The following is a 415,000-nucleotide window of genomic DNA, read 5'->3' as shown; positions in this document are numbered from 1 at the left end:
TGGTTTTGGTGGGAGTGGTGGTAGTGGTAGTTGTTGTGGTAGTGGTGTTGGTGTTGGTGGTAGTGGTAGTGGTCGTGGTTTTGGTGGGAGTGGTGGTGTTGGTGTTGGTGGTGGTGGTCGTGGTAGTGGTAGTGGGGATGGTGGTAGTGGTAGTGGTAGTGGTTTTGGTGGGAGTGGTGGTGGTGTTGGTGGGGGAGTCATAGTGGTGACATCATTCTCAATGATCAGCCAGCTGTGCCACTGAGGCTCTTCTCTGTGTTGAAGGGTGGAGACTTCTCCACCGATTGTTTGCTTGGCAGCCATGACAGCCTGCTGCCTGTTGACCAGACTCCTGTTCCTGCTGAGCTGAGCCAGTGGGTCTGATTCTACTGCTGTCAGCTCAGAAGGCACACGAGGGAGGCCAGACGCCGCCTCACAGGAACGGGAGACCCGAGCTCCTCACCGTCACTGGAAAGGTTCCATCAAAGGTTACCAGAAGGAGAGGACGGAGGCTGCACATTATTCATAAAAGATGGTGTTTGTTTCATTTCCAAAGGAAAGACGTGTCTTTTTATGGAATGACTTGCAGGCAGCTCAGGTTTCTTTATAACCACTGCTCTTTATTTTATATCCTAATATCATCTTTTACCATCACCCCCAGGTTTCACTCTGTGAGGAGAAGTTAAGTGAGCCTTTTCTCAGGGTTGAACTCAACTGGCAGTGTCACCCTCCGTCGCTCATCCTGCACTCCAAAGAGAGAGAAACCTGAAATCATCCTCCTCAGGATAAATTCTTTCCCTTTCCAGCAAAAACAGAAGCTGATAGAGGCAGAGAGAGATGTGGGTCAGGTTAAATGAAACTCCTCCTCCTCCTCCTCCTCTTATCCGGTTGGTGCGGGTCGCGGGGGCAGCAGCCTCAGCAAGGAAGTCCAGTCTGCCCTCTCCCCAGCCACTTCCACCAGCTCTTCCAGGTGAATCCTGAGGCGTTCCCAGGCCAGCCGAGAGATATAATCCCTCCAGTGTGTCCTGGGTCAGCCCTGAAGCCTCCTCCTGGTCAGACATGCCTGGAACACCTCTGGAGGGAGGCGTCCAGGAGGCAGCCTCACCAGATGCCTGAACCACCTCAACTGACTCCTCTCAACATGGAGCAGCAGCAGCTCTACTCTGAGTCCCTCCTGAATGACTGAGCTTCTCACCCTGTCTCTCAGGGAGAGCCCAGCCACCCTGAGGAGGAAACTCTTTTCAGTCACTTGTATTCAGGATGTTGTTCTTTGGTCATGACCCAGAGCTCATGACCGTAGGTGAGGGTTGGAACGTAGATTGACTGGTAAATCGAGAGCCTCGCCTTCTGGTTAAGCTCCCTCTTTACCACAATGGACTGGTTTAGCGCCTGCATCACTGCAGATGCTGCCCCAATCCGCCTGTCAATCTGCCGCTCAATCCTACCCTCACTCGTGAACAAGACCCCGAGATGTGAAATGAAACTGAAACATAAAAAGGATCAAATCCATGCAATAACTAGTATCCTACAAACTGTATGAACTCAGCTAATATCAACCACTACTTTGATTATTTGTTCATTTGCACTGCTTCACTAAGTTTGCCGACCACCTGGAGTGAACCTGGCTCAACCTTTTATCTGCATTCCTTTACCAGCGCCACAAACTGGTGGAAAGTTACCAGAGCCACGAGCCACCACTGTAATGACTTTTGGATGAGAGGGAATTATCTTGAGACCACATGTTTATGACTGCTTTGTTGCTTACTGTCCTACGGAAAGGCTGCTTTTTCCAGATAACGACTTCATACACGGCAAGAAAACAAGTTCTGTTTTCTCAAATCGCCGAGAGCTTGGAAATGACGATCAAATAACCTGGAAAAAAAAGACTTTGTTGGACACTGACACATTTTTTTTATGTTTAGATTTTGTTGTGTTGCATGATATGTGATGCTAAATTTTGTTGGATGAAGCGTGACAACTGAGACAGGGTTACTTCTGCTGCCAGCGAAGGTACTGGTGTACTAGCTTGTGTACCACAATTGTGAAGCCGTACATTCACAGGACCTTGCGTTGATAAAATGACTTTGGGGGTTCTTGCTCAGCCCAAGTTCTTAAACCAGAAGCGAGAAAAGGTGACTATTTAACTGCAAACAAACAAAAAAACAAAAACAAACATACCTCGAGCAGCTTTAGGGGCCGGGGCTGTGCCTGATTCTGAGTTTTGTTTTCTCAAAAGGATGAATTAACCTGAGATCACCAGAAACAAACCATCAACCCTCATCTTCAATCAGTGACACATTTGTGACACACACGCAGTTTTGTTTTTTTTTCTTAATACGAATTGTGTGTGAGTGTGCGTGTGTGTATGTCTGTGTATCATTATTAATGTCAATATGATATATTATGATAGGCTAACAAAGAAAAAAATTGCTAAGAAGATAACAGAAAATAAACACGTGTGTGTGTGTGTGTGTGTGTGTGTGTGTGTGTGTGTGTGTGTGTGTGTGTGTGTGTGTGTGGCAGGGCGTCTGGACACAATGGATAGTTTGTTGTGGGAATGTGACAAATTGAGTGAAAGACGATTAGAATTTTTGGGACTATTTTCTATATATTGGGACTGTATTTGTGCATGTGGTGCTAGAAGGAACATCAACACCAGGGCAGTGTGTACATCTGTGTACATCTGTGTTCGTGTGTGCGCGCACGTGTGTGTGTGTGTGTGTGTGTGTGTGTGTGTGTGTGTGTGTGTGTACAGCAGTACAGCAGCAGTACAACAGCAGTTATGCAGAGGACTCCATGCAGATGAAGAACACACATCAGGCTTTTACTTTTTCCCGACAGCTTGTTCATTCCATCAGACATTCACCAGCCTTGTGTGGCCACAGGTAAGCAAACGCAGGCGTGTTTCTACACTAACAGAAATGAAGCATCTCTCACCTTCTTCATGTGATAACACGCTTTCGACCGCCGTCAGCGTTCTGTAGCTTTTTCTTCAAATGCTTTATGGATTTTGTATCCAAATTTTTAATCTGTAATACATCCCCATCATATCTGTACAAATGAAGAACTTAGCCACTGTGAACAAATTGCTGAGACTCCCTGTTCAGCAGTCCGCTAAGCTCTGCGCCTGATCAGAAACAGCAGGTACGCATGCTGCAGCACAGACGCGCTAATCCATGGATCTCGCGTCTTCTTCCAGATTGATCCCAAGATTCCTCCGTCATGTCTAAAAGGGTTCCCCTCTTAAAAAAAACGGACAAAAAAAACCCCCAACAATTATCCTCCTCCAGCTCTAGAAGCAGCAGTGGACACCATAGCAGTGTAGTAATCCCTGGCAATGTGATTTTTCTTTAGTGTCTCAAATCATCATGCCAGGGACCCACACAGCCACAGCAAAGACACACAACTTCCTCCCCAGCAGAACTCTCTCTGTAAAGTCAACTCTCTCTTCTTTCCCCCGCAACTTTTTCACTCACATTCAAGCTTCTGCGGTCGTCCCACCCCCGCACTCTCCCCTCACAGGCTCCCATGCTCGGTTTAACTTTGGGTATTCCCCTCATTATCGGGAGCTCCGCACTGGCTTGAGGAAGTCTGGCTGTGGAGTAAAATGACAGCGTGCTTCTCTGATAGTAACGAAAGGTAATCACCCTCTCGCTCTGCTGGTTGAGTGCGTCTCAGGGCAGGTGTGAGAGCAGCAGGGCCACCAGCCTGTCGATGTTTCTAATGCAGACCGAAGCAGATTCACCAGGTCCAAAAACGATGTAAACCACATGAGCCACCATGTGTGTCTTCATTTACATGAATACAAAAGCACAGCCGCTGCAAAATGATCTATCACCAAGTGTTCCGACTGTCTGATGACACGAGGAGAACCTGGAAAAGCAGCAGGGTTCAATTATTTGTCCACATTCGAGTTAGCAACAGGCTGACTGGCAGTAGCTGGCCAAGCTGTGGCCAGACTCGCCAAGGTCGACACGTTGTTAAGAGCATCGCACGACACCCACAAAATGCCATAAATTCAAGCGCTCACTTCATGAGCTCACGCAGTTCTCATTACGCTCGCCGCTTAATGAGGTACGTCTGTCTGCATTTCACAGCGCAGAGTTTAAAACTTGATTTATAGTTGTATCATAGCCGTGTTAAATCAACTATGTAGGTTCCTGTGCAGGAATGTGTAGCCTCCTGACCTGCGATGCTCCTCCCTGGAAATGGAAGAACACGTTGCACCAGAGCAGAGCACAGCAGCATCTCCTTCCACGCCGTGTCCTCCTCCGCTCAGAGCTTTTTTAACCTGGTAGTTTTTGCTACAAGCAGCCGTTGTTCAGTTGTTAGCTCGAAACCGTTGGCTCTGTTTCAACTGCCATTGTGGAAAGCAGCTCCTCCGAGTAGCGCTTTGGCAGTGTCACCGCAGCAGCGTCCAGCCAGGCTTCGCTCATGGGTTTGGGTTACGCTGTGGATCAGGTTCTCAAAATTCAAAAGTTACGTTGTTATCACGGTTTTAGAGTCACGGAAGGTTTAAGTTTGGTTTACTTTTTGTTGGTGTTGTATATGTATATGTAGCCTAATACTCCAGCATTTACAGTTTTTGAAAATCAGCTATTCTCAAGGATGGCTTATGTTATCTGGAAATGGCTGTTTCGAGTAGAAATTATTCAATATTCATCGGCAACTATTTGACAATTCTCAAGGGTGGAGCTATGGAGAAATGTGTGAGTGTGTGTGTATCCAGTGGATACAGAACAATCTGTCAGAGTCAACAGAAAAATATTCCTCAAGCTGAAACCGCAGGGGGTCGAGTGACACTTCAAACAATGTGTCCACTGTTCTACAAGCACAGCAGAGGAGGATGTATTGGACATACAAGCCAACAGTTGTAATAATACAACTGTAATGATACCGTATCACAGTTAACAACTTGTTCCTGACAAAAGTTTGTTATCCAGTGAAGCAGAACTTCTCAGCCACAAGGCTCAGGAAGCCCATCACAGGTCTGAGGACATTAAAGTGGATTTGTAGCTGTTTTCCCTCAAAATTCAGGAGTAAACATGGGCTAAAAAGGCCCCCTCGCTCGCCTCCACACGGACTGATGCCGATACCGAGAATCACTTGCAAATAAATTGGCAAACAAGTTTACTTTGCAAAACTTTGGCGCGTGGGTTTCACATAAATCAGCTCATAAAATGACACTCAGCTATTTTGTCAGGAAGGCAAATACCGTGCTTCAGTCCTGTACAGCTAATGACAAACAGAAGTAGAGCTTTGGTGATGACAAAAGTTATCGCTGCCTCATACCAGCAACACATGACCTCCATCAGCCTCCGTCCACCAGCCGCTGTCTGAGAGCAGGGTTGCTCCTGACTCCCATCATCACCTCTGTTGGGCGCTTGTGTTTCCCTCCAAATGTCCGGTGTCGATGTCAAATCAAGCACAGGCAGGATAGAGAAAGACCCACAGACTTCTGACGTGTGAATGTGGCAGTGAGGCATCGCCGCCCAGATATTCATGCCATGAATGCTTAAAGATTCTGATATCTTCCCATTTGCCACTGCAGATGGGACAGTGATGCACACACCTACTTCAAGAGAGCTCCAAGTACATGCATGCGTGATGATCAGGAGAGAGCACCGTTCAGCAGGGTTGTTGTTGTCAGTCTGAGTTTGAAGCGCAATATCAGAGAAGCCTCAGAGAGCGTGAAAGCTTCCCACCCCACGGCACTCTCGCATGCTACAGGGGCATACAGATTCTCTCCTCAGCCAATCCGTGCTGATTTATGGTTTATTGCTGCAATCTACAGCTGCCTCCTAAAGCTGTCAATCATCACGGTTTCTCACGTCAGAAAAATGATATTCATAACGAGCCGGAGCTCTTACTCAACCCCCGCAAGAGCCTCAGAGTTTGAGTGAGTTCAGGCTGAATGTGAACACAATGTGCTGCAGGCTCATGCTAAACCACGCCAGCGTCCCACTGTGTGCTGAGGGGGTTAGCAGTGCATGTGACTGTTGGACCTGACCTAATGGGAATCACACTACAATAACACACTAACACCAACCTGCTAGCTGAAGTTTGTGCATGTTTGATCCACAGAGGCATGGCATAAAGAGCGTGATCTTGGCATGTGACCCCCCCCCCCCACCCCCCACCCCCCCAGCTGTTCAGCCTCAGAGCCTCTGACTTTCAAAACCCTGGGAGTGAAAGTCAAATAATGCTTGACTTGGTGGGGCCTTTATGAGAGGAGGAGGTCCACTACCCTGGGCCTTTTTACAGTAAATTGGTGGAAGAAGATTTAAATTCCTGGATAGCCAGAACACACACCACCGCTGTCGCTGATCATTTCAACAGACATAACTTCTTACTATGAAATTGTCTGAACTTTTTATTCGATCAGTTTTTTGTGTGGATAGAGCATTCTACAACTTCCATTGAACTGTTTGAAAAATGTCCGCGTAATACATTTCTGATCAATATTATCGTTTGCTATAATGCAGGATGCATTTGACCTGCACAATAATGCAAAACAATCATTCAAAAATCCTTTTTTTTTTTTTTAACAAGCCTGCAAGATTTGTTTCTCCTGTGTCCTCATGCTAAGCTAAGCTAATCCCTTCTGGAGTCTTTCTCCAGTGTTAGGAAGCGTCATGGTTTGGGGTTTAAACGGGGTCCTACAAAAACAGGAAGACAACACTCACCACTGGCGCGTCGCTGCAGTTGCAGGTTCTCTCTCTGTCAGCAACCATGACATGTCCAAATATACAAATAAACTGCTTCCTGTTGAAACTTGTTTTTACTTCATGTCACGATTCAATCAAAATCATTGACAAGGTGGTCTGGAAAGTCGGCAAGCTGGAAACACCGGGGAGGAATAGCTCCGTTTTTTCCTTATGTCATGTGACCTCCTGCCTTCCCTTGGTCATAATTACTGGCCACTAGATGGCATCTGTCTCTCAAACGAGATGTGCTGTAGTTTGAGATGTTTAAGTTTTAGATTAATTTGAATTTGCAAAGGATATATATGTGAATGAAACAATCATTTGTAGAATTAGTGCAAAATTTGGCTGTATTCTAAAGGCCTGAAAATGAGGTGCAAATTTGCCGTTGAAAGAACTGGGCCTTGCCAAAGTGATCTGACTCACTGAAAAGAAACTAAATTCCCATCATTAATTTGCGCTACATTAGCCACGATTTACCTGCAGCCCATCGGCAAGTAAGCACAGACTAATATATCTTCTTTTGATGCCTTGTGCTCAAAATCTGGACACAGTGTAAAGCATCCATCCATTTTTTACCTCTTGTCCTGTTAAGGGTCCTGGGGGGTGGAGCCTAGCCCAGCAGCCTTCAGGTGAGAGGCGGGGTTCACCCTGGACAGGTCACCAGTCCATCACAGGACCAACACATAGAGACAGACAACCATTCACACTCACAGTCACACCTACAGTCAATTTAGAGTATCAATCAGCCTCGTCCCCTCTTGATGTCTTTGGACTGTGGAGGAAGCTGGAGTACCAGAGAGAACCCACACAGGAACAGGGAGAACATGGAGACTCACACAGAAAGTTCCTGTGATGGAGCCTGGACTGGAACCTGGAACCTTCTTGCTGTGAGGCCACAGTGCTAACCACTGCATCTTTAACACATCTTTGTTTCATTTTGTCCAACAACACGGAGCACAAGAACCCCAGCTGGTCTGCGGGCCCCAGGAGATCATGTGACAGCACTTTGATCAGGACGCCCTGCACCCCAGCCCCTCTGATCTGCTTCATTTCACTCCTTCAGCGTTCAACAGAAAGCTTGACACAAAGTCGGCTTAGTGAAATTTCAATTAAGTATGAAAGATTAAGAGATGTTGGCACTCCTACAAGGTGTATGATCATTATACTTATTTATTCAAATTTCATTACAGCCTTATTTTTTATTCAAAAATACCTGAAGTGAATAAAGTAACCTTACTGGATGTTCCCCTCCCTCATCACTGACCCGTTTACATCGGCATCCTGGAGACTTTCTCTGAAAATTCTGGGCTGAAATCCCTCAAACTCATTCCTCTGAAGGCACCGACTCTATTAATTTTTCACCCATCTTCTACCTCTTATCCTGTTAAGGGTCATTGGAGGGTGGAGCCTATCCCAGCAGTCTTCAGGTGAGAGGGAGGGTTCACCCTGGACAGGTCGCCAGTCCATCACAGGACCAACACATAGAGACAGACAACCATTCACACTCACAGTCACACCTACGGTCAATTTAGAGTATCAATCAGCCTCGTCCTCTCTTAATGTCTTTGGACTGTGGGAGGAAGCTGGAGTACCAGAGAGAACCCACACAGGAACAGGGAGAACATGCAGACTCCACACAGAAAGATCCTGTGATGGAGCCGGGGCTGGAACCTGGAACCTTCCTGCTGTGAGGCCACAGTGCTGACCACTGCACCACCGTGCCGTTGTCCACTAATTATCATTTATTCAAATAACAGTCGTGTGTCTGTGACCCTGTCAGCATAAATCTATGCCGTCTTCTCTCAAACCAACATGGTTTTACTTTCTTGCTGTGAGGTGACAGTTAGAAAGGGATAATTGGACTTGATTTCCTCGAGGTCAACCTGAATGTGTCTCCTCCGTTTTTTTGCCGCTGAATTCATTTTAGTGTGGTTGAAGACGCAGCTTGAATGCATGTTCGTGTTAGTCATAATGAGGTCATTTGATCAAGTTTTTTTTTTTTGAACCAACATTACTTGTGCAATTGAGCCAGTAACAACAGAGAGAGAGGACCGGATGGATGACTTTCTGAGCATCTACATTGCAGCTCCTCAGATGGCCACCAGATGTCTCTCTTGAACTACTTTTTTTTTTGGTTGATTTACACAAGTTAATTTGCCAAATAGGGAGAAACCGTTTAATTTGAGCAAAATGTCAACTGAAATCCTGCAGCTTCCAGTTGACATTTTATTCTAATTTTTCTTATCAAGAGGTGGTGCGGCTCAGAGGTGGAGAGGCCGTTCAGCAACTGAAGGGTCGCTGGTTCGATCCTCACTTCCCCCGGTGACCATGTCCAAGTACCCTTGAGCAAGATGAGCCCCTAACTGCTCCTGATGGCCCTGTGATGAACTGGTGACCCATCGATGGTGAACCCCGCCTCTCATCCATTATTAGCTAGGACAGGCTCCACCTCCAACGACCCTTAATGGATAAGTGGTATAGAAAATGGATGAATATTCTTTATCAATTTTTTTGTTTGTTTGTGATGTGGTACCACGTCAAACACTGGTTTCTGCTATATCAGTTACATGAAATGCTAAAGAGATAACTCAATAATACAACTGTGATTTTCTCAAACACATTTAATCCTTGGGATACATTTTCTTATTTTTACTTCATTCATCTGTCGGGGAACTGCTCTTGGCTCCTGGTCTTGCTCCCCTCCCTCATTTTAGCTCTCTAGCCCGCCTCTCTGTGCTTCAGGAACACCTGACACACATCAAGAAGCCAATCTGATGTGGACTCATCACTGATCTGGTATGTTGATCCAGTTCTGGGCTCCTGAAATTTAAGGTTTAAAAACATGGCCTGGAGTGTGAGAGTAAGCCAGGGGCTGCATCTGCTGACCCCTCCACATCACAAGACACAGGTAAGGTCCCCACGTCCAAGCTACACTGGGACTGACTCGTGCTAAAACTGATTCCATCCATTTTCTACTGCTTATCCTGTTAAGGGTCACGGGGGGGGGGGGGGGGGGGTGGAGCCTATCCCAGCAGCCTTCAGGTGAGAGGTGGGGTTCACCCTGGACAGGTCACCAGTCCATCACAGGACCAACACATAGAGACAGACAACCATTCACACTCACAGTCACACCTACAGTCAATTTAGAGTATCAATCAGCCTCGTCCCCTCTTGATGTCTTTGGACTGTGGAGGAAGCTGGAGTACCAGAGAGAACCCACACAGGAACAGGGAGAACATGGAGACTCACACAGAAAGATCCTGTGATGGAGCCGGGACTGGAACCTGGAACCTTCTTTCTGTGAGGCCACAGTGCTGACCACTGCACCACCGTGCAGCCCTGCATAAAACTTGTGGGATGTAAATAAACACAACAAAATCTGCTATTATCGCTGTTGTTGGCAGAAAGAGTGCGAGGAGAGGTGGGGCTACGGCGTCATCGATGTGTAAGAGTTGTAAACGCAAAAATGCACGGGTGGTGTCTGCAGATTTGTTGACTCTGGAATCCAATAAAAACTTCCCCTGCCGATGAATGAAAACATAATGACCGTCATGTCGAAGCAGAGAGGGTCTCCTCCAAACCGTTAACCCAAAGGTGGAATATATGGCGCTAAATTAAAATTAAATTTAAAAATTTAATTAAAGTTAAATGCACAGTAGAATTCAAACGAGCGCACGATTGTCTAAAATCCCTGAATGTGATGTAGATTCCCAAGGAATGGAACCGATTCAGTCAGCAAGCATGCTGAGAGGGGCGTTCAAGGACACCTGTAAACACGCTCCGGCGCTAACGCTACGTCTGTAATGTGTTATCCATGCTTCTGATGTGATTATTTGGATGTGCCGCAGGTTTCCATCGTAAGAGCTCGCCGGTCTGTCTTCTGAGTAGTCGGTCCAAGGTAGAATGATTGACAGGCGCCTGAAGCACAGAGGACAACTGGAGGAAAAGCTATGTCGTTAGCTGCAAGTTGATTTGATCACTTTGTGGTTTGCTGCAAACACGCTGGCTCATGGGGGATTCCTGGGTGTGAATAAACCGAGTGCGGTTGTTACTCATCAGATGACCCCTGCTGTGAATGTCTCTACAGATTAAACCGACCGGTACGCTGACTGTCCTTCCACGTGTTAAAGGCCTCATCCGTCTCTTCCGTTCCCTCTTACTTTTGTGGATGAACAGAAAAACAGTGTGAGACACGGATTTGTTGCACCTCTAAAAGCAGTCTCGCCAAGTTTGTTTAATTCCTTGCCAAAGGCTCTTATTACATTTTATATAAGCAGAATCTCAGTCACATAAATGGGGTTGTTTTTAAGACAAAGAAAACTTTTTTTTTTTCCTGGAAACTGGAACACGCTACTTTTGGGACCACGCTTGCTGCGCGCGTTGTTTTGCTTCTTCCAAATAGCAAAACAAGTACATACCTGACTAGAAATATAGACGGACCAGTTTGAGTCACTGGTGCAACGGCGAAGTGTCCGAATTTCCCATTGGCTGCTGCACTTTCCAAATACATCTGTGCTCTTTATAATGGGGTCAATTCAAATAACACCCACGCTGACCCTCCCCGTGACTCACTGGCCACACTTCCTTCACTGCAGCCGCGCAATAGGTTCAGATCTCATCTTCTTTTATGTCTCTAAATCACATCGACTGTTCCCAGATGCTTTCTTTTTATTCTCTGGTTGTCATTTTAAACATTTGAAGTGCGAGTAACAACGTCAGCTACGTTGACGAAGCCTCTGCTTTCATAACGTTCAGAAATAAAAGTTTCTCCTCCTGAGACACCAGGTTGTGACTTACACCCAAATACGCACAGCCGGACGGAGCAGCCCCCAGAACAACAGCAGCTGAGGGTGTCATCGCCAGAACACCATCACACATGACCATCACACATGATCATACGTGGTGATCGTATGTAATAATCTGGTAACTTATCTGAACAACGTTTCGATTTTTAATGCGAGGGCTTAAGTTGACAAATATCCTACAAGAGAGCTGAACACAATAACACGCACCGTGAGTTTTAGAGAGTAACGTTATGTTGATGTTGCATCCTGCTCAGTGTGTGTGACCGCGAGCAGGAGAGGTTTCACCGTCCGCCATCCAAACCAGAGACAGGTGACGTGTTAGATCTAGCAGAGGGATGTTGATCTGATGGTGCTGATGGCCGACGAGCAGGCGGCCTTTCCTCTCCGCTGTGACCCAAACAAACCTCCAGCAAGGTGACCTCTGGCCCACTCAGAGGAGAGACGACACAAAAGGGGATGATACAAAGACAACTACAATAAAATGAGGCAAGAAAAGGAAAATAAAGACTATCTCGAAATGTCAGGATAGAAGTAAATGGGATTCACGCAAGCAGAAAACCTCTTGGCGGATGATGTCTCTCACTTAGCAAAAACTTTTTCTTGCAATATTTCACCCTAAACCTTTCAAATGCAATCAGGAGACGGATGAAAGAGACAAAGCTGATTCCTTCAGTAATAAAGCCTCCGATACCTGAGGAGCAAAAAGCAGGGACGATTTCTGCAACACACAGAAAACAACGTCCCTCAGTGGACTGGTCAGTACTGTGTGCGCTAAATCTGCAATAGCTCCCCCTACAGGGCACTCACATATTTGTCAGGTCAATTATCAAGCAAGAGTTTATTCACATGGACACGTGTCGAGATGAAAACTCCTGGTTTGAGGTTGTTTTTGATGCAACACCCTGCGTTTCCTGCGTGAATGCGGTACGTCTGAGGTGAATTAAATCGTGGTGGGTGGTGTGCGCTTAGAAAATCTCAGCCCCCTGGAGCTTCAGTGGCGGCATTGGTGCCAATCAGCCACTAGAGGGCTGCTGTATCATGTATAAGAATCACAATAACATAAAAGAATTCATGCAAATCCATCGTCGTCTTCTGCTTATTCCTTACTAGTAAGGGTTGCGGGGGGGCTGGAGCCTATCCCAGCATCTACAGGCGAGAGGCGGGGTTCACCCTGGACAGGTCACCAGTCCATCACAGGGCCAACATAGAGACAGACAACCATTCACACTCACAGTCACACCTACAGTCAGTTTAGAGTATCAATCAGCCTCGTCCTCTCTTGATGTCTTTGGACTGTGGGAGGAAGCTGGAGTACCAGAGAGAACCCACACAGGAACAGGGAGAACATGGAGACTCACACAGAAAGATCCTGTGATGGAGCCGGGACTGGAACCTGGAACCTTCTTGCTGTGAGGAGACAGTGCTGACCACTGCACCACCGTTATGCAAATCAGTCAATTTAAAAAAAAAACAAAAAAAACATGGCAATGATGGAACGAATAAAATGGGAAAATCTAAAATCACACACATAAACAGTACAGGTTCAAAATGAAAAGATTTAAAGACGACAAAAACCAAATTTACCGAGAAGAATCAACACATCGTTGTCGCGGGCAAAACTTTGCTGACAAAAAAAAATGAACATTGTCTGCTGATACGGAGAGCGTGCCAGGATCATTGCACATCTCTCTATCAAACCCGTCAGCAAAATATAACAGCATCACTCTTACTCAGAAAGTTGCTGCCTAGTTTAGTATATTGATCACCCCCTAGTAGAGCAGGTTGTCCCATCCTGTTGAATCACAGTCGTTCAGTTCTATGCAAAACGATCAAACCGGTACTGCCCAAATTATGGTTTCTGTTTGAAAAGAGGAGAATTAAAAGTAAGCGAGTGGCAGAATTGTTCAAGTGGAGCGCCTGCGGGTGTGAGTGTGCAGCTCTTTGGGAGAAAAAAAAAAACCCAACACATTTCGTTCACCTTCTTTCAACGAGTAAACTCGTTTTTCAATCCGACACATAAGATGATATAGTTGAAATGTGGAAAGTTTTATTATGCTTAGATATTCAGGTAATTAGTTACAGAAAACTTTCAAACGTTGAATGACACAAATATGCTGACCCTGTTGTCACCTTTCCAGGTGTTTAGGATTCCCAGGTATTTCTGATTTGAGGGCCTACAAACTACCACGAAGCTGCAGAGACCTTTCACGCATGTGCTCCTTTTGTCTGGAAGGGCAGCAAGTCTCGTCAGACACAGGCAGGGAAGGAAATAAGATGGAGGCAGGTGGAACTTTTGAGTTCTGGGTTGTCAAATGAAGAGAAAGGAAGCAGCACTGGGTTTCTGGGCGTCAAGCAGAAAGACAGGGGTGAGCTTTAATCATCCGGCAAATTCTGCTCTCCTTCGGCCATCTTAGAAAAGGCTTTGACCTCAGCACGCGTGGGCACCATGGGACACAGTTGCTCTCACGCGAATGCGACTCGGAGTACACACAGGGAGGAGATCGTGGACAAAAACAACAAATTTTGACTACGTCGCCTCTGCAGCTTATGGTGCCATGTTAGATTCTAACACAGCAATAAGATGCGATATTTAACACATTCAACATCCCAGTCTCAGTTCAGGAGAACTTAAGTATGATTTTTAAGAAGAAGCGGCAGTCAGCCACATTCAACCTTCTCAGTGCTGCAGAACTGAGAAGGTTACCAAATAATACAGCACACACTAAGAAGGATTGAGATACTGATAGATTTATATACTTTATAAATACTTTATGTATATACTTTTCATCAAAAATGAGGACAAATGGGGGCTTGACTTCATCCCCATCCTCATGTCCTAAGCTGCTGTTCATCGAGCCCTTCTGCCCTTCATCAGGGCCTCCTTGTCCTCCTCTTGCACAGGTGAAGGTAGTTCATCAGTTCATCCCTCCTCGTGATGGAGACACAGCCTGCAGCAACTGGGCTGACTGACTACACCCCAACCACAGTTCACCAGGACATCCAAAATCTAGATTTCCGTGTTTGCGGTTGTGTTTTGCACACACATTCCCACACATTCCATCCATCTCATTCCCGAGGGGCAAACCCACATCCGTACCTTCACATGGAAACGCGGGTCTCTCATGTTGCTTCGTGTGCCCTTGTAGAACGCAGCAGTGTGTAGCGCTGCTAATGAAGCTGCAGAGAGGCTGTGCTGCTCTCAGGTGTGAGGCTCACATCTCATCCCTATTCTGTCAGTCTCACTTCTCGCCCAGTCAGATCCGAGCTGTCAATCAACGGGAGTTCAGCCGAGTTGAGTCGTCTCCAGCTGATCACTTCTTGTCCAGCAGCGCGGTGTCACACTGTCATGGCTGGCCCATCGTACTGCTGCTGTCATTTTAGATACGTCTCTTTCTTTCTGCTCAGTCATGGTTTGCTGTTCTCACGCACACACATACACACACACACACACACACACGCACACACACACACACACACACACACACACACACACACCCCTCCCCCCCATCGCTGCCTGGTCTTTGCAGAGTCACTGATTCCTTCATCTGCTACCAGTCTCACCCACACCGTCTTCCTGCACCATCATTTCAACAGTCTGGACTTCAGGGGGGGTCTTGAGGGGGGTCTCCATCCCACAGCTGCTCTGTGAAGACGTCCTCTTTCTCTGTAATGTTTCACCTGGCATCTCTGCCACACAGCGGTCAGGCCAACGGGCAGCCCTCCCTCGCCATCACAGCAAAGCCATAATTACACTGTGATTACCAGCATCAGCTCCTCGTGTTCTGGAACACTTTAGACCAAAACAAACAAACCGAAATCTAAACATAATCATAAATGAAAAATAAAACACGAGTTCTTTTAGAACTGGTGACCCGTCCAGGGTGAACCCCGCCTCTCGCCCGAAGGCTGCTGGGATAGGCTCCACCCCCCCATGACCCTTAACAGGATAAGAGGTAAAAAATGGATGGATGGATGGACGGAGTTCTATTAGAAATGAAGACGAACTTCATGAAGCCGTGTGTGAATTTCATCTTTCGTTCCATCTGTTTGTAAGCTCTTTCTTATCAAGATGAACCAAACAGGAAATGACTCGGCCGTTACTCAGCCGTGTGATGACTCCACTTTTTGAACGCAAGACTTCAAGACGATCAAGGCCGGCAGTGCAGTGCATTTAGTTTGGAACGAGTTGGAAAATCAAATATGCCAGAATATGTAGAGTGCTCTGTTGCCCCACTGACTCGGGTAGTGACGGCTGCTGTACAAGTCAGTCTATGTGGTGCAGTACAACAGGTAGGCGGAGAGACTCAGCGTGACAGGAAGTGACTGGGATGCTCAACATTCGCTGCAGCACAGCTCACCGCAGTCAGTCCTCCTATCACAGATATCTGAGAACGCGCCTGTTCAGGTAAGATGGCGTTTATTTCTGTTTCTGAATAGACCACCGTAGTCTTCCTGTCCACTTTGTCACCAAGCTGTCCTCCTGTTGTGGTAACTACACTGTAAACAAGTCAATCTTGGGGTTTGGTTGTTGTTGTTGTTGTTGTTGTTTCTGGTCAAAGTCAAGCAGCAGACAAAATCTTAACAACTATCAGATTATATTGTAGTTATTACTGTGCTTCTGTAGGATATCAAGCTGCTTCTTGCCGGTAAGTAAGAAAATAAGAAAATCTAGCGGTGGAAGGAGGCCGTCTGTGTGCTGCTGTGGAGGAAGCTGAGTGGATGGTGATGGTGAGGAGAGGAAATCAGCTGCACTTCCCCTCAGTTACAGAGACAGGGTCGGATGGCAGTGAGAATACAATGAGGAGAGCCGACTGTTGTCTATGTCGTGTGATAGTTGACTACAAACATTCTCTGGACTTCACCGGAGTCTGACACACACACACACACACACACACACACACACACACACACACACACACACACTTTCTAAAGTAACAGCACTCATTTTAAAGAAGGATCCGGCAGAAACAAACGAGAAACACGACAAGAAAGAAACAACACACAAACACAAAAACAGCAAATCAAAAACAAAACAAAACAAAACAAAACAAAAATCCCCAAACTGACATTAAAGAGAGGCTTAAAGGGATAAAATGACAAATGAAAAGGCAGTCGTTCTCCATTCACCTTCAAGCCAATAGAAATCTGGTTTTTAGTCCACAAAATACCGATGCTGGACTCTACTAAGCAACAGGAGTAAATAGTGACCAACCAAAAAATGTAGAAAAGCATAATGAAACTAGAAAACGCCTCAGTATTTCGTGTCTGATGTCATCGGCGTGAGCTGAAGCCCCGACGCGCCAAGTTATGAACGTCACTCTTCAGCCGAACGTTGGCCCTCACGAGAGGAGCGGATCGATGCCCGAAGTGTCATTTTTGGGTGAAATTTAACAAAGAATAATATAATAATATACAATTGTCTCCAAAACATTCTTGTTGTTTGACAAAGGTTATGAATCACATCTGTGTTCAAATAAGTTTAAATCACGAGGCCTTGGTGTTTCAGAGGCATAGTTGGAACTGCTTGGCTGACTAAGCTGCAGGGTGCAGTGCTAACCTGTGGCATCTACAAACGCCTATAAAAGAAGACAGACAGAGGCGCAACTGCTGCTGCTCGCCTTGGCTGGCTTAGTAGGAGAGGAGAAGCCTCCTAACAGCAACAACCGTGTAGAGGCTGATCTGTCTGAAGACAGTTTGTGGGGGTATGGCAACGCCACCATCCACTGCCATTCCATGGGATGGTGTAACCCCGTGTGACCCCGCGGAACACGCGTCTTTTGTAAATTTCCGTTACTGGAATAAAGTGTAATTGCACATCCGCTACAGTAGGTGGCAGTGGCGCTGTCATTGCCAGAGTGCGCGCAGGCGGTATGAACTCAGTGGTGGAGGGTTTTGCTCGGGGCAGTCAACAAACCCTCCAGAAACACCGTAGAAAAACATTTACCAGGCATGAAAAGAAAGGCGGAGAGAGACGGAGACAAGGAGTCAAACGAGAGTCTCCCGAAAGCTGAGACGAGGAAACATGACGAAGCGAATGTAGCGCTTGGCTTCCCCGTAGCTACGGTGGGAGACCAGGAGAGACCGGCGACTCTTTCAACAAACACCGTTAATAAAGTTATTCTTTGTTGTGAGTCGGCCAAAAAATATCAAATGGTTCAAGTGCTAGAAAATTAGCCTGTTTTTTTTTGTTTTAATTTCAGGCAAATTGATGCATTTTAAATCTTTTCTGTTACAGACTTAGAAACAACGATAATAAAGTTATTCTTTGTTGTAAGTCGATCTCTATTTCTTTCTTTTTTGATTTCTTTAACGTTAATAAGGATACAGTGTTACTCAGAGATGTACTTAGAACAGTTCTGTAGTGGGGGTGTGTAACAATATAATTGAGAAGCACTATAGGATAAAAACACAAACACACAAAACTCAAAACAAAGGCATGAATCCACTCTTTTCAATGGCACGGAGGTCAAACTCATGCTCAATTCTGACACGTTCATCTCCGTTGGTCATTACATCACTCGCTTACAGAAAGCGTGGAGCGAGCCAGCGACTGTGCCGCGCACACGGAGGATAAACCCATTCATGGCTGCTAATCTGTCTTTTTAGAAACACAAGTAAGATCCTTGACAAACGAGCTCTTTGTGACCCTTATGAAACACTTTTATTCTCTGCGAGTCAGACCACAACACCACATCCCGCAGCAGTAAACATCATCACGTCTGTCAGGATCGGCACGTCGGTACTGAAACAGGCCCGGGATGAAAACACTTTCACCCTTCACTGCTCAGAACACTGTACACGTGCACGCGGCCACGCACGACAGCTGTTGCACCGTCACGTTTCTTTTCTGAGGCATTTACATGTGAGCAGGATTGGACTTGAACAGGATTGTTATCAACTACTTAGGGTGCTTCGTTGCATGTCAAGGCGTTACTAACTGGGTTGGTCTACTCTGAAATAGGGATGAAAATCAGAATATTGTCTGCAGCTGGAAGAATTCCATGAATCCATAACAGACAAGAGGATCTTCCTGCAAAGCTGCAGTCTTGACCCCCTTGAGGCCGAGTGTCACGAATTCGCGACACGCCGCTTCCCCTCAGACCGCAGCTGAGATCAGGTGTGTGTTCCTCCAACGCCACTCTGTGCACGTTCAGTACCTTCCTAGGAACCTGTGACGACAACAAATGTGTTACCAGTTTTACCTCTCGGGCCTGCTGCGCTCATTTGCATCACAGCTGAAATGATCTATTCTATGTACTGTGGACAAATGAACAATCTCCACTTTTTAGCATCAGCTTGAAAACAAGAACATAAACTATTATTTTTTTGATAATGGTGAATCAGTTGGGGTGTCAAGGGTTTGATCGTACATCCTGTCATTGTTAGGATGGGGATGGAGCTTCTGCTGATGCTTTTATCTCATCACATCTTATCTTTTCTATCATCTAAGCATTTTGCTGACAAGGGGCGATTGAATTCATGTATAGTTGTTGTTTGTTTTTGTTTTTTTTAATGTTTTTGTGCTTTATGCACGCCTCCACAACTAATTGCCTCACTGATGAGAATTCGAAGTTACTGATTGATGTTAAAGGACATCAGCAACCGGCGGGCGATGACGAGATGTTGAGTGGAGGCTGATATTCCTCAAAATGTTTCAAGGTAAAAAGGCTGAGGCAAATGTAACTCCTCTAAATACGACAGCGGCTGCTTCAGTTCTCCTGAAGCATCAAGATGGCACTCAATCAGCGATGAGCCTTAAAGAAATGAAGCAGGCCGTTTATTTGTTGTTTTCACTGGTGTTATAAAATAGAGGGGTTTTGTACGTAATGTTTCACCAATCCGTCTTAAGTGGGATCAGGCGTGGGTGTGTGGGATTGTGGAGTTTAAGACACACACACACACTGAGGTTCTCTCAGAAGGAGGCAGCGCCCCGGACAGAGAGCTCTGCACATTTTAAACTTTGTAAGTGATCAGATAGAGAGGCAGAGAGCGGGAAGCACTGCCACAGCATCAATGACCACCCATCCTCTCGCAAGTATTCTCCAGCTTGTGTAGAACTCATCTTCTCTCTCTCTGACTCCACAGGAGCGAGGCAACTGGAAAATGAAGTAGAAACGTCCGTTCAAGGTCAATCACATAACCCTGCAGGGTCCATCCGCTCATCGTTTAGGGGAAAAAGGAAGTCGGTGTGAAGGTTGGAGGAAGGACACCGGAGCTTCCCTCTGATTAAGTTCTCTCTGTTCAAAAGATGGCAACAACCACCAGCAGCGACAGTGCAGGAAGAGGAAGCCAAGCCTCTAAAGTGTCCAAGGATCATAAAAAGGTACGTGACCACGATCAGCTTTGTGATATTTATTCAAAGGAATGACATTTTGTTGTTTGAATGATAATGAAATACGCGTGTTTTGTTTGGATCCAGTCACAGTTGACCAGCATCAAGTTTCTGGCTCACGTAGAGACTTTGTTCTATGAACTTTTTTGTTTAATTCTTGGCAGAAATTGAAATTACAGTTCAGGTCAGCAATAAGATCCATGTCTTCTCCTGTCCAGGGAGAAGATTTAAAACTATTCCAAATTGGTACTCGTGTTTATTTGTGGTTTCCGTGTCTAAATTCACCCTCATCAGTTTTCAGACTTGTTGTTGACGATGGAGTTCATTAAAACGGCGGAAACTAACGTGAAGGTGAATGACATCGACACCAAAAATAAATAATAAATAATACTACAATAAAAAATACTATAAATATGGAATAAATATATTAATGTAGAAGAAGAGTAGAAATAAAAATAAGAATAGGACAGAAACACTTGAAAACACAAGATAAAAAAAAAACAATAGGGCCTGAGCCCAAAGAACCTTCGCGCTCAGGCCCTAATAAAAGATAAATAAGTAGGTGGGTGAGGTGCAGTGGCAAAATGATAATGATAATAATAATAATAATAATAATAATAATACTGATGATATGGTGGTATGTAATCGCTACCACTAATAATACAGTATATAGCATAATAATAGTAGTACAGTATAATATAATATAATATATAGAATAATTATATGTATAAATATTGATATATAAGTATATGCACACAGATATGGTATAATATGATATATAGCATAAGCGTATTAATACCTGACTGTACAGGATATACATGCAACAGGTAAAATGGGTATAAGAATATGGAACCAGACTGTGCCAAAGACAGTGCAGGGGTGAGTGCAGTTCTGGGAGTGTGGCTCCGACAGAGGAAGAGGAGCTGTAAAGTCTTATTGTGGTAGGAAGGACCCATTTCCTGTCTCGCTCCTCAGAGCAGCGCGGTTGAATGAGTCTGCTGGTGAAGCTGCTCTTCAGCTTGTCCTGTGTCCTGTGGAGGAGGTGAGAGGGATTGTCCAGGATGGCGAGCACTTTTGCCAGCATCCTGTCCTCCGCCACCTCCTCCAGGGTGACAAGCTTGGGTCCAACAACAGACCCAACTTTCTTATCACTCAGCTTTCCTGAAGTAACGTAATCAGAGAAAACTGCAGAATGGGCAATACTTCTTATCTGATTACTCGTTGAATCGCCAGAGTAATCGATGGATCACTGGATTACTAAAAGAATCGATAGCTGCAGCCTTGAAAATGACAGTATTGTTGAACGTCCGGCTCCACAGTGTTTTTTGAATGGATTCTCAGTCAAGGCAGGAAACGAGGTCTGTGGTAAGCACAAGCTTAAGCTATTGTAACGTGTTTTTTTTTTTTCCTACTGCATAAAATGTCAGTAAACATCACACGTAAAAGCAGCAAGTCAGGCAAAGGCCGTCTGGAACATCCAGGTCATGATACTGAACAGAGAGGAAGCGTAGCTGGCAACATGAAAGCCATCCATCATGACAGTGTTCTAATCAAACTGTTGCACCTGGGCTTCAAGATGGGTTCCACTGATTTTCTGCAATAAACCAAAACCCTGTCTACAATTTCCATGGGCTTTTGGTGGAGGGAACCCACGGTGACGCCGACAAGCAGGACGGTCAGCAACGACACCCCCGCAGCTCTTTACTCCCCCCAAATAATTTGCAGTGCTGTTCATAGCAATTGAGGACATAAAGCCACTAGGAGAATGTTTACTGGGGTGATAAGGTGAGAAGCAGGGCCGTTATCTCATAGACGTGTAGTTATTAGGACTTCTTAGTCGCCCCCTGCTGGTCATTACAAGTAATTCAGTTTGTCATTATCCTCCCTCACGGGCCGTGAGTGTCTGTCCATTTCTTCTTAAGATTTTAGTTGTATTTTGAACCTTTAGGCTCCGGAAAGAGAGATGTTTTTATTTGATTTGCGAATCTCCTTCCTGTTATGATTTGTTAGCCCACAGCTGCTGCCTTGAAAGGAGCCATTCAGCTGGGCATCGGTTACGCTGTGGGGAACCTCAGCTCCAAACCAGACAGAGATGTTCTCATGCAGGACTTTTCTGTGGTGGAAAGTGTCTTCTTGCCCAGGTACACACTCATTCATTTGCATAAAATGTTCTCCCATTTTATAACAAGGTGTAATTTGTGTTTTCTTCTCTTTTAGTGTTTGCGTGTGCGTGTGTGCGCCCGCGTGCTACAGTTTCTACAACTGAATTGACAAAACTTAGCAGCAAGGAAAGCAAATTCCTCTGTATAATCCACAAACCCCAGTAAACAATATTTTTCAGCCGTCGGAGTAAGCTGATCTTCTAAATCCCAGACTGCCTCTTATCAGTGCACGTTCTATTCCAAGAACACAGTAATTTCCTGTACTGTATAACCAAAAGATTAAAATCTAATATATAATCGTATATTTCTGGGTCCATGTTCCCCACTTAAGCCTGTAGAAAAAGAATAGTTATTATTTCATTACTGTCATGAGGTCTTTTATTACTTCCACTTTAAAATATCGCCTATATGCAACTGGTTGTGTGTCCATCAACACAACCTGAGGACTAAAACCTGAAGTAAGCAAGCCTGGTGCTGCATGCATGTCTGCCAGCGCCACAGAGGTCACGGTGGCCATGCTGACTTCTGGGGTGAAGTCCAAACAAACGTCATCCCTGCAGACCTTCAATAGATTTGCAGTAGAAAACGAGCGTTTGCAGCGCTAAGGTCTTCAGTTGTGTAATCTTTCTCTTACTAACGCTGTGTGTGTCCTCCAGTGAGGGCAGCAACCTGACGCCAGCACATCACTTCCCAGATTTCCGTCTAAAAACGTACGCACCACTGGCCTTTCGTTATTTCAGGGAGCTGTTTGGTATCAAACCCGACGACTATCTGGTGAGCACGCAGTGAATATCACGTCATCGTTCCCATTATCGTCTGTTTCGGTGTTTCTCTTGATTTGACCGCAGTCCTGTGTGATGCTAAGCCCGCCGTGTCCTTCTTCATGGCAGTACTCCATCTGTAACGAGCCTCTGATCGAGCTGTCCAACGCTGGCGCCAGCAGTTCCTGGTTCTACCTCACAAGCGATGACGAGTTCATTATCAAGACTGTGCAGCATAAAGAGGCTGAGTTCCTGCAAAAGCTACTTCCTGGTTACTACATGGTAAACACTTCCTACATTGACATGCACACCGTGAGCACGTTTTTATGAGGCTTTTACTTTGAAAATGCATTACCATCAAAATGAACATTTAATGACATTAATATTTAAAGCCCTGCAATGATGACTTTCCTTTCGTGGTACAATACCTTTTTTTTTTTTAAGCAACTATGTTTTCTGTGGCTGATTTTCACTCAACATGGTGGAAGGCTGTACCACAGGTTAACAAAGGACTCCTTACATTTTGTTTATTATGATGCCACCTGGTGGCAACCGGAAATGACATGAGGTACTATTGTTGTTGTTGTTGTTGTTATTGTGATTATTATTGTTCATCTTTGATTTGATTCAGTCTTAAATTTAAGAGCTCTGAAATGTACTCGTTCAAAAGTAAAGGCCCTGTGCGCGGCACCGCCAGCCCTCCCGGTGCAGAGGTCTTAGATGAGTTTGTGACACGTGGTCGTTTCACACAAGAAGGCGGAACCATCGCTTCTATAACTCAAACTGATCAAACAAAACAGCTTCCCAATTTTACACTGCACAACTGGTTATTGGTCATCTATTGATGAATTCATTCTTCTCTCGATAACAGGTTTTGTTTTCACTCCTAAATTGTTGCTGTTGTTGCATTGGCTACTTGTATTGGATGTGTGATATATCCGAGAACCCAAGTGTGTATTCTTCTCTATTGCCCAGTGGAGGCCCCCATATCAGAGCCCATGTGGGCCCCTCATGGCTGGGTGACTGGACCCACCTCTCCTTCCGCAGAGAAACTATTATACTGTTTTATTTTTGTGGTTTCAGAGAACTGTAGTTGGGACAGTTGAACAGTAACTAGATGAAATGAAAATAGGTGTGTGTGTGTGGGGGGGGGGGGGGGGGTTGTATGGGAGGGTTGGCCCCAACAGAGCCACACCTGGCAAAAACAAACAACGAACAACAACAACACTAAACCACCCGACGCTGTTGCACGTTTGTTGAGGCTAAAACGATCCGCTTTTCTTCTCTGTCATGTTTGTTTGTTTTTATGTCTACAGAACCTGAACCAGAATCCCAGGACTCTGCTGCCCAAGTTCTACGGTCTTTACTGCATCCAGTGCTGCGGCATCACTGTCCGGGTGGTAGTGATGAACAATGTGCTGCCACGTGCCATTAAAATACACTACAAGTACGACCTGAAGGGCTCCTCCTACAAACGCAGAGCCTCCCGCAAAGAGCGCTTGAAGTTCTCGCCCACTTTCAAAGACCTGGACTTCCAGGAGATGCACGAAGGCCTGCACTTTGACCTGGACACCTACAACGCCCTGATCAAGACTCTGCAAAGAGACTGTCAGGTGTGTTTGCACGGTATTTCAAAATATACCGAATTAAAAAGAACTGAGAACGCGATTAGTTAAGGGTACCCTTTTCTTTCGACACAGCCTCGCTGCGTGGGCGCAATAGCATTAAGCAACCATGACACGTCAGTTCAAGCTCTCATGATGCACTCATTAGCTCCTGCCTGTTAGTGTGAAACAAAAGTGATGGCTTGATGGAGGATTAACACCCAGCAGAGCGCAGCACCTGACTCAGGATCAGGCTGAGCAGCTGGAGCACACAGTGGCCAGTCTGGCTCTAAGGGGCTCATACTGTGGCCTCAGTCAGTGTATTAGGTAACAGTGCTCAAAGACCTCTTTGTTTACATGCATTACCTCATGACATCAGTGTTTGGATGGAGGGATTGAGGCTTATGTTGTACTGTACCTTTGGTTTTGGATCCAAATTTAGACCTTTAACAGGACTGGCTTGTTTACAATACTGGTCCGCCCATGGCACCACTATAAGACTGAAAACTTGCGGAAACAAATGCGACTTAAATTCGCCTGAGATCATTATTTATATTGTGTTTGTTTTAAGTTCACACTCTTCTGTACAACTCCGTGGTCCCAGCACTATCAGGGGTTTTCATCAAGCCCAAATTCCCCCAGCAGCACCCCTGGATGCAAGTGTTCCAAACGGACTTTTCCCCTCAAATTTACACTGTAAATGCAGCCTGCAGGTCGAACTCAGCACTGAAAAGCAGAACCGGCTGGATGAGGCTCTGAAGATCCCTGACATAAAACCGTTTGAGCCACAGCGAGACTAAAAAATGTGCCTTGCAGCTGTGCATGATGAGCAGCTTTTTGCTCCTTGTATTCGTCGGTAACATTTCCATTTCTTCAGGTCCTCGAGAGCTTCAAAATCATGGACTACAGTCTCCTGCTGGGGATACACGTCCTGGACCAGAAGCCTCTGAGCAGGGGGAGCCGATGTGACAGCAGGAAAGGTCAGAAAGTCCTCTACTCCACTGCCCTGGAAGCCATCCAGGGGAACGTGAAGGACCCTGAGCCGGTGGCAGACGACAACACGTGAGACCGAGCTTTCATCGTGATGTCAGAAGTCTCTGTAGGACAGCAAACGGGTTTACCCATGAGAGGCTGCTCTTACACAAGAAATCTGTGCAAATACAACGATTCCAATGCTAACTGTTTAAAAACAACGTGTCTGGGGCCACTACATGAACCTTTAATACCCAGAAAGTAACATTATGGACGTGCCGACCGCCCCTGTGGCCACATTTTAAACAGGTCGAGCTATGTTTTTGACCCGGTCTTGTTGGTTTAAATTTCTATTTTGCATTTTTTTTGTATTACCTTTACGCAAACATGTCCTCTGAACAACTGAGTTGTGAGGAATCCCTCGGTATGTGCCATCATAGCTGGGAATATTTGGCACAAATGTTGATGAGTGCCTATGCACGCACCATCACACCCAGAGGGCTTGTTTTCCACTGAGATTTCATGAAGGCAAATCATTGAAACTTTTTTTTTTTTTTTCAGTTTGGGTGGAATTCCTGCCAAACACAAAGATGAGAACCTGCTCATCTTTTTAGGAATCATAGACATCCTTCAGTCCTACAGGTACACACACACACACACACACACACACTGGAGACTGACTTTGACTTTTTGTAAGTGAATTACAGTACGTTTCTCTTCAGTGTCAAAGGTTCTCATGTTTTACTTCCACAAGAAAAGGTGAAACATGTCGTTAATCTGTAAAACACCGAATTTGTATTCAGTTGAAGCCTAAAATGTAATCACAAAACTGGTAGATAAATTCAATTTACACTTTCCATCTCACTACACTACACCTCATAACACATTCGTTAACTCACGAAAAAGCTGTAATTATTCTGTAACATGCCTGACATATCAGACACACCGATCATGTGCACATGCGTCATGTTGTTTTAATCAATTTCAGGTTAATTAAGAAAGTGGAACATTCTTGGAAAGCTCTAGTGCATGATGGGGTACGTCACATCTTCCTCCTTCTCCTTGAAAAGTTTTAGTAATAATGATAATAACAATACGATTATTATTATTATTATTATTATTGTTATTGTTATTGTTATTGTTAATGTTATTATTCATAGGAGCCTGTCAAGGCTCTCAAGGTCAGGGCAGAGGTCCAAACAAAACATTATAGAAAGGTAAGAAATATTAATAAGACAAACCTACAGTCAAGAAAATTAAGCGTTCCATCAATGTGCGAACGGAACGGTGATTAATTAGAATATGCAAGTTTAGACAGATGAGTTGTGAGAGCACCTGTGAATGTGGAGAGAGAAGTGATGATCCAAATGTCTGGACGGAGGGCGTTCCAAAGGTGGGTGGCAGAGCAGCTTGAAGCTCCAGACCTCACGGTGGGCAGGTGGAACGTTGAGGTGGATGGAAGAGGAAGACCTGAGAGTGCAGGTCGGCGTGTTGATGTGCAAGAGCTCAGAGGGGAATGGAGGAGGGAGGTTATGAAGCAGCAGAATCGTAAAAGTCCATGCAATATTTGACCTGGAAGAGTTCTGGGTCCGTTTTTGGAGAGACTTGAGAGGGAGGCCAAAGAGAAGAGAAGGGCAACCAGGATGGCAGTGCTGTTGGATGTGAGGAGGGGCCGAGGGCGATTGATATGATTGATATTCTTGATGTGGGCTTTGAATGTTAACGTGCTGCCGAGGACGATGCCCACACTCCTCACCTGAGCTACAGGAGAAACTGAGGAGGCGTTGATGGTGAGGCGAAACCGTCAGACTGTGTCAGCGTGGATTTGGTGCGGATGAGGAGAGCCTCGGTTTGATCTCTGTTCAGTTCTGCTGCAGAACCACAAAGTGATTTCCCGCAGGCAATCAGAGAGGGAGGTGGTTCGTGTCCTCGATCTTGCGGAACGAAAGGACACATGATGGATTTGTGTTGGCTGGTGTTACGGTGATGATGCAAATTCCATGCGCAAGGATACGTATCTGCATTAATAATTGTGTGTGCGTGTCACGACTGTGTTTGTGTGTCTCTCCCTAACAGCTTGCTTTGCTTTTTCAGGACACTGTGTCAGTTCACCGGCCAAGTTTTTATGCAGACAGATTTCTGAAGTTCATGGGCTCAACTGTCTTCAAAAAGATCCATCGTAAGTTCTCCCACTGGCTTGACTTGTGTGCTCCGTATTGCGTTTGCATTTATCTTCCATCCACACACTCTGGCGCTCTAGCTCTGAGAGGAGCTTCGTCAAAGAGGAAGAAGAATTCCCTCTACGCGACAAAGTCAGCCTCCCAGGAGTTTCTGTCCTCTCAGACGGAGGAGAAGAAGGACGAGAAGAAAGCCCAGAGCATGAACAACCTGAATGACAACTGTAAGCTTGAAGGAAGATTTCTGCACGATATTAGACGTCGTTTATTTATTCTCATTTATACGTCAGATGTTGATTCTTCAATGTTAACCCTTGATTCAGTGAGTTCTTATCTGCTTATCGCAACAGTTTATAGTTCCTCCAAGCAACCAGATCTTTTGCCAAGACCTGCTGTGTCGTTCCAGTCCACCTGTGAGGATGACGAGGACCTTGGAAACAGGTCGAGTACATGTGCATTCATCGCTGCACGCACGCGCAGAACAACACAGTCCAAGAGATCAGTGTGATGTGACTGTGCAAAAGAAAATGATGTGTAAACTGAACACCTTTTAAAAGGAGATACCATTTTGACTACAATAAAACATCAAACAGCCAAAGTAGTGACAAATCGGAAAAAGTGGCAGGGGTCATTTTTGACAGGACAGACAAAGTACATGCTTTGTTGTGAAGTTTGGAGGACTGAGGGGATTTCCCCTTCATCGTGATCATCACCAGAAGTGACGCTGACATTTCGCACGCTCAGAAACGTTCTTTTACTTTGTGCACGCGTGTTGCAGTGAGGACAGACGAGCCTCCAGTTCAACCATCGCTCTGGATGATCCTCTGCCTTCGCCCAGCAGAAGCCTGTCAGACTCTGAACTGGATGTCTACTTGGTATGAAGCAATTTTATTAGAATTTGTTTGAAATTGGCGTGATTAAGTTGGACTTGTTGGTGGGTGCGACCTGTGCTATCCAGGGTTACGGGTGTTCTTCATGTTTTGTCACCCTCTTATAACGATACCTCTTGTAAACAGATTCAGTGAAAACTAAAAATTACAAACCTCATGGAGGAGAGATTCTTCGACTACTTTATATTTGTCAGTTGCTCCACCAGCGCCGCCGCCACCGGTGGCGGTGGGGGTGGTGCTTGTGTGTAGTCACTTTGAATTCAGGGGTCACTGGGTGTCTCTGCATTTACAGCGTCACACACTCTCACCTAGGCAGCCCAGCTGGAGCTGATCAGTCGTTTGTGTCCAAGCGTCCATAAAACGTAAGCAGCAAAATGACATCCACGAACTTTTCATCTGATTTCTTGTTCTCTTCAGCACAAAGACAACATTTCAGCAGAAGGATAGACGAACAAAATATGCAACCTTGAAACTTTCCTCTTTTGTGGCACAAAGTCTCTGGACTGTATGTTTCAGCTGAGCCTGAACCCTCCACCTCCCTTAATGCTCGCAGTGACAAACCCCAAGGTCCCTGAATTCACTTTTTCTACAGCACTTCTCTTACGTAACCACAAAATCCTCATTCAGGCTTATATGAAGCCGTTCGTCAGCCCACATTATGCAGTTCTGCTCGGGCTCTGCTGGAAGCTTGCAGACGTCTGGGTTAATCTCAAAGCCTCTTCACTGAAACCGCTGGGATTCAAAAGATGCAGGGAGAGTAAAAAGGAAATCTGCACACTCCATTTGTCTCAGCAACATTCAGCATACACAGTGGACTCTGGAAGAAGCCATATTTCTTCTTATTGGTTTTTTTTAAATCATTCCCATGTCCCAGTGTTATGTCTGGCCATGGGTTGTATATCACTTGTATGGAAGCATTTTAAAGCTGACTGTATTACTGGACCACTCTCCAAAATGCCTTGTGATCTGAACTTCAAATCCTCTCTCCTTAAACCCAAAAAACAGTGCGGTAATAAGTGTAGAGAGGAGGAGAAATCACACTAACTTGGAAGAGGCAGACACATTTGTGTAAACTAAAATCCCTGGCAATGGGCCGAGGCACGGGCGTCCACGCCTTCATGCCACGCACGGAGGACACAATAAAACAGTTTATCCTGAAGAAGAGGAGCTCAGACGGATTTAATCTCCACATTTGGACTTTATTCTCGACACGCAAAATCGAATAAAATAAATCATCCGATTTATTACTCTTCAACTGAATAATAATAATAACTGAATGCTTATGTGAGTCCTGGATGGGAAGACATCAGCATTTCTAGAAGTGTCCATAAAAAGGCCCTGAAATCTTTATTGTCCATTATTTCCTTCGACTTGAAGCCATATTAATTATTAATTGTACTTCCTATACGACATGAAATCCACCAGGCTAAAAAAAAATATATATATTTAATACATTAATCCCCCCCCCTCCCCCCCCCCCCACACACACACATACTCACACACACATTGCACGAGTACTTCAAACAGGCAACACACTTGGACACAGATGACATGAAATTTCAGGTTCAGTTCAGGCAGCAGGGTTCATGTGAGGCTGATCTTTATTTGTGCTTCTACTGGGGCTTCTCACCTGCTCCCAGCTCAGATGGGACGTCTGCTTTCTTCGTTTTAGCGACTAAATCAGAGAACAACAAGGATATGTGAGTGTGGGACATTACATTCAGTGTAGAATCAAGGATGGACTGTCGCGTAAAGCGTGCGTCTCTGATGCAGACTGCTTGAATATGTGTCGAACTACTGTTGGATCAGAGCTGCAGATTCTGTAAACAATGTTTTTTTGCTCTTTTTAGTGAGCAGGAAAGAGCGCTGGCCTCGCTCCCGCCAGCTTCACTTCCAGAAGAAAGATCTTTGACTGCACAGCGGTGAAAACGGGACTCCAACACAGCCAGAGTGTCGGAGCTGTGACTCTTCCCTCCCGAGTCCAATTACATGTGCCAAATCCCTTCTTATGAATAATTCCAGTGGTTACAGATGTGGATGTAGCTGTGTTGTTAACATAAAACACTACGGAGCTGTTTTGTCTTCTGGAATGTGCCGATGATTACCTGAGAGCTCTATCTGCTTGTATTTTCTCGTTCTGATGACCGTTTTTTTCAGTGGCTGGCTCCATGAGGAAAGAAGTTGTCTTAACGTGTAATCAGTTACAGACTTCACCTCATCCCAGGCTCGTTGCCTGAATCCTGGGCTGGAATTCGTTGCCATATCTTCTGTCATTCCAACTGTGCCAATGCTTTAAAATGTTTTAAAATCAGTGTGATTTTGTGTGCGATTTAAAGGCCAACACCTGCGATACTTTTAAGGCGTACCTGTGAAATAATCGAAAAATCGTATCTCCCCACAATGATCCTCTTGCCTCTTTTGTCATTTTTGGGGGATCTTGATAAGGAAAGAAAGATAGAATTGCAGCCCAATGAAATCGGAGTATGTGAGGACAATAAGCAGTGCCATCCCAGCTGACGTGAAGTGAGGGGACGTTTAGAATATTTTTAACGTGTTTTCACAGAGGAAATTCAGAACAAAGGTGTAGAACTGTTACAGAAAGTAGTGCTACTTAATATTTTGCTTATGGCAAATAAAGTAAGTGAATAAATCAAATCACTAACCCTCTCGCATCATTTGTTGTATTATAGATACACGGGGGTGGGGGGGGGGCACAGCAATTACGCAGTCTTGAGTGCGTATCAAGTACGTAGACGCTTGTCTTTGCTTTTTTATCTCTGACTCGTGACTCTGCCACCTGTGCACAATAGAAAAGTCACATTAAAGGAAAATGATGCAGTTTGTTTTGTAATTATGAATTTATCTGAAAGGTGAAATCTCATTTTTAATGTGCAAAAAAAAGAAAAAGAAAAAAAGTGCTGTTGACCCACTGATGGTGTCCCTGAGCAGAGTGCGTGTGACAGCAGCGCTGCAGGTTGAGAGGATTTAGGTTCATCTCACTTCAATAAAAACGGCTGCCAAGGACATTCACCGCAGTCCACGTCTTCAAAATATTCCGTACCAGAAAGACGCATTTTGAGAGAGTCAGCATCGGCGACCAAATGCTTAAAATGTATTTTTGCCCACAATGCTGACAATTTCCGCTTCATAAATATTTCGTCTCAAATTACAAACACATTCATTCAAGAGGAAATGTGGAAAGTTCAAATCGGTGACCTCCGAGCTGAGTTGATGACGACCTCCAGCGCTGCAAGTGTTTCAAATGGGCTTTTATGAAAAATACCAGAATACCAGAGGAAACAGTCAGTCAGGCATTTAAGATCAAGACCAGCCTCTGACTTCTACCACGCACAGGACACATCCTCCCAAGAAAGAAGAGGGGATTGTTATTCAGAGGGAAGAAAGAAAGAAAGAAAGAAAGAAAGAAAGAAAGAAAGAAAGAAAGGAAAATTTGCAGTCAATAAAATGTTACTCACCTGACGGGACATGCAGTGTGAGATTTGAGGTTAACCAGTAACCCTGACGTTCATTACAGCGTCATTCTCCCGTGCCTTTTTGTCGTTTTAATCACAGGTGAAGAATTTTCTTTTTTTTTTAAACTCAAATGTCTTGTCTTGTCAAAGCAACTACAACTTCTTAAGAGAACTTTGATTTTAAAACTTGAACTTGTTCCCTTTTTTAAAAAAAAAAAAAACGCAGTCGTCCCGCACGGATGCGTACGATTTGATGTGTAAATCACATGAAGATGAATCAAACATGGAAACCTTCCACGTAATCAAACTACATGTAATACGCGTTACAGCTGAGAATTTACCTGGAAGAACATGCGCCGTTTGCAACACATTTGAAACGTGATTAGAAACAAAAAACAAAAAAAACCCAAAACAAAACAAAACAAAACAGGCACAACAGTTCACATGCAGAACCATCTTGTAACCGCAGTTTTAAACTACGTCAAAACCACAAAAAAGTCCAGATAAAACAGACAACCTTGAACTCCATCTCCTGACATCTTCAGCAGTTTTTAGCATTGTCGACCTCAGCTTAATCCTTATTTTATCAGAAACCTGGAAAGCTATCTATATATATATTTTTTTTTTTTTTTTTCCAGTGAACTTAGGGAACTGGAGGAACTTTTACAATCACATGTTATCTCCGCTCCAATCTGGCTCCAGACAACAGCCCAGCACTGTTACGGCTGCACTGCAGGTCTAAATGATTCAACCGAGGCTCTGGACAGCCAAAAAAAAAAAATACCGTTGTTCTTTTCATTGATCCGTCAAAGGTATTTGACTCTGTGGGCCACAGCCTGCTGCTACAAGCCTTACACCACATTGGCTTCCCCAACCCTGCAGCTGCCTGGTTCGCCAGCCATCCACCCAACAGAACACAATGTATTCAGGGAGCTGGAACAACCTCTTCTTCTCTTGACATTACCAAAGGGGTCCCCCAAGGTTCAGAGCTGGGACCCATTTTATTTTCAGTCTATATCAACAATCTCTGTAATAACTTGTCAAATGCATTGTCTCATTTTTAAGCAGATGACATCACTATTTATTGCTGCTCAAACTCACTCATTCAGGCTTTTGAGGTTTGACAGGCTGCTTTTAATGGGATCTGGTCTCATTTATTCAATCTTAAATTGGTTTTAAACACAGACAAAACCAAGCTCATGGTTCTCCCTCATACAAAGGTGCTACCACAAAACATTACAGTTATTGGAACATCTAAAGGAACACCTATCGAGCAGGGTTTAAATCACAAATACTTGGGTTTTTCCTCGATCAGGAGCTTTCATTGGAAGCCCATATTAATATTCTGGTCACTAAACTTCGAATGAAGCTTGGGTTCTATTTCAGGAATAGAACCTGCCTCTCTCTCAGGGTCAGAATGAAATTAGTGGCAGTGACCTTCTTGCACATTCTTGACGATGGAGACGTGCTTTACTTGAGTGCGTCATCCAAATGTCCCAAGTCCTTGGACGCTGTTTTTCATTTGGCGCTGAGATTTGTCACTGGCTGTCGTCGTCTCACCCACCGTCAGCTGTACGTGAGATCGAACTTGTCCTCTTTCAGGGCACGCAGCTTTGCCTTGCGTTCTCGTACCACACTTGTTCTTACTGTTCCGCGGGGAAGAACCAAATTAGGAAAAAGAACTTTCATCTTTGCTGCCCCTTGGCATGGAATACGCTGCAGCCTGAGCTTAGACTCCCTGAAGTTATTCCACTTGGAGCCCTCCGTTCTGTCCTGAGGGGCAAACGGTGCCTGTGTTTTTAAAACCTTCATCTGTTGTTTTATTGTTGTGCTAAAGCTCCCACACTTTTTTTTTTTTTTTTTTTTTACTGAAAATGCTATATTGTTCATTTATACTGTCACTTCCTAAAACTGGTCTTGTGACATGTGCCGCTTTGGCCAGGTCACCCTTGTGAAATGGGTTTCTTACCTGGTTAAATAAAAATAAAAATAAAATAAAGCATATACAAGTACTGACTGTTTGAATTGGTTGGCATGTTAGTGATACTTTTGTATACAGACATAGGTAAGTTACTAGTATGAAGCAGAGACATGGTGGAATTGGAGGTAATTTATAGTCAAGATTTAATCCTAGATGTTAGTAACAGACACCTCCAGCTAACCAGCCCATGACTAAACCAGCCGATCTGTCTTTTCTATTCGTCATCATGAAACGCCGAGCTGACAGGATGTGAGTCAGGACTGATACCACCTTCCTCACACAACTGAAACTACAACAGCCCCCCCCCCCCCCCCCAACACACACACACACACACCCAAACACTTGCAGCTCCGAAGCCACGCCCACATACCTGCGACAATCAGGAAGTCGCTTTTTTTGGACTTGTCGATAAGCACAAGCAGCGTCATAACCACTACTTCGGCCCGTTGGGCTCCACGTTCTGCTCTGCCTTGACCGCATCCACTTTTTTTTGCTGTTAAGTTCCTGTGGTGGCCTTCACTCAAGACACCGACAAGTATCCACCTGGTGAGTGTCGCTCCAGCTGCTCCCTCTGACCGCCGACATGTTTGCAGTGGCTTCCGACAGCCATGTTAGGACGGTACGCTGCTGGTCCACACCGGCGAGAAGGTTGAGGACGTTAACGTCACTCCCTCCCTCCCCCCAGCCACGACCTTGGACTGTCATTGTTTCGTTTTTCTGAATAGTTTTCCGATATCCAAACGTTAGAAGTGTCTCTGTTGTGTGCTTCGTTCAGGCCTCTGTCTGCTGGCCTTGTGGCTATTGTGCACAGCCTAGTGTGTGTGTGTGTGTGTGTGTGTGTGTGTGTGTGTGTGTGTGTGTGTGTGTCCCCACCTCTGAGCCAAAAGTTTGGACACACCTCATTTAATGTTTTTTCTTTGTTTTCATGACTTTTTACTCTGTCGATTCTCACTGAAGCATCAAAACTATGATTCAACACAAATGGAAGAATGTAGGAAACAAAGAAATGTGAAATAACTCAAAACATATTTTGTATTTTAGATTCTTCAAAATAGCCACCCTGTGCTTGAGAGGTGTGTGTGTGTGTGTGTGTGTGTGTGTGTGTGTGTGTGTGTGTGTGTGTGTATATATATACATAAAGGTGCTCCCTGAATTGAGTTTATTGTAATCTATCCATTTTTCAAAACCACTTATCCATTAAGGGGAGGGGGGGGGGGCATCAACTTAACAAGCCCTTTCCATTGGTGGCCTGCAGGCCGTCTAGCAACCAAAGGGCTGCTGGTTTCGATCCCCACATCCCCTGGTGACTGTGTCCTTGAGCAAGATACAGAAGCTGGTGGCCCTGTGATGGACTGGAAACCTGTCCAGGGTGAACCCCGCCTCTCACCCAATGTCAGCTGGGATAGGCTCCACCCCCCTGCAACCCTTGATGCATAAGCAGTAGAAAATGGAGGGATAGTAGGTAGTATTACCAGTGTCTTGCAGTCACTGGCATTACATGCAGCGTTGCAGTCAAACTATAGTTTCAGTTTGGTTCTGTTATTTAATTGGACGACTGCTATTGTCCCAGTGTACATGGACAGGGAAGGAAACCTACGCATCACTTAGCAACCGTATTTCCCACCACATTGATAAGGCATGTGGATACAAGGTTAACAAATGATGTCAATTCATATTTTTTGATAATTTGTTAAAAAAAAAGACACCTTCAATGTTTATGCGGTTTACTATTTACTTTACTATCTTTGTTTAGAATTATTATTTACATGTTTGAATATTTAGAGCAGCAGGGTTGAGGTCAAGATGGCGTGCTGAATCTGCTCCTTCGATTCTCACGCTACTCTACTTAAATCCAAGAACTTCTGGTCTCTGATTGGTTTATTAGGACTCTTCTAATCTCCAGCAAGGAAGTGTTACAGCGGAGTGGTGTTGTTGTGAGGATGTCGAGGCGTGTTGGACAGTAAACTGCTTCTGCATCTGGCTGTTGTCCTCATGAAGAGCCGTCCAGCCACCAAACACACCAGCCCTGTTACATTGGTAACAGTCATTTTGTACCGTTGTGTGATTGTACTGAGAGTCAAGCTTGTAACTTTCTCTTGAACCTTTCTATTCCCTCAATGCAAGTAACTCATTCAACTGTAAATCAGTACATTGAGAGAAATGTATACCCCTGTGATATAGTGTGTGTGTGTGTGTTTGTGTTTAATAACGAGTAACTTATACCCCTTTCACACTGAAACACGTGTGTCACCCGTGTTTGCTCGGCATCAGGGCGCATTCAAGCTCCCAGCAGACGCGGGTCTGAGCTCCGGCTGCGAGGCCTGCGTGCCTGTGTTTTCCTCTCTCCTACGTCATCGCGCTGACAACGTCATCATTACACGTTAAAGTGCGCCGTGTCTCAAAATGCAGGTGATGTTCCCATAAATCACCGTGTCCCTTACGGTTCCAGAAATCTGCCGCCGGATCTCCTCTTCAACGCGGATGGCGAGCAGCTCATGACTTCACGATCTTGCCAGTGCGCTGCCATGATCGATGAAAAAGATGTGAAGATCGCGAGACAAGTTTACAAACACGATTGCGCCTGCGCAGTTCACATTAGCGTTCCCTGATTTGTGAGAGATTAATTCACCTAAGATCATACATATGTAAGTTGTTAGAACAAAAGGAGACAAGCAGAGTCTCAGGAACATCAACAGGAAGACTTTATTGAGAGATGAGTGAGACAGAATCAGGACGTGACAGGAAGGTCGCGGGAAACCTGTGACAAGGCGGGTTGCCTTTTTTACGCTGCAGAGGAGCCGAGCAGAGCAGCTAAACACCCGGGTCGCTTCGAGGGTCGGTGGACGCGGGTCGAAATGCCAAGTCGACCCTTTCACAGTGCCCAAACACCCGTGTTCATCCGCGTTTTTGGTGCAGTGTGAAAGGGGCTTTATATGCATGGGGTCCCATCAGTGAAGCGCTCTGTTCCTGCCTTACACCATTGGCAACTAAGTAAATGCGATGGTCCAAGTTCCATGTCAAAGACATGAGTAGGAGAAGCAGCTGCGTCACAGTAAGGACGACCCTGGGACAGACTCTGCTGCACTTGATCCATGTCTCGCTCGTGTGACTTATCAGAAATGTGGAGCAGGCCATCCCCCAATTGCAGGCGTTGAAGGGGAAGATCTTCCTGTCCGTGTGACCTTCAGCAACGTAACGCTGGGCCATCTCCGCTTCCATTAGCACGCGTGTTGTCGGGGGAGCAAGAGGCAGCGCTCTCTCCTGCTGTCTGATCCCAGCCGGGCCAGGATGCAACAGGGAAGACACACCTGCTGCTCTTCACTACCGAGGCCCGGCTGTTCCCTCGCTCTTTAACATTTCCCAAATGAAGAGCCAAAGCAGCAACTGACTGTGATTTGTGTTATTAGACAGTGTCAGATTGCTTCTGTCTTAGTTTACCTCTACAGTTCATTTGTAGCTTGTACCTGTGAAGGGCATGTCCAGACTGATTCTCCTTCACATCTCTATCTATCTTTTGCGCACTTTTTCTCCCTCTCCCTCTCCCTCTCCCTCTCCCTCCCTCTCTCATATCACAGATTTGTGAGTTGCATGTGTCCCTCCATCTGGCGTGCACATGCATTGCATATGGACATTGCATAATGGCCTCGGGCCTTAATAATGAAGCACTACTCCAACACGTGGGGATGTGACATGGGCAGAGAAACCAACTGCTTATGTAAAAGCATTAAGACAACCAAACGGCTCCAGTTGCATTTACTTACCCTGTGGAGAAGGAAGAAAAACTCTAGGGTTCATTAAATAGTCAACACTTGCTGTGAGATTAGCTTGTCATCATGCATTATTGACATCTGTGCCTTTTTTTTTTTTTAAGAAGGAAATCCTTCAGGTTAGATGCTGTTAACATGCCAGCTGTGGTGTGGCACTTAGGTTTATTCAGCTGGGTTTGAAAAAAAAAAAAGAGTAGATGTATATCTATCTAGATAGATAGGAGGTAGATGGATAATGTAAATAAAAAAAGGTGGCGTGGCTCAGAGGTAGGGCGGCCGTCTAGCAACCAAAGGGTCGCTGGTTCGATCCTCACTTCCCCCGGTGACCATGTCCAAGTGACTTTGAGCAAGATACTGAGCCCCTAATTGCTCCTGATGGCCCTGAGATGGACTGGTGACCCGTCCAGGGTGTCGTGAGGGATTTAGTGAGAAGTTACTTTCAACACCAATTTGGAAGAAAATACACTGAAATGACCACTTAAGTGACATCTAGTGGGGACATTGCGGATGGCGTCCCCTTGCCTTAACAAGCCCTTTCCAGTGGTGGCCTGCAGGTTCATGTGTGGTCTTAAATTCATGTTGGCCACAGCGACGCCTGGGCATTATGCTTTTAACAATGAGGAACACAAGATAGCTGAGCTAAAATGATCTTTGTGACAAACGGGGGTGAGCAATATGGCCCAGAAATGATATCTCTGGGAATTTCCATGGGACTGTTCATATTGACGATGTCAAAAAATACTTGTGGTTTTCATGAATGTCCCAATCGTGTTTTATTTTTTGAGTATTTGCCGATACAGAGTCCTGATCTGACACTTCTGCAATGCATTTAGAAGGGAAAGTAACTTGTATCCACGATGCCCCTGAAGATTTTCAGTTCCATCGACTGCCTTTGTCAGATGCGAGGTGACAAGGCGTGAATCATAACTGGAGTGACCTGCAGTGCGGCTAAGCAATGACTTCGGGCAAACAGAAGAACTCTGTCTGATAAATGAACTTACTATGAAGCCTGTTTAAAAAGGGCCAGCACAGCTGTGTCGGGAAGGTGGTGGCCCAGAGCCAAAGAGGATGGAGAAATCCCACATTTATGACTGTCGACAACGGTCGATCATCCAACACTGTCGTCTTTTTATTCTTCAAAGTTTACATGTCGGCTGGGTCTGTTTTTTTGTTGTTGTTGTCCAGAGTGTTGTGCTGTGTGTTGCGTTGTTTTTCAGATGGCAAATCAAATCCGTCGTATTGAAAGTAGCTCTGTCCTTCTGCTTATTTGCTGACATGACACATCTACCAATCTAAAATATTTCCAAACTGGAGATGTTTTGCTGCCCCGAGGCGTCAGCGTCCTGTTACCCTGCCTTCCCAGCTACTACTACTTGCTGTAAACTATGTAAGGTTTATGCCACTGATGCCATTCATGGTGCACATATGATAGTGAACGGACTGGGACATCCCTACTTATGGTTCCAGATTAAGGACTAATAGTACTATTAGTAACTAAGACAGGCCAGCATGAACTTAATCATTTTCCCACAGCGTATCCAGTGAAAACAAGTCAAGTGAAGTCAGTTTTATTTGTAGGCACCAAATCACAACAAAGTTCTCTCTTTGACTCTTGACTAGTAGAGCAGGTCCAGCACCACTCCTTCAATGAACCTCCACCCAACAATTCTCCATCAGCAAGCACATCCTGCAACAGCAGCCACCAAAACCTTCCTGTTAACAGGCAGGAACGTGGAGCAGATCCAGGATCAGTGGGGACGGAGGTCTGTTTTGACCGGTTGGGGCAGGAGCAGGACAGAGACAAAGACAAAGACAGATAATGGAGGAAGACAGATTTAAAGAAGGAAAGAGAGGGACAGAGATAAAGAGAGAGAGAAGGGAAGAGACTGATGGACAGACGGGGACGTGAGCAGGTGGAGCTACGGGTAGCAGCTGGAGCCTCTTCAGGTCTGCAGCCTCCTCCAGCAGCACCTGGGATCTGGGATGAGGGGAGACTGAAGGCTCCGGAGAAGAAGACGAGTTAGTAATACGTATGAGTATGATTTATGTATGACACATATAGGAGGACAGAGAGGGAAGAGAAGAGGAGAGAGAAGCCCAGTGCATCATGGGAGATCCCAGCAGTCTGAGCCTATAGCAGCAGATCTAAGGGCCAGCCTAAGCAGTCCTAACTATAAGCCTGATCAACAAGGAGGTCTTAAGTCTGCTCTTAAACATAGAGAGGGGGTCTGAGTCCTGGACTGAAACTGGGAGACGGTTCCACAGGAGGGGAGCCTGATAGCTGAAGGTTCTGACTCCATTCTACTTTTAGAGACTCTAGGAACCATCAGGAACCCTGCATCCTGGGAGTGAAGGGTTCTAGCTGGGTAATAGGAGACTATGAGCTCTGTCAGGTATGAAGGAGCCTGACTGTTGAGGACTTTGTAAGTTAGAAGGAGAATTTTAAATTCTATTCTGAATCTGACAGGGAGCCATGCAGAGAAGCAGTCCAGGAGAGACCTGGTCTCTTCTACCAGTTCTAGTCAACACGCGGCAGCAGCGTTCTGGACCAGCTGGAGAGTCTTTAGGGACTCATTAGTCCAGCCTGATAGGAGGGAGTTGCAGTAATCCAGCCTGGAAGTGACAAAAGCAGGGACTAGTTTTGCTGCATCTTCTTGAGACAGGATGTGTCTGATCTTAGCGATGCTACGTAGATGGAAGAAAGAAGCACTGGAGATTTGTTTAATGTGGGAGTTAAAGGACTGATCCTGATCAAAGAGAACTCCTAGGTTCCTCATGGTAGTGCTGGGACCAGGGTGATGTCATCCAGGGTTCCTGTCTCATTAGATAGGGTGCCTTCTGGCTCGTGGTCCCAGCTTGCTCCTGAATAAACTTCCACGTTACAAAAGGCACAGAATAGATGTCAGGAGGAAGGAGTTGCAAATAACCATCAGCATTTGCTTCCTGTCTGTCAGATCAAATCGAGGTGTGAAATAGATTTGTGCCGAAGAAAAATGTCATGATTGATGCCCACTGAGCCCTGTTCAGGCAAATCGTCACAAAATCAGATTTGTATGCTCGTGTGATTTGATGTAATCCTTCATTAATCTAATTATTTTGACAACAGGAAAACATTGACTCCCTTCATATACGTGGAGCTATTGGGGTTGGAGAAAACAAGAGAGGGAGATAACAGGTCTAGCAGGTTTACGGCTGGCTGACGTCAGGTGTGCATGGATGCGGTTGTGCACACGTTCATTGGTGTAGCGTTTGTCTCCCCCCATCTCCCCTGTCAGGTTGCAGTCTGTGCTGGATAAGATTACTAAAAAGGAAGTTAAACCTGACTGTGAATTATCAACATGAAGCGGTTTGTTGTCCAGCACAGACCGAGCTCCTCACCCACCTGAGCCCAGACGATGAGAGCTTAAAAATAAAGAAGAGCTTCCTTTACTTTTGTCCTCTGCTGTTGTTACCCAGTGTTTTTTAAAAATAGATACTTGTTATTTCTGTACAGCCCCCCCCCCCCCCCCCCCCGCTGTGCTCCCTGGGACTTCTGCTGCTCAGTGAAATCTGCAGCAGCACTCATGACACAACCATCCAGAGCTGTAATCCAGACATCCAAACTACTAGAATATAAATCCTGCTCAGTTTGCATTGGCTGGCAGTTTATCAAGAGGCCACAGGGATTATTTATTTATTTCGAACCTCTCAGGACATAGCGGCCTGCTGTCAGCTGGTGACTCAGTGACAAGATACAGACATTTTCTATGTGCTGGCTGGGCTCTGCGTGAGTGTTTGGGTAGAGGAGCGCTGAGTCCTGATGTGCAGGCGCGCGCCAGCAGGTCAAGAGAGTCAACAGTCGTCTCTCCTTCTTATTGCCTTTTTCCAAGAACTCCTTTTAAGCAGTTTGTATGCCAGTGCACTCCATGTGCTTTTTAATGTCTGTACCTTGACAACAGTCCTGTGTCCTGGTACTCAAAATGTAGTCAGCACTGCAAAATGCAATTCAGGGTTATATTGGCATATGCTTATCATTTTCTCTGTGTTGAATCGTAAAGAGGTCAAGCAAAAAAAATGCAGCCCTTTGGAAGAATTCAGTTGTTAGGTGTTGAATCGAAAACTGATTTCCCCCAACTTAAGTTGGTTCCAGACACCTAATGGTCATCTGCATGGCTGCCACCTGACAATGGCAACGGTTCATGCCCTCAATATTCTGGTTTCTGTCCTCGTGAAAATGACAAAATCCTGATTTAGTTGTTTGTTGTTGTTGTTGTTTTTTTTTAACTGCTAAAGGAAAATTAATTTCACACTAATAAGCCTGTTTATTTTCAGCTGTACAATTTCTGAATGGTAAAGGAGAACTAGAGTTTGTTTTTGTTGGCGCCTCGAGACTTTCCAGTGCGCTCTTGAAGGAAAAGAAAACAAGTGTTTTTCAGCTGTTTCCTGACTTTGTTATGATGTGAAAGGATTCGTAAGACTTTGAATGTATTTCAGGAGTTGTGTTGCTTGTTAGCGCACTACATCATAGCGTTACGCTGACAAATTTTATCACATCTGGCTGTAAACCGGCGAGAAGCTGTGTGCCACAACATCACAACTGCTGTAAAACCCAGACTTGAAATGCACATTCCCAATATAGTGTATAACCCGGAGTGCACTGCAGAACTCTCTGAAAATGCATATCTAATTCGTCTTAATCAGAAAATGATAAATTTTAGGAAAAAAATCAAAATTCCCAAATCATCTGAATATGCTGTTTATCACCTCTGAAACACTGTCGATTTCAGAATATCAGCGGAATCTTGGTCTGAACGTAAACAGAGCCGCTGTTGATGGTCAGTGCTTTGAATGTTCATTGATCTGTTCTACGTCAGTGGTGAGAAGAAAGGGGAACCCAGAACTGTTTCCAAATTGTCCGAGCCATCAGAATCACATGTCTCTTATCGTCTACGCAGCGGTCACAGCACAGCACAGAACCAGTCAGACTGTTGGAACAGTTGCTCACAGGCCAGACGGAGCATTGTCATCTGGTTTGTTTCTGTTGAGATGTTATGAAGCAGACATCCCTGAGTAGAATCACCTGCTGCAAGCTGCCGCTCGTGGAGCTTTCGCGCACCACCAATCAGGCTGGTAAGTGAAGTTGATAACGGCATGGTCATCAATAAAATATCAGTGCCCACCCTTAGTGCAGAGGGGCGTTGTTCAGAAATCTCAATCAGCTCTTGTACTGACTTTAGTGGTGGCGCTGCCATTGTAACAAATAACGACAGCAGAGGCAACCACTTGGAACACGGTGTAGCCTTGTTGCTAATTTCCCTTTGCCTTAGTACAAATGTTTACAACCCGACACCATACACAGGTATTCCCTCGGTGACCTGTGTATGTAGGTTATTTTGAGTCTCATTGCAAAATCAGCAGCTTAATGAGAACCTGGAAATAGTCCCGCATATAGTTGGTGCTTATTCCCCTAAAATTGAATTCCTCAGAATGTGCCAGTGCAGCTAGAGAATTTAGTGTGAGCAGATTTGCAAGCAGCCGAACGCTCAAAATGAGGACACTGCTCTCAAGATATATTGCGCTGCATTTCAAAGCCAATCTCTGTGCTCACTCATATGGTGTGTTAACATGGTAGCACTGTGATATATAAACCTCCGTACAGGGTTGGACTAAATGTAGGAGTGTGTGTGGATGTGAGGGTGAAGTAGATGGGTCTGCTCGTGCGTAAATGGAGGGAAGACTTAGCCTGGTTGTGGGATTATAGAAGAAGGGGGCGGGGAGCATGCATGATCTGTCAGGGCTTAGTACCACAATTATCCCAGCGGCTGCAGCAGCAGCAGCAGCGGTGGCGGCGGCGGCGGTGGTGGTGGCAGAAGCTGCATTTTCATTAGTGTAATGTTCAAAGAAGCCACAGAATTATGTAAGAGTGACGTGCTGTCATCCCCTCTCAGCCGGCCCACTGCCTGGCAGGAACGTGGCCGTTTGTTTTCCTTTTATCCTCCCTCACTGGAAAAGCCAAAAGGACATCTGTCAGAGTCTGTGGTCGGGGACAGGACTTGTAGTAGCCACACAACGGGGACCTTGCTGCTTCGGGTGCTGAAGCTGCGGCTTGTTGCTGGTTGCCATGGAGATAGCGAGAGTTTGTAGTCTTGATGATGCAGAAGGAGATGAGTAAGCGCGCGGAGATGTTGAATCTGCTTCTGGTCTTGGTTAGAAAATGGGACACGAGTGATTGGAGTGTAGCGCCAGTCAGGGCAGCAGGGTCGGTGAGTGTGGTTTTCTCTGTGCCAGAGGAAAATTAGAACATGAAGTTCAAGAAGTTCATCACAATCATGCAGGCAGCCATGGGGATTGTACCCCTGAACAAACGAGAGCTTCTCCCACCAGGCAGGAAACTGTGGAGACCCCCGGGGTGAGTCTTTTTGTTATTTTAAACACGCACACACAGCTGCATCTTCTAACAGCCATTGCCGTTTTTAACCGGTCTCTTTCCTTGTCATGTACAGCACAAGCCCCACACTCAATCTGTGACTAAAAATAGAATTCCCACATATATTTAGTAGCATGTGTGTGATGAGTGTATGACAAAATTGGATTCAAGTGGCTGCTGTTTTTTTTATGTGTTGTTAATCGGACAAAAAGCTTGATAAGCCAAGAACAAAAATGGTCATAGTGGTGGATGTGCTGAACCAATGTTTTCCCCTCCAAAAAAAATCACGCGATCCATGATCCAGATGTGGATCGCTGGCTGAGCTCACAGCGGGCGATTAAAGATGAAGAGTTGTAACTTTTTCATTCCCACACAGATACCCGGGCTCAGGGTATCAGCCAATTCTGCGTACTGATCCCAAACCAGTGTTTAATCAACAGGCTGCATCCCCAAAGAGACCGTAATCTTTCTTTTTATGAGTAAGGCACCACCAAGCTTGACTTATTTATTGCTTTCTGAACAAAATAGTAAATAATTAAGAGCAAGCAGCAAATAAGAAACACATCAAAACTGCTGCCGCGGCGTTTCTTTTCGCTCCTCCATGCTGTTAGCTCTTCTTCAAGCAAAGTGTAACCTTTGGGTCTGCCTATACACTGCTGGTGCATTAGGTAGTCCGCATCTGTGTGTTGTCCTGTACCATCAAGGTAAATTTAAGGATTGACACCATTTTCACCGATATCCGAACAAGCTATTTGAACCCGTAGCCAATGTGGTGACTTTTAAGCAAATATCAAAAACGCAACAACCGAGGAAATGTGAGTTACAGCTGTTCCCGTCAACCAGGGTAAATTATGCCCACTGTATATCTGCCAGAAGATGGCAGTGTAGGGGTCATGTGGGCTGTGACGGGCAGCGTAGAAGAGATCGCAAACCCAGAAACACACCAGGAATGAATGCGATTTCGTCAATGGTTGACGGTTTGCATCAGACGATATCAAACATCTACATCGTATCAGTGGATCCCTACAGGCAGCATCACCTGCCAGCACAAATTGCAGCAGAGGTACCCTCATTTAGTGAGCCTCTTTGTTAATACTGCTGAAGCAGGAGAAGGTTTATATGTTGTATGTAAGGTTGAACCAAAGGAAAAATAGAAGTCTTGTATTTCATTTTGAGTGAAAAATCAAACCATAAAAGGATGATGTGAATTTTCCTTGGGTGGTTGCCAAATATAAATGTTCCCTTACATCTGGAAAATATGCAGTAGGAGCGGCCATCTCCGTAGTGCTTCATCATAGGTGATCCCACAGGTTTTTTTTCCTCATCAAACACTGCACTTCCTTTGATTGGGATGTTGCTATTGGCCACGTTGTATTTGTGTTTATTCCCAGTCCTCCAGGTCCTCGTAATTCTCAAAAATGATCTGTTTAGGCAGCTGGACTCACCTCTTGTAAGTGAAGACGTTTCGCCTCTCATCTGAGAAGCTTCTTCAGTTGTAAATTTCTGGTGGGAAGTGTCAGGTATACATCCACCCAAGTGGGTGGTGGCAAAAAACAATTGGTCCTCTTGGGGGGGGTCGTTCGGGTCACCGGAGCTGTGTTAATTTTGACAAGAATTTTTACATTTTGTTTTAGTTATAGTCAGTCGTCAAAGACTGGATTTAGTGAAAGTCCCATCTTAGTCTTTTAGTTTAGAATAGTTTTAGTTAAAATTAATCTTTGGTCTTTTAGTTTTAGTCTCATTTTAGTCTGAAGCAATACGTTTTATGATACTGAGATTATATACTGAGATTTTGCATAGGGATATGTGATGTTAGATAAAAACTCCATACAAAGCATACATTAAAGTATTTTTAAGCCATTTAAACTAATATTGAACCACATTGCTCTTGTTAATAAGGGTAATGATGATAATAATAATAAAAACATCAGAAGACTGTTAGAAAAAGTTCTTGTTTGTTTTCTGTATTGACTTACAAGCTGCAAGAGTAAAGCTCCAGCTGGGGGTTGGTGGACATTCAGGTGTCTTTTTTTTTTTAAATTGGTGGTGTTTTTTCCGCTAATCTTAAATCCACAACGCTCCCCATCCTTGTCGGGAGCAACACACTCCGTCTTTTGTTCTGCAGGATGAAAACAGAAATGCGCCCGTGAATCCGCTCGTCTTTTTCACCCAACTTTCCACGCTGCCGCCACAGGTGAAGGTCTGCTGCTCATCTTCACAGCGTCTCTGCGACACGCTACGTGCACTGCAACACCGCGGAGGGCGGGGGGCGGGTGTGGGGTCGGGACCCGCCAATCAAAAAGTCGGACCGAGAGGTCAAATTTGTTTTGAGATGATTAATTGGTTAAAAAGAAAAGAAATCAAGGCATTAAGGATGGTTGTAACCCCGATAGGCCGGCCGGCCGCCGTCATCCTTTTCGTCGCGTTTTTACTCGTGAGCTCATAGTGACCAGTGATTTCGTTCTAATTTTCGTTGTCAGTACTTACGGGTATTTACGTTCTCGTCACAAATTAGTCACAGAATGAAGAGTAGTCAACGAAAAATTTTCGTTTTTGTTTCGTTTGACAAAATTAACACTGCACCGGAGTGAAGGCGTGAACGTTGGCTGCACCTCCTGGGGAGGGAACTCAGGACGGCATTGTAGGCGGGTGATAGGTGGCGTCAGAGGCCCCCTCCTCTGTTTAAAGATGGATGTTCTAGTTTGACATGGATGGGTTCTTTCACCCCTCTTTCAGACCATCTGTCCTCTCTGCCTTGAACGCGCACTTTGTGATCTTCAAGAACTTGAACGTTGCCAAGGTGGTTACGTGATTGGCTCAGTTCACTTCTCTGTCAGCAGGATTCATGCTGAACCTACCAGGACAATAGCCAGCTAACTGGTGTGCAGTTGGGGGGGGGGGGGGGGGGGGCAAGGAAGAATCCATTAAATTAAACAAATCAACAAACAAAACTGCATTATTTTCCCTCGGCCTTATTTTCATGGTTCAGTTATGTCTCTACAAATAAACTTAACGGCCTGTATGTGAGGCTCCAAACTGTAGTTTTCTTCACTATGAACAAAGGCAATTTATTCAATAATTATTCACTCTGTTTCTCATAAATAAATAAAAAAACATAACCTGCTGTTATGCATTAGTTTTAATTGGAAAGAGATGCTCCCACCCTTTGATAGAATGTAAAGATATGTTTCATGTACATTTTTAGTGTTCCTCTGAAGTTCTTTATCCACCCAGGAATTTTACATTTTAGACACACAGAAGCTGTCGAGGCCAGGATGCCTCAGAAATCAGCTTGTCTTATTTTCTTGTTCGGGCAAGCAACAGATTTTGCAGTATATGCTTGTTTAAACCCTTGTTAGAGGCTTTGTTCATGCAGATAAGAAATACAAAAGAACCGTCCCGATGTTTCTCGTCATGCAGGCAGTTTTGGTTTTTAATTGCGTGTATTTGTTGGACTGCTGAATCCCTTCTCTGCATAACAAGTTTACCATGGAGTATTCATGACGAAAGGCTGCACGGTGGTGCAATGCTTAGCACTGTCGCCTCACAGCAAGAAGGTCACTCTGGTACTCCAGCTTCCTCCACAGTCCAAAGACATCAAGAGGGGACGAGGCTGATTGATACTTTAAATTGACTGTAGGTGTGACTGTAAGTGTGAATGGTTGTCTGTCTCTATGTGTTGGTCCAGTGATGGACTGGTGACCTGTCCAGGGTGAACCCCGCCTCTCTCCCGTAGACGCTGGAATAGGCTCCACCCCCCTACGACCCTTGACAGGAATAAGAGATTTTGTGACTTCAGACTTTCCCCCAATATGATGGAGATGAATTTTTTTTTTTTTAGCGGTCCTTACAAGCATTGGAATGATGACATCAACGAAGCCGTGTCCGTCCAGAAACGTTAATCTGTTTACTTTCCAAGATCCACAGAGAAATGAAGTAATGATCCCATGAAACCATGAAATCACCTTTTGTGCTCTCTTGTGGAGGCAGTCCACCTTAATCCAAATAAGCAGAATATTTTCGATTGTAAGAGGCAATAACTGTACCATTGATTTTTATTTATAAATGTGGTGTTTGTCTAATGGATTGTGAATTGAGCAGCCAGGGATTCTACGTGCTGCATGGCTCTATGGTGAAATGTTTGAGGTCGATTTATTAATTGCTACATTTTCAGGACAGATAAACATTCTTACTCATGTGCTTTTCCAAATGTTGAAAAAAATATTCCTTTAAGTCCCAATTATAACGTGTTTTTTTTCCCCCGTAGTTACAAAATTAAACCTTTTTTGCATTGATAAGTGATCAATAACAGCTATCTGCAGTGTCACCTGTGAAAATAACTGATATCGGCAAAAGATCCCAAATGGTGCGTGTCTGCCGGAGACCAGAAGGGTTTAATTGACAGGCTTCACTGCATCGTGAAGAGTCAAGTTGGACAGACGGGGAGGTTCTACTTGAGTTGAAGCGGCTGCTGAGTTGCAACATGTAGACGTAGCACATATAACCGGAGTGAGAGCACACTCGCGAACAATACCAGCATGCTTGCTTCATAACAAGATGATCTGATCTAAATCTTTCCATTTTGACTCTGGGGAAGTGAGTTTTCTCTGGGATAGCTTCAGGAGGAAGCAGTGGCACCAAGCCCTTCCTCGTGCTTTGACAAGTGTGTGCTTCATGTGTAAAAGTCTGCAGGTTTAGTCATGCAGAGGAAATCTGCTTTCTTGACTCACAGCACATCATCCCCTCGACCATCTGACAGCTTTGGAAAGCTCAATTCTGACTTGCTGCCATAAAGTTGAGAGAAAAAAAAAGTTTCATCAGCTCAACAGAGGAGGGCACATGTTTGGACATGTAAGGCAAGGCAGAGAGGCTGCTCTTGAAGTAAGACTGAAGAATATTGTATCAGTTACTTGTTTCTGTGAGAGCCTGGCGCCCTCGGGTGAATCTGGCCTCACACAGTAGCATCATTATTTCCATAAACTCTTAGAGTTGAACCTTGAGTTTTGAACTTTGGAATCCCTTGTTGCTTCTGATATTTTACATAAAAAACGTGAACAAAGACACCCATGTAACCTGCATTGAAGGCCATAGCCACAGCTGCAGTATGAGAACTGCAAGCTCCTCCTGCATCCTTCAAGTCATCACTTGTTCTTCTTGCAGTTTAAGAAAGCAACAACACTTTGCATGCACATGTTGTGACGAGTGACAGCTTTGTACTACATGTCAGAAAATACACCAGCTCCACTTTCCTCACCTGCAATAAGCCACCAGGGTGCAGAATAGTCATCAATTTATCGTAGTTTCTACAGTAACTTGGAATCTATTTGCAGAAGTAATCATGATCTAATTTTGATAAACTGATCTAAATTTGTCCTTAGTGTGGTACGTTAAAGTTATCACACCCATGTAGCCTTTATGTATGAAGACTTTGAAAATATAAACGGTTATGGAGGCAGCACGGTGGTGCAGTGGTCAGCACTGTGGCCTCACAGCAAGAAGGTTCCAGGTTCCAGTCCCGGCTCCATCACAGGATCTTTCTGTGTGAGTCTCCATGTTCTCCCTGTTCCTGTGTGGGTTCTCTCTGGTACTCCAGCTTCCTCCACAGTCCAAAGACATCAAGAGGGGACGAGGCTGATTGATACTCTAAATTGACCGTAGGTGTGACTGTGAGTGTGAATGGTTGTCTGTCTCTATGTGTTGGTCCTGTGATGGACTGGTGACCACAGGTTATGGATAGATAGATCGCACAAATAAAAAAGACATACTCAACTAAGAATGAATTGATGAAAAGCTGCTATTTCTTGTCTTTTGCATTGCTATAATCTGAAAACTGTTATATTTTCTGAGTAAATGATTTAAAGAAATAATCAGTTGTCATTTGATTAACTACCATATATCTGACATTAATTTGCTTTTGTTAGTCTTGGGTCTGGATCAACAGGTCAGGCTCATCAGTCACAGAATCATTTATTCAACAAAATCTCAGTTTGAACGTTGATGATTTTAACAGCTGCCTGTTGGTTTATAATGAAGTACAAAGAAAGTACTACTGGCGACTCAGACTTTGGTGGTAATATGGAAGCTAACAGGGAAAAAAAGGAAGTAGTAATGCATGTACTAGTCAAGTCAGTTTTATTTGTAGGCACCAAATCACAACAAAGTTCTCTCTTGACTCTTGACTAGTAGAGCAGGTCCAGCACCACTCCTTCAATGAACCTCCATCCAACAATTCTCCATCAGCAAGCACATCCTGCAACAGCAGCCACCAAAACCTTCCTGTCAACAGGCAGGAACGTGGAGCAGATCCAGGATCAGTGGGGACGGAGGTCTGCTTTGACCGGTTGGGGGGAAAGAGAGCAGGAGACCAGGACAGAGACAAAGACAGATAATGGAGGAAGACAGATATACAGAAGGAAGGAGAGGGACAGAGAGAAAGGAGGAGAGATTGAAGGACAGACTGAGACATGAGCAGGTGGAGCTACAGGTGGCAGCTGGAGCCTCTTCAGGTCTGCAGCCTCCTCCAGCAGCAGCATCAGTCAGGGATCTGGGAAGAGGGGAAGGACAAAGACTCTGGAGAAGAAGACGAGTTAGTAACACATATGAGTACAGGAGGAGGAGAGAGAAACCTAGTGCATCATGGGAGATCCCCCGGCAGTCTCAGCCTATAGCAGCAGATCTAAGGGCCAGCCTAAGCAGTCCTGACTATAAGCCTGATCAAAAAGGAAGGTCTTAAGTCTGCTCTTAAACATAGAGAGGGGGTCTGAGTCCTGGACTGAAACTGGGAGACGGTTCCACAGGAGGGGAGCCTGATAGCTGAAGGTTCTGGCTCCCATTCTACTGTTAGAGACTCTAGGAACCACCAGGAACCCTGCATCCTGGGAGTGAAGGGTTCTAGCTGGATAATAGGAGACTATGAGCTCTGTCAGGGATGAAGGAGCCTGACTGTTGAGGACTTTGTATGTTAGAAGGAGAATTTTGAATTCTGTTCTGAATCTGACAGGGAGCCATGCAGAGAAGCAGTCCAGGAGAGACCTGGTCTCTTCTACCAGTTCTAGTCAACACGCGGCAGCAGTGTTCTGGACCAGCTGGAGAGTCTTTAGGGACTTATTAGTCCAGCCTGATAGGAGGGAGTTGCAGTAATCCAGCCTGGAAGTGACAAAAGCAGGGACTAGTTTTTCTGGATCTTCTTGAGACAGGATGTGTCTGATCTTAGCGATGCTACGTAGATGGAAGAAAGAAGCACTGGAGATTTGTTTCATGTGGGAGTTAAAGGACTGATCCTGATCAAAGAGAACTCCTAGGTTCCTCATGGTAGTGCTGGGACCAGGGTGATGTCATCCAGGGTTCCTGTCTCATTAGACAGGGTGTTTCTAAGGTGTTCTGGGCCCAGCACAAGAACTTCAGTTTCATCAGAGTTTAATAAAAGGAAATTATTGGTCCTCCATGTTTTCATCTCCTTCAGACAGGCCTCCAGTTTAGTCAGCTGATTTGTTTCGTGAGGATCATTGATGAGTTCAGCTGTGTGTCGTCAGCATAGCAGTGAACATTAATGGAGTGTTTCCTAATAATGTGACCTAGAGGACACAGGTCTAGGGTGAAGAGGACTGGTCCAAGCACTATAACTGACTGTAGTGGTTTCAGAGGAATTATCTCTAGTACCAACTGAGATGACCTAGTAAATATGACCTGAACCCATTTAGTATGGTTCCTTCAATGCCAATGACATGTTCCAGTCTCTGTAGAAGGATGTGGTGGTCAATGGTCTCTGTGCTGCACTGAGATCTAATCAGACCAGCACAGAGACCAGTCCCTCATCTGATGCCAGTAGGAGGTCATTGGTAACTTTGACTAGTGCTGTTTCTGTGCTGGCACCAGGGTGTGGTTGTGACAGTGAGTGGGTTCATGAACAGACTGATGGAAACCAATTGAGAGCTATAAATGCAGCACCCAGACTAGTGTATATGATATTTTTAAAATTACTTTTTATGTTTCACCTTTATGGTAGCATTTGGAGGACAAAATAAAAGGTATACTCAGTTATTAAAGGTCCCATCGTTTAAACTTTCTTTTTTGCTTTTGTTTGATCGATGCAAGGGCATTTCCAGTGAAACCCTTCGTGATGCCTCAAGGGGCATCAGATCTGAGTGGTTTGTTGAATCACAGCACGACAGAGTAAGAAAGCAAAAATGAAACTGTGTGGTCTTGGTAAAATGCATAGCATGGTTACGCTAGGAATGCAGTGGTGAGTTGTGAAGAGAAAAACTTATCACTCATAACTATAGATGCTTGATTAGTGTATTAAAGTTGGGTTAAAACAATTTTTCTCCAAGACTGGTGAGCCTCACTTGTCTCAGCATTGAGGTTGGAAGATGAGAAAACACCACTCGGTGCCAAAATGAAAGTTTCTGTTAATTTCATAAAATACAATATTCATTTAAAAATCTGAGGATAAGGTGAGCGCTAACAGTGCAGTACGGTTGTCCAGAAATAAATAACTCCAGGTGAAGAAAGGCACACTAATACGGCACGTCTGAATCCTCCTGCATCTGTGTGTGTGTGTGTGTGTGTGTGTCATTGTGTCAGCCAGATCCTCGTTATCTTGACCTTACCTTGCCCATTAACGCCCTGCACCTGCATTTATATTTCCTGCCCTTCGGTTGACTGACCTTGTGCAGTGTTGCGAAATTACAAGTGGGGCAGGAATGGTATTTGTGCCCTATCACCATCGGCCGTGCACTGGGGTGTAAGAGAACACGCACACACCGGTCTGTGGATTAGTTGTGTTCATCCAACATAATTTCCCTCAGAATTAAGGTGTAAATATTAAATTTAACAGCACGCGCACGTTTGTGTGTGAGCTTAAAATCCCTCTCTCCAATATAGAAACTATGATATCATCCATCTTAACAGAACTCACTACAGAGTTGCAGACGATGAGATCAGAGCTGTAAAATGGTCTTCTACAGATCAGTCGACATGATAGCCGACTTTGTGTCTACCTTTTTTATGGGGAATGGAAAAAATACAATTTGGACAATTTTGATCAGCAAAACACAAAATAATCAAGACGTTGTACAACAACATCAGGCCGACCAGCGAAGGAAGAGCTAGACCGTGACTGGAGCCATGTCTGACTATTGGATCCAGAGCGTGTAATCTTGCGCACGGACTGTCCTACGTCAGACACATTTTCTGATTCGGTTTCCTCCACCGACGGTAGTGTGGTAGCTAACGGCATCCAACCCCCCCAGGAAGATGAGTGTAGGCCGTCTTCTGAAGTCTGATTAATTAAATGGGTGGTATTTAAGCTCATAGTCTGCCAGTTGTAAAAGTAAACAAAAATAAAAAGGACACGATACACTTTGGAACCACATTGGTGCAGCAACTCTTCTCACGCGCTTCATCGATCCCGGTGGATGATTTTTCAGAATATTTTAGAAGTTACTGAACATTACAACCAAACTAATTTCCTTAAAAGAATGGTTGATCAACAGACCGTTTGGTTTTTCTCTTACCGAACTCCTTTCTAGCCACTGTTTTGTAGTACCTTTGTTAATCAGCCATTCCATATGGTTTTGATTATCTACATTCATACATGCTAGTCAGCCCACCTGAAGAGAGAGTGAGCCCGGTTGTCGATTGTTGCTAGTTCTGCTAGCAATGCAGCAGCTTGGATTGAGTTTTCAGGAGTTTAAGCATCAATTCACAGGCAAATCTCCCAAGACCCGAAGCCGTAGATGTGACGCCCGATGCCACACGCGTGTTGCGTGTCTCAGGAATACCTTGAGGAAATGATTTCAAATTTGGAACAAATACCCACTTGGGCTCAAGGATGAACTGAAACGATTTTGCTGGTTAAGGATCTCAGGTAACCTTGAGGAATTTCTTCAAATTTGCCACTCCTCCTCTTAAGGATGAACTGAAAAGGTTTTTCACGCCACAGGTCAAGGTCACCTAACATGCACACGCTGCCGAGACACACAGCCATGACGCAGTACTTGTAGTTTTTTTAGCATGTGTAACACTCAAAGTAATGAAGATTTATGAACCTGGGAATCTCTCTGTGTTGCCAGGGACCAGCCGGGCTCCGACCAGACCAGCACTGCCCTTCTCAAGTCCAGCCGCAGGTTCTGCTGGTCCCGGGAAGCCCAGTACTTGTATCTTCGCCGCCTCTCCTCACGTAGCTACTCTGCTATTATGATGGTATGTCGTTACTGTGATTTTGAATGTTGCTGTTTACACTGCACGCTGTACAACGGTGACCCGAACCATGCGTTTGGGCGCAGAACCTAGAAATGCAATGTGTCTGCCCTGGTGCTTCACTAATCTTCAGTGCATTTAGAATTTGAGATTTGTGTTGTGGTGTCAGGTGGAGTGTTGTACATTCATGATGTATTTGCATTCGCACAGCTAGACGTCAATGATCTCAGGCAAAAAAACAAAACAAAAGCGCACAGGTTCTTCTGGCGTCAGAGGTTTTTCAGGGTTCAACGTGACGAGGATGATTGTATGTTTCTCTTGTGATTACAATTTTATGAACTTGATCTTATGAAACCCTTTCATAATCCCATCATCAGATAAGCTGGAGAACGCACGCATTCGTTTTTAGGTTGGTTTCCCCCCCCCCCCCCCCCCCACCCGAAATAGCCAGGAAGCTGTAAACAAGGTCTTTTCTCTCCTGACGCTCTACTTGAAAAATGTGAGGTTCAGTGAGTCAGTATTTCCCAGACTTCTCTGCTCTTGTCTGATACAACCGCACTTGAGCGGCCCCTCCTGCATCCAGGATGATGATTAGCCAGAGAGACATGCTGTGGCCCTGAAGTTTCATTGTTTTAATGATGGGCAACAAATTATTCAGGCTGGGGAAACTGCTGCTTTATAATAGGATGACCCAATTTAAATCCTGTTTTGCATACTTCAGTCACATGTGAAGTGTAGTGTTTTGTCTTAAGGATTTTCATAGAGTTTGGTTTTGTAAAATGTGAAGGCCCGTGTATGGCTTGCTGTAAACTAAAGTGAATAGCAGGCATTCAAAGGAAATGGTTCAGTAAAACGTTAAGAATTCTTTGGTCCATTGATGTTCTTATCTGATTTGTCTTGTGATGATAAAATAAGAGACAAGAACATGCTGGAATGGATTGTATTACACGTGCGCACGCACACACACACAAACACAAACACACACACATGCACACACACACAAAGCAGAAACAATAGGTTATTGTTCAACAGCTACACATGGTCCGGACCTTTGCTTTGGTTGCTCATGTATAACAGCTTTACATTGTTCACATAGTTCTACCCCCTCCCCTCATACCTCCATGTGCTTTTGTTTCAGGCTGGTTTTGTTTTTCTTAATAGTTTGGGCCTCATGCAAAAAAAAAAAAAAAGCAAAAAAGTTAAAGCAATAGCATTCATTTACATGTAGGACATGGTGCTTGCAACTTTTAGCATGTTGACCCAGCGCATGCACAATCCAAGTCCATACAAGAATGATTCTCCCAGTTTGGCATGAAAGAAAGAAGTTGACTGGCCTTGACACCCCCCCCCCCCCCCCACACACACACACACACACATATACACATGTTTGGATGACGCAAGTCAGATCTTATCAACAAACATTCTTGTGGCTGAATGGGAGGAAATCCCTCAGTTCTAAATAGCTTGTGTTTCTCCTGAAGAGTGGAGATAATGTTCATGTTTGTAGAATAACAAATAGTGTTTTATATATATATATATATATATATATATATATATATATATATATATATATATATATATATATATATATATAAATATATATATATAAATATATATATATATATATAAATATATATATATAAATATATATATATATATATATAAAATAATGATTTGATCTATTTTTGTGAAGTGTTAATTGTTTCGATTTGTTTGATTTTTGCCTAAAATAGCACTATCAAACATATTCAGCTAATGATAGATGTGAACGTCATGCCCAGACACCTGTTTAAGTCGTGGTTGTTAGGGCTGTGTGTGTGTTTTGTGGACCGTCTGGGAGCCTCGCAGCAGGCAACTCAAAAATCAATGCAAACGTAGGACGGAACCATTACAGCGGGGCTACAGGCTCAAGCCCCTCGATGTATGTCCATATATAGCAATCACTGTTTCGTCATTTCTGTTAATGACTTATATTTTTGTAACAACTATTGAGGTTGAAGGCATGCAGCCTCGAATGCGTTAGATATTGTCATTTTTCACGAATTTTTCCATTTTAGACGCCCCCCTTGCTCACATTTGGTATCATCCGACCCGAGCTGAGGGTACTCGGCGCTATTTTTTTTTTCCACTGAATGTTTAAAACTTATCGTTTATAGTTTTGTAAAATACAATATTGAAAGTGAGGAAGACGAGACCTTCTCGTCTCTTCAGCTTTGAAACAGCTGGTTTCTTTCAAATTTAAGGCGTAAACTGGACCGGAACCCCAATATAGTTTAGTTTTAATCTTCAGTTTGAGGCAGTTCAAAGTGCGTGATGCCAGTGAACGGAGGGGGGCCGCTCTCCCTGAGCAGATATGTTCCTCAGTACTTCAAAGTAAGTACACTAACTCGTCTGTATTCATACAGTACTTAACTAATTATCGGCAGTATAACCTTAATGGTGTTATTGTGGTATGTTTATTCTTTTTTGGGAGAAGTGGGTTTGCTAGCCAGGAGTTTCCGTGAATCCATGTTGAAGCCTGTTGCACCTGCCGTGGTAGCTAACGTCCGTCTGCGCCTCTCGTAAGTCAGGAAAAAAGACCAGTAGCACGTGTTTCAAACCGCTGTTTCGACCCATGAACTCGAGGAAATGCGTCGGTGCTTGAGTCGAACAGACTCGCTCCTTTTTATGTGTACAAAAGTCGTGTTTGTCTCTCCTGGCTGTCAAATAACTACTGTTGTTCACAATTTTAAACTCCAAATTAGCAGGATTGCATAACAATTTACATTATTAAGGATTTATACATCAAAACTTCTTGGTTAATTGTATTTTCTATTTTATTTTTTTGGGGATTGATTATACGTGACCTGATGGAGTTTGTGCATCTTGTGACTTCGGTTGTAATTACGCTATAGTACCGCTAGGGGGAGGACTTGTACAACACACAGGCTGTTAGACGGTTTGAGGTTGAAAGGAATCACAGCTGGAGGAGGGATGGAGATTTGGTCTTATTTATTGGCACTAGAGGCTTCTACAACAATCAGTGCTTTCAGCCCATCCCAACATCAGAAACTCTTCAAGGAAATTGTTTGACAGAAACAAAAAGAATATTGTGAAGTTATGAAATTTCCTCATGTGTCCCAACAGCCTTCTCAGATGTCAAAGATTATAGCGGGCTGTTTTATGTACCTTTAAACAGATTATTTAACTGGAGTTAAATCATTTCGATACTATTTTGATAAGATGAAGGGACTCCTCCATTCTACGGCCGAGCTGTGACCAGATAAAATATAATGCATATTTTCAGATCGTTTCATTTGATACATCAGTAAAGAAGTGTAGATGTTCTTCTTATTGTTGTAATTATTGTTATTACTGTCCACTATTATACTACTCTTGTACTTCTAATAATGATAATAGCACATCTGTTTTCATGTGTGTCCAGCAGATGTTTGGTCCCATGCAGTGAATTATTTCAAAATCTACTTCATTCATCTTGCCACTGGAGCTACTGTTTCACAACCAGAGAAATCAACTCATTTTGCTAACATGTTGAGTCTACCATCACATTAAAAACAGTCTGCTCCTCTAAAATCATTAGTATTTTACCTCACGTCCTGCAATGATGACCCAGTATTCCACCCTCTCTCCTCATTAGTGTTTTGTTATGTAATGACCCACACTCGGGAGACTACGACTTATCCAGCGACCCCGCCTGCACCCAACCATCACAATCATATCACATGGTACAGAAAGTCCGTGTGGTTAAACCACTTGAACTGTATTCTCAGGCGTTATTGTTGCCGTTTCCCATGGGCTGTTCTTTTTTAACCTTCCTGAGGCAAATAAACAAGAACAGGAGCCCTGTTTCTTTACTCAATTAACGCCTCTTCTCTTTATCAATAATTCTCATCTGCAGAACCCAAAACATGGTCCTGTCAAGAAGGGATATTCAAGGAAAACTATACATTTTAGTTTCCCTTAATTATTAGGGCCTGAGCCCAGAGGCACTGTGGGGCGAAGACCCTATTAAGTTTTTATCCCTATGATTCAAAATTGATGCATTTATGACGGACAATATTCACATTTTTCGGTCATGTAAGGGTGATGTTAAGCATCTTTTTCTGACATGAATAGGATAGCAGCCTTATATTGGATTAATTAAGTGTGATTTTTCTTTGCCCAGAGACCTATTAAAATGTCCACTGGAAAACTTACTTGGATCAGTTTTGAATTGACAGGGATTTTTGAATCTGGAATAGAATTCACTTTGAATTGAGTCATGTCTCCAAGAATCGCTTGAATCGTGAAGTTTTCACTCCTGTCAGAGTTGTTTTCATTGTTGTGTTTTGGGTGGTTTTGAATTCTCAGTTTGTGTATTTGATAAATGCTGTGGATAGAGAAAGAAATCGCAAGGGATAAATTTGGCCAGCTTTAGTTCTTAAAGGCTAACGAGAGTTCAAGAGGATATTTTTTAAAGGCAATTCCAAAGGAAACAAACAGTTGTTCTCTTTTCTCTGTAATGTATCGAGAGCGTTTGTCCTGCTTCATTGACACAGTCCTGTGTGCGGGCCATGATGAGTCGTGCCTGCTCTCACAAAGCCAGAGCGTGAGATGCCAGTGGCTCACAGATTTCACTTTACATTTCAGTTACCAAAAAGCCCAGCAGTTGCAATCCCACACATTGCTGTGCCGTCAACTCAAAATTGTGGACACGTTGGGTCTTTGTCTGTGAGGATGTGTGAACTCTCCAAAACTTTCAAGGGTGGATAAAACATCTTGCCATTAGAATTCAGATCCAAGATGTGTTGTTGTTTTTTTTATGTCTGTTGATTAACATGCAGAAGTTTAATCACCGTGTGTTGGAGTTGCTCGGCCTTTATGTTTACACTGCCTGCAGACGGTGGGATTTGTGCTGAATGTAGGCCAGCAGAATCCCGCTTACGTCAAAGGCAGGCAGGCAGATGCAGGGAGAGAGCAGCTGGTGGTTGTGCAGCTGTGGTCATGGAGGAGGCTGTGGCGCACATCAGTCCGCCAGAGCACCGCTGGCGGTGAACAGGGAAAGACGTGGATAGGAAGAGACGGAGAGCGGCAACGATGAAGACTGTCCTCAGCCTGCACAGGAAATGGGCCCATGCGGTCAAGACCATACGCATCCTGCAGGGACTTGTGAGTGTGATTCCGTTTGGACAGCTCACGTTTTATCCGCTCTATTGCCAGAGAGGCAGCGGGACCGGAATGGTTTAGTTTTATGTTTCTGATATGCATGAAGTTGAGTCAAGTTTAGATGATCCAGATGTGCAGGAAGGTGGCACCAATTAGAAGAAGAAGGCTTTTGGGATCAAAGGACAGATTTTTTTTTAAAACTATGAATTTCATTGCAACCTCTCATTGGCTCTGTAGTGTATTTTTATGCCTAAGATTTTTAAACTTTTAGCCGTTGTCACACTTTTTTGAATAGATGGGGGGATTGAAAAATTAACAGCCAACTCACTTGCTGGTTTAAACCTCTCAAATGCAAAGTTTTATTTGTTTTTCCCTGTTTTTATTGCTACTATGCTTGTTTGGGCTCTGATGTTTCTCATTTGTCTTGATACTCGACGCATCGAAAAACAGACAAGTTCTTTGCCAGCGGATCTAAACTTTGCTGCTGATTTTTCTCCATTTTGGTGGTTTATTGACTTGAAGTTAAAATGTTTTTTTGTCTGTTTGTTGGTACTTGGTTCATTAATTATTTTTAAAAATACTCTTGTTTTTTTTTAAGAATGCTGACCGTTCAGGTGTTAAAACAACAAGAGCCAGGAGTGGAACCTGTTGTAAGCAGCCCAACAGAGGACAGTCATTGTTCCTCTGAGGGCTCCCGGTTGTGTAACAACAGCAGAGGCTAATGAAGTGGCTTTGTCGTTACATCACGTAATACATTATTAATCTGTTCAGTGAAATGAAACCACCCATGGTAATCTTTCCTTTCTCCCCACAGAACCCGGTCATGGAGGAGACCGTGTGGGAGCAGTACACTGTGACCCTGCAGAGGGTGAGTCGATCCGTATTGCATCTCTGTATTCACATTTTTGCAGACAAGCAAGGCTGTTACCAACACAACCTTAGAGAGGGAAATTACATTTTTAGTTTGACTTATTGCAGTCAGCCAACAGGTAAGAGGGACATTCCCTTGTCCTTTAAATGAGTGCCAGAGGAAACTCATACAATCATTTAGACATTTGAATATACAAAGTATGCGATGAACTCCTTTCCTGGCTGATAAACAAATTAAATGAACAAGCTAAAGCTGAACGCTTAGAGACAGTTAGCAGAAAAACTCCCACACGTTTGTAAATAAACAAATGTATTAATACATGTGGCTCTGATGCCTTCTGTCAGGGCGCAAAAATGTTTTGCTTTTTTGTATTAAAGGGTATAAAACTTAACCGACACCAAATTGCACATTAAGAGCAAAGGATTTTTCTCAAGATTTGATGAGTGCTTGTGATTTTATCTGTGGTGTGTCCTGCCTATTGAGACTCACCCTGGTAGCAACTTTTCGGGCTGATGGACAATGTTGCATCAGTGGTGGAGTCTGTCACGAGAGAAATTAGTCTGATTTGCTAGTTAGCTGCAGCCAATTGGTTCTCAATAAGGACGTGTTTCCACTGGCTCACTTCGGCTTGTGTCAGGTGGGGTCGGGTCGGTTTGGCCCCGTTTCCACTGGCCCCGACACAGTACTAACCGTTACCATTTTGGTCCCTGCTCTGCTGGGGTTCCAAGCGAGCCAAGCCGGGACTAAAATGTGACATTAACACATAGCGGGGCACTGATTGGGTAACTTACTCATTTACGTCGTCTACTTCGTATCTACCAAGTGATCGACCAATATTCTGCCGAGGCTAAGATCAGTCTTTTATTCTTTTCTTGGGTGTTCTGTTTCGCCGCTTGAAGCCTTGCCTGTCTGTCCTCCCTGACTTTTAGTTTAAGCAAAAACCACAGACCGAGCAACAGGCATCACGCTACCTCCATGTCCTCCGTTGTTGTTGTTGTGTTGCACATAAATTACGCCGGGTGTCTCTCGCGCGTTGAGTCCACCCACACTGACGTGGTACCCAGTGCTGGTGGAAATGCACGCGTACCGAGCCGAACCAAGCCAAAGTGAACTAGTGGAAACGGGCTTTACGAGAAGTGGAGACGAGTAAAGCAGAAATTGAGGTTTATATTGAGTTTTCCATTTAATTTCTTTTGATAACCATGAGAACATTGGGGTCATTTGCAAGTTTTCATCAGACCCATGTTCAATCAGTAGCTGTACTGTTACAAACCCGGTGAGGAATTGAGAGATGTGAAAATGGTCCAACCAGGAGGTAGTTCCTCCAGTTTCCCTAGACCAACATCTGCCAGCTGCTGGCATGCTGGAACGTCTGTGCTGGTTTATGGTCAAGTGAGCCAATGCAGCCGCTGGACTTCATTGGAGCCGGTTCAGTGACATCAGTTTGGTTGGTCTTCACCAATGAACAACAATTTACAACTTAATTTCCTCAGGTGGACACAAACAGCCTGTTTTCAGCTTTTGGCATTGCCCCATAATTTCAATTTTGTACATTTAAAGTATTTACCTGGCGGTTTTTTTTTTTAGGTTTTTGTGCAAGTGAAAGCAAAAAATAATCTCAATTGAACTCAAATTAAAATCTTGTTTCTTTGTCTTGAAAATCTTCTTCAAGATCCTCATTTGGTGTAGTCCAATAAAAGTCAGTTATCAAATGTTAAATAGTTCCGATACACAGGCAGCAGAAAAAAATTCAGTCTGGAACTCAATCTTCTGATCGAAATCGTGGCAGTTTTCCACACTGACATGGATTAACAGCAGAGATAATAATATTAGTAAGAATCCTTGAATCTGTCAGATTTGTTGTATACTCCCTGTGAATACGGTAATTACACTGTTTAATATGCAAATGACTGTAGGAACCGAGCAAACCAGTTGAGCTTAGGTAATCATCACGATGAGCTCATTGTCTTTTGCTGCGGTTCACTTAAACCAGAAAAACAGACTTTGTGCGAGGGGGAAAAAAAGGTCCTCTGCTGCAGGCCTTTGACCCCCAACTCTCAACCCCACCCCAGCCAGCTGTCACACTCTGCTCCACACTTACACTTTTATTCGCTCATTTGTTTCCCTCCGTCTTTCTAAATGAGTTGCTGCTGCCACTCTGCCGTTGGGTTCTGCAAAACATCTTTTACCGTTTTTTTAAAATGCAACTTTGCATTGAAGAAACGTAACAGGCTTATACATTTTTCATTTCTTGTATATTCTCTCTTGTATATTCTAACACAAAGCAATGAGAGTGAAATAAGTAAAATCTGACACCATGCAATACTGTGGTGTAAATCTTAACCTTTTCATTCTGTTGATGCTATATTTTTTCCAGTACTGCATGTACTGTCGTTATAGAAATCCTGAACTAGTCAAACCCAGTCATGAGAGAGAAGGGGGCAGATGCGTCAACATCCTTATAAGGAAACTTATTTGGAGAGGAATGAAATATGTGGATAATTCATTAGTAAGATGGTGCTCTGCTTCATATTTGGGAGCTCTTGTTTTACCCAGGGAGCTGGCGTCCTGTCACTCTGTGAGACAGCAGTGCCGGGAAGAAGGAATAGAACAAAGTTACAACAACAACAGCAGTTTGTTGATGCCGTAAATGAAACATGAACTCCTCTCAAATCAAGATGCATCTTCCTCCCCTCTGTCTTCATTACAGTCAAAGCATGTGATTGCCACTGCTGATCAAAATGAGGAGTTGCTATCCCAAGGTAGTGTGATTTTGGAGTGACTCCCCTCAGTCTCTGGTCAGCACAACTACTCTCATCAGTCCCAACTGCTCAGTCACCTCTGCTTTCTGTTCTTTTGTAAGAGTCATGATCTTCACGAGGTAAACAACCTGCATTAATCTGTAATCAGAGCCTCAAAAGTAAAACTGTGACGTTCAAAGGAATTTTCCTTTACTTCATCATTTTGGTGCGAAGCCTAGCCCTAGAATAAATGGTTATTAAACAGCTATGAAAAGCACCTCAGCCTTGAAAGCCCTTAATATTGTTTTTATCTTAACAAAGAAGCCAAAGGTATGAATGTGTTGATGAATGGCAGAATGTTCTCCTCATGTTTTACTCATGCACAACTCAGTGTTCCCCAGCTTTGTGTGAACTAATACAATTAGCTTGGAAAGGGCAATGCCCCATTGTGCCACATTTAGCTAATTTTTATTGGATAAAAGGCAAACAAGCAAGCATGTTTTACCAGATTGAGCGTAGCAAAAGTGGACCTTCTAAATGTTCTTAAGACACACAAGGCCAACATTACATCAGACGAAACATCATAGTATAGATATAAGCAAATACAGCAGTTTGATAACAAAAACAAAGTCAAAATACACACCTGGGGCAAGCAAGCTGTATGAGACATCGGAGGGCAGGCGCACTCGAAGCATATTTTAATGAAAAGAAGGTGAGCTGGAGTTTTAGGGTGTTTTCACAAATGTAACTGAGGAGCTTTTTTTTTTTGTTTTCCTTCCGGAGCTGAAAAGATGCCGTGCGTGGTTTCAACATCCAACAGTAGCCCAGAATTGTAAACAAATGCCATGTATAGGCAAACTGTTTTTTTCTTGGGTCAGAAATTATGGACACATATAAAACATAAATATTCATTCATTCACTCCTCATATAGTGAGTTTAAAACACTTAGGCACAAAGCAGATCGTTTCCAATCTTCATAAATAACATAATTGGTGTGGCATGATGAAAAAAATGAATGCAAAAAAAAAACCCAACACAACATACATTAATAGATATGAAAAAACATCATGTTTGTTATTTTAGAATACCTTTGTCTGTTAATGATTTAACCCTAAGAAGTTTACTAGAGAATGTCAGATCATCCTGATATTTACATGTTTTTTATCAGTGAATATCCTTTTATCCTTTCCTATTTATACCCTTGTGTTTTTTCATTTTTGCCTGTTTGTCATTGCTCGGCCCACACTTCCACCCTCCCTCTGCCTCCAGTGGCCATCTGCTAGAGACAGAGGGAAGTGGTGAATTGTGTGTTTTGTATGTACAGATGGAAGGGAGGGGATAAAGAGAGGTTCATCAAATCTCTGTCCTAATCTCATCAGAGCAAACTGGAACAGTGGCAGGTAGAATTCATTCCGAGCTGAAACACATTGAAACAGCAGCAGGAAGACCTTCCCACTTGTGTTGGTCCTGAATTAAGATCACATCGTTGCATCCATCCCTACATACACTTAACACTGAAAACATCACGAAGCTAAGAATCTGTAGCAGTGTTAATCCAACACAAATAATCAACAGTCAAAGGTACGGAAGATGGGCGAAATGCTGCACGCTCATATACGACTGCAAGACACACAACTGTAATTACAGAGCAAAAATCCCTTTAATCACCTTGTACAATACACATACAGTCATGATAATAGAGTTGGAGCTGACACACAGCACAAGGATTACAGGACCTCTCTCTGTCTGTCTGTCTGTCTGTCTGTCTGTCTGTCTCTCTCTCTCTCTCTCTCTCTCTCTCTCTCTCTCTCGTGCACACACGTAGATGGAGCCTTTACGCAATTTCCATTTTTTTCCCTCATTTTCAGGATCCAAAGATGGGCTTTGGCATTGCGGTGTCAGGGGGGCGTGACAACCCGAATGAGGAGAGTGGTGAGACATCAATTGTTGTGTCCGACGTCCTGCAGGGAGGGCCTGCTGATGGCTTGTTGTTGTACGTACTGCTGTTATTTGTGTTCAGTATAAAGGCCCAAAACTCTGCATGCTCAAAAAGAATTTTCACACTTTAAAGTAGTTTATTATCAATTAAGACACAAACAAAACAGAGTTGACTCTCACGTGCTGATCAATCGTCCAGATAGGATTGATTGGTGAGGAAATGTAATTTTATTTGTCTTTAATCTGTAAATCAATCTGTTTTGTACAATGAGAGATTAAATACGGCTAGTTACAAAATTTATATTTTCAAAAAATGTCAACATGATCAAATATTTTTTATGTAACATGGAAATTACAGCCGCAGATATTAAATCTGCGAACCTTTTTCTCACAGGCAACTTGATCTGAATGTAGAAGATATATTTTAATTCAAAAGTTGAAACATGTAATAATAAATGTTACTCCTGATGTTATGAATGCAACTGTCACTGAGTCCCAAAATTCCATTTTTTCCGTAGATTTTTTTTTTTGTTTTTTGTTTTTTTGTTAGAACTGACCTTGTCGTTGCACGCCGGTTCACCTGAGGAGAACACACGTTAACAGCAGAGACACTTTAAAGACCAGTGCATATGAATTTTTCTGGGGATCCACAGGACACAGTATTGACAGCAGTGCTTCAGTTGGGTAGAAGTACCTGAAACAAATACTTCTATCAGGATTTGCAGCAGTGTTTTGTTTTTCTCTAACAAGTCTAAACACTGGGTTAAAATGATGAAATGAAATTAAGAATGAAATCAATATTGTGGTATCATCCATCCATTTTCTATACTGCTTATCTGTTAAGGGTGGGGGGGTGGAGCCTGTCCCAGCTGACATTGGGCGAGAGGCGGGGTTCACCCTGGACGGGTCACCAGTCCATCGCAGGAGCAATTAGTCTAGTTTTCTTAAGTCTTTCAAATCTTTTTGTGTTGGCAAGACATCTCTGCAGCTACACAATGTTGAATTTAGAGCAATGTTTTGACGCACCGTTAACCGTCTACATCCTGCAATTGGATTCAATTTAATTAATTATTAAGTCATTTGATTTTTAAATTATACATTTAATTCAAGCAGCCCTGGTTGCCAGTGATTCATGACATACTTGGTCATTGCCTTTTATTACATTATCTGATAGAAACGCTTTAAAATGTGCTTGATACTTATCCTTTGGCCCGTTTGAGGAAATCTCTCATCTCTGGATTGAGCAGTCACACTTGAGGATACTTGAACTTCCCATAACTGTGGTACTATGTTCATCTTACATCTGTGTCTGATTTTTAGTGAGAATGACCGAGTGGTGCAGGTGAACGCCATCCCCATGGATGGGGTCATTCATTCTTTTGCTGTCCAGACCCTGAGGAAATGTGGAAAAGTGGCAAAAATCGTAAGCTTTGTATTTTATTTGTTGTCTGAATTTCAGTTCCTATGCTGACATGAACTTGAGTGTCCCAGTGTTTGGGTGTAAGATATGTTTCCGTTTGTGCAGCTAAACCTGGATAAGCCCATATCTTAATTTTGAGAAACAGAAGCTCCAAAAGATACTGAGATATTGTCCCATGTATACACCGGATTACAGTTTCTGACTGCTGCTGAGTGCCGGCACAAACCCTCAGAAAACCTTAACCCATCGTATTTAACAGCATATTTATTGTTGAACCAAATTCAAATTCTTTGTATGATTCCACTAACACATTTCTTTGTAAATGCCATTTCCGGAAATCTGGAAGGGCTTCATAATCAGGTTATTGAAGTTCATCTAGACACAGTGTTCTAGATGAACCTCAGTGTGTGACATCAGCTCAGATGTGGCGTCTCTACAGTAGGAGCTCAGAATATAATGAGTTTAATAATAATAATATAAGTTTTGTTTTATTTATTAACAGACAGTCAAGAGGCCCAGGAAGGTTCCAGTTAATCTTCTGAACCGGCCCGCATCACCTGATGACAGAGTCTTCAACAACGACTACACTGATGATTACAACTATGATCAGGACCGCCGCAGTGTGTACAGCGGGCGCAGTGGTGGAGGACGAGACCACAGCCCGGAGAGAGAGCGAGGTGGGGGAGGCTACATGGATTCTGGCTACCAAACCCGTGAACGTGATTATAACAGAGACTATGATCGGCGGGAACGGGGCAGGAGCACAGAAAGAGATTTGAGTCCAGACCTGAAGTACAGGAGAGATGGAAGCCGAGGTCGCACTTTGGACAGAGAACGCAGCCCAGAACGCCGCTACAGCCCAGACAGAAGGTACCGCAGTGAGCGTACATTAGACCGAGACCACAGTCCCGACCGGCGCTATCGCAGTGAGCGGGCCCTCGACAGGGAGTACAGCCCGGACCGACGCTACCGCAGTGAGCGTGCTCTGGACCGCACCGGCAGCCCTGATGTACGCTACAGGCGTGACAGTCACAGTCCGGGACGCAGCCACGGACATGACCCCAGTTACGAACGGGGACGTGAACGCATCCCCAGTGACCCAAGGAAATATGATGAACCAATGAAGCGTAGCGGGAGCAGAGACCGTCTAGACCGCTCTCCATCACCCACTGCCATGCCCATCCCTCTGCCACGCCCGGTCCGGGACCTGGAGCCACTGGAGAAACCTCTGAATGTGCTGCTTCTCAAAAATCGCCCTAACGAAGGTGAGAAACAGGTTAACCTTGTTAGTTACCTTTCATGGGCTGTGAGAGTGCACCCAGAGAAACAAAATATTTTACTGGTACTTGTCAAAACAAGGAAAACACTGCAGCGAATGTCTGAAGATTGGAATCTCAGATTGTTTAAATCTCTGGTCACTGAATCTGTGCAACAAAGTCTGTACGTTAATCAAACCTGTGTCAGGTGTGTTAATCGTGGATTGAATTTGGAGTATTTTGCCCAGAGATGATGCCTCTGGTCTTGTGTTCCAGAGTATGGCCTTCGCCTGGGCAGTCAGCTCTTCATCAAAGAGATGACCAGCACAGGACTCGCCAGCAGAGATGGAAACCTGCAGGAAGGAGACATCATACTCAAGGTAGTGTCACAGTGTTTCCGCAGGTGCAAATCCTGAAAGACTTAATCGGCTGTCAGTTTATCGTGTTTTCATTCTCTGTGTGTTACGAAGCCTTTAGCGATGGTGTGTAACATGATGCCATGGTCTCCCCTGTAGGCTACCCCGTCATTTCTGTTGGTGATGAAAGCTGATCAATTCTGCTGCGCATCAAACAGCTCCCATGAACTAACTCCTGTTGTGGTCACAATTTGATCCATTTGGGAAGTCTTTAGGATCCGCATGGTTGAATCGTTCCAGTTAACAGAGAAATAACCCTAATTATCCAGCTCTGCCGATCCAGCATGGGCAGAATGCCTCCTTCCCCCATTTTGGGAATATTGCCACGTACGCAAACACCATCTAGTGTGAAATATAGAGGCGCACATGTGATGAGCTTAATGAGCATCGTGTGAACTCATTTGGAGTCATTTGCGTACTTTATATGAAGATATGATGCACGACAGCGTTAACTGTTCCTTTTTGCCCCCAAAAGCTTGTTGTCAAAACTTGTTTTGTCTGCCCAACAGATGTTTTAATCTACATTTTTATAAAAAATGAAAACACTATCAATCATCCTCTCTCAGTACAACATGTGAAACTTTAAAGTCAGATCAAATTATCGGAATTGTTTTTACAACAAGGTCTGTATCCAATTTAATCTTGATGTTTAATTTGTCCCAATCCTACTTCTCCCACAGAATTGAGGCATGATCGTTCTCTAAATCAATACGTTTTACTAAGCTTCGCAGAGTCTGCATGATTCTTTTCTGCTTAGTGTGGCCTTAAACAACTGAAAGTGGTCTTATCTCCACCCGCTGTCAGATCAACGGCACAGTGACCGAAAACCTGTCTCTCACCGATGCGGGGAAGCTGATCGAGAAGTCGCGTGGGAAGCTGCAGCTGGTGGTGCAGAGAGACAGGCGGCAGGTGCTGATCCGTGTCCCCCCGATGGTTGACAGCGACTCGGAGCTTGATGGTGAGAGACTCTCGAAACTGAAAAGCAGCAGGACGTATCCGCTGTAAAGAGAAACGTGGCGAGTGGTCATCATCATCATCATCATGTGTAACCCCACAACATATGAACTACATGAGAATCAACTGTGGAAATGTTGTTGTTGTTGTTGTTGTTGCTGTTTTGTATTTGTCCATCAAACCTGTTTCCCTTCATTAAAATAAAGGTTTTACTCACATATCAGTTTTTATTATTATTTAAATATGATCCTCAAGTATTTAATAAAACAGGAAGTGGCACTATGAGCTTCCCAGAGATCCTAACAAACAACCTTAGTGAACTCTTTTATACCTAGTTTTAATGTCACATGACCGGAAGTTGCGCTACGATTGGTCAGGACCAATTGTTAGCTCACCAAACGTCTGCAGGGAGGGTGAAATAGCCTGAAGACTTGTGACCCACATTGGTTTTGGGAATGTGTGTGTCTGCATGTGTGAAAGTGCTCACTCGCCTTTGGCTGGGTGATCTAATCCAGCACCGTAATCCTGCGATTGGGTTTGACAGAATTTCATTATTTTAGGGTTCACACCCACCGTTGTCGTCTGGCTCCTGCCATCGACGCTCTCTCTCTGTAAAGATCTCTGAGGACAAAGGGATTGATTATGTGTGTGCGTGGGAGAGATGGGATTTTCAGCTCTGCAAGGTTTAATTCACCTAAAGTGCATCTGTTTAAATGTGCTCTCTTTAGTGGTGGTTTTGTGCTGTATGACTCTAAATCAAATCAGATGTATTTTTAAACGACTGGCTTCATTTCAGTAATTCATGGAAGTAGTAGAGATATTCCACTTTCTGTGGTCTGACCTTCATGTGTCTGGCAACAGTGTGTGTTCCTACCTTCCTGGCCCCGTGGGCCATTTGATTCGTGCAAAAGCTAGGTTATGTAATTAAACACATACAGGAGCATCAAGGAGAAATGAAGTATTTTAACCTCTTTACTACCTGAGCGTGATGGAGAAATAGATACATCCTACAGAAAGGTCCTGATTGTTGTTTGTTTGTTTTTTTTCCAATTTGTGGTTGTGTGTTGCAGATATCTCGGAGATCGAGTCGTATCGCTCCTATTCTCCACAGGATGACAGGCGGGGCCACCATTCTGACCTCTCCTCCCACTCCTCCAATGAGAGGCTGCGAGACAAGCCCAGGTGAGCAGCTGGTGAAGCCAGGGCTCGTGCTGTCGTGAACAACCTTGAAAACAAATTGAATTTGAAGTCAGCAGTTTTCAGGCCTGTAAAAAACAACAACAACAACAAAAATCTACAACTTTTAAAATTAAGAAAGAAAAAATATTTGAAACAGTTATGGGAAGTACTTCACAAATTCTGGCATGTTAGAGGTTGATGAGGAAAAAAAATCTTGGGGTTAATATTCAGGTACTCTAACACAGTTTTATCAAACCATATAGCTTTGCATTCATTTCAGACAAGGTCGTACTGGTAAAATATGACATGGATTACTGTTGGTTTGTTCTTGAAGATTCACCTCAGAGTCATGAAAAAAAGAAAACATGGAAATGTTTTGGTAGAAATTGATATGAATTTTGTGAACTGCCGGTCACGCACGAAGACAGACTTACAAGTTAAAGCTACCAAATGCAATCTGTGATATCATCACTGAAGATGAGATTTTCTATCCATGTATTTCTGAGTAAATTGACAAACGATGGCATCGTAGCTTAACGTACAAAATGAGAGAGAACAGCTTTAGGTAGACATCCCAATTGATCTTATCAGTGCATTTGTAAATACACCAGAAAAATCAGGATAATGCAGGATTATTCCCGTTCATGCTCACTGAAGCTTAGCCTGTCCATCACATCAAATGTTGGAATTGCCATGGTGATAATTATGAACGGGAATGTATCTCTGACATGTAGGCTGCAGGGATATTCTGTAGAAGATCATACGCTCATATTTGAATTTCTGTTACTGGTAGAGAGGACCCACCTAACAGGCTGGCTAAAATGGGCGCTATGCCAACGCCATTCAGAGGTCCCGACAGAGCCGTAGAAGATACACCCCCCTTGATGCCCGAAAAGGAAGAGCCGCGACCTCAAACACCACCTGGTGAGCTTATTTCTCCTTCTTATGTTCCAAAACTGCACTGAGACATCTGTTGATCAGAGACATCTTGTTTTTACCACTCTGTTTCTCCAGTTCCAGCAGTCACAGTTGCCCCGAAGGTCCATGCTCCCCCAAGGGTGCCGCTAAAGCCAAGCACAGAGGACCAGGAAGTATACGGGTCAGTGTAACTAGAATAGTTGCTGTTCAAGTGACTGACCACATATCTGCTTGTTAATGTTCAAGGCTGGGGAAGTATACTGTATGACTGTGTGACATTTTTCTTGTTCTTTTTTTTTTATTTATTCTGAATTCTCCAGGCCAAACACAGTCATGGTCCGTTTCCAGAAAGGTGACAGTGTGGGTATGAGGCTTGCAGGAGGAAATGATGTTGGCATCTTCATCGCTGGTGTTCAGGAGGACAGCGCAGCCGAGCAGGAGGGTCTCAACACAGGAGATCAGATTATGAAAGTTAGACCTTTTCCATATTAAAAATGTTAGACAACACTATAACACAGTGCTCTAATGTATAAATCAGTGGTAAAATGATATACTGTAGATATATGAGATGTACGATGATTGTAAAAAGGAAATTAAATCACTACAATTATCAATATATTACTATCATAATTCTTATATAGAAGCAACATCATGAAATACAACAATCCATGTTGTACATGTTAACCAAGGAAGATTAGACTTACTTTTAAAGTACATCATGATTGACTGGATGGGGATTTTAACTGGTAACTATTGGGTGTTTCTCAGGTTAACATGGAGGTCTAACCTACTCTGTGCTAAGGGTTATAATCGCACTTCTTGCCTGCGTTGCCTCTTTCCAGGTGAACAATATGGACTTCAGAGGTATGGTCCGTGAGGACGCCGTTCTCTACCTCTTGGAGATTCCCAAAGGAGAAGAAGTCACCATTCTTGCTCAGAGTAAACCTGAAGGTATTACACTGAATAAGTAACAGCTGATAATGACACACATTATGTATCATATTTAATTGTAGCAGAAAGCTACTAAATTGACTAATTGAATAATGAAATTGGTAAGACTACTTTTTATATTACCACCCCAATGAAAATGTCTAACCAGCCTATACAATTGCCAAGTCATTTTACTGATAATACCTGACAGTATCATTTGCAGAAAATATTCAATGTATTAATTGAGGCACCATATAGATAAAAGTAGTAAAAGTTGTTCAGTTGAATCATAAAAATGACACAACAGAAACACTGTAATGTGAGAAAGTGAGCACAGACATTCACAAATGTTGTTCATTACAGCTTGCTAGTATAGCAGCTTTACAATTTGTAAAACAACTTTATAAATTGGTTAAACTGCACCATGTTTCCTTAGACCTTAAATATCAACACCTACTGAAAACATTTTATTATACTACATGAAGCTTTCTTCGCGAGGCCTGTAGGAAAAAGATGGACCCAGAATCGAACCCTGTGGAACACCAAATCCACAACTTTTTTATTTTGATCTTTGGTACAGGGATTATTCCAGAGTTGCAACCTTTTTTTTTTTCTTCCATTTTCCTTGTTTTTCAGTTTACAAGGACATTTTGTCATCTGGCAGAGGGGACTCTTTCTTCATCAGGACACATTTTGAATATGAGAAGGAGGCTCCTCAAAGCCTTGCTTTCGCCAGAGGAGAGATCTTCAAAGTGACTGACACGCTGTATGATGGCAAGCTCGGCAACTGGCTGGCAATTCGCACAAACAAAGAAAACCAGCTGCTAGAGAAGGGAATCATCCCCAATAAGAGCAGGTGATGGTGGTAGTTGTTTTGAAACTTTTGGAAATTGCCTGTCGGCAATGACGCGGACGCTAAAGATCCTGCTTGTTTTACATCACAGGGCAGAGCAAATGGCCAACGTCCAGAATGCTGCACGGGCCGCATCGGGCAACGATAGAGGAGATTTCTGGAGGCTGAGAGGTCAAAGGGCAATGAAAAAGAAAGATCTCCGCAAGAGCAGAGAGGATCTGAGTGCTGTTCCAGTTACCACACGTTTCCCAGCCTATGAGAGAGTGGTCCTACGTGAAGGTGTAATACCCATACAAACCTTGTCCTTGAGCCACACTGCCGCTTCACAACAGCAGCGTTGTCTCTGCTCTGGGTTTCCTGCACTTCTGTGAAGGGATTTGTTCATTCTTTTTCATTTCAGCTGGTTTCAAGAGACCTGTGGTGATTTTTGGGCCCATTTCTGATGCAGTAAATGAAAAACTGGCCAGTGACATGCCGAGCGAGTTTGTCATTGCCAGTAAGTGCTTCAGATTCCAATTCTATTGAATTTGTTCAAATTGTTCTGTAGTTGTAGTGTTGTGTACTGTATACAATCCAATGATTTCAGTCTTGATACATTTCAGGTTGACACTGCTGAATTTGTAGCAACATAAAAAACAGCCTCTTACACATATATTCCATTCACCTGTATGATTTATGCATTTATCATTTTCAGAAACCGAGCCCAAAGATGCAGGAAGTGAGAAATCCTCAGGAGTGGTGAGGCTGAACACCATTAGACAAATCATTGAACAGGTATGGCATTCTCGTTTTAAAGCAGCTTTACAAATATAATCCTTTTGGTCCTTCCAACATTCAGCCACTTTCTCTGTTGTCCACAGGACTGTCACGCTCTGTTGGATGTAACTCCTAAAGCTGTTGACACTCTGAACTACACCCAGTGGTATCCCATTGTCATCTTCCTGAACCCAGACACCAAACAAGGTGTCAAGACCATGAGGAACCGCCTCCTGCCAGGATCCAACCGCAGTGCACGTAAACTGTATGAGCAGGCTGTCAAGCTGAGAAAGACCAGCTCTCACCTCTTCACTGGTTGGTTTCAGCAACAATAATCTTACATTTTAAAAGTTACAAGGTGGTACTGTGATACGCTTGGCTTTTAAAAAAAGACATTCCAGTTTTTTTTTTCCAGAACTTTAGGTTTAACTTAAGCAGCTGTCATCAATATTCTCTATTACAGCACTATGTTAAATACCTGTGTGTAATGTCGAGTTGGGTGGATTTCATTCCTCTTTTGGCCAAAGTTACAATGAGGCTTTAGAGGTGCTGTGTGTGATCACTGCACCTGGTTCTGATTGTAGTTCAGACTGTAGCTCGGATTCAATAATTACAGTGTCTTGTCATTTTAGGTGGTAGTTTCTAAACGAATGTTGAAAACAACCCCAGCTATATTCGTACGTGGGAAGATATTTTGTATGCTAACACTTCCCACCCACTACCATTAATTGCTAAGCTAACAAGCAGTCAGCTTGTCTCTGTGTCTCAGGTCGCTAACTAATAGACAGAAGAGAGCAGAAAGAGAGTAGAGTAGTTGGCCCTGTGAAGGACTGGTGACCCGTCCAGGGTGAACCCCGCCTCTCGCCCGATGTCAGCTGGGATAGGCTCCACCCCCACCACCATGACGCTTAACAGATAAGCGGTGTAGAAAATGGATGGAGTAGAGTATTTACCATCTTGTTTGACTCTGGATTGGATGGCAATTAAGTGCAGTACCCAGAAAGTTAGCATGTTGTTGTAATTCAGAATCAGTTTTGTTGTTCCCAAGGGAGAATTGTTCTGAAGTCAGGTGAACAGAGCGGACATTTACAGGCATGAGCAGAAATCCAATCATATGTTAAAAATGGACAAAGAAATCCTGCTACCTCATCAGCACCATTAGTAGATGATTCTTAGCCAGAATTTTGGCTTGTGTTTATTCCCATGTAGCGACAGTGGACTTGAACTCAGCCAATGACGCGTGGTATGGTAGCGTGAAGGACTTGATCCAGGAGCAACAGGACAGAGCTGTGTGGGTGTGTGAAGGAAAGGTGAGTCCTCATACCTGTGTGCCTGAAACACTGCCACCTAGGCCTGGGCGATACGGACTAAAAATAAAATCTCCAATTTTTTCACAAAAAATTTGATTTACAATTCCCCCCACCCCCCCACCCCGTGGGTAAATGATTCCACCCCAGTAAGCTGGTGTTCAGTCCCACTCAGCAGGATGCCTCTGTTTTAGATGCTGAAATAAGTTTGTTGTGCTGCTGCCTGTTGTTGCAATGGGCTTCAGACAAACTTTGCAGCGTGCAGTCACTTGTTCAACACCTGCCGCCGCAAACCCAAACCAGGTCTAAACCACTGATGCTACTACTACTACTAATAATAATAATAATAATACAACCGCCGCCTGCATCGCCCCCCCCCCCCCCCCCTCTTATTCCCTACTGTTACACCGGCCTGCGCTCCCCTTCCATGAACCAGTCTGCCATCCAGTCCCCCATCAAGCTGGCTTGCTCTCAGATTTTTCCCTGTTAAAATGGTTTTCTATGGAGTTTCTCCTCAGTCGATGTGAGGCTCTGAGGGCAGAGGATGTTGTTATGATGCCATGTGGAGCCCTTTGAGACAAACTGGTGGTGGAAACGGGCTCTACCAATAAAATTGCCTTGCCTTGCCTTGCCTTACTACTACTACTACCACTACGACTACAACTACTACTACTACTACTAATAATACTACTACTACTACCACTACTACTACAACTACTACTACTCCTTTCTTAGAAACAAACTTCTTGCTCTTGTTAGCCATGTTGCTGCTATGCATGTGCAGGGGGAAAGCTATGGAAGCTCCTGGGGGACAGAAGGTACGCCATAGCAAGAGTAGTAAAAACTCAATTTTTTTTTTTTTTTATTGTCCGCAACCAAAAACTGGAATAAATCAATAAAATCGATAGATCGCCCAGGCCTACAGCCACCACACAGCCACGTCTGATCGTTCGTCTGGTAACCAATCATTTGTACGGAATCGTCACCCCTCTCTCGTCACTTCCTCTCCACAGTTGGATGGTTCAGAGGAGGACCTGGATCTCCATGACGACCGCATGTCCTACCTGTCTGCAATGAGTGCAGACTACCTGAGCATGGACAGCCGGCTGACCAGTGACTATGAAGACACAGCTGATGAGGGAGGGGCTTACACTGACAACGAGCTGGACGAACCGTTGGACGAGGCCCAGCCTGTGTCAGCCATCAGTCGATCTTCAGAGCCTGTGCTGCCAGACGAGGTGGGCCATGTGTACAACTATTCACACCATCGTGTGCTAGCTGTCAAAATGTGTGTGTTGGCACAACCCGACCTCATCATACCTGATGCGTGTGTGTGTGTGTGTTTAGAGGCTCCACCCTGAACCCCGAGCTCGTATGAGGAGGTCAGGCAGCCGAGAGGTGTCAAACAGAGAGCCTAGTCCCCCCCCTGCCTTTGTCCCTGAACCTCCCAAGGTGAGACCCTCTCCTCCACTTCACCCCTGAGTGGTGCTAGATACTGGAAGTAGAAAGAGACTGCATCCAGCAAAAACTCTCAAAAGAATAAGGAGTGTTTTAGTAAGATACCGGTATTTGAAGTGCTGTGCTCTGTTTGTGTGAAGCAGAGCAGTCCTCCCTTTTCATTTTCACGTGTGCTGTGTGGCGGCCGCTCTTGTCCCACAAAATGGATCATAAAGGGTTTATATCTTTTAATTGAAATGGAGAGTGCAACCAGTGTAGAGGAAATTGCTGCTGTTTGGTTTTGAGACATTGTGCTGGCTTCCTGCATTCTTTGATAGCTGATAAAAGGATTCAAATATTAAGAGTGAATGGCAGGAAATGGTTAAGTAAATAAAAGAAGAAAAGACCAGCGAGGGTTAGGGTTACCCTCAGCTGGGAGTCACCCTCAGCTGGGAGTCACCCCTACACCCGTCCTGCCTGAGGTCACTGAGGAGAGCGCTGGTATTTTCTGTTGATAAACCTAAACAGCCGCTAAAATGATAATACGGCAAAACTGTCCGACACGCTACACCTAATGTAAGAGCCTGTAGCTGCTAGATGTGGTGATTATAGAGATGCCCTCCTCATATTTGTCTGTTGCAAAACTAACTTTGAACAGTCAGGTTCATTTTTTGGGCTACTGTGGCTCACCAGTGACGAATACACACACATACAGCTTGTGGTTGCTATAATCGATGTACTCCCTTACATAGGTTTTGACTCAACACATAACACAAGCACGGAGGGGACAGGTTCCTCTGTTGTTCTACCTGGTACTCACATGAACCTACGCTTGCAGGTCTAACAGAAACTATGCATACGTCACAGTCAGAATGCTAGTTTTTGTCATCCTTGTGTCATTTTTAAAAAATTCAGAACTGTGTTGAAGTGCAGTCTGAGCTCATTAAGCCCCCCTGTGTTCTCTGTGATGTCTGTCTAGTTTGGTACTGTCATCAGAGCTCTCTGACTATTCAAGTCTGGAGACAAGATTATTGCAGGAATGATGGCGAGAATGTCTGCTAACAAACCCATGCCCCCTCATATAGGCCCACATTAGATTTCCATCCATTCATCCATTTTCCTCCACTTATCCTGTCAAGGGTCTGGGGGGTGGAGCCTAACCCAGCAGCCTTTGGGCAAAATGTGGGGTTCACCCTGGACAGGTCACCAGTCCATCACAGGACCAACATAGAGACAGACAACCATTCACACTCTCAGTCACACCTACAGTCAATTTAGAGTATCAATCAGCCTCGTCCTCTCTTGATGTCTTTGGACTGTGGAGGAAGCTGGAGTACCAGAGAGAACCCACACAGGAACAGGGAGAACATGGAGACTCCACACAGAAAGATCCTGTGATGGAGCCGGGACTGGAACCTGGAACCTTCTTGCTGAGAGGAGACAGTGCTGACCACTGCACCACCGTGCCGGCCCTTGTTTTCAAACTGTCTTTTGAACTGGACAGTTTCTAGCATCTTTATGAATGTGTATTTCAAAATTTTGGGCTTGAAATATGTGTGTCCATCTGGAAGTGTAAATGGTGCTTTCCTGCGACAGGTGCGGACTCAAACTCGGACTGACTCATCGCGCAGCTATGACTCACACTCCAGCAGCACCATCAGCAGCGATGCGGCAGGTGGAAATAAGCCCCTTCCCCCTCCCGTGGCCCTGAAGCCCTCCATCGCCCGTCTGAACCAGACATCAGAGGAGCAGAACCCAGAGGAAGTGGAGGCAGACCCTGCCAACAAGTCCTTCCTGGGGAAGGTGACTAGTACCATCACGTCTGTTCTCACTGAGACATTCTGATTTCAATTCTGTGTGTTAATACGTTGTTGTTCCACTTTCTTCTTCTATTACTTCTCTTGCTTCTAATATGAACTAGCAAATGGGGGACCAGGTAACTGAACGTCTGTCTGTGGTCTTTTGAATAAGCTTTCATTCCACAACGTCACTCTCCCTCTCAAACGTGCCGCCTGACTTTACATCTACATCTTCTTCACATCTGGGTGCAGCATCTATTGATGATGAATAGTGTTTATTTACAAAACTCATTAAATGTCATCATTTGTTCTCACCAAGATTAAAGCGTTTGAGAAGATGGACCACCTGGCTCGTGCTCAGAGGCTCCTGGAGCTGCAGGAGGCAGAAAAGGCTCGAGTAGGTGTTGCTACGTTGCTATCATCATAATATCCGTAAATTTTGTCCAAGTAAACAGACTTGGCCCTGCTCAGGCTCCATGTCAGGTTCAGACATCTTTTATTTTCTGGATCACTTCTGACATATCTGGGTCTTGTTCATCCCTCTGCACAGTTGGAAATTGCCCAGAAGCATCCAGACATCTACGCCATCCCCATAAAACTGCCAAAACCCAACCTCAACCGTCCCCAGCCAATAGGGTGAGAGCCTCAGTCCTCTCTCACAGGCAAGCAGTCTACATGTGTCTGACACAAGAACACCAACCAGCTTCCTCACCGTGGGTGTGTGTGTGTGTGCGTGCGTGTTTCAGTTCTAGCTCCAACGCTGAGCCACAGACTCCATCCAGGCCACCGTACTCTGAGACCAGAGGCCACGAGGATGACGAGGCAGAGTACCGCCGACAGCTGGCTGAGCAGACCAAGAGAGGATACTACAATCCCCAGAAATACAAAGACACAGAGTTGTAGTTCAAACAACAGGATGTGACATCATCGCTATACTTTTTTACTTTTTTTTTTTGACAGCACTCATTGCCCTTTTAACTAGTTAAGTAACAATACCCCAAAACTTTTTGCAGACTCTGAGTCCTGGAAAGACACTTTTAAAAACCATTGTCACTTGTGTGTGTGTGTGTGTGTGTGTGTGTGTGTGTGTGTGTGTGTGTGTGTGTGTGGTCAACCACACAACAACAGCCACTCTTCATATGTCCTCACAACAACAAAAAGTGCTTGATATTTCAGTGAGTCTGAGAGTGTGTATATATTCTTTTAATGTCGGACTGATGAGCTTTCCACCTTGACGCTGACACTGCCCCTCCCATGCTGTAGCACCATTGGCTACCAAGTGAAGCACCTGGTTGTCTTTGAGTCCCCGGTGGTCGCTGAAAGAGTCCCAGAACTGCAGCCTGCTGTGGACACTGGAGACGCCGTGTCATGCCTACTTGCTCCTTTGTCTTTTTTAGAGGAAGAAATGAATTTTGTCTAAAAATCAAGTGGTATAAAGTAAAACTGAGCTTTTTTTAATTATGTTTTTCATTGTACACAGACGAAGTGTATTGGCCACCATCTTTGTTCAGAGACTTTAGGACATAGCGCAGACACATTTTTAATCCAGATTGACAGGAGCAGTCTGAGGTTCGGTTTTTTTTAAGTTAGCCAGGTATTTCTTTTTCTGCCGCCAACACCCGAGAGGTGAAACTGCCTGCTCACTACTGCGGTGCTGCAGACAGTTGGACTCAACCCTCAGCTCTGCTGTTAGCATTTGCGTCAGCAGTACTTCAGTTATGTCATCTCTCTGCAGCTTTCAATCAGCTGGTCATATCTTCCTCGTCACATCTTGTCAGCTGATTGCGCACCTCCGTGTTGGTATAATGCACGTATCCAAGTGCCTTGTAACTCTTCAAATGTCAGAACCATCAGAAGTGGAGTAAAAGTGGACTGACGGTGAGCAAAACTGCTCTTAAAGGAGAAAGCCTGAGTTGTAGTTTTTAGTTTAGTGGTTTTTCTGTTTGCTTTCCTTGGTTTGGAAGTATGTTCCCTTCATCAGAGACCAATAGTAAGTCATTGTCATGTTAAAGACAAATAATCTCACTCATGACATCGATGTCTGAATGAATTCTGCTCATGAGATGGTTTTTATCCGCCAATTTGTTCCTTCTCTTTCTTTTTTGCCCTCGATTTAGTCTGGAAGACGAAGTAAAGCCCAGTGGCTTTGTTTAACTCCTTGCTCAACTTTTCTTGTGGGACTAAATTGAGGGTTAAAAAAAACAAAACATCTTAGAGTGTGTAAGACCAACTTTGTGCATAAGAACACGGAATGAATGAGGCCAAACGTGCAGAAGAATTTCTACACACGAGTGTTAACTCAAGTTCGAGCTGACCAGATGCACGAGTCATAACTGTTAAAATGTTCGGGGAGTTTGTGTCCTTACACGCGCTGGGACGCGGGGTCTTTGAGGCGCGGCAGCATTCCTGTTTGCCACCGATGTAGACAATCACCTTTTTATTGCAAAAACTTTTATATTGAAACATTCCCTCAAATCACGTGCTTGGAATGTGACAATCATGTTTTTAATGTTTGTGATTTTTGTTTTTTTTCCTGTGGTTTCATGAGTGTGACTGCACAGACTCGGATTCAAATAAATAAATCGGTTTTGTTTGTTTTTTTAACACTGCCTGAAAGTGTCGGGGTTTTGTTCTTGTGGCAGTCGGGAGCCAAGAGGACAGGAAGAGCAATACTCCATGCCTGTATGGAAGCAAGCGAGAAGTTTCCAGTCAGCCTTCAGTTTATTCAGCAGAAGAGTTGTACAGTTTGAAGTTGTTGCGTATCATCTGGATCGCCCTGACGACGTATAGGTCCAACATCATGAAGAGTACATTCAGATATTACAGCTATTCAACGAAAGGTTAACATTTACTCTGTTAAATATGCACAATAAAACCCCAGGATTTGTCTTTGGTCAAACAGAACGCGTCAGTCACACGAACACGGCCTAAAGAAAGAATCCGCTCTCCCAACCGTCCGTGTTCGTGAGAGCGGGACAGCGCGGAGTGCAGATGAAGGCAATTGAAGTGATCTCAAACAACTGAACAATGATGTGCTGAAAACTGTGCTGGGGTCAAATGTAGACAGGTTGCTCCTGTGCTGTCAGCAGGCGGTACATGGCTGCAGGCATCGTCTTCATGTGGATCTGCGGTGCGACAGAGAGATGCAGTGAGTTCCTCCTGAAGCGTATTTATCTCAACTACTTCATCCACTAAACACTGTTTTCCTGAGCAGTAGCTGCTGATGAAGCTCCTCAAGTACGGACCGCTCCTTCACTATCTGCTGACTGGAGAATTAGCAGAATTCCACACTCTTGTCATACGATCGGAAATGAAATATTAACCAGAGTACGACAGACTGATCTAAACCCGCAGCAGTTAGGTGCGCGTTAAATTGTTGCTACAGGCGACTGTGTCCTGTCTCACAGGACACTTGTTTTGTTTTGTCTTGTCAATATTTGTTTGTTTTTGTTTCCTAGTTTCCAGTATCTGAGGAATGCCTTGATGGAATTTACTTCCAAATTTGGCACAAACATGTACCTGGACTCAGGAGGTGACTCTGAAGTCAAAGGTCACTGTGAGAGGTACTCAGCGAGCTTAGAGTACGTGAAGGCAGCGCTACAAGCTAGCAGCAGTTTCAGCTCAGGTGGCCGAGTGGAACCACGTTCTACAATTCAGTGAACCATCAACATGATGGCGTTACAGTTAAAGTGCTGTGGTGCGGGCCAACTCTTCCGTATGCATGTCATGTTGTTGATGGAGTACCTCTCCCATTGCATTAGACAGGATCTGAACAATCCTCTCATGAGGTGTCGCCACAACACTCTGGCTGTTGATCTCAATTATGCGGTGACCGACGCGGACGCCACCCCTCTCAGCGATCCCACCTCTCATCAGGCTGCAGATCTGCACACAAGTCAAGAACACGGGCAGGTGACTAAACCCTGCCAACTGTAAATGGATAAAATAGAATGAAATACATCCAAACAACAGAAAACGTTTACTGGGTTACCATGGATACTTCCAGCGGACCATAGTCAACGTGTGTGTGTGTGAGAGAGAGAGAGAGAGAGACCAACCAATGATCAGTGTCAATACTCACGATGCCGTTCTGGACACTGAAGCCCAGCTGGTATCGGAGGTCTGGTCTCCGAATGAGCACCATGGTGACAGGTGGGCACCTGACGATGTTCATCTTGATCCTGCTCTGAGACTTCAGACCCTGAGGAGGAGGAGGAGGAGGAGGGAGGGAGGGAGGAGGAGGAGGAGGAGGAGGAGGAGGAGGAGGAGGAGGAGGAGGAGGAGGAGGAGGAGGAGGAGGAGGAGGAGGAGGAGGAGGAGGAGGAGGAGGAGGAGGAGGAGGAGTCGCGTGAGCGCCGCCGGCTCCATGAGTTTAAGAGAAACTGAGCTCCACTCAACAGGTTTAGGGAAAGACAAACAAGAGTTGGGTCGTGCCCTCGGTACCTTGATGATGCTCTGGCAGGTGCTGAGCGGTAAACCCACCAGGCTGGTCCCATTGATGGTCATGATCTGGTCCCCGATGTTGAGTCGCCCAGACTTCTCAGCCGGACCAGCATGCATCAGGCTGGCTATGATGACAGTGGGGAGGATGGACCCCCAGCCTGACTCCACTATCACCACGCCCAGAATCTCCCCTTTCTGCTTCTCGATGTAAACCTTCAAGACAAAACACTCCAGCGTCACTTCATGCATCACCACATCTTTGTGTGTCTCCCCTTAGTGGAGTGACAAAGTTGCAGTTTCTGATTGTTTTTTATGGCTGCCGGACTCAGAGACACACAAAGTGACAGCAGAGCAAGGAGCAAAGGGAGGAGGGTTGAGGTCGCACCCAGCTGAGCGTCTCAAATTCACCTCCACAGGGGTTCGCAACGTTTCCCGGAGTCATTTACGCTGTCACACTGCCGCTCACTGGAGCCTCTGCAAGACCAGCCACCAAGCAGGCGGAGCAGAAACAATCAGGTGTTATGACAACACAAGCACTCTGTCTTTGACTGAGAGAAAATCGCCAGGATTACCGTGATAATCAAGTCTGTGCTGGGATGTGGAACTCAACCTTCCCTGCAACAGAACCTAGGAGCTCTGCTGCCACCTGCTGGCTCACTTACATCTCTGCAGTTCTCTGACTTGGAGAAGTGGATGAGGTCATCGTTGTACATGTCCTGAGTGTTGAGCAGGTCGCTGTACTCGCGCTGGCTCAGGTCCTCGGGGTCGATACCGTTGGCCCTGAGGAACTCCTGGTAGGCCACGCTGAAGGACTGGCCGATGGACTGAGCGATCAGCTGGGCCTGACAGAGACCAACAGGGTACCGTGTCAGTGAGCTGAGCCAAGATTCACGTGTAAAACCAACAACATCTGAACCTCCATGCTGAGCCTGACTCAGTCAGGGATCACTGCTGTGTTAGGGAGCGGTTCTGGCTGCTGCGATGTGACTGGAAAATCATGGACGGACCTACAAAAACAGGACACAGGCCAGCTTAGCATCCCTCTCTAAGCTCAAGTCACGTGTTTGCCTACGCTAAATTACGGTTTGCTAAATGTTCCAGATTTGAAAGGTGAAACGAGTCCTAACTCAGAAATAAGTTAGCATCTTCGAGCATCAGGTTACTCCCCGCAGGGTCACAAGAGTTTTGTCTCTTCCTGTTTAAGGTCCGTGCTTGACCCAAGTGTAAGATATTGCAGTGCTTTATTCAGTGTACGTACGTATGTTGTCAAATGCATCAGCAAATACCACACCCATGAAACACTGAATCAATGGGTCTCGAAAAAGGTTGTCGCTAAGAAGCGGCCAACAAGGTTGGGGAGGCCGTGGCGGACATTAACCATCATCACACTGAACGCGGGGAGGAAGGACAAAGCAAAAAAAGCATTTCCCCACCTGCTTCCAGTGTTTATGCTAAGCTAGGCTAAACCCTCAGCTAATCAACTAAATAATGAACTCAACTGAAATGTCTGAGAGCTCCGGCACATTTCATATCATAAAAAAAGCAGCCTTTTATCCAGGAAAGGTCATCTCAGGTGAATGTAGCGTTTAGCTGCTGCTGACAAAGACGCCCGTGGACGGCTGCTGTCACAGATCATGAAGCGTTCACAAACTGTTGCCTTCCTGACAGAATAGCTGGCCGTTTCCGGGAGCCTGACAGGAGAGTTAGTGAGTTATTTCCATTTGACGCACAAATATGCTTCATGAGTAAAGACTCGCTCGCTCTGGCAGTCATGACCTCTGGTTATCCTCGTTCTGAACTGTGTATTCTCCTCAAAAAGGCCAGAGCAGTATTTTAAAGTGTTTTTTTTCCAGTCAGCCCTCTTTGAACAGAGTCAGATGGGATTCAAAGGTGGCGGTGAGCAGTTTTAATGTCACTCACGTCCTCTGACTCAAAGACGTGGCAGATCATCCTGTAGAGCCGCCTGTCATCGTGGCTCATGGTGGTTTGCTGGGCTGTGTGGTCCAGGTTCTCCTGTGCACTGTGGGACCGGACCATCTTACCTCGGGCCATCAGGACCACCATGTTACCAATGTCGGCGATGTAGGAGATGGTCCTCAGGGGCAGGTCCATTATGCACTCCTGGACGGAGACATGTTTTATGACGAGGTTGGGGACAGAATATGTTGCTCTCCCACAGGGTGGAGCGCAGCAGCGTCATCTCAACCACGCTTGCTATCGAGTGCATACCTGACTGTCTGCATTGAGGACTTTGATCCTCTGTGTGGACATGAAGAGATCCACCTCTGCAGTCGATGGAGCCTCGCTGTCGGGGCTCTGAACCTGGGAGACGCGGCCATTTCAGACACCATCAGAGGAAGAGACGAGAGCATAGGGATGTCAAGAGGACTAACGTCTCCGGTAACAGACAACAATTCAGAGAAACGGGAAGTAACTTACCTTCTTCCTGTTCTTTGTCTGCTTCTGAGCCGCCTGCAGGGATCAGACAACAGAGCACACACTCACAACCAGAATAACCAACAGCTTTTGCGGAGGATGGACGCACAACGGGATCCCCTCGTTCACTCTGGACTGTCTCTAATCTAAATGCCAAATTAAGGGACAAAAGGACCTTAGAGGCGTATGTTTGCGTGGGAGGACAGTCACGTTGCCGTCTGTCATCTGACAGCGACAGGCTGCCACAGGCCTCTGCGGAAAAACATGATCAAAAGTTTACTGGACATTGATGTGACATAAACAACCCCGAAGGAAGCGAAGGGACCTGGTCGACTTGTGGCCAACGTCTCATCACAGTCTCGGTTTTGTTTGCAAATGTCGGCTCAGGCCGCCTTCCGAGATGCATGGAAGTTTCATGAGCTGTAACAGCAGAGGTGCGGTGAACACGGGATCGATGTCCATTTGGGGCGTATGTACGTGTGCACCCAAATACGTGGCGTGATCAGAGCGAACGAAAAAGCGCATTCTGTCTGCAGCAGGAGCACTGAGCACAGAGCTGCTCTGCCCACTCATACTCGTCTGTTTCACGGGGAGACTGCGACTGAGTGTTGGATCCATAGAACAAAAGGAGACGGTTTCATGATGGAGGCAGGCTCAGAGCAGCAGCTGTGTGCAGGAGCAGCATTTCAAAAGCAACCTTTTCTTTTCATGTCCGCTCATCACTGTCACGTCACGGACTTCCTGATATGAAGACTGTGTTTGTCTGTCCTACCTGAAACTGAGCATCATTTTTCACCAAGTACCTCCAGTATTAATACTATATGAGGTGGTATGAATACAAGACCCTGCTGACCTGGCGCAGGTGACCCTCTTCAGGACATGGACAGTCAGCTGCTAACACAACGCCGTTCGCTTGGAGGCGTTTTCCATCTCCGATGCTGCCACGTTGATTCCTCTGTCTAATGTCACATGCCTGTCACTTCTTCCCTGCTGCTCAGAAACAGGAGCAGCCAGTGAGCGCACAGCACAACTTCCTGTGTAGGCTACCATTTCAGAGCAGTGGGGAAAATGGATGTCTGGTGTGTGATATCAGTGAGAGATGAGTGAACCAACGGCAGGCAGCAGGGCTCTGGATCAGGCCTACTAGACGATGTGCATCAGTGCACTGAACTGCATATTCATTTCCACTGATCCTTCATTCATTCATTGGTTTCATTTAATGATGCAGTCCCCAATCCTCCCCTGTTGGATCTGGACCCAGGAGTTCAGCTTGCTCCTCCTCCCTCTGGCTCTCATCACCCTCTCTCCTCCCTCCAGCCTCTCTACACCACAACGGTAACCCTTCTTCTCACCTCGACAGCAGAGCCGCGTTAAAGTGCGCCGTCCGTTATACTAGCTCGGTGAATGTGAATGAAGTTGAAAGTATTTCTCTCTTTGCGTGATGCCTGTTGGATATCGCGCTCAGTGACTGGAGCGGCGGGCATGCTCCGCTGTCTCCAGGGCTCACGGCCATGAAAGACAGTTTATGCAACATGCAGTAGAGCTGATAGGACTGTGGCTCAGAGGCAGTGATCCGTGCATGAGGCCTCCTGCATGAACCCTGGGACTTCTTGCCCATCGGCTACAGTGCCTGCAGAGGGTTAGCGGCGTTAAAATACAGAAATTTGAAGAGAACCTCTGTGACAGCAGCTTTGAGCTCTGCGCTCCTCCATGTCTGTTGTTTAGCAGCTCATGAGATTTGCATATTTGGGCTCTGATCATATCTTTGATTGTTTGACTGTTGGTCTCTTCAGCAGGTACGGTTCTGTTCTTACTCGACCTCGCAATGATACCAAAACAGAACAAGCGACTCACCCGCACCCTGTTCATGGCCTCCTGTGCCTGCTGCATGCGGGCACTCTTTGTGGGCGTTCTCTCCGACAGCAGGTGGGTGCAGCCCAGGTAGGTTGCTGCAAAGATGATGCCATCAATGAGGTCATCGGGGTCACATGGTCCTGGAACTGCATAAAACCAAATGCATTCATTAGGCACACAGATCTCAGTCAGCCATCAACTGGTCAGTCAGCCATCATTTGAATAGCAGTGCACATGTAAACACAATGCAACATGAAGGGCTTTACACACACACACACACACGCACGCACACACACACACACACGCACGCACACACACACACACACACACACACGCACGCACACACACACACACGCACACACACACACACACACAAGCACGTGTGCGCATAAAAACAGCAAAAATAGCTGTTCGAGCCTCAACACACAACCCAGACGACATAACAAACCGTTGCAAAACAGGAACCCAGGAAATTCAAGTAGAAAACTTTCACAGTAAAAATTCAGATGAGAGTAAAATGATCAAATCAACAGTGAAGGAATGAAACAAAGAAGAATAAAATGAAAAACTTCTGGCAAAGGAAGAATCGATCAATTACAGGAAGGGTAAAACAAAATTAATCAGATGAGGGACAAGACTCATTACAATTATTAAAATGAAAAATAGAAAAGATTAAAAGGAAAACAATGGAAAGATTATATCCTCATATTGGGATAAGTAGTAAGGTGGCACAGTGGTGCAGTCTGCATGTTCTCCCTGTTCCTGTGTAGGTTCTCTCTGGTACTCCAGCTTCCTCCACAGTCCAAAGACATCAAGAGGGGACGAGGCTGATTGATACTCTAAATTGACTGTAGGTGTGACTGTGAGTGTGAATGGTTGTCTGTCTCTATGTGTTGGTCCTGTGATGGACTGGAGACCTGTCCAGGGTGAACCCCGCCGCTGGGACAGGCTCAAGCCATAAGCGGAAGAAAATGGATGGATGGATGGATGGATGGATGGATGGGTGGATGGATGGATGGATGGATGGACTGTACGCTAAAAAGTGCATATCAACACAAAATATATGAGGAAAATAAACCAAATCCATAGACTCACGCTTAAAGTTGAATCAAAAAGGTGACTTAAGTTGGTCTAAAATCCTCCAGCTGCCCTCCACAGATGTGCCATCACAATGTAAGGATGCATCACCGCAGGGTTTTGTTCTGACCTTAGCGATTCTTAAAACCACAGCTAGAGGACCAGAGGGTTCTAGGAGGTTCAGAAGGAGAGTCCACTTACCATCCACAAACGTGGGGAAGGGGGGGAGAGATCTGCGCATCTACAGAAAGACACAAACAACACCATCAGCATCTCCATCTCTCCTGCTCACACCCTGCAGCCTTCTCCTCAACTGTGGTAATTCTCTGGGTCACACATTTAGATGCTGGAACATCTGGAATGTCAGGGAACAAGTGCTTCCTGTCTGTAAGTCTAAACTGAGGGCTAAAAAGGCCCGAATGCCAAAGAACATCTCCTGAATGAGGCCCAAAGATGAACCAGGTTTCCCACCAATGCCGAGTCTCTTTCTAAATCTTTCTTTGCTAAGGTTTCAGGGCAATGCATCAGAAAAGTACCTCCAGGATGTAAAGACTGCCCTAAAAAGAAGCTTTAGTGTGCTGGTCATTCTCACAGCTGCCAAGTCTCCATCACAGGCGGGACGTCCACACTGCTCTCGACCGTCAGCGTGGACACCGGGAGGCTGACCACTCACCTCCTGCACCGACGGCTGCCGGAGAGGCGACTGAGACTGAACTTGAGGCCGCTGCTGTTGAGATGGGAGCTGCTGATTCGGTTGTTGGTGCTGATGTTGACGCGGTGCTTGATGCTGATTAGATGACGCGCGCGTGTGTGGTTGCAGCTGCGCGTGTGTCTGCGGTGGCCGTGCGGCGTCCCTCTGCTGCAACTGGTTGCCTTGGTGGTGATGGTGGTTGTGCTGGGGCTGCTGTCGGTGATGGTGCTGGGAGGGAAGTGACCTCGACGACTCGGCTCTCAGCGGACTGACCAACTCGCGACCTGAGGACTCAGACGCTGACTGAGACGGAGAGTGAGGAGAAGACTGAGGGATGGAAACAGAGAGAGAGGGAAAAACAAATTAACGAGACACATGACTGAAACTGCGATACAGAGACAAAACTGAAACGGCCAAGACTTGAAAAAAGAAACTACTCAGTTCAATAAAATCAACGCAAAAATGCAATCTTCAATTCGCATTTGACTCATTCCTCTTCGTGGACGGTACAACTGGGCGCTCATGTCTTCATGCGTCGTCACAAAGCTCTTTTTTAAACAGATATTTAGCTTTCTTATTCCTGAAAGACAAAACAAATCTAAAAGTAAATTAACATTCAATCAAAAAGGGTTTTTTTCAGCCAATCCTGAAACTGAACCATGTGTCGTCTCCTATGCCAGCTTTTTGTGATGAAAAATGATGGTTTTGTTGTCATTTTTAAATTTCGTGACTTTTCCAGGTTTTTCATGATCCTGCGAAACCTGGAAGACACACACCCCCCCCCCCCCCGAACCAACACCTTAGGTGTTAAATGGTGCACAGACCCTCAACTTGATAATTCAATTTATTATCAAACAGTAAATCAATCATCCTCTCTCCACTGTATATCATTTATATTATGTATATTTATGTAACCCCATTGAAAACCACATTTGAAGGCTCCATATCTGTTCATTTCAGAATGTTCTCACACCCTGATATCGGTCTCATTCCCCCCCAAAAAACCCCTAAATCAGTCAGGTCCTAAAACGCATCTGCTCGAAGGACCGGCTCCCCTGCAAGTGTGTTTATGATGTGACTCCGCAACAGAGAAGTGATACTGGTGTGGGTGTACCTCCTCCGTGGGGCTCGCCTCCTGTCTCATCACCCATATTGGCTCCACAGGATGGTCAGGTGTGTAGGGGGACCGTACCGTCTTGGTCTTGACCTCCTCGATGGCCTCCCTGATGTCCTTAATCGCCAAGCTGATGGCATCTCCTGAGACCTTCATGACTTCCTCTCCTGAGAGATTCCCCTCATCCCCCCGGCAACCGCCAGAGTTCACCTGCACTGATGAGAGATTCTTGGCCAGGGTGTCTGGTAGTCTGGTTGAAAGCCTGTGACTTTTGGAAATGGGGCTCTGATCGGCGCTCACCCCCTCTCCATCAGACTGACCGTCATAGTGGTGCAGCCGGCAGCCAACCGAGCGCTCCAGAGGGGAGGGATGCGAGTCTCGGTTCCTGCCTTGCCTGGGTGCCCGATGGGAGCCCTTTGTAGGAGAAGCTGGAACTCCTCTTTGTACATTCTCCGGTCTATGGCTGGTAAATGGCTCTTGGGGGGACTCCTGCTGGGCCTCATTTGGCTCAGTCCTCTGACCGGACTGCATGCAATTTTCTCGGTGTAGCTCAGGGTAGGAGGTCTTGAGAGGCTCAGGAAAGGATTTTGGAAGGGATTTTGGCTCCAGGTACGCATCGTGAACCGGCTCTGGGTAAGACTTTTGGTGGGACTCTGTATAAAAGTCTGCATAGGTTTTGGGGTAATATTCAGAGCAGGAATTGGAGAGGGACAGTGAGCATGACTCAGAGCAATCCTCATCATCTTCAGGTAGCAGGTCATTGTCAGGCAGGGGGCTCATACTGGTGTCCTCGCTGAGGTGGTCAAGCTGGGGGAAAGGTGCAGCATCAGGGGATGAAGGAGGAGTAGGGGACTGGAGAGGCGGGGGGCTGTGGAGTGGTCCGTCCATGCTGAGAGAGGCAGCGCTCTCTGTATCAGAGCAGGGATCAGTCACTTCACTCCCCCGAGCTGCGATATCTACCGCATCGTCCATCACGTCTTCCTGGCCCTCCGCCACCCTCGCGTCATACACTTCTGCTCCATCATTGACTGTCTGCATGCCATCATGGCTGAGGCTAGGCCGACCTGTGGGGGAGTGCTGCTCTCCGCCCTCCTCAATCAATTCCTGTTCTTTGGCCTTCTCTTCCTGTTCCTGCGATTCTTCTTCACATGTCACGTTCCACTCCTGCAGGTCCTGCTGTGGCTCAGCAGGTGGAGTTTGCTGCAGGTCAGAGTTTGCTGGACCCGGCGAGAGGTGGGTGGGGGTGACAACAGCAACGGGAGTCTGGTGAGGAGAGCCCCTGTCCTGCAATTGTTCCTTTGGAGGATCATCGGATGATGAGTTTTGCTGTGTCAGCACTTCTGCTGGAGTGTCTCTTTCATCTGCACCAGATAAAAACTCCTGCACCTCTCTGATTTGCTGCCTCTGTCTGTGACCTCGGTGCCTGGGGTTTGGGTCACCATGACGGCGGTAACGAGTGACAGCAGGGCGGAGCTGCTGGACAGGGCGTGGATCAGTGTCTTGACTCTCAGTTGAAGGAGCCACTTCTGGGACAGGACCAGGACACTGAGCCTGGCTTGCACCCTGCGCTTGCCCTGAGGGGGGCCGCCGGCGATGCCGTGGTTGACCACGTCCTGCGGGTGGGTGGTGGTGGTGTTGATGAAGAGGGTGATGGAGATGATGATGATGATGATGATGATGATGGGGATTCAGTTCTCCTTCCTGGTTGAGAATCTGACATGGCCTCCAGGATCGACGTACGGGAGGGTCCCCGTTGTGCTGCCTACTCCTGGGGGGCCCTGAGGCCTTGTGCTCCTCGCCAGCCTCCCCTGTCGCTTCTCCCTGATACTTATGGCTCATGGCTGTGGCGTGATTGTACTCCTGTGTTCAGAACACGCTCCTCTCGTCTACGCGGAAACTGCACCCATAACACAGCCTGTGAGAGACAGAGACAAGGAGTGATGTTTACTACACTCAGTCCTGAGGCGCTCGCATCAGTAGCTTTTTTTGTACAACATTTGTTACTCGGCCTCCACATTGGAAACCATCAAATAACACCCAAGCACGCCAATCTATCACAGATGACATCACTGCGCGGGTGCCTGACTCAGCGTCTCTTCACAATGACAATTTCTGGGCCGTTAAATGACTCAGGGAACAGAAGGCATGACACACACACACCGATACGTTGCTGATTCTCCAACATGGACAGAACTTTGGGAATTCTGAATTTTGACAACAAGATTTTCCATCTTTCTCAAAAACGTATATTGATTTCAAGTACTTGTTTGTTGTCATAAGTCTCCTTGGTGACGTATAACAACTAATGATCTGTACTGGCCCTAAAAAAAAAAACAAGAACACCCTTCGGTTGACACCTTCACCTAAAGGTGGTAAAGCGCGCCGATGAAATGCGACAGCGACGTTGAGGCGAGCCTCCGGGGAACTCCTGGCTCTATACAGCTAACAGTAAACAGCTGCATCCTCATCTGACTGTTCGATGCTCTTCAATATCCGCCTCACATTCACGTGTTCACCAGCAGCTGGCAGTTGGCGCTGCAGTCAAGAGGACAGGAAAGACGGAGGAGAGGCGATGGCAGGAGGACAAGGAGGGTTATCGCCCTGGCGTCAGATAAGACCTGACAGAGGGAGACGGATAGGGCGCTGATCTGAATAATAAATGTCCTGCGTGAGCTGGAAGGCCAGTTTTGATAGTTATTTAATATGATGAGACGACCAGAGTATCCATCCGTTGTTTCCTATCGCAGGCTTTACTGTGGGACCAACTGAGAAAGGACACTCAGTCAGAACATAATCCCACGAGCTAATTCAGGAATAAAAAAACTGCTTCCAGGAAAGGTTGCCAAAGGACAAAACCGTGCCATCTGATTAAAATAAGCCAAAGCTTCATATAACGCTCCCATGGAAGCTCAGGAGTATCCCTCAGTATTCCTGCTCCATCCGGAACAATGGAGAACATGAAGAAGTTATTTAACTGACCTGAACCAGAGGAATCCATGTGAGACTTAACGCACGTGTGCTCCATCGCTACTATACTTAGTGGGTAATACATAGAAATTGAAAGTACTTTAAATATAGAACTCCAAGACTGGAATCAAACCCAAAATTGTCTTTCAATGTTAACTTAATCACAATTTTCGAGAAAAACAGGAGAAAAGGGAGGTCAAAATTGCTTTGATTTTAGTGCAATTATTACCATTACTTACTTTTAAATTATGAATAAATGATTATCAGTCAAAGTCAGAGCTGAGGGGCAAACTCTTATTTTCATTTCCAAGCATTCCCTAGAAATTTGACTTCAATTAATACATGCAACATTTTTGTTTTGAGTACATCTTGGGGAAAAAAACTGCAAAGAAAAATAGACCAACAGGATTTTTAAGTAAAAGCTCGATGCTTTTGAAGGCTCGTTTAAAAAAGCTGCTGCCTTTAACCTGAGAAGATCATTGGGACCTGAAAATGAGCCTGCGTCTTAGCTGTCTGAGGCTGAATAACTGAACATTTCAAGATCCAATCTCACACAACACACCAGTGTTCCTTCAGAAGGGCTTCAGGATCACCGCAAACTAAAAGCTGCGTCCAGGGTGCTACAGAACACTGTAGCACCCCGCTGCTACTTTTTCGGCTATAAAACTGTTGAAAGTCTGTTAGAATTTTAAACGTTTGGCTTAATAACATCTGGGAAGATTAGGTAAGCAACTTAATCACGTAATTGACTGATTCGTCCACATTCAAGCTGGCGGAGTGCCAAGTATCCTCCACAGCGACGAGCTCCAAGCGCTGGGAAATGTAGAGAGACGCCAACATCCAGGGAACCGGTTTCTGTTTCATGATAATGGCCAACTAGCCCACAGTTGATGTTTAAAAATACTATATGACATGATGTAATGACTACATCACACCTTCTGTAGCTGCCAACCCAGAAACATTGGGCCGTAGTTGACGCCACAAGGCATACTAATTAAATCCGGCGGACCGGAAAAGGACACAGAGGGCAAAGGTTAATGTTCTCCCCCAAGTTGATCCTGTAATCTGACCACAAACCACAACTGCCAGGGCGGGAACATAAAGGGACACAACAGGAGCGAGGGCGGACTCCCAGGGTGGCTAATGTCCCTCTTTGCCTGCAGCGGGGGCCTGGGTGACAGAGGTTGGGTGCCTTGGAGGGAGGCTCAGGGAGGAGGGCAGGGCCGGGTCACAGATGGCCCTGGCAGCACGTCTGCAGAGCTGCGAGTGGAGCACGGCACCTCCATCTGTCAGGCTGCAGTGAAAGCTGCAGGGCGGGGATTTACAAAGCCATTAACTCCCTAATCTCCCACCGACAACAACACTCGCACACATCGAGACCTCCGACTGGACTCGGACAAAAGCAAACATCACAATCAAGACTCTTTTATTTTCATGACTGCGAAACACATCAATATTTCTACTCAACTTACGAGTCCCCCAGTGCTGTATAAAGAATGTCAGACAGGTCTTCTAAAAACCTGGGGGGACGACCTCAGCATCTACGGGTGAGATAGGATCCAGTACTATAAGGGAGGATTCCATCAGACACCAGAACTACAAGATAATATGTGAGAGGTTATGAGGAAGGAGAAGAAATGACAAGGTAGGATAACATAAAACACGCAAGGCAAAACAAGATACATTTCTGGTCATTCCAAAACAGGAAAGGGAATTCAGGTCCTCGTGTCCCTTTTTAGGCCGAGAAAACAGCTTCATACATGATACGCAAATATAAGTACGCAAGTATAAGTAAGCAGTACGCAGCATTTGCTCAATACGAAGTACCAGTTGTTGTGTAGCGACAGTCACAGCAGCAACCAGGAGAAAATAAAACTGTTGTGGAAAAAAAACAAATTACAAAAAAAAAACCCAAAAACGCCTTAATTTCTACAAAGCGACCAAACAAGTGGAGATATCCGCTGTTCAGCTGACAGAGACACAGATCAGTCTGGCTGAACGTCTGGCAGGGATCCAGCTAGCGGACACCTACAGTAAGCAGCTCCGTCAGGACTTCCAACCAGCAAAATACAGCAGAGCCTTTAAAAAGGTCAGCGGCAGACATGGAGGGCCCCCTCGGCCCTGTGACTGAGTTCCCTCGTCTACATCAACATGTTTTGTTTTTGTTTTCTTTTTTGCAGGAAAAAAAAAATCAAGCCTTTAAAATGCCTCATTTTCAAGAGTGCCTGAATGTACCACTATTTTGCATTTTTCAGGAGCAAAGGCTGACCCGACGCGCTGCAGCTCCACAACAAAGTCTGTTCTCTGGGTTTGAGCCTTGACCAGGACCACCTTCAGGTCTGCGGATATTAGTGGGACAGCAATCATGCTCTTAAAATCAGATTTTTAATTCGTGCACAGAAAATCTACGCTATGGTCACTGAGTGGAACAACAGCTTTCTGGAGTCAAACATCTCCAAACGTTTTCCATTCATGTACAGGAAGATCTGAGGGTCGGGAACACATTTGGGGCTGGGGGAGAGGCTGGGGGTGGGGGGGGGGATGGAGGGTGAGGAAGGGTTCACAAAAAGATGCTATCATAGTGGCACTTTAATATTCAGCAATGTAAAAGGATTAGATTAACAGTAACAGGCTGTAATGCAATGATCGCAGAAAGCAGGATTTAATCAGTGACATGAATGACCTGCGTTATGCATCCAGGATTACGCAAGTGGCGCCGTGTCTTGCCTCTTGTGATGTTCCGTTGACCCGTTTAATCCTGAGCTGAAGAACCTGGACCCCAAAACTGCACCCACACTGAAACAGACCCAGCAGTCCTGCCTGTGTGGAAGGTGAGTCAGGCTGATGACTGGGCGAGACAGACGTCCCTTTGGGCCTGGGGACCCTCAGTGACGTCAAACCTTTTCTGACATTTTAAAAGACAAATGAAAAAATAATTGTCCTCATTTTGTAGGTTTCCGCTTCTCTCTCTCTCTCTCTCTCCCTCCCTCCCTCACGCGCGTGGTGTGTACATGTAAACTACACACCAGACAGAAAATTAATCAAGTGCCAGAATGTCGAGTGCTTTTATTTTGAAGGCTTACTGGCTAAAGCCCCCCTCCCCTCGTCGCCTGGAACGATTTATTATATTAAAAGAGCGGAACTAAGCTCTTCCTGCTGGGGTTGTTGACCGTTATCGATTAGTGACCAGCCCCGGTGAAGGAGTGGTTTAATCTTCTGGTTAATGGTGTCATCCCCAGGTGATGCCAGACAGGCCCACCTGCACTGGGAGCCTACAAACGCACACGTCTACATGAAACGGTTGGTTCGGAGCAGATACGCGGCTAACTGTCACCTGTCTCTGGTGAAGCCGCTGGTTCGATGCCGGCAGGTGTCGTATCCGCCATGAGCGTAAACAGCAACACATTCCGACAACATCTAACGTCGCCCTCCTGCCCCCGCGGGGCCGCCGGCTGTCCCGGCATCATTTACCTGCATGTGGGTGGAGGAGAGGCCCGTCTTCGGCCGCTGCAACGCGCATCCTCGCCCCGGACCCGCGCCTGCTCGGCTGCCCGGCTCGGTTTGTCCCCTCCAACAATTTGGCCACATAAAGCGGATCGCTCAGCCCCTCCTCCCTCTGCACCGTGACATCAGAGCGGATTAGCGATGCACAAAGCGCCTTTACAAACGCTGCTGATGGTGGAGGCACAAACACGGTCCTCCGCGGCCAGGAGGGGAGGCAGCCTCGTCCCCACCCGCCATTCCCCCCGTCTGACCGCGGCGGCGCTGTGGACGTCCTGCCCGGTTTAAACACCTGTAAGAGCTGAGCAGGTGGAAAATGCAGGAGGACCAACCAGCAGTCGCTGCAGGTCTACATGAATCTGAGAACACGTCACCTCCAACTGGCAGAATAAACCAGTTTATGCTGGAAATATTTGATATATTATTTTTTTTTGTTATTGGTCTCTCAAAGACATGGAAGTGATGCTTGAAAAAAATAGAAAAATGACATTTTACAAGCCACAATTCCACAAGTGTGCTCTCGACCAACCTTGTCCTTACCTGCACTTGGTTTTATATTTCTAAATGTCAAAGCTCCGTTTGTCAGCTCTGCTATTTAGTTTGTGTTGTTTCTTGAGTGATGACGCACGTTTCAAAAAGTCAGACAAAAAAACAACAACAACAAAAAGAACATCCCATGAGCATCAAAATCAGAAAATAAGATTCCAGGAAGTAAGCAGTGACAGCCTGACCATGGCCCTGACGAATAATGTTATTAATTACTCATGTTACTAATGACCACTGTTATTAATTACCAATGTTCTTATTACCCACGTGTGCTGAGACAAGGGTTCAGCAGCAACACTTATCACTGAATATTTGGATCTTTTTTTTCTCCAACTGATAGACACATGGTTTTTGGGATTTTAAATTTGTAAAAATAAATAAATACATTTTTAAAAATGCTTAGAATAGATTCAAGTAAATCAGATATTGCTAATTTTTATGTTATTTTGTACAAAATGATTCATCAGTCTGTATTTTGGGCGATTTTGTAACCTCTGATAAAGATGACAAAATGGCGGGTCCAGTCTACGTACTGGAAAATGTACAGGCTGTCATGCAGTATTAACTCTTGGTGTGTGTGTGTGTGTGTGTGTGTGTGTGTGTGTGTGTGTGTGTGTCTACACAATGCTAAAGCATTCTCACCTCTGGTGTACCCTTGCATCTGAGCTTCTATTACCATGACAACAACATGTGATGGAAGATGGCGATGGTGTGGAATAGTAACCATGGCACCCAATCTACTGCCATCTCTGCTTTGATCACACACAAACTAAATGCTTCTCCTCAAAAAATAAAAAAAAAATAAAAGTTTTAGCATGAAGGCATAAATGTGAGACAGCTCCAAAATAAAGACGTGGAAAATCAGGCGGTCGATGTTCTCTGAGCCTTAATTCATGTGCACCCTATATTCTTTATGCTCCGCTGTTCTATTTTAAAATAGGACATTAATAATTAGTGGCCGTGTCTGTCTGTCTGTGTATGGATGAAGGTATACATGCCGTGTTGTTGGTCATGTGGCATGCAGACTCAACCCATTACTGACATTAAAGCACATTAATGTTTTATTGTGGCCTATTACAGCATCGCCTCCTGTCATGCAGAAACCCCATGGCCTCAATTTTGAATGCACACTCAAAGATTCAAATGTGCTCGTGCAGGAATGTGTGTTTACATGCCAAGATCATCTGTAGGTGGTGCTCTTCAGCCGGCTGAGAGGAGGCAGGATGGAGTTAATATCCCAGCAGCTATTAATAGCGATTAATTAGCCTTTATTTGAGGGTAATGTTCTCGTCTCAAGGACTCACACTCACACCTTGAAGCAGATCGCACATTGCAACGCCAGCTGACAGGTTTCTCTGCTCACGCTGCTTCTCTTGACACACACACACACACACACACACACACACGCACGCACGCACACGTGCGCGGTTGTATTATTGTTTTGTATAATGTAAGAGGCATTTGTCAGATGAAATATGAAAATATCCACAACCCGAATAAGTTTTAAAGAATACGATGACGTACCGTAGATTCAGAAAAAGAAGCCCCTCCCTTCTATAAATGACCTTGAGCAAAATACTGAACGCTAACAGAGAAGCGTACCGGATGCTACAAGCCCCGGTGAGCTCGCACTGATGATCGTTCCTCGGCTTGATGGGATTTTTGAATGTGTTTTTGTGTAAACGCCTTCAGGAAGGTCAGCGGTTGGATATGTTTCAAGGTTTTGCCCATGAAATACTGCATTTTTCAGTTTTCAAAGCATTTATAGCGATTGGAAGCAGCGGGCAAAACAAGACTGAAAATTTCCCCACCAACGTGTGAATGGGTGCAAGTACCACATGAATATACTCTGTGCATTTGTCGAACAACTTCATCAGGAGAGCTGATTTTAGAACACAAACCTGCAGGTTCAGAGGGGGAATGTTTGATGAGATGTTTGTGAAACCGGAAGAAAGAGCAGAGGGGAGAGGAACCCCGGTGGTGTAACTTTCTATTGTGCGGAGGCGGCATTCGGCATATCGCTATCAAAGATTTTAAAATACCGTGAAATTGGCAGCTGAGCCAGGATCAGCCCCGTACGCACCTCAGCCCTGACAGGAGCTGTCATACATTAATACTTCATACTCTCAAAGCATCATCCAGGTTTTTTCAGCTGGCTTCAGTATCTTCTTACTCACCCCAGATGCATCTGCCACAGCCGCTTATGACACACAACTGACTTCCATCGACACATTTCTTTAAGCTGACACATTGCTGGCAAGTTTTTCATGTCATCATGTTGGAAAAGATTTGATGGAGTTACATGTAGGGACGTCAAGTGGATACACGGCACACTTCAGATTTGATTTGGTAAGTAAGAAGACGCTGAAGAAACGTTAACATGAGCTCAGCAGATGAACAGACGTCCTTAAAAGGCAAGCGCGTCTCAGCCAGACGTCCACGCCGAACGGTGCGTTCGTGGAGAGGACAGAGGAGAGGATGATGGTAGAGTTTTGTGATTTACTGAGCTGAGGACCAGAATGTGAAGGCAGCTTTCTGATCTCACTCTATAATCCGTTAACTCTCAATAACACCAGGCTTTTGTCTGCGGTGGGAAAGGGTGTAGAGTTCCCTCCCAGGCCAAATGAGCCTGCAGACACAGGTGTTTAGCAGCTCTGGCTTCCATCAGCATCGATGTACAGAAAACACCTGGGTGAGTGCAGTTAAAGGTTGCCTCGTCCTCCGCGGGGGACCGTGGCGACAAATGCAACACGTCTTTGATAAAACGGCTCTCTTTCGTTATACCGCCAACTTTAACTTTGAAAAAAATGATGTCAAACAGTAACTACAGAGGCCCAAGCGCTGCCCTCCACGCTGCTCAACTGCTCATGTCGCTTGTGTTTCGGCTTCTCTGTTCACTCTGTAGATCCACACAACTCAGCGTCCTTGGAACGCCATGGGCGGATTTCTTGGCTCCAACGTCCACTGGGACTCAAAGATGACCCGTGAAAAAAAAACCTGGAGGTTAAAGGTCAAGGTCACTGTGACATCAAGGTGGCATTTCCTTCAAGTTTACTCAGATGCATTGACTGCATTCGTGGCATTGAACACAAGGCTTCCAGAAGCAGCAGCAACAACAACAACAACAGAAAGGGAACTCCTCATCAGGGGATCAGTTGGGATTTTTTTCCATGTCAGCAGATTCCCGGGGCGTTGGCAGTGAGAATGGGAGAGACTGAAGGGGAGCTTGGTGCTGGCCACTTGACCCCCACAACAACGCTACGGCTCTACACGGTTCATAGAAATTACATCTTTAGATAACAACCAACAGAGACCAGGTTGTTGTTTTAACTTTTCCGCCATGAAAACCTTGCGTTTGACAGACCGGATACACACACCGACAAACACACACTGCAGCAGACTCACTGATTTAACTCCGACACGACCGCACCCCATACTTGCTTACACCACTGCTGTTATTCGCACTGCTAAACTGACCCAAATCATAAACCGCCATCATAAATTCCTCTGGTTGTTGCCTCAAAATGACGATGATGAACTGACCACGCCCACCACAAAAGGAACAAAGGAGGGCCAGGGTTCGACTGGAGTCAGTAAGGATGAGCGCACCAGGCAGTTGTTTTATAAAAAGACAACAGAAGTTGCCGTGAGCTTTTGGGCTGCTGTATCATCATGCAAACAATCAGGCCTGCGTGCGCCGCCCTGCCTCGCGTTATTTATCAGAAGGGCTCTGCCTTGTTGTGTAGCCCAGAAAAAAAGGATGAGAGGTGTGTTTTTTAAAGGATGAAGAGCAGCCTGAATGGAATAAATGTAGAAAAACCCTGGACGCTCCTTTGAACTCTGCCAAGAAACCTCAGTTCTCTCTCTTCCATTTATACTCCAAAATGATGACTGGATGAATCATTTTCTTTCATAAATCAGCTTGAAGTGATTCAGTTTCCCAGTGTTTCCTGAAGAAAGAACATCGATGGCTGCCATCAGGCCTTCTGGACATGATCAGTGGAGGATTCATCTCCCCATCTGGTATGAAAAGACTCCTGGCATCTCAGTGAAAATGCTGATGAGCGGAGAAGAGGAGAACCGTGTAGAAGACGGAGAGAAATGGATGGAGAGAGAGGACCTGACAGATGGATCGCAAATGTGAAGGAGAAAAAACGTGGAATATCGAGCATGATATTTTCTCCTAAAAATACACTCCCTACTGCAGAGGTGATAACATGAAAGTGTCCAGCGTTTTAAATTCATCCTTTCATCTAAAAGTTGATGACGTTGCATATTTTTGGCTCTGCCTGCGTGAATGTTCCTGTTTCACAAAGACACAGTGAGGCTGCATTCTAAGATTTGAGCTGGTTTCCAAATGTTTTCTCTCTCTGTAGGCTTGCAGAACACAGTTGAGATCATTTGTGAGTTCAGGCCTCTCATTAAACAAGGACGCAGTGTTGTAACACATCCCCGCGGACTCCTGCTCACATGTTCACATTCGATACACAAAACCCGTTGATTGTAATGTTAAAAAAAACAAAACTTTTCCAAATCGGAGCATTGATATGCAGCTGTAGCAGCATTCGTGCTTCAAGAAAGGGCAGGTTTGATTTTGGTGGCCGGCTGCAGGGACTGCAGGCTGCGTTGGTTGGTGTGGACACGACCGTTGGCTGACTCACCGTGGGTCTCCCCGTTTACGTCGAAGGAGGGGCTGCTAGGGTCCAGAGCACGGGTCTCTGCAGGCCGACATTCCTCCAGTCCCACTTGGGAGAAGCATTTCTTCATCGTTTTGTGCACTGGGGAAATGTGCCGTTAGCATGAAGGCTCATCTACACTGGAACCACGAGGCCCAAACAATGAACATCAAACCAACGTCAGTAACCCCATCAATCATGTGATCATGCGCGACATGGGTGGGTAGATTAGTAGTACCAGGCTGGAACCTGCATCAGCTAATACTGACGTATGAGTGACAGCATGACATCTCCTTATGATCCCAGCGTGCCAGGAAGGGTCGAAATGAGGTAAGGCTACATTTTCAAAGCTTTTGGTTTTTTTGGGTTTTTTTTTTGGCATTAGTCATTCAATAAGTCTGAAATAATGAAAGAGCATTTTTTTAGAGAATGGCTTGTCACCTGGCACCTGTAAGGACTACTAATGCTGGTATAAACACAGTATTATGCATACCTTACACAGACTTTGTTCTCAAATCAGGGCCCAGGGGCTCTCAAGGGTCTTCCTATGCCAAGTGAGGAATAATTTGATATTTGTTCAAGTGTCCCTGCCAATCTATGGTGTAATCAATCAAGAATTCAATATGATGATAATTATTATATTGACCAAAATACTGTTATGAATCGATTTTTTTTTTTTTTTTTTTTAATTTCCCAGTCCTTCTCTTGTGATGGTTTACTAACGTCAGGGTCATTTTCAGAATGTTTTTTTTTTTACTTTAATCCTGGCATTTTTCCAATATTTTTGAGAGAAAATGAATTTAACAGTGCAGCACGGTGGTGCAGTGGTCAGCACTGTCTCCTCACAGCAGGAAGGTTCCAGGTTCCAGGTTGGATCCCCGGCTCCATCACAGGATCTGTCTGTGTGGAGTCTCCATTTTCTCCCTATTCCTGTGTGGGTTCTCTCTGGTACTCCAGCTTCCTCCACAGTCCAAAGACATCAAGAGGGGACGAGGCTGATTGATACTCTAAATTGACTGTAGGTGTGACTGTGAGTGTGAATGGTTGTCTGTCTCTATGTGTTGGTCCTGTGATGGACTGGTGACCTGTCCAGGGTGAACCCCGCCTCTCGCCTGAAGGCTGCTGGGATAGGCTCCACCCCCCACGACCCTTAGTGGAAGAAAATGGATGGGTGGATTTAATATTTTAAAAAGTTGATCTGTAAAATGACTAAACCATTTTCAAAAAAGTAATGCTCTTACCTGACAAAAGCACAGAGGGATATTTGAATGTCCCTAGAAAATTAAAATCATAGCTTTTCTTGTTTGATAAATCAGTTTTTTGCACTGAAATCAAATGTAGCTTCTTCTTTTCTTCATTTACTTCACTTTTTTCTGGTTTGTGTTCAGTGTGTAAATATTTAATTTTTTGCTGTTTTTCCTCTACCACTTTTGTCTGTGGCCTACAAATAAACTCAATTTCTTGCTTCTTATTTTCCCTCCCTGTCTCCTTCCTTCTACCTCAACCTCACAACTAAACCCCCCCCCCTCTGTCTCAATCAAGCCTTCCACTCCTTTTCCCCACACTCCAACTCATCACACACCCTCTCACTCTTTTTCTCTCCTCCCTTCTCAGCTTTCATGTCCAGACACAAACACACACACACGCACACACACACACACACACACACACACGCACACACACTTTCTCTCAGTCTGCAGTGTGCTGCCAGTCTGCGAGCTGGAGAGACACTCAGACGACTCACACGCAAAAGAAATCTTCAAAAGAGAACTTCTGTTGCAGCTTCTTGTATTTTTTTCAAGCGGAGGTTGAAAACTGTTGCTGGTTTATTTCCTCTGAGATTCAACCTGTTACCACAGAACGCTGCAATGCTACCATTTTACCTCTTGACTTTAGCTGGTGAGTACTTTTACACACTTGTGCCAGTGCGAGTGCAGCAGGGTATGTTTCTATTGATGCCAGTTGCTATATGATTCATTCTTCCCATTGCCTCTCTTTGCTTGTCTGTTTGCTCCAAGCCACCATCCAAGCCCAGAACCAGTTGCTGCCAGGCTCCTGCAACTTCGAGTCCAACATCTGCGGTTACACGTCAGACGCAGACTTCACAAGCTGGACCCTACACAAAGATGGTACTGGAAGACTTTAATAATGGATGTCAAATCCTCTAATTTGTTAACCCGTTCATGATTAGAGGTTTATTCTTCTGAGTGAAGACTTTTCATCACGGTGACAGATTCAGCTGCGAGACTGTTTTGGTACTGATTTATTCATTTCCACTGAAACACATCTGGTCTGCATTGAATTGAGCATCTTTGAACATCTGGTGTGAGTGAAAGAACACATTTAGGCATTCTCAGTGGTTTGGTGCTGCAGCTGATTCGGATGAGTGCTGCGAACGCTCCTATCTGTAATGTGAGTCCTGATGTAAAGTGATGGAAGCCAGCGCATGGAGGAAGTTCAGCTCATTTGTTGCAGAAATTATTAAAGGGTCTGTCCTCTCAGATTTAACACACCAGCAGTGTGGAGATCAAAGCAGCCTGACGTAGTAATGTAACATATAGAGTCAGGCCAGTACCTGCAGGGGCAGGTGACTCCATCAGCAGCTACCTGTCACTAACTGGGGCCCAGAGAGACTCCAGATCCACCACCACACTGAAGCATCTTCTCCTCCGTCCAGTATACACCAAAATCTACAAGGTCTGTTTGCCAGATCCGCAAGGAATGAGGCACGAGCTTTGGTTCAGCGACTCCTTCGATCAAACGATGGCTGCTGCTGTTGGCTGAACTTGGTTCTCAGCAGACATCGAAACCCCTGAAGTCCCGTCTGAAATGGAACGAGCTGAAGGCCGGCTTTGATTCAGTCATAGTGAACTTTATATACTGAACAGTGAATTTCATTGTTAATCTGAGGTTCAGAAGTTCAACTCAGGGTTTGACAGAATGATCTCAACTCAGGCTCAGAGGTGGAGAGGCCGTCCAGCAACCGAAGGGTCGCAGGTTCCATCCCCACTTCCCCCAGTGACCATGTCCTAGTGTCCTTGAGCGAGATACTGAACCCCTAACTGCTCCTGATGGTCCTGAGATGGACTGGTGACCCATCCAGGGTGAACCCGCCTCTCAACAGCTGTCAGCTGGAATAGGCTCCACCCCCCCGCGACCCTTAATGTATGGCAGCATAGAAAATGGATGGATGGATAGAGGGATGGTGGAGGGATGGATGGCTGGATGGATAGAGGGATGGATGGATAGAGGGATGGTGGAGGGATGGATGGCTAGATGGATAGAGGGGTGGATGGATAGAGGGATGGTGGAGGGATGGATGGATGGTGGAGGGATGGATGGCTGGATGGATAGAGGGATGGTGGAGGGATGGATGGCTGGATGGATAGAGGGGTGGATGGATAGAGGGATGGTGGAGGGATGGATGGCTGGATGGATAGAGGGATGGTGGAGGGATGGATGGCTGGAAGGATAGAGGGATGGTGGAGGGATGGATGGCTGGATGGATAGAGGGATGGTGGAGGGATGGATGGCTGGATGGATAGAGGGATGGTGGAGGGATGGATGGATGGTGGCTCTCAACTCAAGCAGTCTCCTCTTCCAGCCTCTCCACCAGTAACCTGAATATTGACCTCTTTGCTCATTCGGTGATTCTGTCCTCCAGTCCTCCTCCTGTTTCTGTGCTCCAGATCCGAGTCCAAATCCATGCACACGCTTCCTCCTGGATTTTGACCTCAGGTCTTTTCACCGGGACTGTGATTTCTTGCCAATAATCAAAGCTCTCCTTTGAAGCTCGGCCTTGCTTTATTAAACAGTTTGATTGCCACAGGAAACGTGTCGCAAAAAAAAAATGTTTCAACAACTCCAGGACTCCATAATGTGATTAAGGTGTAACATGCATCTGTACAGCAACTGAGACTGAAACGCTCCACATTTGATTGCTTACTCCGACTATGACCTCCTTCAGGTTAATGTTGCTGCTGTTTACAGGACAGTGGTTTATTCAGAATTGCCTTAACCAGGTTAAGAACAGAATATTCTCATACATGTAAGCATAACCAACCACTGGAACTATTTGAAAGCGACGATGCCAGTAAACAGACCACCAACTCAATGAGTGCGACTCATAAATGCAGCCGTTCGTTCACCAGCCCCGAGGTGAGGATCGACCAGAGGCCAGTGGGTTTTTACACTGAATTATGAATCGATCGTGTGTTGTCCAGCAGGACAGTCTTCATGGGACCGTCAGGACTGAGACTCTTGAAGCACATCAGTGGTTGTTTGATATCTGTGACGACCTGGGTAGGCTCATCTAGTCGTCATGTAAAAAGAAATCAACAAGTGTGGTATTAACCCATTAATTGTATGCTGGGGACCAAAATGTTCAAAGAAAACTAGGGTGAACCACAGGCCTCATTTCAGCCAGTTAAGCAACCAAAACAAAATATATATCTGTTAAAATAAGTCCAAATATCTTTAAGAGAAGGGATGGGACATCCAGGTATTTCCAGGTTTTATTTGACTCACAGGTTACTGCCAAAGGTGATACCCTCAGTTTGCCTGAACGATAACAATGACAGCATGAGTGCTGCCAGCAGCAGCCATAACACTACTGTCTATTCAGCCAAAAAAACGTCCAGCCGCACCAACACCCTCGCATGTACAGTACTTGTCTCACTGACCGTCCTCCTTCTGGAATGCATCAGCTGTTTTCTCCCTTCCTGTTTCCAATCCTGTTGTTATTGCCGCCAGCCTGGTATGAGGTCAGAGCATGAACGGCCCCGGTCCATATTGTTTTCTCTCTGTCAAGTAATTTGCGTCTCTCTTTTCTGGGTCCAAGGAAATGACATCATGACAATTTACATTTGCAATTCATTTGCAGCAACGCAAGTGAATCTTCTTGCGGTGGCAGAGGTGAGGGTGAAATGTGGCTCAGCCCTCCTGAGCGTGTGTCTGCTGGGGTGGAGAAGTCCCAGGCAACAGCAGGACCCAGCGGCTGACGGGGTTCTGCCCTGCATCGTCTGCCTCAAAGACCTTTGGGGCTCACGTTCATGTCCCCTCCGTATGATTTGCAATAAGTTTACAGATCCTCCAAGTTTTTCAACAGCTGGTGCATTTGTCCATTAAGCACATTACTTTGGTTTCTGACCAAACACGTACCTGCATGGCTAATAACCTTTAGCCTCAGCTCCACTTTGTACCTTCAAAACCAGGCAATTGAACGTGGTACTCATGATATTTAAAAGCTCAGGACGCAAGTGAATCAAATTTGGGCAAAACTTTTTTTTTTTTTTTTTTTAATTCCTTCAAGATGGTGGCCGCAGTGGTCCAGAGGCATTCATGTTTTTATGTTGTCTGTGTCTTTGTCTAGCCCACTGGCATGAATGCAGTTCCTCAGAAGCACAGTTTCTTCAAATCTGGCAGTGTCCACTGGGACCCCAGGATGAACTGGAAACATTTCTGAAGCCAAACTCCAAGTCGCATTCCGGGCAGACATCTTAGGCATATAACCTTCATGATTTCTTTGAAGCGTTTTCTTAATGATTAAGCTAATTTAAATACCACCCATGATGTTGGTGCTCAAGTTACCATCCCTTGATCGCAGACACTTAAAGCCAGAGGTAGTAACAGGAAGTACAGCTGTTTTAGAATTCTGGGGACAGCAAAACAAAGGGTTGTTGATTTAAATGAGAAGTCAACCATTACCCCGCTTCCATCATTCTGCTGGCGTGTGTGATTCGGTGAGTCAGAGATGCAGCAGCTCGTAGTAAGAAGATCTGGTGATATCACCGGGAAGGTGCAGTCTGCCGCTCCTCATCCAGCAACACAACGGGTGCTGCTTTCCCAGATCGTTAACTTAATCTGGCAAATACTCGAGCCACATGCTTGTGTTTGTCTGGCTCACTACAAATCTGGTTCCACTTCCATGAACCAAGTCTGGCCTGTATACAAAATGAGAGTCTGATCTGGGTCGATGTGTGCTATTACTGGGCCGGTGCAATCGTACCAGATTACCACGAGGCTGCTGCCACAGCTGGACCAAACACAGACATTGGGCCAGAAGACAGCCAGAACCGACCTAGAACCTTAACTAGAGGGCGCTGGGGGAGTGAAGCAGCGTTTAGACTCACGGTCAGTGCTTCCCAGGTTATTTGGGCTTGAGCTATGTGGCTGACTTAGCTTTCAAATACAAAAGGAGTTAAAAGTCATTTTTAACTACTGATTCATTTTCAGTTTTCTTTTTCCTCTCAGTTAGGTTTCGGAAAAAAGTCTCCTTTGTTAAGTTTAGAAAAGGGAGTCTGATTTACGCACATATGGATCCCCAAAGTGAGCTCTTGTCAGTATAAAGAAAATGAGGGCTGATGCATGGATGGATATCAGATTACTGGCTGAAATTGACAAAACTTTATTTCAAAACAGGATTGCATTTCTATACAACATGTTTTTATTATGAGGCGGCGTGGTTCAGAGGTAGAGAGGCAGTCCAGCAACTGAAGGGTCACTGGTTCCATCCTCACTTCCCCCAGTGACCATGTCCAAGTGTCCTTGAGCAAGATACTGAGCCTCTAATTGATCTTGATGGCCCTGTGATGGACTGGTGACCCGTCCAGGGTGACCCCCTCCTCTCACCCAGTGTCTGCTGGGATAGGCTCCAGGCCCCCCAACCCTTGACGGATAAGCGGTAGAAAATGGATGGATGGATGTTTTTATTATTTGGATTATTGTGACATATGTAGTGACATACGACTGGGGATTTGTTCTTTCCCAGTTAAAAAAATGAATTTTCATTTACTTTAAATTTAGTCTCTTTGCAGGCATACAAAGTATTTGGTATTTGTAGGAAATTGACTTCAAAATTCCCATAACCTTTCAAATATCTTGTCCTTGTGGTATTCACAATATGATGTCCCTACATTTTTTCTAAATCCCATGCACCACTCCTTTTTTTTCCAGGCCGTTTTGTTGCTGTGGATGCACCTTTGACCAGTGACCAGGGCGATGAGAAAAGTGCACAAGCTGGACCACAGAGAGAGGCCACTGGAATCCTTCTGAGTCCAGCGCTTGAGCAAAGTGAGTGGAGCTGCCTGAGGCTTGTCTACCAGATCCTCGGCTCAGGAAGCTTGGAGGTCCTGCAGCGCATGGAGGGGAAGAGCTTTGACAGGCCGCTGTGGAGCAGCCAGGAACCCTCTGACAGCTGGGTCATCTCGAGCATGGACCTGCAGAACAACACCGAGCCGTACAGGGTAAACCAGACGAAAAACCTGCACTAGTGGCTACCGAGGTGTCCCCTGAGGGGCTTCGACATGCTCATTGTCATCAAAAACATTACAGTTCATCGTCTGAGGACCGTGGATTTGAACATGTAAAACCAGTATTCAGTCGTGCGTAACCAGACAACTAGAACATCTTGCGGTATTTGGTATTATCCTTGCGTTCAAGTGGACATTTGTGGCAAATATGGAGAACTTCCCTTTAGGTTTTCGAGAGATATCCCATTAACAGAAATAGATGAAACGACCCGAAAACAAAGAAATGACACAAGTACCATTGTAGTACACTTTTGTAAAAGTGCAATACTTCAAGTAAGCAGTTTAAGGGAATATTTTTTACTGGAAAAGCGTAAGTTTCTGAATCTTTGACTATTTTTAGAACATAAAGATGTTTGTGTCTCAGCGATGGGGATTTGCAACCCTCTTTTTCATGCTGCTGGGGAAAAAAAGCCAGCGATAAGTTGACGTTTCACGTTGGAGCCCAAATTGAGTTCTATGGGAAGTGTGTGGAAAAAACACCCACCTCCACTCCCATACACATTATCTAAACATTGTGTGGGAACAGAGCAGCACATGTTTATATTGTAAGGAAAGGTGGAGCTGACTCTGACAGGGTCCTGACCTACGTGATGGTGAGTTGAGTCAGTGCCGTATGTGTGGGGCCCCTCAGCTCTACGCACGCTTCAGTCCAGACCCGGGTATATAAATGATCACGTCAGAGCTTTAAACTTCGCGCTGACGGCTAAAAGCATCCAATATTTACTCTCCGAGAACACAAACCCAACCACTCAATCCTCACCGGCCTCCTCAAAAATGATCTCCACTATGCTCTTTTGGGGGGGTGGCATGAACGTATAAAACCACCCCGTATCTGGACCTCAGTAGAAGCTTCCTCACCAGGTCGTTGCCACGGAGCCCCGGAGCAGCCAGAGGAAAGCTTCAGCTTCCTTAGCTTGGCTGTAGCTACATAAGAGTGACATTACACGGTCAGTAAGTGACATAAATGAACGTGTCATAAATATTGATTAACAGGTCGTGAATGTTTGTGGCCGCTGTCATTAAGTGTCATTTGTTTTTTTGTCATGACAAGTTGACATTGAAGGCAGCACGGTGGTGCAGTGGTCAGCACTGTCGCCTCATTGCAAGAAGGTTCTGGGTTCAAGTCCCGGCTCCATCACAGGATCTTTCTGTGTGAGTCTCCATGTTCTCCCTGTTCCTGTGTGGGTTCTCTCTGGTACTCCAGCTTCCTCCCACAGTCCAAAGACATCAAGAGGGGACGAGGCTGATTGATACTCTAAATTGACCGTAGGTGTGGCTGTGAGTGTGAATGGTTGTCTGTCTCTATGTGTTGGTCCTGTGATGGACTGGTGACCTGTCCAGGGTGAACCCCGCCTCTCGCCTGTAGATGCTGGGATAGGCTCCACCCCCGCGACCCTTAACAGGAATATGCGGAAGAAAATGGAAATGCAAATGGAAGTTGGCATTGTTGAAGTTGTCTTGACTATGAAAACTTCACATAGGGTTAGGGTTAGGTGAAGGGGTAGGTTGAGGGTTAGGGCTGAGTCTAAGCCTAAGCCTAACTCCTAACCTTATGTGAAGCTGTCATGACAACAAACGAATGAAACTTAATGACAGCGGTCATAGACATTCATGACTTGCTTATTAATATTCATGACAGTTTGAGGTCAAGTAAATGACAGTGTAATGTCACTCGTATGTTGCCTCTATTCAAGTAAAGTGTAACCGAAATTTGTCTGCGTTGAGGGACTGTGTTTTTGTCGTGTAGCCTCAAAAGAACTAAACTGAGGGGAAAGCAACTAGCGTAGCGGCAGCTCAGCATGGAGACAGCAGAGCGGCTCGCCCTCTCAGAAGGAATGGTTGCCAAGAAGAGTTCATTAACCCATAAACCAGTTCCACCACGTTGATTAGTTTTTATGTGTTGTTTGTTTTCCTTTTGAAATATGTGTTGCCATGTTCAAGCATACTATGAGTATGATCTCACATGAGCGCCACATGAATGAATGTTTCATGTTTATTTGATACTGGAGTGGAAAACAATCGTCTCATCAACAACTATAAAACTGCTGTGATCAGAGCTCAACAGCTCCTCCGGTTCCCACCCTTTTCTCAAGATGACGTAATTCCTTTTGAAACATTTCGCTCAAAAACACGGTGAACTCCAATGTTAATCAGTGGAGTGGAGAAAAAGTCAGGGTTTTTTTGGAGCTTTTGTTTGATGTTTGCTCTCTGGTATCAGCCATGCAGCATCTAAATGAGTCCCAGCTCCCTCTGAGGTCGTGCTCGATGGGAAATCAATGTCCTGTGTGTTTCCCTCTGTTTCCCTCTGTCTGACCCTCACTACGTTCCTTCTCCCTCCGTGTGATGTCATTCCCATGTCGCTCCGTATCGCTGAACATATGTTATTGCTTAGGTTGTCATCGAAGGTAAACCTGGACGGAGTTCTGGGAGCAGCGTGGCCGTATTTGAGATCCACATCAGTCCCGGATACTGCCTGGGTCAGTGACCTCACTCCCCTCACACCTGCGTCCTGATGCACACCAGTCAAACCTGATCTGTACAGCAGATCTCATACGGGTCAGGGATTCACAGATGAGGCAATAATGGGAAGAAAATTAATCAAACAAACTGAAAAACAAGGAGAAAATAAAATTATACCATAATTAAGAACAAAACACCAACAGTGTTGTGTGCAAAAATTGTATGATATTAGCCGTAACAGTAACAGTGTAAGTCCACTCAAATGAAAAAGGAAGTAAGGATCGACTGATTTCAGCAGACCCGAGTATGTAAATAATAATAACAATAATAATAATTAGTATTATTGTCATTGTTGTCATAGTCAGAATAAAACTAGATGAACATGCATCAACAACAAAAGCAGCAATAGAAATAATACAATAAGTGAAATATAAAATTATAAAATAAAATGGATGTCATGTATTCGTCATCACAGGCAGGTTTATGTTTCAACGCCTTCAACCGCCCTCGCACCCTCATAGCACCAAAGCCACTGGTGGCAGGAGACCTGAAGCGCCGGGTCGTCACTCATCACGGGAGGACTGAAACCTCGGACCTCCATTTCAGATTCATGTTAATCCTGCATTCATTTTTAAACCACATTCTCTTGCTTTACTGTGAGAAGACACGATTACGTAGGGATGTGAGTCGTCAGCATAAATACGCCAACAAACGTATCTGCTGATGACATCAGAGTCATGAGGCGTACAGGATCCGAACAAAGAGCCCTGAAAACACGCCAGTGTTTACAAGTGCATGAAAGCTACGCCTGTTGTGACGTGTCTGCTTGTTTTTTCTGCATCTAGATTGTGATTTCGAAGAGTCCCACTTGTGCGGATATAGTAACCAGTGGAACGCTAACGTGAACTGGTACGTGGGGGGAGGCGGAGGCCAGCTCCTTCACAACAACATGCCAGATGATCACACATTCAACAACAGGACAGGTGAAGGACACATCTTCAGGGATCGCTAACAAATGTGCTCAAGGTTTTCAAGTGGTTGCATTTGTCATCCCGTGATCAAAATCAGAGGGAGGAATCGCTCTGATTTTGAGGATCCACTTCTTGTACTTTTCAAGAGACAGTTTTCCATGAACTACAGACATTCATCCACAATATTTTGAACACACATTCATTGTTTCCCTGACAATGCTTTTGATTCAATAACAGCGACCCAATGGGTATAAATGGATGATGGCACATAAATACACGGTCCCCTCGGGGGGGGGGGGTGGGATTAACAATCAGCTCTATCAGTGGTGTGCTAATTAGCAACAAGTCGTAAACGTCATACTTACTTGACACAACCTGTTCTCACAGAAAACTTGTGAAATAACAAAAAACAAATGAAATGATGACCTCTTGAAACAATATTTCACCCAAAAAGGTGTTATGTCATTTGTTACGCTTCTGGAGTATTCACGAAGGGATGTCGCGGCTGACAGAGATGTTTTTACTCCTTGGTTGCTCCAGAACGCAAAAGGAGCCGGCCACACATGTGCATGGAACCAAATGGCGAGGATGGCAAGTGGAGATGTGTACAACTGACAAACCAGAGCATTGACCGGGCCGGCCCTGGTGCATCTTAGCACGTATCAAGTTAGCGCCCAAGGATCAGACTTGCTAGCAGGCAATAGATTACAGTGGATGATTGTGCTTGTTACATATTGCTAATGGCAACTGGGCTGCTGTAATCTACATCTTCTTTATCCAGGCATGTGCTCAATAGTCCAAAAGCCTTGTGATGAACATAAATTAGTGCTGTCAGGCGATTAAAAAATTTAATCTAATTAATTACAGGGTTTGTAATTAATTAATCTAATTAATCACAATTTAATCTCATATCTGCTTCAGGTCCCCAAATAAAGAATTTGAATTCTAAGGCATTACAAAATTGTAGTGCATGACTCATCAAATGAATACATTAAGAAGAGAAGATTTGAAATCCATATTTTTTTTGGTGATTGAATAAAACCTCAGTCAGGACGTCTTAAGGCGGAGCCTCAAACAGGCGCTCGGACCGGCGCCGCACATGGGAGGTGACGAGCCACCGCCAAGTACGGGTCCTTCAATGGGCCAAGTTTAAAATGCTGGTGTCTGGGTAAGATTCACATTGAATTGCCACTCAAGTGTGCTAGAATTAATCTTGCCTTAATTTTTATAACGCGTTAATTTGCTGTAATTAATCTAATTAATGCGTTAAAGTGACAGCCCTGAAGTAAATACAAACTGTAACACTTTTGGTTCCGTGCTACCACGGAGGACACACAGACAAGAGCAAGTGTTTTGGTCCGCGCAACCGTGAATGAGCAACAGACCAGAAGTGTAACTAGAGGTTTTTGTTTTTAGCTCTGATGAAAGAGCTTGTGAGAAACTAATCAAGAAGGACAAAGAGGTTCGCGGTCACAAACGTCCTTTTTGGGCAATGATGTTGTTGTTTGTAGTTGGGGGTCATGAGCTTCAAGGTGAACATAGTTGGCTGGCTGTTTTCAGCATTCTGGAGGTACAAACAAGTCATGCAGGAGGGGGGAAATCATCTTGTGAGCTCAAGATACCCATCAGTGAGTACTTAGGGGGGGAAGTACACAAGTAGCATAGCTGTAACACAGCATTACGGACCGCGTCAAACTGCCACTAAGGTTTCGGTGGAGTCTGATGACGGTAGATGTGGAGTCAGTAAGTTGCTGTCCAAATGTTTTATTTGTTTGTTTTCTTTAAAAAAAAAGTTGGATAAATATTACATTAATGTTGTATACGTCTAGCACTTTGGTCGATATCTGTGGTTACTAAATACGCTCAAAAATAAAGTGACTGGTCTGGTTGATCTGAGGATGCGATAACGCCACCACATCTCCTGGTCTGAGCAACAGAAAAAAAACGCACCTTCATACGTGGAAATACGTCAGTGGCGTCCACTCTGGATATTTATACGTTTTCATCGGACAAAATCACATGTACCTTTTCTTCCTCAGGTCACTTCATGTACGTGGACTCTGTCTACGCCAAAACTTTCAAAGAAGTGGCCAGACTAGTGTCGCCCATGACATCAGTGCCGATGTCCGGCTGCCTGAGTTTTCAGTACCAGCGCAGTGAGGAGAGAGGGAACCTGTTCTCTGTCTTTGCCCGCGACAGACTGGGTCAGTATCAGGAGCTGTGGAGGGCCGGACCAGAGAACCAGAGTGACTGGGCTACAGTTCTTGGAGAGTGGGTGCCTGTGCAAGTGGACCTGAAAGCACCGTACTCAGTACAGGTCAGTGTGTCAGTGCCTGTGTGATGGGATCTCAACATGAACTCTGGATGTTCCCAGCATTTCTTGCTTTATTTCTCTTTTGGACCCTCTTGATGTCATCACCGAAGATGAAGAGAAAAAGATACCTCTCCCCTTGGTGTGTAGACAAAGACAGATAATGGAGGAAGACAGATACACAGAAGGAAAGAGAGGGGCAGAGCGAAAGAGAGAGAAAGGAGGAGAATTTATCAGTCTCTTTTCCTGTCTTGGCATGCTTAAGCAAACAAGTTTTTAAAAAAAGTGTAAAAAGCAGATACCTCCAATTTGAGCATATTTGGAACACGCGTTTTACTGCAGTATCAGTGTGTACATCTGCCTTCTGCCTCTGAATGCCGTACAACCACGTAAACTCACACGCAGGGTGGGACTGCACTGGTTCTGATTGATTCCGTCAGGCTCAAGAAGGGCGGTGACATTTTTACGGCGCCATCATAGAATCCTGTGTGTGAAGGCAGCTTGAGTGTCCGTCTCTGCATGTGTCTGCTCCTCCAGGCGGTCTTTGAGGTGGCCTTCAGCAACCCCAGGGGTGGACGTGTTGCAGTTGATGACATTTCCTTTTCCTCTGAGTTCTGCAGCAAAGACACAGGTGAGCTGCTGCTGCAGAACCCAGTGGGTTTCTGTCACCACCGGGCGTTTGCACGATCTTGTACGAAATGCACCGACCACTCACTCCACGCACCTTCTCCACAGAGCCGACCTTTGACCCCTCCATCGCCAACTGTGACTTTGAGTCAGGTTTCTGCCACTACACCCAGGACCAGGTGATGTGGAGGAGAGTGTCAGTGAAGCCCAACATATTCAGGAATGGCGACCACACAACAGGGGCAGGTGACGCTGCCCACATACATTTCCCATTAACATTCATTTTTCTGGTAAATCTTCTCACACGACTGCGATGCTTGAAGCTCCACGCTCATGGGGAAGCTGTTGAATATTCAGCAGACGGCTCACTTGTTTTAAATGGAATAGTTTTGGTTTCGCAGCTCTTTGTTTACTGCCTGGCTGAGCCCCACCAGCCTGGTCTCCAGGCAGGTGGCTGAGGGCTGAATGGAGCTGCTACATGTTATTTAGGTTGCTCTTGCTAGCAACACAAAGATAGGAGGAATGTGATGTGGCTAGTGATGACTGTATCTATTTATGATGGAGTTTACTTTAGTAGCCAGTAGCCCTCATTCATTTGGACTCCACCCCTGCATGATGGTGGAGGTGAGACTCAGGGAATTTCTGTTAGCTTTCTGCTAACAGGTGTAGGTGATAATGTAACCCTCTGGGCCGTTGTCCCATTTCCTAACAGTAAGACAGCCCTGGCCAGAGAAAATCAGGCTTTTCACAATAAAAGTCTTGAGCTATTCTATATTAATATTGTACACTTTCACCAAGATAATTTTGATTTTTCATATTCAGCAATTTAGGCCTTCATTGTGAGATGAGAATTTTTTTGTGTGCCATGATCTCTCTCTCTTTCTCTTTCTCTCTCTCTCTCACACACACACACACACACACACACACACACACACACACACACACACACAAGGGCCCAGAGAAGCAGAAATAATACACTACATACTTTATTACATTAATGGCACCATTTTGCTCTTAACCGTACAAATGTAACATTTTTTGTTTACACAGTGAATTACAGGTTTTTTGTAGGAGCGTTAATACGGCCAAAATCACTACCCCAACAAAAACATCACAAAGAAATGCTTCATTTGTTCTCAGAACAACTGTGACGCATTGAACAAGTACATCAACCACTAATCTGCTGCTTGTTTGACAATGAAAGTCTTTGGGCTCTCAGAGCATCAAACGCTGGATGGAGAAGAGACAGAAAAATTAAAGAAGAAGTTTCTTTCGATGCAAAATGATTCCACACCCTTTGGTGCTGCATGAGTCACCAGATGGTTTTAAGTGATCATCATTTTGATATTAAGAACAACCTTTATACTGATTTTTAAATTTGTTATCTACAAAGAGATCCATAAAAACCGGACACGGGGACTCACGAATAAAACTGGGAACATTTATTTTCATTTCATGAGACCTTCCAAAGGTACCAAACACAGGATAGACGGATGCAAAATCTGTACCAGGGTTTCTAAACTAAACAGGAAATGAAAAAAAAAACAAGACTGTAAGAAAGGCCGTAAGAAAACATGACCTTAAATGGGAGCAGGTGAGTGAACACATAGCTGCTCTGATGCCTGCAGCATCAGACAGAAGACATGCAGCGCTAAGGACGAGCCGGTGAGGATGATTCTCTGAGGAGCCACCAGCAAAGACGAGCTGTGTGAATGATGGAGGACGGGGAGGAGGAGGAAACAAACACAACGGGAATGATGTCATTCATCTGCAGCGTCCTATGTGCTAACATGTTAGCTGTCGTAGTCACATAATCTTAACCAAGCAGAAATCAATCAATCCAGCTTTGAAGAACAAGGAAACCTTTATACGCTAATGGTTTTAGAGCTGGAAAACAGCTGGTAGTAATTGGAGAGGAGATGGCTGCCAGGTGTCGGTCGTGATGGAAGCGTTCATGGCCAGGACATTAAGAGGAAGAGAGAACTTTGCATAGAAATAAAGGCTGTCTTGTGCTTTCAGGATCTTTCCTGATGGCTCATTCCCAGTTGAGCCCACGCTCTGGCTACGTTAGCCAGCTGGTTGGTCCAACTCTGCCTGGCAACATGAAGTACTGCCTGAGATTCTTCTTCTCTCTGAGGGGTGAGTGGCATCCATCGATCCCTCCAGATTTGTTTCTATTTGTTTCTACAAGGTGAGCTTCAAGTGTATGTGGGATTTATTGAACTGACTCACTGCCCAAAATAACTTTGGTGGCTGCAGGCTTCAACCAGACGGACCAGGCTCTCGCTGTGTATCTGCAGCAGAACAGCACCCAGGAGAAGATCTGGACTCAGGGGGAGAAGTCCAGAGGAATCTGGGTCGCAACGGATGTGACATTCCAGACATCACAACCTGCCAAGGTCAGGAGATGAAGGAGTGGAAATGTTGGTTGAGGAGGGTTGAATCCCTCAAAGCATGTTAGGCTTAAAGAGAGGAAAGGAAGGAGGCAAGAAAGAGAGAGAAGGAAGGGAAGGAGGGAAGGGGGAAGGAACCCTCAATGAGTGAAGCAAGGATGGAAAGAAAGAAGGAATTAAGCTAAAAATGCAGAAGGAGGGGGAAGGAGGAGAGCGTAAGGGAGAAGGGATGCAAATAAATACCTGAAGGTCGCAGGAAAAGGAGTAAAAGAATAAACAAAATAACGAGAGGGAATGAGCGAAACGAGAGAGAAAAAGCTGGACAGAAGGAGGAAAGATGTGAGGGGCCAAATTAAACCCAAAAGATACAAAAAGTGATGGAAGAACAATGATTTTTTTAAAAAAAAGAGGAGAATGGTCAAAGGAAATGTTATCCTTTTCCAGTTTGAATACAGCCGCCTCTGTTGGAGAACGCAGTATCATGACATCATCATGAACTCAAGCATCCAGATGACCTCAAAGACTTGAACCGCCTTCTGCTGCTCGGTTCACCCGTCCATCGGTTTTAAAGCACTCTGGATCCTAATGATGGTTTCTTTTCCTTAGGTTGTTTTTAAATGCGCTCCGTTAATGAACTGGAACCGTGATGTTGAAAAACCTTTATTGTTCAGGTGGTTTTCGTCAGCATCTGCAGGAATCTCTGGGACTGCGGCTCTGTGGCTGTGGATGACATCAGCATGAGCCTTGGAGACTGTGAGCTGACAGCAGGTGAAAAAAAAATAAAGCCGAGTGATCGAGCCACACTCGTCACAACTGAGCTGAAGTCTTCAAAAAGCGTCTGTGGTGCCACCTCCAAGCACTGCAGGGGCGAATGTAGGCGGTGGCAACGCTTCAAGGCCAGGGTAGTCAGTGTTGACGGAAGTGCCGACTCAACGTGACTGAGCGTTCATGAATGCTCTTTGTGACCCTTGTTGTTAAAGTTAACATGAGCGCCGTTAGTAGCTGACTGCTAGTCTGTCCACTAACAGTTAACTTAGCATTACTGATAGTTCATCAGAAGCTAACTTAAAGTAGCTTGGTGGTAAAGTGTTACAAAAAAACCCCAATCATTTGGTAGCTCACAACGAAGCGCAACCTCATGCTAAGTGTGGTTCTTCTCCCTGTTGCAGCAGCGTTGTCATTGTCCCTCCCGGGGCACTGTGACTTTGAAGCAGGTCTTTGCGGTTACAGCCAGGACGCGCTGAACGACGCTGCTGACTGGGAGTGGAGAAGAGGCCCCACCCCAACCTCCTACACAGGGCCCCGAGGCGACCACACCACGGGACTCGGTGAGGCTCGGAACCGCGACGCGAACTCATTAAAGTTTGTCATTGTTGGCAAATGAACTTTCAAATATTCAAACTTTTGTCACGTCTCCGTGTAAACAAAATTAGTTTTAGTGAGATTGTTTGGATGCCGGTGCTGGGATCCCCTCCTCAGGTGGGCGTCCAGTTTGGTCAAGTTCAGGAAGCTAACTAAGACGGTAGAAGTGAGCTGAGGTCACGGCTAGCGCACAGCTAGCGCCAAGCTACCCGTGATGCAGCCACACACTGAATGGTGCAGAAAGTTTAACTTCAAAATGATCCAAACAAGGGAGGCAGAAAAAAAATCCCCCCACGTGCAGTTGTCATGGAGGGGAATAGCAGCCAAAGACCGAAACCTTTTTTTTTGTACGAGGGTGTAAAGATGTATTCCTGCTGTTGGAGGTTGGGGTTTTGAACATTGGAGTCTGTGAGGATGGGCTCCCTTTTGGAGCCAGCCTCAAGTGGTCACTCCGGGTATTGTAATGTCTTGCACTTCAGCATCGGCTTCAACCCCCGGCCCAGCAGGTTGCCACACGCTAGCTGTGCATGCCAAGCACAGATTTTGTCTGTCGTCCTGGCTTAAAATATTGCCGGTAAAAAAATGTAGATTTCGGCAAATGTCTCTATTCTTTCTTCTTTTTTTACATGCTTGATGCTTTCACACTTTCTTTACCTGAATGCACACGACCTTGACAGGATATTACCTGCACATGGAGGCGTCACCCATGCTGCCCGGCCAGAATGTCCGCCTGCTGTCCCGCCCTCTCAGGGGCTCAAGGGGGCGTCAGTGTCTGCGTTTCTATTACCACATGTATGGCTCAGGCACAGGTCAGCTCCGAGTGCACCTTGACAAAGATGGAGAGGACGTGTTGTTGTGGCAACAGGGCGGTGAGCAGAGCGTTGCCTGGCTGAGGGCCACAGTAGAGTACCAAAGTGACAGCCAGCATCAGGCAAGAATCCCACAAAATCACTCCTCACTTCTAATTTAAAAAAAAAATACAAGCGGTTCTATTTGAAATGTTTGGATAAATATGATTTAAATTGAAAAAAGTGGTGAAAAGCACATTTCTATCTCACGTAACCTTCTAAAATGATCAAAACGACAGTTGTCCTGCTGTTCCAGATTGTGTTTGAAGCCACCAGGGGTTCATCAGTCAGGAGCGACATTGCCATCGATGACATCACCTTGGACGGGGGCCCTTGCCCAGGTAAACACGCTGCTGAAAAATGAACATGACGTTAAAGAAAATGCGCAGGAAGTTCTTCTGACGCGTGCAGCGGCTGCCTGACTTCTTTGTTTCCACCGCAGCCACAGAGATCAACCCGGCTGTGGGAACGTCAAACGAAATCGAGTAGATCGCAGGAGGGAGATCCGGGCCGCGTGAGAAATTTTTGCACATTCCCAAAGACTCGCAAGTCTTGTCAACTCTTCACTTACGACATGTCGTCCTGAACATGTGGGTAAAACATATTCGTTTAGGTTTCTTTTCATGGAGCAACACGCAATCAGTCAGCATTCCTCTCTTCACCGTAGCAACAGAGTGTCACACTGTGTTCCCCTCACATTTCTATGCATTAGATTAATGCTCATGGCTCAAATAAAGCGAGATGATGAATCAACAGCGGGTTTCTCCTTCTTTTGTTTTTGTTTTCGCCTCTGTGAGTTCTCTCACAGGAAATGCTGGGTTTTCCAAGTGCTTTCCATGACCTATCAGTGGAAACGCAGGCTGCTGCTGGCCCACCGGAGAGGAAAGTCCTGCTATTCCAGTAAATCAAATGTCACATGAAGCCAGCTGCAGAAGTTATTGTCAATAGAATCAGACTAGTAACCGTGTGGCCACCGTCATCCATGAGGCAATCGCTTCACCAGGGTCTTTCAGTCAAACTGAGCTCCCGCTCTGCGAGGTCATCTTACTCACTGTAACCAAGAAGCAGTCCGCGCGTACGTCTGATAACCTGCTTCTTTCAATGAGGTCCTCCACACACCTATCAGTGCTACACGTCTGACGTGGGAGGGGACACTCCCGTCCTCAGCCTCGCCCCGGAGATGACCAAGGTCGTTCTCAGCCCCTTTTTTTTCCACAACAGAGAATCAATAAAAGATCTGATTTCGTTGTTAAGGTGTCATCCTTGGACGTGAAAGGTTTACAGCCCGGGGCCTCCAGCCCGATGGCGGGGAGGAGGAGGCAGGTGTGAAGCCTGGGTGCAGGGAGAATTCACATCCTTACCAGCAGCTGACTGCCCTCCTAAACGGTCACCGCTCCTTCAGTGCTGCGGGTTTCAGAAACCAAACAACCGCCATAAATGAACGCAGAATCAAAAATAATAGTTCGCTCTTTGGTAGCGACCTCATTGTCCCAGGCGCACAAGTTTAACGAGCCAATGGCTGCTTTTGTGTTCAGGCTGTCTGGGGTACAGATCTCGGTAACCGTAGCAACAAAAGAGAGGAAGTCAGCCGGTGGGAGAGGTCAAACGTGCCTCCTCTCTCGTCGGCGTCACCCTGTCGTTCACCAAGGAGCTTCATTTTAAAAGAAACATTTCCCCACTCATTCTTAGAACAAGAAACGCCCGTCAAACGTGAAGGTTTTCTGCATCGGTCGTACACTCTGGCAACCACGGAACTTCCAGGACAATCATTTTAAGCCCTGATTAGTCTAGCGTCGGTAGATTCAGCTAAACTTTGAATGAGGCCCAATGATTCTTTTCTCCTCCAACTAAACAAAGCAAACAACCCAGCACTCGGCCAGGTAGCGTAGGATTAGAAACCGGTGTAGATTATAGGTGGCTAGTTTCTCAGACGTTTCACAGATAATCCCAGATGTGCACTGGCCAATGTTCCTCAAACGCATCGCTCTCACGTGAACTTCTCACATCTACTCAAGACACAAGACCCAAAGTAAAGGGAGAAGTCAGAGTAAAGACAAAACAAATATATTCAGATTTATTTAAACCACATACATTTACTGAACATTTCAATGAAAAACTGACTGAGGGTTGGAATCAAAGTCGCGTTTGGTCAACAGATGGACGTCACATGATACACGTCCCGTCATTTGGATATTTCATGGACTCGATCTGCCGCGTCATGGCCAAAACTTCATGAAAGCCGGTGCTGAGTCCAGACATGTGCTGGAAGTAGGCTTCCTTCTCCACCTGGACCGACAGGTTATTCACTCCAGCATCTTTCAAAATGGCCGTCACCTATGAACGAGGGGGATTTAGTCACAGACAGATCCCACTATTGCAACGTAAAGCTGCTGCCTGAGGATGAATCCTCCGGGGAACCTCAGTACCTGCCGCCATCAGACAGCCCCTTCCCTGGTATGATGCTGTAAAGCTGCCAGGTACGGGAGTCTGCAGGGTTAATGTCAGTAGACAGTGCTGTCGTTACCGACCTGCTGGATGATCCGCTGTTCCACCACGTCTGACATGATCTGCAGGTGGATGGTCCCCGCAATCACGTTAGCCGAGTGACGCCAGAAGTGAGGGTCTCTGTACGATACGACTCCCTCAATCTTCTCAATCTGAAACCAAAATCGGGAAAACACTGACTGACTGACTGTTTCTTTAAAAAGATGGGAATCATAAGAATATAATAAACCTGGGGGTTCTGCACACTTACGGGCTCTGCTGCAGCCACGTGGCAGACACACCTCGAGAGGAGCAGCCTGCCAACACGGAGGACTACTTTGCTACAGAGGAGCGCGTGTGTAGAGCGTGGAGCCGCCATTACAAGGAAATAGTGCAGAGGATTGATTTAAAAAGTGGAATCAAGTTAATTATAATTACAGTGTGGTATGAAGTTGATTGCCATGGGGGGGGGGGGGGGGTATGCATAGAAATGCTTGGAATTAAGTTTTCCCAGATTAGAATCTCTGAATTTGTCCTGGAGTTCACCAGTTGCTGCTCCTGATGCGCTTCGTTATCTGGTGAGCTGAATTCCTAGATGTCTTTGCTCGGCCATGAGAGGCTGCTGAACTTTGACCCGCGAGTGTGTTTGACACGTCAAGCTACTTTACAGTACTTGGCTGATACTGCTGTGACAGAGGAAGCTTCCTGATGCCCCCCCACGGGGGACCCAGACCCAGTCATAGGGTTCACTTCATGAAAGTCAAGTCAATGCCAGGGCAGGAACCAACCAGAGAAACCCTTGGTCCAACAAAAGAGTCAAACAGACGTTTAATTAGGACTCTGGTTCGTTGTGTGGGTGTTGTTTATCGAGATCATTACTGGAGTGTCTAGAGTACAGATAACAAATAAAACCATATCTTAAGAAACCTTAATAAACTGACTGCAGAGGTCTGAGGAGGGTGAGGGGTTTAGCACTAAAGTGCCCATGCATCTCAATCTTATGAACACTCTTCCAATTTAAAATGAATCTTTATGACACAAAGCAGTGAGAACAACTGAGGCTACAACCCCTCAGAAGGTGCTTAGTCTGTCCCTGCCAGGAATACTGGATCACATCAGGACAGATGTTGATTAAGCACTTTTCTCTTTGTGATATTAGCACCTTGATTGTTTGACAAATGAGACTTTGGTTTACTGAGAGCATCGTGACCGATTGATTGCCTGGCGAGCAGGAGACTACGAGTCAACGTGTCGAAGCGTCCTGATGAATCACAGGTATTAATGATAATGGCACTGGTAAATACAGGGATTTAAATGTATGTCAGTTCCAAATATCAATAATTGGTCTCCTTGACTTGTATCAACAACGACGAACTGTACCTGTCGACCCCTAGACAAACTATTGTGTTCACAACTATGGAGACTGAAAACCTGCACTGAAGCTGCATAACTCTCTAAATCTGTCACAAAAGAGAGGGAAGATGTAGGCTGAGCTCGTTCAGATACTTAGTTGGGCACCTAAACATGGAAGGACGTGCCAGATTTTCTTTACAGAAGTGGTGATTCCACAAAACAGGACAAAAAATATCTTTGCTGGCGGCGGCGCGGTGGTGCAGTGGTCAGCACTGTCGCCTCACAGCAAGAAGGTTCCAGGTTCCAGTCCCGGCTCCATCACAGGATCTTTCTGTGTGGAGTCTCCATGTTCTCCCTGTTCCTGTGTGGGTTCTCTCTGGTACTCCAGCTTCCTCCCACAGTCCAAAGACATCAAGAGGGGACGAGGCTGATTGATACTCTAAATTGACTGTAGGTGTGACTGTGAGTGTGAATGGTTGTCTGTCTCTATGTGTTGGTCCTGTGATGGACTGGTGACCTGTCCAGGGTGAACCCTGCCTCTCGTCTGAAGGCTGCTAAGATAGGCTCCACCCCCCTCCCGCAACTCTTAACAGGATAAGCGGAAGAAAATGGATGGATGGATCTTTGCTGGCCCGCGAACTCTGGACTTAACGTCAGCACGCAGCACCGGGTGGCTTCTCTCTGTGTAAGTGTTCTTGGGCAAACGTCTACAAACTCTTTTTTTAAATCATGTCTCGCAATGATTGGAAAAAAAACCACCATTGGTTTAAGGTTGTCACCTTTTCCAGGGCGCTGCTCAGGTCCTTCTCGTGCTCTGGTGGAGTTCGCAGAAGAAGAACCTCACAGGCGTCCTTGAGCAAAGGAATGACGCTGAGGAAAATGAGCGTAGCGATGAAGAGCGAGCAAATCGGGTCAGCAATCAACCAACCGAACTGCCGGATGAGAATTGTGGAGATGATCACGCCAACACTGCCCAACGTATCAGCCAGGACATGGAGGAACACGCCTAGGAGAGAAGGAGGAGGAGATCTCACCATTACTTCCTTTGGACAGCCTGCTCCTCAGTGCCTGGATTTAAACACACACCTCTCATGTTGGCATTCATGCCTCCGCCCCCTGAGCCATGCGAATGGCCGTGTCCGCCGTGTCCGCCATGCCCGTGTCCTCCGTGAGAGTGTCCGTGACCTCCGTGGCTGTGTTCACCATGGGAGTGGCCATGGTGAGAGTGGCCGTGGTCATGTGATGAGCAACTTTTCCCACCGTGGGAGTGAGCATGACTGAAAGCGCAGATTCCCACCAGGTTGACCAGGAGGCCACCGACAGACACCGGCTGCAGGAGACGGGAAACAGGACACCGATTTCAGACTGACTGGGACCGAAGGCCATCGATCCCCTGTGGCGTATACACTTTCACCCCAGATGAAGCTCAGTATACACTCAGCTCATTAAGTACATGAGGATCAAACCACAGCAGCATCATACAACATCACTGGAATAAATGCTCCCTCTAGTGGTCATTTTGAAGACAGAAATTTGTGTGTTATGGGAAACTCTTTCAACCTCCTGGCTGTAGCCAACACCTGTAAATGATCATTGCTAATGCTAACTGGTGAGACTGGGTGTAGCTTAGACGAGGCTTAACTTTGATTGGTGCGATAGAGAAAGTCAAATCTAAAGACTGGTCTTAACAAAGGCTATCTTAGTAGGTAGGACCAGGTTTAACAACCAGCAGCCAGTGCAGCCGGACCCAGGAAGGACCCAGAAACCATCCTCTCATTAGCTGGCCCCTCAACCCCAACGAGCCCAATTAGTAATGCAGTTGTTGAGACATCTGTAGACTTGACGCTGATAAGAGGACATGAACGTGGTTTATACAGTCAGACTGGACCAAAGCCCCCAACATCATGCAGCCGTTTCTACAGGCTCAGAAAAACTAATGGTGATAAATAAATGGAGAATATTTCCATTGTTGTACATTATTTTTCTGTACAAATTAATTCATAAATAACTGATCAGGAAGAATGAATGTTACTCCAGTGCATCAACATCAAAGCCGTGGAAGCCCGTTACTCACAGTCAGCATGTCTGTGTTTATATTCGGAGGATCCACCAGACGCGTGACCGACTCCACAAAGACAAAGAAAGCAATGACCATCAAGAACAGTCCGTTGATGAATCCTGAGAGGATTTCAACACGACCGTACCTGCAAAACACCACAAGATCCCACTTAAAACATCCTGCTGAATCTGAAATACTTTGAAATGTTGCTCTTGCTGAAGACGTTACCCGTAGGAGAAGATCCTGGTAGCTTTCCAGCGGGTCATTAGGGCAGCAAACAGACCGAGAACTAAAGCCGAGCAGTCAAACAGCATGTGGAAGCCATCGGAGATCAGCCCCAAGCTGTTGGTCCAAACACCGTAGAAGAGCTCCACAAAGGTGAACGCCTGAAACACGCAGACCAAACCTCATACAGCCGCACCTGAAGGGTTATTTCTTCAGTTAAATTCTCTCTAAACGACAAGAATGAGAAATAATCTCAATAAATTCACGGAAGTCCCTCAGTGCCGCTATTTTTACCCTTCAGATATGTTTTGCTTTCTCAGAATCTGTTACAAAGAGAAAATAATCCTGCTGGAGGGTCCTAGATTAAACACCACACATTTAAGTAGTGTAGTCTAGTCAACATTTGCCACTGAGAGACTTTCGTTCATTACTTTCTTTCCTTCTACTTCCTGTGTGCTGCCGTCCTCCTCGCTACGACAGCCTGGGAGCTCGTTGGATATCCAGTGCGAGCCAACATGCTGAAAATGGAACGCGGCAGGGATGTTCTTGCATTTCTATCGTACTTCCCCAAGTTTTATTTGAACAAGGCACTGCTGCTGCATCCTGGCCTTACGATTGGCATCAAGGAGCACAAACAAGCCAGAGCGGGGGGGGGGGGGGGGGGTTTCTACTCGAGCAGAAAGATAGCAGGTTGAGAAAAATGTATCTCCTGCAAAGGACTAACAAGCAGCATGAGAAACGTTTTCAAACTTCTAAAACAGCAAAATGTCTTGAAGATAAAATGTTCATCTTTACCCACCGAAAAGAACATCATACATGGATAATAACACACAACACACACACAATAACACACACATAGTGGATTAAATATAGAGGTCAAAGCAGATTTGAAGGAAATAAACAGTAGCGCAACACAGTCTGATCACCATGAGATTTCATCACTCGATTGGACTTTGAAGACTGGGATCTACGGTTTTGCTTTCCTCTGCGATTGTTAGAAATGTTGGAATGAAACACAATGAAACAAAAGTAAAATAAGAAAAATATATAAAGAAACTCTACCCACCAGGTTGAGACACAGGAAGTAGAAAATCTGTCTGGAGTCGTACTCCTCTAGGATCTGTTTGAGGGAGTCCTTGATGAATCGTGGGAGGGACTGGGAGGTGTGCTGCAAGGCGTCACCCATGAAGTTGTATAAAGGCGTCCCCTCAGGTGAGTAACCTACCAAGGTGCCCTTCTGACCTTTCTTTGACGGCGATGAAAGAATACTTGATGCTGAGGAACCAGAAGAGAGACAACATACGTGTCTGTTTATTATGACGCCGGCAGAGATGAAGTCCGCTTCCTTTGAAATCACGTCTGTGTGCTAAATCGGCACATTTTGGAGCGCGGAGTTAACCCTTAGTTCTTTTCCAGCCTGAGCCCTGTCAGACGTGGATGTGCACATGCACCTGAACACAAAACAGTGTGTACCACTTCAGTCTAAGCCTGTAGCACCCTGCCAAGCTGTAGTAGTTCAGGCAGCTCGTTGTAGGGCCGCTAAAAGCGTGTTTCAATGTTACTGTTGAGTACAATAAAAGCTGCATGGAGCTGATGTCTGTTTCACTTCATGAACTCGTCCAGCTCCCTCCCTCTTCCTGTGTCTTGGGCAAGACTTCATGCCATAACAAATATTTTTTTCTCCAACCGAGACAAATTAAAAGTACGTAGACACGCATTTAACTTCTTAGCATGAAAAGAAAACAGCAAATCAGGAAAGGAAACTGTCCTGCCGACTCCCACCTCCGTTACTTACACAGAATGAAGAAGATGGCGCTGACCAGGACCCCTCCAGAGAGCACATGCTCCGTGCTACTCTGCTGGGGGGGTTTGCTCATAGAACGCAACTGGTCAGTCAGCGGGTGGGTCCAGAAGTTAGCCAGCAGCAGGGCACTGAAGAAGAGAGCGACGGCGCCGTAGCGGGCGCACCTCGGCGTCTCCATCTTTGCACTGCAGATGGCTTCCACGTAAAACTCGAGGATCATCACAGAGAAGATGATCATCCCGAAAGGCAGAAAGAGGGAGGACCATGATTCTACTTTGCTCTGGGGTTGAGACAGAAGAGACAACAGACAGTGAAAGGACTGAAAAACAAGACGACGACCAAAGTAAAGGCTGCTTTCTCGAATCGGACTCAGTCAAACATAGACTGCATAGTTTGGGGCGTTTCAGTAGAAAGCTGACTAAACAAGGCGGTATCTTTACTAGTGACTCAAAATGGTGGTCTTGCATCACACTGTGAGAGAGGCTCTAGGCCAGTCTGACAAATACATGAGCGTGGCAGAAATTTAGGATGATTATCTCAGAACAGAGCCGCGCCTGGCAACAATTATGTTCAGCACTGATTAATCTGCAGATTTTCTCGTTATTTAACAACAACAACAACAACAACAACAACAAAATTCAGCAAAATATCGAGAAAATCTGAAAAATACTCATGGCAATTTGATGCGTTACTTCTTAGTCCATACAACAGCCCAAAACCTGACGACTCTCCATTTTCTGTCATACAGTAAAAAGCAAAAAGTCTTAAATCCTGTACACAAGAGTCATTTTTGCAAGTAAAAATGCACGAAACAATGAATTCTTATCAAAACAGCTGCCGTCTTCTTTTCTTTTGATGAAATAATGGGTTAAATGTTGCAACCCTGTGCCGCGCTGACTGCTGCAATAACCTGTCATACTCCAGCATGAAGCTGCAACCACACAGACACGCAAATAACAACATTCAACACCTGAGATCATGTCCACGTGGTTGTGTTCCTCTGCTTTAGTTTTGTCTGTATATGCAACTAATGCGAGGGCTTTCTTCAGCTTTGATTACACAGGACGACCTCCACAATCCTAACAGATCATGAGAGGACTGGGAGTTCACATTACATGACTGTCTTAAGCTGAAAGTTAATGACCGGGGATCTCACGCTGCAAGATTTCACTCCACAATTCAAGTCTGTCTCCTTCGTCTGTGCCAAATCCTGGATTAAACCAGGTTAGCGTTTATCCAAGTTTAGCGACAAAGTTGTTTGTCATTGCTGCGGCAAATGGAGACACGCTGCTGACGTTAAACTACGATGCTCTGTATTGACTTGCCTCACAGCCATACAGGTACTTTACTGATCAAGCCAAAGGTGAGTGGATTCACGTCGCACAGACATAAATGTACAGGGTCTCAGTCGGTAGGATTTATGGTCACAGAACGTGGAGTGAAACAAGATGCGTGGTCTATGAATCTTGGCCGATGTCTCTCCAAACATCCACCTTGAAAGCTCCAGAGCTGTAAAAGCCAGACAGAGACGACATCACCCAGTACACCCCACACATCAAGATTCCTCGTCGTCTTACTTCTGTGGTGGCAGACAGCACCATGACCCAGGGCAGCAGAACCATGGCAGACACCAGGTTGTCCAGAGCATACAGGCGTTTGGCTCCACCTATTTCCACAGACAGCTTCCTGGAGGCCGTGTGGAAGCCCACCTTGAGGCACAGGGAGACCACCAACAGCACAACACCACCCTGAGGAGATGTAGAGGATCACACAGATTTTCTACCTTGGCAGTAACTCAAAGCGCTTTACGTCATCTCATTCGCCCAGTCTCACACACACACACACACACACACACACAGATGATGGAGTTGCCATGCTAAGTGCCAACCAATTCATGAGGAGCAATTAGGGGCTCAGTATCTTGCTCAAAGACACTTTGACAAGCTCATCGGGGGAAGTGAGGATCGAACCGGGGACCCTCGGTCCTCAGAGGAATGACATTAACATGGAAAGAAAGATTGTGTTCTTCTTTCCATCTCACACTTCACATAAAATTAAATGCATCGCATTGGCTTTGCTTACTTTGTGATCTGCAACCCCTAAAAAAGCAATGGCGGTGTAGAGGAAGTGAGTGAGCGCGCTATCATGATGTCCCTCAGCTAGTTAGCGGAGTGAAGGAAAGCACCGTCCAAACAGAGACACATGACAGCCAACAATGTCAGGCCAATGAACTGTTAAGGATACGGTGCTCCGCCATCTTTGCCATGAGATCATCGTTGTCAAAGAGGAGCAGGCAGATCACAGCGATGATGAAAAACGCGGCGCCTCTGGTCTGGAAAAACAAACACAGTCCAGCACAGTCATTTCATTTCAAACAGGATCAAAACGAGGTCGTGACGACCACGAAACGTAGCAGAGCACATTCTTTGCAACCTTTACAGTTTCGGGGTCCTTACAAACCTGCTGCCCAGCTCTCACGATGAGGTCACCACATGACCACAAAGCGCTGACTGATTTAGTAAAAGCTATGCTAATCAAAGGATCGTTCTGGTTCATGCAACTAGGCTCTAAATCGTCAAAAGTTAAATGTGTGTGTGTGTGTGTGTGTGTGTGTGTTATGTGAAAATAAAATGACATGAGCTGACTCCAAATGTCATTCATGGATGTGTGGGATGGACAGTGCGTATAATCATTTTAATAACTGTTAAACTGCTGTGAAAAAGGTGACACACACAAATGATCCCGAGGTAAATTTGGTGAAACATCAGTGAGTCCAAACAGAGTCTGTTGATGTGAGGGGTCATCATGTCGAGAGAAACCAAAAGAGAAGCGGCCGTCAGGCTTTTCAACCTCATTTGAGCGTCATGGACCAGAGGTCACTGGGAATATTTGACTGGTGGGAGCCGTGACCCCTACATCCTAACCCCAGCAAACACTTTGCCAAAACCTCTGCTCCTTTAAACACAGCCACCAAGGCTCACGCACCGTCACTACTGCAACTTTCGAATCTCAGGACAATGCAAAGTTCGTTAAAAGCTACTTTTGTGTCAAAATACCATTTTAAATTAAATATTGCGGTGCTGCAGAAATGTGCTGCCTACACATAGTTTACTACAGACGTCACAAAACATCTTTGTCTGAGTTTCAGATTCCCACACTCACAAAAAAAAAAACACCATTATCACTTCAGATGTTACTTCAATAAAAAAAGAGAACGCGATAAAAATTCTCATTCCCTCTGAAATCGCAATAAAATCGCAGTGAGATGCTTTTTCTAAATCGTGCGGCCCGGCCGCACAGCGATGAAGCAACCACGACAGAGTCGGAAAAACAAATGTGAGGCAACATATACCAGGGATGAGACCGAGGACGAAAGCTGCTTATTTCATGGGGACCCACCTTGGACGGCCCCCCTCCTGAATTTGTGAACAATACACCCAGGAGAGCGATGACCACCACATCGCTGTGTTCAAACAGCAACAACGTCCTAGAAGAGACACAGGTTCAGTCAGCTGGTACGGCGTGGGCGATAAATTACAGCTTTTCTCATCTTCCTCATTAAACTGCACAAGCGTACACGCAGAACACAATGACAACACATCACGTGTGCGTGGTGACACCAAGATATTTTACCTTAGAGGTCCACAGAGAGTCAGACCAAAGAAGCCCAGCAGGGCTATGACGCAGCTAAAAACGGCATGCTTTAATAACTTGATCCACTGCAGAGGAGAAGAATACGGAAGAAAAAACAAGTTAAGCATCACGACAGGACACGGTGGGTTTACTGAGCACTCACAACAGGATGTGTTTAAATAAAGAGTACCTCCACTCTTTGTTTTAAACTGAAAAAGAAATTAAAGAGGACCAAATCCAACCAACCTGTCTTTTTGTGATGACTTTGCCAGAGGAGAAAGGCTTTTGAAAGAAAAGCAAAATAACTGCACTCCTGGGGAAGGAGGAAATCCCTGTTAGCATGCAAGTCATCAACCCTAAACATCTACGAGTGAACTGGTATTCTTAGCAACGATCTGACGTGCCTGCTCCGGCTGATTTGGATCATGATAGCCAATGATCGATGGATATAACCAAGGATTAAATGATATGCACATTTGGTACATACTGAAAAACACAAGCAAGCATTGTGAATTTGAAAAAAGTAATGTTTTTATTCATTTCCAAGACATTTTGGAAAAACCAGAAAAACCATTTGTTTACCACATTGCTTCTTCATCGCAAACAACAGACGATGAGCAAAGACTAAAAGACGACCGAAGCTGGGCTGACTGAAATACTGAATATCGGTAGAACAGCCTGCATTCACCTGCATTCCAATTAAGATTGGCCTGATGTTTCACCTCTCATATGGAGGACCTCTGCTTTTCTGACTGGTGGGGTCCTTTCACTCTTAGTTACACCATGACATAAATGACACATCAAATTAAACAGCTGAGAGTGATAGGCTCTGGGGAGACGGGAGGAACACTCACCCTAACTTCAGTATGAAGATGAAGTGGACAACATGGACCACTTTGAGGATATCATAGGATTCAAATATCCCAAGGGCCTTGAGGATCTTTGAGACAACCAGTAAAACTATGTACCTGGTTAACCTGCAGACAAAAACGGACAGTACGAGCTGGGTGACAGGACAAGGTAAGTCTGCAACTGCCAGGCTTGTACACAATCAGCAGTTGAAATAACTTAAACTTACTAGATATACCCGACATCATGTACACACACAGTATGTATCATTAAAGTATTCAAATACTGATCAATTCAGAAAATATCCAGTATATGAAGCGATCGATTTTCGCGGGTTAAGTGGACGTTAATATACTTTTAGAGACATCAGTTTGATGAGAGGCATACCTGGAGTCGGGCACCTCAACCATGCCCAGTTTTCCCCCAGAAAGTACGTTGCTGCTGTATTTCTCCTCCATTGTCAGCCGGCCGGTTCAACCATTTATGTTCCCAGCGCACTCAACATTACTGTTATCTACAGAGTGGCGCCGCAGGGAAGGCCATTTATCGTTAAACAGTAGAGACCGGCTCGTATTGGCTCATAATCACTGGAAAACCAACCCGAATCGACTCCTTCTCCTGTCAGCTGGCTAACAAGCTAACCAGTTAGCGAGCCTGGAGCCAGCTGGCATGTCAGCTAGCGTCTACCCGAGCCTCCTACCGACAAACCGCCCTCGATATACCAGCGACGTCCGTAGCCCGCCTCGCTTTCTGTAACAGAATTAATGATAACAAACACAATGACAATTCCGAGCGTGATGAAAAGATAAAACAACCAAGCAAGCTGGAGAGGGGAAAACTCAAGCCAGTACTTCCGGACACGGTAAACAATCCACGTCACGTGAGCACGTTCGCGACGTTGATCATGCGCAGTTTGGGGTTTGCGCATGACATTGGAGAGACTTTTTTTTTCAGTTCTCTTTCGTTTTTGTTTTTAACCGTTAAAGCTCGTGACATTTCCAGACAGAGCGAGAACCGTCAGGGACTGTCTGTCGCAGGACTTTGACTTATCAGCTTATGTTTGTGAGCCGGTATATCAAACTGTCATTGTCTTGATTCACTGCCAATCGCCCTAATGATTGGCAGGTGTCACCTGGAGACAGCCACGCCTCCTCCTCAGCCCAGGTGTCAGTAGCATGAGTGGAGGATGCAATCACAGGATCGCCGTCCCTTGTGTCTGGGACGTTCTACCCGCTGTCTCAGATCGTTGAGGAGCCTCGTTTTCTTTTGTGAATTACGTTCTTTTTGTTTACTATCATAAAAATGTTCCTATCTTGAATTTGACAATAGCATAAATCTACACTCTGACATGTGATGTTACTCACAGTGTCGCATGGCGCTCAGAACATCTTCATTACCAAATCAGGGCGAACACACGGTCAGTGCTGAGCTGTGTGTTTTGCATGGTCCTACTCAAACGTATATGTTAGAACAGAAGATGTGCAGCGTTACCCAATGTTGCCATGGTCAAGAATGCCAGCATGACCACCCATCACAAGCTGTCGTGGTGAACAGTTGATGCTGAATGGAGATGTGAGGGGGAATTCCACAGTACATAGCTTGATTATAACACCGGCCGGTGACAGGGTTGAACACAGTGGCCAAAATATCTGAAACATTCAGTGCCTCGGGATGCCTAAATATTCTAAGTGCTATTCATTCATGAAATAATGATAAAAATGGCAATAATTAAAATAGCAGTGGCTTTTCTCCTTAAATTAAAACAATCATTACCTGGTCTCTTTAGACTATGTGGCTTTCAGCCACGCCAATTACCTTTCCTCTTTTTTTAAGTTTCCTCACCCTAAATTATTAAGCAGCGATTACATTTTGTTATCGTCTCAGTCAAGCGAGGGGATTTTGTTGCTGGATCGACAAAGTTTTAAGGCAACAAAAAGAACCATCCAAGTGGAAGTGGAATATAGGGTGTGAATATTGAAGGGTCAGATGAGGTCCAATGTCAATAAACTCACACAATTCTCTGTAGTTCTCATGCGTTTCTCAGTCTTGCAGGAGACGCTGAAGCCCCCCCGACGACGTCTGTTCCTGTTTGTTTCTTTGGCTTTTTTTTCCTTGCAGCGTTCCTCGTTATTATTCAAATAAAAACTATTCAGAATCTTGAATCTATCCCTGTGCTTCTTGTGTCTTTCCTCTCCCCAACCTTTCAGATATCCAGAATAAATCAAATAATTGTATGCCATAGGATTCCATCTTTATTTTACCTAATGAGTTTATTTTACTATATGTTGTAAATAAGTCAACTTATGGCTCCAGGCAACCAAAAGGAATTGTAAGATGGGAGGTATTTGGGCACAATATACCTTTTAAAACTAAACTATTTGGACAAAGGACAGAATTTGGGTGTCATACACCTTAAAGCCTAAAATAATTTGATAGGAGAAGCATACACTTGCTGGAATGCACTTTTCCAAATCGGTAGATGGCGCTGTCGGGAGAAAACAGGGTCCTGGGATTGCAACCCTGCAAACGACGTCCTGAGACTGCAAACGCACGCAGCTGGAAGAACCTCCGCCACCTTGTTGAGGTGAGCAGATGAATTCATGTTACAGGACACAAAACATCGGTATGGGTCATGGATATTTTGTTAGTTTCAGCTTTGATGTCAACCTGATCTTCATTTTCAAATAAGGTCAACTTCCTGATGTGAAATTGCCATCCAGTAGTTGGTGAAGAAGCTGGAGCTGTGTGTTATGGGCACCACTGAGGGTAAACCAGACAACAGGGGGCACTTCCTCTCTGTCCCTAACTGGTTCCACACAAATGAAAACAAAGGAAATACAACACTTAAATTACCTTAACTACTGCAAACCAATTGTAATATACTCATTAATTAACTTGGTAAATTTGTTATTTATACTACTGCATCTGACCACTAGATGGTAGCATGCGTTTGGTGACGCTGGTTTGAAAGTACAGACGATGGCCGGAGCAGCCCCCAGCAGGCCGTCGCCATACATTTCACATTATCATTGCAGTAACTGGGAAGTTCACCTTAGTCAGGAGTCAGTCGAGCCAGGAACATGCTGCCGCTTTGTTGGGACTTCTAAATTGAATTAGAGGTCAAATTTAGACACTAAACTGAGCACAAGAACATGAACCTCCAGTTCTATGCTAACCGATGAAGCTTAGTCAGCTGCCCACAACAGCCAGACAGTCGCCATGAGTAAAATCCTAGATTTATCCCATGTGGTTTCACAATTGTTTAAAATATGAAGCAAATACACTCCATCTTTCCCCAAACTGCATTCTGATAGGACACGCCCCTCTCTGCTCCTGCTAGGGGAACGTTAGCGAGCTAGCTAGAGCTGTATTCTGCCACCAAACACATCGCAATGCTCCTGATGGACGCCTTGGCGGCACATACCAGGCAGAACATCCAATCACAGGCCGCCTGGAGGGCAACGTGTACCTGCCAATCAGAAGCAGGATGGAGTTGGTCTTCCTAGAATGTGGCACAGGAGGTTAGCGAGTGATCCAATCTAGATTTTAAAAAAAAAAAAAGGTTACTGGACGTAACGCCAGTTCTGTGAGCACGTGCCTGTGTCTGCCTGGGACACAGATCAGGCGTCCTGGATTTAACGAGCTTGACAAAATTTAATTAGCAGTTTTGATGAGCTTCATAGCTTGCAACAAAGTTTGGTCTCCCCTTTTCTTTATTTTCCCTCTTTATGTCTGTTACATCCAGTAGATTAGCTTCTCATGTTATCTTTGTGACTTCTTATCCGTGGCGTTCATGGCGTTACTGCAATGACTTGATTCGAGCGTTTGGACAGAGGTGACATTCCCGTGTCCTCCGACTCCAGCTGTTACTTCAACATGTCAGTGGGGGCCACACAGTCCAAGCAGGATTTTCTGGAAATGGGTTTTGGTGTCGTTCTGTGGTAGAGACAAAGATGACGTCAGCCGGATGAACATGGACACCATTCTGCGCTGCTGGAGTACAGGGTTTTACCACTATGTCCTCCTGCAGGCTTGTGTCATACATGGCCCTGTATTGTTCTACGATCTTCTTCAGGTCGACCTCAGAGCGGCTGACCAGCACCCTGATCAGCGTCTCCTCACACGTGCCGTAGCGCTGGGAGGATGAAGCAGAGCGGCAGTCACGGACCAAGCAGAAAACAAAGAGCGCGTGCAGGTGCCTGATCCTACCGACTCAGTGAGGTTTATATACTTGAGCTGTGTCCGATTTTAGAGGAGAATGTCAACTTTAGGGGAAACACACATGTTGGCCAGAAAAGAAGACAGATACTCCTCCCTCCTGTGAGAGGTCACTACAGATCTGAGACCAGCGGAGACCAGCTCAGCTCGATGAACGGTAGCAGACGGAAAGTGTTAGCATACCTCTGGCTAAAGATATCAACTGTTCTCCCCAATAGTCCTGCGTTCATAAAACGAGGGCGGGGCCAGGAATTGATCGTCCCGGAAGCATACGAGTAGGGCTGATCAGAAAATAGCCTGCTTCTTCCCAGATGGTTTTAAATTTACAGGAAGTGGGCAACGGATAATGTTTGTATATTTCTATCCAAAACTGTTATGTGAATATTAGGAATTCATTGTGATCAGCATTGAGTCTCTGTCTCTCCTCCCTCTAACAGATCTGGACTGTTTCCTTTTCCCTCATTAAATCAGCTGATAATCAGCTGATGCATGGACCGGATATTAGTTTGGTAGTCATGGAGGACATCGTTCTCACCCTCATGGCCCGATGGAGTTTCTCAGCAAAGAAGGCCGGTGTGTTCCAGGCGCACTTCACTAGACATCAGACACACAGAGTTTAGCGTGAGTAGTAGTGACTTCCCCTGATGTCACAGTGCTGGGCTGTCATGACACCTCGTGCCACTTGTTGCACACCGGGCCCATCAGAGCTGCTGCTTCACGCACTTTTCCATAGTTAGGCTTGTTTAAGTGGAGAATCTGTTTGAATTCATGCATTCATTTTTCAGGTTGCCTTTTTGTTAACTCTACTTCTTGTGGGACATCACACCATGAGGCACTGCTCAGTAAACTCTTAAACTGTTCTGCTGCGGCTGTTACAAGAGAACCCCTTCGTCATGGTGACACCACATCACACCAGGAGAGAACAGGTGACAGCTCCCTCACCGACGTCAATCAGGCAATCCTCGATGTGTCCCTTCAGATGCAGGTCCAGGGCTTTAGGTAATGTAAGGTCACTGACCAGGGCGTATTTCTGGAATGCTAATAGATTAAAAAAACACACACACACACACACACACACACACACACACACACACACACACAAAACAAAGTCAAGAGAAATAGCACTGCATGATGTATCTGAAGCATTTCTGGAATTGAAATTGTTCGGAAGAAACCTTTTCAGTTCAAAATACAAATCTAAACAAGTCTTTAAACGTTTTTTTCCTGATAGATGATTTTACACGGAGCAAACTAGCGAGATGAGATGATAACAAAAAATCATTTTTTTGAAAAATCATGCTAGCTTGGCTCTATTTTTCCTACACCGCTGGGTGTGTTTTACCTAGATGAGTGTGGTTCCACCTGTTTGGCCAGGTGTGTGTGTGTGTGTGTGTGTGTGTGTGTGTGTGTGTGTGTGTGTGTGTCAAATTCAGGCACAGTCTTGAATAGTCTCTGCTGAGTCATCAGTAAAAGCGGGCGCATTCACACACGTCAGTCACTCACTCTTGGAGAGTTGAGGTCCGCTGCGTTTGGTCAGGATGCCAATGAAGGTGGAGATGGTGATTCCTTTGGCGTTCTCACCGGCCTCGAACAGAGTCTGCAAGCACAAAGCAGACCAGTTCATGCAGGAGGTATTTTCTTGTGAACAAACCCAACCAACGAGGCCCCACACCCTGGGAATTATCCAGGATTACACTGAATTAAAAACAAAAATAAACCAAACAGAAATAGTCAAGTTGATTTCCCTGACTTTACCTCTGCATCTTTTTGGGCCAGAGCCATGTCAACTTCAGCGCTCTCATCCTTGTTTCCCTCCAGCATGGCCAGAAGGGCCGTGGTGAAATCTCCACTGGTTTCATCCTTAATCACTTCCTCCAAGTCTTTGTTATACACTGAAAAAGGACGAACACGCACAACATTGCAAAGGAGAGTAGTGTCGTCATCGCAGGGGTTCAGTTATTGACACTCCTCTTAGTTGTGTGTCAGGACAAACCTTCTTGGAAGACTCTCTTGATCTCATGAATCTCTTGGTTTGTTCTTGTGGCCAGAATCTCCACCAGGAGATCTTCATGTGTCCCCAGTCCCTGTGGAGACAGGCACGGTTAACCAAGGGTTCCTCTGACAGAGGGAGCGAGGTTATCGATGGTGTTTTGGTTTGTCTGTCTGTCGGTGAGCAAAAGACACATAAATATGAGTCTGACTTTCACTGAACGTGGTGCTGGCATGTATGAGCTAAGGAGGAATTCACTTTTTGCTCTGTGGCTGACACCTCCCAGCGAGTCACACTGGTCCTCATTGAATTCGGTCAGAAACACCACACATGAAGTTGGTGTTTGTTACAGTAGGTAAGCCTGATCTACCGTCACCATTAGACTGACATCAAAATTACATTGTGTTGTCTTCATGTGATGTGCATTAACGTAAGTGTTTGTTCTCTAGTGCCACCTAGTGGACACGGGACCTGATAACGCGCACCACGGCGCAGCACTGGTCTGCGTCTTTACGCCACATCTAAATATCACCAGGTTTCGCCTCCCGCCGGTTACATGACTTGAAGGACGGGAGCAAAGAGTCACGAGAAGCCATCAGGCTGTGCTTCCTGTCTGCCAGACTGAATTAGAAATATCCCTCTGCAGGTAAAACACTTTTGTGCTTAGCATCTCATGAATGAGCCTCACTTTGTTGATGATGTAGTTGGGCGCCATTTTTAGTTAACAGTGGAGATTCTGCTCATAAAAAGGAGCTTTACATGATGATGCACACACCTCAGAATGTTAAACCTCTAGATCAGATAAGAGAAGACAAATAAGGTGAAATGAACAATACGATGAACGGTGCCGTGTTCAATTATTTTATACGGACCACTGACGCACGAGTACCTTTGTGGCATCCCTGAACAGGTAGGCATCAAAGTGAGCTGGCGTCATCAGCAGAGCCAGAGTTACATCCTCCAAATCTGACCGGAGAGCTGACTTCAGAGCTTCATCCAGCTTCTGCAACACAGAGAAAGCCAGCACACAGCGTGAGGGTGCTGGAGTTCATTTGATGCATTTCCAACGGACTGCTGCAGAGAATTAAAGCTGCGCGGGAGATGGTGCATGCCATGATTGTAGTATCTACATCACCTTGTTGATGCTACAAGTGTGGGAAGGGTTCCATTTCTAGCAAATATCAGAAAAACTAAGACTCAAATTGGATTAACAGCATGATATTGTTGATGATTGGGGTTTTTTTTTATTTCCTCTAAAAAAAAGTTACACAGTTTAACAAGAAATTCCATCTGGTTTAAGATGGGATGGCTTTTACAGTTTTACATAAGAAAATAGGTAAAGGATTTGTGTGTTAAAACTGTAAAAGCTCGCCACACTGCACACTGAAGAAAGCAGCTGGAAATTGTATGTATTGATTCATTTTCACGACTGAAACTTGGTTTCCGGCTTTAGTTGAGTCATCTTACTTCTCCAGTGGAAGCTTCATAAACCACCTTGATCTTCTGTCGCTGCTCGTTGTTTCTCCTCACCAGGACTGAAATGATCACGTCTTCATCCACTCCTGCGAGGGGGAATACGGGCTTTACCTCACTCTTTGTCTGGTGACTTTGTCGTGTTTTAAAGTTCCTGATGCAAACATGCTGCTTGATTTGCAAAGTTCATTACATCATCTGAGCACACGCACCTTTGCTTTCAATGGCACTCTGAAGAATCGCGGCATCCTTGCTAGCATTGAAGTCGGGGTACGGGGTCACCGTTCCATAAAACTTGGGTTTCAGCTTACCCTTCACCTGCAAGAATATGCAGACGTACAGGTGCTTTTCAAACCTCAGTAGAGCGACACTTTCAACTTTAATCTTATGTGTTCCAGTTTCATCACAGGGCAAAGTGACAGCAAGGAGACGCACAGGGGTTCAAAGGTGGTCTCCTGGAGTCCTGCTTAGCGTGTCAGAAACCTCGACACGATATCTGTCGGTCCGTGGAACCCACTCAACCCAACCTGGGGTTTTCAAAGAAATCGGGTTTGCTATTCAAGGCATCTGATACTCACTTTGATGGTGTCATCCTCTGGGTCTCTATTACGAACAATGTTTTCATAAAATTTCTTGAAGAAAGACATCTTTCCTTGACCGGGAGGTTCAAACCAACGTGCTGCTGTAGACTGAAGAAGGGAAAAACAGGAATTTAAGGCGATTTCAGTTTAACTTCCTCTTGAGTCTGTATGTAGACACTCGAAACCTCCAGAGGACAGCCTCCACACCCAAGTCTGTCGATGTGCAGTGTTGGTCCAAGTATTTGGCTGACACTGCAGCAGCTCCACCCATTGAACGACTACACGGGTGGTTTTTAAGCAGGTTTATATTCACCTGCAGAGCATCGGCCAATCAGCTTTCACCTTTCAAAGACGACATACCTGTACGGTGACAGTCAACTCGTCTGGCGACTTCTGCTCAGACAAGGGCTTCGCCCTTTCATCAAACAAGGCGGAATTCCCTCAGACGTGCCGGCCTGCGGGGGACAGTGGCCTGCTGCTGAAGTAAACACATTTAAACACCTACCTGGGACCATCATGAGGACAACACGCTGTCATGTTTGTGCAATTACGTGACTGAACCTGATAATCAACATTGTTCCAGCTGAGAGGTTTCAAGAGCCGCACGTGTAGAGGAAATCTGGCAATGCACTGGCTTCTTTAAGCAAATAACAAAAATAAATAAATAGATATAAACTGAAAGTCTAAAAACCATCCTAAACTTTATTTCAGAGTCACAGTGATACCTCAATTACAAAGATGGTGTAGAGGATCAGACAGGACCACACCCTGGCCCGCAGCTGCCTACAGAATATGAGCACACCCTAGTGGATGGCTTCGTAGGGTCTGTAACAGTGAGAAACTGAAAATAATAGTGCTTCATTAACTATCGTTTAACTCCTATTTCCTTCTCTTGGATCAATTTCAGTGTATCTGCAATTAGAGGAGAGGAGAAATTGTTTATTGCCTGGTTGGGAGCTTTCAAACACGATCCAGTCTGAATATTCCAGCTCCAGTGGGGAGAGAATGTCCCCACCTCCAAGGTGGGAGAACACATCAAACACCTGTGAAATCCTCATACCCTCACTGTACTCTGTGTTAGCTTCCTAGCTAGCTCAAAATGTTACCAAACTCTCGCTACAGGAAGTGCCAGGACTCAGCTGAGGTACTGACTTCCTGAGCTTCGCTTGATTTTATTCAACGGGATGATGGCTTTTTTGTTTGTTTGTTTTTTTCCGTTTTCTTCTGGGGGGCCGTGTCGCTTGCTTGTGATCATTTAAAAATGGACGCACTTTCATGCAACCTTTCCAAAACAAAAGCTTCCTCACTTTCCAGCTGCACAAACGCCCTTAAAGCAACAACCTCTTTAGGAAGAGTCCATAGCAACTTGACTATCAGCTCTTTTTAGATCTCATGTGTTCAGAAAAAGTGGTCCCTCATTTTCAAACCCAAAACTCCCAACAGACAAGGAGGTTTCTCAACACATGCGAAGAAAGTCCAAGGTGGAGGTGAAGCAGCGTTTCAGTCGGAGTAATAAACCCGGTGACCCGCCGAGTTTAAACCACAACCCGTCAATCTGAGGTTAGATGATGCGGTTAACAACCTAATTTAGCCTGAAACAGTAAAACTCTGCTCCACCTTTAGACACCCATCATATTGGCAGGAACCCAGGTAATTAACTCAAACCTTTTCATGAATTATTCTTGAGTGAGTCAAGAATGAAATAAGTTATTGCAGTGTTGCAAAACTGGACCATAGTTTGGATGCTTTAAAGGTACGATGTCTCGAAGCTTCCAGCGGCAAACAGAGTTGTTGATGGTGTCAGTGAGTAAGTATCTAGAGGGCCTAATGAAGGTCCTTGGGACTGAGAGGCTTCAATCTCACCACCTTGTTTGACATTCTTGTTCGTCTCCAGTCTTGAAACAGACAGCAGATGGTGAAAAAAGTCTGCAGGGTTTCTTCTTGAAGTCTCTTAAATTATCTTGGAGGGGGTCCTCGCCCACGGCCTCGGCCCGCACCGGGTCCAGGTCCTCTAGGCCCGGGTGGTCGACTCACTGGCCCTCGAGCGTTGGGGTTCGGTGACGCCAGAGTTACATCTTTCTGCAGGTTAACACCTTTACCAGCTGCTCCTGGCTTCGTCTTGGTCGGCTTTGGATCTGGCGTCTTTTCTGTTTAGAGACAGAAAGTGAAACATTGAACTGAAGTTGATGGGGGGGGGGGGGGGCGATGTTCAATCCAGAATAGGATATTAGTGATTAGTTAGTTACTAATTAAGTTCCATCCATCCATCCATTGTCCTCCGCTTATGCCTACATTAAGGGTCGCGGGGGGGCTGGAGCCTATCCCAGCAGTCTTCAGGTGGAGTGGGGGGGGGGTTCCACCCTGGACAGGTCACCAGTCCATCACAGGGCCAACACACAGAGACAGACAACCATTCACTCTCACAGTCACACCTACAGTCAATTTAGAGTATCAATCAGCCTCGTCCTCTCTTGATGTCTTTGGACTGTGGAGGAAGCTGGAGTACCAGAGAGAACCCACACAGGAACAGGGAGAACATGGAGACTCCACACAGAAAGATCCTGTGATGGAGCCGGGACTGGAACCCGGAACCTTCTTGCTGTGAGGCCACAGTGCTGACCACTGCACCACCGTGCTGCCTACTAATTAAGTTGTGCATGTTATTATTGTTCTTTTCGACAGCACAGAGCTAGCATAGCAGAACGCAGTGTTTGCTGTCCCAGAGTACATCAGGAGCTTGTGCTAGTATTCCCAGACCCTGTTGGAGTTAAAGCCATCTACTTTTTAAAATGTATTTCATACATTTTGCATTGTTTGAGTTCATTTATCTGGACAGTTTCATCAGTTAACTTACCAGGCTCTGGTGGAGGAGCAGGTGGGGCGAGGGAGCGGTTTGGCAGCAGGTCCTCCAGGTCTTTCATGACCTGGTTTGTGGTGTCTGCATTGTTCCGCCGGTTCTTTTCTTCATCTCGAGCCTGGGTACGGAGAGAGTGGAGCACGGGATTTTATAAAACTAAAGAACATTTTCAGAGGAGACAAAAGGGGAATTATATGAGGTTGGTAAAAAAGTTAGGTGTGGAAGATAGAAGTTTGGTGGTGAGAAGATAGAACACACTATTTGACACGTATATAACCTGAAAAGTGGGACAAGAGTCAAAAAGGCAGCAACCCAGTAAAATCCCAGTTTTCCTCTATTTTGTCCCTGTTTTTTTTTTTTTGAGAACAGCTCCTCTCTCTGTCTCTAGACTTCTCAATCACCCCACCAGCTGAGCCTGCCCACCAGCCAACAATCTGCCAAGAACCCTGCCTCTTCACTCACTCGTTCCCCTGAGTTCAGACCTGACCAGCGTAAGCCTGCACCCTGCCAGCCTCTCCACAGGCTAATTCCCCCCAAACCCCAGCCATCACCTGCTTGCCCCAGGCTGGCTTATTTCCTTTGTTCCTGTGCTGTCTCTGTGGTCCGGAATCCAGAACCTGACCCCCATAATCCAAGTTGCAGAACCTGTAGTCCAATATTTCCATCCTGAAAGAGCTATGGCTGCACTGGTGCATCTACCTCTCCCCTGCTTGTGTAGCCCCCTGGCTCTAAGCCTTTGGTCAAGCCTCACAATGACCTCCAACCTCTGGCCTCAGGTCCTGCGCTCCAGCCTCCATAATGTGCTTTCTCCCTGCCCTGACTTGAAACCAAATCTTCTGCCAGTCGTCTCTCGTGTCCTCTCGCCTAATCCCCGTCACCACTGACGAGCTCTCCCTCCAGAGTGGTCCCACTTGTGTTGCCTGACTCTGGGTAGCTCTCCAGAAGGTTCTGTCATTTTCCTGGACATTTCCACTGATGAGGCCTGAGGTTTACCACCTGCCCAACATTTATCTTTTGGAACATATTATGCATCATGGAGGCACCTCTTATAATTCCCTATCTTCCTTGTGTCTCTGGTCTTATTCTTTCTCATACTGTTCCATCACCATATGCAGTATTTATGGTGCACCCTCTCGGTGTAGTTCATGGGACTCTCCTCCTAACTTTACCTGACCTGTGTTCAGGCCCACCAGCTTGCCTCCCATCTCCTTCATGGTAGCCATTCCCTTTATTCCCTAAGTTCCCAACAACAGAATCAATATTCTTGCGACCCTGTTGTCTATGTGCATTAGTGTCAGTGTTATCGGCTTCATCATTTACCATCTGCATCTTCTTCTTCAGCTCCATGTTGGAGTTTTTGTAGGCCTCTGAAACCGAGTTCAGATAGTAGATGGCCAGTCTGTGAAGGGAAAAGGACCAGATTTGTTTTCCAGTGACTGCAAAGGCAAAACAGTTTCTTTGCGCAGACCTGTACGCATTTGTGTATCTGTTGACCAGAGATGTGTATGCAGGAACGTGCGCAGACAAGATGAATAATTAAAATGTGAGTTCACTCACACCATGAGCAGAACGGCTGGGATGATGAGGCCTGGGTTAGCTGCGTAGCTAAATAAGGTTCCCATGAAGGCAGGCAGGTCCAGGTCGATCGTCTCCATGATCACATCAAACATCTTTGGCTTCCCGCTACAAAAATCAGCAGGCTAAATATGCTCACACACACACGCAGACATTGTTTTTGTGTTTGTGTGTGTTGCTACCTGAAAGGCCCACAGTCAAACGAGGGCGGCAGCGACATGATGGTGTAGACGACAGGTAGCAAGCTGAGAAAGAGAATGAGGAGCAGCAGGCCCATGTAGAAGTTGTTGGACTTGGAGGCTTTGAAGACTCTCTCGTGGGGCACGTTGGTGGCCATCACAGCCCAACACTGATAGTACATGGAGGTGAGGAGGCGGAGCACATTGATGCCAACCAGACCAGGAGCGTAGAACGCTCCCATCCTGAGACACACCAAGACTGATTCATTTTGTTTGTTTGTTCTATTTACTTATCAGAGGGAAGAAGTATACATCAATTACAATACTGTCAAAATCAACACAATAGCAATGGAAGCTTAAGTAATAGAAAACACCTCCACCAGTTAAATACTTGATCAGACCAAGTAAACCATGTGAGTTGTTTTCTGTCCTCGCTTTTTTCAGCAGCTTCAGAACGCCCACAAGCTCCCCCTTGTGTTCTAATCATGCACTGCAGATATTATTCTGGAAGAGTTGTGAAGATTTCATTGAATGTAGTTGAACATGAGACTCAATTTAGAAACCACGTGCGGTTACAAAACAGTTTTTGGTAATGTGAAAGGTTATGTAATCAAAACAACGCGTAATGCATAATTGGGTGTGACGATCAGGAACACACACACACACACACACACACACACACACACACACACACACACTGTTAAGTGTTCGTGGTATCTGTGTTTGGCGCTCCTACCAGATCATCCCTTGATTGAAGACCAGTCCCAGAACATTACCACTGATGTCAAACTCTCCATACGACGGCTAAAACCCACAGAAACTTCGATGAATCACTTTTGCCTCACACAGTCAAGTTAACTGTCTCAGTTTGAACGTGTGCAGGTTCAAACTGTAAGGAGAGAAGCAGTTCAGTACATCGACTTGTGAATAAAGTTTAGGCTGTCTTGTAAGAATGCTTTCATACACAGCAGAAAAGTCCTTTGTGCTACACTAACAGGTACATAGCAACTTTTAAGTTTAGCAGGCTGTTTCCAGAGACATTTTGATTTGTTATAATACTGCAAAAAACTACATTTTTTATAAAAATTAACTCATCGATGCAAAAAAAAATTGTTTTTTTTTTACAAACACTGCCGCAACCACTAAATCTGACTTAAAATCACACACGTGGCGTCAGTCTCCTCTGGCACCCTAACCAGCTGATTGTCCATGTTGCCTGACGCTTCTATTAAATGGAGCTGGTATAACTACTGTCTCGTAAGCCTGCTTTTTAACGTTCTGAGTTGCAACATTCTAGATTTTTTTTTTAATTGTCAAATGGTTGCGCTTTTACATCACTATTGTTACGATCACTATATAAATACGTCACTATGTTAGAACCATTTAAGGCAATGACAGGCATAGGGCAAAAACTCAGTTTTTGGGGTCAAAGGTCAATGCATTTTTTTTGTGGTTGTAAGACATAAAAGTTTCCTCATCAGCACGAGCAGGACCGTCTATTTTAATGTAATCAATTTAGGTGGCTAAAAGTCTAATGAAAACATGTATTTGTCTTGTTATACTTGTGTAGTAACTGTAGTAACTTTGCTGGGCGGAATAAAACAAAAGCTGCTGTATTCCATGTACCTGCCTGAGTTCCACTGTGTATTTGCACACCAACAGTCATAAACATCATTTGTATACGGTGTGACACCGGGGAACAAACTGTAGATGTCGCTAATGGAGACACAGAACATGAACTGCTCCTTCGGAGCGTCATAGGAATCGTTACGACAGAGAACGTCAGACTTCTTAAGGGTGTGAATTATTGACTGCTGTGGAGACATCTATAACTGAAGCAAAAAATGCAGCCACAGTCAGACTTACAAATCCAGCTTCGAGGTCCCAGCACCAGCAGTAGTTGAGGAAGCGGACGATGACGGCTCGGGCGAAGTCCCCAATCAGGATGGTCAGGTAGGTCACCTGGATGTCTGACACTGTCAGCTTCACAAACTCCTGGGAAACGGACGACACCAAGTGAGGAAAGCCACACAGCAATAAGAGGGACTGTGACCTCCGATGTCAAACAGAATGACAGCAAGAATTTTCAAACTACTTTAAAGCAGCACACCAACTTCATGGAAGACACACTTATTGTCCATCCTCCCCAGAGCAAGATGAGGACGGACACCCTTCTCTCCTTTGTGTGTGCGTGCATTCTGAAGCTGAGCCCCTGAGTCCTGATGGCTAGCCATGAGCAGGTAGCGCTCCTCTGTCAAGGTCATCAGATAGATCCGATCCAGGCCAGTTAGACCAGTACCCCTTCTCATCCTCTGACGTGTCCAGTGGCAGCAGTCACTCTTCCAGTCGTGTACAAATGTTATTTTGGCCGAAGTTTTAAGGTGCTGAGTCAAATTGCTGGAAAGTATGTACGACCATGTGTCTGACGTAAGAATCCCACTATCTTGTAATTTTACCATCCAGTACTATTGATTGTGCTAAGCTAACTAGCAGTTAACTGGTCTTTTGAGGGTCTCAGCTCTCTTATACGCACACAGAGGAGAGAAGGATACCTAGCTAGCTATCTGGCTCTAGGGATGATGCCAAACCAACCCTGGCATTAACTGAAGAGATACCACAGAAAAAAAAATGTGTTGTTTCTGGTTTGAATAATTAATTTGTATTTTTTCATTACGATGCCAACAGCGGTCTCCCAGCAGGGTCCCCTGATGACATCTGCAGGGTTCATGGGGGGCGGGGTGGCCTCTGTGTCGTTCACCAGTCGTGAGTAGTTAGCATAGTACTCCTTCATGGCCCAGATGGAGGCATTCTTAATGGCCTGTTCTTCCTCTAGCTAGGAGGTGCAGAGAGGCTGATGAGTCAATGCCATTGGACATAGCTGAAGTAATGCTAAAGAAACCAAATAGATGGATTGGAGGACTACAAATATGGCAGTCATATCACTTGTGGTGCAAAGAGGGCTGCCGCACCTTGGTGTTGACCTCGTCAAACAGGGCGAACAGAAATGTGTAGAGGTTCCCCAGGAAGAGGGCAAAGATGCGTCCCAGCTGCCACTTGAGGGCGATTCGAGGGTGGTAGTCTTCCAGCTCGGCGATGGTCTCAAACAGAGGAGGACACACCAGGCCCAGCAGAGACATGATGAGCTCCAGCTGGACCCAACGGGGCAGAATCACCAGTCAAATTCCATTTTTCTTTTGTAAACTTTTTTTTTTCCTTCTCTCTAAAGTGTTAAAATAATTTTGCCTTTTTTGACTCCCTCACACTCACTGCCTTCTCTGAAATCTTTAGAAAAAATCCTATTCTTGGATTTCAGATGAAGTCTTTACAGTGTTAGTGGTATGGTTATAAAGCAAAATATTCACTTTGCGATCAAAACACCATGGCAGACTCTTCGATATTCTCAGATTCAGGACTAAAAATACCCAGGGGTGACATTTTCTTGGGCCAGCCTGATCGATCACCATGTTAGCTCTGTAGCTAACAATAGTTTAGAAGGCTTTCACATTTGTTTTCCAAGATAGTCTGAAAAATGAACAGCAGTTGTGTGTTCTTTTGACGCCCTCATGTAATCCTTAAATTCATAAAGCTAAAGTTAAGAATGAACTTAGCCACGGACGCATGACGTGACCTCGGTGACGTTTCATGTCCACAAAACTTTCTGTGGTCTCGTTTGGCTGCTCGTTAGCAACTGAGACACCCAAGAAGCTTTGAAATTGAATAGTGTGGTATTTCTGCCATATTTTATGCTGTTAATTTGTTTTTTGTTTTTTAAATATCTCACACTCATGTTAACCACAGAGATTTAACCAAAGCCCCACTGACTCTGAGACAAGTGAGAGAGCAGTGCAAACGATGTTAACTTATTTCCAGGAGGTGCTACCTCCTGCCATACTGGTAAGGACTGTGGGGCTTGAAAGGTCCAGAAAGAAAGTAGTTGACTTCTGGGTTGAGTTTGTGAGCATGAGCAGTATAACGGGCACAAGCGTTTACGAAAAGCTAACTTAGTTGTTATGCTGAAGGAGAGAATTCTATCTCACCTTTGTTTAGTGTGCCATGAACTTGGCCTGATGGTAGAGCAGGTGATAGGAGGAGTAAGAGCGAGGGGCCGTGACCATCATTACCTCGTTCTTTTCGTACCAGCTGAGGTCGTCTCTGTTGGCAAACTCCTGAGACCTCTTCACCACGAAGTAGATGAGATATCCACTGCCGCCAAGGCTGCAGGTGATCAAGAAGTTAGCCAGGACCCTGAGGAACCTCCGCAGGTGAATGTTCTCATCCTTCTGGTTCTCCTGCTCATCCACGATGGACTCCTGTTCTTGTAAAGGTAAGTAGACAGTTAGTGGAGAACTTACCTGCACTGATTGCATGAGCTGGAGGCTCAAATGTAGCGTAAATAAATATGTATTTGTAGTGAAACTGTAAGTGTTTTATCTAAGACCATCTAAAGTCAGACGAGGACCAAGGAGGGGTGAGGAGATCAAGTCCAGGCAGAGACCGAGAGAGGGCAAGAGCCAGACTTAGGCTTGGCAGAGACACGTCACAGCCAAGACTCAATTCGTCTCAACCATCAGAGCCAAGGCCTGATGGTCCAAGGCTAAGTCAGGGTGAGATCGAGGCAACACCAAGACCTTTGAAATGTGGGCTTGAGTGCTGTAACACTTGAATACGCAGAACATGTCTTTGTTCTCTTGACAGCAGACAGGAGAGAGCAACATCTGCATGAACGTGTCACTCGTGCAAATGTAAAGCTGTAACTGTTCTAAATATGCATCTGTTGGACTGTGTGGTTGCCATGGTTACCTTGAAGCTGGTGGTAATGGAGGCGTACTTGTTGTCGGCCGTCTCTGCATTGCCTATGAGGTAATCCCAGCTGGTGAACATCTTCCAGGCGAAGGTGAACTCCCCCTCGTCTCCATCTCCACCGCCTACGTCAGCATTCTTGGCCATTCTGGTGGGAAAAACACACAGAACAAGAAGAAGAGTATAAACTTAAGTCATCATTCAAATTAGATTCTTTTATTCAAGTCAAATGATTCTTTTTTAATTCCGATTCACAACCCCGTCAGTTCTCTCTTGACATCTATTCTGTATTTGCTAAAAAGGGAAATAAATCTCCAACGAACCCAAAAGCAACGGTCGGTCGGTTCTCGTAAACATTTGACACTGTAGTTCATAAACTGTGTGGTTCATGTCCAAACCTCACTTGTTAGACCACAAAGATCCCAAAGACAAAAGTGTAATGCGAGCTGGATGCTTGCGCAGCGCGGACTCACGTGCGGATCACAACCATCAGGCTGTAGCCAAAGGTGCCAATCCCCACCATGAGGTAAGACAGAGGCAGCCGGAACTTCAGCAAGCCGATGGTCCTCTGGCTGTTGTAATATCCATAGAACAGGACGGAATATTTGCAGTATCCCTGAGAAGGGGGAAAACACAGTCACTCCCTTTTTCTGTTCATTTTTTCACGTCCCCTTAGTGAGTTGACAGTTTCTGAAAACTACCGTATGTCATCATAAGAAGGCAAGGCAAGGAAAGCCAAGGCAAGGCAAGGCAAGGCAAGGCAATTTTATTTGTAGAGCCCGTTTTCACCACCAGTTTGTCTCAAAGGGCCTCACATGGCATCATAACAACATCCTCTGTTCTCAGAGCCTCACATCGACTGAGGAGAAACTCCACAGAAAACCCTTTGAACAGGGAAAAATCTGAGAAACCTCAGGGTGAGGAGGGGAGGAGGGATCCCTCACCAGGAGGGACAGACGTGCAGTAGATGTTGGTACAGACAAGAACCAAATATTGTCATCTGCATTTGGTAGGTTGTCACTTCTCTGTCAGCACAGTTACACCAAAATGACCAGGCTGATTTCCATGACACACAGAGACAGACAACCATTCACACTCACAGTCACACCTACAGTCAATTTAGAGTATCAATCAGCCTCGTCCCCTCTTGATGTCTTTGGACTGTGGAGGAAGCTGGAGTACCAGAGAGAACCCACGCAGGGACAGGGAGAACATGCAGACTCCACACAGAAAGATCCTGTGCTGGAGCCGGGACTGGAACCTGGAACCTTCTTGCTGTGAGGCCACAGTGCTGACCACTGCACCACCGTGCCGTCCTTATTGGAGCTCAGTCAAGAGTAAATATGATCAAAGTTAAGATGTTTTTTATTGTGTTTATGTTTGTTCCAAATGGCAGGTTGGAAGGACAGAATATAACAGAACACCTGTGATTACCTTTTTAATTTTTGATTTATTGGGTTTGTATTAATTTGTAGTGTCTTTCACAATAAAATGCAAAGTGAAGATGTTCAATCTTATGTAAGACTCACGTTGAAGTCCATGAGGACAGAGTAGTCCTGGGCACTGGCCTGCTCTGCTCGAGGCACAGTCTTCCTAGGAATGGAGCCATAGGGAAGGCCCATTAATACCTGCAAAACAAATTTAATAGAAATCAATAGTAGAAACAATACAGATTTGTATTTAATTCTATTTATCTTTTTTTTCATGTTAAATTAATACAATAACATTCATCCCATCTTTTTTTAAAAGAACACACAAACTGGAGCCAGAGAAGAAGATCGTTACCCTTCTTTCAACAGAGATCAGCTGACTGCCAGTTAGCTTAGCACCGTGAATGTTGCTGGATGCTAAGTGTGAGCATATTCCCCTCATCAGACATTAAAAACACTTTTCTCCACAAATTTTTTTTTTTTTTTTTGTCTCCAAATGGTACACATCATCTTCTTGTCTGACTAAGTTGATGTCCTGACTCAAGTTACCTCAGGGATGACCACCAATCCAAAAGTGAAGCCAAAAAGGACAAGGTTCATCCCGTACATCCAGCGCAGGAAGATAAAGTAAGACGCTACAGACGAGCCAAAGTGGCCTGAAACATTGAGAACGTTCTTCAGCTCAGTGTCTGTCCGTCTGCGAGGAACCGCTGATCAGCTGGTGGACACAACTTACTTTCCACCTCTTTGATCTTCCTCTCCCAGGGGATACAAGCTGTCCGGAAATTTTCAAAATCCCTCTGGAACTTGATCCATTTCTTGATTACAAAGATAAAAGTGAGCATACAGAGCGTGTTTGAAGACAAACATTCAAAAAAGTAAAGACAAATAGAGAAGTGGCATCTTTTTTCCGACCTTTGTCATCATCACTTTGTAGGCGTACCACTTTCGGCCTTTTCCTTTGCCCAGAGCTCCTTCAAACTTATCCACAAATTCCTGAGCTTCCCTGTACAGAGGGACACATCCGAGTTAAGAACTCACATTCTCGCATCAGCTACGTTTTCTACGGGAGAGCACTAGGGCCACCTGTGAGAGAAATAAAATGAGGGGATGTAGTTTGTTTTTTTTCCATCCAGCACTTCCAGAAAGAAGTCGAAATGTTGCGAGAAAAGTCGACGTACGACATCGAGAATGAATGTCTTGAATTCTCTTCCAAGCTCTCGTTTTTTTCTCTCACGGGGGTCCCTCATACTCCTCCATCATTCATAAACCAGCCCACCAGGTGCTGAGTATAACCATTAGTCATATAAATGGTGGTTTTCCTATTTTTGAAAATGCCAGAAAAATAACAATTATGCAAACGTCACTTATTTCCCCCCAAAAATGCCAGCAGACCGCAGCTTCTAAAAGCCGGTGACCCAATACCCGATATTTCTTGCGTAAAACTTTTAGATACTCAAAAGTTGGGGTCTCACACTTCCCAACCAGGGGTGAACCAATGAAATTCACCCAGATACAGACGAGAAATGTATGAGACTAAAACAGCTCACGCCAAAGAAAATACAGGATCTCTCTACTTTTGTTGTCCATCCACCCATTTTCTATACCGTTTATCCATTAAGGGTTGCGGGGGGTGGAGCCTATCCAACCTGACAGTGGTTGAGAGGCGGGGTTCACCCTGGACGGGTCACCAGTTCATCTCAGGACCATCAGGAGCAGTTAGAGGTTCAGAGTCTCGCTCAAGGACACTTGGACATGGTCACCAGGGGGAAGTGAGGATCGAACCAGCGACCCTTCGGTTGCTGGACGGCCTCTTTACCTCTGAGCCGCGCCGCCGCTCTATTCATGAATAGAGGAGGCTAATTTCAAGTTTTAAAATAAGAACTGCGACTGCTGTCAGTGATTACTTCAGGTGTGTGAGCCTCCGCTTCATCCTCCATGGCTTGTTCCTGATGTTGGCGATCAGTTTCTTCTTCTCCTCCACCTCCTCCATCAGCCGGGCCATCTCCCCCTCTGACATGGACTCCTCTTCCTCGTCGGAGTTCGAACTTGAATCTGATGAACTGCGGGAGGAGGAGCACACAGAGACACATTTAGCGAGGTAAAGTGGGTTGAATTCACATAATAGTCGTATTGACATGTAAGAGAACAATTATCCAGAGTACTGGGCCAACTCTCCGCTCACACACAGCCTCTGACCTCCCCTTGAAGATGCCATGATCAGAACACCTGCTCCTCCCAAATTTACTGTCAGCCCTATGAGAACGTCCCGTATCTGGTACAGGAACACGCCCCCAAGACTGCAGGCTTTTAGATAACAGGACAGAGTTTGAGGAGACGAGATAATCGAAAGGTGGCATCTCCCTTCCAACATTATCATCATGATTTTGTAGAAAGGTGCGCGACTTCTGCCTTTCTCTTTAAACTTGCTAAACTAAACCTGCAATCTTTTCAATGGCCAGCAGGGGGGGATTCTGAAGTTCACTGGGCAAAACAACAAAACATGTCAATTCCCGTAACACTGACATTTTTTTTAATTGCGATTGTAAAGATCCCATTGGCCCTTGGTGATTAATATTCAATCCTTGTCATAAGTCCCTTCGGTCGACACTGGCCTCCATGCCTCCGTCTCACTACAGCCACCAAAGATATTACACAAGCCCACGATGCTCTGCTCTGCTGCAGCTACGACGCCATCCGTCACTCCTTCCAAGTGTCATGACTGCATTTGTAGAAAAAGACCAAGAAAATATGACAATGGCAACAGGATCGATTAAAATTAGTGTACCTTTGGGAAACCCACATGTAGGAGTGGTAAAGGGGTTAAAGACAAACATGTTTTCTCTCTCTCTCTCTTTCAGTCCACCCCCCCCCCCCCTCTCTCTGTATGTCACGCAGAGCTGCATAGTGAAGTCCAGCTCCAGGGGTAAAGACTCTATGGTTGTAACACATTTTATAAACCACATACGCTCAACAAAACACATGTCTGTTAACATTCAGGTTTTATGGAAATTGCAGCGCCCCCTACAGGTACCACTAGTGGTGCTCAACGCTCAAAACTTTAGCTGTGGGCGAAGTACAAATTCTAGGCTCGTATATTCACTGTTGAAAGAAAAGTTTCCAGTAAGGTGCAGAGACAAGTCAGCATTGTTGACCGTCCTGTTATCAGGAGAGGTTTCACTTCCTCTGGTTTACCTGTCAGCCTTCTTCTTCTTCTTCTTTTCCTTGTCATTGTCTTTCCCCTTGTCCTTTCCTTTGGTATCAGCCTTCTTACCCTTGCTGTCCTCCTCCTCTTTTCCTCCTTTCTTGCCCCCTCTTTTCTTTCCTTTCTTTCCCTTCTCCACATCGCTGTCTTCCTCATCACTGTCCTGGTTTTTGCGTCCTCTAGTCTTGTTGGCTGCCCCCCCTCGTTTCTTCTTAGGAGCTTCATCCTCACTTTCATCCTCGTCATTGCCGCCACGTTTCCTGTTGGCCGTCTTTGCATTTGCTCCCTTGCGTCTTCTCGGGGCTTCATCCTCTTCTTCATCCTCCTCATCCTCACTGGCTGTTTTTTTGCCACGGCCTCTTCCCTTCGCACCGCCCCTTCCAGCCGCCTGCCTCCGGTTCCCTCTCCTCCGGTTGCCATCTACAATAACAGCAAATAAAACACACTCCATCCTCAGTCATGAGATTGGATCAGACCTTGACTGCTTCCTTTGAATATCTATGTTGTCTACTCACCATCACTGTCACTCACATCCCCGTCTATCTCTATCCCAACTGAGGAAGAACACACACACACACACACACACACACACACACACAAACAAGTCAAAAATCAAAAATCAAAAAATCAGTCAGCAGCACCTCTATGAACGGATACATCTGGAAATTTCATTCGGTTCCACAGTTAAAGACACTGTTTGCAAGTCAGTGCAACAGCAAGTGCAAGTCTCGTAACCTCACTCACTCACAAGAACACAACTTGGAAGTCCGTGGAAGCGTCTCATCGCAGTTTCCGACAAATCCAATCCGTTTGCTGAGGCAGTTTTTTTTCCTTGTTTCTTCTGATAGCCTCAGCTTTGATTTGCTCATCACTGCTGGTCTGGAGTTTGTGGGATGCTAGTTGCTTCCCAAACTTAAATATACCGTACATTACCTTCAATCATGAGCAAATTCAGCAACAGAAACCTACAAGAATTCTGTCCCGACGAATATGATTAATTATTGATCACAAAGCCCGATGAAGAGCTTCATATTTCCTATTCTAGCAAAAGCTGCATGAACTGACAGAGACCTTGGAATAAGTTGACTGTTCCATGAGAGGCAATGTCCAACCGCCTTGGCAAAACTGTGTTATACTTCACTTTATCACTAAATGTCTGCACCATGACCCCCCCCCCCCCACACACACACACACCATCTCTATTTATACTCCTCTGGTACTACAGTACAAGCACGGCCATGACGATGGCTATGAGCAAGCCGGGGGACAGTCTAAAGAGTCAGGTTTGGGTGTCTTTGTCTGGTATCAATGGTAACACATGGATTAACATGTAAGTGAGAAGACAAAGAGCAACGTCTCCTGGCACCGGAGCATAAAAGTTAGTGGATCCATCACGAGAGGAGAGGGAATAAATTCCCCTGACAATGAAGCGAATTCAAGGACCTGAGTCCCACTGCTGACATTAAAACGTCTGAAAATATGCAGTACACATCAATATTCAATCAATTCAGAAAATACTATTATTAAAGGGATTCTGGCAAATGTTTGAACCCTGTTTCAAAATTAAATGACGCACGATGTGACACAACAAATTCACTCATCTTCGGCTCACCTTCATCCATGATAGCCAAGTCACTTTTTCTCGGCATTATGAGAGGCTCTTGTGTTCCCTGTGTCCTCAGCAGCGTCTCACTCCCCAGGAGGCCGGCTCTCTGCTCCAGCTCCCAGCCAGCAACCAACTCAGATACTGTATCTCACATGCCGTCGCTATGGCGACTGCTGCATGTGACTCACTGTCAACAGGCGCTCTTGGATGGGTGCAGTGAATCCCGGGGACCAAAGGTGATCTTGAGTGGCGTATCAAGCAGGCGGACTGTGTTACCCTCCAGACGCTGGGACATTTATTTTTCATTAATACCACATAGAGGTGCTGATGCACAAGCGTGTCTCACAGCTGCGCTCCATTGAAGCACAAGTTGATTCTGAAAAAACTGGCTCCAGTGAGGCTGTATCCAGCTACGCCTGTCTATTTAGTCTTGTTTCCTAAACGTCACCATTATCTACTGAAGAAACTCTCACTTTTCCTGCTACTGGAGATGACGCGCGTGCAAACACGCACAAAGACCAGACACTTTAACATTTAATGGAGGTTTAGGTTTCTTCGTGTGAGGAGTGGACTAATATGCGAACCCCCGCACGACGTTGCAGCTGCATCCAGGGTGTTTTGTTTTGATGTCTTCGATTCAAACGCAGCAGCTGTCGAGTCACCCAACCTGTGTGTGCAGAGCTGGCCAGCACGCAGACAAACGCCTCATTAAATAATAGAGTGGAGCTCACTTTTCACATCCAAAATGATTCCAGGACACAGTTGTCAGTTCCTGCACGTGAGACACAGATCATGCCCTCGTGGTGCTGTGATGGTAACATTTAGATAATCCAAGTGGTATTCCTATAATAAGTAATATAGATTTTTGTCAAGTGAGTATGTATGTGTGTGCATGTGTGAATTTAAATTGGATATGGCCGAGGGTAAAAATAAATCTTCGTCTTCGTCTTCGTCTTCATCTTTGTCGTCCTCCGCTTTATCCGGTGGGTCCGGGTCGCGGGGGCAGCAGCCTCAGCAAGGAAGCCCAGACTGCCCTCTCCCCAGCCACTTCAACCAGCTCTTCTGGGGGGATCCCGAGGTGTTCCCAGGACAGCCGAAAGATATAATCCCTCCAGTGTGTCCTGGGTCGGCCCTGAAGCCTCCTCCCGGTTGGGCATGCCTGGAACACCTCTGGAGGGAGGCGTCCAGGAGGCATCCTCACCAGTTGCCTGAACCACCTCAACTGACTCCTCTCAACATGGAGGAGCAGCAGCTCTACTCTGAGCTCCTCCTGAATGACTGAGCTTCTCACCCTGTCTCTAAGGGAGAGCCCAGCCACCCTGAGGAGGAAACTCTTTTCTCTTGTATTCAGGATGTTGTTCTTTGGTCATTACCCAGAGCTCATGATCGTAGGTGAGGGTTGGAACGTAGATTGACTGGTAAATCGAGAGCCTCGCCTTCTGGCTAAACTCCCTCTTTACCACAATGGACTGGTTTAGCAACCGCATCACTGCAGACGCTGCCCCAATCCGCCTGTCAATCTCCCGCTCCATCCTACCCTCACTCAATAACAAGGCCCAGAGATACTGAAACTCCTCCACCTGAGGTAAGACCTCCCCCCCGACCTTGGACGTGCTGATTCTCATCCCAGCCGCTTCACAATCGGCTGCAAACTGTCCCAGCAAGAGCTGGAGGCCGTGGCCCGATGGCACTAAGAGGACTACGTCATCCGCAAACAGCAAAGACGACATCCTCCCACACACCAAACTAGACCCCCTCCACCACCCGGCTGCACCTAGAAATTCTGTCCATAAAAGTTATTAACAGAACCGGTGACAAAGGGCAGCCTTGGCGGAGTCCAACCCTCACTGGGAACAAGTCCGACTTACTACCGGCCACGCGGACCAGACTCTCACTCCTCCGGTAGAATGACCGAATGGACCTTTGTAAAGGGCCATCCACCCCATACTCCCTAGTACCCCCCACAGGATGCTCCTGGGAACACGGTCGTAAGCCTTCTCCAGGTCCACAAAGCACATGTGGACTGGTTGGGCAAACTCCCATGCCCCCTCCTGCACCCTAACGAGGGTGAAGAGCTGATCCACGGTTCCACGGCCAGGACGAAAACCACACTGCTCCTCCTCAATCTGAGGTTCAACTATCGCCCTGATCCTCCTCTCCAGTACCCTGGTGTAGACCTTACCAGAGAGGCTGAGGAGTGTGATCCCCCGATAGTTGGAACACACCTTCTGGTCCCCTTTCTTGAAGACGGGGACCACAACCCCGGTCTGCCACTCCAAAGGCACCGCCCCCGATGTCCACGCAATGTTGCAGAGACGTGTCAGCCAGGACAGCCCCATAACATCCAGAGCCTTGAGACACCCAGGGTGGAACTCATCCACCCCCGGGGCTCTGCCACTGCGGAGTTGTTTAACTGCCTCGGCGACTTCTGCCCCGGAGATTGGACGACCCCCCCCCCCAAGCACTCCCCAAACTCTGTCTCCTCCATGGAGGACGTGTTGGTGGGATTGAGGAATCGATTTTGAGGAGTTCCTCAAAGTACTCCTTCCACGGCCCAATTATTTCCCCAGTTGATGTCAGCAGCCTCCCGCCCCCACTGTAAACAGTGTGGGCAAGTTGCCATCTTCCCCCCCTGAGGCGACGGACAGTTTGCCAGAAACTTTTCAGAGCCAACCGATAGTCGTTCTCCATGGCCTCACCGAACTCCTCCCCGATAATAATCTGAAGGAGAGAAATGAGAGCTGAAGATCTTTCCTTGCCATTTTTGATAGATACTTGCCTGCTTGAGTCTTCAAGTGCCAGAGTCTTCTTGGTGTGCTACATTCTACACCTGGACACATTTCTGCTCATGACCGGAATTTCAATAAACCTGCATGTCTTTAAAAGGTGACTAGATCTTTTTAAATCAACATTTCAGGTACAAAACAAGACAATTCCAGTTCTGTACTAATCAAATGTGTTCCGGTGCATCTGCTTAGGAAAAAACTAATCAAAGTCGTTGCTGTTGCTTAGTCTGGTGGTGTGAGGATGGCTGCTGACACAGAGGGTTATGGCCAGGCAGGTGGAGTCGGCTAATAACCTCCCTGCTTACTTGCAAAGAAGCAGCAATTGCAAATCAACTGAACAGAAAAAGAAAGAGGAACCATAAAGCTGTGACAGCACGTTTAACAACACAAAATAAAACATTCATGAAAATTACATTATAATTTTTGACTGTGTGCCCTGACATTTTCGCTCGATAGGGGCTGCAATTTAGGTTAAGTGGATTTCTGATGAATTTCAAAGTTGGAACTTCAGATAATTGCTATAAAGCCACCATCGGGACTATCGGTCGACAGAGCCGGTTGGCGAAATTTGGCGTAGGACTGGACTTCAGTGCAAAAATGTGTTTTATTTCCATCATAGGATCCTGGATCTTCTCAGAAGGACAAGACAAAAAAAAAAAAAACAAGAGGGAAAGCTGGAGGAGGAGTGGTACAACAAGCTGAGCCAACTGGAAGAGGAAGAAATCCAGCTCGAGATCCTGCAAAAATATTGAGCTTCAGGTATGGAAACTCAGCTGAGATTTTATATACGCATAAAAAGACTTGTTTAAAAAAAAAAAGCAAGCAGAAAAAGAGGCTGAAGGAGAGAAAAGAGAAAGAGGAGAGAGACTAAACGAACAGTGGAAATGAAAAAAAGAAGACAGAAAGGAGAAAAAACATCCTCCCTTATTTTTATGACAGATTTTACCTGTCTGACTCCAGTGAGCTTGAGTTTTTGTCGTCAAAAAACATGGAGGTTTTCACATTTTCCTGGCGTGCTGCATCACATGCCTTTGAGAGCAGCGTAATACTGCCCTCCAGTGGTAAACATTTAGTTCTACATCCAAACTGATGGCAATTTATAACAGACACCACTATGGGAACAGAAAGTTGAATCATTGTTGAATTTAGTTTTCAAAGGATAATATGAACATTGGATATTCCAGAAGTCAACAGGCTCAAACCATGACGGCGACCAAAATGTGTTCTTACTGACTTATTCCAGGTCCTTTAACTGCACATGAACCGCAGACATCATGACACTGTCTCAAGATGCAGGTATGAGGACGGGACTGATCTCACACACAAGCTTGATGCAGTGGTTAGCACATGGATGGGGAATGTGGTGCGGGACGTTTTGCAGACTTTCTGAGAGTGTAAGGGAAAACACCAGGATCAGCAACACCTCTGGGACGAGTATGAGGGCAATGTCTGGCCATGAATGCTCAGAGGAGATTAACTGCAACCATAAAAGCGATCAGCGGACTGGTGGGGGCCTTTCCACTCTCTTCAAGGGAAGGGCGCTGGATGTTCCTCCTACCATGTGTGTCTCGTACTGATGAATGAGTACATGCTGTACATAAGTTTATCTGAACACGCACTCATCGCGGCGAGGCGGGAGGTCGAGTGTCATAACGCAGCCCCGAGGCCACACTCGCCGCAGCAGATCCTGTTTCCACAGCAGACACGCGGGAGTCACATGGAAACACGGGGATGCTGTGGGTCATCTGACAGCAGCCTAGAAATGTCAGCTGGCCTAAACATCTGAAGCTGCTGGAGAAACCTTCAGCTACTGGATCATTTGAGAGTGGACTGCCATCGCTCCCAAAAGCAGCGATGACACATGAGAGCATGTGGTGCTCGTTTTCCCCGTGACTGTGCTGGTGGAGAGGAGTTTAGCGTTTCAGGTTAGCTTGTGCATTATTTTAGAATGTGGCCAGAGAGGTGAGCACTTAGGGTTGAGAGGCAGGTCACCTCAGGGAGGGTAGGCGGCAAAGAGGGACAGGTTTTGTCTCTGAGTGAGGGGGAGTTTTCGAAGCAGGCCGCACTCTTATTTTAAGTTAGCTGCTAACGTTAGCTGCCGTAGCCACTGACACACATTGAAAGCAAGGTTAGCTTTCTCCCGTTGAGTTGAAATCTTCTCCTCAGACACTCAAGGAGGCTTTGCCAACTACCTGCTGATCCACAGCTGCCAGACAAGCCCTGACCCACTGAAGCCTCACAATGTGACTGCGCTGATGAGTTCAACACCCGCTCGTCGGGGATTTGAAATTAAATATCCCTGAGGTTTGTACTCCGAAATCTCCGGTGCCATTCTTGTTCTGTCACAGAGCAGAAACAGAGCGCACTGTCGCGTTATTTTGAACATTAACTGCATTAATGATGTGAATGTTACTCCTGTCACAGGGATCTATGGTAATATGAGCCGTGATGGTCAATTATTGTCTCTTGCTATAAATACAGGGATGATTCATAATACACTGGTTAGCGTTGCCCGCAGGTGGCAGTGTGGCACTTTACTGGCAGACTCTGCCTGCATGAAGAGCTGTCACTCTCTATTTCTTGTTTTTAGAGGACTTGCCTGTTCTCCAGCTAGACCCATAGCATCGACATACTGTACTGAAAAAGCCTGAGTCAGAGCGGAAAACACAAGTTGCTGTGTACCACCTAGCTAGTCTATCGTGACACGTACATCGTACTTGTCTTATCAAACTCAATCCTCCCCGGTTTGTCTTTAAAACCAAGCTGAACCCAAACGTCTGGCTCCAAAGCTGCAGGCACTGATCTCACGTGGTTTTTTTTTTTTAAGTGCCAGTTCTAGGAGCTGGAATACAGACAGTGTAGACATGTAGTTCTGATTTCATTGCACAGCTCAAAATTAAAGAAGTGATTCAGAAGCAAATATCAAATTTGTTGGTGGCTAAAAATTTTGATCACTAAAATCTCTTGAAAAATCTTTATATACGGTAGGAGTCTTGATCTTTGGGTAAGTCAGGTGGGACAGGCAACCTATCACCACGTGGTCCATGCAGACGGTCTTGGGAACGGATTGCAGAGCGCAGAAAGGTATCCATCCTCTTCACTCGGCTCCCCTCTCCTTGCCCTGCTGCCCCCCCTCTTTGAGAAGACTTTGCACTATGAAGAGCTGTGGACAATTTGCCAGCGAGATGGATGAAACTACACCATACTAGACTGAAATAGGCAGAACTCTCCAAATTAACGGTCCAAATTAAAAATGCTTTCTCTTTGCTCCCAAATGAAGTGGCAAAAATTCTTCATTATATTCGTGAACATAATTTATTTACAGCATACAATTTATTCTGCATTATTGGAAGAGAATGCACACTGCAGTATATAAATAAAGATAATTGTACAAACTTGCATAACTAAAAGATAAAAAAAAACAAAAAACAGCACACTGATTAAGCAGCCAGACCACAAAAAAAAAAAGAAAACCGATCATCTATGACCACATCGCACAACCTCACCCCCCACCCCCATAGACAAATCCTTGTGTTTGATACACAGTAATGAAACAGTCCAACACTCCCACCATTGTGACTTTGTAATTAAAAAAAACAAAAAACAAAACAGACATTCAAAAGTGAATTAAAAGAGGAAAATATTAGTGGGACAAAACCCTTCCAAAAAAAGGCAAAAATAATTTAAGTTTAGGCTACCAGTCATGTGACGACACACAGCGTTAACAACTACTTCCATGATAAAAAACAATAGCATGAACAGAATTTTTGTTTTTTTTAGCAGACGACCTCGCTGAATAGTCTTAAAGCCCTAAAATGAACAAAACTGATAGTCAGGGTTCCAGATGGCTGCATGTCACCGCATTCAAGATCAAAGGGGAAAAAAAACAACACAAGTCAACTATCACACAATGTTTCTGGAAACACACACACACACACACACACACACACAAAAGGAAAGAACAGGAACTGGCAAGAGAAGGCTTGCAACGTCTCTTCAGTAACACGATTGAGCCACGTGTAGCAGCACAGGGGAGCACTTCAGGCTGAAAGAAACCTAACATGACACAGAACCTGGCCAGTCTGCAGGGTTCAGCTCTTACACTGACAGTTAGGCGGAGGGCTTCATTTTCTTAAAGCGAGACAAAAGATATCTTTGCCTCTCGTGCCAGCGGAGAGCAAGCATGGCTGGGATGGCGCCGATGACCAACAGCAGTATCTCATTTAATGGGCGGCCAAAAAAAAAAAAAATGTCAAGAGGGTCCCAGAAAGGCAGGACAACCACCCACAGCTTTTTCTAAAATAATAACTTTTTCCACGGCCGTCAGTCGGGTACCACCATACAGACCCCAGCCATAGCTCAGTACCACCTCCCAGAAGTTTTCAACTCACACAAACAATGAAAACATGAGTGAACTTTCATGCATGGGGGACACTGGTCCTGAAAGTGTAACAAAGAAACGGGTCCTTCCAGGAAGAATGGCGGGCTCAAGTCCAGTTTCTGTAAAGTCGATCGGTTGATCGTTCTGAGGATTCAGTCTAAGTGTTCAGAGTCTTCTTCATATTCTCTGGATCTTGTCAGCAACAACCACCGGGTTCTCTTTGCGAATCTTAGCAGCAGCTTCAGCTTTGTAGTCATACGGACAGTTGTGCTTGTCTGAGTAACGGTGAAGTCCACAGAAGAGGTTCCCACAGCGGCAGTCGAAGCCTGAAACACCCCAACAGAGGACGGTCAAATCAATAACACCTGAGACAGCTCGGATCAGTGGTGATCCTCGCAAAAGCGTCACGTTAGCTGGAGGAACCACAACAGTCATGTGGTGACGTGTGTGAAGGGAAAGGATGCAGTGATTGGTTCTGAGGGACGGAGCAGAACGATCTCTGCGTCCAGTAGGACACTTCTAGACAACAGCAGATGACCCGCTTCGTTTACCTTTGCAACACAAGAGGGAAAAAATAGCTTGTGTTTTGTTTCTTTTGTTTAGCTAAAACAATGGCAGGGGAAAAAAAGGTCACACCCAACACACATCTCGTCACCTACTCAATCACCAAATTTTATCAGGAAGGAGTTGATATTCCAGTGATCCACTAGAAGAGCAGCACCTGTGTCTGCTGATGAGTGTCCATGTCTCTATAATCCTAGACATGTGTATGTGTGTGTGTGTGTTTTATACTCCATCTGTTCCTGAAGTACCAAATAAAAACCCAACCCATCGATCTGTCTGACAAACTTGCCATGTGCCTTCCTGGGTAGCCCAACAAGTGCTGTGGTGACTTCGGCCATGTGGTTTGTCTAAGACTCCCAACTCAGAGTTTGACAGTACTGATGTGCTTGTGTGTAGGGGGTCGGGGTTTCAGGGTTTCACTGGCATGCAGGCAGTTGTCTCGTACCTGTAAGTCCAACCTTTTTGCGGCACATAAAGCAACGGTTCTTCTTAGGTTTGGGAGGTTCTGGGGATTTGGACTCTTCACTGCCAGATGTGGAGGAATGAGAAGCAAAGACTGTCGGCTGACTCACCACTGCGTACACACGGGGGGGGGGGGGGGGGGGGGCAAGAAGAAAAAAAATCAACAACACACCTCCCTAAAAAAAACACAAATATATCCTAATAAAACACGAACACATCCAACGTTGCCATAGAAATGTTAAACACGCCAATTTATACCTCGGGTCATTAGTGAGCAGAGAGTCAACTCAAGGATGACGGTACACACTAGACACCATCATGTCATGACCGACTGTTTATCCCGACATAAACAACAGGCCCATTTCTGGTACCCACCCGGCTCCGTCAGCTCTGCTGGGCTCCCTGATGCTCCTTTCTCTTCGCAGGACAAACTCATCTCAGTCATTTGTTGTGTTACAGAAATGGCAGATGAAATTCCACTGTAACTGAGACATAGGGTGGAGTTAATTAAAAAGGCCAATCAAAAAACATCAACCTCTTACGAGTGGCTTCCTGGTGCCATCATGTGGATGCGTGTGTGAGGAGTTCAAGTGAATCATCCACTGAATCCACCGGCTAGGATGATTGCCGATGTTCTATGAACTATCTGCGCTCATGGGAGCTGCAACATATTCATAACTCCCACCACTGAGGTGGCTGTGTACTAAAGCTGAGAACTGTGACCTCAAGGTCTTAGTGTAGACGTATCACATGACTTCAGCGAGCAACTTCTCACCTGAGAGCTTCTGTGGCTGCAGCCTCAGCGGAGGCAGCCACCTCTGCTGCAGCGACAGCAGCAGCTGCAGCGTTATTCAAGGTGGCCTCTAACCTCTGGATGGCTGAAACCTCAGCTGTGGGGCTGCTGCTGCTGCCTGGGGGGGGAGATTGCAGCACATCTAACAGTCACACCATGGAACAATGAGGCAGCTGCAGACAGAGGCTGGATTTGGGTTTTTAAATTCTGTTCAAGTGGAAACAAAACAACCCATGACAGACACAGCTGGCCTTACCCACAGCACTTAGTGAACTGACTCCTCCATTGTTCTGTCTTGACAGGTGCTCCTTGTGGCACACCGAGCACATGCCATTTGTCCTAGGGTTGCCATAGAAACCACAGCCGGTGGCACAGGGCATAGGCACTGGGCTCTGATTCGTCTCCTGGGCCATAGCGATGACTGCAACCTGGTGAACTGACCTGACACAAGAAAAAAAAAAAGACATGCTGGAGTGCTGGTACAGCCATTCCATCAGAAAATACGCAGACCCAATGAAACTACAAACACATGAGAGGAAACTACTGCAGCCCCGGAGTAAAACACTGCTACAATTATGCTTTGAGATCAGATACATCTGAAAATATCTAAATTTCATTGTTTCAACAGATGTTGCTTACTAAATCTTGCAACACCACAAGCTTCTTTGGCCAAAAATATAAAATGGAGGTGCTGGTACAAACCTTTTTGGACTGACTTTCTTGAAAAGATAGGTATAAGACAAGTGGATTTGGAGGCAGTTTACTGGCTGCCATAAACACAAAACAAACAAATCTCTTAAATAGCTTTCATCGAATATGCAAGCCCCACCTACAAAGAAAAAAAATAGCAATTTCCTCTGTCCCCCCCATCTTAGTACCCAAATGATTAATAGGCAGTGTTAAGGGAGACCAAACCCCCCCAAACAAAAACACACAACCCGAAGAGAACTTGATCACAATATTCTGACAATTCAATCTCACTTTCTTAATGTTATCAAACTTCTGAAATAGGATATGTCCCTGCGGTTACGAGGCGTACGTTGAATCGGGTCCAGATGTGTACATACGGACTCTGATGATATGCATGAATGTTTACAAGAAAGAATGGAAGACATGAGGAGCAACTAGAGGAGACACCACTCTGTCGGACCAATAGGAGCTGCACGGTAACGTGACTGAGTGGATTCCTAATTTCACCAGACCACCACTGAACTTCTCTGCCTCATTAATGTCACACTCACCTCTGATTCAACTCCACGCAACACAAACTATTAATAGGTTCAACAACAGCTCATTATCACCAACAGGCTCACATCTGACTTTGACTTGTTCATCTGCTGACCTCCTGAGAGGATTTTAAACAACAAGCCAGACAACAACACTGTCAAAGGGGCTGACAATCCCTGATGTGGGACGACACTTTATCCAACACAGATGTGTCCTGTTTGCTCTCCTAGTTTTGCTCAGATTCTGTATTATCTCCTGGATATGGTGTGTACATGCCACAAACACTCATGTCTCTTTGGGGTGCGATACTGGAGCCATAACATTCAAGTCTGCCACATTCAGGCTTTCTTAAACCAGGATCTGACCACATGGGAATAAACATCACCACAAAGATAAGACAGATGTAGCATGGAAAGAAAAGAAAATTGTGTTGCGACTATGAATTTTTATTTACAAATCATAAAATAAGCTCATGAGGAAAAAAAAACTTGAATTTAGCCAGTTTGTGTAACAGTCTGACAGTTTCGTCTAAATGTAGCTACGTGTCTTTACTTTGTTTTTGTTGTTTGTAACTTTTCTTGCCATAAAAAAACATTCCCATAAAGTCTGAACAAATTCAAAATCAGTCACCCTGTACAAAAACAGAAGTATACATAGTTGCTGGTGAACATCTGTCCAGATTTTAGCTCCACGCTGAGCGGGGATTTCTAACTTCATCTATTCCCCATACGTTCCACCAGAAAAGGACAGGCAGCAATGTACCACTCTAATCTGTCCCCTCACACGTGTGTCTGCCTGCAGACTGCAGTGCTCCATGCAGGTCCAGGCTCACATGGGCAAGCATATGATGGCTTTGCTATGTCACTGGACTGCAATGTGACACTGGTCTCAAAGGTACATGCATGCTCACACACCAGCTAACTCAATAGAGTCAGACTGTGACCGGGTGTATTTATAGCCCACCTCCTGCATCAGAGCTGGTAGGATGCCAACATTTACATTCTCATGTCCCCTTCAATGATATCATCAGTTTTCTCACCAGAGGGAGGACATGTCCACCAGCTCTCTATCCCATGAAGACTAGACTGTTTTAAATGGGTGGAGGACCAGTGAGAAGAGATTCTGACACGGAACCAGTTCAACACACACACACACACAGCGAACAGCACACGTTGAGTTTATAAATTAGACAAAAGCCCACATCATTCCCTGTACCCAAGCTTTAGTGACACTTGAAGCATGCTAACACTAAACTCGCGGCTTGCCAACATTATCTCGGGCCACCATGACGTAAATTATATATACTTTGTTATCCCCTCAGTGGGTGGTTTAAGCAATGCTCGTCATTGAGCTTGTAGTCCCCCACTGCTTCCTGACAAACATCAGGCCACAGCCGTGTCACTTCCACAAATCCACTGAGTCATGCTAGCAGGCTAATGCCTGCTGCTAACGCCTGCTACATGAAACTGCTCACCGGCAGGCAGCGGACGGCATGGACACGTCCTAGCCTGAGTAGTTGGAAAGACTCGACGGTACAATGATCGAAACAGAAGCGAATCTGAATTCGTTACATGGTTGGTTCAGTAGTTGTTCTTATGCTAACACTACTTAGCCACACTAGCGTCTTGAGAACATCATCGTGATTTCGCTCTTAGCAAATGAGAGGAGTTCGCTTGAAGTACTAACTGGTAGCGCTGCTTCTGGTCTGAGCTGCTTTGTCCCGTGTTGCCCCAAATACGACGTGTGTACCTTCCTCATACCTACCAATACAGGTTTAGTTTCTATTACTTAGTATACGAGACAAATACTTGACCCAAACTGATTGAGACATTGAGCGAGGGTGAAACATGAACTAAACACCCAAAAACTCGAGCGAACCGAAAGACTGAGGGGTGCTCCTGGTTGATTAACGCGTGCCCAAATTAGAGCATCGATCAGACAAAGAAGAACACAAAACCACGTTAAAATCAGGTTAGACTGAGTAGCTGATGTAGCACGCCAATATTGCAGGCAGTTTTCAGAAGCCCAGCCGTTGGCAGTTGAATAGAGAAGTTTGCCGACACGTGTTAAACAGACCGAACTCCCATTCTCGCTGGCCAACTTCAGACACGAATGAAGAATAAAACGCTGCGGTGAGGTTAATAACAAGATATAGTGCTGTAGTCGTAAATTCACTTCAAGAACTTCACGACCAACCGCTAATCTTAGCTAGCGTTTAGTCACTTGCCTTACCTTCCGAGCCGAATTAACGCAGGCTTTCTTCACTTTTTGGCGTGACGGGATCACTACGTTGTATGAGGGCATCAACTAGGGTCGTCTATGTTTTCCTTGAGATATTCCCCGAATGTCGACTCACTCCAACCGGCAGCCGTCGCTACGGAGTGACGTTCTGTCCTCTACCTCAATCGCCGATTTATGCTACCATCGGTTTTGTTGGACCTGCTGCGCTTGCGTACACTTTTCCGGTGACGTCACGAATATCGCGCTCCTCTGATTGGGAGGCAGAGCCATGCACGCGTGCTGGAGGACGTGCCTCTGATTGGCTGGTGCTCGTTAGCTTCCGTGCGTCTCATGCTTGGATGCTGTACCTAGTTGTCTTTGCCCAGGTGCTGGTGGAGAGCGTTGGCGTGTGTGGTACAGCAGTGGAGCCGAACACTGTACACCAAATGTCTACTATGTTATTATGTATCACATGTCAGGATGTAAGCCTACATGGCTGAATCTTCTTTTCATCCTGTTTACTTGCCGCGGTAACTTGAGCTATGAAATGTACCCACACACAGAAATTGAAACTAGTCACGCAGTCCTCCTCCTTCATGCTTCCGGTGCTGGACAGATCGCAAAATTACATCATGAATCAAAAAGTTTGAATCTGCAAAAAGTGCACTTATACTGAGGTTTCTCAGATTTTTCCCTGTTCAAAGGGTTTTCTATGGAGTTTTTCCTCAGTCGCTGTGAGGGTCTGAGGGCAGAGGATGTTGTTATGATGCCATGAAGCCTGGAGACAAACTGTTTGTGAAAACGGGCTCTACAAATAAAATTGCCTTGCCTTCCCTTGCCTATTTTATCACAGGTGCAGAGGATAAGATAAGATAAGCCATAATTCATCCCTCAGCGGGGAAACTGGCACTGTTACAGCAGCAGAAACAGAGGAGTACCAGCAGGAAAAGTACAGAGCAATAAATAGCAGAAACTACAATAAACTACAGTAAAACTATAATACACTATAATTCACTATCATAAACTACAGTCAATTACAATAAATACAGAAATTGTGTGTGTGTGTGTGTGTGTGTGTGTGTGTGTGTGTGTGTGTGTGTGTGTGTGTGTTCTAAACAAAAATGTGGCAGTCTTTCAAAGACAAGCAGAAGGCAGTCCTGGAAAATTAGAAAATTACAGTGATTTAATCAGACAACAAATTTTAGAAAGTTCTCAGACAATTTTGATTTTCATAAAGCATGGGCAAATACAATTTAACAATCTTCATACAACCTACCTCACTCGTGTACTGCATGTATGCATGTTTGTGTGCTTTGCTTTTTCTTCTTTAAATGTATTTTACACAAGGTACGAAGCAGGAAAAAGAGAGCAGCGACAAAGACGGATAATGGAAAGAGACAGAGACAAATAGTGGTGACAGCTTGAGCCTGCAGGTCTGCAGCCTCCTCAGCAGCAGCAGTCATGGAATCTGGGAAGTGGGGAAGCACAAAGACTCTGGGGAAGAAGTAAAGTCACTAACACGGATGTATGAGTAATGAATGAGTACAGAAGGAGAGAGAGAGAAGCCCAATGCGTCATCGGAGATCCCCTGGTAGTCTAGGCCTGTGGCCGCATGACTTCGGGTCAGTCTAAGCATACCCCAAGTGTAAGACTTGTCAAAAAGGAAAGTTTTAAGTCTACTGGGAGACTGGGCTCGTTTCTGATTTGTTGATTTGTTTGATTGGATCCCCATTAGTTGGTACTGAGGTAGAAACCATTCTTCCTGGGGTTCACATATGAAAAATAAAACACACAAAAAAGATCAATAATAGCGATACATTACAAAAATTCTCCACAAGAAAAATATAAAAACTTATACCACAAGCCCCTCCCACCCCATCTCTGATTCCCTTCCACCCACCCCTGTAAAAAATGTACACTAATAAGCAGTACAGTGCACGTGTAAAGTTCATGTTTACACCGAACTTTTTGGTCTTTGTTTTTTGTTTGTCTTGAGGTGATGACAACAACAACAACATTAGGATCACTGACAGCAATTATAGCAATAATAATTAAAGTATAATACGATATACCACATAGCATGATATGATACGATATGATATAGAATTACAACACAATACAGTACAGTAAAATACAATAATTCAGACCTGTATAGGTGATTTGAGAGTTAGTTGGAACTATAATATGACCTTGTGTTGCTTGTCTCGTGGTATGAGTGTTCCAGTCATTGATACATAAAATCCTAGAATAAAAGTCTTTGGGTTTGGCTTGAGACAGAATATTCCTAAAGAAAACAAGAAGATTGCTCCATCTACCCTCCACTCTTCGCCAAGAGAGAGAGCCTCATGCATACTTACACGAGCCCTGGGTGAGCAGCGAAGGGCTCAACGTGCTGCGCGAGCAGTAGCTGGTTAAGATCTTTTGGATCGCACTATACCATGCAACATTGCGTTGTTTATTTTTGTTTGTTTTGTTTTTTCGCTGAAGGCTGTAGCTCCTATTCTTCTTTTAGAGACTCCAGGAACCACAGTTAACCCTGCATCCTGGGATGGTTTTAGCTGATCACTATCATGAACCAGCGTTTTATGTTAAAGAATTTTGGCTCCTGTTCTGGACTTGGTAATAGTACTGCAGCAATTGCTGCAACAAGACTTTTCATATAAACACATACTCATTTTGGAAATATGTACACAATAAAAAGCAAAGCTAATGCATGAAACTCAAACAATAATTACAAATTATTATAAAACAATGACAAAGATCGAGACTCTGCGCTCAGTTCGTCTAACAGATTGTTTACTCTCTCCAGCTATTTTTTTTTTTATTTTAAAATCACATTCATAACAGATTGGTGCTCCGTGGGAAAAGACTAGAAAATAGTCCACAGCTGAATAATGGCACTCAAATAATAAAATATATTGCAATTAGCTGAGCAATCTTAAGTCATGTGTGACCAAAACCCAATCATTATCATCCCATTTTTCGCGTATAAAAAGGGCAAAGTCGGCTGAGAAGCCGAAATAAATTACCGACAACTACGTAGCAGGAAGAGGAAATAGAAAAAAAAAACTGCACCTCCATGTGACTGCTGGTTGTCAGGGGAACGCATTCGACGCAAATACGCTCGACCAATCAGACAGCGGGAAGATTCTGAGCGCAGCCAATCAGCGCGCAGGCAGCGAGGATTTAAACCAAGACGCTAAACTAACCTTGAAACGACGCTGCTTCACTCTCCGTTACTGGTCTCCGGCTGGTTGTAGAGCACCGAACTTTTCGAAATGGCTCTTCGAGTAACCAGAGTGAGTACTTTCGCACAGAGTTTTCGCAGGTCTTCTGTTGTGGCCACAGGAGAACGATTACGGGAGAGTGTTTGAGTTTATTGGTGTTTAAAGAAAGCCAATGTTCGGTGTCCTCGTGCTGCCTCGGCTATCGTATCCCACAGTTCCTCGAACATCCAGCATCCCAACGAGTTCGCCACATGATGCGTTACAACTTCATATACGTTTAATGAACATAACGCCGTGGCTAACAACTTTTAATATTCCTTTCAGAACCGCTTGGCCTCTACCAGGACTGACGGTGGCGGAAAGGCCTGCTCGGTCACCGGACCCGCACTGAAGCCCCGAGCTGCGCTGGGGGAGCTGGGGAACATTCAAGCTAACAAAGAGCCCCAGAAAAAGGTAGCACGAACGAGTAAGCTGTACTTGAGTATATTAATAAACTTCATGTTAAATTACTACTTTTACCTAAGGTTTAGAGCTGGCTGTGACGTACTATGGCCTGCACCCAACAGTTCGTGTTAACTGTGGCGTTGCAAGTTACCGAAGTTTCTGTTTTACTAAGCTGCAAGTGAAAGTAGTCAAAGTAGTCATTCAGGATATCCTTGTTTGTTTTTAATGGGCAATGCATTCATGTGTTGCTCACTGATAGCACAGTGCTTTTGAGTTTGTACAGTGACCTGATCTCCCTTGGGTCTTAGTTTGAAATTGTTGAACTGGTGCATGTGTCACTATTGCATGTTTTTCTTTGAATTTGTAGGCTGTCAAGTCGGAGGCTGTTAAAAAGCCCAGAGTCACAACCACCAAAGTAGAACAACCAAAGAATGTTGTTCCCGTTCTACCTGAGGTGCCGGTGAGTTGTTCATCCCCACAGCACTTATCCATAGAAAACCCGTTGGGTGTGGCACCTCTTATTTCCACTGTTCCAGGTTGTTCCTGAACCAGCCTCTCCCACGCCAATGGAGACCTCTGGCTGCATGCCTGCTGACTTGTGCCAAGCATTTTCAGATGTCATCATCCACACCGCCATTAGGGATGTGGATGCAGATGATTATGACAACCCTATGCTGTGCAGTGCATACGTCAAGGACATCTACAAGTACATGCGGCAGCTTGAGGCAAGTTTTCAGATGGGATTTTTGGGCTGAAATATGAATCATTCCAGCCCACTAATAACCTCTTAATCTTCAGGCAGAGCAGAACGTCAGACCCAAATATCTGCAGGGTCAGGAGGTGACTGGTAACATGAGGGCCATTCTCATTGACTGGCTGGTCCAAGTGAACCTGAAGTTCCGCTTGCTGCAGGAGACCATGTACATGACTGTGGGACTCATTGACCGCTTTCTTCAGGTAAGTATTCTCAAAAGGTGTTCATAAAACACTGCTGCCTTCAAATACTTGGAAATGCCTCAGGTGTATTTAAAGCTATGGTTTAAATTGGAGGCTGGTAACTTCTGTCAAACTCTTTGCACATTTGGACTGCTCCGAGGAATGGATTTGCTTTGGTAACCTGTGTCCAGAGCATCAGTTGCACTCAGTATGTGCAGTCACTTGGCCGTCTTGTTGGTTAACTAGATGCTGTTCTTCTAGCATCTTCAAACAGGGATATGATAAGGCCCATCATGTCTTGGGATAAGTGACCTCTAGAGCGGTTTACTTCTGGTGTGAACCCCATCCGCACCAGTCACAGGAAGCGCGCCGTTTTACACATCATATTCTGTTTGTATGATGAGCCAACTTGGTGATTTTAACATGTATGTGATTGTGAGCTTTTTATTGTCTTTACCTCACTGGTCGCGCTCGTATGGCAAAGGAAGAAACATGGAGGGTGGCTCTCATTATTGCCTGTTGGCTTCTGTGATACGACCGTCTGACGGCAGAGCGTCTTCTGCGACGTGTGTGCATTGATACATTATTTAACTGCCGCAGTCTTCCCAGCCGTTCATATGCGCGGTCCGTTAAAGTCTGCTGATATGCAGTCCAGATCAGCACCAACGTGAAAGTGAGCAGACGATGCTCCATGATGTACAGTAAAAATTGCCAGGGATTTGTCGTCTACCTGCCTTAACTGTATAAGCAATCACCCAACGGCTTTGCTGCCACAGGAGTCTTTGGACGGTTTGAGTTTGGCCTTTGTGAATGCGAACTGGACCCATTGAGAAATGGCAACAATGTACATTCCTCGCTTTAGTTGGAATCAGAAAACAGAACTTTTGGTGTGAATTGGATGGATGGCACGTTAATTGGATGTGCTTGTGCATCAACAGGACCACCCAGTCCCCAAGAAGCAGCTGCAGCTGGTCGGCGTGACTGCCATGTTCCTTGCCTCTAAATATGAGGAGATGTACCCACCTGAGATCTCCGACTTTGCATATGTGACTGACCGGGCCTACACCACTGCCCAGATCAGAGACATGGAGATGACCATCTTGAGGGTGCTCAAGTTCCAACTGGGCCGCCCTCTTCCCCTCCAGTTCCTCAGAAGGGCCTCAAAGATCTACGAGGTTTGTGAGCACATCCTGGTCCAGCTGAAACTGGAGCCAGAATCCAGATTTTTAACTGCCTTGTCTATTCCCAGGTGACTGCAGAGCAACACACTCTGGCAAAATACCTGCTGGAGCTCACAATGGTGGACTACGACATGGTCCACTTCCCACCTTCCATGGTGGCGAGTGCTGCTTTGGCTTTGACCCTCAAGATCTTGGATGCTGGAGAGTGGGTCAGTGCTTGCATCTCTTTACCCTTGGAAAAACAGCTATCAATATTGAGTTGCTAAATGTTCTGAGGTTGTGAACTTTGTCCTCAGGATGTGACTCTGCAGCACTACATGGACTACACTGCAGAGAGTTTGATTCCTGTCATGGCTCACATAGCCAAGAATGTTGTGAAGGTGAATGAAGGGCAGACCAAGCACATGGTAAGTTTGAATCCAACCAGGAACCTAATGAATGAGAAGCTGGGCCCATGAATGTGAGGCTGATCTCTCAACCTCTGACCTGCAGGCTGTTAAAGGCAAATACTCTACCTCGAAGCAGATGAGGATTGCCACCATCTCCCAGCTCAAGTCTTCAGTGGTGAAGGACCTCGTGAAACAGGTCACCCAGTGAGACGACGCTACTTGGCACCGTGTGCTGATCTGTACAGATGTAACTTAAAATGGTTTCACGTGAATGCGGGTGCACCATGGACAATGTGAGGTGTGTGTTGTTGTTGTTGTTTTTTTTTTTGTTAACTGACAATTTCTCATGTGCTACAAGTTAAAATGTCTTCCATAACTAAACTCATGTTGGAGGCAACTGCAGTTGAATCGAGTAATGAAGTTGACTTGCTCTTGGGAAGCGTCTCCCAGGCTTCAAATGTACACTTGGACTGAAATCGCAATCATTTAATTCTCTGGTAGCCTTTTTTTTTTTTTTTTTTTCTGTTCTGAAAATGGTCAGCTGTGAAAAGTGCCCAGTGGGGCGTTTTTAAATGGGATGGGGGGGTTGTTCTTAAGGTGTGTATGACAGTTATATGTAAAATGTACAATACTTAAATGATTTTATGTTCTTAAATGTGTTTTTTAACTGCATGTATTAAAATGGTCATGACCAGAAGCTCTGTCATGTGTCAATTGAGCACCACTAGAGGGCGCCGCAGGATCACTCTTCACCCCCCTCCATTCCTGAGTGCTGTTTGGTCCACTGCACCGAACAAAGCTTTTTCCTCATTCCTCTGACAAGTGGAGTTTGTGTAAGGAGACTCCAGAGCTACAGAACACTCCAGAGCTACAGAACACTATCTTGCAAGGTGGTTACATTTTTCTAAGCCTGGCTGAGGTTTTGAATGTCAAATGGAGACATGATGGGCCTAGAAGTTACTGCTGGAAAATATTTACGGACTTCAGAAATACATTGCCATGCTGCGTGCCTGGAGTACATCTCTGCTTCCACATGCAGCATCAGTTAAGTTAGCGGTCTTTGAGTCAAGAACTGACAACTTTTAGTGTGGACAATTAAGCCACTTACAAACAGGAAGGGTACAAAGATTTGGACAATATAAGACCAGTCTCATCAATATCGGAGCACAGGCATGGATGAGCCCGTGTAACCGCAGGGCTCAACATGCTGTTGCCATCACAAAAGCAACATCTCTACAAATCAGGCTCTGTTTCATCGGTGTCCCATTGAGTGAACCAGTCATTGCAGTACCGGTGCATGAATGTCCTCAGTACAAAGGGAGGATGGGTGAGTACTGGCCCACCAGCACAACTGTTCTCAGGGGATGAATGCGAAATGTGCGTGGCAGTGGGCTGAGGGACAGCATGAAAGCCTCCTAACGAAGCTACGCTGAGTGCTCAGCTGGATGCAGAGCGGTGTTACCTGCTCAGGGACCCGGTGTGTTTGGCCACTAGAGAGCACTGAAGCTCTCCAGCCTGGCACATCTTATTCAAAAAAAAAAGGCTCTCCAATCCAAAATGCATGTCAAATGCTCAAAAAATATATTTTACACATCGCCTTGGATTCCCTCAACCAAGAACCAGTGGGATTTTTTTTTTCAGTGGGTCGGGGATTATTGCCGGGTGAACTTTGGCTTTATGGTGAACAGATGCATACAGACTGAACGGCGAAGTTGGAATGCGCCTGCGCAATATCTACAGCAGGTCTGTCACGGCAGAAAAAGAGTTCACGTTGTTATTGCACTAAAATGGCTTTGGCACATTGTTTTTCTTTTTTGCTGATTTTTACGTCAGGTGGAGTCTACGGGCTAAAATAGCGCTGATTAAATCAACCAGACCCCAGGAAACGATGGCTGTGTGCTCCTCTCTCTTGCCAGTTGAGCGACATACTGTCTATGTGTTGGCCCTGTGATGGACTGGTGACCTGTCCAGGGTGAACCCCCCCTCACCTGAAGGCTGCTGGGATAGGCTCCACCCCGTGAAACGTGAAAATACACGTGAAAGGTTTCGTTCCTACAACTGTATTACCAGCATATAGCTTAGCAATGCCGTGAGCGTGACTGCTTCAGTGCATTTCAGAGACTCATGTAACTGAACCACCAGGGAAAACAGACGAACTTACAATAACGTGGAATACACAAAAACACACTAAAACAAGCTGATCCACGCCTCATTTAGGACTCTGGTCACACGTGAAGTCATATGCGAGCTTTCGCGTCGTCTTTTTGAGGCGTAAATGCGATCACGAGCGGCAACCAGCTAACATGACGCTAGCGTCGACACAACTAGCTTCATGCTTCATAAGCCACTTCGTAAGCCACTTTTTTTTTTTTTTTACCAACAGTTGTTTTTTAAACAGCTTTTTGGCCTCAGATGTACTGGTGTGGTATTTACTGACGTGATTAACGCCGTGGTTTAAAAACAAACATTAAAGTGTCCTAAGCTAGCGTTAGCCTCTGAGGTCATTTCAAGCATTTAACCAAAGCCTTGAGTTTGAGGCAAGGAGACCAGACGTTAAACAGTGCTCACTTATTCAGGATTTCTGCATCACTCCTTTACCCATAACAAAGATGCCTCCCTTCTCATTTAAGTGCTCCAGTAAATCGTGAAACCGAAGAAGCTCAATGGAATGCGGACAGCATTTATTTTATTATTTGCACCTGTGCTTCTCCTACGGTGACATGTCACCGTGTACGGCTTTGCTTTGATGGTAAGACTGAAGTTCTTTAGCTCACCGGCTCTGCAGAAATCTGGCTGTCGTCGGTGGATGTTTTCCCACTTCCTTGCACATAAAGGTGTTATATAAGGGGGAGATTAAGGGACAATCCATAGCCTAACCCTTCCACCGCTGACTGTCTACATTCATACAAAGACACATATGCCAAGTAAGCTGCTAACAACTTTGATTACATAACACCGGCCACAAGTTCTCAAAGCTAATGGACAGAGCAGAGAGGCAGCTATTATCACCGTTCACAGTTGAGTCCCTGGGGGGGACCAGACACCCCTCCATCATCCTCTCATCCCCCGGGGGGAAACCCAGAGAGCTCTGCTGTATGAGACCACCTGCCATCTCCTGATGTTAGTCAGACTGCCATCATCAGGATCGGGCCTGCTGGATAGCAGATGGAGGCCAGGATGCACACTTTGTTCCGTGACTGGATGGAGATATCAGAGAACCACGATTGTGACATTGAGTTTTTATTGCACGGTGAACCTCTGAGGTTTGATATAAAATCTTGGGGGTGATTTTGCTGTCTTCTGAAGCGTGGCCTGCCAAGACTTTGACACAACAAAGAAGGTGACACAACTGTGCATCTCCTAGCAGACATAATAGTAAGTGTGAAGAGCACATCCTTTTACCCCTCCAGCCCTGTTGTTTTCCTCAGAGACACATGGCGATTAGTCTTGGTTATCCTGGAAAGCCAGGGTCTTAAACTCATAAATCAACAAGGGAATTCATACTTGGAGGCTGAGGTCATGACTGGGTAGGCATATCGGTTTACAAGACAGATTCCTCCTGTGCAGGACTCCAAACCGTACAGCTGCCTGGATCACAAGTTAGTGTCTCTGACAAAGTTTCAGCTGTTTGACATTTATTATGATGGAAAATTGAGCATCATGCTAGTGCAGTTCAAGGCAACGCAGCAAGTGGACACTGAAAGATCGTGTTCTCACTCTCACTTGTGAATCTGTGCGGGCTGACGCCTGCGCACAGTGGGACTGATTCAGGGCCAGTAATATTTTGAGTTTATGAAATTCAGGTCGCGGCCTCTTGTTTTGCTTGTGCATGTGAATGGAATTAAATACACGTCTGAATTTGTGAATGTGTAAAATGATTTTGTAGCTGCGGAATATTTTGAGTGTGTGAAAATGTTCTAGGGCGGCACGGTGGTGCAGTGGTCCTCACTGTGGCCTCACAGCAAGAAGGTTCCAGGTTCCAGTCCCGGCTCCATCACAGGATCTTTCTGTGTGAGTCTCCATGTTCTCCCTGTTCCTGTGTGGGTTCTCTCTGGTACTCCAGCTTCCTCCCACAGTCCAAAGACATCAAGAGGGGACGAGGGTGATTGATACTCTAAATTGACTGTAGGTGTGACTGTGAGAGTGAATAGTTGTCTGTCTCTATGTGTTGGTCCTGAGATGGACTGGTGACCTGTCCAGGGTGAACCCCGCCTCTCGCCCGTAGCCGCTGGGATAGGCTCCACCCCCCCACGACCCTTAACAGGATAAGTGGAAGAAAATGATGGATGAAAATGTTCTATGAACAGAATTTAAAAATGTTGTAACATGTTTTGATCGCTCCTGAAACTTTTTTTTTGTGCGCAGGAATATTTTCGGCAGTGAAGTTTCAAACGGCCGGGGCACACAAATGTTTCTACCTGTGTATGCGACCTTGAGTCTACAAACCTCAAGGTACCAGCTTACATTTGGAATGGAATTCAAAATATGGACAAAATTTACAAAAAAATAAAAAATAAAAACAAAAAAATCAACCACTGGTTTAAGATATAGATTATTTGGTTGAGAGCTTACAAATCCTCCACTGGAGAGGTTATAACTCATGTTCTCTTTAAACAGCAAAAAGAAAACAACATGTTTCTGCCCTCAGCATTTGAGGACTATGTGGGTTTGACCTTTATCAAAATCCCTCTCCAGTCCAAGATGTGTTGGTCTTCATGTTCCTGCAGCTGGGTGCTTGATTCCAGTTTGCTCAGTGTTTGATGTTTTCCATGACTGAAAGTGTTCATTATCTCTGTGTGAACCTTAATTTAAGAGGTGAGCCTCACAAACGGGATTTTTAACACAAATAATGGTTGCTGAACCATTCGGGTCCAATTATTTGGGGAACTTTTAGTGACTGAGTTCTATAATAGCTTGTGTTGTCATCATCTCTACCACCGTATCATAGCACCGAGCGCTAGCCTTGGCTAGCCATGACTCCACGATGTTACCAACAGTATTTTGCTCACAGTATTCCAGTCACTCACCTCCAGCTCCCTCCGTAGCCCATGGAGTCCACACTCCCAACATCTACCTCTCCAACACTTTACACGAGTGTTTCTCTGTTTTTCCAGTGCAGGTGGTGGCACTAAACATCTGCTCTCCCTTCTCAAGTTTACTCTCCAAACTCTCCTGGTCTCAAGTGTTTTTGGAAGAGTTTGACGCATTCATTCGGCAAAAGCCATTTATTGTGTGATGCCCTTAAGTTCCTTAGTCGAAAATAAAAGAATGATTTTTTTTTTTTAATCCGGTGACGCTGTCATTCGGTGTCTGTCTCAAGTCATTCCCTAATCTGTTCCGACTGTGAACGTCATCCAGGAAATTCAAAGCTTTTGTTTGACAAGCGATGATGTCTGCCTCCAGTGTCATTTCTGTTTCTAAGGGGACAGAGATTCAGGGATCTGGGATGGAGCACCACCCTGCTTCATTGGACCGGGTTGGCAACATCATCAGAGGCCCATATCTCCAAACCTCATGTATGCATGTAAACCTCAAATATTTTACAGGCAGAGTACAAATAAAACGAGTGCTAATGTGGTTCAGGGAAGCGACTACTTCATGTGCGATCATGCAGACAAGATGCCATCAACATTTTTATAATTCTGCAATTGCATTTATGTATTCATGCACATTTCAGTACCCTTGAAGCACAAACATTTCTGTTCTCTTCCGTGAAGTTTAAGTTCTACCCATTGAGAGAAGTAAGGAGTCAGCACTGAGGTCCAGAAAGAATGCAAAGCCTGGCTTCAGACCTCAGCAATGCACATCTCCCCCACCAGCAGAACCTCCAAGACCAGAGCCGAAAGTCTGGAACCGTCTCCCAGTCTAAACATGGTCCAAGATACAAGTGCACCGTTCATAATGAGTCAATACTCATTCACACCTCCTGTCCACCATGTCTCCGTGCCTCCATTCTATAATGACAAAGTCAAACAAACAGCCTTCGCGTCGCGGCGCTCTTAATGTTTCTGTGGGGGGCTAATAGGTTTGCAGCTGGCGGGTAAAATGAGGCCTGAGGGCTTGTGAGTGGAGTGAAGCACAAATAAACATAGGAGCATTCACTTCTACAACTTATAGATTTGGAAATAAAAATCACGTGCTTCCTAAACTTTACTGACCTTTGACGCTCAATGTCTCACGGAGGGAAGAAAGGCTCCCATTGTGGCTCCACCTGCAGTGTCTGAGTAGTCAGGCGTACGCAGGATTTGCTCCAGACCACCTGAACTTCTCCTGAAGGCTTTAATGGTAATTTGCTACCAGTGTTATAATTACATGTTCGTACAATTGTTGGGGGGGGGGGGGGGGGGGCTTTGAGTTGCCATGTGTTTGTGAATTTTATTCAAAAAGATTAGAAATACAAAGAGAAGAAGCTGCGCGTCAGGTTTTTGGGAGATGCAGTGGCATTTTCAGCTGTTGTTAATCACTCTTCAATTTTTAAATCCAAACCTTGTCTACGTCAAAACCATACAAAATTTCATTTTCTGTTCACGAGCGATGATTCCTAACAATGTGTAGATTGGCCCGACCGGAGTGAGAGTCCGGTTTGAAATCCACCTGGCAGCTCGTCTGTGTGGCAGGCAGCGGACCCTCACGGAAAGAGGGACCTGTTTTACTGAGGTGATGACATCATGTGGAGACGTGTCAGTGGCTCGTGTCCCCCCAGTGTCACTTTGACCCGTGTAAAGCTCCGTGCCAGTCGCTGGGCTATTGTGCTGTTTTTAGGGACCCACTGGTAACTTTATGCTGAGATGCGACGCCGTCTGCTGGGATGTCACTGCGCCTCCGCCTGGGCTCGCATCCTGCACATTGGTGAGAAACAGACCGTCTGTGTTGTTCTGATTTGTCTCTCTTCTGCTAGTAATTTCTGACTAATAAATACAGGAAAGCATCACCAGCTGCACCAGTCGCTCTCTAATTAAGAGCTACTATCTCTCGCCCATCAGCTGATTGCTCTCTCTCTTTCTCTCAATCAAAGCAAAAACAGACAGACAATTCAGACTTCTGAGACTTTCAAATATCAGTAACAGAGACAAATCGACGAGTCGATCTTCACCATCCGCAGTGATATTAAACGCCCTGTTAGTCTCTGCATGATTAGAGAGGCACGACATCAGTTAGGATGGATAGAAGTGTCTTTCCATGCTTCTTTGTTTGTCAACTTCCCTCTGCAGACTTCTTCATCTTGACAATTTCCTCTCAATGTTTAGCTTGCTAACACAGCCCCCTGAAGTGGGTTTTATCAGTCAGTTTCGCATTCTGGTCTTTGACAGGCCTTACTTTTTCTTTTTTTTAAAAATCAAATATCAACGTTTCCGTCCCCCTTTTCCAATGCGTTACTTCAAAATGCGGATAAAATTCAGGGTGATGGAAACAGTGACACTGAGCTCAAGTGTAACTGGCACAGAGGGAAGAGGAGACACAACAAAGCAGGAGGGTGGGGCCAGGTGGAGACAACAACTGATGAGAACCAAAAAAACAAACAAACAAACAAACAAACAAGAAAACCCACATAAGACTGGGAGCATTAGATTAGGAATGATTGAAGACTAAAGCAACCAAAACAACCGTAACCTTTGTGGCAGAGCCTGACATGGGAGGTTTAGACTAAGACTCAGTAGCTGCATCCAACCCTGACCCATCCAACATCCAGCCTGTTTCAACTCTACAGGTTTAAATGAATCTGCAGTCCAGCAACTTTGACCCGCTAAACAATCGAGCAAAGCTTTATTCATGTAAAACGTGTCACTCCTGCCACAAAGGCAATATGGATAGTATACAAAGAACACATCAGCCATGTGAGAACACAGCTGAATAAACACATAGATCAGCTAAAATGATTCAGATCCATTAGGAATGTAGGAATGACAGGAAGTAAAAACAGAGACCAATGCTCTGACTCGTAAAACGTGATGATAATAGAAATATTAACATCATCAGAAGATTGAGTCCATCCATCCATTTTCTTCCTCTTGTCCTGTTAAGGGTTGCGGGGGGGGGGGGGGGGGGGGCCTATCCCAGCAGCCTTCAGGCGAGAGGGGGGTTCACCCTGGACAGGTCACCAGTCCATCACAGGGCCAAATTAACCTGGTCCCTCTTGATGTCTTTGGACTGTGGAGGAAGCTGGAGTACCAGAGAGAACCCACGCAGGAACAGGGAGAACATGGAGACTCCACACAGAAAGATCCGGTGATGGAGCCGGGACTGGAACCTGGAACCCTCTTCTGTTTTTTTTTTAACACCTAGAGGTGTTGAACATCAGCTTGAAACACCTCAGAAATGCTGCTGAAACAGTGAATGCTGGTTGTTTGGCTCACTCCTAGCCTGTTAGATTGTTTCATGAGCATACTTTCCGAATTCTGCAGCGAAAGCTTTATTCAGTGAAGCAAATGCCAGACTGATAATAAACAATAAAGAGGTTCAGCTCACGGAGGGCCACGTAGGTACAAGCTGAACACTAATAGCCTCGCAGACCTCAAACATCCAGATGTGGTAACGTGGAATTCCGTGGGATACTAGTTTGGCTCTGGCGACAGATGAACTGGTTTACACAGATTCCTTGGTTATATTTACATGTTAGCTGGTGAAAACCGGCCATTTGTGTCTGCTTATTACCATTTGATGTATTGGAAAGCTGAGATCTGGAAACATGGAGACATCACAACAACAACAAAAAAGATAATGCACGAAATACGGGCCGTCAATTGGACAAGTTGTCAAAATGCTCTTGAGGCAGAGTGGATCCTCCGCATGGATGATTTTGGGTGACTTCAGTTAAAAACTCCACAAATAAATGGTTGAAATGGATTTGCTTGCAACAGTAGAACAACCATCCAGATGATTGCGTTATAAACAAGAGACTGGATGTACGAACACAGACACCGCCTCAAGTCGTTCAACTCATCCAAAGTCCTTCTACAAGCGTGCTTTAGCGAGACGTGCTGGTCTGGAGAGGCATAGCCAACATTTTATTTGAATGCAGCTCTGGGTTTTTTCTACCACTGAGTGATTCCATGAGAACTCTGGAGAGTCCTCAACAGGAAGTCGGGAGTGTGATGGACCTGGGAGCAAAACAAGGAACAAGGAACATGGAACATTGCATGTACGCCTGGAGGCGATGCACAACATGCAGGAAGACCCAGGAGGAAGACGTCAGGTGAGACATCGGACATCTGGTGAGCTCCGAAGTTTATCTACATACCGACAACGTACATCTGGAACCTCTGCTATGTAAAAACCACCATGTGACATTATAAAGTAACCAATCAGAACTGCAGTCTAACGCTTTTGTCTGCCCCAACAGCGATGTAGTTCCTGACTGGTTCTCATTGGTGAGAATGGCAGCTCTTGAAGCGAGGCAGCTTCCAGCAGCAGTAAGAACGGGTGAATAAGGCATCCATCCATCCATCCATCCATCCATCCATCCATCCATTTTCTTCCGCTTATGGCTTGAGCCTATCCCAGCAGCGGGGTTCACCCTGGACAGGTCACCAGTCCATCACAGGACCAACACATAGAGACAGACAACCATTCACACTCACAGTCACACCTACAGTCAGTTTAGAGTATCAATCAGCCTCGTCCCCTCTTGATGTCTTTGGACTGTGGAGGAAGCTGGAGTACCAGAGAGAACCCACACAGGAACAGGGAGAACATGGAGACTCCACACAGAAAGATCCTGTGATGGAGCCAGGACTGGAACCTGGAACCTTCTTGCTGTGAGGCCACAGTGCTGACCACTGCACCACTGCACCACTGTGAATAAGACAACACTGTAAAAATACGCATATAAAAGAGTGAGTCAAATTATTATTCTGATGATGAACGGAAGTACTACTTATTGTTATTATAACATACAAATTCACTTACTTTTTGATTCTGCATGTAGCCATGTCCTGTTTATAAGAAGACAAAGATTTGGGGCCATGTGAATACCTAAACAGTTACAGTACATTGTTGTCAGTATTCGTCACTGTTACCAGTGCAGTAGCCAATCTTTAGACTCCCACAGTTGTGATGCAGTCCTTTCCTCTTTGCCAATCATCTTTTGTCAATGATGAGGAAACAATGTTGTAATTTGGCCGCTTGTGTCTCTGAAAAAAAAAAGAAAGAAAGAAAAATCCTCTGCCCCTTTAGGTGTTGTTGCACACGTAGTTGCCTCCTTTCTCCCCCACCTGTTCCAGTCTGAAGACACAGAGACGGTTTGTACTGCTATCAAACAGTACACTGTGTTTTGATCAAAACTTCCCTGTGGAAAATACCAAAATACCAAAGTGACTATGAGAGGTTAAATCACTCTGTGCCAGTGTTTGTGTTTAATTTTATGAGTTCAGTAATAATAGAAGAAATGCCTGCCAGTGAATCCCATACTTGGTGCTGTGATTAGAGTTGTGTTTGTGCGTTATTCACTTCTAAGCAATATGCTGGTTTATGAGTTAAGTAATGCAGTTGTTATTGCATTTTTATTTATTTTTTTGCATACAAATAAAACACAAACAAATACAGCAGGGTTTGAAGGTGAAGTCATCATTTCTTCCTGAAATTTAAAGCTAATAAACCCAGCATAATGAGGTGTCCCCTGGTACCGACAGTGTGTTGTAATCTGACCTGTGAGGTGAGTCAGGCTGCCTGGCAAAAGTGGCCTCTGAGCTGTGATAAATTGTCAGCCGGGTGGGAGGAGGGGCAACGCTGCTGCTCCTGCTGCTGCTGACACGTTGTAAATCAACCTCCGGGGTCACATCTTTGTTGTCTGCATGAGACATGGAGATCGACAGAGGCTCTGCGCCACTGGAAGCTCGGCCGCCTCTGTGGTTTCTTGCGCAAAACCCAACTGGGCTCAATCCATGGACACACAGAAATACAAGCATGGAGAAAATAATTCATTTAAGTTTTATTTTTGGCCCGTTCTTTATGCCAGTCCATACATTTTACACGTGATTTGTGATGTGAATGAAGCGATTTTACACGCACATTTCCTACGTTAATGAAAAGCAGCAATGAACAAAAAAAACAACAACATACAAACGTATCTGAGGATTTTTAATTGAATTATAACTAATGTTTCCATTGTTCTGCCAGCAAACCAGCTGGAGAGCTAAATATGATGAGAGAATGTGCCGTGACGCCAGTTTGTACCTGCCGTATCAAATCAGACTCACTGAGCCCATGATTATTGACAGAGAAATCAATGGTCATCTCGCAGAAACTCTGAATTCATTTCAAGATTTTAATTTCAAGAAGAGAATTCCAAACATCTGGATTTGAAAAAGATCGGAGCCGGGATTGACCACACGCAGGAGCTCACCAGTGGAACAGGTCACTGCGGTTACGCCATGGTCAGGAAGCGGAGTTGCAGCAATGGCGTTCGATTTGAACGCAGTAAAAACACATCTAAAATGAATCTGCGTTTATGATCCCAGCAATGAGAATTTCAACATGCTTGACAAGAAACATCAGCCCACCGCGGTGGATGCAACGTCCGGTTAAATCCCGAGGATACAGTCTTGGTGCTCTTGCTTGACAGGCCCTCCTACGCGTATGACGGAGGTCGGTAAACATGCAAGAAAGACCCTGATTGACAGCAAATGTCATGCACGTATTGATCATTTACCGTTACAGCGATGTGTAATAACACCGATGGGGACCATCGTTTTTGTGGTGGTAAAAGGATGGACTGCTTGATTCACACACACACACACACACACACACACACACACACACACACACACACACACACACACACACACACACACACACACACACACACACACACACACCACTGATGGTGCCTGCAACAAGGTGCCAGCTAACTCATCAGGAGCAAGGCACTCAGAATCTTGTGCAACACCTTGACAGTCTTCAGATTAGATCGTTACTCTACCTCCTGATCCGTCCTGTGCCTGGAGAACATCTGGAGCTCACCGCCTCAAAAGCTGAGCACCTCGGTTACTCCTGGATGCTTTCTGGGATGACGATGAGAGCGGAGCGCTTGACTTGCCATCGCATGCCTAATCCAGAGTGAAAATGTTCTTTTCCACAGAGAAACTCAGCTCGTGAGTGTCCCTGCTCGTTTTATTTCATTGAGTCTATTGCAGCACTGTTACTTTATTCTACCACCGTTACTGCTTGTTGCTTTGACAGATGCCACTTTCTACTCCATTTTAGCTTCAACTACCCCACTTTAGCTTCTACGACCCCATTTTAGCTTCTACTACCCCATTTTAGCTTCAACTACACCATTTTAGCTTCAACGACCCCACTTTAGCTTCTACGACCCCATTTTAGCTTCTACTACACCATTTTAGCTTCAACGACCCCACTTTAGCTTCTACGACCCCATTTTAGCTTCTACTACCCCGTTTTAGCTTCAACTACCCCATTTTAGCTTCTACTTGCCCGTTTTAGCTTCTAGGAACCCGTTTTAGCTTCAACTACCCCATTTTAGCTCCAACTACCCCATTTTAGCTCCAACTACCCCATTTTAGCTTCTACAACCCCATTTTAGCTTCAACTACCCCGTTTTAGCTTCTACTACCCAGTTTTAGCTACTACTAACCCGTTTTAGCTTCTACTAACCCGTTTTAGCTTCAACTACCCCATTTTAGCTTCAACTACCCCATTTTAGCTTCAACTACCCCGTTTTAGCTTCTACTACCCAGTTTTAGCTACTACTAACCCGTTTTAGCTTCTACTAACCCGTTTTAGCTTCAACTACCCCATTTTAGCTTCAACTACCCCATTTTAGCTTCTACTAACCCGTTTTAGCTTCAACTACCCCATTTTAGCTTCAGCTACCCCATTTTAGCTTCTACTACCCAGTTTTAGCTTCTACCAACGCGTTTTAGCTTCTACTAACCCGTTTTAGCTTCAACTACCCCATTTTAGCTTCAACTACCCCATTTTAGCGTCTACTGCCCCATTTTAGCTTCTACTGCCCCGTTTTAACTTCAACTACCCCATTTTAGCTTCAACTACCCCATTTTAGCTTCTACTGCCCCGTTTTAGCTTCAACTACCCCATTTTAGCTTCTACTAACCCGTTTTAGCTTCAACTACCCCATTTTAGCTTCAACTACCCCATTTTAGCTTCTACTTCTAAGATGAGGCCCACGCGCCAACACCAGCCATCAAGCTGGACCTCAGAGTGACACAGAACGAGACACACGGCGGAATTAAAAAAAAAAAAAAAAAAAAGATTGATTGAAGTCTTATTTCAAACGTGCTAAAAGAGTGAGTAAACAAACAAACAAACAAAACAAGAAAAACAAACATATGTATCAGCTTGCATAGATGGACATACATGCATCAATGTTAATAAACACATAATATAAATATCAAGCAAATGACAAAACCCACAAATAATAAATAAACAAACAAATAAATAAAATGGTGTCAACGACAACAAAACATACAAATCCAGACCAAACCACATAACCTGCAGTGTCATCCACAGGACTGAATACCAAATTCTTGCATGAAACCCTAAATCCTCCACAACATTAATCCCAGTATCTTCTTGAAACCTGACGTACCTCTTAGGATAATTGCTGGATTTTTTTATTCTTATTTCTTTGTTTTGCACTTTATTCACCAAAAGCACAGAATCTTTTAGTGCTAACAACAAGACTGGGCTCTGCGTGCAGTGCTTAGTCAGCACTTTGGTAAATTAAAATGGAGTGGGGTTTTTTTTTCCCCCCAGCTTTCACCTCATGAAGGTGAGCTCCTCCTCTGAGTTAATACCTCCTCGGCTAATGGCATGATTTGTCAACGCCATGTTCCTGGCTAAAATGACACTGAATTTACTTGATTATAAAGCTCTTTCCCCATTAACATTGGGCGCCTCAGACACATAATGACTGTGGTTTGAGATTCTTTGCCTTGACGTGGGGAAATGATGTTTCTGACAGCGATGCTTCCTCACTCAACAGCGTTAAGAAATAATTGAAATAAAATGACTCCAGTGTTTCTCTCCAGACACCTGTTTATGCTTTCACTGACAATCTGGGATAAACCCTCACAGAATGTTTTCATGTGAGGCTATTTTTTTATGTCTTCTCTGGAAGTTTGGTACCTCATCCCGCACACACCGGAACCTCCAGGGACTTAATGGCGAACAGAAGCACACTTATTGATTACATTAGTCAATAAAGGCTAGTTTCCTCCCGGACTATTAGACTAATGCACTTAGGGTGAATGTCCCGGCTAGCCTTGCAGGCCAGGTTATAAAGTGCACCAGAGCACCTAAATTATTCACAAGGCCCCTCCACCAGCTATGGGCCTCCATTAGAGGCGGCTGGGGAGGAGTGGAGCGGGGGTGACGATGATGTCACCCGGCCCCACGGAGCCAGACAAAGGCACCTGGGACTGGATGATGGAGTCAGCTGTAGAGGACCACCGCTCTGCTCTGAGAGGATGAGAGCCTTGCCCCCGCAGGTCACTTCACCAGCAGACCCTGGTGGTCAAGAGAGAACTCGGTGAATACTTTGTATGTGTGTCTCTGAACACTAGATTATGTAACCATGAATTATAAAGCCCGGAGACTGCTGATGGAGGAGTGACGCTGCTGAAAACAGAGAGGAATACAAGCATCTGCAATGCAATAGAGATTATATAGAGAACAAAGATCACATCAGCAGAGAGAAAGAAAGACATGCAAAAAAAAAGAATTCCATACATAAGGAAACTAGCATCTACCGTTATAAATCAACACTTCACACCATTTTTTTGCCTTTACAGGTGTTTAGAGCCCAAAGAGACTTTTTTTCCCCTGCTTTCTTTGTGACTTTGGGATGCAGGTGGAGCCAGCCATGTAAGTGTAGCTTGAAGCTAATGACAACTGATGGCTAAAAACATCAAAACTTACCATCCATCCATCCATTTTCTACTTCTTATCCTGTTAAGGGTCACAGGGGGGTGGAGCCTATCCCTGCAGCCTTCAGGTGAGAGGCGGGGTTCACCCTGGACAGGTCACCAGTCCATCCCAGGGCCAACACATAGAGACAGACAACCATTCACACTCACAGTCACACCTACGGTCAATTTAGAGTATCAATCAGCCTGGTCCCCTCTTGATGTCTTTGGACTGTGGAGGAAGCTGGAGTACCAGAGAGAACCCACACAGGAACAGGGAGAACATGGAGACTCCACACAGAAAGATCCTGTGATGGAGCCGGGACTGGAACCTGGAACCTTCTTGCTGTGAGGAGACAGTGCGGACCACTGCACCACCGTGCCATCAAAACATACCAAAAACTTTGAATTACAACTTCTCAGACGCGTTACCAGTCACCTCCAGTGCTGTGAACAGACGAGCATGTTGGTTCAACAGAATGTGCCTGCTGCTCGTGGCAAACACGAAGTGTTGTGGTTCCTTTGGTTTTATCTCAAATCAAAGTCAGCTTGTGGGTTCCAGGACAAATGACAGGAGAAAGAAGACGTTGGCTTGAACTGGAAGACGCATGAGAGACTTTGTAAACTGACATTTTCGGACAGTTTTGCTGTCGTTAGCCATCGGTCCTCATTAGCTTTAAGCTAGCTACTTACGTGCATTCTGGAGCGACACTGGATACTGAATATTCAAGGCACCTGTGGTACTTGAAAGGCAAAGTACTCTTCTGAAGTATTGCTTGAGCATCCAGATTCAGATGTAGAAACATTCACAAGAAAAATTGAAAATAAATAAATAACCATTTTTCATGTAAAAATGTAGTGTTTGGTTAGCACATTAAGTGACAAATGTGCTCACACTGTTCAGTGTATACAGTGCTCCTGCACTTCCCTTCTCAGTAAGAAAGAAAATGACCCAAGGCTTTTCAAAATGAACCATTTCTTTAGCGGCTAAAGTCAGGGCACAAAAGTTGACATTACATTTTGAATTGCATCACGAGTAGAGGTCTGTCTCTCACTTGTGCCTCTCTAAATCTTTTTATTCCACCTAATTTAAAAGAATGTCACGTCTCGAAAGGACTGTAGGGCCCCGGTTTGGTGACTGCTGACAGAGACAAAGAGGACAGCTGGTAGTTTTCATCAGCCTGATACTGACGGACAGCCAGAGCCGTCTATGGAAATTCTGATTGAAGTAAAAACACAGTAAAAAGCAACCGTCCCTTAAACGCGTCTCTGCCTGACCTGCTCCTCAACGTCAACACCAGTGAGAACCAATGAACTCTGTCACACACACACAGTAATCAGAGACATCCTAGTGTCCGTGACTTTAAAGGACGTTATGTAGGAGTGGCTTTGCACATACAAATACTTCCTACAATGGGGACCCTTGCCAGAGGCCCTGAATATTAGAACAGATAAAACCAGAAGGACGGCAACTTGACTTGGGCAGTAACGTCAAAGTGCAGCCAACTCCATGCAGCTAATCAAAATTTAAAAGCACATGAAATGAGCCACGTGTGTTTTCAGTGTAGTGTGAGGTATTTCTACTCTCCCGCTGGTCTACTTGTGTCTCATTTCTGGGAAAGAAGGAGAAAAGAAAGTAACGTGGTTGCCAAGACTCTCTCTCTCTCTCTCTCTCTGTCTCCCTGTCACTCTTTCAGTCTCTCATCCTCTGAGCAACAGACTTCATGAGGCCTGGAAAGATCTTCATTGGCAGGAGTAAGAATTTGTGTCACCGCTCTGATATCTGTGGGATCTTCCAGGAAGCCTGGAGGGTAGCTCCCCAGGGTCTCAGCTACAGGGGCTCCATCATATGGTGTGGGCCCATAAATCTAAAATGTGTTTGTGAACCTTCCTGTCTGTTCAGAGTGAACACACCGCTGGCATGTTGAATGGACTAAAAAGACACACGACCTATTCAGAGTGAAGAAACCAGGACACTCAGCGGGTGGCTAATTCAGTGCTACGTTGTGCATGTCTTTTTACACATGCAGAAGGGCAAATGAGCTATCGCACCTTTTTAGTACTCAAAGGGCTTTCGAGTGTCGCCTCACACTGATGATGGAGGCTGTCACGTCAGGCAACTCATCAGAGGCAGTCTGGGGCTCAGCACATTGCTCAAGGACACTTGGAGTCAGGGGACTGAGCCAGATGGAGGGCAGAACCCATGATCTTCCAACAAGTAGATGGCCTCCCTACCTCCTGATTCATTTGATATGAAACGCCGCCTTTAGCCAAATAAGAAAAGAAGGAGATGCTCTTGATTTTTCTAAGATCACTTTGGCAAGTTGTTATTATTCTCTCGTGCTAGTTAGCATTAGCCATGTTTCACGCTGTCCAGAGATGCAACAGCTGATCAATCATGTGAGCTAAATGATGCGTCAGAGCATATACAGAAAAAAAAAGCTTCCAAATCTCACAGAGCACAAAAACCCACCTCAAGAAAATGTGTTCTTTGTGACGGAAACACACTCAGAGTAATAATTCTTTGAAAGACACCGGCTGAATTCGTGACACCATGCTAGCATGGCATGCTAGCAGCTGATTTCATGCCTCATGCTCACGTGAGGACATCTGGGGTGCGTAATTTTGTCAACGTGTGCATTTACCAAACACAGAGGTCCCGTAAGACAACAGAAACGCATGATTATTATTATTTACGTCTGGTTGTTTTATAGTTTGATGTGAGATTTGTGCCTGCAACCCTTCAGAGATGCTGCAAAAAGAGCGAACGCCTCTCGCTCACTTTACTCATGGCCTGTTCGCTCATCCACGCTTTATACAAAATTCTTAATTTCTCCACGTAATGGCGGCAAATATCCGACCAAATGTAAAGGGAAGGAGGAGCAATAAACCAGAGGTACCGGAGATTCCATAATATTGAATAACCCTTGGTGCATTATACAAGACATGTCACTATTTGTGCAAATGTTGAAACACGGTGTAAGCAGAAATATGCTAAATACTCGCTTAGTCAGCATATGTTACTTTGCTCAGGGTGACATTTATGAAGATATTATTTTACTTTTTCTCGGTTTGATTGCATATGTTTTTGTGACCACACATAGTGCTTTACAACACTTTCATCACCTTAATTTACACACACACACACACACACACACACACACACACACACACACACACACACACACACACAGATGGCCCCGGTAGGAACCTCGGATCACCTCCACACTTGCAGCCCATCGTCCACGTTTTCTCCACTGAGGGGCCCCGCGACTGCGTACAGCGACCAATGCTGAGCACTTCACCGCCACGGGTGTGAGAGTGTGTGAATGAGCGGCATTGTGAAGCACTTTTTTAGGTAGAAAAGAGCTACGCAAGTAAAGTCCATTAACACTGGATAGCTTCCTGAAAATGTGAGCATTTAAACACTTTCCTGTTCCAGCTGTCATTCTCTTTGACCATAGAGCTGCGTCAGATGATTTTATCTCACCTTTGGTTTCAGTGATTGACAGCTAGTCAGACTCAGACATATTGAGCCGTTACACTGATTATTTAAACTGACTGAGAGGGAACTGCAGACACCGGAGAGCCTTTTGGCGCCACATGCCATGTAACCGGTTGACCAGACTGTACGAGACTGATCATATTAGCGAGCGAAGAAGCCAGTTTGACCAAATTAGGTTTCAATATCAGGTTGCATTCACAAAGAGCCAGTCATTGTCACTGCACTTACATCCCGCCGTCATGGTGCGAGACAGATGGTGGAGCACGTTAGCTTTAAAATACCATTAGCATGTATCTGTTTCACCGGCAACAATCAATCATTATGAAAGCATTTTTCAGTTGAAAAAAATTCCTGAAAATAAAACTCCAATGAATGCGATTCATGTAATAGAAATATATCCTTCGTATAAAAAATGGCCTCAGCAAAGAAAATGCTGATTCATTCCTGATCTACGACGTGTACTAATCAATACATGTTTATGTAAAATATCCATTTATTTAAAAAAAAAAACGAAAACAGCACATTTATGAGCTCGCAGCCACTTCTTTTCTTGCACACAGTCGGCCAATAACGGTGAACAATCAGTAATTGTGTTCACGTGAGTTGCTGTGTTTCCATAGTGGGATACCTGACAAAGCCCGCTTTACATGATTCAGTCAATAGTCAGATTTCTCTCCAAGGTCATGATGTTATTTTCTGCTTATTTTCAAAACGTCGAGTTTTCAGAATTGCTTTGCTGACAACATTTCAACCTGTCATTATGGGGAAGTTGTTTGAAAAGAAAAATCGGCCCCGCTTTGAGCCGTCTGAGCAGGAAATGGCGACGCGCTGTTAAGGTTTGTTTGCTTCACTCGTGCCAAAAATATGTTTTACCACCTCTGCTGCCTGCCGTGCTTACATTTTTACAGAATCTGTTCCCTTTTTGTTTTTCCCTCTGGGTTTACAGTGCCGCATCCGCCAACGTGCAAATTCAATGAAATAAAAGAAATAAGATTAATCATTGCACTGCATAAAATGGACGCTCAGGCAAAAAAAACGAGGCGCATCGTCAGGTTTTTCATAGCCGACTGAAGCTTTATCCGATAAAGAATACGAGACGACGTGACCGCTTGAATAATCTGGTAGCACCAAAAGAAAAAATTCTGACCGTGATGGATTTATGAATGTTTATGTGAGCACACTCTGTGTCTCACACCAGTGGTTAACATGAGGAACTGCAGTGAAGTCACATTCCTTAATTAGCATTAATTACGAAGAAACAAGAAATCCAAAACAGCAATGTGAACAGTTTAGACTGGAATGTCACCTCAGGGGCCTCGTCCTCAAGGGCCTCGTCCTCAGGGGCCTCGTCCTCAAGGGCCTCGTCCTCAGGGGCCCCTCGTCCTCGGGGGCCTCGTCCTCAAGGGCCCCTCGTCCTCGGGGGCCTCGTCCTCAAGGGCCTCGTCCTCAGGGGCGCTTCCTCTTCCTCACCATCTGTTGTCCGTTGGTCGGTCATAACAATCTGGATCAAAACCCGGATCCATACTCCCTCCTTTTCTGAGACATTGTCCTCCGGCTCCAGTTCAGCTTCAGTTTCTTCCCTTATTTGACCAATCCCTCCCTCCTTTTGTTCACCGTCATATGGAGTTTGTGAGAAGAAATGGCTCCTTTAGTCTGGAAGGTTTGGTTCATGTGGGTGGCAAACATAAGAAAGAAAGAGTCCCAAAAATGAATGGTTAAGTTTGAAATATAATGTTCAGTGAGGGGGGATTGTCATTAGTCATTTCTTATTCCTGACTGCAACAATCTGATCAGTTCCTTGTTTTTCCAAATGGATGAATCAACCGTCGGTGACGTCAGACCTCAGTTGTTAGCGGGACATCTGGAGATGTGGGCAGCGTTGCCTGTCTGGACTGGAATTAGGCCACAATCAGATTGGAAACGTTACAACCTTTTTCTTTGCTGTTTTTTTATTCAGTTCACTGAGAGGGCATAACACCGTGCAACAACACACACACACACACACACACACACACACACACACAGGCTGCCCTGATGGACCTGTTGAAAAACCATTGGTCTGACGGTGCAGATGCTGGTGCAGCACCTGTGTGCACATATGCTGATAAGCAACTCCTCACAATCATTGAAGAGGTAAGAGCCTTCTTCTGTGTGTGGGAGCATTCAAGTGATCACCCAAAAAGCCTTTTTGCCTTTACTAGTCACAAATAGGTGCCTTGAGCTCACAGAGATGGTTTCTCTGCTCCAGCATCGCTTCTTTGTGACTCCAGAATGCAGAAGTAGCCTGCGGCTGATGCCTAAAAACAGCCACAACCGCAGACAACAGCAGAACGAGCAACTATGTCAGTTTACAACTCCAGCGCTCCGTCAGGTGTGGTCCGTGCCTTCTTCACCCAGCTGCGGATGCTTCGCGACCCACCAACACTTTTCAGATTTCAGCTAAAAACAAGTTATGACACTTTTCAGTTCAGCGGTACCCTGAACAAGCGCGAGCTGGTTGTGGTCAGCGCAACCGTGAAGAAACACTGAAGGGGAATTGTTACAGTTTATTTTGAACCTACGTTTTTGTTTTTGTTTTTTGGACGTAACTGGATAAAGAACACGTCGATATTATCCTTATTTCTGCATTCTGGAGTCAGGATGACGTAATGCGGGGGGGGGGGGGGGGACACATCTTGTTCAGGACACCCAGCTTTAAGTACTGGAAAGGCAAGAAACACCTTTTGGTTTAAGTATTCCTTACTCACGCAAAGTCATTGGCGACCAAATGCTGCAGATTATCAGTAGTAGTAGCATGAACAGACTCCTAGAGTAACTTTTCTATCACAACATTTGGATAAACCACTTAGATGAGTGACTGCATCCAACAAGAAAAGCTCTATATAAGAAAAAGTGATAGTGTGGAGCGTTAATTTATGCATCTTTGTCACAAAGTGCTTGATCCCTCTTCATTTTTTCGCTGAACGAGATGTTTCAACACGAGAGGTGGCATTCAGCCGATTGCAGAGGCATACAGTGTGAAAATGAAATAAATACTGTCGCTGAAATTCAGTATAAAACAATACACTGATTTTTATCTTGACAGCTCAGACAGAATAATCACTTTGCCAAAAATGGGTTCCAGATGTTCACTTTTTTTTTTTTCCTGAGGTACCCCAATGAGGCTGAAGACCATTTGTTGTAAACTGCGCAAAGCGAATACTGTTGAGCAAACACAAAAATGCAGAGAAACCAAACACAGATGACTCTTTTCCAGCTATAATCAGCCCTCATGTGTTCACCTCCTTTCACTGCGTCAGCTCTTTCAGACGTTCCAGACAATTGCAGGTCTGCTGCTGCCACAGTCTGTCCAACCGTCCCTGCTCTCCTCCTCTCTGACGTACATGTGGAGGCTACAACCATCGCAATTTTCGCAAGCTCCCTTGTGATGTTTCTGTGTTTTTCAGCATTCAAAATGCTAACATGATACATCCTCTTTAGCCGACAAATAAAAACGGCGTACAAACACGACGGCACAAAAAGGGAAGCGACAACAAAGGTGGCATGAAACGTGACACGGTCATCCATCATTCACGCGTCTTTGGAAGTGAGAGTTTCAGATTAAGATGAGTAAAATATGAAGTATGCCAGTTTTTTGGATCAGAGATCTGTGGATCTGTGTAGTTTTTATACAAGGTACTGTCTTCGCTAGAAATGTCCTCATTCATTTGTTTATGACGGATGAAAAATATTTATATAAAATTAATTTACTCCCATGATCATATTCTCTGATTTTCTGTCTTTTTTTTATTTATTTATTTTTAAACAAATGGTGGTGCTTTATTTAATAGTAGATTCATCAAACCAGTAATATTCATGTTAGGTCAGTTCAGATCCAGTATATCCAAGGAGTGATTAAAAAACATTTTGCCACTAAAGTGTTCCCAGATGTGTCTCCGAGGATTATCTATAAAACGAAACACCTTCCCATTAAACGTTTATCTGAATTGCATGCTCTCATGGGGAATGTAAAGGCCAAATGGTTCTCTGTATAATTTGTCATCATTTTAAAGGATTTTACATAACTGCCAAGGAACTTCTGGCAGAGCGCTTGGAGAGTAAAGAATGCCAAACAGAAAAACCGACTGACAAACTTTCCTATCATTTTGCAATCATTTATTTTGTGTAATTCCACATCCACTCGAGTCAAGGTTAATCTGGCTGGAGTGAGCTGCTGCTGTGGGATTCATCCGGCGTAGTAAACTCCATCTCCTGCACATATTTCTACTCTGTTTACCATCGGTTTAACAAAGTATGGAGTTTTTGAATGTCGCACAAGCTTCAGTCAAAGATTAGAGAACCTCAGCTGACCACACAACCGCCTCTCACATTATTAGACATTCACGATCAACCAGATGAAGTCTACAGTCTTTTTAACCAAAGAAAATGTATTTTCAACATCCATCCATCCATTTTCTTCCTTTTATCCTGTTAGGGGTCACAGAGGGGTGGAGCCTATCCCAGCATCTATGGGCGAGAGGCGGGGTTCACCCTGGACAGGTCACCAGTCCATCGCAGGGCCAACACAGAGAGACAGACAACCATTCACACTCACAGTCACACCTACAGTCAATTTAGAGTATCAATCAATCAAACCTCGGTAATAATTCAACCCTTCGCCACCTGGCTCTGATTGTACATGTGTCTCTTCATTTCTGATGCTGTCACACTGTTGTACAATGATGTTTGATTGTCATATGACGCCTGGCTCCTGACATGTTTTGTTTACCTCTTGTAACCATCAGCAAGGCTATCAGGCTTTGCTTCCTGTCTGTAAGCCTGATTTCAGGGCTTAAAATAAAGCCAGCGAAGGTACAACTAATTTGGACTTAAGAACATTTCATGAATGAGGTCCGATGTTCTTCAAAGAAACAACATGAGGGGACTTAAATATTTGACTTTCTACCGTGCAAAACAAAGTCAAAAGACTCCGTTGCATGAAGTGGGCGGGCCTAAGCCCAACACGCGCGATCCCTGACTCCTTGAGCAGCGCCGCATCATCATACGTCACGGAACAGTCACTCAGCTTTAGCCATCATAACCACACCTGCTCCGGATTACTTTGGCAAACTTTTTGATAAATGAACTTTACAGAGCCTCATCTCAACAGTGACCGGAAGCGTCGTTCATTTTTTTCTTGACTCAGGCGTTTGGGAAAGACAGTCACAAAGTGGAAATGTGCATTGTTTGTTTAGACAAATCAGTATTTTAGCTCTCGGAATAAACTGACGCTGTGTGCTCATGACCATCGACGGAGACGACCTTCCGGAGTGTGGCAACGAGTCCAAAAGCCAGAGTCCATCACAGTTTGGGGGTTGTGCCTCTCCAAAAAGGAACATGCATATCAGGTCACAGCACAACACCTTTTCTACAGACATCCATGCATATTTCAACCGCGCACTGTAAAGTCTCCAGTCTCTGGTCATTTACGGACTGATTTTACACGCTCTCCCTGTTTTTGCTGATTCAGCGATGTCTAAACAATCACAAAGATTGCATGGCTGGAATTATCTGATTGAGTTTGGCTTAATCGCTTACGATTCCGCACTGATTTCTGATTAAAAGTTGCGATTTGCTGATTAAATTTGAGAAACGCTTTTTTTTAATTCGTTAATTCCTGAATCATTGAGCAGTTGGAAAACCCCTCCCAAGAGCATCATCTAAACCTGAGGAAATACGAGCAAGCTGGGCCGAATGCGGGCCACCGTCTTCGTAAAGAAGAGCTACGAGTGACAAAATTAACGTTTTTCGAGCAACAAATCAACACTGTTGTTGCTGCAAATATGGCAAGAGAGAATTCAAGATGCTAGAAAAGGACAAGTTAGCGTCTCAACGCCTCCTTTTGTTTCTGACAGGAATGCAGCAAATTTGAATTCAATTTCAACTTGAACTTAATGAAACATATCTGAATGCAGTAATCAAGACTTGCATTTAGCTGTTTTGAGGGATTTTTGTCCATATCAAAGTAGTGAACATTGTGGCTGGTGGTCCATCAGCTGCTGTGTTGAAGCCAAACTGTCCCTTCATAAACGCTGTCGTCTCAGGATGTAATTCAGTCGGATTTAAAGGGGCTGATCGTCCTTCTGCTGAGAATCTATAAAGATACCATCAGAGAACAGCAGTCAGGTCCCTTTGCTCTCTAAACGCTCTCCCCCTGAAGAGAGAAACTCATTTCCAAAGCGCATTGGCTGAGCGAAAGGGTCAGAGTTTCTCAAAGCTGGTTTTAAGCTCGCCCTGAACAGAATGTGTAGGCTAGATGGCAGGTACTCACTTGTACGCAGGCTCTGAAACACTGCCGACCTGCCAGCTCCTCTAGAAGACGGAGATACCAGACATGCTCAAGGTGTACGACAATACTAGTTTTTATTCTCACAGATGCGGTATTTTAAATACAGATACACAGATTTTTAGAATATGTTACAACTCAGCACATAGCGGGAAATGATGTGGCCTCCCTGTCTTGGCACTTTGGAAAGCAGAGCGAACAGTCCTAGACTTCCCAGCATGGCCGGTACACTCGTCCCACCATGCACCTCATGGTGTCCCGCCTCAGCATCGGAATGTTCAGCTCTGGACTGGCGTCTCTCTGATCCATGTTGTCATCGGCTCTCCGTTTGAATAGGGACAGTCCATTGTGCAGCACCCTCAGGTCTCTCAGTAGACGCGGGTCAGCCACGACGATGACCCTCTGGCCTCTGGTTTTGCCCGCAGCGATCAGATCTGTGTCGCCAAGGCTGTTTTCTGTCTCCTCATCACTTGGCAGGGAAATGAAAGTGTCCTGTTCCAAGGAGCTGTCTTCGGTCTTGCCAACAGGTGACGCCGCTGACAGAGCATAGCACTCCAACAAGAGTGCTGCAGCGAAGGCAAGGGACAGGAGGGACTGTCTCATGGTGTAGAGCTTCCTGGAGGTGCGAGGGTTTGGCTTGCTGGATGAATATCTTCTCACAGCTCTTGTTTCTTGTCCTGATGAGATGAGATCCCATCCTGCTCTTTTATAGCAGTTGAGGGGCACAGGTTTGACCACGTTGTATAGTTTCTTTGTTTTCTTGATCATAGCTTCTCCTGTTGTGTTCAGGAAATTACCTCGAAGCATTAAAAGGTAGTTGAGTAGAACTCCTTCAGCGTTCAAGTGTGTTGTTTCACAAAGTTAATTAAATTCGCTCTGAATGTGGCGGATGATATCAGACCCTTGACAATGAAACAGTGGGAATTCTTTGAACAGATGACAGCAAGACAACATTAATCCAAAATGGCTGCCATTTAAAACAACAAGGATGGATTATCCACCCATGAAGCTCTTTGCGGCGTCAGTGATAAAAGGTCACTGTGTTGCATCAATGTTCAATCAGGGATTTAAACCGGGATTACAAGTTAACAACAACAGAAGAAAAGTGAACACATGATTCCTGGGGCTCCAGCTTCTTGCTGACGTGTCAAAGCATTGATAGCTTTGAGGAGAACATACAGAACCGTCCAGCCGTGAGGTGAGGAAGACGTTCTCGAGTTGGGCTGCAGAGTGATGACGAGCCCCCCAATTATGGCTGCCAGACGGCTGCTGCAGAGCCCACCTGCGTTTGCTTAAGATCCGGACGATTTTATGTATATGTAGGAATTAATTCAGACTGAACAGGTTGGCAAATGAACATCTTTTTTATGTCCGATTTGTGTAAACTCATGTCATCTTTATCTTCTGTCTTTACGGGATTTGAATGTCCTCTCCACAGGTTGCTGATATTCTTCTCTCTTTGTTGGAAAGGGTCTCCGAGCTTTAGTCTTAGTATGGAAGGTGCTTTACAAACTATTATTGTGAAGTAATAATAAAGTAATACTTACTTAATAAAATTAAAATAGATAAAAATCACATACAATATATACAATACAAAGAAGATCAGAAACCAGGGTGAAAAGGCTGGAAATAATTAATAATAAATACTAAATGATCAATTAAATAGTTAACAGTAAGAATCGACAGGCCTGCCACCCAATCTCACGGAAAATGATGTCCACGACCTCTTGATGCCACACCACGCGCCTCCACAGTGTGTTGGAATAACAAGCCAGATGTTTGCAGATGTTTTAACAGCTTCTACAAACGAAACTTACTGTTGAACTGCGCCGCACACCTCAGCCAAGGCAAAAACCTAACATAGAAAAAAAAAAAATCCTTTTTTTTTTTTTTTTTTTTTTTTTGCTGGCGAAATCTGTCGGACTGTGCTGAAATGTTGTTGCTTCAGTGATTTCCATCAAAGATGGGAGAGGCTGCCTCCCAGGCTAGCAGCAGCCCGGCATGCATACCCTTCAACAAGCACAGCTAAAAACTGCTGTTATGAACCCGGCAGGACTTCCACTCTCCAGGAAGGAGTTCGACATTGACAGACAGGTGATCAGAACGAACTGAAAACCGTTCCTTTTTCGAATGCGACTCCTCAACAGCCACACGCCGAGCGGCGCGGCTCTGAGGGCAGGAGGAGATTAACTCATTTAGAGACGAATGACAACACCTTTGAGCTGCGCCCCGCCATGTTCTTTGTTCGTAACTACTTTAATTACACGTCCCCAAAGTCACTGACACCATAGACCACGAGCTGCAGACATCTTAATGAGATTTTTTTATTTTTTTTTACTGAGGTATTTTGAAGGTATGGCAAAATGTTTGAGGCCTAATTCAGAACCACGTACGCTTGACGGCATCTTCAGTGTGGTCCATTTCCTCTCCGGGCGGTGAAAGAGAAAATAACAAAAGCAGAGGAAAGTCTCTGAGAAGCCACAATAATCTTCTCCCAGGACGAAGACTGGACAAAAACAAGATTGTGAAAAGATGCTTTTACAATAAGGTTTGTTTTGAGTCGCCCGCAGATGGACAGTTCAGATGTGCTGTGGACTTATTGGAAACCACGTCTGTGGCTTTTTGATAACTATCGCCTCTCTGTTTTTATAAGGGTCTTATTAAGGTTGTCTCCAGACAGATGTTTGTTTCCTTTTTTTTCAAATCAAAACCATCATTCCTCAATATCAGATATTCAAGTGTGGAGACTGTTGGCAGTCACCGTTTTTTTGAGAGAAAATCCCAGGGATCTTTGTGAAAGGGGAGTTAACCACACCGCCAATACTTGAAATGACACCTGCGAGTGAAAATGTTCATTTACTCTGCTTATCTTGGACTCATTCTGAGTGGTGGAGGCGACCCACACTTCTCCTTTCCGCTAAAGCAGGTCTGTTTCTCAATTACCTCAGCAACTTCTTCATCTGATTGATGTCAAAACTGCTGCGTGCATTGCCGGCGTCCAAGAAAGTGACATGTTTGGGTCATCTCTAGCAATTCTGTGATCGTGGAAAGTTTGTCTCTTGCCAATGAAGATTGAAAAATGATAACTTTTTCAGTGCCCTAAATCTGTAACAGCTTCTGGGGGCCATGTTAGGATTGATCTTTAAAAGAATCTGGCCTACTACTACTACCACTCTGAAGAGAAGACAGCAGTGGCTGTCCTCAGATTTGCAGCAGCCCTTCTGCTCTCTATCAGTGGTATCTCTGTATCAGGTGAGGTTGACTCATCATGTCTCAGGCTGAAAGACCTGCAAAAGCACTGATGGGAACCGGCCTCACAAACAGGCCGTCTGCTCGCACCATGTGATGTAGATGGGGAAGCTCAGGTTCTGTTGTTAATTGTATATGCAACTTTCCCCAAATCCACGATGGAGAGCAACAAAGACTCCCACCCCCTTGAAGAAGTGCCTTCAAGACCCAGTGTTTGAGCGTTTCTAGAGCAGCTGTTCCTGGGAGTCTTTTCAGAACAGCATCAAGAACGACAGCAGTTCTACCCGTTAACTTCACCTGACAACAACATCTTTCTCATTCTGCCAATTCCATCGCTGCTTTCAAGGACACTGACTGGCGAACTGGAATTCCAACTCGGGTGAACATGCTGGACGAGAGAAAAACACATGCAAACAAAAATGCTGTGGTTTCATTTCTGACATCTGGGAGTAATTGTAGTGACAACACACTTGTCATCTTCGTTTTGCTGAAAAATGTTAATTTGTACACATGGCATGAGTTTCCAGCTGGCTAATTGGTTTGTTGGTGTAAAAGCATTTTGTTAACAGCACTCCCTGCCAGCAGGTACTGCTAGCATTAGCATGCCTTGCTGCTAGTGAGCTACTAAAGCTTTTTTGCCAAGTTTGCTGTGAATCGTTTCCCTTCCTTTCATTAAAAGCTCTCTGTCAGATTGAAGATAAAGGATAAGAACTATGTGTCAGCTAGTTTTTAATGAAACATTCTCCTGGTTTAATATTTTGTTGGAGTAAGACTGTTTTTAGGCCTCAGTCAGTCAGTCAGTCTGTCTGCACGTTCGTCAGTGCCACTTTCATAAATGTGACATCTCAGGAACGTCTCGAGGAAATTTCTTCCGATTTGGTGCGAATGTCCACCAGGACTCAAGAATGAACTCTTATGATTTTGGTATTTGTGTCAAAAGTCCAGGTCACTGTGACAGGCGCACGTTGTGGATGTTTAAATGTACGACCCCAGTACCGCATCTCTTGTTTGAGAGTAGATATGTCAGGTTGAAACAACAGTTTTATATTTTCTGTTTCCCTCAACAGAATATTTCATCGTGGGAGATCTGAGCGCTGGGTTCAGATTGGGAGATGGGATCTTTACCGCCTCCTCGTACTCCAGCGTTCAGAGTAACTTGGGATCTGGAGCTCACGGAGAGGGGGACACTGATGAGACTGTTGCTGTTAATATGATTAAAGACAACGACAGCGTACCAGTAGCAAAGGGAAGGAGAGCGCAAAACTTTTAGAGAGGATTACTAATTGTTACTATACCATGAAAGATTCCATGGTTGCTTGCTGTTACTTCTACTTCAACTCTGACCACATGTGGGAAGTTGAGTCAACCTCGCAAAGGTAGCATAGATCAGTACAGCAACAGTGAGAGCGACACCTGCTGACCAGGAGGTGGACATGATCTGCCATAATATTGCACTGCACTGCAGTAGAGTAAGATATTATTTTTGTGCTTTCAACTCGCCACAGCTCTGGACTTCCTGAGGAGCCACAGGATCGTCCACGCGGATTTAAAGGCTGAGAACGCGGTGAAGGTGGACCACTTCGGGCAGCCACTGAGGCTGAAGGTCATCGACCCTCCCTGTGGTAGGTTGCACAAGCAATTTTTTTTCCCAACTTAAACATGAGAATAAACAAGACCACTCTTTCTGACTTTCTAACCATTTTGCTGTATTTTGATGCCCGACAGACATACTTTGACAGCTGGAGCTGGATGACCTGGCAGCCTTCCTGGACCTGCTGAGCCAGATGCTGGAGGTGGATCCTGCACAGCAAAGTACACCAGAACAAATCCTGCAGCATCCATTCAGAACACGAAGCCACCAAATAACCCCCTCACCAACAGCCTCAGCATCATTATGCAGCATTTCCAGTCACCGTCTTTATAGAGGAATTGATTGTAAGCCATAATCATTTAAACAACCGAGGTCGACTCACCATGAGCAAGCAGGTTGAGATGTGAGCCTCAGGTTTGAAGGCTTCCAACCTTGTTTTAAAGGCTGCGGAAGAGAAGATTTCCAGAAAACAGAATTTGATAACGATCTCAGAAGAAATACTACAATACCCACAATCCTAATGGAAATCTACAGCGTCTCTGATTGGTTGAGTGAGGTGTTACCATGGAGCTGTTTACTGAACTCCTCACTGTGTTCCTGCTATTGTTTGAGGCTGCAGAAACGTGATCTTCCTCACTCTCCAGGAACACAGAATATTGTGGTATATCAGTGAAAAGCTAGCGAGCAACGACAACAATGGTCGGGAATGTAGTTAAACAGTAGGTAAGCAACACAGGATCGGAAGCATTGTTTGCAATGGCCCATGGGGTGAGTAGTTCCTGAACTCCGAAGATAATTATGTCGACATTCTTGCGCCTTTTTCTCAGACTTCCTGTTCACTTTTTGCACAAAATCAAATGTTTTGTGTTCATGACTCATCTGCTCACTGGTTGGCTTGCAGGCGTATAATTCTTTATAAGACAGTACTTAATAAAAGGTCAGGGGATGAACTCAAAGGAATTCAGTTTATTTCAGAAGCAGGAGCTCTAAATGATGCAGCACAACAGCGTAAATTTTAGAAAAAACAGAAGCAAGATAATAAATGATATATTATTATAGCTCTGTCAACACAAAATAAGAGGAATGTTGTGTGTCTACTTTTAGTTGCAAGAAGAAATACTGCTAAATGTATTAAAGTCCAGTGACAAGACAGAAGAAAGAAGAGGGGAATTCCCAGTAGCATTGATAAGGAATCTCATACTGAGAAACTGCAAACAAAAATCCTTCCATCCATTCATTTTCTACCTCTTATTCCTGTTAAGGGTCGCCGGGGGGGGTGGGGGGGTGGAGCCTATCCCAGTGGCCTTCAGGCGAGAGGCGGGGTTCACCCTGGACCGGTCGCCAGTCCATCTCAGGACCAACACATATAGACAGACAACCATTCACTCTCACAGTCACACCTACAGTCAATTTAGAGTATCAATCAGCCTCGTCCCCTCTTGATGTCTTTGGACTGTGGAGGAAGCTGGAGTACCAGAGAGAACCCACACAGGAACAGGAGAACATGGAGACTCCACACAGAAAGATCCTGTGATGGAGCCGGGGCTGCAAATGAATCTTTAAACCAGTTTAAAAACTTTTTACAGCACAACTGGTCAGCAAGATAAGTGTTGGGGGATTGCAGAGGAAGTGGGGAAGGTATTGATGCTATCATTTTATGCTGCAGGTGTGCTCCTCACGCACGCACTGATGTTGTGGCACTGGAGGTTTATGATTGTCTTGTACTGTTGCCCGTAGCAACGTCCTCCAGCTTTCAAAATGAAGTGCAGAAATAAGAGATGCTAGGGGAAGCCCTTTTTCATCACCCACAAAGGTGATAAAAGAAACATGTGTCTGACCCTCTACCCCAGTCTTTATTGCCAAAATCAGTTCCATCCTTCAAATCAGGTTCCAGTTGTTTGGAGTGGGTCAAGAACTTTCTGTTTTGGGGGCCAGTCTGTGTAGTGTATTTCTATAAAAAGTAAAATAAAAAAGCAGCACTCACAACTCTCAATTTGATGGAATAATAAGATTTATGCAATTTAAATTGCTTTGTTTAACTGATGGATGCCTGTCAGGAGAACATTGAGGTTATCAGTCAGTAACTTTACACCACACTCACGTACATAAATGCTCTCCATACACAGAGTTCACACACATTTTTACAAATGTTTCAATTACTTTTCCAAAATTTCATGACCATGCATTCTCTGAAATATAAAAAAATGAACTGAAATCCATGTCAAAGTTCATCGGCTATATGGTGCAAGATGTATGGACCATAAAATGTACGAATGTAAATCAGTATTCACCGAAACAGCACCGCACTCTGCTAATTCTAAGCAGATTCGAATGCACCAGTCTGTATTTTACCTCTGCGGGTGCTTAGCTAGCTAACAACATGATGTAGTCATGTTGTTTTAAATAGCTGAAGGGTTGGATGTAAGGCAAGGCAATTTTATTTGTAGAGCCCGTTTCCACCACCAGTTTGTCTCAAAGGGCCTCACATGGCATCATAACAACATCCTCTGCCCTCAGACCCTCACATCGACTGAGGAAAAACTCCATTGAAAACCCTTTTAACAGGGAAAAATCTGAGAAACCTCAGGGTGAGCAACAGAGGAGGATCCCTCACCAGGACGGACAGACGTGCAGTAGATGTTGTTACAGACAAGAAAACAGTTTATGATACAAAATGTGGGAAACATGGAAATGCTAACAACTGAAGAAGGAAGCTTCTGGAAGGGGAGGGAGACAAAAATGACTCCAAGGTTCCTTGCAGTTGTACTTGGGGTCAAGGTGATGCCATCTAGAGCAATCTGATTAGTGTCCCTGAGGTGTTTAGGTCCAAACACGATGACCTTAGTTTTCTGTTTCAGTAGCAAGAAGTTACAAGACATCCAGGATTTAAGGTTTTTCAGGCAGTCTAGCAGATTAGTAAACTGGCTTGTGTCGCCTGGCTCCATTATCAAGTAGAGTTGCGTGTCATCCGCATAACCGTGAAAGTTGAGTGGATCACTGGATTATGTCACCTAATGGGAGCATGTAAAGAATGAAGAGAATTGGTCCTAAAACTGAACCCTGTGGTGCACCATATGTAACTCTGCTATACCCTGAATGGTCATATATGGTCATTATAGAAGGACTTAAACCATTTTAGGGCAGGTCCTTTAATCCCAATTTCATGGTGTAGTCTCTGTAGCAGGATGCTGTGGTTGATGGTGTCAAATGCAGCACTGAGGTCCAAAAGTACAAGTACAGAGACGAGACCTCTGTCTGAAGCTATGAGAAGATCATTAGAGACTCTGACCAGCGCTGTTTCAGTGCTATGGTGTTCCCTGAATCCAGACTGGAAGGCTTCAAAGAGCTCGTTGCTGTGCAGATGTTCATGTAGCTGCTCCAGGACAACCTTCTCAAGGATCTTGGAGATGTAGGGGAGGTTGGATATCTTCCTATAGTTGGCTAACACATCTGGGTCAAGAGAAGGTTTTTTAAGTAAAGGGTTGATGACAGCCACCTTAAAGTGGTACGTAACCTGTGACTAAGGAAAGATTAATTTGGTTCAATATAGAAGTGTTGACTAGAGGGAAGGCATCCTTAAGTAGTCTTGTAGGGATGGGATCCAGCAGACAAGTAGCTGACCTGGAGGAAGTGACTGCAGAAGTTAATTCTGACAGGTCGATGGGGGTGAAGCTGTCCAAGTGAGCACCAAGTCTGGGAGGTGCTTCTATGGGGACTGTAGTCTGTCCTGCATTACTGGCAATCTTTGTAGGCCCGATGAGATGCAAAACAAGACCACCTGAAAACTTCGTAATGAAAGTTTGGCCACTCAAAATATTTGAACCTTGTATTTTCATTCTTGATAATGTAAGGTAGGCAGCACGGTGGTGCAGTGGTCAGCACTGTGGCCTCACAGCAAGAAGGTTCCAGGTTCAAGCCCCGGCTCCATCACAGGATCTTTCTGTGTGAGTCTCCATGTTCTCCCTGTTCCTGTGTGGGTTCTCTCTGGTACTCCAGCTTCCTCCCACAGTCCAAAGACATCAAGAGGGGACGAGGCTGATTGATACTCTAAATTGACTGTAGGTGTGACTGTGAGTGTGAATGGTTGTCTGTCTCTATGTGTTGGTCCTGTGATGGACTGGTGACCCGTCCATATTCACTTCATACATTTTTGTGTCCCTTGGGAAAGCATAAATCAATAAATACAAACAGCAGAAAAAATACTTCTTTTCTCGATTACCCCACCTGCCTACCCATGTGATTTCAACATGTGGTATCAGAAGCTGGAAAAATCCTAGATGACTACACAATGATGAATCAACACCTATTGGCAGTCTAGCATTCATAAAAAGACTGATTGGATTTATGATTGAGCTTCATGCTGAGGTGAAAGACTGTTCCAGACGCACTGGCTGCCTGACAACCAAAACTTCTGCTGTTTCTCGGCAACAGACTGTGTGCTTTGTCATGTGTCTCATATCCACGGTAACAAGCACAGTGGTGAATATGGCAGGGTTGCGTTGATATGAATAATATGTGTCTTCATTTCGGTAAGTCGATGCTTTCTGAGAGATGGGGTGGTCCTCCAGAACGTATCTATCGCTAGAGGCCCACAGTGCAGTATTTGCTCATCTTTGAGTGAAATGACCGTCACAACCAAGGCAGGACAACAAAAGATGGAGCACAGACCTCAAATGTGAGGCGAGGTTCTGCTTCAAACAGACATAACAAGGAAAGCAGAGTTCAACTTAATAAAATGGATCCATCAAAGATTGACAGCAAAATGACCAAAATGAAAAAAAGGGTCATGCTTTTATCACATTCCCCCCATTTCCTGTTAGAAAACATCTTTTGTGAAGAGTTCACGAATTTCAGGAAATCATTGATTGATGATTTACCTGAAAGCATGCTATGGTGAGTTTGTGATCGTGAAATTCAGATCAATGATTAATTCCGTGCAAGATTTTGATGACCGTTTTGATTTTGATTCAGTGAGGATGAATGTAAGTGGTGAAACATCTGTTAAAAAAAAATCAACGGATACCACATGTAAAACATGAATAAGATTGAAATAAAATTGTGAAATTAGTTTAAAAACAAAGACAGTCATGATGCAATCGTCGTCTTCCGCTTATTCCTTACTAGTAAGGGTCGTGGGGGGCTGGAGCCTATCCCTGCAGCCTTCAGGTGAGAGGCGGGGTTCACCTGGACGGGTCACCAGTCCATCAAAGGACCAACACATAGAGACAGACAACCATTCACACTCACAGTCACACCTACGGTCAATTTAGAGCATCAATCAGCCTCGTCCTCTCTTGATGTCTTTGGACTGTGGGAGGAAGCTGGAGTACCAGAGAGAACCCTCACAGGAACAGGGAGAACATGCAGACTCACACAGAAAGATCCTGTGATGGAGCCGGGACTGGAACCTGGAACCTTCTTGCTGTGAGGCCACAGTGCTGACCACTGCACCACCGTGCAGCCCATGATGCAATCCAAAAACAAAAAAAGAATCACTTTAACATGAGTCTTGGGTATTTTTCAAATTTTGTTTTTTAATTAAAAAAAATTCCAATAAACTTTAGTATTACAACGCAAGAAATCTTTGCGCTGGTTGTCTGTGTGTCAGTCTTTCACTCCATTTTCTCAACAACTGATCATTCAATCAACATCAGTCTTGGTGTGCACATTGCTGACACCTCCAAGAAGTGCTATGCTAGGTTTGATGGTCCCGGGAACCAAGGGTCAGGGGTCTGAGGGCCGAGGGTAGGAGGTGCTTAGATGACTAAGATGACGCGCTGAGATGCAAACATGACAGAGCGCCTAGACGATCACACAGAGATGACAGAGCGCTCAGATGATCACACTGAGATGACAGAGCGCTCAGATGATCACACTGAGATGACAGAGAGCTTAGATGACAGTTGCAGGAACTCTCTGTACGCGTGTCTGCATGGATGACCTTGACATTTCATCCAGACCACGTCACATGTGCACACTCCTGGATGCTCCAGGTTTCTCCGTATTCTTCCTCATCATGCTAGCTTAGCTAACTTGCTTGCATTGCTGTTCTTGCTCAATTGCTTCAAATACAGAGTTACTGTATAAGGATATTCCCAACCGATGGCTCTTGAAATTCCAATAAACTTGAGTAAACAGCTATCAGCGGGTCACTGTGTCTTCTCTCCAGCAGCGGATGCTCATCACAGGCTTCTGATGCGTTTCCTTGTCTGTGATCTCGGACGTATCACACATCACAGGCTTCACAGGCTGAACGCATAAAGCAACCGGGAAGACAACCTTGGTCTTTTTGTTCCGACTCGCACATCTCAACACTCGCGTGCGTTCAGAGGAAATCTAGATTTAGCTGACTATATTGTTCATGGACACAATGACCGAGAAACCTAAAGTTGGGAAATGTAAAATTCACAACTGGGTGGAGGAGGTGAGTGGTTGTCAGTTCATAGTTAGCCTCGCTAATGTGAGCTAGCATTCAAACCTCATTGTGGAAATGGTGAATTGATGAGTCTGTTTCTGAACTCTTGAGCAAACCGGTTGTTTGATAGTAGCGAAACATAAATGTACTTAAAAAAAAAGCATCAAAGGCTTGCAGGCTACAGGCACGCTAATTTACTTTTACTGCAATAGCAGGCAGGTTTTTTTGACAGTGTACCGCGTGGTAGTAGTAGTGTAGCAGTGAGCCATGTTGTTGACTCAGACTGGGGGGGCGCCGCTGCTGACACACCCTGAATTCACCCGCTCATCCGTGTCGTGACAATCTAATTGTTCACATTTAGGCTATAAAGCACACGAGCAATCGTTAATGACGGCTGGACCGTTGTTGCTGGTATAGTTTGACAGGTTCATTCCTGCCACAGTCGTGACCCAATATATTATACATATATATATATATATATATATATATATATATATATATATATAACACACATGTGTACATATATATGTATGTGTATATATATACATATACACACATACATATATATGTACATATATATATATATACACACACACACATATATATGTATATATATATGTGTGTGTGTACATATATATGTATGTGTATATATATATACATATATATGTATATATATACCTGTTTTTCACACAGTATCATGACTCTTTTCAGAGACGGGACTGAAAAGGCATGAAATAAGACGAGATACAATGCACACGTTCAAAGACAGTGGCACGTTTCTATCTTGAACTTTCATCAGACCAAAGTGTTTGTCATATTATTGAAGACCGACATGTTTGCTTTTTATTTTTTCAAGTCCGCCGTTGAAGATCTTGACCTCGGGGAAACGTGCACGCATATTCAGAGACGTGGACATAAAGGAATTCTCTCCACGGATCAGAATTGTAAAATGGAGTCCGTCACCACCCACAGGGCCGCCTACGGCCAGCAGCAGAACCCAGCAGGGAGGGTGCAAGGTAAGGGTCTGCCCCCCCCCCCCCAATACACAATAAGAAAATGATCTCGCATCATTATAATTCATTTAATTACATGAATGATAAATTCATGTATCTCTGTGAATCATTGTGTCGCAGGGATGGCGCATTTTTGAGAGCCACACAAGTGAGCATCACCGGGGTTCCCTAAACAAAAAGCCAATTTTTTTTCATAAAATTTCAAATTATTACAGAAAATTAGTTATGATCCACATTTTGTTCAGTAAGATAATGCTCACAAACGAACACAACTTTTCTGTTTTATTTTAAGTGTAAATCCGGTCACTTGGAGCGAAAAGCAACCACGAGGCCATCAAGGATCTGAACTACAGACACGTTCCTCTACCAGCTGCTTCCCTTCTGTTAGCGTGATGACGTTCAATGGCAACCTTTGCTCTGTCGGTCAAACACTTGTTACCAACCACTGTTTTTAAAGACGCATGAAAGGTTCACAGGTGGTGGTGCAGTGGTCAGCACTGTCTCCTCACAGCAAGAAGGTTCCAGGTTCCAGTCCCGGCTCCATCACAGGATCTTTCTGGTTGAGTCTCCATGTTCTCCTGTTCCTGTGTGGGTTCTCTCTGGTACTCCAGCTTCCTCCACAGTCCAAAGACATCAAGAGGGGACGAGGCTGATTGATACTCTAAATTGACTGTAGGTGTGACTGTGAGTGTGAATGGTTGTCTGTCTCTCTGTGTTGGTCCTGTGATGGACTGCTGACCTGTCCAGGGTGAACCCCGCCTCTCGCCTGAAGGCTGCTGGGATAGGCTCCACCCCTCACAACCCTTAACAGGAATAAGTGGAAGATGATGGATGGATGGATAAAAGGTTCACAAGTGTGATATTTACTGCCATATTGCGGTAAAACAATACATTTTAAAATATATATTCTTAATATGCATTCACCACAGACATTGTTGGAGGGCGCTCATCCAAAGTCCTATTTAAAAATCCCACTGACTTTGAGATGAAGGAACCTGGACATTCAATAACCGATTCTGGGACTCATGGTCGTGTGTGTCAAGCGTTCCATTGGCTTTGCAGCTCCTGGCACCATGCCAGGATTCATGCACCAAAAACACGTGCACGCCAAAAAAAACCAAAACATTTTTCTTAGTCGCTGAGCAATGATTACTTCAAGTGAATGGCAGCCATTCTGGACGCCATCTTGGTTTTAGGATTTTATGTTATAACTCTACTGAAAAATGAACAGGTCATGAATATAACATTTTTATATCATCAAATTCACTTCACTACAATCAATGGGACAATTTTTTTTTTTTTTTTGCTCTTCCGAGTTTGTAAAAATACCAATACGCTGTATCTCAAGAACTGTGACAGATGCAGACATGCACTTGGTACCAAAATATCCACAATACCCAACTTTCTATTCAACTCTAGTACATTTATAGGGCTTAAAGTCAATGCATGTCGGGTTTTAAAGGAAAAAAACACATATTTGGGTGGATATCTTGGATTTTGGGGCCGCCATCTTGGAATTTCGTGATTTGTATTTTTTTTTTAAAAGAGAGGGATTTGAAGAGCAAATGCACCAAATTTCATGTTGGTGTCACTATTTGAACGATTCTTGCTGCATTTACAATCGTCTGCTCCACCAATACCAGGACTCAAACCCACCAAAAATGGAACAGGGCCACAATGAATGATATTATTTGCCCCTGTGTTTACCCCGCAGCGACATTTCAAGATGGCCGCTGTGGAAAGAGTCTAAAAGATGTTGCAATCCTCACAAAGAGAGGGTTGGACCGCAGGGCTGTCCTATCATACTGCATCATCTTTATCTCTGCGTCCCTAAAAAGACTGAAAAGTACACACCTGATACATCTTTTTTTTTCTGTGGTTCAGGTATCAGGGCCAACTACTTGAAACGACAAATCGCCCAGGAGATAAGGTAAACTGTTCTCACTCATCTTTTGATGGCGAATGAATGATCGCAGAAAATGACGCAGACGACCACCTGATCGTGACTTTAGGGGAACTTTGTTGGAAGTGATGTAATATTTTCACATCTGGGTTTGTTTTACGCTTCGGCCACAGCTGTAATACCCTTGAAGGCAGCATTTGTGATGTTATCTTACGTGGAGGTCAGTCAGCTTAAAGGGATTTTATAGATACGGTTATTGACATTCCGCGCTGGTTTAAGAACACAAACATCACGTCTTTGATGACTTTTTTTCCCCCCCAGTAGGCGTTGTCTCATCACTCCTGGTCTTTGGATGTACACACCATTGCCACTTGACTTGTGCCGGGTTCTTGTGCGGCGCGGAGCTGCGGGGTTTTCCTTGGCGTTTCTGTTGTTATGCTAAAATCAACGCCATTTTGGATTTAAAGAGGAATGAAGGCAAGCAGATCAGAGGTTTGAAGAGTTTAAGTTTTTTGTGCTCCGGGGCAAGTATATGGCTTAGATATCACTCCAGTATAATTCGACACAATTTGGAGTATCGCCTGAATACATGAAAGCATCATTAAGAAACTTTTATTTAACTTTGAAATAACAACTTCGTCAGTTTGACGGCACAAAGACTTGTAAAGGCGGCGCTTTCTTCCCCACAAATTTTGGAGGTGATTGTTGGGAGGATCATCTGCAAGAGTTGGCGGCCAAACCTGAACTAATCAGACCTGACCGACACGTAGTAGAATGTTCATTTTCAGTTGTGGTTTGTCGTGGTTTTGGAAGCAGGCGGTTCTAGAGGGGGATCACGATGTGGAGGGGATGTTGTGTGCAGTTTAGCTGTTAGCTTAGCACGGAGCCTTGTTTGCGTTCCTCTCTTCAACTCCCTCCACTGTCCAAACTGTGGTGGTTTGTGATCCAAGAGAGTCCAATGTTGGGTGATTCCACGTGAGGTCCCACAAACTCTGCAGCCACGTCTGGAGCCCCTCCTACCTAAAACCTGCGCTTGCCTGGACGAGCTCCTTCAGTCATTCAGCGTAACAAAACGTCTGATGCCAGCGTTTGCCGAATTCAATCTGAAGAATGGCAAAACCTTTTTTTTTTTTTTAGACTCCACTCCTGCACCCCCCTGTTCTGGTTGTACTGCTGTTACTGGATCTATTCCTGCCATAACTGCTCTCACAGCTGTGCTAATTCTAACGTTACGCTTGCTGAGCGGGAGACTCCATTTTCTACTGCTCTACTTTTCCAGCAGTGTCCTCAACTACAAGAAGAAGCTGGGCTGCTGGGTTGCAGTAGAGCTGTGAGAACGCGGTTCTGATCGGTTGATTACTAATTTCTCATAGAGGTTCTAGGTGAAGGTACGGGGCACGGCTCTTTGGCTCGCCAGATGCAGAGGTTCTGACCAGCATACGTGGTGATTCCACGCCAAGTAGGCCTCAGCCTCACAGCCGAATAATAAAATGAACACAAGGAGTCTGTGCACACCCCCATTAAGCTGTGGTACCCCCACCACTCAGACATTAACAGGAAAATGTAACATGATACAAAGTTCTGCACAGGCTTTCATGAAAATGTTACCAAGAATGCATCGTGGTTTGGGAACGAAGCCACGAGTTTGCAGATTTGTATCAGACGGATTTTTTTTTTTTTTTAACACTTTCATTGGTCTCTCGGGAAATATTACATGACACTTGAAAATGAAAAAAAGAGAGAGAATTTTGGAAGTATTTCCAGACAAATGAGAGTTTCAGCTTTGAATTTGCACGTAATAGAAGTGGAGTATGCTTTGACCTGTCAAGTCCAGAAAACCAGGAGGTGGCATGAGCGTTAATGAGGGCCTCGCTGGAGGTGAGCCAGATGCCGCTCCACATGCAGCAGCGCTTCTTCCTGCGGCTGGAAGGCGAAATCTTGTCGCTTTGGTGATATGAAGAGATCAGCGCAAATAATTCCTGAAGATTTCCCTCTCAGGGCCTTGAACACGTTTTCACCGGCCTCTGGTCGGGACCGTGTGGACTCACTCAGCTGCTGGTGTGGGTGTTTCTGTCAGGACTGGCATTTTACTCATTAAGCTTTTTTTTCCTTTGGATGCATGCTCACGTAACTGCATCTTTTTTTTAATGTCTTGTGCTGCAGGGCGTCTGCGGGATGGTCACGAAAAATGCAAACTGCTCAACAGTTTAAATAAACCACTTTATTGTACATACGTAACAGTCCAGACAAACAAAAGATTTCCACAGCAAAATTCAAGCTGGACGAGTGAATTGCCGTCAATACCGGATTTTATTTAATCCAGTCGTCAAATTGTGGGACTGAAACGACAGGAACATTTTTAATGAAATAATAATTTTGAAGCTGGATCGAAGGGCGCATCAGTTTGTACTGATGATGTCCATTTATCTTTCCGGTGAATGAAGTAAATATTTTTGAACCCCGCCTCTTGCCTGAAGGCTGCTGGGATAGGCTCCACCCCTCCACGACCCTGAACTGGATAAGCAGAAGAAAATGGGTGGAAATGGAAATATAACTTCAGCTGACGTCTTCTTCTCTCACAGGAAGAAGTTTGATGCAGCACAGACCCCATCTGTTCATGTCAATGACTACTCCACAACTACCCAGAGGGACTTTAGTGTCCAGGGATTCACGCCCCGTACTCCAAAAACTACGAAAGTATGTATATGTACTGTAATCACGTTACTAAAAGAGGAAATTCTTGAACGGTTTCAGGTTCAAGAAAAAATATTTACTGTTTTATAGGAAGCTGAAGTATTGTTACTGATGCTAGAATTCTAGCAGAAAATGTGAACATGAAGCTGCAAACGGTTGCAGTACCAGTCAGAGATGGAGGAAACTGAACAGTGGGACAGGCAGGGGGAAGCTCAGGGTGACGCGGGAGTGGATGGGGTTGTGGGTGGGAACCCTACGCCTCTGAGTCCTGTCACCGTGACACCAGCTCTCATCTTTAGTTTGGATGTGAAGGTTGAAAACTGTGAGACTGAGAGGAAGTTGAATTTCCAGCGCCGTCTTCTAGAGTGGGAGTGATGTCTCGCACTTCAGGTTGAAGAGGTGAAAATTCTATGAATTCTTCTCCATTGAAAAAAAAAAGAAGAAAAAAAAAAAGATCTGAATATTTTAAAGTGTATAAACAATAGAAATCAGAGCATCCACGAGATCTCCTCATAAGGCTGAACGGTGGCGGCAGGTTTGTAGGAGTTGATAACGGCAACAACAACAACAAAAAGGAATAAAACTAAAGTTATGTAAATGTATGCAAAAACACAGTCAAGTTTTCACCCGTTTGCAAATATTTTTGGTAGATAGTTTCAGTTTCTGTTTACAGTTTTTAGCTCATTCAAAATGGACAGAGAGTTGAGAGCTGACTGGGACTGCAATGAAAGCAGCGAGGCTGAACTGGACCACATTCCTCAGCCCTGAATATCTGTTTAGAATGTGTACTGGGGTCTGCGGCGTTGGGAGGAGGCCGTCTCATCACCGTTGTTAGAAGAACCCGCCCTCCTCTGATGTAAAAGAGCAGTTCTAATGTTTAAACCAGCGCAGGCTGCCGACGTCCATACCCGGACAGCTGTTCGTGACCAGGAGCCCAGAGCTGATTGGCTGCTAATTTGGCTGTTGGCGGGTTTTGATCAGATCAGGGAAGTCAACCTTCTTCGGAGCAGGTTAGCTGTACAGCGCTGGTTACCATGGTGATAGCAGCCAGTTAAGAAGGAGCCTGCTTTGTGACGGTAGTCGAACGTCAGCGACTGCTGGCTGACCCACTGATCTGATCTCAGTCTGTCATACAGGCTCCATGGCCTAGACACTGACTGCCTGGTGTTGTTTAGCCCTGATGGCTGTTGGTTTGAGTCTCAGTTACCTAAATGCTTTTTTTTGGGGGGAGTTGTTTTCTTCTCATTCATCCTCATGAACAATAAGAGAGGAGACAGCATCAACAAAAGGGCAGCAGCAGCAGGACACAAACATTCCAGAGCGCTTCACTAAACAAGGGGATTGTGGGAAGTTGGACAAAAATAAAGCGGCTATATCATTCATGAGATGAAGCTGAGGCAGCAGCTTCCACCGCCGAGGCTGTGGTGTACGATGAAGGACACAACCGCATTAAAACATTCTACCTGCCCACAACACAAAAGCAGAAGCGAGGACTACTTTTGAGCAAGTCAGTCATTTTGGTGTCTGTGGCAGCAGTAGATGACAGCGGACCCGGAGAGCTCTCCAAGCCATCGCCATCCATTCAAAAACCCCTGCGACGCACCACGTGCTCCCGTGAGGTCTACTCGTGCTGTTCGGTCAGCTGAAAAAAACAGGAAATAGAATTTGTTTTGCACAAAGATGAGTAATTAAGGAGAGGCGGGTAAGGTTTCTTTGACTCCAGATCTTAATTTTGGGATTCTCCCAGAACAGATGAAGACATATTTCAGGGATGTCGGCTACTCAGGAGGTAGAGAAGGTTGTTGTTCAGAGGGTTTTGGAGGTCATGTGGAAGTGTTCTCACCTAGGAGTGAACTTTCAAGTGTTTTGATTGGTTGGCAGACGAGAAGAGCAGTGCTTATTCACATGTACCCATGATGCCACGGGGCCGTCGACCGTATCTGACAGTGCGTTCTTGTCTCATCTCAGGCTCATGATTATAAAACGGAGGAGGCGGTCACATTTTGGAGTGAGAATCACCAGCGAGTACAGGTGAGTCGCGTTGTTTGACTTCTCGCCTCCGATTGCCATGTTTTGCTTTTTTGTTTTGGAGGATGGAACTTCACCGCTAATCCCAGGAATCCAGCGCAATGTTCCAAACTCAGAACACCAGCCCCCTGGAGGTGAAGACCACCGGTGCCGGAACAAGTGAACTAACACAGCAGCTTTGGCTGTAACAACGGTGAAACCTGACTGTTGTTCTCATGAGCAGCTAGACAGTATCAGGGTGACACCTCTGCCGCAGACATTGGGACACAAGTGGCGCCATCCCAGAGTTTTCCTATTCATCCCACCGATGCCTGAAATTTTCAGTTTTTGTTTCCTGACAAGCTCCGGGTTCTGGTTTGGTGAGTGGGTTTGGATTCTTTCCCACCTGACGGCAACTCAGAGGCCATTTTCATTGTTTTACTAACAGCTGGATTTGACCGTGAGGCACCTCCACACAGTCCCCAGGTGCTGGATGAGGAGTGCTCTTCTGTAATCAAGTGATACAAAGACATGTTTGATTTGAGTAATCAGATTTATTCGACTACACACACACACACACACACACACACACACACACACACACACACACACACACACACACACACACACATATAATCATGCCTGCTTCAAACATTAGTTTTAATTTACTTTTATTGCTGTATTTTATTGTCTTCGTTATTTCAAACGCCCTTTTTTAAAAGCCGTATCACTGACATACGCAGCTCCTGTTTGTACCGTGAGCGCTCGCCAGGTTGGTTGGGTTGTAGAAGTGGAACCTGATGTCATCCTTGGTATCGTCTGGATCCACAATTTTACATTTTTTGTATCTTATCCAACTTTTAAGAAATCCAATTTATAGTTCGCACACACACACACACACACACACACACACACGCAGGTCTATTTTTAGTCAGTAAATTGAGTACATTACACGATCAGACTCGTGGGTCAAAAGGATTAGATGATGGATCCGACTCATTTTCTCTCTCACTTCTGTTTCTCACTGCAACAACGGGAGGGTTTCTCTCTTTAAAAGAGCACCCGGCCTCTAATGGCATCCTAGAATATCAGAGCGTGTCCATTACGTGTCCAGTGTCGCCTCTCGGCTTCGTGGAAACAGTTATTCATTCTTTTGTGTCAGGTTGTGATGTCCTGATGTGTGTGTGTGTGTGTGTGTGTGTGTGTGTGTGTGTGTGCTGTGTAACAGGGTGTGACTGCTGCACAGACAATGTCAAGGCCTTTCAGAAAATCAACCAAATTCAGCCTCCCAATCCCTGAGAACCTGGACTTGGACGAGTCGCGATGACGAATATGATGTAGCGCTGGACTTTAAATCTTCGCCATCGGGTGATCTAGTCAGGTGATCTGTGGGTTGAGGGGTAGGGGTGGGGTGTTTGGGGGAGGGGTGCGGTGGAGGAGGAAGACAGTAGAATAGTCATATTCAAAGGTGTACAATATGACTGCGTAAGAGGGAATCTGCCTGTTACTATGGTAAGAACAACAAAACAGAGGTGTCCTCGATTCCCTTTTTTGGCTGAGGGTCGTCCTGATGTCCGCAGTTGCTTGTTTTTTACTTTTTCTTCTCAACATTTTATGTGTAGTTCAAGTCAATGCAGGTGCTAAATATTGATTGATTCTTCAGTTTGCATGTCTTTACAGTGTCCGACCCTCGTGGGTTTACAAGACCCCACAAAGACGCCGTTCCAGCGCTCATGAATTAAATTCACAATGATTCATTTTGCTGTGTAATCACAAAACATTTACTGCTCACAGCTCGGTTCTGAGCAAATACCTCAGTCTCTCCCACGCTTGACAAAGAGGCTACAATCGGCTACCCAGGGTCACCCACCTCCAAAAACCAGCCATAAAAAGAGGACATTTGACTCAACCACACACCTCCCAAGTCCTCATCAGCAGGACAGTAAAACAAAACATGAATTTCGTCCAGTCCACTTCATGATTCACGATTGACTGATAAATTCAGCATCCCCACCTGGAAGCACTGACCATGTGACAGGGATGTAGGGGTTCTGCCGGAGCCTCACGTCTGCCCGACCTTCACATGAAACAACGGAACACTGTTCCTGGCAGGGAGCCGTAGCATTGACCACCCTGTTAGCCTGGTGTGTTAGCACGGCACGGCCAGTCATCACGGCATCGCCGCCAGCGGGGGATGTCCCTGCAGCAGCTACGTGTGTTGTGTTATTTTGTTTTTAATTTGTCTCTCAATTCTAGTTGTAGTTTTCGTTGCCAACACTTGGGTCACAGGGATATTTAGTGGTCCCCTCTGCTCCAGCCTTGGGCGCCATGGCAAACATGGAACCCAATCCAGGCTACGTTGAACGTTTGATTTTTCTCCTCGAAGTCAAGTCAATACTGCATGTGCTGTCCCTGTGACCTGCCTCTCTAACCAGGGAGCTCCGGTTGTGTCGGCGCAGCCTCTAATTCTGCAGTCCGGCTGAGGAAGACGACACACAGAAGCCTCCCTTATGGAACAAAGCTCTTGCTATTGTTGTTGACCAAAACAAGACGGAAATGACCAGAAAAGCAATCTGGACTCTGCACCTTTACAAAGACCTGTGTCCCCAGGTGCACAGCGAGCTGCTGTTCCCAACAACACACTGATGGGTCACACACAGCGCATGCTACTGGTTCATGTGTGTGTTCTTTCAATCACAGGACAATTCCAGGAGCGGCTGATCCCTATCGGAGCTTTCAGCAGGGATTAGTAGCTGGTCGCTATGACTACAAGTAATTTTAGCTTGTTTTATATGCATCTTTTCTTTTCTTCCTCCAAATATTTCACTATCTCCTGTGATGATGCGGGAAAAACAATTTTATTCTGAAAAAAAAAGGGGCCTGGGAGTGGATATCTTCTGATCATTGCAAATGAAAGTTGACACCCACTTGTCATTTTTGTCTTTTGTTGCAGTTGCATTTCTCTTGCTTGGCTCTACCCTGTTTTCAGAAAGAATCAGCCTGAAAGGAGATGTGAAGGGGAGGCTGCATTGTTCTCTCTCTCTCTCTCTCTCTCTCTCTCTCGGTCTCTCACGTATATGTATATATATATATATATATATATATATATATATATATATATATGTGTGTGTGTGTGTGTGTGTGTGTGTGTGTGTAGTACTGACTGAACTGTGACAGGCTATATTTCATTGTCCTAGCAAATGTGACCATAACTTTTGAGGAACAGACATTCATCAATAAAAACAACAACAGAAAATCCTGAAATACCACTCACACACTCACACTGTTCTGAAGGCCTTTCATGAACAAACACACTCCTAAAAAACATAAAATCATCCAACAATTAAATATTTAGCGGATTATTTGATTTATGTGCACTTTTTTTTTTTACAGTGCGCTTGAAGATTTTTGTATTTCAAGGTCTTGATCGTCTGAAAAAAAAAATTGAAAATAACGCATGACAAGATGATTGACAGCCTTGTCAGTGGTGAGAAGCTAACAGGTCAACGCACTGGTTGAGCAGAGACCTTCACTCAGCACGCCGCCGTGGCCTGAACAGGCTCTGACGGTGGTGGTGTGTCACTGGCAGGAAGTGGGCGGTAATTACAACCATGCAGGAGGGGAAGATGTTCTCCAGCAGAGATAAAAACACACACACACACAGACACACACACACACACACAGAGCATCCATGCCCGTTCTGCAACTGATAATGAGCATCTAATGAGTGGTGATGTCATTACAACAAACACACAGATGCCTGCTGCCCACCCCCACCCCCCCCCCCCCCCACCGCACTCCCGCCCCCTCTTCTTCTCTTATCTGTCCACATTCTTCATCGGTTTTTTTTTCATCCTGGGGACCATTTGTTGTATTTTAAATCATCATCCTGCCAGCATCATCAAATGTAAAGAGACATGGTTGACGCCGCACTGATAAAAATAGAGTCGTGCCGAAGCCTGAGGTGCAGCGGACTCGAACTGCCCTCCTCCTCCTGGTCGGCATTAAAAATGAGGAACACCTGATTCCGTCTTGCAGGAATGAGATACAGCGGTGGAGTGACTGCGTTCATCCAATCACATCGGTTGTGTTTGTTTGACTGAAGGTCTAAGGGGGTGTGAATTCTCATTGATGTTTAGAGGCTGTTGAAATATCGCTGGAGTCATTCAGCTATTTTGCAGTACTGTTTGGTAGTATTCAGTGTTTCCGAGCAGCCGTGTATAAACTTGAAAGACGTTTGGCTGCTCATCCAAGAAGCCCCCTCAGTTTTTATTTTCCAATTAGTGCCCTTCTTATATCCATGGAAACCTGACAAGCACAAGCCTCATCCGGACGAACCAATGGCTGTCGTGACATCATCAGGGAACGCCCCCTCATTTACATACAGTACGGGTGAAGAAATACAGAGAAAAAATACGGAAAAAAGCGTAAAGAAATGACCAAATTAGGGAAAACGATTAAAAAATACCAATTTTGACGTATACATTAATATTTTGTGTTAATTATTCCTTCACGTATGTCCACACCCACCGTTACCGCCAACATGGTGTCTGGGGAACTCCTTCAGGGAAATATTCAGATTTTCCACAAAACATCCCAGCGGATGACCTGGAAAAATTTTGGTGGTCAAAGGTCAAGGTCACAATGACAGGCACTTCATGGCGGCATACAAATGCAAGTTCTGGGGCTTCTCTCACTACATACTGTATATTTAGCTGTGGTTTCTCTGTTTACTTATTTTCACATTTACATGCATCTTTATCAGTTAGGTTTTTTTAATCCCTACGTTTGTTTATGAGTTCTTCTTATTATTATAGCTATTATGTTTGCTCGTTTAGTCTGTTTTTTTTTAAAGGCCACAATCCTTTTCTGCAGTTGTCTGTTAATTATGGAAGCACGCAGCTGCAGATGTCGTCTCTCAACTCCATTTTCAGGATGTCTCGGTAATAAAACCACAAATTGACCAGAATGAGGAAGGATGAACGTCTCTGCCCAGACACCTGCTGGCTTCACCAGAACACGCCGCCCCCCCCCGGGAGTAAACCAGGACTGGCAAGAAGTGTTTTAATCAGTTTATTGAACAAAATATCTTACAGTATATTGGATATACATATATACATATGATCTCGTATGATGAACGCCTGCAGTGACATCGATCGTAACACTGTGCCTCCAAACTTGGATGTTTTAAGGAAATATTAATACATCATTGACTTCCAAACACATTATACAAATCTGAATATAGAAAGCACAAAAAATAAGAATTTATCAGTGAAAAGTACTCACTCTCAGAACAGAAAGGTTCTTCATACAAAAACGACTTTTACAGTTTGTTTGTTTTTTCTGTTTTTGCAGTTACAGTATTCAGGTAATAAATATACCTGGAATCCCTTCAGTTTTTATTGTATGGTTTTGTTCACTTTTCCTCTGCACGGAAATCACCAATAAAGACTTATTCTAGAACAAATAAAGAAGTGGCTCGGCCACCGAAGCTTCTGCCGTCGTCTCCGCTGCTGCCGCCGCCGCCGCCGCCTTATCAGATAACATACACGTCAGTCTTCTCCCCAAGAAGCCAGTAGGTTCTCATTTTACCTTTGCCCTGGAAAAAACACAGAAATCAATAGAATCATCAATGGAGACGAAGCCAGGGGTGGCAAGTGGGGGTGATCGCCTCGATTAGGTTTCACTCAGTCAAGGGTGACCCTGATGGTTGCTGCAGATCGGTTTACCTTCCACTTCCTCCACCAACGACGGAGCAACATGATTCATACAAAGCCGCAGCAGCATTTTGCTGATGTTGCGATAACGGCTTCTCCTGAATTTGTTTCAATCTCTTGCTGAGAATATTAAACGCTTAGACGATCAACACATTTATTTATCAAGTAAAAGCGTTAAACATTCCTCCGTAGGTGCTTATCAAAAGTGAAACAAATATCTTGAGTCAGACGACGGGAGCGATTTGAAGAGGTCCCCCTGGCTTCACGTTTTAGCTGTTAGCTGAATTCTCCAGACTGCCGGCCAAAATTGTGTTTGGAGACAAAAAACTACAAACAATTAAGCCCCCCCCCCCCCCCCCCCCAAAAGTACAGTTTGGTGTGGTTTGGAATCTGATTCCAATCTGTTTCTATGAATGTGTCTCAATCTGGACAGTGTGGACGCTGCAACGGGACTTAAAAGTGCCTCTTTGTTACAGGCAACCTGTTTCTCTGTGGGTGCCGGCTGCCTTTAGTCTGGATCTTCTAGATAGGCTGGCGATGTCTGGACACAGCAAAGTGGATGTGAACCCAGTAAGGACAGAAGACAATCAGATTTGTTTCTCAAATCTGATTGTCTTCTGTCTGAACAAGGGCCGCTTCTACACACCTGCAAGAGAGAAACTACTCAGACATTTCTCCAGCGCACAGGAGACAAGTCTGACTCCACCCAGCATCCTCCTGCTACAGAGGAGCAAACAGTCATAACTCAAAGCCAACCACAAACTCAGCTAAGCCCAGGATGCAGTGAAGGTGCCCTTAAAAGATAAAGTTCCATTTAGGAAACACCTTTCCATATAAATATTTGTTGTATATCTCATTATTCAGTGAAATAACCTAAAAGACCTCCCTTATTTTTCAATTCTTGCATTCTGAGTGTGTAGGCTGCTATTTGGACGTAGCACTGAGTCGGTAGTACTTACTGCAACAGGCAGCAATCATATTTTTTTTACCGTGCATGATGAAGTGACGCTCACCTTCATTTCTACGTCTCCTCGTAGCTGCAGGTCGAAATAGCCAAACTCATCCAGCACTTCTTTGGTAGCTGAGGATACGTGGATCTTCAAAGCTGTAAAACACACCAACGGGAGAGAAAAAACTTTTCGCTGGATTGAATTTTTAATGTTCGAAACTCACATTGAGTCAATTGCTCCAGTCTGATCAGACAGGGATGAAAACCACTGTTGTTTAGCCCAATGACTGCACACATTCCCCTGATGCGAGGCTGACTGCGGCGCTGCAGGCAGCAGCACAGTTTATCGCCGGCTGAGGGCCCTTCGCTCTAAGTGCTATCAATTATTTACCAGCGGAGGCAGAATACAGGAAGCGACTTGGTAGTTAATCAATGCATCGGCTGATTTGCTCACAAAGTATCCAACCACAGTTTCATAAAATTAGTTCCTGTCACTGTCAGTTAAGAACAGAAATGTCAGTGCATAAAGCATTAAGTTGATATGCTGGTCTTTTATGCAGCCTGTTTTTGATTCAACCACTGCAGCGTGTACTGCTAGTGTGCACAGACATGACAAAGTAGTGTGTATTTACCATGTTTTCTACTCCATATACAACACTGGTGCTACTACATTTTTACTTACTTATACTACTGAGAGGTATACCTTATATTTTGTACATCCCATCTGAATGCAGTAACATAACAGTCCATAAACATAAATCTTTATTTATCTACCTGTAAAAAATAGCCCTGGACATTTGTGTCATTTGTGTAGTTGCGACGAGGTCTGAAATGGGCCTGTGAGCAAAGTAACTACCAACTTAAAAAGACGTTCCTCAAAACCAACTAAATAAATGAGGTCTCACCACCCCGGAGGTTTGTTTGAAACAGGTCCCAGATCAGTGTGAGAGCGCTCCAGAGCTCCACGGTAAAGCAAACAATAAGAAGTGACCCTGACACTCACCCTCTCCGTTAGATTCCATCCGAGACGCCGTGTTGACAGTGTCTCCAAACAAACAATATCTTGGCATTTTCAGACCGACCACGCCAGCGCAGACTGGCCCTAGAAAACAGGAGTTAAGCTCAGTCAGCACACGAAAAACAGCCTCTCGTATCTGGTATGCTAAGCACGGCTGTCATTATCGCCCAACCACCTGAGGGAAAACGCTTTTAAGTAGGTGACAGACGTGTGAGTGAATTGAAGTAGTGCTTTAACTGACGACGCCAAATGGCAGCCTGCGCAAGTCCGGTCGGTTGCTGCTGTATCGTGTCGAGTGTCTGAGTGAGAACATAAACAGGGCTGATATGAGCCGATGCAGTCTAAATTTGTCAGAGACTTCTTGTAAATGACATCAGACTAAGTATTAGCTCAAGATAAACATCTAGAGTGTTTATGCTTGGCAGCTCGTCGGCATCCTGCCCTGCGCTCTCTGCGCGATTGATTATAGTTCCAGCGAGTAAGAAAGAACGCAGCACGATACCCTAATCTAAAGTACATCTAGTGCTGTAGATTAGCAGCAACACTTGTAGTCATGGGCAAACGTTTTGCCAAAGTTTTGATGTATTGCGCCAAATCACTGAAACGCAGTTAGGCAAGTAGTTCCAGCTGTGCCAGATTCATTCATTGTGCTAAGCTAACTAGCACTTAGCTGGTCTCCCTGGTTTAAGCTCCTTTTTACACACAGAGGAGAGAAGGATTTCTAGCTTCTTCCATTTCCCAATAGGTTGGCACGTCCCTTAAAAATGTGTCATAAATTAGATAGAAAATGTATTTTTGGATGATTAGAAAACACAACCTGCGCAAGAAACACAAGGCATCGAAAAGGTCTGAAAAGTCAGGATGCAAACTTCGTTTTGCAGTAAATTAGCTTCCACATTACACACGGTGCAAACTATGAGTTATCATAGACGAGATATCCAAGTCTGAGAGGGAAAACTGGTGCCAACAACAACTGGGTTCATTGCAACATTTGCTGTGGCGCATTTCAGTAGAAGATCAAAAACCACGGGAAAACCTGATTGAATCAATTTGTCAACAAAACGCCTGCTTGGGCAGCTCGCAGTTACAGGCTCCAAATAGTCTGGTTCAGCCTCCAAAAATCACTGCCTACATCTCTGAAAAGGCTCGGTGCTGGGCTCATTAGCGGCTCTTTCTCTCTGAGAAAGTAAACAAATCACTCAATCAATTGTTGAGTCAAACATGGCGGAAATATGAATGACAGACCGTCAGAGTGAGAAGCGGAGTTACACCATCGTAAAATGGCAACAGAAAAACGGGAGAGGTACTGCTGACGCCTCAGCAGGCCTCCAGCAGCAACCACGCTTCCAGGTCACCGTGGCGGGGCTCACCTGTATGTATTCCTATCCTTAGCCTCAGCTGGTCGTTGGGTCTGTGTCGGATCTTGAATGTTTTTACTTGCTCTAACAAAGCCAGGGACATCCCTGCAATCTCTCTAGCGTGCAGTTTACCGTTCCGCACCGGCAGCCCCGACACCACCATGTAGGCATCACCGATGGTCTCCACCTGGGGCACAGATAGGACGTTAGGAAAGAAAAGGAACTTCAGAACTGAGATCCTCTGTCCATCAATCACTGGATCCCAGCACTGAGAATGTGTTGAATATTTCATCAGCTGCATTTTTCCCATTGAAAAAAGGAGGCATGAACACAAATAAATAACTGCAGAGATGAATAATAAAATAAAGGGAAAATAAATAAACGTCAGGAATTAAAAAGGCTTTTTTAAAATCAGTTTTGCATTTATTTACGCATTTCAATATTTGTCCATTTCATTGACACTTTTTTCTGTATGACTGCATTTGTTTATGGTTTATTCATGACTTTATTTATTGACTTCTGTATCTCTGTGTCTGCATGTTAATGAGGTGGGCGGACCAAACGCTCGTGATGGGCTGGATGAGCCAGAGGCTCTGATTACGACACTCCAACCAATCCTGCTTTAGACTGATGTTAGGACCGCCCACCTCATTGACATGCAGACACAAATAAATCTAAATGTGTAAATAATGAATTAAATACATGTCAAAGTACAGTAAAGGCTTTTTGCCTGACCAAATATATTTCGCAATCATTTATTTAGTTCTGCATTGACTGATTCGTGCAGGCTCCATTTTTGTTCCTGGTCATCAGACTCACCTTGTACACGTCAAAGTTATCGATGATGGCGTCAAAACAGGTGTACAGATCATTGAGTAGCGTGACGACCTACAGAGAGAGAACATCAACACTCCGATCACTGAGGCTCCATTTAACCCTATCAGCTGGTGGACTGACTCAGTCACATGACCTGTGACATCATCCGACAGTGTAAATCCCTGACACAGCCTGTATTGAACGGTGTGCGTAGTATGGCGTAACGGCCATCGCTCGTCAAAGATTTAGGATGATTGGTATAATTTAGTTTGTCTCGGCACAATCAGGACATTTTGTGCCAGAGTCCATCTGTTATGGACGATTTTGTTATCACCTCGGTAATAATTACCATGGTGATTTTCATGGAACTTGGCGGGGGGTGGAGCGTTGACCAGGAGAGAACCCATTTAAATTCAGGGTGGCTCCATTTAACAAAAACAAGACGCAGTTGTAGTTTTTCTTCTTCTCCTTCTTCTTCTTCTTTTTTTTTTTACATTGGCTGTTGCAGAGTTCTGTTCTGGTATAATTGTATGACCCCCCCCCCCCAAAAAAAAACACACACACACACACACACACACACACACACACACACACACACACACACACACACACACACACACTTCAAAATACTATTTATTTACAGTTGTGCAGCAACCAGTGCCTTGTGGGCTTTCTTTGCCTCCCACTTTGTCTCTAAGGCTGCATGCTGTGCTGTACAGGCGTGTAGGTTTCTGGCCTGGAACACGGCCTAATAATAACAGCAGCAGACACTATTGGAGGTTTAAAAAGTGCTGCCACCTCCTCCATATGCTTTCCAAGCCAGTCTCACAGCAGTGCCATTAATATTCATGAAATTTAATGTATCGATTCTTGTAGATGCTTTTCATTGTTCTGACATCATCCAGCAATGCTTGCCTAACAAAGTGTAACCCTGCTGCGAGTATATCTGAACTTCATCTCATTCTCCAAAGAGGAATAACAACAAAAAAAAGTTTTCTAAATGACAAACTCATAACCGTCGTCAGTGTCATTACATTGACGAACCACAAACTTTGTATCTCAGCAGCAAAAGGTGCTTCCAGTGGAAGTGCATTCGTTTGAAAGTCATGTGACCGTTTCCACAAATGACCAGAAACCGTTTGGGAGCGTCGTGCATTTAGGCAGAGGTGGTAAGAGTACTGAAAATCTTTTCTCAAGTAGAAGGACTGTTAGATTAGTGACACACTACTCAGCTGACTTTGGACAGAGGGACGCTAACTCTTACAATCCAGTATCATTCACTTCACTACGCTAACCAGCAGTCCCCTGGTACAGGAAGTAAGGAGAGGAGGGGATCATCTTCCTGGCTGAGGATGGACAATGAGCATATTTCCCTTCAAATAAGAGTGCTCACCTGAAGGGGCCATCTGATGGAAAAACTCACTTTTTCCACTACTGTGCATGTATACAGTATATTTGACTTTGATCTGATGCTAACACACGAACACACACCTGTTATTAAGACTCATCTTGATCTGTTGTCCGGTTGTAATGAGCTGTTCAGATTAGCCCCTTAACGCTGAGCTCAGGTGACACCCCCCTTGCACGTTTCTCTCCGCATGCTCCTCCCACAGAGGTGAGTTCATCTCAAGTCTGCCTGGGAGGCCAACCTCAGCTACGGCGAGGGGCTCGTTCAGCATTTAAAGGGTTACGCATAGAAACAGAACACATAGACAGACAAGCTAAAAGTGTTAAAAATGCTTTGGAACCTGTGCGGACTTCGTAGTGAGTACAAACAGCTCCCATTGTTCCCTCAATCTTTTTTTTTTTATTGTTGTTGTCTATCTAGGTTTGGTTTCTTTGGTCCCTAAATTAACAGTGCGGTTCTGGTCAGCGGTCACCCCTCCAAACCTCTGCCTGCTGCAACATTTTCCATGGTTTTCATTTGCTAGTTTGCAGTCATTGATAGCCTTATTGGCTACGAGAATACAGATGAAAGGTTTGGATGGAGGCCCATTTGTAGCGGGGGAGCGGGGGGGGGGATCTGCTAGCTCGTGTTTTATTTGCTCTGGCAGATGTGATTTGGTTTGGCGATGTCAGACTAAATTGTGCTCATGTAGCGAATCAATGATTTTAAAAGTAGTGCTGCGGACTACATCGTGTAAGACTTATGTAAGGGGGAAACGATCACACTCATAAATGCTTGTGAAGTACCTGATAATGTCGTCGTATTCACCAAACTCTTTCTACTTGAGCAACAATTGCATCAAGCGTGAGGCGTGGCAATTTTTTTGTCTGACTTGTATTGCAGCAGCGGTGGATGGAATTATTTAGCGGGGGTTTATCTTTTTGCTCTGTAATTCTGGCTCTCCTAACGGTGTTTCCACACAACCGGAAAAATAGAGATGCAATGAAAAGAGGTCGCTCATGAGGCGACACCTCACTACCAAGGTGTAAGAATGTCCAGCATTAGATCATGAAAATGTTTATCAGCCTAGAAACCTCCCTCTGAGTTTCGAGGGAGTGGGAGATAAGCTGTGGCACAATGTGACTCAACTCTGCGTCAGCATGCTCTCCCATCGAACCGCTGTACTGTTCTGAGTTGCAGTCCGTGTGTGGGAACACACACTGTGGGAACTATGAGCCACACTGTAGGTAGAGAGCACTTTCATGCATGAGTAAAGACAGAGAATTCACTGCGATTGTGATCACGACCAGTGATTTTAGAATTTTAGATGTTAAGTCAGGAAAGGGGCACCTGTTGGAGTACTCCAACCTACCAAGGGCTAATACAGACTGAAACAGTGAGTTACAGAGTGGAAAGCACTCAGCGGAGGATTAGAATGACCCATTAACTGCACACTGTGTACCTGAAGTGGTGTACTCTCTGCAGACATGGATGTGAAGCCAACAATGTCGCTGAAGTAAATGGTGACGCTGTCGAAAGCTTCCGCCTGCACCGTCTCCCCTCGTTTTAGCTGCTCTGCTACTGAGCTGCAGGTTAGAGACACGAGAGGTCAAAGAAATGATGCAGGGTCAGAGGATTCTCAGCTGCATGAGATAATGAGAGGAAGATCCAGCTGCAGCTCCTAAGAACTAATGACACCATGTTTGTAGCAGTCACCTAAACAGGAATAACTTAAAATCCTAAAAGATTCAGTTCTCCAAAACTTGATGATGTAGTCTTGTGAAGCCACAAGTCCCTTTATTGGACTGCAGGGGACACATCTGGCTCAACTGTTATCATTCTGCTCTGTGAAGAAGAACAGTGCTTCGGCTTGTTTGTCCTCGTCTATATTTAAGATAATCATCGTGGGTGGGGCTAAACCCAGAGTGCGTTAAGGTGCCCTTTGGTAACACTGAGGGAAACCACATTCATACGTGAGACTGCCCTTTATTATGATCCAAAGCTAGAAGTTAACATCTTTAGTATTTAAGTTAGCACAACCTAACAACAACAAGCTGGGCAGGACACATAATGGAGCGGAGAACACCAACTCAAGCAAGGTTACGCCTTTGCTCTGGTAAACTGGACTGAAGATTAGGTTTTGCCTGGCAGCCTCATGAACTGTCAATTTATCTTTAATAATTCCACTCGTGCTCAATTTCTCTTATCAAATCACACCAAAGTGCGCTGAGAAGTGACGCCTCATCTGCCTCTCAGGCTCGTCGCCCCATCTGCAAGCTTTTGAAGGAGAGGTGACTTTCAGTGAGGAAAAAAGGCTTAACGGGGGAGAGGGATTGGATTTGCCCCTGTTGTGTTTTCCAAACTCCTAAACCCACTATCATGTCTACTCTTCTGTCCCACCTTAATGAGCTGCCTGCCTGTCAGCTCTTTCTGTTGGCGTTCATCTACAGTGAGCTGGGAGGGATTCGCAGTCTTTAATTAACGCAGGGATTTACCACAATTGACAAAGTGTCAGTGAGCTGCACTGGAAAGCCTTTCCACCAGTTTACTGGGCTCATATTGGAGTTTTAAGCTTCAGAGTGGAGGGAAAAGAGTGTGAATGAACTTACTGTGGTAAAATTTGATAGAGGAGATTTTCAGCTTTCCTCTTCTCCTCCAGGTAGGCTTGTGTTCGCTCCTCCACCAGGTTCTCCAGGTTATTAGCGTACTGCTCCATCCGTGACAGCAGGTTATTAAGAATACTGGTGCTGCCCTCCCTGCGGAACACACAAGAGCATCCTGTTGTTTTTCTGCATAAAATGAAAATAATCCAACTGATAGGCATCAGTCAGAGCGGAGGTTCAACAAAGCTAAGCTATTCCTGGGACTCATTCCTGCTCCATTCTTTACGGCATAAACATAAATAATAACTGCAGGTAGGATCTGCTAATCTGCACATCTGCTACGAAGCGCCTTCATTTAGTGGGCTCTCAGGCTACGGCCCTTCATAGACATGACAATCTGATCTCCTCCCACTTCCAAAATCCACACAGCTTTACCACTATCGTGCCTATTGTAAGCAAACTATTGACAAAATTGTCTAAACACATACTACAACGGCTCAAGCAGGCAGCGGTGAAACCATGCGTGTCCCATCCTGTGTTCCAGCTGAAGATCAACCGCCACTTCCCTTCAACGTAGGGCGCCTTGTGATGCAGCGTTGACAATGCAGTGTGTTGCCATTGCACTTTCAGACATTTGTGCAGGGGCAGTGCAAAATTAGAAACGGATCTTGGGGAATCCACTCTGCCAGTGTCTGTTGGCTTGTAGGTAGCGTGCATGCCCCTAGGAGGCAGCTGCCCAAATGTGACTGGAGCAGCAGATGAGTCCTCTCTCCCCTTTTCATATGAGACCTGACTAAGATCAAATTCTGATCGAATTATTAAATCAGTCATGCGAATCAGAAAAGGGTTCTAATTAGGGTGTATGTCCCGGTTTAGTTTTTGAATGATAATCCGTGCTTCACTCCGTCTGCTTTAAACTACTGTATGCCTCCACGATAGCGACAGCTACAGGGCATCGCCTGTCCCCTTAAGAGAGAAAATGTGGTGAAAATGTCCACTTGGACTTCAGGATGAACTGAAACAGATCCACGCTGGGGTGGCACACAACAGCAAGGAGGTACTTCTAGGTGAGGATTATGTGGTTTTCTCCAACATGGCCACCTGTGACTATCAACCTTCAGAGAGGTGAAAGTGGCTAAAAACAGTATTCTGTGTTCCACTGTGACAACGTTCATGCATGCAGCAAAGAGATGCTTCCTTTCTATGTCTCTTACACGAGCACACAAGCACCTTCCCCCCCAGAGGAAAAACAGACACTCAAACGTTCAGTGAAAAGACTCTGTTCACATTTTTAATTATATAATACATGTATTATACAATACGTGTGTGTGTGTGTGTGTATTTGTGTGTGTGTCTGTGTGTCTCGGGAGATGTCTACATTCATATGCTTACGCACACACAGGCATATACCCGCATTTACTCCGGCGGAGAAAGAATGTGAGTCATCCACACCACTGTGGCGGTTAAAATCATCAATGCCTGGCATGCTGCCATGTTTCTTCTGGGTCACAGATCCTACACACACCCACATGTTGTTTAAGTTTAAAGAACAAAACATCAGAGAGAGAGAGAGTCAGTGATGAGTATCAACGCGCTGAATGTAATCACACAGGCCGAAACAGTCTACTGCTCTGTTCATGACAGACATGCAGATTTTCCAACCGTTCATCCAAACTTACAGTAATGGTTAAAGCTAAGAACGCTCTTTAATCATTTCAGCAACTGATTTAATCCCGTATTCACTCTTCAAATGTCATTCCTCAGACAGAAAGTTGGTTCTTTCCAGTGCTACAAACGTGTTTAGTTATGGTCCTGTCTGTCTGTTGATAGTCAAGTCAGTTTTATTTGTAGGCGCCAAACCACAACAAAGTTCTCTCTTGACTCTTGACTAGTAGAGCAGGTCCAGCACCACTCCTTCAATGAACCTCCACCCAACAATTCTCCATCAGCAAGCACATCCTGCAACAGCAGCCACCAAAACCTTCCTGTTAACAGGCAGGAACGTGGAGCAGATCCAGGATCAGTGGGGACGGAGGTCTGCTTTGACCGGTTACGGGAAAAGACAGCAGGAGAGCGGGACAGAGACAAAGACAGACAATGGAGGAAGACAGATATGCAGAAGGAAAGAGAGGGACAGAGAGAAAGACAGAGAGAAAGGAGGAGACTGATGGACAGACGGGGACGTGAGCAGGTGGAGCTACGGGTGGCAGCTGGAGCCTCTTCAGGTCTGCAGCCTCCTCCAGCAGCACCTGGGATCTGGGATGAGGGGAGCCTGAAGGCTCTGGAGTAGAAGATGAGTTTGTAACATTTATGAGGAGGAGGAGAGAGAAGCCCAGTGCATCATGGGAGATCCCCAGCAGTCTAAGCCTATAGCAGCAGATCTAAGGGCCAGCCTAAGCAGTCCTAACTATAAGCCTGATCAACAAGGAGGTCTTCAGTCTGCTCTTAAACATAGAGAGGGGGTCTGGGTCCTGGACTGAAACTGGGAGACGGTTCCACAGGAGGGGAGCCTGATAGCTGAAGGTTCTGACTCCATTCTACTGTTAGAGACTCTAGGAACCAGCAGGAACCCTGCATCCTGGGAGTGAAGGGTTCCAGCTGGATAATAGGAGACTATGAGCTCTGTCAGGTATGAAGGAGCCTGCTGCACGATGGATAAAATGATCAGTTTGGGAGGGACTAAGGTTGACATCAGCGTCCTCTGTAACAGTGGGACATGACCCTGAATTTAGGGCCAATGGAGTTGTTTCCTTAAATCCAGCTACAGCCTCATCAGACAAACATCTGGAAACTACAGTTTTCCTGAGTGGAGTGTAGTCGATTAGTACGAAAAGTGATTAATTGATGGTCTGATAAAAGCGTTCTGTGGAAATACAACTGGATGTTCAGCTTCAGTTCCACATGTTAGGAGGAGGTCGAGGGTGTGGTTGTGGCGGTGAGTCAGTTCATGGACAGACTGATGGAAACCAACTGAGTCTAGAAGAGAGAGAAATGCAGCACCAGACTGTCGTTATCAACATTCACTTGAACATTGAAGTCACCTACAATCATGACTTGATCTGATTTAGAACTAAACTGATAGAAACTCTGAGAATTCAGATCAGAATTCAGAGTCAGGACCAGGAGGACGGGACACAATGATAAATAAGAGCGGCTGTGGAGTTTTCCAGGCTGGATGAGACAAACTGAGAATCAGGCTTTCAGATGAATTGAAACTTGTTTTGGGTTTGGGATTTATTACTAAACTTCTGTCAAAAATGGCAGATAGAAGGATAACAAACACATAACAATCAATCCTGAAATTTGGTGCAGAACCGATTGTTTCGAAGGACGTTTTGACCCATGGGGCTGATGCCTTAACGGATATTATGGAGGAAAATTTTCAGTTTTAGCTTTTTTGCTCAAACACATATTTCATCATATTCATTTAAAAATGAACCCTAAAACTGATTAGCAAACACTTGTGGCAAATATATGTGACGGACGTCAGATATTTAAATCACTTTGTCATCCAAATCCAGAACTGGATTTTTAGGGCTGACGCTGCTCCAAGTATTAGGAAGTAAAAAGACAATAAAAAGGTTATAGGAGTTGAATACACCTCTGGCATGTCATCAGTGAGTCATAGGATGTTTCAGGTCTTTAATCTTCATAGAACCTCACCTGGGCAACCCAGCTGGGGGGGATCAGTCCCCGGCTTGTGTCCAAGTGGCGTGTTTTTCCACGGATCCCCCTACAGAGCCACAGCCACCTTGAGGCCCTCTCTGCAGCCTCTGGAGTTTTCTTGATGGCTCTCTTCGATTGCAGTCCTTTCACTCCAAGGAGTTTGAGGGACAAGCCTTGGCACCCGACCTCACCTGGCTCACAGCGGGCTTTCCAGCCGTTGCTCCACTCTATGATGAGCTCTGCGCATTTGGCCCTCTTTCGCTCATTGGCCTCATTGATTTGGTCCTCCCAGGGGACAGTCAGTTCCAGAAAAACTCTGAATTGGCGGACTCTGATGTTAGCACCATATCTGGGTGGAGAGAAGTGGTTGTGATGTTGACTGGGAACTTGAGTTGTTTTCCGAGATCGACTTGAAGCTGCCAGTCACGAGCGGCGGTGAGGAGCCCCCCTGCAGAGCTAGGCTGATGTCGCTGAGCCGTGTAGATGGAGTCCGCCAAAGATCTTGAGACTTGGTCATGGCGCCAGTGGTATCACCACTCTCATAGCGCTTTCAGGTAGCAGCTCAAGATGTGCTCCATGGTGCCCCCCTCTGGCACAGCTTGCACTCTGGAGTATTGACAAGGCCCCGGGTGTGCTGATTGGATGAGAAACTTGATGTATGACGGCTCAGCTCTCCAACGCTCTGCTCAGGAGATCTTACAAGATTCTGCACGCCCCTTGCTTGGACATGGCGACCATCTTGCTGCATTGATCTTCCTCAACCTCCGCTTGAATCTCGTCCTGAACCGGCTGACGCTTCTCCTTTCCACGGGTCAGGTCATACCACAGTTTTGAAAAGCAACCAAGACCTGCTCGCCTCAATGCATCGGAGCGTCTTGTGGCTCAGTCCTGCCTCAGCTCTGGTCATGGCCTCCTGTGCCTGTTACGTTCACCCGGTCTCCTCAAGAGAATTCCTACTGATGCGACTTTGACGTCTGCAGAGTCCCTGTACATCACCACCTCTCTGGAGCGGGGAACTCCTCCGTTAGTCCACTGAAAGGGAGCTGCATTTGGTGGAATGGCCGTGCAGGGCGATGCTGGTCAAGGACCGAGGGAGCCCCGGCCATCTCCTGAGAAACCGGCTGATGGACTTCTCTAGTACCTCTACCGTGCCTCGGAGACCAACAGGGGCCAGAGTATTCTTGACAGGACTCCATGCTGGTAGATCCAATCAATATATCAGACAATGTTATTCGTGCAATGTTTGTTCAAATGTAGTTTAAAAAAAAAAAACTATATGAAGGCTATGTAATGGGGCCACAACACTTGACAGTTGAAAAATACACACTGTCATTAAAAACTACATCAGTGCACTGAAATAATAAACTTCACTGCAAATTGAGTCGTTTCAAATTTGCCCAGGCAACTTTTTTCTGAATCTTTATGGACCACAATGATATATCTGTCAGGCTCTAATTTGTAGTTTCGATAGCCCCACAACCTGTCCATTTATGGTTCTTGAGCCATTAAGATGCTTCCAGGCATCAAGCACTTCCAATGTCAACAGAATGTCAGTGGTTCCACGGAGGTCAACAACAATAATGAGAGGTCAGCGGCTGCTCTTGAGAGCGTTCAAGGTTATGAGCCTGTGAGCTGACGAGGACTGAGGCAAAATATCTTGACTAGCACTGGAGTGACTTCAGTCTGATTCTAGGGCCAACAAAAACATTTGTGTTTTTAATTATCCAAAGTGCTATTTAGCGACGAAATGTTACGGAGAGGCCAGAAAACTTCATCAGAAGTGCCTGACAGACAGTAAAATAGGTTCGACATTCAACACCCACTTGAAACTGCGATTGGAAACAGAGTTTTTCCTTTTGCTTGGGCTCTTTGTTACTGTCTGAAAATGTATGCCATCATATCTGTATTTAATCAGTATCAAAGGGTAGGAATGTTTCAGTTTGACACCGGCCAAAAATCACAGGATCGAATATCAGAGTGATACTGTAACCATTTCGAACATCCCATCCTGTGATTGAAATTCAAAAAGGAAGAAGAAGAAGAAGAAGAAGAAGAAGAAGAAGAAGAAGAAGAAGAAGAAGAAGAAGAAGAAGAAGCAGTGCTGTTAACTGTTTTACCATTTTCAGTTTGAAAAAATGCTTCCATAAAAATGAATTCGAAGCTGCTATGTTGCTTAAGAGTGGCAGAAAGACGGATGCTGCAGCATGGACGTCTCATGACATGCGAAACTGGTATTGAGCCGTCTCTAGCTAAGGGTACACTTGGTGTTTAAATGTGGTCTGTTGGATTCCAAATCAGCCAGAACAACACGTCATACCGCCAAAATATTTATTCACTTGGGTGTAAATGTGCAGGTTTTATTAATGAACTGCTTTTTGATCTCAACAACTGCGCTGCTCAGCACAATGAACTTATACGATTTCTTTCCTATCTTCCCTTTGGCTTCTTCCTTTCCAGAAAAATAAAATGACTGAGGGAAGAGAAATACGTTGTCTCTGTTTTTGTAATTGCAACTAAATTAGACCTAAAAATGTATGCCAGTGTAGCGAAAGATGAGGCCCCGGTCACCTGTCAGAGGGCTGTTTGTTCTGCATATTTATTTGAAGCGGGAGAGGAACTTGTTGTGGATTTTGACTGGTGTTTACATTTGCCAATAGCAGTGAATATGCATAATCCACCCCCCCCCCCGCCCCCCATATACAGAGCATACATACCAAACCCATACAGCCTTTCCAAATGTTATCAGACTAAGCTGATCAAATTCTAAGAGTGGATCACATCATTTTGTAGCAACTGTGTCATGTTCAAAACACTTTTAAACCAACAACAATACAAAGTTACAGCTGCGGTGGAGCGAGCTACTTCTCCTTAGCCATCTGCTAACATGAAGGTGAAGAAATAATTAATTTAATGGTGAACCTCTTCAAGCTCTCTAAAAGTTATCAGACCAAACGGATCACACAGTGATAATGAAAACGACTTATTTTGCTTGGGTTGTGTGACGACTGACGGATTTTTTCCGTTTTCTTTTATTCTGTTAAGAAGAAAAGAGGAAAATATATGTACATATATACATATTTATTTATTTATCTATCTATCTAGAAGGCATTTATATTCTGAACACAACATGATGTGAATACTGGCAGTATTTACAGTTGCCAGTAGGAAAGACCTGCTCGGTGAGAGGTCAGCTATTCGTGTGCGGGTGAACCGAACCATTTACTGCTGAAGACTCCTCTTGTTGCTGCGCCCTTCAAGCCAAAGCTCACGCTCACCAAATATAACGGCCCATCCATCATGTCATGTCAACAACATGCATTTACTTAATGAAAATAACCAGCAAACAGTGCATTAACGCACAGGCCTGTGTGGCGGTGGGCTTCACGCACACAAGCAGCTGAGACTTTGCATGCCAGTGTCAAGAACATCCTTGAGTGGCTCCCAGGTTATCAATCATCAGGAGCCCTCCACTCCAAATGGGAAGCCATACATCACTGGGCTCCAGTTGCATTGACTTACCGATCAAACAGAGGAGAGGTCACTCTGAGCACACAGATCTGTTCAGACTCCCTCCTCTAAGCCACCTGTTTTAGCTTTAGCTTGTAGCGGCTCCGCCGAATCAGCATCCCCGCCGTCTGTTGAAGCCGTTTACTGCCCTGTGGTACGGCGCTGCGTCTAATTATCATCTGTATAACCAATTCATCTCCATCATTTTTACCATTAAAAAAAAGGGAGAAAGATCAGAAAATAATTTAAAAGATCCCCATTTTCTGAAGCCCAAAATTACGTTTTTTTGTTTTTTGTTTTTTGTTTTTTAACAAACTGCTGTAACAAAGGTTTTGAACTTCAGATTTTCCAATGCTAACTGAAGTCTCATTGAAAGGCGATGAAACCGCTCTGAGCCGGAAAATGCACGAATGCACCTGCGCTACTGGGAAGTAGCAGCGTTATGTGCAGTAAATATGAGCACAACACACATTTCTGCTGATCAACACGTCAGACATGGTCAGCTGCTCATGTGTTATCCTCCAATTTAGCATGCTCATCCTTCCTAAGGAGCAGCAGAGACGCCCGATGGCTCATAGGGCTGCAGAGCAAAAGGAAGTAAAAAATCCTTCCTCATCGGAACTGAAACTGGAAAATACCATTCGGTGAAAAGTACATCAAGCTGAGAAAAAGATGTTTACAATTTTTTTCCAAAAATACATTTTGATGGATAATTATACACAATTCTCACTATTTCATGTAAGAATAGAGGGACTGTTTTGAGCCCACCTCCACTGGCCTGAAAATCTGCGAACATCTGTCTTTAGTCTGCTGTGAGAAGGCTTTAATTAGCATTCAGTCCAAGTCAAATGACCCTGCAGTAGACACGCATATTTATCAGCCTCAGCTCCAATCGGCAGTGACGAGAACATGGGGGAATGCAGGAATTTGCCACCACACGCATTCGACAGTCAGCCAGGGCTCCACTATCAGCTTGTTCCTCCACGCGTCTGCAGTCGGCATTGAGTTTGAAAACTAGAAAAAGATGTAAAATAGTAACCACGGAAACACAGTCCCAGCCCTCCATGCTGCTTTCTACTATACCAAAGTCCATAGAAGCCTCAGCTACGAGCCATGGGAACGGGTTCAATCAGCCTTTATTAGCATAATGACAACTTGTATATGCAGTCGGAAAGGAGTACTGCACTGCCCAGTGACAAATTATCTTTTATTTAGATGCAAGTGCCACAGCACATATTCTAGAGCAATGTTTGCCATTCCAATAATTAGAGCCCACTGCCTTACTACCTTGCTAGTATCCCAGCTACTGTATACTGTATGTGTATCATATAGACCCTAACAACTGATTAAATAACCTGGGTGCAGATTCCAGGGGAGCGTGTATCCTCCAACTTGTGAGAACATGAATTCACCCCCAAACAGACAGCGCACCTACAGAAAGGACCAGATTTACCACCACACACAGAGAGCAGAGCGAAGGAGAGAGGTAGAGTTCAGGCCCGATGTGATCAGATGGTTTCTCATGCGATCTTGTGGCATCGTTATCCGGAGAAACAAGCTTCTGCTCAAGGTAACAGTAAATGTGCCACTGGACAATGAAAATGGCAGCAGAGGGACAGAGAGAGGGGACGTCTCACCTTAGGTGTCACAACTGGCTGCAACGCCCCCGAGACAAAGTACCAGCGAAGAAGAGATCCCTCTCCCGCCTCATCCTGACACATTTCAATCACTCTGCTAAAGCGCACGTGCGTCGGAGCCGTCGAAGGCTCTCAGCTGCGGTCTCATCACATTCCTCATCGTACAGGTCGTGATGACCGACCGTGTTTTCAGAGAAGTCACACAATGACAGCCAAACTAACCAAAACGATCATCGCAACAGCAAAAAATAAGCAATACTGACAGTCCCACAAATCTTTGTACCGGCGCGTTCGTCTAAGCCCCACCCACTGCTGGTTGCTCAGAGAAACCAAGCATCGTCAGCTGAGGACATCCTGAAAGAAGACGGTGAGACATTCTATCAGAACTGCATAATCTATATATCACATGACCCTTCAAACTAGTTTTTGTTGTGTGAACCAAATGCACTTAAGAAGGTCTGGGGATTTCACAAATGTGTGTACTCTTTAGTAACAAATTTGTTTTTGATATTAAAGAGTACACACATTTGTAAGGTGGGTGTATTTTCAGTTTGCAATTCATTTCATTTACCATAGAAAGTTCTAGAGTCTTTGAAAGAGAAAAAAAACAATATATAAGCTAACATAATAATGAGTTTTCTATGTCCGTGTGTGGCTCTCTGAAACAAGGAAGTAGTGCTGTGACGGTCTAAAGCGGATGGATGGATACATATTTCAAACTACTGTTAGTGTAGTTTTTATGCCAGTAGACCCTTTCATATATCTTGGTGACATCATTGAAGTAGAATATACTGCGAAAAAGAATCCATTCATATCAGTGCTGGAGCTTTTAAGAGAACCGGCAATCAACACCATGTTCACCTCTAAAATACAAATGAATAAAAAGGACTCCAAGTGTAGGAGCGATGAAAGAGGCTGGTGTATTTACTGTGTATTTACACACAAAGCTTGTGTTGAAGCAGATGGAGATGAAGGAGCGCGAAGGCATCCTCAGCAAAGACGAGGAAAGGCTCAGTGACTTCCGTCTTTTCAGTACAGCACAAAGCATCCGCCACAACCGCCACGCCATGGCAGCGAAGGAAAGAACACAAACGTGGAAGCTGTGGCGACTCGTAACGCAGCAGCACGTGTCCTCATCAGTGAGACAAAGTAAACACCCACCTCTGTAATATCACACGGCGTCTAAATGACAGTAAACACAATAACCGCGGGCTTTGAAACGACCTCACAGTACTGACAGATCACACGTGCGTCGTGCCGCAGGGTCATTTGAGCGAGAAGTCAATTCCTTCACTAAAGGCACTTAACGCTGAACTGCACTGCGGCACAAACGATGGATCTTTCCATCTAATCTCCAGATACCAGACGTCAGAGATCTACCGGAGTCTGGGGATCCATGAACGCAAGGTCGCTGCGTGGAGAGCGACGGCACCTTGAACGGCTTTTATCAAGTGAATCCCAAGAATTACAGATTTTCCCGTGATGTCACACAGCATAGTTGTCAGACAGTTAGCCATGTTAGCAATTTAAACTATCCCAGATACATCCAACATGTAAGAAGTAGAAGTTGTCAATCAAAGTAACGAACCATGAACCATGTTTTGATCTCAATGTCAAAACTCTCAGTACAACAACCCAGACAGCAGCTGGCGAGCAGGAATCTACAACCTCCAGCCGCTGAAAACTCTTCACTATACAACTGATTTCATTCTATACACGCTCGGTCATTGTTCTACGCCCTGTTTGCTTCAATTCTTGACGAGAAAAACGACGGTTAATTCCCAGTGTTTTAAATCAATTCTGCCAAATCTTTTGGTTAAATGACGAATAGAGACGCAAATTATAGGAAGTCGTCCAATGATGAATGAGGGACTCGAAGCCGCAGCAGCACATTAATCCCTGCGGGCACTTGTCTGTCAAAGTGTCTCAGGCTCAGATTATTATTCTAAGGGTCTGACAACATCATGGAGAGGGTCCCTACAGAGACGGAGCTCTCTGTGTGTGTTTCTATTCCGTCAGGTTCGTGCTTTGTACAGACTTCTGGCTTATTGTAACATGACCTCCACTCTGTCAGCAGCAGCTCTCTCTGATCTTGGAGCAGGATTTTTCTCCAGGAAACATTTCTTCCTACATTTGTCAGACAGTAATCACCCGGATCCAGAAAGGTCACCCCAGATACGATGCTTTGCACGATGCAGTGTACAGACGGGATGTTATCATCCATGTGCTGCAGCTAGCGACAACCTCAGCGCGTCCCTGCCTCCCAAAGGTCCCCTTCATTTTGTTTAATTGTTTTAATAACACTAACATGCACTTTTTGGGCTCCTGTTCTGTTCTGCTCTCTCCCTCTTCCAGCTCTCACTCTTCCAGCAACAACTCAGAACGTGAGATTTCAGAACAAGACTTCTGTTTCGTGCCGGGACGAACATCTCTCTCTGCAGGATCCTAAAATACACTCCATCTGGCCTGTTGACGACACAAACACTTCTTCCTTCGATACTACGTTGAGACTGCTGCTCATCGTGTTTTCAGTCCTGGACTGGTCCCAATAATTATTACCCCATTCTGCAACATGTGAACTGGAAAACTTTTAGAATTCATGATTTACTGTATTTGCTAGCTTCTAAGACAGCACGATCTCTCTCCAGTTCTTCTCAGGTTGTTTCGTGTTACATTCAATTACAGTCAGCATTAAACCACTAGGCTGCAGACAAATTTGTAATATATATTGTCAGCTTCCTTTTGCTCCGGGGGATGATTAGTTAATCAATGGGCAAACAGTTACCGCTTTCAAGCCATGGAAACCACCCAAAACGTGCTTTTTAGGAAATCCTTTAGCAGAATTGTTGCACAACACAAATAATAAAACTGTCTGCTTCAATCAGCGTGTGGTGTTGTGGTTCTTACACCCGAGTTTCTGAGGCTCCATGGCCCACAGTCAGCTATACCGTAGACTGACAGGTGCGCGTTTAGAAATGATTCAAGCTATTGTCCTACATAAGTGGGGACAACTGATTGCCCTTTGCCTCGGCTGCATCATAGTGACCGCCCCCCCACCCCAGGAGAACTCCCAGCACATCTGCAGCCACATACATAAACCTCTGTTTCCGTGTGACAGGTTGGCAAATGTCCACTTGCAGCCAGGGAGCAGCTGCACCTCCATTGATTAACCAACCTGCATGCGTAAGTCACAAAATGTCCATGTGAAGCCAGGGAGGGGCTGCACCCCCAAAGGTGAAGAATTCTCAGGTTGGGCCCAGCTGTCAGTCCCAATGGGCTCCATGTTGCTGGACTTCCCAAGAATGTGAAATCACCAACAAGCGCTGAAGGCACCAACCAAAATCAGAGATGCACTTAAAGAACTTCACCCAGTGACGATGTGCACACCTCCCACCATCAGCCGTGCCAGACTTTAACCACCAACGACGCAAACGTCCCCCAACATCACCGGGACCCGGTGGAGCCTGGACGGATGCGTCCCCGACCGGTCGTCTCTTCAAGGCGCGCTTTAACGAACCTAACTGAGGATTCATTGATCAATGAAGTAGGTGGAAGTCTTATAACTCAAATTGAAAAATAAGACACGCATCTTTCTTTACTGTAATTTAAGACTTTTAATTTCTTAGCAACATTTTCCTGCGGAATCAATATCTATTCCAAAAGCTTCCACATCATGTGACTCCAAACAAATCCCAGATGGTAAAACGAGACTGGACCAACGGGACAAATGAGACACGCCTCTTTTCATTGCATTTTTTTTTTTAAATAACACATAAAATGCGTCATCTTTAAAATGTACTTTTTAAAGATTACAGCCCACTTGGTCCGTTTTACCAGCTGGAATATCTTTACATTGAGAATATGGCCTGTTAAATGCAGGTCTTCAGCTGCCAAAAAGTGGAGTGCTGGAGTGGCCCTTTACTTTGAGGCGGCTTGCATTTCCTTGCGGTGGAAAGCCCACCTAGAATGATGCTGGTAACTCCCACTGCCATCACACACCCTTACGGTTTTAATTCATTCGGGTTTTTCAAAGTATGTAGGCATTTTCTTGTACTGTGGCGCTGATGTTTTGTTCAGATGGTGTTAAGTAATAACCTGCGTGGGGACTACCTAAATTACCAAAACTGGCACTTTTATATTCACGTGAAAACTCGAATCTTGAGTGATGTTCATCTGTGCAAGACGTAATGTGCAAGACGTCTGGGAAGGTTAGCAAGGAACGTACGTGAGCTGAAAACTCACAAAGCTCAGTGTACTGGTGATCGTCATGGAGTGTTTTACAGCCCAGCAGTTGCAAAAAATAGAACACAATATGGATGAACATGTCAATCAAGCACGCGCATGCCTGTGTGTGTGTGTGTGTGTGTGTGTGTGTGTGTGTGTGTGTGTGTGTGTGTGTGTGTGTGTGAGAGACAGTATTTCAGGGCAAATGCTTCATACTGGAACTTTTTCTGTCAGAGCTCTCCCTCTCGAGGGCAAATGGTGCGAGCCTCCCATCCAGCGTTGACATAAAACTAAAATATGCATGATTCATGGGATCATTGAAAACAAAAGCAGCAACGTGGAGACACACACTCCCCTTTCTCACGCCAACAAAGAGCACTTTCTATCAAAAGCTGCCTGGAGGGAATCGCAGCTTCTTCTTTTTTTTTAATCTCAAATTGTCTCCAGAATATGTTCCCTTTGTCTTGTTTGTCTTTTTTAATCTCTCCAACACGTCGACTTTCCCAGCAGTCTTAGAGACGCTGGCTTCAACAGGGTGTTCACTTGTTGAGTTTGGCGGGGACAACGCTGATAGCCTGAGAAAACTCTGCCTCCCTTCATTTCAATTTGTTCAGTTTGAAAAGAGAATGAAGGTGTCGTAGGTGTCAGATTATACCGTTACCTCCAGCTTCTAGTGTTGGTGTAGTACTCACTTTCTACATTAAAGGCTCAGTTCACCCAAATTATACAAGAAAATATTTTCTCGGAGCGAAACTACTGACTACACACCAAGATCTACCCCTCCTAGCAGTTCACGTGACCACGCCGTTGAACGATGTATCTGATTTTTATGTAATTCCAGTGGGAGCAGTCAGTCAGAGACAACATAATGTGGCATGTAACACTCACTTGTTGAGTTTGGCCATGTAGATCTTGATGTGGCCAAAGTCTGGCCTCTCAGCAGGGTCTTCAGCCCAGCAACCCTCCATCAGGATGGTCAGCTCCTCCGAGTGACATCTGTTATCTGTCGTCGGCCGGAAGTACGGCTTCTGGCCGTTCCTCACCTTCTGCACGATCTCTGCCATGGGACAGACAAATCTAGTGACGATCACATGTCTAAAAGATAATGTCGACAGTTCATGTTATTTATTTGACATTCATCTAATTGCACTCACTGTTACCATTACAAAAACAGCTATTAAACGAAGTGGATGTTTAGGTAAAGTTTTAAATCATATTAAGGGGAAAAAAGAGGAAAAATATAAACCACAAATATTTTTTTTCAGCAAACCACACAAAAGTCACCAACACAACCGATGTGGTGTGAAAGCACAGACGAGCACAAATAAACGAGAATAAAAATGCTCCTTTAATCTACCCTGCTGCCCATAAATCTACCTTTAAAACGAGTAAATGCACTGGTCTGCTACGTTCTGAAACCTTCCAGTTTACACCTCCAACTGGATGAGACATTGAATTGTTTCCGTAGCAACAACTCTCTATACTTCTGCTCTTACTATTGGCATTTCTAGCTTTTTTGTAGCTGACTGGCTGCTGAAAGAGGGGACAGTTGCTGCCTTGAAATGGGATTGTATTCATGGCAAGTGCCCACAGCACCACCCCCCACCGCAACCGACCCCCCCCCCCCACACACACACACACACCTTCATTCACGACCTTTGAGTTGAAGTTTGAGCTGAGTTGCGTTTACATGACCAGTTTACATGGCTGTGACTTTCTCTGCAACACTTCCATCTTAAGTGTCATAGTAGGAAGCTAGTTGTTGCCTGGCAACCACACAGCAAATTTTTTTTGAGTCTCCTTTACCAAGTCCAATGAAAAGATGCAAATAGAGGCTAAAAGACATTGTCAAGAAATTCACACAACACTTTCCCAAACTCACAGTAGCTGATCTGATTCAAACATCGTTAAAAACAACAACAACAAGCGTTTCCAACGGCGTCCTGCAGACTGACAGTTGCTGGCGTTGTACTGCACTCACCGTGAACCCTGGCAGAGATCTGAATGCTTGGGCTGATCACCACATTTTAGGCAAATCTATCGCCAAAGCCAAAAAAAGTACGTCTCTTTTGTGACATCAAGGAATCAAACTATTGCTAAAGATGACATAAGAAATAGTAATAGATATAATAACTGATGGATCTGAGCATTTCAAGCTTGTATTTGGTGTTGCCATCCATCCATCCATCTTCTATATTGTTGTGGGGGGTGAGGGAATCCTATGTGATTGACTGTCCAGTGGTAATCAGCAGTGTGTTATTTTGTCTCAACAGGAAGTGGAGTCGAGAGCAACTCGGACTCTGGGGAGGAACCAGTCTTTCTTCTTTTTTTATTTTTACGATATTATATATGCAGCATAAATGAAATCCTTAGGTGTACAGAGCTAACAGTACGCTATGTACTACCTGTGCTATGGAAGCATGACTTCAACGCCACCACAACTAAGCACTGTATCGCCTCTGTGCTACTTGGTCGCTAACTGATGTTTTTAAGACAAATGAACACTTCAAAATTTGCAGAATGTCTTTTTGGAGCGTTTGCTGAAGAACAAACACACGATTTGTGAAGCATAGACTTTATTTCAGGTATTTAACCAGAGCCCGCTGAGCTCTTTTAGCATTACCTGCCTCACCACTCCGACGCTGAATCATACCACTCATCCAGCGATGGATCCCAACATCACCAGCACGGATTAGAACAGAGAATCTTAATGATTTGGGAGTTTGCGGTTTGGACTGTTAGATAATCAGCATCAGGATAACATGTCCATGTATACCAGATATCTGCAGAGCTAATGGCATTGCCATGAGCTGCAGCAGCTACGGTTTCACACTAATCGGCCAAGCTAAAGAGTCTTCACACTGAACTGAACTGGAGTCTTCTGGCTCTCCTCGTTGTGTTTGAGCGTGACATCACCCCCCCCCCCCCCCACAAAATTCTAAAATCCACACACCAACCATATAATATCTAGATGATATCCAGATCTAGGATACATGCTGTTAAGAAAAAAACAAGATACCTGACAGATATAACCACACATATTTATTGAATCTTCAATATCCTGAAAAATACGGCGTCTTCACCAGCCGGAGAGCCAATATGTGCAGCAGTCTTTCCCTTTTATACTTTCATTTCCGTACATTTTAACATTTGTGTTCCATTTTGTTAAAGTACCAGCAGTGGTCCCTACATCAGCTCTACGCCATCATTACCGAGGGATTTGCTCAAAGTACCACAATGTTCCGTTTTGTCCATATTGGATGTGCCGGTAGCTTGCATTCACCATTGGTGAAAACAAAAGGTCTGATTTCAGTTGAGGCTCAATTTAACTTTCAAATCCCTAAAAAAAATACGTTTGCTTCCAAAAATATCCAAAAATACGACTGAGCACCAGCTGGTTCCCTTATCACAGGACAACTCTGACAAGAAGTATGAGACACCGATAGGAGAATATACTGGAGGTTCTTGCTCTGCATGTCTATCAAAGGGTAAGTAGTCAGTTGTGTACGCTGTGACAGTGAGCAGCATATTTTGCAGAATCTTCCAAACACACCATTGGAGTACAAGCGGCAGGCTCCGGCCGGCCACCTGGCAGACAGGAAGCATCTTGGGGTGGCTGCAAGGCCGAGAATTGACCCGCTGGGACTTCAGCCCATCTGATTGGGGGGTGCACAGCCCAGATGAAAATTGCCAGTCTAACCCTGACAAGCAGGGGGGTTGTATCATCAAATCCCTGTTCTCTTGTCCAAACCACCAGTATTAATGCTCAGGAGTAACAGCAGGACCTTAAACTTTCAAAGAAAAACTGCTCTGGACGCTCCCATTTTAAAATGTATTTAACAAACTGTCCTGTCCCGCGTTTCATTGTTGTACTTTCATGGACTCTATGTGAGACGTGTGCTTTTGTGTCTCCACCTGGCTTGGACATCTGGTCAGCGTGTGTTCTTTGTTTGTGTACATGGTAGCGGGGTAATTCTGCAGCACTCTGACCTTACAAAAGCCCACTTAGAAATGTCAGAGACAAGCAGATGAATGAACTCGTGTCTCTTCTGTCTACTTTCCTACAAAGAAGCTTTCTGGTACACACAATTAACAAGGAGGATAAAATGGTCTTGCCTGTTAATTAGTGACCTCACAGAACTGGTGTCTATTCATCTCCAGATATTTGCTTGATGTCATTTTCATTCGTGAGTTTAATGGATCCATGCTGCTGAAAACAGAGCACTCAGCTTACCTTTGGGGCTGAGGTCCATGCCCTCCACGTAGAAAGGACCGTTCCTCAGGGCTATTTCCTGCAGAATGATGCCAAAACTGTACACATCGCCCTTCTGAGTACCTTGAGGCGGATGGCGATCATATATGAGCAGCTCAGGAGCTGTCCACAGCTTCTCTGAAAAACGAGGCACGGTCAAAAACACGCAGAAGATGTCTGAAATACATCTGATTTGCATGAAACTTACTTGCATAGAGAGCATGCGAGTCATCGTTTTCGCAGGACGAGCGAAAGCTGGCCAAGCCATAATCTGTGATTTTCAAAACAAATCGACTGTCCACCACGCAATTAGATGACTTCAGATTTCCATGGCAGCCAAAGTAGCTGTTGTGGAGATAGTTCATTCCCTGGCGGAGAGGAGCAGTAAGCCAAGCATTAAGAGCTGTTCTCTCTTTCTTTCCCACTCTAAAGCATATCATACATGAGAACACGCAGACGTAATACACTCCGACAACTGGATGTACGTTGATGGTTCTGAAAAAAAAAAAAAAAAAAAGGAACATTCACGGGTACATTTCTGTGGAATTTCAGTTAATGCCTTTGAGAAGCTTTTGAGAGCGACTGATGTTCAATATTTAGTGGAAATGGAGAGTTAAACCTCTCAGAGTTTCAAAAGTAAGCATCTCCTCCACTGCTGTCTGCGGGAGCAATTCAGCTGGAGCTCGTCGTCACGCGTGCAGCTCAACATCGAATCCATCCAAGAGTCTGATCTCCTGACAAAAAGCCTCTTTGTTTGGGAGGATTAAAACTCAGCTCCTCAAGTAAATCAGTGATTAGATTTGATGAAGCTGGAAGGAAATTCTGTTTCTCTCCTCCTTTAGGCTAAATAAATCCTGTATTTTCAAACACTGAAGTGTGGCAGAAATACGGCATCATCAAAGCACTGGTTAAAAAAAACTGAAAAGTGACTTTCTTGAACGTGAAAGCGTTAAATGAAGCCGCGCTTCTGAAGGACTCTCACCCTGGTTAATCACAGTACAACAAAAGGATTGCAAACTGGCAAGAGGGCCTCGGATGTTTTTTGTGACTTTTCTACCCCCGGGCTTCCTTTAAAATAACCTGCTTCTTATTCCAAAATCAAAGCTTCTGTTCTGCCTTTGTGACTTCTGGTTCGTGTTAACATCACTTTCAGTCGCCCCCCCCCCCCCCCCCCCCACACACACACACACACACACCCACCACATACCTTCACGATGTCATTGATCAGCGAGTAGCGGAACATCCAGTCCAGGTTGATGCTCTCGTTCTCTAAAATGTCCTGGAAGACACAAATCAACAAGAGGAAGCAGAATCGTTTCACAGACACACAAAAGAAAATGAATTTTTGATTTATCCTGAGAACTTCCAAAATCTTCCCTCATCAGCCAAGATCGCTTCGGCACTTATTTTGGGATGAAACACAGAACCACTTTCAGGCCAGATGTTGTATATTCTTCATCCTTACGCATGTGGCCCTGCAGGGTCTTAATGAACACCCCGGCCAGTTACTGGAACCAAGAGCTCAGCCTTGTCATGCAGCCACATCCCATCGTCCAGCAGTTATCTCTCTCTCCCTGACGCCGAAATCCCCCTCCACATGCGCGAATGATAAAATCCGTGGCTGAGGTTCATATTGTTTCCTAGCTTGTCTATTTTATGCTCCGCTGGCAAGCCGCTGGAACACAGGAGCACAGGCCAAGAACAAGTTCACTTAAAGCTTCTTGTGTTTCTTTTTTTGTGTGTGTTTTTTTTTTAAATAAAAAAAAAAAAAAGATTGAGAAAGACAAAAATGCGTCAGACTTCAAAAGGCTCGCTCTCAACGTACAGTAAAATCTCCACGGGCTAAATAAGGTCATTTTATGCTGGTCCTGTAGAAATGTGGGCAGATGTAAGCACAGGCGCTGCCAGGAATAGCAGTTTGACAAGGCTGTCCAAGCTAAAAGTGTTTGCTCTTACGGTGCTGCAACATCCATCATTGGGTTTATGTGTGATGCTCTTCATTTGGTCCAGAAGTCTCTGCCTTGGTCTCAGCTTTCACATATCGTGTAATAATGCGTTGCTTATTTAAGATATTTTCTAAATCAATAAATGGCACCACACAAATACCTTCAGGTTTGGTGTTTAGGTAAATGGCACTAAAACCAGCCCTCGCTGACGCTCAGCTTTTGGGCCTTTATGTTTGTTTGCAGGTCAAAGAACACCAACGCTCTCTACAGAGAAACCTGTATGTAAAAATAACGTGGCAAAAGTGTCCGAGTTGGGGGGGGGGGGGCAAAGCCTTTAATTGCACGCGGTAAAGAAATATATCGCAGAAATGTTAATGTTTGTGTTTTCATTTTAAAAAATACATTTCAAGAAAAAAAAATGCAACAAAAACTATAAGAAGAAATAAATTGTATGATTTTATGGAGCCTGTTCTAACTACTTGCTCCTACTCATCAGGTGTCTCATCATGTACACACACCTTTCCAGCGGTTGATTATCGATGTCGCTGGAGACTGACATGAGCTCTCATATATTTTCACCCTAATTAAAGTTTTCGGAAGCTGAAACACGTCGTCGACCTTTGACAAACTTTACCTCGGTGTTTTTACAACCCTACAATACTCTCCCGAAGTCCTTCATCGTGATAGAGCGGTCCCTGAAAGACCGGTCCGGTTCTCAAGGCGGTCTAGAAGAACGTTGTGATCAACTGAGAGGATCATCGCCAGCTTCTGTGCTTTTTTCGGTACTGCGTCCTTTTCTAGAACCCCACTGGAATTTGTCTTATTGGCCAAAAAAAGGTGAGTTAGAGCTCCGCAGGTCTGTGACTGGTCAGTACTCAAATACCAGTGTCGGTCCCCTTCAGTAAGAGCTTGATGATGAGAAATGGACTTTTTAATTAATGTCATCAGCCTGTGATAAAAAAATTAAAAAAAAAAAATCAAAAACATTCGTGTACATTTTAGCACTTTTTAGACAGCAAAATGATGCTTGAAAGCAAAACCGTTCCATCATGACATCACGTCACAGCGAAGCCATCCTTGATAGACTGCAAATACCAAAGCAGCGACGTAATGACGGTGAAAATATCGCGCTTGTGCTGCGTCAAATGTTACGGTTTGACGTCGTGCGTTGACGTGGTTGAGGGTCGTAATGTCGGCGCATCTGTGATTAATTAATGGTCGTTTGAGAACTATGAATAGTTGGAGCTGTGCGTAATGACACCACGCTGTTCCTGGACCTCGCCAATGCGAGAGTCAAGCCATGAGCTCATCTGTTTTGGAGAGAGGTGGGGTCCCGTCTTCCCCCACCTGTGTCTCGCACGCTTGAATTGTGCAGAGTGATGTGCTTCCTCGCCCCGCGCTCCGAGTCGCACCGTTTCATTTTTACTTTGCCAGGGCTCACAAATGACAGAATATTTGCATTTCAGGAATATTTAGACTTCATATTTCGTGTTGTTGGTGGTACCGCTGCTGCTGAGACGGCCAAAAAAAATAGCTCTCCTACTCTAAACCCCTCCAACCTTCATTTGGATTTCACACTCTGTCCTTTTTATTTCCATGACTAAAGAGTGAATAAGCAGGAGCAGCGATTTATATGGAAATGGATTAATAAAAAGTGGACATGAGGCATGTTGGAACACACAAACTAATTTGGACTTCATAGAAGACAGGATTGTGTGCACACAAGGTTTCATGTTACTCATCTTTCTGTCTTGTACGCACAAAGTGTTAGTCAGGGGTTGACACAGTTTTGGGCCTTGGGAATTTAAAGATAAATCCAAACATGCTTTTCTATGGAAGTCACGACCGGCAGCACTTGCAAATCATTTCTGAATGCCGTTATCTTGTAATAACAGGATGTCTTTGGTCGTGTTTTTTTAGATCACAAGATGGTGAGTTTCATTATTTATATATCATAAACTTCGTTCTAAGTACGGGTTTATAACAAGTTTTATAATATATTCCATTATCACAAGATAATTATTTTACTGTCTCCGGACAACAGATTTTTAATAACGGATGAGCTAACAAGTTTATAATGCTGGGATAACGGCTTCTTAAAAGTTATCAGAAGAAAACCGCATCAATGAATCACTTTCAAGTAGAGCCTGACTCAGCTTCTGTATTTGAGCTTTTATCTGATTTCTTTTTTTTTATCTAAAAAAAAAATAAATTATGAATTGTCATAGAAACATTTTGTTTTATATGGAAATGGAGGAAGTTTAGGAAGGAGCCAGGGAACAGAAAAAAAAGAAGAAGAAAAAAACAATCAAGATACAACCACCCAGGTTTTGAACCCAGGCCTCCCATTTGTGGGGGGGGGGGGGCAAAGCTCTAACCTCTCGGTTATTGTAAATAATAAAAGAAAGGTTGCCAAATTGGAGATTTATCGTTAGTTTTTTATTGTCGGAATGTAACAGCATTTTGAATTTAGCGTCCTGAAATGCACGATTTAAAAAAATGTTTGCGTTTTTGTGTTACGCCCCCGAATCCTGCTTCATATGACAGCAGCCTTCGAGTGTCAGACTCGGTTAGCATATTAGCTGCTTCTTCTTTAATGGGGGAAACATAATGGGCACTCTCACAATCGGAGCAGCAGAAGAAAGAGGAGAAGTTACCTGCAGGCTGCCTCGGGGACAGTATTCTGTCACAATGCAGATGTTGGGGGGGTCGATGCAGGCCCCGATGAACCTGGTTAGATGGTTAAACTGGATGTCTCTCATCTGAAAAGAACCACACGAAAGCACTGCAAAATGTCTCTCTGGACACATCACATTCCCTAAGCCAGTGGAAACAAAGGCCCGACGGCTCATTTAAATAGAAAGTTTTGAGAGTCACGCTGCCAGCGTTTCATCCAAATTGTCTATTTGCAGTCAGCTAGTTGGCACAGCAACTTTATCCAACGTGTTGAGACGCATTCCTGCTCAGGGCACCCAGTTAAAACATGTGCATGTGCATAAATTGCCCTCAGACGTTATGAATGAGCCAGTGTGTGGATGGAAAAAGAGGCTGAGGTGTTGAGAGGATGTACAAGCAGGAATACCAGAGCGAAGCAGGCTCAACGAGTAAATGTTCACTAATCACTCCCTCGTCTACGATAGGAGTCCTCAACAACACCGTTCTTCTTATTTGAGTGATTGGGAACTTGGAGAGACTTTTTCTGGCAGTGAGTCACTTTCTGACACGGGAACAGGCCCGACGTGCGCTGTCCTCTTCCTGCGCAAGAGTGCTGACAGAAGCAGCAGGAGGAGGAATCTTAATAAACCCTGTTCATCATTTCAACAGTCTACTTTCCTTCTTTAAGCACAGTGAGTGACAGACACCCACACCAAAACCAGGGAGTTGGTCGCTCCTGTTTAACAGCTCAGGAGATGTTAGCCTACCCTTTGGCCTATATAATTTCCCCTGCTGCTGATGGGGGGAGGAGAACCATGAGGGGGAGGGGGAGGAGAGTACTGGAAGACAAGTGGTTAAGTTTCCACTAGCAGCCCCGTCTCTCCCCCCATCTGGTTGGCTTTTTCATGAGTTGAGGTTTGACAGGCGATCAGGCCCCTGGGCGTCTGAGAAGCTGCCAGCTCAGACAGCAGCCTCTCTCCCATGTGGGCCTGCTGACGGACTGAGAGGCCACGGAGGCGTCCAGGAAGCTCGAACCGCTCCTCTCGCAGCTCACACAACAGCAAGGTCCAGAAGCACAGAGCTGAGGCTGAGAATCTGATGGAGGCTAAGAAGTGTCGAGCGTGAATAAGTGGTCAAAAATCTGCCTCGCTCACGAGCATCCAGTGGAATATCTGAGTTATGATTTCCTGGTGCCACACTTAGTTTCCATCACCAAACCACATTAATTCTACAGATTATTTTCTACTTCGACGTCCTTATCACTCGCTCGTCAATATTTCCAAGCCAAATGGACCTTTTCATCCCCAGCAGCAGTCACGGATGCAGGAGAGACTCTCATACGAGCACACAAGTCGGAAATGACAGCCTCTGGTGTCACTAATGATGTCCTCCCTCCAAACATGCAGGCAGTCAGCTCCCCCACACACACACACACACACACACACACACATCAAACAGAACTACGCCAGCAAGCTGAGGGTTCTTTCCAAATTTCAGCAACTTCATTTTGGTGGTTGTTTCATTTCAGCGAGGAGAGAAAGAACTGAATGTCTAAAATGGATTAAAATGAAGGTTTGTTTCGATTTCACCACCATCAAGGTCTCCGCGCGGTCTCTCACACAGAGCTCATGGGCGGACGCACGTGTTCTGGAAGAAAAGGGCTAAATGTGAAGCTGTGAGCAGCATCAAGCAGACTGGGGGGCACTTAGGGCCGTTGACATTATGCTGGGGGGCACTTAGAGCAGTTGACATTTCCGGGGGGCACTTGGTGTTAGCGTCCCGGTCAATAGAAGTCCAACTTGTTTTGCTCTGATTTGCTGACTTGTCTTTATCTTTGGTTGCTTCATGCACCACTTTGATAAAGCCGGTGGCGAACCGTGTGAGTCTGGTGCTGGGCGGGTAGCACACGGTGAAGACAGAGCAGGTCCACCCAAGTCCTAGCAGCCAAGAGCCGGCCCCGGGCCAGTGTGAGCTTGGGTCCACAATGTTGGACAGCCATTTGGTCCCAGTCAGGTCCCGTTCTGTTAACGTGTGTGATATCCAACTGTATGTGAGAAGGCCCGGCCCTCATTCAGCTATTCATGCAAGTGCCGCCGCTTTTGCAGTGTCACATCAAACTTATCTCAGAGAGGGAGGTGAAAGAAAATTAGCAATGCTAATGCTAGCCGCCATGGAAGCAAACTGTGAAAAGGGTTAACTGGAGGTCAAACGCTGTGCTCAACAACTTACATGTTTGAGTTCCAGTAGAACTTGTCTGGTCAGCTCGATCCTCTTCTTGTTGACATGCTTGATGGCCACCAGGTTCCCCTTCGTGAAGCACAAAAAAAGTTGTAAGTCATCAGACATGTTAAGATCCTGCTGAAGGTCTTGGCATGAGAACACGTCGTTTTGTCGGGCCCTGGAATGTGTGACATCACAAACCTCTCTGAGTTTGATCTCAGTCATTCTGCCTCTCATCTTAGTGAGGGCAGCACTTCAATTCAGTTATGACTCTATCTGCTTTGGTTGCCACAGGCAGACAGACAGACAGACAGCATCAAAGAAAACAGAGGAAAGAAAAAAGATCCTGCCTGTCATCTCAGTCTTTCATCTCAGAAGCTCCGTCATCTCTCTCCTCCCGACCCTCAAACTAAAGTACTGCCCTTCCTCAGGGCACCGGCAACGCAATCAACTTTGATGTTAACACATCAAGATATTTCTTATAAAAAAATAAAATAGAATAAAGATAAAACATTGGAGTAGAAGATATAAATAAGACCGGAAAAATAACAACAGAGACAAACAATAAGAAAAAGCACACAGAAGGACCGTGAAGCCGTTGAGGGATAAAAACACAGCCCGACAGATGGACAACCCTACTGCACTGTGGCACTCGTGCGTGGGCTTTAACATTTTGAGACATGTGTGTTTGTTTTTTCTGAAATACGTTCGCCAAACGGAAACGCAGCGTTGTCGAGGATTCCTGGTGATGTGCCAGGATTTACAGCTTGGGGTCTTTTCAAGGGTTTTTGTTTAGCTTGAATCACCTTTGGTTTGTAACGATTTGTTTAAAAAAAATTTAAAAAGTGTCTCTCCGTTCCTCAAACGTAACGCGAGACATTCAAGTTGTGCCGTGACATCAACATTTATATAAAACCCGCATCATGCAGCTAAAAACAAAGATGACTATCTGAATATTCAGAAGCCCGTGTGTGTGTGCGTGTGTGTGTGAGAGAGACGCACTTCCTCACACCTCCTCAATTTAAAACTGATAAATTAACAGCAGCAACAAGTTGACGGTCATGTCCAGACTGCGAGGCGGGAGCGTAGAAACAGAAGGGAAAAAAAGGAGAAGGAAAATTGACGCATTCTGCAGCTCACATTAAATCCAACTACCTAAAGTCGCCCACACTCTCTCTTTCTTTCTCTCTCTCTCTCTCTCCAGCACTCTGGCTTTTTCTCTGTGAGTGTGCACATGTGTGGGTGGGAAAGGAGTGCGCAGGAGTTGAAAATGTCAGAACTCACTAAGCCTTACCTTAAAATAGCCCGTTTTTGCAAATAGCTGATATTTTCCATGGGCAGTTATCAAGGAGCCGTAGCTGGAGCCTCTCTGACAAGGTGGAAAAAGAGAAGTCAGTTAGCTGTGAGCAGATTAGAGCAGAGAGGATCAAAATTGTGGTCATTGACGGCGCTTCCACTTCACTGCGGCGTAAATTCCTAAAAAATGGTTCATCCCTTCACTTTGACTCCAGAATACCGTCGCCTTTGAAATGTGGACTTGCCTCTCACCTATATTTGAGGGAAATTAAGTGCTTTCAGGTTTTGAAAACAGCAACCTTGGATGAATGTCTGCAGTGCACACAGAGTGAATAAAAACCAAGTGGGCGTACTGCATCCAGCACAGTCATCTACAGATTTGTATAGAATGCAAATATTGGCAGCACATGGCACACTGGAAAATACATTGGTCTGGAAAAAGACTGTGTTTTCCACACACATTATCCCCGGAATCAGAGCAAAAAAAAAAAAAAAAAAAAAAAAAAGGGGGGGGGGTTGTAATGAAAAAGGTGTGTGCATGTGCTCTTCATGAATGCTTGCATGTGTGGGATGAAACGCAACCCGCAGGAGATACATTAGCCATCAGACAACGGAACCCGACACTTGGAGAATGTGACGAGGTATTACACGTGTGGGGACAGGGGCCGCGCGAAGGCTTATTTGAACAATCATTTAATACGCGTCTGCCTCCGCGAAGCCAGCCACCTTCAATAAATCACTGGGAACCCCTTCAGGAATGTGTGAACTAACAAAGATTTTGACTCTCTCCAGGCAGCAGCTTTGCCCCTTTTTTTTTTTTTTTTTTTTTGCGATGAAAAGCTGCATTTTAATACACGCAACACTGTGCGGCGCTAAAGTTCACCATGTCATGTTAGCATTTTTGAGTCCCGCTGTGTAAACTCTTGCAGCAGCGACATGTCAAGCTTGACGATGAGTCAACCATAGATGCGGACCCCGCGTTTGAGTTGTTCCCCGCTGGCGAACGAGGCAGCACAACACGCCAGAAGAGCAACAACTTGTTAATCACACCGGAGGCTCCGCCAGGCGGAATAAAAGGCAACATAAAGGAGAGAATTATGAAGACATTTTCAGGACTGCCAGCTTTAATGTGAGATCACGTGGGTGTAATATTTTGTTTTTAACTTTCACAAGCCGCGAAGCGCCTCTGTCACCCCACCTGCACATTTTCCCTGAGCACAAGTACATAAATCTCTACTTACAGCAGGATTACCCAGGAGGATCGTTTACCTGGGAGAGGGTGAGGCGGCTGCCGGCTCGTTTGTGGTACTTATTGGGGCTCTCAAACTGAAGGTCCTCCCACCGAATCCTCCACAGCATTCCAGCCAGCTCCTTCTCCAGCTTGAGTTTCCTGCGAGAAGGGAAAACCAGGTGGTGAAAGTAGCGAGACACAGACAGCAGCACAAAGAACAGAGGGAAGCGTGTTGGCTTGAGGTTGTTGTGGAGGTCTTGAACTGATTTTCACCAAAAAGTTGCAGAGACATCCATCTATTCACTTTTTATGCAACGGAGAAATTCTTAGGAGGTGAGCTGGTGTGTTAACTCAGTTTTGTTTTGAGGAATTATTGTATGAGATTGAACTCAGATGGATTTAATTACTGCATTTGCATAGCTACCTTTCATCTCCTGGGTTTATTTCCTGAGACAGACGACTCTGAGGGCTTCACATGCAGCGTTTGCACACATTACTTATGTGTGTATTCATGTGCGCAGACTTGTGCGCGCTGAAACTTCAACAAAGCAGTGAACCTCTTGTTTAGGAGTCCATCTTTTCACAGGCAGAAACGCTGAAATATTCACCCGCGATACAGGAGAAGCGCAGGGAGCCGCGCTGAAATGTAGCGAAATCAGATTCATCAGCTACTTCAAGACACACGTTAGCTAGACTTAACATCAAATAAATGAACAACTAAAAGAACTAAAGGACCTTATAGATTAAGAGAGGACAATCTTATGGTATTAAATGGATTTTCCTAAAAATGTAGTGGGTTTTTTTTGGCCCATGCTCCTCAGTTGTTTAGTGAAAATTGGCCTCCTAGTTTTTTGGGTTTTTTTTTTGCGTTATCCTGCTGATCCAACGACAGACACCACCAAAAACAAAACCTCCTTGTGATAGTTCTTTAAAACTGAAGAGTGAATCAAACCAGATCAGTAAAACATGTCTACGTGGAGCTGTAAATTGGATTTATTGCCCCAAACGTCTTTCACAGAACCCCGTTGTGCAAGAGTTGCATCAACACTCAATATTTCATTCAGGATTACACACAGAGCTCCAGGACATGGAGTCACAACTCATGATCAAATACTGCTGTCAAACACAGATTAAGACTCATAAAACAGCATTTGCATGTGGTGTCCTCACACCAGGAAACCTGTAACTTCAACAGGGACCAGCATTTGCTGTTGTTTTTTGGTCTGAAACACAGCATCCATGGACACTGCGCGGCACAACAGTGACACATCTTTATTTATGCAACAAAACTATTCAGTTACACCGACCTGTGGCTCAACACTTTGCCCGAAAAAATCAGAACATTTTGTGTAAAAATGATTACCGTTCATGTCATTGTTCCAGAGGCGACGCAGGCAGCAGTGCAGCTCCGTGCTGATGGGTATTTTTCTCGTTACACATTAAAATAAGTACAACAAACTGATAGAGCAAGGATCTGGTAGGCAAAGCCATCAATATGTAGTAGAGCTGATGGCGGCAAACACCGTCAGTGTGAACAGTCGGGCTTCCTGATCTTTTGGTCTTCATAATCCTTGACATACACTGCAAGCTACAAGGAGCAGTTACCAGAACACTGGAGGCAAAGGACGGCCTCGTCTTCGACTTCTTTCAGATATGTACAACCCTAACCTGAAAGAAGAATCCAGATTATTAAAAAAAAATAAACCTAACCACAAAAAATGACCACAACCTTTGAACCCCGCGTTATGGAGGGGTGGTATCAAATCTGTTCACAGAAAAGGGGGAATTTTGGGGAAAGAGCCACGCTACTCTGCCCATCCAATACAATTCACTGGGCTAAGCTAACTAGCAGTCAGCAAGCGATTTTACAGTGTGCCGTTTTCTCATGGCATGACATCGCTCTGCCCTCTAATCATCACGTCGCATTAGGACTTGTTACTGTCGTGCAGTGTGTGGTTTTACGCTTTTAGGCTCGTTCTCTAAAAGATGCAGTGGAGCTACAAGAGACGTCGGCCCCCCTGTTTTTATTATTTTTCATCTGATCAGATTTTGCCTCCTGGTGTGTGACGGCTGAGAGGAGATATGAAAAACGTTAAGTGACGATCCCGAGGAAACTTCTCATGTCCACACAGCCTGAACGGAATAATTAATCCAGTAATTCCCATGTCAGTAATGTTTTATGACATATTTAGAATGTTATTTTAGATCATCAGTCTGAGGAGCACCGCAGACACATTCCAGCGGATCAACACATCTGGAGCAAATCTCAGAGGAGCTGCTGTTTCTTGACACTTAATGATTTGCAGCGAGACACGTTTTCATTTTATTAGTCTAGAGTTTAAAAAAAACAAAACAACAAAAAAAAACTGAAGCATCTTTTTTTTTTCGTTATTGTGCTGTTATTTTACGGTGAGAGTCAAAAAAAAAAATCATTTTCATTTTGAAACACTTTAGAAATGACAAACGAGCAGAGCCCACACATTCCAACCCAATCTAAAAAGGTGTAAAACACTTCCAGATGGCGGCAGGAAATTATTGCAGCGTTTGCATATCGTCTTGTAGCCTTTCCCCGACCCATCCCAGCTGGCCCCAAAAGTGGTTTATTTTCTCCTCCTTTGCCTCTCTTGCACCAGGGTAGACCCCGCTGTCCAGAAAACTCCAGACTCTGATACTTGTTTGTGTCTAGAAATACTCCAGACCAAGCCGGTGTGCGACCATTTTGAGGGCAGGAAACACCATTAAAGCACCCCCATCCACCGCCACCGAAAAAAAAAAAAAACACACACACACACACACACACACACAAAAAAACCAGGGGTATTTTGCTATTTAAAGAGCCTCGTTTAGAGACCTCTGGCAGCCAGAGGGGCAAAGTGAGGGGCTCCACACTGGGCCTATTGTTTCATAAGTCCCATATGTGAATACCTTTGCTGGACCAGCCCCTCCATTAAAACAACAGAGCCACCGCTGCTCTGCTCAGTATCCCCTCATACGGCTGCTGCACAGCAGATGCCAAAGTCAACGGACTCTCCACCTGGTTAAATCGACTGAGTGTTGTACTCAACCGTCGTGAAAAGTTAAAAAAAAAAAAAAAAATCCCCGATACTTTTTTTGGACTATGTTGCAAATGTACAAACATTCCTGTCCCGATGACTCATTCCTGTGTTTATATCTGTTGTAGTCCAAATGTTTTACCAGAGCGACACCAAGACAAGAGACAATTCATTTCAGACACGTTTTTTTTTTTTTATTATTATTATCATTATTATTATCAAATTGCCAGCTGATCGAATTGAACTTTTGTATACATTTCACAAAGGCGATGTCGTGTGTGAGCAGCAACCTTCCACCAAAGCCACCCAAGCGGGCACCCGTTTCTTACACAAAATACACCAATACATATAATTCACAGTATAAGACGTACTCCTTCTATTAAAAAACAAAACAAAAACAAAAAACGTATGATTTCCACCCTGTGAATACATTCAAAACCCACAAATCACCCCAGAAATGACAGATGAGGGCCAGACTTTACAAAGAAGGGGACACTGATGGTGTTGGTTCAAACGTATGCTGCGTTTGATCCCCCTTTACAACTCTGAGGTTGGAAATGGGAACGATGTCACACGTGGATGACCTCTCGCGGGTCCACGACACCGGTCAGAGGGTAGAATTTAAACCGTTGCGTGCGCTCGGATGATCTAACGTGACATGATCGAGACATTAAAGTGCTTTTACAACTGGGATGCTGTTCATTCGGCCTCCAAGTTCAGCTGGAATGCAGTTAACGGTTGTTAGTGCTTGGTTACCTATGAGTTAAAAGGTAACTGATGCGTCTAGTAATAATCTATTAATGGTGTTCAGGTTAACGGATAACAGCAGAGACGGATGGAAAACCTGAGGGGAGGTTGGGGGGGCCTGGGCTGGGGCGAAGTGTTACTTTAGGGATAAACGCTCCCCATCTTTAGGTCACAACGAGCAGTAATAAGTGGATAACGATGCACAAGCACTCTTTATTCACCAATCTTTTATATAACTAAGCATTAAGTCACCCTTACCGATGTACCCTAAGTGTAAAGTGTTAATTATATAAGTATAAACTCTTTTTGTTAATTCAATACAAAATATGTAAGCAGCATAAAATATATCATAGATAGGAATGATAATATATTTTCTATTTTAATGGTGTGTGTGTGTGTGATCATTGAGACATTTTGGGTTTGTGATCTGAGGACATCCATTGACAGTGATAAGTGTTTTAGACATTTTAGTGGTGTATTTGTAGCTCAAGTACTGAACCCAGACGCCTCTCGACGGCGGGCTGACCGCTGCGACGGCTCGACGCCGCGCCGCGCCGCTCCGCTCCGCTGTCCATCGGCTCTGTCTGTCTGTCAAAACAGGAAGCGATTTGTTAGTCGTCCCTATCAAATAAAGCTTAGAAAGAACACTTTTACTTGAACGGTGTTTTCATAGTCTGAAGGCTCTGATAAACCGTGTTGAGTCCAGTGAAAGACAACACGTTCTGTCAGGAACGGCTTCTGTCTATAGAGCCCTCGCTTATGGAGATGATGTATCTATATATAGCTGGAATGGGGCAGAGAGTGCAGAACTGTGTGTGGACCAAAAAGGCATCACAAACTTTCCCTGTTGGGTTCCCATAACAGAAATAGATACTTGTTGCCGTAAGTCACCAAATGTTACACTTGGATCCCTTATTTATAATAAAAAAAGAAATAAAAAAAGAAAAAAAAAGAACTGCAAGCAAAGAAGACTCACCGGCCAAGAGTCCAGGGAAACTAGCTCACGAGGAGCCCTTGCTGTGCTTGCTGAACGGCGAGCTGAAACAACAGAGGGAGACGTTAATGTTTTCAGAATGAAGTGCACACTGTGCACCTAATGATCTGGTAGTTGCTTGATATTGAACATGATCAACTCAGATTCAGATTGAGTGGATTTACCTCAGGTGGACAGCTGCTCCTCCGTCTTTCTTCCACCATTCCTCTGATCAAAATCCACTCTGATTGGCTGGTGATTAACACTTGTTTGTGTTAATAGTCAGTTTTGCAAGCATTTTTGATTTATAAGTTAGAGCCGTTGAGTGAAACAGCTCCTCTCTCTATGCTTAAAATTCACAATTAAACGCTTACGTAAGGACACATTAAGAGTTGGAAAAATATAGGAACATTCATCTTCTTTCATTAAGCAGCAGATTTTCACCGTGACATTCATCCAGAATTAAGGAATCATTCCAGAAGCTTAACTGCTGAGGGCACGAAGGATTAACTTCTCACGTAATTAAGAGAGACTGGATCTCAGACATTTCCATAAAACTGCTCCACCTGGGACACAGCAACAGATTCCCGTTAATTTATTTTTGCAGCAGAGTGCTGAACACAAAGTTAGAACCATTACAAATATGTCAAGCAATTATGTTACCCAAGAACTACACAGCTCCGCAGGGGCAGCGATAACAATTAAATACTTACATTTATTTAATTACACATCAAATCCAATTTCTTTCCGACTTTCCTGCCAGATCACATCTATTGCAGGTCACACAGAGGAGCGTTTCAACCTTCTCCTGTGTCATTGGGGTCCTGCTCCGTTCTTTCCACCAACCTCTTCTGCAGATTTCACAGACAACGGTGAGATGTCTGGATTTAATCCAGTGACTACGCTGCAAAAGCGTCCGTCTTCCTACGGCGTCTTTTGTCTTAAAGCAAATGAAGATTCTTTTTAAAGAAATACTGAGGTCACGAGTGCGAATTCCTCAAGTGTGACTCGTCCCGCAAATAAATATTTGGCTGGACGCCCTGATCCATAGATAAGCTGTATATATTATATCATGGCCGTTCTCACTAAAGTTATCACGCTTAATGATTTTTGATTTTTTTTTTTTTTAAATAATGTTGCTCCACATTTGGGGAAAAAAAAAAAAAATCACATTTCAAGATAAAGAACTTATCTTTATGAGCACCGAAATTCCCAAATTCTAAGTAAAGCCCTTCACTGGCCAAGAAGCAGCTACGCCCACCAACATCTGGCTCTTATCTGGAGTCGGAACAGCTTTAATTGGTATTCACTCCTGGGTCACATGACCCTGCAGTAGGAGCGGGTATCACTGCGCTCTGACACCGATCGTCATTGATGGAGAAACAGATTCACAGTCCACTGCCGGTGCTTCCCATCTCGGAGCCCCATACCGAGAGCTACGCGAGCTCCAGGCCACGACAGCACAGGGAGGAAGCGATGCTGGTCGCCTCAACCAGTAACTTCCGTGACTTTTGTCTTCTCATCGACAAATGAAACCTGTCTGTGTTCATGCGTCAGCACTCTAACATCCAACGCTGAGTTTGAAACCACAGACGGGAGTAAAAGATATAAAACCACAGCAACGACGGCCCTCCATCCACACTCGTGCGCTATCAACACAACGCTACTCTTCGATAGCCCAGAAACCACAGATTTGCCACAAATACCCTTTAACTTTTGATCCTCACTTTGAAAAAGGATCAACTGGATGGGGGGACAGGGTTAATAAGTAATTAATTTTTTTTTTTACCAGCTTTTCTCTTTGCTGATGGACTTAAAGGAACACATAAAGGATGCAGGGCCAAATTTACCTCCACCTCATCAAACACTGCTACCAGTTCGACTGGTTGGAGCCGTTTAGCCGTCCATCAACAGCCGAAACCCGAATGCACCTGATTGGGCAGCTTAGCTGTCCTTCAAAAGCCTACAGCAGGTATCAAGGCTGTGCTGGATCGGTATTGGATGAGCAGCATCAAGGAGGACGGGCATGGATCCAGAAGAGAACACAGCAAAAAGAAAAAGTTCTTTTGTGGAACAAGCAACAGATTCGAGGGAGAAGGATAAAAGGCTCGGTGCAACGCGAGCGATTCTTGGAGGTTCGTTTGCTCGCTGGAGGCCTGAAAGAATCAAAGGGTTCAGCTACGAACACGCAAGCAGCAGCCTTTCTTTGGACAGGTAAGGAACCCATTTACTGACTTTGCTAGCGAGCTATAGAGGCCTTATTTGCACCAATTTATTGTCGATGAAGGTTGTGAGCTGGAATAAACGCGATGTAACGTTCGTTGCTGTATTTAGTGACATAGTTCACCAGGGAGGGTGGGTGGGAGCGAGGAGGGAGGGTTCATAATCAGAGTACGATTAAAAAAAAAAAACGATTGAGACGGATTCACGCCATGTTTGTGTATAGCGCTTCTTTTGTAAAATTAAAAAAAAGAAAATAAAAGAACACGTCAAAAAAACAAAGTCAGGTGGCACCTACCCCTCCTTCAACATGAACTCGTTGGTGATTTGCAATAACCGTCCCTCTGTTAAGGAAACCCCAGCCAAACCCAGAATTAAGAAAACTCTTCTATTTTTTTGCTGTTGCTTTACTAAAAGGGCTCTGCCCCAAAATGTCATGAGTTCTTCTTTGGCCCATGTTACACCGTGTTGTGTACTCTTGCTGACAGGTAAACGGCACTGAAACCACGACCTCCTTTGGCTCAGGTGTACATGCATAGTATGTCATGGAATAAGCTGATCAGTATCTGGCATGAGAAAAAAAAACAAACTGCATGAGGCGCATGGCCAGACATGCTGGAGACCTTTTCCTAGAGTCAAAACACAGTCAATAGTGGGATATAAATGGCACCATTAAATTCCAGTGCAGGTCAGATGTAAGGAGGGAGCCTCACTCTGGAGTCCGGACACTCTTAGCTTTACAGTTACAGCACCCAGGCACAGCTGTAGCCCTGGGACTTCTGTTGCCTCCGATAGATTATTCTTGTTAAATAATAATACCAATAATAATAATAATAATGATGACGATGATGATGAAATACCAAAAATGAATAAGCAGCCTGATGGCTTCTGCGTGAGATCAGTCTAACCGTCCATCATTACGAAACCAGGAGTTGTGAGGTCAGGCCTGTTGGAGTCTCAGGGAGGATTATTCTTCTTGGCAAACAGCGCACGGCTAAGTAAGTTCATCAAGTCCATGCTCAGTGATACACAGGAGGGAGCTCAGCCTTACTCTCAAGCTGAGGTGCCAGTTATGGCTCGAGCTCTGTGCTTGATGAGTTGGGTTTGGTTTTAAGACCCTTCCTAAACTGTGTTTGTGCTGTGATTTCAGGCATTTTCAGCTTCATTTCGGTATTTAGAGGGCGGGCAATCAGAGCGCAAACCACGGTGCGCAGCGCAAAGAGGCCGTCATAAGACACCTAGTTATTCCTCGGCGTGACATAAGTCAAACCAGTCAGAATGCCACGCGTCCTTCCCTTTAAAGCCCGGCTGCAACAGGACTTTGAGTGTTGCTGTGTCAGTGGTGCACTTCATCTGGGGAGAAGACAGCTTCTCACCTGAAGAAACAGACCCCCCCCCCCCCCCCCCCCCCGTGTGCTCGTCTTATGGTCATACAGGAGCACCATCAGAGGTGAAACAGGCCCGGGAGGAGGTGGCAGTCAATGTTTCCGCATTTTCAGGAATCCGTAGAACCTCGCTGCAATGCCGCGCATCTAATAGATGTGCCTTTAGAGTAGCAAGTCATACATAACGTTGTTGCCAGACCACGCCTCCTTATCATATTCAGCCAAGGGGAAGCATGTGTTCACTTGCTAGTTAAAGGGTGCTTGGTGTAAAAACGTCATATGCTTGAAACTGGCGATGGCGCGCGTGCTTGATTGACTGAGCGCCAGTTTATGCCACGCTTTAAATAGGGCCAAAGGTCTACAATCCCAGCGCCAGTGGTCTCAGTAACAATTCACTCTCAGTGGAAGAGCAGATCCCACAGGTTTAGGATCATTGTGACGGCAAGTAAAATGGAGATTGAACAGAGAGCACATTAACTGCAAAAGACTTAGAGAGAGGAGGCAGGAGAGCAAAGCTAACAGGTAAACTGAGTCTACGTCAAACAACTACTTGCTATTTAGTTCATTCTCTCTCAAAAAAGATGAAAGATGCAGAAGGCGCCATCTCAGCACACCTCAGAGATCAATGGCATTAAGAGTCTGATCTTTATCGCCCCTGATGCTAACATGGAGCTAGCAGGACATCATTTTGTTTTTCCTGCACAGCCTTACAATGAGTGTAAAGTTTCTCATTTCTTGTGTTTTAAGGCTTGGCCTTGGCCTTAAAGATCTTCCCCTAAAAAGAGATGCTGCCTCTGGAGGTAGAAACTGTCGTCACGGGTCAGAACAGATTGGTGCTCGTCTGGAATTTCATGCGGTACCACATCCTTTAGATTCCATTATTACAGCCATACGAGGTGCTCATTGTACAAGAGCTAATCAGGATAACTCGGACTTCCTTTTGTCAAAACGTAGCTTACTTTTTATGACGCATTTAGTATGAAGTATTGGATAGCAATAGTTATAAGAATTAAATAAATAATATTTAACAAAAAAAACGGTACCAGAACACCACAGTACAGTACAGTACAGTACCACCCGGTAAAAAATATATTGTTGCTCCTCCATTGTGGAAAAGCAGCAACAGTGGTACTCCTTAGGCTGGGATCGTGAAGGGATCTCAGTGGTCACATCCCTGGTCCTCACCATGGAAGAAGACAAGGAACCTCAGAGCTTGCTGGTTAAAAATCTTCTACACGTAAAAATGAATTCCCACAGTGGATTTCACTTCCGAAAAAGGGCTCAATTACAGACAGAGGTAAAATTGAGATTCATGCCGTGTAAATTTTTATAAGCACATTTTAAAATTTATGACACATTTAAGTCGAAAATGAGGCGTGTTAGCAGTCATCGTATAGAATTTCAGAGGGTTTTCCAAGCCAAAGGATTTACGACAACCAACAGACATTCACCCTCAACTAATGTATTACACCTGACATCAGCGGAGTGTGAATTATTAAAATAAGTGGCATTTAGATTTAATCCAGAGCAAAGAAAACACACTTAATGAACACAGTAATGATCATTAAGTGAGACTAGCAGTAAGGGTTGTCGAGGGCCAGTAAATGAGCTCACTTGGCGGCTTTAACACAACTCACCACTGCTTTAACACTGTCACCTGCTGAGCTGTTGCTGTGGCAACAATTGTGTAAATACCACACTGGAACCTTCTGCGGCACGACCCATAAATCCTGTTTCAAACTCATTTCTCTTCCTGCTCTCTCTCTCTCTCTCTCTCTCTCTCTCTCCCTCATTTCTTATGGAGAGAAATACAACATGTATTTCTGCTGTTTGGGCAAAGAGCAGCACAGACAGGCAGCATCAGCGCGATGCTGTCAAACTCACCTGTAAATGAGGAAACTGGAGATTCCAAAAATGATGAGTGCTAAGCCAGATCCCACCGCTACAATTCCCAGAACTGGCAGCTGACCTGGAAACAGGACAGAAGGATTCCACACTCAGTCGTCTCTCATATGTTCAACAGATGTCCACATTTGTATCTTTAAGAAGAAAAAAGGGCAGTTGTGTAAAACTGCGACGTCCCGCTGCCCAGCTGCACCCACAACCACAGCGACACATAGTGAAATATTCTAAGGAAGAAAAAAAAAAAAAAAAACACTTGTTACTTTGAGGAGTGAGCTGGAGTCCAGTGACTCGCTTTGTATGTGAGGTCTTTGCCAAGTGTTTCAAAACTAAACACTTGGACCTCTGCAAACGCCATTAGCTGTAACATCAACAGCGCACATCAGAGCAAAACAATGTGCATACATCATCATCATCCGCACACCTCTTGGTGTTATTCTCCAGTCACGTTGTATCACTTTCTCTGCCCGTGGGATCGAAAGTCTGCTTTTGTTGGCGAGTCTCTTTATGCTCATTGTCTTATAATAAGCACAAGGCTGGATGGCTCTGCTTCGACCTGAGAGCGAGCGCACCAGTCCCCTCTGTTATCAGTGAGCACCGTGGGTCCGCTGTTGTGAAACAGTCGTTCTTCAAAAGCCTGAACATTCATTGACCTTGGTGTTGAAAGGGACACGCTGGAGGACAGCCTCCCGGTTCCTAACTCTGCGAATTATTTCTGGATGACCTCAGACTTTGGATCGTTTTTTTTTTGTTTTTTTGTTTTTTTTAATGCCTTCAAGTCATGATCACCCCTCATTCACAGCAAAGCGCTTTTATAATTACGATGCTTCTCCCCTCAAGTCAGACATTTCTTTCTGTCTTTCACGCCGCTCCTTACACATTGGTGTTCATATTATTACTTCCATATTTGTTTTTTACGTATGAGAAAATAAAAAACACTTCAACAACTCCAATCGTGTGTCAACTTAGAGCTGTGACGACGTACCATCATTGCAAGAGGGGTCGTCTGTGGAAAACACACAGGGTGGGTTATCCAGCGGCGGGCCCCCACTGGGCCAGTGAATCCTCTCTGTCTGGGACCAAATGATCTCTTTGAGGGTTCCGTTGTACCACCCAACGAGCTGCAAACACAGAAAAAAAAAAAAAAAAGTCCAATAATTTTGAATAAATCTTTCAGTGTCCGATACATGTCAGCCTGCCTGTCCAATGCACTGACATGAGTTGGACTTTCCCATTCTATTCAAAACTGCACACACACACCCGCTCACTGTTGGTTACTGGGTCCTCTGCTGTTTGAAACCACTGAAAGAGTGAGGAACGACTGAAGGAGGCCGAGGCAGGTTACACCAGCAGGGTGATCTGTATATATATCACATTGAGCTTGACCTACAGTACATGCAAGATGGATGCAGCATCACTGTAGCAGAAACAGTAGTTCTCCATTATGAGAGTGACTGGCGCCATATTTTGGCAAAACACAATAAAACACAACAGATTTGATACATTTGTACACGGGGATGGGGTTGAGTTAAGAGATTCCTGGATCCACCAGTGAGAAAATGCAATTTGATCTTGGTGTTGGTCTTGTCAGATATGATCCTGGATCAGCTACCAACAAATAAATAAATAAATAAATAAATAAATAACCTTGCAGTTCAGTTGGCTTGCACCCCCACCCCCCCCCCCCCCCCCCAAAAAAAAACAGCGACTATTTAGTTCTCTTCAAGTTTTGTCAGAACTGGTTTTGCGACTCTTATTCTGAAAAATTCTGACTGTTTTCTAGGGGACGTATTGTCCATATTTTCTGTCATTAAATATCATGGAAACAAAATGTACAAATGTGAGTTTTATTTCGACAGTGCATGTCTGTGAGCAGCATCTCCTGTCCTACTGTGTAACACGACTCCTGTGTTTAACAAGCCAGAGGGGGTTTTTTATGTCTTCCAGCACTGCCCCTTGCATGTTGTGTCCCCTGCTAAAATCCCGAAGGCCTTCACCCCCACAGACGGTCATCAAAACAATGTAGAATGTGATGGGTGAGGGGGCAGAGGGTGCTCTCTGAAATAGCTGCAGCATTTTTGTGCAGAGCCTGTGTTGATGTCCACTCTGCAGTAGAGGAGGAAAGCAAGGAAGGGACACTGAATGGACTTAGAATGAGACATTAAAATGTAAAAAGGAAATGTTCTGAAAAAACGGAAGCAAAAGTATGTGTGCACGACAACAATTTACAAACATCGGAATGTGCTACTTTACAGGCTCCACTCTCCTAGGGAAGTGTTCTGCAGGTTTTTGTTGTTGTTGTTTTTTTGTTTTTTTTGGAAACTTGCGAGAGGACTTGCTGCCATTTGGCCACAGCAACATTCAGGAGGTTGACCACTGATGTTGGGCGCTAAGTCCTGGAGGGCAGTCTACATTCCAGTTTATCCCAAAGGTGTTGGATGGGGTTGAAGTCAGGGCTCTGCGCAGGTCAACCAGAGGCCTTGCCTTGCTGCTACAAAGTTGTTCGCACTATATTGTGTCAAGTGTCTATGAGCGCTGCAGCATAAATCCCAGACCAAACGTACGCGCGCCGGGGGTGAGCCCAGGCCCTCGGCCATGTAGCACACTTACTGTACTCTCAACAGGTTACTCCGTTTTTTTTAATGCTGTGTTTAAAGTCTTGACTCACAACAAGGATTTATGACACTAGAAGGCCACTCAGTGAACACATGCCTTCCCTAAATATTTAAATCTGGCTGAGGCCAATGTTCAAATTTAATAAAGATTTTGAAGATTTTAAAAGATTTTATTGCTATGTTAGCAAACAGGCTAGTCAGGTGAGAGTCAGGGGATATGACTCACGCTCATGACACACAAGGCTTCAGTACCTGACGGTGCGATGCCTCGTTCCTGACATTGAAGCTGTACTCCAGTGAACCACAGCCTCGAGTGTGATAAGGTCGTCATACCACGATATTGTTATCATATTGTAGGCGAGACATTCTCAGAATACAAAAAACTTTTCGATTTCCATTCCCTTGAAGTCCGCTGACATGACTCATAACTAGAAAACAAAATCAGTCGGACTCTTCTGTAATGAAACCTGGTTAACTGCTCCAGCTAGATGGCCGACCCTTCCTAACGATTTGGCAGCTGGTGTCAGCTAGCTAGCTTAAGCTAATATTTTTCAGAGATTGAGCATTAAACTGCTTTCCAAGCTCAGTTGTGTTCTGTCCTCAAACTGTGTTTCCACTGTTTAGCTAGAAGCACCGTATCCGTGTCATACAATTATTGACAAGGAACAAACGAGGTCATTGGTCAAGATGGGCGAAATAGTCTCAGCAGTAAATAAACCATCGTGCCATTTTGATGAAACCTTCAGTTTACAGCTAAACGTGATAAATGGAGGGCGCAGTCCTGCTTTCATCATTCTAGAAACGTCTCAAAATTTTAATTTAATCTCGTGCTCCAAACCTGTCATTCATGCCTTCATAGCCCGACGCTTGGATCTGCTTGCACCCAGGGGTTTTTGATGTGAGCTGGGAAGCATGATCGCATTCTACCAGTCCTGGTGTCCTCACACTGGCTGCCTGTTGCTTTGACGACTGATTTAAAGATGTTACAGATAAAGCCCTGAGATGCCTCCTCCAAAGTCACCTATGTGATCTTTACAAGCCTTTGTGTCCCCTCTCATGCTCGTTCTTCCAAGGTCCCGCCTGATCCACGAAGTCAGGGCGCCTGTGCTGTGGAATACCAGGGTTGCAAGCTTTGCTGCAGCTGTTCAAGCACTTTCAAAAACCAAACCGTGTGATTTTTACTCCTTAAGAAAAGTTTTTTGTCATTCCAGTTGCACTTCATCAAGTGCTTTGGTTTTTTATCGTTTTTTTTTTAGTTGTACGCTTGTTGTGTTTGTTTAAATGTGTTCTGCTCTACAGTAAAGCACTATATGAATATACGTATATGTTTATTCGTAAAACTTTTATTGAGCAGTACCACCAACCTTCAAGAGTACTCAATGCTGGTAATCATAAGAATGTAAGAATGCTTTAAAACGGTGGATTTGGTCCATAACAATGTCAAGAGAAGAACAAGAGAAGATATATATCTGGAACATGATCTTCCTGGAGCCCTTTCAGCCCTCGAATTATACAGATATACAGTTAGGGAAGTGGACAAGATGTTCAGCGGTCTGACATTGGGAATGCTGAAGCTGTTTACAACCAGGCTGCTGGGTTTCTCGGGTCAATCGGCCAAATAAATCAAAATTAAAAGCAGAGAGGATGAATGAGTGCAGGAAGTCCGGCTGACAGCCTCTGAGGAACGCTCTGAAATTCTGACTGAAGTCAAAGTTTGCTAACCTACTTCTTCTTTCCCTCAGAGAGAAACTAAAACACACGGGAGCCGATCAGCTGCAGCTTCTGCCGAGCACAACACACACAAATATTTTCTTCGGACTGCAAGAGAAGTTTGAGGTTTTATGCATCTAATCATTAGAGGAGTCAAGACCCCGATGTTTCTCCCAGATAGTAATATCCACTTTCTCTGCACGATGTTAAACATTTGCTTTCATTGCATCAACAGTCAAACACAAGCAAAGGCTGTGGTTTCAAACTGCACAAACCATTAATGCCCAAAACAATTCTGAGAAAATTCTCATCGCAGTAATTGGAGACAAATGGAGGGGATTCGTAATTAGGAGCCGGCATCACTTGTATTTGCTATTCTTCTTCTTTTCTTTCATCCAATCAGGAAAATAAACCAAACTCTGCACAGATGTCCAGTGCAGTGCCCTACTTCCTCAACTGGATTTGTAGGCCAATAATTCTGATGGTGGCACAACAGTGACAGTCTTAACTTTGAAAATTTGAAGCAAATCAAATGTAGGGGGCATGCGACAACTTTCTAACTGACAACAAAATTTAGCCTCCGTGAAACTAAAGTGTTCAAATTTGATCACTGATGGTAACTGCGTTGACTCTTGGTCCACCAAGACCAGGTCATACCTCAAAAATGTACGATGAAAAACCCCAACACTCTTAAAACACGGCTGAACACCTCCAACACTGGAGAGTGAGGCTGGGCTATAAGGATGAGGATCTCCAAATGGGGGGGTCGCAAGAAAATGTGGGTAGGTAACTTGGTTGCTGGATCCAGCCTCTTTCTGACAGTAAAAATCAACAGCCATGCCGATCCGTATATGGTGACAAGAGGCCCATGGTGTCGCTCATAGCACCAACATTTGTCTGACTTATGAATCAAGGAAGGTGAGGTGAAAGATGAGCCAAAGTGGCAATGAAAGTGACTGCTAACAACTGTTGGTGGAGTCCACCATGTCAATACCGCGCAAGTGGTTTGGATATCTCAAAAGTGACGAGACGCAGGTCAGTGCTATTCCACTAAATGTGCTGTCAGTCGGTGCCAAGCAAAACTGGAAACTAAAGACATCTTTGAAATCGCATGAGAAGGTAAAGCTACAGCTCCGGCAGCTGCACTGAGAGTTTGAGAAAGCAAGCCCATGTTAGTCTGCTTATTTCTGCTTTTGGCACTGCTGACACCAGCAGGGCTGGAACGCTACCAAATCAACCATCAATGGCGGGATCTGTTGCATCATTAAGAGGAGCAAAGACACTGTTTACGTCAACATACTCTTCATGTGGTAACGTTATAGAGCTAAATGCCGTCATGGTTATCAGTATCAATCAGTACAGAAAAATGTATCATAGCCCGTCTGAAGACAGCCTCACTCACCCCATACTCTCCTGTGTCCTGGTTGGTCATCGCCCACAGGTTGATGTCTATATCCCTGGCGCTTTTATTGTCCGTGGTAACAAGACCCGTCACCCCTACAGACAGAGATAACATCCACATTACAGGTCACATTCGGATTCTAGATGTCCTTCCATTCTTAAACAAACAGAGTTTTTAATTAATTTGAGGTTATTATTCTTTTCCGATCATTTTTTTTTTCCAGCCCCGGTTGAAGACAGAATGGTTTTGTGCCGACCGTCCCATTTTCACTATCACGCCTCAGGAACACCTCAGGGAGTTCCTTCAAATTTGTTACAAATGCTAACTTGGATGATGTGATGAGACTGCGGCGGTCAAAGTTCAAATGTCACTGTGACAACCTGTTGTGTTTATTAAACGCAGACAGGCATGTCAGTCACTGCCGACCTCCGTCTGAACTCGTTCAAACACATTTATTCATCAGGTTTTACTTTGAGAAATGATTCTGGAGTCCTTCCTCTCACGCTCATCTCAGTCAGCAGTGAGGAGCAGTCGTTTGATTCCTTACAAACACACACACACACACACACACACACACACACTTTGTGGGCTTCAAGTGTTAAGTGCCTCTTTTTCACCGTTGTCACACAACTGAAAAGTCTACCTTTGATACCTTGAAAAATATTGCTATTCAGTACCATTCTGATACCACGGGGGAGACTTTATGTACAATTTCAGATTTGGAATGAGGCTGATAATGGGCTACAACCTTTCTTGGCTCGCGATAGCAGGGGACAATACTAAACAATAAAAAGAGAAATTCTACTTTTTAAAGACCTCAGCTTTTCTGGTTAGAGTCCGTTGACCTTGGAATTTATCTAGTTTTTCCGTAGAAATTAAGAGAAGGTAACAGTACACTGTGTTGAGCACAACAACATCAGTGTTGATTGCTCAGGTCTGGCAGCTCTGAGGAGGATTAGAGCTTTAATCAGCAACAACTTAGCAACAACACTTTACTGCGTCATCTTATTAAATGCATCAGTGAGGTTGAAGTGGGAGCTGACAAAAACCTCAGAATCCTTTGGCGTATTTTATGTTGGATGCAATGTTACACGAAATGCAAACACAGACTATTTTCCTTTCCAGAGCCAGACAAGAAGACAGATACCCTTGTATCCCCTGCGCTGCGTTAAGAAGCTGAGAACCACAGGCTGCTAGTTAGCTTAGCACAAAAAATGGTAGCATATGGGCAGGTTAGCGACCTGCAGCTCCTCCTCTGATTCCAGCAGGTAAGATTCAGGATGCTGGTTTGTCCAGAACTCCTCCTCCTCATCCTCTCATACACAGTCAGCCATGATTAGTAGCAGCGTTTGCTCCTCTAGTCATCAACAAACATTTGGTTTCTTGGCTTCAGTTACAACGGAGCTTTTGAGGTGCTGCGTTAAATCACTGTGCCCGGATCTGACAGCAGCTCTGACTATGTCTGACTCAGAAGTTGCAATGTCTTGTTTATTCAAATTTTGATTAATAAAGACTGATATGCAGAACCCTATTTGTATTAAAGACCAAGACTGTTTTGGAGAACAGTGTATTTGATGAAGTTTGACAGCTAAGCTAACTAGCAGTCAGATGGTCGACGTGGGTCTCAGCTCCCACACACAAAGGAGAGTGGCTTATCTACCCGCTCGTCTGATGATACAGCTGCTTGGCATATTTCCTAAAAGGTTGGTTCCTTTAAATTTGCGGCGTTTGCACCTTTTTGTTTGCACGGGCTCGTGCCTTGCGAGGGGGCTTCAAATGCAGAATATTTCCAACAGCAATTGTGTTTTCTTCATCCACCACCATAGATTTATGCCACGTGCCGTATATCGTAGGTCTGGACAAACATGAGCAGCAACTGACTGCTCATCAAATTTGTATTTACCTGTTCAAACTAAAGCAACATGAATTCCTCCTTCTTCTTTTCCAAACTGATGTAAGTCCAGGCAGCGCAACGTACACTAGGAATTGTGTGGGCAGCACATCAAGCATCAGATGGACTATTAACTGAAGTGTTGTGTGATAACTGTTCATTAACACTGTAATTATTGTGTTGAAAGGGTATATTAATCTAATCTAGATTAATTTCTGCTACGATGGTGCTCTCCCATCGCCTCACTTCATGTTTGTTGGAGCCCAGTTCTCAGTCATGTGAGTGGCTACAATGACTTCACATTGAAAAGACTGACCACAAACCAAGAAGAGGTTGAGACTCAATCATTTACCTTTCTACCAATGGCAGGGTCACATGTGACATGCAGGTTTAAACCAGGGTGGTGTACCCCCCCCCCCCCCAACCAAAACAGCAGCAAAATGTAAAGCAGTAAATGTAGAAGGCCTCCATCTTTCCTTTCCAAGTTTGAAAAAGGTTCCTGCATGCACTCTGACTCTGAAGTAGTTCCTATGAGTCCATGTTCGCTCACCCCAAAATCGGCGGTTCTGCATCCTCATCGTGATGTTAATGCCATCGGTCTGAGCTCCGCCCTCCGCCAGCGTCTCCTCCAAAGCCTTTGCATACATCACAAAACCATCGTAGAAGCTTCCGGCGATGTAGTCCATCTGCAGAGTGAGTCAAAATCTTGAACAACCAAGGGTGTGAACAATCTGCAGAGTTTTGAGTAGGGGCCAAAACCAATACTTCACCCAAAACGTGTATTTTGCCTTTCAAATACTGCCAAAGAGCCAGCAATGTACATTTAGCTTGAAGTTAATTGCCTCTAAGTGCTAACAACAGCTGAACTGTACAAAATGTCTACTTATATTATTCAAACACAACTTCCAGTGTAATCCATGTCTGCTTAATCCAGCCATGAACTAAATTATCCACCAACATTTTGACTTGGCAGTGGTCAGCACTGTGGCCTCACAGCAAGAAGGTTCCAGGTTCGAGTCCCGGCTCCATCACAGGATCTTTCTGTGTGGAGTCTCCATGTTCTCCCTGTTCCTGTGTGGGTTCTCTCTGGTACTCCAGCTTCCTCCCACAGTCCAAAGACATCAAGAGGGGACGAGGCTGATTGATACTCTAAATTGACTGTAGGTGTGACTGTGAGTGTGAATGGTTGTTCGTCTCTATGTGTTGGTCCTGTGATGGACTGGTGACCTGTCCAGGGTGAACCCCGCCCCTCACCTGAAGGCTGCAGGGATAGGCTCCACCCCCCAGGACCCTTAACAGGATAAGCGGTAGAAAATGGATGGATGGATGGATTTTGACGTATCGAAACTGTACAAACTAACTCCAACCCTTCTGGCACAGAGCGGCCATTGGTGCCAGAATCAGCTGGTGACACTGAGCACTACCACGGACTCGAATATAACCAGAGGGGTTACAGTTTGTTCTTAGCTCAAATAAAGGTGTTTGTAGAGTACAGAGTACACAGCTGTATGTATAAATATGCATTATAACTGACTTGAAAATGAGGACAATTTTGTTGTTAGTCGTGAGTTTCAATTAGCTTCAAGCTAAAGATACGTGGATGGCTCTTCCTGCATTCTGGAGTCACACCCAAGTAACGCAAGAGGAGGAGATTATGATATCACTGTTTGTGAGAACTTGATAGGCAAAATACACTTCTTGGCTGAAGTGCTTTAACAATGAAAATAAGCATCATTTTTGGCAGCAAAACAGGTATAGCACATATATGAAATGACACCGTTTTGGCAAGTATAAGTACTAATAATTACTCTCACTCACAAGAGAATCCAACCTATACTGAACCTTACCAATACTAACATTTCAGAATAAAAAAACTCTGATCAGTAACCTCGATATAATAATTCATAACAAACTGATCATATATTTTAAATATTGATCTAAAATGCTTTCATATCATCGTTGAAAGGAAAGCGGTAATAAAGGAAAATGTCCTTTCTGTTAAAATCCTATCACTCATCATGACCTGCTGTCAACTCAGCAGCACAGTGGCAATTTTTCCACCAAGAAAACATCCAAGATTGAGGAGGTTTTGACAGACAGGAACGTACCAGCGATGGTTCCAAATGCACGCCGAAATCCCTCTGAGCTCGGGCATGGAGTTTTCTCTGAAACTCTTTGTACTCTGGATTATCAGGAGGCCGGTACGTTATGATGAAGACAGACTAGAGGGAGACAGAGAGAGAAGGACCTGTTGGACACGGTGCTGCAGGATGAGCTGCCGCGTAGGCCTGAGTAAAAGAGCGCCAACAATCCCCTAGCTTACTGCACTGTTCCAAGCTAATTCTACCTGGAGTTACACTGTTAGCAAGACTTCCTGTGGGCATGCATCATGAGCGTACTGGACGTACTCAGGGGGCTTCACAACGGTGGACCAGAAGGCAGAAGTAAACACTGTAAATGTAACTTTTAAAATCCTTTCAAATGAGAAAGACGGTCGCTGTTTATACAAATAACAGCCGTTTGTGCGTCGGCAACATTTCGAGGGCTCGAGCTGACCCCAGTCCGAGCTAGCCTGGGTCTGACGGCGCTATTACGAGTGTTGCAATTCAGCAGCGCATTTGTTTGCGCATGCAAAAATAACATCAATGGGAGTGACATCTGTTTGCGCCGTGTACCACCGAGCCACAAACTAAAGAACATAGGCATGACCGGTTTATGATGATGCACCACGGCAACAGATTAACAAGAGGCGGCAGAAAGAAAAGTCCCCTGTCCCAGAATTAGGGTTACGAAATGTTCAGACGACACCTCATGACGTTCCAAATAAGTTAACGTGCGAAAAGTCCCTTTCTTCACGACGCACTTCTCTCTCCTCCTCCAAGTAGCAGCTATGACAACCACGTGAGCTGCAAATAGAAAAAGTGCGTTTTTGCGTTAATTGGAGACACAAAACGGTAAATTACCCTCCCCGTTCCGAGGGTACCACATTGTCAGAATCATTTATATATTCGGATTTCTACAGCTTGGCTAATAATTACCATCAATATACGTGAAAGGATGTCGACAGCTCAGATGCACACAGGGAATCATCTGAAGCAAATCAGACGTCCTCATCCTTTTGTATTATTCTACGTAATGAACCTGAGTTCCGTGGAGTTCTTGGTCATCCCAAGCGGTTTTGTAACTGCAGCAGTTCTCACATAAATGGAAAAGTCCTTTTTTGAGGGCAGTTTCACTTCTGAACGCGTACATTTTTGTAAATTTGGATTACGAGACACCTGTATTTCATTTGGACTTTATTTTTTGTGTATTTCTTATGTGCTGCCCCTCCATCTACTCCCTCCATGATAAATGGCTTTGAGTAATTCATATGTAACTGTGCCGTGAGACTCTTCCTCGGAGCTTTGATTTATCATGAGACTGATCAGACTCCTGACATCTAGAACGTTCTCATAACATTACTCGCACAATTTCAATCCGATCACAATTGACGAGTTGATATTAGGTATTTTTTTTGTATGGAACAGGAGCAGCTGCAGTATCTAAAAATGTTTCAAAACTTCAAAGATGGATTTAACATCAGATGACTTGATGGACTCATCCTTCACGATGATGACATTAAAATAAAGAGGAGTTGCCAAGAAGCAGTGGTTCAAACTGAGCACGCGTGGTACTTCGAGCATCCTACGCAGCAGAACTGCCTCACACAGTCAGACGACTGCACTCCTTTCAAGAATCTCAAGTTGGTTAGAAACTGTTTTTGCTTTCAGCTCTGCACGAGTCATGTAAGACATAAACGTCTGAGTATTTGGTGGGGAAAAAATAAAATAGTCAGCAAGAAATTCAAGCCAAACATTTGTCTCCACGACCTTTGATTCTGTTGATTTTTGCTTCAATCACAAACACACACAAACTTTTCCATGAAGTCTTTCGGCATCACTGGAAAGCTACAGCTCTTTTTTTCTTTTTTTTTCTTTTTTTTCTAATGGTACGGCAGTTATCCACAGGTAATTATTGCTGTGCAGACAAATGAACGAACCCGATCAACACTAATTGTGTTCTGCAGCCGGGAGCCGTTCATTTCCAGATGAACCGAGGTGACTGTGTTTCATGTTGTGCAACATCAGACAGAAATATCAAAGCTGCAGAGGAAAACCATTTGAATGAGTCATTTAATTTGGTCTGCAGTTGTCAAATGATTTGCGATAAATCAAACGCCTGTTATCTTGAACTTGTGTCAGCCGGGGAAAAAAAAGAAGTTTGTTCACGCAAAGATAATTCAGCGGCAAAAAAAAAACCCCAAACAAAAACTGAACAAAACATGGGAAAATCCTCAAAAGGGGTCGTTCTTGAGTTTTGTCTAAAAACAAATTAAGTGAATTGATTATTATTTCATTTTTCTATTCAACCTGCTTTGCTATTTGCTCCCTAATAATTAGATGTTTCTTGGGAAGTCATGAAGCTACGGATGGACTTCATATTGCGTATTGTGGTTGTTTATTTAATTAGCCAATAGCATTCAAGCCCCCCCCCCCCCCCCCAAGATTCATCTGAACTGGAATTTATGGTCTAATCAATCAGGTTCTGCATATAGATCTATAATCTGTATGCAAGGGACAACATTCCGGGACAGGGAAGCCTCTGGTTTCTGCTTGAGAAGCTTTGACCAATCACGTTCGAGCAGGCTTTGGCGGCGTCCATGTAAACATTTCACGCAAGGTTAAAAAAAAAAAACAACTGCCATCGTCTGACGATTTCACGAGGGCATCGTTGGGGTTTTGAACGATTACCTGAGTGGAAACTGACGACATCTAAAACAATCCACTCGTCTCTCTGTTGTCTTTCAACTCCATGCCAACTATATTCTATCTGTCGTTATACGAACAAAGAATGAGCGGCGGACAGACGAAGGAAGTCTTTACCGGATATCCGCTGGCTATACCAGAACCTCAAAGCACCGATCCTTGCTCCCAGAGGCGGTCGTCGGACAGAAAACTGAGTGATAGACATCATCTTTTTTATTATTATTATTATTTTCAGCTTCCAATTTCTGAGTCCATTACAGCAAAAAAAAAAAAAAAAAAAAAGGTCAGAATCAATTCAGTAAAAAGGTTGATTCCTACTCAGAGAGCCACTTTCCTAAAACTTAGTGATCATCGGGCTTAGAGAATTAAGATAAGTGTGTCTCTAATGTCTCGTTTCGCAGGGCTAAAAGGCTTCCAGTGAAAACACTTCCTGCCATTCATGAAAGTCACGCAAGAATTTCACTCTTAAAACGGTTCGAAGTGGTTCCTCAAAAAGGTGATGCTTCTCTTAGACATTTCAGCGGCTGTGCTGATTCTCAGCAAATGGAAACGTGGTTACAACCTCAGCTCGCGTTCATGGTTTTAGCGACAAACCAGGTGCATTCTGTGTCGTGTCAAATTTGACATAAGTGATTGTTGTTGTTAAGATGTCGATTTCTTTTATCGCCATGTATTTTTAAAGTTATTTTGATGGATTCATGTGACTACGGAGATACTGACTGTGTGTTTGCTCTCAAGGTGCTGTGGTTTGTTTTCAGAAACTTCTTGGAACAAGTGATCCCAGAAGCCAGAAACAATAACTATATTGGAGCCAATATTCTGTTTTCAGTTGGATCAAGCTCTGAGTGACTCCATTAAAAAAAAAAAGAAAGAAAAAAAAAGAAAAAGAATGATTCAATTTTTGAGGAATTACAGAGAAAATGACCAGAAACTGCAAATTAAATATCCAAAGCCAAATCATGGTTTTGTCAAATTACGTCCTGCCTTCTGTAGTGAAGCGCATCGATGTGTCAAAGCTATTATTTAACAGACACATGGTCGACTGAATCCTGCCTTCATGAAATAGACGCGTGTGTGAGTGTGTGTTTGTGTGTGTGTGTGTGTGTGTGTGTGTGTGTGTTTTGGCTTCAGTGTACCTTAAAGACCTTGATAGGATCGACCCAGTCGGGGTCAGCGTTCTGCCATGGTTTGAGCTCCGTCAAGCTCTCGGCGAAAACATCCAGATAAAAAATGGCGTAGTTTTCTGGGTCCTGGATCTCACTGTGAAAAAGTTTCATGATGTTCAGGAATGTGTCCAGCGGGCCACAGATGTACACAACTGCAGACAAAAAAAAACAAAACAAAACAAGGCAACAAAAAGGATGTTAAGCTTACTTGCTCGCCCGTGCGGTCATCTCCAATCATGAGTCAAAACGTCACACTTTCAAAACAAGGCAAAAAATTTGAATCAGATGGGAGAAATTATAATGTGCCCAGAATTTTCTACTTTCTACTAATTCAGACACTCTTTGTAGACACTTCCCGCTCCCCTGTGTGTGTGTGTGTGTGTGTGTGTGTGTGTGTGCGCGCGCATTAGGGATGCGAGACCTACAGACAAACCAGCTAAGTGCTAGTTAGCTTAGCACAGTAAAAGGTGGTGAGCTTAAAACACATGCATAGCTCCATCCCAAAAAAAAACAACAACCATTAAATAGATCAGGTCTTATCTTGTCAAGACGTTGGCCTTGTTTTGTGATAGCAGTTGCTTCTTATGGTCCTCAAATGTTTTGTTTTGGGCGTGAAATCCCCACGTCTCGTTATGCTAAGCTAAGTCGAGGTTAGCTGGTGTCAGTGGGTGTGATGCACATGCAGAGGAGAGAAGAGTCTCTGTCTTCTTGTCTGGCTCTGATGAGGATGAGCTATGAGTGTATTTCCCAAAAAGTGGGCATAAACACAACTTTCAGGACTTTGTCCAGCATCTAGTATTAAAAATAGACAGATTTTATAAAGTAAAAAATGAAAAATATTCACCTGCAAAGTCCTATTTACACGACAGGACTTTCTGCACACTTTAGAATTTTTGTCTTAATCCTTCTGTTTATTTCTTGACGGAACAGCGAGCCATGTCCGTTTATTTAAACATGAGTGAATCCAAAGAATGGGGGCAGCAGGGCTCAGAGTTTGAGTGGCTGTCTCGCAACCGGAGGGTCGCTGGTTTGATCCTCACTTCCCCGGGTGACCATGTCCAAGTACCCTTGAGCAAGATACTGAACCCCTGATTGCTGCTGATGGACCCCCGCCACTCACCCAATGTCAGCTGGAATAGGCTCCAGCGGGGACAGATAAGCGCTATAGAAAATGGATGGATGGATGGATGGATGAATCCAGAGATACGAGAGATGTGGGGCCACACAACCAGGCCACCAACTACAACAGACATGATGCCATGAGGGGGGGCTGTGAGACTGTAAACCTGCTGGTTTGAGCTGACCAGACCAGTGGGAAGAGTTTAACCCGCCTCTGCATGTAAATACACGCCCCAGTTGCATTGAAGTGACCCAAATCCCTAAATTTCCTGTTAGCTGGCTGTTGACGTTATGAACCTCATAACTTCTCTTGTGGTGGTGCGAAAACTCGAGGATACACTGATGTGTAACTTCTTTTAATTAAATCAACTTGTTTTGCTTTTAGACATTCAGACATTCTGCACACTTTCTGGCTCTCCGACTACGCTTGGATTTAATTCACTACACATGCTTGTTTGCAGGCTATAAGCTCCGTGCAGCTCCTCACTCTCTATCTAGATGAAAATGACAATATTGGCCATTAAAACCAGGCACAACACATTTTTCCACCCTTTTTTTTTTGTAGTTTCCCATATGTGCAGCAAAAAGTGAGTAGTGGATAATAAATAGCTGCTGCTTAGCTTTTGCAAAGACTGGCTCTAATAAATGTCAGGGAAATGCATTGAGGGAAAAAAAAGCCTCAATCAAAGGGAGCAAAGACAGCAAAAGGGGGGAGAGAAAGTCTCGAAGGTGTGGGTGAATGTCAGTTCAGACGCCTCCGTGCACGAGACACAGGGAAGAAAAGGAAGTCAACATAATCCCGTGTGTAATAAAAAGATTTTTCAGAGCCCCACGGTACCAGGGAGAGGAGAAGAGTGACACTTGGGCCAGAAGATATACCTTTTTCTTGTTCCCACACTTGAATTAATTGATGAGCACTAATCAATCAAAGTGTGTGGGGGGGGGGGGGGGACAAAACATTTTATGGCCAGTAATTCACAAGATCAAGGGAATAGTTGGACTCTAGCTACAGCCAACGCGACTTCATCAAATCGAGGTAATAAGTCGTTTCTTGAGGCCACAAATTTATGAAAACAGGGGAACAATTTGTATCTCACGCCAAAGAGTGGGAACAAGTTACGTTTGGTGGCCGGTAATCAATGAGGTCGATGGAATAAATCATGTCTCGATGTCACGAAGGAATCAAAGCACAGAAACGAGTCGTATGTTGTGGCCACTAATAAAGCAAACAGAGGGAACAAGTTAGATCTCACAACCACTGCATGGAAACAAGTTGCAACTTGTGGCCAAATTTTGCAAGATTCTGGACAAATTAATCAAAGTTTTTCTCTCTCTCTCTCTCTCTCTCTCTCTCTGGCCTCTCCAGGGCTCTGTTGGCTTTACTGCCAGCAAAAGAGTTCTAGTAACAAAGTACAAAAATGTTCAATATCCTTCATGTTTGTAGTAGTTTTTTCACTTTTTTTTTTTTTTCCTCTAAAATAATCTGAAACCGCCGACTCTATTTCTGCTGACATTTGGCTCTTGACATTGTTTGTCCGGTCAAAGATAAACCAAAGTTTCATTGTCTACTGCTGCAAGAATCTAACTTGAGGCCCCTGTGTTGACAGCACACCTCCACCCTGCCACCTACACCCTCATGTTGAGTCCTGAATTTTAAAAAAAAGAAAAAAGCCCTGCATTATTTCCATTCACAGCGTAGAGGCAGACATTTCCTCATGTGTTAGACCAACGTCGGCCGCTGCTTAAACCCCAGCTAGAGCCAAGTAGTTCTGCTGTCTCCTGGAAGGTTCCCAAAATAAATGCGCCGACGGTCGGGGGAAAATGTCCTTCTGTGCTGTGGCAGCAGCAGTAGACGGACCTGCGGAGGCTTCACTTAACACAAAAGCACATTAAATCGTTTGGTTCAAGTTGTTCCACTTCACACTCAAGGACGGTGAAAAGCACGACTCCTTCTCTCTTCGCTCCTCCTTCAGCTTTACACAGAATCCATTTAGTTTTTAAGTCATTTTTCTTTAAATGAAATTGCAGTTTTCCAATGAGAACAGGCAATAGGCATGATATTTAGTTAGAAAGATGAGATGAGTAAAGCAAAGAAAAGGAATGACCGAGAAATTAAAAAATAAAAATGTATACTGTGAAATTATACAGACAGACACTACAAATAGATACAATTAAAAAAAATAAATAAATAAAAACCTGGCCCATATTGGAACAACATTTCTAAAAAAAAAAGTAGCGTGGGGCCAGACCCAGATGAGCTTTACAAATAATCCACAATCTTAAAGGTGATGTTTTGGATTCACAGTCAAGGTTTTGTGGGTCAGCTCTGAAGCTCAGCATTACTGCCGGCGACAGGGTCACAGGGAAGAGGTGTATATCAGCCCCCAAATAAAAGGCCATCAAAAATCATCAGTATCTTTTTTACATGTATAGAATTCTTGCAGCTTTAGTTTTACCGTCAGCCACTAAAAAGCGAGGCTGTGGAAACCGATCATTTTTTTTCAGGTGGGCGTTTAATTCTTGGATAAAATAGGTTCTCCGCGGGGCTGCGTTCCTCTGCATCGAGGGAAATTATGAAGAAATGTCTCAAAACAGGCAGAAGAGGGCACCAGATCAAGTCAAGTGGAGGAAAAAAAAAAAAAAAAACGGTTGAAAACTGTGAGTACCTGGATGAGTCCACTTCTGCGTTGGTCAAAAAGCTTATTCATAGCATTCATTTTCATAATTCTGCTTTGCAATAGCGCTACGTTTGGTTTGCAGATCGGGACGTGTCCCATTGTCGTTCAACTCCAAAGACAATCGCAGACAAACGGAAAGCACGCCAATAACTGCACTGCACTTTGCCCCCCTTTCGATTGGATGATGCAGGATTTTCTAGCATGACTGTGTCATCTTAGTCTTGTCACTGAATATGTGGGGGATTATCGTATGGCTCTTTGTCTCTTCACGCTCTGAGCTGTCTCCAGAGCTTTGACAACTGTTGTAACATACAGGACTTATAGCTTTGCCTCTTTGGCATTCCTTTGTACAAAAACTACAAAATAGGAAGAAAAAAAAAATCAAAACACAGTGTCTGCTATTGTTGCATCCTGGGAGATGTTTCTAAGGAAATAGGATTTCTGTAATTACTCCAAAGCACTACCTGGGCTTCATTGTGAAAAGACACTCTTTTCATCGCCAGGAGAAAAGAAAAAGCATGCAGCACAGCCTGATGTATTCTTCCATTCACACAGCTGAAATTTTCCCACTTGTGTGCTGTTAATGGACTGAAGAGCATCAAGGCGAGAGTGTCACTGGGCAACGGGACGAGAGATGGAATATATTCACTTCTCAAAGTACTGCTTTCAACTCGTAAGGCGAAGGAGATACTTTTCCATCCATCCATCCATTTTCTTCCACTTATCCTGTTAAGGGTCACGGGGGTGGAGCCTATCCCAGCAGTCTTCAGGTGAGAGGCAGGGTTCACCCTGGACAGGTCACCAGTCCATCACAGGACCAACACATAGAGACAGACAACCATTCACACTCACAGTCACACCTACAGACAATTTAGAGTATCAATCAGCCTCGTCCCCTCTTGATGTCTTTGGACTGTGGAGGAAGCTGGAGTACCAGAGAGAACCCACACAGGAACAGGGAGAACATGGAGACTCCACACAGAAAGATCCTGTGATGGAGCCGGGACTGGAACCTGGAACCTTCTTGCTGCACTACTGTGCCGCCCGGAAAAACTTTTCTTAAAGGGTAATTTCCCACAAATTTAAAATAAAAACCAGTCACGGCTCCAAGTAGCATTCATTTCCACATCAACACCACCGTCTCAACTCTCTTCAGCATTATTTTATTCATTTCAGGAAATGTAAATGATGTTCATCTTTCATCACTTCAAACTCCAAAACTATTTGTCGATGCCATTTCTGAAGGGACAGACAGCAGCGCAGAAGCCCCATCGCCAGCTAGTGTTTAGGTGGTGCAATTGCAGCCAGTCAGACCACAGCAGAAGTATAAAGGGTCTCATCAGGCGGAGATCACATGACTAAGCTACGTCGTAGACCCGTGCACAAACATGAGTCAGTCTTTACAAGTAGCATCAGGCCTTGCTTGTCTGTAAGACTAAACACACGGTTTAAAAAGAGAGTAAAAACATTTTTCTATATTTCTTTGGGTAACTAATGGATACTTCATGACCCTACAGGAAACCCCGTCGCCAGTATAACATTTTGGCTTTTATTGAGAAGCGCAGATACAAAGAATCCCAGGGTTTAAAGGGCCGGCCAGTCACTTTTTACAGCAATCACTCAGAAAACTGATTTTCACTTTACGTTTTGTTGGCAAACAAACTCTGGGATAAGGTTCATTCATCCACTGAGTTCAGGCTGTGCTCCTCACAGGCGACAGTGCACCAACCTGCAGCCTAGCATGGACCTCCTCATTCCTGTCACTTCTCTCGTCAGAAACGTTGATCCAAAGCATGTTTTTAACTTCCAAACCAATGTAGCTGTACATACCTGTGGTTTGCATTCATGGAAAATAATCATGCTACTCAGAATCATGTGTATTATCAATATATATATATATATATACATATATATATATATATATATATATATATATATATATATATATATATATATATATATATATATATATATATCATAATATATCTGCTTCGTCATGGAAAATGCCAAATAATCAAGTCATCATAAACTGGTCCCGTACGATAGTGAGAGGTGTGTTTGAAAAGATGCTTTAGTCAAATCAGCATCATTTACGACTTCCTTTTTAGCATTGATTCAGACAGTAAAGTACCACAAGCGTTCATAAATGAAACCCCGATCCACCAAGTGTACGATATCTGATATACTGTATATGGATATTCTGCCTTAGTGCTGCTCAGATTGTTGTGAGGGATCATTTTCATCTTTCTGATCAAGGGAGTTGCATGGGGGGGGGGGGCGGGGAGCGGTCTTTAATCTGTCAATATCTGAACTCACGTCACATGTCCATCAAGGAGTGCACACGGGTGCTTACATCACTTCTGCAAAGTGAAGGGTTTCACGTCCGAATTTGATCCATTTGGCCTGGCTCGGCTGCTAGGCTAGCTCTGTGAGCTCACACACACACACACACACACACACACACACACACACACACACACACACACACACACACACACACACACACAAACTCCATATGCTGTGAAATATACAGAGGGATTCATCTTCATTAGCTTAATTAGCTACAAGTGTGTTTGGTCACAGCTTGAATCACATCTTCCACGCCACTGACATGCAGCCAACCTGGGATTTTTGGGGCTGCGATATCGCAGAAGTCTTCTAAGAGTTAACAGTTGAGAGTTTGAAGACTGGGTTAGGGAGGAGGATTTTGAAGAGGCTTCAAGACTTTGCACAGCAGAGAAGGTGAACGTCAGACATCCTCCAAACGCTGATTGACAGTGAGTTATAGAAACGTTAATAAGATCATGCAGGGTTACTGTTTGCGGTTGATCTCATTAGAGATGTTTTCATGCCTCCCACCCAACGCACTCACACTACAAATGACAGCATGAAGATATTTGGCCACGGCGCAGAAACCTTCCATCAGCAGAGCCATCGCACATTTACAGCAGCATTTTAGCAGCCTCGTGTTGGATGTCAGCTGGATGTCTACAGTCATTAATATCACGTTTCCAAATTATTCCCCACTATTTCTCATGTTCAGTTCATATTTACGTCGTGTCATGTTTTAAAGGAACAAGGTAATTCTTTGGGAAACTTGTTTAATGTCCACCCCTACCCCCCCCCCCCCCCGAGTGCGTTAGGGAGCTGAGACCCACAACTAGTTACCTTAGCACAATGAATGGTAGTGGGTGGAAGTGTTAGCTTACCCCCATCAAACGTCATCAATTAGATCACGTTCCAGACTTGACTTGTTCCGGAAGTAAAAACCTACCGCTCAGAGCCGGAGCAGCCTCATGCCCAGCCCACAAATTTTGACCCACTGTAAGTGGCTAGAGCTAAAAAACACACACACACACACACACACACACACACGCACACACACAAACATTTACAGATCACTAAAAATCTCTTTTATTTCATTTCTTTCTTTTAATCAATTAATTTTTCTTGTAATATTAGAGTGTCCTAATTTTACCCCACATTTGTGTTCCCCTGGTTCTTATCGGCACTTGAATGAATGGACTGGTAAAGCGGGCGCCCCTTACAGAAATACGTGTGAAAATGTAAAATTTCTGTAAAAACTTATTTAATCACTGGAACAATGAATCTCACTACCATTTTTCATTTTGGCATTTGCTTTTGGCCCACAGCCCACCACTAAGTTTCACACTGGGCTCTCCAGAGGAGCGCTAGGCTAACTAGCGGTCAGCCAGTCTCTGTCTCAGCTCCCTAATGCACACACAGAGGAAACAAGAGTATCTAGTATCACTTTCCTGCCTTTTCTTTGCTCAGAATTACTCTGAGATTGTTCCTAAATCATTCCTGAGTAAAGTGCTGGAGAAGCTAAGAGTTAGCTCGCTTATATTATTCAAAGAATTGTTACGAATCGATCTCTTGGGGATTCTGGCACTTTTTCTTCATGATAAATGTAAAAAGAAGAAATTAAAAAAAAAAAAAAAAAGAGGAAAAATTTTCCTTCAAATATGGAACGACAGAAGGATCCCCATAATGAAGAACAAACAAATTCCTCCAAACTTCAGTGGCTGTACTTCCCACGTGTACGTTTGCCAGGTATTGCGGTCAGGAATTTGAAGAATTCGAGGTTGGCGCTCGGAGGCTTGTACAACTGTCCGAGCCACAATGATGCGAGGCTTCTTAATAGTTTTCCTCTAACGACCTCGGCTCAGCCCCGCTGACCCAAGCTGGCAGGCAACTTTACGGAGCCGATAGCCTGGAGGTTATCTGCTGGGATAAAAGTGAACGCCGAGCTGGGACAAGCCCTGACAAAAGTGTTAGCTGGTGTGACCTCCAGCTCCCTGAGGCAGCTCCATAACTCATGTGAGAGTGGGGGTGGTGCGTGTGTGTGTGTGTGTGTGTGTGTGTGTGTGTGTGTGTGTGTGTGTGTGTGTGTGTGTGTGTGTGTGTGTGTGTGTAGGGGGGGGGGGTCCAGTTTGCACCTTTCACCTCTGTCCCTGCTGCTGTACAACCCTTTAATTAGCTTTACTCTGTGTTTACTGTATTACATGTTGACAGCGTTACTGTAGCAACTGATTAAAATGTTTAAAACATACTGGGCCGGTGTCATCACGCCAGCAGCAACCATAATTCTCCGAGATTGAATTTGCTAGGAATTGTTGAGCCGGGTCCAAATGATCCGATCACAGCCAGCAGATGAATGCTTTACAACACGCTCTGTGCTTTTAAGACCATTACCAGGATCAACATCACGAATGTCAAATAAAAACACCTTCGCTGTGTGTCAAACACCACACACAGCGAAGGTGTTTTCTGAAAAGCTGCTCCGGAATACAATTTTGACGATTTAGCCGCTGATTTGAGATTAAAGTCGGATTAAAATGTAGCAGCCGTAATGAAAAGCCCTTTTTTTTTTCTTCTTCTTCTTCTCTCATTTAGTGTCAACGTGTGACTCTTACACTGTCATTGTTTGAGAGAGCTTTCTCCTCCAGAATCAACGTCTTCATCACACTGAAAGAGCACGTACATTATTCATACTCTCCGTCCGGAACGATTCATTCTGAGATTTGACACAGCCACAGCACAGTTAAGCTTTGGGTTGGATTGAGCCAGCAGAGTTATTCGGAGAATGACCGTGTTACTACTACAACAACCTCGCTATGAAAATAGGGCACCCGGGTAAACACATCTTCTGCTCAAGTGCAAATAACACATAAATAGTGCAAAGGCAGGCACATGGGTGCACAATGTGAGGACAACGCCTGGTGCTTCTTCTCACTTTACACGCGCACTCCCGCAATCGATCTCAGGGAGGCAAGTTGTTTTTAGACATTTGAACAAATAATGATGTTGACGTTTCTATTCCGTGTGAGAGGAGAGTGCCTCTGCTCTCATTCTGAGAGCATAAATATTCCTAGAATAGGAGATACAAGTTTTTGTTTCCAGCCCAATTTTTCGTTCTTTCATTACTTTCAGTTTGAGGGATTATTGTAACACTCTGAAGAGCGGCTTTGCCTTTACTGGAGTAAAACTGACTGAAAGGCTTTTGGCGCAAATATAAGTATTTTCCATTGTGGGAAAACAACACTGACCTACGAAGCCACTTCGAAGGGCCACTTTTGTGTTGCCAGGTTATGTAAAAACCCCTTTAACCAACATAAGATATAAAACAAGAAGTAGTAAATAAGACCAGCCTTAGTGTGATACAGAGCTGGAGTGTATAAATGTACCGCGAACACTTCAGCGCGTCTTTATGGTAATGATGATTTCATCATCGACCTGTACACCAGCAACACCAAAAACAACAATTTGTGGTTTAGGCAGAGTTATTTGCTGCAGCCATTTCAGACAAACTATTCATTTATACTGCTTAAAGTATTAAAATTGCATCTTTGCAGCATCTCTGACTATGGCAAAGGTTTCAGTTTCAGTCGGTAAGCGCTGGATTTGCTTTTTGGTTTCTGTGAATACACAATGACACCAAACTTGGCTCTCCAATACAGCAAGATGCACAGTCACTACACCCCACTGGTGTTCGTCAAGAACAAGTTCCAGAGCAAAACTCCTTCTATTGGCCCAAATGGACATTTTACACTGTGTTTGTACTGTGTGCAAGTGGAACAAACCAGAGTAGCATTAATTACTGAGATTTAATGGTTTTGTTATGAATCCTGGAAACTTTGGACGGAGCACACAAACTTTTTTCCCCTGCCTTCTCGTCTAAATTCTAGGCTAAGCTAACCACAGCATGACACCAGCTCCATACTTTTGTGTAAAAGTCAAATTAAATGTCCACGTTCTTTCAGTAGATCATATTTACATTATCCAAGCTCAACGCGAGGCCCGACTAACCCCAGCATGACACCAGCTCTCAACTTTTTAATCCAAGAAGTAAATAAACACATTTATTTACCATTTATTTAATTTTGTTGGAGCCTTCACAGGCCACCTTATTCTGTGCCAATGCTAGGCTAAGCTAACGGCAGCCTGACGTCAGCCCCAGTATGTTCAATAAAAATAAGATAAAATGTTCACGTTCAGTTGAGTGGGTAATAAAATAGATAAATAAGTTAGCATTGCTGGACATTCTGTCGCCTTGTCTCGAAGTTCGATGGGTTTTTGGTTCAATGTCGGACACATTTGTCTGCGTTTAACTCCAGCAGAAAAGATGTTCAGGTTGTGTTCTAAAATACACCAGTAAAGACCACAATCATGGCTTTTGTGATTTTTTTTTTTTTAAAGACAGATGCTAAAAAGTGGCTAAAAACATGGTTGTTTGCAGATATTTACCAACATTCCTCTGAACGCGGAGGAAACGTGAAGCAAGCGGTGGCGACTCCACCTCGCCTCCTCCCTGCGTAGCCTCATGTTAGCGATTTACTGCACGCAGCCGCATTTACGCTTCAAAAAAATCATAGAAATGGTGTTCGGTCGTAAAACCTCGCAGGACAAAACATGCAAGTCTCGTGAACTCTCGTTTGTCAAGTGCCTGACTCCTGCGTTGGCCCCCCCAAAAATGCATCCCTTTCAGAAATCTATATGCTAAGCTAAGCTAATCAATACCTGAAGACAGCTCCGGACTTTTCAGTAAAATATCCTGTAGGGGATCCTTTATATGTTATTATCAAAGAAAATGGATTTAAAAAAAAAAACAAAACAAAACATCAAACTCAGAACCCAAAAGTAAATTTAACATTGTCTTGAGTTTTTTGAACATCACAATAAAAGTGTCCAAAATAATATTCGTCACAGCCTCGCTTCTCCAGCCCGCTGAAAGCTTCCCCTCCCTGAAATGGCTCCTGAAAATGTCATCTTGTGTACTTTGCCCTTGGATGCTGTCGCTACTCGGGGATTGATCCAACTCCCACGATCCAATTTCACATCATAATTCTGTAAAACTCACTTCTGGTTCATTGAAGGGAAGGCGAGACGAATGCGTGCTGAGATTGAACAGTTATTTCCACGTAAATGGTGTTGCGTTCAATGAACCGCTTAAATTCCCACCTTCTGTTATTTTGAAGCCACCTTATTCCTGCATCGAGCTGTAATTTCGAGATTGCCACTAATCTGAACGTGTGTCTGGACAGCAGGAGCAGACATTTCATTCCATCGTGTGTGTCTCTGTCTTTAAACTCACAGGTGGTGGTCCTTCCTTCAATAAACCAGCAGCACCAGCAGCAGCAGCAGACTGCCCACAGCCTAAACATTCCTATCTAATAACTCCGGAGTCAACAGGCTTTTCCCTGAACTTATTCCAGTCCACCTCTGTCTGCATCTGCCGAGGGAGAAAATCTCTATGACCTCATGGAGTCTCCTGCTCCAGTCCAGGGATCGAACACCTCGACGCCCCGAGCTACAGGGAATAATGGTTGATCAACCGAATGTTATATAATGGACTGATTCAAAACTTCCATTATTTCCCTATCACTCAAGACATACCCAGCCAGACACATCGTGGTTTCCTATCCATCCATCATCATTTCAGTGTTGCTTTTAGCTCAAAGAACGCACACGCAGCTACAGGACTTGACTTATTTGAAGGTAAAATGGTCAGGTTCGTGCAGGGTGGACTCACTTCTTCCTCGCTCCTTCATGAAGGCGATGAGCTCCTTGTAGAACTTGAGGTCGTCCGTGTACGGCTGGGCCTCCACCGTGATGTTCATCTCCTCCTTCAGGTTCAGGAAGATCCCCTCCGAGAGGAAGTAGTGCGGCCGGTCGTCCTCCCGCAGGTCGTGAAATATCACCAGCGCCCGGGAAGTCCAGTTGAAGTGCGTGTGGAGAACGTTGGCGAAGTCGCCCAGCTTGGTGGTCGACGGCCCGCTGCGCACGATGGTCCGGTACTCCTTGCGCTTATCGAAACCGTACGCGGGTCCTCCTGCGGTGATCAGCGGGAGTTTCCAGTGGGACGCGAAGCGCCCCACGGAGGCGAGTGGGTACACGCAGCCGGGTCCGAAGAACGCGTCCGGGCGGATGTAAAGCTTGGCGTCCACGGCCACCACCTGCGCCCGGCTGACGGCGCAGGAGCCCGCGATCGGGTCCTCGGTGCTGTAGTTGAGAATGTTGATGGAACGACCGAGCAGCAGCCCGTGTTTGCCGTGGAGGTCCTCGTGCGCCAGGAGGATGGCTGGGAAGACGCGCGGCAGGGCCCACGGATACTTGTGGTGGTTGTCCGGGAGCATCACGACTACTGTAATGTTGCTCCTGCAGCCCGGGAGGAGGCAGCAGCACAACGCCGCGAACAGGCAACATCCCAGCGCGCTTCTGCATCCCATTTCGCGGTGCTCGGGAGTCCTAGTGAGTATGGCCACGGAACGCACGCAGCTTGGAGAGGAGACACGGCCGGCTGAGACACCCTGCTGACACCAAACCATAAGGATTCGCCTTCCTCCCTCACGCTCTCACTCCCTCTCCCTCTCTCGACGCCGCTCTATCCTTCTTTCTTTCAAAAGTCAAACAAAGTCAGTAGTTGCATCATCATCATCATCATCATCATCATCATCATCATCATCCTACCAGCCCGGCTGCGCCGTGCGTCTCCGCTGCGCAATTCCACGGTAAATCAAGTTCTCGTACTTCCCAGAACCGACGTGTCCGGCGAAGCGCGGTCTTCAGTCGGATCACCTCTCCGGGAGTGATAACATCCATCCAGATGACTGCAACTTAAACGAGAGCAGCCCCCTGCTCGGCCCCCACACGTCACACACATTCACGGTCCATAATTCCCTCTTTCCAGATCCCTTCCCTCAAACGAGTGAGCGCTGCGGGTGAATTAATGCCATATTTCTATTCAGTTTCACAACTGAGGGGGTGATGCTTTATTTTTGCTCCATCAAAAAATGAAAATGTGTTTTATAATTAAAAAAAAACTAAATAGAATTAGGAACCGGATAAACACGTGAAAGTTACATGTTTTATGGGGGGTGTAAATAAAAAATAATTCGACACACAGAATGCATGTGAAAGGATACAAGATCTATTTTTTGCAGTGTATAATTAAGTCTCTGAGTACGTGTGTGAGTCGCCCCCTGTTGACAGCTGCGCAGGGTGTGATAAACCCCCAGTGAGTCGTTGCTGCTGAGTTTTCGGAGCCCAACACGTGCAGCTTGATATTTAATGTTTTGTTTTGTTGGTTGTTTGTTTTTTTTTTTGGGGGGGGGGGTTGGGGGAGTGCAAATGTTGGCTGGATTCCGGAGAACTGAGATGTAACAATATGAACGGGACCAATACTGACTTTGACCAGCGGTACTCAGATATTTTTGGCCTGTGCGGCTCTGCCGTGCCACTCCTTCCACCGAGGACCCCCTGACCCACCGCGGCTCTGACAGGTTCCGCGGCTCCACTCTCATTAAAGACCTTTCCCTGTGTTTCCCTGCAGCGACACCGCTCGCAGACGCGCTACGGCACTCACAACACTGGAGTGGGATTCGCCGATGAGCATGAGAAGGAAGTGTCGCTCATTTTAAAAGGCTCATCAGCTCCGTCAACGTCATCAATATTATTATTATTATTATTATTATTATTATTATTATTATTATAAATAAAATAGAACTCCACCCCTTAGAGCAGCACCACGTCTCCCTGTTCGGTCACCACAAACTAATAACACTGTGGGAACAAGGTACATCTTGTGGCAAGAAATTCTAACAACAAATTCATTCAACTCAGTCTGTGTGCCCCCCCCCCCCCCCCCCCCCCATATACTGGTGAGAAAGCCAACGACAACAAAACCAAACCAGAAAACAACAAGAGTCAAGAGGCATAATCGGGGAAATCAGTCAACACACTTCGACACAGCGATTGATGAGATTTCTGAAATGTCCCAAAGCTATCAGAGTGTTGGGCTGTCGGTCGCGCTCCGGAGCCCTCCAAGAATCTGCTGCACACTAAAAGCTGTCTGTCCAGGCTCAGTCCTGGCGCGAGGTACCTGCAGAGCCAGCCAGTCGCTGGAGCGACATGAAAGACCAGCAGAATTCCTGACGCGATGTATGATGGGAGTTTTCCAGTCGGGGAAATTCATCGAATTGTGGGAACAAGTTACATTTCCTGGCCACAGATTAAACAAATAGTGGGAACGAGTTACTTCTCACGGGCACAAATTAATCGAATGGTTTGAACGAGGCGAACGATGTGGCCGCGTGTTAATCAGATTGTGGGAACAAGTTGTGGATCGTCGGCACAATGTCATGTATTCACGGGGAGACTTCAAATGTCAGGGGAACAAGTTACATCTCATAGGCACAAATCAATCAAACTTTGGGAACGACTTCAAGTTTGTTCCCACAAGTTGATTAACAACCTGTGGGTACAAACTGTGTCTTACAGGCACCAATTAATTAGAATTGTTGGAACAAAGTAAATTAGGTGGCAATTTATTCATCAAATCGAGGGAACAGGTAACATCTCACGGGCCCAAATGAATAAATGTGTGAGAAAATTGTTCTTATGTCCACAAAATCATTTCTCTCTCTTCACGGCCACCGCGGGGCTCCCAGATTTGTCCAAGCGTGATCCTGACTTGATGCAGTCGTGAACCGATCTCTCAGCTGTGGCTTTCACTTAAAAAAGCGTTTTTTTCCTCATAAAACCTTTCCGGTGTGGATCTGCTGAATGTTCAGACCACCTCTACTGAGTCAGTAACTCCATCGTGTCGCTGGGGTGTTACTGGATCACTAATCTGTAAAAGCAACCTGCTGGAGTGCGTAGCATGTCACACACACACACACACACACACACACACACACACACACACACAGGTAGATGTGCATCCTCCTGCAATGCTAAAAGAGAGCAACACTGGGAATAAACACGCGTCCTGGAGACAACTTTTCTCTGCATGCACGCTGCTGAACATTATACTGCACACTCATGCCCCCTTGTGGCTGAAACCTGTATGATAATTCCAATTTGCTGTGGCGCTCCTGAGAGCCCTTTGCTGCATGTTTACGCTGTATTCTGAACACGTGTAAATTCCAAAAAAAAAGAAAAAAAAGAAAAGAAAAAAGAGTCATCATCTGGTAATCAGTTAAGACGTGATTGTTTGTCACTGAGGGGGTTTAAATCATGTTGCTAAACTCAGGATGTCGGTGGCTTCGTAGTCAAAACACAAGTTTGTAGCTCTGGAAGTCTATTTTATTTCCTCTTGGAAATAACAGCTTATTAGGAAGAAAGAAATACAAATATATTTGACATTAGTGTGGCCATATCTCAAACGAGTATCCATCCCATACTGGCATTAGTGAGACTTCAACCCCAGTGATACCAAGCAGCACAGTGAACAACTTTACATTATCAGATCTGCAACAGCCCTTAGACAAGCTCAGGGAGAAAAAGCTGAACTTATTACAAAAAAGAACTGATAACTTGGTTCCATAGATTCTAGAATCCTAAGTGCTCGTTAGCTTAAATGTCACCAGCAGGTGTGTGGTGTTGTAGCTGTCTGTCAGTCTGTCTGGGTGTCTGTCTGTCCATCCGTCTTCCGTCTTTACTCTTTCAGCCAGCTGAGGAGCTGAGGGGTGTAGTAGGTGATGATGATGTCAGCGCCTGCAGCAGAGAGACACCGAGATCCATTAGTTATGAAGCTACAGTCAAATACTGTGTGTGTGTGTGTGTGTGTGTGTGTGTGTGAAAGTTATAATTGTGATGTGTCATTCTGACTTTAAGATCTCATAATTGTGACCTTTTAATCCAAAAATGTTGACAGTCCGGTTCAATGATGATGACAAAATTTGGATTTTGTTCCCGTAACTGTTTTTTAAAAAAAAATTATTATTATTACTGCAATGTGAACTTGTAACAACCAAGTTAACCAACCAAGTTAGCGAGTGGTGTCCATTCCAACAGGGAGTTTAGATTCAAAGACTTTGAAAAAAAAAAAAACAAAACAACACAACTCCTTGAGGTGCTGTTGTTCAACCAAGCACCGGCCACGATGTGATGCTTCCTTGACAGCGCCCTGTTGGGCCTCCAGGTTAAAACCCGAGGCAGGACCCACCCATGAAGGGAGGAAGTGTAAACGCAAATGCTAGGAGTGCAAAGCTAACACGAGTCTATGAACTAGCTGCACCCCGGATGCGTGACTTCAACAATCTTCAGCCAGTTGTTATCTGCCTATTTGAAGACACATAAAACTTCAAAATCCAACAGTGCGGTATTAACTGACATATTTTATGCTGCGGAACAATAAAATGGGTAAAGCTCGTGTGAGCCCCAGGCTTTATTTCGGAATTTAACCAAAAAGCTATTTAAAAATCTCCTGGTCTTGGAGACGAGGGAACCAGATGTTCAACATTGCGAACTAATTTCCAGGTTTTCAGGACCGATCCTGAAGCCGCACGATTGAGGCGCACAAACGGCAGGAAGATTCACCCCCTGACTTTTTCCTAATGTGTGTCTTCACATAGACATGGTCGGCTGGGCTTCTGCCTCCACACTCACCTGCTCTACGGATGGCGGTCATGGCCTCCATCACAGCGGCCCGCAGATCAAACGCCCCAGCCTTCGCTCCGTGCCACATCATAGCGAACTCCCCCGACACGTTATACACTGCAAGGGGATGAGTGGGGAACTGAAGAGGGACAGAAACAAGAGAGAGTAACTACACTGTCCGTGAGCCACAGGGACATTTTAGACCGTCTGTAATGGAACCCATCAATGGTTAGTCGAATAAATCTATTGTTTCTTAACAGCCGGCACGTCTGTTAAAGGGTAAAAGGGTGACGAGGCTCCACGCACCTTGTCCTTGACTTCTCTCACTATGTCCAGATATGGTAGACCTGGTTTCACCATCACCATGTCAGCTCCTTCCCTCACATCTCGCTCCTGCAGCACAGGACAACCGTGACACATCCACAGAACTTCCTCATGTTACCCAGACATGTACAGAGGCTTCTACCCACCACCGCTCGGATGGCAAGGCCTCTTGCCCCAGGAGGCAGCTGATAGCAGCGTCTGTCACCAAACGCTGGTTTGGACTGTGCGGCGTCTCTGCAAACAAAAAAGAGCAGACAAAAATGACTTCAGTCTCCCATCAAAGGACTTGTTCACTGCTTCTTGGAAACCGGAGCAGCAGCTTGACTCACCTGAAAGGGCCATAGTAACAGGAGGCAAACTTGGCGCTGTAGCTCAGCACCGAAACCTGGAGGTGGAGATTGGACGAGGGTTGTCACATTTCAAACCTTTAAGTCAAAACTGGCAAAAATTTCAAGGTCCGACGTGGATTCAGTTTTGGTCTCAATCATGAATAAATCCAACTAACAAGTGAGAGAGGTCAGGCATTTTAGGGAATGGCTGAGCCATCAGCGCCATCCTCGTGGGTGGGAAGCCTGAAGATGTCTGCTTGTTAGGAACTGTGTCCTTCAACCTTCCCTCTACCGGCCCTCAAACTTCAAACGTACCCTGTTTCCCAAACCATTGGACAGCAGCGCTTGTTTGATGGCTCGGACTCTTCCATCCATCATATCAGAGGGAGCGATGATGTGACAGCCTGTAGAGTGACAACGTTACACTCATTCACTGTTGTAGGACAACAGTTTTCTCCCAGCTTCTGCTCTGCTCAGGAATCAAAATATGTTCAACTCTGTTAAAGATTCAGCCAGCAGCGGGCCTGGTGCCTGCTGCGTCCTCTCTGAGAGCTGCTGCACCCTCTCCACCACTCACACCCAAAAGAACACGCCGTGTCACCATGTCTCTAACAGGACAACCACACGTTTGCAGAGACACGCCTAGTTTGCATTCTTTTTTTTTAAAGCCAGACAAGCAAACACATCCCCTTACCTCCTCTCTGTGTGTATCTCATCATTTTCAAGGTTCTGCCCCACCGCTACCATTCACTGCAGCTAAGCTAACTAGCAGTTAGCCCTCTGGTGGGGGTCTGGAACTTTGTAATGCACTCGGAGAAGAGAGAAGGGGATTCTTCTGCTTGCCTGGAACTGAAAATAATGGATGAGTGCATTTCCCAAAAAGATGGCGTGTTCCTCTTAAATGTTTTGCCTCCTCACAGCACGCCAGCAGGAACATTTTCACTCCCAAAATCTTTTTTCTGACATATTCTAGCATCTGAGGTCTTGACTGAATATAATTATGGAACTTGATATCACGACAGTTAAATGAGGGTGGGATAATTTTGTGAAAACATGCGCTATCAAACGTGGCACTTTATGGTAAAGGCAGCAAAACAAAGTTCCTGTAATCCAAATGGACAATTTGGTAAGAATCTAATTCATGATAATTACTTATTTTCAGAATGATGGATTTCATGTTACCTCATAATATCTATGGTGAAGTAATTCAATCAGTAGGATTTCTTAGAAATTCAAAAATGGTTGATTTGTCTTTTCTAAAAAAAAAAAAAAGGTAAAAGTAGTGATTCTAAGATATTAAATCTATATTTCTTATCAAATAAAAACATTATTCTTTTATTGTTGTTATTCTGTTGTGTCTGTGATGCAAACTAGTCCATAATGTTCATTTATTTAGAATTCCTGTAATATTTTAAGTCAAATACGGTAGCTCTGCTAACACATGACTTGCTTGATGACAATTTGTGCATAATATTAGCATAAATGAGGACATGGCGTGTGAATATGCTACTTCCACTGAATGCATGAGCTCTGAGCCCCAAGTACTCCTCCGGTTATTTTCAGCTCCAGTCAGAGTGTCTTTGGATTCCTGAACACACGGCTGGATGAAGAAGATGTGGAATATACCGGACGATGTGCTCGAGAATGCGTTGTTGTTAGTAGTCAGTCCAAATGAGCTTCCAGCTAAATATACATAGCTGGCATTTTCTGACTTCTGGATTCACAAAAAAAGAGGAAAAACCCCTTTGTGAGATTAAAACATGAAACTGCGAGCGACTGAAATGCAAATCACACTTCCTGGGTGAAGTTGTGCTTTAAATGTTTGTCATTTGCTGACTGTTTTAACAAAATACCTTCAGATGAACACAGTGGCAGGGTCACGTTGTCACAGGATCACTGACTAAACACCTTTAAAAAATGGAGGATCATTACAATCAAGATAAGGAGCCGGGGGGGAGGGGGGGGGGGACTTCAGGTCTCTCGGTTACAACTGCAGTAGCAATGAAGACAATGAAGAGAATGAGGAAGCTGTGTTACCAGCTCGGGCGTAGGCGAGCGCCACCTCAGCCAGTCGCAGACAGCTAGCATCATTGTCCAGGGTGCCGTCCTCAGTCAGAATACCTGAAGGAGAAAACCAAACAGGTTTGTGTTCCCGTGCTTTAAATGCTGCAGTTTCACCAGGAGGTCAATCATGAGGAGGAGACGCTGACCACAGTGCCCATGAGACGTGTAGGGACACAAACAGACGTCACACGCCAACAGCAGCTCCGGGAACAAAGACCTGATCCTCTTCACGGCCAGAACGGCCGGGGTGTCATCGGTGTCCGCACCCGAGCCCCTGTCGTCCTAAAACACAAAAGTGTGAGTTTTAAGACTGCAGAGGTGATACCTCACGCAGCTAACGCTTTTTTTTATCTTAAAAAAAACAACAACTCAAAAAGAATATTGAGGGAAAGCCGAAAGGTCTGCATACCTTTTCTATTTTTGCAGGGACTCCGAAGATCAGCACACATTTCAGTCCTTTCTCCACAAGTGGCTGCAGCATTGCCTCCAGCTTATTGACCCCATATCTATTTATGGGAATAAATGCACAACACGAAGACACAGAAGGGAAATCACTGTGAAAATTAGTGTACTTGTGCAGTTTTATTAGAGTAACTAAAAGGAAACTGTGTGTATAAATGAGACACAAAACTTCAGGAACTTCAAGGCCTGCTTGAAACGGTTCAAATGTGAACCCTGGTTTGCAGTTGTTGTTTTTTTTTTGAGTGAGGAATGAAAAATATTGTATTTCCAATCATTTTCAGACTTGTAAATTGCCATTTTCAACTTCCGTAGATTTTTCAAAGTTATTCTTGACAGTAAAAACTGTTTCTTTTCACTATTTTTTTTTTTTTTGCTTACATCATGAATCGTGGCCAAAACTACAACATTGCTGCTCTGTACTATTGAAAACCTTAAGTCTTTCATCAGAAAACTAAACACCCTCATATCTGGCTGACTGATGTGTAACAGGATTCACTGGGAGAAGCAGCAGAGGGGATGGGAGGCCTGGTGAGTTTCCAGCCATCCCCGGGAAGTGCGTCTGAAAGACGGCTGCTTCCATCTTAGGTTTTGTGGCACTTAACTGAAATAAATGGATCAAAATGGCACTGAATACATGACATGATGATGCCGATTTGTGCAAAGTAGGAATGGATTATTTCGTAATCTTTTTGCACTCAAAGATAAGCAAACAACTTTTAAAATGCTTATTGGTTGTTGCTGCATGGCGTTCCAAAAAAAAAAAAAAAATCATGGCTCTGAGCTTTTCATTCTTTTTGTGTACTGGATACCATAACTCGCCTGCAGAACTTCTATGAACATACAAATGTGGTGACCACTGGTTTAACGCACGCTCCTCTTATCTTTGTCCAGGTCCAGAGTTTGGTGCTCAGTCCGCCCTGACTGACTGCTTTTATCTGAGGACAACACCCTTCACAGCCGCACGGCATCCATGACTTTTTGTTACAAAAAAAATAAAAAATAATCCTGCCTTTTGAGCAGAATAATTGCTGATGACAACAGAAACTTCTTCCCTTCTGAAGAAGTACAGCAACGGGAGTCTCTTACCTAGCTTGTCCTGGCAGGCTACCAATAGGCTCCACTGCATCTGCACTGTCTCTGCAGGACAGAGGGACAAAGAGTGAGACCGCACGCACCCATTTGATCTCTTGTCTCCGTCACTGTCACTTGGAATCACTTGCAGGAAGAAGAAATATCATTTACGTGATGAAGACGGGGTAAATGAGATTGTCAGCTCTTAAGTCTGTGGCACAGATCTGCCAGTATCGGAGGGTTGGATGGAAGTAGCCACTGTGGAGCACTGACTCGGCTGGTGTCTGCATCTTAACCCTGAGGCAGACAGACAGGCCATCACAACACAGACATGGGGGACAGAGAGGGACAGGTTGTCTTTGGTTTAAGAGGAGAGCAAAGACAGCAGGCTAACACTGTTGTCTTTCCTCACAGCCCAGTCACCCTTCAAACTGACCAAGCACGCGTGAGGCTGCCTCTCCAAACAGCAGCAGCTCAGGTTTCACAGATCTGTCACATCAGAGCACTTTTGTGGCATCTCTCTTGAGTCACCAGGCCATTATTAGTTAGTGACAATATCTGAAATTAATCTGACATTCAGCAGCTCTTTTAATCTCTTAATCTCCCTTTTCACTCATTTTACATTTATTTTTTGCCTTCATGAGTTATTCAACGTGATGCTGAAATGAAAAACTAGCAAGCCAAGTGTTTGTTGTCCGCATACGTTAAGCTTGTTTCCTTGTAGGGTCCATACATATTTTTACCTAAAAAATTTTCAATGATTTTTGCGAAACTTCGAGGAAAATATTCATGGCCCGACATTGTCTGAAACGTCTGTTTAAACATGTAAAAAAACAAACACACAAATTCACTTCAAAACTGATATCTTAACTGAAATTGCCTTCACAATAGGTTTATAAAACATCTATATACTATAAACATGTATGAAAAGCAATCAACAGCAAACCAAAAATGTTTTTCCTCAGTCAGTCTTTAATGAACCACATGTACTCCAATAGTGCTTGGTTTGGTCAGACTCAAAATTAGCTGATCTCAAATGAACTGCCATGTCATTACTACAACTAGCAGCAAAAGAAGTACCATGTACCAAACTGTACACCGAAAATAACGTGGATTGTGTCGCATGCAGTGGAAACACGACAGCAATAGTTAAAACGCTTGCTTTTTAAAGTTTTTTTTTCAGATTTTCAACGCAACTAAGCCGCAGAACCAGTCTCCATACGTTTCTATTCCAATACATTGTAACACATTAGTCGGAAAAATGTCTTCTTATCAGCTACTAACTCGCTAACTAACTAACTTAATCGCTAACATTTACCTTCAGCAAGGAATGACATAAACACGGGTATATACGATATGACCGACCGGCTGTACTGACCTCTGTGGATGAATGTGGGCGAGTGAGTGGAGGCACTTCAAACCGAGTTTGTTTCTTACTTGGTTTCTTTCAAGGCGGTTCACGGGCGACGTCAAAGCGCACTACCGCCATCTACAGACTGAATTGATACAGGACAAATAATTATTAGTATCACATTCTAAAGACAATAATTGATATCGTTCTTACGAACAATAACCAATGGATAAGACATTCAGTAAGACACAAACGGATAACAGAAATGGGAGGGTTTATGAACGACTAAATATATCCCGTCAAGGGGCAAACATTCAAAGGTAGAAGTCATCCCGGCTACCGTACAGTCTCTTCTCGCGATATCGTCCAGTCAGCGAGGAAAAATGAGAAAGGCGATGCTAATGGCTCGTTAGCCTTGTACACTGACGATTTGTCTTCAGAAGGAGATGGAGGTGTAAATGCCCGACTACTACCGAGGTAAGGTCGAATACGTTTTGATATATCCCTTGTCACGCGTTTTGGTTTGCGTTGTCTTCGGTCAATTATCGTTATACGACATGGTTGGACTGAGTCTGGGTCAGCATCCTTAATGTTATTGCTCAATATTACACTGAATGTCATTATTGACTGAATAGCCCATGACAAGCTAGACTCGAAATGTGGCTAACTTGGCTGAGTGGTGAGCTGACAACGGTACGAAATGGGTAAGACAGAGGGCTGGCTATTTGCTACTCTACTAGACTACTAGAGATGTGGTTCGGGCCTTGTCCTTGTTTCGCATACGTTACATGCCTGCTCGTTATGTCTGTAACTTCTTTCTGATGTGGAATATTTTGAGCTGTTTTCCAACTTCATGTTTTCTTTACCATGTGCATTAAAGGGCTCGAGAGATCCTGGCACTAGGAGTGCTTCCTGCATTCACCTCAACCATCCTCCTGCTCAAGGCGGATTTGAAGATGTAGTTTCAAGCAAAGTGGATCATCTATGCAGCACCCAACCCATTCCTCTCCACCAGGCACGGCCAAGTCCTCACCGCCGCCTTAACTCTGGAGCACGTCCTCCTCTAACCAGGGCTGCCCAGGCCGTCCTCACTGAGTCCGTCCCTGGCTGAACACACGCTGACATCAGCCATGCTGTTCTCCCTGCGGGAACTTGTCCAGTGGCTGGGCTTTGCCACCTTCGAACTCTTCCTTCACCTGCTGGCCTTGCTGGTGTTCAGCATGCTGGTGGCTCTGCGAGTCGATAAGTTCGCCTCAGCTCTGAGCTGGTGGCTGGTGTTTGTCCCTCTGTTTGCCGCCGACGGCCTCAGCACCTATTTCACGGCCATCGTTTCCATCCGGCTTTACCAGGAGAATGAGAAGCGACTGGCAGTGCTGCGGCTCCTCTGGGTGCTGACGGTGCTCAGCCTGAAGCTGGTGTGCGAGGTTCTGTTGTGTCAGAAGCTGGCAGAACAGGACCAAGCCAGAGACCTGTGGTTTGGCCTCATCATCTCACCACTCTTCATCCTGCTGCAGCTGCTGATGATCCGAGCGTGCCGCGTCAACTGATTCACATCATGTACAACCCAGGAGAAGAGAGCAGTTGTTATCTGCCGTTAGAGATTGAGAGCAAAACAAGGTTGTTTTCTGTTTGTTTTGGCTCTTATGCACCTCTACTTTAATGTTTTTTGAATGCACATCTAGATCTTTCAACAAAGCTTACAATAATTGTGTTTTTGATGGCATCATAAACAAATCTTGTCTCCTCACTGATGTAAAAATGCAATACTTAAAAAAAGAAAAATTACACTCTGTGTTAAAGTACAACCATAGGGAAAAGTCTCAGATTTATGTTGAATGGTCTTGGCCCAGTACGGCCATTAAAAGGATTTTGTACAAAACACACTTCTATGTGAGGGATCACGCCCGCCTTTTTGGAAATCCTCTCATTGTCCATCCTCCCCTGAGTCAGATAAGACGGTAGATCCCCTTCTCTTGTCAGTGAGTGCAGGAGGGAGCTGAGACCCTCGGGGATCGGCTGGCTACTACTGCCGTGGCAGTGGGTGGGAAGTGTGAGTGTCGCTCAGTTAACGGTCACCAAAAACTTCCCTCCTAAATAGTCTTTGCTTACATTATTAGATACATAAATAGGGTTATGTTTACATTTTGCTGTGAAATAGCAATCGGATGCATCGTCACAACTGCTTTGTTCTTTTTTTGTTTTGAAAACTAGAAGGGTGACCACTGCTACCAATTATGGCCTGGTTTGCACAAGAAGATGAGGAGGAGGATTACTCCCTGGCAGACTGAGACTAAACCTTATCTATTTGGACAAATTTTGGGATCTGAGCAGGCAAGACAGAGGTATGCTAACGTGCCCATTCACTACCATTCATCGTGCTAAGCTAACAGCAGGTCTCTGTGGGTCTCAGCTCCCTAAGGCAGCACAGACGAGAGAAGGGTATCTACACTGAGGGGTGGACTGCAAATAAAAGCACTTCCCAAAAATTGCATGTAACTCCTGAAGTTTTAAACAACACTGTGCTCCGAATTTGTATGAATGGTTTTGGAAAGTCCACAAAGAACTGCAAAGCCCTGACCTCATGAGTTGAGTTGGAATGCTGAGTGGGACCTAGACGCTGTCACCCGAAACCCGGACTCGTCAATGCGAGTAATGAAACGTAACAAAAAACATCAGTGAATTCATTGCACCAAATTTTCTGAGCTTATTTTCATCATTTCATTATTTTTGGGAACACGAGGAGTTGAGAGAGCAGTAAAGAGTGTATGGGGACGTTATAGTGCCTCTGCTTTGCGCTCACCAGTGGCGGAGGGTAAAGCTTGGACGTTTTTTTTGGCCGAGTTATGTTTTAATGCACGTCTGCACACGTCACACTGAATGACGTGAACTGGGGAAGCTCTGATGCAGCATCGTTGGACATCGTAGGGAAAAAAAAAAAAAACCTTTAGTCTCACTTTGTTGCCTGTTGCTTAGAGTGATGATCGCTCACTTTCCCTGATATTGCCAAGCTTGTCAGCTCATCAGTGAGAAGGAAGTGAATGTGTTTCCCACAGACAGTCAGTGATGCGTGCACATCCTCCCTTGAAAATGTTTATTTGTACAACGTGTCATGTATTTGATCTGTTTTGGATCCTATTCTGTGTGTGTACTGCATGTATTTAAAGCCTGCTTTGAGGGCGGTCACTGATGTGAACTTCTGTGTAATATGTATATGTTGATAAGGAAGTATCTTCACAAAAATGTGTTTCTTTTATTGTTGCTGCATCTTTATGGTCATGTACATACATGTAAATAAACCATCAACATTGAAACCTGCGAGCTCCAGGTTTGATGACGAAAATCGTCTCAAGATGAACGGAATTATGTCGGTTACGGAGTTCTGGCCACAGGGAGGCGCTGGTGGCTATCAACAGGAAAAGCAACATGATTTTTTTTTTTTAAATCGTTTATTTGTTCAAGGTTTTTTTTTTTCTACGTCACGAACCAATCCAACAATAATTTAACATGAATATAGTTAAATACATTATGAAGACGACAAAAACACAGAAATCAATCTGTAATAGAAAATACGGTTAGGAATGATGTCAGAAAATAACGTCATAAAACCGAGAGAACACTTCCGGTCTTAATAAATCTGATCCAAAAAATCTCAGCTCAGTTTGACTCAGTTTTATTGACGTAGCACTCGCTGATACCAAGTGCTGCTCATAAGTGGGTAAAACAATTAAAAAAACAAAACAATAAAACAGGAAATAAAAGCAAGCCGTAAAACAAGAGCAGAGTCTCACGCAGGACTGAAAGCCAAACAATACAAATCTGATCGTTTCGTGAGTTTATTATTTGTAAGTTTTACGTCTTCAGACGTATTTTAATATATTTATTTTAGGCCTATAATGTTAAAGCTGTAGGAGAGTATTTGCTCCATAAGTAACGACGAGTAATATTCATGTTTCTATCGAAAGCTTCATAACCAATTTCTTTTTTAAACAAAAGTCTTAAACTCGTTCCTGTTGTGTTCTTAATATGCCTTTAACAGGTATATTTACTTTTATTTATTTGCCTTAAAACTTCTATTCTTTTCAATCACATATATTGTTGACTGTATTTCGTTTGCAGAGAAGGACTGATTGCTGCACGTTGTTCCTCCAGGCCGACCGCAGGCTGGTCCAGCATTCGGCCCACTCTTTCTCCCTCTTCAGTCTGGCTTTTCTCCAGGCTCGCAGGATGATGAATGTTTGATGAGGTACAGTAATCTCCCGTGTAGCCGAGAATAGCCTCTAAGTGCTGATTCATACACAAGCCACTTCTCGGCTCATGTGTTTACTTCGACCGGCTTATCGACAGGTGGCATCACGGACAAAACGCTCAATGAATCCGCCTCCCTCCAGCCCTTCCCTGGACATCCTGCACACATCTGTGCACCTGCCGTCGTCACACCCTGACACAAACACTTATCTGAACATAAACAGCAAAAACAAACAAACAAAAACACGTAAAGTATAAAATCAAACACCGTAGATGAGTAAGAAGCTGAATGAATTCCTTATAAATGAACGTCTGAGTCGCATTTAATCGTAGTTCATGCATGTCTAATGGTGTTCATGAATAACGCGAAGAAGAAAGACATCCTTCTCTTTTTTTGTTCGAGCATGTGTTAAATGTCCAGCGTGGGGGGGTGGGGGGGTGAACGTGAACGTCACACTGTTGATTGACAGCTCTTCCAGGCCCGGTCAACAATAGAAGCGGGAGTGGTTTGCGTCATTGTGCGGCGGGCAGCAGGGAAAGGGCGGGGGCTGGGGGTGGTGGGGGGCGTGTCTGCAGGTCGCGGTGACCAATCGGACAGCCGAAGCGGCTCGCGCTGCTGCGGAGAGGCGGGGCCTTGTTGTGGGGCCGTGGAGACGGAGGGGAGCAGCGAGGAGCCGGAGGCAGAGAGAAAGACGCCACCGCGAAGATGTACGCATGTGAGTGAGCGGTGAACGATACTGCAGAGACAGCCTGAGTCGGACACAGCCTCGTTAGCCGCACCGGGCGGCGGCAAGACCGAGCCTCCTCATCCCCTCCTTCACCCCCCCCCCCCCCCCCACGATGTCTGGTGGAGGAGAGGTACGTGTCCTCCGCCAAGAGGCTGGTCAGGAGAGCCCGAGGATGCCGGCCTGGAAGCGAGAGATCCTGGAGAGGAGGAAGGCAAAAGGTGGCGGTTCTGGAGGAGCCGGTGCTGTGGAGAATAACGGCGGCGCGGCTCCGCAGCGGGTCAACGGGGAACAGACGGGAAACGTCAACGGGAGCAGCAGTAGTAGTAGTAGTAGTGGTGGTAGTGGTGGTGGTGGTGGTGGACCCAGCAGAGACAGCGCGCAGATGGTAGGATCCGGGCGGAACTACACCATCACCACTGCCAGCCAGCACTTTGGGAACAACAAAGAGCCGCGACCGGGGGCCGCGGAAAGGACGGTCCAGATGGAAGACGACGGACAGGAGAGCCTAGTGCTACAGGAGAGCCTGGGCCCACTGGAGGAGAACCCGTTCATCAAGTTGGAGAAGGAACGGAGGAGGCGGCAGGACCGAGAAAACGCTGCTCGCCCGGTCCAGCACATCCTGGAGCTGTACGGCAGCGTCCCCGGTGTACGAACTATCCGAGCTGAGAATATTATAATAATTGAGTCTGATCCGGGTTTCTTTCCTGACGGGGAAGAGTTAAAAACTGGGACAAACTGGCAGCAAAACGGCGTCAGTAGTTACAGCTCCCTGAACGACCTCCTGGACCGGAGAGGGAGTGCTGTAACTGAGATAAGAGCCAAGGAAGTGGTGATTTACGACACCACGTTAAGCAAGAGTGAGGAGAACCTGAGCACCCTTGGTCGCCCGGACCACGAGGCCCCATCACATGAGACAGGTGAGGGTCAAGGGAGGGTGAGTAGGATCCTGCAGAAGTTTGACAGCAACTATGGGAAACTGCAGAAGAAGTCCCACAGCACGGAGAACCTGCTGGACCTGGACTGTAGTACCAGCAGCAGGCCAAGACTCTGGCCCAAGCCAGATCTGGTGCCAAAGCCCAGGCCAGGCCCGAGGGGCAGTAGCCAGGTGGCGTCACCTGTCCTCCAGAGTTCTAGGTCTTCCAAACCAAAGCCACAGCCCGATGTTTCGGAGCCTGGCAGTCCCCAGTACTGCATCGGGTCCCCACCGTCTGCATCTACCTCCTATCAGCAGTTTGAGGACACTGGAGGCCACGGTGCAGCTTTCACCCCCAGAGATGAGCCAGACAAGGGGCAAACCAAGCCCACGAGAGAGAGAGACTGGGAGGCTGCTGAGGTGCCCCCTAAACCCAAGGTGCCATGCTCTCCACAGACCCGCCGTGCTCGTGCTGAGTCCCCCGCAAGCCCCCTCTCAACCAAGATGTCACGCATCTCACCTGACTTTGAGATCCGTCCCTCCCCAAAGCCAGACATCACCCAAATACCTGAAGGGGACACCCAGGCGCTGGCCCTGGCAAACCTACGCCTGCAGTCCCGAAACTCCTTCATGGTAATCCCCAAGCGTCGCCTTACTGTCTCAGCTGCAACAAACTGCCCAGCCCCACCCAGCCCCATCAAGTCTTCCCCATCTCACAGAGAGGCAGAGTGGCCCAAGCCAGGAGTGCCAACCACCCATACGTATACTGTGACACCCACGAAGTGGAATGAGGAGCAATGGCGTGAGGAGAGCGAGGGGGAGAGGGCAGCGAGGCCATCCAAGCCTGACCCATCTCCTGTTGCCACAATTGCTTCGCTGTCTCCGACCCCACAGCCTTTGTCTCCATCTCCTGCCCCCTCTCCACCTGCCCTGACTTCAACCCCCTCCTTTCCAGCTGTCGCATCTTTGACCCCCCTCTCTTCACCTGCCCCATCTGCGCTTCAGTCGGATACTCCACCCCCGCCCCCCGTCCCCTCTTCAGCCTCCCCTGCTCCAAAACAACCTCCCACTGATCAACTGCCAGTGACAAACATAGACGACATCGAGGTGGAGCCCCCGCAGCGTGTTCCTGCTCCCAGCCCCATGGTGCAGAGGAGGAAGGGGAACACCTTCACTGTGGTGCCTAAACGTCGAATGGAGGCAGAGGCCCAGCCAAGCTCACCTGAGCCCCAGCACGAAGCTTCAAGTGAGGCCTCTCCAGGGTCCACGCCCCCACAGGCCCCGTATGCTCAACTGGGCTCCCTGCTGAAGAAACGTTACCCTGCTGTGGAGGAGATTGAAGTCATCGGAGGATACCTTTCCCTCGCCAAGTCCTGCCTCTCCAAGACGGGCTCCACGGGCAAGAAGGTCAGACATAAAACAGTCATCAAAAATACCATCTGATTAGATTGGTTTTGCTCTGCTTGGTGGCCAAAAGCACACAATCTAGTTTGGGATGACTGATTATGGTCACTCAGTCACTGACAGACCATAATAGACCGTGATCGATCAAAAAGGAAACTAGTTACATGCAACCTAGTTTCCAGGCCTTAATCCTTCAGTGAGAATATACAAAGCTGTATCACGCAGTACTTAAGTAGTACTACTGTTGTGTCCCAGTCTAGAACCTTGTGCCCAATAAGGCAAATCTTCTTAAACTGTCAGAAACAGGGGTACGGCAGGAGTCCAGGGTGCTCGGCCTAAAATAACTCAAACATAAGGGCATTAGTTAATTGTCGCTTATGGCCACTAATGAATTAAAATGAGGGCTACATCTTGTAGCCCCCAAATAACTTCATTAGAGGGAACAAATTATACCTTGAGGTCTCCAAATAACCACATTGAGGGAACAATTTATTTCTCTTGGATGCAAAATTTAAAAAAGAAAAAAAAATGAGGGAACAAGTTCTATTTTTTTGCCCCACCATAAACACATTGTTTCCCTTTATGCTCCCCAAGAAGTCTCTCTATGGCCTCTCCAATCATCCCAGGGGTACAGAAGCCGTACTTCAGCCACGGTAACCCCAAAGGTCAAAGGTGAACTTTAGTATCTGGGAGCGTTGCGAGATTCATCAAAGTTCCTCTTGATTTAATTTTAGTTGTGGAGTCATGAAAGGAACTGCTTTGTTTCGTTTCGTCTTCGCTTCTGAACTTCACGTCACTTGTCCAGTTTTACCAACCGAGTCGGTTCACTCGGGTCACCCGGGCTCCTCCGCCTCAGGCTTAACCCTCGCGGTGACTGAATGTGTGTGTGTGTGTGTGTGCCTATAAATCTTCCCTTCACTCGACCTGCTCCCAGGCCTCAACGCCTAAGTGGATTAAAAACGTGTGTTTACACAGCAACACTGAACCATACGCTGCGTTTCAGTCCTACGGCTTGCAGGGCCTCAGAAGCGTGCCGTTTATCACCGAGTGCATTATGGGGGTGAGGTGAGCTTATTAACAATCTCATCTAGGCTGTTTTCAAGTGCCTGGGGGATCCCGGACCACTCTGACCTGCCCCCCCCCCCCCCCTCACATTCTTGTACGGTGAAGTGAATCAGTGCTCTCAGTTAAAACTGAGATGTTGGTGCTTGATATTTCATCATAATTAAATGATAGTAAAGTGTTAGTTATCTTGGAAACATGATTGGGTATCTGCTACTTGTCTCGTCAGGGTCTTGCAGTAAATTGCTTCTGTTTCATCTGTATCGGGGATTAATTAAATATCAGAGAATCTTGCTAATTAATTTTGGCGCGTCGCTGCAGGCTGGATGGCCCGGCGTGTTGAGGAATATCGTCGGCATGGTGGTGCGCGTCTTTTGCCTTGTGAGTTGAGAGACTGAGGGTTTTAGACCTGGTCTGGCTGGAGCCCTTGCGCATGTCTTCAAGAAAGATAAAGAGAATCAAAATGAAGTAGTAGAATTCATCCCACTGCATCACATGACTGTGCTACCTGCAAAGCTACCTTTGGCAGCTCCTCAATCTAGGCCAGCGTCTCAGCCTCTCAGACGTCGGCCCCACAGTCCTGTCTCCTTGACCTGGCCGTCCGTAATCCTCTGCTTTCCAAGTAAAGGCAGCCTGGTATGAGCAGGGCAGTCGATGGCCACTAAACTGACATGCAGTTGAAGAAACGGAATATTTTAATGTTTTCCCTTTAATTTACATTTTGTCTCCTTGGTCCTCCAAGTTTCTCGTGCCAGCTTTTAAATGAATTCTTAATGACCCTGGGCCATCACTTGGACTGGTGTGGCATGATGCATGCATTGCTAAAAGGACCCTGATTTTATTTATTTTTCACTTTATAAGTAAGTTCGTATGAAAGTCCATTCATGGAGTTCAAGCCGTACTTCGTCCAAGAAGTGTATTTTACCTTCCAAGTACCAACAAGCAGGTGTCGAGCTCACGAAGACCTCCTCCTCCATCGCTTCTTTGTGACTCCACAACGTCGAAGGAGCCAGCAACGAATGCGTAGCTCAGAGCTAATGGTGGCGGGTGGCTGAAAACAGCAAAACGGCCCAAAAATGTCAAGTAGACATGTGCCGCTGGACCCAGCGTTTCTCAAATCAAGATGTGGTCAGGAAGATTTATAGAGAAAGGAATTTATAGATTTCTTGTGGGGCTTTTTTTTAATCCCCATTTCCATGTAATGCAGCACCATGTATTTAGTTTCGGTGGACGCTGCAGGCTCCTAACTAGAATTTAAATAAAAGTTGTGTGGGTTTGCGTCACGACTGTAATGGCAGATATTTCGGCTTCACCCTCCTCTTCTTTGCATGGAGATCAACAGCCCAAGAGACGTGAGCACATCCTGTCTTCTGTCTTTGCGGCTCACAAAACAAACACTTTCTCCTTTTGTTGTCTCTCTGCTCCATTTAGTCGTCATCAAGGCCCCGATTTTGTTCGTCCTTTCTTCTCTGGGCAGGGCTGCCCAGGCAATTACAAAAGCATCAAGGCTTTGCCTGGCCTGTATAATTTGTGCGGAATTTTTGTTGAGTGCAGCTTCTGTGTGTGTGCAGCCTCTGAAAATGGCCTCAGCTCAGGGTTCTCTGGTCTGGGATTGAGTTTGTGAGCGTTTCTTTTTCCAGCAAAAACCCAAACCTTTTTCTTTTTTTTTTTTTTACGAGGGACTTGGCGGAAAAAGAATGTTCCATATGCACATCAGGACTTAAGAACTTTACCAGTATAGATCACCAACTCTTCCTGTAGATTTTCCCCACAAATATGACAAACTGTTCACGCTCTCTTCCTGCATGGTCTCTCTTCTTTTTGAGACCTTTGAGGAGGAGACTTGAATGCTGGACCTCCTCCAGCACACACTCTCCTGCTCTGTCATCAGTATCGCACCACAAGTACCCGCTTTTTTCCCCTCCGTCTACCCGCAGTTGAGTGCACTGCTTTCTTCTTTTGTGGTGATGGTTAATAAGGCCTGTCCCCTGGCTTCCAGCTTCCTGTGATCTCCTCTATCGGGGAGGGAATTGTGGAGGAGCTATGTAGGTCAAGTGCAGCTTCTTGTACAACATCTTTCCAGCATTTGCATAAAATCGACACAGGCTTTCTGGTGAAATATAGCGGCCAGGATAGACTCAGTTTCCATCGGAACTTTGATTGGATTGGGTTCATGGGCGCGGGCAGAATGGGCCGAGTCATATATTTTTAAATTACTTCTGGTCGCCTTTGTGGAAGAGAGGTGCAGCAGGCGACATGTCAGGGGAGCAGAGAGGTCTGTTTTTGAACTCTTTGCTTTTCTCAGTATGGGAAGAGAGAAATGTTTTGACGTGGAGAAATCACTAATTCTGTCTGTGGTCTCAAGTTAATGATTGGGTGAAGAAAATCATTTGAGGCTGAGAGTGCTAATTATTCAGTCACGTCCAAGGGTTACATGGCTATTGCTTCAATGAGACCTATGTAAAAAAAAAAAAACGTCCTTTTGACCTTGTAGAGCTGTGACCGTACCATGAATTCAAGGTCTTCCCATAAAATTCATCAGCTGATGGCGGGAACCGACAAAAAAATGAGGCCCGAAGAAGGAAAGGGGTGCTTTCACACACCCCTCAAACCTGAAATCATTCAGACATCACCTGGAGGAGCTGCAAGTGGAACAGCTGCAAAACAACAATGTTCCCTGTCTTACGGATTCGTGAATCATGAGCTCACACAAGAATTCAGCCTTGATTGCTATCTAGTCGAGCCTGAAAGTGGCGCCGTGCTAGAAACTGTGTTGCCAAATCTCTGCCAGTGGACTGGTCACAGCCCACCGAGCGGAGCTCTGGAGCCCTCAGGCCGCACCAGAAAGTTCCTTCATGAACTGTGATGATATTTGGGATTCTTGCTTTTATATAAACATGTTTCTCAAATGCATTTAGGAAATATTAGGAGGCTTTAAAGACAACACAAACCATAACATGATGCCCCGAATGTCCTGTTTTTTGTATTAAGGGATGTCACATCCCCGTCATCTTTTCCTGTTCGTGGCGAGAGCTAACTTGAGCCACTCAGACGCTGGGTTTCAATGAACCGAGCGTTTATCGCGAGGAGGGGGTCTCAGTAAGACCGGCTCCTCAGCTCCTCACTCTCTCCTGTGCAGACCGACCTCTATAGCCCAACCCCCACTGACCAAACCCCCCCCCCCCCCCCCCAAACACCTGCTGGAAATAAACTGAATCGGCATTCAGCCCCGGGTTAAATGACCCTGCTGTAGGAGAGGGTGTTATCAGCTCAGCTCCAATTGGCACTGACAGGAACGTTCATATGTGCATCCCAACTCCAGAGCTTCCAACGTCAAACGCGCACTCCACAACCTACATGGAGACCGTGAGAGCTCGTCCTCTCTGCCAGTAACGTCCGCAACTCTCTGTCCTCTCAGCCGGAAATTCAACCTGTGTGTTGGCAACTTGGCAGCAATTTCCCCCAAAAAAAAGAAAAAAAAAAAAAGGATCGTTGGGATAAAAAAACCACATGTCAGGTTTTTTTATCCTTTGGTTGAAAATACACGAAGGATAATTGTTCTAGATTGTATCTCACAACAGCTGTCTATCAGGCAGTCGTGTGTAAGCTCCATGGGGACATGTCGTATAGTAATGGCTGTCCCATCAGCTGAAGAGATCGGCAGTTTCATGCCCTTCTAATAATGCTCATTAACCCGTGAGGTGAAGTGCAACGATGCAGTGCTTTCTCACGATGACAAAAACCCTCCGAATATTTCGTGAAACGTGTTAACTGTCAAGCAGTGACCTAGCATGTGCTCCCCTCGGTCTGATTGTGACGAGACGGCGGGAACAAGAAAAGGATTCATACTAGCGGGGAAGAGTTGGCCTCGTGTTTCCTCTGTCTCTACTCCACAAGTTCAAACAACCAAAACCTAAAACACACTGCAACAGCAGGACTTCCTGTTCCCGTGTGTCAGGCAGGCTGCTCCTTCACACGTGTCACCTCTGTGGATGAATGTGGAGAACACTTTTATTAATCTGTGATGGAACAATCCGCCATTTCATTGTGTTTCCTAGCGGGCTTTACTTCTAGTTAAATGTCATTCATACGGCAGGTTAAAAATACCCAGACCCAAGTGGTGAAAAGCACCTGGTAACACAGGAAGGCCATTGAAAGGGCGCACTGTTACATTTACATTGTGCATCTGGGCTACAGGTGTGAAAGTCCATTGTGTTTAATTATTTACCACCCAGCAGACATTCCCCATCTCTCCTCCCTTACACTTCCTGAAACCTACAACCCCACCCCCGCTAAAAAAAAAAAACCCTCTCCAAAGTCATAGCCCTCTCTCCGACATGCTCCTTCTCCTTCCCTGAGTCTGAGCTCTCCAGGGGTTTCTAGCTGTGTTCCAGTTAAGTTTTAGAGATGATTTGGGGAATTTCTCATATTTGCTCATTTGGAATTTGCAAATTTATATGAAGATTGACTTTATTTTACTCTAAACTAGGAGTATCAGACAAGCTAATCAGTTTCAGGGAGGTGGACCAGAATTAACAGAGAAAACCCCACCAGCATCCAAGTGGACCAGTCAGTGGCCTCTGCCCACAGACAGGGAGTGGGTTCTGTGCAGATCGGATTTTGAACAGTTCAGAAAGTTCTCACCAGCAGCAGTTCATGTGTCCTGAACCTGGCGTGGTGTGGCGATACATAGGTGGAAGGGTCCACCCTGTAGCGTCACCTTACCTGTGTGTGAGCCGGTCAAACAATGAACCTTTTTCTGACTTGTTTTGTGTTGTACCTCTTACCTAGTCTGTATACCAGGATAGAATTTGATTATTTACACCGATCTTTTAGGCCGGACCAGAAGACCAGCCCTTGAAATGCAAATGTCACCAAGTGAACAGAGTTCATTCAAACCAGTACAAAGCGATGCACAGTGCATCGGGTTTGCTAGCTAGCTCGTTTGACCGTTTGTTGAATGGGACAAAGATGGCCGAGGAGAGGCGACTCTGCTGCTTATTTTGAGATCCGCACCGCTTGTGTCTACATAATTTAGCAGAAGTGAGAGCTGCACCACCCTATTTTTTTTTAATCAGGAAGACTGAACATGGATGAAATCTGCACACAGGGAAGCAAAGTCAGTCTTCTGCACCTTCCCATTAAAGTGAACCGTGCTCCAGTATCCTCTCTGGATCCGGTCTTTGTGAAGTGGCCCATTGATCATTTTCTGAATTAAACAAACCATAGGGCTCTTGATAAACTTTTCCTGTTAATGTTTCAAGTGGCAGTCATACGCTGAAACAACAGTCACCCTGTTATCGGGCCTCCTCAAAGACTGCAGGCCACTCCTGTGCCACACGTACTCAGCCAGGGGCAACAACGGTCCAGCCGTCAACAGCTCACTGCAGCGCTGGTTGGGATGTCCATGTAGAAACTGCTCTGCTAGGCGTGGGACTTCCGTTGTGCATTGTGCAACACCCTCCACTGATGACGCAACTGTTCCGCTCAAAACTCAAAACTTTCATGGCACTGATTCAAGAGGGACTGCGTGCCAAACTGTCATTGATTTCTTGCGCCACAAAAAGACCTCTTGTTTTTAAATCCACGAGCTTCTGCCATCTCGGGCTTTGAACCGGCCGCTCTCTTTAGCCCCTTTCACACTGCGCCAAAAACGCGGATGAACACAGGTGCTTGGGCGCTCTGAAAGGGTCGCCTGGGCACGTTGACTCGCGTCCACCGACCCTCCAAGCGACCTGGGGGTTCAACAGCTCACCTCGGCTCACCTGCGGTGTGAAAAAAAGGCACCCCGCGTTGTCTTAGGGTTCCCGTGATATGATCCGTTAACGTAGATCGACCTTCCTGTCGCGTTCTGATTTTGTCACTGTGCCGCCTGTCAGCCTATCATTTTCGGGCTTCCAGAAAAAAGAAAAAAAAATTGGGCTGGGCTGTGAGAGCTGCTCACTCATCTCTCAATAAAGTTTTGTGGTAACGACAATGCTAACGTTCGACTCAACGACGTCCATGCTGTCGTTTGTTTACCTCGCAGTGGTCCGGTGCACTTTTATGTGTAATGCTGACGTTGTCAGCGCGATGACGTAGGAGAGAGGAAAACACAGGCACGCAGCCCTCACAGCAGGAGCTCAGACCCGCGTCTGCTGGAAGCTTGAATGCGCCCTGATGCCGAGCAAACACAGGCGCAAAAACCCTCTTTGACACGCGTGTTTCAGTGTGAAAGGGTTATTAATCTCACAGCTCTGATGTCAAATTAGCGCCGAGGGAGACGATTTTCACTTCTTTGCGATGCAGAGTCTTTCCACCAACGCGCTAAGCACACCCTGTCTCCTGTTACCCCAAACAAAAACCTGTAGTTCAACTCTACTGTCATTCTGTGTACAGGGGAGCTATGCCAATGATTAATACTAATTTGCTGCAAGGCAGCATGCAGGCACTCTGAGCATGGTGCACCTGGGGCAGCAGGAGCGAGCACAGCTGCAAAAAATGGACATTTTACAACCGAATCATTTCAAAAAGATGCTTTAGGAGCAACAACCCATGGATGAAGAGATGCAACATGATGTGTAGCAATAACCCTCAACAGCCCTCGTGCTCTCAGACCTGCAAACCTGTGACTCCATCTAAACCTCCAGTTATGTCTTCAGTAAGATCCCATTAATAGCAATGTCATATTCATATTTTAGGAGCGGCAGGGGTTTATTTGCCCCACTGAAACAACGATTGGGTGATGCCTGAACATTGTGAGACTCTGGTAACTGCAGAAAGCCTGCTCGAACCTTAACTACCAGTAAAAACTACTCTCACGGATATGAAGTTTGTTCTTACTGCTGCATTAGTTGCTGCATCCGTGAAAGAATACTTTTTTACATTGTGTGATAACAATCCAGAACAATTGGACTTGGCAAGTGTGCTAGTGAGGAGCAAGCACTTTATTTCCTCAAGCAGCAGGCACAGTGAAACATTAGCATTCATGCCGATGCTTTTCTCAGGTTTCCTGACGAATGTAAATCCGAGATTCTCTCTACTCTTGGATCTTTTTGGTCTCCAGACAAACCTTTCACACTCTTGGCTGCTAAATAGCTCAGTGTTAGCGAACTCTGCTTGATGTTTTGGGCTAAGCAGGTAATGCACAGCGTTTGGGTTTAGCAAACAACTTGATGCTGCTGCAGCAGAAAAAGAAGCAGAGGAGTGAATCAGAACAGTTCAGCTGCAGGCTGTGAGACTGAAACTGTAAGTTAAAAGAGGCTGGAATTCGGAGTAGAGATTAGTTGAACTGCAGTTTACGTTCATAAAAGTGCAGCTCCTCCTCTGATGACTCAAAGTGTCTCTGATATCGATTTACTTCTCAAGCTGCTTTGTTTTTAATTAAGCCATTGCTCATTGCTCTTTCTCTGCATCCAAATTCTCTAACAAAAGCCGTTCGCAGTGAGGTTGGACTCCTCGTCAGCGGTGTCGTGGAAGCAGCACGGGCCTGGTGTACTGACAGAACAGTCTTGTAGAGGCAAAATCCCTGCAGGCTCTTGTAGTGTCTTTATTATTGATATCACTGTCAGCTCAAACATGGTTTCTTCTTAACAAGCTTGTCACTTCTTCAGAGACTGCTGCAGAATATGGACACACATATTGTCTCTGACACACACACACACACACACACACACACAGAAGCACAGCAGTGGCTCGGTTCAACCTAAACTCCCACGTAGAATACTTACTGGTTTGTTTCCCACACACCCTGCAGGCACTTGTAGAACCCTGCAAAGTCAGAATAATTAGAATTAAGCCGACAAAGCACAACTATAAGCGATATGTTTAATTCAGTGTGTGTGTGTGTGTGTGTGTGTGTGTGTGTGTGTGTGTGTGTCTTCACCTGTGTCTTTAGAGTGCATGAGTGAGAAGAAGAGAGTAAAAGCTGAGCAAAGCAGTTTGTTTTTAATGTGAAAGTTTTTAAGGACATGGAGTGGGCAGGTGACAGCAGCAGGTAGAAGCCATGTTTGTTTTTTTTCCCACCCTCTGCTTGAACGCGCATATTTCCTGGATCAATTTGAATAATTGGAGGATAAAATCTTCAAACAAAACTGATAACAGAACAGGTCCACTGATGTCACGTTCTCCAATTATGAATCTGAGAATCTGGAGCTGTATGTGGTGCTTTTTTTTTGTACATATTTTATTCAGATATCCTCCCTGTGGAGGTGAAAGTAATCTCCCTGAACGGTTTTGGGTTAAACTGGTCCACGTTCCAGGCCTGAGATGAGCAACATGCAAATAAGGATTTAGATTTGCAGTTTGTCACCATGTGAAACACTGACCCTGCTATTAATTTGTTCTCTTGTCTTACATGGCTTAAACTTGCTGTCTGCGAGTGTCTATCTCCTCCGCTTCCACTCTCCCGTTTCCCTCTGTCATATATCCATGGCGCCTGTCGCCAGGGCAACACCAGGCACGGCCATTCTATCCTGTCATTAGGATTCCTGGATAAGAACGCACATTCACCCTCTCTCTCTCTCTCCCTCCCTCTCTCCCTCCCTCTCTCTCTCCCTCTCTCTCTCCCTCCCTCTCTCTCTCTCTCTCCCTCTCTCCCTCCCTCTCTCTCTCCCTCTCTGTCTCTCATACATTAGTATGAGCAGCATTATTTGTTTTTGTCGTTTTGTTTTTTTTGACCTGAGAGAGATTGAATCATCGTCCCATGAAGATTTTTGTCTGGGTGTCCTGGTGAGGGTTCTCTGTGATCCCAAACCTAAATGAGTGTTTCTGTTGGTGGAGACCCAAAGAACTCCACCCTCTGACGTTCGAGCGAGGACTGGCATGTTTTCCTCTGGCCCAGTGCAAAGCCAAGGTCAGTTATTTCAGGATAAGATTGGGAAACATCCCCACTCATATTAGTTTTATTTTTTTTGGTGGCGGGCGATCCCAGGATCCAGGCATCAGGCCAGAAGATGTGTTTTCCTGTTTTGAGAGAGACAGAGAGAAGGAGCGACAGAGGCCATGGTTAACTGGTTCCAGAACAGCTGTATCAGTCCTCATCCTTTGGTTTGTGTCCATTTGCTTTGAGCTTGAGGACACAATGCAGAAGGAAAGGGTCAGCGTTGGGGTCTGAGAATCCCCTGGTGTGCAGTGTAATGACGCTTGCCAAACAGTACACAATTTACATCACACAAACAGGCTGTGCAGCAACGTGCTCACCTCGCCACACAACCATGGCAGGGACTGGTTTGGTCTGAGGCCGGACTCAAGTCAGAAGAGGGGAGCTGACGCTGTTGTGTTACATGTCACGCCCCTGATTGCTGTGGGTTTGTTAGTTTCGGTGTAAATGGAGCAAGCTGGCATCAAGACGTGGGGGGGTCACGTGAGTGCATTTGTGATGCTCTCAGGGCGTGAACTGCAGCACAGGACGCATCACCCCACCCTGCCAACACCAGGAACAAACATGACCCACCTATTGACATTACTTCTACATGTGGGTTTGCTGACTGGAGACATGCAACTCATTTGGGAGGCTCAACATGTAGACCCCTGAACCCCACCAATGACTTTGCACCAACATGTAGTTAGTATCGATCCCTCCTTGATGCAGCTCTGTCTTTTGTCCTGATGGTTGGGAGAGCGTTGAAGGTGGGGCGTGTCGGGGAAGCCAGAGTCCAGAGGTTAGTTTCATGTGTCAGACGCTCCCACGATGACGTCATGTGTAACGAGAAGATAACCAATGGCATTCGACCTCCACCCTGCTGATGTCACCTCACCAGAACAGAGTGGGTATCGGCGTGCTCGCCCTCTCTGCTATAATATTGATATTGTCTCTTTGTAGAGATGATATATTTAATGGTAGCGTAATAATAATAATAAAATAATATGAATATGAGATATAATATATCTTCATGGCGAGAGATACATATTGAGGAATAGACAATAAATGCATAATGTTGAGTCTTAACATGCACCAGTGGACAAATCTACTTAAGGGGGTCAACTGTTCACACAAGCTTTGGAAGACTCCATTTCCACCCATTCTTATCTGCCAAAAAATCCAACCCTGACAACATAAACACACACACACACATAACCACACGCATACACACACCGTCGTACTCCAACACAGCTCCCAAGAGTGTAGTATCAGAGGAGTGACTCACACAGTCTTGATACATGGCCGTGTAAACACAGATTTTCACGTTTGGCAGTGCTGGCGGCCCACATCACCAGCCAGACCTGCAAGCACCGGCCACCTACACGCTTGAATGAGCCTCTACAGCTAAATCGGTATTGTTGTGATACTTGATCGTTGATGGTTGTAGTCAAAGCATTCACAGCTAACTTCCACTCAAGTGGTTGTAGTAACTCCCCGCTGACTCCTACACACAGGAGTATTTTGAGTCTAGTGCGGCTGCAGGGGTTTGAGTGGCTACACGGCAGCGTGTCAGTCATACACTGGCTTTAGTTTTAGCTCAGCTGTGCATCAACCTCTGCTGAGACACTGAAGAGCTGATAGCCTGGTGCAGAGAGGACGTGGCAACTATTTAACCCGAGGGAGGGCAGTTCATCGATGGGTGCTGCTGGCATCGTATTGGTAGATGTTATGTGTTCAGTTCAGTAATGTTAGTCTGTGAAGGGAGGAAAAAACCTGATGTTGTAAATGCAGTTGTAAGAACAAAACTTGTCACTGATACTGTCAGATGCGTTTGCGTATTAAGTTGGGTTATAAGAACGTTTCTCTAAGATTAGTGAGGCTTTAAACAAACCAGGGGACCGTCGGAGGCTGAAAGATGAGAAACTCACCACTGGCTACCAAAATAGCAGTTCATATTTATGGAATAAATTACAATAATAATGGGAAACAATCTCAGGATAAGCAAGAACAGAGAAGTGTGGGTATTGAAATGCCACTCATTTGGTTGAGCGGACGAGAGGTCTGAACTGGGGAGCGCGTGGGTATGAACGAGGAAGCGTGGCGGCTGGCTGACTTGCAGCTAATTCCTCGCCTCGCTACCCAAAGGAGACAAAAGGTCTCCCCTCCTATCAGAGGAAACAGCTCCCCTTACCTTTCTTTCTTCACCGCCGGCGACAACAAAAGTCTTGAACAGCATCCATGCACCAACCAGGGAGATGCGCGACGGCCAATTGTCTTCTGGCGTCTGATTAATGAAACTACTTGTATCGTAACGTCGGAGGTGTTGTGTGGTAATGCGTGTACAGGAGTGATAGGTGGCTGCTCAGGCTAGCCCCATCATCCAGCCGCTGTAACCACCGCTCAGCTTCTGCAGTTTGCCACCTGGAAGAGTGCAGAAGATGTAAAGATCCACCAAAACAATGTCCCGCACTGAAGTGCCAGAAAAACGGCCCTCAGTGAACACGGAGGGCTCCAGCCGGGACGCTGCTCACGCTCACGCGTATTTAGACTGAGTCGCTTGGTCAGTTAGTCAGTCAGCGACCACAGCTGTTCTAGAGACCCTGAGGAGCAAAACCTAGCCGTAGTATTTAGCTTAGCCTCAGATACCTCGGAGATTGTCAGAGCTCTACATGCTCTTCTCACATAACGTCCAGAGAGTTTTCAGAACTCTATTTAAACGTACAGGAAGTGTATTTCTTTTGTTTACCCCGACTATGAGAGATAAAGCATCCATATCTGAATGGTAAAACTGCACAATGCAGCATTTCAAGCTACCGCACAGTGTAAACATAGTTGGCCAACCCCCCCCCAGATTAGGATGGTTTAACAAACTTCATCTACTATTTCACAGCCTCTTCTTTCGCAATGTCAGTCTGTGTGAATAAGTCTTTTTGGGTTACAACACCATCGTATTAATGGACGGTCACAGGATTGAGCTCCATCGTACATGAAGGAGGCCACTGTACAACCTTCATGCTAAAACTCCCGCTTCAGTCCGTCAGTCGACTGTTTTGCCCTCTGCTGATTCTCAAATTTGGCGCCTAAAACGAAGCCGCGTCCTGTGTTTGGCGTCTTGTATCAGCAGGTTTGCCACGTCGCGCTGCTCTGATCAAATTCAGTCAAAGCAAGTGTTTTCTGATGGGATGCACAGCACAGTGGAGAGGCGCTGCGTCACATTTGCTTCGTTAGAAGACAGGCAGGCTTTATTGTTCCTCTCCTCAGGTGCTAATGCAGCTGCAGCTAAACCCCCTCAGCGAGTTCATGGCGGTGCTGTTCTAATACTATCGAGCTGGCAGGTGATTATCTCTAATCAGAGAACAGGTCAGTCTCCTAAGCTACGACACACCTTCACTTCAAGGGCTCCTACCTACTTTTAATAAACTGGCTTTTTATTTCATCTGTACAGTATTTTGCATGGAAAGGAGGCATCAGGTGGTTTTCTAAGAACCGTAATGCGTGCTGTACAGCAGCAGGTGCACGCCCAGTACCAACACCTCGCGCACCCACAACCCGTGTCAGTCAGTCCGCCAGCTGGGAGATAAATAATATCTTTTTGAGACACACAAAAGCTCACATGCTGTCGCACCTGTAGTTCTTACAGTTCTAAATGTGTTGTAGCGCCACTGTACCTCAGCAGCTGTCAAGATCAGCATAATTAGCACTGCAAGGAGTGTGTGCGTGTGTGTGTGTGTGTGTGTGTGTGTGTGTGTGAGAGAGTGCGTGTGCGTGTGTGTGTCCGTCCATTCAGTAGGAACTTCCAATAAATGAGGGCACGCCACACTGGGCGGCCTGGAAAATATTCCTGGCACAGCTCCCATCTCTCCTATTGGCCGAGGCCGACTCAGGAAGGCATGATCACATCTCTCAGCTTCCTTCTTGATCTCTCCCTGATTCGGACTCCTTCTTTTTTCTGTGTCCCCCATGTATAAAGGCAATGCTTTCAACAACAACAACAAAAAAATGATGAAACTTGTTTGAAAGAAAACTGTTGCATAACTTGTGGCAGCTCTGCGTCTTCCCGAATTTCCCCGTGCACAGATGTCACTGCACGCCGCAGACAACCACAGTCCCAAACCAGTTGTTTTCATTTTCTATTCAGTTTCAAAACCCCTCTTTATTTCACAGGCAAGCAAAGCCAGTGACCACATAGTGGAAATAATTTTACTCACTCGCTGAATATCTTGATTGTGTCAGAGGAATTTTCTTTCTATTCGTCTGCGCCAATGACAGCCAAGGCATTATCTCTCTGCGTCTGTATCTCAGGAAGGCCTTGAGAGAATTCCTGTGCCTCAGCGGAATTTGGCACAAACTATGGGGTCCTTCTGACGCCCCTTGTTTTTGGCCATCGCTCACCAATTCATGCGCCGACTACGAAAAAGTATCCTCACAAGTGATTAAGTCGTAACATTGACGTTCAACTTTACGTAAAAACGCTCTGATGAACACCATCTTTCCACGCCTTTGTTTGAGGTACTTTTTTTACTGGAATCCTCCAGGCTTTCTACTTTTACGTTACAGATGGTAAACAGCAACCTGACTGGTCAGGAGTGGCGTTTAACCACACACAGACTGACACTGGAAAACCAAAACCAAAACCAAAAAAAAACTAAAACAAATAGGTTATTAAAAATATGCCCCCCCCCCTCGACAGCCCCGCGACGTGTTGATCAAAAAGGTGTGTTTAGGCAGAAGCACTTCCAGAGCAACAGCTAACTTTTCTTGTGTTGTTCATCAAGTACCAGCCAGCTGATCTCAGTTTATGATCCTCAGGTACAAAGTGCATAAAAAGTTCAACTCCTGCACAGAAGTCGACCCTGTGTCAGTGGTGGCGGTGTGCGTGCGTGCGTGCGTGCGTGCGTCATTCCCACAGTAGTACATGAAACTGGCGGATGGGATGTTGTGCGTTAACGCACCTCTTTGACTTGTTTCTTACTTTTCTTTAAGTAGGAAGAGATATCCTGTGCTGTTTCCGCCGCATGCAGCAAAAAAAACCAAACCGTGAAGCTGACGCAGCACCAGCAGCCTCTCTCCTCACTCACTCTTACGCAGAGATAAAAATCCCAGCGTGCCGCAACGGACGTATTAACTCAGCAGCATCTGTGTTTTGAAAGAGCCCTTTCACACTGACGTGGATTCAGCGTTGCTGCTGGATCAGTGCTGCGGTGATGTGTTCCCCTGCTCCTCTGCATTCTTTCATACGGACGCCGAGGTGTAACATCCTCGCCTTAAACCACCATGTAGAAGAGGACTTTGAAGCAGCTGGTCGCTGCGTCTCTGCTGCTTGTCTTTGGTAGGTGTAGAACGGAACCCTCATGATGGACCAGGTGTTGGCTTGCCGATGCTTCGCCGCCTGGGCTGAACAATGCGTCAACATTTTACCAAAACCCAGTGTGGCACAGTAATGCCGATCTAAATGAAGTCTTGGTTTGCCGCAAAGATATCCCAGCATGCGAATGGGTGTCTATGGAGTTGAGAATACACCTTTCTTTGGTTCTACGTTAATAAGCGAAATGAACGAAGAAGAAGAGATCCGACCAAAACGCGGCTGATGTAAAAAGCACTGCATCTTGCCGTTGTAATCCCTGTTAAAATATCCCAGTTTTGACATGTTTTCCAATGCATCCTGCTTGAACTCCCTGTGCTGTATGAGGGTTACTGGTTTGAGTGGGACCCCTGCTGGTTTGTCCCACAGCCTGGGGACAGAAGAGACGTCCCTTTTACGTTTAAAGCTCACAGTTCAGTGATGCGCTCCTGAGCTGGCGGACGCTCGTGTCAAGTCAGAGGGAGGACTCGGGGCTCTGGCCATGCAGATGAGTCCCGGCGAACAAGAGCCTCTTGTGGGAAGAGTGCTGGGAGAGCAAGCAGAAAGAAAGACAGTGAAAGGGGACGCGAGCCCAGCGACCTGATTTATTGATAGACTAGCTTTCGGCATCTCGAGACTTCCTCTGAGACAGGATGCCGGTTTAACAAGCGAGCACGTTCTGTGCTGCCGGCTTTAACAGGAGAGATAAAAGAGACAGGCTGAGACAGAGGTCTCATTTAGAGACGCTTGCGTAGCGACAGAACCTGTATTTGTCTGTAAATTTGGTTTGTTTTGTGGATTGCGTTGTTGTTGTTGTGTCTGACAGTTCTAGCAGTAACCCTCTGTCGCTGAGAGGGAAAACAGCTGGGCAAATCGTCCATCTTTGTATATTTGTAAAGAATATGAAGACACAAGGCTTCAACAAAGACCGTCTTGACCCTTAAAACATCTGCACATCTAAAACAAAAACGACTGTCCTGCAATTTTGAGACTTTTCTTCCTCCTTCATTTTCCAGCCAGCAGACCAGCTGCGTCTCACTTTGTCCCGCAGCTTAAACCATCAAATGCTCCCTGTGAATGAATAATTAGCTGAAAGGTTTGCAGGGTACGCACACCAGTCCGCGAACCGGGACTCAGCACACTGCCAAATTACAAGGAGTGTGCAGACGCCCGCTTGAGTCTGGAGATCCTAATTACAAGGCATCTTTAGATGTCCATCCTCGGGCTGTAGATCATATATGCGGGATGTGTAAACACTCTTCTTCAATCTATAGATCCTTGTCTTCTATTTTTAGAATTTCATCCTCATTCTACAAACCATTGATCTTTGTGCGTAATCTTCAGACACTCGCCATCATTCCCCCAGGCACTCGTCCACATGATGCTCACAGGGTCGTCGGTCTCTGTAATCCAGCCGTCGTTATTTTAATCCGTTCATTTGTTCGTCCTTCACTTTGCTCGGAAATTCCTTCAAATAACCGCGCGTTCCAGTCTTCGTCCTTCGTTTCAAGATCACCTCGCCGCTCCACTTAGAGCCAACGTCTGTGAGCCAAAGAGCAGATCTTCCCTCTTACATCTGCCGGATTGATGGGCACGAAATGTTGCCCGGATTTTCCACAAAACTTGAAGCCCACCGACTCAGGAGACCCCCTCACCTTTCCTCAAGCGCCACCATGAAGCTGTCGTGTGGAGGGGGAGCGACTGTGGACGTGCGCGTTCATGCAAGGCCACCAGCGTGAGAGTTCAGTCAGGGCTTTAAGAACCGTTAAGATGCGCCATACATGCTGTTGTGGTTCATGGAAGATTTAGTTCCAACCTCAAAAATGGATGCCAAGTATTTGGGGTCTTCCAGAGTTCTGTGGCACTCCAAATGTTTCTATTCTGTGACTTTTAGTACTTGCAGTACTGTCTGACACATTCCATGGATTAAGTTGCAAAGGAAACCCATCTTCACTCTCACTCACAGACCGCACCGTAACAGCACATTACCAAGAAGTCATAAATTATATGTAACATTTTTGAAATGGATGTTAAGTGCGAGCCCTGAAGGGTCTTGAGTCAGAGGTGCTTTTGTTGGCTTGTGGCCTTGTGATGGAGATTAGGGCCGATTTAGATCCCAGCCCGCAGAGTAAACGGTGCCAGGTACGCCAGCGTAAGAGCACTCAGCTGACGGCTTTTGACGACAGAACTGCTGTAATATTTCTCAACTGTCAACACGATGGAAACGCAGGAGAACAGCTAAAAGCTCAGCATCGTCGTCCACCGTCTCTGACTTCCTCCAACTGTCTTCCTCTCAGGTTTAGAAGAGCCTGAAGACAACTTTTAATCTCACAGATTCAGGTGTAATGATGGAAAAAAACGACCTCTATTATCATGAAAAGGTTGTGAACGGGTTGACACAGGTGTAAGTTTTGATGCAAGAATATGGAAAAATCCCTCAGTTTAGCGGAAACATTTTTGCACTTACTCCAGGTTGGGTTTTTTTTTTTTTTTTGCCTTTTTCAAAAACTAGTAAATGTGCGGGTGGGACAGGAGAAGGAAATCCCTTTTTCAAATGAGCTCTGACGTGGGGAATCTTGAACTGGTGTAGCTCAAGGTGCAGCTGTCTCCGCCGCCGCTGTCTCCTCGGATATTTCCTAATTTCGCCTTTGCCTCCAGACAGCAGCAACGTGTCGGATACGAGCTGGCACCTGACGAGCAAATGCAGCTTATCCAACCGAAGACGATTCTTAAAGACCTCGCTCTATTTTTTTGCCGATGCACGACTCTTGTTCCCTCCAGTTGCCACTGCCCTGTTTAATATTCTGCTGGCCTTAACTAAACGGTTCCAACTGATAGGAACACTCCTAATGCACAGTTGCTTTTGAGCAGCATATCCACAGTTGCCTTCAACTTTACTTCGACCATGAATTGGCGCGTGATGATAGCAAGCTGCTCGACTGCTCCGTTCCCATCCACATTTGCTTGATGCTCAAAAAGTGCGGGCAGAATCACAGTCAAAAGGAGACTTAGCCAAAATGTATAGCTGTCTTAAGTAGTCATCAACAAGGAGCCATGTTGCTATTCATTTTTGTTAAAAAAAAAAAAGAAAAGAAAAGGGTGAAATTGTAATTTGCTGAACTTCTAAGACAGCAAGCAACTTCCTTGTTACCCTGGAACTTCTTAGTCTGTCCCGCTCCCGTCCAGGCTGGAGACGTCTCCCTCTGAGAATACGTGTCAGCCGGTGTGCTCCCTGACTGCTAAAACACGGCCAAGTGTCAGGCTGCACAGTTGCCATTCATGTCGGATTACACCAAGCAGCAGAGTGCTTGGGCCCGTCCCGCCCTGCGGAGCCCTGTTTGCAGGCCACTGAAGCGTCGCCAGACAGACCTGTCTTACAGGGACGATCAATCACGGCCCCCCGGAGCCGCTGCAAGGCTGCCACCTGCCCTGCTTCCACAGTGCAGCGCCAGCAGTCCCACGTAGGAGCACCTTACAGGTGCCTTGGTTTAGGCCGAAGAAGTCGCGATGGTTCATGGGCTACACCGGCGCTCCTACGGGGAGGAGCTGTGCTAATCGTCAGCACTAATTACAGAACGATAAGGAAGTAATAGCACGCTGTAACATGGAATGTGATGCTGTTGCAGTGAAGCAGCAGCCATAAATGAGATTTACTGGATGTGTGTGTTAACTTCCAATCTGTGCCAAACAAGAAGACGGCACTTCCTGCCAGGCGACTCAGCCAGCAAGCTGTCAGCAGCAGGAGGGTTGTTGTCTTCGTAAACAAACTTGGCTTGTAAACAAAGCGCTTGCTTGCAGAAGCATTAAGAGGTTGCTGCAGGGCCCCTCGGTTGCCAGGGACCCCGCGACAAAACTGTTCACGCTTCAGTTATTATGAAATGATATATATGTCATTTCTTTATTTCTTTGTTGAGATTATTTCTCCACATGTGAGGATTATTTGGGGGAGTTAGTTGTTCATCAAATACTTGCTGACAGAATTTATGACCCACACCGAAAAGCACCAGTTTTAAGTTACTAAGGTTGTTTTCCTCATCATGGTTCCAGTGGAGCGAGAACCAGAAGAACCCCGCTTTCACAAGACTGATGAATCCACTCATACGACAAAGATGTGAAATGAACAACGCCACCTAATCAGCCAATTATTACCTGCGTCTCTTCCAGCTTAAAATCTCCTTCAACGAGTCGAGTCTGCAGAGCACGTACGAGTATCCGTCCGAGAGCAGCGCGTGGGATAGCGGCGAGGAGGATGAGGAGGACAAACGAGACGGGAAGGTGGCGGAGGAACAGCCCAGCATGGTGGGACGCATCCACATCCCTCGACCCAGTTTCACCAGCTCGCCTACACACACCACCAACAGCAACGGTGAGACGGCGGGACACGCGAGTGGGATGAAGGAGGTTGTAGAACAGAGGTGTTTGTCTGAAGCTGAAGCGAAGGTTCAAGTTTTGATTGTACAGTTAAATGGTGCCGCACCTCCTACAGCAACCACCCAGAGGATTACACGCAGTCATTACTCGAGTATAAGTATGGACACGTGTATAAAGTACTTCTTCAGTTCCTCTCAGGCAAGTATAGACCGTATGACAGAAAAAAGATGGCTCAACCTGGGGCCGTCTTTGCTCGTAGCGCCAAAATGGTGGTTCCACGTCCAACGATTAGAAGAGAGGACGGCCATTATGACAGTCTTTCAACCAATGACTGCTCAGGACAAATATCTAATAGTGTCAGTAATTTTGGATGATGAGTGTGTGGCTGCACCTCAAGCTCTTTGCCAAATTAGCATCCCAAGTTGGCCTTGGTGTTCATGCTGATTTGGGTGATGTCAGGGCCGACACATGGATTTCTAGGTGTGCAATGATGGGGGGAAAAAAAACTATCCATAATTCTCTTTAAACGCAGTAAACTTGTCGTGAAATGGTAGTACAGCTGTGAGTGTTAAAACTCTATAGCTTCGCTTTAATCTCCGTCTTCTGGCAGTCACTGTAGTTACAAACTGTTGAAGTTAGCGGAGGGCTAACCAGAAGTAGCCTGCTCTCCCGTGAGCCGAATCCATGTTGGCTAGCGTGTGATGATTGAGAAACTCTACCGTAGCCACACAATCAAATTTACCCACGTTCGTTAGCAGAGGGCTAACCTGAAGTAGCCGCTTGGCCGGCGTACAGCACCTGAACTCCATACACTTGGCGATGTAGAGAATCCAGCTTGAATGTAATGATGCACTTTAACTTTGAGTTGTAGAGAGTTAAGCAAATGACCTGCCATCATGTCCGAGACACCTAAACACACCAACCAGCACTTTGGTGAGACAGTGAATGCTAGAACGGAGCAGGGAGATGACTTTTGTTTCGAATGACTTTACAAAGGTAAGCCCTGCCACAAAGCTGTTGAAGTACAGAGATTTGGAGTGGATTTTTGTGGCTATTTAAGCTGATCAGACTCTTATTTCCAAGTCGCTGTTGGGCAATCAAACATAATCTCTCACATTAAATGAGTAAATAGAGAATCTGAGGTATTGCAGTTTAAATAGGAAGTTATGAGAGGCAGGTTAGAGTGAAACTTTTTTCAAACAAAACAAAGCTGACCGTGTCAACTGCTCCTTCAGGTCATGAGCAGACTAGGAGTATGATAACAGGGACCCCTACTGGACAAACAGTGAACTACAGCTGAGCTCACAGGGGAGACGTTCTTCGACTTAAGAGACTTAGACTTCTCTTTATTGATCCCTTTTGGATGGCTCCCTCCAGGAAATTGAATTTCCAGTGGCAAAAAGAAGATAATAGACATACAAAACAAAGTGTGTATATATATATATATATATATATATATATATATATATATATATATATATATATATATATATATATATATATATAATGATTTGATGTCATTGCTCAAAGAAAGGCAGAAGAAGAGTGTCTAGATTATTATGACTGCTGTCCTCTCAGTCTATTTCCTCTCCCCCTTAAGTGAGGAGTTGTAGAGCCTGATGGCTGATGGCATGAGGGACAAAGGAGTTCCTAAGTCTGTTTGTCCTACATTTGGGGAGGAGCAGCCTCCCACTGAACAGGCTCCTCTGGCTGCTGATGACGGTGTGCGGGGGGTTGTCAATAATGTCCAGCAGTTCGTCCAGTGCTAACACACCATGCTCAGCAAAGCTTTGTCTTGTAAACCCTCACCAGGTGTTCCTCCATTTTAAAAAATGCATACATTGTGTGTGTAAAATGTATTTTCATTGCAAAAAGAGAATTCGAATCCTTTTTATTGAAGATGAAACTCCCAGGGACACAAAATGGTTCCTGCCATGTAAATAAGACAACTATCTCATGATGTGCAGACCTCTCCAGCTACATTCCCAAGCACTCGGTGGACTTCAGCGCCTGGCAGGACTACAAACCCGACGATGGGGTGTACCAGGAAGACGCCACTTCACAACAGACCCAGATGACGGAGGAGGTCATGGTGAGGGAGAGAACGCCTCCAGGCTCATCTCTGAGCTCCGCCTTTCATGTTCTGATCCCTGCTCCGAAACAACGATGTCTTACTGTGGCATCTTCACATTTGACGAGCTGGTACAGATAATATTGTTCCATTGAAGCGATAAACAAAATCTGTAGCGAAATCAAAGATGTGCAGTGTGAGACGCACACCAGGCAGCTCTCTCCAGGGTCGGAGTATCAATGACTCCCACTTCTCACGTAGATTTTGCTTTGATTGAATGGCGCTAAAGGGGTCAGAATAGGACCAAAGTGATAGCGGTTTGGAGGAAGTAGGAATTCCCGCCGTCAGACAAGATGACAAGCAAGCGGCTTTTAAAATGCTTGATTTCTGAATGGAGTTTGGATTCAGCAGCAGTAAGTTTGACTTGGCAGAACTCTTGATCTTTGCTGTACTGGGATTCATCAAAAGCCCCAGACTTCAGGCGAGCGTGAAGCATTAGTGGAGGGGTGCAGGAATTAGCCCCGAAACCTGGAGAAGAAATCGGCATTGCTGCATGTCCAGTTCCCTCATCTCCAGCTCAATGGCTTTTGAGGTGACGTCAGTGGTTCAGGTCAGGGTTTTTGTTCCAGGGCATAAAATATGTCAGTAAATAAGTAACTTGGGAAATTCACAGCTTCCTTTTTTCTTTTTTTTTTGTGGCTTAACAATGGTGGATAATAGCAAGTGGCTACAACAAGGCTACAGAGGTCACGGCAGGCGTCGAACGTGGTAACGGTGAAAAGAGCAGGTGTTTGAAAGTAGTTGTGACGTCTGCTCGTAGCACGTTAGCCGTGCGTCTCTGATGATTCCATTGACGCCTCAAAAAACACAAACATAGAAGCGACGTTCATTTGTGAAGAACTTCTAAATCTCAAACTGTTGTTTGCGGAGACACTCTATCATTTGATCTTGGATTCTTTCTCTTCAAACAACACTGGCTTCAATGTTAAACGAATGGCTAAATTCAGTATATCAGCTGAAAGATGCATAGTGCGTATTTCTGTATGTACCCTGAATTCCAGTCATTATCTGATGCCGTTAGAAACGCTGAAACAAAAGTCAGTTAAAAGTTTCAGCGAGTGGAAGCCAGAGATGTTCCAGCTCGTGTGGATGTGAGCTGCAGCAGTGAATCTGGTGTCTCTCCTCCTCAGCTGACTCCGGCCGACAGCTCCTCCCTGTCTGACTACAGCAGCGAGCCGGCCCTCTATTTCTGACCGGATGGACCAATCAGCTGTGCGGTAGCACCTCACCTGTGAGACCAGCAGCACCTGCCACACCTGGACCTGAACTGCCTCCAACACCCCAGTCAGCTCCTCGCACATCTTCAGGCAGGAAACACAGTGTTGCTCTTTTTTGTTTTTGTTTTTTCCAGAAGGGAGCAGGGTGTGATTTCCTGCCGCGGTACCACGACTCGCCACGTCATCAACTGCATATCAAGAGTGTAACGCCCTTCTGTCAGGCGAGGCATGTTCTTCTACTTCTTGACAACCACTCTAAAGGCAGCTGGACTGTTGTTTCCCCAAAGATCCTGCACAGTTGACCTGTCAGCATCCTGTCTGCTTACTGACAGAATAAAACCCCGTCGGTAACCTCGTCCATTTTTCTCCTTCAGTCTCTGGAAGACGTTTGCTGGCTTCAAACAGCCTTTCCTATAAGTTTTTTTTTTTTTTTTTTTTAATTCTTGCTTTCACATTTGCAGTTAACGCTTACATCATTTTTTGTTTGTTTGTTTGTTTTCTTTTGTTTGTATTTCTTCTTCTCCTGAGCGCAGCTGAAAGCGTGGGGGACCAAACTCCTCAGAGGAACAGAGAGAAACCGCCAATGCTCTCGTGGAGCTGACACCGGTTCAGTGTTAGCGTGGAAACACGTCCACTCGTGGAACAACGGCAGCCTCACACACACGAGTCAAAAACAAAGTGAAAGGGTGCCACAATTCGTTTTTTTGTCTTTTTTTGTACCTGCATGTTTTCGATTTCAACCGACAGCTGGGTCGGGTCTTCTACTGTAAAGCTTGTGGATGCCTTTCTTGTTTTTGTACGTTTTAAGGCGAACTACGCGGTATCCGAGCTGCTGGTAGACCAGCGAGCAAATTTCAACACCTTTTTGTTTTGTTTTTTTTAAACAATATGCACCCTAAGGAAGATTCCTGCTGATCGGTAGCAACTCCACATGCTTGAAGAAGTGACCTTGGCCAATAATGTCTGTACGTCTTCGTTGCTGGCACACAGCAAGTCAACTGCCGAATGTTTCTGCGTATTCCCTCGTTAAAGCTCTCGGAGCCCCTGGTGTATTTATTCCTGCTTTACGCTGAAGTTTGCATGTCTGAGACCTGCTCACCTACGTACGTTTTCTCCGTGTAAATTTGCTGGTGTAAAAAAAAAGAAAAAGAAAAAGAAGGGTGTATTCAGACTTACAGACCTCATGTACTTTTACATTCCACTGAGACAGAAGCTGGTCCACTGAGGCAGCGACGTCGTGATCAGTCATAATCAGGCATGCGTGTGAGAGCGAATGCAAGATTCCGTGTGTGATGTGTCATGATTTTTTTTTAAATTGAGTTTTTTTTATATATATAAATATATATATCTATAAAATATATATACAGGAATGCACCACATCTTCTTTTAATGCCAACGAATTAAAGTGTTGCTGTAACAGCCTCACTTTAATTCCCGACCCCTCGGCCAGTATTGTTGTACAGTTCCACCATGTGTTGTATTTTTGTTGCTGTCACTTGTTTAATTTCTCCAATCAGATGAAATGTGCTCAGTCCTCGAGGTCTTTGCTGTTAGGAGACAAGCTGTTTTGTATTTGTCCGATGAACTCGTGTCTCGTCTGCAGTTTTGGATGTTAAATGTCTTTGCACTGTCATGCTTTTAGCTTTTTTTTGCACCTCGTGAGAAGGAACGGAGTCTGCGGCGGGGGAAATGTGTACTTTTTGAAGAAAAGAAGAAAAAAAAACAAACAAAAAGGAAGTCGGGTTGACGAGTTTTTGTTTCCAACGATGGGTGTCGTTTATGATATGGCTGAGCTGAGGACTGGAGTCGCTCACTCGTGACTTGAATCTGGGACTTGTTCAGCCTCAAAAGATGTGACTCGCGCTTCGGGACTGGTGGAACTCTCCGATGAGCTCATTCCAGCCTCAGAGATACAGCAGCAGCAGCAGCAGCAGCAACGGAACCGTCGCTAGCAGAAGCACACGCATGTCCTTTGACACAACTTTCAGCGATAAAAAAAAAAAAACTCCACACGAAGTGCAAACAGAACCTCTGTTAAACTGTGATGTCATCAGTTGCTTACTGACCACTTCAAACGTCATCAGGCACCTTTTTCCGGTCACCTGGTGATGTGAGAGTTCAAATTGAGGTTAGCAAACATGTTTAACGTTAGCACCGTTGCATCTGCTAGACGTTAGCGTGCTAATAGCAAACTGGAGTAGATTGGCGTTAGCGGAGTATTTTTTATAAATGGGTGTTGTCCCACTGCTGGTGATGCCATGATGTCTACAATTCATTCCCATGTCACCAACTGTTCGCCGATGCTAAAGTGAGAAAAAGACAGAATTACGGGAAGGGAGAAGCACTACATTGGGAGAAAGGGGAGGAAAAAGAAGAGACTTGACTCTGTGGATCCAGTAGGTGATGAGGAAGGAGACCCTGCTTGAAATTAACAGAGGTTTACAGACAAAAATAAAAAAGGAGAACCCTTGGACTGTACTTGGTGAATGTCGTGCTGGTCCACCCGCCAGAGCCTCGCGTCAGAGGTCGTAGGATCATCAGCCTTGTGTGACCACAGGCGCTTGAGTGCTGGTTCCCACTAAAGGTCCAGTTGTCAGTTCCTCATTGGACACTCGACCCGATTTGTCCCTCTTTTTTTTTGTAATAAGCCAAGAGCATCAACATGTCGTTTGAACGCACCGAGCCAAACTAGAACTTTTGCTGAATTGAAAAGTTAAATCTGGTACTGTATGAAACAGAACAGAGCAGCTCTACAGTTGGAGGGGCGGCGTGGCTCAGAGGGAGGGCGGCCGTCTAGCAACCGGAGGGTCGCAGGTTCGATCCTCACTTCCCCCGGTGACCTTGTCCATGTGTCCTTGAGCAAGATACTGAGCCCCTAATTGCTCCGGTTGGTCCTGTGACAGACTGGTGACCCGTCCAGGGGGAACCCCGCCTTTCACCCAATGCCAGCTGGGATAGGTTCCACCCCGTGACCCTGAAGGGATAAGCAGTATAGCAAATGGATGGACAGTTCTACAGTAGTTGATTTATTTCAAGATTACAATTACAATGTCTGTGGAACTGAAGAAGGAAAGCTCATCTTAAAAATAAAAAAAATCGGGACTTTCCCATGAATGCTGCGCTCTGGTGTCGGATTCCCAAAGTTTGACAAGATGAGACACAGTCCAACGAAATGCTGCATCTTAGCTTGGTCCCCCTTTTACATACACATTATAACAGTTGAGTCAGACGAGGCCTGAGAATCTGTTTCTGACCGCAGCCGCGATAGAAATAATCACACGAGCTGCCAGAGTATCACGAGCAGAAGTAAGTACCACAGAGTGCGGGGGTGGGGTTTTAAATGAAGGTGACTTGAGACTTACAACAGTACGACCAGACCATTCAGCTGTGAGGCAAACAAACCCAGACTTGAGGGTAAACAGTCTTCATCATAAAAGGAAATGGACAGAACTCCAAGGCTGAGAAACCAACCAACAAGTTTAGTAATTGAAGGGTTAAAACCTGTGAAAATATTGGTGTGGTTCTTTTAGATTAACTTGGCCGAGAGGAGCTCCAGCTTGGACCTCCAGTGGAGCCGTCATGAGAGGAGCCCGCGGCCGGATCTGTGCTCGCTGCTCCCTTCATCAACACAGAGGACCTCACCTCTCTGAGGAAATCTTTCTCTGCTCGTCTGTGAGCTGAAGTGGGTGAAGTCCACTCTTCTTGAATACCAGCAAGAACTTTTCACAGACATATCTTGACATCTGAGGTGTAGGGGCGGGGTTTTGAGGCTCCGCCTCCACCTTTTCCCCTGCTGTCTCCTCCCATTTTGTCGATCACACACTGTGGCAGAAGCTCCTTCTCACTACTTTCTCTCCAGCCATGTCTGTAAATCTACACGGCAGCAGATGTGCTTACTGTAAAGTTATTGTCAATGATTTGGGATAATAAAATTCTAGGGGGAAAACAAAGTGATGTCATATTTGTACAGACGTACGCTCAATAAATAGAAGACTGGAATAAAACCTGTGTGTCATTTTAGGAGAGTAAAACCTGAGAAATAATCCAAGTGCATATAAAAAAGTCATGTGACAAGTGTTAAAACATTTATTAGAATAAGGAATGTACAACAAATCAGTCATATATATATATTTTAAAATAGTCTGGTGTGGTTTATGAACAGCATCTCAACGGCATCAGTGGTCTTTCCTCCGGGGCTGCGTGGCTTTACTGAGGTTGCCGGCCTCCTGCTTCAGGACACTCAGAAGAGACTGAGAACTCTCCAGGATCTAGAGAAGAAGAAATGGACGAGAGGTGTGAAATACGAAGAAACAGAGAACTGAGAAGTCCCGTGTATCCTGTGTAGGTATTGTTTTAAAAACAGGGATTTTTTTTGTCACAGCCCGCAGGCTTGTTGTTCTTTAATAAGAGGTGCAGCGTTGGAGTGCTCAGTGAGGAGTGTGGGCGCTCAGGGAGTTCAGCCTCAGTGTGTTGGAGTCAAACTGCTGCAGAAGGACAACAGCATGGTGCGGCACTGACTGACTACAGTACTACAAACACACAGTAGCTCCGTACAGCAGGCAGTTCCTTGCTTGTGTTGAATATCAATTACTGCCAAACCTCTAACGCTAGCTAACTAGAGCGGCCACTGACAGGACCACAACAGCCAGGGATGCTCTGTGGAGGCTCGTGAATATTCATGACAATGTGCTGCAAAATGGCCAAACATCTCCATCCAGTTCCATCATCTCAGTCAATGACTTCCATTCCATGCCTGGAACAAGGTCTGGGCTTACACGAGTCTAAGACATATTCAAGTACTTCGGAACAGAATAATGACTCATTAATTCAGAAGCATCCTTGCGTCTTAATCAGGTGGCTGCTAACAAGAGGCAAAAGGGGACTATGAAGGTCAAGCGCCTGCAGCGTAGATGATTCGTTTTTTTAAATTTTTACTTCAAACAGTTGAATATATGATTCAAAAAATCATGAGAGTGGTGTTCATTTGTAAAGACTACTTAACAAAATGTGCAATTTTTACCAAATTCTTTTTGCCACAAAGCTTTTTTTTTTTTTTTTCCGACGGTAATCCTAAAAAAATCCTATTAGCTTTTTTTGGCCAAGGGAACCGACTGCAATACTACTGTCCAGGTAACCCTACAAAAATATGCCATGCTTGCAGTGCTCTTATGTTTCCAGAAACATACATATAGCAAATAAACCTTCCCTTATACTGTTCAAGATATTCACAGCCTGTAATGCTCTGAAACAAATCTGAACAAGCTAGACGTGTTTCAAACCTCTGCAACATCGACATGACACACCCTTTTGACATCTTTTATCGTCCAAAAATGTGCCTTATGAGATATGTTTCTAGATTGCTGAATAGCAGCAGCAGTCAGGGTTAACACCTTGGTGTATGCAGCCTCGGTCTCAGCGATGGTGCGGTCGAAGGTGGCGCGGGCAGCGAGTCTTTGTGCGAGGCTCTCATTGACTCTGCTCAGCTTCTCCGAGAGGACACGGATATCGTGCTGCAGGCGTTCCTTCTCCTCTTCCTCCTGCTTGATCTGACAGTTCAGCTCCTCCCTCTTGGAGCACAGGTCCTCAATACCTGGCAGAACATGGGAAAGGTGACTTTCCGTATCGTGTTTCACAAAGCATAAATACAAAATGGTTATGGTTCCAGTTCCTCAAAATATGAAATTTTGTCCTTTTCCCCCCTCAACATAAAGAGGATATTTTGGGATTTGCACATTACAACAAAACAACTATTTAGAAGGCATGAACTTGGGCTGAGATATTACACTGTTTCACACACAAATTAAAGCAGTAAAAACTCAAGTCATACAAATCTATCATTTTTGCTGCCCAATCTGGAATTTTTTTTAAATCTAGTTCCACACGAATCTGCCTTCTTGATGGCATATTTCATTAACATTCCTCTGTCTACACAACATTAAATCAGCATCTTGGGCTTTGTGTGGCAGCACAGTTTGTTGGAACAAATGCAGTAATGAGAGTAAGACAACAAACGTTGATGTAATGTTGGACAGATAAATCAAACGTAACCACCGAATGACTGGTGACGTGCTAGAAGCAAAGACTTTAATGTGTTTGAGCCACACACACACACACACACACACACACACACACACAAAAACCCAGAGAAGTCGCTTTATCTCATATTTACTATTTGTGGGAAGAAAGACCAAGGAGGACAAACTTAGTTAATAAACCGCTGACACGATGGCTGTCCACCCCAGGGACACCGGGCTGAGGTAATGGTCAGTATTACAGTCTAATTTAGCCGTAATAAACCAAAACCCATAAACTGCGGGTTCACTATTGAAGTAACATGCAGGAGAAGCAACGTTAGCACAGTGGCACCCTGCTAATTGGTAAAAGCACAACAGAGAAAACGTTGACAGCTCCGCCTGTGGTGTTGAAGCTAATTTACATGATTTGACGATAGGGTGTCTTCCTGGCCACGATGGTTAATTGCTAACATACTGCCTATATCGTGTTCAACGTGTTCCTGACAAGGAAAAAGGCACTTACACTTGACGAGCTCATTGTTGTAGGTCTGTAGAGCAGCAGCTTGTTGGGTCATGTCGTAGCTCCGCTAGCTTGTCCTTCTGACAGTCGAGTTCAAGCGACTGGTGCTTTTCCTGTTAATTCTAACGGTCAGCTAGTTTATCATTTGTTTTTTTTGTTACTTTAAGCAAATACAAATTCACCAAAATAAAACGCAAAAACAACCCCTGTTAGGAAAGAAAAGTCTGAAGTTCGCGGAAGTGCTGAGTTTCTCTAACAACTAATCTCATATTTACCGGCTCCTGAGCTACCGTTCTTCTTCTAGTTGTTCCTAATTCTGTTTATAACGCCACCTACTGTACTGGAGTATGTAGTAAGAACGAGTTCAAACATCATCATCATTATTATTATTATTATCATTATTATTATTACTACTACTATTATGATTATTATATTACTATTATTATTATATTACTATGATTATTATTTGTATTTGTATTGTTATAATTATAACCGTTTTTGTCAATTCAGTGTTCTTGAGATTCTTTGTCAGAATGGTTACAGGTGTATCTGGTCGCTGCATTCATTTCCTGAGTATATCGATTGTGTGTTCTAATTGAAAGCTGACTGATGGAGCTGGATTTTAAGTGTACTCAACATGACCTTCAAGTATGAGCATGGAACAGATTTACTTCCATATGTTCACAGTACCGTTAAAGCTAAAACATCTTAATGGGTAGATCTGGCTGGATTGTTTATGGACAACCTAAACAGCCTAAGAATGTCGTCGTTGTCGTCGTCGACGACGACTGCGAACTGTCCCAGCAAGAGATCATGGAGATCATGGCTTGATGGAGCTAAGAGGACCACGTCATCCACAAAAAGCAGAGACGACATCCCCCCTACGGTCGTAAGCCTTCCCCAAATCCACAAAATACATATGGACGGGTTGGGCAAACTCCCATGACCCCTAAAGCAGAGATGTGTCATCCACGACAGCCCCACAACATCCAGAGCCTTGAGAGACCCAGGGCGGATCTCATTCACCCCTGGAGCTCTGCCACCATGGAGTTGCTTAACTGCCTCTGCGACTTCTGCCCTGGAGATTGGAAGACCCCCCCCCCCCCCAAGCACTCCCTAAACTCTGTCTTCTCCATGACAGATGTGTTGGTGGGATTGAGGAGTTCCTCCCAGCCTCCCGTCCCATCTATAAACAGTGTGGGCAAGTTGCCGCCTCCCCACCCAAGGCGACGGACGGTTTGCTAGAACTTTTTCGGAGCCAAAAATCCTCCCATGCCCGAGGTTTTGCCTCTGTGACTGCAATGGCTGCACACCGCTTGGGCTGCCGGTACCAGTCGGCTGCCTCTGGAGACCCACAGACCAGCCATGCCCTGTAGGCCTCCCTCTCCACCTCTCACCCAGAGCAACTCCAGCAAAGGAGAGACTCTAACCCCTCTCAAGGACTTGGGTTCCGGGCCCAGAGCTATGTGTCGAGGTGAGTCAGACTATATCTAGCTGGTAATGCTCAACCCATTCCACAAGCCCCGTCTCCTTCCCCGCCATGTAGGTGACATTCCATGTCCTAAAAGCCAGTTTCCATGTCTGGGGATCAGACAGCCAAGGCCCCCGCCTCGATCTGCTGCCCAAACCACAATGCACCAGACCCTTCCAGTTCCTCTTGCAAGTGGAGTCCACGCAGCCATTTCAGGCCAGGCCTGGCTGGACCCCATGGGCTAAAGCCCAACAACCAGGTGCCTGGCTCCAGGGCGGGGCCCCAGTGCCCCTCCGGACTGGATACTCAAACTCTTAGGTGTTGCTTGGAAAACATGGAAAACATCTTGGTGTAAGCTGCAATGTTGTAGCTCATATATTTGTTTTGTTGTAAATTTTTGACATTCTGAACTTGAGGCGGTTGCTGACGCACCACCATCTGGACTTTTGGTCTGCTGCTGAATAAATTTTGGCACAGGACTTGACTTCTGTGCGAAGTTTGGTTTAGTTTTCATGACACATTCATTTCCTCAGAAGGAGGAGGGGAAGAAGGGGGGAAGTACTAGAGTAACACAGTGGTGACAGTGAAGCTGTTGCTCTTTCACAACTTGTTTTAGCCCAGATGACGAAAACACCCATCAAGCACACATCATAATCACGTCAACAGTGGCCTGATCTTCACTTGGATTGATAGTCAGTGCAGAGCACAGCTTTTGTCAGCACTTAATAACATTTAGAACAATGCATTTTGTTCAAACACACATGCATCAGCTGATTTTAAGAGATTTCGGTTAGAGGGCTGAGATCAAAGTCAAAAGCCTGATCAGGAGTTTGGAGATCAAAGCTGGAAGAGTAGAATTCTTGAGGTCTTTTACCCTGTGATCTCAAAATTTTGGCTTCGGCGTTCTGTCAATCATCTTGTTGTCAGGGGAACATATCCTGCTATGAAACACATCCTCCTCTTGTTCTCGTCCAGCTGAACGGACCGAGCAGTCTGAGGCTGACTCAAATGGAACAGCAGAACAACTGGCAGCTCCAGCTCAAGATGGAAATGAGGCTGTGAGAAAAAAAGATGAAATCGTCAACATTCTGAGGAAGCAGGGTAATACAGTTTCTCACTCATCAGCCACCCTGGTGATGTCACCGGGGTGTCAGGAATCGCACAGAGATTCAAGTTAGATCAAAGTGGAAACTCTGAGATCAAAGGTATCAAAGACACCAGCTGAAAGTCCGAGGACTTTGAGACCAAAATCAAAGACGGTGCTGTGGCCTTCAACATTATTTGTACTTGCGATGCATCGATAATAGATTTTTTTGTTGTTGTTTTTGTTTTTCTGTGGAAGACCATTGCAGAATATAGCATCCATCCATCCATCCATCCATCCATTTTCTACCACTTATCCCGTTAGGGTTGCGGAGTGGTGGAGCCTATCCTAGCAGCCTTCAGGTGAGAGGCGGGGTTCACCCTGGACAGGTCGCCAGTCCATCACAGGACCAACACATAGAGACAGACAACCATTCACACTCACAGTCACACCTACAGTCAGTTTAGAGTATCAATCAGCCTCGTCCCCTCTTGATGTCTTTGGACTGTGGAGGAAGCTGGAGTACCAGAGAGAACCCACACAGGAACAGGGAGAACATGGAGACTCCACACAGAACGATCCTGTGATGGACCCGGGACTGGAACCTGGAACCTTCTTGCTGTGAGGAGACAGTGCTGACCACTGCACCACTGTGGTGTACTGCAGAAAATAGATGGAAAATACATCCAGAAACAATGGAATTAAATCATGTCAAAGAGAGAAAGGACAGAAGGAAAAGAAGAAAACAGGGTAATTTTCCAGAGTTTCTAATTAAAAGAAATATTTATACAACTACACAACTGTCACAAGCATAGTCATGAACATATTTACACATACATACACAAATGGATGCATACTGTACCTACACACTGACATACATCATCTGTGCGTAATAGAGGGGAAACACGTTTGTGGCAGCCTGAAGTTACAGTTTGAAAGTGAATGTACTTCCCTGAGTCCCTGGAGGATGACACCTGCATACAAGTATTTAACAAAAACCCTCTGCTGCTGATTTGATGAGGTGCGAAGGGTGAAAAGCTGGAAGCTCCCCAAAGGTTTCTCTCATGGAAAACCGCGTCCTTGGTTTACTGTACTTTACCTCATGGCTGTTTGACTCTTACAAGCCTGTGTGAATGCAACGCTCGCAAATTTGAGAATAACATAAGATAGTGATGAACTGGAGGGGGGGGGGGGGGGGGGGCATTTTTAAGTGAAAAAGCATGAAATGCCTCAATGTCCATTTCCTCCACGTGCTCTTTTTTTGTTTCTCTCCCTGCTTGCGTAAAAACCAGTGTGAAGAACAAAGGTGGATGGAAGAACTGTAAACAGGAGAAACCCATCAATACACTCTTTAAAACTCTATGTAGCCAAATGTATAGATTTATGCTGTTTGAGTATTTGTTTTAATTTTAACTTAATATGCCATGTTTGGCCGCTCGGTGCCTCAGTTATCACTGTGTTATACTCCGCTGATGGTGGGACAGCTCTCAGCCTTTGTGCCCCGTCTGTCCCCGGTGAAAAGACAAAACGCAACTGTTAATATGTCACACAATATTCAACAGCGTGGATTAAAAAATACTGTTGAACAGCCAATGATCAGATATGCAGATGCGGCCCCCTGATTGCTTGCAGTTTAAATTTCTCAGGAAGGCCTCGAATGCTCTTGTTGATGTTTTTTGTCAGTAATCGGGACTTTCGTGTCTTTTCGACCACTTTGAGACGATGTTTTCAGCCATTCGTTACATTGGATGAGAGAGGGATGTTCTTTTATTCGTCGAGAGGTCTTTAAAGAAAGTCTCAGTCACTCCTCTTGAACACTGGTCTGACACAACATTGACGACTGATGGTTCAATCATTCAAACGCATTTTCTATTCAGATTCCGAGGCTTTAAAACTTCGATTATTGTTTACCCTGGTATGAGCCTGCTTATTTCTGAAGTGCTTCATAGTCTTTATGAAATCTTATGACCTTTGTTTCGTCCTGGGGTGAACATGGTGCTTTTTAAAAAAAAATGTAATCTTAATATTAATGTTATATTAATGTTTAATATGAAAGGAATGAGTACATTTCAGAGGTGTTATCCTTCTTATTATTTGAATAGTTAACAAAACATTTAGGCAGGGAAGTTTCTGCTTCTCAAGAACTCAAATTCCCACATAACCGTCCACCCGCTACTGTTTTATTGTTCTGTGTTGCTGGACAGTGTCTGGATCACTGAGGTTTCTCTCCTCTCATGAGTTTCTCCCATTTGTAGACCATTTTTACATCTTCGGTTTGCAGAGGGATAGCGAAGTTTTCCACGGGCACCCTTGAAGTTACTCACTCCACAGTATCAGTCCTTTCATCAAACAAGTGGGGCATTGTATCAGAATTGCTCATTTCCCTTATAACAGGGCCCAAAGCAACTTGTTAATTTATTTTCTTTTTCTCAACTCTGTTCTGTGACTTGCTGTATTTATGTTATGGAGTTCATGCGATGGGGTCGTTGTCATTAACTCTTGAGGAAACGTCAGCGACTCCATGTGTTTATGTCTTTTTCTGTCAAAGATCAACGGCTGTTGGCTGTTTCTTTTTTCCGAGGAACGTTATTTTCTGCGGACAGTTTTATTTGTGTTGTTGGATATTGAATTCATTTTAAACCTGGCAGACTGTTTCGCATCTATACACACCTCGGTTAAATGTACGATTCAGCAGCCAAATGTTTAAGCCTCCTTTAAGATTCTTGGATCGCACCGACTCGCTCACAGTTGCTCAGATTCGTCCAAAGGCTTCCGTTTCCTTTATTCAAAGCATCTTGAGTACGGCGCTGTTTCTTTATGAAGTGTCTGAAATTATGTCCCAATCATTACACTTTTAATAATTCTCATCAGGCATATTCTCAGATATTATTGGGCAAAGATGTGCCATTGATATTTTTTTTATAACCACATTAAAGAAAAAAAAAAAGCTTTATGCATTGAAGGGATGTAAGCCACGTCTGTCAAGCTTTTCCGCTCCTTTTTTAAAGAGTCCTTCCCTAACACAGCAGGGACTTTCAATGTGTCGTCACCATTTTGCTCTGAGAACAGCATAATCTTCTCCTTTATCGATCATGATTGAACGTCAGCTTGTTGCCGTGCTTCTGATCTTTGAAGGATTGATCTATACTGTAAATATCTGCCTTGGGTCTCCATTGTTTGCATATTATATCGTCATATATATGCTAATATTATTTATTGCTAACAAAAATCAAACAAAAATATGGTGTGTGCAGCACTTTTCTTCTTCTCTCTCTCTCTCTCGCTCTGTAATAAATTCCCCCCTTCATGAGGATTATAATGTTCAGTTTTGTTGAATATATTAGAGGGGTTATCTGGTTTATTGAATGGTTCTATCATATTCTTATAAATATGCCATGTCGGTGACTGACAGCAGGCTGGCTATGATATACCCTTGTCGGCAGCTTGCAGGATGCAGCGCCACATCCCTAAACCCCAACCCTCAGCCCCGGACAATCAAAGGACTTTTATCTCCTCCTGAAAATTGTAGAAGTAACAAATCCAGTCATGGTAGGTGTAGGAGAATTTAGTAGATGAAGGAATTTGTCAGACACGAGAAACAGGCTGGAGACTCAGCGGCGGCTGACACTGGACCACTTTACTGGACGTCCGTGACAGAGCTACAAGGTTGATGTGAGATGAGGTTGAGTTGCCCCCCCCCCCCCCGAACATCTGAGTCCCCCCCTTGTAAACACTCATACTAGTGATTTCAACACCTTGATGGAACATCCAGCACAATGTGACCTTCATGCAGTCTAAACACAGCTATACGTCAGGATAACGCTCGCGTCATAAGTGTCAGCTTTACCACCCATCCATCCATTTTCTACTGCTGATCCTGTTAAGGGTTGTGAGGGGTGGAGCCTAACCCAGCAGCCTTGGAGTGAGAGGCGGGGTTCACCCTGGACAGGTCACCAGTCCATCACAGGACCAACACATAGAGACAGACAACCATTCACACTCACAGTCACACCTACAGTCAATTTAGAGTATCAATCAGCCTCGTCCCCTCTTGATGTCTTTGGACTGTGGGAGGAAGCTGGAGTACCAGAGAGAACCCACACAGGAACAGGGAGAACATGGAGACTCCACACAGAAAGATCCTGTGATGGAGCCGGGGCTTGAACCCAGAACCTTCTTGCTGTGAGGCAACAGTGAGCACCACCGTGCCGCCGCCAGCTTTACCATCAGTTAGTATTCCAGCAACAAATTTACGATTATGAAAAGACGTATGGAAGACGCCACAGGTTCACTCCCAGCCTCAGGTCAAGGCCCGGTTTCAGATCAGCTCTTATCCTTACAGATGACTACGAGGATGAGGTCGGTAAATGAAGAGGGTACCAGACAAAATTCCTCATCAGTCGGTGGGCCTGACACTTAAATGTTTAGGTGCACCTCATTCCACAGGCAGCAGACGGGGGCATTTGATAGCTGCATCAAAGACAATCCAGCACAGTGACATCACTGACTTGGCTATTGTTCCAGTAGCAAAACAACTTGACCCCCCCCCCCCCCCCCCCCCACACACACACACACACACACACACACACTTGGGAGTTTGGACTTTGAATGAAACTGGTCACGTGAAGCAAAGCAATCATGTGACAGCAATGCACACGACAAAATATAGTAACTCCATTGGCTTGGTTTGACTGATGTAGCATGGTTTGCTTTTGTTTGGGTTCCTGTTTGTTTTTATTATTCTGAATTATCTTGTATTTTGCCATCTAAATTTGGCCAGTTGAATTTGTCCGCTTGAATAAATATCATCTGACTTTATAACTTGGAATTTTTGACCCTGAATTTGTGGGCTTTAAAAACTAAAGGTTATTCAAAATTTGAAGAATTCAACTCATAGGCAAATACATGATTTCGGTGCAGGAATATTCAGCGCTAACAGTTCCATGCCTTTTTAAATTCAAAATCCAATGGAACAGATTTACTTCCACACCGTCACTCATAAAAGTAATCAAATACTGCTCTGTAAATGCTACAGATTTAAAGAGCATTAAGTACACTCTTACAGACAAGTGCGATGACTTTTTATGACCTCACTAACGGTGATGTAGTTGCATTTCATGGCATGAAAACTAAAAAGCCGCATAAACAGTAATTTACAGTATTTGCAATAAAACCCCAAACCAATGTATTCTTATTTTAATGTGTATTGTTATTATTTGTCTGTTCATTTTGTATCTTAGGGGCTAAATCGAACCTTAGAGCGGGCCACACTTGGCCCCCGGGCCTCGCTTTGGGCAGCCTTGGTTTATAACGATCGTGCTCATTGCTCAGCTTTCACTCGCTGTTTCAACCCTGATGGTGTATTCAGGGTAACACCGGCAAAGCTACCGGTGAAACGCTTCCCGCACAAGTATAGTTCTTGACCATCACGCTCTCAGGTATGGTATAACATTGTCCACAGGAAAAAAAAAAAGTCTATATATGTGACGTAATCGCGGGTGGGCGGAGTTTACGTCCAGGCACCATGGCTTCGGTAGGAACCGAGGTGAGTGAGAGAGCCCTATCTATGGCAAGCTTGTTAAGCTTTTCGCTGTTTTCCATGCCGCGAAAAATGTGTCTCGCTGTGGCAACCGGAGGCCCCGCGGGAAACGAGAGAATTGTCGGTGTCGGTTTGCAGTAAAGTGCCCGCTGGCAGCCGGGAGTCTCTTGCTTTTGTGCTTACCGGAGGGCAGCTGAACGTGCAGGAAGATGCTGCGCCCCGGAACCTGGATGGTTTGTGCGTGCGCGTTGTGTGCCAATCTGGGGGTCTTGGTCATACATGGCTCAGGCTCGTGTCACTGTCCTGCTTCTGTCTGTGTTTAACGGTTCTAAATAAACCGAAGATATGGCCAAGCATGTGTTTCAGCCCACATCATTAATCGTTTCGCCGTATTTGTTGTCACTGGTATCCCAAAGGCTAATTGTGGGCTGCTGTTAAGCTAGCTGCTAGCAAATGTGCTAGTTAGCAGACTGAGCTCACTTTCTCAAAGCGCCGTAAAAGCTGACTTGCAGGGTTAACATCTACTCTAAACTAAACAAGTGTGTGCAGTTTGGAGCAGTGCGGCTGAATGTGAGCCGTTCCTGGTTTCTTCTGCGTGCTGTGCTGGCTCTTGGCTGGATGATGTACTCTGGAGCCAACATGGACTGGGCTGCTTACAACCTCCCACTGTAAACACAAGGCGCCAGCTTCTAAACCGGCTTTTATTCTTTCTGCATGATTCATCTTCCCATCTATCTATATTTTCATATTTTATTATTACATAGCAGGCTTTGTGATGGTAGCAGCTGGTTATCCTCTTGCCCTCTAGTTAGCATAAAGTATTCCTGGGCTAACTATAGCTGTAGCAATTTGCATTATTCTGTCATAATACGGTTTCGTCAATAAAAGTGAACGAATGTAACTCGTCGTTCGGCTGTAATTACAACAAACTGTGCACATGCATCACCCGGGCTTCGTTTCGTTTGTTTTGGCTGAAAGGATTCAACATTGTTCGGCAGAGGTCGCTCGATCTCCTCCAGCTGAGGGAATCTGGAGGTGTGGGGCTTTGCAGACGCTACACTGGTGCTCATGGTTTTATCATGATTGCATTTGACATGTACACAAGGGACATGCATCAGTGGGACGAACCACAAATTTAACATTTCGTGGTTTTTAGCTCACTCTGCCAATGTTATGTCTATTTGTATTTCTAGGTCCGTCTCAAACGGTACTAAATTCAATTATTGTGAAAATAATTTTATTTTAACGTTTACAATAATGGCAGTTTGATGGTTGATATCTTGCCGGACTAGTTTGCATTTTAAATGACTGCGATTTGCATTACAATTAATTGTCATTTCTCAAAATTTCACTTGCAGTGCTCATGGCTGGACTCGGGGTGCACTGAATTAGCTTCTCCCAAGCCTCTAGCAACATCAACCTGATCAGTGTATCAATTCACAAGTTAACTCCAACTCCAATTCATGGAGACATGCAGAAGTAGAACGCTTCTGACACAGGGCTGGGTGATAGAACGGAAAATCAATCTTAATATTATTTCTGTACCTTGACTATCATCAAGGAACCACTACTTCATTCACTGTGTGTACACTGTCCTCATAGTTCTCTGACAGTGTGTACCGTAAATATGCCGACCTGTGAAAAAAAAAATGGTGCTTTGAATGGTTTATTGATTGGAATCTCTTCTTGTTTATAAGTGACAGACAATAAGAAATGCAGTAAATAAACGACTAATGGGCTTTCCCAAATGTTTTGAAATGAAATAAAAAGCATACTTTTTCAACTTCGCCTTTGCGTTTGTTTTTCACGACGTAAAAAATGTGACACATTTTAATCAAATAAGATTGGTAAACACCTGCTTTTTGATATCTAATTTGGGGCATCCCTGGAATTATTCATAATGACCATGGGTCAATGACATTCTAAGTATTGGTTTTGATTAACATTTTTCAATAGATTGGAAGAAGGATAACATATATTTATGCATCAGACCAAAAAATTTAAGTCAAGTACCACTGAATTTTCAGTCATTGCTGAAAATAATTTCTGTAGCAAAGCCGCGTGTTTTGTTTAGCAAGACAGTCTTACCAAATTAACCACACCTTTATAATTTCCGAATTGTAAATGCAGTCGTTAGAAGTACAAAGCTAAAGTAGGCCATTCTTTGTCACCACAACTAGCTTTGCACGTCCTGCTTGTTCAGCATGATGCGATGTTCGCGACAAACTCTGTAGTCTCGTGCCACCACTTGTTAGCCACCATTTTTTCAAGACAATTAAACATTCAAAATTTACATTTTTTTTTTAGTTTTTTTTTTTTAATTCTGTACATTCAAATGTTAACATATCTTAAGGTAGTGTGAATGTAAGACCTTATTTCTGGTGTTTAACTAAGAACCCCTAAAAAAAAAGTAAAAAAAAAAAAAAAAGAAAGTTAAACAATGCTAACTTATTTCTGGATATTAGTACTCATTCCTGAAGCACTGTTCTCAGTTGGGATTAACCTGATCAATCCCAATTTCAATTAATTACCCAGCCCTATGAGGGAGTTTTGAACCTCCCATCTGATCAGGTTTTGTTTATGATGTCCACATCCGTGCGGCATAAAAAAGTCATTTCTAGTTTATCAGCTTTGATTTTTAATTGAACACTCCGTCCAGAATACATCCTTAATGACAATTGCAAACAATTTTAGAGAGATGAACTTGAGATAAAGTGACCTGCCCCAGAGCAGTGATACATTTCATTCTGCATGTGTTTCCAATTTCCTGGTCAATCAGCATATAGTGTGTTTCTTCTGGAATGCAGTTACTGTCTGAATTCAGATACAAAAGAGACGCAGCAGCTAGAAAATCTTTGTTCAATGTCATGTAGTACTTTTGTAGTTCAAGTACAGTGCTGAGGTGAAATAGCCTTGTGAGAGATACCAGATGATGATGAACCAGCTGATGTTATGTCCTCTCAGACATGTCTCTTTTATTCCATGCCTTGATGCTGCTGACTAAACACCATATACCATTGCATATTGGCCCGTATTTATCAAACAACTGTGTGATAGAAAACGGCTCCTTGTAACCTGTGGAGGTTAGCGGTTATCAATCAATGCAATCTCACCCTAAGTATCAGATCGTGTACGCACATTTTTAAGTCAATTATGGTGCATCCTCCTAAATCTGGTGGATTGTTGCTGCTGTCCTGGATCAGCAGGGTGAACTCTACATGTTGCGCAAATTTTGTACTATTTTGAGCTGAACGGGGTGTTGTGGGATGTTCTGATGTGCACAGTGGTTCTTCAGTGTCTCCTTTGCCCCATATTAATGGATATAGCCATCCATGTGCCCCTCAGACTGTATCAGGCTATCAGTCTATCAGTGATGAGCATATCATCAATTAACTTGATATACAATTGACATTGGTGACTCTGTTGACCACACGCAGTGATTTTAACTCTTGCAAGTTGCCATGTCGTAAACTCATGGGGCGAGGGCTCTAAAATGAGAAGATTTTAGGGCACGTTTCCACTGGCTCACTTTGGCTCTGTTCAGGTGGCGTTGGGTCGGTAGGGGTACGTTTCCACTAGCACTGGGTACCACGTCAGCATGGGTGGACTCACTGGCTGAGAGTTCCCTGGTGTAATTTGTGTGCAACACAACACAACAACAACCATGGACGCCATGGATGCAGCGTGATGCCTGTTGCTCGGTCTGTGGTTTTTGCTTAAACTAAAAGTGAGGGACAACAGACAGGCAAGGCTTCAAACGGCGAAACAGAACACCCAAGAAAAGAATAAAAGACTTTACCAAGAGATTGACCAGTATTCCGCCGAGGCCAAGATACGAAGTAGACAACGTAAGTGGGTAAGTTACCCATTCAGCGCCCAGCTATGTGTTCATGTCACATTTTAGTCCCTGCTTGCCTTGCTTGGAACCCCAGTGGAGCAGGGACCAAAATGGAAGCGATTAGTATCGTGTTTGGGCCAGTGGAAACCCGACCCTACCCGACACAAGACTTTACCAAGAGATTGACCAGTATTCCGCCGAGGCCAAGATACGAAGTAGACAACGTAAGTGGGTAAGTTACCCATTCAGCGCCCAGCTATGTGTTCATGTCACATTTTAGTCCCTGCTTGCCTTGCTTGGAACCCCAGTGGAGCAGGGACCAAAATGGAAGCGATTAGTATCGTGTTTGGGCCAGTGGAAACCCGACCCTACCCGACACAAGACTTTACCAAGAGATTGACCAGTATTCCGCCGAGGCCAAGATACGAAGTAGACAACGTAAGTGGGTAAGTTACCCATTCAGCGCCCAGCTATGTGTTCATGTCACATTTTAGTCCCTGCTTGCCTTGCTTGGAACCCCAGTGGAGCAGGGACCAAAATGGAAGCGATTAGTATCGTGTTTGGGCCAGTGGAAACCCGACCCTACCCGACACAAGCCGAAGTGAGCCAGTGGAAATGAGCCCTTCGTAAGGCATCTGGAAAACGGCTTTGCGGAGAAGAAAAGGGGAGTGCTACCATCAGTCCTGTGTCATGCCAACAGGAAAGCATCCTTAAACCATTCATGTGTGGGCTCACTCACAATTTTGCCTAAGAACACAGCCATGAATAAAGAATGGTACCAAAACATCCTCAAAAAGCAACTTCTCCCAACCATCCAAGAGCAGTTTGGTGAGGAACAATGCCTTTGCCAGCTTGATGGAGCATCTTGCCATAAGGCAAAAGTGATCATTAGATGGCTCGGGGAATAGAACATCAACATTTTGGGTCCATTGACAGGAAACTCCCCAGACCTTTGAGAACCTTTGGTCAATCCTCCAGAAGCAGGTGGACGGACAAAAACCCACAAATTCTTTCATACTGGAAGCAGTGGTTATGTAAGAATGAGCTGCCATCATTCAGGATGTGGCAGTGGTGGAAGTTGATTGACAACATGTCAGGGCAAATTGCAGAGGTCTCGAAAAAGAAGGGTCAGCAGTGCAAATATTGACTCTTTACATCAACAAAAGCCTTTGACTTTTATGAAATTCTTGGAATTATAATTAAGTATACCATAGAAACATCTCACAAAAAGAGATCGAAAACACTGAAGCGGACTTCTGCTGCCAGAACTCCATACGGCTGTACCCTTTTTTGGAATTCAACGTTTCTCAATGTGTGTTCCCTTTTTTGGAATTCGACATTTCTCAATGTGTGTTAAGCCTCTATTTTAACTGCCTTTTTGTTGACATTTAGTGTCTGTGATTAGGACGTCAGTCCAAGCAGAGTGCTGAATTTCTATTGGTTGGTTAGCAGACATAAGTCATAGCTGCTGTCACACAATGAGATGCTTGTCCCAAATTTCTGACGCAGTCAGAATTGTATCCCAGGCTTTATTTGATTGCAACCATTAAAAGGTCACCCTTGGACCTCTTCCACAGTGCGATGTCAGACCATTGTTTCAGAGCCATGACCAGAGATATTACTAGAATTTTTTTTCCCACAACAAACATCAAATGACTCTTGAAGCTGTAATGAAGTGCAGTCATGGCCAAACCAACTGTGGATGTGCACCATCAATATCCAGTGAACCAGAACCATGAGCTTGTATTCTACCAGCACAGAGACCCAACATATGAACAAAAGGTATTAGATTCAGGCGCTCTCACTTCCTGTGCACCATGTTGACTACATGTCCAACCCCAGCGCTTCATCCAAATACATATTTTCCTGGTTTTATTTCTCTTTTTATTACATGGGATGCCTGTATGTTCACAGCTGCTCTCTCACCTTCATTTTTGTGTGAGGGCCCAACCGATGCATTGGCCTATCTCAGGCTGATCACAGGCCTATCTCAAATATATCGGCATATATGTTTTTTGATATGGGCTGACATTAAAAAACTATTTTTATGGCTCGTAAAATGGAGAAAACAATGTCTTTGGTGATTTAAAAAAGTTGTTTGAAGTAGCATGAACAGCAGAGTGCTCTGGTGCCTCTGCTTGTTTATTTTGGCCTTTATTTGAATGGTCATGTATGACAATATTAAATATTTTTTGCTCAGGTAAGCTATTTATTTAAGACATTCGCCATCTGAGTACCTTTACATAGTCCTATTGGAACAAAATTGGTGCAAAATGCGCAAAGTGTCAATTTTCAGTCCAGCACAAAAATTCCCTATATCAACAATCTATGATTTATATAATGATCTAATAATCAGCATGGGGCTCAAATCTCACTTTGGTCAGGCTCTAGTTCGGTTACTCCAAAAACTGTCATCTGCAAACCTCTTGTTTTCGTGAGGTTTCCTCCAGACTCTAGTCATTAACCATGATCTCACTCTTTTCCTTTATTACAAAGAAATGTGCTAAATCCAATTGTATCGTGTCTGCACCCAGACTTTTCATTATCTTTTAGGATTGTGAAGGTGTAGTGTATCCCCAGTTTTTAATATTCGGGATAAAGCAAAATATTGATTTGGGGATACAGTGCAATACTTTCTCTTGCGATACCATACCTGAGACACATTGAGGACTGATTGAAATCCAGTTAGCCAAACCAGATTCAGATTAGCATTGTGGCTCTGCAAGTGATATCAAAGTCTGACAAACCTCCAGAGATTGAGCAGCAGAAGAAGACAACAACAAAACATCCAGTGTAGCAAAGCAATTGGATTTCATCCAGATCTGAATGTGGTCACTGGAGACATACACTCAGCGGCCGCTTTATTAGGTACACCTTACTTGTACTGGGCTGGACTTTCTTTTACCTTCAGAGCTGCCTTAATTCTTCATGGAATACTTAAAACAAGGTGTTTGGAAACATCCCTCAGAGATTTTTGTCCACATTGACATGATAGCATCATGCAGTTGCTGCAGATTTGTTGTCTACACATCCATGATGAAAATCTCTTGTTGTACAACATCCCCAAGGTGCTCAATTGGATGAAGATCAGGTGACCATTGATGCCATTGGAGTACAGTGAACTCATTGCCATGTTCAAAAGCCAGTTTGAGTTGATTTGACAAAAAAAGGTTGGACATGGTTCGCAACAAAACTCAGAGAGGCTGTGGTGTTTAAACAATACTCAACAGGTATGAAGGGGCCCAAAGTGTGCCAAGAAAATATCCCCGACACCATTGAACCCCCACCACCTGCCTTAAGTATTGATACAAGGCAGGATGGATTCATTGTTTCATGTTGTTGACACCAAATTCTGACCCTACAATCTGAGTGTCGCAGCTGAAGTTGAGACTTATTGGACCAGGCAGTGTTTTTCCAATCATGTTCTGTCCAATTTTGGTGAGCCTGTGTGAATTGTAGCCTCAGTTCTCTGTTCGTAGCTGACAGGAGGGGCACCCAGTGTGGTTTCTGCTTCAATGTTTGACGTGTTGTTGCTTCAGAGATGGTATTCTGCATACCTTGGTTGCAATGAGTGGTTATTTGAGTTACTGTTGCCTTTCTAGCCTGTCAAACCAAACTGCCATTCTCCTCTGAAATCAACAAGGCTTTTCTGTCCACATAACCGCCACTTGCAAGATATTTCCTCTTTTTCTGACTGTTTTCTTTAAACCCTAGAAATGGTCGTGTCTGAAAGTCCCAGTAGATAAGCAGTTACTGAAAAACTCAGACCAGCCTGTCTGGCACCAACAACCATACCCTGTTCAAAGTCACTTCAATCCCCTTTCTTCCCCATTCTGATGCCTGGTTTAAACTACAGCAAGTCCTCTTGGTCATGTTTACATGCTTAAATGCATTGAGTTGCTGCCATGTGACTGGGTGATAAGCTATTTGTGTTAACAAGTAATTGAACAGGTTTACCTGTGGCTGGTGAGTGTATCTTTACCAGGTGTAAATGTATTTGATCAAGTAAAATCTGATTGCAGCGGGATTACGAAAAACACATTTTAATGCCTGGTGTAAAGGGGAACAAGAGTGACTTGATGGGAATCATCATCTCTTTGTGCTCTAAGTGCTCCAAACTGGACTCCTCAGCCTCACAAAAATGGGAATTGTAGGTCAAGCATATTGGTTACTGGCACAAGTTATCCATTTGTGCTTCTTTCACTCACATTGACACCAACATCAATTTAGAAACTGCCTGTTTCAGTTGTTTCAATTATTAAAATTATATATTGTAATTTTGACTAGTGGGAGGCACGGTGGTGCAGTGGTCAGCACTGTGGCCTCACAGCAAGAAGGTTCCAGGTTGGAGCACCAGCTCGAGCATGGGATCTTTCTGTGTGGAGTCTGCATGTTCTCGCTGTGTTCACGTGGGTTCTCTCTGGTACTCCAGCTTCCTCCACAGTCCAAAGACATCAAGAGGGGACGAGGCTGATTGATACTCTAAATTGACTGTAGGTGTGACTGTGAGTGTGAATGGTTGTCTGTCTCTATGTGTTGGCCCTGCAATGGACTGGTGACCTGTCCAGGGTGAACCCCGCCTCTCACCTGAAGGCTGCTGGGATAGGCTCCACCCCCCCCCCCCCCCCCGTGACCCTTAACAGGATAAGCAGTAGCAAATGGATGGATGGCTGGGATTTGAGTTGTGTAATGTTGATGACCACCTTTTAATTTTGGTACTTGTGAGTAGGTCGGTGAAAGACCAGCACCTGCGCCATGACCAAAATCTCTATCCTATTCTATCTTGGTTATTCTTTATCATACGGCGTTCTGCTGGCAAAGGCCATCTGAATCTGGTTTCTGTCGACCATTTTATTTTACTTTTGTGGCTGCCACTCACAGACTCTGCATAAGTTCTTCTTTAACATGATTTCCTGCAGGGGTGGTAAGAGGTTAGCGGTATACCTCTTCTGGTGTCTGGTAGAATGCTGCAGCATAATTCGTCCTCTCAGGGATAATAAAGTTTAACTTAAACTTTAACATGTCTGTGCACGCAACTTGTGTTTACACAGATACAAACATGGTGGTAGCTGGTGTTGAATGCTTAGGTTTGACCCATCAATTTTAAAAGTTCCTCTTTTACTTGACTCTTTAGTAGAAGTTACAAGTTTTTTTTTTTTTTGTCCCTAGTTCCTCCTAATTCTGCCATACTGCGTGCCACTGTATGAAAATGGTGTCAAATTTCCAATGATATGGTTTACCATCTTGTCTTAGGTCGTGTTCACACCAGCCTTGTTTAGTCCAGTTGAACTGAACCCTAGAGCGTTTACCTCCTTGGTGTGGTTCTTTTTGGTTGTTGTGAACGCTGGCCTCGAACTCTGGTACGGACCACTCAACCTCTCTCGGGTCCGCCTGGTAGGGGTGGTCTTGGCCCGCTATCAAGCGACCTCTAGAGCGGTTTACTTCTGGTGTGAACCCCATCCGCACCAGTCACAGGAAGCGCGCCGTTTTACACGTCATATTCTGTTTATATGATGAGCCAACTTGGTGATTTTAACATGTATGTGATTGTGAGCTTTTTATTGTCTTTACCTCACTGGTCGCGCTCGTATGGCAAAGGAAAAAACATGGAGGGTGGCTCTCATTATTGCCTGTTGTCTTCTGTGATACGACCGTCTGACGGCAGAGCGTCTTCTGCGACGTGTGTGCATTGATACATTATTTAATTGCCGCAGTCTTCCCAGCCGTTCATATGCGCGGTCCGTTAAAGTCTGCTGATATGCAGTCCAGATCAGCACCAACTTGAAAGTGAGCAGACGATGCTCCATGATGTACAGTAAAAATTGCCAGGGATTTGTCGTCTACCTGCCTTAACTGTATAAGCAATCACCCAACGGCTTTGCTGCCACAGGAGTCTTTGGACGGTTTGAGTTTGGCCTTTGTGAATGCGAACCGGACCAGTTGAGAAATTGCAACAATGTATCATCCTCGCTTTAGTTGGAATCAGAAAACGGACCTTTTGGTGTGAACACGACCGTAATGTTGTTTGTCTAAGATGGCAGCATCTGTGCACTGGTGACTCAGTACTGGAATCCCACTGAACTCAATCACAATCAGTTTTCTGCTGCCTCAGCCTTTTTAAAAAAAATCAACAACTCCCCAGCTAAAACCAAACTTGCCAAAAATACTAAGATCTCAACATACATCATGTATTCAACATGCCATTTTCTTTGAGAAACATCCATGGCATTTTTCTTGTCCCGTTCCGATTTCCAATTTCTGTGTTAGTGGTACCTGTTGTTAGCAATTTTTGCTGATTAAGATTTTCTGTCTAAAAATTGTACTAGACAAAATATGAAAATGTTCAAGTTTTCTTTATTGGAAAGTTTTATTTTCATAAATATAGAAAATATTACCCTACAGTTTCCCCCAAATTGCACTCGGTTACTGCATCTTTTCTTACTTTTTCAACCCTACAAAATACATAAATGAATAAATAAAGTGTTATCCTACTGGAAAGAGGGACAAATAAAATTTTTTCGAAAATAAGTTGCTTTATATTTGGCTATATCAGAATATCATTTACTTATCCAGGGTTTCCCAAAGAAAAACAGTAAAGCCAAGGTGCATGTGTCTTCTTTCAGGATATATCCAACTTTGTAGGGAGGTCTAGGGGCATGCTCCCCAGGAAGAACATTTTGAACCCTTAAAAGTTTAATCTATCTGTCCCATACACTTTGAGAGAAAAACTACAAGGCTCAATTGATGAAGAATTTTTTTCTTATCAATTTTATGTCGAAAGTTATACAGATATAATTGGTGATTACACTCACAATGCATGATAGATGAGACAGAGATTAAATGCAGCTCACAAATCGTCAAAACTGCTACACAGGCCCCTACATCGAGTCAGTACTAAAAAACAAGACATCATGTGCTCCTATATTAAGTCATTTATACAGCAACTAAAAAGATGCATTTTAATCACATAAGAATTGCTTTCACTAAACATAAAACTTGGCAGAAAATGGTTGTAAGGCGAGTGTCAAGCCTGTTGAACCAACCGTCACAACGCAAAGGCTCATCAGTTTCAATGGTATGCTAGCATGCGTCAAGCGGGAGTCACGAGCAAGACTTCAGAGTGAAGACAGAGCAGAGATTATGTTTACTATGCAAATATAGCATTCTTGGCCTGCTGAATACAGCAGCCAAAGAAGGATATGAGAGGCTGCAGGCTTTTTTTGTTTGTTTGTTTTTGATTGGGAGCCTACACATGGTGTTTTATTTTGAAAATTGACCAGATATCCTATGCCATTCTGGTGAAGCTCTCCTGTCTGTCTTGATCCGCTCTGTGCAAATTGATGTGCTGCCCATTAAGAACAGACTTGTGGCTATTCCCTGTGAAGCAGCGCACCATGGCAAGTGACCGGGAAGTAAGTAGAAAGATGTGACAATGACCACCTGGTTACCCAGCAGGCCGGGCATGCTGAAAACAGGCTAATTCTGTTCCCTGGTCAGTCAATCAGTTCATCCCGTGTATCCCTATTATGGCAATAAAAATTACTTAGTAAATCTATAAACGACAAAAAAACGTGACTATCTCTGCCAATGATAAATATGCAGGGAGATACGGCAAGGGGGAGAGATCTTTTTCTTCCCGTTGGGTGGGCTTTCATATTGTCCATTCTTTACTTATGTCCATTGTTGTGATTGATGGCATGTTGCATACTCCGAAGAGTGGAAACGGCTAATGTTTACTGCACACTTTACACACAAATAGTGTCCTTACCTTGGTCTGATGGCTTGCTCAACATTGCATACACATAGTGACTGTTCCTGTCTTCCTGTATAGATCGATACAGCAAAGAGTGGCGCGGGAATGAGTCCTACGACCTGGAAATAAATTAGCATTGTTGCTCTGAAAGTCATGTTTTTTTTTGTTAAATGTCTGAAATAAAGTACAGGTTTTTTTCGGTTTTCCTCCAAAGTGAAGCTCAAAAAATGAATCCAACAGCTGGCATTCTGTCTTTATCCAATTCTCTGTATACATTCACACAATGCACACATCTATCAGCGAATTTGACAGGATGCAACAGAAGCCTGTTCATGGATGTAATGTTGTCGTCGTTGTCTTCTTCCGCTTATCCGGTTGGTGCGGGTCGCGGGGGCAGCAGCCTCAGCAAGGAAGCCCAGTCTGTCCTTTCCTCAGCCACTTCAACCAGCTCTTCCAGGTGAATCCTGAGGCGTTCCCAGGCCAGCCGAGAGATATAATCCCTCCAGTGTGTCCTGGGTCAGCCCTGAAGCCTCCTCCTGGTCAGACATGCCTGGAACACCTCTGGAGGGAGTCGTCCAGGAGGCAGCCTCACCAGATGCCTGAACCACCTCAACTGACTCCTCTCAACATGGAGGAGCAGCAGCTCTACTCTGAGTCCCTCCTGAATGACTGAGCTTCTCACCCTGTCTCTCAGGGAGAGCCCAGCCACCCTGAGGAGGAAACTCTTTTCTCTTGTATTCAGGATCTTGTTCTTTGGTCATTACCCAGAGCTCATGATCGTAGGTGAGGGTTGGAACGTAGATTGACTGGTAAATCGAGAACTTTGCCTTCTGGCTAAACTCCCTCTTCACCACAATGGACTGGTTTAGCACCTGCATCACTGCAGACGCTGCCCCAATCCGCCTGCTCCATCCTACCCTCACTCATGAACAAGACCCTGAGATACTTAAACTCCTCCACCTGAGGCAAACCCCCCCCCCCCGACCTGGAGTGCACAGGCCACCCTTTTCCAGCTGAGGACCATGGCCTCAGACTTGGAGGTGCTGATTCTCATACCTGACACTTCACATTCAGCTGCGAACTGTTCCAGCAAGAGCTGGAGGTCGTGGCCTGATGAAGCTAAGAGGACCGCGTCATCCGCAAAAAGCAGAGGCAACACCCTCCCACCACCAAACTCGACTGGATGTAATGTGTATTTGATTAATATGTCACTTGATTGTAGCCTCTGGATCATACATTCGTCATTTGTTGTTGCAGCTTGCAGTTACTCCAGTTATGACATTTATTATAATGTGGTTACAATTATTTGCATATGATTGTGTTGTAGTTTTCACATGTTCTTTTACATGGTTGAGGCCTTTGCATCATCAGTGAGCTTCTCTTTGAGTTCAGCTGCTCTCGGCTTCCTTTGTCTTGTGGGTATACGTGCAGTACATGTGTTGTATAGGGACCGTGTTTTTCCTACCTTGCTGGCTTTTCACACCTGGTTTATCTTGCAGCTCTGCAACGGTTGGAGGGAAAACCTATTATCCCTCGTTTCATGTATTCCCTTTCATTGATTCCTTTGAGTTCATGAGCTGAGGCTGTATATTAGGATTAGTTTTGTTGTGAGTGCTAAACGATGAAAATAGTGATGTCAGCAACATCTGTACATCTGCATTCTGAGGAGACAGCTCCCTCACTTGGGAAAATGACAAACATCTATTAATATTAATTTGTAATCCAGCTATTGATTAAGCAAAATGTTTATGGTCCAGACTATTCAAGTGTGGATTTTGGGATATCTCTGACTGGACTGTCAGTCAGACAGAACGAGTAATTTGAGGAAATTTCAATTCGTTCCTGGAACTCTGCATTTTGCAAAACTGGTAGTCCGCCTTTACATCTCTGTTAACTCCTTTGAGGGTTTGCACTGAACTTGATATAATACTGCAGCGCTCATCTCCAAGGGTCCTTTTTGTGTTTTGATTTTTCAGATTCTGAAGACTTTTTTCCTAAATACAAGCGTAGTCCCTTCTGAGTCTTAATATCTGTTGAATGGCCTCTGGCATAGTTGCATTTATTGGCCTTTTTTGCTTACTAAAGACAAATGATTCCCCTGTTGATGGATTTGGATGTGGCCTGATGCTCATGACAGAAAATAGTAAGCTCTTTTCTGCTTCGGAATGTTTATCCCACTACCTTTAGCTTCCTCCTTTGGTGCTCCCTAAGTAGCCATGCATACACACCACTTGTGTCACCTCTTCCCCCCAAAATGCAATGGAACACAGTAGACTTACATTTTAATATAAAAATGGACTTGACCTGAGGTAGCTGTAATAGAAATACAGCCACAGAGAGACCGTGTACAAAATCTACAGCTGGCATCAAATATTTATGTGAAGTGTGAAAGTGTCTTCACTCTCAATGAGGTCTTCCAGTTGAGAGAAATGGAGTGGTGAGCTAACTGAGCATGCTCTGTGGAGACCTGGGAAGAGGAGGACCGACAGAGGGAGCCACCAGGTCACATGACCAGTGTGCATGCGGGGAAAGAAAAGGAAAAGAAAAACAATCCGATCGACACATTCTCTCTCACTCCCTCTCCCTGTCCTCCCCTTCCCTCTCTTTCTCTCCTTCACTATCTCTCTCTCTCTCTCTCACTTACACACACACACACACACACTCTCTCTCTCTCTCTCTCTCTCTCTCACACACACACACACACACACACACGCACAGACACACACACTGCCTCTCTGACTCCTTCTCCTCAGTGGAGGCCATGAGAAGAAAGCAGGTATGATGCCTCATGGAGGCACACAACGGACAAGACATGATAGCTTTATTCTCTTCACCGTTGGTTGGTTTTGAGTGGTTTAAGGAGATGCATAGTCTTGCTTCCTGGTTCCCATTGTTTATTTAAGTTCATGAATCAATTGGCTTGGCTGTTGCTGTCTTCTTGTTGAGGTGGTTGTTGAGACAGTGGCTGCTGCTTAATCAGCACCTCATTGTTCTTGAGTCCTGAAATCGAGGACTTGATCTTAGGGAGCAGATAATTATTTTTGTAGCAGGGCTGCTGTATCAAAGAGAGATGCTGTGCTGGATCTTGTTGGAGGGAGCTCCTCACAAGCAAGCACACAAGCTGTGTTTAGAGCAATGACTACACATGAAATCGGATGTCATTCTTGATAAGGGAGGAGAAATCTGACCTCCTGAAGATCTGAGAACAACTCTGACACTGAACGTATGGTAGGAGAAGGTTGGATGTCTTATCTTTGCTCCTCTTTCTTTTATTCCTTGTGATCAGTAAATGAGATCTCCGGGGTCTAAAGGTATGTGCAGCCGAGGCCATTTTATCAGGGATATACTGGAACACCAGGCTGCAGTTCGCCCTGATCAATCTGCTTGTCTGCATGTGAGGTTGTGGCTTGCATTTTTCCAGCTGCTGGGTTTGCTCTTTCAAGTTGCTTCCTGTCTGACAGGCAGACCTTCAGTTGGTCTGTTGGCATAACTGTTGGGATAATTGTTAACTGAACAAGGAAAAATTTGGCATTTTCCTGGAGATTATTGTAGAACATCTGCAAAAAAACAAAAAAAAGTACCTCTAATGTTAAGTGATTTTTAAGTTATTTGTTTGGGCCCAGCTGTGTTTGGGATTTCTGCCCTGCAATGCCAAGACATCCAATTACATCTTAAATCAGCACGTGTATTGAGATGAGCTGTTCCCACCCAGCCTTGGTGCTGGGATCGATGAAGGTTCCCGAGATAGAGATAAACAATAGGTATTCTTCTGACTTACTTCCAGTCTTTTCTCATTGCTGTTGTGTTGTTTCAGGCTGGACAGTTTCACCTCTGCAGGCTTTTAAAGCACTCAAACGAACTAATCTGAGAAGGGGTAAAATGTTCAAACCAGAGATGAGGCCTCATGCCCCCTCATTGAAAAGGATCATGTGCTGAAAATGAGAGAACCACTCCTTTGTTGCATCAGGAATGCAGCTCATCCTGTGTTTTCTTTGGCTGTGTGCGGTGCAGCTGTTTAGAGTTTCATTGTTTCATCTCAGTGGGGCAGTGACACCTTGCTCTTCTCGCTGGATGTCTAATATGAGTGAGTAATATGTCGAAGTAGCTCTGAGTTGTTTTCAGGCCTCTTGCAGTGGATCTAAACATAGGTCACCTCAGTGTGAAGGTCTAGGGCCTATACTCACATATCACATTCGTGCTGTGCAGCAGGGACATCGAACAATCAACCAATTTTAAAGAAATAACATGTATCACAGATTAGGACCTTCTTTCTAATTAGTGAATTTGCTGCTTTGTACAAAAAAAGGCTCATTATTTGGTTACAGCTTCTAAACAAGTGTGGAGCCTTATTTTGTCATGCTTGAAGCTTTGATCTGTTCTAACCCCAGCACTCATAGCTTTGGCTTCTCGTTTGGAGCTTCATTCAGCAGCCCCCATATCCCCATCCATGAGCCTCCAGACCCTTTCATTCCCCATCTAGTGGAAAACTGCTGCAATGGCAGCGTTGTGTCTGTAAACAATCTGGTTGCGAAATGGCGGAGATCTGCAGACAGGCTTCTCTGCCTCCCTTCCCCCCCTCTCCTTTCTGTATCCTCTGTGGATGTTCCAATTTCCACCACTAGGGGGAGAGATGAGGCTGGTGCCTTTTTTTTTTTTTAAACTGGCTGTCCTCAATCCATGTAAAGAACTGAAGGATTGCTCTTTTCTTCACCCCCTCACATGTTCACTGGAGTCGTGGAGAGCATAGACTGCAGAGGTTTGTCCCACACTAGATGTTCTTTGGTAGACACCTCAATTATCCTGCTCATAGACTGACTCTGACTGACCTTGATGCTGTTTGACAAGGTGCTTGTTCGTTCTTGGCTCAGGGACTCAGGCGAGCATCTCTGAAGAATGATTTGGGAAATCTGGCTTGATGACTCATTAAGTTGGGTCCAGGTTCAGGAAACACTCTGTTGAATCTGAGAATTTTTTTTGGAGCCCTCAGACAGGAGGATGCATCACATTGGTTCTGTCTGGTGCAGGTCTTTCTATTGGGCTATGAAGGAATATAGGGATTCTGTGCTTCCTTGGGACAGTAAGACTCAGTAGCTGCTCATTATTATCACTACCCAGATCAGGGCATACCTGGATACGTATTCTTTGCTTCCAGTGAGCCTCACTTACAGATGAAGAGAGTGCCGTCCTGCTCAGAGCTGGTAAATGCAGCTCTTCAAGGAATAACTAACCTAGACTCAGTAAGTCTCCTCTCCTTTGACATTTGATCAGTAAGCAGCCAAAGAAGGGTTGAGAACAAAGCGGAATGGCTTTAACAGTTAAGAAAGCATTGTGAGGATCCCTGGGCCTCTTCTTTTCTTCTGGGCTCATTTTTAAGTAATGAAGTGAGGGCTGGTGATCTGCTCTAAGCGGAGGGACACATTTCCATCCGGTAGTGGAGCTTCCTCAATTGCCCTCTCCCGTGAAATGTAAAGATGATTTGTGGGTGGTTTAGACTTCTTTCGAGGTGGCGTCAGGCATCTACGCCTGGTTGGCTGACAGCGTAGAAAGAGAAAAGACAATGAAAGTTCACGGGGGGGGGGGGTGCCCTCTTGACCCCCTGCTCAGTTTTTGGTTCTGACAAAGAGAAGCAAAAGAGAAGTTTCTGCAGAGGAAAATTCGTTTCATCCATGTATTCCAGTTGTACCTGAATATTATTTACAGATTTTTGTTTAGTCCATTTCAAATGGATGGATGTTTAAAAAAAAATCAAACATCTTAACTGTGATTTTTTTCCCATCTATTCTTCAGTTGTGAAAGATAAACTCAACTAAAATTAAAAAAAAAAGATGGTTGTGATGATAGGAAACTGGCGTTTTAAGCCCTCACATGTTTATAGCTGGGACCAGGACATCTATTTATTTTTGTTTCATAAACTTATTGCTTCTTTTCACTCTACACTCCTTTGAACATAACGAGAAAACATTTGAAAAGAAGCTTGACAGAGGCCGCCCCTGCTTAATTTGATGTGTGTGTTGACATTTTACTGAATGATAATTCAAAGTTATTAAAAAAGATTGACCTTCCCTTTAATGAAATCTGTTCTTCTGTCAACAGCCCACTGGTCTTGCCAAGGGAAGCATTAGCAAAGGTGCGCCCACAAAGAAAGAGGGACTTGACCGAGCTAGCAACGGAGAGTCAGGTATCGTTTAAAATCAGTTTGAAACTCTGATATTTATGAAAATTCCATGTTTACAGTGCTATGTGCTTTATGTCTTTGGTTTTGATCCATAGATGGAGATAAAGAGGTGGCAGCCAGGCTGGCCTCTTCCCCTTTACCAGAGGCAATGCTCAACGGCAGCGAATGTGAGGACACAAAGCACAGGAGCCCACCACACAGCTCTGCAACAGAACATAACAAGACTTTACAGCTGGTAACTGAGAATGGCATGTCAGACATGGAGACGCCACACGGTTCTATTACCGGAAGCAATGGTTTCATTCTCAGTAAGCCAGAGGAGGAAGGCAGCCTTGCAGCTACGTCAGGTTCGGCTGTTTCCCCTCACAGGACTAGCTGGTTGCCTTCGGGCTCCACAGCAGGGGGACATACGGCCAAATCTTCCCCTGCTACAGCATCTGGGTGTGCACAGAGTTTAGGTGCACTAAGGACTGACCCCAGTACAGAGACTATGCCGGGACAGGGGGTATCAGACACTAAAAATGGCACAGCCCCATCTCCTGTTCTGGCTCCAGCACCCGTCATGATCCACCGAGCACGCAAGACTATGTCCAGACCTGCTGTCAGTCTCGAACAAAAGGTAAATGATGGCAAAGAGCTGTTGAAGAACATCTGTTGCGTCACAGCTGCTTTGCTCAAAATACTGTCCTTTTTTTTTTTTTTTTTTTTTTTTTGATGAGAAAGAATTGGTAACATCATCAATCGCTTCTTGATGTTTTCTGCCCATTTTCTCATAATCCTTATTTGCATATCAATAAAATGTCCAATGTTGATATTGAAATGTATGGACAACATTTATATAGCTGCACATGTCGTGTCAACGTAAACACTCTCATATTTGTTCCCATTCTGCCACCAGAGCACTAGCACTAGCGCTGTTGCGTAAGGCCTGGCTAAAAGCCAGTATTGAATTTCATCCCAAAGGTGTTGAATAGGGTTGAAGTTCTCCACCAAATTCCACGAGAGATGAGATACAATCACGGGGCTTTTTAGCTACTGACGTTTATTTTCAGAATCAGAGTAAGAACGCCTTTTATTGTCATTGAACATTATTGTTGCAATGAAATTCGAGTGCCAAGACTCACTACAACATAAATGTAGAAAAACAAGACAAGATAAAAAGATTTTCAAACATAAAGACGTCAGTGTGGAAGTACAGAAATACTTGCACACAATTTGCAATATGCAGCATTGTGTCACTTTCTCCCTGCAGCACGAAGCAACAAATGGTGGATGAATTTTACATTACAATCTGGTACTGAATAGGCTCTGTTCCTTCAAAATTAAGAAAAAGTAAAGGTGGGGAACACTGACAAACTAACGTGCTAACAGTTTTAATAGAACACTACTGTTTCTTTGTTGTCTACAGCTTCTTAAGAAGGAATTAAGAGAAGCAAAGAGTGCCAAAATGGAGCCTACCATTGCACCCGACACTGAGAAATCTTCACCGCAGTATTCAGCTGAGAACCATCTACCTCAGAGGTCACCAGATATGCCAGCTTCAGCACAAACCGCTTCACCAGCCTCACCAGCAACTCCGCCACCCCCGGTTCCTTCAGCTCCTGCAACTCCTCTAGCCTCCACGGCGGTGACCCCATCCAAGCCTCAACTAGGTCAGACATGTTCCAGACATAATAGTACACAGTGACTTAAGGGAAAATGATCTCGGTCCCTTCAGTCCTAGTTTAAATCTGTGTCTTATTCATCTTTGCTGTAGGCTCTTTCTCAGGAGGGTTGTCGTCCCGTAAGAAGAAGAGGAGGATGGGAACCTACAGCCTGGTCCCCAAGAAAAAATCCAAAGTCCTTCGGCAGCGAACTGTGTTGGAAATGTTTAAGGATCTACAGCAGGCACACAAGAGCCCAGAGGTCTGTGCCCCTCACTTTTATCCAAACAAACATCGATGCCATGTTTCCACACAGATGGTTGGTGTCTCTAATTCTGTAAAATACACCGGGTATGCGTCCTGGAAGGTGGTAGAAACATCTGTGGATTGTCCCGTGGTGAGAGGCTAATTTTGTTTGTTTTTGGACAACACCTACATGTGAGGAATATCTGCATGGAACACTTGGAGATAGCAGCAGAGAAAGCAAAACCTCATAGCCTGTTAATTTGTTTTTGCTAGCACACTGTCCTTGGAGTGTTCCAACTCAAATGTTTAATTTTTTTCAGCATACTCGATGCAAATACCAGAGATCTAAACAGAAAGAGGAGCTTTTCCAACACATTGGAGATCCTGGAGGTTTCCATAGGAAATAAACAGAATTTGAACACCCACAAAAGTCTAAGAGGACACGAGATAAAGTGAAAAAAATGTTCTTGAGCATCAATAAATCAGGTCACCGGCAACGTTCAGTGCTGAGGTTGTGTTTCGGTTTACGCCACTGAGTAATTTTCCTCATGTTATTTTGTATTTGATTGGTCATATTCACCTTGTAGACTAAATCGGGAGCAACCATAAATGGAGAGAAAGCTGACAATGCCTCCGAGGAGGAGGAGTCAGAGGAGGTGGATTCTGAGGAAGAGGAGCAACAGCGACTAGCAGAAGAACCCATGAGTGCTGTCCAGGAAGCCAGTCCAACAAGCCCAACATTCGAACCCATCTCTCAGGTCTGAATATAAAAGATTCTTTCCTTCCATGTCATCCTGACATCACGTGGGATTACATGGAAAGGGCAGAGCCCAAGTAGCAGAACGAAATCCACATTAATTGGCGGTTAAACAGTTTTAATTTTCTGGTGAAGGTGGGAGATGAGCAGGATTCTGAAGAATCTGGAGAGGAGGAGGGCGAGGAGGAGGGCACGGAGTCTGACTTGGTAAGACCCAAACACCAATATTCTTCACCTTGATTCAAGGATCTAAATCTCACTCACACCAGGTTCTTTTTTGGGTTTTTTTTTAAACTTAAGACGGGACAGAAGGGAGGCAGTGAAATCCCCCCTGTGAATAAATCTTTATGTGTCTGTCTTAGAGCACAGAGTCTAGTCTGAAGAAGAAGTTGAAAAAGAAGACAAAAGCAGACAGGGCGTGGCTCAGGCCCTCCAGGAAGAGAAAGAGGAGGATGAAGGCCAAAGGTGATGAGCACACCTGTCACATACTCACCTGTGCAGAGCCACCTGTCACATTCTCACCTGTGCAGAGCCACCTGTCACATTCTCACCTGTGCAGAGCCATCCACCTTGTGGGCTGCTGTCAGGAGGATTGACGCTGACCAGTCTGGGGTTTACAAACCAATGCTAATTCTACTTCATGGTACCTTTGCTCACTTCTGATACGTGGATGTTGTTGGTCATCAGAAGGACACTATGTTAAACTGCTGTGGGGCGTTTTTCAACGTGATCATTTACAAAAACGAAGTGAAGCTGAGTGAAGTTTCAATAACAGCAAAATTATTCACGTCAGTCTCACCGTGAACAGATCAGCCCAGCTGATTGTGATGATTCTAATTACAATTGTTCCATGTCATTTCTCTAGTCCAGACTCCCTTTAGCTAGTCATTGATCTTACAGCAGCATCATACAACAGCCCCCCCCCCCCCCCCCCCCCAGACCTGGCTCTGGAGTTCCTTTCCCCTCAACCAGGTGCTAGATTTGTGCTTGCCATGTTTTCCAAGATGATACATAACAAAGAAACTGGTACCATAAGGCCTGCATTATGAGCCACATGACTCACCTTAAAGTCAGCCTGAATCTCAGCTTAATTGGGCATTGTTCACCATGTGGTGTACAGAGGGGAATGAGGATCGATCACAGTCAGATCAGCTGCTCCAAATCTGCTGTTCAACGTCCTGATGAATCCCAGAAAGCCTGGTCCACTGTCATCACTCCCTCTCACAGTGGAAGCAGAGCAATGAGCCATTTCCCTGACTTCTGTGCCTTTTTTCTCATCGAGTGGGAGATTGAGTCTGAACGTGATATGGCAACACCATATCGTAGGAGGGAGGACGGTCGAGCTGTGGCAACAGCATTGCTTGCCCATTTGATGAGTCCTCCTCCATCAGTTAGACCACTGCAGATGAAAGGAAATTGGATTCCATAACTCCTTGTTAAACTTCTAAAGCAGCAGCTCAACTTCAACACTTTCTCCGCCCCTAAGGTGCAAAACTACATCCATGGAGCCTTTAAACAAATCCTTGTGGACATTTGTCAAAAGCCAGAGTGGGCTGAGGTGCCACACTCCAATCGTGGCATGAACATGAACTGTGAGCTTTGTCTTTTCATCGTAAACAAAGTACTTACCGATGTACAGTGTGAGTTGGAGTTAAACAACATTTCCAAAATGACGCAGTGTTTTCCCAGCGTAAATGGAAAGCCAAGTTAGGTGGATCTGATACACAGGAGTAAAAGGGTAAAAGCCAGGCTTCTTGTAGTTTCCTTGATTTATCTGAAAATACTTAAAGGATTTAATTTTTTGCGTGTAAAGATCTGCACAGGATGTTACTTATTCCTCTTTTACGAGATTGGCACAAAACTTGAGTGTGTGTAAGACTGATAACAGCCCTCTCTGTCTGTGTTACACCCCAGATTCAGCTCAAGTGTTCTCCCTCGAATCTTTGCGTCCACCGATTATGCAAAATCCATTTCTCACTAACTCACTTCGTACATTGTAGTTGTCTGCAGCAGACTGGTTTCCTTGTGACATGTCTGACACATATTCATAAAAGGTTGAATCATGGCGCTGTTGCTCAAGGCTGTATTTGGGACCCTGTGTCTGTTTGTGTCCATCTAATTTCGAACTCAGAACTGGAGGCGTTAGTCGAGCCTCAGGCTTCAGCTCAGGCCCAGGTAGAAGACGAGATGGAGTACACCCAGGTTCTCCCAACTGAGACCGCCGGCCTCTGCAAGGCACAGGAGCTGAATGTTCCCTCCCAGGATACAGGTGAGCTCTTAAGAATGGAGAGACACTTGTAATGTATTTCACCCCATCATGGAAAATATGTGTCTTCTCTGTTGATTTCATTTGATGTGGATCCACCACAAACAGTAATTATGTTATGATATAATGATCAGAGGATACTTCAAAGTTCACACTTTTCTATTCAAGCTTTATTTTGCAAGTAACCTCATATTAACCTGAAGCCACTGCTCTTGTTCGCTTCTAACCAGTGGAGGAGAGGTCATAAGCGCCATCTTTGAAATATTAAAATAAATAGTACAAAACATCCTGCTTGTCTGGAAAATGCATGTAATTGTCCTGCGCCGGGTTCGGTCCTGACTCACTGGTCCTGATTTGGAATTTTTCCATTGGTCTTGTATTAAATGTTAGGAAAATTTCCATGGCATTTACAATATGTGTTTCCTTTTGTGTTGTTGTTGATTTTTGTTTTGTTTTTGCCCCGCGTTCATTACTTTGACTAGAAAGTTATAACTGTTTTTTTGTTGTTGTTTTTTTTGCACGAGTAACCAAGATGTCAGACATTTTTATAATCACAGGAAAAAATGAAGGTCTCGAACGGAATTTTGCAGGTTGAAACCAGACGAGATCTTTGTCTTAACGGAGTATAATCTTCTGTTGTTAGTACTTGGTCTGCAGGTTACAAGGAACATTGGGTACTAGCATGCGTTTTGAGTGGTGGGATTTGTATCAGATTTAATGACTCTGTGGTTGACGCGGTAGACTTGAGTACCTGGCCACGCTGCGGGTGGTAGCAGCTATTGGTGAAGTTTTTGGGTCTGCTGGTGGGATGTTGAGTGGACCCTTTTCCAACACAAGGGACAAAAGCATTTCACTCTGGCACCATGTTGGTGGGTTTGCCTCACTTTATGGGCATCATAGAAAGTTTTGACCAGGAATCTGATGTGATGGAGGTCAACATTCAAGGATTCTGAACAGCTGATCTTCCACCGCAGAGTATTTCTCCATCCTTTCTATGCTTGAAGTTGAGTCCCAGTGTCATGCCAACATGTACCTCCTCTTCTCTACAACTACATGCACTACTTTGTTGATCTAGCAGCTCTCAATGTAGCCCAGGTCTGAGCATCCTATTGCCATTGTCCCAACAAGGGCCCATGGCTCTTATCTGCTGCCTGCGATTCTCTCACAGCATTCTACTCGCTCCAAACCTGCTGCTGTTACTTTATTGTCCCTTGAGTCTTTGCATGGCTTCTATTCCTTGTACCATTTGTAGTATCAGCACTAAAGGGCAGCTTTTAAGGTGTATGCCTGTCCAGAGGAGCACTTCCTAGGGTCCTCGGCTGCCTTTGCTGTTGACTGATGGTCTTGTTCTCCAGGGCTTACACTGTTGACCCAGGAACATCATATGGCACAAGGGGCCATAAAACCCTGACATGAATGACAAGTTTGGTTGGTTGATGATGTGACAGTAAGAATCTTGTTGGTAACATGGTGTCTCCAAAAGCGTCTTAAACTTGCTGGTGCAGTATGAAACCAGAAGCCTTTGCATGGTCCGTTGACATCACCTGCAGCTCCCCCGTGCCATCCTTTACTTCTCTTTGCAGCTTCACGAGGCCCGTGTGTTACAAGCATCTGAGTCACCAAAATCTGTTGTTGCAAGAAGACGTAGAAAATATAATTGGTGGTGAAATGATTCTAAGTTGCAGTTTTTGTTGTTTGTTTTTTTAGATTGTACTAAAAGTTTGTCATGATGCTGGATGCAGGCGCAGAGGTGGATCTTGCTGTTCAAGTACTTCCTGGACATCTTTCCATGTTGGTTGCTTCACTTTGACCTCAAATGTTAGGGGCACTAAGCTTATCAGGGCTTCCTTCTGGCTGAGTTTGTGCTCTTAAACATGGTCACATAGGGTATTGTGAAGAAAGATGCTGACTTCAAGCTTTGAGCACCAAGAACTTCTTGGAAATCCAAGGGGGTTGACAGTGAAATGTGTCAGCTTTTTCCTCCCCTTGTCTTCTGCCTGCAGCTTTCTGGAAGTTCCACCCTTTGCCACTTCCACATATCTTCACATATTTGCAAAGAGTTCAGGCACAGCATGTTAACCAGATGAGTGTGAGGTTTTCTGTATGAAAAACACTATCCACAGACAACATGATCAATTCCTGGGCTGAACTGTTAGTCTGTAACTGGACCCAGGTATTTTACTGCACTTGAAATATTGTGGCTCATGGGGGGATATCATCCACTCAAAGAGTTCCTGGGTGGATTTCAGTTGATGGAAATCTGTAGGATGCCAAAATCCCTTATTTCTTTTCCATAATTCCTGTATTTGTTTGGCTGATAGTGAAATGGTAGCCTGGCAACAAATGAAGTGTGAAGGTTATGAAATGGAACAAATATTCATGGTTGTAAACAAACTGGAGACTGCAGTTACGTGGTGTCTGTCTCTCTTGCCTTCCTTCTCACTACTGTTCAGTTACAGCTAAAATACCAAAATAGATTGTGAAACTCAACCAGACATCTGCAGTATCTTGTATGCCCTTAGATGTAGGTCTGGTCCTGAATTTTGAGGGGCCTTTTCTAATTTGACTGAATTTTGTCTTCTTTTGTTGAATGAGAAATTTGACTTTGTATGAAAACCCTAAAACAAGTTCTTTCTTTGCCTGCACCAAAGGATCAACAGTTGAAGAGGCTCAGGAGCTCCCACTCTGTAGCTGCCGCATGGAAACCCCCAAGAGTCGAGAGATTCTCATCCTGGCAGACAGGAAGTGTATGGCCACTGAGAGTGTTGATGGACAGCTGACCCGTTGCCAAGGTGCTGTCCTGAAACAAGAAATGATGCGTCCCTCCAACTCCGTTCAGCTGCTGGTTCTGTGCGAGGACCATCGTAACGGCATGGTGAAGCACCAGTGCTGCCCTGGCTGTGGCTTCTTCTGCAGAGCTGTAAGTACCCTGTTCCATCACAGCGCTCTGCAGTGTCTACCAGTTTATAATAAACTGGGTGGAGCGTATCCCAGCAGCCTTCAGGTGAGAGGCAGGGTTCACCCTGGACAGGTCACCAGTCCATCACAGGACCAACACATAGAGACAGACAACCATTCACTCACAGTCACACCTACGGTCAATTTAGAGTATCAATCAGCCTCGTCCCCTCTTGATGTCTTTGGACTGTGGAGGAAGCTGGAGTACCAGAGAGAACCCACACAGGCACAGGGAGAACATGGAGACTCACACAGAAAGATCCTGTGCTGGAGCCGGGACTGGAACCTGGAACCTTCTTGCTGTGAGGAGACAGTGCTGACCACTGCACCACCGCGCCGCCCCATGGAAAATCTACCAGTCTAATTTTGATGAAAGGAGAATGGGCCAAGGACAAACCCGTTAAAGCTCGTCACATTCAGATTTTCTTTTGACATTGGTGTTGTCAGAGATCTGTGCTTTAAAGGAACTTGACAACTTGGGAAACGTGCTTATTTTCTGAATGTTTTTTTTTTAATGTTTTCATTATCTATGTGTTGTATTATATTGTATTGTGAAATGACCAGAGACCATGGATGAGAAATATCAATGGATGCGCCCTGTCTGCCCTGGCGGTAGTGAAAGCTACCGATTGGGTAATGATGTGCTTTAACTTTGTATTGCTCAACGTTTGTAAAACCAAGTTAAAACTGAGGCTTATCTCCAGTTCTCACCCTAACAACCTCAGTTAGGGTTTGATCTGTCACTTGAAAGCATCATGCTAAATACAAAGAAATCAGTTTAGATTTGAGGAAAAGGAATTGTGGATGCTCACAATGCAAGAGAAGGATGGACATTGTTATCTCGGCGTTTCCAAGTGTCAAGAACTGGAGTGAGAGGCATAATCAAGAAGAGCCACACAGTACAGAGCAAGAGCCAGGAAGTGAAAGATTTCAATGACACTGGAAAGAATACTTGTGTTTAAAGACCCTGGAACAACTGCCAAGACATTAGTGAGGGACTTAAGTCAGGATATGTGAATATTTTAAAAGAAAACCTCAAGCAGTCGGCAGAAAAACGGGGTCTTGGTCGGCGCTTTACCCACCAGCACAACAAGCCAAAACACACGCTGCTGGTGAAAAGCTACCTCCTTGTGCTACCCAGCAGAGAGCCCTCACTTTGGAAAACACTGAACCTTTGCATGTCCGTGCAGTGAACTCCGACCAAGGTCCACGCCAGAAGACTGTCAAATCTGCATGTCTGGCTCTAAAAATGGTGGACAATGAGCACATTTCCCCAGAAGTTGGTGTTTCCTTAAAGATTGCTTGAGCATTTTTTTGTAATATGTGTTCATCAGACACCACAAGTATGAGTTCAACCAGCTTTTCATGTTTCTGTTACCAGGGTGCATCAACTTATTGATACTTTTTTTTTTTTTAAATTGTGCAGGGAACCTTCATGGAGTGCCAACCAGACATTAGCATCTCGCACCGTTTCCACTGTGCTTGTGCATCGGTGCTGAAAGGACAAAGCTTTTGTCCCCACTGTGGCGAGGAAGCCAGTAAGGCCAAGGAAGTTACCATCGCCAAGGCTGATACCACCTCCACCGTACCTTCTTCGCTTGCTCACGGACCTGCCACAGCCAGGGTCCCAGAGGGCCGGGCGGACACCACCACTGGCAGGTTAATGAACAGCTATTAACTGTTAATTGACAAAATGGTTGAAGTGTTTCCTGATTCTTCTTTCTGAATCCTTTTCAGCACCTTTTAAGAAAGACATTTTACTCCTTGGTCTCATTTTTGCCCCCGCCAAGGTGTCTCTTCAGAGACCTCTGTTTGTTGGTTAGCAGGGTTACACAAAAACGATCAGTCTGATAGCCCATCAAACTTGGTTGAGGGGGTGGAACGGGCCGAGGAGGAATCCGTTACATTGTTGGGCAGATCAGTCATAGCACTGCCCGGTGACAGTAAGCACAACATGACATGTTTTATTTTCACATTCGTGTCCTCCTCCTCAGGACTTGATCAGATATGGTCAGAATCGCGTTCAGAACGAAGTGATGAATTACTGGGAAGACTACTTTTTCATGAAGCTTTGCTAATGATGCACACGTGGTCAGATCTTTTCCAATCTTCGCGTTTGATGAGCCGTAGCCTGAAGACACTACTAGGAGAATTTAAGGCATAGTCATAGCACCACCTAGTGGATACAGGAAGTAAGCATTATGTAACAAACTTTTGTGTTTTGTTTTGTTTTTACATTAAAACTACACTTTGTATTTTTGAATTGCCAAATTTAGGTAAGAAGGATCTACACTGAGTGATGTGACCTGGAAGAATCTCCATGGCTGCCATGATGAGCTGTTTGATTTCTCCAAAATGCTGAGGAAAGGTCCAGAGCCATGAGAGGAGATGATGGCATCCCACGTCTCCTTGGTGCAGCAACCTTGAAACTGACGCACCAATCAGCTGTTCACCAAAACAAACGATTGGCACGATCAGCAGCAGCAACGCGGCTCATCATGCGTATGACATGTGGTGATACGTGACCCTTCGCGTTCGATAAAACAGCACTCGCAAATACACATCATTCATGTTTGTTTTTTTTTTCATGTGAATCAACAAACATAAATCTGGAATAGAAATTAAACCAAAACCCCAAAGGAGCGTGCTTTTACTTGTCAGTTGAAACGTATTTTAAAAGCTGAAATTTGAACAGTGTTTACTGCAGGGATGGTGCTGTAAGCACTGAAGGGGCCTCGCTGATGTTTATATGACATCATCAGGTCAGCAACAAGATTCTGCAGATGAGACCAACGTAGCGGTCAGTCAGAAATGTGACACTCATTTCATACAACAACAACACTTTAAATGGGATTGACTGGAGGATGCGTTTGAACAAACCTTCATTTGTTGCACATTTGTGGCTGACAGTTTTTATTTCGTGTTCAACCTGAAAGAGGAAATATTTTTACTACAAACAAGGTGGAAGACGCGAAGCATTCTGTCGTCCATCTACGGAACACTGTAGTTTCGGGAGACAGATGCGTGTCAGTAACATGGCCCATGGCTTCATGTCGTTTCCTGGTGAAACTGGAAGCACGGTTGTCGACTTCTCCGATCTCCTTTTGAATTCTTCTGTCCACTTTTTGTTGATCCCATTCCATTTTTCCATGGAGCTCAGGGAAAGGTGGATAGGAACAGGAGATAGGACGGACTCACTGAACGCACCACGCGTGATGACATCAAAATTCCCCCTTTTGTCTTGACATGAGGTAAATCAGTAGAAAACACACATTTTCCAGTGCCACTCAGGGGAGGAGGAACAGCCGCACGCTCCACTGTGAGTGGGGGTGTGAGGGCTGATTGTTGGAGATTGGGTTTGGCAGAGGTATACGGCCTCTGGTTTAAGAATGAAACTATTCACTCACTTCACTTCTAAAATACATTTGTTGTCCTTTGTTGTCCAGCACTTCTCGGCTGGCTGTGAGTGGTGAGGTCAGTGGCAGGGCTGATAGCTCTCTATCTATTCGTTCTCTACACGGACTTGAGTCCTCTGCCGTTCCTGGGACATCTAGGACCGTAATACTGCAGGCCAGTATGGGAGCAACCGTGCCAAACCAAGTCCCTCCGGGACCACCTCGAGAAAGTCTCGAAAGCATCCTGGCAGCGCTTGACACAGAGAAGTAAGTTCTTCTTATTTGGATCTCTCTGGATCATCGACAGTCTGGACTGTTGAACCCAATCATTTCTTGTGCTTGACTTTATCAGGCCCAAGAAGCTGCGATTTCACCCCAAGCAACTTTACCTCTCAGCTAAACAGGGAGAACTCAAGAGGGTCTTACACATGCTGGGTATGTGAACCTGCCCTGTGCTGTCCAGCAGTGCTCATCACTACCGTTTATCTTCTGCACCTGTGTCTTGTCTCTTGTAATTCACGTCCATGTGGGCCACTCAATTTTGCATTTATCTGAAGTTATAAATGAAATGACCTCCATCTCCACCCACATTCCAGTGGACGGTATCGACCCTAACTTTAAGATGGAGTCACAGAGCAAACGCACCCCGCTGCACGCTGCAGCAGAGGGGGGACAAAAAGACATCTGCCACATGCTTGTTCAAGTAAGTTATCTATGTTGCCCTGCACTCAGTGCGTTGTTAATGAAAAACTCCCCTTTGTTCTTCAAGCATTCATGTTGGCTGTCTTTGTCCCACTCCAGGCCGGTGCAAACTTGGACATGTGCGATGAAGATCAGCGAACTCCCCTGATGGAGGCCTGTGAGAACAACCATATGGAGACTGTCATGTACCTGCTGAGAGCCGGAGCCAGCGCCACGCACAAGGTACACGCCGCCATCTTTCTCTCAGAGGTTTTTTATCAAAGATACTACCTCATCATGGATCCACTCTGCTGAATAGTTAAAAAAACAAACAAACAGAGAAGTTACTTGACCCAGGATACCAAAGAAGAAATCAGAACTGACAGATCGTTTACTGACATTCATATGGCGAGTTTTAATTTATTTTGAGAAACTTTGGAATTTTTTTTAGTTTTGGAAAAATGTTAGTTATCTACTTCTCTGCTCTTCTCAGGATGTTGAAGGGTTCACGTGTCTCCACCTAGCGGCAAAGTCAGGCCATTACAAGATTGTGGAGCACCTTTTGTCCACAGGATTGATCGACATAAACTGTCAGGTCAGTTCATTTTCCTCGCAGTCACAAAACATCTGTAACAACAGTTCACCAAGGGGCACCTGCATGTGCTCTGGCGCTGCCGATTAAAGTTATATAATAAAAATGATTTTCCTTCGTGCAAGATGAGCTAAATTACCTTGAGTGTCCTCAAAGTCCTTATCAGAGAAAATGTACAACCACTGTGGATCCACATCAGTGGATGCAGAATCAGTTCTTGAACTGCAAATCATTATTTGTTCTCAACACAGGCTGGTGCTGCTCAGTAAACCACATAATGCTGCTTTGATAAGACGGATGGACAAATGTTAAATAGTGAGATGTGTAGCTGGAAGTGACAAAGAAATACGTGATCGAAGATCGTCTCTGTCTGTGGCACCAGTTGGTAGATAAAAGTATCTGAAAATGCTGTTTTTTAAAAAAACAACAACAACAAAACCAAGTTGAACGTTTTCTTTGAACTGTATTTGAATTTTTCTTGAGTTACCTGCTCTGAGCTTCTGAGTGTATTGGTCCGCTCTCAGGATGATGGAGGTTGGACAGCCATGATCTGGGCAACAGAGTACAAGCATGTGGACCAGGTGAAGCTGCTTCTGTCTAAAGGAGCTGACATGAGCATCAGGGATAAGGTTGGTGGAGAAGTCTGTCCCCTCTGTGGTTTTGAGACTTTACAGAAGAATCAGTATTTAAGTGTTGGCTTGTATTTAATGTTTTAGGAAGAAAACATCTGCCTTCACTGGGCAGCGTTCTCTGGCAGTGTGGAGATCGCCGAACTCCTCCTGAATGCTCAGTGTAACATCCAGGCTGTCAACATCCATGGAGACTCTCCTCTGCACATCGCTGCCAGAGAGAATCGTCTGGATTGTGTAACGTGAGTTGCTGCAGGTTTAAATGTTGTTGAAAATTGGAAGGTGAATTTAGAAGAGCAGTCTAAAAAGTATCCGTGCGTTGTTGTCGATAATCAGTCGAATTTGCTTCTGTCAGGCTCTTCCTGTCTCGCGGAGCAGATGTGTTTCTGAAGAATCGCGAGGGAGAAACTCCTCCAGACTGCTGCAGCCACAACTCAAAAGCCTGGGCAGCACTGCAGGCCAATAGGAGGGAGAAAGATGCAAAGAACGCCAGGCTCGCTCGACCAGAGGAAAAATTCCTTCACAGGTTCGTCACTGCGAGGGATTAAACAAGCATTCAGTCAGATAATAGCAGTGTCGAGGTAAAGGTTTGTCTGCATGACAAACAATGTCACTCATTCCAAAAAAAAAGGGGCAGAGTAAAGTACCACACAAACCCCCCAGATTATAGCACTGCTGCTTGTTTTCATCTGCTGTATGTAGGCAGGTAGTAGTAATAGTAGTAGCTGGTAGTAGTAGTAGAGAAAAAAATAAGTGAAAGAAGCATTGACATCCATCACAAAGTATCTGTAAGCAGCAGAAGTCCAGTGTTGATGTTTCAAGTGTCAGGAATGCACTCCGCTACGTATTTGATGAGCTGACAACCAGCTGGCTGATCCTGGTCCAGCAAAGGAGCGCAAGTCGGCTGATTCTGGGTCAAATTTGCCACTCCCGGCCATTTCAGGGGCATTCCTGACTACAGGCTGCTCAGTACTGGGACCTGGGCTGTGAAGCAAGTAGGGCACGATATCTTCAAGCTCCCCAGCATCCGGGGACCAGTTGTACCACGATGGTGGGATCATGCTGATGAATCAGCGTTTCCCTGCCTGTTTGTGAGCACATCCACATGGAAGCGGTGGAGCCAGCGCTTGATGACCAATCACCACCATGTGCTGCATGTCTCACTCAAAATGAGCAAACTACAATATCCCTCACAAATATGGAGAGCGTAAAACGATAATAACCAGCGGCTGCAGCCAAAGGAGGAAGGCGTGCTGCAACGACTGACCATGAATGAGTGAATTCATCAATATTCCTGCTCATCAGTGCGGCAGGAGTCGATCCGACGGTAATCACCTGTCACCGCTACTCAAGGAGTGGGTGGCGTCGACATATATTATAACAAATATTATAAAATAATATTAGTGTCATTCTTTGAGCTTCCGCTGAATCTTCATGTGAATATGTGGCGGTTAAAGAAACCGTGAGACGCTCTGTGGATTTACCTCACTGGTTATATTTGCTCCCACTAAGAGGCAAAAGGCAATACTTCCCTCCTCAGAGAATCAGTAGGGATGGTGGAGATGCTCTTCAGAGGGACTGCAAGGGTTTAGTTTGTCTCTATACCTTGGAACCCCCGAGGGACCCCGGCACTCTTGACATCAGGTAGTCAGTGAGATGAATGGTGATGACGTTGTCTATGAGACTGGAATGGATTTATACACTCTGCCCTGTAACCTTTGCCTTCACCCTGCTGCAGAGCAGGTAAGGTCTGCAGTGTTTGCTAATATATGCTAATATACACCACAGAAAATAAACCCCCATAGTGCTGAAAACTCCGGGTTGACCCTGAAGTGACCTTGCTTAACCCTCTCATCCTGCTTCATAGCGCAGGCCTCAGATCCGGCCAGATGACCCTGTATACAGAGGAGGCAGGATCTTAATACCGCCGACTGGATCCGGCTCTCTGAAATGTCAAATTAAAATCCTGTGAAGTGAAAGTAACAGAAATGGAATAAGGTTTTAACTCTGCTGAGTCCATCTTCTCAGCCATGACGTCACCAGTGTATAATAACATGTGTCTCATCATGTGAAACCTGTGAGATTCCAAGTCCCTGAATTTGCTGATCCAAACTGTTGTTTGGCTTCTTGACTGATTGTCTGGTGTGTGTGTGTGTGTGTGTGTGTGTGTGTGTGTGTGTGTGTGTGCGTGTGTGTGTGTGTGTGTGTGTGCGTGCGTGCGTGCGTGCGTGCTCCATTTGCAGTGACATAGCTCTTGGGCAGGAGAGGGTTCCCATCGCCTGTGTCAACTCGGTGGACAGTCAACCATACCCAGACGACTACAAATACATCCTGGAAAACTGTGTCACCTCTCCCATGAACATCGACAGGAACATCACACACTTGCAGGTGAGTTGGATAGAAATCAAGAGAAGCTTTCAACGTACAGGCATTCATGTAAACCAGCGCTGGACTGATTCTCTGTACCTTGTGAAGTGAACAACAGCGTTGTGCTCTTTCTGTCCTTGGCCACCAGTACTGTGTCTGTAAGGAGGACTGTTCCACAAGTGTCTGCATGTGTGGACAGCTCAGTCTGCGCTGCTGGTACGACAAGGTAAGAATGGACGTCTACATGGATAGACCACACAGTCTTCTTTAACCAGATGTGACCGTAAGTATGGGAGCGCGTCCCGGAAAACCTGGAAAATTTTCCAGTCATGGAAAACATATGGAAAATGAGGAAAAAGGACAAATGTCCTGGAAACGGTTAATATTTCCTGGGAAATTATTTATCCTCCCCCTGCCTTGTGAGCAGATTCAAATGCGTTAAAAGTTGTGGGCAGGCATGTCTGTTGTCACCTTTTTCTGGGCTCAGTGCTTCTCTGCTTCTCAGCGCCCCATGTGACGCTTCCAGCCAATCAAATTTCCTTTTCCGCTTAGAGCGGTTCTGCATCCCAGTGTTTTTAGTTTATTTATCCCGGTGTTTTTAGTTTATTTTGTCGCTAGATTGAGCGAATTTTCAGACGCCGTTAAGGATTTAGTGCCTAGAAACAAAACTAGGGACTCTTAAGTTGAAAAGTGTCGTTAGGATCGGTCCGCGAGTGTGAGGCTTTTCTCTCCCGCGGCCGCAGCCTCCTCTCTGTTCTAAATTATCGCCATGGACTGCACATCAAATGTATGAGTAATAAACGGGTAAATGCAAGTTACAACAGTGGGAAAGAACGCTTCCAAAGTATGAGGGGGACGGAGAACTGTATCAGTGTACGTAGTAACTCGTGTCTGTAGCAGCTGAAAATGTCCTGGAAAACAATTCCGGGAAAGAGAGGGAACCCTGTGTCAGTCTGCAGCTCTTGTCTGAAGGCTTTCTGCTAGATTTTAGGATCCCAGACATTTGCCACAAGCGTATTGATGTGAGCAGCCATTACCTTGTTGATGAGGCCTAGATGGCAGCTGTTTTAGCGTGCGATGTTGAGGTCACAGCTCCGCGCTGGACTGTCAGCTTCCTCCACACCAAACACCATCCAGCTTGCTGTGGAAGCAGGAGAGGGTCCCTCCAAAACCATTTGGAAGCAAACGATTGTTGATCCTGTCACCGAATGTTGGAGACTTCCTATCATTGGAGCCGAGATCTACTAGACAATTCATAAGGTGTTTTTTTTTTATTTTGTTTGTTTTGGTCTTGTTTAGAGTGGGTGTCTTCTCCCTGAATTCTGCCGCGAGGAGCCTCCTCTTATCTTTGAGTGTAACCACGCCTGCTCCTGTTGGAGGACCTGCAAGAACAGAGTCGTGCAAAACGGACTCAGGTATTTAAAATACATTCTCATGTCCAAACAATTAAAAAATAAAAAATTCAACTCTCTAGCACACGATGTGGAAAAATTCTTAAGCTTGGATACGTAAAGGGATTTTGTTTACAAGAGAATCGGATGAAAATGGGCGAAACCCCACTTCCACGTATAAAGAGAGGGTGATTGTTGTTGATCTCCCAGGACCAGGCTTCAGCTCTTCAGGACCAGTAAGAAGGGCTGGGGTGTCCGTGCACTGCAGGACATACCACAAGGGACCTTTGTGTGCGAGTAAGTCTCATTTGTTTGTCCCAAGAATTTGTTATTCACTATTTTGGTTAAAAAGCAGCAAAACAAGAAGGAAAAAGGTTTTAGTTTCACTGTAGACATGAGCTGCTACAGCTGAGAGGAATACAACAATGTGATAAGAAGGAACGAGATCCTAGGTTTGCCTTGGATGTCTTATGAACTTTCTGAATGGCAAGCTGGTATTTTAGAGGAACCAACGAGCAGCCATCATAACATTTAAGACGTTTGTAAGAATTTTAGTGGGGGAGTTGCACTTGAGAAGTGTTGTCTTCAGAATCCTCCCGAGGAACCCTAACCCTGAGGGATTGTTATACGAATCCAGCCATTCATCTAAACTCTGCCTGTTTGGTAAAATGCTGATATGGGAACAGTGCAGGGAGAAAAATGAGAAAGTTAAAGTCATGCATACATCTACTCAGATGGTTTAGCGTGAGCAGCATGCTAGCAGAGCAGTTAAGGCTCCGCTGTCTGTACACAGGATGCATTCAAGCCCACTTGTGAGCGTAGGTCACCAGCAGCTTGGCGATGTTCAGGACCAGCGGTGTCGACACATCGTTGAATTATACGTGCCATTTCATATCAAGCTGGGAAGTGTGTTCATTAAAACTGAATATCTGTGTGTGTGTGTGTGTGTGTGTGGGGGGGGGGTGTTAGTTAGTTAGTTATTCAATTAAACTTCCCTTCTGGCTTAAATGCTTCATCCCGAGTTCCCAGCAGGATTGTTGAGTCTCTGTATCTCAGGAATGCAGTGTCCCTATGGGAAGGTTTGTAACGCTCAGCGTCGCCGTGGCAACGTGGGCGCGATGCTGACGTGTCCCCTGCTCTCATAGGTACGTTGGTGAGATCATCTCTGAAGCAGAAGCAGAGATGAGGCAGAACGACGCTTACCTGTTCAGCCTCGATGATAAGGTAAAGCATTTGGGAGGACTTTTGTTTGTTTGTTTTTTTGACTGACCAGTGTTTTTGTTGTTGTTGTTGTTGTTGTTTTTTTCCCCCCAACTGGGTCTGTGAGATTTTGATGAGTAAGAGTCTTTTTTCCACGCAGATTTCTTCAGCTGTGTGATTGCACCTTCTCTTTTGAATATTTGTTGCCTCTCAGCCACAAGATCTATACTGCATCGATGCTCGTTTCTATGGAAACATCAGTCGGTTCCTCAACCACATGTGCGAGCCCAACTTGTTTGCCTGTCGAGTGTTCACAACGCACCAGGACCTTCGTTTCCCACACATTGCCTTCTTTGCCAGTGAAAACATCAAGGCTGGAGAGGAGCTTGGGTAAGAGCTTGTCCTTATTCCGCCTGTTTGTCTTTGTTGTTGTTTATCATGCCTGTGTGGTGTAAACAGAACCCAGCTGTTCCACCTCTCTGAGTCGCGCGCTAGCATTCATCAGCAGTGACACATCTGGGCTCACCAGTGTCTCCTAAAACAAACCGGAACCGAATGGCCTTCTCTCCTCTCTTCTCTCTACTGGGCTGTGAGTGGCTCATCACATCCAGGAGGTCTTTAAGTCGTCCCAGAACCCATCAGCTGTGTCTGCTCATGGTGTAACCAGCGCATATCAGGGCCAAGACTTCCTTGTTGGGTCCGCTACTCATCGTTTACAGTCAGCATGGAGTAGAAAAACGACAAAGATGAGCGGGTTGTTTGGAAAGTAGCCGGTTTTCACTCACTTAACAGTTTCAAATCACCGTAGCTGCTTTAGTAAATACATGAACTGAGATTATCTTTGAGTGAGCCGGGGTGATGAAACCTACGACCACAATCACACATGACCATCACAGGGACGGTGCTCATCAACTCAAGGTTTCCCAGTCTAGTCCTGAATGCACCAGATGCCATCAAGGGATATTCAGAGAGCTGGAGCCGAATTAAATGACCCGGATTTGTTAGTAAGGGGAAGATCAGTCCAGGCTGTAACATGGCAGCACCTGCAGCCACAGTCAGGGTGGCTTTGCAGTAAATATTCCTGTTGGTTCACTGACTGGGCTCAGATTCGAACTGAAGAACCAGCGTCATGTCAGATAGGGTGGGGTATCAGGAGGCCCTGAAGTTCGAGTTTTCTTAAATCTCACAATGAAAGCGAGTCAACTGCGATAACTGTCACCATCGGAGGCACCTTCTTTTTGGGTGTTTCACCGTCCGTCCCTTTCACTCTCGTTAAAACGCGACACTGCAGGACGCGAGGATGACGTCCTGAGAACTCCTCCAGTCCAGAGCCACCAGTTATCAGAAAGTGATGATGACAACCTGAGCCCACCGGGCAGCACCGGGCAGATTTAATGCAAAGGATTTCCTATTAAAAATCAACAACATCAAAAACTGACATTGAACCGTGCTGTGACGAGTTTGTATTAAATACTATTTGTTCTCTCATCCTCTCTGGCCAGATTCAACTACGGCGACCACTTCTGGGAAGTCAAAAGCAAGTCGTTCAGCTGCGAATGCGGCTCCTCCAAGTGCAAGTACTCGTCCGCAGCCATGGCGTCGCTGCAGGCCGACAGCACGCCGGAGGAGCAGCAGCAGCCCAACGCGTCACCGGACACCAGCTCTTCCAACAGTCCCTCCAGTCCTTCTTAAAAATGTCCTCACGCAGGAATTGATTACACTCGGCTGATGTCATCATCACCCATGGACTCTTATTAACGAACTGTGTTGCAACTTCAGATTCCAACCCGGACCTTTGTGACAGAGATGCACAATCAAAGCTCGGAGGAACATTCTGCTCCTTTATTCCACCCTGTATCTTGAACACTAGGGGGCGGCAAACATTCTTTACATTTTATCCACGACATCACCAGGAAAGAGAACTTTGCATCATTCTTTTCTTTTCTTTTCTTTTCTTTTTTTTTTCTTTTCTTTTTTTAAGAATATCAGTTGTTCAGTGGCTCTTTTTTGAGAGTCATAATCAAGGATTTTCAGGGTCGGGATAAGGGGATTGTAGTTTTCCTTTTTTGTTGTTGTTTTTTTTTTACAAAGACAACCTCAGCACACACCTGGGTGTTACTTGTTTGGCCTTTGCCGTCATTTATTGTGAACCATTCCAGCAAAAATGAGCTGATAGTATTCGTTGCATCATTTCTGCTTCCTTGCAGTGTTTGAACGATTATGCCCGACATTTACCACCATAGCTTAATATTAACCGAGATGATGTGAACGACAAAGAACTAGCGCAAAAGACGGGACTGTTGTTTTTTTGGTTTTTTTTGTTATTTCATTTGTACCAGGTGTCCGACGGAAGGATGCTTTCATTCCTCAATGAGGCATTTCTAGTCTAAATAAATTGGATGATGTTTTTATGAAGCATGTTTAAGGGGAATTTAATGTGTCATAAGGTCCCGCCATTATAAAGAATTGATTTCACTGAGATGGGAGTTTTAAAACAAGAAAAAAGAAGAAAAAAAAAAGAAAAGGAAAAAAAAAAAGGTGCTCATCCATTTTTCACTCATTTTTATTTCCCAAATGAACATAGTTTGTAAAATAAGAGAACATTTTAAGTTTTTTATGTTTAGTTTTACCTCCAGTTTTCTAATCGTACTCACTGTAGTTGGACTGTTTCTGATTTTGTCTCATGATTTTGCCAACAGAAGCCAACTTGTCTTTTTAAACGTTGTTAGTAAAGAAGTGACTGTTGTGCAAAGTCTTGAAAGGTGTAAATGAGGGGGGGGGAGAAAAAAAAAAAAAACCAACAACATAAAAATGCACTTCCAGTACCTTCTGATACATATTTCTGGACCGTGAACCATCCATCTAATTAGCTGTATCTTTTTCAATAAATTTAATACTAATGGATTTATTCTGATGCTGTTTCTCTCAAACCTGCTTCTAGAGAGGTGTTAGCGGAGAGGTCTGTTTCAGCTCCTCGTCTCGGTCGGCGCGAACATCAAAGATCTTCAGACCGCAGCCCGAGTTCGACCCCGAAGGCACCGGCAGCAGCTCAGCTTTGACTGACAGGCTCAGGATGGGACCGTGAAATATTTTCGCAGCTGTGGCGTCGGAGCGGCGGACGCTTCCCACACTCGGTGTGCTTTAATGAATTTGCGCCGTCGTTCTGAGAGCTGCAGGGGCTCGTTTCAAAGCCGTTTAACGCTCTACAGAAATAGAAAACTAGAAATACCGCATCACGTCTCTAATGGGCGCCTGTCACAGTGACCGTGACCTTTGACCACGAAAATCTTAGAGCCCCAGTGGATGTTTTTACTGTACTTGAAGACATTTCCTGCAGGTCTTCCTGATGTATGGTGTTCATATGAGGCGATGGTGTCTTTGACCTTCGGCAGCCAGGATCTTTTGACTGCCGGTTGAGGTTCATTGCAAATTTGAAGAATTCCACCCAAGGCATTCCTGAGTTACCACGTAAACCAGGAAAAGACGGACTGAAAACAAAATGCCTCCTACCAGTAGAAAGGGTGGATTTAGAATTCATCCCCGAACGTCAATGATACCTGCTGTCTGTGCAAATCAATCACGGAAGTTGTGAACAGGATTATAATCTAGGGAACCCTCCTGTAGATTAAGACTTAAAATCTCTGCAGCACCAAGGCGGAGAAAAACCAGCAGGAAGTGAGTGAGTGTACATCTGCAGGCTTTTCAAACCATGATTGTTCCCTTCCTGATTACCGGGGTTGACAGCAAGAAAATGGGAAATCATGACAAACAAGATGCTGGGTCAGATTATAAAGCCGTAAGGGGTAGGGCAGGAAATGGCCTTTCCGCATTCCAAGTTGTGAGAAAGTTGAGTTTGGTGTCCCGGCCCGGGTCGACCCTGCTGCAGCCACACGTAGGCGAGAGAAGGCACTCGTGTCTGCACCCCTGGACCGCAGGAATGAAGAGAACCCTTCCTCACACCTCGACATGGGCGGAGAAACGATCGGCCGTGCTTTACGGTACGTTGACTCTTCGTTTGCATGGGTCAGCTCGCTTCAGGCAGCACAGTTACGACGCACGGGGGACGTCTGAGGGAGACTCCAGGCAGAGGTCGGGTAGTCACAGCTGTCAAGACACGGTGACGACATCCTCATCATTTTCTTGCGTGTCTATAGGAAAGGACGTGTTTCATAACATTTTGACGTCATTGTAAAATTCGTGATGTCACTGACGATGTCAAAAACAGCGCAGCGGCGGAGCCTGCAGGTTCTCTTCGTCCTGCTGGGACCGCTCGTCTCTGAAGGCCTGTCGCTCAGCACAATTTTGAACACTGGTTTGTTTTCACTCCTGTTTTCCCAAGAGTTCAGAGAAAAGTTGGAAGCCGTGGCACGTCAGGAACTTTGTTCACAAACACGCCAACGTTTGCGTTCGGGACTTGGTGAGGACGTCACCTTTGCCTAAGAAGCCTGACAGGTGTGACGCCACAGCGTGCAGAGTGACGCCACAGCGTGCAGAGTGTCGTAGCTGGTCAGGATGAAAGTCCCTGTGTCCCAGTCGCCGCCAGCTACAAGAACTCTACACGACAGAGTAGAAGACGATGGAGTACTAGTAGTACTCAGGAGGGAGGCAGTATTACCTCAGTGAGTACTGCAGCCATGAATTTCGAAGCTTATTTCATTCAACTTAAAAACGGTGGTTGCTAGCAAGCGGCTAAACGTGACCTCCAAAGCACTGCAAACAGGAGAAGCAGGTTGGGATCTTTCTTCCAGGCGTTTATGCTTTAAACATCACAAAAGTTGGGTTTATCACTTGAGATGATCCTGCTAGTAATTAGCCAGGGTTTGTTTATTTGTTTTCTTTGGCAATAATCAAACCAATTTAAGGTTCTTGGAAAGGAAACTGGAGCGATGCTAACTTCAAGGCAGGCCTACATTAAGACTGCATTTCTAAACCGCTCTGTTGAAGTCAGCAGCTCAGTGTGTGTGTGTGTGTGTCTGTCTGTCTGTCTGTCTGTCTGTCTGCAGTATGGAGCACCGGCGACGGCCTCCTCTTTTTCTCTTTGTCCTCCAAACTCTTCATTCATGCCATTTCAGTGGGACAAAAAAATCCGGACGTGTTTCGTGTTTGGTTTTTCTCCTCTGTAAAAAAGATGATGATGCAAGAGAGAAGGACCCCCCCCCCCCATACCAAGGGCTCCTCCTAATTTGCTCATTCTTAAGTAGAGTTGATTGAAGTCTAACTAAAGAATATTTATGAATATTAATTTGTGCACAGAAATCCCCCTGATCACTGAAACTCCTCTGGGTGAGGATGGACGAGGCGTCCTCGCTGTGGGTGGCTGAGGACAGGCCTGATGAAGTCCAGCACCGCTTCACCAGCCAACAGTGGAAACAGGAAGGGAAGCGTTTTGGGCGGAGGTGGACTGCGGCCATGATGGCAGCTACAAATACCACCGCTGGCTGTGTGAATGACTCGAGTTCCTTCACAGCACTGCACTCTCAGATTATTCGGTTGATTACGACATTCAGAGCAAGTCACAGTTTTCCGTGTCGGGCTAAACGTGACCCCGCTCTCACAGAGGCTCCCTTCCCTCCCTCCCAGCTGTTTTTCAGTGGAGGTGGCGGTGATTCCGGACTAATAGTGGTGCCAACGTGCTGGTGGAAACTGGGGGAGTGGTTTGATTCATTTCCGTCCACATTTTCATTCTTTTTGTAAAATCTTTTTCGGCCATTTGAGTCCTCTTCCGCTCCTGAGCCGGCACAGGTTGTCTCTGGAGTGTCAGCATTTCTTTTTTGTTGTTGTTTCGCACAATAACATTCTCACAGCTCTCTGTTTCTTTTATTAACCGATGCCAAAACTTGTTCTGCCCATCAGCGGTACGCTCAACCATGTTCAGCTCTTGGCGGATGCTCACTCTTGGGGCCGAGTATGAGGATACCTGGGCTCTGGCACCTGGGCTGAAACCTCCTCGTGAGCAGCGGTGGAAGCAGGAGTCAGAACCTGCAGGGGAGGCGCCCTCCTGCACGGATGACCCCTACTTAGAGAAGTCATCATGGACGCCCTCTGACATCAACACCGCCAAGTATGACGCGGTCCTTCATCTGAGCGGGCTGGAAAGAGCTGAGGGGAGGGATGGTGTACATCGTATTGTCAGGAACCACAAGCTCCTGAACGGCACATCATGGCACCCCAGGTATCAGTCCCCCCGACCCCCACCCCCACCCCCACCTCCACCACCACCAGCAGCATCACAGTTTGTGTTTTTGTCATGAAAACATTCATTTGTGTGTACACAGACCTTTTCACAGCACCACACCACATTCCAACTAATTCATTCCATCTGGAAGCGTCTTTTGTTGCTGCGGTTTGTTTGCTCTGTGGTTAAAACGTTGTGGTGGACGCACAAAATTTCAATTCTGATGTGCCACCATGAGCGACCTTTACCCCCCCCCCCCCACAGCAAGAGTGGGATGAACCTGAGGCCACGCAGCATTCAGCGGCGTCCGCTCCCCTCACGTCAAAGGTGTTGGCTTCAAGATGAAGATTATTGGTTAAACGATTGAAAGAAGCTCAAGAAATTGTACTATTTAATTCTATTTCATGAAATACATCAGTAAATACCACGCGCGTGCATTTCACAGCTCAGTGACACGACGGAGGTCAAGAATGTTGTTCGTCACACCAAAAACAGAAGAGCCAAGATGAGTTTCTTGTTTTCTGGAGTAACTCTAACTCCAGGGCGCACCACTCAATCGATGTCAGGGGCAAATCATTTAATAACCGCCAGGATTTATTTCCTGTCTGTAAAACGGAGTCGAGGGATCAAAAAAATACATTTGGAGCAAAATTGTGATTCATGAACTTTTAGATTGAGACAGTTTTTGACCTGGGCAGGAGCTCTGGTTGTTTCAGCCCACATTTCTAAAAACCCTAGGAGGGCAGGGACGTCTCTGTGCTTGTGCTCTTCTGACACTTCAAACTCAATCACATGAGAAGTTTGCTTGTTTCGTCACCAGTGCTGTTAAGACAAGGATTCCATCACTCACTTCAGATCTTTCCCTTTTGGGGGATTGTTTTTTATTGTTGTTTGATTTTTTTTTTTTTTTTTTAAAAAGGAACAAAATTCCATTGCAGCTCTCTTGCGTTCGGACTGCTGTGCACCAACTCAACCACCAGAGGGCTCTGTAGCAACTTGTGCTGTGTCAATTCATCTGAGGGCGATGTTGAGAGGGAGGTGGAGATTCCTAGCTGTCAAACGATGAACCAACAAAACAGCACAAGACTGTAAGAGCTGCTAATCGGCTGGTAGATGTGAACACTGGAGACGTCCGGGGTGCAGCTGGTTCAGCAGCGTCTGAGCAGTAGAACCTTCACACACACACACACACACACACACACGTACGTTGCATCAGTTGAAATGTGTTATTAGGAACAAATTTATTCCTTGCTTGCAAATATGTTTTTTTTTGTGTGTTTGTTTGTTTTTTTCACTCTGCAAACTGAAGCTAAAGAGACAGGATGGATTTTCAAGTTTCACTTGAGGTTTCTGAGCGTGAGAAAGTTCCGGGTGAGAGCTGCTCCCCTGTTCCCTCTGGGCGGCGACGGGACTGAAAAATTTCCTGCTCACTTTAATGGCACCAGAGTGACAGGTTGCGCAGGACGAGGTGCAAGTAGAGACAGAGAGAGAGAGAGACAGAGAGACAGAGAGGTGAGAGACAAGAGCCCCACAGATTAAAGACGTGACCCACCACTGCATTACGTGTCCGTTTTGACGCTGCGAGGCACGGCCACGCCTCCCTGAGGGACTCTATTAAAGTGTCCAAAAGGGTTCCAATTTTGATCAAAGGGAGTTGATCTTGACGTCGGCATTGACTCCAAAAAAATCCTTGATTCTTTTCTTCTTTTTTTCTTAACAAAAAAAATTGTCAAATTTGTCAGGACTATTCCCAAAATACCTCTGATTAACATGACGCCCGATCTGTCATGGCATTGAATAAACTTAATCCTGCTACCGTAATCCCACAGACAGGTTCTAGTAGGGCCCTACTCTACCTTCTAGTAGGTGTCCATCTAATTGTGAGCCTTAGGGGTTGGGCTTAGGGGTTAGAATTAGGAATAGGAAACACGAGCTCCATAACAAGCCTACTTGGCCTACTGGGCATTAATAACTTTGGGTCAAGCAAATGAAAAGGCGATCACAGCCTCCTACACCTACTCGTAGGCAGGGTGGCGCCCTGCTAGACCATGTCTGCAGGATTACGGGAGCGGGGGTAAGTTTTTTCAATGGCATGACAGAAACCAAATTGGCTGAACGTGAATGATTCCAGGATTCCTTGTACTTAACGAATCCCAGTTGGACTCAGAGGGCTTCACAATCTACACAAGGTACCGCACCCTCTGTGCTCAGGTCCTGGATGTGGGACGGATCCAGGGGTTTAGCACCTCCAGATGCTGCCAAACCTAAACTAGACCTAAAAGAACCGCAACACGGAATTCAAAGAAACCCAAGATCCACATTCAGACTTTAGTTGTGAAGCGGTCAAGATTTCCGTAAACAACCTGGATTCTTCTCAGGTGATAAAGGGGCTCTTTTTTATTGCATGTTGGGCCTCATTTAGTCCAAAGTTGTCTTTGGAGACTCAAGCACATTTTAGGCCTCGGTTTAGTCCTACAGCATGAAGCAAAGCCGTCCAGTTATTTGTAGCAAAGTACCGGCTGTGCATTGACAGGAACTGAACGCTCATTGATTGATTGACACACAAAAACTGGTGCAGGGCAGTCCCTGCAGTTTCCACTAGCATCAGGCATTCCTTCCTGTCTGTCAGACTAAATTGAGGGCTGTAAAAGTCCCAGCGTGTGTGGGAATACATCGGTGCATCAGAACATTTCATGAATGAGACCACACACACTTTGCTTGCAGTCAACGATCCGAGGAGGGTTGAATCAATGACGGCCGGACGTGGCCTGTAACTGATAGGTGAAGCCTGGGAGTCCCTTCAGGTCAGAGCTGAACTTCCACCCTCCTCACCGACGCGGCTCACGGATGCAAATTCTCTTCAAAAGGCCACTGGAAAGGCCAGCAAATGTCATAGCATGTAGTCTTATGTAATAAACAATGGGATCTAAAGAGAAAATAGCACAAAGATAAGGTTGGCAAATACTGGCAGTGATTCCTGGCGCACAGGACATTTACTGAGGGAGCCAAACTGAGCGCACCTTCTCTCTTTCACCCTGGCTTCCAACTCCCTAACACACTTTTTTTTTCTTTTCTTTTTTTTTTTTGCAAAACAGTCAAGGCAAGTCACTGCTTTACACGGAGTCGGCAGCACAGTCGCGGGCATCGTTTAGCCCCCCTTTTGTTTTCATAACGCACGTGTTTTTCTTTGCATTGCCGTACACTTTGAGAAAACCCCTTATCTGTATCCGTAGTGTACTTCAAGAATCCACATCTGCTCACCAGTGGGTTTACTACATGTATGGCAAAACTGTACTGCAAACTTCTCCATCCTGCATGCAGGAGAAGCAAAAACCACAAGTGCCCCCCCCCCCCCCCACACACACACCCCCGTTTTTATCCGTGCCGGTGCCTCACGCGCTCGTTCACGTCATGGCTTGTGTGTACCGGGTTGACGCAAATACTACACTTTCGTTGTGAAAAGTTGTGGAAGAATTGTCGAGTTTTTCGAGTGGCTGTGAAATCCTCCTTGGTTTGTGTGTAAAGTTTCAGAAAATAGCGCTCAGGAAATGAGAGTGAAATCGTAAAAATGCTGATCGCCCTCGAAAAAGCAGAAAATACAAGAAATATGGAGACGATTTGCAGTCGTGAGGCGGGCGAATGGTTTCAGGTGGGAAAACGCTGTCATCCATCAACTGATTAAAACCAATCACTCCGAATTTGACCGTGACAAAGACGAAATAAACGTTTAGTTGTGAATGGAACTTTGGTAAAGGTGTCCATGAGCGACCTGTAGAGGGGAAGTCTATGTTCTCTTCCATCCTTTAGAACCTTTTCTGTGTTGCGATGATGGGAAAAAAAACGACAGGAGCCCAAAGGAAATCCGCCTGTTGTAAAAATTCCACAATCTAATTGGTTGGTAGGCCTGATGACGTGAACATGAACCGCATGTACTTGGTATTTTAGTTTTTTGTTTTTTTTTGGTGGTATAAGTAACGGGCACGGATGTGGTTACCGCACTCTCTGAACGTGTTTATGTCCCGTTACCTCTTGAAGCATTTTCCATTCTAGACATGAATCTATTATTTTGCCAACCCTAATTATTACACTTTTTAAAAAAAATATTTTTTAGTGCCACTGTTGTCAGGGGTTGAAAAATGATGGATTGGTTTTGATGAAGTAAAGAAAAAAAAAAGTGCGCGATTATTCATGCCTGGATTAAATCCCCGTGTGTGTGGATTTGAGTTTGGAAACGGAGCTGCAGCGACCGGTGGGGGGCAGCAGTGCGCCTCTGCTGCCGCCAGTCTGGCGCAAATTAGATGAACACTTGAAACTTGAACATGGATCCATAACCTCACTTAGGCCAAATGTATTTGTTGTTGAAATATTGTTATTGTTATTATTATTATTATTTTGTTAGTTTAATAATAATGATAATGATATATATTTTTTTACAGTGAAATTAATTAGATCTGTAATTGATTTACAGCCCGAACGTTGTTGAAATGTCTGTTTCCTCCTGAAGACAGGCGTCAGTGTCTGTTCGAGGCAGACGCGCGTGTCCGTGCACCTGGGTCCGTGCACCTGGGCCCGGGCCCGTCCTGGACGTCTTTGCTCAGGTGCTGCCCTCACGAGAGAGCAGGTGTTCGTCTCGAGAGGACCGGACGCTCCTCTCAACTTCCCCAGTTCTACGGTGTCTCGGTGCTCGCCGGCAGCAGCCTGCGCGCTCCGGTCACCGATAGGTGCTTTCGGGTCACATGAGCTCCTCCTTATTCCGCCGAGGACTGGAGGAGCCTCCAGTTGCCCCGAACAGCGAGCGATCAGGCACTAATCACAGGACGAGCGCTCGCCTCGGAGGAGCTGCGTGTGTTCCTGCTGGGGGGGGGAGAGAGAGGGAGGGATGAGCGACACGCTTCAACTGGTGTGTGAACGCTGCTGCCGCCGCTGCTGACACGATGCTGCGGACGGCTGATCGCTCTGGTTCCTCCGCTGGGGAAGCGCCGATGAAGTGATTTTTTCCCCCCGTTTCTTTCACAGGTTTTATCGCTTCAAACTTTAACGAGTTACATTCGACGGAAGATGAAGGAAGGGACCGGGTCAGGAAAACGCGCTTCTCTCCTCCCGGTGATACACTCCTAACGTGAATCCCCTGCTTTTGGACGAACTGCGTTTTGTTGTGATGCGTCTCCCCTCCATTCCCACTGACACCACTTTGGATTTTCCCTTTCGGATTTGTGCGTTTCCAGAATGGCTCGCTTCGCTGAAGATCTACCCACCCGCTATGGAGGGGGCACAGGCGGGGGAGGGAGAGGTGGCCCCGGCGCCGGGAGAGGGGGAGCCCGAGGTGGCGGCGCTCCGGGTGGCCAAAGGATGTACAAGCAGTCGATGGCCCAGAGAGCCCGGACGATGGCCATTTACAACCCGAACCCAGTCAAACAGAACTGCTTCACTGTCAACCGCTCCCTCTTCATCTTCCGGGAGGACAACCTCATCAGGAAGTACGCCAAGCGAATAACTGAGTGGCCATATCCTTCCAGAACACACACACAAACACACACACGTATCCCTCAGGCCTGTTTGTCAACATGTTAAATTCTGTTGCATATTGTTGCCAAAGCTCTCGGTGTAGCGTTGATGGTGGAGGTCTGTATTCACCTGTCGCTCCTGACTCTACATCCGCCTTTCTTACTCATCGAATTAGACCCCCCCCCCCCCCCCAGCGCGACCACAACTTGTCTAAATAGCTGTAGTCGCTAAAAACTGCGTGCGTAAAAGGCGAGTCGGTAATGCGTTCACGGACTCACTGCTTTTGTTGCGTGAGCTTCGAAGAAGAGCGAATGTTGTATTTGGTTGGACTGGGGAAAAAAAGGAAAACTGCCGCGGGTATCGAGGGAGCAGCAGCGGCGCCGCCTCGTCTTTGTGGTTGCGCTCTCCATGGTGCTGAAGTCGCCCCCGCTCCCCGCTCCCCGCCGCGCTCTCGTCACCGCATCAATACGTAGGCCAAATAAGATAAATGTCAATAAAGATCCCGTCCGCCGAGGGTTGTGGTTCAGAGGCGCCTCGCTCGTCAGGAGACGGCTAAAAGTCACGTGAGAAACAAGGGAAGGTGTAAAAACAGGAGATCTGTCCTGAAAGCCCGACCAGATTTCCTGGATTAATGAATGTCAAACTGGAAATGTAAAAATGGCTTTTGTTCTTTGTAAAAGGATGAGTTCCCTCCCTGTCAGGTAGAACGCAGCTGATGAACGTCAGGTTTCTCATAAAGATCCTGGAATGGAGCCGTTTGGCAGTGATTGACAGGATGCTCCCATCCACTTGGTGTCTGTTACAATCTGAGTCAGTAAACACCTGCCGATACCGGAACCGATCGTCATTATCATTATTATTATCATTGTTATTATTATGTTGTTGTTGTTAAGGTCACATCGTGGGTCTGTCGTAACCATGCAACTCTTCTGAAAGGAGCTAAATTACGCACGGATGCCCTGACTTTAAATGTACAGCAGAGGAGTCGACTTGATCGCGGGGCTCGGACCTGATGGGTTCAGGATCCAGTGGAAGCTCTGGATCGAGTGTGGATCAGCCCAATGATCCTGATATCAAATCTGTGAATGATAACCTGTGTAGGCACCTGTATTCCTCGTCCCCTCCACTGGCTGGTGGGTGATAGCGGGCGTTCACTCACAGCATAGGAACAACACGGTTTTGGACTGAATCACCATCAATACCCACTGGTTTTCCTCTGAAAAGGGGGGGGGGGGGGGCATAATTTTACTCCTTCCTGTTATTCATACGGAACTGTTAAGTACATGCTTTGCTAAAATAGTCAGCAATGTCACGATGTCCCTGTCCTCTATGTGGATGTACCTGCTGAACCTAAAACGCCACAGGACCAGCATGAAAGGAGGGACCAGCTGAACCAGTACAAGGAGCCTTTACTCCCCCGTCAAGCTAACAGTACTCTGTGTTGCATAATCAGGCTAGTTGGGTGTCTTATGGGTAATAATTCTACATCTCAGCCTCCACATAGTCCCTCAATAGACCCTGACCTGCGGGCAGTGACCTAGTGAAATTGAATTGCAGAATGAGCCAACCATTGAAAATGGTCGGAAATGGCCACCCATCTGGAAAGATCATGAGCGTATGTATAGGATGCTTTCTTTCGAGGAAGCATTCAACCACAGCCTGATGGACGGTTTATGCTTTAATGGACGGAATGTGTCCGAGTTTAAAGGAACAGGACTTTTTAAGAAATAAATACGCCTATTTACCACCCTCCCCAGAGCAAGACAAGAGTATGGATACGCTTCTCTCTGCTGTGTGTGTACGTTGGGTAGCTAGGGATCAGCTGACCACTCCTTAGCTTAGCATAATGATTGGTAGCGGATGGAATTGATGGAAATGAGCAGAACTCTGTCAAAAGCCATCAAATATATTTTTTCCTCAAAACTGAGTTTATCTGCATGAGTAGAGATGGCATTTGTTAAAGCTATCAGTCATTGAATACGAGGGGGCGGCAGGGTGGTGCAGTGGTTAGCGCCGTCGACTCACAGCAAGAAGGTTGTGGGTTTGATTCGCCGGCCAGCTGGGGTCTTTCTGTGCGGAGTTTGCGTGCTCTCCCATGCCTGCGTGGGTTCTCTCTGGGTACTCTGGCTTCCTCCCACACACCAAAAACATCCTCAATAGGCTAAACTGCCTGTAAGTGTGACTTGTCTGTATCCCACCTCTCGCCTGATGGCCGCTGGGATAAGCTCCACCCCCCATGACCCTGAACAGGTTAAGTGTATAGATGGACGTGATTTAAAAACCAGACACATTGTTAGAACTAGTGTGTGAAGATGGTCAGTCATTACGGTAAATCTTGAGTTCTGTGTCGTGGTCAACTGGACCTTTTGAGTTCCCTTGAAGAAGTTTCTCCTCTCATCCGAGAGGCGCCATCGGTTCCACGCCACTGGTGGGGAGTCGCAGGCTTTTAGGTATCGGTGGGTGTGACCTTCTACATGGCCGTTGTCACGTGTGAGCTCGGGGTTTCACAGTCATGAGGTCACATGAGAGTCGTTTGCCCAGTTGGTATTAACGCGGCTCATTAGGGGGTCCAACCGAGATCTGTGTGGGTTGTTAGAGCCATGGAAACCAAGCGTGAGTGGGTGCTGAGTTTCCAAGGGAGGGTGCGGACCGTATTGTAGGTGGGAGACAGGAATGATGAAGGCCACTTCATCCGGTCAGGGATGGTCAGTCCAGTCTACGTGGCATGACAGGAGCAACCGTCCCTGAACACAACTCCCATGTGCCCGCAACTCCATGGAGGGTCAAACCCCCGTAGGGTTATAAAAGCCTGCGACTCCCACCAGTGACTTAGAACTGAAGAAGCCTCTTGGATGAGAGGTGAAGCGTCTATAAGGGACCTGAGACAGTCCAGCTGACAATGACACAGCACTTAAGAGATAGTTGGAACTACTTTCCCAACTTGACAGTAATTTGACGCAGCACTTGAAAAGTCCCGTTTAGACTTAGGGCCGAAAAAGAAATACATTTGCCCACGACAAGATGAGCGGCGACTGCTACCAACCATGGCTGACCTTTTTTAATCCTCGCAAATGCTAATGATCCTCAACCTTGTTTATTTGATGTCATTTGACATCGCGCTCTGCTGACTCGTGGTCAGCAGGTCTCTGTAGGTCTCTCATGCGCACACAGAAGAGAGAAGTCTATCTGTCTTCCTGTCCAGCTCTGGCGAGAACGGTGAATAAATATATTTCCCATACATGTAGCATGGTCCCTGAAGTTCAGTTGCATTTGCTCTCTTATTTTGTTATTACTGTACTGCATTGAAATGCTCCTTAACCTTCACACTCCCTTTGAATACATGATTCTGGCTACAATTATCGCCAACTGCATCGTCCTGGCCCTTGAGCAGCATCTACCCGCCAGCGACAAGACGCCCATGTCAGAGCGCCTGGTGAGTGTTCACTCTTTGGTCATTTCTTAATTTAAAAACCCTTCGTCTCATTAGCCTGTGGGACACCCTGTCTGTTTGACCGCGTTTGTCTCTTCCTTCTTTCCCTTGTAAGTCAGCGGCGCCTCACAGAGCTCCTGCTTCTATCCCCTGCTCGGCTGTTCCCCGAGCTGCTCGCGTATGCGCGCTTTTCAAACCGGCATTTGAACTCTGCCGCTGGTGTCACACAGCTAACCGGCCTCTAAGAGAAACAGAACAGACTGCTGCATGTGGGGGTCAAGTGGCACGTCTCGCCTTGTGTAGAAGGAAAAAAAACAAACCAAAAAACGGACAAGCTTTATGGTTCAGCACTTTGCAGCTCCTCTTCTTGAGGGTGATGTAGCTCTGAGGAGTTTATCCTAAAATAAAGGGTGTTACAAAGAGCAACAGCTTGATGTGGAAAAAAAGTCAGTCAATCCTTGAATCCTTGTCATCTTCAACCACCTGCTCTTGTTTTGAATGATGTCAGCAGCTGTGAAGTGATGGCCCTCCAACAAGGCAGCAATCAGGACCCTGATGAAAGTGGTTACACAAAGAGTGAAATAAGCATCCTCTCCTTCCTCCCTCCCGCCCTCCCTCCCTCCCTCCCTCCCTCCTCCACCTTAAGAATGTGATACAACAAGCAGCCTTTTAATTAGAACAAGGGATCGGCTATTATTTATCAAGCTTTGTCAACAGAATGGGAGGCGTGCTAGACGAGGAGGAAATGATAGCAGTTACGTTCCTTAAGCATTTCAGATCCATTGCAGCCCTTGTGGTCTTTGGGGAGTTGCCCCATCCACTGGCGCGTATTGAAAATGCAGGACAGTTTTAAACCTGCTTGTGAGTATTTGAAAAGCCAAATACTCTGTGGGTGAAGGTAACTCTAAGTAACAGTTCGCCAGGACTACTCCTGCTCTTGTTGCCTAAACCGGACAAGGAGTTTCTGTGGACAGCGGCTGGATGGGGATGAGCTCAGCTCTTTCTTTTTCATTTATTCCGTTTTTGCTCATTTTTGTCTACTCAGATTTTGTTGGCATTTTTCTTGGGCAGGGTTGGGCTTGTCACCTGCTGATGTCGGTGCCACTGACCCCTCCACTAAGAGGGCTGAACTGACCAGCACCAGGATTCTGTTTCTCTTTCTGTGGGAGTGTCAGTGGTAGTGGGGACTGCAGATCACGTTCGTTAACTTGTTCCTGGCACCCAACTCACACCAACCTCCCCCAGCTTTCCATCCATCTTTGGTGTCACCTGTAATGTAACGTTGAGCTAAGCATTAACTCACTGTTACTTGTGAACCCATGCTGGAAAGTGTTGCTGTCTGTGAATCTTGTCTTCTTAAAGCCAACCTAGAATGAAGGTGCCGTATGTCCCATCCAGTGTTGCAAGCTCCTACGGCTTCCTCTACTGGCCAGAGGCAGCTTCTCTGGGTCTCAAAAACAACAAGTTGTCATTATTTTACCACCACAACCTTCAAAGCTGGTACAGTAACTCCCGTCCAGCGGATCTGTTCTCATTTGTTGTTCAGTGTGGGCAGACAGCACTGTAGAAAAGGTCACGTTTCTTCTAGTGCTCAGGCCTGTCACACTGCTTTTACATGACTATTTATGTTGGAGACTGGGTGATGCTGGGGTTTGGGAGGAGCTGTCTGTCAGGTTGTAGTATGCTGGGAGCGAGAGAGGATAAATCGGGGGGGGGGGTAGTATAGGCGTGAGATGTCCTCTGCTTGGGCCCTGTGCATTGCCTGAGGCGATTGCAGATATTAATGGGGGCAAAGGAAGAAGTGCCATGTATAGGCGCCTGTTCCAGCTCACTTACTTACAGCAAGTTCAGTGGTGCTCTGAGCCTCGGAGTGTAAAAGGTGACACACTGTTGATTGTTTGACTCTTTTAGGGAACAGTGCAGAGTGTCTCAGTCTCTTGGGTTTTCCACGTGCCAAAGTGCTCTTTTGAATAGGTGTGTCTCCGCCCTGTCGGAAGAAGTCTATATTTTTGGCCTCAGTGTCACACAGTGGCTGCTCCAGCCCATGTTGCTCTCTGAATGAGCCAAATATCCAAGGTTCTCGTTCGCCCATTGTTCTGTCCATACGCCCTCTTTATTTGTATTTTTTTGCTATGGACTGCCCTCTTTTTCACACTTTGTTCAAGTGGCCCAGAAGTACACTTCTGGTCAATTTAATGCTTTATTTTAGTCCTAATAATACACAAAAGGGGCACTTGGATCACCAGAGCAACTGTATTTGGCAGAGATACCCTTTCCATTTCCCACTCTTCCATTTCCATGTTTTATTTTTGGACCCATTTTAACTTGTGTGACCCTGTTGCATTGGAAACATTGAAGAAGCAATTTATTTTATACCCTCAAAATAAGACCTTAAAAATATTGAATTGAAGTGAAAAACTATGGAAATTAGGTTAGAAAGGAGGTCAATGTGCTACCCTTTCAAAGGATTAAATATGTACCATAGCAGAGGTGCGGTTGATGTCAGTATGTTGCCTCATGCTCTTGACCATGGAGTCTGGGTGAGAACCAATCAGCTGTCCGGAAAAAGAAAGTCTCACTTTTTACTCACGAGCTGGCGTTAACTTCTTGGATCCTGATGTTTAGGTGTTGTTGTCAAGCCAATGGGGCAAAAACACGAGAGAGTTACATCAATTCCAGGCCATGACCCTGAAAGCTGATGCTCTCTGTGTGAAAAATCTTTAAAGCTGGGCATGATGGGGCATAACAGTTTTGGCGTCCACATATTTAGAGCACGAAAACATGACATACTGTATGAGCTACAGGCCCCAACCGGGGGGGTGTCAATTACACACTTCTGTGCACAGCAATGTACCACCAGCAGCGTGTAAAAGGCACCATGGCTACTGCTAGCAATGCTGAAGAAATGATATTATCCAGTGTAGTCCTAATGGGTCTTTAATTTAACTTGAGAAAACTGGCAGGTACCCTGGTCCCAGTTTCCCAGGGAGGGAGCACGAGTTTCCTCTGCTTGGCCCAGTTTGCCCACTGGTTGGTTCAGGTGCCCCTCTGTGGTAAAGATGCCCCTCGGGTGAACAAAGAATGAGTAGAGTAGGAGCATCCATCTCCTTGTCTGGCTCTGATGGAAAATAATTACATTTACCCCAAAAATTGCATGTCTATCAAAGCTCTGCCAGCTTTTAGGCTCAGTTTTGCCCTGGTGGCATACAACAATGGCCCATGGTTTGCCCTGGCATTCTTGGATAGCCTGATGTTTGGAAGCGTTATCAATCCCCAGTCCCCATCTGGGCAAAACTGAACTTTAAACTTGCAAGTAACGTGTGTTTAGTGGAGTACCCTTTTTCATTTTCATGGGGCCTCAATGCAACAAATTTTGAGGTGTCATGTTGACAGAATACAGAACTAAACGTGTTCAATATAATAAATAAACGCGCATGAGGCTCTGCTGATTATCCCATTCTGTGAGTGTGAATATTTTTGTTTCATTGTATTTACTCCTCCCAAAGAGGAGGGCTCTACTTCCTGCACTTGTGTTCATGCTGGTGCAAGAAGTGAAAGGAGCCATCTTTTTCTTACCCCTGTTCCCTTCATGCTTCATTAACTGCTCTCTTACTTAACAAAAAACCCCTCCTCTGTCACTCTTACGCTCTCTCTGATTCTCTCTGTCTTTCTGTAGGACGACACAGAGCCCTACTTTATTGGAATATTCTGTTTTGAGGCTGCCATTAAGATCATCGCCCTGGGCTTTGCATTTCACAAAGGCTCCTACCTCCGCAATGGATGGAATGTAATGGACTTCGTGGTCGTTCTCACTGGGTGAGTCCTTCGCCCGCTGGGTGTCAGCTTGAGATGGAAATCATAAGCGAGAGAGTGGTTTCTTTTGTGTGTATCTGTGAGTGCCCTGAGAGAGAGTGGGATCACCTTCTTCCAGTTCGAGCCTCAACCTACAAGCGTATGTTATTCAACAAGTAACACACGCCTGCCAAAGATGTGCAGAGAGTGTCAGAATGGATATTTGTTGCTTTGCCTTTCAGTAAAAACCACGCTGCCCCACTCTGAAGCCTTTCCAAACAAATGAACATTTCACGGGTAAAACACAGACCGATGCAGTTGTCATTTGGTTGCCCAGCACGCATGTTGTTTAAGGAAAAGAGTTCCACAACCTTGGCGCGGCCCTGTTTGTCCTGAGTGTTGTTTTTTGATACTGACCCACAAAACTGAGGGCTGAAGTCCACCGCCCAGTAAAAGGCGCGTTGTTCAGACAGTAACCCCAACATGTGCACACTCTGCTAGACAGGCACATGCGCATCAGCACAGTTATACAAACGATGACAACGAACACATTCCATGACTGCTTCACCACCACGAGTATTCCTGGAGATGGTCTGCATGCTGTCTGGTCGGCAGTGACCCCCCTGCCCCCACCCCCCCACGGCACATCTGACTTTCTCATGTGTGCAGTTGCGGCTCTGCATGTAGCAAATACTGCACTGCACACAAAACCTAGAATCCAGAGATATCCTTGCTGGGTACCCCACCTACAATACACCACGATACAGGTGCACCTGACTCTTGACGGGAGTGACACTGTGATTGCTGGCATCGATGTTACACCCCAAAACACCCCCATGATTAATTTAAAGGCTAATGACTAACTCTTTACTCCTAGCCCCCAACTCTGTAGGCAATCACTGACGCGGCCTAAACACACGTGGGCTGCAGACCGTTTTAGATTGAGAGCAAATTGAGTCGAATCAGTTTGTTCCACAGAAATGTTTAAACTGTAAATCCTTCACATTCACAGGCTGTGTTCATCCGTGAGAACACCACCACGTCTCCACTCTGTCTATGTGAATGTGTGCCCTATGGGACGCTGGCTTAGTTTTCCCCCTAATCTTCAAGAAATATGTTGCTTCTACCATGAGGACCTGGTAGATTCATTACTCGCTGTGTACATGGGTCTCATGATAGCACACTCAACGTGAATGCAGGATAAAACTACAGTATCTTACTGCTGTTATTCCCAGAACTGTGAGATCTCACACAGCAGTGTGTATAACAACAAGTCAATCAGTCAGCGAAGGACCCAGAAACCAGTGCGCCGAGCCCAAAGTGCACTTGTTTCAGTTGATGCTGATACGTGTTCCCTTTTGGAGGGCCAGATTGGATTGGTGTCGTAGATATTGGCTATTTCAGAAAGTCAATAAACAAATGACTCAAGGGGCATATTGAATGACAACCAGGCTGAAGATTGCAGCGAGGCAGTGACCACCAGGTGAGTCGATGAGATAAACAGAAAAGTCAAAACCTAGAGAGGTGTAATGGGTGTAAAGGAACCAATTTTCCTCGGAATATTTTGAAATCAAACGGAATCACAAATGATACTTAAGGCGACGCACTCAGAATACTTTTTTTCTGGTTCATGGGTCCAGGCGAAGGCAGCACAGATCAGAGAGGACCTTCAGTTTTTTTTGGCACTTGCACGGGAAACTGCAAACTGTGTTTGGAGCTGTGATCGGATTCAGAATTTCCCTGCAGTACTGAACAGCGTAACAAGTCATGTGAAAGTGAAAGTAGATATAGCTGGTAATAGCTATATAAAAAAAAAAAAAACCCTCAAGATACAAAAATAGTTAATGGGTATTAATTAGCTGGTGCATCTTACACCCTCGTGTGTTATGTTTATGTCCTACAGCGTACATAGAGAATATTCAAGTGTAAATATGTGCGTCAGTGTATGGCTACATATGATAGATACGTGTAAGTTCTTCTACTTCTACTTCTAATTGTATGTTGCCTGTGGAAAGGTAGCACAGATACAGGATGTTTGTCTTTTATTATTGTCAAAATAGCAGTCATGTAATTTCCTAAATAAAACAATGACACATTTTCCCCTTGAGACATTATGACGTTTGTTATGAGAGAAGTTGTCGGCCGGACACACGATGCTGAGTCTTGAACTGAAGAGGGCAGGCGATATTTTGTTGTTGTTGGTTTTTTAATACACATACTGTGCTTTTGAATAAATGAACACTTCGAACTCGATAGAAAACCTGGAGTCAGATTCCTTGTGTGTGTCCACGTGATAAAACTGATTCTGAAATCACAGTTGCGGAGGTTAAAGGAAGAATGAGACTTGAGGGCTTTTTCTTGATTAAAAAAACCCAAAACAAAGCAGGAAAGAGGAGCTAGACTTGTCGACCTGTGAGACCGAGCGAGTGCAGATCGTTTCCTCTCATCGATGGGTAGACATCATAATGTTCAGGGCACGGAGGTTCTAGTGGCTTTTTGTAGTCGTGATCATTTTGATATCTTTAGCTACCATGAGTAAATGGCGCATTTAGAAAAATACCTGTAGCTGCAGTATGACAGAGGTCACATGGCAGCATGGCGAGCCCTCTGCTTTGTGTTTTCGCTGCCTCAAAGATGAGAGGTGTGTTACTCAATGTTTGAGACAATAGAAAAGATGAATAAAGCAGAGGATGTATTTTGTGGAATACATCAATATTTTATTATTTACATACAGTGTCATATATCTAGACCCTGCCATTGTGTTCAGTCTTGGCTACCCATTGCTGACGCAGCTGGATACAAATTAATGATTATATTGTGTTTCTCCATTTGGTTGCCTGGCAACCATAGTAGATAATGCGCCTCGGAGTGATCGGGGGTTTTTGTGTGTGTGTGTGTGTGTGTGTGTGTGTGTGTGTGTGTGTGTGTGTGTGTGTGTGTGTGTAAAACTCTCTGTTTGCTTCGTGCTTGACATGCTCCTGTGAGACCTGGGGGTTGGGTGTCCAAGGTGTTCAGAGCGAGTCCACATCAATCCCAAATCAATCCGCTCACTTCTGCAGCCAGCAAATCAGAAATCCGCCACATCGAGAGCTGGTCGGATGTGAACCTGAGCTCTGAACCTGGGAGACTGTTCCCTGATGTCAAATGATAAAAGGCAGAAAAGTCATTTAAGCGTGTCCTGAGATGTTCAGGTTCCCTAAAGTGAACTAAAGAGGATTAAAGAGATTTTACTTTACACCTGGCTGTGAAAATCTGCTGTGCTTCATTCTGTTTAGTCCACAGAGGCAATAAGCTGCTGTCTAGGAATGATATAAATGAAGAGGATGAAAGGCAGCCACAGATGAGCCAAACGCTTACGTAAATGGATGTTATTGATCAGGGCATGAATGGACGACAACACATTCTTTTCATATTTCCTGGTAATATGTCAAAAGCGGTCTGTTTTCAATTGTACTGGTTAGAACCTCATGTCATAATGCCTGTGGCTCTGGAGAGGGGAAGTAGATAATCATGTCTTTAGATTAAAACATATTCAGCTCCTTATATACTGGATGATTCTTGGCTTAAGCCAGTATTGGCCCTCTGTGCAGTGCTTCGTCCTCAGGCTAATTATGTTGGTACAGCCATCCAACCCTAATGAAAGGCTCTAAATGATAGTGTAGCTGCAGGCGATGGCAGACCTTTAATCTGTCCTGATCAGGCATTACAAGCCCCTAATAAAACAATAAATCTGCCTGTGTTGCCAAAGGCCCAATCAATAGAGCGCTGTGCTGGCCAGCAAAGGACCAGTGAGCCCTGATGAGGAGCCAGGCAGCCAATCACACGCAGCGCACATGAGTGACATGAAGACAAAGGCTGAGGAGTTCAGAACACCTTGCTCCTAACATTCATCAGTGACTAGTGTAGGTAGGAAAGAAAAGAGTTGATATCCATGCGGATTTAACGTCCTGATTTCAGTCCTGCGTTGCAGGTTTACTCATTTTTTTTGTGGCGGAATAAGTGAATTTAATGTCATTTTCAAAGGTGCAAAGTATATTATCGTAGCATTTCCTTCCATCTTAAAATGTGCTCTCGTGCAGTTGGTTCTGAGAGGTTTTAGTTTTGTGCCGTGTTGAACTATTTTCAGCTGGTCTGGTCCCATCACTGTAGTTGTGGTAATTTATAGGCATCTCAGCTTGAGCTCATTGAGGCCACTTAAGCTCTTTAATGCTGCGTTTTATTGCTAAGAACACAGCAAATGAGACAGCAAAGGCAGGAACACGACTGCTCCTCCAGTTAAGCCTCCCTGCCCGCTGGTCACTGATAGCCAGTCATTGCTGTTGTTGACCGACGCCTCACACCGCCTTTTACTGCCTGTGCGAATGCTATGGCAACCACAATCTAAGGCTTCTGTGTTAACAATACCCCCACTGTTATCACCTTGGAAACAAAGCCCGGGGAGTTGTTTTCATTTATTTATAGGTATGTTTGATTCACGTGTCTGCCGCCGTAAGTGGTCGGGCCGAGAGTCGGTGCTTGTGTGGACTTCCAAGTTGAGATTTCCTTTCATGTGCCTCTCAGGCATTGGGTCTAACAAAATGGGAGGCTTCAAAGTCTCGTCGCAGAGACCACAGAGGTTGCGTCACTTTTGCCTGCACCCGGCAGCATGAATAAATGTTGCCTTTGAACGTCCGCCAAAAGGCTGCTGTCTGGTCATGTAGATCAGACAGTAATGTCTTGATATAAGCTAGGTTGTCAGCTTGAGGCTTGAGCTTTGAGTCAGGTTAAATAGTGTCCATTAAATATATCTTTAATGTAACACATCAACCCTTTGGGGGCAACATCTGTTGTCCATCCGCCCCAGAGCCCAACAAGATAGAGACCCTTCTCTCTGTGTGCATGAGGCAGCTGAGACCCCCTGAGACCAGCTGACTGCTAGTTAGCTTAGCACAATGGATGGTGGTGAATAGGCTGTGTAGCATGCCTGTGGGGGTCAGTGTCTTGCTCAAGGACACTTTGATACGGAGTCCTTTGAACCCTAGGTTTGAACCAGGAACCGTGTGTTGTAGAGGCAGTCCTCACTTTGCTCAGAACTGTGGGCTTCTTCCAGCTTCACCTAGGAGTGTCGCTTCTGTGGTGATGAACTTCTTTCATACGCCTGTGCTGCTTATTTGCGGTTTTATTTGACCGTTCAAGTGGCAGTAACTCATTTCTGAATCCTCTTATTGCTTTTTGTACCTGCTGCCATGTTGACCAGCTACGTCGGGCTCAGGTTTGTTCAGGGCGAATAAACACGGCGTTTGCTGGTTAATGGAGTCCACCGCAACCCACAGTGACTTACCATGCTCTTACTAGCTAGCTGGCCCAAGTGAGCTGATTTAGCTCCTGTGCTAGTAAAGGGGATGATGCTTGATGGGTGGACGCCATGATGTTGTTGGTTGAATTCGGTTGGTTCGTGCGTACGTAAGCAAGCTTCATACTTTATTTTACAACACTAAAACATAATGTCTTTTAGAAGAAAACACAAACAAATACAAGTGAACTGAAAAATGGTGCTGTGCCCCGGTGACATGCAGCTTCTCTGCCAGCCTGCTTATTTTTGTGTTGCTGTGGAGCCAAAGTGTCACTTGCCATTCTGAATGAGTTGTGTGCTTTGTGGTCACTGAGCATGTTTTTGTGTTTTGTGATCATGAATTTTTAAAGGTTCCATGATGCTCTCAGTAAGATGTTTATAATCTGGTGTGGTTGTCGTCAGGTGGTTTAGCTTGATCGCTGCAGCCTCTTGCTAGTGGTATTGATCTTCTTCCGCATATCCTGGACCAACAGCTGGGAGGTTTGTGTTGGTTTTGCACACACGTGTATGTGTGGTGGTACAAGCTGTTCTACTCAACGTCTTGGAGCCGTTAGCCATCCCTTCCCTGAGTGCTCTGCTGAACAGTGTGTGCTCTGTGAGGCCGGCTGAGTGCTGCTGAGGCCATGTTGTCCACATCGTAGCGGACTGAGCCCAGCTCTGCACTTGTCTGTCTCTAGCCACGCTAGAGCTCTGAGCAGCTCATGCTCTCAGCCTCACAGACTCGGTCACAATACAAAATTCCAGTAGCGCTCCAGCTAATGACTCTTAAGTGTAGATTAAGACATTAGCATTTTTGATTAAACCATGAATCATTCGACGAACAAATGGTAGCAAACTGTGAAAAATGTTGGGAGCTAACAATATTTTTCTGCTTAATTAACCCTCTAAGACTTAATTAGTGATCTGTCAGTGAGTTAATCACCTGAGTGTCAGCCACGTTTAACAATTCATCAAACCATAACAGAAGGAAAGCTCTGAAATACGAACGCTCGGAACCAAAATATAATCAGCTGGTTGCTCGCCAGTGAACAGCATTCACTTTGGGAGTGGATGGAGAAAGAATATTGGACTGATATTCAACAGGTCACCAGAAACTCAGCTCTAAAGGGATGATAATGTTGTTCAGTGACTTCAAAGGTGCATGCGTGCAGGAACACATACACATACACGTGAATATGCCGTGAATGCACTAAAATATGACAAATAAATGAATGCATCATTCATAAAATATGACCAAACTAGTTGTTTGTTTCTTTTTCTTTTCGATGCATTACCAATGGATTTTCCTCATTTTTCGTGTATTTATTTATTTATTTAAAAGGTATTTATTTATTTATGTTATTTATTTCCCCAAATGTTGTTATTTCTATATTTCCTTCTTACACTTATGAAGAGAAGCTGCTATCAGGCAAGTGTGATATGGGCTCAACAGTTTGTACCAAGCTTGATCAATATCAGAATGCATAATTAGAATAAACAGCAGCCAGCAGACCAGTGGAAGGAGACAGAGTGCTGCCCCCAAGTGGCTGAAAGACTCAGTGAATGCAGGTGTAAATAATGGATAATCATCCTCTCCAGATATTATCAGTTATGAATATTATACAGATATCAAATATAATGTAGTCAACATGGAAACAAATAGAGAGAAAACATCTCAACAAAAAAGGGAAAGCAAAGCACATCGAGAACTTGTGGTAAAAGAACACATGCACACATTTGCCTTCATTTCCTGGAGACACCATTTTAACCACCAACCCCAAAATCAGTGATTTACCATTTGGGGACCCTGATTATTGTCATATTGTCCAGTAGAGGGCACCTAAGAGAACCCATACCTCTTGCCACATGACATCATCAGATCTGGATCCAGTTCTGGATCAAATCCGAAATCTTATTCATGTTCCTAAGACTTTTCATCCAACCAAATGTCATCAATCAGGGCAGTGTGATGACATCTGATTTTCTTTCTTTCTTTCTTTCTTTCTTTCTTTCTTTCTTTCTTTCTTTCAACCTTATCTTTACAGGTAATGAAAAGTAAACTCGATGAAAATGTGAGTTTTAGTGCCCTTAGCATTTAACAGCTGATGGCATCATCCCCTTGTTTTATTAAAGTGATACATCACCCAAAAATTGCCCTCTATATTTCAAGTTTAAACCTGCTTGTGTACCCCGGTGCTCCTGGATGGGACGGTGTATTATTCATACCTGGTGACTCGACCAGCTGAGTTAAGTGGCTTGGGTCAAGCTGGGATGGATCACTTTACACTGCTGCAACTTTCCTTGCAACCACATGGTGTTATTGTCAATCTTTGGTATAAACTGGGTTGACACACATACATACAGTACCCACATACATAAATGAAGAATGTGCAGCGTACAGTGACCCCCAGAAGCAGCTCTGTGTATCCGGTCCCAACGAGCGTGTCTTTACCACTTCAACTTGATCATTCAAGGGAATGCCGGCGTTTGGCTGCTGGAATGTGGAATGGAGTAAAATTGGAAATGTGCCTGCTTGTTAGTCGGCTGACAGCTCCGTAAAACATGCCAGATATCGGCCTGATTAATTGGCCATTATTGATTGGTCCACACCTGGAAACCCTAGCAATGAACTGATGGTGAACAAGATATTTTTCCAAGGCAAAAAAAGAGATGGGGAATAACCCGGGTGTTGATAAGCCACGTTTGGATGAGGATGTGATGCGTTTCCATGTGAATTTATACATCGCCCGGCTCGCTGATACATATTAATTATGAGCATGTTTGGATATGACAAGTGACTTGACAAAGTGACTACTCGCAGCTCCTGCCAACTAGTCTCTGAATATTTATGAGAACAGGAAATACAGTAAATCAAGGTGACTCATTATCAATGTGGCTGCAGATCCAGCTTGCATTTTTCATTCGTGCTTCTTTACATGTTGCTAAAGTGGTTGCTAGCTTGATGGTTTCATGTGCAATGGCGTATCCAGTTATCTCCTGGGCGTGCAGTGTATCTGGTAGGTTGTTGGCAAGACAGTAGCATTTTGCATCAATGCTCAGCCCCTGGTAGGAAGGCTCTGCTCGCAGAGTGAACACTTTCGAAGAATAACTTCATCGGCTCAGCTGGAAGTTGGCAAGTGCTCACTGACACAGCAAACCGAGGCGTCACAGATTTATTGCAATAATTTATGTACACACACACACACACACACACACACACACACACATGTAGGTGAAGTACACAGCTAATCTCTTGCTCTTTCTCACACACACAAACATAAAAAGTGTTTACAAATGAGTGTGTGTGTGTGTGTGTGTGTGTGTGTGTGTGTGTGTGTGTGTGTGTGTGTGTGTGTGTTGGCTCAGCTGCCAAGGTTCCAGTCAAGCGTTGATGAAAGTGATGCTTGTCGTTTCCTGCATACAAAGGAAGAACACCGTGGCACAGCTGATGTGGCAGACTGGCAGGTTTCCATCTTCACACATGACTCAGACCAGAGCAAATTACTAACAACTTGTTGTGTGCTGGTAAACATCAGTAATTTCACAGGCTTGGCATTTTGTGGGAGGGAAGGAGAAAAGAGAGTGACAGCTATGTAATGTTTTCATTCAATCACGCTGACATGCCGTGTGCCAGAACACGTACATGTACAGCAGCCGATGACTGCTTGGGTGTTGTTAAAATGTCAAAAAAGTGTAAACACCATCATGTGGCGATAATGGAAACGTGCAAATCGCAAGTGCACCATTTACTTGGAAATGTTAATATTTATAGATATGTTCACTCCGAAGACGTGATCCCATCCGAGGCGTTAAGATGTGGGTTTGAGCCATCAGGTTAAGTAGCAGAGAGGGTCAGACGCCAGGTTAGCGAGGCTCACACCTCTCACGGTAACAGCAACCTCTCTGCCCCCGAGCCTGCGGTCAGCAACACTGAAGAGCGTGTCAGCGTTTATCACGTTGGATTTGTTTGTCCTAAAAGAAGCAGTAATGACATTTTAGCCGGCGGGATGCGAACGTGACTGTCACCTGTGACACATTACGCAACTTTAGGGTTTGAGGAGGAGTGGAGAGGATTCCTGGGTTCAGATGGAGCCACAAAATAAAAACTATCACTATTTAGATGGAATACAATGGGGACTAAGACTCTTCCGATTTAAATGTCAACTTTGTTAAGTGAATATTTACTGCAGTAATGAGGCTGCTTAACCTGCTCTTTTTACCTCTGTGATTGTGTGTATTTCCCACCCTCATTGTTTTCATTCAGTGTTATTTCCCTCCGTAGGTTTAAACTGTGTGTCCTTATTCACTTTACTATCCTTTACCTCAAAGGTTTACTGAGTCTGTGTGTCACAGACTGGCACCTGGAACTGGATTCACCAGAGCAGTTCTCATTTAGAGGTTTTATTACAGAGGGACCCTTTCAGAACCCTGCTCAAACGTGTCTGCCGATGTCTCCCTTCCTCCGTGGGCTTCCAAGGGTGCTTTCACACCTTCTCCGTTGAGTTTGGTTGGATCAAACTCTTCTCTTTGACTCTTCTTGTGTCCAGTGCATATATGACGGTTCGTAAAGTTGGTGGTCCTACGCACCGCGTGCCTTCTGCTGTAAACCTTGTTGCAGTTTCATGGTTTCCTTCACAGGTTTGACCCGCCCCCCCCCAAAGAAATGCAACGAAACTGACAGCAGCCTGAATATGTAGTTATTGAATCATGTCTGATTTCGGTAATTGGCATCTCTCAGCTCACCTCCGAGCGCAGCAGCTTCACCACAAAATGGGTGCCACTTGGCCGGATTGCCAGTGTAATGGATGGATTGGCTCCCCTCCTTTTCTCCTAAGCTGAATCTCCTCCCCTTAAAAAGCCTGGAAAGTGGCTTTTTGTGGCGCTCCTTCTTGTTCCCAAACATCTGCGTAATGGAGTGAATTCTGGCACAGCAAGTGAACGCTGCCTGCAGCTTTAGGCCGAGCAAAGGGTGTGTAAGGATTTTTGTTTGCACTGCGCATTGATAGAAACAGCATCCCTCCTCCGGTTTTTCCTTCCCTTCTGTCTCATTAGATCTACCAGGAGGATGCTGCTGCTGGAGCGCCCCCCGCCACCTCTTCCTTCGCCTCCTCCTCCTCCTCC

At 45.0% G+C, this 415,000-nt stretch overlaps 18 protein-coding genes and 1 long non-coding RNA gene across 38 annotated transcripts in view; 10 read left to right on the top strand and 9 right to left on the bottom strand.

The window, feature by feature from the left end:
* The first annotated feature begins 15,873 nt into the window (after positions 1–15,873).
* pip5k1ba (phosphatidylinositol-4-phosphate 5-kinase, type I, beta a) lies at positions 15,874–31,026 on the top strand. 4 transcript variants are annotated; one of them, XM_086187453.1, is made up of 15 exons: positions 15,874–15,896; positions 19,577–19,814; positions 21,834–21,964; positions 22,642–22,759; positions 22,876–23,028; positions 24,063–24,359; positions 25,228–25,412; positions 25,884–25,964; positions 26,311–26,359; positions 27,417–27,501; positions 27,583–27,723; positions 27,850–27,940; positions 28,278–28,374; positions 28,682–28,751; positions 30,240–31,026. In XM_086187453.1, the coding sequence occupies exons 2-14, from the start codon at positions 19,740–19,742 to the stop codon at positions 28,718–28,720; spliced, it is 1,542 nt and encodes a 513-aa protein (XP_086043579.1). In that variant the 5' UTR covers positions 15,874–15,896; positions 19,577–19,739; the 3' UTR covers positions 28,721–28,751; positions 30,240–31,026. The 4 variants fall into 4 exon arrangements, with proteins under 4 accessions (XP_086043579.1, XP_086043578.1, XP_086043582.1 ...); XM_086187452.1 differs by lacking the exon at positions 15,874–15,896 and adding an exon at positions 19,322–19,453; XM_086187456.1 differs by lacking the exons at positions 15,874–15,896; positions 28,682–28,751 and adding an exon at positions 19,322–19,453 and having other exon boundaries at positions 30,240–31,022.
* Positions 31,027–34,220: 3,194 nt separating this feature from the next.
* Positions 34,221–80,745, top strand: tjp2a (tight junction protein 2a (zona occludens 2)). 6 transcript variants are annotated; one of them, XM_086187446.1, is made up of 26 exons: positions 34,221–34,389; positions 54,090–54,219; positions 60,176–60,229; positions 64,842–64,966; positions 66,232–66,334; positions 66,834–67,596; positions 67,864–67,967; positions 68,808–68,961; positions 70,028–70,139; positions 70,930–71,060; positions 71,151–71,235; positions 71,375–71,525; positions 71,897–72,005; positions 72,621–72,840; positions 72,929–73,116; positions 73,238–73,333; positions 73,532–73,611; positions 73,698–73,908; positions 74,803–74,903; positions 75,914–76,138; positions 76,248–76,352; positions 77,934–78,140; positions 78,259–78,273; positions 78,456–78,533; positions 78,687–78,772; positions 78,883–80,745. In XM_086187446.1, the coding sequence occupies exons 2-26, from the start codon at positions 54,214–54,216 to the stop codon at positions 79,037–79,039; spliced, it is 3,666 nt and encodes a 1,221-aa protein (XP_086043572.1). In that variant the 5' UTR covers positions 34,221–34,389; positions 54,090–54,213; the 3' UTR covers positions 79,040–80,745. The 6 variants fall into 6 exon arrangements, with proteins under 6 accessions (XP_086043572.1, XP_086043567.1, XP_086043569.1 ...); XM_086187441.1 differs by lacking the exon at positions 34,221–34,389 and adding an exon at positions 43,489–43,998; XM_086187443.1 differs by lacking the exons at positions 34,221–34,389; positions 76,248–76,352 and adding an exon at positions 43,489–43,998.
* LOC147244309 (amyloid-beta A4 precursor protein-binding family A member 1-like) lies at positions 80,694–96,463 on the bottom strand. 4 transcript variants are annotated; one of them, XM_086187451.1, is made up of 13 exons: positions 96,190–96,463; positions 89,752–91,666; positions 88,620–88,964; positions 88,148–88,187; positions 86,876–87,015; positions 85,019–85,051; positions 84,809–84,901; positions 84,500–84,700; positions 83,242–83,421; positions 82,580–82,792; positions 82,218–82,337; positions 81,881–82,021; positions 80,694–81,261 (listed from the first exon to the last, which is right to left on the bottom strand). In XM_086187451.1, exons 2-13 carry the CDS (start codon positions 91,588–91,590, stop codon positions 81,190–81,192), a joined length of 3,417 nt encoding a protein of 1,138 aa, XP_086043577.1. In that variant the 5' UTR covers positions 91,591–91,666; positions 96,190–96,463; the 3' UTR covers positions 80,694–81,189. The 4 variants fall into 4 exon arrangements, with proteins under 4 accessions (XP_086043577.1, XP_086043576.1, XP_086043575.1 ...); XM_086187450.1 differs by lacking the exon at positions 96,190–96,463 and adding an exon at positions 96,053–96,150 and having other exon boundaries at positions 80,704–81,261; positions 86,870–87,015; XM_086187449.1 differs by lacking the exon at positions 96,190–96,463 and adding an exon at positions 95,402–95,559 and having other exon boundaries at positions 80,704–81,261; positions 86,870–87,015.
* A 6,690-nt stretch (positions 96,464–103,153) lies between these two features.
* Positions 103,154–120,464, top strand: LOC147244308 (MAM domain-containing protein 2-like). Of its 2 annotated transcripts, none has more exons than XM_086187006.1 (15): positions 103,154–103,340; positions 103,460–103,570; positions 108,396–108,685; positions 111,144–111,228; positions 112,057–112,194; positions 114,222–114,499; positions 115,031–115,124; positions 115,229–115,366; positions 117,140–117,259; positions 117,380–117,519; positions 118,185–118,281; positions 118,686–118,841; positions 119,553–119,806; positions 119,980–120,064; positions 120,166–120,464. In XM_086187006.1, exons 1-15 carry the CDS (start codon positions 103,310–103,312, stop codon positions 120,210–120,212), a joined length of 2,064 nt encoding a protein of 687 aa, XP_086043132.1. In that variant the 5' UTR covers positions 103,154–103,309; the 3' UTR covers positions 120,213–120,464. The 2 variants fall into 2 exon arrangements, with proteins under 2 accessions (XP_086043132.1, XP_086043131.1); XM_086187005.1 differs by having other exon boundaries at positions 118,683–118,841.
* Positions 120,465–121,771: 1,307 nt separating this feature from the next.
* On the bottom strand, positions 121,772–133,024 carry slc30a5 (solute carrier family 30 member 5). The gene is made up of 16 exons (XM_086187637.1): positions 132,518–133,024; positions 132,136–132,258; positions 131,528–131,594; positions 131,282–131,367; positions 131,048–131,135; positions 129,893–129,980; positions 129,731–129,807; positions 129,226–129,396; positions 127,640–127,928; positions 126,911–127,119; positions 125,848–126,005; positions 125,635–125,764; positions 124,647–124,890; positions 124,340–124,566; positions 122,252–122,380; positions 121,772–122,057 (listed from the first exon to the last, which is right to left on the bottom strand). Exons 1-16 carry the CDS (start codon positions 132,586–132,588, stop codon positions 121,887–121,889), a joined length of 2,328 nt encoding a protein of 775 aa, XP_086043763.1. The 5' UTR covers positions 132,589–133,024; the 3' UTR covers positions 121,772–121,886.
* A 1,282-nt stretch (positions 133,025–134,306) lies between these two features.
* On the bottom strand, positions 134,307–140,635 carry LOC147244306 (annexin A1-like). The gene is made up of 11 exons (XM_086186752.1): positions 140,390–140,635; positions 140,024–140,129; positions 139,806–139,900; positions 139,228–139,341; positions 138,342–138,432; positions 138,104–138,240; positions 137,852–137,945; positions 137,291–137,386; positions 136,884–136,942; positions 136,143–136,265; positions 134,307–136,066 (listed from the first exon to the last, which is right to left on the bottom strand). Exons 1-11 carry the CDS (start codon positions 140,456–140,458, stop codon positions 136,010–136,012), a joined length of 1,041 nt encoding a protein of 346 aa, XP_086042878.1. The 5' UTR covers positions 140,459–140,635; the 3' UTR covers positions 134,307–136,009.
* A 576-nt stretch (positions 140,636–141,211) lies between these two features.
* tmc2a (transmembrane channel-like 2a) lies at positions 141,212–156,183 on the bottom strand. The gene is made up of 20 exons (XM_086186953.1): positions 156,051–156,183; positions 154,954–154,992; positions 154,429–154,858; positions 153,141–153,296; positions 152,149–152,239; positions 151,970–152,051; positions 151,783–151,889; positions 151,333–151,431; positions 150,277–150,419; positions 149,804–149,951; positions 149,125–149,313; positions 147,973–148,152; positions 147,678–147,836; positions 146,870–146,998; positions 145,740–145,807; positions 145,007–145,246; positions 144,807–144,932; positions 144,570–144,648; positions 143,247–143,367; positions 141,212–142,539 (listed from the first exon to the last, which is right to left on the bottom strand). The coding sequence occupies exons 1-20, from the start codon at positions 156,085–156,087 to the stop codon at positions 142,349–142,351; spliced, it is 2,814 nt and encodes a 937-aa protein (XP_086043079.1). The 5' UTR covers positions 156,088–156,183; the 3' UTR covers positions 141,212–142,348.
* Positions 156,184–162,126: 5,943 nt separating this feature from the next.
* LOC147244304 (AN1-type zinc finger protein 5-like) lies at positions 162,127–168,709 on the bottom strand. Of its 2 annotated transcripts, none has more exons than XM_086187852.1 (6): positions 168,490–168,709; positions 165,287–165,471; positions 165,013–165,148; positions 164,613–164,716; positions 164,221–164,349; positions 162,127–163,537 (listed from the first exon to the last, which is right to left on the bottom strand). In XM_086187852.1, the coding sequence occupies exons 2-6, from the start codon at positions 165,441–165,443 to the stop codon at positions 163,389–163,391; spliced, it is 675 nt and encodes a 224-aa protein (XP_086043978.1). In that variant the 5' UTR covers positions 165,444–165,471; positions 168,490–168,709; the 3' UTR covers positions 162,127–163,388. The 2 variants fall into 2 exon arrangements, with proteins under 2 accessions (XP_086043978.1, XP_086043977.1); XM_086187851.1 differs by having other exon boundaries at positions 164,613–164,722; positions 168,490–168,706.
* A 2,907-nt stretch (positions 168,710–171,616) lies between these two features.
* ccnb1 (cyclin B1) lies at positions 171,617–175,056 on the top strand. The gene is made up of 9 exons (XM_086187621.1): positions 171,617–171,776; positions 172,029–172,157; positions 172,516–172,608; positions 172,685–172,877; positions 172,951–173,105; positions 174,023–174,259; positions 174,334–174,474; positions 174,562–174,672; positions 174,758–175,056. The coding sequence occupies exons 1-9, from the start codon at positions 171,756–171,758 to the stop codon at positions 174,860–174,862; spliced, it is 1,185 nt and encodes a 394-aa protein (XP_086043747.1). The 5' UTR covers positions 171,617–171,755; the 3' UTR covers positions 174,863–175,056.
* Positions 175,057–186,522: 11,466 nt separating this feature from the next.
* Positions 186,523–189,628, top strand: LOC147244302 (uncharacterized). The gene is made up of 3 exons (XR_015110444.1): positions 186,523–186,743; positions 189,426–189,498; positions 189,591–189,628. It is a non-coding gene; the product is annotated as an uncharacterized LOC147244302 (long non-coding RNA).
* Positions 189,629–199,573: 9,945 nt separating this feature from the next.
* On the bottom strand, positions 199,574–199,972 carry pmchl (pro-melanin-concentrating hormone, like). The gene has a single exon (XM_086187200.1). It carries the CDS (start codon positions 199,970–199,972, stop codon positions 199,574–199,576), a length of 399 nt encoding a protein of 132 aa, XP_086043326.1.
* A 10,387-nt stretch (positions 199,973–210,359) lies between these two features.
* Positions 210,360–219,627, top strand: spag8 (sperm associated antigen 8). Its single transcript, XM_086187224.1, has 6 exons — positions 210,360–210,633; positions 211,481–211,640; positions 213,522–213,567; positions 216,123–216,237; positions 218,203–218,265; positions 219,470–219,627. The coding sequence occupies exons 1-6, from the start codon at positions 210,571–210,573 to the stop codon at positions 219,566–219,568; spliced, it is 546 nt and encodes a 181-aa protein (XP_086043350.1). The 5' UTR covers positions 210,360–210,570; the 3' UTR covers positions 219,569–219,627.
* A 3,681-nt stretch (positions 219,628–223,308) lies between these two features.
* npr2 (natriuretic peptide receptor 2) lies at positions 223,309–295,604 on the bottom strand. Its single transcript, XM_086186774.1, has 22 exons — positions 294,443–295,604; positions 282,563–282,744; positions 278,730–278,843; positions 277,172–277,307; positions 274,731–274,825; positions 269,989–270,124; positions 268,986–269,070; positions 258,762–258,882; positions 257,491–257,565; positions 256,206–256,283; positions 253,979–254,083; positions 250,583–250,654; positions 249,584–249,743; positions 249,358–249,513; positions 246,012–246,180; positions 232,096–232,242; positions 230,949–231,072; positions 228,103–228,171; positions 227,296–227,470; positions 225,911–226,009; positions 224,972–225,063; positions 223,309–223,840 (listed from the first exon to the last, which is right to left on the bottom strand). Exons 1-22 carry the CDS (start codon positions 295,236–295,238, stop codon positions 223,778–223,780), a joined length of 3,249 nt encoding a protein of 1,082 aa, XP_086042900.1. The 5' UTR covers positions 295,239–295,604; the 3' UTR covers positions 223,309–223,777.
* A 2,376-nt stretch (positions 295,605–297,980) lies between these two features.
* alad (aminolevulinate dehydratase) lies at positions 297,981–305,174 on the bottom strand. 3 transcript variants are annotated; one of them, XM_086187642.1, is made up of 12 exons: positions 304,980–305,174; positions 303,714–303,839; positions 303,558–303,608; positions 302,419–302,515; positions 302,156–302,291; positions 301,983–302,066; positions 300,261–300,349; positions 299,946–300,001; positions 299,763–299,850; positions 299,599–299,685; positions 299,302–299,431; positions 297,981–298,407 (listed from the first exon to the last, which is right to left on the bottom strand). In XM_086187642.1, exons 2-12 carry the CDS (start codon positions 303,830–303,832, stop codon positions 298,349–298,351), a joined length of 996 nt encoding a protein of 331 aa, XP_086043768.1. In that variant the 5' UTR covers positions 303,833–303,839; positions 304,980–305,174; the 3' UTR covers positions 297,981–298,348. The 3 variants fall into 3 exon arrangements, with proteins under 3 accessions (XP_086043768.1, XP_086043766.1, XP_086043767.1); XM_086187640.1 differs by having other exon boundaries at positions 304,921–305,055; XM_086187641.1 differs by lacking the exon at positions 304,980–305,174 and adding an exon at positions 304,861–304,921.
* A 41-nt stretch (positions 305,175–305,215) lies between these two features.
* tmem203 (transmembrane protein 203) lies at positions 305,216–308,206 on the top strand. The gene is made up of 2 exons (XM_086187643.1): positions 305,216–305,370; positions 305,774–308,206. Exon 2 carries the CDS (start codon positions 306,024–306,026, stop codon positions 306,438–306,440), a length of 417 nt encoding a protein of 138 aa, XP_086043769.1. The 5' UTR covers positions 305,216–305,370; positions 305,774–306,023; the 3' UTR covers positions 306,441–308,206.
* A 1,561-nt stretch (positions 308,207–309,767) lies between these two features.
* On the top strand, positions 309,768–339,383 carry tprn (taperin). 3 transcript variants are annotated; one of them, XR_015110352.1, is made up of 5 exons: positions 309,768–312,186; positions 331,593–331,794; positions 333,767–333,891; positions 335,061–337,275; positions 338,678–339,383. XR_015110352.1 is itself a non-coding variant. In XM_086186980.1 (5 exons), exons 1-4 carry the CDS (start codon positions 309,979–309,981, stop codon positions 335,121–335,123), a joined length of 2,598 nt encoding a protein of 865 aa, XP_086043106.1. In that variant the 5' UTR covers positions 309,768–309,978; the 3' UTR covers positions 335,124–335,161; positions 335,282–339,301. The 3 variants fall into 3 exon arrangements, 2 of the variants coding, with proteins under 2 accessions (XP_086043106.1, XP_086043105.1); XM_086186980.1 differs by having other exon boundaries at positions 335,061–335,161; positions 335,282–339,301; XM_086186979.1 differs by having other exon boundaries at positions 335,061–339,295.
* On the bottom strand, positions 339,217–341,986 carry ssna1 (Sjogren syndrome nuclear autoantigen 1). Its single transcript, XM_086186981.1, has 3 exons — positions 341,685–341,986; positions 340,538–340,737; positions 339,217–339,415 (listed from the first exon to the last, which is right to left on the bottom strand). The coding sequence occupies exons 1-3, from the start codon at positions 341,734–341,736 to the stop codon at positions 339,323–339,325; spliced, it is 345 nt and encodes a 114-aa protein (XP_086043107.1). The 5' UTR covers positions 341,737–341,986; the 3' UTR covers positions 339,217–339,322.
* Positions 341,987–349,744: 7,758 nt separating this feature from the next.
* On the top strand, positions 349,745–388,564 carry ehmt1b (euchromatic histone-lysine N-methyltransferase 1b). 2 transcript variants are annotated; one of them, XM_086187210.1, is made up of 26 exons: positions 349,745–349,781; positions 367,460–367,544; positions 367,637–368,160; positions 368,950–369,193; positions 369,298–369,446; positions 370,018–370,188; positions 370,323–370,394; positions 370,550–370,652; positions 372,319–372,456; positions 375,105–375,373; positions 376,838–377,070; positions 378,858–379,073; positions 379,159–379,241; positions 379,403–379,509; positions 379,608–379,730; positions 379,981–380,082; positions 380,604–380,708; positions 380,796–380,950; positions 381,064–381,234; positions 382,952–383,096; positions 383,224–383,301; positions 384,375–384,490; positions 384,677–384,763; positions 385,612–385,690; positions 385,881–386,056; positions 387,169–388,564. In XM_086187210.1, exons 1-26 carry the CDS (start codon positions 349,761–349,763, stop codon positions 387,356–387,358), a joined length of 3,942 nt encoding a protein of 1,313 aa, XP_086043336.1. In that variant the 5' UTR covers positions 349,745–349,760; the 3' UTR covers positions 387,359–388,564. The 2 variants fall into 2 exon arrangements, with proteins under 2 accessions (XP_086043336.1, XP_086043337.1); XM_086187211.1 differs by lacking the exon at positions 349,745–349,781 and adding an exon at positions 364,001–364,142.
* Positions 388,565–389,197: 633 nt separating this feature from the next.
* Positions 389,198–415,000, top strand: part of cacna1bb (calcium channel, voltage-dependent, N type, alpha 1B subunit, b) — a 180,405-nt gene continuing 154,602 nt past the window's right edge. For both annotated transcript variants that reach the window (XM_086186888.1, XM_086186887.1), the window contains exons 1-5: positions 389,198–389,664; positions 391,520–391,838; positions 397,067–397,345; positions 400,674–400,779; positions 404,453–404,592. In XM_086186888.1, coding sequence (XP_086043014.1) covers positions 389,376–389,664; positions 391,520–391,838; positions 397,067–397,345; positions 400,674–400,779; positions 404,453–404,592 — 1,133 coding nt within the window. In that variant the 5' untranslated portion in view covers positions 389,198–389,375. The remainder of the gene's footprint in view (positions 389,665–391,519; positions 391,839–397,066; positions 397,346–400,673; positions 400,780–404,452; positions 404,593–415,000) is intronic.

Source organism: Aulostomus chinensis, chromosome 19 (assembly GCF_037954235.1).
Source record: "Aulostomus chinensis isolate RoL2024-O1b breed Wild chromosome 19, RoL_Achi_v1.0, whole genome shotgun sequence".
Classification (NCBI taxonomy): domain Eukaryota; kingdom Metazoa; phylum Chordata; class Actinopteri; order Syngnathiformes; family Aulostomidae; genus Aulostomus; species Aulostomus chinensis.
The sequence above is the reverse complement of the archived record's forward strand: the minus strand, read 5'-3'. Positions and strand labels throughout refer to the sequence as shown.

Coding starts and splice junctions, on each gene's coding strand:
- pip5k1ba (XM_086187453.1), top strand. CDS start 19,740: ATGGCAACAACCACCAGCAGCGACAGTGCAGGAAGAGGAAGCCAAGCC. Junction 22,760..22,875: donor TCAAACCCGACGACTATCTG/GTGAGCACGCAG, acceptor TCTTCATGGCAG/TACTCCATCTGTAACGAGCC. Junction 25,413..25,883: donor CCGGTGGCAGACGACAACAC/GTGAGACCGAGC, acceptor TTTTTTTTTCAG/TTTGGGTGGAATTCCTGCCA.
- tjp2a (XM_086187441.1), top strand. CDS start 43,892: ATGAAGTTCAAGAAGTTCATCACAATCATGCAGGCAGCCATGGGGATT. Junction 64,967..66,231: donor CCTGCTGATGGCTTGTTGTT/GTACGTACTGCT, acceptor TCTGATTTTTAG/TGAGAATGACCGAGTGGTGC. Junction 70,140..70,929: donor AGGCTGCGAGACAAGCCCAG/GTGAGCAGCTGG, acceptor TGTTACTGGTAG/AGAGGACCCACCTAACAGGC.
- LOC147244309 (XM_086187448.1), bottom strand. CDS start 91,590: ATGAGCCATAAGTATCAGGGAGAAGCGACAGGGGAGGCTGGCGAGGAG. Junction 88,965..89,751: donor AGGCGAGCCCCACGGAGGAG/GTACACCCACAC, acceptor TCCATCCCTCAG/TCTTCTCCTCACTCTCCGTC. Junction 84,902..85,018: donor AGACAAAGAACAGGAAGAAG/GTAAGTTACTTC, acceptor CGCGTCTCCCAG/GTTCAGAGCCCCGACAGCGA.
- LOC147244308 (XM_086187005.1), top strand. CDS start 103,310: ATGCTACCATTTTACCTCTTGACTTTAGCTG. Junction 112,195..114,221: donor CACATTCAACAACAGGACAG/GTGAAGGACACA, acceptor TTTCTTCCTCAG/GTCACTTCATGTACGTGGAC. Junction 117,260..117,379: donor ATTCTTCTTCTCTCTGAGGG/GTGAGTGGCATC, acceptor TGGTGGCTGCAG/GCTTCAACCAGACGGACCAG.
- slc30a5 (XM_086187637.1), bottom strand. CDS start 132,588: ATGGAGGAGAAATACAGCAGCAACGTACTTTCTGGGGGAAAACTGGGC. Junction 125,765..125,847: donor ACCAGGATCTTCTCCTACGG/GTAACGTCTTCA, acceptor GGTGTTTTGCAG/GTACGGTCGTGTTGAAATCC. Junction 124,567..124,646: donor CATGAATGCCAACATGAGAG/GTGTGTGTTTAA, acceptor CTTCTCTCCTAG/GCGTGTTCCTCCATGTCCTG.
- LOC147244306 (XM_086186752.1), bottom strand. CDS start 140,458: ATGTCTTTCTTCAAGAAATTTTATGAAAACATTGTTCGTAATAGAGAC. Junction 139,901..140,023: donor GAGTGCCATTGAAAGCAAAG/GTGCGTGTGCTC, acceptor TCCCCCTCGCAG/GAGTGGATGAAGACGTGATC. Junction 139,342..139,805: donor ATGAAGCTTCCACTGGAGAA/GTAAGATGACTC, acceptor TCTGTGTTGCAG/AAGCTGGATGAAGCTCTGAA.
- tmc2a (XM_086186953.1), bottom strand. CDS start 156,087: ATGCCGAGAAAAAGTGACTTGGCTATCATGGATGAAG. Junction 145,247..145,739: donor TTCAATCAAGGGATGATCTG/GTAGGAGCGCCA, acceptor GGTGTGTCTCAG/GATGGGAGCGTTCTACGCTC. Junction 142,540..143,246: donor TGCTCCTCCACCAGAGCCTG/GTAAGTTAACTG, acceptor GTCTCTAAACAG/AAAAGACGCCAGATCCAAAG.
- LOC147244304 (XM_086187851.1), bottom strand. CDS start 165,443: ATGGCCCAGGAGACGAATCAGAGCCCAGTGCCTATGCCCTGTGCCACC. Junction 165,149..165,286: donor CAGTTCACTAAGTGCTGTGG/GTAAGGCCAGCT, acceptor CTCCCCCCCCAG/GCAGCAGCAGCAGCCCCACA. Junction 163,538..164,220: donor CAAAAAGGTTGGACTTACAG/GTACGAGACAAC, acceptor GGGGTGTTTCAG/GCTTCGACTGCCGCTGTGGG.
- ccnb1 (XM_086187621.1), top strand. CDS start 171,756: ATGGCTCTTCGAGTAACCAGA. Junction 171,777..172,028: donor TGGCTCTTCGAGTAACCAGA/GTGAGTACTTTC, acceptor TATTCCTTTCAG/AACCGCTTGGCCTCTACCAG. Junction 174,260..174,333: donor GGGCCTCAAAGATCTACGAG/GTTTGTGAGCAC, acceptor GTCTATTCCCAG/GTGACTGCAGAGCAACACAC.
- pmchl (XM_086187200.1), bottom strand. CDS start 199,972: ATGAGACAGTCCCTCCTGTCCCTTGCCTTCGCTGCAGCACTCTTGTTG.
- spag8 (XM_086187224.1), top strand. CDS start 210,571: ATGGACACAATGACCGAGAAACCTAAAGTTGGGAAATGTAAAATTCAC. Junction 213,568..216,122: donor CAAATCGCCCAGGAGATAAG/GTAAACTGTTCT, acceptor CTTCTCTCACAG/GAAGAAGTTTGATGCAGCAC. Junction 216,238..218,202: donor GTACTCCAAAAACTACGAAA/GTATGTATATGT, acceptor GTCTCATCTCAG/GCTCATGATTATAAAACGGA.
- npr2 (XM_086186774.1), bottom strand. CDS start 295,238: ATGGTTTGGTGTCAGCAGGGTGTCTCAGCCGGCCGTGTCTCCTCTCCA. Junction 254,084..256,205: donor TTCTACTGGAACTCAAACAT/GTAAGTTGTTGA, acceptor GGTTCTTTTCAG/ATGAGAGACATCCAGTTTAA. Junction 232,243..246,011: donor TACATGGCCAAACTCAACAA/GTGAGTGTTACA, acceptor TGTGTTCCGCAG/GGAGGGCAGCACCAGTATTC.
- alad (XM_086187642.1), bottom strand. CDS start 303,832: ATGCAGACACCAGCCGAGTCAGTGCTCCACAGTGGCTACTTCCATCCA. Junction 300,002..300,260: donor CCAATGGTTTGGGAAACAGG/GTACGTTTGAAG, acceptor CTCCACCTCCAG/GTTTCGGTGCTGAGCTACAG. Junction 299,432..299,598: donor TGAGAGAAGTCAAGGACAAG/GTGCGTGGAGCC, acceptor GTCCCTCTTCAG/TTCCCCACTCATCCCCTTGC.
- tmem203 (XM_086187643.1), top strand. CDS start 306,024: ATGCTGTTCTCCCTGCGGGAACTTGTCCAGTGGCTGGGCTTTGCCACC.
- tprn (XM_086186980.1), top strand. CDS start 309,979: ATGTCTGGTGGAGGAGAGGTACGTGTCCTCCGCCAAGAGGCTGGTCAG. Junction 312,187..331,592: donor CGGGCTCCACGGGCAAGAAG/GTCAGACATAAA, acceptor CGTCTCTTCCAG/CTTAAAATCTCCTTCAACGA. Junction 331,795..333,766: donor ACACACCACCAACAGCAACG/GTGAGACGGCGG, acceptor CATGATGTGCAG/ACCTCTCCAGCTACATTCCC.
- ssna1 (XM_086186981.1), bottom strand. CDS start 341,736: ATGACCCAACAAGCTGCTGCTCTACAGACCTACAACAATGAGCTCGTC. Junction 340,738..341,684: donor CAACAATGAGCTCGTCAAGT/GTAAGTGCCTTT, acceptor ATGTTCTGCCAG/GTATTGAGGACCTGTGCTCC. Junction 339,416..340,537: donor CCGAGGCTGCATACACCAAG/GTGTTAACCCTG, acceptor CTTCTTCTCTAG/ATCCTGGAGAGTTCTCAGTC.
- ehmt1b (XM_086187210.1), top strand. CDS start 349,761: ATGGCTTCGGTAGGAACCGAG. Junction 369,194..369,297: donor CCCATCCAAGCCTCAACTAG/GTCAGACATGTT, acceptor TCTTTGCTGTAG/GCTCTTTCTCAGGAGGGTTG. Junction 379,731..379,980: donor GAGCCAGCGCCACGCACAAG/GTACACGCCGCC, acceptor TGCTCTTCTCAG/GATGTTGAAGGGTTCACGTG.